This window comes from Plasmodium relictum, assembly GCF_900005765.1.
Source record: "Plasmodium relictum strain SGS1 genome assembly, chromosome: 12".
Lineage (NCBI taxonomy): Eukaryota > Apicomplexa > Aconoidasida > Haemosporida > Plasmodiidae > Plasmodium > Plasmodium relictum.
This window is the reverse complement of record NC_041690.1, coordinates 1,758,239-2,162,998: the sequence shown is the minus strand read 5'-3', so window position 1 is coordinate 2,162,998 and position 404,760 is coordinate 1,758,239. Positions and strand designations below refer to the sequence as shown.

Sequence of the window (404,760 nt, the reverse complement as noted above, 5' to 3'; positions counted from 1 at the left end):
TTAATTAATTTTGATATTTAAATTAATTTTATTTTAAAAAAGTAAATATTAAATTTATTTTTAAAAAAATTTATTTTTTTTTACTTTTTTTATTAAAAAAAAAAAAAAAAAAAAGGCTTAAATTTTTTTTGAAATACAAATATATACAAATTGAAATTTAAAAAAAAATATTTATAGTAGAAATAGAATAAATTTTGAATTCCTTAATAGGATATGGAGAAGTTAAATTAAAAATTAAATCTATTTATAATAGGAATTTTTAATTTAATATTCATTGTTTTATAATTTATTATTTTTAAAAGAAAAACAAAGATAAAATTAAAAGATTATTAATTATTTTTTCTTAAGTCTTCATAAAATAAAAAGAAAAATCCTCATCTTAGAAAAAAAAATAAAATTTATCAGATATATTAGCATTAACTATTTTATATTTTAGGAAGGATTATTTTCTATTTTTATGAACATTCATTATAAAAATGTATTAAGAATTCATTTTATGTATTTGTTAATTTAATTCATTAAAATTTTATATTGTTACATGTTTGGTGCATATAATTTTATACAGTATTAGTCTTTTTAATTTCTTTTTTTATTATATATGTTACAAAAAAAAATATTTGTATTTTTTTGTTTATTATATGGATATTTTTAGTACATGCCTTTAATTTTTAATTCTTAATTTTTTTTTTATTATTTTTTTTTTTTCTCTCTTATTTTCCCTTTTCTTTTTTCTCTTTTTTTTTTCTCTTTTTTTTCTCATTTATATTATGAAAATTAATTTTTTTTATTTTAATTAAAATGAAAATGCTGAAAGATATACATAAATAAAGAACATAATTTTTTTTTTGTATATTATTATCTTATTTTTTATTATTTTTTTTCCTTTTTAAAATATAATTAAATTATTAATTAGAAATAGCATCATAGTATCTTAGTAAAAATGACTAGCAAATCATCAAAATGTGATATAACTGAGAGAATGGAAGACATAAAGAAAATAGTAATTGAAGAAGTAAGAAGGAATTTAGTATATAAAAAACCGGTGGGACCAATAATGAGTTCTAAGGATATATTAACGTTAAGTCAGGAGCAAGAATCAAAGTTTACTGAAGAAGTTCATGAATTAGGTTTACATGTTAATAGCATACATCATAATTCTACACCTGCATTTTTATATGAAATGGCACTAAAGTATGAATCCAATTCATACATAACAAGTACTGGAGCATTATGTTGTATATCAGGAGAAAAAACGGGAAGATCTCCTTCTGATAAAAGAATTGTTAAAGAGAAAAGTTCAGAAAATGATATATGGTGGGGAAATGTAAATATTCCAATTAAGGAAAAATCTTATGAAATAAATAAAAGTAGAGCAATAGACTATCTAAATTTACAACCTAATTTATATGTAATAGATGCTTATGCAGGTTGGGATGAAACATGTAGAATTAAAGTAAGAGTTATAACATCAAGAGCATATCATGCGTTATTTATGTTAAATATGCTAATACCACCTAAGAAAATTGAAGAAATTCAAAATTTTGTTCCTGATTTTATTATTTATAATGCTGGAGATTTTCCATCAAATCGATTAACAGAAGGTATGTCAAGTAAAACTTCAGTAATTTTGAATTTCGGGTCAATGAATATGGTTATATTAGGTACTCAATATGCAGGAGAAATGAAAAAAGGAATTTTAACTTTGTTTATGTATAAAATGCCAAAGGAAGGAAAACTACCATTACATTCCTCATGTAATGTAGGAATAAATAATGATGTTACTTTATTCTTTGGTCTATCTGGTACAGGAAAAACAACTTTATCAGCGGATGCAAATAGATATCTTATTGGAGATGATGAACATGTTTGGACAGATGAAGGTATTTTTAATATAGAAGGAGGATGCTATGCTAAATGTAAAGGATTATCAAAAAAACAAGAACCAGAAATTTTTAAAGCAATCAAATTTGGTGCAATACTGGAAAATGTAGTTATGGATCCAATTACCAGAGAAGTAGATTATAATAATTGTTCTATTACGGAAAATACAAGATGTGCATATCCCCTCTCTTATATAGACAATGCCAAAATACCTGCATATATAAATAGTCATCCCAAAAATATTATTCTACTAACTTGTGATGCCTTTGGTGTTATCCCTCCTTTGTCCAAATTAGATCTCTATCAAATGATGTATCATTTCGTTAGTGGATATACTAGTAAAATGGCAGGGACAGAAGATGATGTATTGAAACCAACAGCTACTTTTTCTTCTTGTTATGCAGCTCCGTTCTTAGCTCTTCATCCAATGGTTTATGCAAAAATGTTGGCAGAAAAATATCAAAAACATAAAGCAAATGTATGGTTATTAAATACTGGTTGGATTTATGGCCCATATGGATCTCAAAACGGTGTGAGAATACCACTAAAATACACTCGCTTGCTAGTAGATTATATACATGGAAATAAGTTAAACGACATTGAATACAAAAAAACTCCTATTTTTAATTTTAATGTACCTGTTCATTTAGATGGCATACCTGATGAAGTTTTGGATCCATTAATTGGATGGAAAGATAAAGAGGATTATTTAAAAAATCTTCGTAATTTAGCTAATGAATTTATAAATAATTTTAAACTATTCTCAGACAAAGCAGGCCCAGATATTATCTCTGGAGGACCTCAACTTTAAAAAAAAAAAATAATTTTTTTTTATATTATAAATATAGTCTAATTACAATAATTAAATTAGAATTATTTAATTGAAATATAAATACACGTATATATATGCAAGTGCTTATGCACAAAGGTATTCATATATAACATTAATTTCATTGAATTATTATTAAAAATAATTTTTATTAATGGCCCAGTTTATTTTTTTTATTGTTTGCTCTATATATATATTTTTAGTATTTTTACAAAACCTTCTTTTCTTTATTGTTATTATTAGCATTTGAAAAAAAAATACAGCATCAATACTATTTATATTTTTAAAGTTATACATTCAAAATAATATATATATTAACTAATATAACTTTTTATAGAATTAACGGATAAAAAACCTTTTTAATCATTATTAATAGTTAAAAAAAAAAAAAACTTATTAATATAGATGCTTATATATTTTTATAATAGATATTAAACAATTATAAAAAAAAATTTTACAATTCATACTTTTATAAATATTTTTTGTTATCTAATATGATTAATAGAATTACTCTTTTAGCGTTGTTTGTTCTGTATTTTCAAACTACACTTTTTAAAGACATTTTTGTAAACAAAAAAATAAAAATCATATTACAACTGTCAAAAACATGATAAAAAATGTAATACAAAAAAAAATGTTTAAAAGAAGAAATATAAAAAAGAAAAATAATTGAACACAAATGGCCATATATCTTCAATAGCTAAAACGGCTATATATTTATAAAGAAAATATATACATACTTCTAAAGGGTTATATATATTATAAAAAATATGAGAAAATAGTAAGAAAAAAATTATATGTCATGTTAATGAAGCATGCTAATGAATAAGTTAAAAGCATACATTTAAGTATACGCACTTTATTATACAAATTTAAATAATACACATATATATATATATATGAATTATAAAAACATAATAATGCATGCTTTTACATAAAATTATATTACAAACTATATGATAATTATAAGTAATATAAACATTAATAATTAAAAAAAAGAGAGAGAACTTAAAAAAAATAGTAGTGAATAAATTATTTTGTATATGTAGAACTATATTAAAAGAATTTTTATTATTTTTTTTTTTTTTAATTGTTATGATTAAAATCAAATTATTTATTTATTATTTTTTATTTATTTATTTTTTTATTTTTTATTTATTTTTTTTTTTAAATTTTGCATACTGTGAAATTTTTTTAATTGCATCCATTTTTCTCTGTGTTCAATGGCTAATTTTCTTGCTTGTAGAAAACCAAACGTCTTAACTAAAAATTTTTTATCATGTCTTTTTCCATTAAAGGAACAGTTAACCACCCAAGCATGCGCATAAGAATCATAATGGACTCCAACTTTTCTCGGAAATTTTTTAGCTATTTCTGAGCATTCTTTAATAAAGTTTTTTTTACATTTCCATTTTAGAATTTCCTCACGTGTATTACGATAATTTTCAAAAGAGTAAATGTTAGCATATTTCGTTTCTATTTGATGAATATTATTAACAAAAGAATCAGATAACCACTGGCAATTTAATAACATAAAAATTCCCAGATGTTCCTCTTTTTTATCTATTTTTTTAAATAAATTTATTTTAACTTCACTTTCATTAAATAATTCATTATACTTTTTTTTTAAATAATCATCTTGTAAATTATTATCAAAAAAATGATATATACTTTTATTCAAAATTTTCTTATAATAATCTGAGTTTAAGAATGATTTGTCATTACTTTTGTATTCTTGCTGAAAATTATTCTCATTAAAAAAATGTTCTGAGTCATTTTTTTTTTCTAGATTGTCTTCATCTATTGAATTATTGAAATCATTCGCTTTATGGTCATTTAAATGAAAAGTGTTTCCATACTCCTGGTTATTTTCTTTTTCTAGTTCATTATATTTTTTTTTCTTGAAGGAGATATTCTTTTCTTCAGAGGAATATCTATAATTATTATTTATTTTATCAGCATGATTAATATAGATATTAGTATCATTGAAAGTATTTTTATTATTCTTATTTGTATTATTATCATTTATGTTTTCAACTAACATGTTAAAATGTTTTTGGAACATGTAGTCATTAATACAATCATTAAATTTTTCATTATTTTGATTTATTAAACTATTTTTTTTCTCTTCGTTCGAATTTTCATTAAAATGGATGACACTTTTATCTTTATTATTTGCATCATTGCAGTTTTCACGTGTTTTTATTTTGCTTAAATTTTCTTTATTAATAAAATTTCTTGTACTGCTAAATTTATTTTCTTCCTTTTTTGTTTTCTCATTTTGCATAGTTGAAACGAAATCATAATTGTTTTCTTCATTATGTGAATTACTTCTATATATGGTTTTTTTTTTTTCATCATCAGTAAAATATAAAGGAATGTTTTTCTTATCACATTTTTTGTTGTGAATTGTTCTCAAATCATTAGAAGTATTGGAATAATTTCTTAAAATATAATTGTCGATATTTTTTTCCGTTTCATTTTTAATTTCATTTTCATCAATAATTTCATATTTATGCGTTGAAGCATTATGATTTATACTATCATTATTGATATTAAATATACTTTCAAAAGAACTATTACATGAATTTTTATTACTAAGTTTTTCTTCATAAATATTCTGATCATTGCCTTCTTTATTGATATTTGGGGTATAATTTTTATCCAAATAAATCTTTGAATCAATATTTTCTTTAAAGGTATTTTGCTCCATCTTAGAGTCATCATCAACATATATACTATCATCTCTAATAGATGTATTGTTACAGCTATTCGAAAAGAAATTACATTCATTGTTCATATAAATTTCATTACATAAATAATTATCCCTTGTTTCATAACTTTGATAATTATCCAAATGGACATATTCGTTTGGAAACATTTGATCATATTCTTTATGAAGATCTTTTTCAATAGAGGAAAACTTTTTATAAACTGTATCGTCTTTAATTATATAATTTGATGGAGAAAAATAATGAAATAAATATTCTAATGATATTAATTCTTCAGAAGAATAATCTAAAAGATTATAGCTTTTACATTCTATGTCACTTTCTAGTACTAAATCTATTACCCCAGATATATTTATTGGATGAAATTTATACTTATGTAATAAGCAATAGTAGCATTCAATACATCTAGCTTTAGCATTTTCAAAAGAATATTTACGAACTGAGAAAGAAAAAATTATTTCTTTATTATTTTTATTTAAAAATAATGCTACCCATAAAAAGTAACCGGATAAATATACAACACCTTTAGGAAATTTTAATAATTTTGATTTTTTGGAAAAATAATTTCTTGTAGCTGTTATTAAGTTTATTGGCTCTATTTCATTAGATAATTTATCGTGTACTTCAAACGGTAGGTAATTTAGTGCATTTTGCTTGTTTCCAGAGGATAAATATATATATTTCATTTCATTAAAATAAATAATTTTGCCATAACAAACTAAAAATTCTTCATATTTCTTATAATAATCTATATAATCATATATTGTCTTATAATTACTCAACTTATTTATAGTTGTCAATTTATTTCTAAATATAACATTTTTTAAAAAATTTTGCACTTTAGTTAAATGAGAAACAAAACTCTTTCGAAATAATATTGCTAAGGCTTTGGATTCCATAAATCCATACTCAAGAATTGAAAAACATTTTTTTTTCTTTTTTTCATCTATATCAATATATGTGAAACACCAAGCCTTTTTATATTTTATGTAATTTATTCCCCTAATGTTACTTTTAAGTTGTTTATCATTAACATCATTCGTAATACTTACTTTTTTGTTTGTACGTTTTAAGATAGAAAAAATTTTATAATTAAAAATGTACAAAAAATATAATGGAAATATCATATGTTTCCATGGAGTATTTAATTTTTTTTCAAAAATTATTTGAAGTTCCTTAATATTTTCATTCTGTCTATTATTAATTTTCACTTTTAGCAAATATGCTTTATAAAATGATTCTATCTTACTTCTAAAATAATCATGATAAGTTTCCTCTAAATCACTTAATTCTAGTAAAATCCATCCTGTTTTCAAATTCAAAAACTTCATAAAAACATTTTTTTCTTCTTCATTTGTACACGTGCATTCACTCATATATTTTAATAATTTATCCTTATAAATATAATAGTTTTGATCATTCACATTTTTATTACCCACATAAAGCTTTCTTTTCTCTTCACTAAGTTCATCTATATGTTTAAAACTGTTTTGACTCAAAATATTGCTGTTTCTATCATGATAAACTGAAAAATAAGAGTCAATTTTATTTTCATTATTATTTTCATTAGTATCATCAATTTCTTTTTCGTTTGGAATATTCATTTTTTTTTGTGTATTTTCATTTATTTCATTTTTCTTTATATCTTTTATTTTATTTTCATTTGATTCTTTTTCTTCATTTATAATTTCATTATCTTCTATTGAATTCATACTATTCATAATATTCATTTCTTTTGTCCAAGAATTTTCTTTTATTGAATCATTCTTTCCTAATGAATAAAATTTATTTATAATTTCTTCTTCATCAGCAGTATCAACTTCAGTCAACGTACCATTATCATTCATTAAATAATTGTCTTCATTAACCATATTACTCTTATTTTTCAATTTATTATCATCTTGAACTTCCATTTTATTTCCTAATTTATTTTTGTCTACTAAATGAAAATTTTCCATTAAATACTTATCATCAAATATGTTATCTTCATTTATATCCTCAGAATTATAAGATATATAATTTTTGTTTGTAGAATCGTCATCACTAAATTCTTCAATTTTTTCTAAAATATTATCGTAATCTATATAATCATTTTCGCATAATGAATATATCTTATCAAATAATTCATTTTCTTTCATTAAATTATTTTCATCTGCCGAATCATTTTTATCTAATATGTCTATTTCACTAATTGATTCGTTTTTATCTCTTAAATTTCTTTTTCTTTTTTTTTTATTCATATATTTTATAAAAGAATTATTTTTTTCATTCATTATTGCTTCAGAATTATTTATGGATATATCATCTGATGAGTTACTCAAACACATGCTATTAAATTTGTTTTCATTATCAGAATTAATTTGTTCATCACCTTTTTCATAAAACTTTGTTTTATCAAAATATTTATTCGATAGGGAATCATTATATGATCCATTAATTTTATTATTTTTTTCTTTTTTTTTTTTTTTTTTATTTATTTTCATGTTAACCTTTTTATAACTTTCTTTATTAGCTATTTTTTTGATATTATTCTCAGTATTATATGGAATTTTCGAATTTAAGTTTTTTTCATTCAAAAAAACTGAAAAATTTTTTTCATTTAAAAAAGAATCATTATCTCGATCATTTTTTTTTAAATTACAAGAGTCATTTTCTTTTCCAATATCATTATTTTCATTTATTTTTTCAAATAATATACCGTCACTTTCAAGTTTATTAATATCACTAAAATTTTTAAAATTATTCTTAAGGTGTAATTTATTAATAAATTTTTTTTTTTTTAGGTTCATATATCTTTCTTTCTTATTTTTTTTATATTCAGAATTGTTGCCACCTTCTGTTTTTTTATTTTTCTTATTTTTATTCTGATTATTTTTTTTTTTATTTATAAATTCATTTTGATCAATATCTTTTGTATTTTTATCATTTAAATCAGCTGTATATTCATTAGAACAACTAATATTAGTATCATAATTTACTGATGTATTCAAATTTTTTTTATTTGATGAATCACAGTTACTTTCAATATTGTTCTTTTTAATTTTTTTTTTAGAATTGTTTTTTACTTCATTATTTCTTGATTTTTTCATTTTATCACTCTCATCTGATGAATATTTCTTTTCTTTTTCATCATTAAATAAATTTAAAAAGGCGTTTATATATAAAATATCTCTATTCATATTATCCGAATTATCTTGATTTTTTTTATCACTTGAAGTGTTCATTTCTTCATAATCGTTATTTAAAATTGCATTAAATTCTTCTTTAGCTTGCAAGGAAAAAGCATATGCATGTGAATTAGGGTTCAAATTTTTTAATCTCCATTCTATTGACTTTTTTTTTGCTAATAAATTTCCGTATTTAAATGAAGAAAAAAATTTTTTATGTCTTACTCCTCCTTTATAGACAAATGTTGACCATCCATTTCTCGTAGGATCATAAGATATACCCCTATATTTTTTTCCAATTAACTTATCAGTTATTTCCAACATTTTTTTTAATTTTGTTTTATTCACATTATTAATCTTATCTTTATTTTCTATATCTTTTATCTCTGCTACGTTATTTAAACTTTTTTTTGTATTTTCATCATAATTTATTTCATTTGATTGTTTTGGATGATCATTATCATATTTCCATATTTCTGTAGAGGACAAATTTTCAGTAGTATATTTTGAATTTTGGGGACTTTTTGTAATACTTTTTGAAATAGCATCGTCTTCTATTAAATTTTGATCATTTGAAAAATTATATTTTCTTTTATTTTTCATTCCATTTTCTGAAAAATCTTTCATATCATTTGTTTCCACTTTTCCTTTATAATAATTATTATCAACATTTACGAGTGTCCTACTTTCTAATGAACTATTTTTAAAATCTTCAATATCACCTTTATGAAAATTAATACAAGGATTTAAATTATCATCACATAAAATATTTAAGTTATCATTATCCCTAAATTCATTACTTATTAGATTATTATCTGGGACTTTATTATCTATTAATTTATTATCTATTATTTGACTGCTAAAAATATTGTTTTCTAAATCATTTTTTAAATTTCTATAATTTAATAAATGAGATGAAGTATTGTAATAATTTATGTTATCATTTATTAAATGGTTATTTATAATATTATCATCAATTTTATTATAATTCGCAATATCAAGATTTATGATTTTTTCATTAATTGTGTTGTTATTTACAATGCCATTGCTCAAAATATTTTGATTCAATAAATTATTATCACTATTGTTTATATTAGCATCTACTATTAAATTACTATTATTATCCATTAATAAATTATCCCTAATATTATCATTTCTTAATATTCCATTATTCAAATGATTATTTAAATATTTTCTATTTATACTATTATTTTCTAAGTTATTATTTATAATTATATCATATTTATCATGTGAATTTATATCATATTTTAGAGAATCACTATTTAATAAGTTCTCTGCATTTAAAAAATTTGATGAAATATTATCTTGATTATGATAGCAATTTTCTTGACCTTTTATAATAGATAAGGGATTTTTAGTTGCTTCCCTTTTATTTAGTACAAAATTACTCTGTAAATATGACAATTGCTCATCAATTTTTTCATTTGGATTGCTGATATATGAATTATTCTTTTTTATTTTTAATTTCTCATAGTACTTATTCTCTTCTTTTAATTTTGTCTCACTTGTGTCATGATTTATTTTAGGGGGTTCAAATATATTTTCAGAAATAGGAATATTATTTGTCATAGAATTTCTGTTATCATAAAAATTCATATTCTTACTGAAAAAATTGCTTAACTCATGAACTTGAGCTTCACTACTATTATTTTCTTTCTCCATTAAAAGATTATCAGAATTATTAGAATTTAAAAAGAAATAATCATAATTTAACTTTTCATTATTTGAGAAGTTATCTGTGGCATATTTAACTTCTGATTTTAACATTTCATTTTTTACATTTTCTAAAAAATTATTTACTTTATCGTCATTATCATTATTACTATTATAATTATTATTATTAGTATTATTATCAATTAAATTATTGCTATTTTTATTATCCTCATTAAACTTTTTTCCAATAAGCCTAATATTATTATTAAAATCATTGCTGTTATTATATTTTATACTATTATTATTATCCTTATCATTACTATTTTTTTTATCAATATCATTATCATCCTTATTATTATTATTGTTCCTCTTATTATTAATATCATTATCATTACCATTATTATCATTATGATTATTATTCATATTATTATCATTACTGTAATTTATAATCTCATTATTTTTGCTATAACCAGAAAAGCCTTCGTTTACAGCTTCTATTCTTTTATTTTTTGATACATCATCAGATAAAAATAATTGTTTCTTTTTATTTATAATAATATCACTTTCATCTTTTTCTGATAATATTAATGAATTATTTTTCTCGTTAAAATCATTTTGATTATCTAAAGTTAAATTTTCAAAAGAATTTTTAAAACTATGTAAATTCATATTTATAAAATCTTCTTTTTTTTTTAAATCATTATTATTGATAGAATTATTTTCATCATTATTAGTGAAAATAAAAGAGTTCTTATTTAATTTATTTAAAGTATCATTTTCCTTTTCTTTACTGTAGATACTAACATCTCCATTTGTATCACAAATAAGAGAATTATTCATGCTTATATTAATATTTTTGTAATTATCTTTATTAGAAATATTAATATTATTATTATTAACAGATATGTTATTTTTTTCATTACTAGGCAATAATTTGTTGTAAAATAATTCGTCATCTATATTATTAGAATTTTTAATTTCATTAAAACCTTTATATTTTTTTTCATTTTCTTTATAAGCATTAATTAAATAATTATCATATTCTGATAAGTTATTATAATAATTTTTGGAAAGTATTATAAGTCTTTTAAAAATATCGTCTGTACAATTTAAGTCATATATTATATCATTTATACTCTCGTTTGAGCATAAATTGATATTTTCAATATTGTTTATCAATTTATTTCGGTTATTAAAATCCTTTTTATTCAGAGATTGGTTATTTGAAAAATTAAAATAATTATTAAATGGATTATTTAACTCGTTATAATTGAAATCTTCATTATCTAATAAACCATTTAAATAAGAATTTTTAAGTTTGGATTTTGTATTTGATATAGTACTATAACTCATGGAATTGCGTAATCCTGAAAAATCATTTGATTGATCATTGATTGATACAAAATCGTTATATTTATTTAAATTAAATATCTCATTGTATACATCACTTAACTCATATTTAATTTTATCTAATAAATTTAATGTATTTTCATCATAAACTGAGTTATTTTTATCTAATTTTATATTAGATAAGTTTTCGAATAATTCATCATTTTTCAAATCATCATATGCAACAATTTGATTATTAAATGTATAATTTTTCTTTTTTTCATTAATATTGCGTACATTTTCTAAACAGCTTTCTTTTCTTAACTCAGGTAAAAAATGGTCATGATCATTCTCTCGTTCATATAAATTATTATTAGACAATTCAATGTTATCATCTATGGTTTCAACAGAACGTCTTTTTTTATCACTAATTATTTCACGGACAGAATTTAAATCCCTTTTATTATCTAATATGGATTCCTTTTTTTTATTTATCATATTAGATATATTATTAATTGAATTCATTATATTTTCTAATTTTTTATTAATTTCCAATAAGTATTTCTTTTCTATTTTTTTATTTTTAAAATTCAGATCGGCATCACTGTATTTCATTATTTTATTAGTAGCTGAAGGTACTAATATTTTACTATCATTTGACTTTAATTCATTAATAGGAGAATTTTTGTGAGTTATATCTTCCTCTATTTCCACGATGTCTTTTGAAATATATTCGCTGTTCAAAGAACTTTTAAATTCATTAGGGTGTTTTTCATGCTTGTCATCAACGTAATAATTTAAAGAATCAGCTACATTATTTTTACTGGTTTTATTTTTATTCGAATAGTTTATGTCACTATTTATTTGAAGTAATATATTAGAAAAATTATAAATTATTTTTTGATAAATAATATATAATGTTAAGTGAAGTTTATGAATTTGTGAAGCATTTTTTTTATCCATATATATCCAAATTTCAAAAGATGGAAATATAGGTGGTTGAGGCAATAGCATTGATAATAATTCTCTAAAATAAGAGTGCCTTTCATCAATAGAGCTATAAATTTTTTTTTCATTTATATTTTTTGAGAAAATTTCTTTAGCTAATTTTAATATTAAATTTCTATTACTTAATAGTTTATTGTATAATAATCGCAATGATTCTATATAATAATCTAAATATGAAAAATAATTTTTTATTTTTGGAAATTTATTTAAAATTTTATTCTGCATATTATTTAAATTGAATAATATCAATTGATCATTTACCCCATTCTTTATGTTTTCATCACTTATAGGAGATGAATTTTCGTTTTTATATGAATTATTTATATTTGTTAATAATGATTGCAAATACAAATTATATATCATTTTCTTTTCAAATAATCCCTCGTATTTATTATTTAACTCATTGTTATTATCAAATAAACTAAGCTCAAAAGAATTATTAATATCTTTATTTTTTATAGTATATAAACTTTCGGAATTATTAAAGTTTTGTATACCTTCATAAAGAAATCCTTTATTTCCATATAATTCATTTTCTTCATTTTGTTTATTTTTTGGAAACTCATTAGTAAAATGTGCTTTTTTTTTTAAACTTGGTTGTGTATTATTATTTATTTCATTAACTGAAGCATTGCTCTGCTTTTTATAATTAATATATTGGCTATCAAAATTATTAAAATTATTTTCTAAAAAATTACTTCTTAATTTATTTAAACAATAATTATCGTTTATTTTTGGATGTATTAATTCTGCATATTCAGAATTGTTTTTCTCATTATAAGAAATATGCCTTAAGGTTTGATTATCATTAGTAAAATTCTTAAATGAATTATTTACATCTTCATTACTTAATTCAGCTTCTCTATTTTTACTGTAATTCATTTCTCTATTATTTATTGCTCTTTTTTCTTTGTTAAATAACATATCACAAAATATGTCTATTTTTTCTTTTTCATCATTTAAATTATATGAATCATTTTCTGTTTTTTTTAATTTTATTTTGTTATTTTCAATATAATTATTATTACTATTAAAATTATTATAATTTTTATTATTAAAATTCATGTTCTGTTCTTTATTATTTTTAATTGAATTACTATAATTATTGTCCACAAATTCTTTATTTTCACATATCAAATCATTTTTTGAAAAAGTATTATAATATTTTTTATCATATGAAGCATTATCCTTTATAAAACCAGGAAATTTATATTCCATATATTCATTATCTTTCTTATGTGATATATTACCTTTTAAATTTTCTTGATTTTTATCATTTACATAATTTAAATTACTAGCAGAATTTACAGTGACATAGCCATTATTGTTATATTCTAAATTATTAATCGATTTTTCGTTAGCATAAATATTATTATTATTGATATTATTATTACTTGCATAATTTTTATTATAATTAATATATTGTTCATTCTTCATTGGTGAATTACTATTAATATAAATATTATTTTCATAATTATCTCCCATATAGCAACCGTTATTATTAGGAGCATAGCTGAAACTATTTATAGAATCATTATTAATAAATAGATTATTAACATTATTGTCATCGTTGTTGAAGTTGTAATTAGGAGACATAAATGTATCATACATGGAATAAATATGGCCATCATTATAATTATTTACATTATTGCTATATTTAATTAAGTGATTATTATTTATATCATTGTATTCTGAGTTATTATTATAATTCATTAATTTGAAGTTATCCAGTGTATTTATGTTATCTATTAAACTATTTTTAATAAATCCATCACTGTTGTTTTCTTGAGTATTATAACCTGTTTTGTCAACTATTTCATTTTTTAAAAAATATGTTTTTCTATCATTATCATTATTATCAGTATTTAAATGATCCATTTTACTGATAATTAAATTATCTTTGTTTAAATTATTAATTTCATTAGGATTCATACAATTATTATATGTTATTTTTATATTATTAGATTCATTATAATTTGCATTTTTATTGTTTATCTTATATTTATCAATAAAATTATTTTCTATTTTATTGTTGCATACATTATTTTTATAAAAGATGTAATTATTATAATTATTTTTATTATTTTCTATGTATTTATTATTATTATTATTGCTATCATTATAATCCTTTTTATTATTTAAAAAATAATTTTTTTGTGTATTAAAATTATCAATTATAAATTTTTCATTTGAATAATTTTCATTATTTTTTTCTTCCTTTTTTTCAATTATATAATTATTTGAATTAATAACTTTTTTATTTATTATTGGAATTTCTTCAGTTTCATTTAAAATATTTTCATTTTCCATATTATCTGAATTATACATAACATAATTTTTGTTATTATTGTATATTTTGCTTTCATTATTTAAAAGAGTATAATTATTAAAATTATCATTATTTACACAATTCTTTTCTATATCATTTTTCTTAAGATATATATTATCATCATTTCTTTCATAGTAATTCTCTTGATTTGTATCAAATGTATTCATATTTTTAATACGCAAATCTCTTGCTTCTACTTCATTTTCATCTTCAAATTGATTTTTATAATTATTATAATTCAATGTATTCATTTTATTTTTCGTCTCATCATTTTTATTATGTACTATAAAATTTTCATTATTTGATGGATTTTTTAAAAAATTTTCACATGGATTTAATTTATTCGTTGGAATATTTGAAAAACTTAAACTTTCTGTTAAATGATTTTTAAAATTTAAATTTTCTTCAAATAAAGTATTAAAAATATTATTTATATTATTAAAATTTGTATGTACTTCTGAATTTTTATTTTGTTCAATACTTTTTTCTTTAAAAAAATTAGTTACTTCCATTTTTTCACTCATTTTTTTGTATATATTTTCTCTATTTTTTTGATGATTATCAGGAATATTTTTTTCCTTATTTATAAAATGCCCATTGTATTCATGTGCTTCAATATCATTTTTCTTGCAATTATTTTTTTGACAATTATTGGAATTTTCTTTTAAATTAATTTTTTTATTTTGACAAAAATTGATGTGTTTTGATGTATCGAATGATGCCAATTTTAATTTATTCAAATTATCACGTGAATTATGTTGATTAATTAATTTTTCAATATTATTTTCATTATTATTTATTTCATTATTTTTCTCATTTTTTTTGGAACTGTTTTTTTCATTGTTAATTATTTTGTCAATTTTTTGTTTATTATCTATATTATAAATTATTCCATTATCATTTTTCATATTTTTCTATAAGTATATAACAAAATTTTTAATTCAATCTTTTTTCTCATATCATTCATAAGATGGATCTCTTTTATTTAAGGCCATATATTTATTTATTAAAAAACAAAACTTTGCTCTTGAATTTCAAAATATTACTTTTTTTTACGAAATAAATATTAGTATTATTCATTTTATATTCTGTATTAGCCAGCCATCAATTAAAAATTGAAATAACTTTTTTTTTAAAAAATATAGTTCTTTTGTGTTAAGAGAAGTGAATAATTGAATGAATTATATTTTAAAATGTTTGAAAATATGAAAGGTAGAATCAAAGATATAGCAAACTTCAAAAAACTACAGCAAAATGAGTATTATTAATGTATAAAAATATATATATATATGAAATATTTCAATTATTTATAAAAAAAAAATTTTTTTTTTTTTTTTTTCTCCCACTTAAGTAATAATTGAAAAGCTTAGCAAAATTAGGATTAATTATTATAACTAGGAATATAATTTTTCAGAAAACAAAACAGTTGTACAAATAAAAATGAATTTATTATTTTAAAAAAATTTTTAAGGTATGTTGTATAAATCCTTCAAAATCATTAAAAATTCCTATGCATGCGATATATGCTTTTTAGAGATGCAATTTCTTACAAATATAAAAAGTTACAATTGTTATGAATTCATAAAATTATGAATAAAAACTGCAATTTTTCATTTTCTTGTTTTTTTGAAAAAAATATATTAGAATAAATTAAATGAATACATTTAAAATGCTTCAAGATAGTTTTTTGTTAGACTATCCCATTGCATGATATAAATCTAAGAAGGGAATTACTTATATTAGTAAAATATTCCTAAAGAACTATATACCTTAAAAAAAATCTCTTTTTTTTATTTCATTCTTTTTTTTTTCTTATTTTTTGAAATAGTAAGCTTGAATGCATATATCTCAAAAAACGAAAAATTTTATTTTTGTAGTATATTTATAATATTACAGAATAAATATTATATTATTTTCTTTAATTTTTAACGTGCACTTTCGAAATTGATGTATTTTCCTTAAAATAGGAGCAAGATACTTGCACTTATGTATACGTAAATATTATCTCTTTAATTTTATATAATAATGCATAGCGGTTATCGAAGAAGATAAACAAGATATTTTATTTTTAACCATACACTAAGTAGCTTATTTATTTCACAAACTATAAAAGCAAATTTCATGAACATTTTTTTTACTAATATTAATTATTTTTATTCTTTACAAATGAACAGTTTAAAAAAAAAAAAATAAAATAAAATAAAATAAAATAAATAAAAATAAAAGTAAAAAAAATAAAAAATACTAAACAATTAAATAAAAATTTTATTAAAATTTAATAATTACATTTTTACATGTTTTTAAAATATTAACACATGAAAATTGTTATTTCCACGAAGATAAAAATAAAAGCAAACTTTTCTTAATTTCACAAAAATAAATTTTATTTTATTTTTTATAATTTTATTTAATATAATTTTTATTCTTATTTTCTTGGCAAATTTTTATTAATCTCTTTTTTATTATAATTTTTAAATTTTTTCAATAAGATGGATAAACAATTTAAAATAGATAAAACATTCTTAGAAAGCAATCAGTATACAGAAGAAGGTAATTAAATTATATATATATATAATTAAAAATAAAAATATTAAATTTAAATATACATAGATACATATATATATGTATATTTTTAATTTTACATAGGAATAAAATCATATGAATTCATATTTGGAGAGTAATAAAGAGAAAAAAAAGTAAAAAGTAAAATAATATAATTAATATTTTTTTCTTTTTTTTTTAATAGAGATTTTATTTCATCAGGAGGATTAGATGCAACAATTAAAATTTTAAATGACATAGAATTGAATGAAAATTCCAAAATTTTGGGTATTATTGAAACTAAACTCTCTCTCTCTATATATTTTACAATATATTTTTAATTTTCTTTTTTTTTCTTTAGACATAGGATCAGGATTAGGTGGTGGATGTAAATATTTAAATAAGAAATATGGAGCACATGTTTATGGGATAGATATATCAGAAAAAATGGTTAACATAGCAAAAAAAAGGAATATAGAAAATAAAAAAATTGAATTTGAGGCCAATGATATATTAATGAAACATTTTCCTGAAAACACTTTTGATATGATATATAGTAGAGATTCTATTTTGCATCTTCCCCTTGAAAATAAGAAGAAATTATTTGAAAAATGTTATTCATGGTTAAAGCCCAATGGAATTCTTTTAGTGACTGATTATTGTGCTAGCAAACCAGAAAAATGGGATAAAGAATTTAAAGAGTATGTTAAACAAAGAAAATATACATTAACAACTGTTGAAGAATATAAAGATTTACTTATTTCTAGCAAATTCAAAAATGTAATATCAAAAGATATAAGTGACTTTTGGTTAGAGTTATTAGAAACGGAAGTTAAAAAATTAGAAGATAAAAAAGATGAATTTTTGAAACAATTTTCTACTGAGGAATACAATACCTTACGAGACGGGTGGACTAGAAAAATTAAAGATAGTAAAAAAAAAATACAGATGTGGGGATATTTTAAAGCTGTTAAATGTTAAAAATATACATTAGTATTTTTTATTAAATAAAAATAATTTTATCCTTTTTAATTGAATTTATATCTCCTTAAAAAAGAGGAAAAAAATAAATGCACATATATACATCTTTACATACAATTCCTTTGTATGGTTAATGTTTTTCAAAAGAAAAACATATCACAAATATTACTTTATGATAGTAAATTTTATGCTTTTACTTTTTTTTCCTATGCAAATAATAACTTATAAAATTAATTATTAATTAAATAATTAAGCTATTGTTTTATATTAACTTTTTATTAAAAAAAAAGTCATAAAATAGAACTTGAAAAAATAGAAAATATTGTTTACAAGTTTTTTTTATAAATGCTAATAATAATATTAAAATAATATTAATTTACGCACCTAATTAAATTTAAATAAATATATGTAATAAAAAAAAAAAAAATACAACTAAAATAAATATTCAAAAATAAACAAAAAAATATATATACTTTATTAGTGTAATTTTTACATATATTTAAAAAATAAAAGAAAAATTAAATAATATAAATTAAAGAAATATATAAAGATGAAAAAGTAAACAAAAAAAAAAAAAAAAAAGAAAATACATAAACACTTTATTTTTTATTTTATTTTTTTATTTTTTTCTTATACCATACATAGATTATAAATAATTTAAGGTTCCTTCTTGTTTTAAATTCATATTTAAAAAAGTATAATAAAATAATACTATGCAAATGTAGAAAAATAAAAATGAAAAAAAATTATTTTATGAAATTTTTTTTTTGTAAAAATTAAGATAATTTGTATAATAAAAAAAAAAAAAAATGACAAATAATTTTAGTAATAATTTATAAAAAGAAAAAATAAAGTTCTTTATAAATTAAGAAATAGAAATATAATTTAATTTTTTTTTAATGTGCACATATATATATGAAATGTTAACTTAAAAAAAAAAAAATCTTTCTTCCTTTATATATATATATATATAAACAGTTACAATTTTTTTTTAAAATAATTATAAATTTTTGAAACAAAGTAACTTTTGTACAACCTCATTGAGGAAAATATATTTTTTTTTTTTTTGTAAAAATAGTTAAATTTTGTATCTGCTAATTTTCCTTTTTTAATTTATTAATGAAAGTATTTTTAAAAAACAAAATCTAAAAAAATTTTCATTATAACATAGTAAAACGTGGATGATTTTTTGAACAATTTATAACATTTCCAACTACTTTATAATCTAATTTTTGTCCTAGGAAATTAACTTCACTTTGTTTTTTGCGTCTATATCTCGATAAATCTTCCTCATCTACATATTCAGAAGATGTTAAATATTCATTATCTGAATTGGATTGCAAATCGTTGAAATCTTCTGTTTTATTAGAAAAATTGATTGTTCTCTTAGTTTCACTATTATTTGAAGAAACATTTTCTTGATAAGAATTTTCTTTAGTTGTATTAGTAGAGCTATCTTTTTTATTTTTAAAGTCATAATTTTTTTCCTTTGATCTTAAAACTTTGATTGGAGTTTCAAATTCATAATTTTTAAAAAATTCACTAGTACTTTCACTTCCATAACTTGGTTTAGTACATTGTTTTAATTTTAAATATGGAGAAGAATCCACTATATTATTACAAAAAATGTCATAATTATTTTCTGAACAAGAATTTTCTCTTTTCAATTTTTTAATTGACGAATTTTCATCTTTATAATAAATTATTTGTCTGTCTTTCATATCACAAGATGGTGTTTTATCTAAAGGTTTAAAATATTTTATTTCAGTATCTTCATAAGATGAATATATATTATTATAATTTTTATGCTCATCATTATAGCTATTATTTTCTGACTCAATTTCACTATTATAAAATAAGCAATATGCTTTTCTTTTTTTATTTTTGTTTATTCTTTCAGGTGAATGTTCGTTCATTATTGTATTTATAAAATTACTATTAAAATTATTAAAATCAACAACTTTTATAAATTCATTTGTACAAGATTCATCCTCTAAATCATTAAAATCTTTATATAATTCAGGATTTTCCGATTTTTTGATCCAAGCTTTAATGTAATTGCCTTCTTTAAAATGTTCATTTTGAAAATTATTTTTCATTTTTTGTTATGTTTCCTCTTTATTTTCAATTATTTAATATTAACAAAAAAAAAAAAAAAGAGTTATACATATATATTTATATATTTGTTTACTTTTAATAGTTTATGTAAAAAAGAAAAAAACTTAATATGCAATCATATGCTTTTTTTGAATATATTTGCATACACATTCATATGTAATAAAATGAGAATATATACTTTAAAAAATATATTTTTTTTATTTTTAATGTATTTTATTACTTTTTTTTATTATTTTTTATTCTGTTTTAAAATATACTTATAACCAAATACTGAACATGCACATATGCACTTATTAAATAGCATACGTATATCAATATTTATATTTAAAATATGCCCTTAATGTATTTTAATATTATTTTTACTTTTATATTTTTTTTTTTTTTGCTACTCATAAAATCTTGGATAATATATTTTAATTTTAAATAAATAAGAATAGAAAAGAAAGAGGTGTTTTTAAAAATATATTATACTTCTTTTCTCTCTTTAATAAATTAAAAAAAATGAATGCGACATCAAATTAAAAAAAAAGAAAAAAAGAAGCAACATCTAAAAATTTGGACAAAGATACATTAACGATTTAAAACAACAAATAATATATCGTTTTCAATTTTTTAGAGTACACATTTCTGTTTTTTTAAAAAAATCTTAAAAAAAAACACATAAATAATTATAATTCATATATTTTGAGAGGGTGCATATTTAAATAAAAACCATTATATTAATTTTTATATTTTAAATTTAAAAAAAAAAAAATACAGTAAAATATAATAGTTTTGTTAAACTATTTAGTTTTTAATCATACCCTCCTAGAAATATTTATTTATTTATTTTTTTTTTTTTTTGTATTTTATGATATTAATGTTTATATATATATATGCATACGTATTTTTTAATATGGTGCAAGCATTTTTAGCATTTCAATTTAATACATATATATGTAGTATTTAATGATATATCTTTAGATCTTGCATTAAAATGATATATAAATACATATATTTATGTATTGTTATGTATCTTTATAAGTATGCATATATATATATATATATATATATATATATATGTTTTCTGTATTTTCATGTATTCATGTAAATTTATTTATATAAACATTTAAATTTTTTAAAATTTGATATTTCAAAATCTAGAAATTTATAACATTTCACAATAAAACAAAAAGATATGCATATATGTGAATAAAATAATTAAAAACACTTTTAAATTATTTTATTTATTGTGCCTAATATTATTTTTTAAAATTAAAAAATTAATTATGTACAATTTATAAAACTCATGATAACATGATTGGACAAACGAAAAGTAAATAAAAATGTGTTATTAAAAAAATAATAAGTAAAAAAAATACATATCTAGAAGTTATACAGTGCTTTAAATAAAACAGCTTTTGTAGCATTTAATTATTCCATATATAATATTACTGATTTAGCTGTATTTTTTTTTTTTTTATTGCTTACCCCGTAGTACGCATACAATGATTAATTTTAATTATTTCATCGTAGCGTGTATTTTCTTTATAATTTCACATTATTTTGCCTTGTTTTTCATAATAATAAATAAAAAATAATAATTTAAAAAATTTTTGTTAATATTTATTTTATTAATTTTTCTAGATATATTATTTTCTTTTATCTAATGGAAACATAAATTGTGCATATTATTAAAAAAAATATTAATTTGTTTTTTTTGAGTTGAATATATTTAATTTAAGAAAAATATTTTTTTTTATTACATGTATCAATCAATTTTGATATTTTTTCCTTTCATTCTTAATTGTTCACTTAATATTTTTTTTTTTTTCAAAATGCATGTGTGCATCATATGACTTTAATGATTTTGATGAAAGTGAACAACAAAAAAGGAAAAAAAAATTAAATTGGAAGGTAATACGAAATAATATCCAATGATAGTAGAATATGAGATCATTAAATATTGCAAAAAAATAGAATTATGAGGTGCTATATAAAACATACATATATGCGCATATATTTATATATATATATATATATATATATATATATATATATATATATAATTACTATAATAAAATATTAAATTTATTACATTTTAAGGAAAAAAATTTTTTTTTTCATTATAAAATAAAAGAAAAATATAATGTAAAAAAAAAAAAAAAGAATTAAAGATATATATTTGCTTATTATCTCTTTGTAATTTTTTTATTTATTTTGTTTTTATATGTATATTTTTTTTTTCTTTTGTATATAAGATATAATTAGTGTATGAAAAAAAATATGTGATAAATAGAATAAAAATTAATAAATATGTCATATCTTATTTGGTTTAGGAGCCATAATAGATATGATGATTGTAAAATTAGTGAGTTAAAATCATTATTGGAAATATTTTGTGATAAAAGAAAGGAGTTGTGGTTAAATGAAAAGGAAAACAATTATAAAGGCGAGGTTTTTTTAAAAGTAAATATAACAGAAGAAGAATTATGGAAAAATGTACTATCTAGAAGTATTTTAATTAAGGGAGTTGTTGACTTATGGGGTGAAGGGAACTCATATGATGATTTATTAAAAAATTTAACTACAAAAAAGCACCTTTTTGAAAATAATTTAAGAAATAAAAAGTGGTGCTTTTACTTTAATTCTTTTGGTAAAGTGGTAAATCAAATTGATAAAAAAAAAAAGATGGATTATTTTAAAATTTTTTTTGATGAGTTTAGAGATATTGATTTAATAAACCCAGATGTGCACATTGCATTATTTGAAGAATACGATAAAAAAAATTCAAAGATTTTAAAAAAAGTATATTTTGGTAAATGCATTGTACTAAGAAAATATCAAAATTCCATTTTTAATACATATGAAAAAACAACTGAAAAACCAAAAATTTCATGGTGGAAAAATTATGCCTTAAATAAAAGGCCAATATTAGGACCTACTACTACCGACAATGAATTGGCATTTATAATGTGTAATATAGCAAAAATAAAAAATGGTCACATTGTATTAGATCCTTTTGTAGGATCAGGTGGGTTATTAGTATCATGCTCTATCTTTAATGCAATTTGTATAGGCAATGATATTGACATAAGATTATTGAAGGGTTATAGATTATCATATTTAAATCCACATATCGAACATCAAAATGACAAAAAAAATATTTTTCAAAATTTTTTACACTACAATTTAAATATGCCTGATATTTTAGTATCTGATAATTCAAAGCCAATCTGGAATTTTTTCCATAAACCATGGGTCGATGCAATAGTTACTGATCCACCTTATGGAAATAGAGCAACTATTAGAACAAGTGTAAAAAATTCCAGTAATGCAAAAAATAAAGGAGATATTATAAATAATAATGAATTCAATGAAAATAGTGCAATTATAAATAACAATGAAAATGAATTAGAAAGAAAAAATACATTGAATAAAAAAACAATTAATTACAGATGTGCCGCAGCTATAAAAGATTTATTAAATATTGCATCCCACACATTAGTTGATAACGGTATGTTAGTGTTTTTATTACCCGTTCAATTGAAAACTATTAAAGAAGAAATAGAAATTTTAAATCATTCAGATTTTTACTTAATTTCTTATGATTTACAAACATTGACTTCTTTTTCTGGAAGACTTATAGTTTCTATGCAAAGAAAGAATAGAACTTTTTCAAGTTAACTTCTTTATTATTAAAAAATAAAAAAATAAAAAAAAATTTCTTTATAAATATATAAAATACAATAAAATATAATGAACCAAAAAAATGAATATTAATGCTTTTAATATTTGTAACATTTTTTTTTTAATATGTTTACAATAAATTAAAATTAAGTTCATATATATATGCTTTTGAAATTTAAGTATAATTTTTCATATTTACATTTATTTCTTTTAAATTTTATTGCCTCCTTTGCATTTTTTTATATCTTTCACTTTTGTTATAAATTTTTTTTTTGTTTTGCAAAATGAATTGAATATTTTATATAAACTAATTAATATGTTTAGCACTAATTCATTTTTATTTGAGCGTTTTCATATTTTTAAAAGATATTATTAACTTTATAACTTGCAAAGTGCATTAATTTGTGAGAACTAAATAGAATTTTTTGTTTTTTTATAATATAATAAAAATAACTTATATAAAAAAAATGTTTTGTAATTTTTGCTCTTGTTTTTTAATGGTTGCTATTAATATTTTTTAGAGCTTTATTCTTCATTTGTGTATTTATAGAGACAAATATAAATGCACATTTTTTTTTTTTTTTTTGATAAGCACCTTATTAAAATATAAAATTTTAAAAGTTATTCAAAAATAGAAAAGATAAAAAAAAGTAGTTATAATAAAAATTCGCAAAAATTAATAATTAAAATGAAAAGTAAATGTATGCATAAACATTTAAGAGTTATATAAAATAAAAGCATACTACTAGAAATAACTAGGAATTAGAGCACAAATTATGCATTGAATTGCAACTTTCTAATATTTATGTATGTATCCGAACTAAATACTTTAACTAAAAATTTTTTTATTTATATACTATTCTATTTTTTTTTTTTTAATATTTGTTATTAAGAATAAATTTTTTTTTTTCTTATATAGTTATTCGGTTATAAAAAAAAAAAAAAAAATGAATATCACTTAACTATAATAAGTAATGTAAAATATTTTGCTTCTGCTATGTAAAAATAAATAACAATCAAAAAAGTAGCACATAAATATTAAAATATATATATATATATATATATATATATATATATATATATATATATATATTATGTTTATGCTATATAAAATATATTTACAGAAGTATACTAGGTCAATTAAATACATATATTCCCTCTTATATAAACTAAATAAAGAAAAATCTATTAAAAAAATTATAAAAAAAAGTTTTAAATAAATACTAAAAACTATGAAAAAAAAAAAAATATTAGTATTATTATATATATAAATATGTCTAATATATAGATCAAAGGAAATAATTCTCTTATTGTTTCTTATTAAAATATAATAATTTATAATATAAAAAATAATATTTTAAATAATTTAAAAAAGAAAATTAAAAAAAATAAATAAACACATTCCTTTATGCAATATATGCAAAAAAATGAAAAATAAATTAGTAAATTTTTTCAAATGCACTAAATGATTGCAAATGAAAAAAAAAAAAAATAAAATAAAATAAAATAAAATAATAAAATCATATATATATATAATTCTAAAATAAACATTATGGAATAAATAACATAGAAATTTTTTATTTGTAAAAATATACATATTAGTATATATAAATCATGTAATAAAATAGTAATATATAACAAATAGTTATAATTTAAATTTTTATAAAAAATCATATGAAAATATCATTTATCTATTTTTTTGTTTAATTACTATTCTTAAAAAAAAAATAAATCTATAAAATGTAAAGAATTGAATATATATTTAAAGCTTCTGCATATTAACTTATTTATTGTTATTAACTCTATAAATAAGATTTTTTTATGATATTTTTTTATATATTACAAAAAATTTTAAAAGAAAATTTACTATTAATAAAATTATAAATCAGAAACAGTAATGGATCCTGGGTTTAAAACATAGTTTTTAATATTTTCAGTAAGTTCATATTTTACATTATGTTTTATCCATAATTCATTTAATCTATTTTCTTTATTATTTTTTAATTCTTCATACTTTTTCGAAATTTCACTAATTTTTTTGGAAATAGGCTCTAAGAAGTTACAAAGACTTTTCCTTGATTTAACTGATACATTCTTTTTATCCTTATTCATCAAACTTGGTTTTATATTAATACTAGTTACGTATTTTGGTAACAATTCTATTAATTCACTAATTTTTATTTCATCCATCTGAAAACTTTTATTACTTTTATACTTATCTGCTATTTTTTTTGATAAAGTGTTTAATTCTAATACTGTTTGAGTTCCTTCAACAATAAACATATCATGAATTATTTCAGCAATCCATTTTGCATTTTCCAATTTTTTTTTTTCCTCTAATAATATTTCATATTCTTTATCAAGTTCTGTTTTAATTTCTTTAATAATTTTTTTTTTATTAGCTTCTTCTCTAATTTGCTTCATATTTTTTGTTTCTTTTTTTTTTGGAGCATCTTGATTATACACACTTGCAAAGGACCCTATAAAATTAGTTTTTTTTCTATTTTTTCCCAAAGGTGTTCTAGTCCTTTCTTTTTCTATTTCTTCAATAAATGTTCCATTTTTTTTTAAATCATTTGTAGCACATTTTATAGGGCTATCTTGAATGACTATAAAATCATCTGCATTACTTTCTTGAGGAGTATGTGATAATTGAGCAAGCATTTTGTTTTCTTCTAATGTAACTTTCGGGAATATAATTTCCTTAAAATCAAATTTGGAATGCCATTTTTTTAGTTCAAAATATTCTGGAAAATAAAAATTTGGATTTAATTTTTTTAATAATTCATTATGCTTTATATTTGCCCAATTTATAATAATTCTTTTAAGCATTTCATTCTTATCATTTGCAGTATACTTATATATATTTTCACAATTTTCAGTATGCTCCCTTATTTGTATATCTTCTATTTTTTTTCCAGTTAAATAGTCAGGATAAGATTGATGATTAGCTTCAAGAATTTCTTTTGTAACAACTACTTTATTTAATTGAATTAAATTGGGAGCAATCCAAGCTAACTGTTTTAACGATTCTTCATTGAAAGAGCTATAGGGAGTTAAATTAGACATTTCTTTTTTAATTAATTGATAAAAAACAGGTTGATTTTTTTGATTACGTCTTGCTATAACAACTAATAGATATTGATAAATTATCAATAAATTAATAGGTGTCAGAAAGGTTTTATCTTTAAATAATTCATCTAAATCTTTAGAATAAGGTTCATATATAGGAGTTAATGGATTTTGCTTCTCTTTAGCCATCATTTCCATTGATTTAAATTCTTTTTCTTCCTTATTTTTTTCACTCTTAATTACGGGTTTAATTTCATAATCAATAAAATTATAAATTATATCATCTTCTTTTTCTTGGTTATTATCAGTTTTCATTTTTTTAACGATTTTAATATTATTCTGATTTTTGTTATCTTTATTTTTTTGAGCCCCATCTAATTCATATAAAAGTCTTTTCGTGCTCAATTTAGTCATTTCTTTTTTAATTTTTTTACTTTTTGGAGAATTAATATTACCATTATAAATTTTCTTATTTTTTTTTATAGAATTGAATTCTTCCTTTTTGTTAGGCCATGCATGATTTTCATAATTCAGAGTTATCCCTTCTAAATACTTTCCTTCATAATTTTCATTTTGAATTGATGAATTATTATTGTTAAATTCATGCTCACTAGTCAAACAAGCTTTATGCTTAAAAAGAGATTTAAAATCTTCATATGATACAAAAATATTATTTTCTCCCGATAATGGGAATTTACTTGGAGTTATTACATTGTTTATATATTTTGGAGGATTAACATAATTATTAATAGTTATACATTTATTACCAATCAAACTTTCATCAGGTTGAATCATATCCATTTCACATGGAGTTTTATATTTTTTTAGGGTAGATGGATTATCTATCCCTGTATAATATAATCCTACATTACTTTTTTTTGGAGTTTGCCACCCACTATTCACAAATGAAGAATCATTTTGCTTTATTACATTATTATAATTAGATTCTTCATAACTTATATATTCATTATTAACGCAGTTATCTTTTATTTCTTCATTATTTTTATTATCAATATTTTTATAATTACAATTTATTTTATCATTATTTAAATTATTTACTTCTTTTATACTTCCATTTGATTTAGAATCCAAAATAATATCATCGTCTCTTTCATTATTTTCATTTTTTGGTTTATTATTATTTTCATTTATGCTCATCATTAAATTACGAATACCCATACTCTTTTTTGTTCTATCAAAAGCCCTAGGTGTTAATAAGTCTTCATCTATTATTTTATTTTCTAAATCCATTTCAATATTTTTTAATTTAGTGGATGATAATGCTATATTTATTTTTTCCTTTGTATTATTTATTTTAGTCTTTTTTTGCGCCTGTTTTTTTATTCTTTTTTCTTTGATATTATTGATATTTTTTTCTTTCATTTTTATATATATTTTTAAACATTAAAAATAATAAATGACAATTATTATAAAAGGTTAAAAAAAAAATTTTACTAGTATCTCTTTAATTTTTAATGTTAAAAAAAATATAAATAAATAAAAAAAAAATGAAAAAAATTAATTACAAATATTTGGCATTTTTTTTTTTTTTAATTATTTAAAAATATAATGTCAAATAAGTATAATTTTTTTCATAGTATATATAAATAAAATAACACAGTATAATTTAACCAAAATTTTTTTTTTCTTTTTTTTCTTTTATTTTCATATCTTATAGCTATTGTATCATAGAATATTTTACAATATTTATATTCCATGTTTTTATTTTTATGATTTTTTGTTATAAAAAAAATATTATTTTTTTTTTTTTTTTTGTATAGTAATTATTAATGTGTTATATTTACCAAAAAAAAAAAAAAATACTAATAAAAAAAAAATTAACTAAAAAAACAATATCTTAAGCATTTATATATAAAAAATTATATATTTTTTACGAAAATGTAAGATTTATTTATTTTTTATTACATTGAAAGTAGGACGAAATAAATTTTTATTTAAATATATATAATTGCTTTGTGCAAATATAAATAATTTATGTTTTTTTTTGTGTAAAATCCATACTAAAAAAAATTTAATTATATTTTACTACACACATCAATAATGATTTTGATAAAATGCTAAACAAAGATTTTATAAAATGACACTTCAAAAAAAAATATATAGTATGTATTAAAAATTATATAAATAATTGTGTATCATTTGAATAATTTTAAATAAAAGAAGATATTAAGTTATTCAAAATTATAGCTGTATTCTGTAAATATATATTTTTAATAAAAATTAAAATTAAAAAATATGAATATTACAATATAAATATTTTAAATTAAAAATAAAAATAAAAATAAAAAAAATAAAAAAAAAATAAAAAAACAGAATTTTTAAAATTTAAATGAAAAAAAAACAAAAAAAAAAAAAAAAAATTTAAAACAGCGTTCTATTTTAACATTTTTGAAGTTAAATTGTTTTTAACTTTAAAAATCAAGGATTCTTTGTAAAAGTCACATTCACAACTCGTTTATTGCATTTATTTTTAATTAATATATTTTTTTTTTTATTGACATATTACATTAAGTTCATATGCAAAAATTCTATAATAAAAAGAAATAAGCAAATAAGCGTTTATAGCAGTAATAAATTCAATAATTCATAAATTGGAAATTTCAAATTTAAGAAATTTTAAAACTATTGAAATTTCTTTTTTATATGTTTATAAAGTTAAATAAGTTTTTTATTTTATATTCCTTTATTTAAATATTATAAATGAAAATATATATTATTTAAATATATATTTTTTTTTTGTTCCTATGATTATTTTTTCTCTTTTAATCTTTTTCCTTTTTTCTTTCTTTCTTCATTCTTTTTTTCCTTTTTCTTTTTTCATCCTCTTTCTTCTTTTTTACTTCTTTTTTCTTTTACCTTCTCTTTTTTTTTTTTTTTTGTTTTCCTTTTTTCCAATTTTATGTTTTCGTTTTATTATCTTTTTTTTTTTTTAGTTGCAGAATATATAAAAATGTTTGTCTTTAACTTTTTTTTTTTTAAATAAAGTGAATTAAGTATTAAGAATCTAAATTATTAAATTAATTTGATTTTTAGTGGAAAATAAAGTATTAATATTTTAAAATTTTTTTTATCTTCATTTTTAATTTCAAATTCTTTCTTTTTAAGCATTTTTTCTGTAAATTAAATAAAAAATACTGTAAAAGTTATGGCATATCTATTTTGTCTTGAGGTACATATAAAAGAAAATAATGAATATATTAAAAACCCAATTTTCTATATATTTATAACAATGTTATTATTCGTTATGTATTTTTCCCTTAATAATATTTTGTAACTCTATAGAAGTTTTTTGATTTATTTATTTTTAGTTTAATGTTTGACTTAACGTTCTTTATATTATGTTTTTTATCTAAAATTTTTGTAGTCTTTTTTTCTTTTTTTTTTTTAGATATCTTAAGGAACTGTCTTTGAATAAAATCATTTCATGGCACATTTTATTTTATTTATTTTTTTTTTTTGTTTAAATTAGAAATATAATTTTGAACTCTAAATTTTTTTTTTGCTAAATAAATGTTATTTATTTTTTATTTTAAATGACTAGTTCAAATTATTTTAAAAATGAGACTAAAATCAATAAAAAGTCATTCAACTCAACTAAATATGATTATGATAGTGATGTAATTGAAATAATAAATTTAAATGATAATGAATCTAACCACATTACCATAAATGATTCAGGCTCTCTTGAAAAAAGTGTTGGAGGAAATTTAACTTACAATATATTACAAGAAACAAGCGATGACAGTAAGCTTAATAAAAAGAAAAAAAAAGAGACATTTTGCTTAATTTATATAGAAAATATATATTTCTAAAATATATATATTATATAAGAGTTAATTTATTTTTTTATAAATAAAATAAATTAGAATAAATATATAGTATGCAATCTTAAAAATGTTATGTTATTTTTCAAAAATCAAATTTTATTTTTATTAAAAATAGAAGAGACCTATTTTTTAATCGTTAAATATATATTTATTATATGTTTATTTTTTAGTTGAAATTATAGAAGATATAAACAACTATAATAATGAAAAATTAAAATTAGAAAAGATAAAAGAATTTGAATTATCAAAAAAAAAAGCAGAATTTATAAGAGATAAAGGTGTTTTTTTTGAGTATTATTTAGGATGCATAGAAGCTGAATCAATAATTTTATCAAGTGAAGTGAGTGAAATTAAGAATGATAATGATATAAAAATAAGCTATGAAATTTCTCCAAAGGCAACAAAAAGATCATATTCTCCTATGTATACACTAAAGGTAAATGATGATTATGTAATATCAAATGATTATGTCAAAATAATTGGTAGAAATATACCTACAAATACAAATAACGCAAAAAAAAAGAAAACTACAGTAAAAAAAAGAAATTCAACTTCATATAATGAGGACTATAATGAGTCCCACTATGAAGCTCAAAAAATTATATCTGTGGACAAAAAATACGTAGAATTTGAAAAAAATAAAAGTGAAGTTTTAAAGGATATATACGAAGGATATTCATGCATAAGAATTAGGCATAATAATAGAGATGTTTCAAAATTAAAAAGTGATTTATCGAAAACTTTAAGTGTTCTATTAGTCTTAAATGCAATAAGAATAGAAATCAAATTAGCAAGAGTACAATTAACTGATATAAAGTTTGGGGGAAGTTTAAAAACATTTATTCATGTTATTTTATATCCAGACTCTTTTAAAATAGATTCTCATAAATTCCATGAGTATAATTCATTAATAAAATATAGTGTGAATAATTTGTTTAAAGAATTAAAGATCACTCCCTTAAGATTAGCAAAGATTGATGACATTAATTCCTTGGAAAATTCTAATTTTAAGATAAATAAAGACGATTTATTATTATCATCGAATAATATACTAAAATCCTCAAATATAAATTATAAAAAAGATAAAAACCTAAATACAAGTGGTGCCAACTCAAGTGGTTTTTGTACACCTCACAAAGCCTTAGGTTTTAATCCAAGAAAAACAGATTCTGGTAAGAAATGTATATACTTAATTAAAAAAAAAAAAAATACTTATATATATTAGTTTTTAGCAATAAATATTTATGCGTATTGCTATTTACTTAGATTTAACAAATATTATTAGCACAAAGGAGGAAGAAGATATTATAGATACCTTGAGTGAAAATGAAAGGGAAGAAGACGAACAAGCTACGAATTTAGTTTTTGTAGAAGAAAAATACAGAGGGGGATATTTACTTGAAGATTTTGAAGAAATTTATCCAAATGATTTTTATTTTAAACCAAAATTAAAAACATATCAAGCAGAAGGTATTTGGTGGATGTACACAAGAGAAAATCCTCCTGAATATTCAAAGAAGAAAGATAAACAAATTAACATAAAAGAAATCATAATAGATGAAAACAGTAAGAGACCTAATTTATCTGATAATATTATAAAAAATGAAGGGTATGTAAAAATGGAAATTGGTGATAAAATCCTTAAGAATACTCTAAAAAGTTCTAGGAATGAAAGCATATATAACTTATCTGATTATAAAAATGAAGATGTATATAATTTAAATGACCACAAAAATGAAAATTATGATAATATAAATAATTGTAAAAAAGAAAAATTAGAAAAAATAAATGATTTTGTGAACATTGAATATGCAGATGATGATATAAGGAATAAAGAACCATTAAATCCACTATGGGAGGAGCACGCATTTATTCCAAACATAAAAATTTATGAAAAGGAAGAAATTGTATGTGTATTAAAATATTTTTATATAAACAAATCAACAGGAGCATTTTCATTAACATACCCCCAATATGTTCCTCCTTTTAGAGGTGGTATTTTAGCGGATGAGATGGGCTTAGGTAAAACTATTCAAAGTATTGGATTAATAACTCATGATATTTACTGTAATAATTTGCATCTAAAAGAAAGTAATATGAAAAATAAAAATAATTTTATATACATAATTGAAAATACTATAAGAGGGTTCAATTTTAAAAATGGAGGAACATTAGTTGTTGCTCCTTTGGCTTTGTTATATCAATGGAAACAAGAAATAGAAAGACATACTAAAGAGGGATTTATAAGCTCCTACATATATTATGGTAACTCTAAAGATATATCTAGTGAAGAATTGTCAAAATATTCCGTCGTTTTGACAACATATTCCACTTTAGTATCTGAATATAAGAACACTTTAAGTAAAAGATATGATTTTAAAGAATGCGATACTACAAAAAGCAAAAGCAACGATAAGAAAAAACTTAAAGATAGTTTAAATAAAGTTGGCACAAAAAAATTAAATAATTTTTTCATGAAAACTGTATTAGGTTCTTGTAATTCCTCAAGTGATAATATAGCAAAATCTAATGAGGAAAAGACAAATAAGTTAAGAAATAACATTAAGGAATGTTCTTTATATAAAATTACATGGAGAAGAATATTTATCGACGAAGCTCATGTGATAAAAAATAAAAATTCAATTCAATCAATTGCAGTATGGAAATTACGAGGAGAAAGAAAATGGTGTCTAACAGGAACACCTATACAAAATTCAATATTTGATATATTTCCATTATTCAGATTTTTAGGAATTAAACCATATGGAACAATTGAATGGTGGAACAAAGAAATTTTAGATTATGTAAATAAGAATAGATTGCATTTGGCTTTAGATGTTGTAAGAAAAATTTCATCTCCCATTTTGTTAAGGAGAACAAAAAAATCTAAAGCAAAGGATGGAAATTATATAATTACTTTACCAAAAAAAAATATTCATTTAGAAAAGTTAGAATTTTCATTAGAAGAGGAAGATTTTTATAGGGCTATTTTTTATAGAAGTAAAACTAAATTTGATACATATATGCATGATGGAAATGTACTAAGTCATTATTCTCATGTTTTGCAACTTTTGCTCAGACTAAGACAATGCTGCTCTCATCCTTTATTATTATTCTCAAAACCTTTTTTTGAAGAATGGAATAGAGAAGATATGAACAATGCATTAAAACATAAAAATGATAGTCCATTAATGGAAAAAAAAAATGGGAATAGTTTTTTTAATGGCAATTATAACGATGACAAAGATAGTGAAAACGGCTTAGATGGTAACAAGGAAGAAAATAATATAATATATAATTTTATTTTAGGTGCAACTAAATCAAAAAAATTAGATGACGATTATGCAAATGAACTTGAAATATTAAAAAACGGAAATGCAGTACAATGTGCTATTTGCTTAGAAGATGCTATTTTTCCATTAATTAGTAAATGTTTACATATAATGTGTAAAAAATGTGCAGATGATTATTTTCACTTAACTCAAATCGCAGATAAAAAATGTCCACAATGTGATAATTATATAAATTTAAAATCATTGAAAACATTACAAGAAAATAAATCTCCTTTGGATGAATTATTAAAAAAAATGAAAAAAGAAAATTTCGTTTATTCTACAAAATTAAAAAAATTATTTGAACACATTCAAAATGATATGAAAAATGAATTACATATAGTAGTTTTTTCGCAGTGGATAGGATTTCTAAAAATTATACAAAAATTATTAATGCTTCATAATATTCCAAATAAAATATATGATGGTTCTTTAACATACGAGGAAAGAAAATCTGTATTGCATTGGTTCAATATACAGAAGGGAAACATATATCATCCAGGAATTGGTTTTGTTAAACCCTCTCATACTATACCTATGGAAGATATTGCTGGAAAGGTACTATTATGTTCTTTAAAAGCTGGTGGGGTAGGTTTAAACTTAACTGTCTCATCAAAAGTGTACTTAATGGATATGTGGTGGAACCCAGCTGTAGAAGACCAAGCATTCGAAAGAGTACACAGAATTGGCCAATTAAAAGATGTGGATATTTATAAATTTGTTCTAAAAAAAACAGTTGAAGAGAGAATTTTGCAAATTCACCAAAGCAAACAATATACAGCTAATCAAATTTTAGCACAAGAAGGAAATAAAATAAATACAGAAATGAATTTAGCTCCTCAGAAATTAGGAATGGATGATTTTATATTGATGTTCAAAGATTGGAACTCAGAAGAGTAAACAAAAATAAATAGATACATTTATAAAAAAAAAAAAAATGGGAAATCTCCTATTTATTCCTTATTTTAATATTTATATGTGCTATATTCATATAAATAATTTAAAAATATGATAAATGGTAATTAAAGACGACGAATTCTAAAGTATATATATAAATATGTGTACTTTTTTTTTAAAACTTATATTTTCTAATTATGTATACTTATGAAAAATAAAAAAAAAATAAAAAATAAAAAAACTTTAATAAAAATATATCTTTTATTATAGTGACTCATTAATATACTTAAATTAGAATTTTTTTTTTTATTCTTAAAGAATATATTAAAATTTTATAATTATGAATTTTTTTTTTTTTAACTTCATAATTTATTAAATAATTTACCAAATTCTTTTAAAATGAATAATATATAGATTTTTCATTTTTTTTTTATTTTTTGCTAAATATTAAAAATTTTAGAAGAAATATATATTTTTTTTAATAATTAAGAAATTGAAATTAAAAAGTTATATGCTTAATACAGGGATACATTCTCTTATTACAAACTTGTACATTTCTTATTTTTTTTTTTCTTATAAATTAAAAGATAAACAATCTTTATATTTGTAATTATTTTTATTTTTTTCAATTATGAAAATAATTTACTGCTAATATCTATTTTTTTTCCTCTTTTGCTAATATTCTTTATATGTAATTCTTTTTAGTAATAAATGTATAGTATACTGAAAAAGAAAGTTCTTTTGTGTACGTTTATTTTAATATATATAAATTTAAAAATATTTTTAAATAAAAAAGTTAATTACATGTTTTTTAAACAATATAATTATCCAAATGAAAGAGTATACACAAGATATTTTTATATTGCTAAAATATACAATAAGAAAAAAAAAAACATAAAGATAAGCCATCTTTATAGTGAATCAAATAAAGTTAGGCCAGAAAGGAAATTAGAATGTTATGAATTAAATATAAGAAATGATAAAAAATTTCCAAAATATGCAAAAAAGCCGGTGTGCCCTTTATCAAATTTATTTTATTTTTCTCCATTCAAAAATATTGTAAGTAGTTTTGAACCAGTAGATTATAATATAAAAAAAAAATTGAAAGAAGAGGGTTTTCAATTTGAAAATGAAAAAAAGGAATCAAATATTTTTCCAAGTTTAGATGAAATTATAAAAAATGGGGATCCGTCAACAAATATACATTTTTATAGAAGAAAAAAATTAAAAAGCTTATTATATGGAGACCCACTTAAATTTGTTAAAACAAGAAAAGTAATAGAAAAATATAATAGAAGAGCACCACCGGACAAACAAATAAATTTTGACTTATTTAGGTGTGATATCTTTTATGTTCACTCCGATGGAACTATAATGAATATTGAAGTAAATATATTGAAAAAAAAAAAAAAAATAGAATAATAAATAATTAAATAAAATAAATATTTATATAATAGCATAAGTATACAAAAAAAATTTCAAGGATTTTATATATTCATAAAATATAATATGCTTGTTTTACTTTTAAAAAATTTTTTTTTTTTTGCCATTATAGGAAAATAGACCTCCATATGAAAAAAAATTAGAAGAAAGTGATAAACACAAAGAACCAAGATTTATAATAACAGCTCCGGTAAACTAATAATTGATATTATTCCTATTTTTAAGCATATTTTTATTTTTTATTTATTATTTCATATCAAAATTTTTTATTGTAATTAATAATATTATTTTTTCTTTATCCTTATTTAATACATAATTCATTCCCTTTTTTCTTAAATTATTTATAGCCAGGGCATGCTAAAAAAAATAACTTTAAGGTAAAATATACTAACATGTATATTATATATATATGCTAACACGTTTACTTTATTTTCTTTTTTTTTTATTTTTTAATTTCTAGATTGGTGATAAATTCCCTGTAATAAATGAAGAAGCAAAAAGAAAAGTCTTTGATAATCATTTTGCAAGACCCAAAAAAATAAGAGATCCATTAATCCTGCCAGATGGAAGAAAAATTCCTTAAAAATGATTTTTATTGCTTGAGAAAAAAAAAAATAATAATAATAATAACTTATAAGGATATATAATATAATTATGTTTATTTTATTTTTTTTTATAATAAAAGACGAATTTAGTTATAATCAAGGAAATAACTTTATTTGTAGACTTTTTTTTTGTAAACCATAGTTAATATTTTTAAAAAAAGAATAAAAAAAATATTAATATATCTTATTTATTAAAAATATAAATATAACGAATGTATATTTAATGAGAACTTTTATCTAGAGCATACGGCAAATAAATATTTTTATATTTTGGTAAATCAAAAAAAAAAGTTCCATCATATGAAACAAGAGGAGATATTTCACAAAAATTAAGTTTTTCATCTTCATTATCAATTATATTAAAATTCTGATTTATAAGCCATGATTTATGCAAATTACTTAAACTTCTTTGAGCTTCTAATATACTATCACCTTTATAATTACTTTTTATCGGAATAAATTCTTTATCTCTAGAAATCTCAAAAGATAAAATTTTCTTAGCATATTTAAATACATCAAAAACAAAATATTCATAGCAATACGCAAAACTATTAACTACTGGATTCATTTTTTTGTTTTTTAAACATAAATCATAATATTCTTTTTCCCTTGTAATTTTGTGTAATTTCATTTTATCATATATTTTATTTTTAACTATATAATGTAAAAAATCAAAAGAAAACATATGATGGCATATATTTCCATATTCAAATAATCTTGAATTCTTTGAAATATATTTAGGTATTTCTGTATATTCACAAACTGAAAAAGGATTGTATTGCTTATCTGAGTTTTCTTTGTTTTTTTTCTCTCTTAAACAGAAAACACCCATTGATTCATCCTCTCTTCTTTTAACTGATTTATTAGCAATATCACAGCGATAAAAAGAGCAAAATCCAATTAATACAGGATCTGCAATTTTATTTAACACATTATCAATACTTACAATTTGAATATATTTTATATTTTTATTTACCATATCTTCAATTATACCATTTTTATATATTGCTCTGAATACATCACCATTACCTGCTGGGTTTGCCAGTAGCTTATTTGGACTCGATAAAATAATATTATAATCGAAATCAGTGGAATAATTATCACATTGCTTAAAAATCAAAACATTTTCTTTTCTTAAACCAAAAAATTTATTTTCTTCTAGGTACTTAACTATTTTATCATGTGTATAATTAGATGTCATTATATATATGTGTATAGAAACTTTTTCATTATTCTTTTTTTGACCATAGGAATTATTCAAAATAGTACTATTTTGGATATCCTTTGATTGAGAGGGCTTTGTAGAATTTATACAATTAATATTTTGACTGAAAAAACTATTGTTATTTTTATTATTAATATTTGAACTATTTATGTAAATATTATTTTTATTATAACTATCTTTATCATTATTATTTCTACCCAGTACTTCATATTCATTATGATTGATACTATGATAATTCCTATTTTCATTTTCTGAAGACTTTAGGGTTTCTGTTTTATCATTGAAAGAGCAAAATGATTCTAAATATTTAATTTGTTCAAAATATATTTGAAAAAATGTTTTATTCAACAATGGAGTTACTTCTAATAATCCTTTTGCTTTATTTAAACCTAATCTTGATCCTAATCCTCCTGATAAAAATAAGACAGCAACTTCATTTTTTTTTATAACATCTAAACCTAAACATTTCAACTCATTAAGTGCACATTCTTTTTTATACATATTTATAAATATACTTCCATTTTCTGGATTTTTACAATCATAAATGCTATTAATGTCTATATAATTTGGTAAATAAGTTATATATTCGTCTTCTTTTTTTTCTTCTAAATTCTTAATCTCATTCATTTTTTTTAAAAAAAGTTCCAAATTGTTCAAATACGAATTATCAAAATGATGCAAAGGAAATTTTTTTAGGTGATCACACAACAGCAATTGATTATGTTGCTCTAATAATTTGATAGCAGTTTCCATTTTAAAAACAGACAAAAGAAATGAAAGAAAAAGCAAAAAAAAAATTAAATTTTTAAATAGAATTTTTTTTCATATATAATCATATATATGTACATACATATTTCAAATTATTGTTTGCTTTAATTTCCAAGTATGCTTACATTCAATAATGTAAAATTTAATTATATTTTATAAGTAAAAAGTACTAATAATTATATTACATCATTTTAATTTAGATTGGTTAATATGCATTTTCCTTTTTTTCTGTAAATAAAAAAAGGAAATTTCAAATTTTTTTTTTCTATGAACAAATTTTTACTAAGCAGTTTATTCTTAAACTTCTTTTTTTTTTTTTTTTTTGTTTCAAATCATTTGCCTTGAGATCATAATCAAATAAAAAAAAATTAAAAAAAAAAGAAAAGAAAGAAGAAAAAATAAAAGGAAAAAAGGGTAAAATGAAAATTTATTTAAAATATTTCTAAAAGAATCCTACATGCATCAATATATAAAAAAAATTAAGGTTAATAAAATATTACAAAACAAATATCTATTAATACTTGCATTATCATAAAAAAATAGAAATTAGTAAAATGAGATTAATAATTAACAATAAGATAACGAATAAGAAGAATATTAAAAAATTAAATCAATAATGTAAAAAATGATAAAATTGCGGTTAACTTTTAAAGAAAATATATCCCATTTGGAAAAAAAAAAAAAAATTTTATGCATAATTATTTTTATTGGAAATGTAATTAGAATATAAAAATCATAATATTGTTTTTATTTTTATTTCTATATTTATTCATTTATTATCTTTATTTTATTGAACAAATGTATATAAAACTTTTAATAAATTCTATTTTTTTTTTTTTTCCAAATAAGTTTTTTATTTCTATGTAAGTGAATATATATAATATTCATTATTCTATTTAATTATTTTTCTATCATCTCTACAAGATTTTTTTTTTTTATATATTTGCTATTAGTACCGAATGACCAAATCTTGGAACAAGTAGTGAAGGTCCAATTTGCCATTCATTAGTATCCGGAGAGAAAAAATGACAAGAATTTAAAACATCCCCATTTTCTCCTCCTGTTATAATATATGAATCTGATAATGTAGCTGAAGCAAAATTCATTTTTTTCTCTGGAACACTACTTAAAAATTGCCATCTTTTGTTAAAAGGCTGATATTGTTCTACTGAATCCAAAATATTGTGTTCATTATCAATACCTCCAACAACATATATTTGATTTAAATATGTAAATGCTGCACCAGAACTTCTGGCTTCTAACAATGCGTAAGGAAATTGTTCCCATTTATTCATTTTTTCATCATATACTTCAATTGAATTTAATCTCTCTCCATTTGTTCCACCAATAACATAAATTTTATTATCAAAAGCTACACTCATTGCTGAAGATCTAGGTGTATTTAATGGAGCAATTTCGATCCAAGCTTTCATTCTGTGATCATAAGCTTCTACGTTTGGAATTATGCAGGAACCATCGTAACCACCAATACAATAAATTCTTCCATTTGACGTAACACCACAGTTATTTCTTCTTGGTATATTTAAGTTGCTAGAAACGAACCAAACATCTCTTAAACGATCATATACTTCTGTTTCAAACAAAGCCTTATAATCATAATTATTTCCTCCAAATACATATAAAAAATTATTTAAAACTGCGCTTCCAAAATATGCCTTTTTAGTAGACATTGGTGTGCACATACGCCAACACTGTTGACTGATATCTAATAGTTCCACTGAATTTAAATACTCTACACCATCAAAACCACCTATACAAAAAACTAGTGGAAATGGCAAAAATTTAATTCCATAGAATTCTGCTTCTTTTAGTAAAGATTCACTTTCATTTAAATCTTTTGGTACTGGAATACTTAATGGATTTCTTAAAAAATTTAATATAATTCGAAACAATTCACTATCACGATCTAAAAATATTCTTCCTTGCTTATCTCTGGTTACATGATGCCTACCACTTAACAATTTTTCTATAAATGAATCTTTTTGTTGTGTTAGCGTGTGTCTAGAAGTTTCAAAAATTACCCCTCCTACATTTATATCAATCATTGTTTCAGTTGCAATGTTTGCATCAACTACTTTTTTTTTTTCATTCTCAAAATTTTTATACTCCTGGTAATATTTTTCTTTTTCTAAATATAGCACTAGTTTTATTTTATCTATTTCTTGAAGAAATTGCAATCTTTCTTCATCAAATCTTTTTCTATGTTCTTCCTTTTCTTTTTTTATTTGTTTGTAGCTATTTGCTATATCTATATCTAATTTTTTTCTTTCTTCAAGTAATTTTTGCTCTTCTGCATTTTTTCTATTTTCTAACTCTTTGTATAATCTTACCCTTTCCATTTCTAGATCCTTTTTATCTTTAAATATTTTATCCTTTTCTCTTATAAAATTCATTTGAGTTTTTTTCAACCAATTCATAAAAGTAATTCTTAAATCACCTACCATATTCTCAAAATCACTTGCATCATTTAATTCATTTTCAATTATCTTCTTTTCATATATATTATTAATATTATTATTTGTGTATTTTTTTAGAGTATTTATAGTAGAATCTTCATTATTTACGTGATTCATGGAATCCAAAAATTTTTCTTTTTTATTGCTGTTAAGAATCGTTGCATTATTATCTGTTAAATTTATATCTTTTTTTTTGTTCATAAATGAAGACTCGCTTTTATTTAATAATTTATCTAAATATTTATTACTGATGTTTTCTTTTGATAAATGATTGAAATTTTTTGATAAGTTACTTGGAAAAAATCCTTTTTTTGTTTCCAAATTCGAATCTAATATGCTCAAATCAATAGACTCTAACAAACTATCTTTTATATTTTCAAAACTGCTATTATCTAAGAGGAAACTATTATTTTCTGTTTTTTCATTTTTTTTACTAGTTATGTTCATAAAAGAATTGGATTCATTTTCACTACTACTTAAACTTTTTTCACTATTCATGTTAGCAACAGATTCTCTATCATATGTGACAGAAAAATTTGAAATACTATTCGATTTTATTTTGTCACAATCCATTTTTTATTTTTATATTATATTTTTCACAAATATAGTTTCATCTGTTATTCTGTTTTATTCTTTTTACTTACAAAAAACTTTATAAAAATATTTGCCAAAAAAAAAAAAAAAAATAAATAAATAAATAATAAAACAAAAATTATATAAAAAATATAATTACTTGCTTATAACAAAAATTTTTGTAATTCTTTTTTTTTCATCTTTTTATTTAATATCTATAGAGAAGACATGGAAAAATAATTCAAAGTGTTTAGGAAAATAAAAATCACAAAACCTAAAACAGCTAATGAAATGTTATATAATACTTTAAAAATAATTCATTAAAATTTTATATTAACAAAAGCGTAAACAATAAAATAAAAATAAAGGATTTCACTAAGATTATTTGTTCAAATTTATATAGATAACATCTATAGATAAATTACAATAAAAATTTTTTCATTTTGTGTAAATATAGAAAATTAAGAAAAAAAGTAAAAATATATAATAATTCATGCACTTAAATAATAATTTAAAAATAAAGATATATATATATATATATAAAATTTTTTTTTTTAAATTTTTTAAATATTTTATAATCTTAATTTTAAATGTTTTTGAATTTTTTCTCTACAATTCATTTTATAAAGTGAAAAAAAAAAAAATTTTAAATAAAAGTTCAACTATTTAATGATGTTATTACAGTACTTTTTAATCATATAGACAAATGTAATTTTTTTTATAATTTTATAGAAAAAAAGTTCATTTTTATATTTATTAAAAATTTTATGTAGAATATTAATTAAATATTCGAAAAAAAGAAAAAATATCTGAATAAAAATTATTTCAACAAGTAAATGAGATATAGTGCACATACAAAACTTTGTTCTTAATTTCACATTTTTGTACTTTAATCAATTATTTTCATATTTGAAAACTATAATACAAAATTATATATGAGAAAATATTAAAAAAAAGAAATAGAGCATGAAAATATGTATTTTAAGAAATAAAGTTTTTTTTTATTAAGGTTTTAGGACAACGGGTTTTTCGGTTTCTTATTTTCTTTTTTTATTATGCAAGAATGTGACAAATCTTTTCTGTTTTTTTAATGTTTGTTAAATAAAAGAAAACGATGTATGTGCATATGAAATAAAAATAAAAAAGAAGAAATACATTTTTATATATGCAAAATTAATTAATAATAGTTATACTTTATTAAATATTCTTTCTTTTTTATTTTTATTATTAAAAATAAAAATTTTTATATACTTCAAAAAGGAAAAAAAATAAAATTAAAAAATATATCTAAAAATAATATTAATCATATGATAAAAAAAAAGAGGGGATGTACCATAAAATGTATCATTTTCATTAATTTTATTTTACTCTTCATTAACTAAATTTATTTAAATAACAATGTTTGCAATAATTTTAAACTAAATATGCACAAATATATTGCATATTAAAAAAAAAAAATTTTTTTTTGCACACACATTTCCTTGTGAAATTAAACATCTTTAAGTGAAAAAATAAAATTTTTAGTTTTTCTAAGATATAATTAATTATAAATAAAAAATTAGTGAAGATGTTACTTTTAACTTTTTTTATTTTCTTAAAAGATCACTTTTAAAAAATTAAAATATTTTTATATATCATAAATTCTATGAATTGTATTACATAAAATATTTAATAAAACATTTTAACTATCAAAGGAATTTTTTTTAATCCTTTCAAACCTTAAGTAGAAGAGAGTATATATTAATAATATTTCATTTATATTTATTGTATGTTAATAAAAAAAAATATATAAAAAGTTACGAAATTAATTTAAAAAAAGACAACTCTATGCGATATAATATTTTTCTTTCTAAAAATATTTTAAAATTAAAAATTTGATAGATTTTAAAAAAACTCATATATATATATATTTCTATCCATTTTTTTTTTCTTTTTTCATACTTATGCACAATTGATTATTCTAAAAGAATAGAAAAATACAGAAAAATTCTATCACTTTTTTTTTTCATAATTAAAATTCTAAATAATATTATATAAATGAAGATTACACTAGTACAGAACATCTTATACATATTCATTAAATATATAAAAGCAAAGGATCAAATATAATAAAAATATATATTAATTAAATAATAAATGGTGTTATTTTATAAAACCAAAAAAAAAAAAAAATCTATAAATTCTAATGAAAATCATATAACCAAAACTTTAAAATAGTGCTAAGTAATTTAAAAAATTGTATGTACAAATAAATTTAATAACAAAAAAAAAAAAAAAATTAACAATAAAGTAAAAAATATTATGTTATACTATATAAATTTTAATTTGCTAAAAAAAATAATAGAAAAAATTATTAAATAAAGATAACAAAATATATTAACTCATTTAAATAAATAAAATTCACATAAAAAGGAAATCAAATTAACAAATCCTGTAGCAAAATATATGAAATAAACGTAAGGGGGAAAAGAATAATAATTAATAAATTAAATATATTCTTTTCTTATATTTTTTCAAATATATATTATCTACAAATAAAAAAATCTTTAAAAGCAAAATTAACAAATAAAAATAATATATATAAATAAGTATATATATATATATGATTAATAGTCCTAATAAAACTTGTAATTTTTACTTCTTTTTTCTCAAGTTATATTTTCTAGTGTTATATCGTTTTATGATATTTTATGGTATTATACTAGTCTATTTTTTTACTACATAATATTATATTATAATTTTAAGTTTATTTTATAATTTTTAATAGTATTTTTAAACTGTGATTGCAAATTATATGATTTTCTTATGACTCCTAATTAACAGTTTTTAAATAATAAGGAGATTTATGCACAAGAAATGATAAAAGAAGAGAAAAAGCGTGAAGAGCAACTTCTTTAGATTCACATTTGACTAATTTAGATATATATATATATTTTTTTTTCTTGTGTAAATAATTTTTATGTAAATTAGTTTTCCTACTTTTTAATTTATTTATATTTCTTGTTTGTTCATTAATTTTTATATCTTTTTGATGGTATTGATGTTTATCACTCTTTTTGCTTTCCCTTTTTTTGTTTTTTTCATCATTCTGTAAAATATATTCATTAGACTTCTCTATTTTTGTCATATCTCTTGGATTATCGCTTTGGCTATTTAAATAGTATCTTTCTGTTTTTTGAATATTATTTTTTAATTCGCAATTTATTTTATCATCATTATTATTCATTTTATCTAATCTAGAATTTTTATACTTGTCATAAGATAACTGCTCTTCTCTGAAATCTTTTTCGAAATATTTTTCGTATGTATTTTTTCTTAAAATTTGTTTCATTTTGTTATAGGATTTATTTTTTTTATGTAATAAAAAATTATTAACCTTGTTTTTTCCATTTGTTTGTTTTATTTTATACAATGATCGATACAGTATTCTAATATAATATGAAGACTTGAAATCTCCAAATTGCCTAAAATTTTGTGGATTAAAAATATTTTTAATTTTCCATTTTGTTTTACTTTTATTATTTTTCTTTTCATTTATATTATTATTAGTATATAAATTAGAATTTTTATCATTAATTTTATTTTTATTATGACTTATAGTTGAAATGTTTTTTGTTTGGCCATTATCCATTTGAATCAATAAGATGTCTACTTTCATAATGCAATTAATAGATAAGCACCACAATAGTTTATTCTTTTGACAATACCCTAGTTCCTTATTGCTAATCCATAAGAAACTTTTTATATTACTAGGAATATTTTCTTTTATAGTATATAAAAGAATAATAGCTACAATATTTTTTTTTAAAAGTTCTTTCTTTCTTTTTTTTTCATTAATGACATGATAAGAAAATGATAAAGGATATTCATAATCAACAAATTTTGCATATTCTTTAATTACGCTCATTTTTTTTGGCCTAACAACAGATTTCATAGCTAATGTTTGTATTTGGTTTAAAGTACCAATAAATAAAAAAGTGAAAAAAGAAAAAATGCTATTAAAAACTCCAAAGAAAAAACTACTAAAACCACTAAATAACCCATAAGATAGAACTTTTAACATAGAAAGGAATATTTTAAATCTATTTTTTTCATTTTTTCGAACATCTTTACTTTTTTTTATAGCGATAAAAGGTTTATAAAAGGTATTAGCACAGCTAATAGTAATAATATTTAAAAATGATTGGCATCCATAACAAATTCCTTCAGCACAATTTGACGGTTGATCTAAAATTTCATTTTGTAAAAAATTGCTATTTGTAAAAATGCTGTAGTTATCTGCATTTCTTGAAAATCTTTCAAAGCATATACTCCAACTACCACACAATCTACTAGCACTATCGAGTATTCCTGATAACAAACTTTTTCCAAACTTTCCCAAAGTATTTAATAGCAAAATACAAAATAACAAAGGAAAAGAACAAGAATCAACACTTTTTTTTAAATCTTCAATACAAGTAGTATAACCCTTTTTCCAATGCTTATATATTATTAATGGATTTCCAATAAAGTCAACAGCACCTAAAACATTAAACATTTGATTCATTCCTGGATTTATATAATCATTCATAATTTCATCAAATATTAATACATATAAAGAGCCACATATATTTTTTTTTACTTCTTTATCAAAATGTATGTGTGCATCACTAATATTTGGAATATTCATAATGAGAACAACTAATGCATTCATAACATTTGATTCCATTATTTGACTTTTTTTATCATAACTTAAACTTCTATTTTTTACATTTATTATTAACTTAATTTCATTAATTTCTAACTTAGATATAAAAATTTTATCAAGGCTAATTAAATTATTTTTCATATTTATATTTTGTATTCTTTTTAAAATTTTTTTTCTATTATTTAATGAATTTTTGTAAATTTTTTCACATTTATGTAAATACTGTAATTTATCTTCACTGCATATATCAGAATAATATTTACTATAATTGTATGATTCTTCTCTCTTCTTTTTTAATGATATAATTTTTTCTTCCTTTTTAATAGTTTTATCTTCATTTTCCATACTTCTAATATATAACGGTGTATCATTTTTAACAGAATAAAAATACTCCTTGCCTTCTTCCAAATAATCATTAGTATTGCTAGGATAATTATTAGGGTTTCTGTTAATAAAATAATTACTTATATCATCATTGGGAAAATTATTGTTTTCATTATTTCCATGTAACTGATTTATAATATTATTTAAATGCGCTCTTTCTTTATTATGTTGATTGGTAAATCGAGATTTTTTTTTGTCTATGTCTTTATATTCACTTATTAAAGTAATATACTTTTTTAAATCCACTATATCTTCGTTACTTTTATTAAATAAATTATTGGAACCAAATATATTATCACTACTTTTATCTAAATTGCAATTTAAACTAAACTTAAAATTGGATATTTGCTCATATAAATAATAATCTTTTAATATATAATGCTTTATTAACCCATCTAGAGGTCCTAAATCTTTTTTATATTCTAAGCTGTCAAAATCATTGTCTTTTAACTCTATATTTTTTTCTAAATTAAGAGAATTATAATTACTTAAATCAAATTCTAGAATTTTTAAAAGTTCATCAATTATCTTTAATATTTCAATAATAAAATATGAATCAATATTTAAGCTCATAGGAGAAATTTTAATATTCACTTCTGATAATTCCAGGAAATTTTTCATATTTCCTCTTTTCTGTTTAATTATAGTAATACTAAATACAGAATTATATTCTGAATAAAAAAATCGTGGAATAAACAATTTGTAGGAATTATACAAAGGGTTATTTCTATTAGTACTAATTAAAAGATCTTTTTCAATATATGAATCATATGAACTTTTCCTTCTAGAACATAAGGAATTTAATATATTGAGTGAGTTTATTTTTGAATAATTATCACTATCTCTAATATAATATGAGAAAGTTTCATTTGAATTATAATGCATATTTTTACACAGTGTACTGTCTTTAGTCATTTTTCTTAGCGTACCACTGTTAAATTCCATAATTTTTTTGTCACAATTAGTAGAATTATTTAACTCTTTTTTTTTTAAATCAATAATTGGTAATAAAACGTTTTGATAATCTGTATTTTTTGTGTGATTATCTATTTGCAACCATCCAACATTTATATGAAATAAGTCTCTCTCACTCATTAGTTTATAAACTACTAGAATATATTCCATTGAAAAATATAAAATTTCTTCTAAGTTATGATTATTTATACTTATTCCTATACCCTTAAAAATAAAGTGTGCAAAAATATTCATATTAAAATTAATTTTTTTTTTTTCATCTTTATTCATAGTTTTTTTCTGAAATAAATCAGTAATAATATTACTAGTTTTTGTATCTTTTTCAGTAAAACTTAATGTATTTTTTTTTTTAAATAAATTCAGTAAATACCAAAAGTGTTGATTTTCCTTTTTTCTTTTTATGTTTTTTATATTTTTGTTATTTGTTTGTTTCATATATCTACTTTTTACATATGCACTTTTAATTTTACCACTAAGTAGATTAAATGATTTTAATATATTATAACTGCATTTATGATTAAAAGAGATATTGTTGAAATTTAAAATACTATTTATTAAATTATCATAATTTTCAAAAGAAAAAATGGTTTTACCATTATATGTTTTTTTAGTGCATAATATATAAATGAATACATTTCCTCGTTTTAATTTTAATAAACTGATATTATTTCCATCTCTTAAATCAATTACATTTGTATTTTCATCATTGAGGCTGTCAATTTGTTCAGAAAGCTTTTTCAGATGAAAAATTTTATTGTTAATAATCTTTGCATCTTCATTAGCTGTTATGTAATTTGTTGCTAGTAAACTTAAATAATTTAATTCATTTCTTAAGTTCATCTTTTGTATATTTGAAAATTTATTATTTATGCTTTTTTCTTTTCCATTTTTTTCTTTTTTTTTTTTTTTCATTTTATTTTTTTCATTTCTTTTATTTGCTAATATGCTAATCTTTAATTTGGGATCTTTATAAGGATTGTAAAAGGAAAAATTGAATGCATAATTTTTAAATATATCATCAAATGATTTTTTTTTTTTTTTGGGAATTTTAAGTAAAATTTCTGAATGTTCGTAAATACCTACCTGTCTTAGTCGAATATTATATCTCGTTAAATTAAGTAAATAATAAGGAACAACGTCAATATCCTGAAAACGAACAAACTTACACCCTTTGAATGTTGTTATTTCCATTGAACAGCAACTATATTCATATGGTATATATTTCTCCTTCATTAATTCATTATAAATATTTAAATATGTAATATCATTTTTGCCATTCCTTTTTAATAAAAAGTTAAGCTTTCTTAATTTTTTTTCTTCTTTTTTAAAATTATCATTTGATACAACTGGGTGACGAAAGTATACCATGCTAACCCTTGTTAAATCTAAAACTTCTGACCAATACAGAAATTTGAATTCATCCATATTTTTAAATTTTTTTATAGAATTACTTTTAAAGGAATCTTTATTATCTGCAACATACTTATTAAAATTTTCTTTGTTGGTACTAGAAGAATTTTTCGATGAAGCATGAATATTTATGTCACTACTTTTTTCTAAACCAATAACAACACTTAATTTCTTTGATATATTTGATATATCATTATTTTTAATATTATCATCATCACTTTTCTCATTCCTTATTGTATTACTTTTATTTTTATTATAATTCTGTTCTTTTATATCATCCAATGAATTTTCATTTTCTTTTTCTAAACTTTCTAAATATAATTCTTTCTGTAAATAATCATCTATTAAATAATTAAAGCTATTTTGAAAAATGCCACACATTCTTAACATAACTTTCTTTTTTGATTGTGGATGAAATTCTACATAATTTCCTGGTTCTAATTTATTATATTTGAAATATGTATAATTTTTTACATATTCTTGAAAAACTATGTTCATTTTTGTATTATTTATAATAACTATGTAAGGTAGTATTTCCATTACAGTAGTTCTAAAAAAAGGCATAGGTGCAATAGACATATATACACTATATCTTAATTGAGGAATGCTACTATTTTTATTAGAACATGTTAATCTTGTAATTGATAGATCAGTTATTCGAAAATCTTCTGATTCCAGAGGTTTCTTTACATTATTACTATAAAAAAAGCATTTTTTTTTTTTTTTCTTTATCCTACTGAAGATATTCCTTTCATAATGAACTTTTTTTATTTTCATTTTTTCTATATTATTATTATTATTATCATTATTATTATTACTGTTATTGTTATTTGTATTGTTATTAATGTTATTAATATTATTATTATTGTTAATACAATTATTATTGTTGTAATTATTTATATCATTATTATTACATTTATTATTATTATTGTTTTCTCTTTTTATATAATTGTCTGTTTTTTGTGTATCTTCTTTTTTATCGTCATTTGAGAATTTTTTAAATGGATAATCTTTTGTCCAATTGGCATATTCTTTATTTAATGGATTAATAAGCATTTCTTTACTTTTTTTAATAGCGTTACGGTTTTTACTCAATTTTGCTTTTTTAATCATATATTTTTTCAATGGATAATTACTCCAATTTTTTATTTCTTTTAATGTTTCGTATGATATAATAACTTTGTTTCTACGTAAAACAAATTCACATGGAAGTAATTTTCTGACATACGGCTCAATAACAATTATACTTTCATTATTTAATCTTTTTAATTTAATAGGATAATTCAATCTATTTATTATACACGCTGAAGCAAAAAAGGTGCATGAGACGGAATATGTACCATGGTAAATTTTCTCTAGTGATATATCTTGATATCTATTTTTTCCAGTTTCATAAAATTCATTAAAAATTGCCCATATAGTTAACTTTTTTTGAAATTCTTCATATTTGGAAGTCTTAAAATTTGCGCATTTATCTAAAACATTATTGCCATTTTTCTTTTGTAGATTGTTTAATTCTTCATAATTCACATTGTTTTTTGTATCATTAGACAAAGACGAAGTATTTAAATAATCATTAGATTTACATAAGCTATCATTATGTCTATGGCTAGCATTAAGTGTACTGTTATTATTATCATAATTACTAAAGTTTTTAAAATACGTATAATTTTTTGATTCCATATTTCTATGTTCTTGTTTTTCTTCATAATCAAATGTAAAAAAGGAATTTACATCGTTATTGGTTTCCTTTTCTAATATTATTTTTTCTCTTCCTTTTTTGTGAGGATAATTTATTAATATATTTTTCGAATAATAACCATCAAAAGAAATATTTATATTATGAGGCAAAAAAGGTAGTTTTATACTTTGACCAGGATTAATTTTTATTTCAAAAATATATTTATTATTTTCTTTCCTTATATTAACTATGAAATTCATCTGTTCTAAATCTGTTTCACTTTTAAAATTCTTTTCATCTAAGTTATTCTCTCTTTTCATATTTTTGTATATAAAAATATTTCTATCATTGTTCACTTCTTTTATTAATAACTGCTTATCATCTATCACCTTTTTACCACTGTTATCAACTAATTTACTTTTTTTATTTTTTTCTATTAATGTATCTTCATTTAATTTATCTATTAGCAAAGTAATTTTTTTTTTGCTATTTTTGTTTTTTTTCTTTTCTTTTTCAGTTTCTATCTTTTCCTTTTGCTCATAAGAGAAATTTAAATTATTGTTATTATTATTATTTGAAACCTCTTCTATGTTATCAAGTGTATTTTCTTTAATATTTTGTTCTTCATTTATGTCATAAGAAAACATTCTATTATTATTTTCATTTTCCTCTTTATCAAAGATATTTTCTTTCCAAGAAGAAAAATTATTATCCTTACCACTATTGCAAGAATCTTCTGACAAACTGGAATTATAATTATACATTACTGTTTTATATACATTATGTTTATCAGCTGAAGTAAAACTTTTATCGCTATTCTTCTTTCCTTTTTTTTTTTTTTTGGAATCATTTTTTAAAATTTCATAATATAAAAATATAGTTTTTGGAAGTCCATTATTAATCATCAATACATGTTCAATGCTTATTTGAAAAAAATTATGAGCATCTTTTTTATTTAGAACGTAATTAGGATTATATACACTAATAATAGAGGAAGTAAAATAAAGATCTTTTAGGTTCATATAATTTATATTATAATTATTAATAAAATTTTCGTTGTTTTTTTTATCTTTCCTTAAAACTTTATTTTCTTTTAATAAATGATTTTTTAACCTTATCAAATGTGGTTTGAAATGTTTTGAAGTTTCCGCTAAAAATGGAGATTTATAATTTAATATATTATCTATTGTATTTTTAGTACATAAATAATCGGCATTATTTTCATCATTTAAAAAGTCATACAAATCAGTTTTATGAATTTTTTCATTTTGTATGCATATCCATATAAATGAATTTTCAGCTACGAGCCAATATAGAGGTATAGGTATTAATTTATTACAGTTGTTAGATATCTCAATAAGATCTAATATGTTTTTATCTTCTTGTTTTTTAAAATACTCATTTAGTAAAGCCTGTTCTGCGAAATTATCTTTATCATATTCATATAAAGAATTATCATATGACGAAAATTTACTTGGACTAGAATCAAAGGAAATGAAAGAATTGGATAATGAGGATAAGCTAATGTTTGATATATCTGTTATGCGTAAGGAATCATTGGATAATTTCTTAGAAATAGAAGCAGGTGATTTTTTTATAAAACTAAAAAAAGGATCATTTAGAGACATCATATTTCTGTAAGAGCTATGTGGATGCTTTAATTCTTCATTCATCTCATTACTTATATAAGACTTTTCACTCTTGTCAATTTTTTTTCGTTTTGTTTTACCTAAAGCACTCTTTAAATATAATTCCTTAATTTTCCTTTTTATTATTTTTTTTTGAAATTCATGTTTTAATCTGCTTTTTCTTTTCTTTTTTTTATATTTCAAAGGGGCCAAAGAGCTAAATTTGATATCTCCTGATATGTAATGCTCAACTGATGATAATTTCATTAATGGTAATATATTTTTAATCATTTTTCTGTTGTATAAGTAAGAATTATTATGTGTAAAATTGTTTTTTCTTATTTTATCATCATTATTACTATTAAAAAAATTATTGTTATGAAACATTTTTTTTTTATCTACATTATTTTCATTTTCATTTTCCTTTTTTTTTTTTTCATTTGAAAAATTACCCATGCTCATTTTATATTCAATTAATTTTTCTATTTTTTTATCAATTTTTAATGTATAAGTAGGTGGAGGAGTTGGTTTAGTGTTATATTTATGAAAATATTCTTTGAAAATACTAGTTCTATTTATATTACCTGGCACAGATTTAAATATATAAAGAGGAAAATCTGTGTTGTTTTTAATAGCCACTATAGATGATATAAAAAAATCATATTCTTGTTTTTCTTCATGGGTAATTCTACTACTTGTTCTAAAATAAATATATAAATGATTACGTGGTTGAGGAATATTAAAAGAGCACCATGCCTCACCCTGATTAGTAGAATATTTATTGAAGCTATAATTAGTAGGATAAAGAGTAATAGGATTACTATGAGATGAATAATTTTCCATTTCTAATAATTCTTCATTATATATATCTTGTTCTACTTTTTCATTTATATTAGCTGGTAGTTTTCTTTCAGGAATAATTAACCTTAGAACATCTTCATTTTCTTTTTCAGTATTAAGAAGATTAGAAGGAATATCATATATATAATTAAGTAGCCTAAAACGAATAAGAAAAAACTTTACTTTTCCATTTTCATGAGTTGGTAAATCAAGTGATTCATTATTACTTATTATTTTCCAATGGTATTTTAAGGTATCTTTACTTATAAAGGAATCAGAATCAGATATATAATAATTATGACTTTTGAAATTTTCTAATTTTTTATTTTGTCTTTTATATTCCTTCATAATACTTTCTTTATTAATTTTTATGTATTTGTTATACTTTTCCTTATTTTTTTTACCACCTTTTGCTATGCTAGAGCTACTATTAGTTGAATTATTGTATAGCAATTGCTCATTTTTTATATCATTTTTACTAGTTTGTAATAATCTTCTTTTATTAACATAATTCATTTTTTTTTTTTTATTTTGCTCATTCTTTTTATATGCATCTTTATAGATGCCCTTTTTTTCTCGTACTGTACAAATAGCTATTGGTTGCCCTAACAAATTATTAATCTTGCAAATGTTATTCATTTCTAATCTCTTTTTTTTTTTAATATAATTAAATAATTTAATATGTAACGCTTGTTGAGAACGTACATTTAATTTATCTATATTAAATTCATTTTCATATTTGGTCAAATAATCACCTGGATATTGACAAGAATACTGGTAATTTCTTAATAACTTTTCTAGAATCAATTCACCAAATATGTATGTATCTAATGATCTATTTACAATACCTAAAACATCAAGCTTATTATATCTGAAAAGCAAATTTTCATTAGTCATAAGAACTAAATCCTTATATTGTTCATCATTAAATGCTCCATAACAATTTGGTAAATACATTGAAGTAAGTGCATCGTCTACTTCACTTACATTTTTTTTTTCTGTATTGGTTTCGTCATACTCAGTCTGATAAATTGTATTATTATTTGTATTTGGATGTTTAGACGAAATATCATCAGTTTTATCATTTTTGTTTGTTTCATTAATTTTTTTATAATTTTTTTTTTTGTCCATATCATTAATATGTCTTCCAAGTAATAATCGTGTTCTTTGAGTTATCATAGAAAAAATAACGCTACAGCATAATGATAAAAGATTATCTAAGAAATTAAAATTCAAGTTAATATTTAACCACGAAAAATAATAATATAAATGAACTGGAGAACTTAATTTTTTTTTAATTGCAATAATTTCTATACATAAAGGTTCAATAAATGTTTGATAAGAGTTTTCTTTTTTATTAAAATTTTGACAGTATATTAAAAATTCTATCTTGCATTCGACATCCTTGTTTTTTTTGTTCTCATTATAATTTTTAATATTATTATACATAGATTCGTTTTTTAAGAAAATTTTGTTAGAGTTTTTATATTTCTTGTTTTTTATTTTTATGCTATTTTTTTCCTCTACTTCACTCAATTCTGAATCACCATCATTTTTTTTTCTACAAAAAATTTTTTTAAAAATTTTTATTATTTCTATTTTAAATTGCTCTATGTTTTTAAAAAAATTTTCCTTATTAAATAATTTCCATATTCCTTTACCCTCCTTAACTTTATTAGTTTTTTTTTTAAATGTATTTAATTCTTCACATTTGGAGATGCAATAATCATCTAAATCATTATCAATATTTCTTATATTATATACATGTTTATCATTTATTTCACTATCTTTTCGTATATTAATTTTATTGGAATTTTTAATCATTGTCAAATTTTTTTTTTTATCATAATGTTTTGCGGGGGTATTTTTATTGGGAACTCCTGCAGTTTTACTATATATATATATATTTTTTTTATTTTTTTTATTATTTTTATTTGAATAAGTAATATTAGATTTACATGAATTAAATGCAGAATCCTCATTATAGTCCCTTAATTTTTGATTATCATTTGTCTCACCATCAAGATGCTGTTTTTTCAATAAATAAGTTTTTGTGTTTTTTTTAGAGTTATCGCCTTTTTTATAATTCATAGTAAATTCTTTATTATTTGAAATTTCATCATTTAAATAAAAATTAGTATTTTTGCTTTGAAACGAAGAATTCTTTTTTAAATTAAATAATTTCATATTAGAATTGTGTAAATTTATTTCATATATATTTAAAGTATAAAAATTAATACAGAAATATTCTATAACAAAATTTAAAGAGCATCTATTGTAGGCTGTATTGGAATCCCATATTTGAAAAATTATCACATCAAAATTTACATTAAAATTTATCTTTACATTTTCTATGAAATTTACAATTAGCATACTAAGCAAATTATGATCTAATATAAATTTTTCATTTTTCACTTTTTTATCAGAATTACTACTTAAGAAATTATTTTCTTCCTCCTTAATGCAATCTTCAGATTTATTTGTACATAAAATTTGTTTATTAGCCTCATTTTCTTCTTCTTTTTCCATTTCCTTTTTATTTTTTTCATTTTCATCTTCTTTTTTATTTATCTCTTCTTTTTCTTTTAAGTTTATTTTACTTAAATTTTTTGCATTTGCCTTATCACTATTTAAATAAAAGCTGATATATAATTTATCAAGATCCTTATTATTATTTGAAGTAAAGTCTTTTTCTGGATTTTTTAAGAACAAATTATTTTCTAAATCGCTTTTATTAGAAATTAATTCTAAATTGTGTAACGAATTATCACTTAAATGGATACATGATGATGTCTCATTAACATCAAAATAAAAATTATCCTCTAGCATTAAATCAGCCAAAGTATCATAAAATGGATCATTATATGAATTAACCATATAAAGATCTTTTTCCTCCTTATTTTTTGTTGAATATAATTGTGTGAAATAGTTATAAGAATCACATATAATATTATATAACTGATTTAATAAGGTTAATGTATTGGAATCCACGTTAAGCACTATAGGTTCATAACAAAAATTTATATCTATTCCTTCGACTTCATTTCGACATATTAAATTATTTTTTTTTAAAAATTTTAGGCTTGTTACTAGGTTAATGCCTAAAAATCTTTCCAATAATGTCTCAGAACTTGGTAATTTGATTTCAAAATTGAAATTTAGTCTACATGGTTGTAAAAGGATATTATTATAAGGAACATTATTCCAATCAATATATGCTTTTAGAAAAGAATTTTTTGTTACTGGTTTACTGATAGCACTAGTCATTTGAGAAAGAAATATTTTCATATCTATGATACAAGGAACAAATGAAGATATATAATTAAGCCAATACATAAATTTACTTTTTAAAACATCTTCAACATCTAAAACATGATTTAAGTTGGAATAATTTAATGATTCTATTAATTTATTTTTTAGTATAATTTTTTTATCATTTTTTTCAAGAGAATTATTTGATTTGATACTAGTTGCTACACTTGTTAATTTTCCTAAATCATTTTTATTTTCTTCATCTTTATTATCATTATTTATTTCATCATTTTTCTGTATTTTTCTATCATATAATAAGAAAAAAATAACAGACTTTAAGCAACCTTTTGTAGCTAAAACATAGGGTTTCTCTATATTTATATTTTTATAATAATTTATTTTTTCACGAAAACCTTTTTTTTTATTTTTTTCTTCTTCATGTTCTACTTTATTTTTATAATTATATGAATTTTTTTCTTTAATATATTTATTCCCCTTTGTTTTCTTGTTCCTAATTGTACTTTTCTCTTTTGCTTCTGAACTTCTACTTTTAATTTTTTTTTTTTTTTTCCCACTAAGATAATGTTTATTTATATTATTTATTATATAACTATTTTTTTTTTGTGGTATTCTAATTGGATCTAATGATACCCAAATTTCAAAGTAATTAATTTCAACATCTATATGTATATATGGATAATCATTTGCTTTACATAATTCTTTTGTGTAAGATGTGTAATTTAAATTCATTAAATGGCAGCAATCAGAGCAGTTTTGTTCGTCCATTAAATCATCATATGATTCCTTTTTCTCTATTTTGCTATCATATATTTCAAAAAATTGTTGCTTTTTTATAAATACGTCCTTTTGTGGATTAATAGAAGAATCATGCAAAAGGGGTCTATCTGATTTCATAAAAGTTTTTTTTTCTTTGTATCTATTTATATTATCGTCATTAATATCTTTTAGGTTAGTTCCACTTAAAATACTAGCAATATTTTTTTTTTTATTTATTTTGTTAAAATTATAGTTAAAAAAATAATTTTCATGAAATAATATTTCCTTTATGGTATTATTTACATCTGTTTTATTACTCATGAATATAACATTTCTATTATTATTATATAATTTATCATCAGTCATAATATAAAATTCTTCATTTTCCTCTTCTTCATAGTTATAATATCTTAAATTTTCTTTGTTATCATATTCATTATTATCAATACTGTATGCTTCATATTTTGAATTATAGGAATTTATTAAAATGTTATAAGGTATTATGTATCCTTCTATTGAAGAATAGGAATAATTCTTTGCTTTAATATTTAAAATATCATAATTTATTTTTTGAATTTTTTGCAAGTAATCTATATGTTTATTTTCACTTTCATCTAAATTGCGTATTATTTCTTCTTCAATTATGTGCATTTTTGGCAAAAGATCATTTATATTTAAAATCCATACGGCAAGTTCGTCTATCACTTCCCAAAAAATTTTTATTTTGGTTTTATTTAAGATAAATTTAAAAGTATGATTATTTTTAAATAGGAAACCAAAATATATTAAAACAAGATGTGTCTTTTCAAGATCTGGTAAATCAATTTTATACACACAATTATTTAAAAATGCATCTTTTGTTTCCATCATTTTATATTCCTTCTTTGATTTTATTTCCTTTTTGTTTTCTTTGTTACATGTAATATCTAATTTTGCTATATTTCTTAACTTTTCATAATTTGAAAATGTGCTTTTCGTCATTGCTTTCAAATCACTATGATATATAGAACTCATACTTAATAATGTAATATTTGTTTCATCTCTTATATCTATATTATCTATAGAATATAAAACATAAGCACAGCTATTTTTTTCAACTTTAGCAACGAAAAAAATGTTAGAAAAAATTAAAGTATATAATGGAAAGGCATTTTGCATATTATTAAACATATTTTTTTGTAAATTTTCATTTAAAGTAATAAAATTTTTATTATAGAAAAAGTTATCTTCATTCTCTTCTAGAGTATTATTTTTTTTGTTATTATTCAAAATATCCATTTCATGCTCTTTTAATATACCTGCTAAATTATAGCAATTTTCATCATCTATTTTATATTCATAAAATTCATTATTTAATTTTGTTTTATTGTCATAAACTTTATTTTTTTTTTCTGAATTTGAAAAATTTTCTATTAATTGAAAGCTACTGAAATTTTTCAAATCAGTCGATTTTTTTTTTTGCTTCATAGGGCTTCTCCTTTTCCATAATCGTATAAATATTTTTTTAATAGAAAAAGAAAAACTACACGTTATAGTAAAATTATTATTAGACAATCTCTTCTTAATATTTTCAATATCAATTAACATGTTTTTAACTTTTTTCTTTTCAAAATCATCTAATGATTCATCACTCTCATAATTTTCCAATAAATCAACCCATGAATCATCTGATGATATGTTTTCATATATTTTTGTCATTTTTTCTTTTTTTTTTTTTCTTTTTTTTTTTTTCTTTTTACCTGCTTTTTTTTTTTTATCATTTTCGCAAGAATTATTAATATAATAACTAAGAGTTGATGTGGACTTGGAGTAATAATTTTCTTCTTTTATGAGTACTTTTCTATTATTTAACAAATGAGAATCAGAAAACTCATTTAGATTCATAATATTTCTATTATTTGGATTTAATGAGCCTTTTTCTTCATCACTAAAATTATGAAAATTATCATTATTTATATCTTTCTCCTTTTTATTTTTCTTTATTGAGTTATAATATTTTCCTTCTTTTGTTTTATTTTCAACATAATCAACAAAAATATCAGTATTATTTACTGTACTAACGTTATGTTTATTGTGTTCATCAAATTGTTTCGTAGAATTATTCATAATGGAGTTATTTTTACATTTTGAAATAGACAACTTTGTTTTATTTACTATAATGTTACTATCACTTACATAACTAATAATCATTTTTTTCCTTCTTTCGTGAGATTTCTTTATATAATCCTCTTTTTTTACTACACTTCTTATGCCGTTGGTTATCTCAGATTCCTTATTTTGTTCTAAATTAGAGCATTTCGAACTTTCCTTTGTTAACTTATTTTTTTTTTCTCCTCCCTCTTCTATAAGATTATTATTCTTTAAATTTGTCTTCTTATCTTCAATACACTTTTCATGTTTAGATTTTTTTTTTAAATTTCTTATTTTCCCTTTTTTATTGTTACTTTTTTCATTTGTAACTTTTTTCTTACAAGAGGTTTTTTTTTTTAAAATAGACAAATTATATCTATTAAGACACATGGTTTTATTATCAACAATATATGATTTATAATATTTGTTATTCAATTTGGATAGAGACTTTATTTTATTTTTTAAAAATAAAATATTTTTTTTTTTATTTGTTAATTCTTGTAGTTTATAATGCTCATAAATATCTGCAAATATTAAATAAAAAAATTCGACATCATAATCACATATATTAACATATAAATCTTCTTCATTTAATTTAATAATAAACATAGGGTAAATAGGATTAAATTTTATGTGACACAATTCAATAGAACACCATGTTTTTTCACTCATTGCAAAAACATAATTAGAATTATTAATGCTTTTTTTCTTATTTTTATAAACAAAATCATTGGTGCCATAAATATCAGTCATAGTTTTCCAATTATTTTTATATTTTTTATAAAAATAATCACTTTTTACAACTTCTTCACTTTCTTGAAGTGAGTTTTCACATGTTTTAAAAAAAAATAAATTACATTTATTATATGTTGAACTCATTTGAGTATTATTTTTACTTATATTATATATATTTTTTTCATTGTATTTATCTTTTATAAGATTTCTGGATAAATCCAAGTTACCAAAATTACTACAAGGGCAGCTTGACGATCTTTTAATGTATCGTTTCCTTTTTGTGTTATATGCAGACAAAGAATGTCTACTGTAAGAATTTTTTTTATTCGTTATCAGATTAAATATTTCAGATTTATTTTCATCATTATTGTTATTAAGACTGTTATTACTACTATTATTTGAAATAATATTATTATTATTATTTCTAATATTATCTCTTTTTTCTTTAATTTCATTATTTTTTCTATCATTTAAATTAAATGAAAACTTTTCTGGTGTTCTACTTTTATTTAAAAAAAAATTTTTATTTTGAGAAAAAAATAGAATGTGATAAGGTTTAATAAAGTTATCATCTAAATAAGTATTATAATTTTTTGCGGCTTGAGGCCAATTGAGTATTCTTTTTATTTTAATACCATCAAAATGAACAAAAAATGAATCATAAAGACTACTTTTTGGATATCCTTCATAATATTTTAATCTTGTTGATAATTCACTCACGATTTTAACGGGATTAAGATTTAAACTATATCCTTGAATTTCTGTGCTTTTTCCTGATTTCGTAATAATAACTGATAAAATTTTTTCTAATTCTATATCTAAAAAAACATTAGTATGCCTCGTATAATTGTCTAAAATGTCATTGCAATATTTGGCACCTAATTCTAAAAAATATTCTTTTTTCTTAAATGAAAATTTTTTCTCCTTCTTCTTTGACAAAACTGCTCTTCTATCAGTAAAATGAAAGTAATCATCAATAAAGGAATTTACAATTTCCGTATTTATATTTAATATAGAATAGGCACAGTTATGTAAAAATAATCTGTGATCTGGCTTTTCCAATATTGTATATGACTGATTATCATATCTTAAGTATAAAGAAGGATCATAAAACATAATATCATTTAATTCATTATAATATATATTATTTTGCTTTTTTGAAAAAAAAAAATTTTCTTCTGCTAAAAATTTCAACTTTTCTCTCAAATTACCAAAATTTAATGCTTCATTTTCATCTCTCGGTTTTCTATTAAAATAGTTTTTTTTTAATAATTTATATTTCTTAAAAATTTCAAAATTTGCTCCTTTAAAGAGAAAATTTTTGTGATTATTTTCATAATAATTTTTTTTGTCTGCCTTTGTTAATATATATAATACATTTATTTCTGGTTTTATATATTTGTTTTCTAAATTATTTGTTACAAGAAGTAAAGTTAGTGGATACAATTCTATATCTATAGAATTTTTTAGTTCATACGTATTGGATATTTGATTATGGTAATGTAAGCACTGCATTAAAAGAGCATAAGTTTTAACAAAACTAATTTTTCTATTATTTATAGTATTATATGTTTCTACTGTTAATAAGAACGCACTGTTTGTTATACAAATATCAACACATAGATCTATAGTAAAAATTTTTTCTCTGAATGAATTTTTTATTTTATTATACGTTTTTTGATTTTTCATTAAATTTTTTAAAAAATTGATACTTTCATTTGCGACATGTTTAAGCTCATTATCTTTTTTACTATTCTTCACATTTTTACTTTCTTTTTGATTAGTAGTATTGTCATTTTTCTTTAATTCTACTTCTTTTTTCAATTCTTGTAACTTACAGAAAGCTTTATTTCTTAATAAATTAATTACATGTATAGAATGATTATTTTCAAATTCTTCGCAATATTGTTCTGCATCCATTTTTTCTTCCTTTGAATTATGCGTATCTAATAATTTTAACAACCATTTCCTTATATAAGTAATTTCTTCTTCATTACTTGCCTTAGACTTCTCAAATTGTGACAGTATTCCTGCCTTCCAAATAGAATAAGTAAAAAAGTTCAAATTTAGCCATTTAACAAAATTGAACATTTGTTTGTCAGAAAAAATTATTTTTATATTTTTTAATGTAATATATACACTTAATTTAGGTAAGCATTCTTCAAATTCTTTTTGGCTTCTTTTTTCAATACCCCAACTTGAAAAACACCGAGAAAATGGAAGTTCTCCATGGTCAGTTGGAATTAAACTTAAGTAAATTTCTCCATAACCCTCAAAAAAATTTGGATTGATAATGTATTCATGTTTTATGTTTTTGATAAGTTGTAAGAATAAAAAAAAGGAATTTAATTTTGTTTTGTTTATTTTATATGTTTTCTCGTACATTAAATAAACAGAATCAATTTTTTTCCTTTTTTTTTTTCTTATTTTTTCTTTTATTTCATTTCTTTTTATATATTTCGAAATTCTATTATCTTCTATAATTTTTTCTTTTTTTTTGTCTTCTAAATCTAGATAGTTTTCGTAGTAATTTACTACATTAATGTTTCCTTTTTCTTCCTTTTTCTTATTTTTATTATCATTAACAAAATTTAAATAAATCTGATCATTTTTTCTTAGGAAATAATTATTATAACAATTCCTATTTAAATTTTTATAATCGTCGATAACATCATAATACATTTCTCCATCTTTTGTTTTATTTTTTAAATGTATATATTTTTTGATTTTTTTTTTTTTGTTTTTATTTTTACTTATATGATGATCACTATTAAAATCCAAATCAGATGCACTTTCTCTAGTAGTAAAATAGTCTTCATTTATATTATTTTCATTGATATTATTTGCTTCATTATTGCCATGATTATTCTTATTTCTTTTTAAGAAATTTTTATTTAGTATATTTGAAAAGGAATTTATAGAAAAGAAGGAGACTGCTTTGTTTATGTAATTTTTACCTTTATTTTGAAAATTAACGTTTTTTTCATTAAATACTTTTTTACTATTATCATTATTATTATTAACTCTATTTTTCTTTTTTTTCCTCCATAATTCTTTTTTTTCTTTAATTAACTTATTTTCTAATGAATCAGAAAATTTATTAATACAGGAAATCCAACTAATATCATTATCAATATTTAAGTCTTGAAGTATTGGCATGGATTTGTCTTCTTTTTTAGAAAAGAGATAAAAGTTATAAAAGTTACCTTTAGAATGGGGTAAGTTTACATTCTTTGCATTATTTTTATTGTTATTACTTTTTTTTATATTATTTTCATTATTTTGAATAGTTTTATCATTTTTATTATTATGATTTATTTTAAGAATTTTTTCATTTAATTCTAAAATCTTTTGATTTATTTTATTTTCTTTTGTATTTTCTATTTCACTTATATGGGGACCAGAGAAACCATCTTTTATATTTTTAATAATGTCTTGAAAATCTTTTAAATTTTCTTCATTGCTTTTAATATTTTTTTTACTCTTAAGATCTAAATTTTTTTCATTCCTTCTATTTTTTCTTTTTCTTGGAAATCCTTTTTCTTCATAATATGAATTATTAAGGCTTCCCATGAATATATCATTCCATTGGGAGTAATATTTTTTATTCATAATTTTTTTCATATTTAAATAATCCATATAAAAACCTAATTTCTTAACAGTGATCATATTGATCATAGTATTATTAACCAATTCATTTTTTTTTGTATAGTATCCATCTCTTTTAAAAGGAAGTCCCTCTTTAGGTAAATTTAGAAATAATTCTTCTATGTTTATTCCGAAAGAAAAACAATTAGAAGGATTGCTAGTAATATCTTCTATTCTGATATGCAAATTTTTAATAGATATGTTTATATTATTGATTAACGATAAAATCATTTGCCATATAACCCCGCCTTCCATAGAGCATACAATTGCTCTGTATTCAGAAGATAATAATAAATTTTTTTTGTTTTCAATATATTTTTCTTTAAATAATTTATCATCCCAATATTTAGAAGGAATTGTAGACAATACTATAATTACATCTTCTATATATACATTTATTGGATTTTTCATAAAATAAAAAATGGGTAAATTTATTTTAAAATATCCAACGCATCCAAAATTTAACCTACATGGGATATCAAGTAAATCAATGATAGATTGCTTAAAATGAACATTTGTTAGTTCTAATTTTCCACTTAATAAATCACTTAGGCTAAACTGTTCATCATTTAATCCATAAATAAAATTCCCCAAAATTTTGTTTAATATGTCTGAAAGAAGTTTTTGAATCATTTTTATCTTGAACTATACTAAATTTAATCATTTACAACGTTTATTTAAAATTTCATATGTTTTATTTTCAATTATACGTAAATATATTTCTTTGTTTGTTTTTACGTTATATATATGTAAATTGATTCTTCGAAAAATTCTTCAAATTTTTTTTAGACAATATGCTTTTTTAAAGAATAGTAATATTTAATATATTTTGCATTTCTTTTTATATTTTTTTCAAAAGAATATATATATATATCAATCATATTTTTGCTTGATTTAATAATTATAGTAATATTTATAAAAAATATTTTAAATGATTATGCTGCATATATCATTCATTTTCCTTAAAGATTAATTTATATGTTATTTTTGAACTAATTATATATATACTTTAATATATTTATTTTATTTATTTTTTTTTTTATTCGATAACATAATTTAAAATTATTTTTTGTATAACAAAAAAGAAAAAAAAAAGTTGTAAGAACAAAAAAAAAAAAAAAGAAAAAATAATTATTTATTACAACGAATTTAAATTTATTAATCTTTATACGATTAATTTTTAATGTTACATAGAACGAAAACATATATTCTGTTTTTTATAATATGATTTATATATATATATATTTTTTCATTTTAAAATCTTTATTGCTTGCACACACGCTTTTTTGAAAGAGCCCTTTTTGCATAAATACGTGTATGAATATTTATATGGATATTACTTATTTTACAAATATTATTTCAATGAATATTTGTATAAGTTTTATTTATTATTTGATATATATTCTTTTTTTTAGATAATTAATTTTTAAAGGTTTGTATTTTAACAAAAAAATATATATAGTAAAAATAAAATAATATAAAAACAAATGAAATAGTGATAATAATATAATTTATTTAATATATTCTATATGCATAATTTTTTTATATTTATTTATTTAATTTCTACTTCTTTATACTTTTTTTCTTCTCTTTTGTTTTATTTTAAAAGAGCATATAATTCAAAAATATAATACTTCTAAAAATCATTAAAATTTTTAAATAAAAATAATAGAAAGATAAATAAAAATGAAATAAAAGATATAACATTTTAAAGAACATAATATATTGTATAAAAGTATATACAAATGTCGTAGTATTTCTTAGGATAATTTTAAAAATGTCTTAAAATTTTTAAATGAATCTTAATAAATAAAAATAATTTATAGTTAAAAAAAAAAAAAAAAAAAAGGAAAAATAGGTGAATTTTTCAATAATACTTTTAGTTAATATATATTAAATATAGTTTTAATTAAAGTTATTTACTTAATTTATGAGAAATAAATATTTCATTTTCTAAATAGTATTTTGAATCATATTAATTTTAACAAATTGCTTTTCCTTATTTCATCCTCATTTTAAATTCATTTTGTATTCATCTCAAATTTATTACATTTTTTTTTTTTTTTAAAGTATTTTAGTTCAGTGCTTTGTTTTTAAAAAAATACATAATTTTTTTACAGTATTTACTTATGCATTAAAATATTTCTACAGAAAAGTTTTTTGCATAGATTGCGTTTATATATTTTTTTTTTTTTCCACATATAATAATATTTTTAAATTAAAAAATTAACGATAAATATAAAAATGATTAAAAATTAAAAAAAAAAAAAAAATGAAAAAAGTAAATAGAATTTAACTTTTAGATCATAACTTTATGAAATATTTTATTTATTTTATTTTTTTTTATGTATATTATGTATAGAAGGAAAAATGAAAATAAATGATATTTTTAATGAATCGAAAATGCAGGAAAATTTAAAACTAAAAAAAAATGATCTAAATAGTTATGAAATTAATAACGAACATATATTAGAAGAATTTGAGATAAAAAGTAAAATAAGAAAAGTTTGCTTAGGTATACCAACAAAAGATTTAGATGTGAAAAATATTTTAAGATTGTTAAAAGAACCAATTTGTTTATTTGGTGAAGATAGTTATGATAAAAGAAAAAGATTAAAAAATATATTAATTACTAAATATGATAAATTAATAATTAAAAAAAAAAGTGAAAATGAAGAAGAAGTAGAAGAATTTCAAAATATTTTAAAGAAATATTATATTGACTTTAGTAATTTGTATGATTTAAGTTCTTCAGATATTTTAAAAGTCAATGATTTTGAAGAAGAATTAGGGAAAAAAACTTTAAATAAACATACTGCAAAAAGTAAGGAAGAAGAAAATAGTTTAAAAGAAAAGTTTTATACTGAAAGTACAGAAGAATTGAAATTAGCAAGAATAGATATAATGCTACAAACTTTGCCTAGAATATTTTTATATAAAGAAATGATATATAAATTTCAGAAAAAGTATTCTAGAGAAGATTTTGATAATTATATAATTTCTTATAATGAAAATATGAAAAATTATTTAGATTTACATATCTCACAATTGGGGGATGACAGACCCTTAACCATGGGAAAATTTTCTCCAGATAATAGTGTTTTTGCTGTTAGTAGTTATAATACATATATAAATTTATTTAACTATAAAAATGATAATTATAATGTAATAAAAACTCTTAAAAAAGGTCATGATGATAAGATAAATTGTATAGAATGGAACTTTCCAAATAATTATTCATATTATAGTACTTTAAATTATAATGATATATCAAAGAAAGATTTACTGTTAGCTTCTTGCTCATCAGATAAAACTTTTTGTATATGGAGACCATTTTTAAGTGATGAAGAAATTACTATTTCAAATAAAAAAAATAATCAAGCTAAGAAAAGAAATCACAATGATATTAATGAAATAAATGATGAGAAAATAAACAAAGAAAATTATTATGAAAATTATAAAGAACAAAATGGGGAAGAAGTAAGTTATGAAGATGAAAACAAAAATGGCCAGAGTGATAAAAATTTGTTATGTAAAGTAAAAGCACATGAAGATAGAATAAATAAGATATGTTTTCATCCTCTAAATAAATATGTCTTAACATGTTCAGAAGACGAAACAATAAAATTTTTTGATATTGAAACAAATAAGGAGTTATTTTATCAAGAAGGTCACAACAGTAATGTTTACACAGCTGCTTTTAATACATATGGAAACTTATATTTATCAGGAGACTCAAGAGGTGGCTTAATGCTATGGGATATTAGAACAGGAAGAAATATAGAAAAAAAAATTGTTCATAATAAATGTATAATGAATATAAATTTTAATCCGTTTATGCCAAATATGTTTTGCACTTGTTCATCTGATAACACTATTAAAGTTTTTGATTTAAGGAATTTTCAAACATCTTGCAATATATTAGCTCACAATAAAATTGTTACTGATGTAATTTTTGAACCTATGTATGGGAGATATATTACTTCTAGTTCTTTTGATACTTTTATTAAAATATGGGATTCTGTAAACTTTTATTGCACCAAAGTTTTATATAATAATGACAACAAAGTTAGAAATGTTGATATATCTCCAGATGGCAATTTTATTTCTTCTACATCTTTTGATAGAACATGGAAATTATACAAAAACAGAGAATTTTCTGAAGATAATATTTTATCAGATTTTTTTTGAAAATTCATGAATAATTTTTAAATCGATATTTTGATATTCAAGAATGAGACTAATAAGCTAATATTAAAGATTTAAAAGTGAATACAACACCATAAAAAAAGTTCATTCACTGATAAAATAAAACCTTATTTTATTAATATATATGTTCTTCTTAATAACTTTTTTTTTTCCTTTTTTTTTTTTTTACAAAACATATTTAACACTTTTAATTTAATTTCATATAATTCACATATATATAATATATATATACATAAATTTTTTTTTTTTTTTTTTGTTTTATAATCATATATTATTTAATGAAATTTATGAAAATATCATTTTAATAAGTTTTTTCATAATTTTTCTTCTAATTTTATATTTCTATATTATTTTTTAATCTTTTACATTTTTAAATACATTTTTTTTTTTTTCGTTTTTACATAAGCCAGAATAATTATTTTTAATTTATTGTAAATTGTAATCTTTTTAAATTGTCATATGTTAAAATTTTTTCAGATTTCAAAATTAAAATATTAAGAGTTCAAGTATATTATTTGAAATTATAGATTATAAATATTATAGTTTTTTCATCATTTATAATTCATACATTGTTTCTGAAAAAAAAAAAATAATGTATAAATAATAAACTATTTTTTTTATATAAAGTAAAAGTAGATGGAGATATTTAAAGAAAAGTTTGCTATGCTTTTAATTTTTTTATATTGAAGATATTTTTATAGAATTATTTACATTTCTAATTATTGTAGTTTTTTATCTCTATTTTATTTTTTTATACCCTATACTTCATAGAAGAAAAAAAGGGAAAATAATATTTCACATAGGATATATCTTTAAAAGCAATTAGATACATAAAATTGTCTTTTTTTATAAGAAATTAAGTTAATTTTTGTAATTATCTTTTTTAATATAATTAAATTAATTGTACTATGTGAAAACGTTTTTTAATTTTTGATTAATGGTTACAAGTATATATTTAAAAATGAATAATTGAACTATTAATTATAGAATTGCTTTTTTTACTTGATATTGTTTTATTAAAATATATATATATATATAAATATTTTATAATATGAAAAAATGGCATATATCTTTATGTTAGTAAAAAGAAATGTGAAGTGAAAATTCTGATAAAACAATATATCACTAAATAATTTTTTTCATATATATATATATATATATAAATATGTTTTGGATGCATTTCATTTTTTTATGATTTATACTATATAAAGCCTTTTTTTTTTTTTTATATTTTGTTTCTTTCTTTTTTTATTTTGAAATGCAGAAACAATTTTCCTTTTATAGAAATGAAATTTACTTCTATAAAATAAAAAAAATTATCTGCGTTTTTCTAAGTTTTCCTTGTAGTGTTTTTACTTGGAATTCTAAAAAAAATTTTGGAACATATGGAGCAGTAACAAGAAAAAAACAAAAGCAGAGAGAGAAATTTTACGAAGAAAAGTATAAGCATAATCCTAACAATATACCAAAATATTCCAAGGTAAAAAAAGGAAGTAGAGGTGGATGGATTTATAATCCTTTAAAAGAAGTTACCAAAAATAGTGGAAGCAATTTTATGTATGAACAAAAAATAAAAGAAGAATTAAAATCAGAAGAAAATGAATGCATTAAAAATCTTATAAAGATTCGAAAAGAATCTATAAATAAAAATGCTTTTTATGACAATAAAATAAGTTATAGTGAAATATTTAAGGGTAATAATAGTTCTATGAATAAAAATAAAGAAGCTAAGTTTTCTAACATTAATTTTTTTTCTCTATGTGATGATTTTATTGATAAAAAAAAAGAAATAATTTATAAAATAGAGAACCCTCAACATTTTGTTGATAAGCATGTAAAGTCCTTGGTAAACGAATATAATAACATAAACACACTACACGAAAATTATAATGTAAATAACTATCCTAAAACACCTGGATACTTAAAAGATTTAAATAAGAAAAAAAAAAAAAATCTTAATAATATTAGTTTAAAAAATACTGAAAATAAGGAAAAAAAGGAAAATATAAATGAAATCCAAACATGGATTAATGAACATAAAACTAGTAATTTTTATAATTCTTCAAAAAATATAATGAATTATGATTCAATAAACATAAGTACTGATAAATCCTATCATGATTTAAAGCAAAATAACAATATTACAGATAATGATGATATGAACGATGCTAAAAAAAAAATAAAAGGAAATGAATTGGACAATTCTAATAAAGATAAAAATAAGATTACTAATTTTGATAAAGAAAAAGTTGAAAATAACTTGAAAAATTTATATATTGAAGACTTTTTAAATTATACAGATGAAAACGAATTTGATATCACTAGCTTAGATTCCTTTACTGCATTAAATACAGTAGATAGGAACAGAGTATTAGGTACATTTTTCAGTTCAATGAATGCCTCTTTCATTTTATATAATAATTGTATTATTCCATCAAAATTTCCAGAAGGAACAATAAATGAATATTTTAATACAAGAAGTAATTGCTCCTTGTTTGATAAATCATATCAGCTTATAATTAAATTAAGAGGTAGTGACTGCTTCTATATATGTAATCAATTTATATCTAGTGATTTAAATGATATGAAGAATTACGATGCTTGTTATTCATGCATTTTAGATAATAAATCCTTTATTATAGATACATGTTATGTATTAAAATGTGAAAATGAAATTATATTAATTACTTCAGGATATTATAAAAAGGGTTTATATGAATTTTTAAGCGATTATATTTTATTTTGTAAAGATTGTGGAATGGATGTTGAAATAGAAGTCGATATAAATAAAAGAGTATTATCTTTACAGGGGCCATTATCTAATATAGTCTTTAATGATATTTTAGAATATTTTGCATGGAAAAATAAGGATAAAAATATAAGATACTTAAAAAATGTTATAAAAAAAAATAATGAAAATGATATTTATTTTAAAGATGAAGAAATCGTTGACTTTTTTAAAATACCATATATGAGTTTTAAAAAATTAAAAATGATAAACAATTCATTGAAAAAAGAGAGAAATAATAACGAAAATGATAAATTTCACATATATGAAGTAATATGTATAAGAATTGGAGATACCGGGGAAGATGGATATGAATTTATAGTTGATAATAGTGTAAGTGATATTTTTGCTCAGCTATTTTTAAGTCATATAAAAGTAAAATTGGCTGGTGCATATGCATTAGATATATTAAGAATGGAATCTGGTTTTCCTCAATATGGAATTGACATTTTTAAAAACACATCCCCTATCTCTGCTTCTTTATCATGGACATTAAAATATAAAAAAATAAAAGAAAGAAGTATTTTTGGATTTCAAAATCTTTTAAAAGAGTATAGCATGAAATCTAAAATTTTACGTATTGGCATTATATGTAATGAATTAGTTTTTAAAACGTGTAAAATATTATCTTATCCATATAAAAAACCTATTGGGTATATAACATCTTGCACATGGAGTCCAGTATATAAAAAAAGAATAGCTCAAGGTTATATTAAAAGAGAATTTGCAAAAAATAATGAAAAAGTTCTTATATCTATACCTACTGATATTCCTCAAGAATTTTCCAAAAAAAAAATATATAAAATACTAAGAAGTAGATCTGCACATAAATTCACACTTGCTCAAGTTTGTGCATTGCCTTTTGTTGAACATAAATATTGAAAAAAAGAAAAAAATATATATAATGCAAAATATAATATATAATAAAATAAGTAATTTTTTTTTTTAAAATATCAATTAAAAAGGTACTACATTTTTTTTTATTGTTTATTAGCATAATTTTATTTTGTTTTGCACAATAAATATATATATATATATTTATTATATATTAATTTTTTTTTCTCTTTGCTGTTTTATTTTTAATCATATATTTTTTTCTGTTTTTTTTTTTTTTTCTATTTTGAAAATATTACACACATTGAAATACTTCAAAAAAATGAATTTAATATTTTTAAAACATATATAAGTAAATTACATTACAATCAATTTAAAAAAAAACATAGCTTTATAAAGAATCTCTCGTATTTTTTTAACTTATAAATTTTTTTTTTTTTTTACGAAAAAATAAAAAAGAGAAAATTTATAAATTAATGTATCTTTGTTATTTGAATTTTTTTTTAATGTAATAAAAAGATATTAATAGTATAATATAATATAATATATACTTTTACAATTTAAAAAATTTTTTTTTTTTTTTTTGTAGATTTTATTACTGCAAAATATATGGTTTTTTTTTCTGTTTAATTTTTTAATGTAATTCTTTTTTTTTTAAAAAGCAAAATGAATAGCTTATAAAAAAAATATATATACGTATATATATAACATTAAGTTTAATGAGTTTAATGCAGTTTCGAAAATATATCTTTTCACAAAAATAAAAAAAAAATAGATATTAAAAAAGATAAAAAGTTTAAAGTTTGAGATTTTATAAAAATATATGGATTTAGTAAAAGAAAAATTAATGGAATACATAAAAAAAGTATTGGAGATTAAAATAAAATATAATAAAATAAATTAAAATGAGAATACAAATGTGTAAGTAAAAATTAGAATAAAATTTTATGAAGGAATTTCTACAACTACTTTAAATGATTAAAATAACCTTTGAAGAAAAACTCTTGAAAATGCTTATATTTTTTCATTGTTATTACTATATTTAATAACAGATAAGATAAAAAAAAAAAAAAATACATAATATATATTTATAGAAATATATTTAAAAGTTTTTTGCACATTTTTTTTTTTAAATTCTTTTAACTTTATTTAATAATTTGAATAAGTTATTAAATGTGTTCGTAATATAATTAAGAGAAAAATATAAGTATAAATTATTTGTTAATGAAATTAAAGTATACTTTATAATGATGCTAAAAGTTTTAACTTTTTTTTTTTTTTATTTAAAATTATGCTTAAATTAACAGTTATTTGATATTTCTTTGATATACCTCATTAAAGAATATTAATATAAATTTATAATATTGAAGAAGCACAATTATTCTGATACAGTAAAAGACTTATAAAGCATATTTTTCATTATAATTATTTTTTTAATATAAATTTACCAAAAAAATTACCTTTTTAAAAATATTTAAATTCTTTTTATTTTTTTATAAAATAATGTATATTTTAATAAATTATTATTATCATTAAACATATATAAATATATATTTTTATTTATAATTTTACATGGAAAAAGTAGAGATATATTAAATATTCTTAAAAGAATTAAATTAAAATATTATACTTCATTGAGAAAAATGATATTTGCATAATGTGCTTATTAAAAATTTTTATCTTATAAAATAAAATATTTTATAATTTTTTTCTTTTTTTTTTTAAAGTATCATATATATATATATTTATTTATTTATTTATTTATTTATTTATTTATGTATATTTCTTAATTTTTTCATTCCTTAATTAAAATTTATAAAAATGGGGGAAGGATATTCAAAAAATACGCTGAAGTATGGGAATTTGAGTGAAAGTAACGTAGAAAATATAAGAAAAAAATTTAATTTAAATAAAAAAGAAATAAATGAAAAAATCAGCACTCTAGATTTTATATATGTATATCCATATATATTAAGACCATATATAGCTTTAGTATTACCTTCATTTCATGAGGTACTAAGAAAAAAAGTTAAAAAAAATAAAGGGAAATCAAATAGTTATGGATTTAATTATGCTATTAATATTTTATTTAATAAAAACAGCAGAAAATTAAATAATGAAATATCTTTACAAGAAATAATAAATATATTATCTTATATACATAGTGGGAAAAGTAAAGTTATTATAAGAATTTTATTTATGAGTTTTTTAAGATATAGTATATCAAACAATAATGAATCTGATAAATTAAAAATTATTAATGAAAATGAACATGATAATGATAAGGATAGTGAAAACTTGAATGAAAATGAAAATTTAAACATGAGAAAATTATCTATGGAAAATGATAAGAAAGAAGATTCATATTCTAACAATGAACCAAATATATATAACAATGAAAATGATAAAGAGGAATTAAGTAGAATAAATAACTCCCTTAAATTGGTTTTTTCAGATTCTAATGTAAATATAATAAATAAAAATAGTAAAAAAGAAAGAAATTATAAGTTTATAAACGATAATATCTTTTTTTTAGATAAAAATAAAATAAAATATCATTATCCTAAAAATTACAATGTGAAGGATTTAATATCAGTAGAAGAAGCATTACATCATCTCTTTACATATATGTATATTGAACAGTTATATTTATTATGTCCAAGTAATTTATTATTTAAAATAACAAATAAAAAACAAGTATCAGAGAAAAAAATATTTTTGAATAAGTCCAAATCAAATTTGAATGAAGATTTTGTAATAAATAGAAAAAATAGTTGGGATTTAACCTTTTTTTTTAAGGAATTGTTTTTTTCCTTGGAAACTAATTTAGATTTTCGAAATATAATTATTGGTTTTAGACTATATGTTAATTCTTTAGATAATAGTAAACATTCTATATATTATTTAATGATAGAATACATTAATTCGACATTTACAAATTTAAGTAACAATTATGCGAATGCGACATTTAAACATTTTACAGATAACGAAAATATAATAACTAGCGAAAAGAAAAAGGAAAATAATGATGGAGAAAATAACATCACAAATTTTAATGATATATGTATAGATAGCATTGAACTAATACATTCTATTTATACAAATATGAAGAAAAATGAAATAAAAAATCAAGAAAGCAAAGAAAATTTATCAAAAGAAGATATATATAAAAAATCCTCATCTATATTAGAAATTCAAAATGAAACTAACGGATGGAGAGGATTATTTTTAAATAAAACTAGTAAAATATTAACTGATGAAATTGTTTTTAGTTTAAGACAATGTTCACCCTGTTTTATAAATAATGAATGGTATAGATTATATGCTTCATGGAAACAAGGGACAAGTTTTAATAGATTTATTAACTCTGTTTTTTATTATCCAGCTCCTATTGTAATTGTAATTAAAACAAATGATAATCAAATATTAGGTGGGGTATGTACTACGCCTCTAAAAGATTCTCATTTGTATCATGGTTCTTCATCTGATTTTTTATTTTCTGCATATCCAGTTTTTAGAATTATTAGAACTAATCAATTGGGTAATAATTATGTTTATTTAAATAGTAAAAATTCTTTTTATCCTAAAGGTTTAGGATTTGGAGGAAAAACTGAATGCTTTAGGTTATTTTTAAGTGATGAATTTAAAGAGTCTTATTGTACACAAAGTGATTATACTTATAAAAGTGGACATTTATATTTTCCTCATCATAAAAAAGAAAAAGATGATATTAATATTGATGATGATGATGACGATGATGATACAGATTCATTTTTATGCAAATTATCTATTAATGAAGTGGAAGCATGGGGGTGTGGTAATGAAAAATCTTTAGAAGAACAAAGATTAGCTTTTCAAAACGAAGAAGCATGTAAGCAAGAAAGAAGATCCATTGACAAGTCGAAAATTGTTCAGAATAGTTTTGATAAAGAATTTTTATTACCAAAAGTTTTTGTTGGCGGAAATTATGACAATTTTGCAAATGAAACTTAATGCATATATATATATAATTATAATCTTTTTTTTTTTTTTTATATTTTAGACTTTTTATATGTAAACATTTTTTTTTTTTGTGATTTAAAAAAATAAGAATTTCTTATTTCATATATTTATTTATACAAAAAAGAAAAAAAAAAAAACATATTTGAATTATTAGTAATATATTAAAAAACATATGAATAATTATAAAGAAAAAAAGATAATCCATTAAAATCATTTGTAAATAGTGTGTATAGAGTTTTAAAATTATATAAAAATAAATAAAATGATTCTATGATAAAAGTATTAAAATTATTAATATAATAGAATAAAACATATATTTTTTTAATATATATCTTTATTAGACCTAACAAACATTTTAAGGTTATTCACATTTTTAAGATAAAAATAGTTGATAAAATTAATAGAACTTATTATCTTAAGGTTCAATATATTTTAAAAAAAAATTTTTTTTTTTATTATTATATCATTAAGCTTCATTGATAATTACAAATGTAACATATTTCAGTATTAATAGCAATTTAATAGTATCATCTTTGTATAAATGTCTTTTTGATAAGATGCATATTCTTCATTTATATTTTTATGTTTGTTCATTTTTTCAATAATTTACTAGCATACACATGTACTGTTTGATATTTTATTCATATAATCATATAATTCGATTTTCATTAACGTTATGGAACTATTTTATTTTATATAACTATATAATTCTTAATATTCAAAATTAATAGTAGATAATTTAAAAAAATTAAAAACTCTTTTTTTTTTTTTTTTTTTATATATATGTATATACTTGTATTGCTATTATTATTTAAAATTTTTTCTAAAATGTAAAAGCATATATATACACAGTAAAGTCTGTAGCAAAGCATCCTTAATGTAATATTCTCATTAAATATACAAAAATATATATAAATATACTAATTATTATTTATATTTTCAGAATAATTTTATATTTTTATTATAATTTCTTTCATTTTTTAAATAAATACGTATTTAAATATATGAAGGAGAATCTTATTAATGTTCTTATTTTAGATCATAAATAAAAAAATCCCTAAAATAAGAAAAAAAAATTAGTATTAAATAAGCACACATTTAATTTGATATATAAAAAAAAAAAATAAATAAATAAAATAAGATAAAATAAAATAAAATAAAATAAAATAAAATAAAATAAAATAAATAATAAAATTAAAAAAATTACAAGAAAATATACTTGAACAGAATAAAAGAAATATTAGGTAAAAAAAAAAAAAAAAAATATAAAATTAAAATATTTATGAATAAATTTTGATTTGCAATATTATGATAAAATATTTAATGCATTTTTGTATAACTGATAATTCCAATTAATTAAAAAAAGAGCAAAAAATGACAAAATTATAATTTAAATAAATTTGTTTTATTAATAAATATATTTTTTTTTTTTTTTCTGCTTTTTTTTTTTTTTTCTTTATTATATATGATAAAAATTTGCATTTGTTAGAGAAATTTTTAATTCAAAAAATTGATCTTAAAAATAAATAGAAAATGAAAATAGTATATATATTTATATTTATTTTAAATATTTTAAGTTATAAATTATTTGTAGCAAGTACATCATTATTAGGTATAGATTTCGGTAACGAATTTATAAAAGTATCTATTGTATCACCTGGGAAGGGTTTTAATATACTAATAAATAATCAAAGTAAAAGAAAAATAACGAATGTAATATCATTTGCTGGTAAATCTAGGTCGTACGATGAAGAAGCGAATATATTTAGTACAAAACACCCTCATCTAACATTAATAAATAGTAATAGTCTTTTAGGATACAACTTATTTGATAAATTAAAAAAGAAGGAAAATTTTAATATTGAAAATTATGATGAGAATGATGAATTTTATAATGATATAAATAACTATGATTTTTATAGTGACATTGCATCTAAATATTATGCATATGATTATTATATAGATCATAAAAGAGGTACAATTAATATAAAACTAAAAAATGAAATGATATTATCTTCTGAAGAAATAACAGCAAATATATTAAATTATATAAAAAAATTAGCATATACTCATTTAAATATTGATTATAAAATTAATAAAAATCTTAATGTAAATATTGGTTGTGTTATTTCTGTACCCTGTAATTATTCTCAAAGAAAAAAGCAGGCTTTATTAAATGCAACTAAGATAGCAGGTTTAGAATTATTAGGAATAATTAATGGGGTTACTGCTGCAGCTATCCATAATGTACATGATTTGCCATTAAATACAACAAAGTTAACTATGTATTTAGATGTAGGTAGCAAAAATGTAAATGTGGGTATTGCTACGATTAGTAATGTTGAAAAAGATAAAGTTCATTCTAGAAGTGTAAGGGTATATGCATGCGAATCATTAGAGAATAGTTCAGGAAATAAAATAGACATAATTTTGGCGGAATATTTAAGAAAAAAATTTGAAGAAAAGTATGATGTTTCTATAATTGATGACAAAAAAGCAATGAGAAAATTACTTATTGCTGCAAACAAAGCAAAGTTGCTATTAAGTGCTAAAAAATCAGCTGATGTTTTTATAGAAAGCTTATATAATAATAAAAGTTTATCAGAAAATATAACAAGACAGCATTTTGAGGAATTAATTGTAGAAACTATTGATAATATTAAAATTCCAATTAATAATGCTCTCAAAAAGGCTTCTTTTGAATTAAAAGATATTGAAGCTCTAGAATTAATTGGTTCAGCCTGGAGAATACCAAGGGTTTTAAATGAAATAACTAATTTTTTTCATCCTTTAAAAGTTGGAATGCATTTAAACAGCGATGAAGCAATTACTATGGGATCTCTATTTACTGCTGCATATAATAGTCCTAATTTTCGTTTAAGAAATTTGGAATACTTTGACATAATTTCAAACGATTATCACATTTTAGTTAGTTATGATGATCCTTCCAACGATGAAAAAAATAACACTCCTAAAGAATTAATTAGTTATAATACCAGATATCCTGTCAATAAAAGTGTTTTTTTGAAATATAAAGATAATTTAAAATTTTCAGTTTATGAAAATGGAAAAATGATTACTCAGTATTCTATAGTAAATTTAGATGAATCAACTAAAAAAAAATATGAACATCTGGATACCCCTAAAATAAATTTAAAATTTCGACTTGATAAATTTGGTATTTTAAATTTAGAAAAAATTATTGTTATTTATGAAGAAGAAAAGGAATATATAGAAGTCCAAAAAGAGAAAAGTACGGAAAATAAAGAGGCGAATGAAGAATCAAAAGATTCAAAAGAAGAATCAGGGGAAGAATCAAAAGATTCAAAAGAAGAATCAAGGGAAGAATCAAAAGATTCAAAAGAAGAATCAAGGGAAGAATCAAAAGAAAAATCAGAAGAGGAGTCAAAAGAAGAATCAAGGGAAGAATCAAAGGAAAAATCAAAAGAGGAGTCAAAAGAAGAATCAAAGAAAGAATCAAAAGATTCAAAAGATTCAAAAGATGAATCAAAGGAAGAATCAAAAGGTGAATCAGCAGGAGAAAAAAAAGAAGGAATTAAAGATACTAAAAAAAAAACTGAAATAATAAAACATAAAATCCCTTTAACATATGAAGCTAGAAGCATGAAACCTTTGCCTTTAAATAATGAAGAAATAAAGAATAAAAGAGAACTTTTGAAAATTTTGGATGATCATGATATTAATATTTTTCTTAAATCAGAGGCTAAAAATAACCTAGAATCTTTTATATATGAAACAAGAAGTAAAATGAAACAAGATATATTTAAAAAAGTTTCAAAAGAAGAAACAAGAAATGAATACCTAAGTAAATTGGAGGAATATGAAGAATGGTTATATGTGGAAAATGATGAGCCATTAGAAAATGTAAATACCAAGATAAAAGAGTTAGAGGATATTTTTATACCTATTAAAGAAAGAGCATATGAACTAGAAGTAAGAGATAGAGTTATTGAAAAAACTAATTTGAAAATAAAAGAAATGAAAGAAAAAATTAAAGAAATTTCTGAAAAAAAACCATGGGCAACAGATACAATTAAAATGGTAAATGATTCATTGGAAAAAGAAATATTATGGTGGAATAATGCTCAGGATGAGCAAAAAAAATTAGACAACTATTCAGCTCCTTTTTTTAAATCGAATGAAGTAGAATTGAGGTTTAAATCCATTGATTCTTTGATAAAAACCTTGGAAAAGTTAAAAAAGCCTATAGAAAAGAAAGAGACAAAGGAAAACAACAAAAATACAGATAAAAGTAATTCAGAAAAAGAAAAAAATCCAGAAAAAGAAAATTCAGAAAAAGAAAACAATTTAGAAAAAGATAATAATTCAGAAAAAGAAAACAATTTAGAAAAAGATAACAATTCAGAAAAAGAAAACAATTTAGAAAAAGATAACAATTCAGAAAAAGAAAACAATTTAGAAAAAGATAACAAAGAAGACAATTATAAAACGATAAATGAATCGAATATTAATGTTAAAAATGAACAAAATCAAAATAAATCGAATGATAATATAGACCAGAATAAAAATAATACTTTTGAGCAAAAAGATGAACTATAAAAAAAAAAAAAAAAAAAAATTTTTTTTAATGTTTTTTTTATATATATACTTATATAACAATATTTATTAATGAAATTATTTAATATTATTGTTATATGATTTTATTTATTTATTTTTTTTTTCTCGTAAATTTGTTTTATTAAATATTTATTATAAATATATATGTATATATTTTTCTATTATTAAACAAATTTTTTTTTAAGACCCACGATTTAACTTGTTATATGAAGAAGAAAATACATTTAAGAATATCATCATTAAATTTTTATCGAATATACAAATAAGAATTAAAGTGGAAAGTATTAGCAAAAAGGATGTCTTAAGTACTTATAATTTAATACTCTTATAAAAAAAATATTTTTTCCTATCTTAAAAAAATCATTTAATTTTAGTGAATTTCTTAAAGTTCGTATCGTTGTATGTGTAATAAATTAGATATGCAGTAATATAAATTAATAAAATTTACTTAATAACTGAAAACCATGATAAAAATGATATTAAATATAACACTTAAAAAATAGAGATAATATTCAAATTTTATAGATTTATATATTTTAAATAAATATTTTAATATATCAATTAATAAAAATTTGAAGCTTTTATAAATGCATTTTTTTCTTTCTATTTTTTTAAATAATCTTTAATTATCATGTTAGAATAGCAAAAAAAAAAAAAAAAAAAAAAAATGTACATTGTTTATTTTTATAATTATAGTGATATTGTTTTTTTATAGATGTTGTAAAAATTAAGAAAAAAAAATTTACTGAATTTAATGCACTTCCTTCTTTGTTTTTTTTATATATCTATTATATTTACAAAGACCTTACTACCGTTAAATTTTTTTTTTTTTGGCTTTTTTTTTGATTAAGAACAAAATGAAATTTTTTTAGTAACCTAAAAAATGCAAGTAATATGATATGATTCATCTATAGTAATAATATTTTTGTATTATATGGTTCTTTGATGTTTCAAAGATTTAAAATTAGAGAATGTATAATTTTTTTTTTTAATTTCTAATATTCCACAGTTTATCAAAAATGACAAAAATTTATATTGCAAAAGAAAAAAAAATTTCTAAATTTATATTCAACACACTTTAAAATGCACTGAATTAACAAATATTTGTTGAATAAAAAAAATATATGCATATGTAAACATATACTTCTTATATATACTATATATATTTATATAAAAGATATTTAAACAAAAAAAAAAAAAAAAATTAATTAAAACATATTATAAATAACAAACTATAATTATTCATGAAATTTATTTAAATTTATAATTTTTTTTTTAATAATTATTTCTGTGTATAAAATAAAAATATACTAAATGTTATTTACTATTTTCTTATATAAATCATAACTATTACTGAAAAAGTAAAATAAAAATTAAATATAACCAAAGTAAAATGAAAATATAAAATATATATATATATTGCACTTATTTGCTAAAAAGACATAAAAATAAATAAAATTTTTAAAAAAAATTGTGTAATGTTCATCATTTTAAATATAAAAATAAGTATTTTTTTTTATTACTATACATATTTTTAATTTTACAAATGTACACACTTATATTCTTTTTTTTATTGTATTTTTTAATGAAAATTAAAAAATTGTTTTAAAAATAGGAAACATAATTATTATTTTAAGAATAATATTTTAACAAAAAATGAAAAAAAAAAAAAATAATAATAATAATAATAAATAAAAAAATAAAAGAAAAAATAATATAGTAAAAAATGTATTCCTTTCCTATTTGGTAGATGATACTTTTACAATATTCTTTAATTCTTCAAAAAAAAAAAAAATTGATAATTCACAAATTTTTTTAAATAGCTTTTTCTTCTTTTAGATAAATATGTTGTTGATTTAAAGATTTGTGTTTTTCTAAAAAGCTAGAATTAAAAAATTATACCAACAGATAGTATATAAATATATTTGTCGTCTATATTAGACATTTTCCACATGTTTTATATTTTTTTATTCAAAAAATAGTTTAGTATAAAAATATCTTCAGTATACAACTTATCACATAAAAAATCATAGATGATTCAATGATATATATGTATTTTTAATTTTTTTTTAATTATTTTTGTTTTGTTTTCATTGCTTATATATATGTAAAATATATATTTTAGTAAATTTAGTTTCATACAAGTAAAATTTTATTTAAAAAGTGAATAATCTTTTTTTTTTTTTTGATATCACATACTTTGCAGTAATTATATAATTTATTTTTTTTTTTAACAAAATCATTATTTAATAAGAAGTTTATAAATGCCTTATATTTTTTTGCTTTTTCTAATATTTTACTATTTATAATATTTAATGATGTATTGTAATCTGCAATTTTGTTTTTATAAACTTCAAAATCCATTCCTTTATTTGATTTTATATCTTCTTTATTTTTATTTATATAACTAGTCCCTGTATATTGTGATGTCCCATAAGTATCATCATATTTTTCATTATAGTTAATATATACTTTTACATTAAAATTCTCTACATCCTTATTAGTCATACTTTTAATTGGAATTATTTTTTCATTATAATTAATGTTACTTTTCTTCTTGCAGCTATTATTATTAGTAATAGTAGTATTATTATTACTATTATTATTATTGTTATCATTATTATCATTATTGTTATTATTATTATCGTTATTGTTATTATTATCATTATTGTTATTATTATTATTACTATTATTATTATTATTATTATTATTATTATTACTATTGTCATCATTATCATCAATATCATTATCATCATCAATATCATTATCATCATCAATATCATTATCATCATCAATATCATTATCATTATTATTACAGTTACTACTATTTTCATATTTATTTTTTAACTTTTTTTTATCTTTTATTTTTTTATTATCATTTATTCTTCCATTATTATTTTTATTTACTTTGCAATTATTTTTTTCACTGTTTTTTTTTACACATTGAACTAATTTGTTTTTGAATTCTGTATCATTATTTGTTTTATTTGATTTAAAATTATTGGTAAACTCTATATTATCAAAATTTTTTTTTTTTTTAGAATTTAATTGTACATTCTTTACATTAATTGCAGTACTATTTTCACTTTCCTCTGAATCATGAAAATTTTCAATTTTTTCGTTTATTTCATTCATTACATAACCATTATAAAACTTATTTTTATTATTTACGAGATATTCTTCTTTGTTTTTTTTTTCTAAATTGCAATAAGATATCTTCATGCTATCATTTTGATATCGATTATATTTAACAATATTATTATTGTAATCATTTAAAATATTTTTTTTGCTTCCACTCTTATTATGATCAATATTGTTATAATCATGTTTAGATTCACTATCATTATCATGGTTACTGATAATATCATTAATATTAATATATTCATTATTCAAAATATTATAATTATTGTTATCGTTATTTGCGTTTAAAAAAAATGCGTTATTTTTCACATTGCTATATATAGGAGAAGGTAGATCAAAATGATTATTATTGTTCAAAATATTATTATTTAAAAGAATATCCAAGTTCATGTTTGTATTAAACACTGTTCTATAATTATGCTTATCATTAGTGCAATTATCTACATTAAAATTATTGTAAGTTCTATTCTTATATATATTATACTTATCAATCAAATTATTAACATTATCAAATTTACAATTAAAATTATAATTATCTAGACCCGGAGAATAATATTTCATTTGAAATTTATTACTTTCTTTTCTATTATTATAATCATTTTTATTATTGTTAAACTTAGTTATTTCATTATTTTCATAGTAAAAACTCTCGTTATATGATCCTCCTTCCTCATTGTTATAATATTTTTTGCTATAATAATAATCCTCGTAATCAAAGTCATTTTTGTGGAATGTTGCATTAAAAATTTTATTACTTGATATTTTATTTCTTAGGGTATTTGTTTTTAAATATTTTGATAAATTACATACATTTTCCTGGTAAGTTGTTTGAATTTTATTTATATTTTCATTAATGCATTCACTAAAAATATTTTTGTTGAAATCTTCAAATATTAATGATTTTTCAAATTGGTCATTATTAACTGATTTCTTCAGTTTTTTATTGCACATATTTTTCCTGTCAGCTAAGTCTGATATAATATTCTTTTTATGTGAATTTATTTTCTTTATTTTTTTATTTTTTAATATAATTTCTTTTGGTTCGTATAAATCATTTACATGATTATTTATTAATGAAATACTATCATCATGAATTTTTGATAGTCTTTTTAAATTTATTTTTTCCTTAATACTTTCGTTTATTTTAATTTTATTTATAATTGTATTATTTAAATTAGTAATTAAATCACAATTAAAGCATTTACTAACATCTTTATTCTCTTTTAATGTAATATTGCTACTATTTTTAATTGCTTTATCCATTTTTTCTTCTGCATTTTTAATATATTTAATTTCTTTATTTTTATATGCAAAATTTTCATGATCTTCTTTAAACATATGCTTATTTGATATATTATGAGAAAACAATTTATTACTTTTTATATTTTCTTTATCAATAAAATTTGAACATTGATTATCATTTTTTATTAACAAAGAATTATATTTTAATGACACATCATTCATATTAGTAAAATTTAAAAAATCTTCTACAGAATTATTACAACAATTATCTTCTTTAAAACCGTTTCTTGTATTTATATTATTAACATTATTTTCCAAAATTTTCTTGGTAGTTTTATTAAGAAAATTATGTTGTATTGACTTTCCTACTAAAATACTGTCATTCAAATATTTGTCATGGTTATTTGTTTTTTTATATAAGCAATTATTAAGTACTTTATTATTTTTATTATTGTGACAGTATGACTGCTGAAATATATTTTCATTAAAATTATTTTGATAATTTTTATGATTAAAAGAGTCTAGCATTTTTTCTGAACTTGTGTTACAATTAGATAAAAAATTACTACTTATAATGTCATTATTCTTAAAAAAATCTAGGGGGGGCGTTTTATCATCGTTTAGCAAAAAAAAATTATCTTTTATATTTTTTTTTTCATAATTTTCTTTTATATTATTATTACTAAATTTTTTATTTTCATACTTATTAATTACACTTATTGAACCTTGATTACGATTATTAAAATAGTTATGGCTGTTTTCGTTATTTCTACTTTTAAAATATCTATTCTGATTATTATTATTTCCATTACTGTTCCTATTATAACTATTTCTGTTGTGACAATTGTTACTACTAATGTTACAACTGTTGGAATTTTTCCTATTTTCACTATCATTATTACTATTACTATTATTACTATTATTATTATTATTAGTAGTAGTATTAGTATTAGTATTAGTATTAGTATTAGTATTAGTATTAGTATTAGTATTAGTATTAGTATTATTATTGTTATTATTATTGTTATTATTATTATTATTGTTATTATTATTATTATTATTATTATTATTATTATTATTATTATTATTATTATTATTATTGTTATTATCATTATTGTTATTGTGGTTACTATTATGACTGTTATTACAGTTATTTGGTTCATTATTATTATTACTACTATTATTATTCTCATCGTCATCATCATCATCATTATTATCATCTTCTTCGTTATTGTTTTCTTCATTATTATTATTATTATTTTCTTCATTATTTTCTTCACTATTGTTATTTTCAACATTGTTTTCATTATTTTCAGCATTGTTTTCATTATTTTCTACAGTGTTTTCATTATTTTCATTATTATTATTGTAATTATGATAATTTGCTTGGGTTATATTTTGATGATTGTTTCTATTTTCAATTAGATTATAGCAATTTCTAATACCAAAAATCCTATATTCATTTTGATAATTTAATAATGACATTAAATTATCAACTCTGTAAGGTGAGTACGAATTTTGTAAGGAATTAGAGGTATTAGTAAGATCAATATATTGATTTCTTTCATAATTATTTCTGCTATTCACTTCTAAATTAGTGTTATTTCTTTGTGCTGAATTGGAATTACTTTTTTCATTATTAGTTGTTTCTGATGAATCAATAACTTCCTTGTTTTCAATAACATCGATAATTCCACTCTTAAAAGGAATAGCCTCATCTACTCTAAAATTTACGACACTTCTACCAACTTGTAATGACATTGTATCTCTTGGAAATATTTCTCTTGCTTTTCTTAAAGCTACTAAAGTACCAAATTTTGAGTTATGATCTTCTAATTTAAATAACCCTTTATCATATTTAATAGTAGCATGATATCTTGAAATTGACACATCAGGTATTCTAACATCTGATTCATGCCCTCTTCCTAATTTCAGATATTTTTTATCAGCAAAACTAATTAAATGAACACCTTTACTCGTTTGCCCAATAATGTTATCTAAAACTATTAAAGGTGTCTTTAAATTAGGTATTTTAACTAATTGAACTAATTCATCATTTTGTTTTATACTTTTTGGATATTTTGATTTACATAACTCACAACTTATATCCTTTATAAAAACTGATCCTGAAAATAATTGTTCATTTAAATTTAATCTCCCATTTATCCATTTTCTTAAGCACAATAGATGGGCATATTTAATAGAACCTTTACAATCACATGGACATATTAAAGGATCGTTTTCTTGATTTCCTTCTATCAAACAAATTCTACATTGTACATTTGAAGAATCTAAAATAGTTTCACATTTTTTTGATGGATTATCATCTAATTTTAACGTATTTAACGTATCAACTGATTCAATAAATTGCCTTACTTTTAAACGAAATCTTCCTAATTTTATAATATCATTTTCATGTAACGCATAATACTTTTCTGGAAGATCTTTTACAATTATCCATAGCTTTTTTATATTATATTGATTACTTAAAGAGTGCTCTGCCGGAGTTATAATATATCTATCTAAAATAATGAATAAAATTTAAACTATGTAAAATAAAACCATATCAATTATAATCAAATAAATATTAATGAAAAAAATATAATAAGAAAATTCATCAAGTAACTCTTTTTTCATCATAATAAAAATTTTTTTTTAAATATAATAATATAAAAAAAATTACATCATAAAACTTATACATAAATAAATATAGAGTACAAAAAAAAAAAAATTCTTTTTTTTTTTTTTTTTTGTTCCTTTAATAAAAATAAAATATAAAATAAAAATTTTAATATCTAAATTATATAAACAACATAAAATCTAAACAAAATAAATGAAAATTATTTCATTTTTTGTTTTTTCTGCTACCTTCTTCAGGTCGTACTGATAAAAGATAATCTTGAGCTGTATTTGGCAAACATTGAGGATTATCAGCTACACATGAAACTTGTGCTTTCGAGCGAAAGAGTTTGATTGCAGTTGATATCAAAAAGCTTTTTTTATTTACTTGTTGAGCTTCATAATCAAATAGGTCATGACTATCACGAGTCCATGTTTTTGTTTCAACCCTTAACCTAATAAAAAAAAAAAATTTTTACATTCAATGTTCATATCAAATTATATTACTTTTTATTTATAATTAATATTCCATTTTCTTTTCTTTTCATTTTTTTTATTATTATTATTGAGAAAATATTTAAGAATAACTTTTATTTTTATATAATAAATGAAATTATTTGTCTATTGTATTTTGTTGAGCACAAAGAATATATGTTGCAAAAATTAATGTGTATAAAGTGTATATAAATTTATTACATTTTACTGTATATGGTTTAATGAGTATTTTTGAAATATTAACAAGATCACCATAAAAAAAAATTCTAAAGATCCATATATAGAAACTAGATACTCTATAAATATCAACCTTTCTTTTCTTTTCTTTTCTTTTCTTTTCTTTTCTTTTTTTTTTTTTTTTTTTTTTTTTTTTTTTTTTTTTTATATTGGTGTAATAATTACAACTTATCTTAATTTAGGAATTTTTAATTCCTCAATTAGTAAAAATTGGAACTGTATAATTATCATTTAATTAAGTATTTCTTTTTCTTTTTTTCTCTATTAATTTTATATTTCAAACAAAAAAAAAGAATAGCTTTTTAGCGTCGTAAATATTTTATGAGTAAGTGTTATTTTTCTTTACATTAATATTACTCTATCAATTTGAAAATAAAAAAGGAAATATTTAATAAAGAAAAATCATATTTAAGCGGAAACTAATGTAAACAAAAAAAAAAAAAAAAAAAAAATATTATAAAAAGTAAATGTATGCAATCAAATATAAAGATACAAATAAAATATTAAAAAAATTTCATATGAAATTATGTGAAACAAAATATGCAAATGAAAATGTGCAAAGAATATAATTATTTAGCAAAAAAAAAAAAAAAAAAAAAAATCCATAAACATAATCGAATATCAAATACAAAAATACAAATAAAAAGAAAAAAAATGGTTAAAAAAAGAAATCAAATAATAAATATCATCACAATTATTGATAATTTAAAATTTTTTTTTTTACATACTGCATTTTTTCATAAAAATATACATTATACACAATATTTTATTATTCTTATTTTGCATATGTATTATATTTATTTTTTTTTTCACACTTCTCCAAATATGCTTTTTTTCTCTAACTTAAACATACTTTTATAATTTAAAAAAATATGTATATCAAATAAATCGCAGTATGATAAAACAAATATGTATGTATATAAATTACATTAGTATAAAATAAAATAAAAATAAAAAAGGATAAAATAAAGATAAAAGAATAAAAAATTTAATAAAAAATTATAAATATGTGAATAAATAATATGAAAATGAATAAATATAAAAAAAAGTAAATAAGACGCACCTCCTTGAAATTTGGAAAACATAAAAAAAAAGGGAAAAAAGATCAGCTGAATAAAAATATAAAAAAAAAATGTATATATCTATATATATTTATAAAAATATATATATATAATATGAATTAATATAAACATCTAAAATAAAAAAAAAATTTAAAAGAAAAAAGAAAATTTTAAAAAAAAAAAAATTATGCAAAAAAAAAAAAAAAATAAATACATATTTATATATATATATATATATATAAAGGACCAAAATTTGAATGAACAATAATATTTTTATTAAATAATACTAAAAAAATTTTCAGTTTCTACATAACACAATTTATATTTAAATATATAAGTTTATATTGCATGCAGATAATATATTAATTTAGTCTTTTTTCTTATACAATCAAGTTTTTATATTTAAAATGATATACAATTTCTTTTATATATATACATATATATGTATATGTATCTATTTTTATGAATCAGTATAATTTTGTTATTTTATATTTCTTTTTAATAAATTATTTTAAAATTTTTTAATATACCAAATTATATCAAATTGTAATTTAATGTATTCATATTCTTCTTAATTTGTTAAGTTGTTTGTAACTATTAATAATAAATATATTTTTTCAAAATTACACTTAACATAATTTTTTGAAGGTGAAAATATTAGTTAAAATATGTAAAATATAATATGCATTTTTTTATAAATTAATTTTTTTCTTTAATATGTTAATGATTTATATACTTGTTTATGAAAAAAAAAACATTTTCATAATACATTATCTTTTATAATTTTTTTTTAATTTTATTTTGCTATTATTATTAAATTCATTATATATACTTAATAATACAAATATTATGAAAATTTGTAAATATTTACATAATATATTTATATAGATATATATATATTTTTATATATACTTGTATATATATATATATATATATATATATATATATATATATATATATATACATATTAGTGTAACTCAACAATTTTTCTTTCCTATATAAATATAATATTAGTTCTTATCCTAATTCTTTAGATTTTTATATACATTTCATTTTTTTTTTTTATTTTTTTATCTTTTTTTTTTTTTTCTACTACATAAATGATTTACATTTTATTTATATTTTTTATTCTTTCTATTGTTTTATTTCATGATTATGCACGCGTTTGTTTGTGTGAAATTTTATAATTGCAATTACTCTCTATAGTTTGAAAGAAAAATATTTGTGTGTAATTTAACTATAAAAATAAATAATGTAATTTTTTTTACAAAAAGAAAATATATAGAAAATAAATAAATTATTTACTAAAAATATAAAACGCATAATTTAAATTTATTACACACATTTTTGCGCAATTATAAACGCATGTTTATTGAACATTAACATATATTTAAAAAAAAAAATTAGTTTAAAAAAAAAACTAATAGAATATGAAGGTGCAGCAGTCTTATGTTTTAGAAAAATAAAAAATTTAATAGAATAATTTTTTTATATTTTTGTAGAAATTAGTTTTAGATTCCATATTTTTTTTTTTTTAGTTAAACGTTTATTAGACTTCAAATTACAATACATTTAATAAATTGAATATATTGTAACATAAAAGAACATATTATTTATAAAATAATTTTCTTTTCTTATTTTTGTTATAGAAATATATATAAAAGTATTTTAAAAATATATATATATATATATATATCAAATGAAAATGTAGTAATTTTTATTATGTTTAAATTTGATCTTAATATTAATAATAATATAAATATGTTAAATTGTAAAATTAAAAAAAAAAAGATATTTTTTTGAATATTTCTATAAAATCTTTTATTGGTATTTACAAAGTATGTAGGTGTAATTTTTTTCCTTTATATTTTTACATATTTTGATATTTTTTCATTGATAGTACACTTTGTTCATTGTTGCAGCTTGTATTTTTAGCTTTTTTTGTTCTGTTCATATATTTTAAAGATAAATAAAAATATATTGTGCTTTTTTTTTTTTTTCATTCCAAATAATTACATTTTTTATATTTTTAATTGTATATAAATTTGTAAAAAATTACTATAAGTATTTTGCACAAAGAAATAAATTTTTACTATATTTGAGTTGTAATTTTTATAAATTCTCAGTTATTTTTTAAATTCTGATTAATGATGGAATAATTTTTTTTTATTTATGTTGATTTTAGTTTTATAAAAACAAAATAAAATAATTTAAAGAAAGAAAAATAATTATAACTTTTAACTATTATTAAAAAAGCAATTTTGCTATTTTAGCTATACATATATATAAATTAAAAAAAAATTATAATTAATACAATTAAAACTCCTTAAGATATAAAAAAAGATATACTAATGAAATAAATCATTATGCATATATATATTTTCACATATATTTTTATATATATACATTTAGTATATAATTTTCTACAAATATCTTAATGATATTCGAATTCTATAATTTTCTCTTAAACTTGCCCTACATTAAATTCAAATAATGGTAATGAGAGTTTCTATTTTCATTTTACAGAAACTGTGGCAAAACAATTGTGTATTTTTTTTTTCTTTATATTTTTTTTTTTTCATTTATATCATATTCACTTTTAAGACTATTGTAAAATATACTAAAATAACACATTAAAACATTAGAAACAAATATATATATATAGTTTTTTTTTCTCTTTTTGATCATATGGTAAGTTATGTAAAATGTTAATATAATTTTAAGTTAATGAAGTGTGAAAATAAAAAAAGGAAAATTTCTTTTTTGTAACTATTAAAATATTTTTTATTTTTGTTAAGTATTATATAAAGTATTATTTTTTTAACTTTTAAATATATTCTAAAATATTATATACCTTAGAATAATCCTGGATATAAAAAATTGTTAAAAAAAAAAAATTGAAGAATTAATACTAGTGAAATTAAAATAAATTTTGCTATACTGAAGATTTATATGATAATTATATCTCTTTTAAATAAGTTTCTAATAAAAAAAATATAAATTTTTATTTAAAAAAAAATGTATTTTTTTCATTTTCTTTATGAACTACTGTATACAATGAATATTTCTTAATGCATTAAAAAGATTTATTTGTTAAAAATGAAATAAAAAATTGTGTAAAATCAGTTATTTATTTTTTTTTTTAATTTTTCTTTTAAATAGATAAATAATAAAATTTATGTCTATGCAACAAAGCAAAAATAACCACTGATATATTCACATCACCTATTTCCTAAAAGTTGTATATGGTTAATGTGATTGGTTATCATAAAAAAAACATAACTAAATGAAAAAGTTTAATGGCATTTAATTTGTAATTACACAAGAATTATATATATAAATTATACATTAAAATAAAATAAGACACGAACATATATACGCATTAAATTTTTTTACAAAAAATAGATTTAATGGAACTTTAATAAAATCATTTTTTTCTATAATTTTCTTTTCTTTCGGTAAATAAGTATATTACATAATTTTTTTCTTTTAGTAAGTATTAAATATAAAAAAATTCCGTTTATATTTTAAAATTTTAAACTAAAAAAATGCTATAACTTAATATATAATGGTAAAAGTTTTATAATAATAAATTAATGAGAAATTAAAGTGTAAATAAACTAAAATTTTAAGAAAAAAATATATTATAAAAAAAAAAAAAAAATCAAATAAAGAAACCAAAAATAACTTTAAAGAAAATGTTATACTTCATGATTATTTAAAAAAAAAAAAAAAACAAATTAAATAAAACAAATTAAAAATATTTAGAATCATTTATGAACATTTTTAATTCACTTTTCTATAATTTATGAACTTGCACTTTATTTTTGCTTAAAATTATCTTAAAATTTTTTTTTAAAATATAAGATGAAAATGTTTGTATATGGAATTATAACTTTACATTACTATATGGAATGCTCCCCCATTATAATATACATTTTATTGTTAAAAAAATTAAACCACATTTCTTAAACTAAATACCCATTTAAAAAATTAATATATATTTTTTTAAATTTTGAAAAAACAATTATATACATGCACATGTAATATTAAAAAAAAAAATAGTTTAGATAATTAAAAGTATTTACAATAAGGTAACATATAAACTTCCACTAATAGGAAAATTTTTATATTAATAACGGAGTATTTCATTTATATACTTATTTATTTTTATTAAAATTCTATGAAAAATAATTGGAAATTTGTTTATTTAAAAAATTTAATACAAATTCATCTTCGAATCATTCCTTAATAAGTATCAAAGTGAGTTGAATTAATAAAATTATAATTTACTATTATTAATTTTTATTTCTTTATGATTTTAATAGTCATCTATAATACATTATTAATTCTAATAATTCTAATAAAAATATTAATCAAATATATTTCATTAATTTTGTTAATTTCATTAAAGTAATTTGTATTTTTAATGAATTTATATATATACATGTATACTTATTTTTTTTTTTTTGTTAATTGATGCTATTAGACACACTTTAATTATTCATATTATTTAATTTATTCATATTATTAAAATTATTTATATTATTTGGTATATTTGCGTTGTTTAAGTTATGTAGTTTATTAAGACTAATTATGTTATTTAAATTGTACATATTATCATTATTATTTAAATTATCAGTACTATTTAAATTACTCAAATTATATATGTTATAATTACTATTTAAATTATCAACCTTATTGAAATTATAATAGTTAATATTATTATTTAAATTATTTAGGTTGTTATCATTATTTAAATTATTGAAGTTATTTTCATTATATAAAACATTAACATTATTATCATTATTAAAGTCCATAAAGTTGTGATCGTTATTTAATTTATTAAAATTGATATCATTACTTAAATTATTAAAAGTATTATTATCATTTAAATTATAATTATTGGCTTTTATCGTATTATTACTAATATTAATGTTATTAAAATTATAAATATTATTCATACAATTAATTGCATTCTGATTTTTTATTTCTTCTAAATTACCATTTAAAGAATATATATTATCTGTGTTAACTGTTTTACTTATGATATCAAACTTGTTTCCTTTATTAGCATTATTCATATTATTAATATTATTGTTACTTAAAGTACAATTAATATCATATTTATTAGTTAATGAATTTAAATATAATTCATTTAATTTAGTATTTAATATATCATTACTGTTTAAACATAAATTATTATCTCTAATTTTATTTATATCATTTAAATTAATAGATTCTATCTTATTATCATGCAAAATAATAGAACTATTTAATAAGTTATTTTCTAATTCGGAGTTATCGTGAATATCCACAGAATTTTGGTTATTAAATTTTTTATCAATTTCATTTTCATACTTATATTTATTTAATAATAAATTAAAATCCTTGCAGTTGATCATTAATGGTTTATTGTTTTTTATATGATTTTTTAAATTTTTGTAAACAATATCTTTTTTTGATAAAAGACTAAAAATGTTTTTTAAATGGGAATTTTTTAGCGTTACTTTGTTTTCATATTTATAATCGGAAGCACCAGAATTACCCTCAAATGGTATAATTGCTAATTCCATTGAATGCTTTTTATTTTGCTCTATCTTATTTTCTAATAATAAATCATCATTACTCCTCAAAGAGTTTTTAATTGATTTATCATTTATTTCATCTAAAACAATATTATTAGCACTTTCATACGCATTGTTTTTTGAAAAAATATCATTTGCAAAATTAAAGCTTTTTTGGATTTCAGTAAAAACTTTCTTTTTTTTTTTATCGATAAAATCTGCTTCCAATTTTCTTTTGTTTTTAAGATTTAAACCAGAAATAATTTCAACATTTCCACTATTTTTCATTTCATCTTTCAAATCTATGTTATGCCTTCTTTTATTTGAATCAAACATATACATACTATTTAAAGATTCCATATTATTCAGTTCATTGATACTTTCAAAATTTCTTTTTAAATTTTTACAATTTAATATATTTTCATTTCCGTCATTCTTTATATTCATCCTTTTGCTTCTTTTTTATTTTTCTCTTAAATTTTAAATCTATATATGTACATATATATTTATATTACAATATAAATTATTACTTTTCATAAGAATTTTCTAAATCATAGTAAATATTTTATTATTTAATGAATAATGATTTTTTTTCTTATAATTTTTTATTTAATTTCACAAATACATTTTTTTATTTTTTTGCATCGTAGCAATTATAGCAGCGCATGCATTAATATAATTTGTTTTAAAAAAAGAAAAAAAAAATTCGTGATTTTTTTTTTTTTTTTTTTTTTTTCTTTTCGAATTAATAAACAAAATAACTTACATATATATATTTAAACTAATATATAAATTTATTTCTGTAAGCCTAACAAAAGCTTAAATATACTTTTTTCCTTGTTTTTATATACAAAAAATAGTGGTTTTTAATTTAATGGTTCTAAATATTTTTATTAATAAAATCATTTAAATTTATTCTCTTAATTCTTTTAAAAATATAAAGCATAAGATAAAGAATATGTATCTTTGTTCAAAATTTTGAAAATTAAAATTATAATTTATGACAATTATAATTACTTTTACTTAAAATAAATTAATTTGTAAAAAAGTGAAAAAAAAAATGTATTGTTTCTAAATACATAAAATAATTATTCGTAAACACAAAAGAATAAGATTAAATTCAAAATTGTATGAAATGTATAATAGTAAGCTTGATGAATTAGAGATCTTGTATAAATTCACTTGATTTTTAAAATTAATAGGGCAAAATTATATTAAATTTAAAAGAGAAATTAGCAAATAAGTGTATTATGTGTTTTTTATTAATACATTTAAAATTATAAAACCTTTTATAATATATAACAAAATTGAAAGATAATATTGTCATTTAGAAACAGATGATAAACGGTTTTAATAATATTAAAATAAGAAACAGTAAGACACAAACATATATTTATGTTTATTAAAATATTTTTTAACTCATTATTATTCTGAACTAATATAAGAATCATCGGATTCTAAGAAATTTAAGTTATTAAAATTTTTTAAATGAATTTTATATAATTTGTTTCCAATACAAATATGGATACAATCAACGTAAATGTAAAAATCATCTGAACTAAAATCTGAACTATTATCAACTATTATTTCACTTATATTAGGCCAAAACGTATCCTTTATATTTAATTTATTTTTTTCTAAAATCACTTCTAAACTAACATCGGTATAAGCCAACGACATATGACATATTCTATTTACATAATTGTTATTTAGATCAAAATTATTTAAAATTTCATTTATTTTCTTTATTAAAGGATCTAAATGTAACTTTTGTTGCTCATCGCTTACAGTATATGAACAAAAATACTTTGTATTCTTTTGACTTTTATATAAATCAACGCTCTTTTTAAAAAATAAATAAAAACTTTAAAAAAAAAAAAAGGAAAGATATATATATAAATACGTAATATTTTCAATTATTATTTTTTAATTATTTTATTATATGATTTTGAAATTTAGATTAATAAAACACACATTCATAAATATATATGTATATATATATTTTTCTTAGTATATATATTTATTCTTGCATACATAGATTCTCACTTTCTTTTTTTAATTATTAATTATATAAATAATTATCTTTATTTTTAAATTTTTATTTACCAATTCTGATTTTTTAATTTTTCTTTTACTTTATTAAGAAATGAAGAAATCATGTGCCTCTTTATCTGAACAGAACCAACAATAGTTATGTGTGGAGGCTCTTCAGTAACTGTTTCCTTATTAGTCTGAACTTTTTTATCGGTATTTAAATCATCTATTTGATAGTAAATGTGTTTTAAAAATTCTTCTTTATTTATATCATTGCTTTGTTTACTAAGAATAATATTATGGTTTGATTTATCATTACATATAATATACTGTTTTTCTATTAATTTAAACAGAATATCATAACAATATTCAGACCTTTTTTTTATATTTGCATTATACGTTACTATAATAAGAGAAAAAATAAATTAATTTATTTTAAAAAAAAATGTATACTTATATAAAAATTTTTATATATAAATAATATTCTAATTGTATTTTACAATAATTTTATTCAATTTTATTGAAACCTGGAATATAAATATAAACATTAAAATCTCCTTTATTAGACATTTCTTTAATTTTTATTTATTTTTAATAAAATCCTTTTTTTATGCATTATTATTTAAAGGAAAAAAAAAAAAAGTAAAATAAAAATAAAAAAAAATAAATTAAAAAAAATAAAATAAAATATATCTTAAAACCGTAACAAAATTAAAAAGATATAATCCATTTGCTATTAAGTATATATATCTTATAAATTAAAAAAAAAAATCATAGTTTTACATGAAATTAATTTAAATAAAAAATTTATGTTTTAAAAAGTCTTTTAAAAGCATGAATTTTATTGCTTATATTTTAATAATTCAAATTTGAATATGTGAGTATAGATACTACTATGATATTTTTATGATTTTTTTTTTTTAGTTCTCTTTTCTTTTTTAAATATTTATTTTATTTGTAATTTATATATATATACATATATATGTAAAAAACATGTATTTTTGCATGATATGTGTTTACATATATATCTTTTTTTTAGTTTTTCTAAAAATAAAATGTGACAAGATAAAAAATTTTAGGAGTGCAAAACAGCTCTCCTATTATTATATCCAAAATGGAAATGAAAAAAAAACATATATAAAGGACTTTTTAAAGAAAGAAAATAAATTCAATTATAAAAATAGTGTAAATTATATGAAATGTTATGTATATAATGTAAAAAGTATACATAACGAATGTATAAATGAGCATATGGACAATACCAAAAGTAATAAGAGCTGTTCAGAATATACAACATTAGATGGCACTAAAAATGAAAAAAAAAATTACACATATAATAAAAATGCGGTTAGTAATGATAAATTATTAATACCAAAAGTGGGAAATAAAATGCCTGAGAAAAAACCTGATTGGTTTCATGTCCCTGCTCCAGCAGGTGCGAAATATAGTAAGTTAAAAAAAGATTTAAAAAAATTAAAACTTCATACTGTTTGTGAAGAAGCACAGTGCCCTAATATTGGAGAATGTTGGAATATTGGTACTGCAACAATAATGTTGTTAGGTGATACATGTACAAGAGGATGTAAATTTTGCTCAATAAAAACATCACCAAAACCATTACCACCGGATATCAATGAACCATTTAATACAGCTAAAGCTATATGTGAATGGGATATAAATTATGTTGTTTTAACATCAGTTGATAGAGATGATTTACCTGATGGTGGAGCTGATCATTTTGCTAAAACTGTTGAATTAATTAAGTTTTCAAGATCAGATATCTTAATTGAATGCCTAGTTTCTGATTTTCAAGGCAATGTAGATTCTATTAAAAGATTATCGTTAAGTGGATTGGATGTGTATGCACACAATATTGAGACAGTTAAAAGACTACAAAAATATGTAAGAGATAAAAGAGCGAATTACGAACAATCTTTATTTGTTTTAAAAAAAGCTAAAGAAATTAATCCAAAATTGTATACAAAAACTAGTGTTATGTTAGGTTTAGGAGAAACAAAAGAAGAAGTTTTAGAAGCTATGAAACATGCAAGAGAAAACGATATTGATGTTATAACATTTGGTCAATATTTAAGACCAACTAAAAATCATTTGAATGTTGTTGAATACATATCTCCGCAATTATTTGATTATTATAAGGAAGAAGGATTAAAAATGGGTTTCAAATATATAGCTAGTGGTCCATTAGTTAGATCATCATATAAGGCAGGAGAGTATTTTATGAAAAATCTTATTGAAAAAAGAAAAAATGATCTTCAAGGAAATAATTTAAAACTACAAAAAACAAATTAAAGCAAATTAAAGAAATATTAGAAAATAAAAAAAAAAAAAAAAAAAAAATAGAATCAAAAAAAAAATTGTATAACTAAAAAAATATTAAAAAAATAGTAATTGAAAAATTTTGTAAAAAAAAACTGTGCATTCCATTACTTGAATATATATATATATATTCTTAATAGAATTTTGTATTGCTTTAAATATCTCTAACGAGTACTTATATGTGTTTTCTCAAATATTATTTTTATTTTATTATAATAAAATTTTCATTTAAATTTTGTCTTAATATCTTGTGTTCATATATAAATTAAAAAAAGTATAATATATAAAATAAAAATAAAATTCAATATTCAATGAATTCTTGAATAACAACAGAATTTTCTACAATTGTTTTAATATCGGGTCTTCTTAATAATAAAAATTTAATATGTTTTAATGAAATTTGATATTTTTTATTTTCTTCGTTTTCTTCATAATTTACTTGTGAAGAATTAAAATCATCACTAGAATCATCTCTTAATAATGCATTAGTCAACTTAGTAACTTGTATTAACCAATTATTTTTGTTTTTTAAATCTGCATATTTACTTTTTATTTCATTAATTTTTTTTTTTAAATTGTCAATATCATCAGTCATTAATTTAATTATCTCTTGTAATATAGGCATCGAATAAATTTTATTTTTAAAATCTGCATCTTCTATTTGTTGTATTAATAATAATGAGTTGTTAATAAATGTATTAAAAAAGTTTTCATTTTGCAAAAAGGAAGTGTTTTGGTTCATTAAAAAAGTTAAAACAGATTGATCTAATTTATATAAGACTTTATTAAAAAAGTCAAAGAAAATATGATCAGGCATGTACTTTTTAATTTTAAATAAATTATTTAATATATATTCATGAAACAAGTTATTCGTAGAAAAAAAATTATATATTCGTATAGAAATAAAATGATTAAAAGCATCTAAAAAATTATTAAACATTTTGTTTTCTAATGTTGAAAAACTTTGAACAATTTCTTTAATATAACATTTGTACTCAAAATTACTTAAAAATTTATTTATATAAGTGAAGGATACATATAATAAGCATGTAATATTACAATTTTCTATCAAATCAGTAATATTATTCCAATGATATCTAAATTCGTCTTTAACAATAATTAATAATTTCTTTATTACGATGTTAAAGTATTCTTCTAGAAAAGCTTCATTTTCTTTGAAGCATATAATTCTATTACTTATTTTCTTTAGCAATTCAATAAAAATATGACCATACTCATTTACACAATCACTATCCTCTAAAATTATATTATTTTTTAATTTTATACAGCATTTGTCATTTGACATATTCTTTAATATATCAACAAGAAATTCTTTTTCTATTAAAATAAAAAAATCTCTTATATAAACACCTTTCATCTCCACGAAATTTTCACTCTTTAATTTGGAATTTTCATTTTTTTTTTCTTCTTTTAATATATTTTCATTTTTATCTTCATATTCTGAATTTTCTTTATTAGATGATTTTTCTGTATCTAAGAATTCAATGAATGAGTTATTAAAAAAATCATCTAATAAATACTTACAATTTACACTATCATACAAATACCATTTCTTATATATCATAATTATATGATGCATAAAATTTAAAAATACCTTTTTTGTATTTTCTTTATCATTTTGAAAATTATATAGATGAATTAAATATGAAATTCTACTTAATATATATAATCTACATTCAGATACAATTTTATAATTTATCTTTTCTAAAACAACTTCATAATTTGTTAATTCATACAATATTTTTTCTTTTTCATCATCATTCATATTATTATAAGTAATATAATGTTTAGTTGAATCTTTATCATATTCATTCTCTAAATTTAGGATATTTTCTTTTTTTCTCATAACTTCCTTTCCATTTATTTTATTCACTTTTTCTTCTATTTTGCTTTTTGTACTCATATTATTATCCTCTCTTGGATCTATTGAATTAAAATTTTGAATATCAATGTTTTTTTGTAAATTCATATTGTTACAATCAAAATTATTATCATTATTATTTTTTTTATATTTATTACTACTTAAGGAAATACCTTGTAATGCATCTTGTAATAATATATTATTTTTGAGATCTTTATGAGCGAAATGCAAAAGCATTTTTAAAATGGAATTACTTATAATTGACTGATAAAATAAATATTTTAGACCCCATTCTGGCTTATCAAATTTAAATAAGGGGCTTTTAAAATTTTGAAAAAGTGATCGAAAATAATAAATTATGTTACTAGTTAATTCGTTAGTGTATGATATTGAATATTCTTTTTTACTAAAAGAAAATTCTTCTCTAGTGTTTTTTTCATTTTTCAGATAATTATCAATTTTTTCAATTAGGTTCCAACTTATTAAAATATTAATAAATTCTGAACTTTCTTTTTTTATTAATGACACATATGTATTATCAAAAATAATAGAATCTTTAATTTCTTCTTTAAAAGATTTTCGATTTATATATTTATTATTTATTTCTTTGTTATTATTACTTAAATCATTTGTATTAATTGAATTATCTGCATTAACTATATTGTTAGTTTCTCCAATCACTTTTTTATTTATATTATCTTTAGTTACTATATTTCTAAAATTTTCATCATCACTATCTATATCATTTATTAATTCTTCTAAAGCAGTTGTTGATACGTAAGATATGTTATTTCCCCAATAGATGCATGCTAATAATAACTTTGCTTTGTTTAAATAATATTCCGATAATAGAGGAATAAAGAATTTAATACCATTAATAATTTGTTCTTTGAAATTTTTTTTAAATACATGTAATAGTTTTACTATGTCTAAAATAATATGTAATGATTCTTCATATTTTCTATTAATTGCACACTTCTTTGCATTTTCTAATTTCAATAAGGTATTTTTTACACATATAAGATAATCCTTTTGCTTTATTAATTTTTTTATTATTTTCATTTCATTCATCATATACTCAATAGAATTAGCATTATTTTCCTCTTCTATTATACTGATATCCGCTAATTTACTTTTTATATTACTAATATGATGTAACTTATCTTTTTCTTTTTTTAATTCTCTTTGTACCTCTACTTCTAATTTTACTTTAATTTCATTGATTTCCAATTCATTTTCAAAAATATATTTATCAATTAATTTGTATATATCTTGAATATTAACTTCTTTTAATTTATCAAATTCTAAGTAACTACCTAATAATAATATATTTTCTGCGCAATAGTTTAGTTTTTTATTTTCTTTTAAAAATGTTTCCATTGTGCTTTCTTCTTTATTCTTAGTATATATTCTATCCAAATTTGTCTCATTATAAAAATCTCTTTCTTTCTGTTCTTTCTTATCATCGTCATCCTTTCCTATATTTTCTTTCTTTATTTTTTTTTTTAATGCTTTTTTTAAAAAATTTGATAATTTTTCTTTTATTTGTTCTTTTCCATTTTCATTATATCCTAAATTTTTTTTATCCTTTTTCAGAATTAAATTATTTTTTAGCAGATTCTCTATATTACTTCTTTTATATTCATCATTTTCACTTGTTTGTGATTTCTTTTCATTATCTTTATCTCTTCTATCAAAATAATTTGCTATAAACATTTCTTTTTAATTATTCTCAATTTTTATTTTTTTTTTATAATTTACATTTTCATATATTATTATCTTTATATACAACTTTTTTTCAAAAAATTTAGTAATTTTTTTAATTACATATAAAAAGGAAAAAAAAGCTACTTTTGTAAATTTTTTGTTTTCGTGAATTTAATGAATATATATTTTTATTTATAAATCTCAAAGTGCTCAGTAGTTGCTTAATTTTAAATATAACATTAATTATTCGAACAAAATTTCTATTTTAAGAGTTAAATATTCTAATATATATATATATATATATATATATTTTAAAATTAATATATATAATATCTTTAGAAATGTTCATTTATTCGTTTAATTTTCATCATGAATTATATATGCTTAAAATATTTCTAAAAGAAACATAAAACAAAAATGCATGTATCTTTATAATAAAAAATTTTTATTTTTTTATGTTATTTTGTTTTTCTTAATAGTATCTTCTAAAATAAGTAATTAAGGATGAATAATAATTAAAAAAAAAAAAAAAACAAATAAAATAATAATAAAATAAAAATAATAAAGAATAGAGATATAATCAAACCGTTTTGTGAATTCATATTAATAAATTTAAGATTAAATATTTTACATATTTTTTGTAATAAAATGAACTATTAATATATATTTTTACATAATTAAAGAATATGTAAATTTGAATAATATTTTTATATATAAGGAAATACATGAACACATATATAATTTCTCTTTAAATTATCTAATATAAAATTTTAATTATTGTTACAAAATATTTTGTAAATATCTTTAATTTTAGAGAGTTTGAAGTTGCATTTTTATTTAATAAATTCCTAATAAAAATTATTATATTTTTATAAATTCAAAATATTTTACATTCATAGAATTGTTAAATTTCTTTTAAATTATCATTTGAATACAATACCTTTTTTTTCAATATTTTTAAGAATTTAGTGTCTATTTAAAAATTTAATTAATAATTATATAAATGATTTAATTCTTTTTCAGCACATTAATAATTATAATTTTTTCTTTCAGTAAAATATATAAAAAAATGATTGAAGTATTGTGTTATATATACACAACAGTTGCAATTTTAATAGCAGCAGTATTTGTTTATATAGTTTCAGCAAAAAAAAAAAAAAAATTTATAATAGATAAAAAATTTTATTTAAACAGGAAATACAACATAGATTTAGATAAAATTATTAAAAAAATGAAAAATAAACATGTTATTAATATTGATGATATAGACGACGATGAATTATTAGCAATAATATTCACATCTAAAAAATTTGAAACCTTATTAAAAAATAATGAAGATTGTAAATATTTAGATAGTAAAACTTTCTGTAGCATATTTTTAGAACCAAGCACAAGAACTAGATGTTCCTTTGATTCTGCAATTTTAAAACTTGGTTCAAAGGTAATAAATATCACTGATATGAACTCTACATCCTTTTACAAAGGAGAAACTATCCAAGATGCATTTACAATTTTATCAAAATATGTTGATGGTATTATATACAGGGATCCATCAAATGTAATAAAAAATATAGAAAATTTTCAGAATATATTTTATATAAATATATACATATCTACATTTTTATTTTTATTTATATTACTTTATCTCTTTTTATAAATTTTTCATAGAACAATATAGATCTTGCTATTAAGTCATCAAGCAAGCCAATAATTAATGCAGGAAATGGCACAGGAGAACATCCAACTCAATCGCTTTTAGACTTTTACACTATTTATAATTTTTTCCCTCATATTTTAGAAAGATATGAAAAGAAAAAAATTAACGTTGCATTTGTTGGTGATTTAAAAAATGGAAGAACTGTTCATTCACTTAGTAAATTACTTAGTAGATACAATGTTAATTTCATTTTTATATCATGTAAATCATTAGAAGCTCCTGAAAATTTGATAACCACTATAACTAATAATTTAAAAAAAAATGGATTTTACAATAAAAACTCTATAAAAAAATATGATAATTTAGAAAAAGGATTAAAAGACGCACATATAATATATATGACAAGGATACAAAAAGAAAGATTTTCAGATTTAAATGAATATAATACTTATAAAGATGCTTTCATTTTAGACAACAAAGCCCTAAAAAATACGAGAAAAGATGCTAAGGTAATTTTTACTTTTAAAAAAATATTTATTGTATTATATAGTAAAAAAAAAAAAATTATTCATATCCTTATTTGAAAAAGTTAATGAATATCTATAGTATATTTTATAATTTTTATGCAATTTTCATTCTATACAATAATAAAAATTCTTATGTATTTCAGAACGTTTAATTTATATAGAATTATAAATTTATGCAATAATCTTCATTTATTTTATTTTTTTTTTTTATTTAAAATTTTTTATAGATTCTTCACCCTCTTCCAAGAGTTAACGAAATAAAAGTAGAAGTAGATGAAGATCCAAGAAGTGTTTATTTTCTACAGGCAGAAAATGGTTTATATGTGAGAATGGCTTTGTTATATCTTATTTTTTCATAGGGATATATAAAAAGAGAGAGAGAAAAAAAAAAATTAAATTAATGGAATATTATGAATTAATATTTTTATGAACAATCATAATTTTAATAAAATTTTTTATAAATTATTTAAAATTTTGTTAATATAACTATTTATATTTTATGAAACACTAAGCTTTAATACATACATATATGCTTGTATTTGTATATTTATATGCATATGTGCATATTTATTTATTTATAGATATGAATATGCACATTATATGTGTGTTTATTAATTATTTATGTCTAAAATTCTTTTACTCAAAATTTGCTGTTAAAAACAGAAATTAAAAAATTTTGTGCATATCATTTATATATATCTAATTTCATAAAATACATTATTTTATTCAATAAACCATCAACTTTGTATTAAAAAAAGATGTATAAATCTATATACAGTTATTTCTTCGTAAAATATATATATACATTTTTAATATTTTATTAATAATATATAAAGTTTTTATTTTATTAAAAAAAAAGAAAAAGAAAAAGACGTAATTATAAAAAAGAAATTAACTGAATCTCTTAAAATATATGAATGTATAATATTATGAAGAGAAAAAATAAAAAATTAAAAATAATACATAAAATAAATTCTATATATGCTAATATTATATACATTCATATTTTTTTATTTTATTTTTTTTTTTTTAAAAACGTAATATATAAAAAGAGTTTTGCTTTTCTTAATAATAATTTTATGTCTAAGATTATATATGAACCGATAAGTATAATATTTAAATATTTTCCACATTTCTTAATACATTTTTATTATCAAAAAATTCTAGAAATTAAAAATACGTATAAAAGAAATATACACAATGTTAAAAAGTAACATTATTAATGAAGTATAAAAATTTTAGTAAAAAAATGAAACTTTCAAAAATATTAAAATGCTGATAAAAAGTGAAAAAAGAAATGTATCTCTTACATAAGTTATTCACAAAAATAAGCATTGTTAGTTATAATATATATATATATATATTTTTGTAGCGTAAACTGCAAAATTAAATTGATAAAATTATTTTAAAAAAAATCCATAAAAATACGAAAAAAAAAAAAAATAGTTTTATTAAATATCTTGGCCTTTTTTTATGAAGCTGAATATTATTCTTTCTTTTTAATTAATTTAAAAAAAAATTAAATTTAATATAAAAGTATCTTTTATATTCATTTAATAATCAAATAGCTTCTATAATTTTTTACAGTATTTCAAATAAGTTTTGTTCTAAATTTTTTAAGAGCGCTATATTTTGCTTTGATTTCACATTTTTATTTTTATTTTATACTTTATCCTTTCTTCTTATCTCTATTTTTATTTTTATTTTTTATTTATTATTTTTTTTTTTTTTTACACATTGTTAGCAATATAAAAATTATATTAATTTTATTCATAATTTAAATCCGAGTTTATGTAATTTTTAAAATGCATTTTTTTTTTTTTTAAATTTAAAACATTATTTTCTCTTCTATGAAGTCAAATCGAAAAAAATTGTATTAATATTGTAGAAACAAGAAAAAAAATTTTCACTGAATCTTAATTTTTTTATTTTTTTTATCCTAGCTTAACAATTTGTAAATATATTTTTTTTCAACTTTTAGTAAAAATGAACAAAAAAAATTAAAAATAAAAATAAAATCAAATGCATTTCATTCCAAATGAAATAATTTTTTTATACTATTTCATTTATGATAATGCTAAAAAATACATTTCTATAACATATTTTTATATACAAAGAAATTTTAAATAATTTATTTCATTTTATAATTTTTTTTCTTTTGTTAAAAAAAAAAAAAAAAAAAAAAAAAAAGTAACATTATATATGTTTATATATATAATACATTTTTTTTAATTAAAATTCATATGCAAAAAATTATATTTACATGTTACTATGCCTATGCAAGTATAATTTTTTAATTTTGTTTCTTTTTGCATAAATTGTTTTATAAAATTTTTGTCTATTTCATTCAATTTTCTTTTGAAGTAAATTTAATTATATTTAAGAACAAACAAGGAATATAGAATTGAAATTATACAATAGTTCTTATATGCACATATTGATACAAGATCAAAATTTCATAAATTTCTAAAAAGAATAAAATTAGTAAAAGATATTAATTACATAATATTTTAATATAAAAAATGCTTTTAAAATTGATGAAGTTAAACAAAGTATATACATATCAGGGATATTAAAGAAAAAATATAATAAAAAAAAAATAAAAAAGTTAAATATTTTAAAGATTTTAGGTGTAAAATTTTTATTAATACTACTTTTATATTGTTAATTTTTAAAGAAAGTTAAATATAGATATATAGAGTTTAAATAGAAAGTAATTGAGAATAAAGAAATATTTTAATATAAAAAATGCTTTTAAAATTGATGAAGTTAAACAAAGTATATACATATCAGGGATATTAAAGAAAAAATATAATAAAAAAAAAATAAAAAAGTTAAATATTTTAAAGATTTTAGGTGTAAAATTTTTATTAATACTACTTTTATATTGTTAATTTTTAAAGAAAGTTAAATATAGATATATAGAGTTTAAATAGAAAGTAATTGAGAATAAAGAAGAAATTCTATAAATAATTTTAGTGCATATGATTAAATTTTATAAAGACATAATTTCTATAATTAAAATAAAAAATTATATATATGCCATTTAAAAAAAAAAAAAAAAAGTAATTCATGTAAAAATAAAGCAAATAGTATAAAATAGGTGAATTTAATTATATATATATACATATGTACGTATATATATAAAATGACAACAAATAGAAGTGAGTATATTAATAAAAAGTATGATGAAATATATAATTTTAATACTATAAATGAAGATAAAAACATAAAATTGCAGAATATAAAAAAGAATTTTGTTTGTGTAAATATTTCAAATAAAAAATATATTTACTTATATGAAAATAATGAAAAAATTATAAATAGCAATAGTGAAAAAATAAGTAAAAAAACAATTTGTGAATCAAAAACAGATAAAAGTATCGAAAATTATTACAAAAAAAAATTTTTTAAGAATACATTCTTAAAATATAATTCAATGAAGATTAAAAAAAATAGTAAAATAAGTAATTATTTAATAAGACAGGAAAATAATTTAAGTTTAAAAAATAAAGTAAGCAATGTTAAAATATGTGGAAAATATAATAATTATAATTACAATTATGAAATGTATTTAAGGATTAATAAAATAAGAAAAAAGTTGAATCATTCTAAACATATGAAATTATTTAGTAAGTATAATAAAAATGATAAAAAAAATATTGACAAGATATTAAAAAAATTGAAGGATGGAAAAAAAAAAAATAAAAAAAACATACGAAATAAAGCAAAATTTCCACAAAAAAATCCATTAATAAAGTATAAATGTAATGAAAGAAACATAAATAAGAATAAATATGATATATGTAATATTGAAAAAGAATTATCAATTGTAAATAATGACAAGAATAATCTTAATAAGCCAATTAGAATTACAAATAAAAGTTCAAACAAAAACTTTAGAAAAATAATCTTGGATTTAAATTGCAAAGATATGAAAAAGAGTTTTTTTTTAGATGAAAATATTTGTTTTTTAAGATGCCAAATAAAAAAGAAAATTAAAAAATTAAAAGAGTTATTGTTAAAAAAAAATATAGAATATTATATTAATAGAAAACATGATGAATTTGATAAATATTCATGTAATATAATAAAAGACATAAGAAACAATAATGAAATATATATAAAAAACGAAGGGGAAAATAAAAAAAAAAGTGATTTAAATATTATTTTTAAAAGAAAGATTAAAAATTGTATAAACAATTATTTAAATATGAAGCTCTTAAAGAAGAAAAATGTTAAAAATTATAAAAGTAAAAAGAAAAAAAAAAAAAAGTATAATAATAATTTTATTATACATATAATTTTTGATAGTATTCATACCAATAGTATTAATTATTATTCTTATGTAAAAAATTATGTAAGGAAATTCTTTCACTACTACTTCCATATTTTATATAAAAAAGTTTTAAATTATTACACTTCTATTTACTCAAAGGAATATTTAAATTATATATCAGATAAAAAAAAAAATTACTATGATAACAGTATTAATGATTCTGAATATTATCATCACAATTTTATTAATTGTAATAACATTAATATAGACATGATTTATAATGGTATTTCTGAACAAACTGAAAAAAAATGTTTTATTTTAAATAATAAAAGCAATATTGAAGAAAAAATTCATTTTGGTGATGCTCAGTTTTGCCTTTTATCCGAAATAGATAAAAACAAAAATAAAAATAATATTTATAGTCATAATAGCATAAAAAATAAAGAAATAATTAACATAATAAATATTTATAATAAAAGATTTGCAGATCAGTATATTAATAATCATTATTTTAATTGTAAGGGAAAGGAAGTTATAAATGTAAATGAAAATGCTAATAAAATTGATAGTTTTAACTATAATAATGCAAACGATATTGATAACAATATTAGCTTTAATAATAAGAATACTAATGATATGAATAACAATAAGGATGATAATAATAATGATAATAATAATAAGGATGATAATAACAATAATAAGGATGATAATAATAATAATAATAAGGATGATAATAATAATAATATAAGTAATATCAGAAATGATAATAAAAATGGCGTCAATAATAAAAACAACAATGATTTTATTAAAAATAATATTAATGATCATAATTTAATAAGTGATATCAACACAAATAATCATGCATATGAAAATAATATAATTATTTATGATGAAGAAAGTAATATAAGGGGAAATGATAATATAATAAAAGAAAACAACAATGATAATGATAAAGGTACTATTGCTTGTAATAATGGTAATAATAATATTAGTAATAATAATGCTAGTAGTAGTAATATAAATAATAATACTAATGAGCATGAAAACTACTATAAATTAATAAAAGAAATGGAAATTTTAGAAAAAAATGAAAATATGAAAGAAAGTTCAGATAAAAAAAGAAATAAAATTATTGACACTATTATAAATGAAGAAAATAAAATGAAATTGTTAGATGTAGAAAAATTGAATATGAAATCAGAAAGTTTGATTACAGAAAAAGACAGTTCTAATTTAAAAATAGATAAATTAGCAAATGATGAAAATCATATATTAAACATAAATCAAAATATAATACATACATCAAATTATATTAATCAGCCATTAAAATTACCCTTATTACCTGAAATGAGTCATCCAAATTCTTTTTCACCGTCTCATTCACCACGTTCTAATAATTTATGTAGTAGTAATAAAAATTCTACACCTAAAAACTCTTCTAATCAACTAAATGATCCTGATTTTGAAGAAGCCTGTGATATTAGGTTAATGAATTCTTTAGAAAATATGAAATTTTCGCAATCTCCTCCAACAAGCTCACTACATGCATCGTGTTTGCACTTAACAGATGTGAATGAATTAGTGTTATCTCCAAATCAACAATTATATTCTAATAGCCCTCTAAAATCACCCAATACCCCATTAACTCCCACTTCCTCAAATTTTGAATCAAATTCTAATGAAGAAAATCTAGAAAAAGTGAATTCTAACTATTTAATATCCTCTCCCTATCGTAATGATATTTTTTCTGAATTTGATATGCTTAGTTCATTTTTTGAATCCTTAGATGATTTAGAAAACAAAAGTGATTGCACGGAAAGTAGTAGTAATGAAAATAGCAAATATGGAAATAATTTTTCCTTAGACATATATGGAAATAAAATAAAAAAAGGAAATATACAGAAAGATGAGGTTATTTATAATTTTAAAAAAGACAATTCAAAAAAAGTATTTCATGCATGGTGTAATAAAGGAAAACATGAATTAAATTATGATAATAAAAAATTCAACTCAGTAATGGAATGGATAAATTATATAGAAGAATTAATGTCTCATGAAGAAGGAGCAGACAAGAGTAAAGATGAAAATGTAAACATAAATGTAACTCAAGATTTCTTCTGTGATCAAAATAATTACAACAATGATAACAGCACTGATATTAATAATAATAATTATGTTAAAATTAATAAGGACAATGATAATAATAACGATATGTTTATGAGTAATAATTATTCAAGTAACTATGATAATAATATTAGTAATAATGATTATAATAATTTGAATATGGAGAAAAACAATAATGAAAACTATAGTGAAGATAATATAAATAAAGAAAAAAAATTTAATAATGATGATGGCGATCATTTAAATGAAAATTCTTCGGAATTTCTTCATTCTTTAAATAACCCCAGCTTTAATAATGTAGATATTATCAATTTTGAAAGCAAACAAAATCTAATACCAGAGTATAACAATGCTGAAGATCATGTTACTTATAGTAATGAAATAAATAAAAATGAAGATTATTTCCAAGATCTCTCATTAAATAATAAAAATACATTAAATGATCCCTGCAATAGTTTTATATGGAATGATGACATGAATGAAAAAGATGATTATAATTACGATACCAATTTTTCAAACATTAACAATAAAGATAATGATTTTGATATCAATGCTGTTGAGCAAAAAAATGATAAAACAGAAGAAAATGCAAATGATAATGTAACGCCATCTAATTTTATAGAGGTAACTGATCCTTGGAAAAGACAGTAATTTTGTTTTTTTTTTTTTTATAAATTTTATTTGAACTTTTTATCTTTTACGTTTTATATACACATTTACATTTTTTTTTTCTTTTATATTTTTCTCTCTTTTTTTTTTTTTTTTTTTTGAGTTCCCTTAATTTTGTTTTTTTTTTTTTTATATTTATATATAATATTCATGAAATGTGTATTATTTTAATATATATTTTTTTTTATGTTAATCATATGTATTTTACTATTATTTTTTTTATTACACATTTTATTCTTAATATATCCACCATTTTTATTATTTGAAACTTTACAAGTTTATGAATTAATATATTTAAAATAATTAAATACATTTGAATTTGTAATTAAATATTGATTCCTCCTAACAATCTCCTTTTTTTTTTTTTTTTTTATGGTATTTCCTTCACAAAATTTTTTAAAAGATTAAATATTATAGAAAAATTAAATACATTTTTATATCTCATTTATACTAAATTTTTTTTAAAAAGAATAAAGAAACATAAGCAGAGGGATAAGAATTTCTTATTAATTTCTTAAAATATATATCTTTTACCACTTGTAACGATTTTATATATTATTTAAGATATTTTCATTAATTCTGTTATAAAAGAATTTTTTTTTTTTCAAAGTGATAATATTATGTATGTACACAGTAATTATTCTTTTATTTTCCTTGTCTTTTTTTTAAATAAAACAGATAATGATAATTACTACTTTTTTTAAATATTTTTATTAAATATGAGATATGTCTCGTTGATGTTCTGTTCTTTTATATTACAAAAGAATAATTCTTTTTTAAAATAATATCATATGAAGTTACATAGAAAAAAAGTTTTGTTGCAATTAATTTTACTATTATTCATATTACTGATTATGTTTTTGTAATTATTTTACTGTTATATTAATTTTTATATTCATTTTAAAATTATTATTTTTATTAATTTTTTCTGTATTACTACCAATTTTAACATCATATATGCACACTATGAATTTTTTGTGTTAATAGTAATTGCATGATATAATTTTTATAAATTTAAGTTATTTAAATTAACAAAGATACATTGTTTAATTTAAAAAGAAAATAAAAAGACATAAAAGTAAAATTTAATATATATAATAATAAAATGCAAAGCAGTGAACATTTTAAAAAGTATATTTATTTTTTTCTAATTCTTATGAATTATTAAGAGAAATGAAATTTAATTTATATTTTTTTCTTTTTTTTCTTTTGTTTAGAAAAGGTAATAATCTCTCAGATTTGAAATTAGAAAATTTTAAAAAAGCTGCATTTGAAGTTATTGAATATAAAGATAAAATTATCAAAATGCTATGCGCTATTTTAGAAGTACAGGGAACAACTACCTTAAATATTAAAGAATTTATTTCTAGTATTATCATTATTTTCTTAATAAAAAAAAAAAATTTATCATAGAATATATTTTAATTTTTCTGTATAATTATCCTTTTATTTTTTGTCTTATATATTATGCTTGTTCATTAGTATATTAAATAACTAAAAATATATATATATATATATATATATATATCTATGTATAGATGCAACAGATGTAGTAAAAGATCAGCTGTTTGAAAATAATGAATATGAGTAATACAAAAAAAAATAAATAAGAATAAAATAAAAAAAAATTATACTTACTAATAATTAATAAGAATTGTTAAGAAAAGGTAATTTATATCTTTCTTTTTTTTTGGTGTAGATTAAAAGCATATAAAAAAAAAACATCTTCTAGAAAAAGAACAGTAAGAATAAAAATAATATATATATATACATATGATATATCTCTAATAAAATCATAAATTTATTTATTTTTAAGTTAATAAATCTTCCTGATTTTAGAACTATTAAAAAAAACAAAGAACTAAATTTATTTTCTACACCGAATAAAATAAATGAAGAATTAAATAAAGAAAAAAATTTATCTGATTCAGTTTTAAGCTCTTATAAGTTTTGTTTAAAAGAAAAGAATTATGAAAACAAAATAATTGATAATGTATTATTATAAAATTATTCAGTTTTTATTTTTTTTATTATAATACTTATGATATAATTTGTGAAATTTACTTTTTCATCTTATTTTTATTTTGAATATAAAAAAAGGCTTTTTACAATTATTTTAAAGATATATAGAATTTCTTTTTTTTTTTTTTACTTTCTTCCATAACTGAAGAATTTGATAAGCAATTTTACAGAGGGAAAATGTAATTCAAAATTTTTTTAAATTTTTTATACACATTTTTTCCATCTTTTTCTTGAGTATTGTTTTATGATTAATTTCAAGTTATATTTATTTTTAAAATTTTCTTTTAATAGATTTTCTAGATCCAAATGTTTATAGTACACAAAAAAAAGATGAAAACAACGGGAATATTTTACAAAAAAAGAATGATGGATTTGTAAAAAATTTTATTGAAAGTGTAAAAAAAAAAAAAAATAAAGAGAAAATAACAACGTTAAAATTTTTTATTTTTTATTTTCTTATGTCTAAAATACTTTTAAGTTCAGAATTTGTTAATTTTTATTTTTTTTTTATAATATTTTAGCATAAGAAAGCATTAGAAAATTTCCGAAACCCCGAAACAAATTTTGAATGTACATATAAATCAGATTCACAATTGGATATAAAATTTTCTAAGGAAAAACAAAAAATAAATGAGTCCATTACTGAAGAATGCCAATTAGTAACCTAATATATATATATATATATATATATATATTCATAAATTTCCTTTTTTCTTTTTTTTTTATTAATCAATATTATTTATCAATTATCTTCTATTTGTTAGTGCTTAATGCCGAATACAGAGTCTTTACACGGAAATTTCCCACCAATACTTTATAAATTAAGTTGTGGTATATAAAAATTTTCTTTAAGAAATTTATCATAATTATTTAAATAAATTTTTTTCATTTTTCTTTTTTCATTTTTCTGAAGATCATGTTTTTCACTTAATGTGTCTTTATGAAACAGTAATACGTAGGGAATGTAGAAAAGTATTAAAAATAAAAAAAAAATAAAAAAAATAAAAAAACTAAACAAATATATATTTATTTTTATTCTTTAAAACATTAAAAATATTAATTAAATAATTAAAAAAAAAAAAAAAATAGAAACAAAAGTAGAAATTTTCTTTACTAAATATAAATAAATAAAAAGGGGAAAAAAAAAATTCTAAAATTAATTTTTTATACATATAAATATTTTTAAATCAAAATTTTATTTTTAAAAAATACAATATAATTTGATACATAAATATAATTCATAATCAATTATGTTTTTTTTTTTTTCTCTAATAGAGTTGTTGTATTTGTCACAGTGAATTAGATGAAGATGATAAGACTAACATTATAAGTAAAGTAAAACGTGAGAAAAAGGAAAATGATAAAAAGAGCAAACTTTTATTTAAAGTTATGAAGTTACAAGCTGATAAAAAACATTAAAAAAGTTTATAAATGCTTTTTAATCAAATTAATTAAATCACCACTTGTAGTATAATGATCTTTTCTTTCCAGTACAGCATTATTTTTCATTATAATAATTGTTGGTAAAGATTTCACCATATATTTTTTTGCTAAGCTTTCGTTTTCATTCAAATTAATTCTATACAAACTTATTTGTTTCCCGAAAAGTTTCTCCAACTTATCCTATTTAAATAAAAATTGAAATATAATAATATAAATGTGTATGAATTATCATTTTTCTATATATATATTATTTTATTTTATTTATTATATATATATATTAAAATTTTAATAATTTTGTTTTTTTCTCTTAATACCATTTCTTTACTTTGCACCACACAAGCAGGACACCTAAAATTAAAAATAGAAAAATGAAAAAAAAATATTAAATAATTAAAAATAAAGAAAAAAAAATTATTATATAAATAATATAAAAATAAAAACATATTTATAAAAAAGAGCTTTTCATAATATTAATACCATTTTGCAAAGAAATAAATAACAACAACTCTGTTTTTCATATATAAACCCTGTAAAAAAAAAAAAAATTATAAAATTTTGGTTTTAATAGATGGTTGTACAAATATAAAAAATGTACTAGATATATAAAAAAATTAAAAATATAGTTTGGATAATTAAAAATACTTAAAATATTTAGCATAATAATAAAACTTAATTCTCAAAAAATTCTAAATATATCTTTATATGTCCAATCTATATAAATCTTATGTAAATATCTATAAATAAGGGATTACATTTAAAGAATTTTTCACATTTTGTAATCTTTCTACTCTTTTGAATAAGCGTAAATAATATTTATCAAATTTATTTAAAGGGGTTAAGGGATCATTTAATAAAGATATGTTTTTGTTGCATTTAACATCCAAAAAGTAGAAAAAATTAAAAAGAAAAAAAACTAATATAAAAAATTTCATTATTTATTAAAAATTGAAATATAAATTAAAAAAAAAAATTTTATCTTCTATTTAAAAAAAAATTATGCTCATTATTCAAGAAGCAAAAAAAAATATATATACATATAAATTTTTACAATATTTTTTAAATTCATAAATATAATTGATTAAATAAAAATATATATATATAATTATATATATATTTATATATATATTTATATATATATTTATATATATATATATATATATATATATATATATATATATATAATATTATATATAGATATATAGATATATTTTTAATTAGCTATACTTTTATCTTTTCATTTAAATTTTATTTATTAAAGTAGATGTATACTTTTGCAGTGTCGTAATAATACATGCAATAAAAAATTCTAATGTTCGAATAGAAAAAATTTCTATTATTGAGTTTTTAATAAAAATAATTATTTTTCTATATATATATATATATAGAGCATATTGTTGCATAGTTTATAAGAAAAAAACTTTAATATTTATTTCCTTAAAAGTACCTATAGAATATATTATATAAACTTTCAAAAAAAATTAAAAAAAAATATAAATATTTTAATGATTTAAACATTTATATTAATGAAACTTTTTATATATAGATGAAATAATTTTTTTTTTTAAATATAAAAATTAGTTACCTTTAAATATTTTTATTTGTATCTTGATATTTTATAAGTAATGAAAGCTCATATATATAAAATTTTCAAAGGTTTAATTACATATTAAGTTAAATAAGGCTATTTTAATTTATTCACTTCCTGTTAATATATATATATATATATTAATTTTTTTCATATTTAATTCATTGTTATATATTTTAATTTTTATTTAAATGTTAAGTAAATTTTTTATATAGAAAATAAAAATAAATTTGCATTAAATATTTTTGCTGAACATGCAACTGTGAACAGATTAAATGATTATAAAAATATTAATTGAATCATTCTAGATCATAAAAATAAAATATTTTTTCTCTTATAGATTATTATTATAAACTTAAATAAATAAATAAAATATATCTTTTAAATGATCAAAATGTTCTTGTTATGTTCCATTAAAAATAAAGTATATATTGATTTCTTTTTTGCTATTCCATTATTTTATTTAAAAAAAAAAAAAATAGAAAATAAATGTATCAAAAAAAAAAAAAAAAAATATATTTATACATATAAAATTTAGAAAGACATAACATTTGTATTTAATGAAAAAAAATATTATAAAAAATAATAAATCCCCCAACAAAATTCATATATCTTTTAAATATATATTTATATTTATTCCTTCTAATTTAATAGTATATTCTATGTGTATTTTTGTACTTTATATTATTTTACAATATGTAAAACTTCATTTTACTTTTGATCTTTTTGATTAATTTCACTTATTTGAATTCCCCCTTTTTTTCTTATTCCTGTTAGATATTATTACTTTGACATGTTTTCTAAATTTTTCATTTTTTGAATATTATACTTTAATCTTCTCTGTGATTGAAGCATTTTAATTGTATGAATTTTTCTGTTTAATATTTTAATATAATTTTTATCTAAAGAAAAGAATAATTCAGTTCTTAATTGTAAACACTTCAGCATATCAACGAAATCTAAGTAAGAATTAAGATAATCAATATATCCATTTTTTAATGATAATTCAATAAAAGGATAATAATTATAATTGTTATTTTTTCTTTGATAAATATTATAAAATACTCCTCCTAAAAGTCCAAATAAATGTGCTGACCATGCAACACTGAAAACATTTCTTTTAAAAAATAGAAAAAGGAAATTTGTTAAAATAGTTAAATGACATAATTGTAATGAAGATAATTTTAAGTAAGGAAAAGGAAAAATAGAAATAAACACTTCATTTGGTTTAACTGTAGATAAAATATAAATAAGCCCCATTATTGCTCCAGATGCACCTAGAATTTGATTTTTTTTATTCAAAAATATATATGGAATAGTAGAAAACAAAGAAGATAAAATACATATATTAATTATATCATTATCGTTAATTTTTTTTTCTAAACTATTTGACTTATAATTAAAAAATAAATAATTTTTTTTATTTTCTTTAATTTCAGGAGACAATAACACGTTAGTTATAGTATGAAAAGCCCACATATTAAATAAAAAATGTGGAAAAGTTATATGACTAATACTAGCAGTTAAAATTGTATGATAATATTTTTTTTTAATATTATCAAAAGAGCATATAAAATTTCTACTCATAAAATGAAATAATTTTTTATTTTTCATTAATTCTCCTAATCTCCAACTTAAAAAAACAATTCCATTTGCAAGTAAAAATAAGTTGCAACCATTTAAAAAATGTTGCCTATAACAATTATTTGCAATTATATCTTTAATATTATTTTCCTTATCTGTCATTTTATTATTTTCATTATATCCAAATATCTGATTTTTTTTATTTATCAATTCTTTTTCTATATAATTTTCATCTCCATCTTTTTTTTTTATACGGTTAATTTTTATTTCATAAGGGTCTTCATTTTGTTGTATTTTTTTTATTTCTCTTTTTTCATTAATTTTAATTTTTTCTTTTTCTACGTTTTGGTTTATTGTATTGCTTCCCTTACTAAGTATGTTTATTTTATTTAAATAGCCTGGCAATTCACTCTTCTTTTCATTTATATTTTTTTTTTCTTGATTAATTAAATTGTTCTCATTTTTATCTTTTAATATATACACATGATAAATATAATCAGCGCTGAAAAAGTATATAGAACTAAAAAAAATAATCTTCAATTTTTCTTTAAATTTAATTTTCTTTTCTATTTTTATTCTATCTTTTCTCTTAAGAACACTATTTTTTATTTTCCTTTTCTTGATAAAACCATGAAAACATTTTTTTCCATTAAAATAAAAATTTTTTTTTTTATAACTTATCTTTAAAAAGCTATGCGATAAAAACATTTTATATTACATTTTAACATATTTAACTCCTTTTAGAAAAGAAATAATTATATTTTATTGTTACAATAGAATTAATTCTATTCACATGTTACATTTTAAATGTAATTTCTTTTAAAATATAAAATAATTCAACAAAAAAAATTATTATATGAACAAAAGGAATAAAAAAAGAAGGAAAAAAAGAACTAATTTGCTTCAAACCCCTACTTATCAGAACATAAAAAAAAAAAAAAAATAATTGATAAATTATTAAAATATTTTCTTTTATTCAAAAATATTATTCATTTTTATACAAATATTTAAAAAGGAAATACAAATAAAATTAAGGTTTTTATCTCATCAATATATATATATATCATGATATTATAGACTTATTCACTTAAACATAAAAATGTTTTTTTTTTTAATATATAAATGAAAAAAGGGAGAAAAATATATTTTTTTATTAATTTTTCATATATTTTATTCTTATTTTTTTATTTATAGTCCTTAATTGATATTTTTTTATACCTTAGATTATTAAAATTTTTTCCCTTTTTTTTTCTTTTTTAATTTAAATTTATTGAAATTACTAATTTCACTTTATTTCAATTAATTTCTTTTTACAAATATGAAAAAAAAAAATAAAAAAAAATAAATTATTATTTTTTTTTTTAAAAGATATAAAAATTTATTTTTAAATTGGCAAGTTTGATAAAATTATAGAGAGGTATCATTAATTTTAAAAATTTAGTTAGATACGTCAAAAAATTTAGGTTATTAAAAATAATAATTTAAATAAAATAATATTAATTTTTTTTAATCTTATTATTATTTAATTTTTATATTTCTAAAGTTTCTAATTTGTTATATATAAAATAATCAAATTAACAAAAAAAATAAAAATAAAAATAAAAATAAAAATAAAAATAAAAATAAAATAAAATAAAGAAATAAATAATAAAATATATTAAAATGTGAAAGTAAAAATCTTTATATCTTGAGAAATTAATAAAAAAAGACAATCTTCTAAAAACCTAATTATCTTCCTTCTTTTTTTATAAACTCAGTAATAGATAATTATTGAAATATTACTTTTTCATATTTCTTTTCTATAGATATATGACAAAAAAAAAAAAAAAGTATATATAAATATATATATATAAATAAGGTAACATAAAGCATATAAAAATAGAATTAAAAAAAAAACAAAAAAATAAAAGGTGAAATATAATATAAAAGAGTGCAGTACAAATAAAGATATATATATATAATTATTTATAAAAAATAAATTACAAATCTACGAATGTTGCAATGAACTTTATCCAACGGATAATAAAAAAGTAAAAATCCTGCAAATACTTTTGATGATACTCTTAAAAAACTTTTAAGCTGAAAAAGAAAAATCAAAAAGATTTACATAATATGTTTAAAAGAAAAAATTTATAGTATTATTAAGAATTATATTAAAAACATTAAATAAAATAAAAATAAAAATATTTTTATTTGTTATTACATAGTAAGAAGAGTGATCCCCAAATAAATTTCTAAAAAATCCATATTTTACATTTGGCTGAAATTCTTTTGGTAATTCAAAACCGAATTTCCTTATTTCATAGATTTGATAAGATGAACTTATTTTTTTATTCATTATTAAACAAAAAAAAAAAAAGATAAAAAAAAATTTTAATGACTAAATGAAAAATAAATTTTACAAAAAAGAATTAATGATTTAATAAAAAATAAGAATTTTCAAAATAAAAAAATTTATATAGCTTACTATTTTATTTATTCAATTTTTTTTTTTTTTTTTTAATAAAATTCTTTTTTGTTATCAACTAATTACATTTCAACATAAAAAAAAAAAAAAATATAATGTTCATCAATTTTAAATGTACATGCTTAAAAAAAAAAATATTTAAAAATATAAGTTATTAAAATTTAACGGAAAAAAATAAGAAAACAATTCAAAAATAAAATTGTAACTGATTAATATATATATTAAAATATAATGCACAAATAATCGCTTTATATAAAGATTATGATTTAAAATTTTTTACTTCTTTAAAATATGTAAAGATATAGAAATTTGCCAAAAAAGGAAAAAAACATGTATATGTATTTTTTTATTTAGATGATATGTATTTTAAAAAAAATTAAGAAAATTATAATTACTAAAAATGTTTAGAAGTACTTAATTAAATTGCTTATTTATATATAATTTAAGTTTTTTTCTTTTTTTTTTTTTTTAATATTTTCACTCTTTAATTGATAAGAAATAGACAAAAATATTATAAAATCAAATAGATTTGCATTAAATTTTATAAATATTAATTTTTTCTTTTTTTTTACATAATTTATTAAGATATTATATATTCCTTTATTTAATTATTTCTATAAATATTTTATTGAAGATTTTCTGTCTTTCTAAATCCTTTAAATATTTCTCCATTTGTTGGTGTATCTAATTCACTAATATCTTTTATATTATTATTCCACTTTATTGATGCTTTGTTACTATGATTTACTACTTTACTTGGAATATTTAATGAGCTAGATGTTTCTACTACATTGCTTTTTACTTTTTTATGTTTCTTCTTTGTTTTTTCGTATTCATCTAATTTTTCTTCTTCTGTTACTGTTATATCAGATAAATCTTGGTGAAAACGAATTTTTCTTTTTTTTTTAATGACTATTTTTTTTCCTTCATTTGTATTAACTTCTTTTCTATATATTACATCATCAATTTTTTTTAAAACTAATATAAAAAAAGAAAACAAGTAATAATCATAATAGTAATCATTAAAAAAAAAAAATTAAAAAAAATTTTATGTAACATAAAATTAAAATTGTGTAAAGCATAGTAAATGATACAGAAATGTATTAAAATGCACTAAATTATAATTCCAAAAAATTAAAAAAGGCATTTAAATTTTTTATATAAAATAATATAAACAAAAATTAATAAAATCTATATACATAGATATAAATATAATTCTTACTTTGTTTCTTTTTTTTTTCATCCATAACCTCACTAATATATTCTCCTTTTTTGAAAACGTTATCATTATAAGAATATTCCAATGAATTTTTATCTTTCTTTATCTTATCTACATTATCAAATTCAGTATAATCTTCGTATAAAGAATTCTTAAAAGGCTCATTTGAACTACTGCTACTATCTGATTCAAAATCACTAAGTTTCACATTTCCTAAGTTACAATTAAGTAATAATTTTTTTTTTCTTAATAATTGTTTCTCTCTTTCTAATTCTAACTTTTCTTTATTAGTTAATTCTTTATTAAATTCTTTTCCTTGATATGTAAATTTTTTAAGAAATATATCTTCTTCTAATTTTTCCATTTCTTCAACATGTTTTAGTTTTACTATATCATTGTCACTATTACATTCTTCATTATTTATAAATGCACTGAAACTAAATAAAAAAAATAAAAAATAAAAATAAGTAAAAATATAACATATTTATTTATACAGATATACAAAAATTTTTAAAGAAAATAATAAATTTGAATGATTATATTTAACATATATTCTATATATATATATATATATATATATAAGTTTTAGGTAAATACTCTTCACTATTATATTCCTCATCATCTTCAATATCATTTTCTTCACATTTTTGTTTCTTTAAAAGTTGTGCTTTTCTTCTTTCTTCAGGATCTTCTATATTCTCATCTTCACTTTCTTCTGCTTCTAATTCAAATATTTCTTTAACTTTATCATTTAATAATCTTAAAAAAAAGAAAAAGATATATATATAAATAAGTACATATATTTAAAAATATAATAAAAATAAATAATGCAGTAAAAAAATCATGAAAAAAAAAATAGAACAAATATATATAAAATAATAAAAATATTTTATTAAATATGCACCTTTTTTTTTCTTCCTTAAATTTTTCCCTCTTAATAAACTCTTCATATATTTTTTTTTTGTCTTCATTATTATTTTCTTCCTCCTTATTCTTATTTGTCTTATTTCTCATATTATTTTCAGTGCTATCATTTAGATTATTAGTATTATATTCGCTATTTATCTGTGCATCATCTAATACTTTTTTCCTTTTTTTTTTTATTGTTATATACTCTACATCTTCATTTTCAATAGTTATAGAAGTAGACTTATTACTTATCTCTTCTTTTAATTCTACATTAGTTTTTATTTCATTCTCATTTTTTAAACTTTCATTTATTTTATCCTTACTTAGAAAAGATGTTAGTTTCAACTGCTTAGAATCATCAGTACAGAATATTTTTTTTATTTTCCTTGTTAAAATTTCACTTTTTCTGCTACCAGTCTTTTTTAATTCAATGTTACTTGCTATCATGCTTTCATTTTTCATATTTTTATCTTTATTCAATTCATTTTTTGTACTTTCATCTTTATTCATTTCATTTTTTTTATTTTCATCTTTATTCATTTCATTTTTTTTATTTTCATCTTTATTCATTTCATTTTTTGTACTTTCATCTTTATTCATTTCATTTTTTTTATTTTCATCTTTATTCATTTCATTTTTTGTACTTTCATCTTTATTCAATTCATTTTTTGTACTTTCATCTTTATTCAACTCATTTTTCATATATTTATCTTTGTTTATTTCACCCTTGCTATTTTCATTTTGATTAACTTGTTCTGTTTTGGTATTAGAAGAATAAGTATATTCTGATAAATTATCATAATTTAAAACATTTGACATATTCCATATTTGAAAATTATTAAGTTTATTTTGTTCATTCCATAGATTTTTATATTCTTCTAACTCCCAAGGTTGAGTATTTAATTCAAAATTTATTGGTAAGTTTTCGTTATTTTTAATAATTTTAATCAATCCATAATTTTCTGCATATATCCTTCTTTTATTATATTCTAACTTTTTATTTGTACTCGGAAATTGTAAGAAAAAATTTATTAATATATTTTTTTCATCGATGTTATCAGGAGGTTTTATATACACTAATTGATTATTATTAGACTTATGAAATTCTTGAATATTAGGATTCGAATATTTAGGACCTTCTCCAAAAAATTGAGCAGCTGATTCTAATAATGAGTATACATTAAACGTTTTCTTATCAGCCCTTTCTTTTTTTTTTTTTTCAATTTCTTCTAATGCTTTTTTTTTTTTTTCTATTTCTTCTAATTCCTTTTTTTCTATGTGTTCTATTTCTCCTAAATATCTTTCTTCTTTTTCTGTATCCTTATTTTCCTTTTCTTTTTCATCTGCTTCATTTTCAAACATTATATCTTCTTTTTTTTTAATATATTCATTTTTATTAATTGTATCATTTTTTTTCCCTTTTTTCAGTAATTTCAATTTTTCCCATGGATTAATTGCATTTTCACTTTTTTGTTCTTTTTTTTTGTTAATATGTGAAAACATAGGGTGTAAATTGAATCCCCTAATGTCTGGATTTATATTAGAAGAAATTGAATAAATATTTGGTGAGTTTTCTTGAACATAATTCATTGATATGCATATATTTAAATAAAAAAATAATTCTCTTCTTTTCATTGGATCTACTATTTTCATTTCTTTTATTCGTTGATTATTTTCCACTATTGAAGATAGATCATAAATATGTTTTTTTATATATGATATATATTCTTTTATTAATTTAACTTGCTGATTACATAGTTCAACTAAATAATCAATGATAATTGTTTCTTTATTTTTATCAAAAATATTACATGGTAATGAATTATTTTTGTTTTCTTCACACAAATTATTTTCACTGTTTAAACTTTCTTCTTTATTCGTATCATTTATAATGCGATTATGTTCATTATTTAATTTATTCAGTGTATTAAAACAACAAATTATACTTTTCTGTCTATTTTTTGTTAAATTATTAAACCAAAGAATTTCTAATTTTTTTAAATCTTCTCTGTTAATATGTTCAAAAATTATATTTTCATTACTTAAAAAAATTTCTCGCTTGTTTAATGGAACTATCACTTTTAAACATTCATAAATAAACTCTTCAATATTATATTCTTTTTTTGAAAAGGATATTTGAATTAATTTTAATTTTAATTTGTCTTCATCAGGATTAATATGGTCCATTAGTTTAGAATTTTTTGTTCTTTTTTTTTTTTCTTTTAAAGTATCCTTTACTTCATGCTTGTTCTCTTTTTCATATTGTACATCTATATCACTATTGGCAGCATCATTTTGAATTCTTCTTTTTTTTTTTTTTTTTTCAAAATACCCTAATTCTTCATTATTTTCGTTTTCATGACTTTTATCTTCATTTTCACTTTCAAAATTTTTTTCGTCGTTTTCACTTTCATAATTTTTATCTTCGTTTTCATCTTCATAATTATTATCTTTGTCTTTACTTTCATAATTGTTACCTATATTTTGATCATTATTTTCACTTTTCTTTACTTTTGTACAATTTTCTTTTTTATTATTTTCTTCATCAAATTCATGCTTTTCGTTTACTATTTCATTGCTTTTGAACTCGTTATCCATATCAGTCTTAACTGTATTTTTTTTAATAAATGTATTGTTACTTTTTTTATTTTTTACAATAAAATTTTTTTTGTCAAATTTGCATTCTTTCTTCTTAGTTTCCATCAAATCTTCAGAATCTCCAATGCTATTTTCTTGAAAATAATTTTTTTTCAATTTTTTTTTTTTTTTTTTTTCTTTTAAATTATATTCAACACTGTTACTTTGGTCTCCATTGTCTTGATATTCACAGCTTTCTATTTTGTTATTATCATATTCATTACTATCACTTTTCTTTTTTACTTCTTTATTTTCTTCTGATGTATTCTCATCTAATAAATTGTTTTCATTCAAATATTTATTATTCAGGATATTTTTATTTTCATTTACTTCATTGAAATCTGAAAACGGTTGATTTTCTAATACTTCTTTATTATTTATTTTATTCAAAACATTTTCGCTATCGCTATCACTCTCTTCTTCAGAAAATATCTTTTTCTTTTTTCTCTTATTTAAAATATCCATCCTGACTCTACATTAACTTTACAAAATACTGGAGCATAATTAGTAATTTTTTTTTTAAAGGGTGTAAATTATGAAGCATCAGTTTTTTGATCAAACATATATAAAAGATATAGAAATAAATCTAAACAAATCAATAAAAGTTGAACAAAAGGATAAAAAAAAATTTATTTAAAAAAAAAAAAAATATTTATAAATTATGTTGATTATTAAAAATAATGATGTATTTAAAGTGTAAAATATAAATAGTACATGAAAATAAGCATTTAAAAAAAATATAATTTATATATATATATATATATATAATAAATTTTACCTTAAAAAAAATCATATAATAATTCTCTTATTAAAAGACATATGCTTAATTCTATATGTTTTATTATAAAAAAAAATGAAATAAGCATACTAGTTTTTCTTAATTTTTTTTATAATTTTTTTCTGTTCATATTTTTTATTTTGTTACACTTTTTTCTTTTTTTTTTTTCCCCCCATTATATTTTGACAAAGTAAAATGGCTGTCTCAAAAAAAAAAAAAAAAAAAAAATTTTAAATAAGTATAAAATATAAAATACCAATATTAATCTAAATTAAATAAAGTGTTTCAAGATGTTTAAGTATTATTATGATTGTATTTTGGGAAGATATATATACTGAAGAAAACTTAATGTTATGTATTATTCTAATTTATCAATCCTAATTAAAAATTTTTTTTTTATTATTATGAGAATTAATAAACTAATACAATTAAATTTGTATTTCATAATTATGAAATACTTCTGCTCAAATATACTAAGGAAAATTATATTGTGAAAACCTGAAAATGTTATTTGTAATTTTTTTCCTTTTTTTTTTTACTTAATATATAGAAAAATATTTGCTTTATCAACTGATTCTTAATGATTATGTCATAACTTATTTTAGAAGAATTAAAATATAAATAAATATATAAAATAAAATAAAAAAAAATAGAAAATATAATTAAAAAAAATTACATAGTATTTTTATTTTTCGACTACTTTTTGAACCTAAATAAATAGTATTATCCTTCTTAAATTTAAATAAAGAAAACATTTCTTATTTTTTTTTAAAAGAATTATATAAAACTTATAACAATTTTTTAATTTTTTACTTTCTCCATTTAAAATAATACATTTTAAGAATGAAATAATTTTTTTTTCAATTTTTTTTCTAATGTAATTAAAAAACATAAATATAAAATATAAAATATTTTTTAAAATGCTGATTGATCTTTTGAAAGTATAACATTCCTTATAGTAACTTTTATAATAAAAAAAAATTTAAGAGGTATTATACCATAAAATGTTATTTTTAAAATTCAATATGTTTTGCTAAGAAAAAAAAGATAAACATAAAATTCTACAAAAAAAGGAACTTTTTTTTTTTTTTTTTTAAATTAGTAAAACATGAAAAATAAAATATGAAAATTAAAAAAAATGCATATATAGATTAAAAAAAAAAAGTTGTATTATTCAGAAATATGTTGATAAAGCATGATAAAGAATTAATTCTATAGAAATTTAAAAATAAAAATAAAAATTAGCATATATATAATTATTTCCGTTCATTAATTTTTAAATAGTATTTTATAAGAAATGAGAATTTTTTAAAAAACACATATATATTTTTTATAGATGATATTTTTAAGTAAATAAAAGACATAGATAACACGGTAACAGACTTAAACAATGAGAAAAATAAAAATTCTGGAGATCTTAATAATATATTATATATTAATTTTTATAAATGATGGAAATAAAGTTTTTATAAAATCCAATTTTATTTCCAAAAGTCCTAGATATAAATGTTTTGCAAATTATAGGAACAAATACTTGAACTTTATGATAAGGACAAATTATACTACAAAAAAGAAGATTAATATATATGAAAATCCTTTATATTACAAAAAAAAGAAAAAACATATATTGAAAGGAAATAAGAGTATTACAAGACGTTTATTTACATTACAACCAAATAAAATTTCAAGTAAAAGTGGATTAGAACCATCAAAAAGTGTATTAAAACATATAAAAAAGAAATACAATTTAGGAAATTCCAATTATAGAATCCAAAAAGAGTTAAATAATTTTTTAAAAAATCCACCTATTAATTGCACTATAGATGTGCACCCAAATAATATCAGAGTTTGGATTGTACAGTATGTGGGATTGGAAAATACCATATACGCTAATGAAGTTTATAAAATAAAAATTATTTTTTCAAATGATTATCCATTGAAACCACCTACTGTATATTTTCTTCAGAAACCACCAAAACACACCCATGTATATTCAAATGGGGATATATGTTTAAGTTTATTAGGTGACGACTATAATCCTAGTTTATCTATTTCTGGTTTAATTTTATCAATTATATCTATGTTATCATCAGCAAAAGAAAAAAAATTACCAATTGATAATTATACACATGCAGATGCAAAACCTGGAAGTAGTCAAAATAATTTTCTTTATCATGATGACAAATGCTAAATTTAATTATATATTATTTCTACACTATTAAGCATTTTTTCTATTCTAAATATTTACATTTAATCTGATATCTCTAATGTTTCTTTAAATTGTATATATTTCTGTCATAAATAGTACTCTTTTATGCTTCACACACATATAAATTTATTCTCTTTATATTTAGGTACAATCTTTCTTTCTTTTTTTAAACCATTGTTTGAGTATATTAATATATTTATTATATATTCTTTTTGTTTAATATTTAATATGGTAACTTCATCTTTTTGAATATGAATGATAAATTTGTTTTAAAATTATATATTCTTTCATATTTTTTTACTATTATTGATATGTCAATATTTAATATATATTTATAAAAACTTTGTGTGTTTCTAATATTTACTTTTTTGTTACTATTAAAATATTTAATTTTTTTATTTTATATTACATACAGAATTTTATAATCATTTTTGTTTATTACATCTTGTTTTTTTATTTTTTCTTTATTCTCTTATTAAAAAATCTTATTTTACTCATGTTAAATTTTATTTTTTTATCTCATCCATCAACTTTTAAAAATTTCTTGAAATTTTTTTTTTTTTAAACGTAAAACGACCCAAAATAAATAGGAGAATTATTTTGACGTCTATAAAAGACAAATTGAAAAATAGTGGGGTGTGCAAAAGCATCTGTCAACATATTTAAAAACTAAAATCTCTTCTTTTTATTTTATTTTTTTATAAAGAAATAATTTTTTGTATGTGTTTATTTTTATGTTGCAAAATTTACAAAATTATATTTTCCAAAAAAAAAAGTGTTGTAGAATGAATCTGAATTATAATGATTCATGGAACACTTAAATATATAATAAAAAGAGGAAGAAAAAAGGAGAAGTAAAAGAAAATATATAGCATATATTTGTTTTAAAACATTTTTTTTTTAAATTTATGAATTACTGTCAATGTAAAATAAATACCTCGCACACAAATACGCACACAACAAAAACCATTTAAAAATATGTTGTAGATAGTACGAATTAAATTAGAATAAAACATATTTAATAATTATTGATATTCAGAAACACATTTGGATAACTTTTAGCTTAAAATATGACTTTTTTTTTTTTTTTTTAAAAACATTGAATAAGAATTTTTTGATTGAATATTCTGTAAAATTATTAAAATTACTTTTCTTTAATTCTTTCATAGAACAGCAATTATTTACTAAAAAAATTTTGTTTTAATCAATTAAAACTTACAGCTTTGAATAAAATATTTTAGTTAAAATGTAAAAATTTAAATTAAATATTTAAAAGACACATTTTATTTACAAAAAATATTTTTTTTTTTTTTTATAATTATATAATTTTTTTAATACATTACACCTGAACTATTCATATAATTTTAAATAAAAATAGTTTTATTAATATTCTTACTAGGTTAGTTGTGGCATTTTAAAATATTTTAAATATTTGCTAGTAATATTGATGAAAAACTACTCACTGTTTTCTTTTTTTTTTTTTTAATACATTTTCTTCCAATAAAGCAAATATGACCACATATTGAAAATATTTTTTGCTTTTGTGATATATCTGAAACTCTACATCCATTGTTTCTTGTAAATAGTTTTTTTTTTTAATATTTTTATTAGAAAAAAAAAAATTTAGATGAATATATATTTATATATATATAAATGTATCGTTTATATTTTCTTTTATACATCAATTTTTAATAACATATATTCATATAAAAGTATTTATGTAATATAAAACGAATATTTTATTACATATTTTTAAAAAGCCTCTTTTTTTTTTTCTTTAACATTTTGATATAAATTTTTATTTGGGGTTTCGTTGTTTTATCAATATTGTTATTAATATTTATTTGTTTTTTAAGAATGTAATTGCATGCAAACAATTTTGTAACAACATAATATAAAGATTATAGTAATTTCCTATTTTACGATACATTACTAATAAAAGAATAGAAAAAAAATTTTGTTATTAATTTTTTATTATTAACATATATTCATTTTATATTAATAACATATTATGTTTTCTAAAAAAATATATTTTTGTGTGTATATAAGAATTTTTAAATTTTACAATGTTTTTTTGAAGAACACGAAGAAAAATAAATTCATTGCTTAATTATTTTTTTTAATAAACTTATTAATCATTTACAACATTACATTTTTTCTATTTAAACTATTTATTTGATGTGAAAAAAAAAAAATATATATATATATATATATATATATATACATTTATTTTATATTTCAAAGATATCTTATAATTATTGTAAGATTTGTTTAATACTGTTTAAAATCTGTTTGCAGCTTTATAATTATGACCAAATGAATAAATTAGAGAAGAACATAAATGAAACAAACGACACAATGGTTGAAAGTACCTGTAGAACGTATATTATGGAAGGGTACCCTACTGAAAATGGTGAAACTCAACCTGAATTAAAGGAATATTATATTTATCCTAATGTTGTAATTCATGATTATGAAAAAAATAGTAACTCTTTATTAAATTTTGATTGCCCAAAAACCCCATTTAGTTGCCAACCGAAAAATTCAAAAGTGTTTATTCGTAGAGTTGATAATAAGAATACATGGTTTAATAAAACTTACAACGTTTTAAATGGTTCATATTATAAAGATCTTAGCCCCCCTATAATTTCATCAAGAAATTCTTTTGATAGAAAAAAAATGGAAGAACATAATTATTATATGGATGCAAATGAAAGAGGAGAAACTAATGAAAAATATATATCTAATAAAATGAACGATAATACATATATGTGTTCCGTTGATGAATCTAATTATCCCCTAAAAGGGCAAGTTCTAAATGATAGTAATATACAAATAGATGTACCTCTTTGTGTCCAAGAAGCAACTCATAGTGAAAAAGGATATAATGTTACTTTACCAATGAATCCAATAAATCAGAATGGATTTTATTATAATTATATTACTCCAGAAGCTTCAGACAATGAATGTAGCATTAATACTGCAGCAGTTGCAAATTTTGTTCATATTTTCTTTAGATATATTTATAAAGTATTTAAGCTAGCTTTCGAAAAAATAAAAAGAGACTTCAACACTAAAGAAGTTTATTTTGACTCAGGAATGCTACCGTTTCATGATTTAGATATATCATGTGAAGTTTGTAGGACTAAATATGGAGATATATTAATGGATGCGCATAATAAGGATTGTTTAGCATATTTTGAAGGATATGATGAAACCCGTACTATGTTTACAAAATTATGGGATATAGTTAACAATTGGATCGATTCAAGAGAAAATAGTAAAATAGAAATAATAAGAGGAAAGCAAAATAAAAATAATGAAGAAGCTTACTATCAATTGGAAGAATTTCCAAAAGATGAAAATGGTAAAATTGAACTACCTAAATTTAAAACTGTTGATAGACAAAAATCAGTAAAATTTTAAAAATTTATAATTTTCATATTAGAAAATAAAATAAAAAATAATAATAAAATGTTATCTCTAAAATTATTAATTCAAAAAAATTTTCTTCAATTATATAATAATAATTATTTGTAACTACGGATATATATATCAAAGTTATAGCTATATATATATTTTACTACTATTTTAAATGAAAAAAAAATTTCATGTATGTTAACAGCATGATAAAATGAGTTAATGTATCCTTTAATGTTTTATAACAAAAATATATATATATATATATGTTCTTTTTTAGTTCATTAGGGACTAAAAAAAATAAAGTCAATTGTCTTTTTTTTTTTTTTTAATTTTACTTTTGAAATTATTTTAAAAAATTTAAGGATAATAATTAATCCATACATCATATATTCACTTTTTTAAGTAAATTAGCATTTTTACTTTCTGCTATTTTAATATATTTCTTTATCTATTACAGATATATTTATATTAAACTTAAGTCATTAAGATGATTTTCTTTAAAAAAGACAAAATTTAAATTAATAAAAAAATATAATCTTGTTTAAATTATACATTATAAAATAAACAGAAATTTCCAAAACTCTAAATGAATACTTAGTAAGCGATAAAATTAATATTTAAAAATAATAAGAATATTATGAATGAAGAAAAATAATTGTTTCCTATATATATATGTATTAAAAAAGAGTCCAAAATGTTTAATATATATATATAGATCAATTTTTAAATATGCAATAATAAGAAAAAATTATCATCTCTTATTACTTATGACTATTCCTCATTTTTCATGAGGAATGTTCTTGAGGAGCATAATGATTCCAGTTATCATTATTTAATTTTGTAGTAGTTGCTTGTGAATCATTTTTCGACTGGTAAACTAGTAATTTTAATTTAAGCTTTTCATTAATTGCATCAATAAAATCATCCGTATATAAATAATCCTTTTCTGTAACATTTTTTATTCCTTTAATACAAGCTACTAAATCTTTAGACATTAACCCATCTTCGACAGTTTCAATGCATGCTTTTTCAAGAGCGTAACAAAATTGTTGTAGCTTTTGATTATTATCCAACTTAGCTCTTTGCTGAAGTCCTCTAGTCCAAGCAAAAATAGAGGCAATAGGATTCGTTGAAGTTTTTTGCCCTTTTTGGTAGCATCTATAATGCTTTGTAACAGTACCATGAGCAGCTTCTGCTACACATGTAACGCCGTCAGGACACATCAGAATTGAACTCATTAATCCTAAGGTTCCATATCCCTGTGCAACTGCATCTGATTGTATATCACCATCATAATTTTTGCATGCCCATACAAATCCTCCTTCCGATTTTAAAACTTGCGCAACCATATCATCAATTAATTTGTGTTCATACCATAAATTATGTTGTTCAAATGATTTTCTAAATTTTTCTTCATAAACTTCATTAAATACATCTTTAAATAATCCATCATAAATTTTTAGTATAGTATTTTTTGTACTCATATAAACAGGCATTTTAAGGTCTAAAGCATATTGAAAGCATGATAAAGCAAAATTTCTTATTGACTCTTCAGTATTATACATACCTAAGCATACACCAGGAGATTTGAAATCAAAGATAGTTTCTCTTACAACTCCAGAATTATCATCTGGGGTAAAAACAATTTCAAATTTTCCCTTTTTTTCAATTTTCAGTGATTTTTGTTTATATTGATCAGCATATGCATGCCTTCCTATTACTATGGGTTTCTTCCAATTAGGTATAAGTCTAGGTATATTTTTAATTAATATAGGTGCTCGAAAAACAGTACCATCTAATATGTTTCTTATGGTGCCATTTGGGCTTTTCCACATTTTCTTTAAATTAAATTCTTTTACTCTTGCTGCATCAGGTGTAATGGTTGCACACTTGATACCAACAGAGGTTTTTTTTATTTCTTCTGCTGCTTCTAAAGTTATCTCATCATTTGTTTTATCTCTATTTTGAATCGACAAATCAAAATACTTTGTTTTTAAATCTAAATAAGGCAATATCAATTTATTTTTTATGTCTCTCCATATTATTCTAGTCATTTCATCTCCATCTAATTCAACTATAGGATTTTCAACTTTTATCTTTCCACATAAATTAAAAGCGGAATCATTATGAACATTATGCTTAACAATGGTAAATAAATTATTTTTCAAAATTTTTCTATTTATCATTTTTGTGGTATTTTGGAATTAATAAAATTTGAAAATTTTTTTAATAGATAACAAGAAATTTAAGAAAAATAATCAAGATAATTTAACTAGAAGTTAATATGTAGTATATAATTAGTTTTAGAGTTTATTTGTTTTTCGTTAACTTTTTGGAAAAGACCTAAAACATTCTTTTTATGTAATATTATTTTGAAATTATTTCTTTTCTTTTATTTTCTTTATATACTTTCAATTTAATTTTTAAAATGCCCCAAAGCCAAAAGTCATAAAAAAAAAGGGGTTATAAATTTGATCCTCTCTAAGTGTTTTTTCTTTTTCTTTTTTTAAATGTTCTTTTTTTTTAATTATTTATTTAAAAATTAAAATATCCTGTACTATTATTATATAAAAAATTTGCATAATTTTACCAGTAAAATTTATACTACATCTAATTTAAAAGAAAAAATAATATTCTTTATTATCAAAAATAAAAATAAAGAAAAAATTATATTTCCTTTATACATTTTATAAAAAAGCTATAGTTCTATTATTTAAAAAAGATATATTTCAATTTTTTTTTTTTTTTTTTGCATAGAACACTTATAAATGAAAGAAAAAATATTCATCAAAAAAAAAAAAAAAATTCGGAAAAATATGTAGAAGATAATAAAAAAAAAAAAAAACTAAAATTTAGATTTTCCTTTTTTAATAAAAGAACTAAATGACATGAATATTATTCGAATTTGAATGCAGGTAATCTAAAATTTAACATTAAAACATTTTTAATGTTAAATGTGTTGAATTCAAACAAAAAATATTTAGAAAAAATTATATAATTATAATTAAATGAGCCTTTTATTTTTTTTTCAAGAAATTATTTATATATTTATTAGTAAGATTTTTTTCTATAAAATAAAAAGATTTATTATCATTTTTTTTTTTCTCTCGAATTATCTACATTTTTTTTTTTTACAAAAATTAGAAATTTTTTTGATTATATATAGAATGTAATTTTTTAAGGTTAGATTTATGTTAATTTATTAAGGAAAATATTCATTACTTTTAAATATAAGCATCTTATTTTTAGCAATTTATAATAAAATTAAAAATTTTCTCATTTTATTATATGTAAAAATAATATATATGTCAATTTTTTTTTTAAATTTATTAAAAAATAATTCATTTTTAGGAGTATATTATGTTGGCATGTTATCTGTTTTTAATAAATAAATATTCAATTAATGTATATGCATATTTCAGGAATATGCGTATTTGTTTATTTATTTTTTATTTTCCATTTTTTTAAACAATTTTATAAATTCTTATGCATATATATATGTAAATAGTCCTGTATTAGCAAATTGAGAAAAATAAAACATTATTTAAATTTTTATATTCATTGTGTATGATATTTTTTTTTCTTTATATATATATTTATATTTTTTTTTTTTTTTTCTATATTTATTACAAGATTCCATCTTATTTTTTATAAGTCTTGCTTTACTACAATATATATAAGATTCACGATTATTTTCGTTTAAAATATAAAATAAAAAAAAAAAAAAATAGAATTATAAAATATGAAATATGAAACGAAATATTACGGATTTATAGTTTAAAAAAATATTTCTTTATTCTGTTTATATATATATATTTTTTAATTTTTCCTTATATTTAAAAAAAAAAAAAGACATCAAAATGGATGCTTTTGAGTTAGATAAAATGATTAAAAAAAATGGTGATTTCAATAAATGCTATAATTTTAACAAAAACGAAAATAACTGTAATAAATCAATAAATGTTTTAAATAAAAATAAGTACAATATTAATGATGTACATCATTTTAGTAATAATATAAATGAAGATGTGGCAAAAATCCAGAATGAAGTAAAAAAAAAGTATAACTTAAAAAAGGATGTAATTTTATCATCATCAGAAGAAGAAAGTTCTAGTTGTACAGAATGTTTATCAGATGAGGATAATTCTTATTATTCATTGAATGAAGGATATAAAACAAATTATATTTTGGAATCTTTATTTGATAAAAATGCATTCGTTTATTTTATAGTACCATTTAACAAATATAATTATACTAATTATTATACTAATTGGAATAAAATAAGTTTTCGAATTTATGCTTCATTGAATTCAGTAACTGAAAAAAGATTTAAGAAAAGAAAAATAAATAACATGAATAATAATAATTTCAACAATCCGTTAATATCAATTTTGAATAATTTTTTATATTTTTTATTATTAAGTGAATTTCTAAATTTTAATGAAATACTTAAATTAATGCCTTTATGTAAACTCTCCTATAAAATCTTCAATAAGTTTTTTTATATAAACGTTAACATTAATCCCTTTAAGCAAAATATTAAGGATATTATAAATTTTCTAAAAGAAAATAAAGAATATCAATTTAATATTTTAAAAAAAAAAAATTATAAAATTAAAAATGAAGATAATTTTTATAATGAAAAGGAAATATTAAATGATGATAAATCATATATGAATAACCCCCTTGAAACATATGAAAATAATAACTATAGCAATAAAGAAGTAGAAACATTGAATAGCAACAATAAAAGCTTAGAAACATTATATAACAATAATCATATAAATTTCAGTAATAAAGATGATATTTTAAATAATGATTATAAAGTAGAAAAAAATACCCAATACCTTAAAGAAAATAATTCAGAAGAAAGTTCACTTTCCATAAAAAAAAGTTCGTCTAATAAAGTTTTTTTTACTAATAACATTATAAATATGAGACATCTATTTTGTTTATTTGAATACATGAGAGTTTATTTAAGCAAATACAATAGGGAAAAAGTGCATTTTTGTATTTCTAATCAAAAGTTTAAGTATGATATAAATAGAACTAATATATTTTTTAAAGATATATTCCCTTATGGCAATAAGATATCTTCTTTTGAATATAAAGTGAAATTAAAAAAACATATACAGAGAAGATGGAATTTGAAGGGAAATTATGTGCATGAAAATTATTTTCATCATAAATCTAATCAATCAGATGAAGTGGGAATATTAAAATTAATTGAAAATGAGCATAGTAAAATATATCCATCATTTACAACTTTAGTAACATTAGATAAATTTGGTTGTATTAATACATGGAAGATCAATGATATAAATTCTATCGTTCCAACATTCTTATTTAAATCACAATTATTATTAGAAGATAAAAAAAATATTAATGCAACAGATGCAATTAATTTAAATTCGGATAATTTTTTGATATCAGATAATTCTTCTTTATATAAATTTTCCTTAGAAGGTAAAGGGAAAAAAAAAAAAAATACAATTTGCTTCCTATTTTTTTTTTTTATATATTATCATTTTAAATTATCTTTTATAATATTGTTTTAAAATTTTTTTTATTTATTAATACTTATTTTTTTTATCATTTACATAAAATTTTTTGAAATATTTTATAGTAAATTCTAAATAATATATTTCATAATAAATATATAGCATATGCATATATATATATTTATTTTATTTTTATTTTTTAGATAAGAATAAAATTATATTGAAACCAGTAATCAATTTATCAATAAATCATATAGATGGAAAAATTAAAAATATTGTTAGAACTGACAATAATAAGTGCTGTATTGGTTTAAGTCAAGCAATATGTTATAGAGTAGATTTAGAAAGAGGAGAAATAGAAAATTTTAAAAGCTTAAATGAAGATTTACAAAAAATAAATTTCTTTGATACAAATACCAATATTGTTTTAAGCAAAAAAAATATATTAATTGATGATAAAAGGTTACCTAATTATGTTTGTTATGTAAATTATAATTTAATAGATTATGAAAATGATAAGAAATATTATAATAGTAATAATTTTTTTTATGATTTTAATTTAACTGGCATATCATTGACTTCATTAAATTCTAATAATTCTATTTATTTATTTGATTTAAGATATAAGTACCCATCAACATGTTTATATTATGAGAATGTAGTTACAGAAACAGTTGGTTTAACAAAAAGCCATAAACTAAAATATTTAAATGATTTAAAAATAAATTATAATTCAAGATATTATTTAAAAAACAAAAAATATAGTGGTTATCATGATAATATTATATTATGTCCATATCTTACTGATAAAACAGAAAAGACAGACATAGTTCAAAATAATTATATAAGAAATCAAATATTATCAGATGAATCATTTATTTATACTATTATAAAAGAAAAAAAAAAAGAGTTAGATAATCTTCCTATTTCATATTTAAACATGTGGAGATGGTGTGATAAAAGACAATTTAAAACATTCTTTCATTATTATGATAATTTTAATTGTAAGAGAAGTTCAGATAAGATAAATTGCTATTATAAAAATATGTTATATGATTCAATATATAAATTAGATAGTACACCGAATCACCTTTTCATAACTTATGAAAATTCTAATTATATTCATTCATTATTACCACCTTCATATGGATTACATATAAAAAGCTCATTAAAAGAGGTTCCTTTTTCTATGCATCCAACAAATCTCTAAAAAAAATTTCAAAAATTTTTTTCACTCATAGATGCATATATATATATATATATGTAAATAAAGCATTATTGCATCATAAATAACCGTTTATTTAAATTAGTTTTAATCTAATATTTGTGTAAGATTTTTATCATTTTTATTACCAATATTGTTTTACTAAATATTGTTATTATTATTTATATATTACTTTTAGTTTTTAAAATATAAAATTTACATTATTTAACTTAAAAAAAAAAAAATGAAATAAAATTAAAATATAAAAAAAATTATATTACCGATGTACTTTAATTAAAAATTGATTCCATTATTATATAATTATTTACTAATTTATTTTTATTTTTTTTTTTTAATTATATTTTAATCTATTTATCTAAAATTATATAATAATTATAAAGGAATAACTTTCATTATCATTTTTGTAAAATTTATAATAATTTTAAAATTTTAAAAATATTTTTAAAAATAAAAGTATTATTATTTTTGTATATTTGTAAATCTTATAAGGACACAATTTTATTCCTAATTTTTTTTAAAAAAAAAGGTCATATACTAAAAGTTACTTTTATTATATATGTTAGTAGTGATGAAGAATTAAAAGCTTGAAATTAATGAATATATTTTTGCAATTATTTATTTTTAAAATTATTAAAAATGTTGTTATTAAAAATAAAAAACTGCTTATAACATCTTTTCAATTATATTATAAATTACCAAAAAATATCTAAATTAGACAGTTCTTTTTTTTTAATTGAAAAATGGGTATGAAATATATATATATATATATATTTCAAATATATTATTACTTTCTTATGAACAAAGAAAAAAAAAACTAAGATCAAAAATTATTTTAATTCTTTAAAAGATCTTCTAAGTAAACAACAAAAAGTAGTAAAAGGTAATCCTTTATTTAAATGGTCAACGAAATCTTCAAAATTATTTATACGAGGTGTTGTTTCAATGGCTGTATGAATACAAATATGTATGTATGTATATATATATATATAAAATTATGTATACATAATAAAATAAACTTAATATTTCATGTAAAAAAAAATATGGCATACCTTCATAAGATCCATTATTTAATGCAACTGTAGCTCGGTATTTTTTTTGAGGTTCTGATTCTTGAATATTTGAAAATTCTATTAAAATTTTATCGTCTGCATGATTTTGAATTATTTATTAATAAAATATAAAGTAGTAATATATTACTAAAATAATTTATGCATATATATATAAATAATAATGGAGTAAAAATTAAATAATTTCAAACCTTGAAGAATTATTTCAAAACCTAAAAGATTATATAGGGTTTCTAATTTTTTTTGCCATTCATTCTGAATGTAATCTTTATGTAACTTCACTGTCTTATATTCTGTAAAGTAACGGAGAATTATTAAAAAATTAAAATAAGAGTATAAATAAAACTAAAAAAAAAAAAGAATATACAATAGCTAAAAGAGCATTACCTAATTTGGATGAATCAAAATTTTTTAAAATTAAATTAAGTTTATCATTAATTTCATCAATTAATTTAGGATATTCTTCTAATTTCTTTTCTTCTTCCTATACAATAAATAAAAAAAAAGTGAAGTTTCAGAATATTATATTAATTATATAAATATATTATTATTACTAAAACACTTTCTTTTAGTTCAGCCACTAGTACAGTATTTGCTTCAATTTCTTAAAAATTAAGAAAGAAAAAAAAATTTAAAATAATATGTATATGCATATGTATATATATATATATATGCCATTTTTTTCAAAAAGACATAATACCATGATTTATCCTATTTATCGATATTTTTTTTTCTTTAGTTTTATTTTTTAAAATTTCTATCTGTTCTTCAAATAAAAAAAAAAAATAAAAAAAAATAAGTTTTGAATAAATTATCAAAAAATTAAATAAATATTTTTAAATTTTACTTTTTTCATTTTCTATGTAAGATTTTATCTCATTGTATTGTTTTTCTTGATCTCCTATAATTTGATTTATCTGTTGTTGAAGAGATTTTTTTATTTCATTATTATCTACCATATTCTCCATTTTATAATTTTATTTGCTTTATTTAAATCTATACTTATTTATTATTTATTAATTTTTTTATTATTTATTTTTTTATATATCTCTTTATTATTTATTTATTATTTTAATTCTTTTCTTAATCATATATTATACAAAAAAAGTTCAAGTTATTTTGTTAATTTTTTTATATTTCATTGTATCCAATAAATTTTTATAAACAAAAAATAATATATAAAAAGTAGATAATTTATATTACATAGTATTATAATGTACTTTTGTTTATAATATTTTTAAACTTCGTATTTTCGCTAATTTCTTAAGGAATAAAAATGAAAAATGTAAATAATTTAAATATATTAAAAAGATATTTTCTTACATAAAAAAATAAATAAAAAATATACGAATTTTATAGAAAATTCAATATTGAAAATTTGTAAAATTTTATTTTTTATTGCTTTTGTATTAAAAAAAAAAAAGTTAATATAGCAACATATTGTGTATTTTTTAGTTCTAATAGATTATTTTGTCTTATTATATGAATTTATTTTAACAATTTAACAGAAAAAAAAAATTATTTACAATTAAAAACTATAAAGCCTTTTATATTTTTAAATTTAATGAAAAAATTCATAAAATAACTCAAAAGAGAAAAAATCTTATCGAAAAGATAAAAAAAAAAGGAAAAAAATGTACAAAAATAAAAAAAATATAATAAGAAAAAATATTAAAAAAAAAGAAATATTTTTAAATTATCAAAGATAAATATTTATTTTAATTTTTACTTAAACATATTTGATAAAAAAAAAAAAACGTAATGAAAAGTGAAATTACTAAAAATCATGTAAAAATATATAATAAAAGAAATGAAAATGATTAAAATAAAAATTAAAAAAAAAAATCTTACGTATTTTTTTTTTTTTTTGATTATAAATAATTGAACAATATTATTTGTATGACAAAAGAAAAAAATAAATAAATAGAAATAAACATTTTACTATATAAAAAAATAAAAATATTACTTTAAGATCAATCAAATTGCAAGTAATTTCAAAATTTTAAAATATTTTAAATTTTATTTTTAATGGAATTTTTTGATTCAAACTTTTTTAGCGTGTCTTGAAGTAAATTCACATTTTCATCAATTTTACAATTTATTAATTTAATATTTCTTTCTGCTAAATTTAATGTATCATCTAATTTTATTTGTTGTTTTTCTAAATCTAAATAAAGAATGAAAAAAAATGTACATATATATATTATATATATGATATAAATAATATATAAATAATTATAATATATTTTTACCATCCAATCTTGAAGCAAATGATTGTGCATTGTCATGTATTTTCTTTAACTGATGAAGTCTTGTTAAAACATTGGGAATTATATGATGTGTTTTCTTCCATACATCTAAAATTTTAAATAATTCATCAATAGATTCTTCATAATTTCCTCTTTCTTTTGATATATTAAATACATCTTTTTTAAATTTTTTCAAATTTAAAAATTCTGACTGAAGATTTTGTACTTTTTTTTTTACATTTTCTAATTTATTAGAATCTAATAAACTTAGTTTATTATATAAATCTAATATTGCATGGTTCAGATCATCATATGGAAGCATAGACATTTTTTCAATACCTAAAACTTTTTCTATATCTGAAATTTTTCTCTCTAACATTAATAAATCATTTACATTTACATCTTTTTCTTTAATATTTTTTACACTATATATATCGAATTCTTTACATGAATCAATATCACTTTTATTATGTTCATTTTTATTTTTTAAATTATCTTTTTTCCAATATTTCAATGTGTCTAATAGATTTCTGATATCTTTAGTATCATCAATATAATTTTTTTCTTCAGGTACCTTTTCTGTTTTAAAAAGTTTAGTTAATTTATCATCGTTTAAGATACTGTTGATATCGTTTTTTAAAGAAAATAATTCCATTAATATTTCCGGTATTTCTCTATTATGTAAAATTTGTTTCATAATTCTTTCATTTTCTATTAATTCTTCATCATTTAATTTATCGTCTTTATATACTGAATCTATTTCTTTTGTTTTTTCAATGTCTTTAATATATGTTGTAATATCTTCAACTTCACATTTTAATTTTTGTAAATAAGATAATGGATCTTCTAAATAACTAGACATATTTTGATTATATTCATATTTATTGGAATTGTTATATTTTAATTTAGAAGGGTTCACTTCTACTATAACCCCATTGTCATAATATTTAAAAATCTTATTTTTAAAGAATTCATAAGAATATTTTGATTCATTGCAAGTTTCATCTAAAAAGATATTTTTTTTTTCATCATTTAAAGAATCTTTTTTAATTATTTTAGAATCCATATCTAAAGATGCTTTTTTTCTTTGTTCAGCACTATCTGATGTTAGCATATTGGATAAATAAGTATTTAAAGGGGATGCATATATATTTGTGTTTATTTCATCTAAAAAATGTCTATTTATATTTACAACATCCTTATATAATTCATTTGATTCATTATGGCATATAGAATAACTAGAAGTGTCTGGTATGTATTCAAAAACATCTTTTTCTTGTGAAGTAAAAAAAATATCGCGTGTATCTGGTTTTAGGTTATCTTTTAACTTTTTATTCTTCTTCATAAATATTTCATCTTTTTTATTGTCACTTATATCTTCCGTATCATTTGATTTACTTAAACTTTTCTTTTCCTCTATTTTTCCTTTTAATTTTGTATTAGACGACATTTGTTTATCAATATTATCATGTGTACTTGAATTGATATATTTTAGATTTTTTTCAATGTTTAAATTTTTTAAAGAAAATTGTCGCCTTTTTTGATTTACTTTTGTATCACTTGTGCTCTCTTTTTTTTTAAGATCATCAAGAATTCCATTGTCTTTTTTTGTTTCTTGTTCTTGTTCTTGTTCTTGTTCCTGTTCCTGTTCCTGTTCCTGTTCCTGTTCCTGTTCCTGTTCCTGTTCCTGTTCTTTCTCATAATTTTTTTTTTGTTTTTCTTCTATATTTTTATTTTTTTCTTCTAATGCTTCGTCTGAATTTTCATAAATGCTTTCTTTTTCTTGGACATAAATATTTTCCTCATAACTTTCTTTTTCTTTTACTTCTCCATAAGAACCAACTTCCTCTTCTTCCTTCATATATTCAAAATTTTCTCTTATTACATTTGATTTTAGGTTTTCTTCTTTTTCTTTACTTGATTTTCTAGGAACACTTTTTTTTGTGTTCTCTGAAGTTCCTATCTTATGTTTTACGTGTTCATTATCATCACTGTGAGAACTCATATTTTATCTTTTATAAATTTATAAAGTAAAATATAAAAAATGTGTATTTAAATTTCTTAGTTAAAATATAGATTATTTAGAAGATTTAAACGATTTAATTCATAAAGTTTTAAAGTATTATTTCTGATTGTTACAACATAAAAAAAACTTTAAAACAAAAAGGAATATACACACACTTACGCATGTAAATTTAAAATTACAATAAAAAAGATATATATTTAAGTAATGAAATACAAAGAATAAATTCAAATTATTTTATTTTATTTTTCAAGGAAAAGAAATATGTGTAAAATAAGTAAATTTATTTCTAACATTTTTTTTTTTTATATTAGTATTTCCTTATACGAACATTTATTGTCCTTATATTAAATGCACTAAAGTTATGTAAAAATAAAAAAAAAAAAAAAATAAAAAAAAAAAAGATCATATACAAAATAAAGTAAATAATTTATCAATGTTGAAATTATGTATTTATGAGAATTGTTGTAATTACTTATTTTCTCTAATTTTTCTTTTAAAAAAAAAAAATTTAACTTAAAAGGAGAAAAATGCGTATATATATATTGTCTTATATTTCATATTTGTATTTCATATATATATATATATATATATATATATTTCGTTCATTAGATATTTTTTTGTTATTATAAAAAATATAAAAAAAATACATTTTAAGTTTTAAACGTTTGAATTTACATAACAAGAATAATTAATCCAAAAATTTATAAGCGATATGTAATGGCATATCTTTTTAATTATTACAATGACTTTACATATAAGTTTAAGATTGAATTATAATATTTTCTTAAAATAAGGTAATCTTTTGCTTTATATTTAAAAAAATCTTTATATATTTGTTACACCTTTTCCTTTTTTTTTAAATAAAACATTAATAAAACTTCAATTATGTATAAATAATCAAAATTGAAAAAAAGGAAAAAAAAAAAAAGTAAACATTTTAAGTTCCTTTAAATTTTATTTTTCAACTTCAAAATAAATTTAAATTGTTAAAAAAATAGTAAAAATTGTAATAGACAACATTTAAATTATTTTTTCATTTGAAAAGTTTAAACAATTGTTAGGAGTTAAAAAAAAAAAGGATTATATATATTCATAATTATTTAAATGGAAAGTTTCTTTTAAAATGAAAAATATTTTAATATAAAAATTATTATTTATAAATTTAAATATAATAAAAAAAATTCTTAAATAATTTGTAAAAGTGAAACTTAATGTATAATTAAAAAAAAAAATCTCTGAATTATAAATTAAAGAAGGTACTGCATTCTATAACTTTATGCGATAAAAAGTTTCTATAAAGAATATATAAAAATTTTATTATTTTATTATTATTACCTAAGAAATTTACTTATATGAAATATCTTAATGAATATAGTACTTATAAAGAGAGAAAATTATAGGTCCTTTTTAAGATTAAAATAATGTTTATTTTTCTTTTGTATTTTTTTAATGAAACAAAAATTTTTTATTTCATGGAAATGTGAAAAAAAAAAAAATGTTTAAACTTATAAAAATACCATTATAATACATAAAAAATTACACATAAGTTTTGTCAAAAATATTAAAAATAAAAAAAGAGAACATATATGTATAATACATATATAAGTAAATATTTTACTATGTAATAAAAAAAAATTTTATAAAGAAAAATATATTAATATTAAATAAAATTTTCTAATACATTAAAATTTGGGGTATATATAAAATTAAAAAAAAATTTTATAGTATTTATGAAATTTTGCTTTGAATAAATTTTTTTTTTTATTATAATGCACAGTTGTTGATGAAATGTATTAAAAAAAAAAAAATAAAATAAAATAAAATGAAATGAAATAAAATGAAATAAAATAAAATCAATTTTTATTATAGATTGTAATTAAAAAATAGTAAAAAAAGAAAAATAAAATAATAAAATTCATTATTTTTATTTAGTAATTTCCATATTTATTATTTATTTTTTTTTTTTTTTATATTTTTTTTTTTTTGTTTTATAATACGTTTTTATTTGTTTTTAAATTAGATAAATATTTGGTATTTAAAAGCATACAAGAGTATGTGTAAAGATATTAGCAAGTAAAAAAATATGTGATAAAAAATATAAATTAATTTTTTTTTTTTTTATTGAATAAAATATTAAAAATTAATATCACAAAAATAGATTTATGTTAACACATAAAAAGAAAAGCAGGGTAAATAAGAGGACGAGATACAATAGAATATAAAAAAAAAATAAGTAAAAAAAAAAAAAAAACAAATAAAACTTTATTTTTATGAATAAAAGGAAATTTTTGTAAATTGATCTGAAACAGACTCTTAACAGTAAAAAAGAAATAATAAGGAAAAAATGGGTAATGAATAAAAAAATACAAATAAATATTTTAGTCTCACAATTATTAATAAAATATTTTTTCGTTCAAGAACATAAAGATATGTTTATATACATTTATATATATATGAAAAAATAGTAATTACAAAATTTAGAAGAATATAAAAATAAATATTTCATTAATTTCACATATATATATATGAAAAATGAATATAATATCTATATATTTTATTTTAAATGAAATATAAAATTATTTCATATGATAGTTAAAGTAAATTTTTATAATTTTTTTTCTTTTTAAAAATAAATTTATTTGTATAACATTTTTATTGCTTTTTTTTCCTAATTAAAAATTTTTTTTTTCTTGTTTGTAGTAAGGTTCTTAAATTTGATTAAACCTGTAATGTTTTTATTGCCTGAAGTGCAATCTCCTGATAGAAAATTGCCGTTTAAAGAAAAATTATTATGGACAGCTGTATCATTATTTGTATTTTTAATATGTTGTCAAATACCTTTATATGGAATAGTTACTAGTAAATCCAGTGATCCATTTTATTGGATGCGTGTAATCTTAGCATCGAATAGAGGAACGTTAATGGAGTTAGGTATATCACCGATTGTTACAAGTGGAATGGTTATGCAACTTTTAGCAGGTTCAAAAATTATTGATGTAGATCAAAGTTTAAAAGAAGATAGAACATTATTTCAGGGAGCACAAAAATTATTAGGATTATTGATAACTTTAGGAGAAGCTATTGCATATGTTATTAGTGGTATTTATGGAAATATATCAGAAATAGGTACAGGACATGCTATTATTATAATTCTTCAATTATTTTTTGCTGGTGTAGTTGTAATTTTATTAGATGAATTATTGCAGAAAGGATATGGATTAGGTTCAGGAATATCTCTTTTTATTGCAACAAATATTTGTGAAACTATTATGTGGAAATCATTTAGTCCAACAACTATCAATACAGACAAAGGAATTGAATTTGAAGGAGCTATTATTTCTTTAATATATTGTTTATTTACTGAATCAAATAAAATAGCAGCTTTAAAAAAAGCGTTTTATAGAACACATGCCCCTAATGTTACCAATTTACTGGCAACTATTTTAGTATTTTTAATAGTCATATATTTACAAGGTTTTAGAGTAGATTTATCAGTGAAATATCAAAGTGTAAGAGGTCAACAAGGAACTTATCCTATTAAATTATTTTATACTAGCAATATTCCAATTATATTGCAAACAGCTTTAGTGTCTAATTTATATTTTTTTTCCCAAATATTATATAAAAGATTTAAAAATAGTATACTAGTAAATTTATTAGGACAATGGCAAGAAATTGAAGCTAGTGGTACTTCTATACCAATAGGAGGAATAGCATATTATATATCTCCTCCCAATTCATTTGCTGATATAACAAATGACCCTTTTCATACCTTAGTATACATATCTTTTGTACTTATTGCTTGTGCATTTTTTTCTAAAACATGGATCGAAGTATCAGGAAGTTCAGCTAAGGATGTAGCAAAACAATTAAGAGATCAACAAATTGGAATGAGAGGTTTTAGAGATACTCCAACATCATTAACTCGTGTATTTAATAGATATATCCCAACAGCAGCTGCATTCGGAGGTATGTGTATTGGTGCTTTAACAATTTTGGCTGATTTTCTTGGTGCTTTAGGAAGTGGTACTGGTATATTGCTAGCTGTCACAATTATTTATCAATTTTATGAAATGCTAGTAAAAGAACAAGAAAAAGCAACATCATTATTTTAAATATAAAGAAAAAGAAAAAAAAATTACAAAATCAGAAAACACTATATTTAAAATTTAATTTTTTTTTTTTATATGTCAATATTGGGGAAAATGTAAAGAATATATAGACATAGAAGATAATAATAAAATAATATATTTTGACTGCCACATATTTATGTTCATTTCTTTTAAAATATTTGAATAATTTAGTATAAGACAAAATAAAAATATATAAAAATTAAATATATATTTATATAAAACTATATAAATTTTTTGTGTTAAAGTAAAAAATTATATGTAAAAGCTGTTCTACATTTAATACATTAAATTTTAAACGAATATTTTTTTTTTTTTTTCAAAATTAGATTTTTTTTAGCTTAAACGTAAAAAGAAAAAAAAAAAAATTATATATTGTTAAATAATCCAATGAAAATATTTAAATTTACTATAATATTAACATTTTTTGAAAATTAATTAAAATAAAAAATTAAAGTCTTTTTTTTAAAAAAAATTAAAACAAATTGTACATTATAAATCTTTTTTGTATATATAAAAAATATTATAGCCAAATTTTTTTTTATTCAAAGCTAAAAACACTAAAAAAAAAAATTTTCGCAATATATGGAGAGTAGTGTTTTCAATAATGTTTAGGGAAACTGTATGAGAAATAAAAAATTTAATAAACTTTAAAAATAAATATTAAAAGAATGATAAGTTTATATGTGGATAAATAATAATAGACTCCTATTTTTAAATATATATATACATTATGTATTTAAACAAATAAACTAAAATCAAGTATTCTAAATGATTGTATCATTTCATTAAATATGTTTAATTCTGGTTGAATGTTTAAATCTTCTCTTGGTATATTCCATGTGATTAAAATATCTGCATTATATTCTTTAAAAGGGAATATGCATATGTATAATAAAATATTTTCATATACTTGTGAATTTTGCTTCTTAACTTTTTGTTTTCCAACGACTAAAAAATAGTTTTTTTGTGAATGAGGTATGGCGTTATTATCTAATATAATAATATTTTCTATACTATCATTTTCTTTAGCTAAATCGTAAAAATAAAATTTTCCTTTTTCATTATTATCTATATTTTGATAACACAAAATTTCTATGATTATGCATTTATTATCAAGTTTATGAACGTATACTTCTTGATTATCAGGTATTACTCTAAATTTTGATACATCTAAATAACTATCAGGTATAACCATCTTAATATATTTATTAAAAAAATGATATTCACATAATTTTTCTTCCATTTTAACTTTCAAAATTATATGTAATTATATATATATTTAAATAATTTTATTAAATTAAAAAAAAAAAAAAGCTATATTTTTTTTTTTTTATACTAAATCTAATTAATATCTTTTATTTGTTCTTGTTCTTTGATTTAATAAACTTAATGTTCTGTATTTCATTATTTTTAATTCATTTAAAAAATAAGAAATTTTTTTAATGAACTCGTTAAATAAAATATTTTCAATACATTAGCCAATATATTTATCTTCGTCTTTCAGAATTTAAATACTTGAGTAAATTATAAAATAAGATGAAATGAATTTAATACATAGCAAAAAGAATTGGAATATACCATTTATAGTTATAAATAAATAAATATATATATATATTATTTATTGTTCATTTTTATTTATTTTTTTTTTTAATTTAAAAATAATTAAAAAAATATTTCTACCTTTTGTTAAGAATTAACAAGACCACAATTCAATAATATATAATTAAAAATTTTATTTGAAGATAAAAATATAAATAAAAAAAAAACATTCATATAAATATTTTTTTAAAGTAAAAACTTTAATAGTATCATTTCTTAAATGTTTTATTATAACTTTTATGCTAACTCATTATACAATTTTCTTAAAATTTTAGCAGAGAAACGACTTATGCATGAATTTTATCTATATATAAAATAGATTCTTAAAATTGTTTTACCAAGAATTATAAAAGGAATGTCTATATAACATTTTCTATAATGCATATATCAACAATTACATAAAATAATTTTTTTCATATATATATATGCTTATATTTAAAAAAATTATCCAATATTTCATTATTTTTTTTTTTTAAATTTCTTTTACTAATAAATATTAAGATAATTAATTTGTTTTAATATATTATATTATATATTTATATATATTTATAATTTTTTTTATATTTTAACTTATTTTCTTATTAATTTCTATATAATTTTGTTTAATTTTATTTCGGTCAATTTTAATTTTATTAATGTTTTTCTTTTATATATTTTATTCCTTCTATTTTTTTATATGAAAAAGAATTATAATATATATATATATTTGTATACAAAAAACTATGTTATAATAGTAGAATACTTTATATTCTAGTAGAAAAATTTCCATTTAATATTTGAATATTTAAATCATTATATATATATAAAAGAAATTTTATGAATAAGAAATATTAAATTAAAAAATACATATTTATGCTTAAACAATTAAAAAATAATATAAGAATGATATTTTAAAAAGAAACGTTACAAAGATAAAAGAAGATATCATGAGAATACTATATGTAAAAATAATCCATTATGGAATAGTTCGTTCTTAAACCTGTGAATTGTATAAGTTCTTATTGTCATTTTAAATATATAAAAAAAAAAATTCTGTAAAATAATTAATAATAGATAAATATAAATTTATCCTTTTCTTTATTTTAAAAATAATACTTTTTAATATTTTTATGAAAAAATGTAGTAGTAAAATTATGAAAGCTTATGCAGATTTTTTCCTTTTTTTGTTAAATAAGAAAGTATTCTTCCGAAAATTAAAAAAAGGTTATTAAATAAAGCATATTTTTCTTTGTATATGTACATGCTTATATAAATATTATTTTTTTTTTTTTTTTTTGACAATTTAAAAAATATAACGCTATTAAAAATAGTTCTATAAATAAAATTTTTTTATGTAATTTTTATTTTTATGAAAATAGCAATAATATAAAAAAATATATTTTTTTATTTTATACATTTAAAAAAAGTTAGAATATAAATTGAGGTCTCAAAAAAAATTGAATTATTAAGAAGGGAAAAAATGAAGCAATTATTTTCATAAATTTTTTTTACGGTTTCATAATTCACATTAATATAAATTTTTATAATTTTAAATTATGTCAACATATTTTTTATTTTTTATTTTTTTAACATAATTTTATATTAAAAATAGTATATTTTTATATAAAATTTTTTTTATTTTATTTTATTATTATTTTTTTTTTTAATAATATTTTATTTAAAATTCTTTTTTTTTTTTTTTTTATTACAATTTTATTTTAAAATATTTCTTTCTTCAATATGAGTGGTAGCAATAAAAGTGATACTAAACTAGATAATGAGATAAGAGTAAGTTACAAGAGCGATGCATTAGATTACGTCTATAAGGCTATAGTTTTGTTTGAAACTTATGATGAGGTAATTTTATCAGGGGTAGGAAAGGCTATTAGTTCTGTTGTTAATGTTGCTGAGATGGTTAAGAGAAGAGCGAAAGGTATACACCAATTTACTAAACTTTATGAAAAAGAACATATAATTAAAAGGTTAAAATGTTGATATTTTAATGAAATTTCCTTATATATATATATATATATTTTTAAATAATAATACATATATCATTTTATTTTATGAAGATATATTTTTATTTTTTTTATTTCTATTTTACTCTTTTTTTTTGTAATTTTTTTTTTATCTTTCATAAGGAATATATATATGTATATTAATGTACATTCCTGAAAAAAATATTTTTTACAAAATGAATTTACAATTTCATTATTCTATAGAGAGGATACGAGTGGCTTAAAAAAAAACACAAAGTATGATAATAAAAGATTAGCTGAAGAAGATGAAGAAGAAGACGAAGAAAATAATAAAAATAAAACAACTTCTAATAGAATAATTGAATTTAGTACGACTGTTCCATGTATGAAAATAATTTTATCTAAAAATGAAGAGAAAATAAATAAAAATGAGATTGGATATCAAAAACCATTAGATGAAAAGGAAATAAATGTCATGACTCCTGAACAAATACTAAAAGAAAAAGCCTATAGAAGAAGATGTAAATTTTTTATAAACTTATATATATATAAATGAAATTTATTTTGTTTTAAATTAACACTTTTTTTTTTTTATTTTATAATTTAGATAGAAGAGGAGGTAGAGGAAGAGGATACCGTAGAACATATTATGAAGCTTCAATGTGGAATAACAGAAGATATGAAAAAAGAAATTAATAATTAAAATGTAAAAGTGAAAATAGATTATATATTCCAACTATATATGTATTTACGTTATGTATTTATTTTTCATGTAAATTTGAACAAAACATTAGTCATATTTTTTTTTTTTTTAATGTAAAGGTTTATTTAATAGTTCAAAATATTTTATAGAAATAAAATATTTTTGTTTAAACAAAATATTTAAAGGAATTAAAAGATAGAAGATCTATTAAAATTAAAGGAATTATAAATATTTAACATTTAAAAATTTCTAAATATTGCAAAAAGAAAATTATAATTTTTTATTTTTTTAATACAGTATTTAAAATAATAATAAAGTATGAAACTTTCTATAACATATCAATGTTATGTTGAAATTTAAAATTTAAATATATCTTTAACAATAAAACTTTTAGAATTATGTATTCAAAATAAACAGATATTAAAAAAAAAAAAAAAAAAATAATGAATAAAAAATTAAATTATTTCTCTTTTGGAATTATATATAAGGATTAACTTTTTACAGAAGTTAAATTATTTATAAAAAATAAATTCAAAAAGGTCAAATAAAATAACTATATTATTTCATATTCGCTTTTTATTCAAAATTTTCTTTTTTAAAAAAGACAATTAAAAAAAAAGAAAAAACCTAGTAATCTTATTTTCTTATTAAATTTATAAGAAATTGGAAACTTTTAACTTATCTCATTTTAAGTACTCTAATATAAAAATACAAAATGAAAAATTGTAAAATAGTATCTCGTAATCTTATTACTCAAAAAAAAAAATAAAATAAAATAAAATAAATAAAATTATTGAAATAAAACATTTATAATAATAGGTATACAATTTCCCTATTTCCTTTTATAATTCTTTTTTTTCTTTTATTTAGAGTAATACTTCGTTAAAATTATATATTATCTTTTCTATTACAATAAATTTTTAGAAGAAAAAAAAATATGTATACGTAAAATAAATAAAAGGATACACTGTCTAAAAGCATAATAAAATCAGTAATATGTAGCTTTCAATGATAGACCTTGTTTTTTGTTTTTTGGCAGAATAAAAAAATTGGTTTTTATCACTAAATTTTTTATTTTTATTTTTTTTTTTTATATTTATAAGTTATTAAGTATTAATAAAAAAATTATATGCAATAACATATATAGTGAATTATGAAAGATTTATATTCTAATCTATCATCAAAAATTAGGAAAATTTTGTTAAATTTTAATTTTCATCATATAATTATATACAACTATATATATTTTTCATTGTTTGATAAATAGCATGACTGAGGAAAAAATATACATGTATGCATATATATATATTTATATAATTAGTACTCTTATTTTTTGGTGTAATGAAAATAATTTTTAAATGCTTAATAAACAAAATGTATAAAAAAAAAAAGTGTATATTTTTATATGTCATATATATATTTTTTTTTTTCACTATGAAATTAATTTTATTTTTTTCTTTTTAATAGAAATATTTTTATAATTTTCAAAATATTATTTACTTTTTTTTTTTTTTGATTTAAAAAATTTTTTAATTTATTTAATGAATTATTTTATCACATAAAACAATTTCCGTGTATTGTTTAATGTAATATAAAAAAATAATTTTTTATGAAATTGTGCGTAAACATATTTTAGTAGAATAATGAAAATTTTCAAAAAAAATACTATAAATATTATTTTAATGTGAATTCATAACAATTAATGGAAATAAATCATAATATTGTTGTGTAAAATTATAAGATGACAAAAAATGAGATGAAGATTATTTTTCTTATTTTTTTTTTTGCTATAGAATTTCAAAGATATATTTAAAAAAAATTTAATTAAAAAAAAAAAAAAATAAAAAAAAAATGTTTGAATTGTTAGTTGAAAAATTGTTAAATAAATTTTTAGCTCCTTATGTTGAAGGAATAGAACGTAATTTGCATTTGGGAGTTTGGTCAGGTAATATAGTTTTGGAAAACTTAAAGTTGAAACCTCAAATAACAGAAATATTAGATTTATCTTTTAAAGTAATATATGGAAATATAGGAAGAATAAACATACAAATACCTTGGAGTAGCTTAGGGAAAAATCCTGTTTGTGTTTTAATTAAGAATGTACATATATATATAAAGCCGCGATGTTACAAAAAGAGTGAGGATATTATTATTGAAGAATTAAGAAAAGCCAAAATGCACAGATTAGAATTATTAGAAGAAGAAATTTCTATTATCAAACTACAGAAAAATAATGAAAAATCATCAGAAAAATCTACTCTTATATTTAAGTTACTAAATAAAATTATTAATAATATTCAAATAGATATTCAAGATATTTTAATTCACTTTGAAGATACAGAAAAAAACTTTTCTATTGGATTTATTTTAAAATCATCATCAGTAAAGAATTGCCATAACAAAGAAGAAAATTCAACGCAAACAAATAACAATGTTGAAAATAAAAAATTAAATCATATTATAGAATTTAAAGGGTTATGTATATATAGCAATAGCAATATAAAAAAGAAAAAGAAAAAAAAAAGAGAGAAAGAAGAAAAAGAAAAGAAAAAAATAAAAGAAAATTGTAAACTTAGTGATGAAGAAAAAGACCAAAAAAAAAACTATATTAATAAAATTACGAAGGAAAATTCGGAAAATAAAACATTTACTAATGTTGATAAAATAAGCGATACATCTGATAAAATGGAAGATTGTAATTTTTCTTCAAATGAAAAAAATAACTATTTAACCACTAACAATATTAAAGAAGACATTAACTTCTTTTCTAAATTAAAAAGTAGTGAAAATAATAAGGACGATTATTTATATGAGACTTTAAATCGTATAAATAGCTTTCTAAAATGCGATGAAAAAATTATAAATAACTATAATTTTGAATATTTAATTAAACCTTTTGATTTAGTATTACCTGTGGAGCAATCCAGTAATAAAAAAGAATTAAAAGCAAAATTGGAAATAAGTGAGAAATGGGAAGGAATAACATTGACAAAAACACAAATTACAAAAATAATTGAAATAATAAATGAAGCTAATAAATCTAGGAATCAAACAAATAAATTGTTATTAAAATATGCTTGTACTGTTAAATTAGATATAGAATCATTAAGAAATGAAACAAAAAATGAATTCATGAACTTATACAATAAAGTTCTTGGTGAAAAATATAACATTTCAAAAATTGAATTAACTTCTCAAGAACTAAACAGATTACAAATTTTATACGATGTGGTAGGTGTTAGACATTTAGCTAAATGGAGATTACAATGTAAAAATACCTTGGAGAAAATAATTGAAGAAAAAAATCTAAAAAAAAAATATTTATATGATTCTATATATAAGCAACAATCTTGGTGGTCATGGGTAACAGGTAATAAAAAAGAAATAGAGAATAAAGTTCAAAGTATTTTAAAAAGTGAACAAGATATTCTAAATGAAAAAGAACTAAATATTTTGCAAGAAGCGGTAACGAATGAAGATAATTATGATGTTGTTATCCCAACTAAATATGATTTTGAATTTAAAGTTGCAAATTTTTCAATTAATGTATATGATAATTTTAAAAAAAAAAGTTCAAAAAAGAAAAAGGATGAAAAGAATACAAATGAAGTAGAAAGAGAAGCAAATGATGGACTTATGAATAATGTGAATTTAAACAATAATAATATTAATATTGATAATCATAATAATGCTATTAAAGATAATTTTAATGTAAATGACACTTTATCTTTTTCTAGTGATGATATATTATTAAGTACCACATCAAACTGTACTTCCAATAATTCCACTTATACACAAAAAGAAGAGATACAACAAGAAATCAATATATTGTCGATTAATTTTTATCAAATTTATTCTTCAATATCCCTTCAATCCGTTGTTGATCATAATGATCATGATAATTTTCAGTGGAAATTTATAATTGAATTACAAAACTTTATAGCGAAACATAAAAATAAAGTTTTTATGGAATTTAGAAAAAATAACAGTTTATTTCCTTTTAATATTAACAATACAAACAGTGTATATAGAAATTCTATATTTTATTCTTTAATATATAGTCAAAGTTTGTGTGCTTATTTGGAAATAAATCATTTAGTTACAGAAAATGGGAACACTTTATCTGCTTTATTAAGGTTGAACCCATTAGAACTTTATTTATCTCCATTACTTATTAAAAATCTTTTATCCTTTACATTTCCTCTAATTGATATAGTTAATAGAAAACCTAAATACATAATTAAAAGAGGTAAAAATAAAAACATAAATTTATATCATTGTGAACAAAAAGAATATAAGTGTTTGTCACCTTGTAATGAATCAAATCTTAAGAATATGCAAAGTAGAGAAGGAACAAATGAGATTATAGGTAATGATGAAATAACTCAAATAAAGGTAGAAAAAGAAAATGATACAAAAAATAAAATAGAAAAGGTAACAAAAAAAAAAGAAAAAGAAGAAGAATATGAAGAAGAATATGAAGAGGAAGAAGAAGTTCATGAAGAAGCATTGCTACAAATAAAAAAAATGGAACAATCAGAGTTAATTGAAGGATTAAAAGAAAAAGGAGAAAACGTATATAATAAGGCAGTTCAACACTTACCTGAGTTATTTGAATTTTACATACATATATGTGGACCAATTTTACATTTTGATAATTTAACTAATGGTATTGTTGAATTACATTTAGGTAATTTAGTTGCTAAAACAGAATATCCTTGTACTTATAATAAATTTAATTTAATATTTGAATTTAATGAAACACAAATTACATGCCTAAAAACAAAATCTATATATTTAAATAAATTACACAATTCTAAGAAAAATATGAACTTAAATGTTAATAAGAAATTAGTTAATGATAAAAACATTCAAAATGTAGGTAATGCATATTTAGAAATAAATGAAAAGAAAGTAGCGTCAAATAATGATAATAAAAATAACGTTAATAAAGGAAGTTATTCTAATAATATAAAAGAAAAAATATTAAATAGTGAGAAATTTTACATATTACAACCTATTCCAGTTAAGGTTTATGTAGAATATGATTTAAAAATTTTAAAGACTAATATTATACTAGATGGCATATTCTTTCAAATAAACCCTGATGCCATAAGTATTATACTAGCTATACCAACATCTATTACTAGATATTTAACAAAATTTTATTCAAAGAACAAAAGAGAAAAAGAATTTTTAAAAAATAAAAAAAAAAATTTGGTAGAAAAAAAGGAAGTGAATACAAAAGAAGAATCATTTTCTTTGAATGTACAAAATGGATTAGAAAAAAAAAAAAATAACAACATCAGTGATTCGATAGAAGAAAATAAAGAAAGTGTAAATATTAAAGGAGGAAATGAAAATAATAAAAAAGAAGAGGAATCCTTTTTATATGACATTGACTTTCTTATTAAAAATTCTGGATTTTCCATTAAAAATAGAAAGAATTGTGAAATACTAAAATATGAAGCTTGTGGTATATCATATAAAAATTATTTACAAAAAAAAAAAAAAATTGTTAAAATTGAAATTGAACAATTATGGATTTGTGACCCTAGTAATAAGCAACCAATATTTTTTACATTAACAAAGGATATATATTCAAAGGATATTTTTCTTTTTAGATCATTGTCTACATACTTAGAAGAAAAGAATAATAGCAATACGCAACAGAATCAAAAAGAAATAGAAAATGGCTATTTACAGAATGTAAATAATAATTCAAATTTTACTCAAGCAAATGAAGTAGTTAAAAAAGAAAAATTAATTAGAAGAAACGTAAAAGATATAGAAAAAGAAAATGTAGGGAAAAATAATTACATTAGCGATATTACTGAAGATAAATGGAATGATGAAAAAAAAAAAAATAGCGAACAATATGATAAATTGATAAATACTTATGAAGGACAACCATTAAATAATGAACTTTTATATAAAGAGAAATACATTAAGTGCAACAATGAAAATGAATTTTCAAAAAAAGAAGAAAACTGTTATAGTTATGATTATGGTGACGATAATAAAGATATGGAATATAAAAGTAGTTCAAATAATTTGAGTCATAATGAGGGGGAAGAGAAAGAGAAAGAGAAAGAAAAAGAAGAAGAAGAAGAAGAGGATGATGATTTTATGGATGCGTTAGAAGAAAAGCAGTTATCAATAAATTTACAAATTTTACAGGAACAAAATGAAAAAAATAAAGAAGAAACTCATATTAATTTTATTATAAGTGATATTGAATTACATTGGAAATATAAAACCATAAAACAGATATTTAAAACAATGAAAGAATATAAAGAAAAATTACAATATGGAATTGAAAAAGATATGAAATATATAAAAAATAAATTAAATAATGAAAAGGAATTAAAAAATTATAAAATGTTTATATCTGAAAATGCTTTAAGAAGTGTTCAAGAAACATTAAAAAATGTAAAGGATTCTTTGAATATTTTAGATATAGAATCATCCAAGTTAAATAATGATATGAGCACTTCTGGAAATGATATAATAAAAAATGCAAATGAACAGTTGAAGAATACAAAGATGGTAAAATCCATTTCTTCTGATAAATCCACAATAAATTTAAGTGATGTGAAAGAAAATGATACTAGTATAAAAAATATGGAAAAAAAAGATACTATTCTTAATAATGGTTTAAATGATATTTTGCCTAAATTATATGGTCAAAAACATTCATATTCAAAATATTTTTTTAACTGTTACATTAAAAGCGCATCATTGGCTTTTTGGCAGAAAAACAAAATTTTTTCGAAAATACAAGTAAGTAATATTTTCTATGAAAATAAGATTTATTTGAATTTTGATCAGAAAATGTTTCTAAATATTGAGAAAGGTATTATATCTATGAATAATAAAAATATAATTTCTAATAATATTAATGATTATAACTATGACTTATTTGTTTCAAATAAAAGTAAAAAATTTAGCTCAACAGATATTGAAAAACATTATAAAGAAGAAAATGGAGAAAATACGAAAGGAATTCCTGAAAGAAAAAATAGTAAAGATATATTAAATTATATAAATGTAGATAACTTAGAGGAAGAAATAAAAAGAAAAAAAAAAAAAAAAAACAAGCAAAAGAAACAAGATTTATTTGTTGGAAAAATAAAGATATATAATGATAAAAGAAGTTATAATATATGTTTGTTATGTGAAATTTCAAAAATATATTATATTTTTTATTTGAATGATTTAAAATTGTTTTTAGAATATTTAGATGATGGTATATTGAATGTTTTTATTAGCAAATCATACAAAAAAGTGGTTCAAGTTGCTCAAACAAAATACTTTTTATTCAATTGTACTTTCATTGATCCAATAGTTATAATACCTGAAGATAAAAATATAATATATAATTATAAAGGAGAAATAAAAAATATTTCAAAATATATTAAAGACAATAGTTATTGTTATAATAAAGACAAGGACAATAATAATATACCATATATTGAATCATATTTAAAATTTCATTTAAATACTCTAAAATTGAAAAATTCATACACAATTAATTGCTCAGAGCAAATTATATCGAGGCAAAGGAAAGAAATTGAAGAAGAAAAGGAAAAAAAAATAAGAAAAAAAAATAAGAAAAAAAAAAGGAACAAAGAAGACATACTAAATGAAACAAATAGAATAGAAAATAAGGATAATGAAGAAATACAAAAAGAAAAAAATAATAATAATATATTAAAATTTACTGATACATACAATTTTACATTATATGTAGATTTATTAGGTATAGAAAGTAAAGCTTGTGAAAATGGAGGAAGCACAAATATCAAAGGAGATATATTACACAAAGTTAACATAAGACTATGTTTAATAAATAGCAAAGATGGAATGCATATATATTTGAATGGAAATGATCTATATTTAGATTTAACTGTTTTTCAATTAGCCTTTTTATTAGATATAATTAATGAAAACTTTTGTTATAAAGGATATTTTCCTATGTGTTTTGTTTGTGATGATAATGTGGATATAGAAAAAATGATAAATGCAGAATGGTTTAAAAAGGGAAATATGAATTTTAGTAATTTGAATCTTGAAAAAAATACAAATAATAATATAAATACTATTGATAACATTAATAGCTTAGATAATCAAGTCAACTCTATAAAAAATGAAGAAACAAATGATACTATTTCAAATAATAAAGATTTATCTGTTAATTCGAAAAATGAACAAATAAAAAAAAATGAAATGAAATTATTCGTTTATATAAATTTGGAAAGTCTAAAAATCAAAACATCCTTTGATACTTGTACACCTGTAGCTATTATTACATTTCAAAATATAAGTATATCTTTTCATTTAGTACTTTTAGATTTTTACGTCATTTATTTTTTTGATTTATATAGTAACTCTTTATATATTGATGATGTTAGAAAAAATTCTATAAACTATTACAAACGAGTTGCGTATTGTTGTATTGAAAACGAAAATAAAAAAAGAAATAAGAAAAAAAGAAAAACAGCTGAAATTATTAAAGAAAGCATCGTAAAAGAAAAATATGATACCATGACTTCTAAAGTAAAAGATGATATAGTTAATGTAAATAATGACTCTATGTTTCCAAATAAAGAATTGAAAGGAAACATATGCAATGATAACGACAACATTACCAGCAACGAATGCGATATTAATAATAATGGTAGCAATATGCATTTTTGTTCTGATACAGAAATAAAAAATTATAAAGACTTATTATTATATATGTTTGAAAATAATGTTTTTTTAAATGAAAAAAAAAAAAATAAAAAACAAAAAGGGATAAAAATAAAGATTAATTCATTTATAGAAGATTTATTATTAAATATTGAGTTGGATGACGCATACATTTGCTGCTTTTTTATTGTTTTTTTAGATATATACAAATTTTTATCCACTGGCTTTAATTTAAGCACATTGCATTTATACCCCAAGCCATCACCTTATATTGTATCTAATAAAAATGACAAGAGAAAGAAAATTAATAAAGAAAATGATAATTTAAATAATGAAATGGAAAGCGAAGATAAAATAAAAATAAATTTAAGAAACGAAAAAAAGAAAATGGGGAATAGCGTAAATGACTGCAATTATAACCTTAATAATAATAATGAGGATGTTACTTTTAATACAAAAAAAAAAGATTTAAGTGAAAAAAATGAATTTATTCATGATAATGAAGATGAGAATGAATTAAAAAATGATGATGAAACAGAAAAAAATACAATAAAGAGAAAAATTATCAGAAAAAGTACTATTTTGGAACACTCTAAATTTATAAAAGAAAGAATAAGAAACGAAAAAAATCAAATAATAACAAATATAAATGAATTGTTGAAATTAGATAATAAACCAATTCATGTAAGTTTTAAAGTAAATAATGGAAATTTTATTATATTTACTGATTTAGAAAAGGTATCTCAACCTGTAATCATGTGGTCTAATAATTTTGTTTTTTCTGTTTCTCTTTTAAATAAGTGCATAATTTTTAAAAAAATATATGCTTTAGATAGCAAAATAAATAGAATTAATTATGTAAACAGTGTAGTAAATAACATAAAACATATACCTCGTAAGGATGTTTCTAACCCTCTACATAATTATCATAAAAAGAAAATATTGTTATGCGATAATCTAAATGTAAGAGGGGAAGCTTTATATGAATCAGTAGATACAACGAAAGAAAATTATATTTTAAAAACAAATGCTATGAAAAAAGATTCATCTCCATTTATATCGGTTTTTGAACTAGATATAAATATAGGTAATTTTGATATACGATTATCCAATAATGATGTAGAAATTTTATTAAAAGCTTCATCTACTTTATTTGGTGATATACCTAGTTCTTATATCAATATAAACGTAGGTGCAATTATCCCCCCTGTATCATTTATACACAAGAAAATAAAAAATAAATTTATGAGAAATAATATATACTATATAAGTAGAAATACAAAAGAAGTTGATTTAAGTAATACAAATGAGTTATTTATAATAAATATCAATAAATTTAGAACAAAAAAAAAAAGAAAAAGAAAAGATAATTTAAAATATGTTGAAGAAGATATGAAAGTAAATAAAAATGAAGGAAAAGAAAATGCAAAAACTGGTAATAGAAAAAAAGAAAATATTGTCAAGAAATATATAAATAATGAGGAAAAGGAATATCTAGAAATTTTATCAGAATCTAGTAATGCGGTTGAATCTGTTTCATACGCATTATCTGAGTATTATTCAAGCTCTAACACAGTAAACTCTTCTGTATCTTCTTCTACCGAATCTTATAAGTCTAAAACAATAAAATCAAGTGATAATACAAAAGAAAATGAATTATCAGTTACAAATAATGATGAATCAAATAATTATAGAGATATCAAAATAAGTATTAAACTACACAATGTTAAATGTACTTTTATTGATGATATTAGAAATTCTATTGTTCCTATTATAAGAATGATATTTAGTATGAATATAAGTATAATTTTTTATACTGATGAATGTTCTTATAACATTAACGATTTAAATTCTAAGGTAGAATATTTTAACAATTGTATAGGTGAATGGGAACCATTTCTTGAAAAATGCAGCATTTCTTTAGATGTTCATAAAATTTTGCCTAATGACTTATATAATGAAAATATGGAATCTAATAAATCACCGATAAGTATAATAAAAATTAATAGTGTTAAAGCTTTGTGGTTTAATATAACACCTCAGTTAATTAATTTGCTCATATTATTCATTCCTGTATTTTCAGAAAAAGTTCTAAAAGGATTAAAAAAAGAAAAAAAGGAAATAGATGAAAATGGTTCAACTAATAATAATTTTGATAATTTTGCAAATATGGAAAAATCCAAATCCGTTAATGAGCTTTATATTCATCAGAACATTTCTAAATTAGAAAAAAGCGCTTTAGAAACACAAAAAAAAAGTTTATATGAAGAGAGTTCATCTGTTTTTAATTCACATCAATGTGATAAGAATGAAAATGAATCAGCTGACTTTAATTTGGACGATTTTATAAACAAAGATGAAAATTATTGCAATAACGATTATATGAAAGATAATTCAGTAATATATTATGTTAATTTAACTAGTGACTATTTTTATGCATTTGTAATGCCTGAAAGCAATATAGAGGAAATAAAAAAAAAGAAAAATTCTAATTTAAAAAATGAGTACAAAAGTATATATGAAAGTAAAAATTCTTCACAAATAATAAATGAAAAAAGAACTAAAGAAAATGTTTTAAAAATTTCAGATGATACAAATATAAATGAAGAAGAAATGTATAATGATACTATTAAAAATTTTCCTGAGATATATGCAAAAATTATTACAACGAATGAATTGATATCTTTAGATAAATTACTTATTAATGAAATAGCGAACAATTCACTAATAGAAAAGAAATGCTTATATTTATATTTGGTTCCTATCCCTCCAACAAATATTGTAAATACCATATACGATATGTTTACAAATATAAGTAAAAGAGATATCGTTTTAGACTTAATGATAACAAAAAATTCAAAAATGACTATTGAAAATTTGTTATCCTTTAATAAATATAGAGATGAAATGAAAAATAAAAAAATTGAAAAAGAAAATTCTGTTATTTCAGGAGTGCAATCTACTAATTATATTTATAACAAAAATAAATATGATGATACATATAATTCAAGAAACGTAGGTGAAGAAACTTCTATAATGAATGAAACAATTGATACAGAAAATGAAAAAAAAGATAAATATGATAAAACAAAAGAGAACTTAATAGCAAAAGAAAAAGCAGAAGATGGAGAATTAGAAGATTCAGAAAATGGAGATATAGAATATTCAGAAGAAATTGAAAAAGACAACATGGAGGAAGATGATGAAAGCGACTCAGACGAATATTACGATGATGATGATATTGAATATTCTGATTCTACTACAGATAAAAAAAGTAGAGACAACAATTATTATTTTAAGTATAATAAAAAAAAAATGGATTTAGAGAACTCTATTTTTTCATCTAATAAATTTATAGGTCCATTTTTGAAAAATACACAGTGTGTAATCATAAATTTGATCAAGAATAGCTGTACTTCGTTAACAACATCATTAAACAATAGTAATGTTATCCATATATCGAAACCTTGCGATTTTATTTTCGAGGAAAAATCATTGAAAAGTAATTTTCTGAACAAAAAAAATAATAGCTCAAAAATTTTAAAGGAAAAAAGTAATATATATTTGAATAATAAAGAAATAATGTTAAATAAAAAAAAAATAGATGAAACAAATGAATCAGACAAGCACAATGAAGAATTGATTAAACAAACATATTTAGAATGTAAATATAGATTAAGGAATAATTATTTGCCTCAAACATCACTAGTAGAAACTGTATGTGAAATAATATCTCCACTACCTAATTATAAAATATTGTTTATGTCATCAACTGTCAGGATTATTAATAAGTGTGGTATTCCTTTAGAATTTTGTTTTTTCGATGGGACTAGGAATCCTATTTTATTAACATCATTAGAAAATAGAACAATACCTATAAATACCTTATATCCTAATCATAATGATTCTTTTAAAAATTATAAAGTATCTAATAGCTTAAACATAAGTCCCAATATAAAATTAAAACAAAAAAATAATAATTTAAGTTTCACTGTAATTTTAAATAATGAATATTTATTATCAGCGCCTGAATGTGCATTTTGTGGTCCTTCTCATGTTTATTTATCCTTTAAACCGATAAATGTAATAAATGAAGAAAATGATTACTATGACATAGTTAGTAGAAACATGAATGATGACAAAAATCAAAAGAACTCTAATAATTTAATAAAGACAGAAAAAAAAGTAGAAGAATTAGTTGAGCCATCTTTTATTACTAGTGAAAATGGGTGGTCTGATATTTTTAGTTCTGATATAACTCAAGGAACTTATGTAAAGAAATGCAAATATAAAGATAGTACTTACTTATATTTTCTAGTGAAAATTGAAAATAAAATAAGTGCTTTGCCAGCTGAAAAAAACTTAAAAATTATTACAATTTATCCTCATGTAAGTATTGTTAATACTATTCCTGCATTAGTAGATATTATTATTACTTCTGAAGTGACAGAGGAACAGCAAAATGATTATATATATGAAGAAAAAAATAAGATAGATATGTTAAAAAATAAAAAAACGAAACTATTAAGGCAACATGAAGAAATAAGTTCATTTTTAAAGAATATTAAAAGTTCTATGAAGCAGAATAATTCATCAAATAACAACTCATTAGGAAAAGGGCCATATAGTAGTGAACGCATGTATGTGCAAGAATTAAGTAGAATTGAGAGAGATATTTTGAACATTGATGAAGAAATAAAATCTAAAAAAAAAGAATTATCATCTCCATTAAATAAAGGATATGTAAACAAAAGGCTTAATCCATTTTCAATATTTTACATATATGAAATAAAAAAATATAGTTCCTTAAATTTAAAGATGAAAATTGGTAATTCGCAATGTGAATGGTCTGAAAAAATTTATTTAGTTGAAGATGATGAAGAATCTGTCACTAGATTTTCTTTAAATTTTAAGAAATTTGCATCAGTAGAAGTTGAAATAATTAAAAATTTTAATGGTTATTTTAATTCTTTAAGTAGTATACTAGGAAATAAGCAATTGTACATTTTTTCTTTGCCAAGATGTTTCATTGATAGAACAGGTTTAGGTATCAAAGCTATTAATTCAAATAAGTATTATCCTATAATTAATGGAATAACGTTATTAGGAGATAATTCACAAATAGATTTATTATTACCGCACAGAAGTTATAATAACGAATTAAAAGGAACAAGTAAAATTTCCAAAAGAAATTGTGAAGATAGTTTAAATGATTACAATGATATATTTAATGATTATAATTATCCATCTTCTTATGATAATTCCTTAATATTATTTAAAGCAACCTTACCTCCAATAGGTAGTTATACAGAAACCAATGTAATGTGCAAAAATTTTTTTTATACTTTTTGTTTAAATACAGAAAAAATAAAAACAACATGCATACCTTATATAATTAGTAGAATAATTACTATTGTTCCTCAATTTATAATCAGCAATAGATTAAATTATCCATTATTGATTAAACAATATCAAACAGAAAAAATACAAGGTGTTAAACAAAATGATACATCTCCTTTGTATTTTTCAAGAAAACAGAATATTTTATTATTTGAATTTAAAACTTTAGAACCAATAAATGCAAAAGATAAAAATAATTTTTTATGTGCTAATAAAATTTTGACAAATTATAACAAATACTATAAATTAAATAAAAGTATATATTGGTCATCTGTTATATTTCCTAGTGAAAAATTTGTAGGTACCAATTATATGGTGATGAAAAATGGAGAAAATGAGAAATCTGATGTTTATGTTATAACGTGTATTCCTGATAAAGGAACAAAAAATATAATTATTGAAAAACTAGAGAATCAGAAGAAAGGATTTCTTGCATATAATTATTCAAATTTAGCTAAATATTTGAAAATAAAAACTTTTCATGATGATACACAAAATTTGAAAATAGATGAAGAAGAAAACTGTTTAGAAAAAAATATATTTTTAAGTAATTTTTTAAAAGCAGCGGATATGGAACATTATTTTAATATAGAATATAACAAATATAGCTATTTAGGATGGGTGAATCCTTTTATATTTATTACAAGAAATGTTCAAATTGAAATAGTTTTACATGGTATGAGAGTAATTCCTAAATCACCATTTGTTTTGAAATTTGCCATATTTAATTATTCTCAAAAAACATATTATATTAATTATTATAATATAACATTTATTATTTCTATTGAATATTTAGATGATCTGATAACTATTAAGTTAACTCATAAAATTAATTTAACAAAAAATGTATTTGATAATTCTTTTATGTATATGGATATGAAAAATTCATACAAAAATATTTATAATAATAAAAGTAGTGGTAATTCATTAAATCAATATGAATATACTGAAATAGAAAATATGGAGAAATACGAGTTTAAAAACATTTCTGGTGAAGAAATGAAAATTATTCCTACTTCATCCTCAAGTGGAAAAGTACATAACAAAACTAGTTACATACAGAAAAATATTATAGAACATAATGAATATAATTATATAAAAAATACAAATAAGAATCATAATACAAATCCTTATATAAACAAATGTGAATCAGTTAAAATGGTTAGTAACACATATAAAAATGTGCATATAATAATAAATGTAACTCAAATTGGAGTAAGTATCATATCTAATATATTAAAAGAGGAAGTATTTTTTATTGAATTATCTAAATTATGTGCGTTATTTTATATGAAGAACGAAGAAGAAGTAATTGATATAAAAATAACAGATGTTCAAGTAGATTGCCAGTTAGAGTCTTGTGAAAAATGTGTATTATTAGCAAACAGAGGAATCAATACTAATTCTAATAAAGTAAATAATGAAAATGATTTAAGAAGAATTAATAGTCCTTATGAAAACACTCAGGAAGAGAAAAAAAATTACTTAAGCCCATCATATGATAATGTAATAACTCAAAATAATGCAATTAATAAAAATATAAATGCAAATGAAGAAAAGATATTTTTAAATATATATGTAGAAAGATCTTTTATATCTCATAATGATGTTATATTTAAAAAAATACAAGTAGCTTTAGATGATGTAGAAATTGAGATGGATGCAGAAACTCTAAATGGAATAAACTTATTGATAGCAGAATATATTGAGGGTATAAATGTTGTTCAGAAAAAAAATTTACTTTACGAAGAAATACAAAAGTGGGCAGTTTTACCAGTATATGTAAATTACAAATCTCCTGAAATTCCATTAGCCATAAATATACAATATATGCAAATAGAGAAATTCACATTAATAGTTTGGTGCTCCTTTTTACTAGATAAAATGCATATGATGAGTGATTTACTTAGAATAGGTTTAAGAATTTTGATGGTATCAGGGAAATTAGAATTATTGGGTGCTCCTGTTACATTAAATCAGGAAATTTTTAATAATATTCGTGTCAGTATCAAATCTTTTTATGCATTGTTAAAAGATAAATATAGCCATTCTATATTAGCCTGTTTAGGATTTATAGTGGGATATAGCAGTTTAATAAATATACCTAAAATACCTCTAGAGATAGGAAGAAATACTATAGGGTTAGCTGTGTATGCAGTAGATAATGTTAGTGTTGGAATAGGAAGTTTTTTATCTAATTTAACGTTTGACTCTGAATACATTAATAGAAGACAGAAAGAAAGAAATTTTAAAAGTAATACAAATATGAAAGAAGGTTTGCTAAATGCAGTGAAAAATATAGGAGAAGGAGTGTTAAGCTTATCTAATATAGTAACAAAACCAATAGAAGGCGCCCAGAAAGAAGGATTTGGGGGGTTTTTTAAAGGAATAGGTAAAGGTGTTGCTGGATCTTTGGTAAAACCATTAGACAAAGTAGGCCAAGCAGTTTCCGATGTTACAAGAGGGATAAAGGCAGAAGTATCAAAACCAATTGGGGGACATAAATATAAAACGAAAAGGCATAGAAAGCCAAGAATGCTATGGGGAGAATATGGGAAATTAAAAGAATATAATTTAAATGAAGCAGAATTAAGAGAATGCTTAGGTTTGAAATTTTCCAAAAACATTATGAAATGCTTAACTGTGCATAAGCAAGAAAATCATCCTCCATTGCATTATGCTTTGTTGTTATATCCTAAGGTAATTATTTATGCTAATTTATATGCTAATCATAAGAATAATGAGCATTCTAGTGATAAAAAAAGTGACATTGTTATTTGGTCAGTTAAAATTGAAGATATTACTGAAATAAGAGCTTCTAGTCATGGTATTATAGTAAAAATTAATAATAATTCGAATTTTGTTTATAAGATTCCTTGTAATAATGCATTGTTGATTAACAAAATATATCGAGAACTTTACAATTCAAAAAATTCTATTAATTCTACTATTATACTGGGAGATAATAATTATTCTTTGTATAAATATTTATAAGTTCTTCATTATTAAAGGCATTTTTAAGCATAATTCGGCACTACATAAATTTAATGAAATAAGCATTTATAGATAACAAAAGTTATTAATAATATAAATTGATGAGGATATTAATTATGATAAAATTACCATAATAATTAAAATAAGCAAATAAACAAATATATAGTAAATGTGAAACAATTAAATGAATTATATATATGAATATAAATATATAAATATATTAGTAATTAAAATTATTATAATCAAAATTAGTAACAAATATTATACACAAGAAAAAAAATTCTTATTAATGAATTTTTTTTTTTTTTAATATATAATGAATATATATTTTTTTTCCTATATCTGCTTATCATTGTTTTTGAATGAACATAAAAGTATTCATTATTTTATTTTTTTTTATAATCTTTAAGTAGATAAGCTAACTTTTATAAAAATTTAAAAAGAATTATAAATTTTTTTATTATAATTGTTTTTAATAAAATATATTATTTTCAATAATATTAAAAAAAAAAAAAACAATGGAAAAAAAAAATATGCTCAATTTCTAAGAAAAATTATAGAAAAGTTTCCATGCACAAATTAGAGAAAAAAAAAAGAGAAAGTAAAACCAAAGGGAAAGAATAAAAATATTACATACATGTTTTTTTATATAAATTTTTATTTTTTTTTCAAAGGAATTTTAGATTTTTAGTTTATATATATTTTTTATTTTTAATTAACTTAATTTTTCCCATTTTTTTACATAAGATTTTTTAATTTTTATTTTTATTATTTTATTGTTTTTTTTTTTTTTTTTGAATTTGCTATATTTTTAAGGAATTAATGAATCTTTTTATTTTTTTTTAGTGAAAATATATTTAAATAAATGAAATGGATAATTTACAGCCACAAAAAAGAAATATAAAAGAAAAAAATGAAAATGTGAATGATAAATTAAATAATGAAGAATTAAAAAGAAAAACCAATTATAATGAATCCAAATTTAAAAAGTTTTGTGGTTGTACTGATTTTATTTTAAATTTACCTAGTATTGATGAAGGTTTAAAATTTTTGAAACATGAAATAGACAATAGCATATTAAATTTTAATTATAATACAATGCTTTTAAATGAGAAAGTTGAAAGACTAAATGATGTAGAACGCAATGTGTCTATACCGATGGATTTACCTTTTTTATATTCATTTAATTTAGAAAATAATGAAGATATAAGAAATTGGATTAATGAACAAAATGTATGTGAAAAAGAAAAATATTCTAAATTGCTCAATAATATATTTTTAAATGATAAGTTGAAAGAATTTTCTTCTTGTTTGCCAGTTGTTAAATCATTTGAAAAAGAAGATTTTGATTTATTAAGTACGACCATTCCTAACTATTTTAAAAGTGTAAGAAATAATATACTAGCAAATGAAGAAAAAAAAAGTAGAGAAATTGATAAAATTGCTAGTAATGTATATGATAAATCAATAGATAACATAAATACAAAAAACGTAAGAAAACGAATTCTTTATAATCAATATTTTGAACATCCTTTAAAAAAATATTTAAAAATTAAAAAAGTTTATCCTGTAGTCCCATATATATCAGTATGGAAAAATAGGTATATACAAGGTATAATGGAAATTGAAAATAATAATCAAAATAATGAAAATAAAAAATGCAGTCATCAAAATGATAATAAAAAAAAAATAATAAATAAAGGATTATACGGTCTTTTGTATTTAATAGAGAAAAGTAGAGATAAGCATATGTATAGTTTGTATAAAGATCATGACATAAACAATATGAATTACCTCTTAAAGAATTTGAAAAATAGAGATGATAACGAGAAAAAAGAAAATATTGATGATAAAAAAAATATCCTCAAAGAAGAAAATAGTAATAATTTAGAAAACAGTGATAATGAAAAGAGCATTGGAAATATTAAGAATAGAAATTTACAACCAAATGAAAATAATAATAATAATAGTAATAAAACAAAAAAAAAAATTAGTTTAAGTAAATTTTTAATAAAAAAGCATATTTTGAAATTAAAGAAGTTAGAAAAATTAAAAAATAATCTTTCAAAAGAAATGAAAAAATCATATACAATAGATAACAAAGAAGAATTTTCCAATACAAAAAAAAAAACTTTTATGAGATTATCATCACAAATAAATGAAAAATCAGCATTTAATGAAGCGTTTAAGTATCAGCAAATGGAAAAATATTCAGATGAAGATAATGAAAAACCTGAAATGAAAAATGAAAAAAGTTTTCCTAATATGGAAAGTTCAATTAATAAAAATTTACTTGATGAAAATGTACGGCTTTTCAAGTATGTAAGAGATTATAAGTCTCCCTCTTTTATGTTAAATAAAAACGATACATTATCATATGCTATAGGTTTTTCAGAAAAAAAATTAGCTTTTATATTTCCTACACTATCTAAAAAAATTATTTTCTCTAAAACTGGCCACCAAAAAAGAAAAAATTATATTTTATTAAAAGAATAAGAAAAATAAAATATATCAATAGTAATTTCTATTAATAAAATAACGAAAATGTGTTTTTATAAAAATTGAAACATTTTAATATATTTTTTAATATTTTTTTTTTTTTAAAATCTTATGCATCTATTTTTATGTTTCATTTGTTTTTTAAGAAATATATTTATGTATTTCTTTTTCTTTTTTTTTCTATGTGTATGATTACATATTGTTCCATTTTTAAAATATTTTTTTTAAAAACTTGTATGTGAATTTATTCATATGTTGTATAATATCTTAGAAAAATTCATTAAAAAAAAAAATTTCGTAATATTTTACTGTTTCTCCTTTTCATACAAAATTTTTTGCATTATTTTTTATTGTTACAAAAATTAATATATATCTAAATTTTATTACAAATAAATATATATATTTAAATTGTAATTTTAAAACTATTTAATTTTTTTTCTTTTTTTAAACTTTATGCTCAAACTAGTAAAAATTATATATATACAAAAAATAAAAAAAATAAAAATTAAAAAAAGAATTCATGCATATATTTCCATTCAAAATTATATCTCTGTCTTAATAGAGCTAATCCCTTACCTAATACTAAATTAATTTGATAATTATATAAAGGGTATTTTAACAACAATTCTTCATATTTTTTTTTTAAAAAATTTATATGATCATTAATATTTTCAATTTTAAATGAACTTAATATATGCGCTCCAGCTAAACCACTTGAACGAGATGATTGTTCAAGAATTTCATTTATATGATCTCGTAAATCTTCTAAAATAAATAGAACATCAAATAATTCATTTACTTCTTTTTTTTTTTTCATTACTTCATCATCATATTCATATCCTTTTATTTTTTCTTCTATTGAATTCAATATTCCCTCCCATATAGAAACATTTAAAACTAAATTAAATGAATCATTCCAATTACTTGTTATTATGTTATCACATAAATCATCCATTTCTCTTATTATGTTTTTTTTTCCATTTACATTATTATATAATGATGTGAAATATTTTCTTTTATCTCTTAAAATAAATTTGTTTATATCCTTATTTCTTATTCTACTGTTTAAAAATATATCAGATATCAATCCATTTTCCTGATTTAAAACTTTTAAAAATTTTTTACCATATAAAAAATAGGAAGATAATCTCATACTTTTCAAAAGAGGAAATAAATTAAATAAAATATTTATATTATTTAAAAAAAAGTAATATAAAAAATTAGATAATACAATTTTTATTATAAAATGATATACCTAAAAAAATATATGCATTAAAATACAATATTTATAAAAATAATATTAAAAAATTCTCCATTAGCAATTTGATTTAAAAAAAATATATTTTTATGTAAAAATTTAATGAAATTTTTTTTCATATTATCAATAATTTCATTATTAAAACTTTTGTTTTATAGAAAAATATACATAGAAATAACTTTAAAATTTTATTTATTATTATAAAAGTAAAAATAAAAATTTTATGTAAACAGAAAAAACAACCAGTTAAATATAAAAAATTATAACAAAATAACTGAATATATAAATGAGTAATACATATATTTTACAAAAAACTAAGGATAATCTTTTTTTTTTTTTAAAGAAAAGAAATACGATTAGAAAAATAATATAAAATAACTAATATTTTATGAAAAAGAAAAACAATAATAAATAGCAAAAAAAAAAAAAAAGAATGGTGTGTCCTTTTATACACGTATAAAAATTCAGAAAGACATAAAATTTTCTTTTTTAGAGTTTAAAAATTTATAATTTACAATTTTATGTTTTTATATAGACTAATTTCTTTGTAGAATTTTTTTTTTTATTTTGAATAAAAAAAATAATGAAATTTCTAACATTCAAATTTATATATACTAAAATTTTTTCAGGATGTATATATATATACACATTTTCATTATTACTAAGGTTGTTTTACATTTCTCTGGTATTTGTTTACTCTGCATTTATTTTAGATATAAAATTCCTTCTATAATTTTAAAATCACTAACTATAAGTTGTATTAATGATTTACTTTTCTATTATAATAAAAAAGCAAAATGCTTTATAATAAAACCATTTTAATTATATAAAAAAAAAAAAAAAGAAAAAAATACTCATGTATATTTATTTTAATTATTGAAGTACTATTAAAGACATACACTTCTTTGCTAATAAAAAAATAATAAAAATTTAAGTAAAAAAAATACATTAAAAAAAAAGAAAAAAAATTAAAATTTTATTGAAATAATTTAAAAATTTTAGGTTCTTTAATATTTTTTTTATATGAGTAAATACATTATATAACTACATACTTAAATATGAAGAGAAAATATATATAGATTCTATTAAGTATATAAAATTACAATAATTAATAAATGGAAATAATAAATAGAAATTAAGGAATATATATATTTTTTTTTCTTTATTATTACTGCAGTTTTCAATAAGAAAATTTGAAATTTTCTTGTTTTAATGAATTATAGCTTAAATTAGAAAAAATTATATATATAAATTTAGAGGCGATATATAAAAAAAAAAATGTGCAAAAATATATTTGTATAAAAATGAACTAAAGAAAATAAAAAATAAAATACTTCAAGTGAATTAATAGATATATACCAACATTTAATAATATACAGTAAAATCCTTTATGACATTATGTATTTTTTATTAAATGTATAATAATATTATAACAATTAAAAATATAAAAATTTTTGCCAAGAATCCATAATAAGCTGATGCTAATTTAACTGTCATATATCCAGTTTTTTTATCATTCTTACATAAACAAGTAAACGATGTATCTTTTGGTATACTTCCAACTATACCAAATATTTTTACTTTATTTCCATTTTTACTATCTTCATAATATTCAATATCTCCAACATTTAAGTGTGAATCTAAATGGACTATTTTCGATGGCTCTAATTGTTCTTCTTCAGGTTGATATACTTGAAAAAAGCAATCTGGTATAATTTCACCTGGACATCTCAAACCTATTAAATGATCATAATATTTTTCTTTTAACTCAATTTCACAATTAACTGGTGAATTATCTTCAGCTTTTTTTAAATCAATACTATTTGAAAATTGTTCGCTAGTATCATCAGTAGAAAAATCACATCCTTGTATTATTCTCTTTTCTTGTTTTGGTTTTAGAACTATACTATAAGGAGTACTATCTACCTTGCAAGTACAGACAGCGTCCATATCTCCATATTTAATATATGCAGGAGCCTTGAATATTGCAAATTTTTTATGATAAATAATTTTATTACTTTTATATATGTCATTATATTTGGGTTTTTGAAAACATTGCTTATCTATTAGTTCACAAGCTAATACTAGAAGTTCACTTGGATTTAATAGTATCTCTAAAGCGTTATCTTGAAAGTCATCCTTACCTTTTGGATTTTTTAAGTAAGGAAATGAATCATTTGTTAAGTTAATAGATATGATATCATGTGGATATTTTAATACATGAACATGCACTAAAGCACTTCTTCCTTCTACATCTGATACAATTTTTCCTGTATTATCACAAAAACAAAAAAATTCTACATCTGAGTTATTAAATGGTGATATTGTTATAGTTTTTTCTGTATAATCTTGAGAAGAATCATCTTCATTAATTTCATATTCTACTAAACCTAAATCAGAAATATCCGTTTCAACTTTTTTATCAAAATCAACATATACCTTTTGAAAACATTGCCCTGGCAAAATTTTAAATTTTGATGAGCTATCAATTTTAGGAATCATTAACCTTATCTTGTCATATATAAAATATGAATTTATACTGCAAAAAACAGATCTATATTCAAGTATATCTGGTTCTAAATTATGAACACCTTTTGTTGAAAAATTACATTTATATCCTAGAAATCCAGAAATTTTATCATTTAATTCACTAGGAGATGTATAATCTTCATCTCCTTTAATTGTTTTAACTATTACCACGATATAAAATAAAAAAATTATATTAAATTTTCTAATATAATAAAACATTTTTAAAAATATAAAATATATAAAAAAAAATTTACTGTTTTGTATAAATTATTTACACATATATATAATATATATATATGCTATTGTTTTTATATTTTATTCATAGATATAATTGTATGTTATTTGATTATTTTTTCCTTTTTTTTTTAAGATTATATTAAAATAAATATAATATGGATTACTTTAAAATTTAAAAAATTATTCTTCTAAAAAAAAAAAAAAAGGAAAAAAGAAAAAGTTTACATTTTTTTTGTTTTGTAGTTATCAAAAAATCCCCTTCTAATTTTAAAAATATATTACTTCATAAAAACGTATTCTCTATAAAACTGTTTTTTCATAAAAATATAGAAGCAATTTTTTATATTCATATATAAATTAGGTATTTTTATAAGCTAAAATAAAAATAATTGAATAAATAAAATAGCACATAAAAAAGGTGTGTACATAAAGTATTAAAAAGACATTTCCATATATATATATATATATATATATTGTTAGATACACGCAAAAAAAAAAAAAAAAAAATATATTTTCATAAATTCTTTATATTTTAGAATTTATTCATATTTGCATTAATTCTTTGAATAATATATTGTATGTAAAATAAATATATACTTGAAGTATTAACGAGTTTAATGTCTTTAATTTTTTTTTTATTACACACATTTTTCTTTTATGCTTCTACATATTATACATATGCTCGTATTTTTTTTTTTTTTTTTTTTTTTTCATTTTTTTAAATACGTCTAATTTTATAATAGTTTTTTTTTGATTTATTTACATATATATATATATATATATATATATATATATATATATATATATATATATATATATATATATTAATTTTCTTTTAATTGACACATTTTAATTATTTTTGTAATTTCAAATCTATATCATAAAGAAAAAAAAAGGATATATATAAAAAGTTAATCATATTATTTTTCTACATATACTTGTGGATTGATTGTATTTTTTTTTTTTTTTAAATAAAGAGTATTCTAATAAGATATAATTTATGAATTATAACATATAGTTTTATTTTTACATTGAAATAATTCAATTTTTCAAATTAGATTAAGAAAAGAAAAAATAGAACTAAAATAAAAATGAATGCAATAAATATCTAATATACCAATGTAATATTCAATAACATTATCATAAAATGATAATTAAAATTTTTCTTTTCTTAATTGAAAAATATAATGGAAATATTTACTATATATTGGATCATAATTATTGAAAAAATATAAAATAGTAATATTTATAAGAATAATAATTCTATATTGAAGTATATAATGAAATGTATTTAAAAACATTTTAAGCCATATCATACAAATATATAAAGATGAATCATGCTTTTAATAATTATATACTTTAATGAAAATTCTGTAGATGATATAAGTGATTTTATTTCTCATTTTATAGCTTCATTTATTTAAAAAAAAAAAAATTTCTTTATTATTTATTAATTAAAAAACAATTTTTGTTGATTATTTTTTAACATGTTTGATTTTATTAATATTTTGAAGATTAGCATTATAATAGCACTTAATCTTTTTGTAAAGCCCAATATATTTTTTGTTATATATTCATATTTTTATGATAACAATTTAATAAGTATTTACTTCTTATATTTTATATTAATAAAGAACCTTCTTTTTGTTAATTTTTTTACATTTTATCTGAATACCTATCTATATTATTTTTTTTTTTTTTATTATCTCTTCCTTTTTATATTACAACAATTATATAAATAATGTTGTAATTTTATCTTATTTAAATGTTATATAAATATTTAAATAAAACAAGAATTACTGGTATAATAAAATATTTAGAGTCCCCTTTTTTATTGTATATGTTTTTTTAATTTAAAATTGTTGCATTTATTAATTCTAAGGTAGAGGAAAATAAAAAAAAAAATCATTTTATAGTATCTGGACTATAAAAAAAATATTTTTAGATATATCCTAGAACAAATTAAATAATTTCATATACATAAATGTAATAAATAAAAGTATTTTTAGATATAAAAACCTTAAGGATAAAAAAAAAATCCAAAAAATAATTTTATATATTGGGAAAGATAAGAAAAAAAAAAAAAATGTATATATGCGCATGATAACTATCATTAAATAAAGAGCTTTCATATATAAAAAATATTACTCTTCAAGAAAAAATTTTGTTTTTAACTATAAAAACTTTCAAAAATGTATATATTTATATAAATGTATTTAGATAAAAAAAGAATGCAAGTTTTTAATTAAATAAAAAATAGAGATATATTTAAATAATTATAATATTTTATTCTGTGTAAAAATAAATTAATCTTAAAATAAATATAAAAGAATAAAAGTAATTAATAGCAAAATAAAATTAATGAAACTAATATAACTAGATGCAATTTTTAATTCCATTATTCCCCTTTTACCTTTATTTTCACAAATGCATCTAACTGTTGCATATTTATAAGATTTTGTTGGTAGTCCTACCATTAAGGATCCTTTACCATTAGTGTAGTACTCAATATCATTGGTTTCTAAAATATCTCGTAATAAAAACGTTTTAAATACTTTATCATTATTAATTTTTTTTTCATAAAGAACATGACTAAAGCAAAAAGTGGGAGTTAATTTGTAAGGGCATTTGAGGCCTGCAACAATATTTTTTTTGCTTGATCCAATATAAACTGTACATATTTTTTCTTCCTCAGATATATTACTTAAAACAAATCCATGCTTAAATATACCTTCTCCTTTAGGTTTGGTAAAATCACAACCTTCTATATTTTTCGTTTTATTACCTTTAATAGTAATTTTATGAATACTTCCTACTTTCTTTTCAATCGTGATTTCGCAATTAATTTCTCTAAGAAAAACTGTGGGAGTTCTTAGAGCAAATGGAGATGATAGTACATTATATCTTGTATTTATTATGCTAGCACAATCATTACTATCAATTATACGAGCCTCATCATTAATTTTAAGTTCAATTATTTCACTTTCTACTACATTTAAGGTAATATTATTTTTATCTATCGTAATATCATCATTTTTAGGTTTATCAGACGTAAGGTCAATCACTTTTGGTTTTTTTATCCCACTATTAAGAATAATTTTAACTAGTCCTGTTTTCCCTTGGTATTTCTGTTTATCGTCGTGTTCTTTTTCTGTTTTTCTGTTATCACATCTACAATAAATAATTTTATCATATTTATAATGATTTGGCAATCTAAAAGTTCTAATTTCATAATCATCATAAGAAAAAACATGAGTATATGTATCATCTATATCCAGTTTTTCAATATTTTTTTCATTTTTTCCTGATGTATATGGAGAATAAAGATGAGAAGAAAAACAACTAGAAGGAACTAATTCTATATCTGAATAGTCGTCTTTTCTTTTAGGGCACACTAAAAAAATTATTTCTCCTAAAATAGGATTATTTACTAAACATGCAACTTCTTCAGGTTCATCATGTTTCCCTCCTAGAACTGGTTTAACAGAAGTTGAAGGATTAAAATAAAAATCACACAGATATGAATTAATATTTTCTTTCATTTCAACATTATTCTTTATAAAATAAAGGAAAAATAAAACAATTGGTAATAAAAACTTCATTATAAAGAATGAACTATAGAAAAATAAATTTAAGTATAAAAATATAAGTACTTTATTATATATTTTTATTTTAATTCTCTATTATATTTTCTATTAACTACATTTATAGTAAGGTATTTTGGAGCTTTCTTAATTATATATATAAAATTTTTACTTTTATATGTATTATACTTCAATATATTTGCAACTTTTTTAATATATTTTTTTTTATTTTTAAATTTTTTCCTGTCTTTTTTTAAAAAATAATTTTTATTTTTTTGATATGCCATACGATCGTTTTTACCATGAACCTTTTTATTTTTTTAGCATAATATCTATATATAAGAAAATAAAAAATTATAAATTCTTTTTTATAATTTAAATTTAATAATAAATAAGGATTTTTTTTTTTTTTTTTTTTTAAGGACAGTTGCATACATAAGGACCTTTTTTTTTTGAGAACAACGCGCTAAAAAAAAAATTTTTTTTTTAAACTGTAGTTGTAATATGCTACAAAATGGCAACTTGAAAAAAAAAAGATAAAAAATAATAAATATATTAAAGGAATATAATGCATTTAAGTGAAAGTACAATTTTTTTTATAGAAATATATGGAACTAACACTCCTATATTTTTTTTTTCTTGTCCTATTTTTATGAATTTTTTATATCATTAAATTAAAATAACCTATATATATATATGTATTTTTATATTACACTTTAAATTTTAATCATGTATCTTATAGAGCCATTATTATTTTATTTGAAGCATCTTGATTTTTTAAATAAATAAAAATATTTATTATAATACTTATTTTTATGTTGTATTCCTTAAAAAACATATCTAATATATGAAATACTTTCAGAAATAAAAAAAATTTCTTTTTTTTTATTGTTTATTTTTCTTAACTATTATATGTTTCCATCGCATTTTAACAAAAAAAAAGGAAATGCATATATTAATTCCTTAGGTGCTATTAAAAAATAATATATATTTCATGGATGATATGTGTTGTAAAATATAAAAAAAAATTTATATAATATATATATATATATATATATATATATATATAACTTTTTTTAGTATTTATAAGACATTATATGTTTCATTAATTTTTAAAAAAATAGAATGCTATGAATTTTTATGTCCATTTTTGTAGATAAGAAATATTTTAATATGCTATTACTTTTTATGATTAAAAAAGAAAAAAATATTTTAGAGTATTTAAGAAATTTCTTAATTTATATAATAATTTAAAAGTTTATTTAACTGAAAAAGGAAACAAAATGAAAATATTACAAAAAAAAAAAAAAAATAGAAGTAAATTAGTTATTAAAAATGGCAAAGAAATCATAATAATACACAGTTATTTTTAAAAAAACAAATATACATAATATAATGTAAACCTATGTTTTATTAAAGTAAGAGCACGATTAATAAGTTTACATTATCTTGTTCTAAAAAAAAATGCCACTTTTTAGTTAAACTTTATTTTTATTAATTAATTATCCCTTTGTTTTTTATTTAATCAAGTCATCATTTATTCTAATTGGCATTTTTTTTGTTATCTATAAGTTTTTTCTTTTTAAATTTTAAAAGAAACTTTTTTTTTTAATTAATTAAAAAATTAGGGGAAAAAAAAAGGAAAATTAATATTTTTTATAAATATTAAATTTTTAAATTAATTTCATTTTGTCTATTTTCTAAAAAAAAAAAAATCAAATAATTTATATCTCTTTAATTTTTATTCGATGAATATATTTTATTTTTTTATTTTTTTTTATATAACAAAGAAAAAAAAAAAAAAATTATTGAAATTAACTAATATTAATCAAAAATCCTTTTATTTAATTAAATACGATTTATTGTTGAAGTTATAACTTTAAAAAAAAAAAATAATAAAGTAAAATAAAATAAGAGTTTTATCAAAAAATAGAAGAATATACTTAAGGAAATTTTTATAGGAATAACAAAAAGCTATTATAGAAGTAAATGCAATGTAAAATAAACCTTTTTTAAAAATGAATAATTTATTTTAATTATTATATTTAAATAAAAATTTCAATTTTTAAATAGTAATAATAAAAAAAAAAAATTATTAAAATAAATATTAAGATATCATAAAAATTTATATAGAAATGTAAATAAATTTTGCATGATAATCAAGGTAATATTTTACATGTACAAATAAACATAATTTTTTTTTGTAATTCATATTTAAGTGGAATATTTTTTAAAATTACTAGAGGTTAAATTCTAAAAAAAAAAGAAAAGAAAAAAATTCTAAATGAATAAGAATTCAATGATGTTTGAAAATGGTGATGGTAATGATAACAAAAAAAGGAAAATATATGAAGACACATCAGATTATGAACATAATAGAAAATTTTCCAATTATTTAAACCCATTTAATAATAATAATAATCAAATAAATAATTACAGTAATCTTTATTTAAATGAAAATTCATGTAATATATATATACAAAATAAAACTGCCACTAATTTTTTAAACACAAATAATAATAACAATATACAGTTTAATAAAAATTTATTGATTAATAGCATTGATGTGATTTTGAATTTTATCAATTACAACAATTTAAATGATTCAGTAAAACCTGAAACACTTCACGAAAATCTCTTGAATTTACGCTTTCATATTCTTAGTTTGAATGACGATAAATTTAATCAAAAAAAAATAACTGAATATTTTTCAAAAATGTAGTATATTTTAGTTATATAAATTTTTTTTCATTGTGATATATATAGTTATATAGACATTTTGAAAAAGAAAAAAAAAAATATTTGTTATCAATATGCGTACAATTATTTATGGAAAACTTTTAACTGTATTATTTAAAATTTTTATCTAAAATATGTTAATATAAATTTAGCTTGGTAATTATATAAACTTTAATTGTTTGATCTAATGAAGCTAAAGCACAAAGACCTAATTTTTGTTTATTCCAATCAAATGAAATTATTGGTTGTGTAGATATATTTAAATCATTTAATTTATTTAATTCTCCAACAATTCCTCTTTTACATCCTTTTGCTTCATCAAAAACATGATTTTTCTCTGGGTATATATATTTATACAAAATTAACTAAAAAAATAATTAGAAATAATAATTCTAAAATGTAGTATTATTATTTTTAGAAATTTTTTTTTTTCATCTTTGAAAAACTTTATAAAATTATTTATTAAATTTTGTAAATTTACACATTTTTTTAAAAGAAAAATTTAAATATATATATTTAAAATAATCCCCAAAGATATTTTCAAAATAGCTTAAAAGTTTTATTATTTTTAATTACATAATAATTATTATTTTAATATATTATCATATCTACTATATTATTATTATATATTTTGTTTATCTTTTTTTTTTAACATTTCCATCACCCCCTAGTGAAGCAAAAATGTCACGATTTTGAGGTAAAAATGGAGTACCCCAGCAAGTTCCTGTTAAAATGAAATTAAAATTTTTAAAATTATTTATTTTTTATATTTGTTTTATTAATACATTTTTTTAATTATTATTATTTTTTATGAATACTTTTTTTTTTAATATTTTTTTTTAAATAACATAAACTATTTTCCCAATAATATAAACTCTTTTTTATTAGTATGATATTTTTTTTAAATGATTAATCATTTATTTTCATTCTGTTAAAATATTAGAACCTGAAATTATTTTATCTTTTCTGTAAGAATATCCAGTATCTTCACTATATACATCTAAATTAAAAAGGTAAATATTTCCTTCTAAAGTTGAACAAATCATCTTGTTTTTCTTTGCTTCTTTTCTATCATAACTAATAGAACAAACACCATTGTTAACATTAACCTTAAAAAGGTAAAATTATAATAATTATATTTTTACAAAATAAATTTTATAACTAAATAAAATTATACAATAATTATAATACTTGAAAAAAAAATTGCGCAAATTTCAACTTAAAAATATCAATTATATATTAAATATAGTTTATATATATACATAAATTTCTTATTTCTTTTTTTAATAAATACCTCATGTTCAAGAGCCATCATTTTTAAATCAAAAAATTTAATATCACCATTGTCATATCCAGCACAAATATTCATATTTTCTTCTTCTATTCCACAATATGAGTTTTCTTCTATATAGTTATTTCCTAGAATAGAAAAAGTAAAATAAAATAGAAAGAAAGAAAATTATTTTAATATAAAAAAAAAACTAAAAGGAATATATATACATATATATATATTTTAAAACCTGTTGCAACACACCAACAATCAGGAATATACGCTGAATTTTTTGGAGGTTCTAAACTTACCACCTTAGTGTAAAATTAAAAAAAAAAAAATTGTTAAATTAAAAATATATAGTAAGATTACAAAAATAAAAATATTACAAAAAAAATTATATATAAAAAATATAGTATAATTGACTTCATTTTATGTTTGTTTGTTTTTTTTTTTTTTTTTACATCTTGATATGTTCTTATGTCAAAAATTTTCACTGAACCATCTCTACTTGCAGTTACAATAATATTATTATTTTTATAGCTTTTGCAATCTATTTTATTTATTAACTTATTATGTTTTTTTATTTTATAATATTCTTTAGACATATTATTAATATCATAAAGAAGTATACTCCCATCAAAAGAACCTAAAATTTTATTAAGACAATTTAAAATAATATTTTTTGATTTAAAAAAAAGGAAAAAAAAAAAAAAAAAGAGACAAAGAAATAAAGAAATAGAAAACAAATATATTTTTAAAATTAACCACAGGCAATGGTATAATTCCCAGTATAAGAATAAAAAGGAGTAATTGTTTTTATTCCTTTATTTGTTTTGTTGCTAGAATCACACGTGAATTTTCCTTTATTTAAATTATAAATGTTTATATAACCTTTTTTATCTAATAGTTCACCAACAGCTAATATTTTAGATTTATCATCTATCCATTTCACTTCATAAATAGTATTATCAACAGAATAATTTATATGCTCAATTATTTGAGGCTTATTTTGTATATTCATTACTTTTAGCAATAAAATAAATCAAGTAAAATAAATAATTTATATTTTTATAATAAGCAATTTTGTTTTTTTAAAATAGAAAAGTTAATATAAATATCTTAAAAAAATATTTTTTCGTTAAAAAAACTTTATTTTTTATTTTTATCGTAACTTTAAAGTTTGGTAGAATGTGTATCTATAAATAAGTATCTTTTTTTTTTTTCTATCCTATATAAAATTAAAAAAATATAGACAAAAATAATACATATATATTTCTAAATTTATTTAAAATAAAAAAAAAAAAGATTGCAAGTCTTCTATATATTATTTTTAGAACAACTTCACATATATATATGTTTTTATTTATTTATGTTAATTTCATATATTTTAATATATAAAAAAAATTGTAAATTATTAGAATTTATGCACTTATTAGATTATTTAAATAACTTTTAATGAAGATAAATTTATTCATATATATATATATATATATATATTTTTAAAAGAAAAAAAACATAACATATATTACTAAAAAAAAAAGATAATATAGAATAAAATAAATTATTTTTAAGAAGAATGCAAGTAATAGATGCTTTTACATATTTCAATTTTTTTTTTTTTCTAGGATCTTTTAATCAGTAGGAAAACAAAAAATTATATTTGATATATGAATAAATAGCTTCATATTCTTTTTTGATTTTAATAATTTTTTTTATATTATAAAAAAAAAAAATAATTTTGCACATTTATACTTTATATCAACTTAAAATAGTGTATTTAAGATAATAAAAAAATCATGAATGTTTTTCTTAATAACAATTGTTTGATTCTAAAATTGAAAAAATATAAATACTTTTTTTTTTATTTTAATAAATGTAAACTAATATTACCCTTTTAAAAGTTTTATTATAATTTTACTTGTCTTTTAAGTTTTTTTCCTTTTAATTTTGTATAAAGAACAAAATATCTTTTATATATGTTTAAAAAATTTAGGTTAAATTCCATTTATAAATTTAATATACTGAATAAACTTAATGTAGACTATATTTAAGAATAACTTTTGAAATTTCAAATGATGAAATAATTTTCTATCCATCAAAATATGTTTAATTTTAAAAGTAACCATCACGAATTTTCGCCAACATATTTAATAAATGAATATCAAATATTTTAATAGAAACTACTATAAAGGTAGTACATAAAATTATATATAAATATTTTTAGCAAATTCTTCATATCAAAATTTTTTAATTTAATTTCACACATCCTCTAAATTATTCATTCATATTTTTTGAAATGAATTTATATAAAAAAAATTTTAATATGAATCTTTTTTTTTTTGAAACGATTGATATTTAAAAAGAAAAAATTATAAGTAATCTCCAATTTTTTTCTAAATTTTATACTTTTTTTTTTTTTTTAATATAATTATTTATATATTAAATAGATGACTAAACAAAATCATCTATATTAATTTATAACTTATATTTGATCAAGTTAATAAAATTTGTTAACAATTTTAAATTAATATATTGTATCCTTAAGAAATTACTAATATAAAAATATAAATTATTTTGAAGGTTCTTTTTCCTTTAAATTTATTGTGTAAATACATAAAATATTTGTTATTTTTTTTTTAAATAAAGTACTAAAAATAATTATTAAAGAATATTTTATTTTTAAACTGAAGAATATGATTATAACATTTATTTTCCTTTAAATTATATATTTATGTATTTTATACATTATTTATTTTTCCTTTTTTTATTTTTAGCTAATGTGTATAAAATAACTCTATATTTTTAAAATTTTTAGTAATATATATATTTAAATTTTTCTTTTTATTGTATTAATTTTTTTTTAGTATTATGGTTGTAAATAAAATTATTTAAAAAAAAAAAAAAAATAAATTTTTTTGTTATGGCTCGTATGAAAGTTTTAAATGTAGCTGAGAAACCTTCTGTTGCTTCGTCCATAGCAGAAATATTAAGTAAAGGAAATCAACATAAAAAAAAAAGTTATAGTAAATATAATCCAGTTTTTACATTTGAATATAAAATAAAGAATGACATTTGGTTTATGAACGTAACATCGGTTACTGGCCATTTAACAGAACAGAAGTTTGAAGATAAATACAAAAACTGGAGTAATACTGATCCTCAGGAATTATTCGATGCAAAAATAATAACATATGTTGAAAATGACAAGAAAGCTATTGAAAATAATTTGAAAAAATATTCGAAGGATTGCCATATGTTAGTGTTATGGTTAGATTGTGATAGAGAAGGAGAACATATTTGTTTTGAAGTTATAAACACTTGTTATAAAACTAATAAAAAGTTAAAAATAAAAAGAGCACAATTTTCTGCTGTTACTGAAAAAGATATTATTTATGCTATAAATAATTTAAAAGAACCAAATAGAAATTTAGCTTATAGTGTAGATGTAAGAAGAGAAATAGACTTAAGAATGGGTTCGATCTTTACGAGATTTATGACTATTAGATATATAGAATTAGTAAGAAATGAAACAAATATTATTAGTTATGGGCCATGTCAATTTCCTACTTTAGGTTTTGTAGTTAATAGGTATTTAGATATAAAAAATTTTAAAAATGAATATTTTTGGTATATTAAAATGCAATATTTATATGATGAAGATGATAATAACAATATCACACATAAAAAAAAAAAAAGTAAAAAAAAAGAAAAAAATATGAATAATTCTAATATTATAGATTTTACATGGTCTAGAATAAAATTATTTGATCATTTATATGTTGTTCTTATATATGAAAAGCTATTAAAAAATCCTTTATGTAGAATCACCAATATTTATGAAAAAGAAACAAAAAAGCATCGCCCTTTTCCTCTAAATACTTTACAAATGACTAAACTAGTTTCAAAATTTTTTCATATTTCTTCAAAAGAATGCATGAATATAGCAGAAAAATTATACAATAAGGGATATATTAGTTATCCAAGAACAGAAACAAATTATTTTAATGACAATATGGATTTACTAAAAATAGTTAATGAATTAAGTAAAAACAACCTTTTTGGATGGTATGCTAGTAAATTAACTCAAGATAATAATTTTAAAGAACCTAGAAAAGGAAAATTAAATGATAAAGCACATCCTCCTATACACCCGGTTAAGAATATGAATAGATCAGATAAAATAGATGAGAAAGAATGGATACTATATGAATTTATTTGTAGGTATTTTTTAGCTGTTTGCAGTGATAATGCGATCGGATTTAATAGTAAGGTTATTGCAAGAATTGGAGAAGAGCAATTTTTTTGCAAAGGACTAAAAATAATAAAGAAAAATTATCTAGAAATTTATATATATGAGAAATGGAATGACAAAATTATACCTACATTTCATGTTAATGATGAATTTTTTCCATATAGTTTGTTAATAGAAGAAGGTATAACTCAGCCACCGAATTTGTTATCAGAATCAAATTTATTATCATTAATGGACAAATTCAAAATAGGAACAGATGCAACAATGCATGAACATATAGAAAATATTCAGAAGAGAAATTATGTAACTAAAAATTCGAAATCTCTTTTTATACCAACTAATTTAGGTATTGCATTAATTTTGTCTTATAAAAAATTTAAAGATATAGGAGTAGATTTAACAGAACCCTCCTTAAGAGCTAAAATGGAAAAGGATATGTCATTAGTTGCCTCTGGCACAAAGGAGAAAAATGAAATTATAAGAAATTATATTGATATAATGAAATACATATATCAAGAAATATATAACAGAATAGAATTATTAGATAAAAGTATACACTATTATTTAAAGAATGCAGAAATTATTTATTGATTCTTTGTAAAAATATTTTCATATAAATAAATCGGCTATTTTTAATTCTCTAATATGGAATTTTATCCCAAAAAAAAAAAATTTTGTATTTTTTAAATAATATGAATTCAGAATTAATGATATATTGTCTTTAAATTTTAAAAAAATTTTAAAAATATTTTTCACTTTTTTTTTAAAACTTTTTTTGAATTTTTTTTAAAATTGTTTCTTTTATTAATATGTTGAAAAAAGTTATTTTTTCTTTTTCAAATATTTAAGTTACATCCTTATGAAGTATTTTAACATTATACTATCTGGAATGTTATGTAACCGCTATCATTTACTATTTGTTTTAATTGTATTATATATTTCCTAAATATATTTTTCTATTTTTTTCTTTTTAAATTTCAAATTTTTATTAAAAACAAAAATGCAAGTATTTTTAAATAATGAAACTAAAAAATAATGCATTTAAACGTTTGTATTATGTGTTTAAGCAATAACTATAATTCTCATATTTAATTATTGTTGCAAGTTTAAATAATTTTATCGCTTTTTTATATATTTAAAATCTAAATTCCACTTAAATTTATATAGATATATACTTTGAGTATTAAAATTATATATATATATATATATATATATATATAGATCTTTATTTTATTTTTCTTCCTTTGAATTTAAAGTAAAATATTGAAATACAGGAAATATTATTTTGAAATTATAAAATTCTATTTAATAAATTAAAATTTTGTACTTACGAATTCATTAGAAAGTATTAACATATAATGTTCTGTTTTTGCTATATTTTGTGTATTTATTGGGTATAGCATGGAAATGGATAAGTTGAAATTAAAAAGAAAAATAGTACACATTAATGTAAAAAAAATTCATTCTCATATATATTATGAGAATGTGATAATATGAAATTATTAGATTTTTAAGTGAAAATCTTAAAAAATTAAAGGTTATTAATTATACCAAAAAGTAAATTATGTTAGAATAACTTTGTATTTAAAGAGTAACATGCATCATTCTTCTATATAATATTCTATAGATAAAAAATACTACCAAAAAAAATTAATGTAGTAGAAATTAAGTTTAAGATAAAAATAATTCTATAAACTATGTAAATTTTTTTTAAAGAATTAAAGATAAAGAAATAAGAAAATTTAAGCAATTATGTTATTAAAAAAAAAAAAAATTTTATACGTATATATAAAACTTTTAAGGAATATTGCACGTATTCAATTTAAGTATTTATTTAAATATATGTTATTACTCTTTTTTTTTTTAAATATATTTAAGTCTATTAAAACTATAGTAATAATAAGTCATATGCTCATATATATATTTAAATAAAAAATGAAATAAAAAAATAAAAAAAATATATTTTCATTTTATTTTATTTATTTATTTTACTTATTTTACTTTTTTTTTTCTTTTGTTTATTACCTTGAACATATGTAATATTTAATTATGTTCAATTTACAATTGGGAACAAGTCATAAATATAAGTAGTCCATATACCTGAAAATAAGCCAACAAACATAGCTATAACCATAAAAGTAGAAATTGTTTCAATATCTTTTGGTTTTTTGGCTTTTTTTAATTCTTGAACAAAAACTAAAAATGGAACGGTGTTAAACCAACCATTTGTAAAAGCAAAAAGGGCCATACACAAACATTGTTGAGCAGTGTTAGAAAAAAAAGAGTTATCAACTGCAGCATTTAAAATAAACCAAGGTACAAATATAACACGAAGAATATTAGCTATTAATAATTTATTTAATGAAAAAGTAAAAAATTTCATATATTTCATGTGAGATAGGTTAGGTGGATATCTACTAATAAAATCAAATACTTGAAACATTCCAACTATAATAGTAACATTATTATCAGAAATGTCATGGCTTTCTTGCCATTTTTTATGACCAACTCCCGGAAATAATTGTAAAGTTAGCCAATTTACAAAGAAAATAGTTATAATAGCTTTATAGCTATCTTTGAATAATTCCATATATGATAAACTTCTTTCAGAGATACTGTCATCATCTTTTTTTACTTTTATTTTTGTTAATTCTAAATTAAAAACACAAAGTATAATTGCAAGGATTAAACATATTTCACAAATAAAATATAAATATAATAACTTTTCTCTATTTATTCCATATTTTTTTTCTGTTGATACAAACTGATCAAGCAGTAAATTTATCACAAAAATAAAGACTCCTGATATACCTATTCCTGCCGACATGTACCCACCCATGTTTTCTTTCATAGTTGATCCAATGTTAAAAGCAATCGTTTGTGCTAACCCTGCCATTATTCCTATGATTATAAAAGTAATCAAACAATATATACTAAATTGGGATTCACTTAAAAATTGGTGTGATATTTGAAAACCAGCTGATAATATAGCTAATGCTCCTAAAAAATATGGCAAGAACTTTTTGGGTATATCAATGAACAGTGCTACTATAGAAGAACATACTAAACCTGTCATTTGAAAAGCATTATATTTTAAATTAATATTTAATCCCAAGGCTGTGTTCCATACATTTAATGAACTCAGACCAATTAATATGAAGGTTAATATATTCAAATAATGCTTTTTTTTATTAGTAGCTTTTAGCTCTTTTCTATGATCATCCATATATACTTCTTTCATTTCAATATCGCTACTAACTTTTGATAAGTCCCTGTTTACACTCATTTTGAATTAATAAAAAAACTTTTGCAAAATAAGTTTTTACTGTTTTATTATTTTAAAAGAAATTTTTTAATTTTTTATTTAAAAAATTTTAATATAAAGTTCTCAAAGATTATAAAAAAAAAAAAAAATTTGAAATAAGGAACAGCATTTAAGAAAATTTCTTATTTTCAAGAAATCTTTAAGTATTTTTAAATTACAAAAACGTTATAATGTAAAAAGTATTATGAATATAATTTTTATGATACAATTTTGTTTTATTTTATTTTTTTTTTTTTTATGTTACTTTCTATAATATATTTTTTTTATAAAACAATATTTCTATATACAATAATATAATTATACTTTTATATAATAATGTGAAATTCAGAAAAAAAAAAAATTGAGCTTCTTAGAACTTTATTTTTATTTCTATATATTCAACAAAAAATATATATACCTTAGAATTTTAAAGATAGATGCAAATACATTACAAATTTTACAAAATTGTTTTAAAAAAAATTAAACATATATATATATATAATTTAATTAATTTTATATAATTATATATAAATGAATATATATATATACAGTCTGATACAATTTTTTTTTTAATAAATTTGATAAAATCTTAAACCGTTGTTTTATATACACATCGTAATTTTAATAAATATTTTATTTTAATAAAATGTTTTTTTTTTTATGAATCTTTCAAATAAAATATTTTAAAAGGAACTTGGTTTAATACAAGTGTATAATTTATATTTATTTATTTTCTGTTAATTCATGATTTTTTTTTTTTTTTTTTTTTTAATGAAAAAACACGAATGTCATAGGGTAAAAAACTAAAAATTTCAGATGAACAAATTGTTTAAAAAAAAAAAAAGGTATATTACATAAATATACACATATTAATATAGCTATTTATGAAAAGAGCAAAATAAAATTGTATAAAATATTTTATTGATAATATAATATTAAAGAAATTTTTATAAATTTCCTAAAAAATAATAATATATTTTATTATTATTAATTTTTTCATTTATTTTATTTTTTTTTTTTTATTCCATATAGCAAAAAATATAAAATGAAAATATGGAAAGGCCATATAATTTTAAATCAATTTGCATCATTTTTTAACATTAGAAAAGACCTATAAATTTATACATATATAAAAAGAAATTTTAAAAATATAAATAATAAAAAAAGTAATACTTTTTTAATATAAATATTATACCTCGATGTAAAGTATTACATAAATGAGGTATATGACTATGTTTACGAATACCTAAGAGAAAAAAAAAAAATTAAATAAATAAATAATAAAGTAATAACATTATTATTCATCATTATTATCTATAATAATAATGGCAAAATTAGTAAATTAAAAAATTATGAAATGTATGTATTTTTATTTTTAAAAAAGTATTCTAACTATTAAAGGTAAAATAAGAGTTGAAACAAGAGGTATAAAAATTCCAATAAAAGGATATAAAAAAATATATACAAATGGAATAAGACAAATAAATAATACTGATATAAAAAAAAATGATATTCCAATTACTGTACATACACCAAATATTATTTCTTCCTTGTAAATTATGTATACTTTATCCTATTTATTTTTTATTTATTTATTAGAAAAATAATAATATAAAGTTAAATTTTATTTTAAAATATTTATGTCTAGATTTTCTTTTTTGTATTACTTTTATTAATGGGTACAGTACGGGGAAAAAAAAAAAAAATAAAGAGAAAAATAAAAAAAATACCTAAAAAGAAAAATAATAAATATATATATATTTTTTTTTTAAAAGGAAAAAAATTATTATTCTCATACTTTACAATTAACAAAAAAATATACTATTATTCTTTATATAATCGATTTTTTATTATATAAAAAAGTCTTACTGGTAAAGATGTCACAAAAACTAAAAGTAAAAATAATAAGAATGGAAATAAAATTATTAAAGTATTTAAAATAGAAAGAACAAATAAAATCCTATAATTTTCAAAAAATACTTTGTAATTGTTTAACAAACGATCAATATTTTTTTTATTTAAAACTTTCTATAAAAATATAAATCAAAAAGTGTTAATAAATTTATAAAATATATATAAGAATAAAAGATTGTTTATTATAATTTTAAATACTATAAATTAAAAAAAATGAAATAAAATGAAATGATTTTTTTAAAGTGTCATAAAATTATAATATTTTATTATGAGAACTGAAAAATAAATTGAAAATAAAAATATATTCACATAGATGAATAATCAATCGAAATTCTTAACTTCTATTTTTTTTTTTTCACGTTTAATGTAATCAAATATAAATTCTTTCAAATTATATGTATTTGTCTTTATATATGATTCCACTTTATTTATATAAATTTTTTCTTGAGAATTTATCAGTGCACAAGGAAAATATGTATCATTAATAGCTTTATTTTCCGTAATGTTTTTCATCTTTATTACCAATAAGTAAAATATAAATTAAATAAAAATGCTATAAAATGAAGATACTTCTATACAAAAAAAAAAAAAAAAAAAAGCATTTTGAATTACATATATATAATTCTTTTATTAATAGTTTTTTCTACTGAAAAAAAAAAAATAAGTTGAAACAAAATAAAAAAGTTTAACTATGTAAAAAGTAAAAACGAAAAATTATTTATACGTTTCAAAATTTTAAAGTGAACACTTGAATTGTTTAAAATTTGCATTTTTCATATTATTACAATTAAATTTTAATTAAGATTTAAAGGAAAAAAATAAAGTAAAAAATTTATGAATTAAATAATATTTATGAATATTTTTTTTTTTTTTTTTTTTTTTGTTGTAATTAATAATAGAATTGTTGTCTTCGAAGAAAAGTGAAATTGATTTTATGTTTTTAAGTTTTTTTTAAACATACATATATTTATTCATTTAAAATATATATATAACTTAATTTTTTAATTTAATATTTGTTTAAAAATTCATTAATAATGAAATTTATGTATTAAAATAATACTTCTGTCACATTAAGAATATCTCATTATTTCATATATTTTACATCTTTTTTTTTTTTTAATGGATAAATAATATTTTTTATAAACTATTAAAATTTTTTTATAACTTATATGTATATGTATATATGTTCTTTTTTCTTTTTATTTTATAAATAAGAATGATGAAAGAAGAAAGTAATTTAGGGTTGAAGGATAATAACTTGGAAAAGGAAACAGATGGAAATAAAAAAAAAATAAAAGATAAGAGAAAAAAAAAAGTAGAAAACTTTGGATTAAATGACATTATATATTGTAAAGAAAATTTCAAAGTTTTAAAAAAGTTTTTTATCTTTGTGTTATTAATTATATTATCTCCTGTAATTTTAATAATATTATATAATTACTTTTTCAAGATTTTCTTTAATATATCAAAAAATGATTCATTGTTATATAGTCTTTATTGTACGGCTGCTTATATTTTATTTTTAACCTTATTATATGCTTATTTAGCTTTTAAAGAAGACAACAATATTAAACACAATGATATCAAAACAAAAGAAGAAAAAAAAGTAAAATAAGAAACAAGTTATAATTTTTACATGTTGGAATTAAACATAATTTGATTAATTTCATAATATACTTCATAATATAAAAACATTTATTATTCATATTTTCTTTTATTTAATGTTATCAAAATAGAAGACTTTACAATATTTTTATATATGTTCTATATATATTAAACACTCTCCTGTTTATATGTGATTTAATATAATTTTTTTATATAATAAAATAAGAATAATAAAAATAGTAAAATATATTATATAAAAAAAAATACCTTTTAATTTTTTTTTATGATCTTCATTTAAATATTAACTAATCAATAGAAAAAAAATATATATATGCTAAAAGAAAATCAAAATTATGAATTGCTTTTTTTATATCACAATTTTCTTAACATAAAAATTGAACAAAAAAAAAAACAATATTTTTAGAAATAATTATTTTTTTTTATAATCTTCTATTTCTTAATACTTTTTTCTGCGTAATTCTTTGAAATATTGATATTTCATTTTATATAATCTTTGTTTTTTTATTTTTTATTAAAAATATTGAAGATATATGGTATTAAATAAATAGATATATCCAATGTAAATTAAAACATGAGAAACAAGAAAATTTCTATACATATGATTAAAGAATTATTTATAAAAAGAAATTAAAAATATGTAATTTAAGCATTGTTATATCTGTATATATGTTAAATAAAAAAAAGAAAAGGAAAAAAGCAGGTGAAAGAGAAAAAAAAAAAAGAAAAAAAAATAAGTGAAAATTAAAAGGTGAAAAAAAAAAAGTAAATGAAAGAAATAAAAAGGATAAAAAGATGATGAAAATATAAAAAAAAAATGCAATGTATGATGATAATTTTTTTTTTTTTATAAAATGGAACTATAATTACTCTACTTCATAAGGTGTATTGTAATATAGTATTAAGCCTTTTTTAATAATGAACATATATATATATATATATATATATACTTATATTTTATTATTAGTTAACTTCTTTTCATTCTATCACTTAAATTTCAATGCCTATTTTTCCTTTTCTATTTTTTCTTTTTTTTTTGTTTACAAACATGTAAAAATTAGTAACATAAAAGTGCATAGAACAGAAACAATACCTTTACTAAATAATGTTCAGGAATAAAAAATAAAAATAATTTCTTTTTTTAATCATTGTGATTAAAAACTTGTAAACCCGTTGTTTCTACCCACGCATCTTTAAAAACATTTTCATCGTATGCAAAATTTAATCTAGGAGATGGGCCATGTCTGTATCCAATAGCTAATCCATTTAAAATGGATTTTGCTATATCTAGTTTAGATGCATTAGGATGTTTATATATACTTCCTGAAAATAAGCATATTCTACATGTATTCATTCTCACATGCTTTATCTCTTCTCTTTTTACTAATCCATTATAATCACATAATGCTGTCATTAAATTCTCTGCTGTTTCTTGAACTGCATCTAAAAATTCTTCTACTGAATTGCAATTTTTTCCTTTGGGTCCAACTACATAAACCATTCCCATATTTTTCTCTTTTTTATAAGGGAAATTTTTTTTAAAAGTCACAATAAAAACTGATCCAGTTGTGTAATCATTTCCCTTCTTTAAACAATTTCGAATTCTACATAATGCTAATTTTACATCAGGATATTTTTTGTCTACATTTTCATATAAAACAGATTTCACTTCTTCATCTGTCTTTTCTCCATTTTCTTTTACTGCTTTATTTAACAATTCCTTCAAGAAAAAAAAAAAAAGATACTCATGTACATGCATATTTAAATATATAAATAATAAAATATTATTAGGAACATAAGGTATTTGAATATAAAATATTTATAACTCATATATATATATATATATATATATATATATATATATATATATATATATATATATATATATATATATATATATATATATATATGCATGCATATGAATATAATTTTCTTTTTATTACTTTGAATAAGGATTCATATTTATCAACAGATTGATTATGAGAAGATAAAAGTTCGGAAAAGGCTCCATTAATACCATCTCCGCCAACATACAAATTATTATCACCAGCATTTAATGAACAAATATATTCAGTTGGATTTTCGTCATAAATAGGAGTGAAAGTATCTGTTTTGTCATGAAAACTTACATAACCTGGTGATATTCTTGATCCTTTGAAATCAGGATGCTTCTCCATATATATTTTTAAACCTGGTGTATAAGAATAATTAGAATTAAAGTAGCTATACGACGTTTCAATTTTTACTACAACAGCAGCATTTTTTGATTGTAAAGAAGATTGTAACTGCACACACAAAGGTAAAGCATCTCCTAATCCACTTAAAATGATATATCTTGTCCCACCAGCTAACAGTTCTCTCGCTGTTCTTTCTAAAAACCTTCTTGTCCTTTTTACTGATATAAGCAAAACTTTTGAATTCGGGAATTCATTTTCATCATTGTTATTTTGTTTCTGGTTATATTTTTTGTCATTTTCCATTTTTAACATTAACAATATATATATATATGTATATATATATATATATATACTTTTTTTAAATAATTATTTTTTCTATATAATATATATATATATATACTTGTAAGTGTTTATATATATGTATTTAAAAATTATTCCTTTTTAAAATGTATTATTAAATAAATTTTTAATCTTAAATTTTTGTTCGTTTATAAATAAATCTTCTTTTTAATAATTATTTTTTTTTTTCAAATGCTTATGTAAATGCTATTTAAATGTGATAAATATATTATGTATTTTTTACATTAAATAAATAGATATATGTGTATTTGTATTTTAAAAAAAAAATATATTTTAAATATATGTTTATATTTAATTTTTAGTTCATCCTTACTTTTTCTTCTCTTATTCTTTTTTTTTTCTTTTTTTCTCTTTTTTTTTTTTTTTTAACAAATAACTATATAAAATAAATGTAATTTTTTAAATTGTATTTTTATCACTTTATTGATGTTTTTTTTTTTTTTTATTTTTAGATATTTTTTTTTTATATGTTATATATCGTATATGTATATATGCAATCATATGAATATATATTTTTTTTTTAACTTTTTTTTTTATTACATGCTCCTTTTTATATTTTCATTCATTACCAAATTCATTCTTAAATTTTTTCTAATTTTTCCTTTCATTTTTTTTTTTTTTGTTTTTCTGCTTTACTTTTTCTTTATTAAGTATTAGATATGTTTAATTTAATAATTTTAAGTAATTCTTTTTTTTTTTTTAATTTCAAAAAATTGTAACTTTTTTTTCCTTTTTATAAATGTATGTACATTGAATGTATTATTAAATTTGAAAAATACAATACTGAAATCTCATGTGCAAACATTTTTTTTCATATACTTTTTATGAGGTAAAATAAAAAAAAACTATGAATAAAAAAAAATAAAAGTAAAATAAAAGTTAATTGTTTTTTTTCTTTTTTTCGTTTCTCTACATACATTGATTTATTTCTTTTAATTTTGAACTTTTTTTTTCAATAGAAAAATTAACATGATATATATTTTAAATTATTTTCTTATCTACTTAAATATAACACAAAATGTATGATATATATATTTAATTAATAAAAAGATTTACAACTAGTATTTTTACAAAATAAGTATATTTTATATATATAAGGGCAACACAAATATGAAAAGAGGAAAATTATTTTTTAAAAGTTGCTTTTCAATTTTTTAGAATATCTCTTTTTATACTTAACTATATTTTTAATATCAAATAGAGATACCTTTAAAAAAGAACAACAAAAAAAAAATTGAATAGAAATAAAAATAGATATAAGAAAATAAAACAGTGAAAATTAATTAACATATACTTTATATTCTTTTTTATATTTATATAAAATTAAAAAAATAATAATGTTAATCCACCTTAAAATATGATTCTTTCTCTTTTATTATTAATTTATTTTACAAGCTATTAAATTTTTTTCAGAAATTCATTAAAATTATAAATATGTTTGCTCATATACTTTAATTCTTTATTTTAGTATTTTTTAAACATCTTTTCTTGAAATCATAAATTAGTATTTCAATTATACTCGTATATAAATCTAATATTTTTTTTTTCTATAAATATTAATATTTAAAAACGTATAGATATTGCTTTTCAGTAAATAAATTAAAATAATACATACGGATTATTTTTTTTTTTTCAGTGAAATGTAACTTTTCAAAATTAAAAATGTCTATTACAAAAAATAGTGGATATTTAAAGATACTTTAATCATAATTTTTTTTTTTGTAGCATATGTTTTTTTAAAATAAATTAATTTAAAGAATTGAATTCATTTGTATTAAAAATATTAGCTTTTTTAAATATTTAAAAAAAGTTCTATTTTTATATTATCAAAAAAAAATATATTCTTATTTATTAAAAAAATGATATAAAGATTCAGTAAAATTTTCTTAAAATTATATATATGAGATTATTATTTATTGTTATTAAATGGATTTTTATTTCCTATATAGATTGTATAAGTTTAAAATTTAATTATATTTAAGAAAAAATATAAAATATTATTTTTTAATTTTAACTAAAAGGGGGAAATAAATATTTAGAATAAAAAGAAGAAATTTGTAGTAGTAAATAGTATTTTTTTTTTTTTTGTGTAAATACACCTTTTTTTTTTATATTATTTCTTGTATAATATTTGTATGTCATGTAATAGTCTAGAAATTATAATTTCTTCTTTTGGTTTTTTTTTGTCTTTATTTTATTTTTTTATATTGTTATAATAGAAAATATTATTTTATTATTCCTTTGTTGTTATGCAATATTGTAGTACTATTTTTATTTTTCTCTTTTTATTTAAAATTTTTTTTTCAAAATGAAAAAAAATTTTTTTTTTATTTGTATAATTTTTACAACTAATGTTTTAGGTAAGTTACAAATATTATATGCGCTAGAACCATTTTGAACTATTTTTACACAATTATGTTATCAAAAAGAATTTTACATAATATTTATATTAAAATTTTTTAACATTTCGTTATAAAAAAAAAAAAAAACATATAAATTTATAATAAAATATATATATATATATATATATATATATGAATTAAAATATAAAATAATTTTTCTTTTAAAGAAAATGTAAGGAATTTAGATATAAATAAAAATGCGCTTGAAGAAGAAATCAAAGAATACATGCAAAGTTTTCTTTTCTTAAAAAATTCACAAAAAGTACAGTTGTATTAAAATTTCATAAAAATAATTAAAAAACTTCAGAATTAACCTATTGTAATTTTGAAGCTTTAGGAAAATTTTATATTAAATTTTTTTAATATATATAAAAAAAATTCTTTTGCATATATTCATTTTACAGTATTGTGAAAGGAATAATTTAATCTTAGCACAAAATACTGTAAGAATATTTTTGTTATTCTCATTATGTTATAAAAAAAAAATTATATATGATAGCATATATTTAATAACGCTAAATAAAAAAAAATTTATAGGATAAATTATTTAATTTAAGTAAAGTATTAGATATATGTGAATCAAAAAAAAATTGTGATTTTATTTCTTACTCTCCAAAAAGGAAATTAAGAAATTCTATTTTTTATGAAAATGATAAACCACTAAAAAATACAGGAGCAAATTGGGTTTGCTCAGGTTTTTTATAAAAAAAAAAGAAAATAAATGTAAATTAAAACTTTAAATAGTATTCACAGCTTATTAAATATACACAATTTTACTTCAGTAATTTATTTTACTATTTATTTCTTTTTTTTTTTTTTATTATTATATGCTTGATTTTATTTCTTTATAAGGAGAAAGTTGGATCTTTACTCGACCAAGAAAATACTGGGTATTTAAAATTTGCTCTTCGTAAAAGTTACTATTCCTAAATACTATATAAATTTATTACAATTTTTTTTTTTCAAAATTATGTATATTTTTTATATATAGATTACTGCTATCAAAAATAATCATATAAAAGGTTTGATATAAATTCTTAGAGAAACAATTCTTACATTTAAATTAGTCTTTTTTAATTATTTTTTTTTTTTTCTCTTATAGAGCAAATGAAAAACTACAGTATTATTCAGTTAAATAAGACAGGGGTATACCTCATTTAAAATAAAAAAAGAAAAAGAAAAATTTGCATATACATATAAAATATTTTTTTCATTTTTTATTAGGAATGCGATGAACAAAACGTTTTAATTAAAATTACTAAATTTATTACACCAAAAGAAGTAGCAGAAGAGTAAACAAAAAAAAAAAAAGAAAAAAAATTTTAAATATAAAATAAATAAAAATATGTTGAATTTATTAAATATATTTTATGTTAAATTTGTCTTAAACTTCTCAACATAGATGCAATAAAATTTATAATTGTAAATTCATCATTTTAGTAATATATTAAAAATAAAATTAAAAAAAAATAAAATTTCTTTAATGAACTTATATAAAAAAGTATTATTTTATTTTTTATTTAACATAAAAGAACTATAATAGAAAGTTAGGAAATAAAAGCAAACTTAATGAAGTAGCCATCCTTTGTTCTCGTAAAAATATATTTTTAGTTCTTATACTATTTCTTATAATTATGATATATATGCTTTTCTATTATTAATATAATTTAATTTTTTAATAATCTTATTCAATTCTAAGAAATTTTTTTTATTCCATTTGTATACTAGAACCTCCTGTAAATAGAATAAATAAGTTAGGTTTTTTAATCGCTGGTAAAATTTAAAAAAAACAACGTATACATACATTTAATTGCATGTTTATATATATATATATATATAATTTTCTCGTTTAGGAAAGTATATAGAAGATTCTTCAACTCAAAAAAAAGAAAAAAAAAGGAAAAAAAAAATAGTAATTTTTTAAGAATTGAAAAAACATTTTTTTAATGCATAATATTGTATAACTTCGTATCCTTTATATGATATATTATGTTTGCTTTTTTCTTTTTTAAAGATAGTAAAAACATCTGTAGGTGGATCAATTACATCTGATGGTAACATTTTATATTTTTTTTTCTTTAAAAGATAAATTTATATATTTTTATTATTTCTTATATATATTTATATTAGATCATTATTATAATTATAACAAAGGAGATATTGTTCATGCGGAAAAAATAGAATAATTGAAACATTGTTACCTTTATATATATATATATATAATGATGTTACATATTCTTATACACTTTTCACTTTTTTTGAATAATTAAAAAACATAAAATATTTTGAAAATTGTTTTGTTTGTTAATTTGTAAACCTTACATTTACAATTAATGCTTGAATATATTTTTATAGAACATATAATGTTATTTAAATAATTCATTAAAAATAAAATATTAACATATAAAATTAGGAATGCTATATCATTAAATTAGTATTTAGTTTGTTAAAATAATCTATTATTTGAAATTTATATGAATAATAATTAAAATATTATGAGACAATTCTAGTTTATTAATATATAAATATATTTTTATGGAAATCAAAAAAAAAGGATTTGCTTCTAGTAAATTTTTATTATAAAATATATATATATATATAGCACTTTAATAAAAGATATGAAATTTCTTAATTAACATACTGCTAAGTTAAAAAAGCATTCAAAGTAAAATCATAATTTTTTTTTTTTATCTTATTAATAAAACATATATTAAAAAAAAAAAGATTAAACAAAAAAATATGGTAGTCAAAAATTATATAATCTATAATTTTGAAGAAATAAAGTAGCTTAACAACAAATATATAGAAATGTTACCTTGCCAAGATGTTTTAAATATATACTTTCCCTTTTGATATAATTTAATTATGTTAATATATATAAATTTTACAATTAGTTGTAATTTTTCCTTTTTATAATATTTTATAATTTAAAAAGTAATGGTTATTAACTCTAATAAAAATATTTAATCTATTTTTGCAATATTTCAATCTATTAAAAAAGGGAAAAGTGAAAATAACTTCATATAAATAAAAAAAAAAAAATAATAAAAAAAAATTATTCGTTTTTTGTATAAAAAAATTACATAATTACTAAACAAATCTATTGAAATAAGAAATATATATGTTTTTTTCTTTTATATTGAATTTTGAATAAAATTAGTGCATTAACAAATAATTTTAAAGACTTAACCTTTGTTTTTTTGAAAGAATATTAAAAAAAATTAGTACTTCAAACAGTTTTTTTTTTTCATTTTTGTATATGTTTTGATTTTTATTATAAAAAAAATTTTTTTTTTTAAATATAACTTTGAACAAATTTTGTTTTGTTAATTAAAATTATATAATTTTTAAAAGTTAAAATATAAATATTTTTATTTAATAATATTTCTATTTTTCATTTTTTTAATGCAAAAATTAAGTACACAATTATGTAATGTATATATATATAGTATTTATATAAAATTTTATATTTTTTTCTTAGAATTAAAAATTTGTTTGAAATCTTTAACATAAATGGGTATATAATTAATGAGAAATTTAATGAAAAAAATTATAAATGAAAGTATAATAAAAACATTATATAATATAATACTTTTTTTAAAGATTTATGTTTTGATATTCATTGCAAAACTAGAAATATTTTTTGAATATATAAATTTAAGAAATTACCGTTTCATAACATAAATAAAAATCATTTCAAATTAAAAAAAAAAGGAAAAGAAATGAATTATTTGTATATGCATATGGATATTTTTCTTTATATTATTAGAAAGCAATGTAAATATACAAGATATATATGTATTTATAATATATTTTTATGAAAATAATTATATTAATATAAATATTTAAGTTTAATATATCATAAATCGAGTAATATTTTGTTTTTACAATATATTTAATTTTTTTTTTTTTTTTTTTTTTTGGTATATATATATATATATACATATATATTTATTTATTTTACTTTATATAATTATTATTTAATTTTATATTAGCATTATTATTTTTCTCTCCATACTATTATTTGATTTGTTATAATTTTTTTTTAAATAAAATAGATGTAACGTATAGATAAAAAGTATTAACTAATTGCATATGCTTTTAATATATATATATATATAGAAAAGTTTTTATAATTTATATAAACTACAATAAAGAAATTAAAAAATTAATATTTTTTTTTCTTTGTTTTTTGTTTATTTCTATTATATATAAGAATTTGAAAATTACCGCATTCTTTTATGTACTTGTATATTATTACTAATTTAAGGAAAGACAAAAAGAAAAAAAAAAAAGAGAAGAAAAAAAGGAATAAATAAAATAAAAATTATATATAATGAAAAACCAATTTTTAGTTGATACTATTTATAATCATGATTATTTGAAAAATATTCTTGGTTTATTAAAAAGTATAAGGAAGAATAATAAATTAGAATATATAGAAGAATTATGTGAGCAAAATGAAATAGAAGAAAATGATGAAATATTTCAAGTATTTTTAAATGAGTTAAATCACATATGTAAATGTTGTAACGATAAAGAAATAGAAAAAAAAAACGATGATACTACTCTTTATGAAGACTTGAAAGATATGAATAGTTCTTTTTCTAATAATTCTGAAGAGATAAATGATTTTGAAATAGAATCTAACATTTCAACACATGAAAAAAATAAAGTCACAAGGATATATGTAGATGGTATATTTGATTTATCACATTCTGGTCATTTTAATGCTATGAGGCAAGCAAAAAAGTTAGGAGATATTGTAGTGGTAGGAATCAATTCAGATGATGATGCTTTGAAATCAAAAGGAGTCATGCCAATTTATACACAAGAAGAAAGAGGTGCATTGATAGGAGGATGCAAGTGGGTTGATGAAGTTATTATAGGAACAAAATATAATGTAAATATGGAATTGTTAGAAAAATATAATTGCGATTATGCTGCTCACGGAAGTGATTTAGTATGTGATCGTAACGGGAAATGTTGCTATGAAGAAGTAAAAAAAAATAATAAATTAAAAATTTTTGAAAGAAGTTATGGGATATCAAGTACTACTATAATTAACCATTTATTACAAGCAGTTAATAGTAATAAAACTACATGTAGTGATACAAATAATACTTTATTAAACGAAATTAAAGATAAAAACAATGTTAATGATTCTAATACAATATCCACATGTAATATTAATAATACTAGTGACCATAATTATAAAAATACGAATTCTGCGAATAAAGAAAAAAATAATCTTAATAAAAAAAATTCAGATTCAATTAACATAGAAGAAAAAAATAATAATATGGAAGAGGAAGATACTAAAATAAGATCTTGTGAAAATATATTAAGTCCAAAACATATTTTAAATAGAAATAGATGTTACTTAACTACATCTTTATTATATCAATTTATAGATAATAACGAAAAAAAAAAGAGAAACAAAGTAGTTTACGTAGATGGATCTTTTGATATTTTTCATATTGGGCATTTAAAAATTCTAGAAAATGCTAAAAAATTAGGAGATTTTTTATTAGTAGGAATGCATGATGACGATGTTGTTAGAAAAATGAAAGGAAAATACTTTCCAGTAGTTTCTTTACTAGAAAGAACTCTAAATGTGTTGTCTATGAGAGTTGTTGATGACGTAGTTATAGGTGCTCCTTGGGTAATTACAGAAAGTTTTATAAAACGTTTTCATATTGATGTGGTTGTTAGGGGAACTATTGTTGATTATATTTATTCTAATAATGAAATTGATCCATATGCTGTACCAAAAAAACTAAATATATACAAGGAATTATCATCACAATCAGTAAGAATAGAAAGAAATAAATAAAACATATATTTCTGTATTGTTAATAGAAAAAAAAATATATGAAGTGAAAATAAATATATAAGCACATAAATATATATGTATTAAATATATTTTTATAATTTTTTTATTTTTAGAGTATCACAACTTTTGAAATTATTGAAAGAATTAAAAAAAACAAAAAATATTTAATGAATAACATGTATAAAAGGTATAATTATTGCATGTATTACTTCACTATATGTATTTTATAATTAAATATATTTATATATATCTGTAATTTTATAAATTTTTTTACTTATTTATAATTTTTTTATTTTATTTTCCTGTTTAGGAGTAAAAAAGAAGAAAATATATGGAAAGTTAGTAACTCATATGTTTTAACATAATAAAAGTATTTTTTTTTTTTTTTTTGAAAATGATTTCTAGAAATAATGTAAATTGATTCAGCTATTATTTTTAGGTACACACATATTATATGTATATGATGTGTGCAAAAGTAAAAAATCTTAGACTTTTTATTTTTATATTTGTTTTTAATAATTTAAAGAGATTACACATAAATTTTGTAAACTATATTAGCCTTTTATATTTTGGATTTATATAAAAAAAGTTCAAATTTTTTTTTTTTTTATTATATTATTTCTCTCCTTTATATATATAAACATATATATTTAGAAATATATATATTTTTAATAAAATTATTTTCTTTAAAAGTGTATATTCATATATTTATTATTATTAATTTTAATAATGTAAAACATTTTTTTATATTTATATTAATTTCGTCTAATTTGTTTTAATGTATTATTTTTTATAAACTCTTATTAAAATAATTAAAAAGTAAAAAAAAGCATTCTACTATATATATATTAAAAAAATATATATAATGGAATATATTTTAAGTAACAAAGAAATTAAAAGAGTCATAGAAAAAAATGAAGTATACTATTCTGTTATTGAATTAAATGATGTTCTTTATTTAAATAACAAACTATATAGAAGGATAGAACAATTGCAAAATTTGCAAAATTTAAAAACGTTATATTTGAATAACAATGGTTTATAAAAAAAAAAGAAAAAAAAATAATTATATAAAATATATATATATATATATATTTAAAAATATGTATTGTTTTTAGCTTTAGAATACATAAATGGACTCGATTGTTGTACAAATTTAATTGCATTGTTAGTATAAAGAAACTTATATAGACTAAACAAAATGAAAAGTGAAATTATATCATAAGAAAATTTACATTCATGCATAATTTAAATAAAAGAAAATATATAATTATAAACACATTTTATATTCATTTTCTTACTAAAATTTTTTTTAAAGATATCTTAATTGTAATAAAATTTCCAAAATTGAAAACTTGGATTCTTTAAAAAAACTAAGAATATTAAATTTAGAAGATAACAACATATATGAAATAGAAAATCTAGGTAATATTTTTTTTTTTAAACTGTTTAGAAACAAATATAGAATATCTATTATTTTTATTTTATCTTTATTTCTTCTTTTTTCTTTGTAGATAATTTAATTTATTTAGAAGATTTAAATTTAAGTAACAATTGTATAGGAAGTAAAGGTTTTTCTAATATTGCAAATTTACAAAAAAACAAAAATTTATCTATTTTAAATCTAAGCAATAATCAAATAAATGAAGACATTTTAGAAAATTTAGTTCATTTAAATAATTTATCAATTTTATATTTAATGAATAATCCAATAGTAATCATATACCTATATAATATATATACAACAATTTTAAAAACATTGTAATTCATTATGTAATGATATTTTAATGTGCAACGATTTAAAGAATTTCTTTTCACTTATATATTAATAAAATAAAATATTTTTCTTTGAAATAAAAAAACTTGTTATTGATGCCTATTAATTATATAATAATTATTTGTTATCATATTTATTTTAATCACTTTTTTTTTTTTTTTTAGTTAATGAAATACAAAAATTATAGAAAATTATTTATTCATAAACTAAAGATATTAACTTTTCTTGATTATAAACCAATTAAAAAAGAAGAAAGAAGGTTCAAATTAACAATAAAAATAATTTATATAATATATATATATATATATATATATATATATATATATATATATATATTTTAATTTGAATTACGTAAAATGATTAAAAAAATGTAGGTGTGTTGAAGCTTTTTTTGAAGGTGGTTTTAAAAAGGAACAAGAAGAAATGGAAAAAATAAATAAACAGAAAAAAATAAAACATGAAAATGCCGTAGAATGTATAAAATTTCATAAATAAAATTAATGTTATCATATATAATTCAAAAAATATATATATATAAAGAAATAAATGTATTTATTTATAACATTTTTGTAGATTTTCGAAAATATATCATGAATCAATGACAAGAAAATTTCATTTTAATTATTTACTGCTGAATGCAAAATACGCATGATATAATCACATTTTTCTTCTATATTCATATTTTTCCACTAAAAAAAAAAGAAAGAAAATGAAAAAATTAATATTTTAAATTCAATATTTTGGAATCAAAAATTTAATTTTCTATATGTATATAATGAGGAATATAAAAGTATAGTATTGTTATAAAATTATATAAAAATATTAATTTAAAAATATATATTCTTTAATGTTTATTACTTCACTTAAGAATAACAAAGATGTTGCATATGTCTTTTTGATATTTTCAAAAATATAATTACTCTCATTTACCAAAACTTTTTTATCATTATTGCTATATCTAAAAAAAAAAATATATATATATATATATATATAATAATATAATAATATTATATTAAAAGAAAATTATAAATATTAAAATCATTTTAACAATATATTTAAAATTTAGTTTTTTTTTTTTTTTTTTTAAATCTAAGTACTAACCGTAATTCATGTTCTTCAGGAATACATAAAATTGCGATATTTTTATTTTTTATATCATCAATGACTAAATTATATTTTTGATAAATGCATAAAAATTTTTGAGGTATTTGAAGAGAATAGTTTGTCTTATTTATATCGTTAAAAAAGTGTATAAAATAAATTTCAGTTAAGGTTGGAGTAAGAAAATTTAAATTTAATAATTTCAGAATGTTATTAATATCATTATAGTGTTTGGATGAAACAAATAAATTTAATTTTTCTTCTTCTCTTTTATACCAATAATAGCAAGGTAAATTACTTAAAATAAAATTTATATATTTATTATTTTTATTAAAAGAAATAAAATAAAAATTTAGGATAACATGCACATATATTTCATATAATCTACAATAATCTTCATCGCTTATATTAGTGTTTTTATTGTTCATACATTCATTTATTAACTGTAAATAATATAATTTTATTAAATCATTATAAAAACTAAATTTAAATAGAAAATATATTATATTTAACTTTTGAATAAATGATAATTTAAAGTTCTGTGCAACTATGCTGTTTTCAATGTTTTTGCTTATATTTTTGTTTACATAGTTAGATATATTATGTTTATCATTGTAATTTTTTTTATATTTTATAAAGTTTTCGTCATCAATTTTTTCGCAATTTGTTTGATTATGTAATATACCTATATTATTTTTTATCGTGTTATCATTATTTTTTTTTATTAATAAATTAGTATTGTATTCATTGTTAGATAAGTTTTCTACTATATTTTCATTAAATTCAGTATTACATGAATCACTGTTACTTATAAACTGTTTATTAAAAATAGTATTTGCTGAAAATTTTACATTGGAGTTATTTTTATTAAGTGAATTAATATCTTTATCTTCTGACTTATCTAGATCATCTAACTTGAATTCGTTTGAAAAGTTTCCAAATTTTTGTATTAGCATGTAATTAAAATTAATTATATCTTTATTTTTAATGCATAAAGAAATTAATAACTCATTTGTTTTAATTAAATTTTCAATAATTGTTATATCAAGACTATTTATTCTTTGATATAATGAATTAATATAATAATGCAATAAATTAGATAAAAATTTTTCATTTATGTAATTTAATTTTAAATATAAATACAATATTATGTGAACATAGTAGAAATTTATATTTTTAATGTTCATTTTATTAAATTCATTATTTAAAATAACTAAATATTTTAAATAATTCCCTGCTATATCATATTTTATATATACTTGCATAATTTTTAAGTAATCAGAAAAATAAAAAAAAGGTATGAATGTTTGAATACTTTTTACATAATACATTAGCAGCATATTTAAATAAGAGTATTGAGATTGTATATACATTTTTTGATAAAAATTTTTTATATTCAACAAAAAAGTAGTTAATTCTCTATATGTTTTTATTTCTACTATTTCATCTTTACAAAGAATTATATTTTTTAAGATTAAAGTTAGTAAATTCATGTATTTCATATCATTATTAATTTGATTAACGTAATTCATTAAACTTAATATATTATTTAAAGTTAACATTTCTTTTTCATAAAAATGTTTTATTTGTTCTTTTTCGTAATTTTGTTTATGTAAAAAATGATTCTTTAAATTAGTATCATATTTTAATCTATTTTCTAATATGTTATAAATTATAACATTATTTAATGTAGTACCTAAAATTTTCTCCTCTTCTATATAAGTACTATTATTTTTATCATTAACACCGTTTCTCGTTATATTACTACTATCCGAATTAATAAATAGAAGTTTATAATCAAGATAAAATGAATCATTGAAATTTTCACTTTTCATTCTCTCTTCTAAGTTTTCATTAAATAAATAAGTTTTATCGTCTTTTCTCACTTTTTGTTTATGATTGTTTTTTAAAAAAAAATTATCAAAATCAACTTTTAAAATATTTACTTTATTATAATCGATATCCTTTAAATATTTAGCAATAGTATGTTTTGTTATACTGTTTTCATCTAATGTTAAAAATAAATTTATTGTGCTTGTAAGAATATCATATTCATAATAATATTTTTCAAAATTAGAGGAATATGGTGTATGTATACTTAAATTAATTTCATCAAAATGTTTTTGAGTTTTTGCATTAGTATTACTATTTTTATTTTCAATTGCATTTTGAAAATTTTCTAATTTTTCTTTTTTTTCATTTATCTTTGATATATAATTATCTAAATAATTTTCACTAAACTCATAATTAAATTTTATTTCTTTATTGTTAATATGATCATCTTTAAATTCTTGGTATAATATATTTTCTATATGTTTAGAGATAAAAAAATCAACAAACTTCTGAAATTTATTTATTTCATTCATGGTATTAATTAATAAACACAATTCGTATATATCTAATTTACTTATATGTGTAAATAAAACAAAATAATTTATAATTTTTTCTTTTGTTATTTCATCAAATTTTTCATTTATATGTTCTATATATGATGAAGAATTATTCAAAAAATGATTATAATGATTTTCATAAATATATTCATATATATTATATTTGTCTTTTTCTTTCATTAAATGTAATTCTTTTTCCTTTATTTTCAACACAAAATCTTCATTCATTTCATCAAAAATAGACAAAGAGACTAAAATAACAAAATCTTTTTTATTTATTATAGTTACATTCTTCTTAGTTTTTAAATTATCCTTACCTAAAGTATATAGATAGCTATCATGCTTGCTACTTTCTGATTCTTCCTTTTTCTGTTTATTATTTTCTTTAGAAATATTAGAAGATATTTTTTCAATTATTTCAATATCTTCTCCTTTTCTTTCAAGCATACTTTTATTTAATTTGTCTTCAGAATTATTTACTGTATTATTATATACTTCGTTTGAGTTATTATTACTTAATTTGATATGTTCATGTAAAATGTTTTTTTCATTAGTATCTTTGATAGTTGTTTTATTTATTCCATCAATATTAAAATGCAAAATATTTGAAATAAGTAAACTTTCCTTTTTTTTATCTTTATAAAATATGTTTTTTATTTTATTACTATAATTTGCCTCACTTTTTAATTCAAAACTGAAATTTGCTGGTAATTTTTTAATTAAATAAATAAAGGAAGAAAACTCTTTAAGTGTATATGAGTTAATATTATAATATATTTCATTTATACAATAATTTATAATTTTTTTTGAGTCATTAATTAAGCTATTCTTCTTTTTTAGATCATAATTTTCTGAATCCTTAATAGTACTCAGGAAATCACAATAAACTTTTAGTATATTAAAGTATAAATTATTAGAAAAGGAACTTTTATTTTTAATGAAATACTTTGTAAAAAACATAATATTATTCATAATAAATTCATTCATATAATCAGTATTTTCTTTTAATTTGAAAATATAATTAAATAATATTGCATTTTTTTCATTATCTAGAAAGTATTTTTTCTTATATAACTTGATCATATCATAATATTTACTCTGTGAGTGCTTAAATTGAATGAGAGCAGTTAATAAGTTATGGCATATGTAATTATTTAAATCATTTATATTCAAATCTTTTGAATAATTTATAACACCAGAGTAGTCTATGTAATCATAATCCTTTAAAAAAGAAAAAAAATTATTTCTTAATAACGAACTAGAGAAAAATGTTAAAAGTGAATTATTTAAATTATTATTTTTATTTCTAAAGAGTACATTATTATTATGTGTATCTAAATTAGTAAGGAAATCGCAATTTTTAATTTTTGAAAGTACTAAATTCATTAAAACATATTTCAATTCATAGTTATTTAAAAAAGATAAATCACGATATATTAAACTTAATAAAAAAATATTTATATTTTCATTTTTTAAATAATTATAAAAAGAAATTTCTTCTGATAAATAATTTTTTATATCCATATTTATATATTTTTCATTTTTAGAGGATAGAAATTCTTTATATAATAGAAAAATTAAATAATGTTCTACGACACCTTTTTTCGTTTTTTTTATTAGACTATCATAGATTTCCTGTATATATTTTTTAATATTTGAATATATAATAGGAGATGAATTTTCATTGCATATATTTGCTAAGTATAGCAAAATTTCTATTTTTTTATTTATATCATTTGTTTCATTGATTTTATCAATTATATTTTCAAAAACTAAATTCAATTTTATATCTTCATTTTTGTTAATTTTTCTATTCATATATATATTTTCTTTTAAACATTTCAAAAATTTTGTAGTATTATTGTGGAAATTTATACTTTTGTTAACAAAATTTAAAAACTCTTTTCTTTCCATTCCATCTTTTGTATTTTTATTATAATAATGAAACAAAAACAAATAATTAGTATTTTCTATATTATTGTTTTCCACTTTATTATTTCTTTTTTTTTTTTCATTATTTTCATTTTTTTCTATTACATAATTCTCTTTTATATAATTAACATATCTATTTATAATAAATGGGTATGAATTATAGAAATAGTTATAGAAATTACCCTGTTGTTTTATAAATATAAAATCGTTTAAATGCTCTTTTAATATATAACTAGTTGTTTTTATAATATTTTTGTTACCATCAAAATATTTGAATATGTCATATTCTCTTTTAATGCTATTATCATCATTTTCTTTATTTATTATTTTCGGATTATATTTTCTCAATGAAAGAAAAAAACAAAAATTTCTTTTTTTTTTTAGTGGATCATTGTTTTTTAATATTATAAGTTTACTTTTTTTCATTTTTCAACCTTCTATTAATCTAAGATAAAAAAAAAAAAAAACTTCTATGTGATATTTTTCTTAATATTTTTTTTTTTTTAGATAATATTTCTGAAAAATATTTTCTTTTCACTTATCATCTTTATAATCTACCAAAATATTTTCTTTAAAATGTGATAGAAAAATAGTAAAACAATAATATTTATTTAATTTGTACATAAACATAAATATATATAATATAAAATAAATATATACCTTTTAAGAATTTCTTATAACAAAATTATTTATTTTAATTTATTTTCTCATTAATATATTAAAATTTTTTTTCTTTTTATGAATCCATAATTTTTATATTAATTTTATTTTTTTTATATATAATGTTGTTGAATTTTTTATTTTAAGGGGTTAAAAAAATTCTTTAAATGCACTTAGAATAAAATGAATTTTCATTATAATATATTAAGTACAATAAATATACATATATTAATTTGATATTTATCTAATAATAAAAAAAAAAATTTAATTAATAAAGCAGGAATAAAAAAAAAAAAAGAAAAAATAAAATAAAATAAAAACTGTATGTAAAGAAAAAATTTTATTTAGAGAAAGGAATACAATGAAAAAATATAGAATCGAAAAGAACATTCTTAAAAACAAAATAATCACATAATTAACTGTAGATATTAATCAATACTAAATTGAATAAAATAAAATAGGATATCTAATATTTATTATAAAATTATGTATAAAGATATGTACATATTGTTTAATGAATTTTAAAAAGAAAAAGAAAATTTATTATATATTTTAATTCATTTTTTTTTTTATAAATTAAATATATTTTGAATTAAATATGATAATGAATGATTATTTAAGATTACTTTGTCACTATGTAAATATGTTTTTTTATTTAAATTTTTATTAGAGATGTTGCCTATTTTTTCATAATTTTCTTCTTTATTACTTTTTTCTCCTACGGTTATATTTAGTATATGTTCTAAATGAGGAAGATTTTTATATAAATTTCTTAAATTATTATTAATATAAAATTTTTTTATTACACTTTTTAGTTCTGATAATTTACGATGTAAATGCTCTGAACTTTTTTGATGATTTTTCATTTGGATATCAGTGTTATGATTAATAGACATATTTAATATTTCTTTTAATATTTTATTTTTTAAATTTTTATAGTTTTCAATTATGTCTACTATTTCAATGTATTTCTTTTCTTCATTAGATAAAGAATTACATAAAGTAGTCTGATATAACTTATTTTTAAAGTAGTCTGTTTTATGTTTAGCTAATCTACTTTTAATTAATTCACAGTTATATATATCATCAAATAATACTTTGTGATTTTTGTTGATAAAATAAATTTCATCACCAAAAATCTTATTAAGCATTATATTTGTTTCATCTTCCTTTTTAATTGTATTTTTATCATTTGTATTTTTTATTTTCCATTTATTATTTTCATAGTTTTCATCTTCATAAAGAAAATTAATTGTTGAATAATTATTGTATAAATTGTTATAATAGTTAATTTTTTCATCAAACAAATGATAATTTTTATTTATTTTTATCAGGAAATTTTCGTAATATAAATTATTTATAATTTTTTTCATATAATAGGTATCTATGTTAAATTGCTCATTATTTTTATTACCATTTAAATATTTTCTTTTGGGTTCAAAACCTTTTAAAAGTTCAGTGTACTTATTTTTTGTTTCATTATAATGCTTAGTAATATATGCAATTTCATTTACACTTTCATTTTTACTTTTTCGTAAATCGTTAATGATATTTAAATATTCGTTTTTTTCTTTCTTTAAAATATCTAAATCAATTTGCATTTTATTGCATTTTTCTTCTTTTACAGTTAACATATTAATTTTTTTGTTCATTAAATGTATTTTATTTTCATAATCAGTTATATTTTCTTCTAATTTTTTTATAACATCATCTTTTTCTTTTATAACTTTTTTTTCTATTAAATTTTTATTTTTTTTTGATATAATATTATTGTACATATCTATATATTTATTGCATATATCATAAATATATAATTCTTTTGTTTCTTGTCCATTCATATAATAGATATTAGTTCTGTCTGATATAGTATTTAATTCATTTAAAATATTTTTACTTAATTCATTTATAAATGAAGTTGGATTTTTTGATCTTTCTTTATTATTATTACTATTGATATCATCTATTATTAAACTTTTGTAGTTTGTAACCCATTCTAGAAAGTTTTCAAATGAAAAATTGTATCTTTTTATACAAAAATAGAAACTAAAAACTTTTGGGGGAATTTTAATTAATTTTAGAACATAATCACACTTTATTAGTATTTCCTTTTGTATGTCCATGTCTATATCATTAAATGAATCAAATAATATATCTTTATCGTTCATCAGATGAATACTAGTAGCAATGACAAAATTTAAAAAGCAAAACAATTCAAATGATGATATATTTTTTTCTTCATCTGATTCTAATATTTTCTTGTCCTTTTGACTTTCATCTTTTTTTTTTTCATTTCTTGTATTACTCATAATATCTTTATTTGTTCCTGCCTCGCTGTTAGATTTTATGCTGTTGTTGCTATCATTTATTGTTTGATATTTTTCTTCATTTCCTTCTTCATTGTTTTCATTGTATGCCATATTTTGAGCAAATATAAAATTATATAAATTGTTTAATTGATCACTTAAAAATACTAATGTAGAATAGTCTATATTTGAAGAAAATAGTTTTATTTTAATTTTCTCAACATATTCTTCTAAAATATATTTGCTTAAATAAAATATATGAAAAATTCTCTCGTTACATAGTAATTTTAAATAATCATTACTATCCGAGTTTTTTATAATATAAATATATTTTAATGTAGACAACAAAAAGCTCGATAAAGTTATAAAAAAATAAATGACAAATCTGATATTGCTTTTTTCTAATGATTGTAAATAAGAACTATTGTTAATGTTATTTATTATTTCTTTTAAATAAGTATCATATATGTAAGAAAGAAGTAACAGTGTTATATTAAAGCATTCTAAAATATCATTTACTATTTTAATATTATAATGTAGTATTTCTATAATATTTGATGAGTATAAATTATTAAGAATAAATGCCTCTAAACTATTTTCACTATTTTCTTTATTTTGAAATGATGAGGTATTTATAAGCGTATTATATTTTTTTTTATTCATTTGATGGAAATTATCTTCATCCAATATTTTTTTTTTCAATAAATTAATTTGTTCCTCATAATTTTTATCATTTTTATCATACATATTATATAGGTCATATAAAAAAATATTTTTATTGGTTTCATCTGAATTACCATTTTCTTCCATTTTACAATTATTTGATATTAAATTAATGTATCTTAAGATTCTATTTTTGCTTCTATCATTTACTTTATATTTTATTTCATAATAATTTAATAAAGTATTTTTTGCATTATATTCTTCTAATTTGGCCTTACATTCTATATTAAATTTTTCTATAGATTTTTTCTTTTCTAATTCTTCTCTTAATTCTTCATTAACTTTTAAGGTTACTAATAACTTTTTTTCCTTTTCTCCTTTATGTTTCAAATAATTATTACTTATGTTAATAAAAGCATCATGAAATTTTTTAATTTTGTCATTAGCTATATGTAATTTCTTTTTCGTTTTTTCTAATTCTCCTTTCATTTTTTCATTTACTTTATTATTTATATCATTTAATCTATCATTTACTTTTATTATTTCTTTTAATAAAATGTTATCGTTCTTTATTAATAAATCATTATCTATCATAAAGCAAATTTTATTTTCTGCTTCATTTTTTCTTTTTTTAAATGATATATTCATACTTTTCAATTTTTCTAATATTTTTTTGTATCCCTCAATTTCTTTTTTTTGTTTATTAATAATTTTTTGCATTTCATTATTTTTTTTCATTTCTTCTTCTTTTTCTAAAGTTAATATGCTTACTTTTATATTTAAGTATTCACACTTATTGTCCTACACATTTTGTAAGTTAAAAATATATATTCATAACGAATTAATAATTAAATGAACATATATATATATATATATATATATATATCTTTTTTCATTACCATATATTTATATTTCATTAACATATCCGTTTTTATTTTTGTAAAATTTTCTACTTCAACATTTTTATTTTCATAATTTGTTATATAATCTTCTAATTTTTTCTTTAAGATTGAATTCTCCAACTCAATTTTCTCAAACTTCTTCTTCCATATGTCTCTTTCCTTCAAAAATATAAAAACATATATATATATATATATATATTTGTTTGTTATAATAATAAAATTAAAAGAATATATCTACTTCAATTAAGCTTTTAGTATCTATATCTCCCTAAAAAAATATAAAAAAAGAATAGAGAAAATATAAATATTTTTAATTGTCAGTCTAATGATTTAAAAATAAAATATATATTAATGTGCTTGTTAGAAAAATAACATTTTCTATTAACTATTAAAATTGTTTAAATATTTTTTAATAAGAATTATTCATTATACAAAAAAATATGTTTATCTATATAAAGCATACAGGATTTTTTTTTTTTTTATTATTTATATGTTTGTTTTATTCACTCAATAAATATATATTTATATTTATTTAATTATTTACATTTAAACTCATGTTTATTCCTCAAGAGACTATTTTTGTGTATTATCTTATTTATTTTCTGGATATCTTTTTAAAAAAAAAAAATATATATATGTATTAACATTTCATATATGTAGAAGAAGAAAAATTCTACATGAATTTTTACATTTCATTTATTTAATCTTCTTTCTAAATAATTTTAAAAAAATGCATATAAATGTGAGGTATTTTTTTAGTTTAATAGAAAAAAAATATTAGGATACGGTAATGAAAAGACAATGATTTTTTTGTTTTAATTTTTTAAACAAAATGAATTGTTTATATATATAAAAAAAAAATATATTGTACTATTAACCATTTAAATAATTTTTTTTTATTATTATCCATATTAAAGGAGTAAAGTTTTACAAATTATTTTTTTTTTTTTACACCTTTATGCATATTCAAAAAATGTGTATATATATATATATATATTTTTTTTTTTTTTTTTTTGTGCATAAATATTTTTTACTTTAATCTAATTTTAGTTGGTCTAAAACTAATAAGATTTTTTCATTATAGAATATAACTTTTTTTTTTTTTATTTTAATTTTTTATATAATAGCTTATTAAATATTATTTTAAGATGATATTTATATATACGTTAACATATTAATAAAAAGAATATAAAATAAAATAAAAATAATTCAAGCACACATTTTAAAATATGACAAAACTATTTAAAGTAATGATAACGATTCAAAATGTAAAAAAAAAAAAAAATACATAAAATTGTTTAACAAGAAATATAAAAGAAATAATCAATAAAAATAATTATTTCTAAAAATTTAATTGAAATTTTATAAGGGTAATACTTCATATATCTTTTTATAAAATTTCAAAATACCATTAGTCTTTTGTATAAAATATAACGTATAATTTAATTGAAAATTTTTATTTTCTGTTTTTTGTTAATATTATTAATAATAAATATAGGTTAATTTGTATTAGCAGAGTATATTTTTGTTTTTTGAAGTATTATATGAGGATAGTACTTTCATTACTTTATTCATAATTTTTTTAAACTTTTTTAAAAAAAAAAAATATGAAATATGATTTTATTACAGTTAACAGTTATTGGTTACCTAAATACAGGAAAAACATCATTAATTAATTCTATTATGAATAATGATATTGTCTATAATTATACACATACAGACATGCCTATGTAAAAAAAAAAGAATAAAAAATAATATTACATATATATATATATTCTTATTGAATATTATAAAATAATTACTTAAAATTTTAAAGGATATATTATAAAGTACACAAGGATAAAAATAAAAGTTTTTGTGTTGAAATAGAAGATACTTGTCTTGAAACGGATATAAACCGTTTCACTAATATGTTAAGAAAAGAGAGTATGTTTTTTTTTTTTTACATAAAATTTATTAGATAAAAATTTAAAAATATATACATATATATATATTTTTTTTTTTATTTAAATAAGTATTTATAAATGTTTTTAATTTCATTTCATTGTGATTTTGAAAACTTTTATTTAAAATAATCATATAAATGAAAATGAAAATAATATTTATTTAATATTTTTGAATATATATATATTTATTGATAGTTTTCTATCTTAACAATTATAAAAATAAATTTTACAGTAACAGCGAAAAAGGATAGTTTGAAAAACCCCATATTCAGTTACTTTGAAAATCCATCTATTCCTTTTAGTAAAGATGATCCTTATAATTCAATTAGTTATGGTTAGTTATTTTTATTAATATTATTAAAATTATAAAATTACTTATAACGTTTTTATAATTATATATAAATTTTATAGGAAGGATGGCTTATTTTTTAGTTTTTGATCTTTCTAATGCATCTACATTTGATTATGTAAAAATGATTTATTTAAAAATGGCCAGTATATATGATAAATATTATGTAAGATAAATTAAAGATATAATTCATTTTACTCTATAAAATTTTATTTTCTATTTCTTATTAAGTTTTTATCTAATTAAGTTTTATTATTTGTTTATTTACTTTTTAATTATTTTATTTTCATTTTTTTTTTTTTCTTTTAGACATTAAAACCATTTATATCTCTTGTAGGAAATAAGTGTGGTTATTGTTTGATTGAAATAAAGCTCATATATATATTTTTATATATTTCACATTATTATTTTTATGTTTTTATTAGATTTAGTAAAGGAAGATAATGAATTAATTAGACAAGCAGAAAATTTCGCGTAAGATGTGAATATTTTTTATGAAGTACATAAATATTAAAAAAATTGCATTTTCTATAACTGAAAAATATAAATATATAATTTTATATATATATGTTTTTTTTTTTAATTAATAAAAAGTACTGAAAATATGGTGCAGTTGTGGTTAACTTCTGCTCATACAGGAAAAAATGTAAAAAAGGTTAAAAAAATAAAATAATTTTTTTTTTTGCCTTCATATACCTTTATAAAGTATTAACAAAAATAAAATTTATTTTATATTTTTTAGTTATTCCTTCATATGGTTAATATGGTTTATAACAATACTAATTTATGGAAATATGACATAGAAGAAGTATTTAAAGAATAAAATAAAATAAATACAATTAAAAGATTATTTATTGAATAATAATTTTTTTTAATAAAATTGTAATTTTGTGTCATTTTTTTAAGCTTTTTTTATTTTTTTTTATTTTTTTTTATTCTTTTATATATTATTCAATTATTTTTAACTTTAAAATACATATATATGTATATTTTTTTTTAGTCTGGATCTGAATCATCCGAAAGTTAATATTAACAACACTTTGTGAAGATATTAAATATTCTCATATTTTTAAATTTGTTAAATATCATAATAAATATATTATTTCCTTTTTTTTATTTATTAAAAATTAATATATTTTAAGAATTTTTTGAATTGAATTTGTGTGTGAATCTATATACGAAAAAAAAATTATTCTTAGTATTTATATATATTTCACTTTTCTTTTGTTTTTTTATATTTTTAAAAATTTTATTTCTCTTTTTTATATTCTTTATGTTTTTGTTTCAATGATATAAATTTTAAAATAATTTTCTTCTTAAAAATATTTCTCGTTATATATATTTATTTTTTTTATTTAATTTTTTTTTTTCCTTATAAAATTTCATAAAAAAAGTTTATTTTAAAAATTTTTTTTTCAAAATAAAAAAAAAAAATTTACATTTAACAATAACAATTATATAATTATAAAAAAAAAAAATATCTTATGATCAAAAAATGAATATAATAAAAACATAAAATAATTTATTTTTATTTAATTTTTTTTGTTTTCGTTTAAAATGTGGATAAATAAAATTGGAAATAAAAGCGCCTCATTCATAAATCATAAACATTTTCATCCAGGTATTTATTAAAACATAATTTAATATATATAAATATGTATATACAACATAACTAAATAATTTTTTATGAATTTGTAGGAAATATAAAGAATTTAGAAAGAGTTTGGATAGCTGAAGAAAATGAAAGAAAAAGGAAAGAAGAAGAAGAAAAATATTTAAAAAAAAGAGAAGAGCAATATAAAATATATATTTTAAAAAAACAATTAAGAAAAAATGAAGAAGAAAGTAAAAATTGCTTACATAATATTATATATGATATAAATAAAGAAAGTAAAACAGATAATAAATCAAAAATACATCCAACTGAAAATATAAATAAAAAAAATGAAAATATTAGAAATAATAATGATGAAAATGTAAAACATAAATTAATTATAAAATCAAAATATAATGAAGATATTTTTTTAAAAAATCATAAATCTGTATATGGTTCGTATTATGATAAAGAAAAAAGAAAATGGGGATATAAATGTTGCAAAAACATTAATAAGAATTCATCATGTACTAACAATATTTATGATAATATAAAAATAAATAAGGAAAATATGTATGTTATAAAAGACTTAAAAAAAAAAAAAAAAAAGAAAAAGAAAAAGAAAAAAAATTATAGTGTTGATAACAGTATAACAGCTGCTTTGAACAAGATATTATAACTTTTTTTAATTTAATTATTAAATTATTATAATTCATGCTTATTTTTTCTTATAAACATAATAGCACAATTATTTATTTTTTTTTTTTTTGAAGTGTAAACATAAAATATTAAACAAATTATGATGCCCATTTTATTATTTATTTGTACAAAGTTGTATTTATGAATTATTTCAATAAAATCAATACTAAAAAAAATTTTATAAAAAATTACCACCTATGAAATATAAATGTCTTTTTTATTTATGTATACATAATATGTACATATAATATTAAATGAAAATAAGGTAACTAAATAGAAGAAAATATACAAATTTATTATTATATATTTAAAATAATTCTTGGGGGTGGAATATAAATAAAATATTTAAAAAAAATATTTTTTCATAAGTATAATTGTAAAAATGAATATGCCAACCTATAAAAATACATAAAAAAATATAGGAGATAATAAAGAAAATAAGTTATTAATTCATAAAATCAATTTTGCTAATTTTTTCTAATTGTTATTTTATATATCTCAAATAATATATTTAATTTATATTAAAAAAGTTATTGAACAAAAAAAAAAAAAAAAAAAATAAAATAAAATAAAAAAAAATAATAAATAATGAAAAAAAAAATATAAAATTTAAGAGAATATTAAAAATAAAAATGTTGATGTAATAAATCTTTTATAAAAAAAATATTAAACAAAAATCTATAAAATGGATGTTCATATATTATGTTCTTGTTATTTTAAAATATTTAATAATGTTGCTATTTCTTTAAAGTGCATTGCTTTTCTGGCTTTTGTATTATTTTCTCGTTAGTTACTAAACCCTATATAAAAAAATAAATTTACATAAATAATAAAAGATTCATAAGCATTAATATTGAAATTAAAAAATATAAATATATTTTTTAAATAACTTTTATAATTTATAGATATTTTAAATTAAACTTTTTATTATAAATTAATTTATTTTACTACATATCTTTATTATAAGATTTCACATGTATATATATATTTATATTTGAGATAACTTTATTTTATAATATATACAAATAAATTACTGTAGTAATTTATTCATGCAGCTTCCATTATTATTTTTTTTTTTTTTTATTTTACTTTAGCTCTTCTGATATAGTTAACTATTTCTGTTGCAGTATTGTCAGTTAATTTAATATCAAAATCTTCGTCATATATAACAGTTGAGCTATCATTTGATAAAAATATATCTTCATCTAATTTATGCCAATGACTAAATTGAATATCATAAATTACATTACCAGAACATTTTGATCTTAATTCTTCGGCAAATTTAAAAGAATTAAACAGAGGTAAATATGCATCAATACAATATAAAAAATATCCATCTTTTATTTCTTCTGACAATATAGTACATCTTCTTTTTAATAAAACATTGTATACTTTACCTAATACACTACTTTCACAAGTTAAATTTAGCCTTAACATTGGCTCAAAAATTCTTAGCTTATTTTGTTGCATAGAATTTAAACAAGTTTCTTTCATTAAAGCAATGATATTACCTGGATTTATTTTTTCTTCTAAATCTTCCTCTTTTGTATTTATATCTTCAAATATTTCTTCATTAAATGATTCATCGATTATTAATCCTTCAATTATAAATAAAACACCTCTATAAAAAATATAAATATATATAATTATGTATAATATTAATTTTTCGAACCATATATATAAACTTTTCAATATATTATTAATGTGTTTTTATCTCGTTTATTTTATTTTATTTTATTTTTATTTTTTTTTTTTTTACCTGATTGGTTCTTGTGCTATTGGTCCATATTTTGATGCTAGTTTGAAACCAAGACATAAATTATTTAAGTAAATATTTATATCATTATTTGTATCAGATAAATATGTATCAACAAAGCATCGCTGGTTAATTATATTTTTATATTTCTCATTTGTTAAGATATTGTCAAGTATATATTCATTATTTTTTTTTTTACTATAATATTTTTTTATGTATAATAATGTGATACTTCCATTTTGCACACAAATATCCCATAGTTGTAAATGATAATTTTTATTTTTTTTTAAAAAACTCACCTTTTCATTATTATTATCTTTTGCTAAATTTTCTTTTTCTTCTCTTTTCTCTGAATCACTCATTATTGATTCATTTATATTTTCTTCAATTAAATCTTTATAATTAACTTTGTCAGAAAAACATAAATCGTTTACACATTTCTCTAAATTAATTAAACATTGTTTATACAAAAAATGCTCATTTTTGTTGGAAAAATCCACTTTATTATAATTTAAAAAGCAAGGAGAAATACATCTATTTTCTAATATAGTTTGTATATTGGAATAATGTTTATCAAAAAAATGCAATATATTTTCAGGCATATTTAAAACACTCAAAAAAACATAAAATGAATTATTATTTAGTTTATTACATATGGTATTATGATTGTAATTAAATAATATATTTAAAAAATGATTATCTTTTTCTAAACATATATTTTTAAAAAAGTTATTTGAACTATTACTACTTTCCATTTTTAAAGAATTAATATTCTTCTCTTTAAGCATATTATTTTTCTCTTTGCTTGTATTGTTACTATTATCATCTTCTATAATTTTATAATTTTCTTTAGTTATATCATCATTTATGAAATGTTCTGAATGCTTAAATTGATTTGAATTTTGTATTTTTAAATAATAATTATATAAACCTTTTAAATTATCATGGATTTTATTTTTTTTTCTTTTTACTTTTATATAACTATCATTAATACCCTCTCTAACAGAAATATTAGCATCTGATGTCTTTATTTCTATATTACTGTATATATTAACAAAATCTGAGAGGCATTTCTGCATATGTATTTCACCACAAAACTTCAAAATATATTCTCCTCTTTCATTAAAATCTATATCTATTGATGTATCACATGTGTATAGTAAAATTAAGCCATATAGAAATTTGTTCATATCTTGAATATTTTTAGGTTCTACTATTGTATGTAATATGGTTGAGCATGTATCAGTAAAAGGTAAAATAAAAGAATCAATATTTTTTTGATTTGATAATGTGACATTTTTATTTAAAAATATGCATTCATTATTCATTAAAAATATATTATATTCTTTTTTACTTCTTTTATTTTTAATTAAATTCATTAAGGTATTGGACAAATATTGTAAATCTTCCCCATCAACATTTCCAAGGTTGTTAACAAAATGCTCATCAGTACTTTTTATTTGATTATTTCTTTTAAAAATATTTTCTGATTCATTCAGAATTTGTTTATTAAAATTATTATGTGTATTTTCATAAGAATATTCTCTTTTTTCTTTTTCATTAGAATCATTATAACATTTGGAGTTTTTGCTTACATTACTACTTACAATAATTTCTTTTTCTAAAAAATTTATTTGATTTGTTTTATTATTTTCATAATCTTCTTTTATTAAAGAAAGATATACAGCAACAATGTTACCTGCATATGCTTCATTAATTGATAAAAGATCTCCTCCCATACATATATATATCTTTTTAACTACAGTCTTAATACTTTTTCCGCATATATATAAAATCATATCCTGATATAGAATTCCTGAATAAATTCTACAAATAGCTAAAAAGGTGTTCTTATCGTAAAATCCTTTGAATCCAACTAAAGTATTATTTTGCAGATTTGCGCAAATATATTTAGATATATAGATAACAGTAAAATCATCGGTAGAACAGTTAATTATATTTCTATATATTTCTTTATTATATAAAGAAGGGAAAATTTTAAAAAGTCTATTCTCATCTATTTTTTTTGGTGATGGAAATATTTCAATACATGCATTAAAAATAGACCTTGAAAAATTTAAAAATTTTGACATAATTTGTGTTAAAATAAAAGTATTGTTTTCAATATTATTTTGTTTATTCTTTTTCATAAAGGAATCAGAAATATTTAATTCTAAACATAAATTCTTTATCTTCTCATCATCTCTATTTATAATTGTAATATCATAAATTTTCCACAGGAAATCAAGAACAACTAAGGAAAACAAATTTTTTTTTTTTTTTTTTATGTTATTATTGGATGAATATGCATCGTTTGGAATTTTTAAAATTTTTTTTTCTTTCATATTAAAATAATATTGATTCCACATGTATTTCTTAATTTTATCAACATTACTAAGATTTATATTCATTTTTTTACAAAATAAAAAAGAAAAAGTGTTCATATCAACGCACCAACTATGTATGCTACTACATAGTAATACATTTCCTTTTGTTGGTGAATAAGAATGTTTCTCTAATTCAGAAGTTTCTATACTATCATTATTCATATTTTCTTCAATATATAGTTGATAAATATAAGCATTTACTTGTTCAATTATATTATTTATATGCTCATATGCACTAATACTATCCATATTCTTATTTGTTATTAATTTATCAATTTTATTAATAACTAAAATACTTTTTATCATTTCTTTCCAAGTCTGTCTTAAAACAATTTTTGTTTGACTGCATATACCCTCTATACAATCAATAAGTATTAATGATCCATCACATATTCTAATGCAAGTTGATACTTCAGAGGAAAAATCTACATGACCAGGTGTATCAATTATATTTATTAAATAAGTCTTATTTTTTCCCATAATTTTATCATCACTTTTTTTTTTTTCAACATCATTATAATTTTTTTTTTTTTCATCTGTTAATTTATTTTCACTATTGTTCGTACTTTCCTTATTTATATTATCATCATTATTTGCACCACCTTCATTTTGAGAATTACTTTTACTATTGTCTCTATCAATAAACATTTCATTTAAATAATTTTCATTGTATATATATGTTAAAAGAATACTCGAACTTTTCATAGTGATTTGCCGCTTTTGTTCATCTTCTCTATTATCTAAATACTTTACCTTACCTATGTTTTTATCACTAATTATTTTATTATAACTAATTAAATTATCAACCAAAGTAGTTTTCCCATGATCTACATGAGCTAAAATGCAAATGTTACGAATTCTCTCATTTCCGTTTAAATTTTTTATAATATCCATTATAATAAATTTTCAAAAAGATTAAAGAAAAACTAACAAAAAAAAAAATATATAGAAAAAAAAAAAAAAAGTAATAAAATATGTATAGAAGAAACAGAAAAATATATTTATTTTAAAATTGTTTATAATATATATATATACTAAAGAAAAAAAAAAATTAGACTATATAAAATTTAAAAATATTATTTTATTCAAAACTAGAAATAAAAAAAATGATTATAAAAAATAATTCTTTATAAATAGCATATCATAAATCCTAAATTTATAATATTAACAAAAAAAAAAAAATTCTTAAATTCTATATATTAGTACTTTTTAATTTTTAATAAAATTAATACATGTATATATATATATATATATACATATTTTTTACTTAAATATAAAGATACTTAAAATTTCTTTATAGATAAACATATGTATAATTTTTTTAACACAAACATGATGTTCAAAATATTATTCTAATTAAAAACTTTTTTTTTAGATAATATCATATTTATATTATTTAAAAAATGTAATTTTTTTAAAAATAAAAAATACAAAAACTCATAAGCATATGCATCAATTTATGCACATTAATATAAATATATATATATATACATAAATACATACATGTGTATTTAAATGTTAAATATAATAAATCCAAAAAAAAATAAAATCAATAGTAAAAAATATTAAAAAAATTTATTTTTAGTCATAATTTTTTTTTCTTCAGTTACCTAAAATGTTTAAAAAAAAGGAAAAATTCATAATATTAATCTAAATGATTATTTTTCATTTTTTTAAAAATATATTTTTTTTAATTTATGCAAAGGCGAAATATTTAATACTCAATGATTAGTTTTATTAAATACTTTACTATTTTTTTTTTATACTTTTTTGTCATATTTTTAAACAAAAAAAAACTATGAAAAAAAAAATAATAAATATTTCTGATTTTAATTTAATTTTTTTAAATAACCATTATTTAATTTTTTCTAGGTTGAAAAAGACTATTGGATACTTTATCTGTTGCATTATAATAACATCATAAAGAAAAAAATGAACTCAAAATTTTGAATAAATATAAAAATTTGTTTTGAAATAATCAATTAATTATAAAATTAAGTTAATATTAAATTATATAAAAGTATAAGATTCTTTTTTTAATTATACAATATAAAAAAAAAAAATTCTAAAGTATTTAATTTATAAATTAAAAAAAATAACAAAAAAAAAAAAAAAAAAAAAAATACATATAATTAAACATATATATGCATAAATATATATGCCATATTTTATTACCAAAAAAAAAAAAAAGAAAAAATTTAAAACATGACGAATATACGACTATAAAAATAGTTTAACATAAAAATTATATATACAAAAATATTAAATATAATAATATATTTAAATATTACTCTTCAATATCAAACGTTTCTGTTTGGTTACTTCTCTTTGTCTTTTCTTTTGTAAAATTTTTTTATTTTTACCATCCTAACGAAAAAAAAAAAAAAAAAATATTTAGTATATAAAAGTATACATTTAAATTAATTTATTTTAAAAATAAAAAAAAAACAATTATATTACATTTATAAGCTTATTTAAATAATCATTATTTAGGTTGTGCATATTTAAATTGTATTTTGAATATTTTTCAATGACTGTTGTATTATCATCTATATATATTTCAATGCAGTCATATATATATTCATAATAATTAAAAATATTTTTTTTTTCTTCTCTTTTTTCATCTTCTATCTTATTTTCTTTAATATTTTCATCTTCATTCAAATCATGTAACCTGTAAAAGTAAAATAGAAGATTTGAGAAATAAAAAAATTTTAAAACAAAGATGGTACATAAATAATATATAAACAATATAGAAGTATGTTACACACATATAATATATTTAAATAAATTGAAATATTATATAAATGTATGAATACAACTTAACAGTTAAATATATAAAATAAAAATTCTTTAAAGAAATACAAATATGTGTAACAAGTATATATTTCTATTTTTTATTTATTTATCATTTATTTTATTTTTTTTATTTACTTTGACGTATCTATATTGTAATGTTTTATTAAATTATGTGTTAATTTATTTAATAAAACTATTACAAAACATTTAATTTTATTTAAATTTAAATTAACTAACGAAAAATTTTCACTTTCATTATTGATTTCATCATCATTAGTTAAATTCCTTATATCCTCATTAAGTGAACAAATAGAATCTTGATTGTACTTAAAATTTTCCATATCACTGTTAAAATTTATGGTTGATGAAATAATATAGTACACTTTATTTATATCATGAATTAATAATGTTATTTCACTATATGTAGTATAATTTATATATGATATAAGATATATTAAAATTTGTAAATATAAAAATACAAAATAGTTAATATAAGAGTATTCATCCATTATCATATTATGCTGTAAAAGGTAATTATACTTTTCTTTAACTTTTTTCAGAAATTTTATTTTATTATAATTTTCTTCGGAACTACTAATATTTGAAGTATCATCTGATGTGAAATTTTTTTCTTTTTTCATATTGGTACTTTTTGATAAGTTTTGTTTGCTTTCTTTACATTTTTTTTTTTTGTTTCTTTTTTTATCCTCTTTATTATTTATTGTAGAAGAATTAGAAGCATTTTCGTGTGATTCATTTAAGATCTCTTGTTGATCGTCAGTTAATTTAATGTAGTTATTAATAATATGTGAGTAAATATTCTTGATTTGACAAATTTCAACTATAACACTTTTACTATTGATATTATTATTATATTTATTATTTACATCTCTTATAAAATTTTTGATTTTATCGTATAAAATAAAATGACAAGCGTGTTCAATTTCTTTTAGTATAACTTTTAGATATTTCATTTTAAATTTTTTATTAGGCAAATTGTCATATATATCTAGTAGACTTTTAAAGAAGGATGGTTCCATTTTACTAAATAAAAATAATCTATTTATATTATTGCTATATGTTTTATCACACATGCAATTGTTTTCAATTATATAAAATAACATGTATTGTAAGCATTCAGCTAAATTATTTAAAAAGTTAGAATTTTCTTTTTCTATAATACAATTAATAACTTTTTCACTTCGTAATTTAAGCTTCAAATCCGTTGAAAAACATAAGCAGAAAATACTTGGAGATATTTTACTGCTTTGTATAAAACCTTCTTTATATAAGTGATATAATATTTGAACTCCTATATTTTTGATAAAATTTAATTCTTCATCAGTACAATCAATATACATATATTTATTTACCATTAATATATCAATTATTTTTTGTGTAAATAAGGAAGCTACTAACAATACATGAATGATATCCTTATTTTGTGAATTTAACATATCTTTATTATTTTTCCTATTCATTAAGTTTTCATTTTCTTGTTCATCATTATTTCTTTCTTTTTTTTTTCCCCCCCCCATCACATTATCATCTTTTTTGTCTATTTCTTTTTCATTTTTTTCTATTTCTTCATCATCTACATATTCTACTTCTGTTTCCTTTTCTTCTAACAACTCTTCCCTTTTTACTTTTTCTTCTTTTCCTTTTTTTTTTTCTCTCAAAATTTCATCACATCGTTCATTACCATTAGTACTAACTATTTTAGGATTCAAATAATCTGAGCTAGGTGTATCGTTGTAAGAATCTATTGATCTATTTTTTTCATCACATGTAATTTGCTCATCGCTAAATCCTTTGTTTTTTAATTTTTTCTTATTTTTTTTTATACTTTTTCTTTTTTTTTTAATATTATTGTTACTATTTTTTGTATTCTTCTGATGAACTAAAGAAATATTGCCATTTTTACTATTACCTAAAGAGTTTTTAACACTCAATTTTTTTTCATTAGTGTTATATTTTTTGTATTGGGAAATAAAAATATTATTTTTATTACTTAAAAAATGTTCATATGTTTTAATTAATTGAAGAAGAGTATATAATAAGCTCCTTTGTAAGGTGGCATTAGAGCTATTGATACAATAAAAAAAAACATTTCTTAACTTTAAATCATTGATAAAATGAGAATTATAATAATTAGATAAAATTTTATTCAAACAATGAAGAAAAAAACATTTACATTTTATATCATTGGACAAATAGAACATATCTATTAACAAATTTACCAGAATCAAGGATAAATTATAAAACTTATAGTTGCATATATCTACAAATTTTTCTATTTTTTGAACACTTATTTTTTTTTTTATTATTTCAGAGATAATTTCATTTTTTAATTTCAAAATATTCCATTTTTTAATATAGTTTACTTGTTTATTATATATAAACTCGAAATATAAAATACCATTACTATAAATTTTGACATTTTTTATAATATCTGATAACTTTATATATTTTATATTATTATTTTCACTGAAATTATTTGATTTTATAGAATAAAAATGATCATTTTCTTTTTTATTTGAATTATTTTTTTTATTCTCTTTTAAGTTTTTTATTTGAATATGAACATTTTCATCTACATCTTCTAAATAGACATCATTAATAATTATTTTATTCATATTTATAAATTCTAGCATAATGGAGATAAACCATGCATATTTATTGATATTTAATATATCATCTTGTGTTATTGAAAACATTTCAAAAATGTGCTTTTTATATTTATCTAAATAACAAATAAATTCTTCATATTTGATATCTATAAGGTTATCAATAAAATAATTATTGGGATGATCCTCATTATTTTCATTATTATTATTATTATCATTTTCGTTGTATCCAATATCTTTATTATTTTTTATTTTATCGTAATATAACTGACATAAATTATGTTTTATATTTTGTTTTTCTTCATGCTTCATAAAATAAAATTCTCTTACAAAATCATTTAATTGTAGAATGTAATTATTGATAAGGAAACATAATTTATATTTATGCAATTTTATAAAACAGTCTTCAATATAATTTTTAAAATAAACAAAATTACAAAAAATATATGTATGTAATGTGCATAGTAAGTGAATATAGGATCTAGAAATAAAAATATTATTATGATATATTAAAGAATTATTAAAGTTTACCTTTTTAAATTGTAATTTTAGTTGCAAATCGTATTTACAATAAGGAATAATAGAAGACAATAATTCACAAACATCTTTTGATACGTCATTGTTATATATATATGGATAGAAAAAATTTACATATTTAATAAATAAACTTGGAATTATTTCAATAATAATATTAAAAATATTCATAATTTTTTTTGTTTCATTTTCAAGGACATTATTTCTTCTACTTTTTATAAATAAGCAAATTAAGTTATATATCCATACTTCTAAAATATATTTTATACTTTTTTTATTTAACACTTCTAAATGCTTGTAAAAACTATTCATATATATATTATAAATATTATTTTTTGTAATTATTAAATTATTGTCTTTATTTATTTCTTTATTTTCTTCATCTTCTTCATCAAAATAATCATTATTCTTATTCGCAATTTTATAGTTAGAATCATTCTTATTTCCATTTGCATTTTCATTTTTTTTAAATTTCTTTGTATTTTTTTCTAAATTATTTTTATTCAATACTTCATTTATAAAATCAAACTTGTCTTCATATTTTTTTATATTTTTATCAATATGTGCAAGCATTTTATTTACTATATTTATATTGTGTTTATTTTTCATAACATATAGTAAATGAATAAATAAAGTGTACATATTTTTTTCTATTTTTATATATTTGTTTGAATCTTCTTCTATATCAACTGATTGACTATCTTCTGATTCAGTACTATTAATTAAAGATTCATTCAAATTTTCATTGATATTTTCTTTCTTAGTTGAAGGTGAAGACAGTAATACATTTTTGTCTTCTTTCACAGCTTTTATAAAAACGTTTATAAAAAATATTTCCACTAATATCTCTAATATTATATTTTTCATTGTATCATTATCAAATGTAGAAACATATCTTTCCATTAAATCATTTAATATTAAAATGTTGTCATTGATACAATTCTGTTTATTTTTCTTATAATTTATATCATTTCTTTTTTCTTCTATAAATTTATTATCAGTTATATTATCCTCATTATTATTATCATTATATTTTTTTACATAAATATTAAAATAAATAATATATTTTAATATTTTTACACTAATAATTCTTACACTAATCTTTATATCTTTTGAACATCTTTTAATAGAATCAATTATATCCTTAGTAATATATTCATTTAAATCAACTGACTTATTATATGAGTTAAAATTAATATTTTTATTTAATTCACTACAAGGTTTTTCGTAATCATTTTTATTAGTAAATTTTTCATCAGTACTGTCAAACTCTTCCTTATTTTTACTATCTTTATCATTTATACAATTATTTATTTCAAAACATTCATTTAACTCTGGGTGTAGGGATTGATTTTTGGGGGAACAACTAAGTTCATCCAACTGTTTATCTTTTTTTCTTTTATTATTATTGATTAATAACCCTATCTCTAAAAAATTCTTACAAAAATTATAAAAAATATAAAGAGTGTACTCACGAACCTTTAAATAGTTATCTGTTAAGCATGATAATAAAATATTTTGTGTTTGTTTGCATTTAAGATATAAATAATTATCGTTTATAATATTATTGATTATAGAAATACTATAATACCTTAGATTTTTATTACTATTTTCATATAGTATATAAAATAATTGACTAAATGCCAAATAGAAAAAATCATAAAAAAAAAAATAGAGGTAAAGTTTCCATATAGAATTTATATATATATCAAAATTGTATGTGTAACTAAATGAAAGAAATATTTCATCTTTTTTTTTTGCATTTTTAAATTCATAAATTAAAAAATCATTTAATTTTTTTAAATGATTTATTTTTTTCTCCTTTTCTAATTTTTTTTTTTTTGTAGAGATACCGGATTTTTTTTTTTTTTGCAATGATTTATGTTTTGAATCCAAATTAACCTCTTCATTTTCATTTATAAGTGTAAAATCATTATATAGAAGCAATATGTATGAGTAAACATTATTTTTGTCTTTATCTATATCTTCAATTAACCTATTCTTATTCAAATGTATTAATATGTAGTAATAATATATAACAAAAACTTTTAAATTGCTAATAAATTTTTCATAACTATAAAATCCTTTATTTTTTTCTTTTTTTTTTTTAAATTTTAAATTTAAAAAACTATTATTTATTTGAGTTTCTTTTATAATAAAATGTTTGACTATGTTTTTTACTTTACAATTATCGCAATCATAATCTATTATACATGAAATGTTTTTTTTATTTATTATTGATATATTTTCTTCTTTACTGTTATTAATATTATTATTATTATTATTGCTTTTATCTTCATACTCTTTTTTATATGGTAAGAATAAATTTTTATCAAAATATTCGTTCTCCTCATAAATATTATTTTCTATATTTAATTTATTAAAGTCTTTATATATACATGTAAAATGATAAATACTTTCACATTGTAAACATCGAAAACATTTTTCCTTTTTTTTTGTTTCATTACAGCACTTAATAAATTTTTGTACTTCATTAAAATTAGTGATATTCTTTTCTTCATTTAAAATTTTATTTAAATCAGTACAGACATTATTATTCTTTTCTTTTTCTTCTTTTTCATTTTTACCTTCAATATCTTTAAATTCATTGAAAGGATTTTTGGAAAATTCGCTAAAATTATTAATATGAAAAAGTGGTTTTATAAATTTATTTTTATTTAGCTCTTTATTGAAATTATACAGTAAGTGAAAACATGAGTAATTTATATAATTATAAATATTAAATATATATTTAAAAATATATCTTAATATAAATAAGCAAGTTTCTTTTATATTATTTTCATTTTTTTTATTTATGATATCAAGGAATATATGAATAATGTTTTTTATAAATAGTGTGCTTATACTAAATAGAGGGTTATCACAGCATTTAATTAAATCTAAAACAAAATACTGTAAAATTATTTTTGCATTCTTATTATTTTCATATAAAATTTTTTCTATTATTTCTATTAAAATATAGTTTATTATGCTATTTAACCTTTTGAAATTTATTCTCATTATAAAATTATTGAAATTTTCATCAGAATTTTCGTTAGACTCATTTCCTATTTTATTTGAATTTTTTTTTTTTATAGATTTATCCTCATATTTTACTATATTCATGGATTTCTTTTTGTTTAAATCTCTTTTATTTTTAATTTTTAGTGATAAATTTAATTCTTCTGTTTTATTTAAATCATCATATTCAAAACTATTATCATAATTTATTTTATTATTTTTCTTTGTTCTTAATGAATATTTTTTTTCTACAATATTTTTTTCTTTATTTGTGTAATTACTTTTAGGAGAGTATATTTTATTTTTTTTTTTTTTTTTTTTTATATTATTTTGAAAATTATCATCATCCTCTTTATTTATACTATTTTTATCATTATTTTCATCTTCACTAGTAAATAAGCTTAAATTAAAAGACTCATTTGATAAATTGGACATTTTCTCATTGTCGCTATTTTCTTGATTTTCTACTTTATATTCTTCATCATCATCATTATTTTTTTTTTTCTTCTTTTTATTTTTTTTTTTTTCCTGTAATAATAAAAACTTATTTTTTAAATCATCGCTATACAAAGAAAATGATTCCGCAATTTTTATGAAAAAAAAAGTCATAAGATGAATATAAGTAGAGTTAATCTGGTTGTTTTTAAAATTCATTTTGTTATATTTAAAATTAATATTACTTATATTTAACAGTAAGTTATCTATAATATATTTTTTAAAATTTTTTTTGTTATCATTTTTAAACACTTTTAGTAATAAATTAATAGAGTTAACAATAATGTTTTGTACATTATAATGAATTTGAAAAGAGAGTAAACACAAATCTATTAAGTTAACTAATACAGTATCATATTTTTCAACATATATATAAATATCATATATATATAATAAGCATTTTTCATATATAAAATTTAGCTGAATTAAAAAACTTTCGTGAATATCGTAGAACTCTATTACTCTATTTTTAACTTCATTTTGGCATAACTTTATTATTATATTTTTCAAATTTATTTTTAAATTAAAAAGAACCTTTTCATTTAATTCATCAGTATTTAGATATTTTTTAAAAGAATCGAAATTCAATAAAATTAAGTACAGTAAAATATTATAATGGCCAAATATTATATCATTTATAATTTCATTATTAGAATTATTATATTTTTTACTTTTCTTTCTTGAAAATGAATTTTTTTCTAATAACTCATTTGATTTTTCTTTGTCTTCGTCAGAATATACTTGTTTCTTTTCATTTTTTCTATAACTTATATCTCTGCTTAAAAATTCTTTTGAATTTGAAAAAATTTTATCAAATAAAATTTCTATTTTCTTAGTTTTATCATAAATTATATTTTTATCATTCTTTAAGCAATCTTCTATAGATATAATTAGTTTCTTCATTTTTCTGTTTTTGTTTAAATCATTAGAATTTAAATTTAAAAACAATTCAATATTTTCTTCAAAAATAATGCTTAGGTTATTATTCTTCTTAGGATATGTTTGATCATTTGTATTTTCATTTATTATTGAATTATTATCATTTTCAGTTGATGATTTTAAGTTGTCTTTTTTACATGGTGAAGAAGAAAATTTTATTATGTTGTAATCATTCAGTAATAGTTCGTCATTTTTTTCCTTATTTTTTAATGTGACTAACCTTTTATCCACTTCATTTTCTTCCTTATTATAATTGATAATTGAGATTGAATTAAAATATTCATTTTTATTCATTTGATCTCTTTTATTTAATTCTCTCTCTTGTATTTTATTCATCTCATTTAATTGCTTTATATTATTTAATTGATTTATCTCATTTAAATTATTTATATTATTCATTTTATTTATTTCATTTAATTGATTTATATTATTTAATTGATTTATATTAACTAAATTATTTATATTATTTATTTTATTTATCTCATTTAATTGATTTATATTATCTATATTATTTATTTTACTTATCTCATTTAATTGATTTATCTCATTTAAATTATTTATATTATTTATTTTACTTATCTCGCTTAATTGATTTATCTCATTTAAATTATTTATATTATTTAAATGATTTATTTTACTTATCTCATTTAATTGATTTATATGATTTAGTTGATTTATCTCACTTAAATTATTCGGATCAGTTATATTGTCTAGTAAATCAATTTGATATTTTTCATTTATTCCATCTATTAGAATTGTATTAACATTGAAATTTTTACCTAAACTTATATTTTCTTTATTTATATTTACTAATTCATTAATTTTTGTATTTTCTTCAACTTCATTTTCATTAGTCAAATGGCTACTTATATTTTGATTTATTTTATTTAAATTTTCTATACTTTTTCTATCTTCATAAGTTCCTTGTAAATTTACATTTTTATTATAATGATTATCAGTGTAATTAAATATATAAAAGTTATTCAAATTATTATTATCTATATTATTACATAAAGTAGGTGTGATATTATTTAGCATCTTATAATTTTTATGTTGACTTTTATAAGCTAACTTCAATAAATCTATTTGGCCTATTAAGTGATCATTAATTTCATTATTATTATTACTATCTAAGTTGATACTGTATACTTCTTTATTAATTAAGAAATCATTTGATGTGTTTTTATTTAAAGATTGACATAATTCACCAATATTTTCTTTAAATATAAAGCAATCATTTTTCTTTTGACATTGATTTGTATTTTCCATGAAATATTTAAAATTATTTTGAAAATTGTTGTCATCATATTGATCTTTGATTAGCATATTTCGTGATATACTTTCAATTGAAGGATTATATATATTTATTTGATCATTATTTAAATTTAAAACTTTTTTATTTTTCTGATAGTATCTTTCGTTATTATCTGTGTATTTTCTTTTATTTTCTAAATTTTGAGATTTTAATATCTTAATTGCTATTTCTTCTGATGTTTTACAGTTTTCTAAATTTTCAATATTGATATTATACGAATTTGCCACATTTATTGCATTTTGAGATAAGTTTAATTCATTCTCTAAATTGCTATTTATCCCATCTTTATTTATGTTGCAAAAAATAAAATCCTCATCTATATTTGCATGAACATATTTAGAATTATTTAAACCAGCAGTAGTAGGAATAATGCTTCTAAACATATTGAATTATATAAAAGTAAAAAAAAAAAATTTGTAAAAAAAAAAATTATATATTATGATGCCATCTCTATATGTATCTATCTCACATTATTTTACGATTTTTTTTTTTTTTTTTTAAATTAATAATCTTGTATAATTTCTAGATGATAATAAAATAATGTATTTTCAAAGATTTGAGATAAAACAATGAAATTATTAAAAATATATAAAAAAGAAAAAAAAATTATATATATGTATATATATGGAAACTAAAATATATTTATTATTTCTTAAAATATTCTCTTTTTATTTTTTTTAATAGGTAAGTTATTTAGAATTAAAAATACAAAAAATAAAATAATATTTTTATTTATTCTTAATTTAATGAAAAATAGACGTTATAAATACATGATAAAAAAAAAAAAAAGATATATATGTAGATTTAAAATATGCAAATTAAAAATAAAATATTTAAATTTTTAATTATTAAAGGATACTATAAAGTAAAACAAAGCATACATTTATTTCAAAAGTGTTAAAGAAAGAAGAATAGAATTTTAGTACTTCAAACTTATACAAATATAAGTGTTCAATAAAAAAAAAGAAAAAAAAAAATTTGTATTAAAATGCCAAAATATTAAAATTAGGACAAAAAAAAAAAAAAAAAAAAAAAATATATATATATATATATATATATATATATATATATATATATAATAAATAATTAAATAGTAGATGCATAAAAAATAAATAAATGAAAAATATAACTAAAAAAAGAAAATTATTTTTAATAAACAGGACAATAAAATGAGATAAATAACAAAGAAAAAAAAATAATATGTTTTTATTTGAAAATAAATAAAATTTTAACAGTATTCTTTTTAATCATATACATTTAAGTATAAGATTTAATTATATAATCCAAAATTTGAACAAAAAATTATAGTAATTTTTTAAATTTTACAAATTTTTGAGATTATATAAAAAATGTAAAAAGCTTCTAAGTTTTTTTATTATTATATATACCAGAAAAAAAAAGGAATTTGTGATAAATGTATAATAATTTTTAATATGATATTATAAAGTTATTTAAAAGGTTTTTATTTGCAATTTAAAGAGATATATATTTTTGCCATATTTTTAATATGAAGATTTAAATTTACTATTTATATAATTTTTTAGTTGTATTTACACTAATATAAAAATATTAGGAAAATATTATATTTTTAAGTTCATTATTTTATGTAATTCATTAGTTATTTTAAACTCAAATTCCTCACTATAAATCATCTCATGTAACTTGAAAATGCCTATACATATTTTTAAAAATATTTCATAAAGAAATTAATATCACCTTCTTATTTTGTATATGCTTCTATATAAAAATTATAACATCACAAACATATTTATTTACAGCCTTTATTAATATGTGTGTGTAATTTTTTTGTTAAATTTTTTTTATATAAATTTTTAATAGTATTTTTCAATAATTATCTATATATATATTATATATCCTTTTTTAAGAACTTTGTTTTCTTTAATCACTTCAATATATTAATAAATTTATTGTTTTTGAAAACAAATATATAAAAACAAATTAAGAAAATCTTTATTATTATTATAACTAAAGTAGTTTTGAAGAGTCAAATATAGGATGCTCTTTTTTTTCTTTTTTTTTGATGATATAATAATTTATTATTACTAAAGTATTTATTATAAATAATGTAAAATAAAATAAGAGTTATATATTATTATAACATGTATATAATTTATTAAAGAATTATAGTTAATTGTATCTCGAAATCTTATATATATGTGTTAGTGGAAATTATAAAATTATATATTGGAAAAACCTAAAATTTTATCTTTTAGCTAAATTTTTATAATGAGAAGCAATTAGTGAAAAAAAAATTTCAATTTTTTACATTCACTAATATATTTATTACTAATTTTCAAATTTTCTTTATAATATTCTATTTTTTTTATTTCATATATATTTTCTATTTTTTCTTTTTCTTATACATTTTATTTCATTTTATCTTTTTCTTTTATTTTTATATATTCTTTTTAATATACACTATTTCTTGATATTTTTCTTTTTTTTATATATTCTTAATTTTTTTTTCTATTTATTTTATTTACATTTTCTATTTTTGTCCAGATAATTTCTTTTTTCAAATAAATTTTTAGTATTTAAAAAAATATATTTTTATAAATTTAAGTATAAAAGTTTCATATTACTGACAACACAATATATAAAAACAAAACCGAAAAGCATATGATATAATATAGTTCTTTTTTTCGAATAGTTTTCTTAAAAAAAAAAAAAAAAAATTAAGGAAAAATTAAAATAAGAAAATTTCAATTTTGAAGATTTTTTTTAAAATGAATATTAAAAATAGAATTTATTGTATATCCAAAAAAAAAAAAATTTATTCTTTGTATGCTTTGATTATTCAAATTTTTATAACTTAAAAAATTACAAAATGAAATTAGAAGGCAAAAATTATGATAAAAAAGATGAAATGAAGCAAAAGAATATTTCACAAAGGATGAAGAAATTATGTTCTATATTAAATAGTCCAATTATTGATATAAGTATAAATAAAAACAAAATATATAATGAAAATATATTCGTATATATATATATACATGTATTTTGGTAATATGAATTATATTCATCAATTTATTTAATCATTAATAAAAATATAAATTATTTTTGTATAAATTACTATGTAATAGAAAAAAATGAGTAATTCATCGATATATAAAATATGAAAAAATATCTGTTTAAACTATTCTTTAAATTTAAAAATGAAAAATAAAAAAAAAAGTTAGTTTATCACTTTTTCTCTTTCTATCTATTTATTTAACTATATATATATATATATATTAATTTATATAAAACATTTTATATATGAATTTAATTAACTACAATTATATCTCTTTATGATGAATTTATACATATATATAAATATATAATTTTAGATAACTACTTAGTTTTCTAAATGATGAATTCAACAAAATCTAAGTATTTATATATCCAAGTTGACATAAAATGATTAATATAAATAAATAACAAAATTGATAAAATGATTAGTACAATTAAATTCATTATATAATTAATTTTATTAAAAGATTAATTGCTAATTTTTTTTTTATTTTTTTTTTTATTGAGCGTAGATGAACTTAAAAATATATTGTGGGGAGGAATATCAGATGAAATGCCTTTTGATGTAAGAGAAAAATGTTGGAAATTAGCTTTAGGCTACTTACCATTAAATACAGAAGACACTGATAAAGTATTAAAAAAAAAAAGAGATGAATATGAAAATTTAAAAAAGCAATATTATAACAAAAATAAATTATCAGAAGAAGAGTTAAAAATTTTACGGCAAATAAAAGTTGATATTCCAAGAACAAAATCTTGTTATAATATATTTATCAATAAAAAAATACAACAGATAAGTGAGCATGTTTTATTTATCTACTCTGTTAGGCACCCTGCGTGTGGTTATGTGCAAGGAATAAATGATTTAATTACTCCGTTTTTAATAGTTTTCTTAAGACCAATAGTTACTAAAAAAGAAATAAGTTCTGAGGATATTGAGAAAATTAACGATGATGAACTAAAAAATGTAGAGTCTGATTTATATTTTTGCCTTTCAAAGTTATTAGAGCAAATACAAGATAATTATACATTTGGCCAACCAGGAATACAAAGAGCTATAATTAAAGTTAAAGAAATAGTGAAGAGAATTGATATTTCACTTTTTAATCACATATATAATAACAATATTGATTTTATTCAATTTTCTTTTAGATGGGTAAACTGTTTGCTATTAAGAGAATTTCCTATAAATATATCTGTTAGATTGTTGGATACGTATATTAGTGATATCTGTGATATTTTTTCAGATTTTCATCCTTATATTTGTGCTGTTTTTTTAGTACACTGGTCAAAACATTTAAAAAAAATGGATTTCCAGCAAATGCTATTATTTATGCAATGCTTTCCAACGCAAAATTGGAAAATTCAAGACATCGAATATATATTGTCAGAAGCTTTTGTTTTAAAAAATGCTTTTCAATCATCTCCAAAACATTTTTCATAATTTTTTTTTACTTTTATTCATTAAATTTTTAAGAGCAATATTTTATTATTTTATTTTATTTTTTTAAACTTTTTCCTTTTTCAATTTTTTTTTTTTTTGTAATTACAATATGCTGCAAAATTAATCTTCTAAAAATATTTTCAAATAAAATAAAGAAAAGAAAACGTTTTTCTTTACCTATCTTTTTTTTTTTTTTTTTTTGTTATTATACTATTTTTTATATAAAGTTTTATTTAATAATTATTTCATCATTAGTGAATTAAAATGAATATAATTCACGCATAAGAGATAATTAATTTAATTTTTTTTCTTTTTTTTTTACAAAATAAAGGTATTTGGGTAATAATATAAATAATAAATACAATGTTTTATTTAATATTTATTTATTTTTCCTTTTTTAAAATATAATAATTATCAAATGTGTACACATATATTATTAACTATATACTTTTTCTATAACTTATGTTCTTTGGTGTGCTTTTATATTTCTTAAGTTTGTTTATTTTTATTTTATTTTTTTTTTTTTTCTCATTAATTTCCTTTATATTTCTTATTATATATAAATATTTTTTAATTATTTTATTTTTCTCCTTTTTATGTTTTCCATCATTTTTTTTTATATAATCTTATTTTATCCTTTTTAATTTTTTTACACTTTCTATCTTCATTTTTTTTTTTAATGAAAATAAAGTATTTTTTTTTTTAAGGTATATATTAAAAAAGGAAAAGAAAATTTAGAAGAAAAATATAAAAGACAATTTAATATTCAAACAACTTTAAAATAATAATTAAATCATTTTTATATTTTTTTTTGAAATTTTTTGTTCTCTTTTATTTACAATCACTCTATTTATTTTTCTTTAATGTGCATGTGCTATCAAATAATTCGAAAATATTTCAAGCAATATCAAATAAAAAATATAAAAAGAAATGCACTTCAATTCATTATAAATATATATAAACTTTGTAATTATACTATATATATATATTTATATATAAAATAATAAAAAAAAATTTTAAATATAAAGTCACATAATTTTTTTTAATAATTATAAAAATACTACTTAAAAATTTTTTTTACAACAGTCATACAACAGAAAATTTTGTTCTTAGCTAGTTTAAAAAAAAAACAAAAATATATATAACATATAAATATGTTTGAATAGATATAAAAATATAAAGATATAACTTTTATAAATATTTATTAATAAAAATTATTTTTAATTTATTTATTTTATTTTTTTTTTTTTTTTTTTTTGAATTAACCCACTTAAAATAACAAAATGAGTTTAGCAGAAAAATTAAATGAAAGAAAACGTAACGCAGAAGTAGTATATGAGTAATAAGAACAAAATATAATAGAAAATAATAATATGAAAAAGAATATATAATATTATAATAAAATATTTTTTTCAATATTTTATTAAACTATCTCAATATACTAAGTAATATTGATATATTTTATTTTAATAAAAATGTATATACTATATTATATTTTTTTAGAGGATTTGGAAAAATTAATCAAGAAGTAAAATTGGGGAAGAGAAGATCGATTAAGAAAAATGGTAATATACAAAAGGAACAATTTATTTTTGTATTTATTTATTATTTTTTTTTTTTTCTTGAATTAAAATATATATATTACATTTATATGCATTATTTTCCTTTTTTAGAAGTAGAAGAAGAAATATCAAAAAAATTACCTTTCTTTATGAGAAGAAAAGAAAGAATAAATGAAGTAAGAAAAAAAATATAAATTTATAGTTATATATATATATATATCTATATCTATTTATTTATTTATTTTTTTTAATAGAAGTATGATTTTATGATGAACATAAGTGAAGATGATGTTGATGTACAAGAAACTGCTAATATTTTACATTCTTATCTAAATATAAGCGAATATATTGGAATAAGATTGTCTTTATTATATAAAACAAAACAGTATTATTTATTTAAAAACTATTTGATAGCAATAAAAGATGTTCTCGAAGGTTTCCGTGTACTAAAAGTTACAAGAAATGGAACACTCCGAAAAAAAAAATTGAATTTCAATTGTTATCATATGAGCATAGTAGGTAGTTGGACTAGGAAAATATTATTATATGATGAAATAATAGATATAAGTATTGGTAGTAGCTGCACACCTGAATTACGTATTTACGAAAGTAAGTTCAGAGATAATGAGAAAAGAACACATTATGTAGTCCTCAGAACAAAATATAGAGACTATAGCTTTTTGTTTTTAATGGATGATGAAATTTCAAAAAGAGATAAGAATTTATCAGTGCTAGGAACATTTAAAAAATTATTAAAAAATAAGGGCACTATAGATAAAAAAAAAAATTCTGTAAATACAAGTAATAATTCAGAAATGAAGGATAGTATTATAGGTAATAATGCAGAAAATTTTGAAGAAACAATAAAGAAAATAGATGAAAATTATAAAAAAAAAATTAATATTAAAAATATTACTACAAATAATAAAATAAATGAGGAAAAAAATAATAATTTGTATAGCTTTAAGGATTTTTTATTGACAATTCTAAAAAGTTTAAAAGGAGAAGAAGTGAATATGGAAAATGAAAAAATGAAGGCTATATGTAAGCCAAGTAACAAGATTTATTTTGATAAATATAACTTTGATAACAAAAAAATTAATTCTTTTTTTCTTTTTTGCCAAATACAATTAGACGTATGCGGCCCCGAAGTTTGGTTTACCTCCAAATTTAATGATATTATTTTCACATATAATAATTAGTTGAAATTTATTTTTAAATTAATATTTTAAAAAAAATTTTGTGTCATTATCATTCTATTAAATCTTTATTAATGTATCTAATAATTTTTTTTAATTTTATTGATATCATTTGTTATTTTTTTAATTTGCCAAGTTTTTCGAATTTGAAATTATCATTATATTTTTTCTATTTTTTTTTTTTTTTTTTTGTAAAATATATGTAATAAAAAATAAAAAAAAATATTATTACATTTATATAAATTTTTTATATATATTTTTATCTATTCTATTTCCTTTATTTCATGAGGTACTTTCCAGTAAATTATACCTGTATAATTTAAATTATTTTAAATCAATTAACAGAGAATTAAAATAAAGTCGATCTTTTTTAAAAGTTATTTTTTTGTTTTTTTGATATTTTATTATTATATATATATTTTTTTTTACTTTCATCCTTTGACACTGAAACTATGTATTGATTATCAAATGTAAATAAGCATTTGTTTATAACATTATTATGAGCTGTTCCTGATAATAATAAAACAAAAAAAAAAAGTGTACAAGAAAAATATATATTATAAAATAATGTTAAAAATTCTTTTTTCTCTTTTTATATTAATACATACCTATGTATAGACAAGTGCAACTTTTGAATTCATATAATCTTAATTTAAAATCATCTGAACCTGAAAAAATTTTTTTTTTTATATATATGTTCTATTTTTTTAAATTATAAAAAAAAGAAGTAAATTTAATACCAGTTATAAAATATTTTCCTCTATCATCAATATCAACAGAAAGAACATTATGAAATGGAGAATAATAAAAATGTTTACTAATCTCATTTTTAATTAAATCATAATACATATATATATTATTATTTCCACAACATAGTAAAATATCATATTTTTTATTTAAAGAAATTTGCTTATATTTTGTATTATTAATGTCAAGAACTTTTTTAACTAATATATTTGCTTCAATATTATAAATTGTTATCAAACCATCTTCACTACAACTACATAACTATATATACATGTAATAAAAAAAATATGTATATATTTTAGTAAAGAAAACTATTTTAAAAAATAAATAAAATGTTCATTTTAAAAAAAAAATAAAACAAATATATTTTTTATAAAATTTCTAAAATTATAATTTTTTTTTTTTTTTAGTTACATATTTATTATTGTATAGAATAATTCTATTAATAATAGATGAATGATAATTAATAACATTAATATTAATGTACTTTTTATTTTCAAATTTCCAAAATTTGACATCTCCATTGTTTCCAGCAGTTATTAAATCATAGTCATTATAAAAACATAAAATATTACAGAAATCGTAATGAGAGTTTAAAATTACACAAATTATTTTCATATATTTTGGTGTTAATAAATAGATATTATTATGTATAGATAAGGCAACATATTTACCATCTTTTGTTATTTTTATACAATGACAAATTAAATTTTTATTTATCTTCTCATACTTTTCTACATTATTTTTTTTATTTTCAATTGAATTACTAATTCTTTCATTTGTTAGCTTATTTATTTTGCATAATTTTTTTCTTTTTTCTGTAGGTATATTTAAAAACTTTTTATCATAATAAATGAATTTTCCTTTATCTATATTTTTTGAATAGATAACTTTTTTATCATAAAATTGCCATGCCGTTACATTATTATAACTACATGTATACATAATATAGTTATAGTTAAAAGGGAAACAAAAATCATTAATATAATTATTATGAATTAATAATAAAACATAATAATTATTATTAAGAATGTCCATTACATATATAATATTTTCATAAATACTAATAAATAAAGTTGATTTATTCCTCATTTCTATTGAATTAATATTTCCGTATAACTTTGTCTTTTTCACAATCTTTTTTTCTTCTATATCTATTAAACTAATGTGGCCATCTCCACTACCTTTAAAAAAAAAAAAGGAAAAAAAAAATATAGAATATATATATAATATTATGAGTTGTCAAATTGATATACATTTAAAAACTTAATTCTAGTAATATTCCTTAAGTAAAAATATACTGATCTTTTAAGGATAATTTATCATATTATTTTTTATATATAAATTTATATTTAATTTTTTTTTTTTCTTTTTCAACCTGTTAAAATTGTTTTGTCATCTAAAATTTTTATTACATTTATCCCATTACTAAATAGATAATTTTCAGGAATAATTTTTTCTAATACCTTTGATTTTATATTTACTATTAGTACATCACCTGCAAATTTTTTTTTAATATAATTTATAATTTTACTTTTTTTGAATAAATAATATATATATATATATATTTATAAGTTTTACCTGTAGTTGTGCCTAAATAAGCATATTCATCATTTTCTTTTAATTCTAAGCATATAAATTGTCTTTTATAAATAGATGTATTTACTTCTTCTTCGCTCATTAACTTTTTAGAGAAATCATAATGGCATATCTTGATACTGTTTAATTTCGCTTTAAAAAATTAAAAAGGATAATAATAATTTTTTTTTCTTTATTCTTTACTCTTTTTTTAGTTTATTTATTATTTATTTTTCTATTTATTCTTTTACTTATTTACTTTTTTTTTTTTTTTTTCTTTAATGTTAATTTTTTAAACTAACCTATGATAAAATTATTTGATTTATGAAAAAATGAAATGTTAGTATAAGGATACTCTGATAGAGACTTATAAATAAATTTTTGATTTTCTATTTCAGTTAAAATTAAATATTTATCATCATCTCCACCGGATGATAGCAAATACTTTCCATCTCTACTTATTGAAATATCTATCGTTCTAAATTTATGTAAGGATAAAATAATTGGTTTAATTTTGTTTTCAAAATCAAAAATATAAATATTAGATATTAGTTTACTCTCTTTGCAACAGCAAATATATTTATTACTCTTATCAACATATAATTTATTTATTTTGTTTTCATCACTTTTAAATATAGTTCTATTGTTACTCAAAATATCTTCTTTTATAATATTAGTACCAATTGCATAAATCATAAAAAAATCGTATCTTAGCTCTTCTTTTTTTAACTCATAATAATTATGATTTATATCAATATTTTTTAAATTATAAACTGTTTTCAATTTTTTTTTTTTCTCATTTTCTAAAAACTCTTCTTCTTCTATGCATCTTAACTTTTCTTTATAACTTTTCTGATCTATTTTTTTTTCTTGTCTAATTAAAATTAAATTATTAGATATGTTTCCATTAAAACCAATATAAGATTCTACAACTAACTCTTTCTCCATTAGTAAAAGAAATTATATTTTTGTTAAAATTATTTATAAAAAAAAGAAAAAAAAAAAAAAATGAAAAATTATAGAAAAAAAAAAAATCCTTCTATATACATTTTAAAAGATAAAAAACTTTTTAATTTTATTAAATATGTATTCACAAAATTTTTTTAGAAAATATTAAAATTTATATATTTAAAAAAAATATAATAATTATTTGGATAATTTTAGAATATTTATGTATTATAATATTAGATTTATAAATTTTAATGTATGTTTAAGGAATTAATTCAAATTAAAAATTAAAGGTATTATAATTATTTATATAGTATATTTATTACGAGACTTATATTTGTATTGATAAATCTTAATATTATATATATGTTTCATTTCTATATTTGAAAATATATGAGAAATAAAGAAAAAAAAGAATGTTTAATGTATATAATATAATTTGTTAAGAAATAATAATTCAAAATAATTATCACGAAATAAGGGTATGTATATGTATGCATAAACTTATTTTTTTTTAAGATAATGGAAAAAATGAATAATAGCTATATATCCTTTTTTATACTATTAATCTAATAAAATATTTATTAAAAGCTTTAAAACTTATAATATTAATATGAATATGTAAATTTCATATTATTTTTGTTAATCTACATATTATTTTATTTATTCATTTATCTTAATTTTTTTCTTTTTTTCATTTCTAAAGTAATTTATTATTTAAATTTATTTTGATATTAGGTATTTTGTGTGCAATATAAAAAAATAAATATGAAAATAGCTAGAAGAAGGAACATAGGTTGAGGAAAATTAAAAATATAATGCAATGTGATAACTAGTGCAAATAATAAATAAAAATAGCTATATTTTAGTAATAAATATATAATAATATTAAGGGAAATAATAATAATAATAAAAGTAATAACTAATAAATAGTACATATAATGAACAATTAATAAATTGAATAAGAAAATAGTAGAAGTACACAATTAATATTAGAGCGGTATTAACTGAAATTAATTATAATTCTAATTAAAATAAAAGATATAATTGTTCATTTTATTTTATTCATCTATTTATCTTTTTTTTTTCTTTCTTTCTCTTTTTTAACTAAAACTTGTAACTTATAAGTTTCCTTTTAACAATTTTGTATTTTCTTTTAATTAAAGAAATGAGAAACGATATTACAAAAAATTTATTTACTTATGATACTAGATTTTTTAAAAGTATTTTTGATAAGTATATGAAAGATGAAGATTATAGCAAAGAGTTGAAAATAATACACAATTCTCGAAATTTATTAGAAGAGATAATTAGTAAAGAAAATGGATTAAACTTTTATTTAGATGAAAATTATGATGAACATTTTTTAGAAGACTTCAAATTGCCATTTTTTAAAAAAATACTAAAGTATATAAGTGATGTCGATAAAAAAAATGAAAGCCCAATACATAAATGTAGAGAAAATGAAATTGTGGACAATGAAAATATAGTAAATAACAACCTCACTCATATTAATAATAAAGAAAGAAAGATTCATCATTATTTTATATTTAATAAAAAAATTAATGTAATAAATAGTTATAGAATATATTATTATTGTTCAAATATTATACAATCATTACCTTCTCTTACCTATTTATCTGTTATTAAAATATATTTAAAAAATTATCCATTAAATATATTTTTATCTTGCATATACTTTTACACATTTATGACATATGTTTGTGATAGAGACAATGTAATAGGTATTTTTTATTTTTATTTTTTTTTTTTTTATTATTATTATTAACTTATTATACTTTAAATTTAATATTAAAAATTAACTTTCTTTTGTAGAATTTTTTGAGTCATTAATTTTTTCTTTAATAGTTACTACTGGATTATTAATATTAACAATAGTGCACTATATAAAAGAAAACAAGATAAGTTTAATAACTTCCAAGTTAAATGATTATAAAGAAAGCTATATATGTAGAAATTTTATTAAAAATAAAGCAAAAAAGGAAACCATATTAAGCAAATATGAAAGTAAGAAAACTCTTGAATTAAAAAAATATTCGAAATATTTTTTTTTAAAGAGTTTTTTAAATAGAATCAATACAGAACTATTTGATTATGAATTATATAAGAACGTAAATAATTTTAATTATGTACAAGAATATTATAAAGGATACGATCCTTTTGTGTACTCTTCAAAAAAGTCGGGAGGTGGACTAGAACTAGTGAATACATATGATAACTCGACAACAGTGGAAGATGAATCAAAATCTAGAAAAAAAGAAATAGAAAAAGAAGAAAAAGAAGATAAAGAAGAAAAAGAAAAAATAGAAGATAAAGAAGAAAAAGAAAAAAAGGAAGATAAAGAAGAAAAAGAAAAAAAGGAAGATAAAGAAGAAAAAGAAAAAAAAGAAAAAATGGAAGATAAAGAAGAAAAAGAAAAAATGGAAGATAAAGAAGAAAAAGAAAAAATGGAAGATAAAGAAGAAAAAGAAAAAATAGAAGATAAAGAAGAAAAAGAAAAAAAGGAAGATAAAGAAGAAAAAGAAAAATATAATCATTCTTCATCTACAGATAAACTAAATATAGAAGAAATATTTTTGGATAAAGAGGAAAATCAAAATGAAGAAGTAAAGATATTAAATAAAGAAAAAAAAGAAATAAATATAAATAAAAGTGATTCTATTAAAGAAAAAGAAATTAATATATCAAAGGAAATAAATTTAGGTGATATTGAAGAAAAAAAAGAAAATACAAATGAAAGTTTAGGAGAAAATATAAATTCTAAAGATATTATAGTTATAGATAAAGGAAAAGAAAAGAAAAAAAAATTAATGAATTACATATTTTTTGAGAATAATTTTTATTCTATTAATGGGAAAAATATTTTAGTTGGTGATATTATATATTTATTTAAAGGAGATATGATACCTGCAGATGGCATCCTTCTAAAAAGTAATAATATGATTGTTGACGAATCAAACCTTTTAAAATCATTTGAAAAAAAAAAGAAAATTAGCTTTGATGAATATATATATGAAATAGAAAAATCCAAAAAAAAAAAGATAAGTGTTGGTGAATTGAAAAAAAAGAAATTAAATTATTTTGAAATACTTAATCTAAAAGTAAAAATGAAATTTAAACAAATGAGTGAAGAAAAAAATTTAAAAAAAAAAAATGAATTAAACAAAATGAGAGAAAATAAGTTACATATTATAAACAATAAACTATGTAAAGAAGAAGAAATGGAATTGCCATATGAAACAAAATGTGGCAGTGTTTCTAAAAAAAAAGAAGAAAGAAAATATAGTAAAATAAAATACGAATTATTCTCAGATGAAAGAAATCAAGAATACTACCAAAGCAAAATAGAAAAAAATGAGGAAAAAATAGGTATTGATTCTGATGATTTTAAAAAATATGATTATTCTCCATTGTTGTTGTCTGGGTCTATTGTAAAAAATGGAAGAGGTATAATGATAGCTACCTGTGTTAGTAAAAACAAACAAATGTTTCATAATTCTATTAAAAAAATAGAAGAAAATACTACATTAGAAGAATTAATAAATAATTATTCAAAGAATGTTGTTATTTTAATAATTTTTTGTTGTTCCTTATGTATTCTTTTTATATTAATACATTTTATAATTAACTTAATCGAAAATGATATGCAAACGTTTGCATATAATTTGTTAATGTTTTTATTAAATTCTATAATATTAGAAATCCTGAAATACTTTTTACTGTCGATTGATCAAATGCCTTTATTATTACAAAATTGTTTAGCATTGAATTCAAGTGACATTATGAAAGAAAATTTTATAATAAAAAGAAAAAATACTTTTGAAGATATCATTTTTACGAATACGATATTTATTGATATGGACAGATACATAAAATACAAATGTATTTTATTTTTTTATAATAGTGAATTTTCCTTTTGTTTTGATAACATTTTAATAAACTCTAACATAAAAATAGAAAACAACGTTAAGTTATTTAATAAAATAAATAATAAAGAAATTATAAATAAATTTTTTTTTTTTTTATTAATTCAAAGTATACTTACAACTAGTAACTTGTATCAATATAATGAGCATTTCTTGGATATAGATTTTTCCTTATTAAAATTTCTTAAATGCTTAGAAATTAATCTTGAAGATTTTTTTATTGAAAGAAAAGATATCTTTCATATAGTGTCTAACAATAGAGATTACGTTATTTCATTAGTTTTTCTGAAAAAAAGTTTATTTTTAGATAAGTGGAGTGCATTAGAAATAAATAAAGAAATAAAAAATAATAATGAAGTGGATGGTGAGATAGAGAAAAAGAAAAAAGAAAAAGATGAAAAAATAAATAAAGAAAATAAATTAAATACTTTAAGAATATTTATTAAGGGATATGCAAGTTTTATTTTACCGAGATGTAGCCAATATATTAATGGAAACAATTTGTGCAAGTATAAATAATACTTAAGAAAAAAAATTATACTATCGTTATTTAAATTAATTATTTAATTTTCTTATTTTATTTAGTTATTTTTTAAGTTTATTATAGTTTACTTTTGTTTTATATTATTTATAATATTTTTTTTTTTTTTTCAAATGTAGAGATATAGAGAAATTGAGAGAAAAGGCTAATAAAATTAACGAAAAAAAGGAAAATGTTGTTTTTTGTTTTGCATACAAAAATATAAATTTAAATGAAGAAGAGAAAGAAAATATATTATTAAAAAAATATGAAGATGATGAAAATTTTGATAACAAAAATATTCATAAAAGCATAGATGACACTTACCTAAAACATTTGCAATTAAAGGATTTAACTTGTATATCAGTTTTAGTTTTAGAAAAAACATTAAGTAAACATTTTTTTTTTGATTATAAAATATTAGAAGAAAATGATTTAACTGTAAAATTTTTTACAAAAGAAAATTTATCAAAAGTTAATGATATATTTTATAAATTTCCCAAATTTTTTGAGAATTTAAAATTATATGATGCAAAAAAAATAAACCAAATAAATAGATTTGATTATTATGGAAACTTCAATAAAATAAGGAAGAAAGAAAGAATCAATTTAGAAGATACATATATAGAAAATTATAAAAGTAATAATGATAATAATTTTGTCGATTATGGTAACTTATACTCCTATAAATTAAAAAAAGAAAAAGAAAATTTTAACTTTAAAAATAGTAAAAGTGAAGTTTTAAATGTAAGAAAATATAATAGTGTTACAGGGAGCTTATGTAATGAAGTTAGGTTAGATAATACAACAAAAATTAGTAAAACACATAATTTTATTTTAAGTAAAAATTTTTTCTACAACTGTTCTCATAACGAATTATTACCTTTATTGTCAGTATCTAAAATTTATAGCAAAAATGCTCTAGTAACAAATCAAAGTGATTTAGTACATGATGGAATATGCGATATAACAGTATGTGATAACAGAAGTAAAGATATAAATAAAGAAAAATGTGATATAATTATTTTAAATAAGAGTTTGTATGATTATATAAAACTAAAAAGTTTTTCTAATTGTATGCTAACAAATATTCGATTATACATTGATTATAATATAACATTTTATATTGTTTTTGTGATTTTTTCAATTATTTCTACTTTAGTTAATGGCTCAGAGTTTTTAAGCATTATTCAAATATTATATATTTTTTTAATTAAAAACGTAATTTTTCATTATATATCTTGTTATAGAAAATCTTCTTATAGTACTGGAATGAAATTCAAAAGTTCCTACGATTTTTTCAAAGAAAAAGATATGAATAATATCATATCATCTATTTTATCGAAGATTACAATCCTTTTAATTGTTTTTTTATTTGGTCATCTTTTTATCCCAGAATCAAAATGGGATTTTGTGCAAGATGATATAAGAGAGCACTTTGATTTTTCCGAATTTTCTTTTTTAAAAGATAAACAATATTCTAATTATTACTACACGATTAGATCAAGTATTCGTTTTAAAAAAAATTTAGAAAATTTAAAAATTCAAAATAATATTGATGTTAAAAATGATTATAGGACTATGAATGAATGGGAATATCATATTAGCCCTAATAGACATAGTACTATTTTGTTTAATATATTTTTTCTTTTCTTCTTTTTTTCTTATATACATATTTATATAAGGTCATTTTTTGATGAAGTACAAATTTACTGGAATAAATGTAAAAATAATAAATATGAATATTTCTATTTGATAAAAAATAGGGAAGATAAACTTCTATCAACAGATATAAACCAATTAACAAAAGAATTAAAAATAAATAAAGAAATGGGATTAGAACATAAAAGAGATTTAGATAACATAAAAGATAAAATCGATGAAGAAAATATTTGTAGTTATTCTATTAATATAAAACAAGATTCTAAAGGGAAAATTAAAGATAGATATTGCATATTAAATAAAAAAAGTTATTTTAATGAAGGAAAAAAGGAGCCAAAAAAAGAAAAGACTAATGAAAAATGTAATTTAATGAATACAGAAAGAAATAGGATGTTAATTAATTGTATTAAGGATAATTATAAAATATTCTTAATTTTTTTTTTTATTTTAATAATACATATTATTGTGATTCAATTTGGTTCTTTTTTTTTTCATTTCCACGTAAAAGGATTAACCAAATTTCAATGGCTTGTTTGTTTTTCATGTTGTCTTTTAGACTTTTTACTTTATTTAACTATATCTCGGCTTTATCTTTTTAAATTATCTACTAATTCCTTTAAGTTTTCTCAATATTTATATGAACCTAGGGAGAAAAATGTGTAAGTTTTTTCATCCGTTGTTCCATTAATAATATAAGAAATAAATATATAAAAACAAATAAAAATAAGACAATAAGAAAAAATTTAGAAGAAATAAAGTATATTTTTAAAAAGACATTTATAATTTTTTTTTTTTTTTTTAAGGTTTGATACTTTGAATGATTATAAAAAAAGTTATATGTCCCAAAGATATAAATATAACCTTAGGAAGTAATTCTCTTTTACTTTTTACATATAATTATTAATTTATATATTTCTAAAAAATTTCTTCATAGAAATTATTATTTCCATTTTTTTTTGTTTTAATTTTATATATAGAACACGTAAAAGCTGGATATAGAAAAAATATTACTGCAAAAAGTAAACATTAATTGATAAAGATTTTTTATTTTTTTAGTAAACTTTTTTTTACATAAATTTATTTGATAAAAAAAAAAAGTTTATGGTAGGATCAAAAATGTATATTCTTTTAAAACTTTATTTCATTTATTTTTTTCTTCTTCTTCTTTAGTGATGTATACATTTATTTAAGATTTATATATTTAAAATTTATTAATAATACATTTTTATATATGTATTTATATGTTTAATGGCAATACAAAAACATTTAATGGATATTAAAAAAAAAATAAATAAATAAATAAATAAATAATAATAAATATTATAAAAGTTCATTAATTAAATTTATGAAGGATTTATTTTTATTAACCAAAAAAAAAAAAAAAAATAAATATAATTAAAAAAAAAAACATACCTATAGCTTTTTCTTTTATTCAATAAATAACTAAAAAATATATATATAAAAAAAATTAAAGTGAAAATTAAATAGACAAAATGCATTTTGGAAAAATCATATAAAATAATTGCTTTAACAAAAGATAAAACACTATTATATATATAAATCATATACAGAATAAAAATAAGAAATAATAATAACAAAATTATATATTTCATTCTTTTAATGAATTTATAGGCTTATTTTTTTTTACCGAATTTATAAATTTTTTAATTTCTATATTATATAAACTTACATAATTATTATAATTCTTATATGATTTTCTTCCCATACAATTTAAAGAAACATTACTTTTATTTTTTTGTAATAATTTATTTCTTATATACTCATTACCACTTTCTTCAAATTCTTTTAATATCCATATATGATCATCATTAGAATATTTGATTTTCTTTTTTACATTTTCTTCTTGATCTCTATTTTTTTTCATAAAACTTAAGGATGTCACAAATTTGGAAAATTTTACGTTTTCCTTTTTTTTTTTTGAATCAGAACCTTTATTTTCTTCCATATTAATTTTATTTATGAACTTAAATGATTATTTATTTTATCTATATATTTTATTATATATGTTTACTTCTTTTATTTACCTTTTTTTTGTTTTTAAATTTTTTTTATATATAATATTAATAACATATATTTTCTTTTATGTACTTCATATAAAATTTACAATTAAAAAGTTAGTATTTATTAAATAAATTTATACGTATTGGTGTTATATTACATTATAATTTTATTAATTTATATTAATATTACCATTATAACTTTCTTGTTAACTCTTTTTTTTTTTTTTTTATTAAAATATTTTAAGATTAATATAAAATAAATTTAAAAGGTATAATTTTTAAATTTTTTATGAAAAAAATGAAAGCATAAAAAAAAAATCTTTTTAATTTTACCCAAAAGAATAACAAATTTTCATATATGATAATGTTAAAATATAATTTTTTATATAAAAATTTTGCATATTTAAAAAATTATGAATAACTTACTACTCATTTTTATTTCTTAAAAATATGTGCAATAAGTGTTTTTAAGTATAAAAACATTTTGTTTTATTTTGTTTCTTTTAAATTTCATTTTTAAGCATAATTTAAAAGTACATACATAGGTATAGATACATATGTATATAATAACAATTACAATACCATTTTTTTTTAGTAGTCATTTATTCTTTTCTATATAATATTTTTTTGAAAAGCTCTATTCATATTAGCTAAAAGTAGAGATCTCGGGTCGACAATGCCCTTTTTTTTTATTAAATCTTTATTTTGTGGAACATTTTTTGATAACATTTCTTTTTGTGTTTCCACATAATTGTGTGTATCCTTTTGTAAAATAGCAAATTTTTTTTTCCTAATAAAAAAAAAAAAGAATAAATAAATAATTAAAATTTCTCTTTCGAAAAAATTATATATATGGTTAATTTTTAAAAACCTTTTTTTTAAGTTTTTTTCCTTATTTAAAACATCCATCAAAGAATTACGGGAGTATTTAAAAGAATATTCAAACCTTTGATTGCTGTAATCCTACAAAAGAGTTTTAAAAGAAAAAAAAAATAACAATAATTAAAAAAATCATCGATATAGTGGGACATATATGCTCTTATGACTTACTAATGGATTGAATTCGTCAATTAATATTAAAAAATTAAGCATCTCTTTTAATTTTGTCTCTGAAATATTTTCTTGAGTTCTTATTCTTAGTGAACGTTCTTCAATAGCAAGAGAGTACGTTTCTTGTGTTGATAAACCCTTTAATATTGTATACAGTAAAAAATTTATTCATAATTAAAATATTATCTCATATTTTGTATAAAAGTTAAAAAAATTGATAACAGAATGTAGATAAAATATAAATCTAGTATTGAAATAAGAAATATATATAAAAGTAATTAAAATAAAAGACAAGTAAAAATAATTTTACGTGTAAGCATAAAGCTATTGATTTTTCTTCTTTAATCATAGGAACACCTACCCACAAAAATCGAACTTCTTTTTCACTAATTAAAAAAATTAGAAATAGAAATTTTAAGATTAATTTGTTTATTTCTATATTTCATAATTATTTGCTTTTTTTTTTTTTTTTACTGCATTTTTAAATCAATAGGATTTAAATTCGATCTTAGTATTAAAACTTGTTCCTGTAAATCATATTTATAAATAGTTTATCGTAACTGCTTTCATTAAATTATCTCTCTCTCTCTCTCTCCATATATATATATATATAGAACTCTATTTTGTTTTTAAATTTTTTATATGTTTTCACCTTTTCATATAATTCATTGGATAAAGAGTACAATGAAATTAAATTTGTCTTATAAAATGATTTACTGCTTAAAAATATGGGTATCCCATATATCTAAAGTGATAAAAGGAAAATATAATATTTTTATAAAAGTATAATATAAAAAATGTATAAAAGAAGGAGATCAATGAAACAATATGCTTAAAATACATGAAGTAATATATAAACATATAACGAATTATTTATCTAAATATTTTAAAATAATAGGCACATTTAAAAAATTAATTAATTAATATAAATTTAACTAAATGTTGTGATATTCCATCCTTTAAAGCTTTTGCTCTTATATCAAATTCAATTGAAAACTTATTTAAACCAACATAAGATGAATGACATATTTCTGTTATTAGAGGTATCCCTTCACATTTAAATAATAACTAAGAATATATATTTTATTTTTAAATTAATAACTTTACTATTTTTATTTATTTATTTTTTTATTATAAATTTTTTTTTTTTTCTTTTTTTATTTCTTTTATTATTTACTTCATTTTTTAAATTTAATGTAAAAGAAACAAGGAATTTTATAGATAATATTTCTTTTGATATTTGCAGAATGTTAACTTTATTTAATTCAATATTTTTAAAAAAAAAATTATAATACTTATCTAAATCATAACTAATTTGTTTTATTTTGCTTAAAGTTTCTGTCTTATTGTTCTGAACTATCAAAAGAAAAAAAAAAAAAAAAAGAAATCAAAAATTATATTTTACTTTTTATAGTAACATGTTTCGAGTATACATATTTAATTTTCATTAGAACAATAGATATATACTGTTAAAAAAATAAAATTCACATAAGAAAGTGTAGAATACATCTCCTATTAATTTCAATTCAGAAATTTTGTTGATCCATTTATAAATATTGCATGATAAAATTATAATTTTATTACATTCTTTCATTTTTACAATATCTGGTAAAAAGAAAAAAAAAAAAGTTATAGATTCATATAAATATATATATGCATATATTTAAAATAATATATTAAATACTATAATTTATAATAATAGAATTTTAAGAAAAATTAAATGTATTAAAAAGTCCACATATATTAATAGTAGATATAATACATACTTTCCGCATTTTTAAGAAACGCTAATAAAGGATCAACAGTAACTTCTTTGTCATTTATTTCATCATCATCATTTAATTGAAAATAATAAGAAATTTTCTCTATAGCTATTTTCACATGTTCGTAATCAAATAAATCGGAAAAATTTAAAATATCCAAATAGTCTATTAGATCTAAATTAAAAAAAAATTAAATAAAAATAGATAAAATTATTAAAAGAAAATATCATAAGATTATATCTTGATGATAAATGAAATTTATATATCGTTCATTATGCTGATTTCTACAATTTATAGATATGTATTATTTTATTTATATTTCTTTTGTACTTATACAAACTAGCCAAAATTTTATATCCCTAGATTTCCTGTTATTTATTATATCTTGTAAAGAATATGACCAGTATTTAAATAAATATTTCTTTTCTTTAGAATTAAAAATGTTAAATCTAGTATCACATACATATAAAATTTTCATTTGTAAAATATGTTTTATTCTGTTTTAAATTAAAAAAAAAAAAAAATATATATATATTTAATGATGTTGAATATAGATAAGGAAAAAAAAAGGAAGAGTTATATACGTTCTTTAACTATTAAAGACACAACTATAAATAAAAATAATATTTTTCAAAAGTAGAAAAAAAAAAAAAAAAGTTATTTTTATCTTTGTTGTTCAAAAAATAATGTAGTAGGAATTAATATCATAATGAAAAAAAAAAAATAAAAATAAAAAAAAAAAAAAAAAAAGGTATCTACATAAAAATTAAAGTTTTTTTCTTTTTTGACTTTCATTGTATAAATTGACTAACATTACATCAAATAGTCATGCTATAAATTTGGTCTAAGTTAATTTTTTTTATTTGATCTTTAAAATAATGATACACATTTTTGCCTAATGAATTAAAAAAGAAAAATTAAAATAAAATTAATAATATTACTTTTCTATATTACTTTTTTTTTATATTAAATTTTATATTTCAATATTATAATCAAATTAAAAATGAAAAAAGTAATGTATATAGTATGAAAAATGTTATATATTATACATTTATATATGTATATATGGAATTTTTTTAACTTGAATATATTTATTAAATATGAAAATGTAATTTAATAATAAAAAAAAAAAAGGAAAATATAAAAATTTCTGCTTTTAATTATTATTACTTATTCCTGTCATTTTTTCTTTTTCAATAAAATTATCTAAATCATTTAAGGGAATTTTTGTTATAAATTCTATTTCACTTAATTGAGGTGTTGTTTGAAAATCAGGATTAATAAAAGTTACCTATGTAAAAAATAATTAAATGAATAAATAAATAAAATAAAGTTATGTTAATTAAAATAATAAAAGAAGTTAAATAAAAATTAAATGATAAAATTAAAGTTGATTAAAATTTTTTTTCTAAAATAGCTCATTAAAATGAATATATATTAATATATTACATAGCATCCGACATATGACTTAGCACAATCAGTTTCACATTTCAATAAACCTAAATCAAATAACTGTTCAGGTTTCTTTATTATACCACTTTCTTCATGTAATTCTTTTATTGCATTTTGTAAAAAATTTTCATTTTCTGACAATACTCCACCAAATCCAATAGAATAATAAGAAGGACAATAATCTTTTATTTTAGATCTTTTATGTACATATATGAAAGTATTTTTTTCATCCTTTGAAAAAACTAAGATTGCTGTTGATCTATGCCATAAATTATTTTTTCTCATAACCTTTCTTGTTTGTAATTCTTGAAATTCATTTTTGTCATTTACTATAATTACCAACTCGTTTTGGTTGTCCTCAAAATTATAATTAATTAAATCTTGCATAATTCACTTTAAAAAATTAACAAAAAAAAAGAATATATATATTTTTACTACTTTATGGCCTTAAATTTTATTCGTATTCTTTTATTAACGAAAAAGTTTTCTTAAAATTTTTTTTTATATAGAAAAAAAAAAAAAGAAATAAAGAAATTAAAAAGAATAAATAATATTATCTTAAAAAATAATAGAAATGTTAAAAAAGAATAAATAGTTAAGGAGTATAAAACAATAAAAAAATTTTTTTGTGATTTTAAAAATAAAAAGAAAATTCAAAAGATTGAGATGTTTTATATTAAATGTACATGATTTTGTAACATATGAAATATAGTTATAATGAAAAAATTCGTATCTATTATTAAATTTCAAATGGTTAAATATTAAAAAAATAAAATATAAAAAAAAATTTTCTCTAAATAAATTACAATAATAAAAAAAAAAAAAAAAAATTAAATGCATATGTAGTGCGCGCATCTAGTTTCATAAAGATATATATATATTTTTTTTTTTAAATAAAAGAAAAAAATTATTTATAATAATCTTGTCAAAAATTATATGAAGTTTAAATAATTATAGATATGGAATATTTATATATATATGTGTGCTTTTTTATTTAATTATTTCATTTTTTTTTTTTTCAGAAGAATTAATTTTATCTTTAGTTCCAGCCAAACTCTTAGGATCAACCTTTGTGCTAATTATAGACATATTTTTTGATTTTCCATCAGGAATTTTAATTAAATGAAGTTGATTATTACATATTTGGTCAATAATAAAATAGCCTCTCCTTTCAAATTGCAATTTATCTGAAACTTTTAGAGAAGTTATAGCAGGATCAGCATAAACTACTGTTTCAAATTTACTATTGTAATTAATAAAATCTTTCCAATCATTTTTATCATCACTTTCAAATTTATCAACTGTTATTAAATGATCATATTCATATAAAGTACAAGTAATTAATTTTTCGGTAATATAAGGTAGCCAATGAATTTTCTTTTTCGTAATTTTGAAATCACCTTGAAAATTTGAAGTAGCAATAATTTCTTTTATATTTTCTTCATTTCTAATAATATCAGTAATAATAACATTACCTAATTTTATTAATGTAATTTCCTCTTTTTCACACAATGATGCTGCATCTTCCAGTTCAATCAAAATCTTATTAGTATAATACATTTTGCAAGTACCTAGGGATTTATTTTTCATGTGTAAATCTCTTTCTTTTTCTATTATATCATCTCCCAGATCACTTAACTTTAATAAAACAGCTTTTTTTTTATCTACAGCAGAATATCTAGGTATAATAGGATCAATTATTTGTTTATTAATTGACCATAGTTTATCCCACTGCATTAAATTACCAGATTTTGATGGCCCTTGTTCTAAAATAAATTGAAATAATGCTTCTTTAGTTAATCCTCTTCTTAAAATACCTTTTATTGTAGGCATACGAGGATCTAGCCAACTATCGACAACATTATTTTCAACAAACCATTTTAATTTTCTTTTAGACATAACTGTTCTAACAAAAGATATTCTACTAAATTCATAAATATATACTTTTCTTAACTGTAAAGTAGATATAACCCAGTTATATTGCTCAATTCTGTCACTGTATTCATTAGTTCTTAAAGCATGAGTCACACCTTCTAATGAATCTATTATTGGACAAGCAAAATCATAAGTTGGATAACATTTATATTTAAAATGATGTTTATGATGTGGCACATCTACTACACATCTATATAGAACAGGATCTCTCATGCACTTATTTTTACTTTGCATATTTATTTTTGCTCTTATACAATTCTTTTGACCAATTTCTGTTCCTTTTTTCATTTCTTCAAATAATTCCAAATTTCTTTCGATAGAATTTTGCCTATTTAAAGATTCAATACCTTCTCCTCTTTGATTTCTCATTTCTTCTACACTTGTATCATCTGCATACGCCTTATTCATTTTTATTAATTTTATACAGTAATCTTCTAATAAATCAAAATAATCAGATGTGTACGTAATACTTTCATACTTTAAACCTAAATTTTGCAAATCTTCTATTATAGATTTTTCGTACTTAATATCTTCTAGTACTGGATTTGTATCATCAAATCGTAATAACATTTTCCCTTCGTACATATTTGCATAATAACTATTTAAAAATGCTGCCTTTGCATGACCAATATGTAAATAACCTGATGGTTCAGGTGGAAACCTAGTTACTACTTTTCCTTTTTCTGCATTTTCTAATTTTCCTGAATAAGAGGTAGATACATTTTTCTGTTTCATTCCCTGCTTTCCATTATCTTTTGTTGTATCTATTTTCTTTATTTCTCCTTGTGCCTTTAAGTAATTTTTTAATTCATTATCTTCAAATTTCAGCAAGCAATCTATTAATTTAAACCATCTATTTATATTCTTGTACTGCTTAGAGTACTTTACGTAATAGCAACTATTTACGTTAAAATATTTATACATTTCATAAAATATATATATATCAGACAAAGTTAAAAAATGAGAAGATATAAATGTATTTAAATGCAAATGCTTATCAATATATTCACATATACCTACTATATCTTTTTGTAAATTTTTATATTTAAAAAAATCAATCCACTCATCATACTGAGTTTGGATATACACATTTAGTACTTTGTTACTTTTTTTTTCACATGAAATATAATATAAATCTGTCTTTAATATATAATCTAAATTTTTTGCAAATATTTTATCCCTACTTAATATATATTTTTCATCAGACGAATTATTATTTAAAAATTCTACTTTTATATCTTCTACTTTTTCATCTTTTAAAAATCTTATCTTCTCTTCTATATTTTCAATTTTCAAATTTTTTTTTTTAATATTGTTTTTATATATATTATAAACTGTTTTACATGCAAATGGGTATTTTTTTCCATAATATATATTTAATTTATTACCTTCTACCATTTTTATATATTCATAAAAAAATATGTGAATTTTTACTTTGCATTTATTATATATATATTTATGCGTAAAATCTAAAAAGTCTATCAAATAAATTATTTTTTGAGATTATGAAATTTATATTTAATGTATTTATTTAAATATGTGCAAATGTTATAACTTTTAATCAATAATTTTATTATAAAAATTTAAACATTATATTGGAAATTTTTTTTATATATTTATGCATATAAGTTTATTAAATTTATAAAATGTAATTATTAGCATAAAAATATTATAGCATTTTTAACAACCTTAATTCTTACTTTTTTTAATTTCGAATGAAAATAAGTACACTAACATACAAAACAATTTTTTTTTTTTTTTATAGTTTTTAAAAACGTTTATGTTTTATAAGAATGCTGAATAATTTTTTACTTTTATATTTATTTTTTAGTGGCAAATTGCTTTATTATTTTTTTTTTTTTTAAATTTTATTTTTTCTATCTTTAAGATTAAATAAAAAATTTATTAAAAAAATTGCATTCTTATTTATAATAAAATGATATTTTTTACTTTAAATTATTTTAGTAACCTAATAGATAAAAAATAATACTTTTTAAAAAATAATTTATGTATGTGAAAATAAGAAAGATATGTTCAGTATTTTTATATATCTAACTTTTATTTTTTTTTATGAATTTTAAAATATTTATTTAAAAAAAATTTTTTTTACCTTCATTTAGATTTAAAATGTTTTATATATATGAAGCTACACTATGTTATTGTTTAGGGCATATCCCATAAATTAACAATGTATTTTAAACTTTTTCTTTAATAAAAAAAAAAAAAAATTATATTAAATATATTAATAATAGGGAATATTTTTAATTAATTAAAAAAATGTAACGTCTCACCAAAATAAAGAATAATGAAACCTTTTTTTTTTAGATATTTGCATAATAATAATTTTTTTTTTTTTATATACTATAATTCTATTTCTGAATTTTAATTCAAAGATGAAAATGAAAATGTAATTTCTAAAAGCAAAATAAGCAATTGTATTTTATAAATTAAACTATTTTTTAAAAAAATTATTACATAGAACTATACTATTAATTTTTTGTAAGTTAAAAAAAAAAAAAAAGTAAAATACATATTTTAATCATGCATTAATTAAATATAAGAAATTATTTTTTCTTTTTTCTTTTTTTGGAATATTAATAATTTTATTAGCTTAATGATAAAATTAGAATACGTAGAATATAGGTGTTTATTTTATATTTTACCTTAATATTATATTTAATTTATTTAATTTTTCTGTTTGAAATTTAAAAATGGAAACATTCCTTAATCATGGATAACAAGATAAATGAAAATGTTACTGAAACATAAACACAGTAAAATAAAGAATTAAATCATAATTTTTTAAAAAAGTACCTAAAAACTTTTAACTTTCCTCAAAAATATTTAATTTTTTTCAGTATGAGAAAACTAGAATATTAACATTTTTTGTGTAAAATTAAATAGAAAATAAGCTATATGTTTAAATGAATTATAATAAGTTTTATATAAAAATGGAAGAAGGATATTATAAATTTTTTAAATATATTATGATCATATTCATAAAAAATAAAATTTATAAATAAATTATTCATTATATTAACATAAATAGTTATGAATTATTAAAAAATTTTAATTATATATAAAAAGAAGAAAAAAAGAAAGTTTTAAAAGTGTAATTGATCTCATTTAAGAGTAGAAAAAAAAAAATAAGTCAGTATAAAATTAACAATTATAAATAAATATGCATTAAATTGTATAACAAAATTTTTTAAAACATATAAAAATCTTGTATCCTCATATATTTATTAAATAACTTTTTTTTTATATATATTTATATAGATAATTTACACATTTTTGTGCTTCACATTATAATATTTTTTAAATTGATATTATGTAATAACAGATGAATTAAAATATGTAAATGCACAATAACTAAAATATAATTTGAATTTTTAAAGAAAAAAAAGTAAAAAAAAACAAAGAAAAAAAAAAAACTAAGAAAAGGAAAAAGAAAAAAGAAAAAAAGAAAAAAAGAAAAAAAGAAAAAAAGAAAAAAGAAAAAAGAATAAAGGAAAAAGAAAAAGAAAAAGAAAAAAGAGAGAAAAAAAAAAAAGAGGTCAAAAAAAAAAAAAAAAAATATTTATTGGATCTCAATAAATACATAATTTCAATTTTTTTTGATTTAAAATTTTCAACGCTATTTTTTATTTTTTCATTAGAAATTTTTGATTTAGTCAAGAAAGTTTGTCCAATTTCATTTATTTATTATTATTAGAATTAATTTTTTGGTTTTAAATTTCCACATATGAATGCATAAAGTGAAATATTTAAATTTAGTTTTTCATAATTTTTTCAATTATCATTTTTTTTTTTTTTTTTTTCATTTTTTTAAAAATACTCTTTAGTTAATTTGGTTTTAAGTAAAAAAAAATAAATGATTTGTTTTAAGGAAAATAGTCTTTATTTTTTGAAAGAATGCACATACATGTATATAAAATAAAACAGGAATTTCCATAAACTTATTTTAAAACATTTTATTATATTAAAATATTATATTATATATATATATGAAATGCCATTTTTCAATGAAATATGAGTGGATTTCATTCAGGTGTATCAAGAAAACTATTTTGCAATGTTGATAAATTATATTTCGATAATTTAAAAAATTTAGATGAACGTTTAAATTTGAATAATAACTTTAATGAAAATAAATATGAACAATTTTGCAATAAAAATTTTTTAAGGAGTAACAGAAGATTTAAAACAGAACCTCCTAAAAAATTGTTTGAAAATGAAAAAGAAAACAAAAAATTTTATGCTTCATTTTTCCGTAAGATATTTAGAAATTTATCTCAAAATATAACATATAGTGAAGATAAAAAAAATGAAAATGAAACAAAAAAAGAAAAAAATATTTCATATCTTGTCGAAAAAAAGAAAAAAATTATAAATAAAGACAACAATATTATTTATAAAAAATTTTCTGATGATGTTAATTGTTCAAAAAATAAAGACAATTTATTATATAAAAGTTCATCTAATGAAAATGATTTCAATATAAAAAATGTATATAGCACAACTCACAAAACAATAGTATGTAATAAAAAAGATGAAGACAATGAAAAGAAGAAAATTGCTGATAAAGATAAGGAAATATGTCATGATAAAAAGAATGATAGTGAAAGAAAAAAAGATGATAATGATATGAAAAATAAAGAAAAATATGAAGAAGAAAATGAAGAAGAAGAAGATAATGGTGAAGATGAAAATAAGAATAAAAAAGGAAAAATGAAAAATAGCATAAGTACAATAGACACAAGCATAAATAAAAAAAATGATGTAAAAAGCACAAGATTAGTAAATAGTGATATAATATCAGATGTTTTTTTAAAAAAAAATGTCAAAAGTTTAGTTGTTCATGATACTGGTGGAATAGATATAGAATTAATTGAAAATGAAAATCCGGAATTTTTATATCATACATATACAGGTAATAGGATATCAAATATATATTATGAATATGATGAATCAATTAAAAGTAAAGAGGATCTTTATAATGATAAGAAAATAAATAGATTTAATTCATCATTTTCACATAAAGGAAATAATATAAAAAATTTATATAACTATGGATGTTATTTTAAAAAAGAATCTGTGAAAAGTAATGAAGAAAGATTAGGAAAAAAGAATTCATTTAATTATAAATCAGAGTATTCCTTGGATAGTTATCACAGTAAAGTTTATGAAGAACAAAATAACGTAAGGAAAAATAACATAGAAGACAATGTTGCAAATTCTTCTAATGAATATCTTTATAATGAATATTATAATGAGATAAATGAAAATAAAAACAAACCCATGAAAAAATCTTCATCAGAATGCAATAAAATATTTGATACATATTCATCTATTTCTAGTGTGTCATTAAATATATCAGATAAAGAAAAAATTAAAAAATATTATTACATTGGAGAAACATTTAATAATGTAAGAAATGGATGGGGAATGCTTATATATAATGATAGAGTAATATTTGAAGGGGAATATAAAATGAATAACGCCATTGGCTATTTTATTAAATATAATGAATATTCAACAGAGTTTGGCTATAGAAGTCCTATAAGTATTAAATCAGTTATTATAATGAGTGATAGTGATAATTTTATTATACAAAATAAATGCGAACATTTGGATTCTTATAAAAACAATGAAAATTCCGACAAAAATTTAAAGATGTGTAATAATAATAATAATAATGATAATGATTTAATAAATAATAAAATGGAAAAAAGTGATACTGATTTTTGTACTTCCGAAAAATATACTAATGTAAGTAATTCAACTTCTGTATCAGATAGCAAATCTGTAGGAGCTTATTCTTCTCTGTATGATAAACATTGCAACGAAAATGTTATGACAAACAGTTTTTTATTTAATGCAAAAAGTAATAATTATTTACATAAAAAAGTCGAAGAAGGAAGTAAAATAAAAAATTTAAGTATGCTTTCTAGTTACTTCAGAAGGAATAGTAAACATAAAACTTCACCAGCCCATACTATAAATTATTTAAAGCCTCCAGTTATGAATTTTATTAAAAATGATTTATTATTAAATAAAAATTCTCTTTCCAAAAATGATAAAACTTCTGTAAGAAGAAAAAAAAAATGTAAAACTACTCACATTTCAAGTCCAATGAATATTATAGTGACATCATTAGATACAGATGATGAAGAAAATTTTTCTGAAAAGGATGAAGAAAGGAATTTATTAAATAGTAAAAAATTACTTAAAAATGAATATATATGCCCTTTAAAAATATTAAATAAACAAAAAATTGATAATGAAAAGACAGATAAAAATAACATACAGAATGATTCTATAAAATTTCCTTATGATAAAAGAGAAATGGAAGATAATTTCGATAAAAATGAGAAAGAAACATTTAATTTTATGAATTTGGGTTCACAAAAATTAGATTTAAAAAGCAATATAGAAGAAAAAGATGATATAATATTTAATAATTACGAAGAAATAAATTATAGTGACTTTATTATTGAAAGTAAGTTACAAAGTAATGCAGAGAAAGACAATGAAAATGAATATTTGAATAATAGTTATAAAGAAGATAACTTGTGTAACTTTGATGCTGCCTCTGTTAAAAAAAAAAATATAAAATCTCATGTTAATTTGAAAAATGGTGATGAAGACATAGTAGAGGATCAGAATAAGTTAAATATAAAAATTAATGATGAATATAAAAACTTGCTTTGTGAAAATATAAATAATGATAATTTCGTTATTAAAAATAATGAAATTACTACTTTTCAAAATTTTTTGGAAAATAAGGAAAATTATATGAAGAATAATCAGTGGAGAGAATATATGAACACAACAAAAACAAAATTTAACATAAAGGAAGTTTTTGAAGAGCAAAAAAAAAAAAATTTACCATTTAAATCTGAAATTGAAAATAATCAAAGAGACATTAAAAGAAAAGAAAAAAGTAAAGATGAAAATTTATTAAAGCAGAACATTTTTGAACCAGATATAAATAAAAAGTGGGATAATATATCTCAATATAAAAAAGAAGAATTTCATATTTTTGATTATGATAGAGGATTTCTTAGAAAAAAATTAAGAGGAGCAACCTTTCCAGAAACTCACGATGATAGGCAAAAAAACTGTTTTTTATTTATTGATGATTATTTAACATCAAATGAAGATAAATTTGATATAATTAATGAAGATGTAAAATTAAGAGCTTCTGACTATAATAAATGGTCTGTAAATATGTTATATAATTTTTTAAAAATGATAGGTTTAAAAAAAGAAGCATATTTATTTAAGATAAATAAGATAAGAGGATATCATATATTAAAGTTAACAGATAAAGAGTTAAAGAAGTTGAATATAAATAATTCTTATGTTAGAAAATTTGTTTTATCTGTTTTTCGATTTTTGGTAAATTCTTTAGATAATGCCGATCCATTGTCAATCAATTTTAACACTAGTAAAAGATTCTCTTTTAATAAAATTACAAATATATGCAGTATTGATATATCTTTATTAAATAAAGTAGGAGGAGGAAGCTATGCACAAGTATTTAAAGCAAAATATAAAGGTATTTATGTTGCTTGTAAAATTTTTTTATATAACCCTAAACAAATAAATGAAGAAACTTACTGTGAAAGTTACATATCAACCCCAAGATCTAGTCAAAAATGCATTTTACCTAAAATTAACAAAAATTTGAATTTAGTTAACTATGAGCTAGAAAAGAAACACACACAAGAGGATAAGGTAGAGGAACAAGAAGAAAATGAAGAAGAAAAAAAAAAAAAAAGTGAAGAAGAAATAATGAATAATTCTGATACATTACAAAAAAATAAAAAAATTAAAAAAATGGCAAATTTAGAAATTTTTCGTTATTTCCCAACACCTGTGAAATATAGAAATTATGAAGCAAAAATTTTGTATTCCTTGCAGGAATGCAAGCATGTAATAAAATTAATAGGAGTCTGTAGTTTAAAAGAAGGAGAAGAATCTTTAATATTGCAATATTGTCCTGGTGGTAGTTTAGAAAAATATATATACAGAGATGAAAAAAAAAAGAATTCTTATATAAGATATTTATCAAGACCAAAAATAGTTAAAATATTTCAACAAGTGGCAGAGGGAATGCATAATATCCATTCTAATCATTTTTTTCATAGAGATTTAAAATTATCTAATATATTACTGGATGAATATCAAAATGCTGTTATATCTGATTTTGGTTTATCTACGAATTTTTCTCCAAATGATAGTCCAACTGCATATGCTATGTATGGAAACATTTTTTATGCAGCTCCCGAAGTTTTGAAAGGAGAAGGATTTTTCAAAGAATCCGATGTTTGGTCATTTGCTGTTAGTTTATGGGAGGCTTTAACAAAAAAAATTGCATATGATGGATTATCTGCTTCAGAAGTTTTTTGTAAAATATCAGCTGGTGAGTTAGTATTGCCTATTCCAAATGATTTGCCGACTGAATTATCAAATCTTTTAAAGAGTATGCTAGAATATGATTTTACAAAAAGACCTCTTTTTCATGTAATTGCAAAAAAATTAGAAGACATTAGAATTACAGCTGAAAAGAAATTACATTCAGATATTATTTCTTTCTTTGATGGATAAAAACATTTAATATCATGTTTTTATAAACTATTTTAGAAATATCATTTTATTTTTCTAGTATCAAGGTTTGAATATACACACATATATATAAAACCTAATATCATAAATTGATAGTATTGAAAAAAGTAAAAATTTTATTTCATTTTATTTTATTTTTTTTTTTTTGAATTAAAATACTTTATTTCCTAAAGGTAAACATAATTTCTTTCATTTATATCTTATAATTTAAAAATTTTAATTTTTTTTTTAAAGTAAATACGTTTATTATCTTGCGTAAGGAAAAACTAAAATTTGTATTTTCTCTGTTTCATAAAAATATTAATCTTTTTGAAAAAATTTTGAGATTATTATTGTTTATTAATCTTTTTTTTAATTTTATTTGAATATTTTTATTATATGAACATATATACATATATATATATATAATAATTAATTTTACAGTGAAATTTTTCTCTATAATATGATACTTGTTTTTTTATTGTTATTAATTGTTATGCTATTATTTTTTTTTTTTAAATTTTAAAAAAAATATTAATTTTTATTATTAATTATTATTATTATTATTTATTTTATATATTATTATTATTTTTTTTTCTTTATTTGTTCCATAATGTTTTCATCAAAATCTATAAATTAAATATTAGTATAAAAAAAAAACAAAATTGTAAAAAAAGTAAAATATTTATTTTATATAAGATTTTTATTTTTTACTTTTTTATATTTTTCTATTTTAACTCTTTTTTTTTGAATTAAATAAATGAATAATATATTTACATATTTTTTTTTTTGTTGACAATGTAAATTATGAATTTTATTATTTTTTACATATAGATTCCAAAAAAGTGGAGTTGTAAATTAACTTAAAAATATATATATATGTATACTTTTTATCAAGTATTATTTGTATAAATGAAAGAAATAATTGTACATTAAAAAAGTCAAGGATTCAACAAAATATTTTAATGAAAAACATTTAGTAATATATTATTTGACTTATTATTATAAGTATTTTATGAAATATCTTTTTTAAGAATATAACAAAAAGATGACTGAATTAAGTGAAAAAGAAGCAACTTATTTTTTGAATATAGCATTAAGTGAAGTAACCAAAAAAAAAAAAAAAAAAAAAAGAGAGAAAAAAAAAAGCTAAATAAAGCAATAGATAAATAAAATATAGACATATAATATGTATTATGATATTATTAAAAAAAAATGTATATATACAATAATTTATTCTTTTTTAGTTGAATATTAATATATAATTTTTTTTTTCTTTTGTTAACTTTATGAAGGCCGAAAAAAGTTTACATATAGAATTAAAGGAAATGCCTATATTTTGTTTATTAATAAATGAGGAAAAGAAAATTATATCAAGTTCATATAATCAAACGAATGAATCAAAAAATGGATGTAGACATTGTGAATTGATTGCAATAGATAAATATATTTATGATGAAAATTATGAGCAGACGAAAAATTTGAATTTCATTAAATGCTTTAACAATAAAGATAATCATATAGAGGATTCTATATTCAATTATTTGAATAAATCAAATAGAGATAAAGAAATAAAAGATATAAAAATAAATTGTAAATATGAAGAAAACAATAGAAAAGAACATGAAGAAAAAAATATTAATGAAGTACATAATGAAAATAACAAAAATGAAAAATATAGTGAAAATTATGAAATTACTTTAAATATTGATAAAAAAAAAAATGATATTAAAGAAAAACTAGAAAATCTTAAAAAGTGCTGTATTGTTGTAACATGTGAACCATGTATTATGTGTGTTTATGCACTAAAATTAATAGGTTAAAAAAAAAAGAAAAAATTATTATAATGTTCCGTTTTATTTATTTATTTTATTATGATAAATATGTATACTTTATTTTATATATATATATATATTTTTTTATGATAGGAATAAAAAATATTTATTTCTGCTGTTTAAACGAACGCTTTGGTGGATGTGGTTCTGTACTTTCTTTACATAAAATGTAAGAAAGAAAAAAAAAAAAAAAAAAGAAAATTAAATGTAAAATGCAAAAATATTGATAATCATATATAATTTTGAATTTATATAGGTATAAAGAGCTTAATGTGCATTTTATAAAAAATGAATGTACAGAAAAAAGTATTAGTCTTATGAAATATTTTTATAAAGCTGGAAACCCATTAGGTTTATTTCTATTTTTCTTATTATTTCGTCTATTTTATTTCTTATGCATTAATATTTTATATTTTAGGAGATATATTATTTGTATATACGTTCTATATGTACTTACGTATTTTTCTTTATATTGGGCATTTTACGGATTCTTTATTGTTTTTTATTTTTTTTTTTTAGCACCAAAAGAAAAAAGAAGAAGAGCATTAATATAATTTTTTTAATTTAAATTTAAAACATTTTTTATAAAATTTATCTATTTACCTATTTTTTTTTTTTTTGTAATTATTTTTTTTTTATAATTTTATTAAAATGCTTAACCTTTTTTTTTAAATATAAAAATTTATTTGGTAAAATAAAGTTTAATTTTTTTTTTATAAAATGATAAATTAAATGTATAACAAAAAATAGAATAATATTATTTTACATATATATATATACAAGATACATATAAATTTATTAAAATGTAAAAAAATATAGTATTAAGGACATACCTAAATCTAAAACAAGAATACTTGTATTAATATAAAAAAAAAAAAATAATAATATATAAAAATAACAAAATAAAAATATAAATTAAAAAATGTTATTAATGAATACTGTTTTTTCTTTTCTTTTTTCTTTTGATAAAATTTTATTCATATCATATTATTTAATTTGTAATATCTTTTCTTATAGAAAAATTAAAAATGCTGTCTTTACAATTTTTTTTTTTCTTCATGGTTATTATTCTTTCCTGTTATAATTGCCCTAACAATTTAAAAAAAAAAAATAATAAATAAAATAAAATAATAATTAATATTAATAATAAATATTTACATCAAAGGAAATTATGTTAAAATTCCTGAACTTTTATAAAGTAATAAAAACAATTAAATATATATATATAAAAGCAAATTAAAACAGAAATACTTACATTCCCTTGTTATACGCTGATGAAACAATATTTTTTGATTTTTTATGTTTTTGATCACTGATTATTTTATTAAACATATCACGATTGTTATGTAATTTATCAAAAAACATGTCTATATACTCGTTAATATCACATTTTTCACTTAAAAAATAGTGAGTAGATTGGATATTATTAATTTGAATATAATTTTTTACATGTTGGTTATCTTTTTTCATAATGTTTATATGATCATCAGTGTAAACAAAATTTGAAAAACCTTTCTCAACTATTGTTAACATCCAAATTTTTATAAAAAATTCTATAAATACAGTTAATATGCTCTTAAAATATATCTTAGGCAATTGAACAAAAAATTTTTCTATAGTATTTGGAAAAATATTCACGATATTTTTAATATTATTTAAATAAAAATTATCATAAAGTTTATAGAATATTTCATCTTGAAACTCATAACAAATGATTCTTATTGATAAAATTTTAAATATATAATACAATGTATTATTTAATGTATTTTTGATATTATTAATAGAAGTATCCAAAACATCTAATATTGTTTTTGTATAAATATTTTTCTGCAATTTTTCTATTGTTATATCAAATTCAACATAGTTATTAAAAATTTGAGTTATCTTTTCTACATTTTTTGTGCGAGTGCATATATATTCTAAAATATATTTCTCAAATTTTTTTTTTATCAAAGGTAACTGTTCTAAAAAAAAGTATAAATTCCAAGTTATAACTAAGGAATTTGATAAATCAGAATCACTAAATAAATAGTTTATTTCTTCAATAATATTTATTAAATCATTACTCATGTATAAATTCCTTTTTTTTCTTTCTTTATCTTCTTCATTTATTTCTAATTCATCTCCTTCATTTGATTTTTTTTTTATATGATTATATATGGAACTTTTTTGTATAATACTTTTTTTCAAATTTGACTTTTTCATAGATAAATTTTTTTTATCTCCTAACTTTTCATTTATTTTACTTTTTTTTTTTAAATCTACTTCTTCATAATCAAAAAATTTGTAAAAAACACTTTTTTTTTTCTTTTTATCTTTGATTCTTTTGGTTATTTCATTAATGTCATTAAATTCTTCTTCAATATTACTATGAATTATTTCTTCGTCATCGTCATTTCCAATGTTATCATTTACTCTAAAAATATTGATATTTTCATTAGATATTTCCTCCGTATTTTTATTACTTTTTTTTTTTTTTTTATCACTAGAATACTTATTCCATTGTATTTTTTGCTGTTCTTTTAAATTTAATAAATCATTAAAATATTTATCTGTATATTGATTAAGTACTGATATAATGAAAGAGGAATAAAGTTTTTTATAGTTTTCACAATATTCATTTATAAAGCTATTTAAAAACCCCAAAAAGGGTGTAATAATCCATTCTATTGGGCATTTATATTCAAATAATACTTCTAAAATGTGAGAAATAATTGAAAAAATATCAACAGCGGTTGAATTATAAATAATATCAGGGAAATTCAAAGGAATAAGTTTTTCATTTTTTAAACATTCTGTTAATAATTTATGTTTACCCTCTAGTTTTTCATCAATAATTTGGATAAATATTTTTTCTAACATGAACATTAATTTTATCATACATGGATTGTTTGAATTGGAAATTATTAATGATAAATTTATAAACATATCATCTTTATCTGAATTATTATTATAATCTTTTTCTTCACTTTCAATAATTTCATTATTAAGCATATTATAATATTCTTCAACATTTTTATCAGAGTTGGTCGCTTTAAAAGAGCTTCTATTTTCGTAATAATGTAAAACTTTATTTTTCATTTTTTCATTTTTATTTTTACATTTATTATTATCTAATCTATTATAATTAATATTATTCTTATTATTAGCATTACCATCATTTTTTGTCTTCTCTTTTTTATGGGATATTTCACAATTTTTACTTACCAATAATTGATATTTCACATATGTATTAGTTTGAAGAACTATTTCTTTATTTAACAAATTAAAGTTGTATAAAGAGACAATGATAGAGAATGACTGGTTAAATAAATTTTTATCTTTGAAATACTTTATAAGTTTTAAAACTTCATAATACAAAGTTTTATTAGCTGCATATAATACTATTAATGGGTGTTCCTCTAATGGTAAATAATGTTTCCATATATTAGAAAAAAATAAAATTTCAACGATAATTTCATTTATGTATTTTTTTATAATATCTACATAATGATTAATTATAATATCATCAGAATTTTGTGAATAATTCTCTTTTTTCTTATCACTATTTTTATCTATGTCTTCTTCTTCGTTTGTATAATTGTTTTCATTTATGTTTTGTATTCCATCAGTAACATTTTTAGTATAATCATTTTCATAATTTATTAAGTTATCATAATTAACATTTTTGTTTAATTCTATATCATCTTTTACGCTAGATAAAATGTTATAAAATATATTTTTAGAACTATTATATATAAAATATTTAAAATAATTAGATAGTTTATGAGTATTCAAAATACTATAAAAATTAAAATTTATAATGTTCGTTGGATCTTTATTATACGAATTACCATCACTAATTTTTTTTAAATTATTACCAAAAATATCATTTTCATTTAATATCTTTTTATTAAAATTATTTGTGTCATCCTGAAAATTTACTTTCTTTTTTTCTTTATTTGAAATATTATTATCATGAACAATGGAAATATTTTCTTTTTTCTCTTTTTTCTTATATGCAGTTTCTATAGTATCATACCCGTTTTCCTCATCATTATCATTTTCTTCATTATATTCGTTAATGTCGTCATCTTCAAAATAAATATTATAACTAAGTTCAAATAATTCACTATATTCTTCTTCATTTTGGATATGCTCATTAAGCTGACATTGCAAATGATCATCCTTTGGATCTTTATCTTCGTCATTATTCTTGTTTTTATTTTTACCTTTTATATTGTAAGTATTTAATTTTTTTGATTTTTTATTATTACCATTTATTGTAAAGAAATTATGAATTATCACAAATATATCCAATATATATGGTAAGGAGTACATGTCGATAAATTTTCTATAATTGCAAAAAATAAGAAAAAAATAATTTCTAAAATCACAGCTAATTATTCTCATGAGCAATATATCTATCATGATTTTCTCAATTCTTGATATATCTATTAATGAGAAATTATTAAAATTTTTATTAGTGTTATATTTTATAATAATATTATCATTTTCTGCATTAGACATTTTGCTAGGTTTCTTGTTATGGTTATTTATGCATTTTTCTTTATAATCTAAAACATTTTTATTATTATTCGAACCATAATTTAAGCTATAATTATCTTTAGAAATATCATCTAAATATTTTTCGTGTTTATTTTTTTTATTAATTATATTAAAGTCATCATATTTGTTTTTGTGTTTCATGTTTAATTTACAATTTATATTATTCATTTTTTTTTTATTATTTGATATAATAAAATTAAAAAAAAAATAATCGTTAGTATAAAATTGTTCATTTAAATAATAAGATAAAATGTTAGGAACATATGGACTGATTAAATTTTCTAAATGATTATAATTAAAAAATAATAAAATATTATAGTACCTTTTTAAATATATCATATCATTATTTTGTTGTTTTTTCATTATTTTTTTCTTTTCTATTTTTCTTTTACATTCTTCGTCAATTGTTACCTGACTATCAAAAGAAAGACTATTTTTTGGAATGACAGCACATAGTAAGAATTTTTTTTTTTTTTTTTTATATTTTTTGTCTTTTTTATCCTGATCACTTTTTATAATAGAGGATTCCTTTTCTTCTGTTTCTTCGCTATACGATGATTTCCCTTCATAATTTTCTGTATTATTTATATCAATATTATTTTTATTAATCTCCAATATCTTTTCATCAACTGTTCTATAAGACAAGAAATCCTCAAAATTTTTTACTATAAAATAAAATTTGCTTGCATTTTGAACAGTGATCATTTGATTCTTATATTTAGAATAAGTATCTCTTATATTTGCATCTGTTTCTTTTTCCCTGTTATCAAAGCGTCTCCTTTTTAAAAATAATTGTAAACGATCTTGATCTTTATTTTCTTGTATTGATAATAAATCTTTATCAAAAAAAGAATAAAATAAATGAATTACAAAGTAAAGTATAAAAGTTGAAATAGGAATTAATGTAGATTCCAACCCATCATTATATTGTTTTTTAGTTTTTAAGGTTAAGTCATTACCTGATTGCAAATAATAAATAATTAAAATTATTCCTTGAATAATATAAGGAGAATCTGCATACATATTTGATTTAGATGTGTAATCAATTATACATGAAAAGTAAAAATACAAAAAAAAATGTAATAAAATTCTATCAATGAACCAACAAGAGCATAAGACTGTTTCTACATTTAATTTATAGAAAATTTTGCTTCTTTTTTTTTTTTCTTTTTTTGTTAAATATGTTTTTATTGTAATATTCTCATTACTACTATTTTTTTTTATTATCAAATTATTTTTATTTTCTTTTTTTATAAAAAAATTAGAAACATGTTTATTCTTCTTACTTACACCTCTATCCAAAGTTTTATTTTCATTATATTTAGTTTGTTTCTTCGATCCTAAAATATAACCACTATTCTCTTTATATGTAATTTCATTTATAAAAATATTTCTAAATAGCTTGTCATAATCAATATTTGAATTGTCATCAAAAATTTCATGTTTTTTTTTATTAAATTCTGATGAATGCTCAGAATGAAAAGGTACATTAGTATTATTATATAACTTATCCCTATATTCATTTATATCATGTTTACTGACTCTAGAAATTTCTTGATTTTTTTTTTTTTTATGTATATTAGACATAATATTCCTTATTTCGAAATCGTAATATTCTATTTTGGTAAAATATTTAATCAGATTGGACAAATCCTTTTTTTCATCGTATTCTCCATTATTCCATTTTTTTTTTTTTATAATAGATTGCAACTTATAAATTATGTGAAATGATTTAATTATATTTTTTAACAATAAGTTACAAATAAATATAATTTTTTCATCCATTTCTAATGAATTAAAGCAAACAAAATTTACATCATTTTTATTTTGATCATTCTTACTGATTTTTACGTTTAATTGTGTTTTTCTTTTATAACTCTTATTAATTAAGATGAAATCATAAATTTTTTTTATTTTATTTTGAACATTTTTAATATACCTAATAAATGAATTATCCTCACTGGTTTTATTTATGTAACTAAAATATTCTTCATTGTTTTTAAATATATTGATATTATCAAATATATATGGATAAAAAGAAAAATTGAAGTAAGGAATAAATTTTATAAATCGACTAAATTTTAAATATAAGGATACATAAAGCAAATGTAATTGTCTTTTTAACCAATTTATATATATACTATATTCATCTTTATGATTTAATTCATCATACTCATTTTTTTTATTACCGAAATCAAATATATGATTAAAGTTTAAGCTATCTAAAATTCTAATAATTCTAAAACGTACATCAAGAACATGAAAAGACAATTTATAACCATAGTTCATATAATGATTAGGAATAGTAAGTAATGTAATTAAGTCATTTGTTTTAGAATTCAAATTTAGTTTTATTCTAAATATACTTATAATTCTTTTTATTAATAGTAAATTTTGTAACTTTACATTATAAATATAATCAATGTATTCAAAATAATCATTCACGCAATTTGTTGATGCGGGTTCATTTTCTTCTTTCATTTTTTGATATTTTATATTATTGTTGTCTTTATTTTGAATACCTTTCACGTTTTCTAAGCATGTCTTCTCTATTTCATTAATACTATTATTTTTCAAATAATATTTGTCTATATCATTCATTAATATTTTTGAAGCATAGGAAAATTTTTCATAAACTTTTTTATAAGATGATTTATTAATTTTATGTTTATTATTTACATCAAATAAAAAATAGCAATTTAATTGAATGGATAAGGAATAATAAACTAAAAGAACTGATTCATAAGCTAGCAACTTGTAATCATATTCGTTAATATTATTATCACCAAAATCAATGGTATTTAACGAAAAGGAATGAATATTTTGAAAAAATGATAAATTATTCATACCTGATGGAATTTTGAATGGATAAAAATTATGACCTTCTTCATAGAAATAACCTTGAAAAAAATTTTTATCAAACCATTTTCTTTTATCTTTTTTTTTTTCATTTCGATATATATATGTACTTAAGTTGTTAAACTGCAATAGATATTTTTCATAATTTTTCTGTCTATTAGTTAAAAAAGTAATTATATCTTTTTCTTTATTCATGTCATTATTATTTAAATATGTATTAATATTTAAATTATTGCTCACACTATTTTTTTTTAATAATTCTTTTATACTTATTTCTTCTTTAATTTTATTTGAATGCTTTATATTAGTAGAATTTTTATTTGTTAAATTTATATTACTTTTTTTTATTATTATAGGGATATAAAATTCATCGGGGAATTGACTATCCCTATGAGCATCAATTTCTTTTTCACTTTGCTCTTTAAAAATCAATTCCCCTTTCTGAAAATGTGAAGTATTTTCATTTTCTTTTTCAAATAAGTTTATTGAATTGTTATTAAAAAAATTATAATCAGAAGGCATTAATAAATATTCTTCTTCTTTTGTCAATATGTTATTTTTTTGTATTTTTTCTTGTAAATATGTAATATCTAAATTTTTCTTTAAAATATTGCTGAGCCATTTCTGATAGTCTATAAGAGAATCATATGAACTTACTTCATTAGCACTTTTATATAATGCTTTATTAACATTGATATGTTTGACAGCTAAAGCTTTTAAAAATATTCTAAAACTTGAATATAATACTTCTATTCTATATTTCTCTCTTATTTCAAATTTCTCCAGATAAAGATTTGAGAAAAAAGAATTTTGATTATTTTTCAGACATTTACCTCTAAGGTACTCATTGGGATTCTTTTTATCTTCATGTTTTTCTTTATTGTCATATTCTTTCTTTTCATTTTTATTATCTATTAAAACTTCTGATTCATTTTTTTCATTTATCAAGTTAATCTTATTTTTTTTTAATTCGACTATATCGTTATATAAAAATTCAAGAATATTTTTTTTTTTATTTTGAATCTCACTTATTCTTTCTTGTGATTTATGTATAAGCAATTTGCTAGCATTTTTACCAAATTTCTGTATTAGTTGTTTAAAAGAATAAATCTCTTTATCTAATTTTAAGTTTAATTTATTTAATTCTGAAAAATAAATCTTATATTTTGTATGACTTATGTATTTGTTTGAAAAATCCTTATTTTCTAAACACCTTTTTAAATCAATTTCAATATCTCTTAATGGTAAACCTTCAATATGTATATTATTATTTTTTTCTTCTTCATTTATATGAACTTCATTTTTTACATATTCTTCTTGTTCATTATTATTATCATTAATTTCTTCTTTATATATAGAATTTATATTACTAACTCTTTCTCTCTCTTCTTTTTCAAATTCATCAACAATGTTTTTTTGTATTTTCTCACTAACAGCCAAGTTTTCCTCGTATATATTTTTTATAACAGAAACTATATTAATAAAGCAATCAGCAAAATAAACTTGTTCTGAATTATCTTTATCACTATCTTTTTTAATAACTGAAATTAAATTCTTACTTTCATTATGAATTTTTTTTAATGATTCGCTAAAGTTTTTATAAGCGGAACCTAAATCTTTAAAAATTTTTTTAATTTCTCTATTTGTTTTTATTCCATTGTAATCCTTTTTTTTTAATATATATTCAATATTTTCAATATCTGATACACATGAATTGTGTAAATGTAACATTCTTTAAAATTTGAAGGATAATAAAAAGGAAAAACACAATAGTACAATATAACATTTAGATGAATCCTTAAACATTAATGACCCTTTTATTTTACTAATAGTTTATATTTAAAAATATATTTATTTATTTATCCCAAAAAAAAAAAAAGGAAAAAAATATAAATTATGAGGAAAATAATATTTTAAAAGATATTTAAATAATAAAGATATGTAATCACAAAAAAAAATTAGAAAAAATATATGTGGTGGCTATTTAATCATATGGCATAACAATAAGATAAATATAATGGATTATATAATACAAAAATCAAATTGTCACATATTTAATTTTTTTTTTTAATTAGTAAAAAAAAAAAAATTCATAAATATCTAGTTAATGTAAAATATAGCTCAAAGTCTTCCAATCAAAAAAAAAAAAAATTATATGAATTAAAATAAATAAAAAATGAAAATGAAAGAAAAAAAAAAAAATTGTATATATGTAAAAAAAAATATTTGTATATATATACGATACTAACAGAAATATATAAATATATTTAGGGAAAAAAGAAAAAAATTTTGAAAAAATAAATTAATAAGAAAATAAATAAAAGTAATTAAAAAACTTTGGTTGACCAATGTATCTTTTTTTAGAAAACAAATTAGGAAATTTTTAAGAAAAAAAAAAATAATTGGTGTTTAATGAAATATATATTTTATTGTTCCAATTATTTCGTAAGAATTGTAACTAAAATTGTACCCTTAAGATATTTTTAAAAGTTCATAAATAATTTTTTTTTAATTATTGTTTAAAATCATTTGAAACAATTAAAAATTATATATATATATATATATATATATATATATATTTCCTTTTATTAATAAAAAATGAATTCTTCTTTAAATAATGAAAATGAAAACAATTATTTTGTAATATCTTTTTTTGAATCTCTTTCAAATTTTATAAAAAATGTAAAAATTGAAATAAAAGACACATTTGAATTACTAAATTACCCTTGTGTTTATCAAAATTGTAAAAAAAAATTTAGTGTTAATGAAAACGAAGATTTCAAAAATTCTTTGACAACAAATGTTATCAGTAAAGTAGATAAAAAAAATATAGAAAATTTTAGAGCATATAAAAAAGAATTACATAATATGTTACAAGATGTTAAAATATTTAATGAAAAATATAAAATGGACATGCCACTAATGTTCATTGTAGAAAACTTAGTTACATTGCATTTAATCAACGAATATAAAATAAACAATATAGTTAAAAAAATTCAAGAACACAATATTATAATGCCAGAGTAATGATTTATGACTATTTAATCACAATATTCTAAAAATAATATATATATATAATATTTCATTTCATATATATGTATATATATATATATATATATATATTTCTGCATTATATTTTTTTATGGAATATTCTTATCATTTTGTTTTCTTTTTAAACGTGAATATATATTTATTTGCTTTTTAAAGAAAGTATATACTTTTAGAAAAAATTATGAAAAAAAAATTAATTTCTTTTTTGGCATTATATGTATACATTTTGTTTATATCTTAAAATTTTTTAATACAAAAATTAATTTTTTTTATATTTATTTATTTAGATTAAATAGTGATTTGCCTGATTATTTAATACACACTATAGAGGTAGACGATAATGATAATCCTAGTGAATTAATTCCTAAAATAAGAGAAACTAATAGTTTATCAATTCATAACCATATGATTAAACAACTTCTAGAAAATTCAGAAATTAAGATAAATTTTTCTAAACTGAATGAAATTAATGACGAAAATTTTTTTAATACAAATAGATTAAAATATATTTCAAATTGTAATGTTAAATCAAATGATCTCTTATCATATAAAAAAGAAGAAGATAATAAGATTCCACATAAAAAAGAAGAGAAGAATAATATTATAGAAAACATTGGATTATCTGAAGAAACATTAAAACTGTTAAACTTGTTACCTAAAAAAAGAAAAACAGATAATGATTAAGTTGAAAAAAAAAAAAAATTATAAAATTAATACACATATATATATATAAACATATTTTAACATTAGGAAAAAAAAAATTTATCATAGAAAAAAAAACATATTTTTTTTTTTAATAACAGAAAAATAAAAATAAAATTTTAATAATAAGAAATAGTACTTTTTATGATTATTTATAAATGAAATATAAAATTATATATTTATTTTATTTTTTTTTTTTTTCTTTGTTGCATTTAACCTACGAATTACACTATTTAAATATATATATTATTAGGGATTTTTTTTTTTTTTTTTATATTTAAACTAAAAAATCTTATGTTTACCGTATAACAATTTTTTTTTTTTTTTGCATTATTTTACTTTAATTTTATTCTTTTTTATTTATTTTATTTTATTTTTTTTCTCATTTTTGTTTTATAACTATTGTTAGAAAATACACATAATGAATTTTGATTTTACTTTAAAAAATTGCTGTGAAAGAAATCAAAATATAACGTTTATATGTATTTCTGCTTGTATTATTGTAAGTATTATATTTTGGAAATGTAAAATTTTAGAACCATTCAAATTATTAACTGTTTTTTTGCATGAATTTTCTCATGCATCTGCTTGTTGGATAACTGGAGGAAAAGTTAAAGGAATAGGTTTGAAAGAAAAAAAGTAAAAAGAAAAAAGAAAAAAGAAAAAAGAAAAAAAAATTATGTACAAATTAGACAAATATATTGTAAGGATACTTTTTGTAAATGAGAAAATTTGAACTTAAATATACATTTAATAGTTATATTTTGGAATACCTAAAATTTCCTTTCTTTTTTTTACAATTAACATATTGAATTTTATAATATTATACCAACCTTTTTTGCTTGTAACATAGAGGTTAATAGAGATCATGGAGGTTGCACTAACACAATTGGAGGAAATCAATTTTTAATTTTGCCAGCAGGATATATTGGATCGTGTTTTTATGGAATGTTTTTTATGTTGATGGCATATTTAGATAAATGGACATTAATAATATCAGTTGTATTTTTATGTTTTTTATTATTAATAGTATTAATATTTTATGCAAAAAATGCATTTTTAAGAATTCTTTGTGTTCTTTTTCTTACAGTTACTATATCTATTTGGGTTCTATGTGCTTATTTTAAAAAAGAATTAGATTATTGGCCATTAAAAATTATTATGACTTTTATAGGTGTATTAAATGAAATGTACAGCATGGTTGATATTTTTGAAGATTTAATTATCAGAACATCAACCCAATCTGATGCTTTTAAATATGCTAAATTAACTAAATGTAATTCTAAATTTTGCGGAGTTTTATGGCTTATAATCAATTTATTTTTTATTCTTTTGACTGTTTATTTAATTGGTGCTATTCATGTATCTTGGTAAATTTTTTTGGGTTTTTTTTTTTTTATGGAATTTCTAATTGTACATAAGTTAAACATACGTTTTATTTAAGCTTTTATTTTTTTATTCTATTAAGAATTTTTTTATGTATTCATTTATATATATTTTTTTTTATTATTTTTCTATATTTTATTATATACATGTATATATATATTATATATACTTTTTGTGATACTTCTAATAAAAAAGTTCATTTTTAATTTACATAAATTTTTTTTTTTTCTTTTTTAATTTTTATATAATTTTTTAATTTTAATATTTTAAAACTTGATTAAAATAAATGAAGTGAAATGTAACAAAACATTTATAATTTTAATAAATTTTTTTTTAAGGGATTTAAAAAAAATTAAACATTTTTAATTATTGCTTATATTCTTGGAAAACTAAAGCAAACGAATTAACAGTTATGATAAATTATTTATCATTATCATTTTATAAGAAAATAAAATTTAAATAAAATATACAGAAATAATGTAATTTTTTTAAAACATTTCATAAAATTTGAAAGAAAAAATAAATTATAGCACCTACAATAGAGTATAACTGTTAATTTTTTTAGACTACTAATTTTAACTTAATAAATGCAAATAAAAAATTAGGGGGAAAAAAAAAGAAAAAATGATAATTTTTACATTATCTTTTTAACATTTAATATATTTGTTTTTTAAAATGCCATTTATATAAAAAGAGAAATGTAATTAAAATTTTTCTTTTATTTTTTAAATTAAATTTGACATGACATTATTTTGAATATATTTCTTGGATTTTGTTATTGTTTTAAGTATATAATAAAATTACTTATTATCATTACAAAGACAGTTTTTTTTTCTTTTTATTGATATATTACTTATCTGTTTCCTTTTAATTTCTTATAAAAATGAAATATGGTCAAGTGGTAGTAGGACCAGCTGGAAGTGGGAAAACAAATTATTGTAAATTAATGAAAGAATTCATGAGAATAAAAAAAAGAAATTGTTATGTTATCAATCTAGATAGTGCTAGTGAAGAATATCATTATGAAAGAAAAAAGAAGTCATTTAATACAACACATAGCATCGAAAAAGAGCTAAATGATTTTTATGATACTATATACGATATTGATATAAGAAATTATGTTGAAGTGAATAGTCTAATGGAGGAACATATGCTTGGACCTAATTGTGCTTTATTAAAAAGTGTTGAATTATTATATGAAAATTCATATATATTAGAAGAAGAATTAAATAATTATGACGATGATGATAATTATTTCATTATTGATACCCCTGGGCAAATAGAGTTATATACACATACTGACTATTTTAAAAAAATTTTAAATATATTCACAAATCAAAACATAAGATTAATTATTGTGTTTTTAATAGATATATCTTTTATAAGCTCCAATACGAAATTATTATCTGCATATTTAACTAGTCTCTCAACAATGATTAATTTTGAACTACCTCATATTAACATATTAACTAAATGTGATCTAATGACAAGTAAAAATTATTATGAAGAATTCAGAAAATTTAAAAATAATAACAACTTTTTTTTTCAAAAACAATTATACAAAAAGATTAATAAAAAAATAAAAAATTTTAAGGATATGCAAAATAACATAGGAGATTGTAATGATGGTGATTCATTTTTAAATGAATTAGAATTTGTAAATAATAAAAAATCATTTAAAGACGAATATATATTATGTTCTGATTATGAAAATAGAAGTATATCTGGATATTCCTCTTCAAATATATCAGAAAAAAGTGCTGCATCCATTAACAGTTCATCAGAACGTAGTAGTGCACTATCTGAGGAAAATGAAGAAAAAATTTATAAAAAAAATTTTGAAAAATTAAATGATATACTTTCATTGGATCCGCATGATATTATTATAAGAGCTAATAAATGTATGTCAAAAAAATATTATAAATTAAATAATGCTTTTGCACATATCATTGAAGATTTTAATTTAGTTTCCTTTTTGCCATTAAATATTTATGATGATGACAATGTTGATTTTATAATAAATTCAATAGATATGATAATTCAATATGGAGAAGACAAAGATGTAAACGATAATTATGATATGTAAATGAAATAAAATAAAAATGAACTATTAAATATTTTAAGTATCTTATTTAGATAATTTGAAAATTTTTAATAAGAAAACTTTTTAATAATACAATTTTAGCACAATGTAATAACTAAAAAAAAAAAAGATGTAGTATATTATTTACATATGTTTATTATATTTTATTGTTAATTTTTTAAGTCTTATAATTTTTTTTTCTTTTATTTATTATTATTACAAAACTGTATATTTATGCTTATCCATTTTTATTACTATCAAATAAAATTTCATTGATATATTTTTTTTTTCTTTTTGAGTTTGTTCTTTACAAGTATAAACTTATATTTATATAAATATTGAAAATTCTTTCATATATATATTATAATATAAAAATAGAAAGAGTTAAAATGAATTTAAATTATCAATAAATAAATTTCTTTTTTTTTCTATTACGAAAATAAATTGTTTCAATTAACAATTAAAATTGGACAGTTTTTCAAATAAAACAAAAAAAAAAAAAAAAAAAAAAATAATAAAATAAAATAATGTAAAAATAAAAAGTTAAAGAAAGACATATGAAGAAGACAGTTTTTGAAAAAGTAGAAATTTTCTATAAAAATGTAAAATTATACATTTAAAAAAAAAAAAAAGCAAAGTTAACTAACTCTGAAATTTATCTTTTAAATTTCATTTTTAATATTCAATGATTTTATATTATATGGATGAATACCTAAAATACCAATATATTTATCCAATAGATATTTTGTTATTTCTGAAAATACTACATTAATATCTTCAAAAAACTTTCCTTCAATATTTATTACAATGATGTTATCTTCTATATTTATTAATTCAAGTATACTATGTTCAGTAAAATAGAAAGATTTTTCTTTCTTAAAATTCTCAATGTCTTCTTTTACTTCGTCTAGTGATGGTATATAATTATATTTATTTCGAAAAATATTTTTATTCTTTGAATTATTTATAAATGGTATAATATCATCTTCCTTTTTTTCATTTAGATTAAATTTGTTATCTGAAACATTTTTTTTTGTTTTTACATAATAGAACTTATTATTTGTTTTTAAATAATTACCTTTTTTAATGTAATATAGAAAATGTGAATTAATTTTGTTTTTAATACATCTTATCTTTAAAGTATAAAAATGCAACATTAAATTAAAAAAAATGAAAAAATTTAAAATTTTCAATTTCATTATTAAATTATGAAAATCTTACATTTAAAACAAAAAAGCATTTATATATATAGAATAAAACTAAAATAAAACATATATATATATATATATATATAACTTTTACTATTCTACTATATATAAAAAAATTATAAAATTATTGTATAGAGGAGATAGAAATATATTTTTAATTAAATTTATTATTTTTAATTTTATTGCATCGTATATTTTATTTTTTCATGTTATTTTTATGTACTAAAATTTTTTCTTTTATAAATTATTTGTTTTTCATTTTTTCATTTATCAAATATAATTCTTAAACAAATTATATCTTTTTAAGTATTGAATGGTACTTTGCTAAATTTTTTTTTTTTTTTTCTTTTAAATAACATGCTGTTTATTTGATATAATTTTTATTATTTAAACAATTATCCTTTTTTTTAAAGAATATATGTATCTTTTTCTTATCAATTCTTATTTGAATAATTAATTTGTATATTTATTCACATGTGTATATCAAAGAGTTCATTAATATGTTAATATATTTTTAAGATTAATAAGACTTAAATTGCTTCAAAATATATTTTAAATTTTGTATGAAACTTTGCTATTATGATTCTTAGTATACTCTGTAGATATACATTTTTTGTTTGACGTTTTATTAGTGCTTTTTTTTAAATTTAAATATTCTTCTTCTAATTTATTGTATTCCTAAATATTATAGTATATATTATATAAAATAAATATATTATTAAAAGCTAAAAAAAAAAAAAAAATGTATCTAAATTAATATAAAACATTATCTCTTGAAATACAATTTTTTAATTTTTAAAAATATTTTTAATTAACTTGCTGTTGCAACTTAAGTTTATTCTTTAAATTATTCAATGCTAGATTGTTACTTTCATTTATTAAGTCATTAACTACTTCCTAGTAATTTTAATTAAAATTTAACAAAAAAAAAAAAAAAAAATATTATATATAAATATATTAAATAGAGTTAAATTTCTTTATGAAAGTATTTATTAATTAAATATATTTTAATACTTTATTTTTTCTGTTCGTTTCTTCATTTTCTTTTATTAAATTTTTAATTTTCTGTTCATATTCTAATTTTTTTATTTCATGCTTTTGTTGAACATCATTTAAAATTGATGACAACTTTTTTATTTCTTTGCTAAAAAGAGATTAAGTGGAAGTTTGATAAAATAAAGAAGGATAATAAAAATTTAAAAAAATGCGATAATGTATATTTTTATTAAAATATTATTTTATGTAATGCCCTTTTATGTTATTTTTATTCTTATTACTCTTTTGAAGATATTTCTAAGTCTAATTCTATAATTTGACTTTCTAACTTTAGAAACCTATTTTTATTCTCTCTCTAATTAGAAAATAATTTTAAAAATACATGTACATAGGATAAAAAAACAAAGTGATATAATTATGTATGTCAAAATACTTAATTATTCTATATAATTATTTATTTTTTTTAACAATTTTTTTTTCATATTCTTCTATTTCTTGTTGTTTTTTTATTTCAGCGACTTTTATTTTATCCACCATATTCTGTTTTTCTATTTAAAAAAAACATGATACAATTTCATTATTTTTTTTTTTTTTTTTTTTTTGTTGTATTTTTTATTTGCATATTTCTTTATATCTTCTGAAAATTTTATTAGAATTACCAACTTCCTTTTCTCTTTTTAACATTTCTATTTTTCTCTTAAAATCATCATTCTGCTTTTCGACATTTTCATAGCTATCATTGATATATAAAAAATAAATAAAATAAAATAAACAATATATTATTAAAAATGAATAAAAAAAAAAAAAAAAGCAGAATTTTTTCAATGTTTTTACTGTTCAAAGTAATTTTGCTTTTTCATTAATTTATCTGTTTGTTCTGATATGCTTAAAGATATTTCTAAATTATCTAATTGTTTATAAAAATTAAGAAATATGAAATAAAAGGAATGAATATTCTTTTTTTTTTTTTAGAAAATATTTGTGGTTATATATTCATAAAATATATAGACAGAAATCATATTATTTACTGCTTGTACTAATATCTTAATGTCTTATGCCATTTATTACTGATTTTTTTTTTTTTTTCTTTTTAAATAATTATACTTTTTTTTTCTTGTTCATATTTTTCTTTTATTTCTTGTAAGCTTTTTGAAACTTCATTTAATTTTAATTCACTTTTTTTTTTTTCATTTAATAGAACTTCGTATGATTGTTCTAAATCAGCACAACTTTTTAAAAAATAACCTACATCAAAATTATGGCTATTACTCTCCTGCATTATTATGGGGAATCATATGAAGAAAATAGTATAAATACAAAAAAAAAGAAAAAATAATGTAATCAATTTTTATAATAATAAACATTAATAATTATAAAGATAATTCGATTATAAAAAAAAAAAAGAAAAGACTTTTTTTTTATTTGCAATGTACATACATTACGAATGTTTTTTTTTTTTTCTAATTTTATTTTTATTTAATATATAAAAGTCTTTAGGATCTATTTATTTGAACATAGAAATACTTACAAATAAAAAAGGAAAATAATCATTGAAATTAACAATTATAAATATAAATAAAAAAAATAAATTTAGCAAAAAATAAAATAATTAAAATATAAAAGAAAAGAGAAAAAAAAAAAAAAAAACAAAGGGCAAAAAAATAATGGTAGAATATATATATATATTTTCCTTTTTTTTTTTCCTTTTTAATGTACTAAATTTTTCCTTTTATATCAATGAATTTTATTCATTAAAAGATTTAATTATTTCCTATAATTAAAAAAAAATCTTAGAGTATGCGTTAAGTATTAAAAAACAATATTTAAAATTTGCTCTATTTAATAATTAATTCAATTGTGTAATGAACACATATATATGATAACCTTTTTTTTTTTTGATAAGCTAATTAGCAGGTCTCATAGTGGGAAATAAGATAACATCTTTAATACAATTTTTATTAGTTAAAAACATAGTAACTCTATCTATTCCAATCCCCAAACCTGCAGTTGGTGGTAATCCATATTCTAAAGCTGTACAAAAAGCTGCATCAAATTGAAAAGCTTCTGTATCTCCTTTTTCTCTATCCTTTTGTTGACTTGTAAAACATTCTCTTTGTTTAAATGGATCATTTAATTCCGTATATGCATTCAAAACTTCTTTACCACATATAAACATTTCCAATCTTTCTGTTAAGCCTGGCTTAGATCGATGATACTTTGCTAAAGGACTCATGATTTGTGGATGTTCAATAATGAAGAAAGGTTTATTAACGTATCTATTTTCTAAAAAGTGAGAAGCTAATTGGTCCAATAGTTTAGCAGCTGTTGGAGGATTAGGTAATTCAACTTTATTAGTTTTTAAAAGGTTAATCATTTTCTCTACAGTTTCATCAGAATCAAAAGGTTGTTCTAATTTAACGTTAGCCATTTTTTCAATTTCTTCTACCAAAGACAATTTAGGATATGGTGGAGAAAAATCAATTTCAACAGGAGGCTTGTCATATCCATCTTTATTGTATAATATCTTATAAGAACCAAACAAATGATATACAAGACTAGAAAAAAAATCCTCAGACCACTTAATTAAGTCATGAAAATCTGCATAAGCCCAATAGAACTCACAAGAAGTATATTCAGGGTTATGTGAATTATCAATACCTTCATTTCTAAACATTTTTCCAATTTCATAAACTTTATCCAAACCGCCAATAATTAACATTTTTAAATACAATTCAGGAGCTATTCTTAAAAATAAATCTAAATTCAAATCATTATGATGTGTGATAAAAGGCCTTGCATTAGCACCTCCAGCAACTAAATTCATCATAGGAGTTTCTACCTCTAAAAATCCTCTATCATTTAAAAAATTTCTCAAGAAATTTATAATATTTGATCTTGTAACGAATGTGCTCCTAGAAGATTCATTAATAATTAAATCTAAATATCTCTGTCTATATCTTATTTCTGTATCTTTTAATCCAGACTTCATAGGTAACATATGTAAACAAGCAGATAATATTAAAGTTTCTTTTGGAAAAATACTCAACTCTCCTTTCTTACTTTTTCCAGGGAATCCAACTATACCAACAATATCTCCTCTTCTTATTTTATCGTAAGATTCGGCAAAATTAGATTTCGTATGATCATGAAATGTGTAGTTTGCTAAAACTTGTATTTTTTCTCCATCACCAACTAAATCAAAAAATCTCAATTTCTGCCCTGAAGAAGATACTCTCATTATTCTTCCTGTTATGCTTAAAATGGTATCCTCTAAATGTTCTCCATCTGATAAGTTTTTATATTTTTCTATAAAATCGGGTATAGTAATAGTTCTTTCAAATTTATGAGGATAAGGGTTTGCTCCATTATTCTTTTGATCAATTATAAATTTCGACCTATTTTCATAGTACAATCTTGGATCTATTTCTGTTTCATCTTCTTTTTTTTTATCTTTTTCTTGCTTACCACCACTAAAATTATAAAATGAATAAAAAAATATAACTAATATGTTTGTATAAAACTAAAATATTAATAAAATAAACAATTTTATATTGCATATTTATTTATAAAATTACTGATGCATACGTATGTGATATATATATATTTTTTTATACAGTATAATTATAAAAATCATGTATATAGACTTATTAAGTAAATAAATAAAATATATTTATGTATAAAACATGAATTTTTAAAAAATTAATACATATGCTAAAAAGAAAATTTATATAATAAAATATAAGGAAACTTAGAAGATATATTAATATATTTTATATTTTAATGGGAAAACAAAACAAAAAAGTTATAGATTATGAATATTGTTGTAAAGAATATTACAAATGTATATATGCGTTGTGAATTGTGTATTCATATATGTTTTTTTTTTTTTTTTTTATCTATTTTCATAAGTATTCAAAAATTCTAAAATTACTTTGCTTCTGGGAAACCTATTTTGTTTTCATTTACATGCTCCCTTTTATCATTCATTGCAGTAGAATAATTGTTTGAGATTTTTTTAATATGATTTTGTAAATTAATAGAAAAATACTTTGTAATATAAAAATTAAGCTTCTTGTATTTTAAAAAGGATGAAGCTTTTAACATGCGAATATTTTAATAGTTAATGATTTTCCTAATATAACTTTAACAAGTATTTTTTTTTTTTTAATTGTGATTAATTTTATTTTTATATTTTTTTTTTTTTTCAAATAAAAATATTTGTTTTATTATTTTATTTTATATTATTTTATTTAATATATTTTAATAAATATTATTTATTTATATATATTTTATTTTATTTTTATTTTTTTTGAACTTAAAATTTATAGTTTTTGCTTATATTATTATCTTTTACATTTATTTTTATTGATAATTTTAATTTTTTTTTTGTTGTTTTTATCATTACTTTTTATTTTATTTTATTTTTTTTAAATGAAAAAATTCTTATTTTATGTTTTATTAAAAATTCAATAATAGAACAAATGTATTCTTTTTCATATAAATAGTAAATTTACTCTTTTTGCTTTGTTATAAATATATATAAATGGTTTAATAATTAAATTATTGTTTTATTTTACTAAAAATTTATAAATAAAATTATTTAAATGAAAATACTTCACACATTGAAAAAAAAAAAAAAAAAAAAAACAAATTTATTTATTTTTTTCTTTTAAATTATCAAAAAGAAAAAAAAAAGAAAATTAAATATTGTAACATTCATCCTCCTATAGAAACTAGTATACAATTATAAAAATAATATCATTTAAAAAAAATAAAATAAAATAAAGCAATATAGAAAATCAAATGGTATAGAATAATGAGAAGACACATTATATTTTACTTTTTTTCATATTAATATTAAATAAATATTTTAAAAAAATATATATGCTTATATAATTTAAAATTAAAAAGAAAATAAAAAAAAAAAGGGAAAAAAAAAATAACAAAAATGTATAAAATTTTTTTTTAATTTTGTTCTCCTTTATGTCTGCAAAAAAAAAAGTAAAAAAAAATAAAATAATAAATTGTTATAAAATTTAGACCATAAAGAATATAATATTTTATATATATGAATTTAAAAATTTTATTAAAAAAAAAAAAAAAAGCTTAATAAAAAAGCATGAGTTATTTATTCAGAATAAATTGAGTTGTAAAATTAATAAATAAATAATTAGTATATGATTAAAATAAAAAGAAAAATGAAAAATGATCATATATGTAAACTAATAAGACACATGCATATATTTTAAAAATGAATATAAAAAAAACTTAGTATAAAAATATATATATTTTACGCTTCCATTATTAGTGTTATTGTATCTCCTTTTAATAAAATCTTTCCCAATTGTTTCCTAAAATTTTTTTTAACTGAAATTTCTTCTGAGTCATCTAAAACCATGTTCATATATTCATCAAAACCCTTATAAAAAAAAAGAAGATTTTTTCTATTTTAATTATTTTTCTTTTTCTCTTTTTAATCATATAAAGTAATATTAAATAATTTACAAATTATTTACAAATCATAATTAAAAGTAATATATTACCAAAATTTTTCCTTCAATTCTAATGTCTGGCTTATCATAAAGCCAAATTTGTACAACTGTTTTATTAGTGAAAAATCTAAAAATTTGATTCTATAATAATTAAAAAAAAAAAATAATAATAATAAAATGAAACATAATTTCATTTTTAATGTAATATTACTATAGGTTGGGTCATAATTTTTTGTAATTTCTTATTAGTAGTAGCCATTTTCACTAATTTTATATGTAAATATTAATAAAATAAATAGAAAAAAAAAAAGTATATACAATAAGAATAAAAAAATTTTAATGTATTTATAACTATTATATATAATTTTTTAAAGCAGAATACTAAGTTTTATTAAATTTTTTTTCTAAAAGAAAAAACAATTTTTAATATTTGCAAATTTTAAATTGATTCTTTTTAATTATTTATATATACAATATGCATTTACTTACTTTTTTTTTTATAATATAAATTATTTCTTTATAATTAAGAAGTTTCGATATTTAATTTTAATTATTTATAGGTGAATTTAAAAAAAAAAAAAAAAAAAAAAAAAAAAAAATTTTATAGATAATTTGTATAATAATATTTTAAAAAGTATTCAAAAAAATTTTGATTGTAAAATTTTTTGAATTCTGTTTTTTAATTATATTTTATTTATTTATTAGATTCATTTTTTGGTAAAATGAAAAAGGTTCAAAAAAAAGCTTCAAATAAAGAATTAAATTTACAAAAATACATGGATAAAATATGGGGGTTTTCAGACGATGAAAAAATATTATTGAATAAAAAATCAAAAAAAAAAGATAAAATTAGTAAAAATATATACACAGATAATAAAGAACTTAACATTCATAATAAGAAAGAAACAAGTGATTTAAAATATAGAAAAGAAAATGATAATTTAATTGATAAAGTTTTATCAAAAAAAGATAAGAGTCAACATTACAGTACTTATAAAAAAATAAAAAAAGAGAATAAAAAAGAAAATAAATCTAGAGATCATTTAAATGTAACTAATAATATAAATGAAATAGTTAATGTTTCGAAGTTAAGTAATATGCAAAAAAAAGGGAATACAGAAATATACTCTTCAGATCAAAAATTAAATAAAGAAAATAAGGGAATAAAATTTGAAAAAAAAAGCCAAAACATATCTACTGAACAAAAGAAAAAAGAAATATATAAAGAAAAAATGGAATTAAAAAAAAATTTCATGGAAACAGTACATGAAATTAGAAAATTATCATTACCATACTTAAATAAATTTCAGAGAAAAAATGTTGAAAATCATCAAATTAAAACATTAGGAGGAAAATTTGATAAAAGTAGAAAAATTCACTACCCTGAACTTATGTGTCGTAAGAAGTCAATAAAAAAATATATATTAAAAAGAAAAGAAAAAGAAAAAATATTAGGTGTTAAAATTCAAAGCGGTAATTTTATTGATATGCAAGATGTTTTTAGAAAAAGAAAAAAAGAAAAAAAGTTCAAAAAAAAATTATTTTGATAAAGACATTTTAATAAAAATTTTATTTTTAAAAAAAAAAAACAAAAAAATTTTTTCATTATTAGCCTTGTTAATAAAATTAAGAATATACAAAATGTAATAAAAAAGTTCTATAAATTTATTTTATTTTATTTTTTTTGTTATTTTATTTTAAACTCATTATAGTTATATATTTTTTTTGTAATGTTATTTTTTTAATTTATTGGAACCCTTTTTTCTTTTTTCTTTTTTTTAAATTAAAATGGAATACATATAGAAAATTCATGATTTAAAAAAGATTATTTCAAATAATGTAGAAAAAAATACAAATTAATAATTTAAATTTTTTTCTCTTTTTTTATTAGTATAATAGAAATAAGTTTTTTTTTTTTTTTTTTTTTAATATTCCTTTATGGAAATTATTTATTAATTATTTCACATTTTAAATATTTTTATTTTATTACCATTTATTCTTTTTAATATACACAATATCATATTACTTGTGTTAACTTTTTTAAATTATATATGATTTTACTTATGTAAAGTATTAATTTAAGGCATTTATTTATTTTTTCATAAATTATATTTAATTCGAAGAAAACTTTTTTTTTTATATTCAATAGTTTTTATAAGAATTATTATGCATTCTTAAACTTTTAAATTATGAAAAATTATGAAAAATTTAAAAGGCAAATATCTTTATGGGGAGTGGAACATCAAGAAATTTTAATGAATAGCTTTGTATGTATTTTAGGGAGTAGTTTAATTATTTTAGAAATTGCTAAAGGGCTAATATTAAGTGGAATTAGCAATTTAATTATTGTTGATAATGAATTAAGTTCTTCTCATGATTCCAATTATTATATCTTTTGTACTGATATGGTAAATGATTATAAATGTAAGGTTATAAAAAATAATTTGATGAATATAAATAAAAATGCAAATATTGAATGCATCATTGAAAATCCTATACAATATTTTCATAATGTGATATTAAAAAACAACTCTTATGATATTATAATTTGTAATTTATCAGTAAAAAATAATTTAATAATAGAAAAATTATGTATAGAAAACAATAAAAATATTATTACTTGTCATTCAAATGGTTTCATAGGCTATTTAAATATATGCACAAAAAACCACTTATACATGATTGATGATAAAAAAGATGATTTTTCTTTTTATTATTATGTATCCATTTCACTAAATAACGAGTTAAAGAAATATGTAAATAATATGGAATTTAATTTTTTTCAAACAAATACTCCATCAAACAAAATTTTATTTTTAGTTAAATGCAATGAAGATTTTCGCAAATTATCAGATAAAAAAATTAATTTTTTTGAGTTTATTAAAAAAAAAATTGAATTAACAAACTTAAATTTTAATATGAATATGATAAGTAATATTATTGATTTAAATAAAATTATTCTAAGGATAAATTATTTTTTAAGGAATAAAAAATCAATGAGCAAGACTCATTTATTCATATTCTTAGCCGTATATAAAAGTTTTATAAAAAAAAAAAAAAATTTACCTTATTTATTTAATTTTAATTTTAATGATGAACAAATTAATAATATTTTACAAAGAAGAAACATATCAGACAAAAAGGAAATTGAATATTTAATTGGTAAAAAAAAGAGAAAATATAATTTTAAGAAATTATTTAATATATCCTATTTTACTTATTTTTTCTCTAATTTTCATTTAATTAGGAAAAGTAAAAATAACGAAAATGAAAATAATATATTTAATAATTTTTTAGATTTTTTATATTTATATTTAGTTAGTTTTCGTGAGCAAATTTATGAAAATAATTTCAGCCTATTAAACAAAGAAACATATGTTTCTAACTCTTTTTCCGAAGAAGAAAAATGTAATTCAAATAATGAAATTATTAAAAAAAAAAGTAAACCATTATTATGTAATCGAAAAAATGATATCTTGATTTTTTGTGAAAATCCTTTGTTTATTAATCTTAAAAAGAAAGTTAATACAAAGTATCAACAAGAAAAGAAATACCTATCTTTTTTGTCTAATAAAAATGATAAATCAATAGTACGCGTATGTTCGTTAATAGATATAAATAAAAATATTTTATTACAAAAAATAGAAAATATTAACAATATATTTATTAGTCATAATCAATACACGAATATTAATAATATTTGCCTATCACTACTTTTATCAGGATTGATAACTCAAGAAATTTTAAAAATATGTGCACTTTTTTTAAAACCTTATTTAAATTATTTCTTTTTAAAAAAATGTAAATAGCAGTATAATTGAATAGAAAAAAAAAACAGTATCCAAAAAAAGTAAAATCAACAAGCATGAACAATAAATATTTTAATGTACTAAAACATAACAAAAAAAAAAGAAAAAACTAATATGCTAAAACTGTACTTATATTTTTTAAATGGTAAAAAATATTGAATTTATCTAAGATATAAATATTTAAAAAAAAAATAATAAATAATATATAAATTAAAATATATATATATATGCGTATATTGAAAATAAGAAATTAAATCCTATAAATTAAAATCATAAAATTTAAATATAAAATTAAAAAAAGTAGGGGAAAAAAAAAGCATTTAATAAATTTTGAGTTATTTTTTTTTAATTTTAGATTAACCAATGTATATATATATTTATGACTTCAATTAATATAAAAAAATAATTCTTCCTTTTTTTTTCATTTGTTATATTCTTTATTTTAAATATATATTTCTTACTGAATTTTTTTAAAATTTTCATGTGTTATTCTTATCATCTATTAAACATGTAAGAGATTTAGGCAAATTTTTAGCCATATAACCAGTATGGCAAACTTGCATACCACCAACTAATTCAATATGATTTACTAAGGAAAAATAAAACCTATTTATAGAATAAAATAATAGAGAAATTCTGTATTTTCCATAAATTGCAGAATTTATATTTAATTCAGTTTTCCCATCTTCAAAGATAATTAAACCAATATCAAGAATAGCTTGTAAGGCATTTATGTCATCGTTATATAAATAACCATTAGATCCCCAATACATTCTTTCAATATAATAAGCTAATATTTTTTCTTCTAAAGTTTCAGTTTTTAAAACCATTCCATTATTAGATACGTGAAATTCATTATTCCATATAGAGTATGCACCTATAGTGACATTTTTTGAAATGCATTGAATACTTTTTGTAATAATACCTCTATTATTCATTATCTGTTTTCCGTAAGAATTACTTTTTAAGATAAAATATTTACGCTTATTAGGTTCAGAAGACACTTTTTTTATATGTTTTATCATATCATCCATATCATATAACTTTATAAAGTCTCCTATTTTATACGGAAAACTACATAGTTGGGTTCCCATAACTACAGTTTTATAATCATTTATAGATTTATAGGAATCTATATTTTCTTCTATATAAGTTATCGTATTTATATCAACACCTTCGAGTAATGATAATTCCGATATAACTAACTGTTCGTATGTTCTAATACCATCTTCATCTATATCTTTTAAAATATTTTCATATTCTCCATCAACATTTTCATAAATACGTTGTTCAGGATTTGAACCTATATTCACATTTATATTTGAATTTACTTCAGCGAAAGAAGTTTCTTTTGGGAATTGAAAACTCTTTTTATCTCCTTCAACACTTGAAGGTTCTGTTAAATTATCCATTTCCAAATCATTTAATTTAGGCATTGACTTACTTTTTTTGTTTTTCAATTTATTTTTTATTACTTTTTTATTATCATCCGAATTTTCTGAAGATTCTCCTTTAATTTTCATAGTTTTATTTTTTCCCTTTTCACTAGTACTATCTGTTTTCCTAAATTTATCAGTAAACGCACTTATTGCAGATTCAAAACTTGAGGATCTCATAGGCCCAATTATTTTATGAGCATATTTTTCTTTTTCTCTTGTTTTTCTTGAATTCCCTTTTTGCATTTTTTCTTTTTCTTTTTCTTTTTCTTTTTCTTTTTTTGCTATTTTATAAGCCCTAATTGAAGATCTATGCTTGGGTTTAGCTCCTAGTTTTTCATAATTTGATTCATTAAGATTAGAAGTATTCATAATAACACTAGAAGGAGAAGAAGAGAAAGATTGATAAGAAGGAGTAATACTATATTTAGTAGGAGAATTAAGAGTTGTATTTGACGTAGTAGGATGCAAATTTAAGGAGGTGGGATGAGAAATTTGAACTGGAGATGTATTCGAAATAATAGTATCGGTAACAGAAGGTGTATCAGTACTAACGATTGTATTGCTCAAATAAGGATTAGGGGAAGCATTATCAATAGGAGTAGAAATAGCGGTAGAAGTAGGATTTGATAAGGATTCAGAGAGAGTAGTAGTTGAGGAAGGAATAGGGAAATCATATGGGCGAACTGGTTTGAATTGAGATCTAGAAGAATGAGAAAAATGTGGAGAGTCGAAAGGATTATTAAAAGAAAAAGGTTGATAATTTCTAGAAAAAAGAGATGATGAAGCAGTATATGAAGAAGGATTATAGGAAACTATGGTAGGATGAAATGTATTAAAATTTCTAGAGGATTGAGGAATTGAAAAATTGAAGGAATCAAAAGATCTTAAAGAAGGAGGAGCATATGGTTGAGGATATGTGAAAGCAGTTGAATTAATAGAATCAGATGATGAATAAGGAGGAGCAGATGGTTCAAAATATATGAAAGAAGGAGTTGAAATACCAGAAGCAGAAGATATAGAAGGAGTATTAGATGAAGCGTGAGGAAAAACAGGATTAAATTCTTTCATTAACTCCTTTTTTTCTGTAAATTTTCTTTTTCTACTTAACTCCAAATATTCATTTTTTAAATAAACAAGTTCTGTTAATTCATGTTCAATATAAGACGTAAAATTTCTTTGTGACCGTATAATAGAAGTATTATGAGAGTATTCAGGAAAATACTGAAATTCATACATGGTAGCAAAAATAGCTAAATCATGAACATTTAAATATTTTTCTTTCTCTGATTTTATATTAGTTAAATACCACTTAAGAAAAGGCTCATATTCTGAAATAATGTTTTCTAAAATTTTATTTTTACTTATGTTATTCATTTTTAATGATCTTACTAAAGCTGGAAACAATTTATTTGAAGAATCATCCGATGGTACAAGACATATGGCTTCATTGTATTTTGAAAAATGACGAATCCAATTGCCAGATGGAGATTTTTCTTTACGTTTATCACATATTTCAGTAAAATAATAGAGTGGAGCTTTGTAAATATACGGCAATTGAAAAAATGAACTGTTTATTTCTGATGTATTCAGTAAATTTTTAAGTAGTTTATCTCTATATATAGATTCCTTTTTTTTTTTTTTATTAATATTGTCAATTAATAAATGATTATTTATTTTTACATTAATGTGATTATTATTTTCGTCTATTTTCATAATTAAAACTATAGGATTTTTTTCATTTTCTAAATTCATTGATATAGATACATTAACACATTCCATTATATTTTTGAATTGGTGTAATTTTTCAATATATATGGAATTATTTTCTTTATCAAAGTTCATTACTTTTTCCAATAAATTTAATAATTTATCATTTTCAATGTAATCTGTCTGTGATAATTTATCTTTTTTTTTTTCTTTATTTATAACTTCATTCAGGTAATCAAAATTATTTTTAATGAATTGAAAAAAAAATTTAAAATTTTTATACATTTCTTTCTTAAAATTCTCATATAATGATAATTTTATACTTTCTATTCCTAGATTATCTAAAATATGTTTTTTATTTTCTGATGTAGGACACATTAGAAGAATATGTTGCAACTTCTTAATATTTGCAAAATGCTGTTGGTTAATATAAAGCATTTCATTAGATATGCTAAAAACTACAATAGATGCATTTGCATCATTGTATTCTACTAATTTTATTTTTTTATCCTCATTAAATCCGTCTATATCATTTTTTTTATGTACTTTGAAACTTATATTTTTTTTGTTTATTGGATTTTTACAATTTTTATTATCTTTATATATATCTTTTAAGATTTTAATTAATCCCTCTGTTAATGCATCTATTACTTCATCTTTAGACCCGTTAATTTGCAATTTTTCTGACATATTTTCACATATATTTTTAAAAGCATTTTGAATACTTTTAGAAAATTCTTCTGTGTATATGATATTTTTTAAAGTATTTTCCTTTAAACATAAATTAATATTTTCAGCAATTTTCAATATTTCATTTATAAAGTATAATGCTTGTATAGAGCTTACTTCTTTTTCTACTACCTTTTTATTTGTAAAATGAGTATAGAATTTATAAAACATTTTTGTTAAATCTTCTAGAGTATTCATATTTAAAAAAAATATTTGTATATTTCTTCTATGAGGAAAATAGGTTAAAATATTTTTCTTGTAAGAATTTAAGTTATCAGCAAAGATTCTTTGAGATCTATCACTCGTATTTTTATTAATATCTTTTAAGTCTTCGTTTTCATTTGCAATATATGATACATAATTTGCAAAAATATCTAAACTAAATTTTAAAATATCTTTATTTTTTAGCATATCAATTTTAGAATCATTCATAAACGATAGAGATCTAAAAATTAATACCTTTAGGACATCGTTACCAATACTAATATTATCTCCTTTTTTGCCATTTAATTTAAAATAAATTTTTTTAAGAAATTTTTTTAAAATATTGGAATATTTAATTAAATCATCATTTTGATCATCATTTTTATTATATACAAAATTTCTTAATATTTCTATATACAGTTCTTTTAAAGAAATACATGAGAATTTCAATGTTTCTATATTAGTTTCACTTATATTTAAATCATAATTAGGCAAATTAAATACATGTTTTAATTTAAATAGAATTTTATCCATAAAAGCATAACATTCTATATTATTTGGATTATCATATAAAAAATCTTTGAATAAATCTAATTTTTTTTTCTCATTCGAAGAAATAGGAATGTTTATATTATATATACATTTCACATATACTATTAATGATATAGAAATGTAAAAAAAACATATTTTCTTTTTATTCATTTTTTTAAAAAAAAAGGTGTTATTGTGTCTCTAAATTATTACTATAAATGGTTATTATTATACAATATATTTTTTATAAGTTATAATTAAAAATAAAAACATTTACAAAAAATTAAAAACAGTATAATTATTTATTTATTTTTTATTAGATGTTGCAGATTTGGTATTTGCAAAACTAAAAGAAAATGATTTAAAGTATTAAAATAAAGATATATATATATAATTTTCCTGATTCTATTTATGTATATTTAGTTTCATTTTTATGAGAATTATATATGATTCTTCTTTAATTTTTTCATTCCCATATATTTGTTTATTTAAAAAAGCATTAGCACGTAAATATAATGTCAAATAACGTCAAGTAAATATTGAATAATGTATTCGACATATTAAAAAATATATAAATTAAAAAGTATAGAAATAATATGTAAGAATTAATATGTTAAAAAAAGAAATTGAAAATTATGCAAATATTTTATTTATGATATTTATCTTGTAATTAAAACAATAAAGAAAATAAAAAATCGACATCCAAAATTATATCATTAATTCTATAAAAGAATCTGTGTTCGAGAATGTTGTCTTTTGCACCAACTTGCTTTTTTTTTCCTTTTTTTACATAGTAATAAGATCATGTTATTTATTCAATTATTCTTATTAAGTTTTTTAATAGCTAAAATTTAATATCTCACTTTATGCATGATCATTACAAAGAAGTAAAGTTTGATTGAAAGAAAGATAACAATTAAAAAAAAAAAGGTATATATAAAAATAGAAATAAAAAAAAATTTTACTTATCATAGAACCTTATAGATCATTCACGCTTGAATTTTCAAAAAGTATAAATAAAATTAACGTATGTAAGGAAATAAATTAACACAAAACACCTCACATTAAAAGTACTTTATATATATATTAAAACAATAATAATAAAAATTCTAATTAAAATGTTTAATCATTTAAAAAAAAAGAAGAAATGAAGGATTAAAGTAATTTTTTCTTTATTAGAAACTTCAGAATTCTCATTTTCAAATTTAAAAAAAAAATTATAAGCTTTTAAAAAAATAAATAATATATATATATATATTTAGCTATAATGACTATAAAAAATAATTCCTTTAAAAGTTTTACACAAAAAATTAATTTAAAAGAAAAAAGACAAAAATACATTACATTAAAATTTTGTAACAAATATTTATTGAAAAAAAAACTAAAAGAAAAACTAAAATAAAGAGTTAACTATGAAAAATTAAAAAAAAAAAAGTATAATTTATAATTAAAAATCAAAATGGAAAAACAGCAAGATATATTTATAATCCTTTTTAATTAACAATTCACAATTATACCTTTATAATTTATATATATATTTTTAAATTAATTTTTTTTTTTTTTAAATGAGTTTCTACTATTTTGCTCACTTTCTCGAATTATTTCTTAATTATTTCTAAGAAAGAAAGAGGAATTTTATTTTTTTTATATGCTGAATTAAGACTTGTATTTTTTCCTTTTACTATTATGTGAATTCCAGGCTCAAAATGAATATCTGAGTAAAAATAGATTAAAAGATATAATTCATACTCTTTAAAAGTATCTTTTGAAAAAAAAAATTCAGTACTATTATTTATAAATGTAATTAAACCGATGTTAAACATTTTTTGAAATGCATCATAATCAATTTCATCTCCCCAATGAGTTTGACCAGTTCTTGTTCTCTCATAGAAAAAAGCTGATGCTTTTTCTTGAAAGGTGCTAGTTTGAATTACTTTGTTATCACTGGTAAAATGATATTTATTATTCTTTATTGACCAATAAGAAATACAATCTCCGTCATGCCTTAATAACAAACTTCTAGTAGTTACTCCATTACTATTTTTTATATTTTTATTAAAAGTCGTTTTTATAACAACAACATGCAAATCTTTATTTGCATAATTTTTTTTACTAAAAGGATTATTTAATTTATTTTTTATATTATCTAAATTATAAAATGGAAGAATAATTCCTTCTTCAATGTTCTTCATAAATACATGAGATCCAATAACTTTCACTTTCAGATTTGTTCCTTTTAATTTTGTTAAACTTTTTTTGTTAATTTTTTTTAATTTATCTAAAGTTAAATCATTATCTGATAATGAAACTATTTTAAAAAAAATCAACTCGTACATTCTGTTACCAAAGTCATCAATGTCATGTAAAATGTCTTCATATTCATCCTCATAATTTTTTCTTTCTGCGTTATTGATTGATTTAGTATCTTTATTTTCATTATAATCTATAATATTTCTATTTTTACTTAATAAAATAGTGTCCTTTTCATTTGAGCTTATAATCTCATCTTGTATATCGTAAGATAAAATTTTTTTATGTTCTGGTAAAAACGTTGAATAATATTTATTATTATCATAAGAAAGGAAAGAATTATTATTACAACTATCAGTGCATTCTCGGTTATAATATGTATTATTATAATCATCATCTCTATTGCCATTTTTATTGTTAGAAATATCATTATTATTGCTATTTTTATCATTAGAAATATCATTATTATTGCTATTTTTATCATTAGAAACATTGCCATTATTGCTATTTTTATCATTAGAAACATTGCCACTATTGCTATTTTTATCATTAGAAACATTGTCATTATTGCTATTTCTATCATTAGAATCATCGCCATTATTATTATTATTACTATTATTATTAAAATCATCGTCATTTTGGTTATTATTATCAGTATTATCATCACTATTATAATTATTATCATCATTATAATTACTATCATCATTATAGTCATCATCATTATAATTATTGTTATTAACATTATAAGAAGGTGATATATTATGAAATGGTAAAACATTAGAGAAAAAATCTGATATTGTTGATAGAAATACATTTCCTTTTAATTTGTCTCCTTCATATTTATGTTGTATCATTTCGTAAATTGATTCTTTTTTTAAATAATAATTTGTGAACTCAAGATTTATCAATAAATCTAATTTATCGTTTATATATGACTCATCGATGTCATATTCATTTGAATATCCTGGGAAATATTTTATAACATAATAGGTAGTTATATATCTTAAGTCAACAACATTAAATTTTTTTTGGTTTGGAGACTTTATATTTTCCACGTACCATTTAATAAATTTGCTTTCCTTTATATTTTCATTTGTAAATATATTATATGTTCTTATTCCATTTTCACTTAATAAATATTCTAATGTTAAAAATAAGCAATCACCAGAACCACATGTTTCTACATGGCATAGTGTTTCGTTGTGATCATAAAAATAATTAACCCAATTTTCTGAGGCAACTTTATAATTATTGCTTGAACATAAATTTCGGAAATATTTCAAAGGCCATTTCAAACTTTTAGAACTTCTCAAAATTAAATTACCTGTTTTCAATGGATACAATATATTTTGAAGAATTTGAATTTTGTCAGTATTTAGATATTCATTTTTTCTGATACTGTTAATGTTTTCTGATGACAAATTGTTATCTATTTTTATACTAATATTATTATTATTCTCATCTATTTTCATAATTAAAACTATAGGATTTTTTTCATTTTCTAAATTCATTGATATAGATACATTAACACATTCCATTACATTTTTGAATTGGTGTAATTTTTCAATATATATGGAATTATTTTCTTTATCAAAGTTCATTACTTTTTCCAATAAATTTAATAATTTATCATTTTCAATGTAATATGTCTGTGATAATTTATCTTTTTTTTTTTCTTTATTTATAACTTCATTCAGGTAATCAAAATTATTTTTAATGAATTGAAAAAAAATTTTTAAATTTTTATATATTTCTTTCTTAAAATTCTCATATAATGATAATTTTATACTTTCTATTCCTAGATTATCTAAAATATGTTTTTTATTTTCTGATGTAAGACACATTAGAAGAATATGTTGCAACTTCTTAACATTTGCAAAATGCTGTTGGTTAATATAAAGCATTTCATTAGATATGCTAAAAACTACAATAGATACATTTGTATCATTGCTTTTTTTTAATTTTAATTTTTCCTTTTCATTTGACGCAAGAGCATTGCTAATATTATATACAAAAGTGTATATTATTACTAAAATGAAGATAAAAAAAAAAAATTTTTTCATTTTATTTATTTTTTCTGTTAATAACTTATTATTAAGTTCAACTAATAATTTTTATTAAATGTAATCAAGGATAAATAAAAAGAGTAAGCTAAATCTAGCATATTTTTTTTTATTTTATAAGGCTTTACATATTTCTTTTTTTTAATAAAAAATTTTTAATTTTATATTAAACTTTTTTTTTTGAAGTAGAACACATAAAATAAATGATAGCACATGCATATTAATTTTTGTAAGTACTTAAAAATATATATTAAAAACTAATAGATAATTAAAAATTCTACATAAATTTTAAATGAAATAAAAAAAAAAATTTTTAATTAAAGAATTGAAGATAATATGGAAAAATAATCATAAAAAAATATGTATACAATGCAAAAACTTTTTAAATATTGCTCTAATTAATTCATAAATAAAAAAAAAATGAAAAAGAATTATATTTAATAATCTTATGTTTAATAATATGAAAGAAAAAAAGAAAAAAAATTAAAAATTGTTAATTTTTTAAAGGGTTAATTACTAGCGTTTAATGAAGCTAGGGAGAGTTTTTGTTTTTTTGATACTCTTTGATAGATAATTATATATTATTATCTTGAATAAGTAATTCTTCAATTAATATAGGGCTGATTTAAGTTGTTGAAAAAATTTACATGAATTTTTTTTTCATTTCTTCCTTTTCTTTTAAATTTAAACCAAAGTATTCAATTTTTTTTTTACCTAATCCAAGATAGAGAAGTAATAAATATACATTTATTTTTTCTTATGTATGACAACTTTATAATTAACTGTTATAAATTTTCATTTTAAAAATTTTTTATCTCATATTTACGTAAGAATGGGTAAAAAACAATACTACTAATGTATTGCGATATTTTCTATAATTTAAGAAAATAAAAATAAAATATATTTTAGTGGTTTAGATCAAGTATATACATATATTAATTTATTCAAACGTATATATTTATATTATTAGAAACAATGGAATAATATAACCATATGAGGATTTAAAAAAAAAAAAGAAAAACAATTTAAAAAAATTAATATCAGAATACTCTCATTTTAGAAAAAAAATATTTATTTATCTTTCTAGTAAAAAGATAATTTTTTTTTTTTTTTTTTAAAAAATGACTTTAGTAAAATAATTCGAATATGTATTTTTAATGTATCTTCACAGTTATATGAAGGAATTTTTAAGTTTCTATTGTTTTTTATATGCATTTCCTAAATAGTATGTACATCTTAGTAATTATGAAATTATAATTATAGTAATTTTTATAGAAATTGATAAAATTATGTAAAAAATGAATGTAAGGAAAAAAAAAAAAAATTAGATTAATGAATATTGCAGAATTATAGAAAATTATGTATATCTATTTTATAAAAATTAAACTTAATAATAAATTAGACAACATATGTAGTTCATTTAACAACATATATATGTATATACTTTAATAATAAATAATAACAATTTTATTTTACGAAATAGAATTTCTTTTTATATTGTTTAGTTCTAAAAATAAAATAATCATGATAAATGAAAAATTTTATTTTTAATATTATTATTATACAACTTCTTTTGAATTTTGGAAATGAGTGCTATGAAAGTAAATTTTTATGTAAATTCTGATTTATGTGCATTTAAGTGCTGAATCACTTTGTATTCAAAAAAAAAAAAAAAAAGGTAAAATAAAGGGATGAAATTTAATATAAAGTTGAATTAAAAAAAAAAAATAGATAAAAAAATTGATTTTTTTTACCAATATGAAATATATGTAGTTTAAGAATTTTTTATAAGCATTTTAATTATTATTTTTTTTCTACATTATGATAGTATATAATTTTTATTTATAAAAGAAAAATGAAAAAACTGTATTTTGTTTTATTTTTTTTAGTTATAAAATGTATTGATGGAAGTTCTAGTAGCAAAAAACCTTCTGGAGTAAAGCAGTTTTTTAAGAAGATAAAAAATAAATATGATAAATTTAAAGAGTCATATAAAAAATCATATAATCTGAAAGAAAGAGATGTAGAAGGTTCTTATAGATTAGAAGCACATTATAATATTAATCAAGAACTTGAAAAAAAATTTAAATGGAAACTGTTTTATAGTTATTTTAATAAAGGAAAATCTTTATGCCATTATTTAAAATTAAAAAGGAGATACAAAAAAAAGTATGAAAGTGAGACATTTTCATTTAAAAATTATTTTTCAGATGTTAATATCGTTTTTTCCCAGTTTAAAGCACAATATACTGATGTAATTTTTAATGTAGAATTGTTTGGTAATAATAAAGTGGTGGTACACTATGATCTCAAAATATCTGATAAGATTGCCAGATATTTGACAAATGTTATTAAATTAACAGTATTTAAACATAACCCTAAACCTCCAAGTTGGAAATTAAAATTTAATTTTTTAAATGGAAAAAAAAAATTAGTAATTGCTGTTCCTACGGATGTTCCAGGATTGTTTTTTACTTTTTATTATGAAATAATTGCCTTTAGAAATTGTAATTCATTTATTTTTCATTTTTAATATTTTCCTATATATAATGTAATTATTTACTTTCTCTTTTTTTTTTTTTTTTTTCAGATTTTTCTTCTCCATTTTCACTCTATGGAGATATATATTTTAAGTTCGATAACAGTTTTAGAAGATATAAAGCGGGGTATTTTAGCATAAAGAGACTTTAAAAGCATATAATTAAATAATGTTACAAATTAATATTTTTTAGTATTTTGTATATTTTTTATATTAAATTTTTTTTTTTTCTCTCAATTAAAATATAAATTTTAAAGCTTTAATAATTTAGTGCATTATTTTTTTTTTTTAATATTTAAAATTAGTCATACAAATGTATCTGTAAATAAAAATTGTTATATATGTGAAATTTTACTTAGTTGTATTTAACTTTTACGTTAGGTTGTTTTTCTTAATAGTATTTAGTCACAAAATTACAAAAAGAAAAATTAATTAATAAAGAGATATTAAATATGTTTAAATTTAAAGTAATATTATGTTTAAAAAAGAAACTTAAATACATGTTTTAAATTATTGAATAAAATTATTTTCAATTAAAGAAAATAAAACATAATTATTTGTACGAAAAATGTTTTTTTTTAAAAAATAAAGAAAAAATTTAAAAAAAAAAAAATTTATTAAAAAAGAATACTTGTGTAGATATATATAAAATGAAATCCTCCTTTAAATAATACATTTTAAGTAACAAATTCTTTTGAATATTATTTAGTTCAAAATTAATGAATAAACATAAAGAATAATGTAAAATTAAGATTAAAAAAAGGAAAAAAACCATTGTATAAAATTTCTAGAAACGATATTTACGAAAGTCATATAAAATTTCAACTATATGTGCTTTATCTGAATATTATTTTTAATAGTATTTTCTTGTTATTATTCACATAATTCTTTTTTTATACTTACATAACAGTTGTGTTATTACATTTAATATTCTAAGTAATTTTATTTTTATTATAAAATCATTTAATACTTATGTTCTTATCTGTTTTTTTTTTTTATAATACTCTTTTCTTTTTGTCATCAATATAAGTAGTTATGTAAATAAATGATAATAAAATTTGCCTTATATTTATACCTTTAAAATATATTATTTTTTTAAAAAAAAGAAAAAAAACATAATTTTTACTTAAAATTTTTTTCCTTGATTTTTTTTATTTTTCTATTATAATTTTATTCTAAACATTATTCTTATTTTTATTTTTTTGTTTATTTATTCTTTTTTTTCTTTTTTATTAACTTAGAATGTATATATATTTATTATCTTTTTTTTCGTTTTAATATTTAAAAATGTTATAATTTTTATCTTTGTCTCTTTGAAAATAATGATTCAGCAAAGTTGTTTTTGTTTAATTTCATCATACATATTAATAGTTCCAAATAAAATAAGATATGAAAAAAAAAAGTAACTTTATGAAACTAAAAAAAAACGTATGTTAAAGCAAATGCTTTTTTTTAAAAAATTTAAAGTGCTTGTTTTTTTTTTTATCAGTTTATTTGTTATTATTTTTAATATAAATAAAAATTTCTGTTATTCACAATATATAAAAAACAAGTATATATGTATAGATAAATTTTATGTATTGGTTAAAAATATTAAGATTGGTGGATATATAAAAAATGTATTTTATTTGGGTAAGCCTTTTTACGGATATATTCAAAACAACTGTTTCAATATAAAAATATTTAGATCACTACATCTTATTGGAAAAAAAAAAAAAAAAATTTACTTAAAAAATATTAAAAAAAATAAAATTAATGAAGAATACAGAAAAGAAAGCATAAGTGAAATTAATGGGAAAAATGAAAATGTGAGTGAAGGAAATCACAACGGTTTAAATATAAAAGGTAATGAAAATAAAAGTAAAAGAAAATTAATAAAAAAAGATGATTATGGATTACCAACGGAAGCATTAAAAATTCAAAGATTGCCTAATAGTAAAATAAAATCAAAATATAAATACTGTAAAGTAAAGAAATACAGAGAAACGGTAAATATAAATTATAAAAAAAAAAAAATTTTAAGTATTCATGGAGGAACACTTAAAAACAAAAAAATTTATTCTCCAGATACATACACTAGACCTATGATGAGTAAGGTCAAAGAATCGATTTTTAATGTCTTAACGCATCTAGGAATATTCAATTGTTATAATATAAATGTAATTGATGTATTTAGTGGGAGTGGAAACCTAGGTATTGAATGCATTTCTAGAAACGTTCAAAATGTGACTTTTGTTGATTTATCTATAAATTCATGTAAAACTATTTATGAAAATTTGAAATTATGTAATTTGAGTCATTTAGATAATAGAATTATACGATCAGATGCAATAGAATTATTAAAAAACCCGTTTAAATTTGATTTACAAGATAAATTTCACTTGGCATTTTTCACTCCACCTTATGAGCAGATCATATATAGTAATTTAATTCATAGTATATCAAAAAGTCAATTGTTTCATAATGATAGCCTTATTTTTATAGAATATCCTAAAGAAATAGAATTATTACCTCAAAAAATTGATAATTTGATTGGTTTAAGAAACAGAAAGTTTGGCAGAACTTATTATTCGTTGTATGTCTTAAATAGCACAGGCAAATATATTTCAAATGAAAAAAAAAAAGAATTTTATCCTTTACATTATAATCGTAAACAGCGTCGACAAGAAAAATATATTTAATTTATAATAAGAAAAAAAGAATATATACTCTTTTTTTTTTATTTTATTAAAGTGATATTTATTTTTATTTTCATAGCTAATACTTAGAGCTATTACTTCACAAAACTTGTAAAAAACAATAAAAAAAAAAAAATTAAAACAATTAAAATGCTACAAAAAATAATTTCTTACAATAAAAAAAAAAAAAAAAAAACATATATTTAAATATGAAAAGTCAAAGAAATTAAAAAATTGTATATATGGTATAATTACATTTACAAATAAATTGAAAAAAAAATGATATTCCAAAAAATTTATTGTAATGATATATAATTCTCATATAAAAAATTATGAATTATATCATTTGATATATTTTTATCGTATATAATGTCTTTTTTTAAATCTAAAATTTTTTTTAAAACATTCATTAATAGTACAAATAAGAACTGCTGCTTCTCTAAACTTAATGTTGTGTGACTTTTTGAAAATAAGTAAATTAAATTTTTATTTGTTTCATTAGTTGGTATTATTTTGAAATTATTTGTAGTATTTTCATTATCTTTATCTTGAATATTTGCTCTGTTTTTATTTAAAAAACAATTTAATATATTTAATGTTTTTTTATTATGAAAGCCATTATTATGAATCTTATCAGTGATTAATTTATAATATTCATTATTTTTTATTATTACATCATTTAATTTCTGAACATTTTTTAACAAAACATATGTGTTGTTAACCATATCAATCTGCTTTTTTACTATCTTTTTTTCTTCTTCATCATCAATACTTTGTTTTCTTATTAATATTTCATTCAATTTATTGTTTAACTCTTCCATTTTCTGGCATTTTATTAAATGCTTATTTTTATTTTTTAATAATTGATTTTTTTTAAATTCTACTTCCTTTATGGATTTCTGTCTTGTTTCTTCATATTTACTTATATTTTCTTCTATGCTTGCAATTCTTTTGTCTATTATTTTTTTTTCTAGCAACAAATTATTATATTGTTCAGATATTTTCTTAAGTTTTTCTAAAAACCCTTCCATATTTAAAAAAAAAAATATAGACAAAATATTATTTGGTATTATAAAATTATATTTTATTTCTTATATATTACAAATATTAAAAAAAAAAAAAAAATATTTGTAAATAAATATTTCTCAATTTTTATCTGTTAAGACTAAAGTATTATAAAATGGTGTACACAGGATGAGATTAATTACCTCCTATTATTATGATATTTTGCTACATTTGTATTTTTTAAAATATAAAAAAAAATTAAAATTTTTAAAATATATAAGTCATATTTAATTAGCATTAAAAATAAGTTATAATTTTATAGAATACAATTTTTCTTTAGTTTTATTTATTATACTATATTTTTATTTTGATGGATTAAAAGTTAAAAAAAATGTGTATATTATAAAACAGTATAGTATAAAAAAAAAAAAAAAGTTAATACACTCAACACTTTTTTTGAAAAAGAAAATTTTCTTATAAAATTAGTGTTAAAAAAAAAGCAAATAAATATTAAAGAATAATTACAGAGAATTATTTAATTTAATTATTTTTAAGAATTAATTAAAATATGAAAAGATATTCATGGTATATTTTATACTAATTAAAATAAAAAATATAAATAAAAAAATGAATGGTTATACAAATACATTTTTCCTTTTAATTATAAATAGAATGTAGAAATTTATAAATATATTTAATCTAGTGTAAAATGAGAAATTTTAAATACGTATAAGGTTTATACATTTAAAAAATTAATTTTAAATTTCATAAAAAAAGCAAATATATACACTTATCAAATATATATATGTATTCATTACAGCTTTTTATTCATGTTATAGATAAAATAAAAATGGTACAAATTTATAAGCATATTTTAAAAGAGAAAAATTTTATAAATTTATTTTAGACTATGTAAATGAAAGAAAAAAAAAATAAGAATAAAATAATAAATACATACATAAAAAAAAAAAAAAAATAGAAAAAGACGAATTAAAAGAATATTAGAATAAAATATGTAATTTTTTTTTTTTTTTGTTTGAAAATTGTGTAAACATACAACTTCAAAATTACATAAATAAAAAATATACTATATTATATATTAACCTATTTTAAAGTATACACACACATGTGTATATATCTATGCTTCTATGCATATATATGAATTATTTTTATTTATTTTATTTGTTTATTTATAAACTATATAAAATGTAAACAAATATATTAATTAAAAGCACATTACGAATTATAAATCATTTACTAATAATGAATATTATAAATATATATATATATACAAATGCTATATATCTTTTTTTGGTTGGTTTTTGATATATTTAAAAGCTAAATTTGAGATAGTAGTATAATTTAATTTTGTAATACTTTTATTTTGTTCCATTTGAGTTAAAAGTAAATTAACTTCATGGGCCGACGATGATCTGATTAATCTAGAAATTATTGCCAAATTTTTAGCTCTTGTTATTCCATATTCAGATATTTTAAATGGAACTTTAAATTGTTTTTTTTGATTAGTTTCCCACCAATTAGCAACATAAGAGCCTTGATAAAAGTATACTCCCGTTGGTAACTTCTCTGAATTATTATATGACTGTTTTATTTTTTTTTTTTCAATAAGATTCTTTTTTAAAGATATGTTTTTTTGCTCATTTTCATTATTTTTATTTGCTATATTGTTACTATTTATTATACTAGTAATATCTTTATTATTCTGTTTTAGTATATCATTGAATAATTTTTCACTCTTTTGTGTTGTTCTAATCGCTTGTAACATCTTTTCTTTCTGATCTAATGTTAAATTATCATAATATTTTAATACATTATTCAAATTACTTATTCTCAAATTTCTAGATAATATAGCCAAAATCATACACTTTTCAACACCAAATTCAGATATTTTATATGGTATTTTAATTTGTTTTTTTGTTTTATCATCTATCCAATTAGCTATAAAAGATTTTGATACTCTACTATAAAAAACTCCAGTAGGTAAATATTTATATTTCACTACTTTACTCTCATCTGAATTATCTTCATATGATTTATCATTTGGTAAACGGTTATTATAGGGGGAATTTATGCTTAAATTATTATTATCTTTGTATTTATTTTTATAACTCCTTTTTTCTAAAAAGTTTAATCTATCATATACTTCTTCTATATCATTATTTGTGCCATTTTTTTCTATGTGTGTTCCTTTTCTTTTATTAGTCGCATTATTAAAATTGGGTTGAACTTTTTTCATATTGTTTACATCATTTTTCATAAATACATTTTCTCCTTTCTTTTTAAAATAATTCTTATCATTTTGGTCTACATAACCAATTGCTAATTTGCAAAAATAGCTATTGTCTACATTTTTTAAATGCTTCAAATTCAAATAATTTCTTTTATCTTGATTAATTATTTCACTTACTGTTTTTCCTCGCCACTTTCTTGAATATAATAGATACTTTCTTCCTTTAAACACACTACCATATAAAATTGATAATAATCTTTCTTTATCTCTTTTTCTCTTAGCAACTTTTTTTCTTATTTCATCTTTGCTACAGCCGATAGTTTTACTAAAAATGCTTTCCCATACATTATAGCATTTTTCAATTTTTCTTTTTTTCCTTAAACATGATTGTCTTTTCTCACATATATCATTCATACTCATTACAAACAACAAGGAAAAAAAAAAAAGAGAAATAAAAAATTAAATATGCATTTATATTCTTAAGTACATATATATTTATATATGTATATATTCTTATATTTTTCTATGTATTCTTTAACTAAAAATATATTTAGTTAAAAAAAAGACTAATATTTTTTTTTATAGACTCGTATAAATTTTTTATTTCAAAATATATATATATATACATATATAAAATAATGTAGAATATGTGTGTGCTTTTTTTTTTTTTCTTTTTCGCTATAACGCACACACAGCATAATATAGAAAAGATAAGCTTTTATATAAAAAGAAAGATAAAAATAAAACAATAAAAAAAAAAAAAAAAAATTAAATATACAATTACATTTAAAAATAATATATAAAAAAAAAAATTTTTAATTAAAACTTTTTAAAATGTTAATTATTTTTCATCCCATAAAATTTATAGATGTGATATTATAAATTATTTTTTTTTATTTTTTTTTTTTTTGTAATAAATATATAAATATATATATAAAAGGGTTAAATGTATATTCCAAACATTAAATAAAAAAAGCAACAACACTTCAATTAAATATTCGAAGGCATATATAAAACATTTTTACAACACTTATATTTTTTTTTTCTTTTTTAATTTAATGAAATTAAATATATTTAATTAAGAAACATATGTATTCATATATTAAGAAATTAACAAAAATTTAATAGAAAAATCATAAATATGTATTATTCTTAAATATTTTAATATTCTTCCCTAATTGTAGAAAATGTCATTTAATTTTTTTTTATAATTAAATATTGTCTATAATTAAAATTTCTAATTTTTATAATTATTCTATAATATTCATGTTAAACAATTTTATCTAGGCATTACAACACCTTAATTCAAAAAAAAAAAAAAAAAATGAAAAAAAAGGAAAAAAGAAAAAAGTAAAGAATAAAAATAAAAATAAAATAAGCTACAATAAAGTTAGAATGAAAACAAAATAGTAAACATATAAAGAATCTGAATTTTAAATAAAAAGGATAAAAAATAAAAAAGTTAAAAATTCTATTTATTATTCTTTTTCATTTTTTTTTTATTATAGCATTACTTTTCTTGATTGCAACACTAATTATCGTTAAAAAGAAAATATATTATAAAAAATAAATGCAGTCAACATGTATAATTATTATATATAATGAAAAAAAAAAAAAATAATAATAAAATTAAACTAGTTATACTTTTTAAAAAAATTCTTGTCATAAATATATGTATAGAATTGTTGTTTCGGTTGAAAAAAGGAAATAAAAAAGAATAAAATAAATACTTTATATATATATATATATATATTAAAGTTTTGATAAATGTAATAACGTTTGTATCATTTATAGAAAATACTTTAACTTAAAAAAATATAAAATTACTATTAAAAAAAAAAATGCATATAAATAAATTTTTTTTATATAATTTTCTACTCTTTAGGTTTATTTTTAAATATATATTTTTTTTTCATGCAAATGAACAATATATCATTACGTATATATACATAAATAATATTTTTATTTTTGCTTTCTAATTCAATTTAAAAAAAAATCTAAGATAAAAAGAAAAAAAATAATACATTTTTTTGTTTGATAATTTATAAAGCTATTTTTTTTTTTTTTCTAATTATGATTATCTGAAGAGAATTGGGTAAATACACCTATTAAAATATAACTAAAAAAAAAGCATAAATTTTTCTTATAATTAAAAAAAAATATTATAATATTTTTTCCTAATTTTATGAAGAAATTAAAATTTTGAGTAGCATGAAATTTTTTTTGGAATAAAATATAAGAAAAAAACTATTTTTTATACGAAATTTTTTTTTAATTTAACATTTTAATAATAGAAAAAAAAGAAAAATAGAAAAATAATTTTATACAATTCATAATGGTCTTAAAGTAGAAAAGGGATTATATTAGATTTTAGAGGTACGAGATTTTAAACCATTTTTATGAATATTATAAAAAAAAATTGTAGAAAAAATTGTGATATAATTTTTACCTAATATAAATTAATTTATAGGAAAATATAAATAATTTACATTATTTTTGAAACTTTATTTACTAAAAAAATTAAAATTTGATGTAAAATAAAAGTCCAAAATCAGAAAATTTTTTTTTCTATCTTGTTTTTATCCCAAAAAATATTTTTCTTAGAGTTCATATAATATTATATCCACATTATGCTATTTTGTTATTAAATGATATATTAAATTTATCAAAATACTTTATAAAAAACTGTATTTAATTAAAAAAGATATATACTTAAAAAGAACAGACTAAAGAAAAGGATATCTAGAATATTTTACAAAAAGCATTTTAGTTTTGATGTATAAATATATATACATATATATATATTTTTAATTTACTTTATGTAAAAATTACTCAAAGTATTCATTCTCCATTTTTTAGTTGAATAAAACGCTTTAATAATTAAAAAAAAAAAAATTTTAAATGAACGTTCATTTGTTATATTTCCTACTTTTATCTAAATTAATATATTAGTAAAAAGATTTCGCTTTTTCTTAAAAATAAATATGCATGCATTTATAAAAAATTATGGAGAAAAATAACTAAAAAGAAAAAAAGAATAAATAAAAATGCTAAAGATAAAAATATAATTAAAGAAATAAAGTAAACGAAGTTTTCTTTTTCTTTTATTATTTAAGTAATATAATTAAACATTATATTAATGTAAAAAAAATATAAATAAATTCTTCTGAATTTTTTTTTTTAGGAGAAAAAAAAGGAAAATTCTTAATTTTAAGATGCATACAAATTATTGTGTATATATTTTTTTTTAACTGATAAATATCATTGATTATATATAAAGTCAAAATTAAATTATTATTTTTTATATTTCATATTTGCTTTATATTACTATTTATTTTAAATATATATATATGTATTTATATAAATGTATATATAATATAAAGATATAAATATATAATACAAAGATATAAACATTTATATAAATATAAATATATATATATATATATATATTATTTTTAATTTATATTAAAAAAAAAATTTTGCGTTTACAAATATATATATATAAACAAAAATATTAATTACAACATCAATAATTATAAAGAGAAAAATGTTGAAATAAGATAATAGGACAATATTTTTATTTTAAAAATAGTTAAAAAGTAAAAGGTATCAGAATGATTTAAAAAAAATAATATACACGTGACATTTTTAATTTAGTTATTCTTAAAATTCTAATTTATAGCATGATTCTTTATTACTTTTAAATTGTTATAAACGTAAAATGTTAATTGTACTCAGATATATTAATATTTTTAATATAAAATTTTTATAGATTAATTTTGAAAGTAAAAAAAAAAAAAAAATAAAAAAAAAACATTGAAAGAAAAACTATTTAAATATAAGATTAAAATAACAAAAGAAAAAAGATAAGAATTGTGTATACTTAAGAAAAAAAAAAATATATGCTAATGAAGAAGAATAAAATGAGAAAAAAAAAATTGTGTTAAAAACTGTGTTATAAAATGTGAAAAAAATTATGATAAAAATTGAGAAAATATTATTTTATAAAGTTACTAAAATTTATAAGATAGAAGTATAAATAAACAATAGAAAAAGAAATGAACTTTTTTATTTTGTTTATGCAAAAAGACTTTTTCATTATTATATAACAAAAAATATTATTGAATAAAATTATATTAAGGTTTTTGCAATTAAATATAATTTCATCGTTATAATGTAAAGTTAAAAAAAAAAAAGAATTTTTTTTTTTATTTAGTAAAAAATATTCAAATAAATGTATACATTCTTTACTTGTTTAAATACACCTAAATATATATATATAAAGAGAGAGAGAGAAAGATAAATTGATCTTTTTTTAAAAATGAAACTAGTTGAATTTAGGCTTGCAATGCCTTTAACACTAGAAGAATATAAGTTGTGTCAATTATATTTAGTTGCGAAAGCATCATTAGAAGACTCTGAAAAAAATTTAAATTCCTTAGAAAAGAATGAAAATGAATCTAAAAAGGGTATAGTTATATTAAAAAACGAAAGTTATATAAATGATAATGGATTACCAGGGCAATATACATATAAAAGAATAAACTTACTGAATAAACTACCAAAATGGTTGCTAAATTTTATTGATGCTAAATACTGCATACTAGATGAGAAGTCTTGGAATTCTTATCCTTATTTAAAAACAGTTTATGAATCAAGTGGATTTCCAAAAGCAAAAATTCAAGTCGAGTCAGCTCATCACATGGGTTTTAACACAGAAGATAATGCATTAAATATACCAGAAGATTTATTACCATTAAGGAAAATTATTTATATAGATATTGTAAATGATAAAGTATCATATAAGGATTATAATCCAAAAGAAGATCCTTCCCTATTTTATAGTGAAAAGGCTAAAAGAGGAAAATTAGATGAAAAATGGAAAGAGAATAGTACAACTATTATGACATGCTATAAATTATTTACTATTAATATTCCTTATTTTGGAATTTTTTGTTCAAGAATTGAAAATTGGATTATTAGTTCTTTAAAAGACAACATTTTAAAATATCATAGAAAAGCTTTTTGCTGGATTGATGAATGGTTTGATTTAACTATTGAAGATATTAGAAATATTGAAAAAGATGTTCAGAAAAAACTTAATCATTTTTGGAATGAATCAGAATCAAATAATGGGGATCAAGTTAATAATGAAGAAAAGTCTTTAGAGGTTCAAGATTGTGATACTACAACAAATTATAATAATGAAAAAAACATAGATAAATGCGATAATATTGATAATATAAATAATAATAACTTAGATAATTTAAATAGTAAAGAAACTACTACACATATTTATGAAAACAAAAAAATTTCAAGCAGTTCCATCACAAGTATAACTATTGGCAGCAACAAAAATGATACAAAAAATTTCTTCCATAATGAATCATTGAACAAAGTTTCATATATGAATATACATAATAATAGTTATGATAATAATTCTTTCGTAAATAATAATAATATTCCTTTACAAAAGGATACCAAAAAAGAAAGTAACATAAAGAACGAAAAGGAGTTAATAAAGACATCTTCACATTCACTAAACACCGATAATGATAATTTAGATACAGTCACAAAAAATATAAGTGAAAATGAGAAGAAAGAGAAAAAAAAAAAGAAAAAAAAAGAGGAATGTATAATAAACGAAAGTTTTAATAAACCAAAGAAAAAGGAATTTATGAAATTCTCAGCAGATGATAAAGCATCTTCAAGTAGTGAAAATACTACGTCAAAAAGTAGTTTTGTAAGTTCTAGGAAAGTTATTTTAAAAGTAAATAGCTTAAAAGAAAATGATTTAAATAAAAACCAATTTATAGAAAATGTTAATAAAATTAAAAAAAATGAAGAAAAACAGAATAAAGATGAATCAAACAATTTTTTCTTTTTCAAAAAAAATAGTGATAGCAATGAATTCGGAGAGTATTTATATAGATTAAATGATGGAATGTTTTACTCTTGGAAACTTAGATATTTTGTTATAAAAAATAACAAATTGTGCTATTATTTAAATGACAAAAAAAGTGAATTAAAAGGAGAAATTGATTTATTAAACGCTCAAATACAATGGATAGGGGAATATAAAGGAAGAAGTAGTGTTTTTGTTATAAATTCCTACTCTAAAAACGTTGTTTATTTAAGTTCAGATGATGAAATTCAAACAAAAAAGTGTATGATAGATATTCAAATGGCAACTCTCTTGAATAATGAGAATGTGAAAAATGAAATGGGAGAGGAAAAAACAAGTAAACTAAAGTTAAGTAATACTAAAAATTTTGATTTACCAATAAAAAAAAATAATATTATAGAGAATGTACATATAGAAAATAAAAATAAAATTCATACAAATAAAAGAAATGAACAAATTGATTTTAAGAATAAGGATATTTTAAATACTGAAAATATATGTATTGAAAATACAAATAATGAAATCTTATTTAACAATAATAATTATTTAAATGAAGAAAGTAATAAAGATAGAATAATATGCAAAAATAGAAAATATGATAGTATACATAGCAAAAATTTTAATTATAAAAATAATATTCATATAGAAGATAATAAAGACAGTTATATGAAACACAACAATATAATTTTTAAGGAGAATGAACATATTTTTAATAAAGAAATAATAAAAAATGAAGTAGAAAATTCTTTAAATACTAAAAGAAATAATAACTTCTCTAAAGATCAAAATCTTAATAATAATAATAGTGAAGTTTTTAATTTATATAAGAAAAATGATAGTTTTAAATTTGATAAAGTTTATTTTCATGATGGTAATGAAGAAAAAGAAAATATAATGCCATCTAATGAAGAAAAAATTAATGTAAAATGTAAAAGTTTAAAAGACATTAAAAATAAAACATCATATTTTAGTAATTGGAGAAATGTTGAAAAAATTAAATTAAATAATGATTTAGCTCATGATGATATAAAAAGTTTTTTTAATAATTTGAATATTGACACAAACAAAGTAAATTTAAATAGTTTACAAGAATTAACAGATCATATTAAGAATCTATCTATATATAAGATGAATAGTGGAAACAAAAATATTGATTTATTTTATTTTATATTTAATATTTTTTCTATGTTCTCTTGTTTGTATTCATTTATAACATTATATATATATTTTAAGTCAATCTTTTATTTTTTGTTTTTCTTTTTTTTTTGTATTTTTATATTTTTTTATAATAAAAACATATCCTCCAGTTACCTTAATAATATATATAGATGCTCTGTGAATGTTCCTGTGAACATTAATTATCTGATGGCATTTTTGGCTAGTGATAATAAATATCATTTAGGAGAATCTAATAAAAAATTATTTAAAACTAAAAAAACGAATTTGTATTATGCTTTTAGCTCCTTTAATATATATTTCGATAACTTTTTTTTGAATATGTTTTCAGATTTGTTCAAACCCAGAAATTCATTTTATAGTCAGTATACTTGTGAATGCACTAATAATAATATTTATAATAAGGAAAATGAATATATGCGTTCATATGTTTTTATTCAGTATACTAATAAAAATGCAAAAAAATTTTTTCGTATGTCAAATTTTAATGAAGAAATATATAATAGTAATTTCTCTTGGAATAAAAAGATTGTTCATTATTTGAACGAAATAAACAATAATATTTCAAAAAAGACGGAAGATAAAAATATAAAGAAAAAAATAATCAGTGTAGATAATCAAAATAATATAAGTTATGTGGAATTAAGAACTAATAAAAACTACACAGAATCAATTCATCGTAATAATAATAATATTGATGATAGTAAAAATAACGGTAGTTTAAATAATTTAAATAGTGAGGTTAATAATTTAAATAATTTGATGAAAAATAAAATTGGCAACATGGATACATTTCACAGTGAAAATACTTTTAATATTTATGACAATAGAAAAAATGTAGATACGTTTTTTGTTAAGATAAGGAACATTTTTTTCTATTGGGTTCTTTTTAAATCAAAATATTTATTTAAGTATTTTAAAAAAAAATTTCATAATAAGTATGTTGATATGGAAGGATTCGATATATTTTTAGTAAAAGAAAAAGATCAAGATTTATGTGAAATAAATTATTTTACTTGTTATAATTTTAAATCCTATCTTTTTAATGGCCTTTTGAATTTTTCTAGATGCTTAAATATTAATTCGTTATCATCTTCCAATAGTTGGAGAAAATTCAATGTTGAAAATTTAAGCAGAGATAATGAATACGAAGAAATTTGTAACGATAAAATAACAAAAAACAATTTATTGCATATAGAAAAAAGGGGAATTGAAAAGGACATATGTAAGAAAATATTTTTTAATATGAATAATGAAAACAATTCTAAAAGTATCATTAATTATATTTATGATTTAACTTACAATGGTTACCTTAATAGTAAATATATATCATTAATAAAAAATCCAGATGACGTTTTTTTTATTATTAATTTATCTAAAACTTTTTTATATATAATTGAGTATATACGTTTATATGAAATTCAACAAATAAATCTTATGAATAAATATATAAATAATTCTAAGAATAATTTGGATTTTTCTGACGATATATTTATTTCAAATGTTATACTTTTATTGAAATCTTTAAATTTTTTGTATTATACTTTTTCAAATTCTTTTATATTATCAAAACAAAATGAAAAATTTGAATGTTCTTTTGATCATTCCACTGTCAGTATGACAATGAAAAGCAGTATACCTCTATCATTCTTTTTGATTGCAGAAAATTTTAAATCAAAAGCAAAAATTATTTCTGATTTAAATTTAACAACTTTGGGGGATTTTGATGAAATTAAAATAATTATTGATAACGAAATTCAAATAAAAAGCGACAATAATTATCAAATAAATTTAAGATATCCAAATATATATTTAAAGAATATTTTGCATGGTCATTTATGTTTTTCTTTTTGTGATAAATTAGTTATCAAAGATTCATTGGGTAATTGTGCTGATATAATGGTAAAATTTTTATAAAATACTTTAATTGAATTAATAAAAAATATAATCTTTACTATTAAATAACAATATTACTAAGATAAGAAAATGATATTTTCATTAACTTTTTCTTTTTTTTCGTTTTTAGTTTATAGATAAATCGAAGTATAAAGGAAAATTTTTCGGAGTTATTAAAAGAAAGGAAACAGTTACAGATATTTTGAGGGGGAATGTTTTTGATAAAATAATACTTAATGAAGATAAAGAGTATATTAAAATGAATAATATTAAATTATTTTTTCACTAGTATCAAAAACTAAAATTTTTTTTTTTTGTCTTTCCAGATTCAGTAGCATAGAAGAAATTCGAATAAATGTGACACACAAAAAGAATATAAAAAATTCAACTACGTAAATAAAAGGAAAAAAAAAAAAAAAATAATTAATTAAATAAGTATATAAATAAAAAAATATATTTTTTTAAATTAATTTATTTTTATAATTTTTTTAGGTTAAGCTCAGATTATCTAAAATTATCACATATAATTGAAGAGAAATACCAAAAAAATAGAAGTATTTAATTTCTGAGATGCTTTTTTATAAAATTTCTCCACATATATATTAATAAAAAGAAGTAAACATTTTATCATATTTTTTTTTTTTTTTTAAATGCAAAATTTTTTATTAAATTTAACATTTTTTCTTAATATGCATACAGATTTATAAGTCTTTATGTTGCTTTTATCCCTTTTTTTTTTTTTTTTTTGTAACAAAAAATATATATTAAAGTTTTATTTATTTTTAATTTTTGAAAAAAGATACAAATATATTATTAGAAAGAGAAATATTAATATGTAAAATATTTTTTTTATTAAAAAGTCATATTTATATTCTCCTTCCTACTTTATTTCATACTCTAGGTTATAAATACCTACACACATTTCATGTTCCTTAAAAACAAAAAAAAAATTTTTTTTTTTAAATTATATATAATTTTTTAAATAATTTATTCTTAATAGATGTATACATTTTAAAAAAAAAATATATGCATATTTTTTGTTGCATTTTATAATAAATTATATATTACATATTTGTTTTTATATGATTTTTATTTATTTTATTATTTTTATTTTTTATTTTTTATTTTATTTTATTCTTTTTTTGTTATTGTTGTAACTATAAATAATAAAAATCTAGATAATAAAGTATAATACAAATGAAAATATCATTGCCTATTAATAAATCGTGCTTACTTCATTATAATCACACCAATTCAACTCTGACAAATTAACATCGTAATAAACTTTTCCTTTTATATCTTCTACGATAAAGTTGTTACTGGGAATAAAATCAACAATTTCTATTCTAAAAATATTAAAGTAATATTAATAACAAACAAAATATCATAAAGAAGAAAAAAATAGATAAATTTAATATAATTATTTTCTTTCCCCAAAGTTTTTTATTTCATTTTTTTTTTTTTTTTTTTTTATCTATTTATCTATGATTACCCTCTGCACTCAAAACTTGCAAAATCTTTCCAGGTATCATTTTCTTCATATGAACAACAATTTTTTGTCTAATTGAAAAAAAAAAAAAAAAAAAATTATGAAAAAAGTAATTTAAATATATTTTAAAATTCTTTTTGATTTTTTTCTATTTTTATTCTTTCGTTTTTTATACATTTACAAAATTGATTGTAGAGTATTTTGGATATTCTGTCCATTTAATCATAAAATTTGCTGTACTAAGATTTGATATATATAAATGAAAAATTAAAATTAAAACTAAAAATTTTTATGAATAGGTATAAAAAGATTATGTAGGTAATATTTAATATATACCCTCTACTGTTAGGTATGTCTAATTTGTCAATTCTTCTGAATTGTATATTGTTTCTTGTTAAAGATGAAGAATTATCTCTAACTAAAAGAATAATATATGTAAATATAAAAGAATAATAAAAAAAAATTATGCATATAAAAAAAAAAAGAAAAAAATATTGTTTAATTTATACTATTAAATATCCATAAATACTCATCATTGCAGTATAATTTTTTAACATTATCTAATTCAGCTTTTATGCATAAAATTGTGTTTTTCATTTTTTTCTTTTTTTATATAATATAAATTTTAAATTTTATTTCTTTTCATTCCAAAAATTATTTTTATTTAAAAAAAAATACTCGAAATAGTATATTCAAATTTATAACATAAAAAGTAATAAATTAAATGCTTATTTATATATTTTTCAAAAAAAAAAGTAATTAATAAAACAAAAATTAGTTTTTTTGTCAAATATTATTCTTCAAACAGTTGATGAAATTCCTCTTTTTCTTCTAAAGAATATATAAAAAGAAAAAAAAGTAATAATGATATATATATATAAATACTAACAAATAAACAGTATGTTAACATATATAAAATACAAGATTATTTCATCATAAAATAGATAAATATCTTTTATTAAAAAAAAAAATTATACATTTTGACACATAAATGTAAATATACAAATGTGTAAATACGTATTTTAACTTACCTATTTGGTTATGAGACCCTAATAAGTACTAAGAATATATAATTAGAAAAACATATATTCATATATGGATTGTATTTTGTTGGACTATAACAATTTTCTATGCATGCTTAATAAAGAATTAAAAATAATAATTTGTTTTCTTTTTTTTGTATTAATATATTATTTTAATAAAAATTAAAAAATAAAAAAAATAAAAATATTGAAATGAATTTAATCTAAATTTATTATATATATATATGTTTAGGTTCTCTTTTTTTTATAGATAATGGATATGTAAAAATTTTGTGTATATGAGATTTATAAAAGATTTTTAAGAAAAAGTGAATTAGAAAAACTAAAGTATTTTTTATATTTTTAGTAAATTTTTAAATGGCAGATTATATATTCCATTAAATAAAAGGAAAATACTAATTTTTTTCTTAAGTTGTAATTTGTAAAAAATTCAAGACGAATATTTTTTTTAAAAAGAAAGGTTAACATACATAAAAAAAAAAAAATTTCCTTATAATATGGTGTTTATTTACCTTTTAATATAAACTTTTATTTATCTATTCATTTATTTATTTTTACTTATCTTTTTAATAATTAATTTTTCTTTATATAAAAAGCTATTAGTTATAATAAAAAATAAAATTTTCTTTTTTTAGATGTGTTGATTTTACAATTTATAATATTTTTTCTCTAAATTTTTTTTATTTTATTTTTTTTTTTTCTGATAAATATATTAAAATTTAGAATTATAATTTTGATTTAATTATATATGTGATATTCTTTATTTTAAATTGTAAAATTTACAGTTTTCTTTTATCCTTTATATATATAAATAGTATTATATATTATCTTCACAATTTTTTCTTTTTTTCTTGTATTTCATTAAAATAATACAATGAGTATCATTAAAAATATAATAAAATGAACCTTATTCTAATATGTTTTTATTACCTTTTTTTTTTAAATTCAAAAATAAAAGATTTCTGTTTATGTTCTTCTACAAAGAATAACAATATTAGTAATTTATGGATAAAATTAAAAGAATTATTTCAGGATAAATCCGTAGAAAAGGAAAAGAATATTATAACATATAACTATATATTACATAATAATGACAATTACATTGATAAAAAAAATAATATTTTAATAAAAAAAAATGAGGAACATAAAAGTTTTGAGATAAATCATATAAATAGATTAATATATATTAATAATTTTAAAACATATATATTAAGTGCTTATGTTCCGTATATATATATGAGTATTAGAGATATATATATAGTTTTAAAAAAAATTAAAGAATTAAATTTTAATACAGTTTATACTTTTTTATTTTGGCCAGAAAATGAATATTTAGAAGATAAGTATGATATTAGTAATTCAAAGCTTTTTTATTTATTAAATTTCTGTGCTTCTAATGGACTATTTGTTATATTGAATATTGGTCCATATATAAATAATATTTACAATTCTAATATTCCTACATACATTTTGTTCAATAAAAAATTAAATGATTATATTAATTTAAATTTAAATAAGAGAAAAATAAGAAAATATTTTCAATGGAATTTATGGAAAAAAAGAAAAGCAATTATAAAAGATTCAAAAAACTTGCAAAGAAGTGCTATAGAAAAGGTCATAAATCAAAAGAAAATTTTATATAACAAAAAAAAAAATGCATATAATAATATTTATAGCTTGTATTTTTATAAAAGAGTTATTAAATGGTTTAATTATATTTTACCACATATAAAAAAATATACTAGTATAAATAATGGCCCTATTATATATTTAAATATTGATAAGACTTTTGATAATTATTATATGTATATAATAATTGAATTAAAAAGAAAAAGATATTTTCATAACATTTGTAATATAGAAATTTATTTTGAAGATTACAATAATTCTAATTCTATTTTAAGTTGTGTAATAAACTTTTTTAGAAGAATAAGAAGAAGCTATATAATGACTTTAGGTTACTTACTATACATTCGATTTAATAAATATTTAAGAGTTATTAAAGAGTATGAACTGGGATTAATATATATTAATGAGATTAATAAACTTGTTCAAAAACATTTAAATAAAATAAAGATATTAACAACAAATTATCCATTTATTAATGATAAATTCATAAATTCTTATGCTGGTAACAATTGCTACAATCATTTTTTACACAATAATTGGTTTGACAATGAATGTATTAAATTGAATAAGCCATGTATATGGTCTCAAGTCTGGACAGGGGCAAAATATAGTATTCATAATGTTAACTCTCCTAATATTTTGAAAAGAAAATTTAAAGAACACATTATTTATAAATCTTCTCTCACAGAAGATGATAAAAAAAAAAATAACTTATCAAATTTATTCCAAAATTTAGATGAAACAAATAAATATTTCAAAGGAAAGAACAATTCTAAGAAAGAAGAAAATTTTAATAAAAATAACGAATTTACCATAAATAACAATGATACAAAAGATTGTTCTAAAAAAATTTCATGTGATAACAAGAAAGAGAAAGAGAGTAAAGATAAGAAAAATGAAATAGAAGAAATAAGTATCAGTGTAAAAAATGTACATAGAAAATATAATAATTACATAGGGCATATAAGAAATTTTAAAGATTTAGCATTTAATATTTTAGTATTTTTAGCAAAAGGAGGTGTTTTTATAAATATTTTTCCATATTATAGTGGAAATAATATAAATAACACACATGTATACTTAGAGCATTATAGCAAAGAAACTGGACAACCTATAGACTTATATTTTAATCAAAAAGAACCATTATATTCTCATATAAAAAAAATTTTTAAAATTTTAAAAAAATATGGTCATTATTTAATGAAAGATGGAAAATATATTAACCCTATAAAAATATCTAAAAATATAGAATTGTATGACTACGACATTATTAAAATTATTTGCAATTATAATATTAAAGGAAGTAGATTTGTTAAAATAGGTCATTTAAAATATAATATTAATAGCTTTAGTTGTATTATATACAATGAATACAAAAAGAAAATAATTTATGATTCTTCTTATAGTTATAATTATGATTTTTCTTATATAAACAAAAAAGAAACTTATTATCCTATTGATAAATATTTATATTCAATGGATATTATAAATTCCGGTCCTTTAATGTGCTTAAAAGAAGAACAACAACAAAAAAAAAATTATAGAAATAATAATTTATTATCTAAAAATATTATCAAGCATATGAAACTATCTTCTTATTTTCATCCAAATTGTTTACATTCTATATATGTAATAAATGTTTTAAATAATTATTATCTGACATTAGATTTTACTAAATTTCAATGGTATATCATTACAATGAAGAATAACATCAATTATGTAAAATTACTTGTAAGCAACTATAGCTTATATATATATATTTATGCTGATAACCAATTTATCTATGGCGGATTTAATGAATATAAATATATTGAAATTATAAATTCTAAAAAAATTTATATCATTTGTTCTAATTTGGGCTTGGGTTTGCCCAAGGAAGACATTAGAACAGATTTCCTTCATAATGTAAAGATAAAAGACTTAAAAAATAATAATTTTTTTGAAAAGGGAGAGATAGAATATGATTCACAAACACATAAAAATAACAAATCAACTAGGAAAAGCAATAATATGATAAACTTAGATACAGAAAAAAATTCTCAAAATAATGGTAGAATTGTAGATCATAATAAAAGTAAAATCTTAATAGAACAAAATATAAATAATAAAAAAAAAAAAGATACAAATACTTTTGAGAATTTTATGAATGATATAAATGATAATGAAAAACATCATAAACAGAGAAATTATAATGTATTTGGTGATAATGAATATAACTTTCATAATTATTACGATGAAGAAAGTATTAACACGTTTATATTTATTATTACACGAAATGAATATGATGTACATAACTGTGTTGGTTTAAATGGAGAAATATTAAAAAATGAAAAAAGTATAGAAGAATATAAAAAAATGTACAATTTATTTGAGTATAATTCCATAAAGCCACATTTAATGAATTGGATTTATAGTTCTTCAGTAAATGATAACATAAAAGAAAATGTTTCTGATAAAAATAGCAAAAGAACAGATACCAAAATAAAAAACAGTAAAAATGAAAATGATAAAATAGGAAATTACGATAATAAAGATTTAAACTTTAAAAAAATGGATATGGAATCAATAGTAAATAAAAAAATTGAGATGAAAAATATAACAAATGCTTTTTTAAAAATGTGTACATCGAAAATTTTTTCTTTTTTTCTTAGTAAGATAAAATATTACTGTAAAACTGGTATATTTAAATATTTAAATGGATTTAACAAAGTTAATAAAAAAAATATAAATTGGCCATTAACTTGGTATACTTTGTTATACTTTATTAAGAAGGTAGATTTTATGAGATCTAAGTATTCTTTGAAACTATCTTCATACGACTTAGAAAATAATAGAATTGATGGGTTATTTAGAGGATTTGTTTACATCAACAATCATATTCTAGGAAGTTTTTGGACAACAGATGATATTGATAGCTACGAAAATGAAGTTAACGAAGAAAAAAAATTTAAAAATAAAAAAAATGAAAAAGAAAAATTTTTAAATAATGAAAATTTAATAAATATACCTTTAACAAGATATATGAGAATACCTACAGATTGGTTAGTTGAAGGAACGAATGTTGTAATAATTTTTGATGAATATGGGGGAAATCCTTATAAAGTTGAGATAGTTAGAGAAGTGTTACAAGGTGGAGTATATAGTCTAACAAAAAAAGAAAAATATGTAAATTGGTTTCTTTTTCTTTTTATTTTAAGTATTATTATTTTTATTACTTATTTTTTTTTTAAAGCTTTACATAATTATTTTAAAACGAAAGAAGAAAAAGAGAGAAACAAACAAAATTATCAAAATATAATTGAAAATATCATAACACATAATATGTGTATAAATAGTTCATATGATGAAGTTACTGAAGAAACTAATACTGATAATATTCAAAATGTTAGTGATTTTTTGGATTCTTAATTTTTTTTCATTTTTATATTTTTTTAGAAACATAATTAATATAATAATTGTTTTAATTTTAAGATTAATTTCCTTTTTCTTTTTTTTTTAAAAAAGGATATCTGTCAATTATTTATATCTTGTTTAAACCTATAGTTTTTTTTTTTTTTTTAATAATAAATAATTATATGAGATATATTTTTGATTTCTATTTTAATATATAAATACATAGAAATATATATATAATTTCACATACTTTTTTTGTTTTTCTCATAAGTAAAAATATATATTTATTACGGTTTTTTTAAAGGTATTTAAATATAAATATGTATATATATACAAATTATAATTATTATATCTTAAAAATTTAATACGTTTTATATTTTAAAACTTTACATTTTTTCTTGATTTTATTTTTTATAAAATTTATTTTGTAAAAAATTATCAAGTGTATTTTTTTACATAATAGAGTTAATTTGTATTTTTAAATTTTTATTTGTAACAAAAAAAAAAAAAACATAATAAAAGGATAAATGAATAAATTAATAAAAGACAATAATAAAATGGATGTATTTGTAATATAAAAAGATAAAATTAGAAATAGTATGTATATTAATAAGATGAATATTAAATTTTGTTAAATTTTATCTTAGTTTATATTCATATATGTATATTTTGTTTTAATTATGTTATCAGTAAAGAAATATATGATGAAATTTAAAAAAAACGGTAATATAACCATTACAATTAAAAGTTTGAATTTCATATCATTAATAAGTGATACTGTATATGAAACAAATATATTAAAAATAGGTGAAAGAAGAAAAAAAAATAATAAAGTAATACTCTTTGCGGTTAATACAACATAAATCCACAATGGAGTTCCATGAAATAAACTAAAGTGGGAATAATCTTCATCAATTCCTTTGTAAATGCCTAAATTTTTATTTTCATATATAATTACATCTTCATAATCAAATATAATATTTTCATTTAAAAGGATACAAAAATCTTTATTTTTTGTTTGGTCATTTAGCAACGTTAATTCGTTTTTATCATTATCATCATCGTATAATCTTAAGTTTTTTTTTTTTGTTTGTTTTTCACTATCTATATTTTCATTAGTAGTAAAATTATAAAAAATATTATCACTGTCAAAAGCATTGTCATATTTAGATATTTTTTCTCCAAGTAATTTCGTTGTATCGTTTTGGTCTTTTAAATTTTTTATTTTATTTTTATTGGAAGCATCACACTTTCTCTTTTCTGAATAGTTTTTAAAGTTGAAAGAATCTAATTTAAAAATATTTATATTATTTTTACTGGTAATGCTATATTTATTAGGGAATTCCTTCTTATTGCCATTACTAATCAACTTTAAAAAGGAAGAATAATGAGACAATGCATCAACAGGTTTGTAAATAGATGAGTTGGAATTATTGTGTAAATACTCTCTTCGAACATTTATAAATTTATAAATAGGAAATATTTTATATTCTAAATATAAACCAAAAGTTGCATCAATAATAATTTGAATAAAATATATAGAACATTCATCCATATCACTGTTGTATAAATACAATAAAATATTACACCTAAAAATAAGTATGGATATAAAAATATTTAAAAAATGAAGCATTATAGATCCAAACAAAATGCTGATTAAATTTTTTAAAAATGTGATAAATGGTCTTCTAGGATTTTCTAAAATGTACTTCATAAATAATATACTTAATGATATGCATCCAACTAAAATCTGAACAATTATACCGAATTCTCCAGGTACTAAAAAACATTGTTCTTTCATATTTGAAAATTTTATTTTTTTTTTTTTTTTCCTTATTATTCTTTCTAAAATAAAGCATATTTAATTAAAACATTTTATAATACATACTAAATCATACTTAAAGGCAAATACATATATAAATATATTCCTATTAAAATAGAAATTCAATTCTATAGAAGTTTTAAAGTAATTGTCTTTTTATGCCATTAAAAAGAATGATAATATGTTCTCAATATTCCACAATCATTTTTATTTTATTTATTTCCTCTTTTTTTTTTCTATTAAAAGCTGAGTAAAAATGAAAATATGAACATAAAAAATGTATTGCAAATAAATTATAAAAAAAAGAAAAAAAAAGAAAAAGAAACAAACTGTTCATACATAATAACTAATTAATAAAAAAATAAAATATAAAACTTTTTTTGCTTATATTTTTAAATTGATACAAAAAAATATAAGAACATGTGATTTTTTCTTAATTTGATAATTAAAAAGTATTATTAAAAAACGGAAGAGAGGAAAAAAAGTTCTCAATGTATTTTGGAAATATGATGAAATACATATTTTTAATATTTAAAATAATTAATGTTTTATTTAATATTATATATATATATATATATATTTTTCATTATAACAAATAGCTAAGCAAAAAAGTAGAATCTAAGATTTTTCAACCGACTATTGAGCTTTATTCTACTAAGATTGTAACATGCAACAAAAAAAAAAAAAAAAAATTTTGCACACGATAATACAAAAAGGAATTCAGAAGAGAAAATTTTTTTTTTTGTTATTTAATATATTTTTTTTATATAGAATCTTAAAGAATATATTGCTCGTAAAATTTATAATTCATAAGGAAAAAAAACAGCATTTTTTTGATTGTTCAACTTTTAAATTTAAAAAAAATTTCCATAAAAACATTATTTTACATTTTTTTTGGTTTTCAATAAATATAATACAATACTCTTATATGCAATAAATTTTTAAATATAAAAAAATTAGTACAACACACAATTTAAGGATGTTTTTTAGTATTTCATAACATAAATTGATTGTATTTTGTTCATTTAAAATATCACAAATTTATGCATAATAAATTTTTCAATTTATTATTTTATATAAATATATATATATTTTTTTATTTTTTTTATTTTATTATATTCATAATCCTTATGTAGAAGGAATGATATATTACTTAGTAAACTCATTTGCTTTTTATATTTAAAAGAAAGAAATAATTTCTTTTAGATAGTTGGATATTCCTTTATCATTTGTTTTTTATAGTATAAGTATTTTATCTGATTTAAAAAAGTCTCTTGAAAATAATATATCATATACATCATAAACAAAGAAAAAAAATTATTATTATTACATAAACAAAAATATGGATGTAAAACAAATAAATCAAAAGTAAAATTAAAATAGTGAATATATCAGTTCATTAAAAATTTGTCAAAATTATTTACTAATATCTATAATACTCATAAAACAAATACGTTTGTAATTCTAGTAAATTTTTATAATATATAAAATTATACTCCTTTATGAACCTTTTTTTATGATATATATCATAAAGGTGTTATTTAAAATATCAATTTTAATGTATATTATATAATTATGTTTAAAATATTTTTTTCCAAAATTTCAAAGACTACGTATTTTAATAAGATTTAGGTAAATTTCCCCTTTGTACAAAAAATAGAAAAATTATATGACAAATTATTTAATTATATGTATGCATTTTATATAAAAATTAATTTATGATACATTATTTTTTTTCTTTAATTTAGTTATAGAACTTTTTTGAACAATAAGAAAAAAGAAATAAATTGAAGGAAAATATTTTATTCGCATATTTCAAAAAGAATAATTTATTAAAAAGTATAAAATTAGAAACTATTATTTAAATTTCGTAAATGTAAAATGCTCTTTTTGATTTAGTATATTTTTTTTTTTTTTTTTCATGTCATATACGTATTTCTTGTAAAATTAATATATTCTTTTTTATTCTATATATTTAAAAAAAAAATTTATGTTATTTTTTTTGGGGGCCTTCAATATGTTTTTTGTTATATCAAAATGTACAATATGCTTATATAAATCATTTAAAATAAAATAGTTTCACATAAATATCCTTTAAAAAGAATTAAGAATAAGAAGTAAATAATAAAAATAAATATAAAATTAAAACATTATATATGAAAAAAAAAAAAAAATTACATTTTCACGAGCACTTTGCTCTCCTTTTTATAAACAATAATAAAAAAAAAAAAAAATGGATAAATAAATTTATATAAAATATATTTGAAATAATATAATTTTTTTTTATTAATAATATTTTTTTTTTTATATTTTTTATATTAACACTTGATAAATTGTTAATATTACCTTATTATATATATATATATACATTTATATATATATAATAAAAACACAATATTATTTATTTGTAAAAAATATTTTATTTGTTTTTAATTTATAAGTTCTTATTTATTCGATTATATAATAAATCTTTTTTTTTATTTATAATTTTAAGAAAACTTGTTTTACATTAATTTTTTTTTTTTTAATTTTTTCTTAGTAAACTTTAAATTAAAACAATTTTCTTTATATAATTCTCTATATATTTTTTTTTTAATTTTATCTGAAATGGTTAAATATGCCAAAAAATTAAGAGACCACGGAAAATGTAATAATGATGCATTAAAAATGCATATGCTTTTTATTGTCATGGATCATTGATTTGCAATAAATAAAATATATTTATCTATTTAGTGTATAAAATTATATGTATTTTTTAAGTAATTTAAATGTATATTTTATTTCTTTTTTTTTAAAGGCGCAAGAGGCGCAGGAGTAGATTTGAGAGTTCATTTTAAAAATACATATGAAGCAGCAAGAGCTATAAGAAGGATGAAGTTATTAGAAGCAAAAAAATATTTAAATGATGTTATTGAGAAAAAAAGATGTGTTCCCTTCCGCAAATATAATGGAGGAGTCGGTAGAACAAATCAAGCAAAAGAATTCAACCACACTCAAGGTAGATGGCCAGTTAAGTCTTGTAAATTTCTTTTAAATGTTCTGGATAACGTACAAGCAAATGCTGAGGTATGTTGAAAATTTACATAATACTTAAACAAAAAAAAATTTTTATTATTTTTTTTTTATGATGAAAAGATGACGAGTATGAAAAAATTAAGAATATTTATTATTATTATTAAATACATGTTCTATGTATTTATTAATATCCAATAAATATATTCTTATTTTTTCAAACATGATTATTTGAGGCATTTGTCTGAAAAATTAAAAATAATAAAAATAATAATTTGTTTTGTTTAATTACTACTCCCTTCAATTTTTTTAAATTATAATGTATTTTTTTTTTTTTTATATTTTTATGTCTACATTTTCTTTTATTTAGTTATAAATATATATTTTAAGAAATGCCAGTATTTTTTTAAATATTTAAATAATGAAATGTTTATATTTGTGTAGTGTAAAAAAATATGTTTATCTATTCTATATAAGCAAATTTTTGTATATGTAATTTCAAATAATATATACATGCATATATTTTAATTTCTTCTGAATAGGCAAGAAACTTGGAAATAGGAAAATTAAGACTAATTCATGTAATGGTTAATAAAGCTCGTCCAGGAAGAAGAAGAACTTATAAAGCTCACGGAAGAATTAATCCATATATGTCATCACCATGTCATATTCAAGTAATAGCAAGAGAAATTGCAAAGCCTGCTAAAAAATCACTTTTATCAAATTCAGAAAAGCAGAAAAAATTACCTTTTAAGGTTACATTAAAGAAATTATTAAAATTAAATTTATCAAATCAAAGAAAAAATAAAAATATCAAAAAAACAGAAGCAAAATAATGATTATATGATTTTTTTTTTTTTTTTTGAATTATAAAATAAGAAAAAAGTACCTTAGAAACATATAAAAAAAGATAAATTAAAAAAAAAAAATGAAATAAAATTATAATAAAAAACTTTTAATTTACGCACACGTTTAATGCTACGTTATGAAGCTTTTTTGAAGCATTTTTTATATAAAAAATTTAATTTTTCGTAAATTCATATTTATATATGGAAAAAAAAAAAAAATTAAATAAAAACTAGTAACTTTTTTGTTTGTTCTTTTTATAATTTACAAGTTATAATTTAAATATAATTTTACTTCTAAAAGAGTATCTTTAACTCTAGTAATTTATGTAAGAACAGTTTAAAAAATAATTAAAAATATGGAATGGTTATTGTATAAATAAATTTTAATAAAATCTTTTCAGTTTTTAGAAAACAATTTTTAGAAGAAATTATAAAAAATAAAAAATAAAATAAATAAAATATAAAAAGAAAAAAAAAAGAATAAATTAGAAATGCTGCTAGGGAAAGTTATTCCACATCTATGTCATAGCGTTTATTTTTTATCTTGAACAAGCAAAAAATTTAAAACGAATGAAACACTTTAGATACAAAAAAGAGAAAGTAAATTTCTTTAGTAAGATTTTAATATAGATAATTATATTTTAAAATACATAAAATTTTATTTTATAATAAAAAAAAAATATTTTCTTTCAAAAATATTTAAAAAGAAAAAAATTTTAATTTTTTGAAACTTCGAAATTTTTTATGCTAAATAATCACATTCATACTATAAATTATTTTTATAATTTTATCTTTTTTTTTTTTTAAATGTACGATAAGCTAAATTTTTGATTAATGTTTTCTCCTAATTAATTTTATATCTTTATTTAAAATTATAATAATTAAAAAAAAGGTTTTTAAAACATATATATTCATTATTACAATTTTTCCTTTTATAAAAATATATGAAAACATATTAAGATATAATGCATATATTTTTTTTTTAAATTCTTTTTTCCAGGTGTATGCCAGAAAATTATTTCTGTTTATTTTTTAAACTTACATATTCTGTATTTTTACTATAAAATCATTACGTATTTGTAATTTCTTGTTTTTAAAATTATAATATTTCATTATATTTAACTTAAATAACATATTTTTGTTATACATAAACATTTTTTTTTTTGAGTAATTATATCAGTATATATCTAAGCCAATATTTTAAGTATATTAAAAATGAATATAATATTAAGTATTGATCAGAGCACTCAATCCACCAAACTAGTTTTCTTCGATGAAGAATTAAATGTACTTCATATGAATAACTTACCTCATGAACAAAAATGTTTTAAGCCTGGGTGGTATGAACATGACCCAATAGAAATAATGGATAATTTATATAAATTAATGAATGAGGGTGTAAATGTATTAAAAGAAAAATATAAAAATATAGTTATAAAATGTATAGGAATTACTAACCAAAGAGAAACTGTTATAATATGGGATAAACTTACAGGAAAACCATTATATAATGCAATTGTATGGTTAGATACCCGTGTAGAGGATATGGTTTCGGAATTCTCTGAAAAATTCAATAATGATGAATTTCAGAAAAAAACTGGAACTTATTTCAATACTTATTTTAGCGCTTTCAAAATTTTATGGTTAATTCAAAATGATGAAAACATAAAACGAAAGGTAGCAGATGGCACAGCTATGATTGGAAATATAAATACTTGGCTTATTTACAATTTGACCAAAGGTAAATGCTACACAGATGTCACAAATGCATCTAGGACATTATTGATGGATATAAATACTTTGCAATGGGATAAAAATTTATGTAGATTATTTGGTATTACAAATATGAACTCTCTACCCGAAATAAAAAGCAACTGTTCAAATTTTGGACTAATAAAAAATGAATTAGTTCCTGATTATAAAGGAGTTCCTATTTCAGGATGCATTGGTGATCAACAGAGCGCATGCATAGGACAAGCTATATTTGATGAAGGGGAAGCAAAATGTACTTACGGAACTGGTGTTTTCCTTTTAATTAACACAGGAAATAAAATTGTATACTCATCATGTGGATTAATTACTACCGTTTGTTATAAATTTAATGATGATGATGAACCAAATTATGCTCTTGAAGGTTCAATTGGTACTGCTGGATCTGGAGTTTCATGGCTTATCAAAAATAATTTGATTAGTGATCCGAGTGAAACAAATGATATTATGGAAAAATGTGAAGACACAAGTGGCGTTATATTCGTTCCTGCCTTTAGTGGTTTATATGCTCCAAGGTGGAGACCAGATGCACGAGCATCTATCTGTGGTATGACTTTTAATACAGATAGAAATCAAATTGTTAGATCCTTATTAGAAGGTATTGTTTTTCAATTAAATGAAATTGTATATTCACTAATATCGGATATGGGCATAGAAATGCTTCATGTTTTAAGATGTGATGGAGGAATGACTAAAAATAAAGCTTTTATGCAATTTAATTCTGATATAATAAATACTAAAATTGAAGTATCAAAATACAAAGAAGTAACAGCTTTAGGAGCAGCTGTGTTAGCAGGTTTAGGTGTAAAAATATGGAAAGATTTGAATTCTGTTAAAAGGTTATTAAGAACGAGCGATTCTGTTTTTTATTGTAAAATGGAAGATAAAAAAAGAAAAAAGAAAATTATGGAATGGAATAAGGCTGTTGAAAAAACCTTATTGCATATGTGATTTTAATTTATCCATTTTTACTGCACATTCATTTGATTATAATTTTTTTTATAAAATTAAATATATTATTTATTTACGTAGAAATAATATTATTTATAATATAATAAACGTTCTATCAATAACTATACTTGCCGTTGTTAATTTTTTTATTTATTTTAATTTGCCTTTATGCTATATATAAAAATGAATATGCAATTCAAATACATGTCAATAAATTTAACTATTTAATTTTATACTACAATTTTCTTTTTTCCCTAAATTATGATATGAAACTATTGGCATTTTTAGAACTATAAAAAAAAAAAAATCTTTCTTAAATCATTTATAAGAAAAATTTAATATAAGAATATCTATTTATTATCTATTGCCTTCCCTTTTCTACTTTTTAAGGAAACTCTTTTTTTTTAAAACTTTACAATTTTTCTCAAAATAAAATTTTATAATATTAATACATTTGTATTAATAATAATGCATATGAATTTATTTTTAAGAAAAAAAATCTGACATTTTTCTTAGTCGCATGAACTATTTTGTTTTTTTTCTAAGAATATCTTTATATTGTAAATTAAATTATGTCTTTTTAAATACTATATTCAACAAGAAACATATGTTTGAGCATTTTTATTTTATTATATTTTTTTTTTTTTTTTTTAATATAGAATAATTATGGCAAATTAAATTTTAATTCTAAAATAATTATTAGTTAAATTACGTAAATTCATCTTGTAAAATATTGATAATTATTATTCATCATAGATTTATATAAATGAATATATAAAATAATATATATATATACATGTTTAAAACCTTAGTATCTTTAAGTGTTTTAATATGTTTTTTATGAAATATAGCATCATATATATTTTATAATGTAAGTTATTGAATGTAAATTTTATTTTAATTAAACTTTTCTCTCCCTAGTTTGTTTTACTTATTAAAAACTTTTTTCATAATAATTTTGACATATAATTTTTTTTGATTTTTTTTACTTGAAAGGTGTGTGTAAAAATTTGAATAAAAACTAAAACAGATGTAATCTAGATTATACATACATATTTTGGAAATATTAAAAAATAATAATTCTGATATTTTATAATAAATATTAAAAATAACTCCGATATCACAAATAATAAAGGAAATATAACTTTTTATTTAATATTATCTTGGAACAAAAAGATAACTATATATTTTAAATCATAGAATGATAGGAATATTTAGGGGAAATTTATAAAATATTATTAAAAGTTTTTTAATTACAATTTTCTTCATTCTTCTTAATTCTTATTAAACAGAAAAAGATCATTGATATAAAAACAATGTAATGTTTAATTTATCAACGGGAAAATTAAGGAAAAATGAAAAACATAACAATATATGTACATATATATATTATATAAAAATATTAATACTATTTCATTACGAGTCATTTGAATATTTGCACATATACATTATTATATATACATTTTGTTACATTTTATTATACTAAAAAAAAAAAATAAAATAAAAAAAAAAAGGATAAAAATAGCTACCAAGCTAAAACTATGTTAATATTCATTTTTTTACTTTTTTTTTTTCCATGCACACCTAATTATTATCTTTTTAATTTGTATTTTTATATTATTTAATTTTTGTTATTATTTTATTATTTTTTTTTTTTTAATTATTTTTTTCTTTAATAAATTGAATGGAAAAGAAGGTTTTATATTCTAATTTAACGTGATCAAAATTTTTACAACATCCCCAATCTATTTTTTTTGTTCCATCAGTATAAAATTTTTTTTCCCCCTTTTTAAATAATTACTATCATTTATTAAATTTTAATAATAATATTTATAAAATGATAGTTAAATTTTTTTTTTTTTTTTATATAAAGTTAAAATTATATAAATGCCATTAAAATGCTGAAAGAAATATATTTAAGATGCACAAGTATTAAACCATTAAAAAAAAATTTACATATATAGATTATTGTAAAAAAGTTTAAAATTTAGTTAGCTTTCTATACTTCTTATTTTATAATTGAATATTAATTTTTATAAAAAAAGGTTTGTTTTTTTACCAATTTTTTTTTTTTTTTTACAACTACAACAATTATATTTAGCATTTTTTTTTATGAACTAGTAATAATTTTGTGTGTATTATTAGCTATTTTGTTGATATCATAAAATAATAAAAAACATATAAAAAAAAAAAAAATATATATATATAATTTTAATTTTTAATAAAAAGCAAGGAAATAAGCTAATTTTTAAATTATTTTATTTTTATCTATTTTTTCTAATTCATTCTTGTTATTTTCCAAAAAAAAAAAAAATAAATAAATTTTATATTTTCTATTATTAAAAATGTACTTTTATTAAATTTGTTTATGTTATTTTTTACATTTATATATAAACTTTTATAAAAAAAAATTACCTTTTTTTGATTGTTTTTTTATTCTATTTTTTCTTTTCTTTAATATTTCTGAATACATCAATATATTGCTGTTCAGTAGAAAATATCTTTGTGCCGCCGGTATAATATTTTTTTCATATTAGATATTGTTAATCTCTAAATACATGAAAAAATTAGACATGAAATAAAAAAAAAAAAAAATCTACAATTTTTTCAAAATTAAAGATATTTACTTATTTTAATATATATATATATATACTGATAATATATTTTAATGTTTAAAATAAGTCAACTACTAAACATTTTATCAATATGCTGAAAAGTACAACAAAAACTGATAGCACAAAGCGAGATCAAGTAAAATAATTTTTAATTTGTTCTTTTTTTAAATATGTACCTAATTATTTTTTTTTTATATAATTTTACATATATTTTTTAAGTACATTAATTTTTTTTTTTGCTTTACAGAATAGGAAATTATTACAAAAAAAATTATCGAAAGATTCTGTTACATCTACGAAATTTTGTGTAAAAATAAAAATGAATTAATCAAAAATTTAATAAGATTTGCTATATGAATACTTATTAAATTTTATTAGATAAATTATTTATGTATAAGTTATTTTACTTTTTATTATAATGCTTTATGATTATTTTTTACAATGGAATAATAAAATTATATATATATTTTTATATTTATTTTCATATTTTACAGGATTCTTCTGAAGAAAGAGAAGCTGGATCAAATACTAGCAGCAACGTTAGTGTAAAAATATTGGAAAAATTAAATAATACAAGAAATTTGACTGCTAATAATACGGATTCATTTATTTGTGACCTAAAAAAATCTTCTAACGTCAATTACAAAAAATTCAGTAAAAATAATTCACAAAGGTTAAATAATACTAACGTATTAGATAAAGTTGATAGTACAAATTCATTCATTGTAATTCCAGGAAAAACTAAAGAAAGCGACAAGCATTCAGATGAAAGTAATATTTCTAATAAGTTAAACAGTAACAAAATTGAAGGAGACATTCATAATCAGGAGAATATTATAAATATAGAAGAATCAAGTATCAATAACGATATTTTAAATATTGAAAAAAATAATAACAAAAAATTAAGCAAAGAGCTAAATATATCGAATGATTATACAAAAAGTATACCCTATACAACTACATTTAAAGACAATTTAACAAAAGACGAAAATAATATATATTATAATCTTGACAATAATCCATATTTTTATTCATATAACAATCCTAAATATTTTACCAACAATTTTAATTCTCATAAATCTGATTACTTAAGTTCTTATCCTAACAATAACCTTAATTCATATATTGGAAATAGCTCCCATATTGATAAAATTTTGAATTCTTATGCCAATAATAGTCTTAATTCTTATTCAAATAATAATTTGAATTATTACACTAGTAACAACTTAAATTCACATTCAAATAAAAATATCATCATTAATCCAAAATTAAACAGTACTTTGCCATATTTAAATAATTTCGAGTATAATAGTAAAAGACTAAATACAATTAATACATCTTTGGATGAAAATTGTAATCTTAATATAGCAGATGAAATGGATTTTATAAATATGTATAGTAGTCCTACTTCTATAGGTAGTAACAATTCAAATATACATGATTCTACCCATTACATGGATGATAACACATATATAAATGATAATAATTATACTAATAATACTCACCATAATATATCATCAGAAACTGTTAATTATAATAATAATATCGAGAGAAACATTTATAATAATAATGTAAGTTCGAATTCATATTTTACTAATACGGGAAAAAGTATTAATGGCAAAATAGAGGAAACTTCGAATTGCATTGATCATAAATATAGTAATTTTGTAGATCAATCTTTAGTAAATAATGATATTTTTAAATTAAATGCAATTAGGGAAAATGAGGCAGTTATAAATGATGTTTCAATTTCTGAAAAAATTAGCTCTCATACCGATTATTCAAGAGCAAAACACAGTTCTCACACTATAGATAAACGAATAGTTCATGAAGGATTTGATACAATTAAAGTTCCAAAATATCGAGAAGTGGAAGTTATCGAAAAAATTGTAGAAGTTCCAGTGGTTCACAAAGTTAATAAATATATAAATAAATACGAAATTAAAGAAGTTGAAAAAGTTGTAAAGAAGCCGATAAATAAATATGTAGAAACAAAAATAGAAGTTCCTGAATTGCATTTTCAAGATAAAATAGTTGAAGTTCCAGAATTGCACGAGGTTGTAAAAATAGTTGAAAAACCAGAAATAAGAGAAAGAATAATATACAAGAATAAAATTGAGACAAAAATAATACCAAAGTATATTGAAGTTCCCGTAGTAAAAATAGTTAACAAGTATGAGGAATATGATGATATAGGAGAAGTTATAAAAACTGTACCAGTAAAAAAGATTGTAGAGATACCAAATGAAGTAATAAAACAAGTTAAAATTCCAATAAAAAAAATAATAGAAAAACCTAATTATGTACCTATAATTAAATATCGTGACGTCCCTATAGAGAAAATAAGATATGTTCCTAAAATACAAACAGTTGAATTAGTAAAAACTATACCTAAAATAATAGATATACCAGTTCCAGTAAAAGTACCGAAAATAAAAATTATAGATAAGCCATATTACATAAATAAATATATTGATAAACCTGTTGTTGTACCTGTTTCAAAGAAAATTAAGCCAATATATAAATATGAAGGTAAAAAAATAATAGAAGTACCTATCCACAAACCATATATTGTAACTCATGATACCGTTATTTCAAGGAATATTGAAAATAGCATGAATACTGGTAGATGTTCAATATATACAAAAAAGTTAGATCTTGATTCTCTTAGTCCTATGAAAAGAGATGAATTGTTTAACATTGTAAATAAAAATAACTTTAATTTGCAAAGATCGATAAGTGTGGATAATATTTTCAATAATCATAGTTTTAGAAATAATGACTTAATTGATAATATAAATGTAAATGGGAATAAAGAGAATAATAAAAATTTATTTAACATGTTTTCGAAAGTGGATTATAATGAAGATCAACAATTTTTAAATAAAAACAATTTAAACTGTTTAAGATTTTCGAGAAGCTTAAATAACAATATCGATATAAATAGAACCGGTTTTAACTCTATAAAAAATAACAGTTATTTAAATAATACAGTAAAATATAATAATATATTTTATTCAAATGAAATGAATGATCCCAGTAATGTGGAAAAATTGATTTGTAATAACATTGGTTTACCTAGAGATTATAATTCAATTAATCCATTAGTTAATAATATCCAGGAGTCAGGGCAAGTTTCTCCCATAGATCCCAAATATAATTTGAATTTTCAAAAAAATGTAAATAGATATAGCTCACCATTTTCAAAAAACAATCGAAATAGTAATGCACATATGAATGACATAAACAATTTAGATTCCTCGTATTATTTTGCAAATAGTAATGGTATTTCAAATATGAATAAATTTCAAAACCAAATTAATAGTAATGCGAATATATTTGATGACCAAAGTTTAAATGGATACAAATCGAAGTTTTTTTCAAATAATCCTTATAAAGATTGTGGAAATTCTAACAATTTAACTAATTTTCGTAATACTAATAATATCAGTTTCATGAGGTCAAGAAGTCCTAGCGTGTGTTCTGCTGATGGAATCAGTGCTTATGTTGTTGAATATGTTGGTGACCAAAATAAAGGATTCAATGATACCTCTTTCTCTAAAGGATTAAATAATAATTTTGCTGATGAAATTGGCAGCAATTATTCTTTTAGCGGAACATTAACTAATAAGATGAACGAACAATTTATGAATAAATAAAATATATTATATGAAAACAATTGGCAATTATAGTAATACTCAAATTTACATTTCACGTAAAATTAACAAAAAAATTATTCATAAGTTATACATTTGATTATAATTTAATTAAATATTTTTTTAAATCGTTTCAGAATTAACATAATCTTAAAAAAAGTGTTACACATAATAAAATTTGTAGCTTATTAAGACAGTACATGGATATAAATTTTAACTTACTGATATTTGCTTTTATTTTCTAGTAATATGAAATAACCTTTTGTTAATAATAAAATATAAAACTATATAAAAAAAAAAAAAAATTAGTAATGAAACCAAAAAATTCTTTTATTTTTAAGAGAAAAAAGTGCCTAAACAAAAATTTTAAAGATTTAATTAAAAAATGTAAAGGAAAAAAATTAAAATATAAAATAATATAAAACTATATCTTTAAATACTTTGATTATTTTAAATGCATTTTTATTTTAAAGAAATGAAAGATATTTCAGAAGTTTACAATATTTGAAGATATACATATTTTAAGTAATGAAATAGAATATACTCTCAGACAGTTGAACAAAAATATTCAAATTATGTCATAATAACAAAAATTCTTAAATTTTTTTTTATAATTTTTAGAAAGTTTTCTCAATATATTATTTTTTCTTTTTTTTTATGTCATACTTACTAATGTTTTTTGTTTATAGTTTTTACTTTTTCTATTTTTTACATGATATAATTTTTATTTATTCATATTAAGAACTTAATATCCTATCATTCAATTATATATGCTTGTAATTGGTATGTTCTATATTATTTTTTTATTATAAATTTTAAATATTTTTTAGGTATATATTTTTGTTTATTATTATTTAAATTTCACAATAATTTACATGCACTAAAAACTTGGATTCTTAAAAATTTTTACTCAAAAAAAAAAAAAAAAAAAAAAAATAATAAATAAAAAAATGAATCTATATTTTAAAAAAATAAGATTTTTTTAGTGGTAAAAAATTATATAAAATAAAATATCTTTAAATATTTGAAAAATATATAATTATAAATAGAAAAATACTCAATGAAATTAAATGACATATTTTTAAATTTATGAAATTTAATAAACAAAAAAGAGCAAATAACATTTTATATACATGCATTAGTTTTATTTTTTTTAAATAAAATGAATATAAGTTTTTTGTTTTTATCTATAGTTATCTTGTGCTGTACACATGCGTTTTGTTTTAGGCAACATGAAAGTGGTATAGTTTATTATTCATTTCTATAATATTCTTTCAATTTTATCTTTATAAATATTATTTATAATAAAAATAGAAAAGCTACAAAAATATATAATGTTAAAATTAAATAATAATATAATTATATACTTATTTACTTAAAATTTAAAGAAATAAATAAGAACAAATTGCATACATTTTTTTTATATATATAATATTATGAAACTTTTTTTTATCATTTTAGCAATTTTTTTTTTTGGATTCGTTCAAAATGAAAAAAAAAAACTATCTAGCAGGAGGAGGTTAAGGCCGTTACATGTTGTTAGTACTTACAAAGAATTATTAAGCAAATTAAATAATGAACATAAAGGTCCTTATGTGATATCTCTTTATCATAGTACTCTATGTACATACTGCAGCAAAATTACAAATTTTTTAGAAATGAACAAAGATAATGTAATTACTAAAAAGTATGAAAATGGTAAATTAGAAGATATATCAAAAGTTAATAAACCAATAGTTGTTTTATTAAAGAATATAAATGTAGAAAATTCAATTGAAAAAAGCCCATTTTTTGATGAGTTAAGAATAAAAGGAAGGAGATGTCAAGTACCAGCACTAGAAATAGGTGATTTTATTATGTTCGAATCAGATGATATAATTAAGTTACTTAAATTTTTAATAAATAAAATAGAAAAAAAAAAAAAAAAAGAACAATAATAAAATATATAAAAAGTAATGAAGTATATGAGGTAAATTCAAGAAAAATGATTGGAAGATATTATAATAAATGAAGAAAAAGATAAAGTTTATATTAAAGTGTTAAAATATGGCAAATACGAATTTTATTAATATTAATAGAACAAATAAAAGTTATGTATTTTGGGATATTTGTAAGCACTTTTTGATTTAAAAATATGATGAGACTTATAATAATATATAGTATTATTAAAAGTGATTAAAAATCTTATATAATAATATAATGTTAGTATAATATAGATAACAGTAATATATGCAATATTTTAGAAATATATAAGGACTGCAATTTTAATTGTAAAAATAATGGAAAAAAAAAGTTGTATATCTTAGTAAATTTTTTGATGCAAGCTTTCAGAACAATTTCAAAATTTTTAATCTTTATTTAAAAATATGTATATTTTAGAAAATATTACTTATGCTAGCAAACATAAAACTCTTAATTTTTTTTTTATATAGAAAATATATTTTCATATGATAATAGAAAAAAAAATTAGTTGATTATAAAGTTCAAAACATAAGAAATTATAAAATACGACTGTAAAGGAGTTAATTTTTTGTATTAATAGTTATTTAATCAAAAATAATAATGAGTATAATTAATATTTAATTAATTAAAGTTTTTATCCTTTTAATATAATAAAATTTAATAAAAAAAAATTCATTTATGAATCTCTTTAATTTTTCTATATTATATTATGATCTCTAATTATAGTTAATAAAAAAAATATTATCAAACCTTTAAATTTGTATACTTCTTTTAATATTTATATCATTTTCATTATATTTTAACTTTTCAATTTATTATTTATATATTTTTTTGTTCTATAATTTATATATATAAATTTTTTTTTTATAAAAATATTAGTCACTTAACTTTTCTTTTAAAAAAGAACTTACATTAATTGTAATTAGATTCATCTTATATTTGTTTACTTAATTATTATATATATACTTTTTAATTTTAAAACTAGATACATATACACTAAAAAGTTTAAATGAAATTGATAAAAGATGTAACTAAGGTAAAATATATGTTATACTACAAAAATTGTAAAAACAAAAAAAAAAAAAAAACATAAATATTTAAAGTAAAAATTATTACTTGGAAAGAGTTACAAAAAATGGAAATAAGACAAGAGCAATTTAAAAATAAAAATTCAATTAATCGTAATTTACCATCCATACTTATCATTCGTTGTTCTTCTTTTATTGTAATTTGTTTTTTGTAAAATTTCATATTCTTTTTCAATTGCTTCTTTAGCTAACCAATTTATTTGATGTTTTCGTTTTTGGTTTTTCCCATGAATAATTACTTTGTCAAATGTATTATTAACTGGATTATAAACCTTTGTCTTTATGTTATATTTTTTACTTTTTTTTTCTTCTTGTATAATATTAGGTTTCCATTCACTTAGTATTTTACTTTGGCTTATTACAGGAATATTTGCTAAATCTACGTTTAGTTTTTTTTTTTTAGAAAATACCATATTATTATAAAAATTTTCAGATTCATTAGTTGTGTTTAAATTATTTGTATATAGCATTGAGCTATTATTTATATTATAGCTAAAAGGCATATAATTAAAATTTCTGTATTGATAATTATTATTTTCATATGTATTATATGGGTAGTTCACATACATATTATTGGAATTATAACTTGGTAAATTATTATATTCACCACTAAGTAAATTTTTTTGATTATGTAAAATATTATTTTCTTCATTTATAATACCTACATTTATATCATCAATAAATTTGCCACATTTTTTTTGATATTTTTCATCTACTTTACTCTCACTCTTGATTAAGCTTTTATTTTCAGTGATATATTTTTTTATGTTATCATCTTCAATTGCACCCTTTTCTAAACTGTTACAATTTTTTATATCTTCTTTTTTATCATTAACTTTTATTTCATTTTTGATTTCGCCTTTATTTACTCTTTCATTATTAGTTTTTTTTTCATTTATAGTTTTGCTTGCTATTTCGTCTTTATCATCTAGTTTTTTTTCATTTATAATTTCACTTATTTTTTTATTTTCATCTTTAATTTTTTTTAAAAGTTTCATTTCATTTTTATTTTCTCTAATTTTTTCTTCAGTTATGTTTTTGTAACTAGTTTCATCAATACTATTACTATAATTTTCGTTTATTATTTGATCCTTCTCTTCAATATTTACTTCGCTTTCTTCTTCACTTGAATAATACAAACCTAGCATATTTCCTAAATTTTGTTTTAATTGCGAATTATCATAATTTGAATGAACTAAAGAGTTATCACCTTCTTTATTTTTCAATTCACTTTTTTGTTCATTTTTTACTTCTTTTTCAAATTCATCTTTGCCTTTTTCTTCAATTTGTAAATTTAAAACATTCTTGTTATTTTTTATACTTTGGTCATATTTCATTTTTTTTATTTTTTTAATGATTCATTTAAGCAAAAATTATTTTCTAAATTTTTTTTAATTTTTTTCTAAATTTTTTATCAAAAATTTTTCTCTATTTTTTTTTTTTTTTTAATGAACATACATATTTTTTACTTTAATGTATTTGAAAATTTATTTTTATTGAAGTTAAAATGCTTTTAAAAATTATTATTTTTCTGATAATAAACATTTTCATTTACACAAAATGTAATTCATATATTTTAAAAAATAATTACTTCGAAAATTTGTTTTTTATAAATAACATAAATAGTTTTAATAATGGCAAAGAATATAAAATATTTCGTATAAAGAAGTTACTTTTAAAATCAAATAAAAAGAGGAAGAAAGAAAGTCTTAATAATTGTTTTCTTTTAAACAGAAAACATTGTGGAATTTTTTGGAAATATAAAACAAGGAAGAAGAATATTTTTTTAAGTAATTTTGATAGAGTTTTTAAGGAATCATTTAATGAGGATGATAAATTAAAGAAAAGTGAATTGATTTCCATTTTGGCTTGCATTTGCACAAATATAGTTATTGAATATTTAAAGATAAAGGAAGAAAAAAAAAATGAAAATTTTGAATATTCTTTTGATTACAGTGTTATGAACATACTAAAAATGGTTAATTTTGAATATGATGTTAATGAAGAAATTAAAAAAAGTAAGAAAAAAAGTTATAAAAAAACAAAAACAAAAAAAAATATTCCCACTTCAAAACTAGGTAAAGATTACTTTATAAATAGAGGTGAAACAGTGTATGAAGAATCGGAAGAATTAAATATAAATATTGATAATAAAAATTCAAAAGAGGAAAATGAGCAATTAGATAAATACATATATAAATTAGAAAATAACACAATGGAGATAAGTGAAATTAAACATTATATTGATTTATTTTTTGGTAAAAATACTTATAACAATGTATTTGTGAAATTTAATATAGATATAAATAAAATTTATGAAATACTGAATTCCGTTTTATTTGAAAAATCAAAGGAAAAGGAAAATGTGATACAGTTACAAAAGTTTGTTGATGAAGAAGAAAATAAACTATGTAAAAAAAAAATACATATAAGAAATGTTAATACATTTAGTAACTATTTAGATAAATTTAATTCTTTGGAGGAAAGTAAAAATATTAATGAAATAGAAAATATATTATATGATGATTATGCCCCAAAATCTTTTAAAACAGAAAAAAAAAAAAAAAATTCGAGAGCTGATAAAAAATCAAAATTACACAAAGATAAAAATAAAATGAATAGTAATCTTCAGAATATTGGAGTTAATGAAGAAGATGAAATTAATGATGAAAATGATGAAGATAATCAAGATAATGACCAGAATAATGATGAAAATGATGAAGATAATCAAGATAATGACCAGAATAATGATGAAAATGATGAAGATAATCAATATAATGACCAGAATAATGATGAAAATGATGAAGATAATCAAGATAATGACCAAAATAATGATGAAAATGATGAAGATAATCAATATAATGACCAGAATAATGATGAAAATGATTATGACAATCAAGATAACAATTATCAGAATAGTAATGACGAAGATATTAGGATCAATCAAAATAATAATTATCAAAGTAATGATAACAGAATTAATGGAATTAATAATGAAGATAAATTAAAGGAAGAAAATAACATTTATGAACATTTTAATCATAGAAATGATGAAAATAAAAACTTTTCTAATAGAAATTATTATGAACAACATGAAGAGAACCATGAAAATAAAAGAGAGTTTTTAAATAGCTTTTCATATGCATTAATTAAAAAAAATAATATAGAAAATGATGAGAATGAAGAGAAAAAGGAAGAAAAAAATAACATAATACTAATAAAATTTGTTTATGATAATATATATAAATGTGAATTTCGAACTGATATAGGAGTTATAGTATATGATTCAGGAAAACATACTTACACAGATAATATTGAAAGAAAAATGAAAAGTGTAAATATAGATTTTAAGTATTTAAATAAAGATATTATAAACATTGAAACTTTTATAAATGATGTAAATCTAGAAAAATTATCCACTTTACCATATAAAAAAAGATTTTATAAGAAACAAATTATAATTAAAGAAATCAATAAAAAAATTAATTGTAATAATTTATATAATGAGTATTTAAATAGTTTATTATGTATTTATTTAAAAATATGGGGTGATGATTTACATTTTTATGAACTAAAAAAGGTAGAAATAAAATTTTTTAACAAAGAAAAAAATGAATTAACAAATAACAAAAAGTGCAATTTTTTAAATAATTATAATGAAAAAAAAAACATTTTGATTGATAGTGATATGTACAATGAAATTATAAATACAAATCTAGATAAGGAGAAATACTTTTATAAGTTATTTGATGATACATTTTTAAATAATGATTATATTTCCTTTAATTTAAAATTATTTATCAATAATAAAAAGGAAATTAATAGCTATAATACTTTAATGAATACATTAAAAATGTATAATTCTAGTCTAAGTAAAAGTATACAATGCTATTTAAATACAATAAAAGAACATAACTTTTCTTTCATGTCTTCAAAAGAATTTTTAAAAAATTATATTTATAATGAAAATGATGAATTTTTTAATATGAAAAAAATTTTACAAAAATGTAAAATAGAAAGCAAATACTTTCATTTGTTTTTAAATTCAAAACAGGAAAGAAAAAATAAAAAAAAATTTAAATTATTTTGTTTTTATGAAATCCCTGTCATTAAAAAATTCTGTTTCCAGAGGAACAAAAAACACAACATATTTGAAAATAAGAAAAAAAATAAATTTCTTGGCGAAGTTAGAAATTATTCTGTACTTATTTATGCAAAAAAAAAAAATAAAAATAAAGTTGCTCATGAAAATGTTACTTATGATCCAGATGATGATGAGCTAGAAGATGAATTAACAACTTTTGAAAATATAAATAATATCTTAAATTTTCAAAAGGAAAAAAATGAAGTGACTGATAACGAAACATCAATAAATGATAATAAATTAGCAAACGAAGAAATAAATAAAAGAAAAGGGGAAAAAAATAATTTAAATGTAATAAATTCACCAAAAAATATTTATATAGAAAAAATGTTAGAAAAAAAAAAAAAAATGACCGATTTCTTAAATTTGGTCGAATTAAATGAAAATGTAAAAAAAGATATTACTGTTGTAAATTATGAGGAAGCTTTAAAACATTTTAAAGATGAATTAAGAAATAAACAAAAACGAAAAAAAAGAACTAATGAAACTAATAATGCTAATAGTGAAGATGAAAGTATCAATGAAATGAAAGATGAGGAAATTAACAAACGTATTCAGTTAATTTTAGAGAATAAAAATGGCAATATAATAAAAAATAAGGATGATGAAATACAAATTAATGATAGATTAAATATAGAAAAAGAAAAGATTGAAGATTTTTTTAAAGATATGAATATAGAAGTTAAATTAAGTAAAAAAACTTGCGTAGGTTGTGGTATCATGTTTCAATCAGATTATAAAAATAAGTTTGGGTTTTTGAAAAATCATATTTATGAAAAAGTTGTAAATACAGATTTAGATAAAAAAATATTATTACATGATATTTATAATGAAAATAAAGATAATCAAGATGGTCAAATAAATTACAAAAATAAATTGGATGAATTTTTTAGTCTTACAGGAGAAAATATTAATAATATTTTTGAAAATAATAAAGATAGTAACAATGATGAAATTGATATAAATAATAATAGAGAAGATGAAAATAGTTATTTATATGATTACAATAAAAATTCCACATTAACAAACAGTTATGAAAAAGAAGATAATGATGAAAATCGGTATATATGCGAAAGATGTTTTAATTTAAGGTATAAAAATAAAATATATGATAATTTAATAGTTAATTACACTAATAATAATGAAATTAGTGTGCATGATTTCGAAAAGTACGTTATAAATATTTTTAAAAAAAGGTGTTTTATTATATATATTGTTGACATATTAGATTTATATGTCTATTCCAATTTAAACAAATTGTATAATATTTATAAGAAAATCCACTATGACAAAAGCAAAGTTGAAGGATTTTATTTTTGTGTAAATAAAATAGATCTACTAAAGAATTATAAAGAATTTACTATTAAAAACTATATTTATAATTTTTTAAAAGGTAATAAAATAAATATATTATTTAAAAATATTTTTTTAGTAAGTGCAAAAACAGGATATAATGTAAAAAAACTAATATACACTGTGTACATAAGCAGCAGAAAAGTTTTTAAGAATAAAAAAAATAATAATAATGAGAAATTTGTTAAAAAAAATGAGAAAAATGAAAATGATATGAATGATTTAAAAGGGGAAAAATATAATTTTGAAAATTTATCAGGAAGTTATGATGAAGATGATAAGGAATACAATTTAAAAGATGATGAACATTCAAAAGATCTTATGAAGAAAGAAAACGTAAAAGATTATTACCTAAAAAATGTAAATATTTATATTGTTGGAAATGCTAATAGTGGTAAGTCATCATTAATAAATTATTTATTAAAAAATATTAAAAAAAAAGGAGATAAAAATTCCTTAATTAGCGATAGTATTATACCAGGTACAACCCTAAAAAACATAAAGATCAAATTAAACAAGAATTTAACAATCAATGATACTCCAGGAATAATATCAAACCATTCTATTTTATCGTACTTAAATTATGAAGAATTGAAATACGTAGTTTGCACTAATCTAAAAAAAAAAATACCATCTATGTATATAAATGAAAATGATTTTATTTTTGTTGGTGGTATTTTATATATTCATATTTTAAGTATTAAAAAATACTATTCAATTATTTCTTTTTTTATTTCTGGTAAAATACCAATAATAAAAAGAAAGAACTTTTCAAAGGATGCTAACCTTTTTCTTCGAGAAAAAATAGAAAGTGGATTTCTTTACCCTCCTTTTTCAGTTAAGAGATTTGATGAAATTAGTAATTTTAAAAAACATTATTTTAATATAAATAATACTACTAATAGTATCGATAATAGTAGTTATGATATACATATACAGGGTATGGGATATATTACATTTTATTCATTTCATAACATTGAGTTTAATTTGTATACATTAAAAAACGTTGATGTTGTTGGAAAAAATTCTTTAATGCCTTATCATAAAAAATATGGAAATTTAGATTTTTCCAAAAAAATGTTGTAACTTGAATAAGAACTATAAAATGGTTTACTTAATAAAATAAAAATAGTAGGTACGTCTAAGTAGTTGTGTAATGCTACATTTTTATTCCCTTTTTTTAATTTTTTTTTAAATGTATTAATAAAAATGTTTATTAATTTTTTTTCTCTTTTTTATTTCTTTTGATATATTATTACTTTAAAAATTTTTTTAAAAAATTTATATATAAACATTTTAAGATATACCAATATAAAAAAAAAAAAAATTATTAAAAAATGTAAATTTGAGCTAAACAGAAAAAATTGTATGGAATATAAGTTAATATTAATTAAATAAAACAAATATATATTTAATGTAAAAAAAAAATATATATATAAATGACATACAAAAATAAAAAATATATATATTTTATAAAAATGCTTATAAATAATTCATATAAAATTCGAAATAAGAAAAAAAGAAAAAGTATTTTTAAGTTAAAAAAAAAAAAAAACAAAATCAATAATATAAAAAATAATTGAAAATTATAATATACATATAAACAAAATTGAAACGTAAATTAAAATGACATTAAAATTCAAAAAATAAACATTAAAAAAAGAGTATATGCCTTTTATAATCTCATAAAATTTTATTGTTTTTTGAATTATAATATTCCCTATATGATGAATTGTTATGAATTAGTTCTTTATGATTACCTACATATATATTTTTACCACAAAAAAATATAATTTTGTCCATATTTTTAAGATTTTCCATTATATGTGTAATAATAATAGTTGTTTTTCCCATACATAATTTATTTAAAGCCTTTTCTATGGATTTTTTATTTTCGTTATCCAAATTACTTGCATGCTCATCTAAAACAATAATTTTTGAATTTTTTAAAAAACATCTAGCTATACATATTCTTTGTTTTTCTCCAATTGATAATTTGGTACCTCTTTCACCAACAATTGTGTCATATTTCCTATCCATTTTTAAAATTTTATCATGCAATTCCGATTTAATTGATGCTTCAATCATTTCTTTATTGGAACAGTGAAAATTACCATACTTAATATTATAAGAAATAGTGTTATTAAATAAAATGGTATCTTGTGGAACTACACATATGTTTTTTCTTAATGTGTATAAATTTGTATCATCTATGTTTTTATTACCAATATATATATTTCCACTATTTAATTCATAGAATTTTAATAATAATTTGATTAAGCTACTTTTACCTGAACCACTTTTGCCTATTATAGCTACCTTTTCACCATCTTCAATGCGACAAGTGAAATTTTCAAATAAATAATTATTTTCTTTTAAACTAGTTTCCATATTTTTTTTTATTTCGTGGTCCAAATTATTTTTTATTTCGCCACTCATATTTTTTACTATATCATTATTAAGCATATTTGTCTCACTCTTATTTTTTAATATATACTTTTCTTTAAAATTTTTAAAAAAAATTTTCGTATTATTAAACATTGTTTTAATTATGTTATTTTTTGCCTTATCATTTTTTTCTTCAGATTCATTAGTATTTTCTAATAACGGATATTTAAAGTAAACATTTTCAAATTTAATTTGACCATTTTGCATATCCATTTTATTACCATAATTTACCGACTTAATTTTCTTTGCTAAAATTTTAATCATACATTCTATGTCAACTAAACTCAATTTTGTTTCTCTATAAATCGTACCAAACATGTTTAGAGGTATAGCCAATTGAAATAACAAAGTGTTCACTAACACCAAGTAACTAAAAGGGAAAACATCGTTTGATATATTCATATAAGTTAAATATAAGCAGAGAAATAAATTAAAATTTAAAATAATTTGTTGGCCAAAATTTAAAAAAGATAAAGATTTTTGGACATTTATGGCTTTTTTTTCATACTTTTTCTGTTCTTTTAAAAATTTTTTTAGTTCATGTATTTCATTTGTATAATATTTAACCTGTTCGACATTTTGTATGGAGTCTAAAAATATATTGAAAGTATTTTGTTCTGCTTTATTCATATATTTTCTAATAATAGTTCTTTTTTTAGTTACTACAGTTGTAAAAATAATGTATAATAACATATTTAAGCATGTAACAATGGAAACACTATAGTGTATTTTATAAGTTAATATATATAAATAAAGGACAAATTCTATTATTATTGGAATTATTTGAAAAACTATAACATTTAATAAATTTGTAATACTTTTGCATCCTCTGTTAAATATAAAGGATAGCTCCCCATTTTTTTTTGATAAAATGTAGCTTAAATTTAAGTTATGAATTTTATAAAAAAACAATTTACTCACGTAAGTTGAAATTCTCTGACTAATACTATTAAAAATACTATTTCTTAATTCATTTAAGCTGGATGATATAACCCGTGAAAGCACATAAGCTGATAAGAGCATGAAACTTGAATTATTTGCATTTGCATTGGACATATTAAATGATTCGTTCAAGTTTTTTTGTAAATTTACATTCTCAATAAAGGATGATAAAAAAATTGGAGTACATATTATTGATATTTTAGAACATATTAAGAAAATAAACGAAAAAAATATTTTTATTTTTAATTCTTTATTTTTATGTATAAAATTTTTAAATATATAGACTAATATTTTAATATTTATATTTATTTTGCTATTTTTATTCTCGTATAATTTTTCTAGATTAAAAAGAATTTTATCTAATTCTTTAACTTTCATTTTTTCATATTCATCATTTATATTATTCTTAAAGGTATCTGCACTTGATTTGAATCCCTTTTCATTTTCATTATAATAAATGTTTTCTTTATTTTTATCATTTTTAATTTCCTCCTTACTTTCATTATTTTTTACTGTAACTTTTTTATCATTTTTATTAACATTATCTTTTTCGTTATTTTTTACTTCATCTTCTTTATCTTTTTTTTTTTTATTGTTCTTATTATCACCTTTTTCATTTTGACTGTTTTTATCTCCTTCATTTTTTTTTAATGTATTTTCCTTTTCAGTATAAAATAGGAATTCTTTTCGAATAATATGGAAATGTTTGCATTTCTCAATTATTCTTTTTTCAATATAATGGTTTAGATTAGAATTTTCTTTAATAAAATGTAAAGGATATTTGAAAGTATCAAGTTCTCTTATTTTTTTAGTTATTATACTATTTATTAGGAAGAAATAACTATTGAATAATTTCCCATTTATAATATTATTTAGATAAATAAAACCTACGAAAGTGTTGTTGGTATAAGTTTTTTTTGCAGTGTTATGGAATAATTCAAATAGTTTATCATTTTCATTATCACAAATTAAATGTTTAAGGTTACTGTTCCTTATGAAATTGTAGAATTTTTTTTTTTTAAATTTATTGTATATAAAAGAAGAAAATATGTTTTTTAAAAATATAGAAATATATTCACTTTTTTTTTTCTTACTAAAGTGATTTACTAATGTAAAATAAATTTGATCGGTTAATTTACTGTTTCTTTGTGTATCTTCACAACTTATTATGTTTTTAATTAAAGTTGATACATATTGACAAAAAAAATTATGTGGTAATGTTGTTTTATATTTTAAATATTTATAACTTTGCATATTTTAATATATTCTTCCTTTCTTTTAATTATATATTTCATAAGAAATAAGAAAAAAAAAAAAAAATGAAATTAAAAGTATATGGAAAACATTTTATTGTTGCACTTTTTTTTCCCTCCCAAGTTTTTATTACTATGAATCTTCAAGTTTCTTTTGAAAAAATAAAAAATAAAAAATAAATATGGTTTAAGAACTATTAGGTAATAAATGTATTATGTGTAAAAACATCAATGCATGATATAAAAAAATAAATATAACAAATTTTGTAAAAATAATAACGAAAAAAATAAAAAAAAAAAAAAAAATTTAATATTAATTATTCTTTAATTTAAAAATTAAAAAATAACAAGTAAAATTCAATTCAGGGAAAAATAAAAAACAAAATAATATATTGACAAAAATTGTACAATATATTTTTCTACATGTGATAAAAGATAGTACATAAGTAAGATAATAAAAAAAAAAAAAGAATATAGCTTTAAAAAAAGAAAAAATAAAAGATGTAATTAAAAAAAAATATATATGCTTAGTTTTTTTTATTTTTATAAAAATATGATTTAAAAAAAAAAAAAAATTGAATATATATTAAAGCAAATAACTTTTAAAAGATCGTAAGAATAAATAAAAAAAAAAAATTGATAATAGAAGAAAAATGAATAAAATATATAAATAAATAAATATATTTGAATCTACATAATTTTTTTTTTTTTTTTACAAACATTTTAATTAATAACAATTGGTTTTATTTAATACATATAATTAAGCAAACATGTCATTTTTCCTACCTCTTGAATTGATACGGAAAAGAAAAAAAATAAATGAAACAAACGATTATTTATTTGATTTTAAGATTTTAAAATCAGGAAATGAAAATACTAGTATTAAATCAATTAGTATTTGCAATAAATATGTGGCTATTAGTTACAACAATACAGTAATTTAAAAAAAAAAAATAATAAATAAATATTATAACGATATTAAACAAATAAATTAAAAAGAATATATATATTAATTTTATATATTTTTAATATATAAGTTTATACGTATTTTTTTTATAAAATGAATTATTCTACATTTACCGATAAAAATAAAAACATGATATTAAATAAAATTATATATATATATATATATGTATATATATTTTTCAAATTTTATTTGGTTTTCTTTTTCGATAGGTTATATTAAATAATATAAAAGGAGAAAATTTAGATAAAAAATATCAATGCAAAGAAAATGTGAGTAAATTAAAATTTAGGGATGATAAAATGCTTGGTGTTGGATTAGAAAACGGTGAAATAGAATTGATAGGAATGTTTTGCTTTGATAGAATAAAAAAATTAGAAGGACATAAATCAGCAATTAATGATTTAATTTTTAGTTCAAATTTCCAAACCTTATATTCATGTTCTCGAGATTTTACTATAAAAATTTGGAATATATGGAAAGGAATATGTGAATACTCGTTGGATTATCATATTGATAATGTTACTAGTATTTGTTTATATAATTGTATTAACAACAGTAATTATTTAATTAGTTCAAGTTATGATGGTTATGTTTATATATATGACTTATGCTTAAACAAATGCTCAAATAATTTAGAATTAAATGAACCTGTAGATTATTTATTTATTTTTAAAAATGAATATTTAGTTTTATCAGTTAAAAATATAATCAAGCTTTATTATTTAAAAAATTTTGAATTCATTAAAGATATTATAGTTTCTACCAAGACAATTTTTTATCTAAGTGTTTTTAAAAGTTATCTTGTAGCAGCAAGTTTAGATAAATCTATATATTTTATTGACCCTTTTCATAAAAACTCACAGGTTAGTATAATTTCAATAGAATTATACAAGTTTAAGATTTATATTTACTTTTTTTAGTATTTTTTTTTTAAATATATGGATTTTTATATTTTTTTAATATTGCACATTTTTGTTACATATTTATTAGTATCATGTTAATTAAAAATAAAAATTACCTTGTAAATAAAAAAAATTATTACATTTTCTTTATAGAATATAAAAATTATAAGCATAGCTAATTTTATTAAATCTCCCAAATCTGTTGATGTTTTTAATGATATATTAGTATTAGGAGAAGTGTAAGTTTAAAGAAAAAAAAATAAAATATATAACTTAAAATAGTTATTTTTTCTTATATAGTTTACTATATTTATTAACTTTTTAATTTTATATTTTTAATACAAATTAGAGAAGGGACATGGTATATTGAAGTTTATAATGAGAAGGGAAAAAATAAAAAGGCAAAAAATAAACATACTAACTCTATGAATAATTTTGAAGTATTAATATATTTAAAAATATATATAAAGTTTTCTTTTTCTTTAATTATATAAAATTTTTATTTTTTTTATTTTCCTTTTAGATGGAACGATATTCATATACTGATAATAAAATAAACAATTTAGTTAAAAAATTCAAATATAAAGATGCCTTAATGAATATAATAAATAATGAGTAATATATGGAATAAAAAAAAAAAAAAATTAAAAAAAAATTATGAAAACATTGTAAATTATTTATTATACTTAGTATATTGTAGATTAATAGTATTTCTTTTATATATTTAAAAATAATTAATAAATCTTTCTAATATTTTTTTAATATATTAAAAAATTTTAGTCCACAGAGTACTTTATCTTTACTGGATTATTTTTCAAAACATAAAGTTTTGGTTGCTGCTTGTCGAACATATTCTATACAAGAAGCATTAAAAATTTTAACTTTTTTCAGAAAAAAGTTTGTAATTAATGTTTTAATGTTTGAGTTTTTTTTTTCTTTTTTTAGTAAGTTAATTATAATTTTCTTAGTTTATTTTAATATTTTTTGTTCATTTTCTATTTTTTTATTTATCCTTATAGGTGCCAATAAATGGATAATAACCACAAAAAATATCAAGATCTTAGAAGAGTTACAACTATTAAAAAGAGTACTAAATTAAAAAAAAAAAAAATTTATTAAAAAATTAAGAAAATGAATTAATTAAACTTATGTACTATTTTTTTTTTTTTTCCCCTTCTTTAAATAGGAATTTGAGAATGTAAAAAATAATATGAAGTATTATCATAGCTTAAAGGAAATTGCTGATCATCTTAAAAAATAAAAACATATATATATATACTTTGTATTTCTAATTTTAATATTATTTGTTTTTTATTTTTTAATTACTAATCCCAATTATATATTTTTATTATTATATTTTATTATTTATTTTTTTTAATAGTATTTATAGTTTAATCATATATTTATCTTATTGATAGTTAATTACAAGTACATATTAATATCAAAATTAATATGCATTTTATAAAAAGTTATTTATAAAATTTATTTGCTTATTAATTTACATTATTTACTTATATTTATATATTACATGAGAAGTTTAAAAAAAAAAAAAAAAAATGAAGACTTTTTTATAAATTTTAATTATAAAAAAGGAATTTTATGTATTTAATATTGCATTATAATTAAAAATGAAAAATGTAAAAAAAAAGAAGAGATTTGTTTTTGTTTTTATGTTTTTACTTTAATTTTTTCTTTTTTTTTTTTCTTAAAATATATTTGTTTTTCATATATTTATCTTTTTTAATAATTCTTTTAATATAAATTAAATAAAAATACTTACTTTTTGAAAAATCATAAATATAGTTATCTGAATATTTTTGAAAAAAAGTGTTGGCCTTTTTTTTTATACATATATGTTTTTGTTTCAATTTTGATATAAAAAGATTAAAAGAATGAAAAATTATTTTATTTATTGTATTTTTAAAAAAGATAAAATAGTTTATACAAGGAAATTTGTTCTTACTTAAATAGATGCAAAAATACTTTGATTCTTCATTAAATACTTTTTTTTTTAACAAATATTTAATACATAAAGCTTGGAAAAATGTCTGGAGGGAATTATTAGAATCTGTTTTTCTTAAAAATTCTAAATATGTAGCATCACAAAAATCGATGGGAAATAAAATATTATTGTTTTTATAAACTTGTTTAAATAATTTATACATAAAATTAATTGAGGGATTCTGGGAAAACAGCCTCAAAGAAAATTGATTTATTAAAATTGGAATAAAATAAAATTTAAAATAGAAACTCTTATTAAATAAAAAGAGTAATTGTTCAATGTCTTTATTTGATAAATATAAATTTTTCAAATTAAAATTATTACTTTTTACATTATTATGCATATAAATATAATTAACTTTATCAAGTATTTTGAAAAAGAGAAAATGGTTTTTAACACTGTTTTTAAGAAATATAACTTGATAAATAATATATATGATATCTCGTAATTTTATGTTTTTATTTCCTTGTAATATATTTTTATCATTCAATGATATTACACAATTATTTGAATTAATATTATTATATAGAGATATTCTCTTTATATATATATAAAATTGTCTTAACACTTGGTCTAATATTCTGCTATAATCAAATTTATGTATAGAAAGGATATTTTTTGTTATAAAAATAATAATACATAGATCTTTTATGTTTTGTGCATTGCTTATTAAATCTTCTATAAATGTTTTGTTAAAAAGAGGAACAATTGAATAATTTAAATATTTTTTTTCTTCAGGGAAATATCTATTTCTATCTTTATTTAATTGAAAAAAAAAATTTATATATTGGTATTTTACTTTATAAACATAGTTTAAATTATATTTTAATATTATTTTACATAAGTTATTTAAAATTTCCTTTTTTCTTTCAGTTCTTTCTTTTAAATAAAAATATTTTTCATTATTAATTTTCAGTATATTGTAAAGAAAAAGTATTTTATAATTATTATTAAAATTAAAATAATTAAAAAAAAATATATCCAAAATAGTTTGTAAAGAAAATAAAATGTTAGAATTGTCTTTGTTAACTTTTAAATGATTTATTATTTGACCAACATATCTGTTTATGTTTTCATTATATTTTTTATTATATATTTTTGATTCTAAGTTATTGTATATATATATTTTAATTAAATTATTTATATAATTTTGTTCATCGCAAAAATTATATAATTTTTTCCTTATTATTTTTCTAGAACAAAAATATTTAATAAAGTGTTGATTCATCGAAAAAAAAAAAATGTAAACATATATAATATTAATAAAAAACCTTCCTGAAAAAAAAAAAAAAAAAGGGGAAAAGATAAAACACACAAAACTAAACAAATATAAAAAAAAAAGAAATATAATATTTCTTAAAAAAAATAAAAGAATTCAAGCTTTCATCCAAATTCTTTATCAAATATAAAAAAAAATTTTAGTTTTCCATTTTCTTAATTTTTTTATTTTTATTTTACATTTTATAAAATAAAAAATTAGCTCTTTACTATTTCATATAAATTTATATTTATGTAACACAATAAGTTTAAAAAATAATAAAAAAAAAAAAAATTAATATGTAATATGCATTCTTATTTAATTCTTTTTTTTGTAGTTCTATCTCAATTTGTATTTTTATTATATGATTCCCAAAAAAAAAAAAAAAAAAAAAATAATTATATTTTTTATTTTATTTTATTTTATTTTTACAAAATTTTATATATTTATTATAATTTTTTAATTTATTACTTTTTTTATATTTTTTTCAGTATCCAAATAAACATACATAAAAAAAAAAAAAAAATTGTATATGTATTTTAGTAATACACATATTATTTAAATTTTTATTTATTCTTTATTCATATTCCTTTTATTGTTAACATTGTATTTTATGTCATTTAATTTTTTAAGCTTTTTTTTTTTTATACTTTTTTATTTGATACAACATTTTTAATTATATTACATTTAAAGAAGTGTGATTTAAATATGTTAAAATAAAAATAATGAAAATTATAATAAATGATTTTTTTTTTCATATTTTAAATGCTTCAATTTAAGAAAAAAAAAGTTACTAAATAGAATAAAATAAAGCAAAAAACACAAAAAAAAAAAAAAAAAAAAAAAATAGCAAATAAAATAAAATAAAAAATCAATTAAAGTGTATGTATTACAATGAATGATTTTCATGAGGAATATGATTTTATGAAAAGAATTCACAAAGTAGATGGAACCAATGACTATATATTCAATAAAGATACAGTAAGAAAAAATGATGATATATTGTTTGACAATGAAAATTTTGAAAAAAGTCTTTTTATGAAAAGTAAATTTGATAAATACGGCAATGGAACGAATGGTTTTGAAAAAGAAAAATTAATTTATTTAAAAAAATTAAAGAATGAAATTGAAAAAGAGCAAAAAAAAAGAGAAAAAGATTTGAAAAAAAACAATATTAATGAGTTAACGAAAGTTAATGAAATAGTATATTATATTCATGCTAATAAAAGAAATGTTTATGAATATATAACAAATCACACTGATCTAGAAAATAATTATTATCAAATTGAGGAGAAACCTAAAAAGTTATCAGGAAATATTATAAAGGAAAATGAAGAATACATTTACTTAAATGATAATGCATATTACAAGTTAAAAATAAATAAAGAAGAAAAAGAACAAGAAGAAGAAGATAAAGAAATAGAAAAGATGAAAATAAAATACACATCAGAGGAAAGTAAAAACAATTTAATTGAAAATATAGTTGTATCAGATAACATTTTAGGAAATATATCTAACATATTTTTTTCGTTAAAACATAGCATAAAAAACATTATTTTATTTTTAAATAAATTATTTCATTATGACTTTTTAGATTATCCTTATTTAAAAAATTATTCCTTTACTAATTATTTTGATAGAAATGTAAAAGAATATATGAAATATTTGAAAAAAACAGAAGATACCAAATTAATTGATCATAATTTTCTTTCAAAAAAAAAATATTTTGCTCCTTATTTTATTTATAACTGTGTAGATTGCAATTACAATACTAACGATAATGGTATTATTATATTATCTTCTATTCTTCCATTTATTCATAATTTTGACTACGATTACAAATTAAAACAAATAAGGGATCAAGAAGAAGAATTAGAAAAAATATTAAGCAATGAAAAAAATAAAAGTGTAAACTTCATAGAGTATTTTAAAAAAATAAAAAATTTAATTGTAGGTAAATTATATTCAGAAAATAAAGACAAGAAAGTAAATTCTAATAGTGAATATTCTGAATTTTTAAAAAAATTTGAAAATAGTATAAATGAGGAAGGGGAATTAGTTCAAGATATCCTTTTTTCAGGTAAAGCTCAAATGATATTTATTAATTTTAAGCAGTTAGAAAATAATTTTAATAATGTTATTGGAAATATAGAAATAAAAAATGAGAGAGTACAAGTCAGCAATTTAATTTTAGGTTATGAAAAACGAGAGCACATAAAATATACAGACATTTTAGTATCAAATATTTTAAAAAACATAAAAAAAAAATACCCAGATATAGTCATTAATGATGAAAATCCAAAACAGTTTTTATTTGATGTAAACGATTTTTCTCAAAATTTTTCTTCGGGAAAGAGTAATGAGTGTATTATAAATAATAAAAATATAACTGAAAATAAGGAAGGCAACAAAAGAGAATTGATGCGATTATCAGATTTAAGAAATTATATTTATAATTCTCCTTCTTATTTAATGAAAGAAAATAACAATAATTGTGAATATGTCACTTGTGTATGTTTTGATAATAATTCAAATAATTGTAATTTGATAAATAATTTTGTTCTTGGTTATAATACTGGTAAATTAGAATATATATATGGTAAAATTGTATATAGTAATATTAGTCATTGTGATTTATTAATAGATTATTATTCAAAAAAAAATAAAAAATTTTCATACGAATTAAACAAAAGAATTTTTTTGAATGGATCGATAATCAAAATTTTATTTGCACCTAATGGTTTTTATTGTTTAATACTAACAAGTAAAACGTTATATTTATGTAATTTCTTTTATTTTTCTATATATGAAATTACAAATACATGCTATAATTCTCAATTTGTTAATTTTATCTGGCTAAATAATAATTCATATTCTGTTTTTAACAATAAGGGGAATGTTTATATATATGAAAAAAATTTTAAAAATGATGGTTTTAACAATTTTTCATTAGTAAAAACATTTTTTATAAATCAATCCATATATTTTAATTCTATTTGTGAGTATCATTTGTATAGTAATTGCATTTATTTGTATACTGGTGAAATAGAAAAAAAAAAAAAAAGTGACAGAAATATTTTTAAGAAAAAGAAAAAACAAAAAAATCAAACGAATGATTACTTTTACAAATATAATTGTAATTTCATTATTATTGATTTAAATTCTGATATCCATAAAAGTATGGTAAATAATAAAAGTAAGGAAATAGATGATCTTTTAAAAGATAACATTAATGATATAGAAAATAATATGAAGCATATAAAGACAATGGAAAAGCTAATAGAAAATGGTAATAATTTAGAAGATGAAGATTTCAACTTTGAAAAATTGTTATATATTAATATAAAAGATTTTAATAACTACATTTCTACTATTAAAGATATTAGTAATAATTTATATATACCTGATAGTGGAGATGAAAATATGGAAAATGTTTTAGAAAATGAAGATACAAAAAAAGATTTTTCTTTGAAAAATTTCTTTATAAATTATATAAATGATGTTAAAAAGTATTTATATAATCTAAAAAATGAAAACGTAATAAATGTATTATTGCCTAGATATTATAGTTGTACCGATGATTATGATCATAATAATTTCTTAAGTATCCGATTTTTTACAATTGAAAAATCAGATCATAAGCATCTTATAGCTCTGGATACAGAAACGGATTATGTATATATATATAAAATAAGAAAAAATGTATACTTAGATGAAGACACAATAAATTTATTAAAAAATACATCTACAAATAAAAACAATACTCTACAAACACTACATTCATCATCCTTAAAAAAAGAGAGTATTCTAAAAGATGAATGGAAAATATACAATGATTATATTTATATAAACACAAAGAAATCAGTGAGATATATTAAGTACAATTTATTATATATTATTAAAAATCATAGGAAAGTTTTTTTTCCATTACATGTATATGTAATAAATACTAAGTCTAACGAAAATGAATATTTTTTATTCATAAAATGGGCAACAATTAAAAATTCATTTATATATTCATCTTATAATTCTTTAAATAGAGTAACTAAAATGAAAGATTATTTTAAAAAAACAGATGATAAATTACTAAAAGTACTAGAGAATCAAAAAAATATATTTTTATATAATATTAATGAAAATGATTACCCTTATTTATATAAAAATCCATATAAAGAATTAACAAAAAAAGGAAAATTAATGGAAAAGGAATATTTATCAGAAAACGGTGATAGCTATCTCTTAAATAATAAAAATAAATTAATTGATTATAAAGATTACACAAATTCTCTAAAAAATTATAATTATATAAATAATGATGAATATTTAAATAAGACTCCTATAAAAAGTACATCGAGAAGCTTTTTTACTTCTCCAATTGGAAACATAAATACTACATATAATCCTCATAATAATATACTTTATAATTTAAAATCAAATAAATATAATGAAAATGATATGTATAATGAATATTATATAAATAAGGATTCCAATTTTTCTAATTTCATATATGATAAGAAACAAAATGAATCAGAAAAAAAGTGGTCATATTTAAAGAAAATAAATATTTTTAAAAAGGATGAAGCATTAGATAACTGTTCAAATAATATGTATTCTTATAATAATACAAGTTCAAAACAAATGCAAAATAAAGATTCAAATATATTTAATTTAGAGGATGATAATATTATGAATGATGGAAAAAATCCTAATTTTTTTCCATCTTCTAATACATTAAACTTTAATAAATTACATGATAATTCAGAAAATAATAAGATAGTAAATGAAGATAATGCAACTATAAGTGAATTTTTCTATCCACATAATTCTAATCGTTTTTCTTCAAATAATAGTTATAATAATAATTATGATCCTTTTTTATTAAAAAATGATTTTTACAACTATAGAAACTTAAATATGAATATAAACTCAAATAATACAAATAGTAACAATACGTATGCGAATAGTGGTTATTATTCAATTCCCAATCAAATGAACCCTTTTTCAAATGATTTTGATAAAACTAATAGTAAATTGGGCTATATTTACAACAATAAAGATATTACTGACATAAGTAAGATGTCTAATAATAAATATAACTCTAGGAATAGATTTAAAAATATAGACGAAAGTGATAACTATTCAAGTAACTTCCGTAAATACATGTAATATATATTTTTATATTAGAATAAATAAAAAGTATGAAAGTTTAATTTTTATAATAGAGTTAAATTTTTTTTTTGGCATTGAAGATTTTTTAAAAATAAATATACTGATTTGAATGGTATACTATTTGTTTATGCATATATATATATATTTATTATATGCATTATAGAATCTTTTGAAAAAGCAAAAAAATATAAAAGAGAGAGAATTAATAATTTCTTTTTTTTTTTTTTTATGAAAATAATGGGGAAAAAATGTCTACTGTTAAAATGTACTTTATGAATAAAAAAAAAAATGACACTTCTTAAAATTTAATTGACAAACTTTTAATCGCAAAATTTACAAATATATATAATATTATATATAATTTTTATTTTAAAACGCAAAAAAAAAGAAAAAGGAAAGTATATATTATTTTAAAAATTTATCAATATAATAGATAGTTTATGTAATCTTTGTTATTAAATTTATACGAAATTAAATTATATTTTTTTATAATGCCATATTATTTCTTATAATTTTCACTTTTGTTAAATTTTGCAGAATATTTGAAAAAAATTAAAACTAAAACCCTTTTATTGTTTTTAAACAAAATTCCTTAGAAAAAACTTTTATTTTTAAAAAATTTATTTTTTTTAAATTGCTATGTTTTTGTAGTGAATACATATTATTGACAATCTATTCTAATTTGAAATTTTTTTAGAATAATTCTATTTAAAATTTCATATTGTTATCGTTTTATTTTTATTTTTAATTTTCCTATTTACAAATATAAAATATATATAACTAAATGAATCTATTTTTTTTTTTTTTTAAATTTTAGTGAAATATAACATTATAGAACTTAAAAACACTTTCTAATTAATAAAAAAAAAAAAAAATTATTCATATGTACTTTGAAATTAAAAATACAAAAGAACTAAACTCTATTTGATGAAATATATTAACCATTATGCATAAAACAGATAGTTTTTAATGTTGAATTTTTTTTATGGAATATGGGGGAAAAAAAAAATACTGTAAAATAAAATGAAAATGTTTTAAAATATTATTTTCATACATAAAAAAATATATGGTGTTTTTAATTTTTTCTTTTTTTATAAATTATTGTATGCATCATCTACAGAAAAAAAAAAAAAAAAAAAGTATAAAATATAGATATACGTAATAAATGCAAAAAATAAATATATAAAAAAAAATGAAAAAAATATTTCAAATATTAATGTATAAAGAGATTAACTTTTTTTTTTATAATTTTTTTGTATCCATTATTTTTTTTAACTTTTCGAAGACATCAATTAAATATATACAATTTTATTAAATTTTTTTTTTTTTTTTTTGGTAGATTTTATTTGTAACCTGGTTTATATATCTTGAATTTATTTAGAATTATTTCTTAGTGGATATGCATTAATTTAAATTTATTAATATTATTTTATTTTTCTCAATATCCTATCCTTTTATTGAAGGTATTAACCTTTTATTTTAGTCTTTTTTTTTTTGTGATGATCTAGTTTTTGTTGATATAGTTTTTGTTTTCTTACAACATCTTAACAAAATAAAACCAAAAAGTAAACCAATTAAAAATGATACAGAAGATATAACAGCTAACGATGGAAAAGCATATTTATAAATTCTGTCTATATTTGATAGTGTTTCGAAAACAAAATCTTTAAGTACATCAATAAAGGTAAGAGGCATAGGAGGATCTAATGCTTTGAAATTTTTATAATTTTCTAAAGCAAAATTTTTAAATGCCTCTAAAGATCTATCATGATTTTTGTAATCATACATTTTTCCGTTTTTAAAAAATATTAAAGTTGGAAAACCTTCTATTTTAAACCTTTTTCTTGTTTTTGAGTTCGCAGTTACATCAATTCTAGCTACATTTATTTGATCTTTTAATTCAGCAGCCAATTGAATCCAAGTTTTACTAATAGCTTTGCAATGGGAGCACCAAGGTGCATAAAATTTTATAAACCATGATCCTATTTAGAAAAAAAAAAAAAAAAAAAAAATATATATATATACATAAAAAGTGTACAAAGAAAATTACATATTAATTAGAACTCTTATAATTATTTTCGTCTCAAAGAAATTAAATATAGACAAAAAGGAATAGAATAATAAATAAATAAATATATATATATATATATATATATATATATATATATATATATATATATATATATATATATATATATATATATATATATATATATATATATATATATATATATATACATCTTTTTCTAATTCCAAAAAAAAAAAAAAAAAGTACCTGTGGTATTTCCTGTTGATATTTGTGTTAACTGTTCAAAATTTGCATCAGTTAGTTCAATTACATCTTGAGAATAACAGTTTTTGAAAAATGATAAAAGTATGAATAATAAAAAAAATTTATTAAATGCCATTTTAGAATATTTAAAAATGTTAAATATTTACAAAAAAAAAAATTTATTAAAGGTAAAATAGTATTTCTCTAATTACATTCAATTTGTATTCTTATTTTTTTTAAAGAAAATAAATATTAGTTTAAGAAAAAAAAAAAAAATCTAGAACATTAAATAAATTTAATATTTTTTTTATATACTACTTCATATATAATATAAATCATAATTATATATGTAATAAATGTATTTTTTTATTTTTTTATCTCTTGTATTATAAAAATTTCAATGAAATTTATTACTAGAAAATATTAATTGTAAGTTATCCCATTAAAAATTGGTTGCATATACATTTTCTTTTTTTTTCTTTATTTTTCTTTTTTTTTCTTTATTTTTCTTTTTTTTTTTTTATTTAAAACAATTTTTTTTTTTTCCAAATTTTATTTACTTCATGCACACAACTCACACTTTATTCAAGGAATAAGATACGAGAGTTCTCAAAAAAAGTTAATTGTTTCGATTAATTATATATAAGCTTCTAATTTTTTATTTTATTATAAAAAAATAAAAAAAATAAAAAAATTAAGGTATCGGGAGTAAAAAAAATAATATGTATATTATAAAAGTGATTAATAATGCATAAGACTTATATTTAAATAAAAATTAACTTTTAACATATTTGTAAAAAGAAAAATGAATAAATGGAAAAAAATTATTTTTTTTTTTTTTTTGCATTATGTAAAATGATAAATTACAGGTAATAAAATATATTTATAATGGGAAAAAAAAAAAAAAAATAAATAAATAAATAAATAAGAATAAAAAGTAAAACAAGTAATAATTAAAGTAGTAATAGTATTTTTGTTTAGTAATTAAGAAAATAATATCTATAGGAAATAAAGAGAATTAAAAATTAAAAAAAGAAAAGATATTATTTTTTTTTTTAATATATCTAAAAAAAATTATTATTATTCACATATTTTGTGTATTTTTATTTTACTATAAATGTTTTTTTTTTTTTTACAATATGAATATGGAATAAAATAATTTTAAATAAAAAAAAGATATAGAATATATTATTTGCAAATATAGTTATAGAATTCCTCAAATGCTATAAAAAAAAAAAAAAAAAAAAATAGTAAGAAATGGTAATAAATTAGCAACATAGAATTAAGAATATTTATATTAATGAAAAAAAGAACTATTATATTAGAAAGAACATCTAACAAAATTAAAACAGATAAAAAAATATAACAATATATAATAATTATATTTGTCTGTGTACATAGTAAAATACAAAAAAGAACCGCAATAATTTAAATAATAAATATAAATTCACACTTATTTACAAAAAAAAAAAATTATGATATAATAAAATCTTACTATATTTTTTTTTATCGTTGAAGCTTATTTCATTTTTAGTTTTTATATTATAAAGTTTATACAATTTTCTTTTAGTTATTATTCCTAATTACCAAGTAAAAAAAATGACGCTCAGTACAACATGAAATATTTAAATAAAGATGAAGAATATGAAAATAAAAAATAAGTTACCTTCGTTATTATAGTCTATTTTCTTAAAAATTTTTAAAATAATTTTTTTGTCAATTTTTATAAAACTATTTAGGAGACTAGCTATAATATCTAAAAAAAAAAACGTCAACGTTTTAAAAGATTTTTGAAAAAAGCAAAATTTTTAGGTAGTTAAAAGAAAAATTTACTTACTACTAAATTGTATTAGACCAACTTTCGAAATATCTAATCCATTGAACGATGCTTTTATCTAATGGAATAAAATATAATTATGAGTATCTTCATAATAATTAATGATAAATAATTTTCAAAAAAAAAAAATATTACATTTGCATCTAATAGACCTAATTTTTTCATTATTATGAAATATTGTTCATATTTTATTGAACCTTCTTTTATAATATCAAAATAGAAAAATATATAGTTATAATCTACAAAAGAAAATATGATAGAAAATGAGTATAATTAGTTGAATAGAAAAATTAATTACATGATATTTATATATGTTATAAAAATTAAAGGGATATATAATAAAACTTATAAGTAATTTTATTTTTAGCTGTACTATATATATCTTCTTTTATAATAAATTTAGCAATGCTATTTAATATATAACGTTTAAATGTATTTTTTTTCCAAAAGTCATAAATACTAAAAAAATTTCACATATGAACAAAGATAAAAAGAATCATTATAAACTAATTTTTATAAAAAAAGAAAAAAAAAGAAAATTTTATTAACTTCTTTAATATGTCAAAATTTATGTAAATATTTTGTTTAATATCTTCTTTAAACCATTCCTTCAAAAAAGAAAAAAAAAAATATATTAACAATAATGTAATTTTTTTTTACAAAATTTAGACATTTTACAAGATGAAAAAAATTATTTTTTTTTTGAGTTACGTGATCTAGTGCTTCTTTTATAGTAATCATTGAACTTTTAAATAAAATATAATTTATAAATTATATATGATACTTTATATTACTTTAAGGAAAATTTTATTAAAAGAAAATTAAAATTAATATTCTTAAAGCAATAACCTGAAATCACTAAGTAAAATCTTTTTTATAAAATTTAGACCTTTGTATGAAATTTTTTTCCATCTATTAAAAAAAATAAATTAAAAAAAATATAAAAATTTGCTTTTTTTTAATTTATATATTTATTTATTTTATAATTTTCTACTAAGTAAAATCTAACAGTTCTTTCTCAAACAAAATTTTTTTTTCATCGTTTTCAAAATATGAAAATGGGAATTCTCCACACACCAAAAAATACACTACAAATTAAAAAAGTTACAATAAAAATTCTTTAATATTTACTTTATTATATTATTAGAGTTTAATTTAATGATTTATTTTAGAAGAGTACATAAAATAATTCAATTCTATAAAGAATTTAAATTCATTTTTTTTTTTTTATATTATTACTTATTACACCAACACTATAGACATTTAGACTTTTTCTCTTTGAGTTTACTGAATATACAAAAAAAAAAAATTTTGAAAATAAAAACTATTAATTCAGATATATAATTTTTTTTTTAAGTTATTTTTTTTTTTAAGTATGGCAACAACTTTTTGCAGAAACGGTTTTTATTTTAAAGACATCATCCAATTTAATCATTACTTCATTGTTTAAAGTCTTTATAAGAAAGCTATGAGGACTTAGTTTTCTTTTAAATCATATTATTTATATTGTTAATAAAAATATGAAATAATATTATTACATAGTATTTCTTTTCCTTTTTTTTTTTTTTTTCATTACTTGTGTGCTAAATTATTTGAGTGTAAATAATTAACAATTAAAATAATCTTTGACAAAAGAAATACATATAAAACATAAAGGTATTTATATATTATATTTACATACACTTTAATATATAAAAAAAAAATATTATTTTTTTTTTTTGTACTAAACCTGATATATTATTTTTTTTATTTTTCTTTCATCATATTTTGCAGAAAAACTTATAGATGTATATAAATTTATATCTATAAAAAATATAAGATTTTAAACACATAAAAAATATTTAAAATAGAAATAAATTTGAAAAAAGAAGAAATTAATATAATTTAGATATTATATTATTTATTTAAAAGAAAAACCTGTAAAAAACTCAAATACGCACATGAATGAAGAATCCAATTCACAAAAGTGAATTAATTTAATTATGTGTGGGTGATCCAATGATAAAATAAGAAGTTTTAAATTATTTAAATAATCTTTTTTTTTTTTAATAATAATTTTGTATTTATAACCATCAGCAATACAATAGCTATAAAAAATTTTTTTTTTATTATTTTCTTTTAATGTATTAATGTGAACAAAGTTTTTTAATATATTTGCTTCTGATTCTGTACAAAAAGAATTAAACACATTATTGTTATTATTCACAACGTTTTTAATTTTCATTTTGTCTTTTTAGGATATTCGTTATGAAATCATTTTGTTTTATATTTCTTTTTATTTTAACATTATTATATATGTATATTTTTATTTATTTAGATTTAAAAAAAGGAAATAACTAAATTGTTTTAAAAATATAATATTTTTTAATTGAGAAAAAAAAAAAAAAAAAAAAAGAAGTACATGTAATAAGATTTGTATACACTTATATTCTAATGAACTACAATATCCTTTAAATTAATTATAAGAATTTACTCCTACGAAACAAAATTATATTTCATACATATTTTTACTATTTTCTTCTTTGAAATAAAAAAATATATATGAAATATATATATATATATTTGAATTTTTTTTTTTCATTTTCTTATTATTTTTGTTAAACTGTTAAAATTTTGAAAATAATTAAAAAATAATAAAATATATTTATCTACATAAAATATTTAATCTGAAAATTTTCTATAATAAAAATAAATGATAAATATTATTACTAAAATTATATGAATCTCTTTAATAATTATTTAACATATGTCTACTCAAAGTTATAATTCATTTAAAGAAACATTTGAAATAAGAAAAAAAAAATGAAAATGAAAATTTTTTTTCCCAATATATGTTTTATTTTTTAAAATATTCTATGCTTAAAAAGGAAAGATATTTAAAACCTATAAAAATTAGGAGTATCAAAAAATAGTAACAGTGATACTTTTAAAATATTTCTTTTTTTAACTATTTGAATTATTTCTTTAAAAAATATTTAAATAGTTAAAAAAAAATTTTACAACTCTTTTTTTTTTTCTCAGAAATAAAAGCAAAAAATTATGAAACTAAAATACTTATGCAATCTTGGATTATTTTTTATTCTTTTTTTATTTTATGTTTTTTTTATTAATGTTCTTTTAAATTTGATAAGATGTAATGCAGAAAAAATAAATAATAATAAATAATTTTTTTTTATAAAACAATACATAAGTAAAAAAAAAAAAATTTACTTTATTATTTTTTAAATATAGAATATCCTTAAAGAATTATTTTATTATTATGTAAGAAAAGTTTATATCATAAAGTAGCGATTTTAATAAATTTTTTTATTTTTATAAAATATTTTTAAGTATACGTAACATTTATAATTAAGTTTCAAAAATTTTACTAAATTTAAATGAAGTAATTTTCAATTTTTATGAAATTTTTTTAAAAATGTAAAACAATTGAAAAATTGGAAGGTTTCATTAGCTACTTTAAAACAATAAATCTATAAAAAAAAAAAAAAAAAATAAAGTATAAAATATAATAAAAAAGAATAGAATAAAAAGTAGATAAAATTAAAAATTTGAAACATATTTTGAGAAAAGTTTCTTTTTAATTTTTTTAGATTTATAAAAAAATTTGAAAAATATAAATTTACGAAATACTCTCAAAAACTTAAAATTTCCAAAAGCAAATAATGCAATTTTAAAAAAAACATTAAAAAGATGAAAAAGAAATTTTAAAATGAATAATAATTCAAAAGTATTAAAATCAGAAAAAATAACTTTAAAAAATAATTTAGGAGAAAACGAAAAGCCAAGCACTTGTATTGTTGATAATGAAAATATAATTAAAAATGACGTTTGTGAAAATGATTTAGAGAACAATAAAGATAAAAATGATAGAATAAAAAAACATATAAAAAACTCTTCTAATTTTAGATTTTTGATCGAACATATAGATTTTAAGTTTTTTTTATATATAAAAAAAAAAAAAAGTGATAACATAGAAAATGAAGAAAAAACGAAAATTTCAAAAATATTAAATTTTATAGGAAAAACTTATGATTTTTTAAAAAAAAGAAATTTTAACTCCAAATATTTGAAAAAATTAGAAAATTCACAATATTTTGAAAAAATATTGTGGCCGTATTATAATATGTATGATGATTTTTATATTTTGGATAATAACAGCTTATTTTTTTGTTATACAAAATCAAATAAAAAAACAAGTGTGTATATAAAGCATATATTGTCGTTAATTATTTTTATTTGCTATAAATATGAAGAAAAAGGAAAATATGAAATATGGGATCAGATAATATACAACAAAATAGATGAATTTGAAAAATTAGTTGAAATTGAAAACAGCAATTATACAGAAGAAGAAGACAGTGAAATAAATGAAAGAAACAAGTTATATAAAGAATTTCTTATAGAAAAATTTAATAGTTTATTTTTTAACACACTTAAATTAATTAATTATAATTTTATTTTAAATGAATTTATGAAAAACTTAAGTATAAAAGATGTAAATTTACATAAAAAATTACTAAATCATAGAAAAACATTATTTAAATTAAGTTTTTTAGAGAAATCTTTCGTTGTTCAATTTTTTATAAATATATATTCAAGCATAGATAAAAAATTTCTATTTAAATTGTGCTTAGATTTATGTAATCCTCTTATATGGAATCATATTAATTACAGTTATTTAAATAATTTTCTTTTTAAAAAAAATAAAGAATCTAAAACACTTTTTACAAATCTTTTAAAAAATGTTGAAAAAAAATATTTAAATTACAAAAGTTTTAATTCCTTAAAAATTTATACTTGTAATTCCATCATATGTGAAGATAGTTCAGAAATTAAATTAAATGAAAATTCAGAATACAAAAAAAAAAAAAAATGCGATAGAAAAGTAGAATTTGATGAAAATATAATTTTATTTATAAATAAAAATGATTTTTTTTATAACTTAATAAATTATTTTTTATTAGTTTTAGATAATTTAGAACAAAAATGTGAAGAGTTTGATGAAATAGATAATTCTTCTATTTCTTCATTCAGTGAAAATGAATTTGAAAACGTCACGTTGGATAATTCTGATGAGGATATTGATATTTTAAATAATAATATCAGTGTATTTTTAGAAAAATTAAACTTCCATGACGAAAAAATTGAAGATAATGATATTTTTTTTGATGAAAATAAATATATAGAAAATAAAAATAATACTAACGAAGTTACACACCTAAATAATGATAATATTAATGATGAAAATGGTATTAGCGAATATGAAAATATGAATGAAGATGAATTTTTATATGAAAATAAAATTTTTAATAAAATTAATAATTTTAATGAATATGAACAAAATGGTACTAATAATGATGAAGATTACGATGAGAGTTGTATTAAGAATTATTTAAATTGTTCTAGTGAGGATGAAATACACAAAAGTTACTTAAATTGTAATGAATATAAAAAAGAAGAAGTTTTAAATATTTTTTTACAATATGAAAATAAATTGAAGCACAAAAAGCAAAATTTTGTTTTAAAAAAAAAAAAAAAAAAAAGAGGAAGATACTGCGACAAAAATTTTAAGTTTATTATTTTATTTATTGAAAAATGTATAGAGTTTTTTATTGATTTGCTAAGCCAGCTTTATTCAAGAAGAGTATTATATATTTTTATAAAATATTTTAATGTACATATTTATTGTAAAATTTCTAGTTTAAACAAAAAAAGAAAATTTAAAGAATTAATAAAATTACTAATGTATTTCATTGAAATGTATATAGATAATTTTTCAGGAAATCCATTAAGTTATTTAGAAATAAATAATGATCACTATAAAAATTTTGAGTATTTTCAAACTTTCTGCTATAAATATTTTAAAGATCACAATATACTAAAAAATTATTACTTAAAATCAGTTTTTATAATGGACAAGAAAAATGAAATGTTTGAGAATTTTTCAAAATTAGAAAAAAAAGAATTATTATTTTTATGCGAAAGTTTAAAATATTTTATCTCTCCAGAGGAAAAACTTGAGAAAAAACAAGAAATATATGAAGAATCATCACTTAATAAAAAATATATTAGTCACTACTTATTTCAAAATTTAAATATATTTAATAGAAAAAGAAAATTATTTTACATAATTTTATTAATTGAAAATTTAAGTTTTAAAAATAACATATTTGAAGATATTAATGAACAATGTGAATATCCAAATGAAAAGGATTTATTTGAAAATATTTTAATTGATACTAAAGATGATTTAAAAAAAAAAAAAATTGTCATTTATACAAAACCTTTGTTTAAATTAAATTTACAATACTTATGTATTAATGACTATATTTATAGGATTTACAATTTATTCAAATTGCAAAGTTATTATGATATAAGAAAAAATATAATTGAATATGTTTATGAGACAAATCCAAAAAATAGAAAGGTGAATGAAAACACTATTTGTAACTATGTTTTTGAAATAGATGAAAATAGTAAAAATAAAGAAATAAATGAAAAGAAAAAATTGGGAAATACAGTAAATAAGGAATATATAAATAACGATAATGTTATGAAAAAAAAAAGAAAAAAAGGAGACTTAGAAAATGAACAAATGAATAATTATGAAAATTTTTCAAACAGTGATATTGTATATAATGAATATCAACTAAATTCAATAATAAATGATATTAATAAAATAGAAAATACCTATTTTGCAAATGAAAGACGAATGAGTAATAAAATTGATTCATTTAAAATTATAAGTGTTGATAATAATAGTAAAAAGGTTATAGCAGAAATAGTAATAGATCTAACATATAAATGTTATGAAAAAGTTCATCATGAATGGAATATGATTAGATCTTCTGATATATTATTTTTAGTTTGTGTAAAAAATTATACAAATCATTATAGGAATAAATTAAATGTTATTGATGATAATGATTTAAAAAAATTATTAGGAATTAATTATGTAAGGGGTTGTGAAGTATTAAAATATTCGAATTTTGCAGAAAATAATGAAGAAATGAATGATGAAAATATTAACTTGAAAAAAATTACAGTTTATTTAGATTATATGCAGTATCAAAAGGATATTTTAAATAACCCTGAAATATATAGCTCATTTAATTTACTTATAAGAAGAAAACAAAAGGAAAACAATTTTGTTTATATTTTAAATAATATTAAAACATTAATTATGAATCCTGATGATGCCGTTATACCACGATGGGTGCATGATATTTTTTTGGGTTATTGTGATAATTCATTAAAATATTATCAAAAGGCATTGCCTAATAAAAATATATATAATGAAAGAAATTCGGATGAAGAAAATTCAAGTGAAGAAAGTCTAAATGAAGATAATTCAAATGAATACAGTTCTGATGAAAATATTTCTAATAAAATTAGTTCAAGCGAAGAAAATTCAAATGAAGAAAGTACAGATAAACAGAGTTTAAATGAACAAATTTCTGATGAATCAAATTCAATGAAAATGTTAAGAAAACAAATTATATATAATAAATCTAATTTAAATTTTATAAAAAACAATATTGAAGATATTAATTATTTAAATACTTTTTTAAATATTAAGCATATACTTAAAACAACCAATGTGGCATATCTGTGTATTGATGCATCATACATAAATGTATTAAATGATAATAAAATAGATGTAAAAAACTTATTAAATGAATATATTGAACCTTTATACTTAAGTTATATTCCTATAAAATATCAAGATGAAAAAAAATGCCTCCAAAAAAGTGAATTACAAAAAAGTATACTTGAAAGTTTATTTTATCATATATGCATAATTAATAAGTACAAGATTCACAACATGGATTTCACTTCAAATTTATTATCAAATATCAAGGTTGTTTATCAATATGAAAATTTTTTTATTTTTCATTTTGAGTATAAATATAAAAAATACTTTTTAATTCTAAATAATTATTTGAGTAAAATGGAAAATGAAAGAAATAGAAAAAATCAAATTTCAAAAAATTGTCAAATTGATGATACGTTAACTAATAAAAGTGAATTAAATAATGGTAATATTGTTAATAGCTGTATGGAACGATGTGATACCCAGGAAGTTATTATGATCAATGACCATAATAGTATAAAAAATATATTTGAAAAAAATTTAGAAAATTGTATAAAGCATTTAGGAGTAAAAGATGGTATATATAGAATACAAAATAAAATTTATGATGACCCAAATTATCCATTAGAAGGATTACTAGTTCATACAAAAAAAAAAAATAGCACTAATATTGATTTTTTCAACAAAATTAATGGAAAAAATCAATTAATAAAAAAAAAAATACAATATACAGAAAGACAAATAGAATGTATAAAAAGTGGTATATATGAAGGTTTTACAATAATTGAAGGTGTTCCTGGAAGTGGGAAAACTAGTATATTAAATAAAATCATCAATATATTATTTAATAATAAAAAGAAAGAAAAAATTCTTATATGTACACACAGCAATAGTTGTTTAAATTACATTTTTAATTTACTTGTCAAAGAAAACTTTATTCATCAAAAATATTTATGTCGTGTAGGAATGGGAGAATTAGATATTGAAAATTTAAGAATGCACATTGAAGAAATAGAGAAAAATTTAAATGAGGATAATGGTGAAGACTATTTCAATATATATGAAGCGGGTAATAATTTCAATGATGAAGATGAAAATTTTAATTTTTCAAAATATGGAAGAATAAATTATATGATTGATTTCAGAAAAAAATTATTAAATGAAATAAATTTATTATCAGAATCAATTAATAGCCAAAAAATATATAATTGCTTATCTTCTAACCAATATTATGAAAGCAACATAAAAAAACGCATCGCAAATTTTTTTAAATATGTTGATATTTTTAAACAAAGCGAGAGCATTAATAGTTTTTTTAGATCATATATATTATCGTCTATTGATGATTATGACATATACAACTTATTTTTATGCCCAAAAATATATTTAAAGGAATTTCCAAATGTTAATGATATTATTTGGGAAAACAATCTTACAGAAGAACGAAGTTATAAGGAAATAAAGAAATTAAAATTATTAGCTGAAGATAAATCATATTTTTATTTAATACATCCTGAAGATCAACTGAAAGTATTAAATTTGAGCATATATAATATTTTATTTCCTTTTAAAAAATATTTAAATTTGAAGTTAAAAAAAATAAGTATTACTCAATATTTAGATCACAAAAATAGCTTTTATGATAAAAATGTAGATTCAAAAAGTTCCGAAAATTTAGTGGAGTATACTGAACAAAATCTAAATATAAATAAGAAGAAAAAGAACGAAGAGGAAATTAAAAAAAGTATCATTATTAAAGAGAACTTTAAAAAAGATGAAAATAAAGAGGAAATGAATCAAAAAGTTTCAGACGAGAAAAATATAAAAAAAGAGATTTCAATAAATGATGAAGATTATAAAATAGAGATAGAAAATGAAGTAATTGATGAACATAATTATAACAGTTTTAAAGGGGATGCGAATGAAATAATATTTAAAAACAATTCTAATGATTTTGATGTATGCAAATATTATTTAAGGAAATTGATAAAATATTTCAATCATTTAAAAGATTGTAGGGCATTTGAAGTTTTAAAGAATCAAAGGGAAAGAGGAGTTTATATAATAGCAAAATTAGCGAGAGTCATTGCGTTAACTTGCACACATGCGAGTATAAACAGAAGCAAAATAGCAAAATTACAGTTTTACTTCGATAATATTATTATAGATGAATGCACACAAATAACTGAGAACGATACATTTTTGCCATTATTACTTCAAGAAAATAGATATTATAAAAGTAAATTAAAAAGAATTATTTTTGTCGGAGATTCAAACCAGCTACCTCCTATTATAAAAAATAAATATATAAAAAATTATGCTAATTATGAACAATCTTTATATAAAAGGTTTTTAAGATTAGAATTACCTTCCATATATTTAAATGAGCAAGGACGTATGAGGGATGAATTATGTAATATTTATAAATTTTTCTATAGTAAATATAATATACAAATACAAAATTTGGAGTGCATAAAAGAAAATTTTTTAAAAAAATTTAATCCAGGTTTTACATATACTTATCAATTTATACACGTTGAATCACAAGAATACACACCAATACCTTATTTTTATCAAAACTTGCTAGAAGCAGAAATGGCTGTTGCCATTTTTATGTATATGAGATTAATAGGCTATTCTAACGACGTAATAACAATTCTGACAACTTATAATGGTCAAAAAGAATTAATACTAGATATTTTAAAAAAAAAATGTTTATATAATAAATTAATAGGAATGCCTAAAAAAGTTACAACAGTTGACAAGTATCAAGGAAAACAAAACGATTATGTAATAATTTCTTTAGTTAGATCAAAAAGTATTGGTTATTTGAAAAATATTAAAAGATTGATTGTTGCATTTTCAAGAGCAAGGTTTGGCTTATATGTAGTTGGTAATTATAATTTGTATAGCAAGAATTATGAATTTAAAAAACCTTTGTATTTTTTTAAAAAGAATAAATTAGAACTATCTTTACAATTGAATGAGCATTTTAATACAACAGAAAGACAAAATAATTTTCCTGTTATTATAAAAGATGTAAATCATTTTTATACGATTTTGTATTCTTTATCAAATTCTTATTTTCAACAAGGAAACTAATATAAATACATAAATAAAATATATATAATAAGAATATTAAAATTTATTATGAAGTAAAATGAAATTCAATGAAATTTCAAAAAAAATAATTTTTTTTTTTTTTTTTGATTTTTCAAAAATGATATATATTTTAAGAGAATTTTACTTTTAAATTCAAATAATTAAAATACTTATGATTAATTTCACATATATACTTTTTTTAAATTTTTATTATGTCATTTATTTTGTGTGTTTAATATTATTTATATATTTTTATTATTATTTTATTTTTTTTTTTTTTTATTGTACTATGATTAAAAATATAATTTTTCTTTAATTACACTTCTTTCCATAAATATATATATATATATATATAATTTTTTAATTAATTTCTTTGTTTTTCCATTATTTTTATTTTTGTTGTTAAAAATAAAAAAGACTGTTTTCCTATATTTTTCACTAATTTTCATTTAAAACAATTTTTTTTTTTTTTTTTTTGAATCTTTAAAATGCTATAAACACTTCAATAATATTAAAAAAAAATACTAATTTAAATATAAGCAAAAATAATTTTTTCTATAAAAAAAGAAGGAAAAGAAAAGAATAATATAATTAAAAATATACATAAATTATTACTATCTGTTTTATTTTATATTGAATACAAAAAAAAAAATAAATAAAGTAAAAATGATAATATACAAAAATAATACTTAAATTGCTGGTTCCTTTATAGTAGAAAAAAAAAAAAAAATACAATAATTAATAAAATATACAAGAACTTTTATTGTTTGTTTTTTTTTAATTGTATGTATTAAAAAAAAAAAAAAAGATGGAAATTACATCTAGTAAAAAGGAAAATGAAAAACACGAAAACAGAAACATAAATAACTTCAATAATTTAAGTTTAAATGAAGAGCCAAAATCAGAGGTTGGTGTAATAAAGAATGGTAATATAAATTGTAATAGTGAAGATACATATTCTTTCATAAATGATGATATAAAATTTTATGATGCAAAAGGTATGGATGAAATAAAATGTCAATCAGATCAGATTTTTAATGATAATGAAGATTTATTGGAGGGAGAGCAAAACTTTTCGTTAAATAATGAAACTTACAATTCAAACATAGATGACTATCTTGAATTTTTTTTTAGAGAAAAACCAAATGAAGTAACATCAAACAGTAATCACACTTACGAAAAAAACTTTAAAAATAATGATTTTTTAAGAGATAAAGATTATTCATCAAGCAAGAATAAATACGGCAAATTTTGCATGGATAATGATTATACACCATCATTAAAAAATGAAGTAAATGAAATTACAAAATTTGATGAATATAAAAATGAAGACTCAGAAAATTCTTTTTTTAATGTTAATAACAATAAATTTTATGAACACACTTCCTTTCTAAGAAATAAAAAGAATGTATTAAATACAAATGAAAACTTAAATGGACAAAGTATCAAACTTCAGGATAATTTTTTATCTACTAAAAATACACCAAATAATGGTGTGGTAAATTTCATATCGGAAGAGAAAAAAAAATTTTTATATGATGGAAAAAATGACTCAATTAACATTGATGATTTAAAGCAAAAAAAAAAAGTGGAAGAGGAAGAAGAAAAAAATAAAAAGCAAGACAAAGAAAATGTGAATGAAATTGAAAAAGAGAAATTACTGAAAGATGAATCATTAATAAATGATTTAAAAAATTCTAATAAAGGAACCAACATAAATATTAATAATGAAGAAATAATCATTGAAAAATCAAATTTACATGAAAAAAGTAATATGAAAGAACAAAATAAAGATATAGAAAATGAAAAATCTAATAAAATTGATATTCTAAATTATCCCGAAAATGATTTTCAAGGTAATATAAATAATTCAAATTTTTTATTGAAGAAAAAAAGGGTTAATGAAGATCAAACAAATCCATTATGGTATAAGCATAAAAGGCATTTTTTTATTTTTACATATTCAGGAAAGCCAGTTTTTACGAGATATGGAAATGAAGAAAATTTAACAAGTTTTTATGGAACATTACTTGCTATTATATCTAAAATTGAATCTTTTTCTTTCTCACATATAAACAGAGATAATAAAGTAAATAAAAAAATCAATGAACATAATACAAAAAATACATTAAAATACATTATAAGTAAAAATACTAAAGTAGTTTATTTAGATAAGGGGGTTTTATATTTAGTATGCATTTCTAAAGTTAATGAAAGTAATAATTATATCTTGAATATTTTAAATTATATCTATTTTCAAATTATATCATTATTAACAAAGAGCATTGACAAATCTTTTCAAATAAAACCATCTTTTGACATAAGGTATTTGTTGGATGGCGCTGATTTACTTATAAGTAATTTAATATCATCATGTTCTAAAAATATGTATTCAATTTTTGACGGATTTGAGCCTTTACCTTTAAAACAGGAATATCGTAATAAAATACATAATTGGATTTCAAGCTTCAAAATTAATAATGTTTTATTATCATTCTTAATTATAAATGATAAAATTATAGGTTTATCAATATCTAAATATACCATTTATTCAATGGATATAATTATTCTTATAAATATGATAACATCAATGAAATCTTTTAAAAATGCAGAATCATGGACACCTATTTGCTTACCCATTTACAATCCAAAGTACTAAAATTACTAAAAAAAAAAATTTTATTATAATATTTTAATAATATTCTTATATATGTATTATTAATTTGTTCAAACACAAAAAACTATTTTGTAATCATATAAAATTTTTTTCTCTTATATTCATTTAATCACATTTGTTTTTTCCTTTTTTTTTTGTTTGAAGCTTATTTTTATATGCTTATATTAATTATATAAAAAAAAAGATCTGCTGTGTTTACATATGCTCTTATGCATCATCTCGAGATTTTTTTTATCTTTCTAGACATACTTCTATGATTGAATCGGTTAGCTAAAAAGATTAAAAATAATAAAATGCACATGTATAATGACAAAAAATTAGTATGGATAAGTGCTTTTTTGAAGGTTTCAAATTATAATAAAAATTCATTTTTATAAATTTATTTTTTTTTAGATGTTGATCAGTACAGGATGTTATGATGAAATCATAAAAGCTTCAAATAATTCTCCATTTATACTTCCAGAAATTCGTGGTATAGACATTATTCATTTATGTTATTATATTCCATATTTAAAACAATATTATAGTTCTAAAATTAACTATGATAAAATAAAAAGAATTTTTAGAGTATACCAAAAATGTGATGACATATTAAGAGATTCTAAATTACCGGCACAAATATACATAGAAAGTGAATATGAAAAATTTTACTGTATTAAAACAAATTTATACCATTTATATTTGTCGGTCCCATTTCATGTTAAAGTTAATGATGAAAGTATTAATGAAATTTTGAGAGTTATAGCAACTTATCACAAAGAAATATTTATTAATAATATTAAACAAATAACATTTTAGACTCTTTTTTTCTCTCGAATAAAACCATTTTTTATTTTATGTTCTCAGTTTTAATTTAGTTTTTCTTATTAATTCTAAAAGCATTGTAAAGTAATTATGCTTAATTATAAAATATTGTTAATATAATTAATAACATGCATTTTTTTTCAGTTTTTTTATTTTTTTAATTTTTGTGAAGATATTATTTTTCCACAATTTCATTGTGTGATATTTTTAATCTTTATATAAATTTCTTTTATTTTAAAATTTTTTTTATTGCCATTTTGATTATTGTAATCGGATTGTTTTTTTTTTTTTTTTTTCCTTTATGTAAACGGTTAATTAATTTATAATTATACAAAAATAACAATTTAAGAAAAATATTAAATGAAAATGTTTTGATTACTAATATTAGTAATCTAAAATATAAAAATCAAAGATTTAAAAAAAAATTTTTATAAAAGTACTAATTTTATGAAATTAGTGACTATAATTTTTGTTTTATTATTTTTTACATTTTTTAAAAAAATAATATAATAAAAATTAATGTTTTATGCTTTACTTTTTTTTTTTTTTTTTGTAGAAATATGTATTTATACTTTTATTTCACTAAATTAGCCGTTTTATATTTATATACATATAGTATTTTTTATTTTTACTTATAATTTAGAATTTGAATATGGGTAATTAAGTATAGGAATAGCATTAGAAGAAGGAGAAATGAAAAAATTTTAAATTCTCTTAGTTGTTCTTATTAACTAAAGAAGAATTTAATATTATTAAAGAATCTTAAACTTTATATGTTTTTATATAAAGGGTATTTATCTTGGATTTAATTTACATTTCATATAATATAAAGAATATATAATAAAAAATACTCAATTTATCACATATGTTTATAATAATTTTTTCTAATATAATTAGAAATGAGGATAAGTCATTAATATTTATTAAAGAAGAAATAGAAAAATTTTATTTATATAAATGGATATTAAAACTCATTATATTTATTAATATAAATATATATTTGAATTATTAAAAATAAGTTATTTATGTGTGCTACAATTTAAACATTATATCGTTTATATTTTAAATGTAAAATACGAATTTTATACGAAGGATTAACACTTTTTCTAATATAAGTGATACTTCAATTTATGAAGAATCCATGAAAGTATATAATAAATTGAAATATATAAATAGTTATTTCTTTATTTGAATTCGAAACTATTAAAAAAAAGTTTTAAGTATTTTTTAAAAAATAACGGAGTTTATGAGTGAATAATATTCAATTAAACATAATAGTTAAATGGAATTTTATCTAAGAATATAAAAGTAAGATTAAAATCCCTTCAGTAGACTTAATAAAGTTAATCTTGAGTTTTTATAATACTTAAAATATGTATATGAAATATTTGATTAACTTATTAAAGAAAAAACTTAAAGAATTAGCATAACGTGTTTTTTATTTTCTTAATTATAAAGTGTGAATAAAATAAGAGATATTCAAGACTATGTAGAAAAAATATGTGGTAAGGATATTTTAAAAATTTTCTAAAACTTATAGTTTACAATGATAGATGTTTTTTTTAACTACAGATAAAATGTTTATCTCTTTAAATTATTATTAAATGAGATTTTCATAAATATAAAATCTAAATAAGTAACTAAAAGAATACATATACAATAAAATTTGTCAATAACATGTAAAAATCTTACGAATTCAAGGAAAATTACATTTCTTCAAACAAATTTATCTTTGATATAATGTTTATTTCGTACCAAAAAAAAAAAAAAATTAAATATAGAAAGAAAAAGTTCAATCCTACATAGTATAAGAGTAGTTCTTAAAGAAAAAATGATTAACAATACCTTGATGAGAGAAAGCATAAAAAAAAAAAAAGAATATAACCTAAATAAACCACATACCCTAAACTAGAAATTAAATATCAGAAAGTTGATCACAAATTCTATTTGTATGGATAATAATAAATATATGTTACATCAAAAAATATATAAAATTCATATTTTTAAGATAAAATTTCTTAAATCACATATATAAATGATAGATGTTATTTACATTATCATTATGGTTCACCAATCTCATTATACTCTTCATATTCATCATGTTTTTCATATTCATCATCTTCTTCATCCTCTTCATCCTCCTCATCGGATGTATCATTTTTATTATAGCAAAAACACCTATACCCTCTTTCCCTATATTTTGGATTCTATAGTATAAATAAAAAAAATGGATTTCTAAAATTTTTTTTTTTTATTTTATATTTGCGGAATTCTAATTTAAATAAATAATTAAAAAAAATAGAGAAAATGCTTAAATTTAAAAGTGTGAATTTTTTCATACGTTTCTTATAGTTCCCAAAAGCATCATCATAAAAGATAAAAATAAGGTAGCCATACACATATATGCAACATTTCTCAAAATATTTTCACATGCTGATTGAGGAGCATATAACTGAAGTAATTTGTTGCAATTATCTGATTCAATTTTTCCTACTAGTAAAAGTTTATCAACAAGAGTTTTAACTTGCTCCTTAATACTTTGACTATCATTTAAAGAACTACTAGTTAAGGATTCCATATTTGGTTGTTTTATTTCTGAATTGGAAAAAATCCTACATTAATAAAAATTCTTTTTTTAATTTTTTTCAGTGTAATATAAAGTACTGTGGTTATTTTTACATAATATTACTGTATTTAGTTTAAGAAAAAAACAATTTTTTTTTATTTAAAAATTACTATTGTAAAAATAACAATAATTATTTTAAATCCTTTTTTTTATTTTAATTTTTTTAAAGATCATTTATATATTGTTTATAAATTTGGTTATTAATCTTTTTATGTACATAAGTAACTTTACGAAGTTTAAATGGTATCAACGACGTACACGAAATGTTCAAGAGTGTAAACCAACTATACAGCTAAAGTTAATGGTTACAAGAAAAAAAAAAAAAATGAGTATTTTTTTTTTGTGATACAGCTTATTATGAATTATCTTGATATGGCACGAAAAATGAAAACAATAGGGTGTAATATTTTTATTAGAAATATTTTGTATTCATACAGCATAAAAGTGTTTATTTTTATGTTAACACTGTGTGTTAAAATATGAATAATTGCCATAAGTAAATAATTAAGTTTAACTTATGAGTTCAATTTAAAAGTGAACAGGTAATTTAATAAACCAATTTATAAATGTAGTAACTCAATTATGAAGGAAATTTTTTTTTGAAAACATGCAATTTAATTTATATGTGACATAAGATGTGATGATACATGAAAGATTAATGATTTTAAATTTATATATGTTAAAGACATCTCAGTTATGAATTTAGACATCTTAGAGACATCTCAATTATGACTTTAGACATATTAGAGACATCTCTGTTAAGAAAAATATTAAGATAACTTAATGAAATAGATAATAGATGTATTTTCTACAATATTGTATTTTTTTTTTTTTTTTTTTAGAGCAGTTCTTAATTTACATTTTTTACTAAATTAAGAAATATTTATTTTTATAGTCTATTTTTTTCTGTTTAATTAATTTAAAAATAGTTGTTTTCGAGTTTTTGACTTATCACTTCGTACTATGTCTTTCAATATTTTTGATTTCCGTTTTTAAGATATTTGAATTATTTGATTTAGATTTGTTTATTTTTATTATTGATTATGATACCATTTTATTTATGATTATATTTGAAAATGTTACTATAAAAATTCTGAATATGAAAAGTATAAAAAGTGTTGTATTATTGATTTATCTTCGAGGAATATAAAGCAAAGATTTATTTTAAACATGAAAACAATATCAATTTTTTTCGTTCTAAGAAAAAATAATTAATGGCCATACTTCGGAAGTAGAAAAATATTTATATATCTTAAATAATAGTAATGTGTTAGAAAAGAAGAGAAACCATGTTCAATTAGGAGCCAGTATAAAAGTAGTTATTCTATAAAAAAATTTTTAAAAATATACATAAAAGAGAATGAAATACACACATATATAAAATTAAATATATTTGAAAAATAATAAAAAAAGTGGGAATGAATTTATTTTTTGACATGTATTTATATGTATTAAAACATATAATAAAAAAAAAAAAAAACCTTTAAAAATATGTGAGTTATTTATAAAATTACAAATATTGAGTATTCAATGGAAAATTTTATAACACTTTTGTAAGACTTAGAATATGCTTTATGTTTATAGTTATATTGTTACAATAATAATAAATAAAACTTAAATATACCAAGTATTTTTTTGTTTTGTTTTGTTTATATATATATATATATATAAATTTTAAATGATATATTTGATGATGAATGGGTGAATAAATTGTAATGGCATTTAAAATTCATGAAATAATAATTATTCCATATTTGTATATAGAAAAAAAAAAAAAAAATACTTACGAAAACTCATCACCCTACATAAGCCATAGAAATTAAAAAATAAAGGATAACTATTTCTTATTAAACTAATATTTATTTTTTGGCTATTGATATAATATTAAAAACTTAACAGATCATTGCAAACTATTAAAAAAAAGTTTTACTAACTGCACAAATACATATATGATAAATTACACCAGAATTATTCTAATTTATTTGTTGTGTTTTATGTTGAATATATGAAGTTTTTTTTTTCTTTAAATTGAGAAAATTATGAAAAAAATAAATAAGAATAAGATTTTATTTTGGTAAAAATGGAAAAGTTTATAATAACAAACAACTCTGAAATTAACATAAAAAAAAAAAAAAAAGTATACAGATAAATTAAGCAATCACAAAAATTAGCATAGATGTGAGAATTATTCCAAAAAATTACATATGATGTACATCATGATATATTATTTTTCCTTTAAATAAGATAATATGAAGCAAATTAAAATAAATTGTATGATAACCACTGTTAATTTAAATTTCATCAGGTTTTTGTTGTCATGTGATTAATATTATTCTAAAATGATAATAAAAATAATATTGAAGAAATTTTTTATAATTATAAAAAAGAAGAATAGATAATAATTCAATGTGTAACATTCATATTTAGAAATTTTTTTTAATTTTAGTGACAAATCTATATAGTAGTAACACGTTGTGGTATTTATACTTCAATAACGAAAAAAATAAAATTGAAATCATACACATGAAGACATTCATAAATAAAATGGATAATTAAAGTAAAAATAATAACCGAAAAAAAAAAAAATGAAGATGATTTATCATATAGGAATGATAATGTTAATTTTTATCAACGTTATATATTTCTATTTAATAATGATAATTATAATAAGAGAAATTGAAATATAGTAATGAGAAAAAAAGTTGGTATAGTTTTAAGAGTAATGAATTAGCAATGATAAATAATTAATACGAACAATATAATGGTTAAATTAAATATAGAAATACTACCATAAAATTAACATTACTGAATATAAGTACAGACTACACTGGGACTTACCATTATAATTTCTATAATAATGCCATTTACAATATATATTTTAATTATGAAGATTGCTATATTTATCAAAGGAATAAAAATGAAGCAGCATTTTATATTTAAGCAATATTAATAGTTTGATAATATACAGCAAATAAGAAATGCATTTAAACATTTTGGTCTCACTGATTTCCAATAAATTTTTAGGCATATTAATATTTAATCTTTTGTTATAAAAATATATTTTCCATGATAACAGAAAATCACAGTTTATTTTCTTAAAGAGAAATTGATATGTATTGTATTTAGGAGGGAAATAAGGAATATAGTTTTCTAAGTTATTATGAAGAGAGATAAATGTTCAAAATTATATGATTGTTTATTTTTATCTTGTTAAACGAGTGTTGTGAAGTTAAAAATATGTTAAAATAACAATTAAGGAACACATTCTATTTCAAAAGTGCTGCAATTTCATATTTATTATTTAATGTTAAAATTATCTTTTTCAGAAAATTAGCAGTTAACTTTAAAAAGATTTATTTAAAATATATTACAAATTAAGACTCACATAAAAAATGAAGTCATCTATTCAATCCAATTTTTTATATTTATTTATGTTCTACTTTTTTTTAGATGAAAAATGTTCTTATTAAAAGCTCCTAATTTATTATTCTAAGAATAAAAGGATGGGACATTTTTTTAGAGTAAATTATAGCATTCTAAACAAATAATTATAAGATAGAAGAAAAATACTTTAATAAGAATAATGATCTTGAAATATCCTAACTTTTTTACTTGAATTATCTTTAATAATAATTTCGTAACTATCATATATAATTTATGAAGATATCATTACATTTTATAAAGCACAGATAAAAAATATATTTGTCTACAAAGCTTGTATTAATAATGAACAAGTCTAGGAAATTGAAGTTGAGATATATTTATACTCTTAAATATAAAAGGTATGAATTAAAAGTATAATGAAAGTTGTAAATATAAAAATTATTTTAATTTTATATATATAATACCTAGTTAATAAAATGCGTTATTAACCCATCTACTTATATATATTTAATAAATAAAGTAAATGACATTCAAACAATATTCAAAGTCTAATAAATATGAACTAACAATACTGTTAATAGAAGTCACTTTCTGATGAGCGGAAATATACATACGTTAGTGATTCCATTTATCTGAGATCAACCTTTTCCGAAAAAAAAAGAACATTTAATTTTTATCTTATGATAATAGGATAAAAAAAAAATATATTGATATATAATATTTTTAAGTATTATAAAAAAATATTACTTTGAATTATTAAAAATTATGTAAAGAAATGGTTATACACACATAATATTTAAGAAAATATATTTGCATTTTGCAATTCAAAATTATAGGTTCACTTATTTATAATAAATCTATTAGTTATATAATTTTTCAAGAATTATAAGAGCATATAATAAATTCCATAAATGTTAAAGTTTATTTTACACCTGTATAAATAAATGTATACATATATGTGCAATACAAATAAAATAGTTTTTTTGGAATATTATTAAGGTTTTCACCTTACACATATTTTTTATAGCAATGAATAAAAATTATATATTATTTAAGAATGAATTTTCATTATACCAATGAAATGATAATTTAGATAAGAAAAAAAAATATATTAAAATTATAAATCAATATAATTTATTATAAAAAATATCATGTAAAGAAATTTATGTAAATACATATAAATAAAAAAAAAAATTTTTTTTTTAAATAAATTCTTACAGTACTCATATATCTATTTAGTTTCTTCAAACATACTCATTATTATTTAGATTTGGATTCGTTTCATTCCCTCTCATATTCTTTATATTGTTCTCTCATTTATTCTTTTAATGATTTTCATCATTTAACCGTCAATTAATTAGATTATTAATTCTTTTTCTATATTTAACGTTAGTAATTACATACTATTTTTTGAATTTTTCAATGCCATCTATCCTTAGTTTTGATTTTGCTACTAAGATACTTTAAAGATATTATGCATAGAAAATATGATAATATTTAAATTACTAATTTTTTAATAAAATATATTTTTTTAATACTCTTAAATTTTAATTTAAATAGTCATAATAAAAAAAAAAAAAAACACAATTTTTAAAATTAATTTCCCTTTATAAGTACATTGGTGCATCTGAATTAAAAGGAATAAACAGTAATGTTAATAAAAAGAGTGAACTTATTTGTACTTTTATTTAGTATGTTTTGAAGGTTTTTATACTTTCTTGAATGCTATTTTCATGAGTTATAATATTATTTGAGACAGTATTACATTCTATATTAAGTTATAATTTTTATATAATATAAAATTTTATTTTTTAATCAATGGTTTTTAATTTTATCAGACTATTCTTTAATCTTGAGTAAATATATTGAGTTAAAAGAAAGTTTTCCTAGTTTAAATAAAAAAGTAAAAGAAAAAGAAATAATGAAAATTATGATATTTTATACAATATAAAATAATATAATGAATTCAAAAAAATATTCTATCGAATAAATTTCACTTAAATATGCTTTAAATTACCTATAAAGAAAGTTATATTTTATTAGAGATAAATTAATGGATAAAATTCTGTATTTTAAATATTAAATATTATATATTTCAGTTTTAAAGAATTAAAAAAAAAAAAAAACACACAAATAATTTATACGGATAAAAAAGAGATATATAAAAAGTTTTATTATAAAAAAATTAAAAAAAAATACTTTTTTTTTATTAGAAAAGTTTAGTCGAATTATTTTAGTTATTTTAATTTCCAAAAGGTTTCATGGAAGAATTAATAGAATAAATGCCAAGTAATATTAAATTTAAGTCTAAGACATATAAACCTTATTTTAAAAATATGTACTATAAAAAAACTAATAGTACATTGCGTAGATGTATTTTTAATATTAATGTATTTGTTTCTTTTCTTTAATACTTTAAATAAAACTCCATTTATGGACTTAACACATTTCCATAAAAAATATGATAAATATAAATAGTATTACATTTATCTATGTATATAAATTGGTTAAACCTAAAAAAAAAACTAAATTTGTTATATTCATTTTTTTTTTCTTTTTTTTCACTATCATTATTAAATATTAAAATAAATGGTATAATCTAATATACCAGAAAGATGCAAGTTATTTAATTTAAATGATTTTAATTTTGTATTTTTTTTGTTGACGAAATTTTATATAATATTTTCCAGTATTTATGTTTAGTGGGTTTAGGGTTTAATATAAATATTAAGTTAAGAACGACTTATGATTAGTAAGTATTGATAAACATTGTATTTTTTTTTAAGTAATTATTAGTTATTAAAATTTTTAAATACTATAAAAATTAACAAGATATTTGAAGAAATAATTATATGCAGTGGAAATGAAAGAATATTAAGTTCCATAATTTATTATATAATTATCACGTTGATTCTTAAGATTTTTAAACACATGAAATGAAAAATTTAAAGGAATTAACTAAAAAAATAATAAAAAGGTTATATTTAATTTATTAAATTGAAAGAGAATATTGAAAATTAGATAAAATTATAAGATAATAAATTTTTATTTTCGTAAAACATAATTACGAAAAAGTTCAAATAGTCAAAGTAGGTTTTTAAAAAAAATGTTCTAATATTACAATAATAAAGTGGAAGAATTAAAAAAAATAAAAAAAATTTAAAGAAAATATTGGCAGAAGCATAGAACTTACTAGTAAAAAATATGAAAACAATCAATGTAGATAAAATTATGATTATAAAGAGAAATAAAAATAAAAATATTAAAATATTTAATAATTAAGGAACTGTTTAAGGTAAATAAATGCATTGAGAGAAAAGGAAAGTTGAAAGTATTAATTAATTTAGAGCAAAAAAATTTTAATTGTAATTATCATTTCGAATAATTACAGAGGGAAGCATATTGTATACACTAAAAAAAATATATCGTATTATGTGGCATGTGAACTAGAAAAACTTGAACTATTTGAAGAAGAAAAAAATAAAATTTTATATATAAGATAAATTCATGGCTTATAGAAAGTATAATTTATTGAACACTTTCTATGATTTAAAAGAAATTATTATACAGAAGAAAGTGCCCATTTGGGGAGTTCAATATATAAATAAGTTAAAAATTTTTAAAGTAAATACAATGGATCTAGAAGTGTAGCACCAGATAAGTGCCTAGTAATATAGTTAAATGGCATAAATATATTTCTATAAAAGCATTTTATGAAAGGATGAATTAACTAAAATATAATTAAAGTAAGAGTATATTTAAGCATATATAGGGAGGAAATAAACATTCAAAAATCTTAGTTTTGAAATAAAGATAATTCATATTTTAAGATTTTTTTCCTATAAAATCAATATATGATAAATATATTTACTATTTGAGGCAATAGGATGTATAGTTTTTAAAAGAGTAATTTATGAATAGCCAGTTCAATACTTTTACTGGGAATTGAGCAAACATTTTGATAATGAGAAAAGGAGTTTCTACTAAGTTTATTGTATTTATTAATATTTCTATGATAAATTAAAAAAAAATAAAGTTTAAAAATGATCAATCCTTTAAAAATAAGTAATTTTTGTCTCACATTGCCCTTGTAATACATAATAAAAAGTTTATGAAAATACAAAAGTTATGTCTCTAATAAAAATATTCTATTTTTATATTTTTATTCCTACTCTAAAAATATTTAAGCTTTAAAAAAGTATTAACGTAATATATAATAATCATTTTATACAAAAATATAAATGTTGCACTTTTAAGAAATATAATTCACTTTAGTATTTTTATTTTTTCTATTATATATACATGTGATAAAAAAAAAAAAAATATATAAATTTGTATATATCACCAATGAAATTATATACAAAGAAAAATATTTATTTAAATCGAAATACGTATGCTTATATAATTTTTTTTTGTTGTATATAAAAAATATATTCTTAACATAAAATTTAAAAAATAAAAAATAAAAATTACATCCTGGATTAAGTTTTTTTTTTAAAAGTACCAAAAAGAAAAATTTTATAATTTATTTTTTTATATTGGCAATTTTTCACTTAATTTTTTAAGTTCTCATATCTCATATTTTGTTTATTTACACTGTAACTCCGAACCTAAAAAGATTGAGAACTTATTTTAATAGGCAAGTAGAAAAACAGAAACAAAATACTAAGGATAAATAAGTATATTTTAAATATTATTATTAAAAAAAAAAAAAAAATGATTTATAATATATATTTTAAAGCATTATATACAAAATAATGTTATAAAGAAATATTTTGTGAAACTTCATTTAGTAAATATGGAATTTCCCAAAAATTACCTTAAGAATCATTGAATATTATAAATTATAACATCCATTTAATCCACTTGTTAGAATTGTTAAATGAATCTTTTGCCATATCAAAAAAATATATAAAGAATATATGTAAATTGAGATTATACAACAAAGAAAATATATCAAAAATATAGGCTGTATATAATTTATGTTAAGTCGTAAAAGTATTCCATATTTTAGTTTCAATGAAAGGTTTGATTTTTCCTTATATGCGTTTATTTTTAAATGTAAATAAGAAAGAGTGAGCTTCTTCATATGTATATAATCTTAAAACAATATAAGTTCTATCAAAAACCAATAAGAACAATTATATTTAGGAATCGAATCTAAAATTGATTGTGTTGAAAGATTCATTACTGATACAATATTGAACCCTTTATAATTAAAAGAGTTAACTATTTTGAATTATATTATTATCATATATAAAATGAACTTGTAGTTATAAATGTATGGATAATTTCGTTGATAATATATGTTATTGATATTTAAATATAAAAAAAAAAGAAAAAAATAATAGATATAGTATCAATGAAATAAAATGCATTCATACATTTTATTAATTTTTTACTGGAAGAAAAAAAAGTGATTCCTAAATAATTCGTATTATATTATTAATTATTCTTTTATTTTTAAATTTGTTGTATTTATTTCATTTCATTATTAATTTAAGTTAAAGCAATGTTATTTTTTAAACTTATTTTTTTATCCGCAACGAGTAGTGACTGTATATTATCTTTTTCTTATAGGAATAAGGATTTTATATTTTGATAGATATGTGTAATTATAAAATTCATAAAAGGGTATTAATTCTTTCTTTTTATTTCAAAGTTACAAAATTTTTTTCTTATTGTTAATAGTGAATAATTTTAACGAATAAAAAATATACTTTCATTATGACAGAATTCTAATTATTTTTGAAAGAAAACGAAATATTAAAAAAAAAAAAATAAATAAAATAAATATATAAAAGGATATAATATAAATAAAATAATTTAAACTTTATATTTAATATTTAAGAAAATATTATAAATTTTATTCAATCATTATTACAGTATTGTTTAAACTTTATTTTACATATAATTAGCGATATTATTCAGTTATTACTTTAGTATATTTTCATAAAAAGCTAGTATATTATGAAATTGAAATGAAATAATATGTATTTGTGATAATTTCAAAAACTGCCATTTTATTCAATATATATGTTATTGATTTATTAATTAGGTGTTCATATATTTTACTAGGGTATTGAATAAATTAATAAAGAGCATGTAGAGATGTCTTTACTAGTTTTAATTGTTGTAGAACTAGATTTATGTAACAAATATGTAAACTTTATATATTTATTTCATATAATTGAGTATTTGATGTTTTAGAGTCATTTATTTACTTCAAATGATCCTTATTATTATTATTAAAAATTTAAATCTTCATTAAAATTATTGATTATGTAAAAAAAAAAAATAATAATTAATTAAAACGCATAAATAAATTTAAATTATAGTTATTAATGATCCTTCAAAAATACATAAAAATTAAATACTAATAAAAACAAAATCCTTCATGTGTTTCTTTTTAAAACTCGAATCCAAACTTTTATTGTTCAAAAATTAAATTTGGCAACCAAATTTTTTATTCCAAAAAAAATTTATTACTATTTATTACAAAAAAAAAAAAAAAATAACTTTTTAACTAGTGACTGTACATGGATAATTGGCTATTTCCATATAAATTACCAGTAATTATTCCATAAAAAGTTAATAACATTTTTTTTTTAACTAGTAATTAATTATCCTATACATATATATTTAATGTAAAAAAATTTCAATATTTGTGCTTTTTTTTTTTTTTTTTTTTTTTTAGCCTTTTGATATTATGATATACAAGTATTTCTTTTTAAATTAAATAATTTTTTTAAAATTCACTGAAACTCTTAATAAAATTCAGTGTTTTAATTAATAAAAAATTTCCACAGATATAGATTCTTTTTGTCTGAGATACTAATATATACTGTTCTATTACGTAATAGTAATGTGATATTAATTATATTTATAAGTACTATGAATTTTTTAGTGTGCATATATGCATATAGAAAATTTTTTGCTTAATCTAATAAATATATTTTTTATTTAATTTATAAAATTAAAAATTTATATTTTTATATTACAAAACTAGATAATTAAATAATAGTAGTATTAAGCATTTAACTTTTTTTATTATAGATGTATAAGTCTTTAATTTTTAAATATATTTTACTTTCAAATATATATATTTTTAAGTTTAACAAAAATGAAGATAATTTTAATAATGAAAATATATTTTTTTGAATTTTTTTTACTTAAATTCATATTTTTTAAAATTTTTTAATTATTATATTCCAAATTATTATTTTTTTTCATTATGTCTTGTAACATCTTAATAATTCACTTTGAATATATTTTTATTACTTTTTTTTTTTTTTTTTTTTTTTTTTTTTTTTTTTTGTAAGGAAGTTAATAGCTGAATAGATTATTTAAAAATATTAAAGATATTTAAGGATTTTTTAATAAAAATTAAGGAGAATAAAATATATGTAAAATTTTATTTGTATCTTGATTATATGGGTGAAAAAGACATTTTCATGTCAATTTAATATCTTTTGATAAAACCGTTAATGAAATATTAAATATAACTTTTTTTTAATTATACATAAATAGAAAAAAATACATATTTTTCAAATAAATAGTAAATATGTCATAGACATATAAATAATATAATTGTAATAGTCAACATATTTATTAATATTTCAACTTGTTTAAATGATAGAAAAAGATAATATTCTTTATTATAATAAGATGATTTAAAGGAGTAAAAAAAAAAAGAAAATATATGATAGAAATAAATTATTTCTATATAAATTGATCATCATTAAAAAAAAAAAGAATTCTACAACTACTACAAATTAAAATTTTAATACCATATTTAGCTAATAAGTATACAATTAAAAAAAGTTTAATTGTATAAAGCATGCATTAATTATTATTAAGGATTTTTTTACTGAAAAAATTTATGTAAAAATATTAATGTTTTAGAATTCTAAGAAATTCCAATGAAGTTTCTTTTTTGAATATATTAATTTTAACTTCAAATAATATATTTTAATTACTTTACATATTTAAAATAAGGAGCTTTTGAATTTGTTGTATGTGAGAAAACACAATAAGAGTATTTTTATTTTAGATTAAAAATTTTACTTTCTTTTTTAAATTATTTTTAAACATTTTTTTGTTTAAATTTTCTAAATTTAAATGCCATAATTTTTAATATATATGTTATTGTTTTAGAAAAATAAATAAGCTTCATTAGTTATTTTAACTTAGATATTTTTTTATGCTTACATTAAATAACTTCTTTTTTTATAAAATATATGAATTTTATTTTTGCTTAATGTTTATATACTTTT

At 18.5% G+C, this 404,760-nt stretch overlaps 101 protein-coding genes and 1 non-coding gene across 102 annotated transcripts; 52 read left to right on the top strand and 50 right to left on the bottom strand.

Annotated features, from left to right (window-relative positions):
- Positions 1-940: 940 nt before the first annotated feature.
- Positions 941-2,692, top strand: PEPCK (phosphoenolpyruvate carboxykinase, putative; the record flags this gene model as incomplete). Its single annotated transcript, XM_028678366.1, has 1 exon — positions 941-2,692. One exon carries the CDS (start codon positions 941-943, stop codon positions 2,690-2,692), a length of 1,752 nt encoding a protein of 583 aa, XP_028534663.1.
- Positions 2,693-3,854: 1,162 nt separating this feature from the next.
- ApiAP2 (transcription factor with AP2 domain(s), putative) lies at positions 3,855-15,857 on the bottom strand (the record flags this gene model as incomplete). The annotated part of the gene is made up of 1 exon (XM_028678365.1): positions 3,855-15,857. The coding sequence occupies one exon, from the start codon at positions 15,855-15,857 to the stop codon at positions 3,855-3,857; it is 12,003 nt and encodes a 4,000-aa protein (XP_028534662.1).
- Positions 15,858-17,438: 1,581 nt separating this feature from the next.
- On the top strand, positions 17,439-18,471 carry PMT (phosphoethanolamine N-methyltransferase, putative; the record flags this gene model as incomplete). The annotated part of the gene is made up of 4 exons (XM_028678364.1): positions 17,439-17,499; positions 17,596-17,626; positions 17,696-17,778; positions 17,852-18,471. The coding sequence occupies 4 exons, from the start codon at positions 17,439-17,441 to the stop codon at positions 18,469-18,471; spliced, it is 795 nt and encodes a 264-aa protein (XP_028534661.1).
- Positions 18,472-19,631: 1,160 nt separating this feature from the next.
- Positions 19,632-20,570, bottom strand: PRELSG_1254800 (conserved Plasmodium protein, unknown function; the record flags this gene model as incomplete). Its single annotated transcript, XM_028678363.1, has 1 exon — positions 19,632-20,570. One exon carries the CDS (start codon positions 20,568-20,570, stop codon positions 19,632-19,634), a length of 939 nt encoding a protein of 312 aa, XP_028534660.1.
- Positions 20,571-22,884: 2,314 nt separating this feature from the next.
- PRELSG_1254700 (tRNA guanosine-2'-O-methyltransferase, putative) lies at positions 22,885-24,255 on the top strand (the record flags this gene model as incomplete). Its single annotated transcript, XM_028678362.1, has 1 exon — positions 22,885-24,255. The coding sequence occupies one exon, from the start codon at positions 22,885-22,887 to the stop codon at positions 24,253-24,255; it is 1,371 nt and encodes a 456-aa protein (XP_028534659.1).
- A 1,881-nt stretch (positions 24,256-26,136) lies between these two features.
- PRELSG_1254600 (conserved Plasmodium protein, unknown function) lies at positions 26,137-28,713 on the bottom strand (the record flags this gene model as incomplete). Its single annotated transcript, XM_028678361.1, has 1 exon — positions 26,137-28,713. The coding sequence occupies one exon, from the start codon at positions 28,711-28,713 to the stop codon at positions 26,137-26,139; it is 2,577 nt and encodes an 858-aa protein (XP_028534658.1).
- A 2,171-nt stretch (positions 28,714-30,884) lies between these two features.
- RAD5 (DNA repair protein RAD5, putative) lies at positions 30,885-35,410 on the top strand (the record flags this gene model as incomplete). The annotated part of the gene is made up of 3 exons (XM_028678360.1): positions 30,885-31,095; positions 31,349-32,350; positions 32,445-35,410. 3 exons carry the CDS (start codon positions 30,885-30,887, stop codon positions 35,408-35,410), a joined length of 4,179 nt encoding a protein of 1,392 aa, XP_028534657.1.
- A 708-nt stretch (positions 35,411-36,118) lies between these two features.
- Positions 36,119-37,433, top strand: PRELSG_1254400 (conserved Plasmodium protein, unknown function; the record flags this gene model as incomplete). Its single annotated transcript, XM_028678359.1, has 4 exons — positions 36,119-36,793; positions 36,963-37,040; positions 37,198-37,227; positions 37,311-37,433. 4 exons carry the CDS (start codon positions 36,119-36,121, stop codon positions 37,431-37,433), a joined length of 906 nt encoding a protein of 301 aa, XP_028534656.1.
- A 242-nt stretch (positions 37,434-37,675) lies between these two features.
- On the bottom strand, positions 37,676-39,433 carry PRELSG_1254300 (UDP-N-acetylglucosamine pyrophosphorylase, putative; the record flags this gene model as incomplete). Its single annotated transcript, XM_028678358.1, has 1 exon — positions 37,676-39,433. The coding sequence occupies one exon, from the start codon at positions 39,431-39,433 to the stop codon at positions 37,676-37,678; it is 1,758 nt and encodes a 585-aa protein (XP_028534655.1).
- A 950-nt stretch (positions 39,434-40,383) lies between these two features.
- On the bottom strand, positions 40,384-42,498 carry PRELSG_1254200 (kelch protein K13, putative; the record flags this gene model as incomplete). The annotated part of the gene is made up of 1 exon (XM_028678357.1): positions 40,384-42,498. The coding sequence occupies one exon, from the start codon at positions 42,496-42,498 to the stop codon at positions 40,384-40,386; it is 2,115 nt and encodes a 704-aa protein (XP_028534654.1).
- A 2,812-nt stretch (positions 42,499-45,310) lies between these two features.
- On the bottom strand, positions 45,311-65,278 carry PRELSG_1254100 (conserved Plasmodium protein, unknown function; the record flags this gene model as incomplete). Its single annotated transcript, XM_028678355.1, has 1 exon — positions 45,311-65,278. The coding sequence occupies one exon, from the start codon at positions 65,276-65,278 to the stop codon at positions 45,311-45,313; it is 19,968 nt and encodes a 6,655-aa protein (XP_028534653.1).
- A 1,737-nt stretch (positions 65,279-67,015) lies between these two features.
- Positions 67,016-68,836, top strand: PRPF4 (U4/U6 small nuclear ribonucleoprotein PRP4, putative; the record flags this gene model as incomplete). Its single annotated transcript, XM_028678354.1, has 1 exon — positions 67,016-68,836. One exon carries the CDS (start codon positions 67,016-67,018, stop codon positions 68,834-68,836), a length of 1,821 nt encoding a protein of 606 aa, XP_028534652.1.
- Positions 68,837-70,112: 1,276 nt separating this feature from the next.
- Positions 70,113-72,524, top strand: PRELSG_1253900 (aminomethyltransferase, putative; the record flags this gene model as incomplete). Its single annotated transcript, XM_028678353.1, has 1 exon — positions 70,113-72,524. One exon carries the CDS (start codon positions 70,113-70,115, stop codon positions 72,522-72,524), a length of 2,412 nt encoding a protein of 803 aa, XP_028534651.1.
- A 1,773-nt stretch (positions 72,525-74,297) lies between these two features.
- Positions 74,298-76,469, top strand: PRELSG_1253800 (krox-like protein, putative; the record flags this gene model as incomplete). Its single annotated transcript, XM_028678352.1, has 1 exon — positions 74,298-76,469. The coding sequence occupies one exon, from the start codon at positions 74,298-74,300 to the stop codon at positions 76,467-76,469; it is 2,172 nt and encodes a 723-aa protein (XP_028534650.1).
- A 1,542-nt stretch (positions 76,470-78,011) lies between these two features.
- Positions 78,012-81,059, top strand: HSP110 (heat shock protein 110, putative; the record flags this gene model as incomplete). The annotated part of the gene is made up of 1 exon (XM_028678351.1): positions 78,012-81,059. One exon carries the CDS (start codon positions 78,012-78,014, stop codon positions 81,057-81,059), a length of 3,048 nt encoding a protein of 1,015 aa, XP_028534649.1.
- A 2,154-nt stretch (positions 81,060-83,213) lies between these two features.
- On the bottom strand, positions 83,214-89,042 carry PRELSG_1253600 (conserved Plasmodium protein, unknown function; the record flags this gene model as incomplete). The annotated part of the gene is made up of 3 exons (XM_028678350.1): positions 83,214-87,982; positions 88,329-88,534; positions 89,029-89,042. 3 exons carry the CDS (start codon positions 89,040-89,042, stop codon positions 83,214-83,216), a joined length of 4,989 nt encoding a protein of 1,662 aa, XP_028534648.1.
- Positions 89,043-94,368: 5,326 nt separating this feature from the next.
- Positions 94,369-95,886, bottom strand: PRELSG_1253500 (conserved Plasmodium protein, unknown function; the record flags this gene model as incomplete). The annotated part of the gene is made up of 1 exon (XM_028678349.1): positions 94,369-95,886. One exon carries the CDS (start codon positions 95,884-95,886, stop codon positions 94,369-94,371), a length of 1,518 nt encoding a protein of 505 aa, XP_028534647.1.
- A 978-nt stretch (positions 95,887-96,864) lies between these two features.
- On the bottom strand, positions 96,865-98,043 carry USB1 (U6 snRNA phosphodiesterase, putative; the record flags this gene model as incomplete). Its single annotated transcript, XM_028678348.1, has 3 exons — positions 96,865-97,303; positions 97,546-97,876; positions 98,001-98,043. 3 exons carry the CDS (start codon positions 98,041-98,043, stop codon positions 96,865-96,867), a joined length of 813 nt encoding a protein of 270 aa, XP_028534646.1.
- A 423-nt stretch (positions 98,044-98,466) lies between these two features.
- On the top strand, positions 98,467-99,783 carry LipA (lipoyl synthase, putative; the record flags this gene model as incomplete). Its single annotated transcript, XM_028678347.1, has 1 exon — positions 98,467-99,783. The coding sequence occupies one exon, from the start codon at positions 98,467-98,469 to the stop codon at positions 99,781-99,783; it is 1,317 nt and encodes a 438-aa protein (XP_028534645.1).
- Positions 99,784-100,111: 328 nt separating this feature from the next.
- On the bottom strand, positions 100,112-103,408 carry PRELSG_1253200 (conserved Plasmodium protein, unknown function; the record flags this gene model as incomplete). The annotated part of the gene is made up of 1 exon (XM_028678346.1): positions 100,112-103,408. The coding sequence occupies one exon, from the start codon at positions 103,406-103,408 to the stop codon at positions 100,112-100,114; it is 3,297 nt and encodes a 1,098-aa protein (XP_028534644.1).
- Positions 103,409-104,468: 1,060 nt separating this feature from the next.
- On the top strand, positions 104,469-105,942 carry ATCase (aspartate carbamoyltransferase, putative; the record flags this gene model as incomplete). Its single annotated transcript, XM_028678344.1, has 3 exons — positions 104,469-104,957; positions 105,068-105,565; positions 105,811-105,942. 3 exons carry the CDS (start codon positions 104,469-104,471, stop codon positions 105,940-105,942), a joined length of 1,119 nt encoding a protein of 372 aa, XP_028534643.1.
- A 2,789-nt stretch (positions 105,943-108,731) lies between these two features.
- Positions 108,732-112,637, top strand: PRELSG_1253000 (conserved Plasmodium protein, unknown function; the record flags this gene model as incomplete). Its single annotated transcript, XM_028678343.1, has 1 exon — positions 108,732-112,637. One exon carries the CDS (start codon positions 108,732-108,734, stop codon positions 112,635-112,637), a length of 3,906 nt encoding a protein of 1,301 aa, XP_028534642.1.
- A 1,123-nt stretch (positions 112,638-113,760) lies between these two features.
- Positions 113,761-116,096, top strand: PRELSG_1252900 (conserved Plasmodium protein, unknown function; the record flags this gene model as incomplete). Its single annotated transcript, XM_028678342.1, has 11 exons — positions 113,761-113,786; positions 113,873-114,024; positions 114,203-114,242; positions 114,355-114,397; positions 114,472-114,648; positions 114,826-114,856; positions 114,969-115,072; positions 115,199-115,336; positions 115,442-115,508; positions 115,591-115,649; positions 115,953-116,096. 11 exons carry the CDS (start codon positions 113,761-113,763, stop codon positions 116,094-116,096), a joined length of 981 nt encoding a protein of 326 aa, XP_028534641.1.
- Positions 116,097-116,102: 6 nt separating this feature from the next.
- Positions 116,103-117,052, bottom strand: TRX2 (thioredoxin 2, putative; the record flags this gene model as incomplete). Its single annotated transcript, XM_028678341.1, has 4 exons — positions 116,103-116,300; positions 116,435-116,468; positions 116,598-116,647; positions 116,873-117,052. The coding sequence occupies 4 exons, from the start codon at positions 117,050-117,052 to the stop codon at positions 116,103-116,105; spliced, it is 462 nt and encodes a 153-aa protein (XP_028534640.1).
- A 1,436-nt stretch (positions 117,053-118,488) lies between these two features.
- ROM6 (rhomboid protease ROM6, putative) lies at positions 118,489-119,997 on the bottom strand (the record flags this gene model as incomplete). The annotated part of the gene is made up of 1 exon (XM_028678340.1): positions 118,489-119,997. The coding sequence occupies one exon, from the start codon at positions 119,995-119,997 to the stop codon at positions 118,489-118,491; it is 1,509 nt and encodes a 502-aa protein (XP_028534639.1).
- Positions 119,998-121,067: 1,070 nt separating this feature from the next.
- Positions 121,068-121,627, bottom strand: PRELSG_1252600 (conserved Plasmodium protein, unknown function; the record flags this gene model as incomplete). The annotated part of the gene is made up of 3 exons (XM_028678339.1): positions 121,068-121,088; positions 121,273-121,368; positions 121,493-121,627. 3 exons carry the CDS (start codon positions 121,625-121,627, stop codon positions 121,068-121,070), a joined length of 252 nt encoding a protein of 83 aa, XP_028534638.1.
- Positions 121,628-122,381: 754 nt separating this feature from the next.
- PRELSG_1252500 (conserved Plasmodium protein, unknown function) lies at positions 122,382-126,986 on the bottom strand (the record flags this gene model as incomplete). The annotated part of the gene is made up of 4 exons (XM_028678338.1): positions 122,382-122,734; positions 122,979-123,412; positions 123,573-123,734; positions 123,880-126,986. 4 exons carry the CDS (start codon positions 126,984-126,986, stop codon positions 122,382-122,384), a joined length of 4,056 nt encoding a protein of 1,351 aa, XP_028534637.1.
- Positions 126,987-128,689: 1,703 nt separating this feature from the next.
- On the top strand, positions 128,690-129,490 carry UBC (ubiquitin-conjugating enzyme E2, putative; the record flags this gene model as incomplete). The annotated part of the gene is made up of 1 exon (XM_028678337.1): positions 128,690-129,490. The coding sequence occupies one exon, from the start codon at positions 128,690-128,692 to the stop codon at positions 129,488-129,490; it is 801 nt and encodes a 266-aa protein (XP_028534636.1).
- Positions 129,491-131,824: 2,334 nt separating this feature from the next.
- PRELSG_1252300 (inner membrane complex protein, putative) lies at positions 131,825-132,934 on the top strand (the record flags this gene model as incomplete). Its single annotated transcript, XM_028678336.1, has 1 exon — positions 131,825-132,934. The coding sequence occupies one exon, from the start codon at positions 131,825-131,827 to the stop codon at positions 132,932-132,934; it is 1,110 nt and encodes a 369-aa protein (XP_028534635.1).
- A 782-nt stretch (positions 132,935-133,716) lies between these two features.
- IDH (isocitrate dehydrogenase (NADP), mitochondrial precursor, putative) lies at positions 133,717-135,117 on the bottom strand (the record flags this gene model as incomplete). Its single annotated transcript, XM_028678335.1, has 1 exon — positions 133,717-135,117. The coding sequence occupies one exon, from the start codon at positions 135,115-135,117 to the stop codon at positions 133,717-133,719; it is 1,401 nt and encodes a 466-aa protein (XP_028534634.1).
- A 1,674-nt stretch (positions 135,118-136,791) lies between these two features.
- Positions 136,792-139,642, top strand: PRELSG_1252100 (conserved Plasmodium protein, unknown function; the record flags this gene model as incomplete). Its single annotated transcript, XM_028678332.1, has 2 exons — positions 136,792-138,397; positions 138,636-139,642. The coding sequence occupies 2 exons, from the start codon at positions 136,792-136,794 to the stop codon at positions 139,640-139,642; spliced, it is 2,613 nt and encodes an 870-aa protein (XP_028534633.1).
- An 842-nt stretch (positions 139,643-140,484) lies between these two features.
- On the bottom strand, positions 140,485-141,692 carry SPC25 (kinetochore protein SPC25, putative; the record flags this gene model as incomplete). Its single annotated transcript, XM_028678331.1, has 7 exons — positions 140,485-140,603; positions 140,707-140,802; positions 140,916-141,017; positions 141,112-141,208; positions 141,279-141,328; positions 141,425-141,490; positions 141,572-141,692. 7 exons carry the CDS (start codon positions 141,690-141,692, stop codon positions 140,485-140,487), a joined length of 651 nt encoding a protein of 216 aa, XP_028534632.1.
- Positions 141,693-142,736: 1,044 nt separating this feature from the next.
- Positions 142,737-144,978, bottom strand: PRELSG_1251900 (dynactin subunit 2, putative; the record flags this gene model as incomplete). The annotated part of the gene is made up of 2 exons (XM_028678330.1): positions 142,737-142,891; positions 142,977-144,978. 2 exons carry the CDS (start codon positions 144,976-144,978, stop codon positions 142,737-142,739), a joined length of 2,157 nt encoding a protein of 718 aa, XP_028534631.1.
- Positions 144,979-147,343: 2,365 nt separating this feature from the next.
- On the top strand, positions 147,344-149,114 carry SEC61 (protein transport protein SEC61 subunit alpha, putative; the record flags this gene model as incomplete). Its single annotated transcript, XM_028678329.1, has 2 exons — positions 147,344-147,347; positions 147,700-149,114. 2 exons carry the CDS (start codon positions 147,344-147,346, stop codon positions 149,112-149,114), a joined length of 1,419 nt encoding a protein of 472 aa, XP_028534630.1.
- A 754-nt stretch (positions 149,115-149,868) lies between these two features.
- PRELSG_1251700 (nuclear import protein MOG1, putative) lies at positions 149,869-150,375 on the bottom strand (the record flags this gene model as incomplete). Its single annotated transcript, XM_028678328.1, has 1 exon — positions 149,869-150,375. The coding sequence occupies one exon, from the start codon at positions 150,373-150,375 to the stop codon at positions 149,869-149,871; it is 507 nt and encodes a 168-aa protein (XP_028534629.1).
- A 2,075-nt stretch (positions 150,376-152,450) lies between these two features.
- On the top strand, positions 152,451-153,385 carry ALBA2 (DNA/RNA-binding protein Alba 2, putative; the record flags this gene model as incomplete). Its single annotated transcript, XM_028678327.1, has 3 exons — positions 152,451-152,692; positions 152,933-153,210; positions 153,297-153,385. 3 exons carry the CDS (start codon positions 152,451-152,453, stop codon positions 153,383-153,385), a joined length of 609 nt encoding a protein of 202 aa, XP_028534628.1.
- Positions 153,386-155,243: 1,858 nt separating this feature from the next.
- PRELSG_1251500 (conserved Plasmodium protein, unknown function) lies at positions 155,244-170,480 on the top strand (the record flags this gene model as incomplete). Its single annotated transcript, XM_028678326.1, has 1 exon — positions 155,244-170,480. One exon carries the CDS (start codon positions 155,244-155,246, stop codon positions 170,478-170,480), a length of 15,237 nt encoding a protein of 5,078 aa, XP_028534627.1.
- Positions 170,481-171,350: 870 nt separating this feature from the next.
- PRELSG_1251400 (conserved Plasmodium protein, unknown function) lies at positions 171,351-172,976 on the top strand (the record flags this gene model as incomplete). Its single annotated transcript, XM_028678325.1, has 1 exon — positions 171,351-172,976. The coding sequence occupies one exon, from the start codon at positions 171,351-171,353 to the stop codon at positions 172,974-172,976; it is 1,626 nt and encodes a 541-aa protein (XP_028534626.1).
- Positions 172,977-173,484: 508 nt separating this feature from the next.
- PRELSG_1251300 (conserved Plasmodium protein, unknown function) lies at positions 173,485-174,132 on the bottom strand (the record flags this gene model as incomplete). The annotated part of the gene is made up of 1 exon (XM_028678324.1): positions 173,485-174,132. One exon carries the CDS (start codon positions 174,130-174,132, stop codon positions 173,485-173,487), a length of 648 nt encoding a protein of 215 aa, XP_028534625.1.
- Positions 174,133-175,647: 1,515 nt separating this feature from the next.
- On the bottom strand, positions 175,648-176,985 carry P48/45 (6-cysteine protein, putative; the record flags this gene model as incomplete). Its single annotated transcript, XM_028678323.1, has 1 exon — positions 175,648-176,985. The coding sequence occupies one exon, from the start codon at positions 176,983-176,985 to the stop codon at positions 175,648-175,650; it is 1,338 nt and encodes a 445-aa protein (XP_028534624.1).
- Positions 176,986-179,315: 2,330 nt separating this feature from the next.
- Positions 179,316-180,605, bottom strand: P47 (6-cysteine protein, putative; the record flags this gene model as incomplete). Its single annotated transcript, XM_028678321.1, has 1 exon — positions 179,316-180,605. One exon carries the CDS (start codon positions 180,603-180,605, stop codon positions 179,316-179,318), a length of 1,290 nt encoding a protein of 429 aa, XP_028534623.1.
- A 2,281-nt stretch (positions 180,606-182,886) lies between these two features.
- On the top strand, positions 182,887-183,309 carry PRELSG_1251000 (conserved Plasmodium protein, unknown function; the record flags this gene model as incomplete). Its single annotated transcript, XM_028678320.1, has 1 exon — positions 182,887-183,309. The coding sequence occupies one exon, from the start codon at positions 182,887-182,889 to the stop codon at positions 183,307-183,309; it is 423 nt and encodes a 140-aa protein (XP_028534622.1).
- Positions 183,310-183,463: 154 nt separating this feature from the next.
- Positions 183,464-185,620, bottom strand: PRELSG_1250900 (G-beta repeat protein, putative; the record flags this gene model as incomplete). The annotated part of the gene is made up of 7 exons (XM_028678319.1): positions 183,464-183,691; positions 183,980-184,050; positions 184,273-184,435; positions 184,621-184,745; positions 184,847-184,910; positions 185,061-185,245; positions 185,365-185,620. 7 exons carry the CDS (start codon positions 185,618-185,620, stop codon positions 183,464-183,466), a joined length of 1,092 nt encoding a protein of 363 aa, XP_028534621.1.
- A 1,899-nt stretch (positions 185,621-187,519) lies between these two features.
- Positions 187,520-189,442, top strand: TOP3 (DNA topoisomerase 3, putative; the record flags this gene model as incomplete). The annotated part of the gene is made up of 1 exon (XM_028678318.1): positions 187,520-189,442. The coding sequence occupies one exon, from the start codon at positions 187,520-187,522 to the stop codon at positions 189,440-189,442; it is 1,923 nt and encodes a 640-aa protein (XP_028534620.1).
- Positions 189,443-190,904: 1,462 nt separating this feature from the next.
- NT1 (nucleoside transporter 1, putative) lies at positions 190,905-192,137 on the bottom strand (the record flags this gene model as incomplete). Its single annotated transcript, XM_028678317.1, has 1 exon — positions 190,905-192,137. The coding sequence occupies one exon, from the start codon at positions 192,135-192,137 to the stop codon at positions 190,905-190,907; it is 1,233 nt and encodes a 410-aa protein (XP_028534619.1).
- A 1,105-nt stretch (positions 192,138-193,242) lies between these two features.
- PRELSG_1250600 (conserved Plasmodium membrane protein, unknown function) lies at positions 193,243-194,582 on the bottom strand (the record flags this gene model as incomplete). The annotated part of the gene is made up of 6 exons (XM_028678316.1): positions 193,243-193,266; positions 193,351-193,401; positions 193,549-193,728; positions 193,823-193,885; positions 194,025-194,183; positions 194,409-194,582. The coding sequence occupies 6 exons, from the start codon at positions 194,580-194,582 to the stop codon at positions 193,243-193,245; spliced, it is 651 nt and encodes a 216-aa protein (XP_028534618.1).
- Positions 194,583-195,288: 706 nt separating this feature from the next.
- PRELSG_1250500 (conserved Plasmodium protein, unknown function) lies at positions 195,289-195,684 on the top strand (the record flags this gene model as incomplete). Its single annotated transcript, XM_028678315.1, has 1 exon — positions 195,289-195,684. The coding sequence occupies one exon, from the start codon at positions 195,289-195,291 to the stop codon at positions 195,682-195,684; it is 396 nt and encodes a 131-aa protein (XP_028534617.1).
- A 1,149-nt stretch (positions 195,685-196,833) lies between these two features.
- Positions 196,834-198,172, bottom strand: ALBA4 (DNA/RNA-binding protein Alba 4, putative; the record flags this gene model as incomplete). The annotated part of the gene is made up of 2 exons (XM_028678314.1): positions 196,834-197,412; positions 197,636-198,172. 2 exons carry the CDS (start codon positions 198,170-198,172, stop codon positions 196,834-196,836), a joined length of 1,116 nt encoding a protein of 371 aa, XP_028534616.1.
- Positions 198,173-200,537: 2,365 nt separating this feature from the next.
- On the top strand, positions 200,538-202,817 carry PRELSG_1250300 (conserved Plasmodium protein, unknown function; the record flags this gene model as incomplete). Its single annotated transcript, XM_028678313.1, has 14 exons — positions 200,538-200,589; positions 200,799-200,893; positions 201,036-201,074; positions 201,169-201,325; positions 201,484-201,521; positions 201,623-201,653; positions 201,734-201,777; positions 201,856-201,923; positions 202,034-202,070; positions 202,164-202,224; positions 202,360-202,404; positions 202,485-202,543; positions 202,646-202,685; positions 202,762-202,817. 14 exons carry the CDS (start codon positions 200,538-200,540, stop codon positions 202,815-202,817), a joined length of 822 nt encoding a protein of 273 aa, XP_028534615.1.
- Positions 202,818-204,967: 2,150 nt separating this feature from the next.
- Positions 204,968-206,832, top strand: ECT (ethanolamine-phosphate cytidylyltransferase, putative; the record flags this gene model as incomplete). The annotated part of the gene is made up of 3 exons (XM_028678312.1): positions 204,968-206,443; positions 206,581-206,654; positions 206,778-206,832. 3 exons carry the CDS (start codon positions 204,968-204,970, stop codon positions 206,830-206,832), a joined length of 1,605 nt encoding a protein of 534 aa, XP_028534614.1.
- A 500-nt stretch (positions 206,833-207,332) lies between these two features.
- LRR4.1 (leucine-rich repeat protein, putative) lies at positions 207,333-208,739 on the top strand (the record flags this gene model as incomplete). The annotated part of the gene is made up of 6 exons (XM_028678310.1): positions 207,333-207,504; positions 207,586-207,634; positions 207,786-207,892; positions 207,982-208,181; positions 208,409-208,503; positions 208,619-208,739. The coding sequence occupies 6 exons, from the start codon at positions 207,333-207,335 to the stop codon at positions 208,737-208,739; spliced, it is 744 nt and encodes a 247-aa protein (XP_028534613.1).
- Positions 208,740-208,861: 122 nt separating this feature from the next.
- PRELSG_1250000 (conserved Plasmodium protein, unknown function) lies at positions 208,862-214,093 on the bottom strand (the record flags this gene model as incomplete). Its single annotated transcript, XM_028678309.1, has 3 exons — positions 208,862-208,933; positions 209,103-209,202; positions 209,346-214,093. The coding sequence occupies 3 exons, from the start codon at positions 214,091-214,093 to the stop codon at positions 208,862-208,864; spliced, it is 4,920 nt and encodes a 1,639-aa protein (XP_028534612.1).
- An 803-nt stretch (positions 214,094-214,896) lies between these two features.
- PRELSG_1249900 (conserved Plasmodium protein, unknown function) lies at positions 214,897-218,751 on the bottom strand (the record flags this gene model as incomplete). The annotated part of the gene is made up of 4 exons (XM_028678308.1): positions 214,897-218,094; positions 218,193-218,354; positions 218,434-218,463; positions 218,740-218,751. 4 exons carry the CDS (start codon positions 218,749-218,751, stop codon positions 214,897-214,899), a joined length of 3,402 nt encoding a protein of 1,133 aa, XP_028534611.1.
- A 1,058-nt stretch (positions 218,752-219,809) lies between these two features.
- On the top strand, positions 219,810-221,517 carry PRELSG_1249800 (GTPase, putative; the record flags this gene model as incomplete). Its single annotated transcript, XM_028678307.1, has 9 exons — positions 219,810-219,925; positions 220,012-220,121; positions 220,374-220,475; positions 220,553-220,656; positions 220,800-220,839; positions 220,916-220,964; positions 221,085-221,145; positions 221,233-221,298; positions 221,491-221,517. 9 exons carry the CDS (start codon positions 219,810-219,812, stop codon positions 221,515-221,517), a joined length of 675 nt encoding a protein of 224 aa, XP_028534610.1.
- A 530-nt stretch (positions 221,518-222,047) lies between these two features.
- On the top strand, positions 222,048-222,763 carry PRELSG_1249700 (step II splicing factor, putative; the record flags this gene model as incomplete). Its single annotated transcript, XM_028678306.1, has 2 exons — positions 222,048-222,111; positions 222,189-222,763. 2 exons carry the CDS (start codon positions 222,048-222,050, stop codon positions 222,761-222,763), a joined length of 639 nt encoding a protein of 212 aa, XP_028534609.1.
- Positions 222,764-223,520: 757 nt separating this feature from the next.
- Positions 223,521-227,820, bottom strand: PRELSG_1249600 (elongation factor Tu, putative; the record flags this gene model as incomplete). Its single annotated transcript, XM_028678305.1, has 3 exons — positions 223,521-223,583; positions 223,873-224,404; positions 224,543-227,820. The coding sequence occupies 3 exons, from the start codon at positions 227,818-227,820 to the stop codon at positions 223,521-223,523; spliced, it is 3,873 nt and encodes a 1,290-aa protein (XP_028534608.1).
- A 1,386-nt stretch (positions 227,821-229,206) lies between these two features.
- Positions 229,207-239,039, bottom strand: PRELSG_1249500 (conserved Plasmodium membrane protein, unknown function; the record flags this gene model as incomplete). The annotated part of the gene is made up of 3 exons (XM_028678304.1): positions 229,207-229,293; positions 229,387-229,600; positions 229,861-239,039. The coding sequence occupies 3 exons, from the start codon at positions 239,037-239,039 to the stop codon at positions 229,207-229,209; spliced, it is 9,480 nt and encodes a 3,159-aa protein (XP_028534607.1).
- Positions 239,040-241,504: 2,465 nt separating this feature from the next.
- On the top strand, positions 241,505-243,133 carry PRELSG_1249400 (TBC domain protein, putative; the record flags this gene model as incomplete). The annotated part of the gene is made up of 2 exons (XM_028678303.1): positions 241,505-241,616; positions 242,202-243,133. 2 exons carry the CDS (start codon positions 241,505-241,507, stop codon positions 243,131-243,133), a joined length of 1,044 nt encoding a protein of 347 aa, XP_028534606.1.
- A 1,283-nt stretch (positions 243,134-244,416) lies between these two features.
- Positions 244,417-245,897, top strand: PRELSG_1249300 (conserved Plasmodium protein, unknown function; the record flags this gene model as incomplete). Its single annotated transcript, XM_028678302.1, has 4 exons — positions 244,417-244,472; positions 244,637-244,698; positions 244,807-244,871; positions 244,950-245,897. 4 exons carry the CDS (start codon positions 244,417-244,419, stop codon positions 245,895-245,897), a joined length of 1,131 nt encoding a protein of 376 aa, XP_028534605.1.
- A 260-nt stretch (positions 245,898-246,157) lies between these two features.
- PRELSG_1249200 (conserved Plasmodium protein, unknown function) lies at positions 246,158-249,167 on the bottom strand (the record flags this gene model as incomplete). The annotated part of the gene is made up of 8 exons (XM_028678301.1): positions 246,158-246,204; positions 246,324-246,404; positions 246,503-246,562; positions 246,635-246,902; positions 247,113-247,825; positions 248,020-248,139; positions 248,223-248,372; positions 248,522-249,167. 8 exons carry the CDS (start codon positions 249,165-249,167, stop codon positions 246,158-246,160), a joined length of 2,085 nt encoding a protein of 694 aa, XP_028534604.1.
- Positions 249,168-250,335: 1,168 nt separating this feature from the next.
- PRELSG_1249100 (E1-E2 ATPase, putative) lies at positions 250,336-256,295 on the top strand (the record flags this gene model as incomplete). The annotated part of the gene is made up of 5 exons (XM_028678299.1): positions 250,336-250,912; positions 251,004-253,623; positions 253,775-255,955; positions 256,100-256,165; positions 256,274-256,295. The coding sequence occupies 5 exons, from the start codon at positions 250,336-250,338 to the stop codon at positions 256,293-256,295; spliced, it is 5,466 nt and encodes a 1,821-aa protein (XP_028534603.1).
- A 610-nt stretch (positions 256,296-256,905) lies between these two features.
- On the bottom strand, positions 256,906-257,262 carry PRELSG_1249000 (conserved Plasmodium protein, unknown function; the record flags this gene model as incomplete). Its single annotated transcript, XM_028678298.1, has 1 exon — positions 256,906-257,262. One exon carries the CDS (start codon positions 257,260-257,262, stop codon positions 256,906-256,908), a length of 357 nt encoding a protein of 118 aa, XP_028534602.1.
- Positions 257,263-257,929: 667 nt separating this feature from the next.
- PRELSG_1248900 (conserved Plasmodium protein, unknown function) lies at positions 257,930-260,608 on the bottom strand (the record flags this gene model as incomplete). Its single annotated transcript, XM_028678297.1, has 11 exons — positions 257,930-258,107; positions 258,189-258,280; positions 258,368-258,505; positions 258,678-258,753; positions 258,842-258,894; positions 259,020-259,112; positions 259,304-259,435; positions 259,545-259,723; positions 259,835-259,972; positions 260,134-260,304; positions 260,461-260,608. 11 exons carry the CDS (start codon positions 260,606-260,608, stop codon positions 257,930-257,932), a joined length of 1,398 nt encoding a protein of 465 aa, XP_028534601.1.
- A 340-nt stretch (positions 260,609-260,948) lies between these two features.
- PRELSG_1248800 (conserved Plasmodium protein, unknown function) lies at positions 260,949-261,969 on the bottom strand (the record flags this gene model as incomplete). The annotated part of the gene is made up of 3 exons (XM_028678296.1): positions 260,949-261,025; positions 261,301-261,421; positions 261,592-261,969. 3 exons carry the CDS (start codon positions 261,967-261,969, stop codon positions 260,949-260,951), a joined length of 576 nt encoding a protein of 191 aa, XP_028534600.1.
- Positions 261,970-262,572: 603 nt separating this feature from the next.
- PRELSG_1248700 (glutamate--tRNA ligase, putative) lies at positions 262,573-264,915 on the bottom strand (the record flags this gene model as incomplete). The annotated part of the gene is made up of 1 exon (XM_028678295.1): positions 262,573-264,915. The coding sequence occupies one exon, from the start codon at positions 264,913-264,915 to the stop codon at positions 262,573-262,575; it is 2,343 nt and encodes a 780-aa protein (XP_028534599.1).
- A 2,634-nt stretch (positions 264,916-267,549) lies between these two features.
- TKL3 (tyrosine kinase-like protein, putative) lies at positions 267,550-272,133 on the top strand (the record flags this gene model as incomplete). The annotated part of the gene is made up of 1 exon (XM_028678294.1): positions 267,550-272,133. The coding sequence occupies one exon, from the start codon at positions 267,550-267,552 to the stop codon at positions 272,131-272,133; it is 4,584 nt and encodes a 1,527-aa protein (XP_028534598.1).
- A 1,045-nt stretch (positions 272,134-273,178) lies between these two features.
- PRELSG_1248500 (cytidine and deoxycytidylate deaminase, putative) lies at positions 273,179-274,519 on the top strand (the record flags this gene model as incomplete). The annotated part of the gene is made up of 5 exons (XM_028678293.1): positions 273,179-273,235; positions 273,426-273,948; positions 274,059-274,134; positions 274,222-274,316; positions 274,485-274,519. 5 exons carry the CDS (start codon positions 273,179-273,181, stop codon positions 274,517-274,519), a joined length of 786 nt encoding a protein of 261 aa, XP_028534597.1.
- A 483-nt stretch (positions 274,520-275,002) lies between these two features.
- On the bottom strand, positions 275,003-283,103 carry PRELSG_1248400 (conserved Plasmodium protein, unknown function; the record flags this gene model as incomplete). The annotated part of the gene is made up of 2 exons (XM_028678292.1): positions 275,003-275,054; positions 275,221-283,103. The coding sequence occupies 2 exons, from the start codon at positions 283,101-283,103 to the stop codon at positions 275,003-275,005; spliced, it is 7,935 nt and encodes a 2,644-aa protein (XP_028534596.1).
- An 867-nt stretch (positions 283,104-283,970) lies between these two features.
- Positions 283,971-285,107, top strand: PRELSG_1248300 (conserved Plasmodium protein, unknown function; the record flags this gene model as incomplete). Its single annotated transcript, XM_028678291.1, has 2 exons — positions 283,971-284,395; positions 284,711-285,107. 2 exons carry the CDS (start codon positions 283,971-283,973, stop codon positions 285,105-285,107), a joined length of 822 nt encoding a protein of 273 aa, XP_028534595.1.
- Positions 285,108-285,546: 439 nt separating this feature from the next.
- PRELSG_1248200 (conserved Plasmodium protein, unknown function) lies at positions 285,547-286,499 on the top strand (the record flags this gene model as incomplete). The annotated part of the gene is made up of 2 exons (XM_028678290.1): positions 285,547-285,748; positions 285,979-286,499. 2 exons carry the CDS (start codon positions 285,547-285,549, stop codon positions 286,497-286,499), a joined length of 723 nt encoding a protein of 240 aa, XP_028534594.1.
- An 895-nt stretch (positions 286,500-287,394) lies between these two features.
- Positions 287,395-288,597, top strand: PRELSG_1248100 (nucleolar preribosomal associated cytoplasmic ATPase, putative; the record flags this gene model as incomplete). Its single annotated transcript, XM_028678288.1, has 1 exon — positions 287,395-288,597. One exon carries the CDS (start codon positions 287,395-287,397, stop codon positions 288,595-288,597), a length of 1,203 nt encoding a protein of 400 aa, XP_028534593.1.
- A 659-nt stretch (positions 288,598-289,256) lies between these two features.
- PRELSG_1248000 (conserved Plasmodium protein, unknown function) lies at positions 289,257-289,793 on the bottom strand (the record flags this gene model as incomplete). The annotated part of the gene is made up of 1 exon (XM_028678287.1): positions 289,257-289,793. One exon carries the CDS (start codon positions 289,791-289,793, stop codon positions 289,257-289,259), a length of 537 nt encoding a protein of 178 aa, XP_028534592.1.
- Positions 289,794-290,354: 561 nt separating this feature from the next.
- On the bottom strand, positions 290,355-292,077 carry PRELSG_1247900 (conserved Plasmodium protein, unknown function; the record flags this gene model as incomplete). Its single annotated transcript, XM_028678286.1, has 8 exons — positions 290,355-290,480; positions 290,619-290,699; positions 290,817-290,946; positions 291,080-291,153; positions 291,267-291,346; positions 291,458-291,531; positions 291,633-291,705; positions 291,903-292,077. 8 exons carry the CDS (start codon positions 292,075-292,077, stop codon positions 290,355-290,357), a joined length of 813 nt encoding a protein of 270 aa, XP_028534591.1.
- Positions 292,078-292,701: 624 nt separating this feature from the next.
- On the bottom strand, positions 292,702-294,902 carry KRS1 (lysine--tRNA ligase, putative; the record flags this gene model as incomplete). Its single annotated transcript, XM_028678285.1, has 2 exons — positions 292,702-294,254; positions 294,746-294,902. The coding sequence occupies 2 exons, from the start codon at positions 294,900-294,902 to the stop codon at positions 292,702-292,704; spliced, it is 1,710 nt and encodes a 569-aa protein (XP_028534590.1).
- An 861-nt stretch (positions 294,903-295,763) lies between these two features.
- Positions 295,764-296,549, bottom strand: SNRPE (small nuclear ribonucleoprotein E, putative; the record flags this gene model as incomplete). Its single annotated transcript, XM_028678284.1, has 4 exons — positions 295,764-295,785; positions 296,093-296,217; positions 296,342-296,431; positions 296,502-296,549. The coding sequence occupies 4 exons, from the start codon at positions 296,547-296,549 to the stop codon at positions 295,764-295,766; spliced, it is 285 nt and encodes a 94-aa protein (XP_028534589.1).
- Positions 296,550-297,012: 463 nt separating this feature from the next.
- On the top strand, positions 297,013-297,837 carry PRELSG_1247600 (conserved Plasmodium protein, unknown function; the record flags this gene model as incomplete). Its single annotated transcript, XM_028678283.1, has 1 exon — positions 297,013-297,837. One exon carries the CDS (start codon positions 297,013-297,015, stop codon positions 297,835-297,837), a length of 825 nt encoding a protein of 274 aa, XP_028534588.1.
- Positions 297,838-298,479: 642 nt separating this feature from the next.
- Positions 298,480-300,099, top strand: PRELSG_1247500 (ubiquitin-activating enzyme E1, putative; the record flags this gene model as incomplete). The annotated part of the gene is made up of 1 exon (XM_028678282.1): positions 298,480-300,099. The coding sequence occupies one exon, from the start codon at positions 298,480-298,482 to the stop codon at positions 300,097-300,099; it is 1,620 nt and encodes a 539-aa protein (XP_028534587.1).
- Positions 300,100-300,578: 479 nt separating this feature from the next.
- PRELSG_1247400 (conserved Plasmodium protein, unknown function) lies at positions 300,579-304,880 on the bottom strand (the record flags this gene model as incomplete). The annotated part of the gene is made up of 1 exon (XM_028678281.1): positions 300,579-304,880. One exon carries the CDS (start codon positions 304,878-304,880, stop codon positions 300,579-300,581), a length of 4,302 nt encoding a protein of 1,433 aa, XP_028534586.1.
- A 1,427-nt stretch (positions 304,881-306,307) lies between these two features.
- Positions 306,308-309,022, bottom strand: PRELSG_1247300 (conserved Plasmodium protein, unknown function; the record flags this gene model as incomplete). The annotated part of the gene is made up of 1 exon (XM_028678280.1): positions 306,308-309,022. The coding sequence occupies one exon, from the start codon at positions 309,020-309,022 to the stop codon at positions 306,308-306,310; it is 2,715 nt and encodes a 904-aa protein (XP_028534585.1).
- Positions 309,023-310,553: 1,531 nt separating this feature from the next.
- PRELSG_1247200 (conserved Plasmodium protein, unknown function) lies at positions 310,554-311,713 on the top strand (the record flags this gene model as incomplete). Its single annotated transcript, XM_028678279.1, has 3 exons — positions 310,554-310,623; positions 310,912-311,529; positions 311,613-311,713. 3 exons carry the CDS (start codon positions 310,554-310,556, stop codon positions 311,711-311,713), a joined length of 789 nt encoding a protein of 262 aa, XP_028534584.1.
- Positions 311,714-313,003: 1,290 nt separating this feature from the next.
- PRELSG_1247100 (N6-adenine-specific methylase, putative) lies at positions 313,004-314,242 on the top strand (the record flags this gene model as incomplete). Its single annotated transcript, XM_028678277.1, has 1 exon — positions 313,004-314,242. One exon carries the CDS (start codon positions 313,004-313,006, stop codon positions 314,240-314,242), a length of 1,239 nt encoding a protein of 412 aa, XP_028534583.1.
- A 293-nt stretch (positions 314,243-314,535) lies between these two features.
- On the bottom strand, positions 314,536-315,270 carry PRELSG_1247000 (conserved Plasmodium protein, unknown function; the record flags this gene model as incomplete). The annotated part of the gene is made up of 1 exon (XM_028678276.1): positions 314,536-315,270. One exon carries the CDS (start codon positions 315,268-315,270, stop codon positions 314,536-314,538), a length of 735 nt encoding a protein of 244 aa, XP_028534582.1.
- A 1,271-nt stretch (positions 315,271-316,541) lies between these two features.
- On the bottom strand, positions 316,542-317,915 carry ApiAP2 (transcription factor with AP2 domain(s), putative; the record flags this gene model as incomplete). The annotated part of the gene is made up of 1 exon (XM_028678275.1): positions 316,542-317,915. One exon carries the CDS (start codon positions 317,913-317,915, stop codon positions 316,542-316,544), a length of 1,374 nt encoding a protein of 457 aa, XP_028534581.1.
- Positions 317,916-321,816: 3,901 nt separating this feature from the next.
- On the top strand, positions 321,817-327,034 carry PRELSG_1246800 (phosphatidylinositol transfer protein, putative; the record flags this gene model as incomplete). The annotated part of the gene is made up of 4 exons (XM_028678274.1): positions 321,817-326,478; positions 326,603-326,721; positions 326,799-326,864; positions 326,965-327,034. 4 exons carry the CDS (start codon positions 321,817-321,819, stop codon positions 327,032-327,034), a joined length of 4,917 nt encoding a protein of 1,638 aa, XP_028534580.1.
- Positions 327,035-327,352: 318 nt separating this feature from the next.
- On the bottom strand, positions 327,353-328,558 carry PRELSG_1246700 (conserved protein, unknown function; the record flags this gene model as incomplete). The annotated part of the gene is made up of 6 exons (XM_028678273.1): positions 327,353-327,403; positions 327,707-327,818; positions 327,965-328,032; positions 328,137-328,200; positions 328,298-328,379; positions 328,471-328,558. The coding sequence occupies 6 exons, from the start codon at positions 328,556-328,558 to the stop codon at positions 327,353-327,355; spliced, it is 465 nt and encodes a 154-aa protein (XP_028534579.1).
- Positions 328,559-329,904: 1,346 nt separating this feature from the next.
- PRELSG_1246600 (conserved Plasmodium protein, unknown function) lies at positions 329,905-334,041 on the top strand (the record flags this gene model as incomplete). Its single annotated transcript, XM_028678272.1, has 1 exon — positions 329,905-334,041. The coding sequence occupies one exon, from the start codon at positions 329,905-329,907 to the stop codon at positions 334,039-334,041; it is 4,137 nt and encodes a 1,378-aa protein (XP_028534578.1).
- A 628-nt stretch (positions 334,042-334,669) lies between these two features.
- On the bottom strand, positions 334,670-335,827 carry PRELSG_1246500 (conserved Plasmodium protein, unknown function; the record flags this gene model as incomplete). The annotated part of the gene is made up of 1 exon (XM_028678271.1): positions 334,670-335,827. One exon carries the CDS (start codon positions 335,825-335,827, stop codon positions 334,670-334,672), a length of 1,158 nt encoding a protein of 385 aa, XP_028534577.1.
- A 2,628-nt stretch (positions 335,828-338,455) lies between these two features.
- Positions 338,456-339,696, top strand: PRELSG_1246300 (60S ribosomal protein L17, putative; the record flags this gene model as incomplete). Its single annotated transcript, XM_028678270.1, has 3 exons — positions 338,456-338,495; positions 338,667-338,914; positions 339,403-339,696. 3 exons carry the CDS (start codon positions 338,456-338,458, stop codon positions 339,694-339,696), a joined length of 582 nt encoding a protein of 193 aa, XP_028534576.1.
- PRELSG_1246400 lies at positions 338,967-339,112 on the top strand. Its single transcript, XR_003699274.1, has one exon. It is a non-coding gene; the product is annotated as a small nucleolar RNA snoR21 (small nucleolar RNA).
- A 1,227-nt stretch (positions 339,697-340,923) lies between the features above and the next one.
- On the top strand, positions 340,924-342,429 carry PRELSG_1246200 (glycerol kinase, putative; the record flags this gene model as incomplete). Its single annotated transcript, XM_028678269.1, has 1 exon — positions 340,924-342,429. One exon carries the CDS (start codon positions 340,924-340,926, stop codon positions 342,427-342,429), a length of 1,506 nt encoding a protein of 501 aa, XP_028534575.1.
- Positions 342,430-345,135: 2,706 nt separating this feature from the next.
- On the top strand, positions 345,136-348,703 carry IMC1f (inner membrane complex protein 1f, putative; the record flags this gene model as incomplete). The annotated part of the gene is made up of 3 exons (XM_028678268.1): positions 345,136-345,180; positions 345,292-345,351; positions 345,539-348,703. The coding sequence occupies 3 exons, from the start codon at positions 345,136-345,138 to the stop codon at positions 348,701-348,703; spliced, it is 3,270 nt and encodes a 1,089-aa protein (XP_028534574.1).
- A 1,159-nt stretch (positions 348,704-349,862) lies between these two features.
- Positions 349,863-350,637, top strand: PRELSG_1246000 (conserved Plasmodium protein, unknown function; the record flags this gene model as incomplete). The annotated part of the gene is made up of 2 exons (XM_028678266.1): positions 349,863-349,941; positions 350,162-350,637. 2 exons carry the CDS (start codon positions 349,863-349,865, stop codon positions 350,635-350,637), a joined length of 555 nt encoding a protein of 184 aa, XP_028534573.1.
- A 1,211-nt stretch (positions 350,638-351,848) lies between these two features.
- On the bottom strand, positions 351,849-353,087 carry PRELSG_1245900 (conserved Plasmodium protein, unknown function; the record flags this gene model as incomplete). The annotated part of the gene is made up of 1 exon (XM_028678265.1): positions 351,849-353,087. The coding sequence occupies one exon, from the start codon at positions 353,085-353,087 to the stop codon at positions 351,849-351,851; it is 1,239 nt and encodes a 412-aa protein (XP_028534572.1).
- A 170-nt stretch (positions 353,088-353,257) lies between these two features.
- PRELSG_1245800 (conserved Plasmodium protein, unknown function) lies at positions 353,258-358,333 on the top strand (the record flags this gene model as incomplete). The annotated part of the gene is made up of 1 exon (XM_028678264.1): positions 353,258-358,333. The coding sequence occupies one exon, from the start codon at positions 353,258-353,260 to the stop codon at positions 358,331-358,333; it is 5,076 nt and encodes a 1,691-aa protein (XP_028534571.1).
- Positions 358,334-358,930: 597 nt separating this feature from the next.
- ABCB6 (ABC transporter B family member 6, putative) lies at positions 358,931-361,891 on the bottom strand (the record flags this gene model as incomplete). The annotated part of the gene is made up of 1 exon (XM_028678263.1): positions 358,931-361,891. One exon carries the CDS (start codon positions 361,889-361,891, stop codon positions 358,931-358,933), a length of 2,961 nt encoding a protein of 986 aa, XP_028534570.1.
- Positions 361,892-362,660: 769 nt separating this feature from the next.
- PRELSG_1245600 (conserved Plasmodium protein, unknown function) lies at positions 362,661-365,020 on the top strand (the record flags this gene model as incomplete). Its single annotated transcript, XM_028678262.1, has 8 exons — positions 362,661-362,825; positions 363,067-363,720; positions 363,913-363,998; positions 364,109-364,199; positions 364,283-364,374; positions 364,540-364,703; positions 364,779-364,846; positions 364,946-365,020. The coding sequence occupies 8 exons, from the start codon at positions 362,661-362,663 to the stop codon at positions 365,018-365,020; spliced, it is 1,395 nt and encodes a 464-aa protein (XP_028534569.1).
- Positions 365,021-365,435: 415 nt separating this feature from the next.
- Positions 365,436-366,989, bottom strand: PRELSG_1245500 (conserved Plasmodium protein, unknown function; the record flags this gene model as incomplete). Its single annotated transcript, XM_028678261.1, has 1 exon — positions 365,436-366,989. The coding sequence occupies one exon, from the start codon at positions 366,987-366,989 to the stop codon at positions 365,436-365,438; it is 1,554 nt and encodes a 517-aa protein (XP_028534568.1).
- A 924-nt stretch (positions 366,990-367,913) lies between these two features.
- PRELSG_1245400 (conserved Plasmodium protein, unknown function) lies at positions 367,914-372,185 on the top strand (the record flags this gene model as incomplete). Its single annotated transcript, XM_028678260.1, has 1 exon — positions 367,914-372,185. The coding sequence occupies one exon, from the start codon at positions 367,914-367,916 to the stop codon at positions 372,183-372,185; it is 4,272 nt and encodes a 1,423-aa protein (XP_028534567.1).
- Positions 372,186-373,667: 1,482 nt separating this feature from the next.
- On the bottom strand, positions 373,668-374,596 carry PRELSG_1245300 (thioredoxin-related protein, putative; the record flags this gene model as incomplete). The annotated part of the gene is made up of 2 exons (XM_028678259.1): positions 373,668-374,170; positions 374,464-374,596. 2 exons carry the CDS (start codon positions 374,594-374,596, stop codon positions 373,668-373,670), a joined length of 636 nt encoding a protein of 211 aa, XP_028534566.1.
- Positions 374,597-375,648: 1,052 nt separating this feature from the next.
- Positions 375,649-378,521, bottom strand: PRELSG_1245200 (protein kinase, putative; the record flags this gene model as incomplete). Its single annotated transcript, XM_028678258.1, has 15 exons — positions 375,649-375,683; positions 375,956-376,039; positions 376,127-376,216; positions 376,298-376,355; positions 376,433-376,536; positions 376,671-376,756; positions 376,847-376,905; positions 376,976-377,042; positions 377,147-377,209; positions 377,322-377,385; positions 377,537-377,584; positions 377,681-377,781; positions 377,874-377,920; positions 378,027-378,100; positions 378,215-378,521. 15 exons carry the CDS (start codon positions 378,519-378,521, stop codon positions 375,649-375,651), a joined length of 1,287 nt encoding a protein of 428 aa, XP_028534565.1.
- Positions 378,522-380,006: 1,485 nt separating this feature from the next.
- PRELSG_1245100 (P-loop containing nucleoside triphosphate hydrolase, putative) lies at positions 380,007-386,993 on the top strand (the record flags this gene model as incomplete). Its single annotated transcript, XM_028678257.1, has 1 exon — positions 380,007-386,993. One exon carries the CDS (start codon positions 380,007-380,009, stop codon positions 386,991-386,993), a length of 6,987 nt encoding a protein of 2,328 aa, XP_028534564.1.
- An 808-nt stretch (positions 386,994-387,801) lies between these two features.
- Positions 387,802-390,468, top strand: PRELSG_1245000 (vacuolar fusion protein MON1, putative; the record flags this gene model as incomplete). The annotated part of the gene is made up of 3 exons (XM_028678255.1): positions 387,802-389,645; positions 389,815-389,935; positions 390,064-390,468. The coding sequence occupies 3 exons, from the start codon at positions 387,802-387,804 to the stop codon at positions 390,466-390,468; spliced, it is 2,370 nt and encodes a 789-aa protein (XP_028534563.1).
- Between the last annotated feature and the right edge of the window lie 14,292 nt (positions 390,469-404,760).